This window comes from Podarcis tiliguerta (genome assembly GCF_965153285.1).
Source record: "Podarcis tiliguerta genome assembly, chromosome: 1".
Classification (NCBI taxonomy): Eukaryota; Metazoa; Chordata; class Lepidosauria; order Squamata; family Lacertidae; genus Podarcis; species Podarcis tiliguerta.
In genome coordinates this window covers 16,818,572-17,266,905 of record NC_139534.1, presented here as the reverse complement: position 1 = coordinate 17,266,905, position 448,334 = coordinate 16,818,572, and the positions used below count along the sequence as shown (strand labels likewise).

General features: G+C 44.9%; 2 protein-coding genes and 2 long non-coding RNA genes across 7 annotated transcripts; 2 read left to right on the top strand and 2 right to left on the bottom strand.

The window, feature by feature from the left end:
- Positions 1-23,905: 23,905 nt before the first annotated feature.
- Positions 23,906-175,217, top strand: DNAH7 (dynein axonemal heavy chain 7). Its single transcript, XM_083404258.1, has 64 exons — positions 23,906-24,089; positions 30,055-30,120; positions 32,022-32,130; positions 35,313-35,463; positions 35,731-35,815; positions 38,222-38,402; positions 41,114-41,186; positions 45,516-45,641; positions 52,218-52,337; positions 53,280-53,463; positions 55,838-56,017; positions 56,496-56,771; positions 57,357-57,484; positions 59,580-59,658; positions 60,026-60,250; positions 61,541-61,687; positions 62,852-63,537; positions 65,341-65,527; positions 71,634-71,827; positions 75,037-75,235; positions 77,774-77,914; positions 79,736-79,948; positions 81,527-81,636; positions 83,336-83,504; positions 84,344-84,446; positions 84,541-84,668; positions 87,497-87,709; positions 89,061-89,159; positions 91,360-91,608; positions 92,513-92,662; positions 94,156-94,338; positions 97,028-97,204; positions 98,146-98,277; positions 101,031-101,255; positions 102,460-102,657; positions 106,480-106,635; positions 107,734-107,902; positions 109,140-109,266; positions 110,478-110,697; positions 112,135-113,007; positions 114,048-114,277; positions 117,360-117,690; positions 121,017-121,363; positions 122,405-122,585; positions 126,900-127,085; positions 128,121-128,284; positions 129,597-129,751; positions 131,917-132,107; positions 133,801-133,934; positions 136,696-137,031; positions 141,394-141,520; positions 144,219-144,413; positions 146,683-146,775; positions 155,341-155,517; positions 159,583-159,744; positions 161,009-161,209; positions 162,825-162,986; positions 163,642-163,827; positions 164,526-164,663; positions 166,315-166,545; positions 170,976-171,128; positions 172,710-172,887; positions 173,825-173,928; positions 174,943-175,217. Exons 1-64 carry the CDS (start codon positions 24,075-24,077, stop codon positions 175,147-175,149), a joined length of 12,015 nt encoding a protein of 4,004 aa, XP_083260384.1. The 5' UTR covers positions 23,906-24,074; the 3' UTR covers positions 175,150-175,217.
- Positions 175,218-175,325: 108 nt separating this feature from the next.
- On the bottom strand, positions 175,326-233,220 carry SLC39A10 (solute carrier family 39 member 10). 4 transcript variants are annotated; one of them, XM_083407869.1, is made up of 11 exons: positions 232,880-233,220; positions 200,531-201,568; positions 198,210-198,417; positions 196,102-196,134; positions 190,981-191,150; positions 189,885-190,100; positions 186,375-186,495; positions 184,469-184,840; positions 181,813-181,893; positions 179,989-180,179; positions 175,326-178,997 (listed from the first exon to the last, which is right to left on the bottom strand). In XM_083407869.1, the coding sequence occupies exons 2-11, from the start codon at positions 201,557-201,559 to the stop codon at positions 178,839-178,841; spliced, it is 2,580 nt and encodes an 859-aa protein (XP_083263995.1). In that variant the 5' UTR covers positions 201,560-201,568; positions 232,880-233,220; the 3' UTR covers positions 175,326-178,838. The 4 variants fall into 4 exon arrangements, with proteins under 4 accessions (XP_083263995.1, XP_083263994.1, XP_083263996.1 ...); XM_083407868.1 differs by lacking the exon at positions 232,880-233,220 and adding an exon at positions 226,604-226,967; XM_083407870.1 differs by lacking the exon at positions 232,880-233,220 and adding an exon at positions 215,979-216,439.
- LOC310665336 lies at positions 226,666-320,432 on the top strand. The gene is made up of 5 exons (XR_014505406.1): positions 226,666-226,730; positions 300,314-300,412; positions 301,020-301,219; positions 301,771-302,121; positions 320,196-320,432. It is a non-coding gene; the product is annotated as an uncharacterized lncRNA (long non-coding RNA).
- Positions 271,016-276,088, bottom strand: LOC310665377. Its single transcript, XR_014505440.1, has 3 exons — positions 274,577-276,088; positions 274,198-274,276; positions 271,016-271,514 (listed from the first exon to the last, which is right to left on the bottom strand). It is a non-coding gene; the product is annotated as an uncharacterized lncRNA (long non-coding RNA).
- Positions 320,433-448,334: the final 127,902 nt, after the last annotated feature.

The following is a 448,334-nucleotide window of genomic DNA, read 5'->3' as shown; positions in this document are numbered from 1 at the left end:
TGTAAATAATTTAAAATTGGGTGGATCAAATTCTCAACTGCTCCTGATCACATGGGACTCTATTGCAGTAGAGTCCAGATAAACTGACAACACCACCACCCCATTAATGTTCCTCGCAGAGAATGCCATTGGAGAAGCTCTTTGAAGTTTAAAAAGGGGAGAGCATTTGCGTGGACAGGTGGAGTCCCCCCAACCTCAGGCGACCCCCAAGCAGAATAATGACTCAAGACAATGTGCTATGGGATTAAAATTGGCCACAACCTATATTAAGTTTCAGATGTAGGGAGACCGTGGCTCAGGCATTGGGCGTTTATCCTTCCCAGTCCCCAGCCAGGGAGCTAGAAGACATCAGGGTTATCCAGAATGTGTGGGGATTGGGCTGGCTCTGGAGAACATATGTTCAAGCAGAGAGCCCGCCCCCCGTTTTGCTGCCGTCGCAGGGGAGAGCAATGACAACTTCTCAGTGTATGGGCAATGCCTCCCCTCAAGACCCCTTTAAGACCCCTTTAACGGGGAACCCTGGTATCACCGCCACAAGGGGGGGCGTGGGTCACTGCTTCACGCCCCCCCCCCATTTAGGAATATAAGACTAAAGGATTCTGCCCAAAGCCTGAAACCGCCAAAGTTGTGACATTTTGCTATGCGAAAGGCAAAACCTGCCAATGCAGAAAAATTCCTTTCTGGCCCTTCAACAGTGACCCTGACGTAGCAGCGCCCGCGTACCTGTGAAGAAGAGGTTAACTTGCAAAAAGATGACTTAACGGAGGGTGGGGGAGGGTGGGAGAAGCTCTGGAGCTGACTGCCGCTTCACAGGTAAGATTCACCTGTTGTGTGGGTAGGACGGACAAATAATTGTTTAGACAAGGTCACAACAGAAGGGCAAGCTTCACTAAGGTAGCGAAAACAGGTACACATTCATACGCTTTTAACCAGCCCAGTATTTTTGTTTAAGAAATATTTCTACTGAACAGAGGTAGCCACAAAAGAAACCATCTTTCCACTTGTCTAAATATTAGCAACTCAACAGAAAAATATTTAATCAGCTTACATAGTATCATAGAATCTATGAGTCTATGTAAGATGATTAAATGTTTGTTTTTTGTTCATCTGACGAGTGACTAGTATTTGATATCTGGTGCACTAAGTATGTAAATCTCCCCTCATAAAGTGGGGCTGATTCTCTTACACCCTCATTTAAAACATCAACATTTTCTTGATGAAACTTCATGATCACTGTTAAAGTTCTCGTATACTAAAATCTCAGCATGTACCAAAGAACCCATGTTCTTTGACCATTGACAAATTAACTGCATCAGAATGTGATTTAGTGTGTTGTTTCATACCAAAGAGCCCGGAAAAATCCAAATGAATACAAAAGCTGTGATGTTCTGGAGCCATAATTTGTTTCATAACAGTAATTGAACTCTGATCCTGAAGAAGGAGTTTTGGCAGCCTCTCCTCACCAGCTGGATGATCTTAAACCAGTAGTTGAAAATAAGAAAATAACTTTCCATTTTAACTGGCAAGATCCTAGGGGGTTTTGTTTTTTTTGTTTTTACCACAATTAAACCACTGGAGTTCTTTGGGGGGCACCTGAGATGATTCTAAGAATTAACTTTCCATCTTTTAAATACTAAAGGACAGTAGTCAGTATTAAGTCATGTGTCCCCTCCAAAGTGGATTAAGCCTGCCATTTTGCAGATCAATAGGTCCAGGGCCTTTTTGGGGGTGGGGAATAAATAAAATGGACTCGTTTTCCTACATAGTCCTTTATGAGTGGGTGGGTATCTCTTGAGTAGCTGCAGGAGCAGAGGCAACAGGCTTTTGAGCTGTGGGGATTTGTCATTGAGATTTGGAGGATGGTGTCATCAGTATGTTCATGACACACTGTTCTCTCCATCTGAATTGGTGCTGGTTCAGTGTTGGGCTGGAAGATGGAGGGTCAATAAACCAAAGCTGAATCCTGGAAAGAGAGCAGTGCTGTGGATGGAAAGGTCCCGTGCCTGGGAATTACCGTATTTTTTGCTCTATAAGACTCACTTTTTCCCTCCTAAAAAGTAAGGGGAAATGTGTGTGCGTCTTATGGAGCGAATGCAGGCTGTGCAGCTATCCCAGAAGCCAAAACAGCAAGAGGGATCGTTGCTTTCGCTGCGCAGCGATCCCTCTTGTTCTGGCTTCTGAGATTCAGAATATTTTTTTACTTGTTTTCCTCCTCCAAAAACTAGGTGCATCTTATGATCTGGTGCGTCTTATAGAGCGAAAAATACGGTAGGTGGACAGCATGTTCTGGGAGAGGTTACACTTCCTCTGAAGGAACAGGCTTGGATTCCAGCCTCTCACTGGAGCCTCGTGGCCTCTGTGGCTAGGATTGTGTATGGCCAGGTGAGGCTGGTTCGGCCCCTGTCAATGTTCTTGGATGGGGATAGCTTGGCCTCAGTTGTCCATGCTTGGTGACCTGCTTCAACAATCGCAACGCACTCTCCATGGGGGTTCTCTTGAAGACAATCCAGAGGTGCTGCTAGTGCAGAATACGGCTGCTTGCTTGGTAGCCTGATGGGACCACTGGCCTTGAAAGTGCTGTGCAGGCTGCCAGTGAGCTATCATGCCCAATTCGAGGTGTCAGCATACAAAACCCTAAATAGCTTGAGACCTAAGTACCCAAGCACCTTCTTCAATATCAACCACCTTGGACCCTAAGATCAACAGGGGACACGGGTGGCGCTGTGGTCTAAACCACTGAGCCTCTTGGGCTTGCCGATCAGAAGGTCAGCGGTTCAAATCCCTGCAACGGGCTGAGCTCACGTTGCTCTGTCCCAGTTCCTGCCAACCTAGCAGTTCGAAAGCACACCAGCGCAAGTAGATAAATAGGTACCGCTGTGGCGGGAAGATAAGCGGCGTTTCTGTGTGCTCTGGTTACCGTCATGATGTTCCATCATGCCAGAAGCGGTTTAGTCATGCTGGCCACAACCCGGAAATCTGTCTGTGGATAAACGCCGGCTCCCTCTGCCTGAAAGTGAGATGAGCGCTGCATCCCATAGTCACCTTGGGCTGGACATTTGTGGTCCTTTACATTTCCCCCCCCCCCTGTTGGTTCTGCTGCCACTGAGGGCTACCAGTTAGCCCATGATGGACTTCCTAAGTGGTCGTTCTCTGTGGAGTACCCTCCGCAGTGAGATGGATTTGTCTTCCCCATTATTCATTTTCAATTCCCTTCTAAAGAATACTTTTCCTTCTGAACAGGACTAAAACATTTTGAAGCTGCAGTAATGTATTTCTGAACACTTTCCTGGTTTGAATAAAGACTCATTTTTGATCTGCTGAAGTTTGCTAGATATTGGCAAAGACCAGTCCATTGGCTTCTGCATAACAAACGTCATGGTTTGCACTCAGAACCGCTGATGTTGTTCTGACCTGCCTCTGACATTTCAAAAGAAAGCACCCTTGTGGCTTTGAGGAATGTAGTGCAAGGCACCAACATACTTCCCTGTTGGCTCACAGTTAAATAAAAAGCTTTATTAACATAGGTAACAAACAAAGGGAGTGCATTTATTGCTGTAGCTACTGTTACGAGTGCTCCTCGCTGGTGGTAAGGCTGAGGATTATTATTTTTTTGATGATCTAGTAATAAAAAGTTCTCCATCAGGGATGGGACATCAGTGTCCCTCCAGATGTGGGTGGGCTATGTTCAATCAGGCACATGTGCAAGGATAGCTCAGTTGGTAGAGCATAAGACTCTTAACCACAGAGTCGTGAGTTTGAGGCCCATGTTGGGCAAAAAAAATTCCTGCATCTCATGATCCCTTCCAACTTTACAATTCTATGAATCTCTTCTTCTTTGGCGATAACTCGTAGCCGAGTAAGATTGTCTTCCATAAATATGGTTTTAAAAGTGAGTCCATAAGTGACAGTGGAGGCCAATTCCACAGCAGGGACATAGGTTTCCAGGCGGGAGCTGATCATGGTGAGGGTTTGCCAAGTGTGCCTTCCTCTTAGCACGTTTCTCTGTTTCGTCCTGAGTTCGAGCATCTTCAAAGCCCATGGCACCTTTGTATCTATGTATCTGGCTTGAGAGCAGTACACGTGAAAAGGATCTAGGAGTCTTGGTTGACCACAAATTTGACATGAGCCAACAGTGTGACGCGGCAGCTAAAAAAGCCAATGCAATTCTGGGCTGCATCAATAGGAGTATAGCATCTAGATCAAGGGAAGTAATAGCGCCACTGTATTCTGCTCTGGTCAGACCTCACCTGGAGTACTGTGTCCAGTTCTGGGCACCACAGTTCAAGAAGGACACTGACAAACTGGAACGTGTCCAGAGGAGGGCAACCAAAATGGTCAAAGGCCTGGAAACGATGCCTTATGAGGAACGGCTAAGGGAGCTGGGCATGTTTAGCCTGGAGAAGAGGAGGTTAAGGGGTGATATGATAGCCATGTTCAAATATATAAAAGGATGTCACAGAGGAGGGAGAAAGGTTGTTTTCTGCTGCTCCAGAGAAGCGGACACGGAGCAATGGATCCAAACTACAAGAAAGAAGATTCCACCTAAACATTAGGAAGAACTTCCTGACAGTAAGAGCTGTTCGACAGTGGAATTTGCTGCCAAGGAGTGTGGTGGAGTCTCCTTCTTTGGAGGTCTTTAAGCAGAGGCTTGACAACCATATGTCAGGAGTGGTCTGATGGTGGTTCCTGCTTGGCAGGGGGTTGGACTCGATGGCCCTTGTGGTCTCTTCCAACTCTATGATTCTATGAATCCCATCACCCTTGATCATTGGCACCCTGGTTTATTATTATTTATTAAATTTGTATACCGCTCTATACCAGCAGGTGGGTGGTAACGACATAAAATCACAACACAAAATACATCATAAAATAAACAACAACCACCCAATAACCTCCCCAACACATTTTAAAAGGGCATTGGATGCCAATCAGCCAAAGGCCAAGTTAAAGAGGAATGTTTTGCCAGATTGGGACTGATGGGAGTTATAGAATCATAGAATGGTGGAGTTGGAAGGGACCCTGAGGATCATCTAGTCCAGCCCTCTGCAATGCAGGAATATGCAGCTGTCCCATACAGGGATCGAACCTGCGACCTTGGCGTTATCAGCACCACACCCCATGCCTGCTCTGTACAAAGGCAGCCAGGATCAAAAGAAGGATTCAGCTACTGAGTAACTTCTTTTCTTTACCTGAATAGTTCTGCAAATGGTATTTGTTTGTGCATTTATTTATGGCAGGGATGCTAGACTACACCCTCCTGGTGTCGCTAGACTACAACTCCCATCATTCCCGATTAGTCATGCTGGCTAGGGCTGGTGAGTGTTGGAATCCAGCAACGTGTTCCAAACTACCCCTAATTTAAGGAACTATTTATTCCACCCTTCCATTGTAATCACAGTGCTCTGGGCAGCTTGCAAGAATGTAAAATGACCTTTATTGAAGGTTAGCAATACAATAAAATATTGCAGTGCAATAAAAGGAGTCAGGTAATGGTTTTATTGCCTTGGTTATTGGTTTGTAGGGTTGATTGGTATCCTATGGTTTTGTTAAGCTGCTGTGTATCTGTCGCCTGGCAAACGCAAATAAAGCAACTCATAAAAATAATGAAATAAAGTGAAGACAGACAGGTACAGCTGGGAAAAATAACGTTTGTTGTTGTTTTTAAGCAATCACTGGTGGTTACCTGGTCAAAACTCATTTAACTAAAAAGTCTTATTGTATGTTCACTATTTCTGCAGTTTCTCACTGTAAAGTTATATAGACTAGCTAGTGCACACAGGAATTGGAGTGTGTGTACGTGATTAGAAATGGCACACTGTTTCAGTGTGTGTGCAAAACAGAAGCCAAAGAATTAGCGAAGGAGATGCCATGGAGCTAGATGTGGTGCAATTAATACGGGGAAAGGAAAAGAACTTGAGAGCATCTCGATTTGAACCAAGAATAAAAAATATAATAATTAATAATAATTATATATATATATATATATATATATATATTTGCTTTCGTAGATTTTCACGGGTACAGGAATGCAGGTTTTGGTGTCCTCGGGTGTCTTCCCGTGTAAAAGTTGGGGTGTCTAGGAACGTCGCCTAGACACCCCAACTTTTACACGGGAAGACACCCGAGGACACCAAAACCTGCATATATATATATATATATATATATATATAATTATTATTATTATTTATACCCTGCCCATCTGGCTGGGTTTCCCCAGCCACTCTGGGCGGCTTCCAACAAAAGATTAAAATACAATAAATGGTCCAGTTGATGCCTTCGTATTCCATTAATAATAGGTGAATGGGGGATGCTGTAAACATAATCTTACATTTTAGACTAATAAAAAAGGGAAGGTTGGTTCCTTGGCATAGCAGACAACTTGGCAACTTGGCATAGCCAGCGACAACATTTGTGAGTAAAAGTTCACTGCTGCCGATGTCCTGCTGCAGCAAACCCTCACCAGACAAAACTTCTGTTGACATCAGTGGAAGTTTGACCTTGCTGGGGGGCGGGGGGTGGGGGGAGAAATGCATGACTGAATTCTTGTGTCTTCAGTAGAAGGAACAATGTTCCCATGTATTTGCTTTGGCATTACAGCAGCCTTCAGGTTTCTCAGAAGAGCTTGAATGCTTTATATTTATGGCACTTAAGGCTCTACCAGCAAGTGCATTCCATGCACACAGAAGACACAGAAGGAAACCGGTTCCTTTCTCGCGGCAACATTGTACGGCACAGGTGGCTGGCTCATGTAATAAACATGTAGTTGCTTGCAGCCTATTTTTGGAAAGCGCAGCAATAATTCAATTTCTGTGGGAGGGTAACAGCTGGCAACGCAAAATGCCCCCCTCCCCTTGCCGGTCACAAATTTATTCCTCTTGTAAGCAAGCCTGAGCAATGCAGGAAACGGCGCAACGAACTTCTCCAGAAGTCTGCAAACTCCTGAATTCAGATATAGTGGGCTGCATCCAGTGTTGTTCATACTCAGGCAAGGCCAGCCCAAGATATTTGAACATTTAAGGCAGACCCCAAAATGGCACCCCTCCTCCCCACCAGGGAAAAAGGGGTGAAGGGGGGATCTACCTCAGAAACAAGGAGGGTAAGAAAGATCAACATTGGGATTTGCTGCCCTGGTGAAAGCAGGCAGAGGGCCTTCTCAGTAGTGGCACCCACCCTGTGGAATGCCCTCCCATCAGATGTCAAACAACTATTTGTCTTTTAGAAGACATCTGAAGGCAGCCCTGTTTAGGGAAGTTCTTAATGTTTCATGTCTTACTGTATTTTAATTTGTTGGAAACTGCCCAGAGTGGCTGGGGTAACCCCGTCAGAGATGGGCAGAACATACATAATAATACATATATTTTTAAATTGCCTGGGGCGATCACTTCACCTTGCTTCATGGGTGGGCTGGCCCTGAACTCAGAGCAATTGAAATGAATGGGCATGCTTAGCACAGTTCCATTAATTTAATTGGGCCAGGGGAGAACTTGTTTTGATACAACCCACTAGTAGACAGCAGATATTTCCACTGCTAATAATTTGGCAAATCAATTTCCCCGTTCACTTTCCTTTATCCATTCAAGAATTCACATACTCCAGTCATGTTATTTCTAAAACATATGACTTGCTTCCTAGAAGCAGCAGGTTTTCAGCCTAATTAGATTCCCCTCGTAGTAAATGTACTGCACAGGGGTAGCTAATGTATCTGTGCCCCGTCCTGATGTTATTGGACTCCTAGCCCCATCAGCCCCAGCCAGCATGGTCAATGGAGAGGGGTGATGGGAGTTGCAGTCCAACAGAATTAGGAGGGTACCACCTTGGCTACCGGGACACGGGTGGCACTGTAGGTTAAACCACAGAGCCTAGGACTTGCTGATCAGAAAGTCGGCGGTTCGAATCCCCACAACGGAGTGAACTCCCGTTGTTCAGTCCCTGTTCCTGCCAGTTTGAAAGCACCTCAAAGTGCAAGTAGATAAATAGGTATCGCTCTGGCAGGAAGGTAAACAGCGTTTCCATGCGCTGCTCTGGTTTCACCAGAAGTGGCTTAGTCATGCTGGCCACATGACCTGGAAGCTGTACGCCGGCTCCCTCGGCCAATAAAGCGAGATGAGATCTGCAACCCCAGAGTCGGTCACGACTGGACCTAACGGTCAGGGGTCCCTTTACCTTTACCTTGGCCCCTACCCCAATATGATGGATATTTTCTAATTTGCATTGGTCTTCTTTGTTCCTGTTCTGCTTCTATTGCATCATTTCTGAATGTTGGTGGTTTCAGCTTGAACATTCAAGGTATGCAAAAATGGTTGATTCTCCCCATCAAGACAGAGATAGGTAGAGAGAGAGAAAGCGGCTTTTTATCATTAATTCCATTTCCTTTCAAGCCCTGGGACTACAAACTACTGTCTGCCAGGAATGTGTCTCTGTGCCCAGAACCCTTGGCCTACCTGGCAGCGAGTCAGTGCGCCAAGTCCAAAGTCTGAGGGTCAATCCACGCAAGTGAAGTCCAAAGGTCAGGAAACAAGGTTCAGGGTCAATTCAAGGAGACACACCCAAAGTCCAGCAGTCAGGATACAGCCCAGAATTAACCCCGAAGCACAGTCCTTTGGAGATCCAGAAGAATAAAATCGAGGTTCCCCAACATAGGCAGCTGAGCAAACAAAGCACGTCAGTTCTGATGTCTTTTCTACTATGCCTGCTGATTGCAGCACCTGGGTTTGATGAGGCCTGTGATGCTCACCTGCCCACAGCTCCTCCCAGAGCTAACGAGCCTCACCTGGCCAGCTAGGGAGCTGGGCTGTGGGCCCTTGCCTGCCTCAGTCTCCTGGAGCACCTCTCCCTCTGCTCCCTACGTCTCAGAGCCCACTGTGTTTGTGGAGACCTGACCTCCTCTGGCTCCTGGGCACTGATTTCCAGCCCTTTGCCATCCTCCGTGAGTACTTCCAGCACCAACCTCTCCTTTCCCCATCCCCAGCTTGCCCTGGTGTGTCCCGGCCCCGGCTACACCCTTTGCCAGGATCCTCTTCCCCCTCCCAGTTGTCCTGCCAGTTCATAATAATAATTTAATAATAATAATTTATTACTTAGACCTCGCTCATCTGGCTGGGTTTCCCCAGCCACTCTGGGACCTTAAGGTTACCAGATTTTTTCAATGAATCCGGGGACACTTTTCAGTTTCAATGGATTTTGTATGGGGGCTGATTTGTAAATCTGGGGACTGTCCCCGGCAAACAGGGACGTCTGGTAACCTTACTCTGGGTGGCTCCCAACAGAAAATTAAAAATACGATAAAATATTATAAACTTCCCTAAACAGGGTTGCCTTCATTTGTCTTCAGATAGTTGTTTATTTCCTTGACATCTGGTGGGAGGGCGTTCCACAGGGCGGGCGCCACTACCGAGAAGGCCCTCTGCCTGGTTCCCTGTAGCTTTGCTTCTCGCAATGAGGGAACCGCCAGAAGGCCCTCGGCGCTGGACCTCAGCGTCCGGGCAGAACGATGGGTGTGGAGACACTCCTTCAGGTATACCAGGCTGAGGCCGTTTAGGGCTTTAAAGGTGGGCACCAACACTTTGACACTGTGTAACACACAGGGATGAACAAATCTGTTAATTTTGCTTTCTCTCAGTTTCTAATCCTCATTCGTGTTTCCACAACAGTTTGTGATTTATTTTTTGAATGAAGTCCTCTTCAAATTTAGTGCGAATTTCTCCTAGCGCCTAATCTTTGTAGGCAAACCTTTTTGCAAGCCGTTTCCCCTGATATAACGCTTGTTGTGTGTCATTTCCACTAATATATACGTTTCCTTTAATATACCCAATTAGTGCGGTTTAAAATTCAGCAAAGTACCAGTTTCGAAGGGTGGTTGCGCTTTAATTTGTGTATCCTCCGGAGAAGGGTGAATCAGGTAGGCTTGCCTTCAAATGGGAACAGAACTAATTTTAAGTTGCAAGAAAGTAGATTCCTTGGAGGTCTTTAAGCAAAGATTGGATGGTTGTCTGTCATGGATGAGATTCCTGCATTCCAGTGGGCTGGGCTAGATGACCCTCGAAGGTCCCTTCCAACTCTACAATATGATTCTGTGGTGGTTGTCCCCCCCCCCCCCATCCTTAGTGACACACGGAACTGTGTGCATGACTTTGAGGGAAGATGGGATCTTTGAAACAGATGGAGGGGGGGAACCAATGGGTGTGAATAATATTATAATTTTAGAATATCTAACTGTGAAGATACACAGAATGAAAGGGTCAGTGAGAAAGAGGAGGATTGGATTGAGAAGATATTGAATTATTTGGATAGGTTTGAACAATTTGGGGCAATTAAAATGTTAAAAGTTAAATTACCATGTGGAGGGAGGAGTATATATATTCTGTGTATATAGAATTGTACATATGGTTGAATTGAAAATGTTATTATTGATTAAGTATACCCAATGTATCAGCCTGCCTGGGGGGTGTCACTGTTTGTGTTTTGGTTGTTGGTAAAAAATAAAAAATATTTTAAAAAAGAAGAAGAAAAGAAACAGATGGAGATGTCATACCAGCTGAGGTGCTGTCTCCAAGCATGAGTCAAGATGTGAGACATTGTACAGTCTTGGCATGAGATGTTGGTGAGGAGGTAAAGATCTAGATCAAGGGAAGTAATAGTGCCACTGTATTCTGCTCTGGTCAGACCTCACCTGGAGTACTGTGTCCAGTTCTGGGCACCACAGTTCAAGAAGGACACTGACAAACTGGAACGTGTCCAGAGGAGGGCAACCAAAATGGTCAAAGGCCTGGAAATGATGCCTTATGAGGAACGGCTAAGGGAGCTGGGCATGTTTAGCCTGGAGAAGAGGAGGTTAAGGGGTGATATGATAGCCATGTTCAAATATATAAAAGGATGTCACATAGAGGAGGGAGAAAGGTTGTTTTCTGCTGCTCCAGAGAAGCGGACACGGAGCAATGGATCCAAACTACAAGAAAGAAGATTCCACCTAAACATTAGGAAGAACTTCCTGACAGTAAGAGCTGTTCGACAGTGGAATTTGCTGCCAAGGAGTGTGGTGGAGTCTCCTTCTTTGGAGGTCTTTAAGCAGAGGCTTGACAACCATGTGTCAGGAGTGCTCTGATGGTGTTTCCTGCTTGGCAGGGGGTTGGACTCGATGGCCCTTGTGGTCTCTTCCAACTCTATGATTCTATGATTCTACCTTTCCTAATTGTCCTAATACTGTATGTTCCCTTGCTGGGATGTTTTCTTTGGGGTTTTGGGGGCAGGGGGAGCAGTGAAACAAGCCTTCTTCTTATTCCAGTTTTGGATTAATGCCCCAGCCCACAGATTATTGTAGGTGGTAGTGCATTAACACACGTGTGAATGAGGGACAAAGGGAATTTCACACCTTCACCTGCAAAGCAGGTGGTTAGTGCTGGGCAGGAAGTAGAATGCAGAGTGGGCTTAGGAGGTGGTCCAAGTTCAAAATAGATTTAGGAAACGCTTTACCTCCCATTTTTGGTGGTTACAGTGCTTTCAAGCTTTCCTTTCCTCCTGGACTACCTGCAACCTGATTTGCGGGTAGCTATTCATGGTAATAGGGACGTGGGTGGCACTGTGGTCTAAACCACAGAGCCTAGGGCTTGCTGATAAGAAGGTTGGCGGTTCGAATCCCCGCGACGGGGTGAGCTCCCGTTGCTCGGTCCCTGCTCCTGCCCACCTAGCAGTTTGAAAGCACACCAATGGTACCGCTCCGGTGGGAAGGTAAACAGCATTTTGTGCGCTGCTCTGGTTCACCAGAAGCGGCTTAGTCACGCTGGCCACATGGCCCGGAAGCTGTATGCTGGCTCCCTTAGCCAGTAAAGCAAGATGAGCGCCACGACTGGACCTAATGGTCAGGGGTCCCTTTACCTTTACTCATGGTAATGAGCACATCAGAGAGAAAAGTATTAGCGTAGCCCCCTCCCTGATGCTAATTTTACAACATCCTTTTGATACGACCATCCTGCCACTCAAAGTGGTTCAGTCCAGAAATCTATAATACAGTCCGGGATTCTACCACCGTGTTGCATCAAAACATTAATGTTAGATAACAGATGTGCCAGTAAACTCGAGAGAAATTGCTTTACATTATGACACTTCCTGTTTTTCAGTATTCTGGAATATGTAGAATTGAAGACTTGTAAGGGACCCCAACGTGGGGGTTGAACCCTTGACTAAGATTAATTAACTAGATTGATTAAGAGCCTCATGTTCTGGCAACTGAGCTATCCCAGACAGCTAGAGCCACACTGTCTCCATCTCACTATGAAATGTTTTCCTGGTGCAATACAGAAAGGACCCCTTAATTAATTTTTTTTCAGACACGTAATAAAAATGTTCTGGTATTTATGGCCTCTCCACCAAACTACTCCATACCTGTTATGATGTGTAAAGTCCTATTTCTTTCACTAGCACTTATTTGATAGGCTGTAAGAGCCCTTTGACACACAGCCGACGTGCTCTGTGAACCTTCGTTGTCAAGGGCAGAGTTTATCCTGCTGTTGTCTTTAAACATGCATGTGAACATTTATGGCTTTTCGTAAACTTTGCCCAGCAAAGATGGATTGATGGGAAGAAGGCACATGATGTAGCAACCTTGCTGAAGCTAAGCAGGTCTGGATCAGGCCGGGCCTGGATGGGGGAATGGCTTGGACGCTACCCTGGGAATCCATGGAACAGAAATGTAATAAATACAGTTTGTTTTATTAATTTGTTGGGGGTTTTATGGTGTGGGAAAAGCAACCCAGTAACATCGTTCCATATTAAATTATATTTTTGGATCGTTGAAAAGGAGCCACTCCTTTTAATTGAAATTTTTTACTTAAATAAATGGATCAGGGTGATAACAGGACTGGGAACATAGCTGCCTATATTCCACTGGACAACAATGAGTCAAAGTGTGTGGGCCTGCTAGATAATCCTTTAGTCTCTGTTTTCCATATTTCCCACCCAAATTCTATTTACTCATGTATATCCTGCCTTTCTTCTGTCACAGAACCAAAGGTGATATTTATTTATTTTAAAAAACTTATATATTGCAGTTTCGTTTAAAATAGCAAAGCAGTGTACAGCAATTAGGTATATACTGGGGATTGTGCCCCTGCTCTTGTTAATAATAATAATAATAATAATAATAATAATAATAATAATAATTTTATTAGTAATACCTCACCCATCTGGCTGGGTTGCCCCAGTCACTCTGGGCGGCTTCCAACATATATAAAAACATAATATAATATCAAGCATTAAAAACCACCTAACCATCCTCATCTACCCCCCCATCAACCCCCTCACTTTACACCTGAAGAACCTCTTCCCTTTACAGTTTGCCCACAACCACTCCACCCCCACCAAACCCCCCCTTTCCCTCACAGCTCACCCCAAAACCTGTTCCCCTCACAAGTCTCCCAAACCACCCCTTTGCTTACACCTCACCAAACCTCCCTCCCTTTTCATCTCGCTGCTGCTGGGAACGAAGGAGATAAAAAAGTTTATTTTCCCATTTTGTTTCCTCCTGTTGTCGCCGCTGCCGCTGCTGTCAGTGCCTGAAGAGAAGGAAGCCTTAATTTTACAATCCAGGGTTTTCTCTCTCTCCTTGCCACAGCAGCAGCCTCGGAAGTGGCAGCAGCATGGGGACAATGATGGGGGAGAGACTCCCCCCCCCCTTTCCTGCTTGTTATTTACTGAAGTTCTCACCCTGGGCCAGCAGGGGGATATAGTAGATAGTTTTCACTCAGGTCCACATATGCAAATAAGGGATTGAAAGTGACGTTCAGTGATTGGATAGTTACAGAAAGTTGTTACTGTTGCGTTCTAGTGGAGCTCTATATAAGCAGGCTGACTGAACCCTTCAGTTCAGTTCTGTTCTGGGCCTGTGGATAAACAAGAGCTGTTTGAAGAATCGCTGTGTCGTCTGATATGTTCACCCACAACTTAACACCACTCCCCACTGCCAAAGGCTGTGGTGACAGGGGGAGCACAGGAGAGCTTGCACAGCCCAATCTTTGCTGATCCGTTCCACCCTGCCTTCCTGTCCCCACTTATTCCTTCTGGTGCATCCAAACCACACCCCTTACAGCTCCGCCAAACCATGGCCCAGGTGAGCCACAGAAGACAGCCAGATCAAGACTGCTTCTGCTCCCTTCCTCCTCAGACTCCTACATTGCTGAGGCCACAACGTCATCATTGGTGTGAGGTGTTCAGCAACAGCTCAGCAGTATGGTTACTGGGGAATTGCCCCGGCCTGTCCTTAGCTGTTGCTCTGCAGGTTGCCTGGGCTACCTGCTCATTTAGTCACTTGCCTGCATGCCTGCCCACCTACTGGTCTGTTGTCGCATTGCAGTTCCCATTGCTGCCTATAGGCATCCGTGTGAACTGCAGCATGACGACAGCCTTACAATTTCGTTATATATGATGGTTACAAAAATGCACGTAAAAATTTAGCCCATCAGCTAACTAGTATTACAAAATACGTTTCCTTAATTGCCTGCATAAGCCGGGAAATCAAAATAGAAGATGCCTACTGGATCCCAGATGGAAGAGCAGCAACTCCCAATATCACAGGCTGAAATCTCGTCATCCCCAGACAACTTAGTCAGTGGTCAGGGATGATGGGAGTTGTAGTCCAACAACATCTGGGAACTCAAGGCTGAAGAACATTGAATTAAAGCATACCAAGTAGGTTTAATAAAATCCAGATAATGTTTTGCAAAGTCACAATCTTATGTGAATTTATAATAATGTCTGAATTTATAGCATGCCTGTAACATGCCCAAGTACTGAGAGTGCTCTGTGTGTGTGTGTGTGTGTGTGTGTGTGTGAGAGAGAGAGAGAGAGAGAGAGAGAGTTTTAAACATGTAGAGGTACAGTGGTACCTCGGGTTACATACGCTTCAGGTTACATACGCTTCAGGTTACAGACTCCGCTAACCCAGAAATAGTACCTCGGGTTAAGAACGTTGCTTCAGGATGAGAACAGAAATCATGCAGTGGCGGCACAGCGGCAGTGGGAGGCCCCATTAGCTAAAGTGGTGCTTCAGGTTAAGAACAGTTTCAGGTTAAGAACGGACCTCCGGAACGAATTAAGTACTTAACTGTTATGTACTGAGTTGAATAGGATCGAATTAACCTGAGGTACCACTGTACTATGCTGTCAAAAAGTGCCTTTGCTGGGTTACTTATCGGTGAAGAAAATGTTATCTTTGCACATGGGCCTTGGTTAGTGTGTGTCTTCCGCACATAATGTTTTTCCCCTTCCAAAACCACATTCTTTTTTTAATCACTTGCAGACATTGGAAAGATGTTGCTGTCAAATTCCTCCTCAGCATATGAAATTCTGTTTTTGCCACTTGCAGTCATTTGGTTGGCGATCTGTTACGACATCCCGCTTGACAGAAGTGGCAAGAAATTTCTTGTTGGTTGTTGTCACAGGCAATTATGTAAACACAATTCCATAGCAGTGAGGTCAAGGACTAAAAGAATGTGATAAGGTATTTTATTGCACTAAATAAAATGAAGGGGGGGGGGAGAGATGGAATATGAACCTAGCCGTGACAGCCACTAGCTTATCTTATAAATACTGATGGCAGCAGGTGAGGAAGGGACTGACACATGACATAATAGATTAGGTGTAAAGTTCAGGCAGCTGGCAATAAAGGGTAAAGGAAATGAGCAATTGTGCAAATGGGCCGGAATGGGAACAGTAACTCATCAGGTGCAGCAAGATGTGCTAAATGAAACACATACCCCACAAAATTATCAATGATTGTCACATGTCAAAACTAAGAGAAATACAGAACTGTCAGGGATAGGGTGTTTCAAGCCCTCAAAGTGTCCCTATTTCCCAGGAACAGTCCTAGAATGTCCTGCTTTTCCTTAGGATCCAGTGGCGTAGCGTGGGTTGTCAGCACCCGGGGTAAGGCAAGTAATTTGCGCCCCCTAACCCGGGGCAAGGCAAGTAATTTCAGCCCCCCCCCGCTGCACTGTCGCTCCCCCAGATAGTCCCTCGCTCTCTCTCCGCACCGCACCGCACGCCTGGCACCCTCCCCTCCACAGTGGGCGGCGACCCAGCGGCTCGGATCAGATTCGCACAGCCAGCACTGCAGTGTGAGAGAGTGAGTGAGCCAGGTAGGGGCAGAGAGCTGCGAGTGCGAGCGCCCCCCCCCGATGTTGTGGCCAGTGCGGCCGGCCCCCCCTGCACCCCCCACGCTACGCCACTGGATCTACCTATTTTCATTGAAGAAATGTTGGAGGGTATGGAATTGTGCGACACCTGAGTCCAGGAGATGAGTAACTATACAGCCTTTAGAAGACATGAAGACAGCCCTGTATGGGGAAGGTTTTAAATGTTTAATTGCCTTTTTTTATATGTTGAAAGCCGCCCAGACTGCCTGGGGCAACTCAATCAGATGGGTGAAGTATAAATAATAAAATGCTGCTGCTGATGAAATAGGGTATGTGCATTGGAGAAATGTTGGAGGGTTTGCTTTTGCTGCCTAAGACAAATTAAAATCCCCCCACCCCACATATGTACACAAAAAAGTCCAGCTGAATCAGGACAAAGGGCAACTAGTCCAGTATTCTGTTCTCTCAATGACCAACCACTTGCTCCTGGCATTGAGGCCTAGTACACTCATGAATTTAGTAGGGACCGGGAACTTGTTCTTCTCAGCCAGTGTCACCAGTGGTGAAGGATGATGGGAGTTGTAGTCCAGCAACAATTGGAGGGCCAGAGGTTCCCCATCTCTGCTCTTCATGACACAGATGAGCCAAGCAAGGCATTTTTTTTTTTTCCTGATGAGAAGATGGGGGAAGTGGACTTCCACAACAACAGCCTCATATATGGCATCTGGTAGAAACCAGTGGCGTAGCGTGGGTTGTCAGCACCCGGGGCAAGGCAAGTAATTTGCGCCCCCTAACCCGGGGCAAGGCAAGTAATTTGCGGCCCCCCGCTGCACTGTCCCTCCCCCAGATAGTCCCTCGCTCTCTCTCCGCACCGCACCGCACGCCTGGCACCCTCCCCTCCACAGTGGGCGGCGACCCGGCGGCTCGGATCGGATTCGCACAGCCAGCACTGCAGTGAGAGAGAGTGAGTGAGCCAGGTAGGGGCAGAGAGCTGCGAGTGCGAGCGCCCCCCCCAGATGTTGCGCCCAGTGCGGCCGGCCCCCCCCTGCACCCCCCACGCTACGCCACTGGTAGAAACATCAACTCAGATGCTTTTGACAGACTCATTCCGAATCTGTCAGGGCTCCATCCCTCCATGAATAGGGCACATGCAAAGTAAAAAGTGCAAATCAGGGCTCCCTCCTCCCAGCCATAACTTCTCAGGTGGGCACCATTGCCATTAGAAGAGAAATGGGGAGGCGTTCATGGTGAGGTCCGGCACCTATTTTTTCTTGGTGCAAACCCTTTAATATAAACAACAAATTGTTTGATGTAAAGCCACTTCTTCTTTTTTTCTTTGGCGATCGCTTGTAGCCAAGATTGTCTTCCATAAACATGATTTTAACTGTGAAGACCAATTCTGGATCCACACAACCTTCCACAGTGGGGACATAGGTTTCCGGGCAGGAGTTGATCACGGTGAGGGTTTGCCAAGTGTGCCTTCCTCTTAGCACGTTTCTCCCTTGTGTCCTGATTTTGAGCGTCTTCAAAGACCACGACACCTTTGGTAAAGGCTGTTCTCCAACTGGAGTGCTCGCAGGCCAGTGTTTCCTAGTTCAGTGCTTATACTACATTTTTTAAGATTTGCCTTGACAGAGTCTTTAAACCTCTTTTGTTGACCACCAGCACTACGCTTTGCATTTTTAAGTTCAGAATAGAGTAGTTGCTTTGGAAGATGATAATCAGGCATCCTCACAACATGACCAGTCGAATGAAGTTGATGTTGAAGAATCATTGCTTCAATACTGGTGATCTTTGCTTCTTCCAGTGTATGTCAAGCCACATATAGCAGACCAGACACACGTCTTAATCGTATATTGCAATTATTATTGTTATAAATAATTCTGCCTGTATTTACTGGTATGGAGTACTGGTGCCTCTTTTTTTTTTTTACTGCCTCATTGTTCTGGCAGCCAGAACACTACTTTCAAGATAAGGGTAAAAGTAAAGGTAAAGGGACCCCTGACCATTAGGTCCAGTCGCAGATGTCTCTGGGGTTGTGGCGCTCATCTCGCTTTACTGGCCGAGGGAGCCGGTGTACAGCTTCCGGGTCATATGGACTGCATGACTAAGCCGCTTCTGGCGAACCAGAGCAGTGCACAGAAACACCATTTACTTTCCTGCCGCAGCGGTACCTATTTATCTACTTGCACTGGTGTGCTTTTGAACTGCTAGGTTGGCAGGAGGAGGGACCAAGCAACGGGAGCTCACCCCGTCGCAGGGATTCGAATGGCCAACCTTCTGATGGGCAGGCCCTAGGTTCTGTGGATTAACCCACAGCGCCATCTGTGTACCAGCCCCTAATTTTTTTAAACAACAGTACTGATTGTTATTTATTAATTGCTTTCCACATAAATCCCAAGGCAATGTGCAAAACATTAATGGAAGTCTGTGGTAATATTTTGAGCAACTTCATAGAGATTAGGCAGGGGATTGATATTCTAAGGGAAAACCCTGTATACAAACATTCCTGTAATGCAGAGCATTTCCTGGTGTAGAAGTTGGTTTGAAAGGGAGCACATGCCCCTTAGTGGTCAAATAAGATTATTGCACTTAATCGTAACAAGAGTTCCAATTCTTCCCTATTAGCAAAACTTTCTGATTTTGCTTGCACTGTAATGATGAGTCAACACCTATTTGAATCCCCAGTGCAAGAGATGGAAAAAGCTGTATTAAAAAACAACCCAAATGTCTGAGAACAGGGCAAGTGAGGTAGTTTCCCTAGTATCCCTTTAATATGCCCAACCTTTCCTTGGAAACTTAGGGCTACGGGTTTCCGTACTGGGATATAGGTGGCGCTGTGGTCTAAACCACTGAGCTTCTTGGCCTTGCCAATCAGAAATCAGTGGTTCAAATCCCTGCGACGGGGTGTGCTCCTGTTGCTCTGTCCTAGCTCCTGCCAACCTAGCAGTTCGAAAGCATGCCAGTGCAAATAGATAAATAGGTACCGCTGCAGCGGGAAGGTAAACGGCATTTCCGTGCACCATGGTTTCCGTCACGGTGTTCTGTTGCGCCAGAGGCGGTTTATTCATGCTGGCCACATGACCTGGAAAGCTGCCTGTGGGCGAACGCCGGCTCCCTCGGCTTGAATTCAAGATGAGCGCCGCAATCCCATAGTCACCTTTGACTGGACTTAACCGTCCAGGGGTCCTTTTCCTTTACCTTTTTACTGGTGGTGATTAAGGAAGCATAGACAAGCTCACACAGCCTTTTTACTCTTGATAAATTGAGAATAGCTATCATATCCCCTTGTTGACTACCCAGTTAGTGAGTACTACTAACAGGTGGTACAGCATACAAGATCTTGATTCTACACTCTGGGATACATAAAAAGCTCTCACTTTTAATCTAAAATGAAGTACCACTGGCACTTCCACATTTCACAGTTCAAAGGACCTTTCCGTATGCAAATATACTTTGCAACTTCTAATTGTCTGTAATCAGATGGTTTAAATGGTGGCTGTCTCAAGCTGTGGAAAGGTTTTTGAGTTTTTTGAGTGTGTTTTTTTTATTTGGTTTTACAAATACAGAATTATAACAATACAAAATATATACCCATATTTAGAGATTTCTTCAAATCTCTGGACTTCCCACCTTCCCCTCCCTGGGTCCTATTGTCAACCTTTTTGACTGCATATTATTTCATAATCCATAATCCATTTTGTCTGTAATATTTGCTACATTACAAGTGTTATTGAAATCCTGCTAATGTTTTCATCTGCTTACAGTGGTCTCCTAGATAAGTTATACATTTCCCCCTCATTCTTTATTGAAGTTTTGGTCTTCTTGGTTCCAGAGCCTTCCGGTCAGTTTTGCCATTTTGGCATAATCCAGCTGCTTAGTTTGCCATTCTTCTCTAATAGGGACTTCGTCTTCTTTCCATCTCTGGGCTACTAACATCTGTGCGGCTGTTGATCTTCTTGCAGTCCATGGGACTCTCAAAAGTCTCCTCCAGCACCATAATTCACCCCATCACGGGGATTCGTGATCTTCTGATCGCAAGTCCTGATCGGTAAGTCCTAGGCTCTGTGGTTTAACCCACAGTGCCACCCGTGTCCCTGTAGGCTGTTGGAATCTTTCCTTTAAAAGCTTGGGATGTGGTATTTGTTAAGTCATGGGCGAACATATCAGACAACACAGCGATTCTTCCAAAGCAGCTCTTTATTTGTAAGCTGGAACAGAACTGATCTGAGGAGCTCAGGTAGCCTGCTTAAATAGAGCTCCAGAACAATGTAACTGTTGCCATTTTCTAAAACTATCCAATCACTGAACATCACTTTCGATCCTTCATTTGCATACAAACTATCCAATCACTGAACGTCACTTTCGATCCTTCATTTGCATAACTATCTACAGTATCCCCCTGCTGGCCCAGGGTGAGAACTTCAGTACATAACAGTATTTACACTCACCAATGACTCTAAGGGCTGGAGAGTGTGTGTGAAGTTCCAGGGACAATCATGCAGAGCTTTCCTCACATTAAGTTTGGCATTGCAGTCCTTCAGTCATAAATATTCCTTAGTCATGTTTATTTAGAAATAAGTTCTACTCGGAGTGGAAAGCGAGCGATTTCTGGAATGGAGTAGCTTGTGGGGGTGGGGTGGGGGAGTCATGGCTGGCTGACACACTGAACATATTGCAACATTACATATATATATATATATATATATATATGCTTTCGTAGATTTTCACGGGTACAGGAATGCAGGTTTTGGTGTCCTCGGGTGTCTTCCCGTGTAAAAGTTGGGGTGTCTAGGCGACGTTTCGACGAGGTCTCACTCGTCATCTTCAGGCTGGTGCTTTCGGCTTCTTGTTACTGGAACAGAGCAGGATCTCAGTGTTTGAGTTCCTATAAATACTGTTGAGGAGGTGTGGTGTATAGCCTCCAATGTTCTGGGCAGAGAGGAGGTTCCCAGGCTAGTGTGCCTTTTCTTCTTTTGTTCCTTAATTACTTGAGGGATATCTTGAGTGATTTCTTGAGTGATTTCCTGAATCCCACTTAGGTGGGTCAAAAAAGAAGAAAAAACTTCCTCTCTTTTCCAACACATGAAAGAAACAGGACACGAAATTAATTTTGCAGATTCCAAATTGCTCTTTAACATGGAACATCACCACAAGAGAATAATCATGGAAGCCATCGAGATAGAGAAACACCCTCACAACATGAACAAGCGTGACGACACATCCCGCTTGCCAGACATCTGGAAATTAGCCCTCCCCACAAAATCTGACACCAGATCCAGAGGCACACAGAACGCCATCACCAATCAACCACACCAGACCCAAACCCAGACCCTCTCCACAGATAAATTACAGACACCATCCAGTAGCCAAACCAGGGTGGCACCTCCGGATGCTGCACCCCCCTGCAATCCCTACACAGATCTGGCTGGCACAGGCCACAAAACCACAGCTCGCCCCTATACACGAAGCCAAGCCAGAGCACAACCAAGTGCAGTACAGCCATCTTCTCAGAAAAACTCTTCACAAAGTTCAAGAGTTCAAGACACGAAGGCTTTAGCAACTAATCCACACCTAATGACCCACCTAAGTGGGATTCAGGAAATCACTCAAGAAATCACTCAAGATATCCCTCAAGTAATTAAGGAACAAAAGAAGAAAAGGCACACTAGCCTGGGAACCTCCTCTCTGCCCAGAACATTGGAGGCTATACACCACACCTCCTCAACAGTATTTATAGGAACTCAAACACTGAGATCCTGCTCTGTTCCAGTAACAAGAAGCCGAAAGCACCAGCCTGAAGATGACGAGTGAGACCTCGTCGAAACGTCGCCTAGACACCCCAACTTTTACACGGGAAGACACCCGAGGACACCAAAACCTGCATATATATATATATATATATATATATTGTTAAAGAGTTCTTAGTTTACAAAAATTGTCTCTTTTTTAAACTTGCGTTTCCGACAGATCAGCTTCATTTGTTGTGAGGCATTAGTGCAGGCTTCCTCAACCTCTGCCCTCCAGATGTTTTTTTAAACTTTATTCCAAAACTGAAAAAGAATTACAAACATCAAATTCAAAATCCATATTCATTTTGTAACATAATTGACCCTCCAGATGTTTTTGGCCTACAACTCCCATGATCCCTAGCTAGCAGGACCAGTGGGTCAGGGATGATGGCAATTGTAGTCGCAAAACATCTGGAGGGCCAAAGTTAAGGAAGTCTGCATTAGTGTTAGACTAGGAAGAAAAGGGAGAAAGAGGGGGAAAGGGGAATGGTCAGTGGCCTGGAGTTAGGGGTGGCAATGCTTCTATTCTTCTGCTTAGTGTATGTGTGGGGTTTTGTGTCAGTGTCACTTGTGTGGGTTCTCTTACTATGTATTCGCTTGTTGTATTTCCTTAGTGGTGAGAAACTGCAACATTTTGTTGCAGCTTTTAGACCCCCCTCCCACTTAGTAGAATTCTAGTTGTTTAGCTTAGGGGTGTGTTTGCTGCACTCTCTTCTAGCACGTGAGCAGTCTCTATGCCAGGCAAAATATTAACTGTGTTTTTGTTTTTCCTGGCAGGCTGTGGGGACTTCTTGTAGCCAAGTAAGATTGTCTTCCATAAACACGGTTTTAACAGTGAGTCTGTAAGTGACTGTGGAGGCCAATTCTGGACCCACACGTCCTTCCACAGTGGGGACAAAGGTTTCCGGGCGGGAGTTGATCATATGAGGGTTTGCCAAACGTGCCTTCCTCTTCGCACGTTTCTCCCTCTTGTCCTGAGTTCAAGTGTCTTCAAAGGCTACAATGCCTTTTGCTAAAGGCTGTTCTCCAGCTGGAGCGCTTGCAGGCCAGTGTTTCCCAGTTGTCGGTGTTTATACTACTTTTTTAATACAGTGGTACCTCGGGTTAGGGATGCAGGTGGCGCTGTGGGTTAAACCACAGAGCCTAGGACTTGCTGATCAGAAGGTCGGTGGTTCGAATTCTCGCGACGGGATGAGCTCCTGTTGTTCAGTCCCTGCTCCTGCCAACCTAGCAGTTCAAAAGCATGCCAAAGTGCAAGTAAATAAATAGGGAAGGTAAACGGCATTTCCATGCGCTGCTCTGGTTCACCAGAAGCGGCTTAGTCATGCTGGCCACATGACCCGGAAGCTGTATGCCGGCTCCCTCGGCCAATAAAGCGAGATGAGCGCCGCAACCCCAGAGTCAGTCACGACTGGACCTAATGGTCAGGGGTCCCTTTACCTTTACCTTACCTCGGGTTACACATGCTTCAGGTTACAGACTCCGCTAATAGTACCTCGGGTTAAGAACTTTGCTTCAGGATGAGAACAGAAATCGTGCTCCGGTGGCACGGCAGCAGCAGGAGGCCCCATTAGCTAAAACGGTGCTTCAGGTTAAGAACAGTTTCAGGTTAAGTACGGACCTCCGGAACTTAAGTACTTAACCCGAGGTACGACTGTATTTGCCTTGAGAGGGTCTTTGAAGCTCTTTTGTTTTCCAATTTTTAAGTTCGGAACAGAGTCCTTGCTTTGGAAGACAACAATCCGGCGTCCGCCCAAGATGACCAGCCCAACAACTCCCATCACCCAGTCTGACCCAGAGCGCTAACAAAAGCAAAAGCGGGGCAGCTCTTTCTCTTCGCAGAACTTTCACTCCTGGGGCGGGGGGACACGCCCCTCTCTCCCTCTGAGCCAATGGGAACTTCGGGTTCGCTGCTTCGGCGACTGGAATGTTGAGATTCCGCTCTCTCATTCGCTCCCGAAGGAAAGAAAGGGGGGAAAGCGCGGTTTGAGTCGGAGGCGTTGCTAGGCGACGGGGTTTCCCTGCTCAGCACAACATCCCCGCAGGGGAACCGAGAGGAGGGAGACGCGCGGATGAGCGGGAGGCGCCCCCGCAGCCCCCCCCCCAAAACCCACTCCCGTTGTATTCAGCGTAGGGGCAAGCAGCTGGCTAGCCAGCCATGAGTAGCGAGCAGGTGAGGGATGTACAAGTATTTTTTGTGTGATTGTTTGTGTGTCTTGTAGTTACAATTCAACTTTCCCTCTTTCCCCCCAATGCTGCTTCGCCTCCCCCCCCAAAAAATCACATGGAAACCCCCTCTTCGAAGTGCTTACAATGTCGATCCTGGCTAGCAGGATCATTGCTCGCGCGTGATCTCCAAGAGCCACAAAAAAGGAGGCACCGCTTGTCATTTAAAAGTTTTTTTTAAAACTTGGCTACGTTTCGGTGTCTCTCTCTTGAACTTCGCAACTAGCTTTTCTCCCCGTGCCCGGCTCACTTTCCCCCAGGCAAACTCATTCCCTTCCGCTACGAGCAAAGCACCCGACATTTCTCCGATGAAAATAGGGACATAAGGAAAAGCAGGACGTTCCAGGATGAAATAAGAAATTGGGACGGCTTCTGTAAATGGGTGTGTGTTATTGGGCTGTTCTTGTTTTTTTTAATTTTGATTATTTTGTGGTTTTGTATTTTGATTTTGTTCTGTAAACCGCCCTGGGAACTTCCGGGTATAGGGCGGTATATAAACTCAATAAATAAATTAATTAAATGAATCCGGGACTGGAAAATAGGGACACTTGGAGGGTCTATGGTAAAGGTAAAGGACCCCTGACAGTTAAGTCCAGTTGCAAACGACTCTGGGGTTGCGGCGCTCATCTTGCTTTACTGGCCGAGGGAGCCGAGGTTTGTCCGCAGACAGTTTTCCCGGGTCATGTGGCCAGCATGACTAAGCTGCTTCTGGCGAACCAGAGCAGCGCACGGAAATGTCGCTTACCTTCCCGCCAAAGCGGTACCTATTTATCTACTTGCACTTTGATGTGCTTTCAAACTGCTAGGTTGGCAGGAGCAGGGACCAAGCAACGGGAGCTCACCCCGTCCTGTGGATTTGAATGGCCAACCTTCTGATCAGCAAGCCCTAGGCTCAGTGGTTTGCAGGTCACTGAAATTATTATTATTATTATTATTATTATTATTATTATTATTTAGTATGCTCATATGTGTTTTATCTTGTATTTTTATGCTGTGAACCGCCCTGAGATCTATGGATGAAGGGCAGGTTACAGCAGGCAGACCACAATATGTGGAGGGGATGGGTGGGCTATGCTTGGCTTGCTGCAGGTCTTACTTATTCATTCATTCAAGCGATTTCTTGCTCACCCTTCACTGTTAAGTCCCAGGACAGGTTACACGCAATCAAATCATGCAATCCAAAAGGAGTAAATAAGTTTAAATATACCAGGAAAGACAAGGAAAACAATTCCAAGCAAAAGCAGCACAGTGTAGATTAACCAAAACAGAAGGGGTGAGTCCCAGTACCTTAACGGTCAAAAGGTCAGGGGTAAAGAGGTGCATTTTTGACACATGACAGACGTTGCAGGAGAATTTAGGGGCTGCTACAGAGAAGGCCCTCTTCAGCTGCCATTCCTCTCATTTCTGAGGTTGGCAGAGCTACCAAGAAACTCTTGCTTGGAGGTGAAGAGAGAGTCATTAGCAATGGGTGGTGAAATGGTCAGGCAAAAATTTAAACTCTTCAGAACATGAGGAGTTTGGGTCTACAAAAATGCAAAGAGGCTCCACTACCCCAATCAGGCTCCTTTATAAAAAAAGCAAAAGCAGATTTTTAAAGTGCCGTTTTAAAAAGTCAGTTGTAGAACTCAGTCTTATTAAAGTGGAGATTCCAGATTATTTATAATTCCTGGTCAATAGTCCTGTGACTGTAATCTGTTTCAATTGTTGTTAATGTGCTGATGAATGACAGGTAAGAAATTGAAACATCTTGGGGCTATGCCAGATTATGTCACCTTGAAGTAAATTGTAGACCTACTGAGATAATAACCATGCGTCGTGTATACCGTACATGTTTCTCAAGGTAAGGCAGAGAGATTAGTTAGTCAGGAATTAACATCTGATGTACACAGAAATCAAATAAGGAGAGATGATAAGAGAAATGATTTTGCACAAGACCTGTCAGTGTGGTGGACCAGTGTCCACGCGGACAAAAATATCTGCGCATCATTGTTTTCAGCAGTAGGGGGCGTTCTTTCACTAGCTTGGTTACAGAAATTTATTTTTAAAAGTAAGGCTTGCCACTTAATGTTACTCTAGAATAGGAGGTTGTGTGTTTTTTCTCCTGAAGTTGACGGAACTCTCTCTCTTTTTTTGCTATTTAGTATAAAGCAAATAGATGGCATAAGCTTTCTTTTTTTCGAAATGCCTTTCCCCCCCCTCCCTTCCTGACATTTACTTAAACATCCGCGCTGTTTGAGGAAGGAGCAGGTGGTGTAGACATATTTGTTGAAGGAGACCTTAATATATTCATCTCATTAGCGGAAAGTTGATTGCAGGATGACATCCTCTAGGAAAACAAGAATGCAGCCCAAGCTCTTCAAAGTCAGGCATTTAAAAGGGATGTAATCCTCCTTGCAGCTGTTCATATAATTTTTAAATTAGTTTTTGAAAAATAAACTTAAGCAGACAGTTTGTATTGGGGGGGGGGGAGGGCTGGTGTTCTCACAACATCTTTAAAGTGGCAGCGCTTTTTCCCTAGAAGCATTTCCAATAAGAGAGGAAGCAGATTCTTTTGCAAAAATAAGTAAATAAATAGGAAGGTAGGGCAGAGTTAAGAAACTTCGGCTCATAATTTCTTCCAAAATCATGGATTGCATAAATATAGAATACAGTGGTACCTTGGTTCTCAAACTTAATCCGTTCTGGAAGTCCATTCCAAAACCAAAGTGTTCCAAAACCAAGGCGCGCTTTCCCACAGAAAGTAATGCAAAATGGATTAATCTGTTCCAGACTTTTAAAAATAACCCCTAAAACAGCAATTTAACATGAATTTTACTACCTAATGAGACCATGGATCCATAAAATGAAAGCAATAATCAATGTACTGTACTATAAAATAAATAAGACAGTATTGTAGATGATAAAAATTAAAATTATTATTTTTTCTTACATACACTGATGATGGTCATTGTTTGGATGGGGGGCTTTTATCCATTTCCACAGTCACACAGTCAGTCAGTCAGTCAGTCAGACAGTAGCCAAACTGGGTTCCACACAGTCACAACAACAAATTAACTGGAAAAGCCTCAAAAACAAAAACGCAAAATAAATAGCAAAAACAAATGCGCCAAATTTAATCCGCTCCAGAAGTCCGTTTGACTTCTGAAATGTTCAAAAACCAAGGCGTGGCTTCTGATTAGTGCAGTCGCCCCAGAAAGAATAGCCGACAGCCACATCGGACGTTCGGCTTCCAGAAAACGTTTGGAAACTAGAACACTTTTGTTGTTTAGTCGTTTAGTCGTGTCCGCCTCTTCGTGACCCCCTGGACCAGCGCACGCCAGGCACTCCTGTCTTCCACTGCCTCCTGCAGTTTGGTTAAACTCATGCTGGTAGCTTCGAGAACACTGTCCAACCATCTCGTCCTCTGTTGTCCCCTTCTCCTTGTGCCCTCCATCTTTCTCAACATCAGGGTCTTTTCCAGGGAGTCTTCTCATGAGGTGGCCAAAGTATTGGAGCCTCAGCTTCAGGATCTGTCCTTCCAGTGAGCACTCAGGGCTGATTTCCTTCAGAATGGATAGTTTTGATCTTCTTGCAGTCCATGGGACTCTCAAGAGTCTCCTCCAGCACCATAATTCAAAAGCATCAATTCTTCGGCAATCAGCCTTCTTTATGGTCCAGCTCTCACTTCCATACATCACTACTGGGAAAACCATGGCTTTAACTATGTGGACCTTTGTTGGCAGAACACTTACTTCCGGGTTTTCAGCATTTGGGAACCAAGGCGTTTGAGAACCAAAGTACCACTGTATAGAATAGGTTATACCTTGAAGGAACAAAGCTGCTGGAAGCTGGATGCTATTTCCAATAATTCATTTGGTATTTCTATAACAATTTTCTGCTCCAGTACAGTGATGCTGCTCTGGTGCCTGTAAACATCATTAAAGGATGTTGTCAGGGAACTGCCATCAGTGCCGGAGGGAGAGAGCAAAATCCAGAGGGATTCCAGGGAGCGTCCCGGGATTGGGAGAGGCAGCCCATCTTCTGGGGAAGAGAATCAGCGTAGCACCAGTGGAGAAGGGGGGCAGATGGGGGAAGCGGCGAGGCGGTCCCATGACTCCTTGCCAGGGACCAGCGGGGAGAGTAGAGGTCCTCCGCTGCCTACGCCCTCCTTGCACAGAAGGCTTTGGCGCAGAGAGAGTAGGAAGAAGTTGCTGGAAGAAGTTTAAGAAACGCCCACTGATGGATTCTGCCAGCGATTGAGACAGCCACGGGTGAGTGGCTGTCCGGACAGAAAAGGTTCACTCAGGCAACCCAGCCAGGTGTTTGCAACCCCTAGAACCACTACAGATGTGAAAGCTTCAGAGGCTAAATTTCTGTGGGTGGTATCCAGCTAAAGTGTTCTGCCGGTACAAGGCTGCACTGCACAATGGAATTCTGTTCCACTGAACTGAATGGGGAAACCAGCTCACATCAAGCATGCATCCCTGTGCATTGTGGTGGTGGCAGCCTTGGGTATGTGTTGCATTGTGTTTGAAATGCACCCATTACACCATTTTGGAGATTTTCATCTTTTATTTCAGGAGATGTGTCTGTGAAACAGTTTGAGAGTTAATAGTTTGATTTGGTGACTGGGTTGTCTTTCAGTTGGTTAGCTCAAAATCCATAGAAAGGTGAATTTGTAGCTCCTAACAATCAGGGTGGTGCTGTGGGTTAAACCACAGAGCCCACGGCTTGCCGATCAGAAGGTTGGCAGTTCGAATCCCCAGGACGGGGTGAGCTCCCGTTGCTCGGTCCTTGCTCCTGCCAACCCAGCAGTTCGAAAGCACGTCAAAAGTGCAAGTAGATAAATAGGTACCACTCCGGCGAGAAGGTAAACGGTGTTTCCGTGCACTGCTCTGGTTCACCAGAAGCGGCTTAGTCATGCTGGCCACATGACCCGGAAGCTGTACGCCGGCTCCCTTGGCCAATAAAGCGAGATGAGCACCACAACCCCAGAACTGGTCACAACTGGACCTAATGGTCGGGGTTCATTTTACCTTTACCTAACAATCAGGGAGTAAAGGACCCCTGGATGGTTAAGTCCAGTCAAAGGCGATTATGGGGCTGTGGCACTCATCTTGCTTTCAGGATGAGAGAGCTGGCGTTTGTCCACAGACAGGTTTCTGGGTCATGTGGCCAGCAGGACAAAACCGCTTCTGGTGCAACGAGACACCATGATGAGTGCCAGAGCGCACAGAAACGCTGTTTGCCTCCCCGCTGCAGTGGTACCTATTTATCTATTTGCACTGGTGTGCTTTTGAACTGCTAGGTTGGCAGGAGCTGAGGCAAAGAAGGAGAAGAAGGTTTGGATTTGATATCCCGCTTTATCACTATCCTAAGGAGTCTCAAAGTGGCTAACAATCTCCTCTTCCCTTCCTCCCTCACAACAAACACTCTGTGAGGTGAGTGAGCAACGGGAGCTCACCCTTTCGCAGGGATTCAAACTGCCGACCTTGAGATAGGCAAGCCCAAGTAGTTTAGACCACAATGCCACCTGTTGCCTCTTAGACTGTGGGGCATTTTCAATGGTGCGAAATGGATGCAGCCGCAGTTCTTGTGCAAGTTCATTTGTTTTAGTGAAACTGAGGCAGCAGCAGCACTTCCATCCTTCATTTGAATGTGTTTCTTTCAAATGCTCTGCTAAAGTTAATGGGAGAAATATATACTGGTGTGCATGTAGCTGTTGAATGCTGAGGAAAAAAGATGACAGTGTACTGCAATAAACGAGCAAGAACCTAAGCTTAGGCATGTTTATTCAGAAGCAAGCCCTGCAGTCCTAAACAGGGCTTGCTCCTCGTAAATGCGATTAGGACTGCAGCTGTAAAAACGTTTTAAAAGTTTCATATTAAAAGTATACATGTCTTATTTTGCCTCCTGTTTTCACTACCTTGCAGCCCAAGCCACCCAACAAAGGGAAATTGGAGAAGCCTATAGCAAAATTCTTACCACTGGTAGATAAGGTAATTTTTGCTTTGCTAAACGTTTTTAAGCATGCCTTTGGAGAGAAAATTCTGGTGAATAGCAAATGCGTACAAGCATCTATCTTGAATAGTTTCTCCGTTTATTGCGTTTATACCCTCCCTTTCTCCCAAGGAGCTCAAGGCAGTATACATAGCCCCCTTCCCTTTTATCTTTACAGCATCCCTGTGAGGTGGGCTAGTCTGCAAAAGATGCTGGCAGGGCCAAATTCTCCCAGTGAGCTTTATGAATGCCCTGATTCTGTTTTTGTTTTTTTAAAAATAATATTTATTAGAAGTTTTATAGTTACAAAAAAGAAGTATAAGAAAAAACCAATAAAAAATTAACGAGCAATACATCAAGAATAGAAAAAAAACAATACATCAAAACAACAAGAAAAAAAACAAAAACATTTTAAAACACATCCAATTTCCATATCTTTATCTTTCATTTACTTGTTTCCTCGACTTCCTCACACCTCCCTTTTTTGTATTCTAATTCAAATTAGCTAATTCAGCAAATCCTTTCCCTCTTTCTCAATTTATTGTTCTATAATTAATCTTAACACAGTCTAACTTTAAATTTTCCACTTTAGCCCATTAACAATCAGTTTTCGCTTAATTCTTTATAACATTTCTGCTAAAACCATATAATTTCATTCCAATATTCTTCTAACATTCCTTAATTTCGCAGTATTTCTGTAAATATACTTTAAATTTCTTCCAATCTTCTTTCATCGACTCTTCTCCCTGGTCTCGGATGAATGCCCTGATTCTGCTGAAGGTTATGGCAGTGCCTTTGATCCAGATACAGCCATAAGCAGCATCCCCATAGTGAGATACATGGCATAACCACTCATAATGGTTTTGGCTTTCATTTCCATTGAAAGGTAGCAAGGTACCATTCACATCTGTTAGAAAGGAAGTTCAGGGCTGCAACTGCCTTGCTTCTGTGCCTATGGTTGTCTGTGCATGGATCACCACTCACGTAGTAGATCTGTGAGTAGTGGCACACTGAGTGCTGCCTTTGTCTACACAAGGCAGATATTTGCATCTGCTGTTATTGTCCCTTCCCTGGGCAGTAGCATCAGATACAGGGTTGTAGTTGCTGGACAGCAATTTCAGGAGTACAGATCCCTTACTGTAACCGTAAACTGATTTCTAGATCGGGAAAGAAATCCACACATCCAGCAAGAGAGATCTCTGCATCCTTTCCTGTATTGTTTGGCAAGGCAAGTGCGTATCTGAATGCGCATCCCTGTCCAAAATGCAGTGGTGATCCAGGCAATTGAATTAGTTGCATGTTTGTTTGCAAATGGATTTGATTTGCAAATTTTTATTTTTCATTTGCCTGCTTACTGATATCGTTGATATCATTGGCTCCCAGTACGTTTCCGAGCACAATTCAAAGTGTTGGTGCTGACCTTGAAAGCCCTAAACGGCCTCAGTCCAGTATACCTGAAGGAGCGTCTCCACCCCCATCGTTCTGCCCGGACACTGAGGTCCAGCTCTGAGGGCCTTCTAGCAGTTCCCTCACTGCGAGAGGCCAAGTTACGGGGAACCAGGCACAGGGCCTTCTCAGTAGTGGTGCCTGCCCTGTGGAACACCCTCCCATCAGATGTCAAAGCGATAAACAACTACCTGACATTCAGAAGACATCTGAAGGAAGTTTTTAATATGTGACATTTTAGTGTATTTTTCATCTCTGTTGGGAGCTGCCCAGAGTGGCTGGGGAAACCCAGCCCGATGGGCGGGGTACAAATAATAAATTATTATTATTATTATTATTATTATTATTATTATTTAATTAATTAATATCTTTGAAATGGCTTACAAATGGCATTAAGGACTCTCAGGAAATAGTTGCTGGCATCTTTCTACAAATGAGAAATTAAATGTTTCAGATAAACTGTAAGCCGATATGGCATCAGAATCCACCTTCGTTCCACCTGCGGGGAGAAGAAGAGGCACATGTTCCAGAGGAGTTTATGATAAGAAACGAGGTAACACCTGGTAAGCATAAAGCTGGGTGCTTGTGTACAGATGAAAATGGCTATATCACTAGGCATGCATTGTTTTTTGCCCATTATAATAACCTGGAAGATATGTGGGTGCTCTCTCGATCATTTACTGCATTGTATTTTTGCATTTCTCTTTTAGTTTATGGCCAAAATGAAAACTGAATCAACCTCAGTGTAAACCCTGCTAGCCTGTGAAATGACTACATGTAGAGTACACTTTATATATGCACGCGATATATGAACTAGCTGTCAGGCTTTAGGGAATTGACTTCCTCCCCCCGTGGCAGTAGATAAGCAGAACAAAGGAAAAGGAGTCTTCTTACCAGTTGTTGTTGTTGTTGTTGTTTAGTCGTTTAGTCGTGTCCAACTCTTCGTGACCCCATGGATCAGAGCACGCCAGGCACTCCTGTTAGAAACTTTAATAAAATCACAGTGAGGGAACAAAGAACACGTCTCCCAGAAATGGCGGTGCTCCCAATTAAGGATTACACCCTCTTCCATCCCTATTAATCCACGTCCCTCCTACTTCTTGTAATCTGAGGTTGTCCCCTCTGTGCTTTCTGTTCTTAAACTTTCTGAGCTCTTCTTGACCTTGGGGAGAGCGGAGAAATGCTGTCCAGAGATTGTGAATCTGTTAACTCTCTCTCTCCCAGTGTTTCTTCTCCTAGCTGTTCCCCATCCAGTATTTCCCAGCTTCTGCCTTCTGAACTATATCCCTCTGCAAACCACTGTTCCAGATCTATACTGTCCTCCTGCTCTTGGGAAGATTCAGGATCAGGATCAGGGGGAGGGGGTGGTTCCCAACATTCTTCCACAGTGCAGCCCTCCTCAGCACGGTCCCTGACACTATCTCAACATAAGTTGATAGCTTTTCCAGCAAAAGGTAGCTCAGTTAATGAATTAAAACACATTGCCCTAGTAAGGGCTTCTTTCCTCAGATGCATGCATCCCTTGATGACTGGCTGTGGCATATCAACAGACCTAGTATAAAGGCATTGTATTTGAAGTACGATGAGGTGATTAGAAAGGGTTGTCTGTGGTGATAGGTTTGTGATGGCCCAATCCTGCATTTCGGTGGTTACTCGGAGCTACAGCCACCAGGGGATGAAAATACATGTGTGAACCAGCCCTAATAGATTTGAGACTAAATATTTGCATCCGTGTATCTGCTGGCAAAAGTCGCAGTGTTGATACGATACGATACACTACGTTGATATGATACGATATCTTTATTGTCATTGTCCCATACAGAACAATGAAATAAAGATATTGTATTGTATTGTATTGTATTGTATTGTATTGTATCGTATCGTATCGTATCGTATCGTATCGTATCGTATCAACACTGAGACTTTTGCCAGCAGATACAAATCTGATGGGGCTGTAGTTTGCAATGTGATAGATAGATAGATAGATAGATAGATAGATAGAGCCCTGCTTGATCAGACAAAAGGCCCATCTAGTCTAGCATTCTGTTCCAATAGTGGCCAACCAGATGCCCAGGGGAAGGCCACAATCAAGAGATGAGCCCAATAACACTCTTTGCCACCTCACAATCTCCAGCAGCTACTATTGAGGTATGGAGTGGAATTTTTGCTTGCCTGATGGAATGATCTCCCATTTACTCCCCTTGCACCCTGGGATTGGGGGGAGGTAGTGGCACACGGGAGTAGAGGGGGAGCCTTGTTCGGCTAGTGGGAGTCCTTGCACTGGCTTCTGCTAGCAGAACTGGGTAGCTTCTGATACGAATATACAGTCATACCTCGGGTTAAAGACGCTTCAGGTTGCGCGTTTTCAGGTTGCGTCCCGTGGTGACCCGGAAGTAACGGAACGGGTTACTTCCAGGTTTCTCCACTCACGCATGCGCAGATGCTCAGAATGAGGTAACGCGCATGCGCAGACACGGCGAATCGCGACACACGCAGACGCGGGTTGCGTTCTGTTCATGATGTGAACGGGGCTCTGGAACAGATCCCATTCACATCCAGAGGTACCACTGTATAGCCATCATGACTCGTAGGCACCGATAGCCTTGTTCTCGATGGCCTTGTCTAAAGTTGGCATAACTTCATGACATTGCTTTAGCAAGGTGATTAGTATAAAAAGGTAAAGGTACCCCTGCCCGTACGGGCCAGTCTTGACAGACTCTAGGGTTGTGCGCCCATCTCACTCAAGAGGCCGGGGGCCAGCGCTGTCCGGAGACACTTCCGGGTCACGTGGCCAGCGTGACATCGCTGCTCTGGCGAGCCAGAGCCGCACATGGAAACGCCGTTTACCTTCCTGCTAGTAAGCGGTCCCTATTTATCTACTTGCACCCGGGAGTGCTTTTGAACTGCTAGGTTGGCAGGCGCTGAGACCGAACAACGGGAGCGCACCCCGCCGCGGGGATTCGAACTGCCAACCTTTCGATTGGCAAGCCCTAGGCGCTGAGGCTTTTACCCACAGCGCCACCCGCGCCCCTGTGATTAGTATACCCCTGTGCTCAGCACCGGTTGTTGACTGAGCAAGGTTTCGGATCAGAGTCTTGCTTCACTGCATCTGAAACTGGTTTAGATATTTCCTTCAGCTAAATTGGTGTGCATGACTCAGGGCGTTTAGGTCTCCCAGATTACTTGTCAAATGCATAGGATACCGCAGCTCATAAATAACCCCAGGCAGCTGACTCTTTAAGGATCTGACTTCGCAGCTCTTGTGGGATACCTTGAAGTGATTTGCCACTTTCCCACCTTCTGTCATTTTCATGCAATGGATAACAGTTTGGAAAGAGGCTCTTAACTCTCTTTTGGGAGAGGCAGGAGCTGATTCTGCAGAGCTTTGGTGTCACCCGCTGGGTAGCTCAGTTGTTTAGAGCGTGGTGCTGATAATGCCAAGGTTGCAGGTTCGATCCCTGTTTGGGACAGCTGCATATTCCTGCATTGCAGGGGGTTGGATCACATGATCCCTTCATAGCTAAGAAAGGGAGGACCTTCTTGTATCAAAGGATCATATAGTTGGAAGGGACCACGAGAGTCATCTAGTTCAGCAACGCAGGAATCTTTTGCCCAACACAGGACTTGAACTCACAGCCCTGAGATTAAGAGTCTCATGCTCTACGGACTGAGCTATCCCTTCCAACTCTACAATTCTATGTGGATTTGAGCTGGTACCACACAATATCTTCCTTTCCTCCCCTAGGAGAATATCTGGCTCAGAGGGCTCAAAAGCGGAAAGCACAGGAAACTCCTCCAGCCAGTGATTTGGGTGCCGGACCGTCAACTTCTAAAGCTAAACCTGGCGGCAAAAAGGACCGGGAAAATTTCAGAAGTGCTCTTGTTAACATCATCATGTGAGCTTCTGTGTAATTTTATTTCTTAGAAAAGTTCTTTCCTCTTTTAGAAAGTGCAAATATACATATATATATATTTTTTAAAAAAGGATGACCATCGAAAGAAAAAAGGTCAGTTTTGAGAAAGTCGGGGAAAACAGACCTTCCTGCCCAGCAGCAGGAGGCTAAGCAAATCCCCTTGCTTCTGACTTAACTGAGATCAGGACCGATTTGCCAACCGGAGTTTGAAAACCATTGTGATTGAATTGTCGTGTTTGTTTTCGTTAGGCAGCCGGACCTTACTGAGGAGCAGCAGCTTTCCATAGAAGAAGCGAAACCTGGGGCAACAGAGGGCATAGAAAAGGACATTTTGGTAAACAAGACAACGACTCTTTGATTTGAGTGTTTATCAAGGGGAGGGAAAGCAGGATTGAAACGTTAGGACTGCGGCAGTGATGCTGGGGGCCAGAGAGGCAGCGGTGCTCTCTCATCAATGGTGATGCTCCCAGCTTTGGCAGGGATGGGGCAGGGCAAGGTGGTAAGAGGGTCAGGTGAACGGAATCCACTCATACACTGCTGATGATCCTCCCTGGGGGTTTTCAGTGACTTCAGAAGGGAAATAAGGAGCCTGTGGCCAGTGGCGTAGCGTGGGTTGTCAGCACCCGGGGCAAGGCAAGTAATTTGCGCCCCCTAACCCGGGGCAAGGCAAGTAATTTGCGCCCCCCCTGCTGCACTGTCCCTCCCCCAGATAGTCCCTCTCTCTCTCTCCGCACTGCACCGCACCGCACGCCTGGCACCCCCCCTCCACAGTGGGCGGCGACCCGGCTGCTCGGATCGGATTCACACAGCCAGCACTGCAGTGAGAGAGAGTGAGTGAGCCAGGTAGGGGCAGAGAGCTGCGAGTGCGAGCGCCCCCCCAGATGTTGCGCCCGGTGCAGCCGCCCCCCCCTGCACCCCCCACACTACGCCACTGCCTGTGGCCCCTCCATGTGGCTTGTGGATGGGCAAACTCCCATCGTTCCAAACTTTCAGCCATGCTGGCTGGGGCTGCTGGGGTTTTTTGATTTGTTTTATATTCTTTATTGAAAAACAAAAAGCACAAAGTTACAAGTCCACAGAGTAAGGTAAAAGGTAAAGGTAGAGGACCCCTGGACGGTAAAGTCCAGTCAAAGCGGACTGTGGAGTTGCGGCGCTCATCTCGCTTTCAGGATGAGGGAGCTGGTGTTTGTCCACAGACAGCTTTCCGGGTCATGTGGCCAGCAGGACTAAACCGCTTTTGGTGCAACGGGACACTGTGACGAGTGCCAGAGTGCACGGAAACACCGTTTACGTTCCCACCGCAGCGGGAAGACACAAAAAGAGTGAGATAGCACACAAAAATAGGAAGTTAGCCCTAAGGAAGTTAGATTAGCTTCAACCAGAGCCAGGGCCTTTTCAACACTGGCTCCGGCCTGGTAGAACGCTCTGCCTCATGAGACCAGGGCCCTGCAGGATCTGATTTCTTTCTGCAGGGCCTGTAAGACAGAGTTGTTCCGCCTGGCCTTTGGCTTGGAGCCAGTTTGATTCCCTCCCTCCCTCTCTTTCTTTTTTCTTTTCCTTTCTCCTCCTGCGATGAGGCTACATTTTAATATTTTAATGTTTCAATATTTTAATGTTGTATTTTAATTTTGTTTTAAAGTTGTAATCATTCAACTTGTTTTTATTATTGCTTGTTAGCTGCCCTGAGCCCGGCCTTGGCTGGGGAGGGCGGGGTATAAATAGAAATTATTATTATTATTATTATTATTATTATTATTATTATTATTATTAAAAAGAAGGAACAAGAAATGGTACCCATGTAGAAAACAATACAGAACAATAACAACAACAAAAATATATTGTGCACTTTACACAAAAGGGGAAAAATTGTTATTGTAGTTAACCAGACCTTAACCTAATATGGTATTTATAAAAAATAATTTCAAATGTCATTAAATTTGTCCATGGCAAGTCTACGTTTGTACACAACTTGTCCATGTGCAGTGAGTTTGTACGTATTGTCAATCCAATAATTAAAGAGAGGTGCATTGTTATTCTTCCAGTTAATCAATACCAGTCTTTTTGCCGTAGTCCAGAGAGTCCATTCATATTGTCCCTTTGTTAGATTCCATGTGTTGGGTGTATAATTCAAAAGGATATTTCCCCCTGCAAATTTAAGATTGTTCCGTACAGTCTTGTAGATTCTCTCTCTTTCCTTCTCCTCAAAAATATTCAGTGTAGGATGTTGTACAAACATATATTTTAATGGAGCATTATACCTGTCACATCTCCAGCAGCTAGAGCAAGCTTCCTCAACTTTGGCCCTCCAGATGTTTTTGGCCTACAACTCCCATGATCCCTAGCTAGCAGGACCAGTGGTCAGGGATGATGGGAATTGTAGTCTCAAAACATCTGGAGGGCCGAGGTTGAGGAAGCCTGAGCTAGAGAGTCCCTTCCACAGGCTCTGTGTTAGAGGTTAAAAGTTTGAAACAGGAAGCAAGGGGAAATGGAAAGCCTACTCCAAAAAATACCAAGCAGTTGTTCACACACAGGTTAATTGTAGTTAGCACATTGACATATGTTTCACATATGTTTAAAGTGTGTGTGTGTGTGTTTGTGTGTGTGTGTGTGTGTGTGAGAGAGAGAGAGAGAGAGAGAGAGATTTTGGGAGGGAACGCATGCATCCATCAAGGCCAGAAATAGCTTTGCTTTTTCATAGCATGTTCTGGTCTGAATCTCCTGTGATGTCCTGATTTTGCAGAAATACTACTATTACATTCGCCACGGGATAGATACGGAACATGTGGCCCCAATGGAGGACTCCTGGCTGGAGCATGTCTTGGCACTTGTGCCACAACATTTGAAAGTGCTCAGTGAAAGTATCTATGCCCTCTCCGATGAAATGAGAGAGGACTATCTTCTCAGTGTGAAGAAAGCAATAGGTAATGTCAAATGTGATATTTGCTGGAGAAGGTCAGTCTTGAGTATTGTTTCAGCATAGGTGCATTTTTAGCCCATATGTTGTCCATACTGTGTTCTAGAGGAGCCTAGAGTTTTACTGGGAAATATACCAGAGTTTTCTTAATGAAAAGATAAGCAACGATGGGCAAATGTCCCTGAAGCAGTGGCGTAGCGTGGGGGGTGCAGGGGGGGGGGCGGCCGCACCAGGCGCAACATCTGGGGGTTAGGGTTAGGGGGCGCAAATCCACGGGTTAGTTACTTGCCTTGCCCCGGGTGCTGACAACCCACGCTACGCCACTGCCCTGAAGCAGTTTGCCACCACTTCCTGCCCAAAATGCAGAATGATATTATTATTATTATTATTATTATTATTATTATTATTATTATTATTATTATTTTACTTATTACCCCACCCATCTGGCTGGGTTTCCCCAGCCATCCTGGGCAGCTTATGATATTAGATCCTAATGGTGAGGCCCTACAGGCCTGGCTGTGGTCAAGGAGAAACTGTTTCTAGAGCAACATCTTTGAGGAGATAACCCTGCACACAGCAGAGGATTCTGGGAACATGGGGAGGAACTCAGCATCACACTATTACAGTACAGTGGTACTTCAGGTTACAGACTCCGCTAACCCAGAAATAGTAAAAGGTAAAGGTACCCCTGCCCGTACAGGCCAGTCTTGACAGACTCTAGGGTTGTGCGCTCATCTCACTCTAGAGGCCGGGAGCCAGCGCTGTCCGCAGACACTTCCGGGTCACATGGCCAGCATGACAAACTGCATCTGGCAAGCCAGTGCAGCACACGGAAATGCCGTTTACCTTCCCGCTGGTAGGCGGTCCCTGTTTATCTACTTGCACCCGGGGGTGCTTTCGAACTGCTAGGTTGGCAGGCGCTGGGACTGAGCGACGGGAGCGCACCCCGCCGCGGGGATTTGAACCGCCGACCTTTCGATCGGCAAGTCCTAGGCGCTGAGGCTTTTACCCACAGCGCCACCCGGGTCCGACCCAGAAATAGTACCCAGGGTTAAGAACTTTGCTTCAGGATGAGAACAGAAATCACGCAGCAGCGGCGGCGGCGGCAGTGGGAGGCCCCATTAGCTAAAGTGGTGCTTCAGGTTAAGAACGGTTTCAGGTTAAGAACGGACCTCCGGAACTAATTAAGTACATAACCAGAGGTACCACTGTAGTGCAAGCATTTTGGCTTGCTGGGTGGAACAGTCCCCCACCTCCTCCTGCTGTGCACTGTTCTGAGATTCTCCTGAACTTTCCAGAGCCAATTTTGGGTACACACGGTGGGAGGGAAGAGAGGGTGCAAAACCCCATTTTGCAAGTGATGTGACTCAGTTGAATCCCACCCACGGTGTTCTAAGTGTTCTTTGTTCTTAGGTGCCCATCCTGGGTAGGATTCAGTTTTGTACTCTTCCAGTCGTTCTGTCTGTGCAAGATGGAAAGATCCTGCCCCTTGCCCTGTTTTTGAGGGTCTCCCGGTCATCCCCCAGAGCCAGTTTGGGCCGGCATTGGGGGAAGGCGAGAAGGGCTTCTGCTGATGGGGTTTGTTAGGCGAATGCTGCCCTCTGTTTACAGGGGGAGGTCGCCAGGCCTGTTGAGCCTCAACACAACTTCATCAGCAGCACAGAGAAAGTTTGAAAGCCTCTGTGTGCTTACTGTTTGCTGCCTTTATTCATCACTCACGCCGTAAAATGACTCAAAGCAACTCACTATTGTAAGAGCGTACATGATTAATTTTTTTTAACGCTATTGGAAAGATATGAAAACATTATTGGCTAAAAGGGCTCATCCCAGTATCGTAGAAAAGGACAAGTCTTATTCCATCCTACTAAAAGATGAACTTCAATGCAGACTAGGGTATCATCATACCATAACAGGTCTCAAATTAAGAGCCAAATGCTTGGGTAAAAGTCTTTGCCTGGTGCCTAAAAGTCGATAATGATGATGCTGGGTTCATCTCTCTGGAGCGAACGTTCCACTGTTGGGGAGCCATTTCTGTTGCAGAATGCTATCTGTAAACGAGTGATGCTTGGAAACACTGGCCCTTTAGGTGTTGCTGGGCTGTAGCTCCCATCATCACCCCTGACCATTGGCTATGCTTTCTGGGGGGGCTGACAGAAGTTGGAATCCATCAACATCTGAAAGTTCACAGGTTCTCCATCTCTGCCGTAAGCAGAATAGCGTGTGCCACTGTTCATTCCCAGTGCATTGTTGCTGGATAAATTGTTCTGGAAAGCAGACATAAATTTTGTCTGAAAGGTTTAAGCAAACAGGATTCCTCTTGGAACAGCTTTCCATCCATTCTGGGCATAGAAGCCTGGTCTCCATCGTTCTTCTTTGGCCGTAGTCCTAAACACACTTATTACGATGTAAGCCTCACTAAACACCATGAGACTTATTTCTAAGTAAACATGCATAAGAATGCACTGTGAGGGTTTTTATTTCCCAGCTGCTTTTAATTTTCTGCTGGTTCAGCCTTTTTATGTACACTTATTTTGTTTTGTTTTGCAAAGCGTTCTTAAATCAAATGACTTTGATCCGCGTTGCCTTCGGTTACTCCTGCATAGCACCCTTGAAGTCTTTTAGAAATAATTGGTTCGGCTTCTTTGTCACAGTCCCCCCCCTTCCCCTGTTTTGCTGAGATTATTTGTGTTCTGCTCTGTTTTTAATGCCTCCTTTTAGTTGACTTTGTTTTGAGAGACCCCAGAGAAAAGGAGGAAGACAAGAAGCAAGTTCTTCCACCTCATCGTGAAGAGTAAGGAAACGCTACTTCAAAACTTTTGCCTAGAAGCTGTAACAGGCAAAATGCCTGAAGCTGTCTTAGGATGCAGTTCCTGTGCAATCTTAACCTGGGAGTAATTCACATTTCCCCACAATGGTTTACAGTGGTGCCTCGCAAGAGGAAAAGAATCCGTTCCGTGAGTCTCTTCGTCTTGCGGTTTTTTCCGTCTTGCGAAGCAAGCCCATTAGCGGATTAGCGCTATTAGCGCTATTAGCGGTTTAGCGGCTATTAGCGGCTTAAGGGATTAGCGGATTAGCTGCTAAAAGGCTATTAGCGGCTTAGATCAGCTGATAAGCGGCTTAGATCTGCTGTTAAGCAGCTTAGCAAACAGCTGTTAAGCGGCTTAGGGGCTTGGGAAAAAGGCGGGGAGGGGAAAAAACCCCCCAGGAATCGCAAGACATTTTCGTCTTGCGAAGCAAGCCCATAGCAAATTGGTTTTGTGAAGCACCTCCAAAACGGAAAACCCTTTCGTCTAGCGGGTTTTCCGTCTTGCGAGGCATTCGTCTTGCGGGGCACCACTGTACTTCTATGCATGGGATTGCGCTATTGAAATGAGTCAGACCCCATTGGTGCAGTGATGATATGTATCCTTCCTGGCAAGAGCTCTCCAAGGTTTCAGACAGGTCATTCCCACCTTCTAGCTGGAGATACTAGGGCATAGCTGTCAACTTACAGATTTGAAAATAAGGGACCAGCAGCCTCGAAAATAAGGGATCAGCAGCTCAAATAAGGGATTTTCTGGGCACAGGTATGTTCAAATTCTGAGCACCTCCGAGCCAAAGGCAGAAAGCCCAGCCAGCAGCCAAACAAAGCCTCCGCTTGGTGGTTCCCACAGCGCAGCAACCCGGCAAAGGGGATGCAGCAAGGAAAACCACTGTCACCTCTCTGCTGGGAAGCGCTGAGCAAAGGCGAGTCCCCAGGCAACGCAGCCGATTTGATCGGCACAAGGCATGCAAGCTCCACCCCCCAGTCGTTCTTAGACTCCTTATTGGGTGAGCAACGCAGCCAAGCAGCGCAGCTGGAGCCTCCCTGGCCGGCAGGGAGGGAGGGAGGGAGAGGAGCTGCTTCCTTTGAAACCCAGGAAATTTAAGGGACATCATCAATAAGGGACAGCAGCGGGACACGGCGCTGGGATAAGGGAGTTTCCCGCCAAATAAGGGACGGTTGACAGCTATGCACCAGGGGTTGGGCAAAAGATGTGCTCTAACACCCCAATGAACAGAGGGCTCCCCCCTACCCTATATGGAAATGCAGAATGCTCTGCTTCCTGGTTTCTAGCTGTTGTGCAATGTGTTTAGGTAGAGCTTCAGCCCATAAAAAGGCAAACGTAAAAGAATCATGGAAAAGATGGGGTTAGACCAGATGTTTGTCTAACAGTAGCAGTGCCTGAAATGCAAACCTTTGTAATGAAAGAAATGCAGGATTCCACCACGGGCGTAGCCAGGATTTTTGTTTTGGCAAGCTTTTGTTAGGGGGGCAGAACCTCAGATTTGTATTGATTTTGATTGATTTAGGAGGGCAGCTGACCCCCTGCCCCCCCGGATATGCCAATGGATTCCACACTCTGAGAAGGTCTTAGAATGTGCAACAACAGTCCAGTTGAGCATGTGGATTTCTGTAGTAGAGCTGTTGCGATTCCAAGCTGAGTTACATATTGACCCTTGCTCCTGTCGCAAATTTTGTTTAGTCCATGGGTTAATTTGCGTGTCGAGGTCCCCAGGGCCACCCCAATAACTCACACATCACACAGAATTTTTTTGTTTAAGATTTTTGGCATAATTTTGGCCACAACTTTATTAAAATACAAATTTGTGAGTGGTTGCTTAGGCATTGGTTGCGACTATCTGCCCCCACCATGGGGGACAGACTGATATTCTGCATGATGCGAAAGTCAGAATAGGGGAATACACTTGGGGGTAGCGTCGGAGCAGGGAACCTTATTCCAGCGCCATGTCCCGCTGCTGTCCCTTATTGATGATGTCCCTTAAATAAGCTACTGAAGGTAATGGGGCCCTTTCTATGTCCAGCTGTCCTGTGTCAACAACAAATTGTTGCTGGTTTTTTGTGTGTCGAATATATGCCATATGGTAATTTATGGACCTAATAGGTATCTAAAGCCATTTGCATGCAACAAAATATGTACTTCATTAAAGTAATTGTTGATCCCTTATTTTGGCTGCTGATCCCTTATTTTCGAGGCTGCTGGTCCCTTATTTTCAAATCTGTAAATTGACAGCTATCCTTCCTTCCCTCCTTCCTTCCTTCCTTCCTTCCTTCCTTCTGTTCTCCCTGCAATTTTTACTTTGTTAATGTTGATCTTGCTTTGTGTGCATTAAATAAGAATGGGTTAATGGACTGCATCTTACTATAATATTGATTTTAGGTTCCCATAGGTTTATTGAACTGATGGTTCTGTTTTATGATAGCTTGTTGACACGCTTTCTAATTGTGTCAGAATGTGATGCTGCATTTTGATATTGGTTGAATGTTTAGGCAGAGGGCCTTCTCGGTAGTGGCACCCGCCCTGTGGAATGCCCTCCCACCAGATGTCAAAGAGAAAAACAACTACCAAACTTTTAGAAGACATCTGAAGGCAGCCCTGTTTAGGGAAGCTTTTAATGTTTAATAGGTTATTGTATTTTAGTGTTCTGTTGGAAGCTGCCCAGAGTGGCTGGGGAAACCCAGCCAGATGGGTGGGGTATAATTATTATTATTATTATTATTATTATTATTATTATTATTACGAATCACTTTGGGCCTGCTCCACCGTATAGGGAAAAAACATATATAAACAAACACCGAATTACTGTAACTAAGTAACGGCGGGTTGCCTTGCAATGAAACCAACTTTGGCATCCAGCCAAAGACCCGCAGCAGAAGTTCCATTGTGTTCAATGGGGATCCTATAGAGTCTATAGGCATTTGGGAGAATCATGCTCACCGGCAGATTTTTGTGCCTCTGACAAACTCACTTCCTTGCCTGTGTGTACACGTAGTAGTTCTAAGTGTACTTCTATTTTTTTTAATTTTTTTTTTTATTTAAACAACAAGAAAAAACACACACACAAATACCAAATTACACACAAATTACAAAAATAACCATAGACTCATAATTTTCTTAGGAAACAATAAAACATCTATTGGTCTCGACACTAAAGACCCAACCTCCTGTCTATTCCATATTTCAAATTCATATTACTTTTTGCCAATATAAACTTTTAACATAATTTAACTTATTCTCAATAAATCTAATTTCTTATATCTACCTTGCAAAGTTCCTCAAATGCTGCAACAGAATTTAAACTACTATATTTATTTTTCAGATAATCTTTGAAAACCTCCCATTTTGAAACAAATTCCTGTTTTGATTTGTTCTTTATTTTTTCTGATAAACTATCTAATTCGGCATATTCTGTCAGCTTTTGGATCCAATCTTGTATAGAGGGGATTTCATTACTCTTCCATTTTGCTGCGATCAAAACTCTTGCTGCCGCCGTCGCATATAAAAAAATACCCTTCCTCTTTTGTGGAATATCCAAATCTGTTATTCTCAGGAAGTAGGCCTCTAGTTTTTTGTTGAAAGAGATATTTAGCATTTTTTGCAGTTCTGCATGGATACTCTCCCAGAATACCTGTATTTTCCTACATATCCATCACATATGGTAGAATGTTCCTGATTCACTGCATCTCCAACAATTACTTGACACATTTTTATACATTTTTGAAAGTTTCCATGGTGTTAGATACCATCGATGGTGCATTTTTTGAAAGTTCTCTCTAATCATGTAACAATTTGTGAATTTCCAATTGATCTTCCATAGGTTTTCCCATTGGGCCATGGTTATTGAATGGCCAAAATCCTGGGACCACCTCACCATTGCCACTGTTACCTCCTCCTCCTTGACTGTCCAGTCGAGGAGGAGTCGATACGTTTTGGAAAGAGTTTTTCTTTTAGAATTTATAAGATCAGATTCGAATCTAAGTGTACTTCTAATTGGTTAATTAACTACCTAAATTGTATGCATACGGCTAATTAATTTGATAAGGCCTAGGCATTCACAAGGGATTTTGGCTTAGTAAAAGAATTTCCAAACTCAGAAGAAAATCTTCACCACCACCCTATTTAATTTTGATATATTTCCCCAAAGGTGTATTTTTAATTTCTGACAAGCTGGTAAAATTGGGTTTGTCGTCTATTTTTTAAAAATTCAATAATGCGGCACAGATATATCTGTACTCCATGTATCTCTTGGGATCTCAGTGTTACTAATTTGTGAGGGTTTTTTTTCTTTTTGTTTATAGGATGGAGATAGTGCCCAAACCTTGGAACAAGTCCTACCTGGCAGCTCGTGCTTATATAAATGAGCATTTGTATGCGATGAATCCCACCATGTTGGCTGTTCTGGACCTCTGGCAGACATCTTTTAAGTAAGCAGTGTTTTGAATTCATAGATGTTGCACTTCTGTCGATGTAAATGTAATAATAAATAATAAAAATAAAATTTTATTTATATTCCGCCCTCCCCTGTTCAAAAACCGGGTTCAGGGCAGCTAACAAGAAATTTTAAACACTTTAAAACACTTAATTATAAAAGCAGCATAAAATACAGTATAAAAACATGAATAACAATAAAATTGAAAAATCAATTAGATAATCCCCAGGGCTAGCTGGCTGAATTGGTCCTACTTGGGCCAGCGAGGAGGTCAGGGGAGAATTAGCTGTGGGGTCTCAGAGTGGGTGATATTCATAAAAGGGGAGGGGGAGGAAAGAGAAGAAAATAAATGACCAGGCAGAATTCAAATGTGTAAGATGTGTTTACAGATGTGTAAGTAAAAGTTTTCCAAAGTCGGAGAAGCAGAAGAAAATGCTGTGCCTCTGCTGCTTTTCTACTCCTTGTACCCAAGGCTTTGGACCAGTACACCTGAGGGAGCATCTCCACCCCCCTTGTTCAGCCCAGACACTGAGGTCCAGCACCAAGGGCCTTCTGGCGGTTCCCTCATTGCGAGAAGTGAAGTTATAGGGAACCCGGCAGAGGGCCTTCTCGGTAGTGGCGCCCGCCCTGTGGAACGCCCTCCCATCAGATGTCAAGGAAACAAAGAACTATCTGACTTTTAGAAGACACCTGAAGGCAGCCCTGTTTAGGGAAGCTTGTAATGTTTGATGTTTTATCGTGTTTTTAATTTTCTGTTGGGAGCTGTACAGAGTAGCTGGAGAAACCCAGCCAGATGGGCAGGGTATAAATAATAATAATAATAATAATAATAATAATAATAATAATAATAATAATTATTATTATTATTATTAGAGAGCCAGTGTGGTGTAGTGGTTAAGAGTGGTAGACTCGTAATCTGGGGAACCGGGTTCGCGTCTCCGCTCCTCCACATGCAGCTGCTGGGTGACCTTGGGCTAGTCACACTTCTCTGAAGTCTCTCAGCCCCACTCACCTCACAGAGTGTTTGTTGTGGGGGAGGAAGGGAAAGGAGAATGTTAGCCGCCTTGAGACTCCTTCGGGTAGTGATAAAGCGGGATACCAAATCCAAACTCTTCTTCTATTATTATTATTATTATTATTTCTTCACAGACCCCTTGCATGTCTCCACTTTTCTCTCCTTTGGAGCTCTCCCCAAAAGCCACCCTTTGTGTAAAGCTTTTGGACTAACACCTTAAGCTTCACCCTCAAAACAAAATCCTAAGGGTGCAATCCTAAGTCCTCCCTACTTATGACACCAGGAGACAACCTCCAAGGTGCTTGTTCTTTGCACCACTCATCTGATCATCACTGAGAGCAAGGTCCTTTGAAGGTGTGTTGTTTGTGCCAGTAGCACACTGCTGAAGTCATGTTTGCGTGTCGAGGTCCCCAGGGCCGCCCCAATAACTCACACATCACACAGAATTTTTTTGTTTAAGATTTTTGGCATAATTTTGGCCACAACTTCATTAAAATACAAATTTGTGAGTGGTTGCTTAGGCATTGGTTGCGACTATCTGCCCCCACCATGGGGGACAGACTGACATTCCGCACGATGCGAAAGTCAGAATAGGGGAATACACTTGGGGGTAGCGTCGGAGCAGGGAACCTGCCCTCAGCCCTCCCCAAATGCAACCAGGAGCTCATTGCTATGGCCTGAGCCCCCTTGACAGAGTGGACAAGCAATAGTTAGCCCCCAATTCCTTTAACGGAATCCCTCGCAGCAGCAGCATTAGAGGGGCAGGCACAGCCAATCCATGCCCCTCAACCAACCAAACCATAAACCAATGCCTAACCGTGAACCTTACAAGTTGTGACAATTTGCTACGCAGTAGGCAAAAACCAAATGGCCCCAGCCAATCAGCCAGATGGACAAAATTCCTACCGGGCCCCTGCTCCAAAGCAGATGACCCCATGACAGGCATAGCAAGGTCAAAGTGAACAACTCTAATTCTAGGGAGGGGGGGACGGGCAATCCGATGCATGGGCGAAAAGAGGAAGCCCTAGCCTCGTGCAAGGAGTTTTAGCATTTCTGGCTGTCAATCAACAAATGGCAACATTAACTTCTTCCCAACAACAAGTGAAGCCCCAAACGCATCAGTGGCCAACGGTCAATTAGCCCGCCCCCCAACTTTGGAGTGTCCTGGCGGCCCCCACCGCAACACATGCTCTCCGTGAAGGAGAACACGCTTTGCAGACATGGTTAAAACTGCACCACCAAATGGACACTTGTCTTCCTGGTGTACAACAGAGGCCCTTAGTCCTGGTCGCAAGTCAACAGGCATATGCAGCTGTCACATCAAAATCTATTGTAGCAGTACTGATCATGCATTCAGGAGCTAGTTTCTGCTTTTCCAGGTTACAGTTCTGCAATTCCAAGTCTCTGAAAAGCAGCCCAAGGCTACTATAAGCAAATATTATAGTTGAGTAATTGTGCTTCTGGAACTCCACAGCTTAAAAAAATAGCTTGCTGGGAGGATAGTGAGCAGAAATATGGCTGGCAGCAAAATGGCTAAGCGCTCTTCCACCCATCACTCAAAATTACAGTGCTCCAAATCTGCTTTAAAAAGACAAACATTTAGTACTTAGTTATGCACATTTCTGCATTAAGTATTTGCCCCTTGGATCTCCTCTTAATTTGAAATACCGTATTTTTCGCTTCTATAAGACGCACTAGACCACAAGACGCACCTAGTTTTTGAAGGAGGAAAACAAGAAAAAAAATATTCTGAATCTCAGAAGCCAGAACAGCAAGAGGGATCGCTGCGCAGTGAAAGCAGCAATCCCTCTTGCTGTTCTGGCTTCTGGGATAGTTGCGCAGCCTGCATTCGCTCCATAAGACGCACACACATTTCCCCTTACTTTTTAGGAAGGAAAAAGTGAGTCTTATAGAGCAAAAAATTCGGTACTTCACTTGTGGATGTTGTAAGGCAGGTAGACAACAAGTTTAAAGAGCAAGATGCCTAAAAGTTTCCGCTTCGTTCACTGTCTATTTTTTTTTTAAATCCCCTATTATTTTTCTTATACCATACTTTATTCTGTTGAATATTGTTTATTCATTGCCTCAAACTGCAAATATGATGATCTCATGAATGACCAATCTCATCCCATGGTGTTTATTAATCAGAGGTGCAGCTGTTTAATTCTGAACATCGGCAAGTAATAAAAATAATAAATTCAAAAAGAACTAAAGCTAAACTAATAGCTGGAAATTTTCACCCCGGGCTGTTGGTATGAAGGGAAATAAGACAAAATTTGATTGGCTTGTTCTGTTGTGGCAGGGCCTCATTCTGATAGCAAGAGCCCTGGAGGAACTAAATGTTGTCAGAGCACATTATCTTTAAAACATTTCTAGAGTTGTGCCTAATTAGAATAAGGTTTCTGTCCTGACAGAGCAAGGTCACAAACGTTACCATTTTTCATTTAAATCAGCTGTTGAGCCAATTCCCAGATGGAATATTTTCATCCCTGAAGCTCAGATTATTTCATTAATAAATATATATTGCGGTAAAAGAAAAGACAATAAAAAAATTTCCTTTAAACTGTTGCTTTGTCTTGCTTAGTTTTGTTCTCTTAAATCACCAGATAGTTACATTTATCAGGGAAGTTTTAATTGAGTTGTTCGTTCCTGCTTTGTTTTCAGGCGGCAGAGAAGTACCTGACAGCTCATCAGATAGTTTAATAAATTTTAATTTGACATGTCAGCTAGTCCAAAAAGATAACCTGCTTTTAAATAATAGGCAGCTAATTTTCTCTTAAAGATATGAAATCTGATTAATTTCGTTTTGCACAGGCAAAATTGTTGCACTGGGAATTATTGTTCAGGATCCAGTGGGTTTGTTCTACGCCAAATGTAATGGAAAAGTTGAGAATTACTACCTTGTAATTCAGCAGAGCCAATTATAGGGGGCGGAAGGGGCTTCAACCCCTTTAATATTTGTGGGTAGGGGGCTGAGACCCCCCCAGTATTGAGGGGACCCCCATCCTCTGCAGCCCACTGCCATCGAGTGGGGGTAGGAAACACTGAGGGGCATGTTATGTTGTGCATATGACATCACACGACACCAGGCCCCCTCAATATGGGGGACAACTCGACACCCCTGTAAATGAATCATATTCCCTGAGCAAAAGACCTGTGATTCCTTCCTCCCTTCCATTCTGAAATCACACATATTTTTATGCTGCGCAGAATTGCCCGAGACAATAATGATTTACAAATATAGGAGACCATTTATGCTGTCTAGTTACAAGTTTCCCCTTCTACTTGGCTGATTTAAGTAGATTCCACTTAAAGAACATATTTGTTCCTGTGGAATAAGAGAAATAGTGTGTTTGGACCATGTTGTCTTGTTTTGCACTTGGTATAAGCAGCCCAGTGAGTGGCTCATTCTTGATTTATTAAAAACTTTACCCAGAAGAGCCAATGAAATTTGAGTTTTTAGTGTTTTTCCTATCCCTTGCACTAACTAGGAAGCAAATGGTGAAGTAAATTTTCTGTTGTCTCCCCTTTGAGCCTTACGTTTTCTAATTATGTTAATTACCATGTGTGTTATCAACTTTTATTGAAGATATGTGATGACTTTTATTTGAATCCAGATGCCTTTAAAAGAATTCATAAGAATGTTGAAGCCGTCTAGATTCAAATCGAGAAACATACTGTTTTAAGTCAGAAGACGCGTGCTACAATCTGGATTGTACATAAGCTGTTAAACTAAGGCATCTTCCATTCATACACTTGTGATCTGTTTTCATATTTAATTATTTGAAAATGTAAACAGAAAAAGCAATCGCAGCCCATAGTATAAAGGCAGTTACTGTGCAATCCTATGGGCCCCCAGGGTCCGTAGGAGAGATCTGATCTCCTCCTCTGAAGTTGGAAATGGGGCTCTAACGTTGGAGAGGAAAATCAGAGTATTTTTCCTGACTGCCGCTGGCTCCTCGAAAGCCCATCTCAACCACCACTGAAGCTCTGATGTCAGAACGGCCAAAAGGGAGTCGATATCAGGAATCAGCTTGGATCCAAAGGATACTAAGCTGTCCTGGTCCCTTGGAGATTTTATTTATGTATTTGTCGTTTCCTACAATTCTTGTCTCAAAGTGACATACAGGTTGGTTGGTTGGTTGGTTGGCTGGTTTCAAGAATAGATTTAATGCCAAAAAGATCAGAAGATTAAAAAACTATTCACTAAAAGCACTCATAACATACAAAAAGAAACACCCTACTCAATCCTGCTGAAGCCTGGCAGGGGACTGGGTAAGACAGTAGAACTGGCAATGTTTTGCCGCCTCCCACTTTACGTTTCCACTGTTAAGGTACTAGTCCCTAAGATTGTATTGGAAGCAATCCATTTGCATGATATGAACAAGTTTTCCTATGTATATCAGAGAAAGGGTTAACTCCCAAGTGCAAGAGGTGGTTCCCCTCTCCCACGTGTAATGAATGGGATTTCTCCCCCACAAACAGTGGAGCTCAGGTATGTAAAATAAGCCGCTGGGCTGGGACAACTGGCTATATTCCTGCTCATGATCATCATATGGAAGTCCTTGTTTTGATTTGAAAATTAAGGCTGAGTCTACCAACGTTCCGGGACGTGGGTGGCGCTGTGGGTTAAACCACAGAGCCTAGGACTTGCCGATCAGAAGGTTGGCGGTTTGAAACCCCGTGACGGCGTGAGCTCCCGTTGCTCGGTCCCTGCTCCTGCCAACCTAGCAGTTTGAAAGCACAACAAAGTGCAAGTAGATAAATAGGTACTGCTCTGGCAGGAAGGTAAACGGCGTTTCCGTGCGCTGCTCTGGTTCGCCAGAAGCGGCTTAGTCATGCTGGCCACATGACCTGGAAGCTGTACGCTGGCTCCATTGGCCAGTAAAGTGAGATGAGTGCCCGCAACCCCAGAGTCATCCGTGACTGGACCTAATGGTCAGGGATCCCTTTACCTTTATGACCTTGCTATGCCGTCGTGGGTCGTCTGCTGTTGGGGCAGGGGCCCGGTAGGAATTTTCCCATTTGGCTGATTGGCTGGTGCCACTTGGGTTTCGCCTGCCCGGTAGCAAATCGTCACAACTTTGTAAGGTTTGGCAGTTAGGCATTGGTTCAAGGTGGTCTGGAGGGCAGGTCAGAGAACCTGGCCCCTCCAATGTGCAACAGGCATTCCGTTAAAGGAATCCAGGGACTCGCCATGCTTTTGTTGACCCCTTTCGGGGGGGGGGTAGGGCCACGCAAGAGTCCCTGCAAGCATTTTGGGGTGAGCTTGAGTCACGTGACCGTACCAGTGCTCCCCCATGGTGTTTACCTGTACTGACGACATGATGGGGCCCAGGCCCATTCACTGTATTCAATAAAGTTGTGGTCAAAATTCTGCCAATAACCTAAAACTAAATTCTGTGTCGATTGTGTCTTTATTATTGGGAAGCTCCTGGGGATCTTAACACGCAACAGAACAGAGCATTCATGGTTTTCTTTGTTTAAAGCTATAAACACCAGAGGCAAGTGGCTTGGGAAAAGGTGTTTACCAGATTGTTTTCATGACTCCTACAGAAATTTGCGCTTATTTGATAAAGAAGCATTTCATAATCGTACGGAATCGATGGAGCTCTCATTCTTCCAGAACATAGTTGTGAGGCATATGGAAGCTACCAAAGACGCTCTTTTTAAAAAGTAAGACCAAAGCGTATTCTGTGAATAATGTGCCTCAGGTTTAAGGGCTGGCCACAACTCCTTTTTCGATTGCTTGTTCAGGGATGGAGTTTCCTGTCATATTTGAAATGCTGTTTTTGATATGAATACTAGAACTGCCTAGGTGTGTGTATACTGTATGTGTACATCAGCCTGTCACTACTCTCGTATATTCAAATGGAATTAATTCTTCTCTTTGTTTTAATTTTAATTTCCTGTTAATCTGCAATGATATTATTATTTTGTGGGGGAGGGTGGTTGGGTTTGCAGTGTTTTTCTTTCATGGAAGAGCCCACCATATTTCGTTTGTTGGGAAAGATGTGATTATTCTTTTAGCCAGCGTGTCATTTGGAGTGCTGTGTGGAATGTGGCTGCATGACTGTACTGTCGTACCTTGGAAGTCAAACAGCCTAGTTCTCGAACGTTTTGGCTCCCGAACGATCGAAACCCAGAAGTGAGTGTTCTGGTTTTTTAATGTTCTTTTGGAAGCTTCCGCAGCTTCCAATTGGCTGCAGGAGCTTCCTGCAGCCAATCAGAAGCTCCAATTTGATTTTGGAACATTTTGGCTCCTGGAACGGATTCTGTTCGACTCCCAAGGTATTGGGATCCTATTGGCTAGTGCCCGTGACATCACTGATGTCAAGCAGCTCACATCTATTTGATGCTTCATACTTTATTGTCTGGTTTTGCAAGACAGGACGTTTGAACCCTTAGGAGATGGTGGGAAACCTGTTGAGGGGACATTATAAAAGAGAATGCTTTTGCGTGGCCTGCAGTACCGCAGATAAGATGGGAAGCTCTTGTTTTTCTTTTAGTAGAAAGAAAGGTCATACTGACAGAAACAATTTAGTCAACAATACCAAAAATAGTGTTAAAAGGTGTGTTCAGGTGAGATTCACTTAATACATTCCCTTTTCCTTTCAGGTGGTTTCCAGAAGTGCAGAATATCTATTACCAAGGCAATAAACGAAAGCAAGTGCCCACAAATGCCAGCAGTGCTAAATTAGAGGCCTTCTTCAACTGTGCTGCTACTTTAATGACCCAGCAACTTCAAAGTTTAGCTTTGGTTTCAATGCAGGATTTTACAGATTTAATAGTAGCCCCTCCAGTAAGTAAGATTCCCTGGCTGGAGTATGAACTTGTCTATACATGCCCCATGTTTCAGTGTGCTTTTTTATGAATATATTTTCTAGGAAGCTAGATATAGATGTAGATGTAGATGTAAGGTAAAGGTAAAGGTACCCCTGCCCGTACAGGCCAGTCTTGACAGACTCTAGGGTTGTGCGCCTATCTCACTTAAGAGGCCGGGGGCCAGCGCTGTCCGAAGACACTTCCGGGTCACGTGGCCAGCGTGACATCGCTGCTCTGGCGAGCCAGAGCCGCACACGGAAACGCCGTTTACCTTCCCGCTAGTAAGCGGTCCCTATTTATCTACTTGCACCCGAGAGTGCTTTCGAACTGCTAGGTTGGCAGGCGCTGGGACTGAACAGCGGGAGTGCACCCCGCCGTGGGGATTCGAACCGCCGACCTTTCGATCGGCAAGCCCTAGGTGCTGAGGCTTTTACCCACAGCGCCACCCGCGTCCCACAGATGTAGATATAGATATCTGCTAAAGGCTGTGAAGGATCAGGCATTTTTTTGGCTTTGGATGCACAAAGGAACACCGCTGTAGCTTGGCTGACGCTCAGCTAGTGATTGCGAGTCTTGAATATTCAAGGGGAAAGGGTGAATTCAGACACGTGAAATTATTATTAATGCACCGATACTTTGCCTAGCAGGGGAGATACCATGATCGCGAAGATTGTGATTAATGTACTGATTGCAATTATCTTTGCAAATTTGAAAGTCAGGGTGGAACAGGTGTCAATAGTTATCAACCAGACGAGTCAACTCATATTGCCTCTCATTGGCCTGCTTTGTATGTAACAGCATATCGTAGTTTTAGCATTATGCAGTGAGCCTTAGTAAACCTTGGAGATTACTAAGATAGGTGGACCAATGGCCTGGCTCAGTGTAAGGTGGCCTCATTCCTTCATATCTTGATCTTGACTCAGGGACCTTTATGTTTCTTGTGAACAGATAAGAGACATCTGTACCTAAGTCAATGCAAAACGAAACAGAAGTCATTGTTTCAGCCCTGAAAACTTGATGTTTCTTTAAGAATGGACAAGTAGAATGCCACAACCCATCCCTACTACTACTACTACTACTACTAATAATAATAATAATAATTGCTATTTTTCTGGGAAAAGGGGTGCCGGAACTCACCATGAACATCTTCCTTGTTCTCTTAGAATGGCAATGGCATCCACCTGAGAGGTGCCGGAACGGAGTTCTTGCGAGTTCCAGCTGAAAAAAGCAATAATAATAATTCAATTTATTTTATTTTATCAAAATTTATCAAATTTTTAATCAAAAGATCCCAGGGCGGTGAACAACATTAAAAACACATTACAGAACATCAACGATAAAAACATAATAGGAAGCATAAAGGTAAAGGTAAAGGACCCCTGAAAGCTAAGTCCAGTTGCGAACGACTCTGGGGTTGCGGCGCTCATCTCGCTTTACTGGCCGAGGGAGCCGATGTTTGTCCGCAGACAGTTTTTCCGGGTCATGTGGCCAGCATGGCTAAGCCGCTTCTGGCGAAACCAGAGCAGCGCATGGAAACACCGTTTACGTTCCTGCCGGAGCGGTACCTATTTATCCACTTGCACTTTGACGTGCTTTTGAACTGCTAGGTTGGCAGGAGCAGGGACCGAGCAATGGGAGTTCACCCCATTATGGGGATTCGAACCGCCGACCTTTTGATCGGCAAGCCCTAGGCTCTGTGGTTTAACCCACAACGCCACCCGTGTCCCTAATAAGAAGCATACTGACAGCTTAATAATAATAAAAAAATATTAGTCATCATAATAACAGTCCTCTCCTCCACACTTTCACAGGCTGTAGATTATCGAATAGCCATAGGCCTGGTTAAAGAGGAATGCCTAGCACCTAAAGACATGTCATGATGGCAAGCCTCTCTGGAGAGAGCATTCCACAATTAGGGAACCACCACAGAAAAAGGCCCGTTCTCTTGTTGCCACTCTCTGAACCTCTCTGGGACATGGGGCAGATGACAAGCGCAGGGTTGGAGTCATAATGCAGTGGTGCCTCGCAAGACGAAATTAATTCGTTCTGCGAGTTTTTTCGTCTTGTGAATTTTTCGTCTTGCGAAGCACGGTTTCCCATAGGAAATGCATTGACGGTTTCCCATAGGAATGCATTGACGGTTTTAAGAAAAAGGCGCAAGATGTTTTCGTCTTGCGAAGCGAGCCCATAGGGAAATTCGTCTTGCGAAGCAACTAAAAAAACAAAAAACTCTTTCGTCTTGCGAGTTTTTCGTCTTGCGAGGCATTCGTCTTGCGAGGTACCACTGTACATTGAGCCTGATTGCTTTCTCTTCTGTATGCTCGCTAATGCATTTCATTCTTTTTCGGCAGAAATCTCATCGAGCCTATGAACACTCGGGATTTATAATAAGGCTGATCCTTGAAAACGAGAATGTTAAGTTTGAGCCTACATTTTCTGACTATGAAGTCATATTTCTGAATATTTATTCAGTTATGGTGAAAGCTGTTAACCTGCTGCCCAGAGTGGAGACCAAGCTTTATTCAAAGTGGGTAAGCAATTTTCTAATAACGTAGTTTGTTGCTTTTCTGCCAGCCTTGATCCAAAAAACTTATCTATACCTTGTGAGGTATAGATCTGAACTGTTACTTCGGAGGAGGTGATTTCTCAGTAACATTCTCCTGAAGGCAGGCCTGTTTAGGGAAATTTTAAATGTTTGATGTTTTATTGTGTTTTTAATATGTTGTTGGGAGCCACCCAGGGCAGGGTATAAAGAAGAAATAATAATAATAATAATAATAATAATAAAATAATAATAATAATAATAATAATAATAATAATAATAAATCTGACCTGCTGACATAGCACATCTTCTGCTAGGTCACAAATCTATTCAGCTGGTACATCTTCAGTATAGGATTGCTCCTGTATAACTTGATAAAATATTGCACGCTCAATTTTTCTATTAATCAAAAAGCAAAGCAAAATACTAAAAGTAAGAGAAACTATGCATATATCTTGTTTTGAAAGCCCGAAAGCAAGACCAGATCCATGAACTTGAGACCCGTAATCCTTGATGAAATTTTGGAAGCGCATAAGAAGAAGGTGAGAGATGAGATTGCCAAGCAGAGTGTGGCGCCTATTGAGCACCTCAAACTCTATGACAAGTACCACGATTTGATCAACAAACAAGCAGATCGGGACATCGATCAGTTCCTTTCGGAGGAGCACACATATGACGAAATAACAGGAGCGATTGCCCAGTATCAAAACCTCCGGGATGAAATTCAGTACAATTCTAGAAAGGTAATGTATGCATGGAAGCGGGCTGGGCAGTTTCATTTAGTGTTCTCCAGGACATGGGTGGCGCTGTGGTCTGAATCACTGAGCCTCTTGGGCTTGTAGATCAGAAGGTCGGAAGTTCGAATCCTCATGACAGGGTGAGCTCCCGTTGCTCGGTCCCAGCTCCTGCCAACCTAGCAGTTCGAAAGCACCCCAGTGCAAGTAGATAAATAGGTACCACTGCGGTGGGAAGATAAACGGCATTTCTGTGCACTCCAGGTTCTGTCACGGTGTTCCATTGCACCGGAAGCGGTTTAGTCATGCTGGCCACATGGCCAGGAAAGCTGTCTGTGGACAAACGCTGGCTCCCTTGGCCTGAAAGCGAGATGAGCGTCGCAACCCCATAGCCGACTTAACCGTCCAGGGGTTCTTTACCTTTTACCTTTTTAAAGAAAGAAAAAATGCAAATGATCAGCAGGATTATTATAACTTTTTTTTTTTTTTGATAAAAAAAAGTTTAGCTGTGGTTCTCTGTAATTTTTTTTTTTTTTGGGGGGGGATTATTGCTTTCTGTGATTAACTAATTTCTCACCCGTATTTGTGCTGCAGGTTATTCGTCTCGGAATGTTTGAGTTGCACTGTGATGAACTGATTAGAACGCTGACAAAACGAGCTGATGCTATTTGTTCCAAAATCATTGCCAAAATGTTCAAAGACCATCAGGATTTAAATACGAGGTAAATGTAATTTTTTTAAATAAAAAAGTAAAAAACAATGGTGGCCCTGATCCAAGTCTAGTAGTGGGCACCTAGTTTGTAACAGCTGCAGTTTAGGATCTGGATCTGTAACCACGTGAAAAGGTGTACCCAGTATAGGAATTGGCAACCTTTTTTTCAGCCTTCCAGGTCTGTGAGCCAGTAGTAGATGTGGCCAGAGGGAAAGGTGGGTGGGTCAATGGACGTAACTCTTTCCTTTGTGCAATTAGCTACGTGGCAGCCATGCAAAAATCTGAGGTTTTTGCTCCTCAGCAAAGTGGCATCATCGGAGTTCAAGGATGCATCCCAGCTGGGCAAAAATCATAGAGTTGTAGAGAGTTGGAAGGGACCATGCAGGAGAAGATGGAATGTTCCCATTTAGCCCTGAGCCTGAGGCTCCTCAGTTCTGATGAAGAAGAAGAAGAAGAAGAAGAAGAAGAAGAAGAAGAAGAAGGGGAGTTTGGATTTGATATCCCGCCTTTCACTCCCCTTCAGGAGTCTCAAAGCGGCTAACATTCTCCTTTCCCTTCCTCCCCCACAACAAACACTCTGTGAGGTGAGTGAGGCTGAGAGACTTCAAAGAAGTGTGACTGGCCCAAGGTCACCCAGCAGCTGCATGTGGAGGAGCGGAGATGCGAACCCAGTTCCCCAGATTACGAGACTACCGCTCTTAACCACTACACCGCACTGGCTCGATTCAATTGGGCCTGTATGAGAATGCCATGTGGATGGAAATGCCTGTGTCCAAATGCACGTCTTCATCACCGTTGGTTATGCACTTGGAAGGCTGTTTGCATGTGTGAATCTCCCCTTCTTGGATCAGGACATGTTCTTTTTTTAAGATGCTCTGTTCTCGCTGCCCTATATGTTCTCATGCCACTACGCACCTCACTCAAGTTATCGCTCAATTATAATTGCTCGGGCTATATATTTTTTTGCCCCTTGCATTGTTTCTTGATAGGTTTGGCAGTTCTGCGCAAAGGATCAGGCCCTATCGTATGGTCCCTGTTCCCAGTAAAGCGACAGTTTTTTCTTCTGCGGCACAACTCTGCCTGCCCTCTCTCTGACGCTGCCTGGCTGTGGAATTGTTTTATAAAAGACATTCAGAATGGGAAGCGCATAGGCCTTCCCTTCTCCTCTGTTGTAGAAGGATGCTTAAGTTAAGATGGAAGGTAGACTTGGATCTCCTGGTAGATTTGAATTAGATAGGCGATAATTACTGGCTTCCGATTGTTTTAGAATGAAGACAACAAACTTACTCATCCACATTTTACTGCTGTAATGAAGAAAGCTGGTTGGAGGGAGAAGCTAACCTGGAGTGGATTTTTGTGTGAAAGCCCTGGGGGCGGAATGAACCCAGGGTTCCAAATTCTTCTGTATGATACAATACGATAATCTTTATTGTCATTGTCCCATACAGAACAACGAAATTGAAAAAAATCTACATCAGACATTCAAAAACCAACAAGCCTGCTATCCCAACTATCCCAGCCTGGTTAGCCCCTAAAAACTCTGAATACCCCATAATTGAATACAATATACTCACATAGAGACTACCTTACACTGCGTTTAAAACCAAAATCGCATTTGGATAGAAACTGTTTCCTAGTCTTTATAACCCTGTACCTTCTTCCAGAAGGCAGAAGCTGAAAGAGATAATTTCCGGGGTGCGCACTATCCCGCAGTATCTCTGCAGCTTTCTTATGGCACCTGGAAGCATAGATTTGATCCAAGGTGGGAAGAGTGCACCCAATTATTCTCTCCACAGTCTTTACAAGCTTGGTCAGTGTTGTTTTTCTCCTGACCGTGCAGCTCCCAAACCACACACAGAGACCATAGGTTAATACACTCTCAACAGTACAATGGTAAAATGCCATCAACAGGTCCTTTGAGAGATTACTTTTCCAGAGGATTCTGGGTGGTGGATCTCGGACTTCTAGGAAGCCTGAAGTCTGCTCACTGCTGAGACCGAAAGGCACTGCGTCACTGGAACGTGAAAAGGATTGCTTTCTTAAATCTGTTGCATGTATGTTTCTGTCTATCTACCCATCTATCTAATTTGCTATTCCAACTTCAGGCTTTGTGAAGAATTTGAAAAGATAGCAGAGAAGGCCCTTTCCACGCCATCAAATACACACGAACTAATGGAATTCAAGGTATGCATTTCTTTCTGCAAGGAAATAAATTTACTTTAAAAAAACTGAAAACAAAAGATTATCTCAATTCTAAGAATCCACACAGACTATGCAAAAGTACCGCCCAGGACAAGTGACCCCATGTTTCCTTCCTTTTCGGCTTAACAAATTTTTATAAAGCACACTTTAATGACCCTATTCAGAATTCCTTTCGCCATATCTAAGCAAACCTAATTCTGTCTTGGAGTGTGGCTGTACTTTATGTTTAAAAATGAATAAGTGAATAAATACTAGTTGTCCATTAAAATGCAATTTTTCAGGTTGAAAGAGTGCTAAAACGTGTTTGCCACCAAGAACATGAATCGGTTGTTGTTTCTTCCCCCACTAGGCTTATATCGAGAAAGTGGAGACAGTTGACATGCTGGAGATGGAGCAGAGATTAATTGACTCTAAAAACTGCCTTGCATTCCTGATAGAGTGTACAAATCTTTCGCCAGTAGATATTCGACTGAACAACAGTGTCTTTCAGTGGTATGGGCGAATGGGGGAGATTTTTGAAGAACACAGAAAGATCATTAAGGAGAAAACAGAACAATTTCAAGAAGGGCTTAAAGTAAGCGTTCAATTCTTCTTCTTTTTTAAAGGTACAGTGGTACCTCGGGTTAAGAACTTAATTCGTTCTGGAGGTCCGTTCTTAACCTGAAACTGTTCTTAACCTGAGGTACCACTTTAGCTAATGGGGCCTCCCGCTGCCTCCGCCGTGTGATTTCTGTTCTCATCCTGAGGTAAAGTTCTTAACCCGAGGTACTATTTCTGGGTTAGCGGAGTCTATAACCTGAAGCGTCTGTAACCTGAAGTGTCTGGTAACCTGAGGTACCACTGCACTTGGTTTACTGGGATAAAACTGTGGATTGCTGTGTTGATAGTGCTTATTTTAAAGCAAGTGGCTATCAGTTAACTTGCTCAAGGCAAGTGCCAATTTGGGCTTTACTCCTTTTAATAGTGTGATTTGACCTACCAAAATCCCAGCAGTAAAGTATTTCCGCCCTCATCCATCCAGCAAATGGGGATGATATACAGAAACGTTTGCCTTTCCTTGGAGGTTTCTAAGCAGAGGTTGGATGGCCATCTGCCATGGATGATTTCATTGAGATTCCTGCATTGCAGGGGGTTGGACTAGATGACCCTCAGGGTCCCTTCCAACTCCACAGTTCTGTGGTTCTGTGCTTCTACAGCTGGGTTGGGGCCTTAACTTGTTAGTTCACAAAGCATCCTGGCCTACCTTTTAAAATATAAGTCATAATCCTAAAGGTTTTATGTGTAATAGTTTCATAGAAAATAGTTAAATTAATTGCTTTGTAGTTGGCACCCCCAAACTTGGCCCTCCAGATGTTTTGGGACTACAACTCCCATGATCCCTAGCTAACAGGACTAGTGGTCAGGGATGATGGGAACTGTAGTCCCAAAACATCTGGAGGGCTGAGTTTGGGGATGCCTGCTTTATAGGCTTTATGGCTAGGCTGTTTTAGAACCTTGGCTCTCACTTGTATTACAGTACTGATCTTCTGTATTTTTTATTTCTTGCAATAATAATAGTAATAATAATAGTAGTAGTAGTAATAATAATAATAATAATAATAATAATAATAATAATTTATTTATTTATACCCCACCCATCTGGCTGGGCTTCCCCAGCCACTCTGGGCGGCTTCCAAAAAATATATATAAAAATACTGTAATACATCAAACATTAAAAGCTTCCCTAAACAGGGAAACCCAGTGCAAACCCAGTGACGAAAGGCATACTAAATACGTATAAATAAACTTCTGCCCTCGTATTCTAATACTGTATGATGTGTATGCATGACTCTGCCTCTGTCTCATATCTGCAACTTTTTATTAGATGCGCTGTGAAAGATTTGTCGAGGAGCTGGAGAGTTATGCTAAGCAAGTTGAAGAATTTTATTCTTACGGGGACCTTCAGGAAATCAACCGGTACCTGAAAAAAGCCCAGGCGTTGAATACAAAGCTAGATGCAGCTGCTGATAAGGTAAGGCTCTGGGTCTGTCTTCATAGAGGATGGTAGCTTTTAGCTCAATGACAGACCATACAGAAGGTCTCAGATTCAATTCTGGCAAATGCGGGCTGCCAGGCCTCCCCATTTTGTCTGTGAGGTTGTTTATGGGAATCCACGGCTACCTGCAATATACCTGACAACGTAGATGATGTCAGGTTTGTTGAAGTCAGAGTAGTGAAAACTTCCAAAAAAGTTCGGAAACCAAGGCGCGGCTTCCGATTGGCTGCAGGAGCTTCCTGCACTCATTCGGAAGCCGTGTCAGATGTTCAGCTTCCAAAAAACATTCGCAAACCGGAAAATTCACTTCCGGGTTTGCGTTATCCGGGAGCCAAAACGTTCAAGTCCCAAAGCGTTCGACAACCAAGGTACAACTGTATATATACATTTTTGGGTTTTTTGTTTTTCAAAGATTTACAGACAAAAACACAAATCACATACATTTCTATTTGATTTCCCTCCCTCCCCTTTTGTGGTTTCTTTTTAATTTTAATTTTCATACTGCATTTTCCGCATTACCCCATCTTTAGCTTATTTTTTAGCTTCTATTAATGATATGTTCAACAGCTTGTTTTATGTTAATCCTGCTAATGAGTTTATTTGCATACATGAGTTTTTCAAATAATTCCACAAATTTTCCCCAATCTTTAATAAAAAACCCCCTCTTCTTCTTGGTTTCTTATTACATCTGTTAACCTTGCCATTTTGGCATAATCCATTAATTTAATTAGCCACTCTTTCTTGGTTGGTACTACATCTTCTTTCCATCTCTGGGCAGAAACCATCAGATGTGAAGGAAATATACAACTGACTTTTAGAAGACATCTGAAAGCAGCCCTCTTTAGGGAAGTTTTTAATGTTTGATCTTTTATTGTGTTTTTATTGTTCTGTTGGGAGCCGCCCAGAGTGGCTGGGGAAACCCAGCTAGATGGGCGGGTTATAAATAATAATAATAATAATAATAATAATGGCATACACAGACAGGTTTTTTTTTGGTATCTCAGTACCTATTGCATTGTGTAGATTTTTAAATCATATGTATGACTTCCACCCTCTAAAAGTTGTAGTGTAGATATGATTTAACGCGTGACCTACGTTACATGACTTTAAAAAAACAACACAATTCTGCTTTTTCTCCAGATTGATCAGTTTAATGCAGAGGAGGAGGCGTACGGGTGGTTAGCATCTCAGTATCCTCAACGTAAAAAAATCCAAGATACCCTAAATCCGTATCTCCGGCTTTACGATATGGCAGTAGAGTTTAACACCAAATACAGAAACTGGATGGATGGAATATTCACCAAGGTGAACCCGGATACAGTTGAGATGGATACAGGGAACTACTGGCGTGCCTTGTACAAACTGGAAAAAACCTTCCACGATTCCCCGAATGCCTTATTTCTAACAACGAGGGTGAGGACAAAAGTGGAGGAATTTAAGGAGCACATTCCATTGATCCAAGTGATTTGCAACCCCGGCTTGCAAGACCGGCACTGGGAGGCCATGTCAGAAATAGCCGGGTTCCCTCTGAAGCCCTCTGAAGATTCAACTGTCTCTTCATATATTGATATGCACCTCGAACCATTCTTGGAAAAATTCGAAGGCATCAGTGAAACAGCCAGCAAAGAGCATTCGCTTGAGAAGGCCATGGTGAAAATGATTTCAGAATGGGATGCCATGGAATTTGTTCTTCTTCCTTACAGGGAAACGGGGACTCACATTTTATCGTCTGTGGATGATATTCAGATGTTGCTGGATGACCACATCGTTAAAACGCAGACCATGAGAGGATCTCCTTTCATTAAACCTTACGAAAAGAAGATGAGGTAAAATATTTCCTAAGTGGGCGACGTCAATAACATAGCGTGCAAGTGGCCTTGTTTGATTTGTGGTGTAGATCATTCAAAGCTATTTGTGGCTCAAAGGACATGCGAGAGTGGCAGACCTTTGTGAAAGAAGCAAATTGCTGATTTCATATAAAGTCAACGTGGGAGGAAGGTAGTTTAAAGTATAGGGCAGGCTGGCGAAGAGAGGTAAACTCCCAATCCCCCTTAACTCCTGTGGTTTTTCTCTTTTCCCCCCTTTTGAAACTGGAAGTAGCCTCCTCTGGGAGGGAAAGCAGGTAGGACATTTTTTTGGAGGGAAAGCATTATGGTGGAGGGAGAGTTCAGCTCCCAGAGCCCACCCTCTGCTTAATTTCCCACCAGTCCCTACTTGGGCCCTACCATTCTTACATCATGCAATCTCAGAGGAACCCTGTGAAGTAAAATGCTGAGTGAAAACATAATACGTATTGGTTTCTCACTTGTGGGGTGCCTCAGGGTTCCGTCCTCTCCCCCATATGCCGCCTCCTCTGCATTAAACGGATCAATCTAGAAAAAAGCAGAATTGTGTTTTTTTTTTAAAAAAAACAACTTAACATAACATAGGTCACACGTTAAATCATATTTACACTACAACTTTTAGAGGGTGGAAGTCATACATATGATTAAAAAAACTACACAATGCAGTAGGTACTGAGATACAACCCCCCCCCCCCCGGTCTGTATATGCCATCATCATCATCATCTCTCCCATGTGGGTTTGGCCTGAGTGTTCATCAGTATGCAAATGATATTCAGCCCTACCTCTCTTTTAAATCAGAACCAGGCGGTTGGAGGATGGATGGTGGCAAAAAGATTGAGGTTGAATCCTGACAAGACAGAAATACTGTTTTTGGGGGACAGGGGGCAGGTGGATGTGGTGGACTCCCTGGTCCTGAATGGGGTAACTGTGCCCCTGAAGGACCAGGTGCGCAGCCTGGGAGTCATTTTGGACTCACAGCTGTCCATGGAGGCGCAGGTCAAGGAAATACACAAGCACCTGACTTTTAGAAGACATCTGAAGGCAGCCCTGTTTAGGGAAGTTTTTAATGTCTGGTGTTTTATCGTGTTTTTAATATTCTGTTGGGAGCTGCCCAGAGTGGCTGTGGAAAAACCCAGCTAAATGGGCAGGGTATAAATAATAAATTTTTGTTATTGTGGTTACTATGGAAAATTAGTTACACCTTTTATGCTCAACCTTAATAGCCTGAGACTTTTTGGTACAAAATTTGCATTTCACTGTATGGACTCCCCAGCCAACTGAGACTAGGTTGGGAAATGGAATAGGGCATGAACCATTGTGTTGTTGGATAAGGACAGGCTCTGGAACTGCTTTGCTTTGTGAAACCATGAGAGAAGAAGAAGAAGAAGAAGAGTTTGGATTTGATATCCTGCCTTTCACTCCCCTTCAGGAGTCTCAAAGCGGCTAACATTCTCCTTTCCCTTCCTCCCCCACCACAACCACTCTGTGAGGTGAGTGGGGCTGAGAGACTTCAGAGAAGTGTGACTGGCCCAAGGTCACCCAGCAGCTGCATGTGGAGGAGCAGAGACGTGAACCCGGTTCCCCAGATTACGAGACTACCGCTCTTAACCACTACACCACGCTGGCTCTCAGAACTACATCGGAGCTAGCATTTTTTCCTTACTCCCAGTTCTACAGGTGTATGAAATTTTTAGACTTACCATGCGCCTCGTTGGGTGTTCATCCCAAGAGAAAGGTTGCTTCTGTAAGCAAGGATCTAAAACTCTGTGCGTTTTGTTTTGCAGGGAATGGGAAGCCAAACTTTTGCTGGTGCAGGAGATCCTGGATGAATGGCTCAAAGTTCAGGCCACTTGGTTGTATCTGGAGCCAATTTTCAGTTCCCCTGACATTATGGCTCAGATGCCTGAAGAAGGGAGGCGATTCACCTCTGTGGACAAAACATGGAAGGACATCATGAAATGTGCCATCCAGGTAAACATTTGTTCTGTTTTTGAAACAGCATGCATAACGTGGTCTATGAGCCACCCATATGATCTAGAAATCAGAAAAGAACTACTGATGGTAACAAAAAGGGAATTGTGGTTTGTCTTACTAAGCTCAAAAACACTTCTAAAAATCAATTCAGAAATAAAGTCTGTCCTAAACTAAATTGCACATGCTGAAAAGTATCCTGTTGAAAAGTAACCATTGTTAACTTGAAGGAATATTAGGAAGAATGCATGTAATTGTAGGAATTAAAGACATTATAATTGTGAAAGGCAACTCAGTGTCTTGAACTTACTCTGATGTTTACTAAGTAGCATCAATTTCAAGCGGGGTTACTTTCAATTACAGTGGTACCTCGGGTTACATATGCTTCAGGTTACAGACTCCGCTAACCCAGAAATAGTGCTTCAGGTTAAGAACTTTGCTTCAGGATAAGAACAGAAATCGTGCTCTGGTGGCGCGGTGGCAGCGGGAGGCCCCATTAGCTAAAGTGGTGCTTCAGGTTAAGAACAGTTTCAGGTTAAGAACGGACCTCCGGAACGAATTAAGTACTTAACCTGAGGTACCACTGTACATGCATTTTGGGCTGCAACTGTATATCTGGTCCTCAGTATGCTTGCTCAGAAGTAAGTCCCAATAATGTCAGCAGGACTTAAATTGCAGTTCTGGAATACACTGCTGGGAAGCACAGTGAACATAGTGGAACTTACTTCTGAATAAGCATGCAAGTAAGGAGCCTCTTTACGCCCATTGTTCAGCCCTGACACTGAAGTCCAGCTCCGAGGGCCTTCTGGCAGTTCCCTCACTGCAAGAAGTTAGGTTACAGGGAACCAGGCAGAGGGCCTTCTCGGTAGTGGCGCCCGCCCTGTGGAACGCCCTCCCATCAGATGTCAAGGAAATAAACAACTATCTGACTTTTAGAAGACATCAGAAGGCAACCCTGTTTAGGGAAGTTTTTAATGTTTGATGTTTTATCCATGTTTTTAATATTCTGTTAGGAGCCATCCGGAGTAGCTGGGGAAACCCAGCCAGATGTGCAGGGTTTAAATAATAAATTATTATTATTATTATTATTATTATTATTAGGCTGCAATCCTGTGCACACCAGGCATTGTGGGAGACACTGAGCTGCCCCTGTTCCATGTCTCCATGTCTCTTTCACCCCCTCTTCCCAGTAATGTCTACTTCAACACGATATGTGAAATAGTGTCGTTCCGGCTGTCAGCAGCCATTGGGGGTGGGGTGGGGGTGGAGCATAGGCAATGCAAAGTCCCGTAATGCGTTTGTTAAACTAGATGTTATAAGGAACAGAGCAAAGCAGTCAGAGTAGCCCAATGACCCGTATAATGCCTATTCTGTCCTTATTAGAGGATAAACCACAGGGAACTCAGTGGGATCAGGCCCTTAGGTTGCAGCCCTGTGCACACTTAATTGGCACTAGGCAAGTGAAGCCTAACCATGCAAAGGTTTGGATTTGCATGTCGTAAAAACGTGGCGTTCAAAATGTCATCTGCTCCTTTGTAGGTCGGATGTAAAAGTTCTGGGTGCAAGTCTTAAGGTATCCCTGCCTTATTACAAGACATAATCAGGCTGATCTTGAAGTGTGTGTGTGTGTGTGTGTGTGTGTGTGTGTGAGAGAGAGAGAGAGAGAGAGAGAGAGAGAGAGAGAGTTTGTAGATAGAGCCATAGAATCATAGAATTGGGGGGAAACAATGATCCTCTGCTCTCTGTGATATTTTCATTTCATTTCCCTGTTTTTCTTTAGCTTTGCTGCAATGTAATTATAAAAACTCCATAAAAATTATTTGACGACTGAAAATAAAGCTCAGCACTTACGACAAACAGTCTGGTAGCTCATTCTGCCATTCCATTTCCATGCGCATGAACTCTCAGGATCATTTTCCCCAGAAGGTGGCAGTGTGTGTCTAGGATTAGCAACTGGGTTTTATAGTTGTGAACAAAAATCCCCTATCGTCGTAAACTAAATTTAAGCCTGTGCGTTGATTTTCTGGCTTGCTGTTGTGTTTTATAATTGCTGCGAGAAACTGTAAAAACCCCCATTGCCCTGCGTTTTACCCCAGATTTGAATAGGCTTTGTCTGTGTGGCTCAGAGCAATGAGGACGAAATTGCTCTTTTGATTTCGTCCTGGCTTTTGATTAAACGAATCGAATAAAGGTGTGATCTTTATCAACGTGGGAAGAGAAATGGAAGTTAAAATATCTTAGGATATGGGATTTGGAATTTGGCATAATAACAGACCAGAGATTCTTTTTCCATGCCCTGGCTTAGCTGCAGTAGAGTTTTAATCCCCCCCCCCCGCAAGATATCTGTAAATAGCATCAGTTCTCTGTAAAATCTTGATCCATGACTGCCTTGTTCATTCCTGATGTTCCATCACAGTTGTAGCTGTGAAATATAGCCAGAGGAAATCGTGAAAATGGGTGGCTGTAGCCTGTGCTAAAATGTACATTTATTGCAGCTGCCGCTTGAGGGTGCTCATGTGGCGTCAGTCAGAGCATTTTTCTCCAGGCTGAGGGTGAGAGGGCAAAGAAAGCATCTGGGGGACAAGAGAGGAAAGATTACCCAAAGCTTATTTTATTATTTTCATTTATTATATCTGTATACTGCCTTATACCTGCAGGTCTCAGGGCGGATGCAACATAAAATCACAATTTAAAAACCTCGTGTTGCGTTTGCTTCAGGTTGAGCGTTTTCAGGTTGCGTCCCGTGGCGACCCGGAAGTACCGGAAAGGGTTACTTCCGAGTTTCACTGCTCGCACGTGCGCAGACGCTCAAAATGATGTCACTCGCAAGCGCAGAAGCGGCAAATCGCAACACGCCCAGACGTGGGTTGTGTTCTGCTCATGTTGCGAACGGGGCTCCGGAACGGATCCCGTTCACAACCAGAGCTACCACTGTACATAATAAAAGTAAAAACCCCCAACACATTTTAAAAGACCATTGGATGTCAAGAAATAGCAGTGCCAGGGATACTTTGAGAAGGAAAATGTGTTTTGTAGGGATGGTGTACATCAGCGGTCAGCAAACTTTTTCAGCAGGGGGGCGGACCACTGTCCCTCAGACCATGTGGGGGGCCAGACTATATTTTGAAAAAAAATAATGAATGAATTCCTATGCCCCACAAATGCATTTTAAATAAAATAGTATTTAATTTTAAATTAAAATAGTGGAACAGATACTGTCCAATATTAATTGCTGGCGAATGCCAGCTGTTAGTAGCTGTCAGATACTGATTGCTTCAGTTATTGGAGCTTGTCAAATACTAACCCTTACTCAAATGAGTTTTAATAAATAAACCGAGTAATTAATAACTAAATCTACAGATGCCTTCTCTCCTCTGTAAAACTGAAGCGTGGGTGCCTCATCTTAAATGCTTCCTCTCATATGATGTTTGTTAAGATATGTTAAAAACAATTCACTTTATTTCTTTTTTTAAAAAAAGTGTTGCTTAATTTAGTAAATGATAACAAATGAATCATTAGTAAATTCATTTGTTAAAGGTCGCATGCCTGTTTCTTTTTTAAAAAAATAAGATTTTGTTAAAGCTTTTTTCATAATACAATAAGATAAAAGAAACTAATCTAAATAAAAACAAAAACAGAGTGAGAGAGAGAAAAGAAAGTCCAAAAGGGCTTCTCTAATTATTGTTACTGATAAATATGAGCAATAGTTTTTCTCTAATCAAACATATCAACTTTATCTCCAATAACTTCAACAACCACTCCTCCATATTAAACAACCGTAAATCTTACAATCTATGTTCACACAAGAGTCTCTCTACATATATTAAAATAATATTCCACAGTTCTTTTCTTATTATGCATTTCTTAATTTGCACCCAATTCCATCACTTCCGTTCCCTTTTCCTGTTGTATTTGCCGTCGTTTTCCATCAAGTTGCATCCCTTTCTCTAATGTTACTGCATGCCAGAGTTAGTTATAAGTCAGCTGTCAAGATTCCGGCTGGTAACCTGTCGGATGCTCTCAAATATTGGCTATATACCGTATTTTTCGCCCTATAGGATGCACTGTTCCCCCTCCAAAAATGAAGGGGAAATGTGTGTGCGTCCTATGGGGCAAATGCAGGCTTCAGGAGAGCCCCACCGCCGGCCCCACAAACTTGGGGGACAGCGGGAGGCGCAGCGCGCCTTTCCCGCTGTCACCCGACTTGGTTAGAAGGCTGGCGGGGGGGAGAAGCCTACTCCACCCCGTCGCCAGCCCCGCAAACTCGGGGGACAGCGGGAGAGGCGCAGCGCACCTTTCCCGCTGTCCTCCAAATTGGTTAGAAGGCTGGCGGAGGGCTTCCCCCTCCTCCAGCCCCGCAAGCTCCCAGAGCGATGCCAAAGCTGCATGCAGCTTCGGCATGGCTCTGGGTCCCGTTCTGGGGGCTGGGGGAGGGGGAAGCTTGGGCTTCCCCCGCCCCAGCCCCGCACCCGGGGGAAAAAAAATAATTCCCCCCCTTTATTCCCCTCCCCCCCCAAATCTAGGTGCATCCTATGGGCCGGTGAGTCCTATAGGGCGAAAAATACGGTACATGCCAGCTGTCAGATACTGTACAGTGTTGAAATAAAAACTATGTTGAGAAGGCTCAGTGAATATTCACACATCTGTTTATTCCTTTGTTTATTTATTGAGAACATTTATATCTCACCATCCCAGCTCGAGACTGAACGAGTCAAAGTAGCAAACAAGTACAGGATATTTTAAAAAGTAAAAAAACAAACAAACAAACAAACAAACAATGAGAAAGCTAACAGCAAAAATATCAGCAAAGCCACAACTGAAAAGTAGAATAGGCAGAACGCGTTGGCCAAGGGAAAAATTCGGGAGGTGTGAAATTCAGAAGCAGTTGAGAAGAGAGAAGAGGAGTTCAGTGATTAATTTTTTTAATAATTATTTTTAAATTTGTGTGTCCTTGCTTCTTAATTTGATCCATTTACATGGTTTTATATGTTTTGTGGTATATTATGCATCATGACATGCCATTATTTTTATTGATTATACTTTAATAATTCTTTATTTTAATTGTTAAGTGTAAATTGTTTAATTATTATTTGCTGACATTTAATTTTACTCCTTACTTATAGTTTCTAAAGGATTATTGAATGCTGCTTTATTTGATATATGTTGATTATTTTAAAGTTATGCTTTTATTGCTTTTTTGTGCTTAGGTGTTAGTTCTGCCTTGTGTATACAGTCATACCTTGGAAATTGAATGGAAACTGTTCCGGAAGTCCGTTCGACTTTAAAAACGTTCGAAAACCAAAGCGTGGCTTCTGATTGGCTGCAGGAAGCTCCTGCAGCCAATTGGAAGCCACAGAAGCTCCGTCGGATGTCCGACTTCCAAAAGAACGTTCGAAAACCGGAACACTCACTTCCGGGTTTTGTTTGTTCTGGAGCTGATTTGTTTGGGAGCCAATGTGTTTGAAATCCAAGGTACGACTGTAGTAGTAACACAGAAAGGCGGTAAACGAACTAAAAGTAAAAAGTGAAATGAAATTAAATGACATGTCACTGCCACAGAAGGATCAAGGGAACTTTCAAAGATGATTCATTATCAAAAATGTACATTATCAAAGATGATTCATTATAAAAAATATACAGAGGAAAATGGAGCCAATTCTTCTCACCTCTGGGCCTTTCACCTTCTAGAGCAGAGATGTAAAAACAGTTCCCTCCATATCTTGTTGGACTACTGCTCCCAGAGTCCCATTCTCTTGGCCACACTTCCCGGGGCTGATGGGAATTGGAGTCCAGCAACACTTAGCGTGTCACAGCTTCGTCGCTCCTTCTTTTCGAGCAACTGAGTCCCTAACACAACAACAACAAAAACCTGGCCTTTAGAATCATAGAATCATAGAGTTGGAAGAGACCACAAGGGCCATCGAGTCCAACCCCCTGCCAAGCAGGAAACACCATCAGAGCACTCCTGACATATGGTTGTCAAGCCTCTGCTTAAAGACCTCCAAAGAAGGACACTCCACCACACTCCTTGGCAGCAAATTCCACTGTTGAACATCTTTAGATTGAGATGGTGCTGATTTTCGTAATCCTTTCTTCCTTTCTTCAGGATAAGCATGTTCTGACGGTAGTGATGATAGACAAGATGCTGGAAAAACTGAAGAAATGCAACGAGTTCCTAGAACTGATTCTGAAGGGGCTGAATGAGTATTTAGAAAAGAAGCGCCTCTTCTTCCCCAGATTCTTCTTCTTGTCCAATGATGAGTTGCTGGAGATTCTCTCAGAGACCAAAGACCCGACACGGTATATAGTATTGGTTGATGCGCAGCCGTAATTCACCTTAACGAAGTTTTCACATGCTATGAGGCAACAATGAACACATAGACACATAGGCACCTGTTCCTTATATATTGAAAACGTTGCCACTCCTACTGTTGTAGCCCTAACTTTATTCTTCACTACTGTATTTTCTGGCGTATAAGACTACTTTTTAACCCAGGAAAATCTTCTCAAAAGTCTGGGGGTCGTCTTATACGCTGGCTACAGCAGCAGCTCCTGCAGCAACCCTCCACCAAAGGTCAAAATGACAGCAAATTAAATCAGAGGACACCAAGCTCTCTAGATGAAGCGGAAATACAGTGGTGCCTCGCAAGACGAAAAGAATCCGTTCCGTGAGTCTCTTCGTCTAGCGGTTTTTTCGTCTTGCGAAGCAAGCCCATTAGCGGATTAGCAGATTAGCGCTATTAGCGGTTTAGCGGCTATTAGCGGCTATTAAAGGCTTAAGGGATTAGCGGATTAGCTGCTAAAAGGCTATTAGCAGCTTAGTGCCTTAGAAAAAGGGGGTGGGGAGCGGAAAAAAACCCCAGGAATCGCAAGACATTTTCGTCTTGCGAAGCAAGCCCATAGAGAAATTCGTCCTGCGAAGCACCTTCAAAACGGAAAACCCTTTCGACTAGCAGGTTTTTCGTCTTGCGAGGCATTCGTCTTGCGGGGCACCACTGTACGCTTGAAAATTGGCCCCAGAAGCCCCCCCCAATCACCAGCAACAGAATGACCCTACCTGCTCCCGGTAGTAGACCACTAGCAAATTCCACGAGAGTGGCTCAACAAAAGCAGTACCCCCCCCCCCCAAAGCAATAACCGAGTGAAGTTCAGTGACGTCCTAGAGACTGAGAAGCGAGCCAAAGAGGAAGCCCTCCGGCTCACTCCTCTGTTTAAACGGACCTGGCCACACGCCCCCCCCCCCCCAGCCACTGGGAAGTGGAGCGGATTTCTGAGCCGGACTGGAGACTGGTTTTTTAAATTTTTATTTGGTGTGCGTTGGAAGAGGGGTAGTGTTATACGGCGAGTATATCCCAAACTGGAAAAGTTGGGGGTCGTCTTATACACCCAGTCGTCTTATACGCCGGAAAATACGGCACTTTGTCTCCTGTGTCCCCTTCACAACGGGGGTAGGAAACCTTTTTCCAACCGAGGGCCACATTCCCTTCTAGGGCAAGCTACTGAGGTCCACATGCCACTGATGAGTCAGGCAAAAGTGGAAAGAGCAACAAATGTACATTTCAGCTTTGTACAATGGGCTACTTTCTCCATAAACTCTCACATCCTTCTCTACCATCCATCCAGGCAAACAAGATACGTGATCTCTTGCAGGGAGGCAAAGTGAGGCAGGGAGCACGGGGTTGATGAGCGGAGCAAGTCCATGGGATTTCTGTAGATTTCTGCACTTTGGATCACGATCTGGATTCGGATCCAGAGTGGGCTGGAATGGGTCCAATCCCAGTTTACAAATGGGATTGTGTGTGTGATCCTGCACTGTCCTAGGCACAAATATAGATGCTCTGCACCCTAGATTTTGCAGATGAGATTCCATGGATTTAGAACTTGGACTCTATGCGTGGAGGTTCTATTGTAAATGTGAAGTTAAACATGCAACCATGAGGGGGGGGGGAGCAGGTATGCTCTAGGATGGATGGGGGGCATCTTAGCCCCCCCCCCCGGAGGGTGGCAGAAGCATCTCTCCAGGTCTTTGTTTGTTTGTTTTTATTGAATTTATATACCACCTTGTATCTGGGGGTCTCAGGGTGGTTCACGGTTCACAGAATAAAATCAAGACATAAAACCACAAAATGCATAATACAGTGGTACCTCGGGTTAAGAACTTAATTCGTTCTGGAGGTCCGTTCTTTACCTGAAACTGTTCTTAACCTGAAGCACCGCTTTAGCTAACGGGGCCTCCTGCTGCTGCTGCGTCGCCAGAGCACAATTTCTGTTCTCATCCTGAAGCAAAGTTCTTAACCCGAGGTACTATTTCTGGATTAATGGAGTCTGTAACCTGAAGCGTCTGTAACCCGAGGTACCATTGTATAGATGGCATTGTTTTGTGGCTGGAATGTAGCTCCTCTCTCTTTTTCTGCTGGCCACGGCCACCTCTTGCACATGGCTATTGGAAGGTTTCAGCACAAAAGGAACGTGATGGCAAAGTTTCTCTGGCCCTACTTGTAGGAAGTGGGCAGCGCTAACAGAAGACTCTTGATCCTTGTACAGGTTGAAAGTCTGTACAAGACTGATGGTGTGAAGCAATCAGGCCTTTGGCACGAATAGCTGTCTGACAAATTGGTCAGAAGGATGGTTATTGATCACAGTGGTAAAACAACATTGGGTGGCTATCTTAATGCTTGCTGGAAACTGTTCCAGATGTATAGAATCATAGAGTTGGAAGAGACCACAACGGCCATCGAGTCCAACCCCCTGCCAAGCAGGAAACACCATCAGAGCACTCCTGACATATGGTTGTCAAGCCTCTGCTTAAAGACCTCCAAAGAAGGAGACTCCACCACACTCCTTGGCAGCAAATTCCACTGTCGAACAGCTCTAACTGTCAGGAAGTTCTTCCTAATGTTTAGGTGGAATCTTCTTTCTTGTAGTTTGGATCCATTGCTCCGTGTCCACTTCTCTGGAGCAGCAGAAAACAACCTTTCTCCCTCCTCTATGTGACATCCTTTTATATATTTGAACATGGCTATCATATCACCCCTTAACCTCCTCTTCTCCAGGCTAAAGTGTACTTACAGAACACTTATGCACAACACCTCTACACACACACACACACCAAAAAATGTTAAATGAAAAATGCACGAAATAATTTTATGTGTTAGGCAGCAAGGTAGATTTTTCGAAGTTACGTACTTTTCCTGGAACATTCTAGCTATTTGCTGGAAATTTTCTAGGACTGTTCCAGTAGATGCTTATTTCCTTGTTCAACATGTTTCGGAGAGAATTTACAGCAAATGGTACAGTATTTAATATGCAGAGTGTATTGTTTGTGAGGCTGATAAATGGGAATGAAAAATGCTCTCTGTGGATAGAAGAAACTGCTCTGACTCATTGTGATAGTGTGAGGCTATTAATCTAAATATACAACACACAAACAACTTGTTTTTTTGAAGGCGTCATAACTTGTTGCCTAATGCACCGTTTGTTTCTTAATCCCCTCTCTCTTATTTCTGCAGGGTGAAGCCTCACTTGAAAAAGTGCTTTGAAGGAATTGCTAGTGTGGAATTTACCGAAGTCTTGGATATCACGCACATGAAAAGCAGCGAAGGAGAAGTCATAGCCCTCATTAACACAATATCAACAGCTAAAGCTAGAGGTCAAGTGGAAAAATGGCTAGTTGAACTGGAAACAGCGATGGTCAACTCCATCCACAAGGTAACATGTAGCACATTTGGGTAAACGCCAAACAAATAGATAAAGCTAAACTACAATAAGGGCAGGGATTAACATTCCAGCTTAACCAAGTGAAGGGAGATGTATAAATTTAATAAATAAAAACAATAAAAGCAAAAAAGGAGTGTTAAGGTAAAGAAGGGAGAAATAAGCCATGGCTGGTGTTTCCCCCCTTTTCCTGGTCCTGACACGCTCCCCACAAGTGGGGCCATGTGATAACTGGTTTTCAATATCATGATACAGTGATACCTTGGGTTAAGAACTTAATTTGTTCTGGAGGTCTGTTCTTAACCTGAAGCACCACTTTAGCTAATGGGGCCTCCGGCTGCCGCCGGAGCACAATTTTTGTTCTCATCCTGAAGCAAAGTTCTTAACCCGAGGTAATATTTCTGGGTTAGCGGAGTCTATAACCTGAAGCGTATGTAACCTGAGGTACCACCGTATATCACCAGCTGAACACTGTGATATACTGATACAGCCTAGTTCTTGAACATTTTGGCTCCCAAACGATCGAAACCTGAAAGTGAGCGTTCTGGTTTCTGAACGTTCTTTTGGAAGCCGAACGTCCGATGGGGCTTCCGCGGCTTCCGATTGGTTGCAGCAGCTTTGGCTTCCGAACATTTTGGAAGTCGAATGGACTTCCAGAACGAATTAAGTTCGAGAACCAAGGTACCACTGTATGTCTTTTGTTTGTCATAGTGTCATAGAATTGTAGAGTTGGAAGGAACCACGAGGCTCATCTAGTCCAACTACCTTTTGCCCAGATGTTTTTCTGGATTCTTAGATCATAAATATTACAGACTGTTAATGGCAGCTGTTAATAGCAGCAGCTGTTTTAAGTTTTTTGAAAATGTGTACATGCATGTGAATTGGACTGCTGCGCTCAGAGAGGGCCTGATCCGCGCTGGAGGCTGTTGGTGTGGTGTAGGACTCAAGGAGCCCCCTATGTTATGCTGGCTCAAGGCCTCTGTGGGCAATCAGGGATCCATAAACAGAGACTTCAGGAGGCCTCTTGGAAGAATTACACAGTGCAAAATTTGCTCTATCCATTAAAGGAGAAGTTGCTCAGTCTGAATCAATGCATCCTGCTAGTACGTGATAATCAGAGCACAAGTGCTGTGGCTCCCCCTGACAAATTTACAGCCCAGGAGTATTTTCCACGAATTGGTTAACAGTGAAGGAAAAAGCAAAACAAAAAGTACAGTGCTAACCAAGTTTTATTGGAGCCGCAGCAATGAAAGTCAATTTCTGTGGGGTTCGCTGACAGCGTGCCAAAGGATGAATACAGCCTGATTAAAAATGGTCAATTGGCAGCTTTCTTTTCTGAATCTGTTTTTGATGAAGCTCACTTCATTTGCTCTCTTGGTCTGTTTTCGGCATCCGTCGTGCCTTCCTTTCCTATTGTAGTTTTTATAAGGCACTTTACTCCAATTCTTGTGGCTCAATGCTTAGACTGAAAAGCGTCGTTGAACGTGCTAATCTTTAAACACGTGGTTGCACTCCTCTTGTGTACAGTCAAGGCAAGAACAGGTTACAAACAATCCTTCCAGTGTACTTAGAGGTGGAAGTTGATTTAGAATCATAGAATCATAGAGTTGGAAGAGACCACAAGGGCCATCGAGTCCAACCCCCTGCCAAGCAGGAAACACCATCAGAGCACTCCTGACATATGGTTGTCAAGCCTCTGCTTAAAGACCTCCAAAGAAGGAGACTCCACCACACTCCTTGGCAGCAAATTCCACTGTCGAACAGCTCTTACTGTCAGGAAGTTCTTCCTAATGTTTAGGTGGAATCTTCTTTCTTGTAGTCTGGATCCATTGCACTGTGTCCGCTTCTCTGGAGCAGCAGAAAACAACCTTTCTCCCTCCTCTATGTGACATCCTTTTATATATTTGTTCCTCTCAGAGTGAAGGGAGAGCAATCAGGTGCTCAGAACCATGGGCAAGCTGCAAAGGGACGCCATGTTTGCATTTTGTAAGATGTTGATCTGGTTCAGATGCTTGCTTGAGCTGAAGGGAGGAATAATAATAATAATAATAATAATAATAATTTATTTATTATTTATACCCCGCCCATTTGGCTGAGTTTCCCCAGCCACTCTGGGCGGCTTCCAATCAAGTGTTAAAAACAACACAGCATTAAATATTAAAAACTTCCCTAAACAGGGCTGCCTTCAGATGTCTTTTAAAAAGAAGATAGCTGCTTATTTCTTTCACATCTGAAGGGAGGGCGTTCCACAGGGCGGGCGCCACTACCGAGAAGGCCCTCTGTCTGGTTCCCTGTAACCTCACTTCTTGCAATGAGGGAACCACCAGAAGGCCCTCGGTGCTGGATCTCAGTGTCCGGGCTGAACGATGGGGGTGATGCAATTTAGGCATTATGGAGTGCCAAGGTAATAACCCTGTGTGGCAGAGATTAGGCTGTGAGAATTTTAGCACTGCTTTCTTCCCTGTAGTTCTAAATCTGGGCTTTCCTTTCATATCCACTTGGTTTTTCTCTGACACATTTCCTTACCTTCAGGTGATTGGTTATGCGATAGAAGCCTACCCAAAATCTCTCCGTATAAACTGGGTAAGGGATTGGCCTGGACAAACAGTTCTGTGTGTATCCCAGACTTTCTGGACCTTGGAGGTCCAAACAGCTATTAAAAATGGCCAGCAGGTAAGCATATATTTTAAACCACATCATCTGGGAAAATGGGGCTCACCAGCCTGAGAAGGTAGCTTGTCTAGGAGAAGGAAAACTCTACTGCCTTGTGGGAAATAGGGATGCAGGAGAAATTTGCTTTGACTCGTTTTTTAATGCAAGCCTACCTAATTCGCACTACCTAGGACAATACAGGAACTGAAAAGCAGCTCTTCACCGAAATCCGAAATCCGCACTTCTCTGAACGTTAGAATGCAGCTCTTCTACCAAATAATGCATACAGAAATGTGTAAATTAGGGGGACACGTTCATAATAATTCAGCAGAGAACATACAAAATGCATTATGTTATGGGAAATTGCTTGCAAAGATGCGTATATCATTAGTCAAAATTGCATCTATAAAATTTATATTAGGAGAAATGTGATTAAAACACCGATGATTTTTTTGTGCAGACAAAAAAGCCAAACAAAATAATAATGTCAAACAAAAATAATAATGTCAAAATGTGGTTTAAAAAAATGGAAAACCAAGAGAAATCCCCAGTGATCAATTTGTCTATTTCAGTACCAACAAAGCTGGCTCTCTTATTCCCAAACTGTTTTTACAGTAGCATGCAGATATGCAGTAATTCATTTATAAAACTGCATCACCCTGAGATTGTGTTATAGATACAAAGCTCTGCCATTATCCTCCCCCCCCCGGAAAATGTTTGAACCTGAGGGATAATAGAATTGTAGAGTTGGAAGGGACCACAAGGATGATCTAATCCAGCTTCCTAAGTTGTTTTGAAGTTGTTTTATACTTCAAGCCAAGGGGTTGAATCTCAGGGCCTTGAATGGAGTTCTCTTAATGCAAAGGGGGCACTCCGGCACCTGGAAAACAGAAGAGAGTGTGTGATTTTCTCCCTTGCGCACCCTGCAAATAATAACTACTACTACTACTACTACTTTATTACTTATATTGCACCCATCTGGCCAGGCCTCCCCACCCACTTTAGGCAGCTCCCAACAGAATATTAAAAACACGATAGAACATCAAACATTAAAAACTTCCCTAAACAGGGCTGCCTGGAAAGTCAGTTGTTTATTTCCTTGACATCTGATGGGAGGGTGTTCCACAGGGTGGGCGCCACCACCGAGAAGGCCCTCTGTCTGGTTCCCTGTAACCTCACTTCTTGCAGTGAGGGAACCAACAGAAGGCCCTTGGAGCTGAATGATGGGGTTGGAAGTACTCCTTCAGGTATACCAGACTGAGGCCGTTTAGAGCTTTAAAGGTCAGCAGCAAGACTTTGAATTGTGCTTGGAAATGTCCTGGGAACCAATGTAGGTCTTTCAGGACCAGTGTTATATAGCCCCGGCGTACACTCCCAGTCACCAGTCTAGATGCCGCATCCTGGATTAATTGCAGTTTCTGGGTCACCTTCAAAGGTAGCCCCACGTAGAGCGCATTGTAGTAGTTCAAGTGGGAGATAACTAGACCATGCACCACTCTGACGAGACAGTCCACGGGTTTTCCGGACATGAACTTATGAAAACCCAGAAGCCAGTTTTAAAAGAAGCAGTATTGGGGGTGAGGGAGCTCTGTACATTTCTGCTGATATGATGATGTTTAAGCATGTACCGTACTTTTCCATCTATAAGACGCCCCCATGTATAAGACGACCCCTATTTGTTTGAGCCCAAAATGAAGAACTAAACATTTTAAACATTCCGTATAAGACGACCCCCAATTATAAACCTAAAAAAAAAAATGGGGGAAAACATAGTCTTATACACAGAAAAATATGGTAATTTGTTTGCGTCTGATCCCTTCCACCTCCCCAAACCTCTCTCAGGCACTTGAAAAGTACCTGGAACAGTGCAACGGGCAGATTGATGGCATTGTCACACTGGTGCGAGGAACGTTATCAAAGCAGAATCGAGTAACTCTCGGAGCACTTGTCGTGCTCGATGTTCATGCTCGGGATGTTCTAGCAAGTCTAGTAAGCAAACATGTCAATGACGAGACCGACTTCGAATGGCTGAGCCAGCTTAGGTACTACTGGGAGGTAAGTGAAGCCCTTAAATCACGTTAGGAGATGATTTCTGTTTGCAGTTTCCCTGTTTGGGCTAACTTGCTGACACAGAGTGATTAATGCACGAATACGAGAATTTTTTTGCTGGCGATAAAAGATATCTCTCGCCTGCCATCCTATAGACTGAGAGTTAAGAGGTCTAATACGTATACATATGTGGTTTGTAATTAAAATTATTTTCCCCAATCACCTTGCACACCTTTTGAATTTGCATTAGGTGCACATATAAAACTTATTCAGTCAAAGGCCACATTGTTTTAGAAGTACAGATTTTATATTACAGTGGTGCCCCGCAAGACGAATGCCTCGCAAGACGGAAAACCCGCTAGACGAAAGGGTTTTCTGTTTTGGAGGTGCTTCACAGGACGAATTTGCTATGGGCTTGCTTTGCAAGACGAAAATGTCTTGCGATTCCTGGGTGGTTTTTTTTCGCTCCCCACCCCCTTTTTCTAAGGCACTAAGCTGCTAATAGCCTTTTAGCAGCTAATCCGCTAATCCCTTAAGCCTTTAATAGCCGCTAATAGCCGCTAAACCGCTAATAGCGCTAATCCGCTAATCCACTAATGGGCTTGCTTCGCAAGACGAAAAAACCGCTAGACGAAGAGACTCACGGAACGGATTCTTTTCGTCTTGCGAGGCACCACTGTACTATTTTTGAAAGGGGAATAAAAAGGAGTAGCGTATATACTTTTGAACTGAGTGGCCTTAATCTGATTTTGTCAGAATCATAGTGTTTTGAGCCTGCATTAATTTCCTCAGCCAAGGGCCAAGCAGATTTGAACTGGCTAAAAGCTACTGGGATACTGCCAGGGAGACAAAGTCCATCTCGACTCCACGTCGTCTCCGGACGTCCATTGATCTCCCGTAGACACGCAGTATCAGCAATTAGCGACACGAGCTCCAGAAATAGCTTCCCACATTCCAGAGCCGAGCACGCTTTATCAGCAGATATGCACACAGCGAAAGATGCACCCAGGAGAGCATTATTTAGAAGTTTATTCAGCGTTGATCAGAACAAAGAAAAACATGACTGCCTGCTTCAGAGTCTCCGGCAGAGAGAGAAACGAAAGCAAAGACACAACAGAAACATCCTGTGAAACAGGAAAATACGCAGGCTGTGACACAAACATCCTGCTCCCTTTTAAGGTGGAACGGAAATATCCTAACATATATACTTTTGAACTGAGTGGCCTTAATCTGTTTTTGTCAGAATCGTAGTGTTTTGAGCCTGCATTAATTTCCTCAGCCAAGGGCCAAGCAGATTTGAACTGGCTAAAAGCTAGCAGGACACTTACATAAGATATCCCATTTATTAGCACATGGTGCCCTATAACTTGCGACTATCTTACTATAGTGATCAATCGCATTGGGTGGAATGCAATGTCCCGCTTTCCCTCTGTACAACCTGCTAGATCGAGCGATTCCCCCAATCTCCCCCCTCGTGAGCTACATTGGAGCCAATGAACTAGAAAGAAACTGTGGTCTGTATGTGATTTCTTCACCGCCCCCCTGCTTATTCCATGCATTTCATGGTTGTTGTTTTCCGCATAGGAGGGGCATCTACAAACAAAGATGATCAATGCCGGTTTGCGGTATGGATACGAATATCTCGGCAATACCCCTAGGCTGGTTATTACCCCATTAACAGATAGATGCTACAGGTAAAAAACAGTTTGGGTAATATTTATTTATTCACTTACGTTTATTAATCTGCCATTTTTCAGCCCTGGGCAGTTGAGAACAAAAATGCCAACATATAGGTGAAACTCGGAAAATTAGAATATCGTGGAAAAGTTCATTTATTTCAGTAATTCAACTTAAAAGGTGAAACTAATATATAAGATAGACTCATGACATGCAAAGCGAGATATCTCAAGCCTTTGTTTGTTATCATTGTGATGTTCATGGTGCACAGCTGATGAAAACCCCAAATTAACAATCTCAGAAAATTAGAATATTAAATGAAATCAGCAAAACAAGTACTGCAAATAGAGCAATATTGGACCTCTGAGAAGTAGAACTATGCACATGTACTCAGTAGTTGGTTTGGGCCCCTTTTGCATCAATTACTGCCTCAATGCGGCTGTAGTAGTGTACGTGGATACGTTTCTATACAGTTTTTGGTAGTTCTGTCCCCAAGTCTTTCGGGGTTTTATATGTCAGTGTAGCCTTCTACACCCAAGCTTGAATTGTGAATGGAAGTGTATAGGCAACCAGTCCGGCTTCTTCCGGATTGGTGTTATATGATGCCAACTGGCTGTGCCACTCAACAGTGAGTCCAGGGTGGCCTCACTCAGAATGCCTTAGAGTAATTCAAACAGGAAGCTTACCAGAGCACAGATCAACATGGCAAAGCTTTCTCTGCACTGGGTCTATTTTGGCAAAATAGACATATATTCTGGCATAAATGTTTAGGACCAAAAACCAAAAATAATGTGTGGTTTTTCAGACCAAAGCTCACAATTTGAAAAAAGGACTTCTACAAAACAAAGAAAAACTTTTATCTAAAATGCACAATCTGTTATTAGATTGGGAAACAAAAGAAGCTTGACAAAGCCTCTTATGACACATTGGGCAATAGATATAGGATCTAACATAGATTTTAATCTTGGGGGGAAACTTTGGAAGAACAACCTGAAGTTTACAGCATGTTGTTCTTTGAAGGGAAAGACCAGAGTCCTTTTTGTTGGGGATAATTCAGATATCAAAAAAGGCTATTAATGTATGCCACGACTGCGGCCTGTGTTTTGTTAGACCCAAAATGGAAAATGAGCGAGGTCCCAATTAAAGAAGAAGGGCAACTTAAAACTGATGGAATATGTGTAGCTTGCCGACCTAACATATAAAATAAGAAAATTGTCCAGTAGCGCCTTAGTTGGTCTCTAAGGTACTACTGGACAAGTTTTGGGGTTTTTTTACTGCATCAAACCAACACGGCTACCTTCCTGAATATAAAATAAGAGAACAAGAAGAACATTTAAAGAAGATTGGAAAATGTTTATTGAGTATATGGAGGGAAACTGTGTACACTTGAAAACGTTGGCAGTGTTAAGATAAATTCAACAGTGCAAACAAGTTTTGATGGATGTAATAATGGAAAACTTAATGGTTTAGTTTATGTAAAATACACAGGGATTTATGATATGCAAACTGAACCATGGAAAGAGAAGAAGGGAAGTCCTTGACATTTTAAGGTTGTTTAATGTCAAATACTAATTCTACAAATTCTAATAGTAAGATAGAAAACGTAATAAAAATTACACACACACACACACACAAAATAAAAACCAGAAATAATGTGACAGACATTTCCGTAACTTGTGCCTTTTTCTTTTTAAATCCTCCTCCCTCTGATTTCAGAACTCTGTTTGGTGCCCTCCACCTTCACCTTGGCGGTGCCCCTGAAGGCCCTGCGGGAACTGGCAAAACCGAGACGACAAAGGACTTGGCAAAGGCTGTCGCCAAGCAATGTGTGGTTTTCAATTGCTCAGATGGACTGGATTACCTCGCTCTGGGGAAATTCTTTAAGGTGCAAATGGATATTGGCAAACATTTAGAATTAAGAACCAAAGCATTTTAATGGCAACGACAGACATGCTCTTGTAGGAAGCATGGGTTCTTTGTATTTGTGTGTTTGTTTTTTTAATAATATTTATTAAAAGTTTTATATTTACAGAAAGAAAGTATGAGAGGGGAAAAAAGAAGCAATAACAAAATTTAACAAACGATACATCAAAAATAGAAAGAAAAAACAGTACATCAAAACAACAAGAAAAAACAAAAACATTTAAAAACACATCCAAATTCCATATCTTTATCTTTCATTTACTTGTTTCCTCGACTTCCTCACACCTCCCTTTTTTGTATTCTAGTTCAAATTAGCTAATTCAGCAAATCCTTTCCCTCTTTCTCAATTTTTTGTTCTATAATTTATCTTAACACAATCGAAACTTTAAATTTTCCACTTTAGCCCATTAACAATCAGTTTTTGCTTAATTCTTTATAACATTTCAGATAAAACCATATAACTTCATTCCAGTATTCTTCTAACATTCATTAATTTTGCAATATTTCTGTAAATATACTTTAATTTTTTTCCAATCTTCTTCCATCGACTCTTCTCCCTGGTCTCAGATTCTGCCAGTCATTTCCGCCATTTCCATATAGTCCATCAGCTTCATCTGCCATTCTTCCCGGGTTGGGTTCTTTGTATTTGTGTTTGAACAAGTTCTAAAGAATCGGACGAGAATGAATGAAACACCTACTGCTTTTTTCCCAAGGGAGTTCCTCATTATTTTAAAGCTGAAAATAGATACGTACTGGACCTGAACCATGAATTTTTCAAATCTATTTTTTGTCCCTCTCTAGGGTTTGCTTTCCTGCGGAGCCTGGGCCTGCTTTGATGAATTCAACAGAATTGACTTGGAAGTACTTTCTGTTGTGGCTCAGCAAATTCTTACTATCCAGAGAGGTACTCTTTTTTTTTGTTTCATTATCTCTGCCGCGTTAAGATAAAACCCATTCCAGCTGCAATTAAAATGATGCCTGTTTCTCTCTGTCCGTAGGCATCAACTCTGGCTGTGACTTGCTGGTGTTTGAAGGCACTGAGCTGAAACTTAACCCCACATGTGCCGTCTTCATAACCATGAATCCCGGCTATGCTGGGCGATCAGAACTCCCAGACAACCTTAAGGTACCCAAGTAGCAGTAGCAAGAGCTCACTAGGTTCCAAGAAAACACCCTTCCAGAATAGACTTGTGGTTTTAATGTATCAGGTACAAAATATATCACATAATTTTGGACGGCCCTCTCTTCGACACTCTTCAGAGAGACCCACTGGCAACTCCTTTGAACCTTAAATTACCTACTTGCAAAGAATTGTAATGCGATATCTGCTGAGGAATGGTATTCCTGAAACTACTGAGATGGTCTCAGTGTATTTATCTGAGATCTTTAAAGTCAAATTTAAAACTACTTAATTTTACTTAATGGTGGCTATTGTGGCTTTTGGGATGCGGGTGGCGCTGTGGGTTAAACCACAGAGCCTAGGACTTGCTGATCAGAAGGTCGGCAGTTCGAATCCCCGTGACGGGGTGAGCTCCCGTTGCTCGGTCCCTGCTCCTGCCAACCTAGCAGTTCAAAAGCACGTCAAAGTGCAAGTAGATCAAGAGGTACCACTCCAGTGGGAAGGTAAACGGTGTTTCTGTGCGCTGCTCTGGTTCGCCAGAAGCAGCTTAGTCATGCTGGCCACATGACCCAGAAGCTGTACACCAGCTCCCTCGGCCAATAAAGCAAGATGAGCACCGCAACCCCAGAGTTGGCCATGACTGGACCTAACGGTCAGGGGTCCCTTTACCTTTACTATTGTGGCTTTTATGTGTTTAGTATGTCTGGATTGGGATGCGGGTGGCGCTGTGGGTTAAACCACAGAGCCTAGGACTTGCCAATCAGAAGGTCAGCGGTTTGAATCTGGACCCTTTACCTTTACCTTTAATGTCTGGATTACCAATATTTTATGGATGGTAGTTAATGATTTTATTGTCTAATTATGTCAATAAAGGCTGAATGAATGAGTCAGCCCCAGCTAACATTGAGGGACAGGCTTCTGTAGGCGCCCCTTTTGCCCTTTTCAAATTGTTTCATGAAAGAGCAATAGAATTGTAGACTTGGAAGGGATCCCGAGGATCATCTTGTCAAACCCACTGCAATGCAGGAATCTCAACGCGCAGTTCCCCATCCAATTTGAAACCATACCAGACCCTGCTTAGCTTTGCAAATGTGCTAGCAGTTTTATTGCTGCGCCACTAGGAGGGAACTCATTCACAATGTGAAGAATAAAAGTGTTATCGCTGAGTGAGCAGAGGGAAGTCAGCTGCAGTGGTGGTGATGAAGCTGTATCCCAGTAAACAGGCGCTGGCCGAAGTTGTACCAGCTAGAGGGAAGGACAGCAGCTGCTATTGTTGCTGCCACGTGGGGGCATCCTCAGAGCTTTGTGTGGTCCCTTTGATCCTTCCTTAGGTTCTTCTACTGGACCTCTAAATGGTTGCTTCCCAACACACAAACCTTCCTCTGTATGCACATGGCTGGAAGAGGCATATTGTTTCAGAGGACTGTGGCCTATGCTGACTGCAGTGCCAGATTTATGTATAAGCTAAACAAGCTATAGTGGGACGTGGGTGGCGCTGTGGGTAAACCCTCAGCGCCTAGGACTTGCCGATCACATGGTTGGCGGTTCGAATCCCCACGGTGGGGTGCGCTCCCGTCGTTCAGTCCCAGCGCATGCCAACCTAGCAGTTCGAAAGCACTCTTAAGTGCAAGTAGATAAATAGGCTTACCAGCGGGAAGGTAAACGGTGTTCCGTGTGCTGCGCTGGCTCGCCAGATGCAGCTTGTCACGCTGGCCACGTGACCCAGAAGTGTCTGCGGACAGCGCTGGCTCCGGGCCTATAGAGTGAGATGAGCGCACAACCCTAGAGTCTGACAAGACAGGCCGGTACGGGCAGGGGTACCTTTACCTTTAAACAAGCTATAGCTTGGGGCCCCACTCTCTTGGGGCCCCCCAAAAAATTAAAGAAAAAAACTGGATGTACATCTCCAAAATATAAATAAAATGGCTTTAGATACCTATTAGGTCAATAAAGGGGCAGCGGGTGGCGCTGTGGTCTAAACCACTGAGCCTCTTGGGCTTGCCGATCAGAAAGTTGCACAACAGGGTGAGCTCCCATTGCTCTGTCCCAGCTCCTGCCAACCTAGCAGTTCGAAAGCACACCAGTGCAAGTAGATAAATAGGTACCGCTCTGGCGGGAAGGTAAACGGCGTTTCTGTGCACTGCTCTGGTTTTGGTGTCCCATTGCGCCAGAAGCGGCTTAGTCATTCTGGCCACATGACCCGGAAAAACTGTCTGTGGACAAACGGTGGCTCCCTCAACCTGTAAAACGAGATCAGCGCCGCAACCCCAGAGTCATCTGCGACTGGACTTAACTGTCAGGGGTCCTTGACCTTTTTAGGTCCATAAATTACCATATAGCATATATTTAACACCAAAAAACAGTGACAATTTGTTGTTGCCAAAGACAGCAGGACATATAAAGGGCCCCATTACTTTCAGTAGCTTAGGGCCTCATCAAACCTAAATCTGGCCCTGGCTGCCTGTTTGGGGTTTTGTTTTGTTTTTTGAATGAATGGGAAATCAAGGCAAATGACAGAACAAATGACAGAAAATGATTCATATACTCCTGTAAACTCATCATATACCCCCAAAATAATAATCATAGGATATATGCCAGTGTGGTGCCCTCCAGGTATTTGAAAGCTTTTAGGATCCACGCCCCCCCCCCAAGTTTTATTTAGTATCCTTTATTTTGGGGGACTGTTTGGACAGTAACTGTCTTTACTAATCTGGGGAATGGTTTGCATACTGATAATGAAATTTAGCCTCCCATCCCAGTCTGAAGCTGACCACCTGTCGAGGGACTGTGATAGAGCTCTGCAGTTAACCTGCCTGTCAATCCTTGCTTAATAGGCCCTGTTTCGAACCGTGGCAATGATGGTACCTGATTACGCCATGATTGCTGAAATTGTCCTGTACTCCTGTGGGTTTGTTACCGCTCGGCCTCTGTCGGTGAAAATTGTAGCTACCTATCGCCTGTGTTCGGAGCAGTTGTCTTCCCAGCACCACTATGATTACGGAATGAGAGCCGTGAAGTCGGTGCTCACAGCAGCTGGAAATTTGAAGGTGGGAAACATGTGCCCCTTTTTCACGGTCTTGATTTAGAATCGGGTGTTTTGCTAGAAGCAAAATCTGTGCTCCTTACTTGAGCTGAATTGAGTATAGGGCCTTCTGTGTGTATATGCTGCCACTGTTGCCCTGGAGGCCCACAATTTTTTGTGTGGGGGGGCTCAGCTCCCACAAAGTGGGGCCAGTGGCGTAGCGTGGGTTGTCAGCACCTGGGGCAAGGCAAGTAATTTGCACCCCCTAACCCGTGGATTTGCGCCCCCTAACCCGTGGATTTGCGCCCCCTAACCCGTGGATTTGCGCCCCCTAACCCTAACCCCCAGATGTTGCGCCCGGTGTGGCCGGCCCCCCCTGCACCCCCCACGTTACGCCACTGTGTGGGGCTCTGGTGCAACTTCTAGTTTTGTACCAGAAGTCAGGTTGGACGTGACATCCTTCTTTGGTGCTTCATTCCTGATTTGCATTTACAGTGGTATCTTGGTTCTTGAACTTAATCCGTTCCGGGAGTCTGTTCGACTCCCGAAACCATTTGAAAACCAAGGTGCAGCTTCCGATTGGTTGCAGGAGCTTCCTGCACTCAAGCGGAAGCCACGTCGGACGTTCAGCTTTAAAAAAAAATTCACAAACTGGAACACTTACTTCTGGGTTTGTGGTGTTCTGTTCTGATTTGTTCGACAATTAAACCATTCAAGAACCAAGGTACCACTGTATTTATTTGGGAGGTTTATAAACCACTTATGCAAACAGCTCTCTGGGCAGTGTACAATAATCTAAGCACTGCACAATTAAACCAGAGTTCTCTGTCATATCTTAATCACGGAAGTCTAGTGCAAGATAAGCTAAGGAGCCAGAATAATGACCCAGGAACAGATCCTGGAGGTGACTAAATATTGGACCAAAGTTTATCTAAACCTGGCCAGTGACTACTGATGTACATTTATTAGAACAATATGGGTTCTGCAACAGATTGCTGCTAAGATCTTTGCAGATTCACTTGTTTTCTCAATGAAAGCATGTTTATTTTTGATCCAGTTTGCCCATATCCTACCATGCAAGACATCAGCAGGAGTTTTAATCCAAAACTCATAGTAACATTTCCCATTAGACTTTTAAATGTGAACTTTGTCTGGCAGCATAATAAGATCAGAGTTTTGTGTTATAAAGATGCTCTGGAAGTTTAGATTGTTCACACCTGTCTGGAACGTGTCAGTTCCCCTAAAAACCGCAAATCGGGCACAGGTAGAGGAAACAGTGACAACGTGTAAAACATTGACATATATTTTATTTTATGTTACTGGTAAATTTGAAACGAAAATTTTAACTCTCAAATTAACTGTGTCCTTTTTTGCAGCTGAAGTACCCAGATGAAAACGAAGAAATTTTGCTGCTTAGATCCATTATAGATGTAAATTTGCCTAAGTTTTTATCCCACGATCTACCACTTTTTGACGTAAGGGTCTTTGATTACATTATTCAAGTTCAAGAGATAAGCGATACATACCAAAACCTATACACGGATGAGATTTATGAGCGTATTGCAACCTGAAGCTATAGACAAATCTAGAAACATAGGAAAACACCTTACAGTGGTACCTCACAAGACAAATGCCTCGGAAGACGGAAAACTCGCAAGACGAAAGAGTTTTTCGTTTTCTGAGTTGCTTCGCAAGACGGATTTCCCTATGGGCTTGCTTCGCAAGACGAAACGTCTTGCGCCTTTTTTTAAAAACTACCAATGCATTCCTACGGGAAACCGTCAATACGCAGTGGTGCTTCGCAAGACGAAAAAACTCGTAGAACGAAAAAACTCGCAGAACGAATTAATTTCGTCTTGCGAGGCACCACTGTATAAGCAAGTCAGATCATTGACCCATCCAGCACACGATTGTCTACAATGACTGACAGTGGTTTTCCAGGTTTTATTATGCTTATTGATTTTTAGGTATTTATATGCCGCTTACCATTCAGAATTTCTAAGTGGTGTAGAAATTGAGACAGGTCTCCCAGTCCTAGCTGTAGTTGCTGGAGATTGGACCATCTACATACAGAATTTATTCTCTACCTCTTTCCTCCAAATCTACAAGCACTATAGATTTCAGTAGGTGCAAAGAACAATACACTTATTCCAATAATAATAATAATTAAAAAATGAAATAAATCCCCCAAAGCTGACAAGATAGCTGTTATAACTCCGGCTTTGGGAATGGGAACATCACACATGCAAGTGTCATCAGCTGTTTGCAGGCATCATGATTCTGTTCCATCTGCGTGCAAAAGCCCAGGATGCAGCTCTGAAGTAAACATTTTTGCTACAGTGGGGAAAATGTGGATGTTGACCACAAAAGCCTTGAGCCCAAACATTCATGAATGGTAAGGTAAAGGTAAAGTGACCCCTGACCATTAGGTCCAGTCGTGGTCGACTCTGGGGTTGCGGCGCTCATCTCGCTTTATTGGCCGAGGGAGCCAGCGTACAGCTTCCGGGTCATGTGGCCAGCATGACTAAGCCGCTTCTGGCGAACCAGAGCAGTGCACGGAAACGCCGTTTACCTTCCCGCTGGAGTGGTACCTATTTATCTACTTGCACTTTGACGTGCTTTCAAACTGTTAGGTTGATGGAGAAGAAGACTGCAAGGCCATGTTCACTGACCCTGCTCCCATTGCCAATCTGCCTCCCACGATATCCACGGGTTGGCAAGACTGCTGCCGTAGGGCTTGCCAAACACATTTACTCACTTCCTGTGATCTGGTTGTGTGTGTGCAGGTTGAGGGTCAAGCCTAGACATGTTTGGCAGGCTTACTCATGGCAAACATTTCCCCAGTGTGTGGACATCATGTGGGCAGGCCTGGCAGAGGTGTGGCCCCCACCCGGTTCTCATTGCATGGAGTAAATAACACTTTACTGGGACTCTTGACTGACAGCTATGTTTTATCTTCTATGGCGATCACTCGTAGTTGGAGTAAAATTGTCTCCCATGAACACGGTCTTAACAATGAGTCTGTAAGTGACTGTGGAAGCCAATTGTGGATCCACATGTCCTTCCACAGTGCGGACATAGGTTTCCGGGCAGGAGTTGATCACGGTGAGGGTTTGCCAAGCGTGCCTTCCTCTTAGCACGCTTCTCCCTTTCATCCTGAGTTTGAGCATCTTCAAAGTCCATGACACCTTTGGTAAAGGCTGTTCTCCAATTGGAGCGCTCGCAGGCCAGTGTTTCCCAGTTGTCAGTGTTTATACTACATTTTGTTAGATTTGCCTTGAGAGAGTCTTTGAACCTCTTACATTGAACAATGGCATTATGCTTTCCATTTTTAAGTTCTGAATAGATTAGTTGCTTTGGGGACACGATAATCAGGCATCTACACAACATGACCAGTCCAACCAAGTTAATGTTGAAGAATCATCACTTTGACACTGGTGATCTTTGCTTCTTCCAGTACACTGGCGTTAGTTCACCTGTCTTCCCAGGTGATGTGTGAAATTTTTCGGAGACACTGTTTTATAGAACATAAAACATAGACACTATGTTTTATAGAAATGTGATCGCATTGCTAGTTTAAAAGGCCTTTTTTGGGGACAGGAGATAATTCAGAGAAGACCCAGAGACTGCTTGCTATAGTCATGGTTAAAATACCTTGTAATTCATTTTTGACAGGGCATCACTTCAGATTTGTTTCCTGGTGTGAAGTTGCCGAAACCAGATTACAATGACATCCTGGAAGCCATCAAGATAAACTGCGAAGAAATGAATTTACAGATGACACCGTTCTTTTCCGAGAAAATTTTGCAGATCTTTGAAATGATGATTGTGCGGCATGGTTTCATGATCGTCGGAGAGCCCTTTGGTGGAAAGACATCTGCGTATCGGGTTTTGGCAGCTGCTTTAGGGGACCTGTGTGAAAAAGTAAACAAATGTTTCCAGAAGCCATTGTGTCCCAAAAACAGCAAAGTGACATATTGTGTCACCTTGTCAACTTTTTCTCACATCCGGCCTGATCTTTCATTTCCTTCAGAAAAATTGTCTTGTCTGTCCATACTCTGCTGCTAATGGCATTTGCCTAAGTAGCTAGAATGATAGGATGCTGCAAGGAATGAAAAGAGATGCTCATAACAGCAAGCACCTCCCGTTCATTACATGCGAGGAGGCCTATACCTTGAGCACTTGATATTTTCTCCCCTCCCGGCAAGTCCTCCTCCCACTGCTCCCATTTCTGGCAGGAGAAAGGGGAGGCTGTGAAGGGAATGGCACTGTCGCAGGACTTGACACTTCTTGACAAAGTACAGTGGTACCTCAGTTTTCGAACATAATCTGTTCCGGAAGACCGTTCGAGTTCCAAAACGTTTGAAAACCGAGGCACAAAGGGCGGCCTGCAAATTTAATACAGAGAATTTAGAAGAATAAGATATACCCTCAGTGGAAGCCGTTCGACTTCTGAGGCGTGTTTGAAAACTGAAGCATTTACTTCTGGGTTTTTGGCGTTCGAAAACCGAAACGGTCGTCAACGGAGACGTTAAAAAACCAAGGTACCACTGTATTGTTTTCTGGCCAAGAAGAACATCACATGCATGTTGGAGGCAGGATCGTAATCCCCTCCATTTCCTATGTTGTCATGAATGGCCAAACTGTCCACCTGTATAGGGCAAATATGTGTGTGTGCAGGTGCGTCTATCTGGATATATTGAAAGGTAACATGTAGATTCACATACAGTAGATATAAATGTAGGTATGGATAAGAGAGATGTGTATGTGTATTGATGAATTAAATGCACCACTGATTTATCAAATGCAATTCCCTATGTCTACTCAGGGGCTGATGGAGGAAAATAAAGTTCAGATCACTGTTATCAACCCCAAAGCTATAACTATGGGGCAACTGTACGGACAATTTGATCCCGTCTCCCACGAGTGGTCAGATGGCATTCTGGCTGTGAGCTTTAGGGCCTTTGCCTCTTCAGCTGTAAGTATTCGACAACATTAAAATATTTCAGCATATACATAGTTTTAAAGCATAGGTTAGATGGCCATCTGTCATGGATGCTTTAGCTGAGATTCCTGCATTGTGGGGGGGTTGGACTAGATGACCCTTGGGTCCCTTTCGATTCTATGTAAACAATGTCTAGAATAAAAGGAAGAGCCAAACTGTGCCCTGAAGGCATAAAAGACCCTGGTCCTGTGTGGGGTTTGTGCTGCTTCAGTGGTCATATGGTAGGGAAGGGTTAGAATTGTCACCAACTGAAGGCATCATCATTGACAAATTCAGCACCAAGGGCCTTCTGGTGGTTCCCTCCCTGCTAGAAGTGAGGTTTCAGGGAACCAGGCAGAGGGCCTTCTCGGTAGTGGTGCCTGCCCTGTGGAAAGCCCTCCCACCAGATTTGAAGGAAATAAACAACTTTCTGACTTTTAGAAGACATCTGAAAGCAGCCCTGTTTAGGGAAGTGTTTAATGTTTGATGTTTTATTGTGTTTTTAATATGTTGTTGGGAGCCGTCCAGAGTGGCTGGGGAGGCCCGGCCAGATGGGCAGGGTATAAGTAATAAATTATTATAAATTATTATTATTACAGTCATACCTTGGGTTACAGATGCTTCGGGTTGTGCGATTTTGGGTTGCGCACCGCGCCGAACCCGGAAATACCAGAACAGGTTACTTCCGGGTTTTGGCGCTTGTGCAGAAGAGCTAAATCGCTCTTTGCGAATGCGCAGAAGTGCGACCCGTGCGTGCGCAGACGCAGCGCTGTGGGTTGCGGACGCTGCTGGTTGCAAACGTGCTTCCCACACGGATCATGTTATGTATTGAAGTTCTCACCCTGGCCACCAGGAGTATTGTGTATGTAGTTTTCACTCAGGTCCACGTCAGTTATTTTAGGCGGGAAACCCTGGGTTGTTGTTGCTACAATGTTGACAGCTGGCTGCCTATAAAAGCAGGCCGGCTGAGCTGTTTGCTGTTCAGTTCTGTTCCAGCTTACAAAATAAAGAGCTGCATTGGAGAAATCGCTGTGTCGTCTGCCATGTCTCCCCACAACTTAACTGATCATGTACGCAACCTGAGCGTCTACTATATTTATTGATTATTATTGATTGATTGATATTATTGATTATTGGTTACACTTGTCTGCATTTAAATAAAATAGTTCTTTGTTTTTAGATGCTGATATGCAGTGGCGTAGCGTGGGGGGTGCAGGGGGTGCCGGCTGCACCGGGCGCAACATCTGGGGGGGGGGGCGCGCTCGCACTCGCAGCTCTCTGCCCCTACCTGGCTCCACGGGTTAGGGGGCACAAATTACTTGCCTTGCCCCGGGTGCTGACAACCCACGCTACGCCACTGCTGATATGTGCTGCAACACATTCTCTCCTGTGTGGGAGAAACAGAAGACCTCTTCTAAGAAGGTATTTTTGCTCACCTTACCAATTCTTAACATTATTTGTACTAAAACTTTGTTCCCTCCCCCCAGACACCTGACAGGAAGTGGCTTATTTTCGATGGGCCAGTGGATGCCGTGTGGATTGAGAATATGAATACCGTGCTGGATGATAACAAGAAACTGTGTCTGATGAGTGGTGAGATCATTCAGATGTCGCAACAGATGAGCCTTATTTTTGAACCAATGGACCTGGAAGTTGCTTCTCCTGCTACTGTAAGTTGGTGCAGTTGTTAGGTTTCTTTTCGATGACATTAGGATTGTGACAAGCCCACAGTGGTGGAAAAAAAATAACTTTCTCATTTCTGTACTTCCCGATCTACACTGGCAAATTCACCTGCAATAAAAACAGTAAAACACTAAAAATAAAATAAAAGCATACTGAAACATTTAAGGACAATTATTATTTTTATATCATTTTTATTCAGTCTCCAAAAATATTCCAAAACTTTTATCGGCATATGCAATTCTTTTTCCAGCACAAAATTCTTGACTTCCCACCTCTCCTTTTCTGATGTTTGTTTTTTTACCCCTTTTTTATTAGCAGTTTTATAACACCTTTTTTCAAATCGAAACCCTGTTATTGTTAGATCTTTCAGTAACCCACTGCTTATATTTCAAATCCTGCCTGCGACTTCATATATTGGTGATAAATTGATAGATAATTCACCAGTGTTCTCCATTCCTCCTTAAACACTTTGTCATTATGTCCTATTAGTTTGGCAGTTGATTTCACCATTTCAGAATAATCCGTCAGTTTCATAGGCCATTCCTCCTTTGTTGGAATTTATTCTTCTTTCAATTTATGTACATATAAAGTTCTAGCTGCTGTTGTCGCATGAATAAATTCATCAGCTTTTTCAAGACACCTGTCCCCCTTATTCCTAGCAAAAAAGGCTTCAGGTTTTTTAAAAAAGGAATTATCAGTTTAAACATCCTTTTCAATTCATTCTGTATCATTTCCCGAAACCCCTTTGCCTTTTCACAGGACAATTTAATAACAATTATATCTAAAATGTTAGAAATAAATAAACCACAACGAAACACAATAACAAATGGAAAAAGAGATGTAACCAAATCTTGTACAGTGGTACCTTGGTTCTCCACCTTAATCCGTTCCGGAAGTCTGTTCCAAAACCAAAGCGTTCCAAAACCAAGGCACACTTTCCCATAGGAAGTAATGCAAAATGGATTAATCCGTTCCAGACTTTTGAAAACGACCCCTAAAACCACAATTTAACATGGATTTTCCTATCTAATGAGACAATTGATCCATAAAATGAAATCAATAATCAATGTACTGAAGTCACACAGTCAACCAATCAGTAGCAGAACTGGGTTCCACACAGTCACAAAAACAAAACAAAAAAGAGCTGCAAAAACAAAAAACGCAAAATAAATAGCAAAAACAGACAGACCTTAGTGTAACACTCAAATCGGAAGCATAACACTCAAAACAGAGCATGTTTGGCTTCCGAAAAAGGTTCGCAAACCGGAACACTTACTTCTGGATTTGCAGTGTTTGGGTTCCAAGTTGTTTGAGAACCAAGGTACCACTGTATTTGGAAAAAGCCTGCTGAAACAGAAAGGTTTTCAGCAGGTGTGTAAAACAGTAAACAGCAGGTGCCTGCCTAATGTCATTAAGCAGGGAGCTCCAAACCACAGGTGCAGCAGCCATGCTAAAATAATAACTCCTCACAAATGCATAAGGAATACTGTGTGGGGCCTGTGAGTGCAAGTTTCTCAGATCAAAGAGGAACCTATGGGGTAAGTAAACCGGTCCCAAGCTGTTAAGGGCTGCATATATCAATAGGAACATGTTGAACTTGGCCTGGCAGCAAACTGGCAGCTTGTACAGGTCTTTGATAACTAACACAATCATTATCCAATTAGTCTGTCAAAAGCAAACTTTCTCGTTGTATTGTTTTAAAAATAACAATTCCTAAATGCTTTATCGTGGAAGTTAATGTCCTTGAAATCAATGGGACGTTTCTGAGCGAATGTGTTTGGAATCTTGTTAGATTTCATTCTTTTAAGTAGTTTCTACCCCAGTCCCCTGTCCATTTTGATTTCCACTTTTGGAAAGACATATTTTTGTTCGTTGCAATGCCGGTCTTCCTATAAACTGTCGTTTGATTTATTTTTAAAGTTGGTATCTACAGCCATGATTTTGTATAATGGATTAGTGCAAAATGAATGAAGCCTTTTCTTAATTGCAGTTTTTTAATAGAAAATTATTTTTGTTTTCAGGAGTCGGCTCCCTCTCCCTCTCCTTCTTTCTTTAATAAAGGAAGTTTAAAAAATGAAAGCTATGATTTACACACACACACAAACTAGAACTTGTGTCACTGCTACTGGTTAGATCTTGTGTCACTGCTACTGGTTAGATCTGAAATTGTTGGCGGGTGGCGCTGTGGGTAAAAGCCTCAGCGCCTAGGGCTTGCCGATCGAAAGGTCGGCAGTTCGAATCCCCGCGGCGGGGTGCGCTCCCGCTGTTCGGTCCCAGCGCCTGCCAACCTAGCAGTTTGAAAGCACCTCCGGGTGCAAGTAGATAAATAGGGACCACATACTAGCGGGAAGGTAAACGGCGTTTCCGTGTGCGGCTCTGGCTCGCCAGAGCAGCGATGTCACGTGACCCGGAAGTGTCTTCGGACAGCGCTGGCCCCCGGCCTCTTGAGTAAGATGGGCGCACAACCCTAGAGTCTGTCAAGACTGGCCCGTACGGGCAGGGGTACCTTTACCTTTAATACGTCAACTTGTGATTTATATAATTGCTGACAATCATTTTGTTCTGTTAGACTAGACTATCCGAGCCAGCTTTCACAAGTTTAATGAAGATGTAAGCATTCCGTTAGGTTAGGTTATCTATAGCCTTAAGATATGTAAAGGTATCCTCCTTTTGCAGGTTTCCAGATGTGGCATGGTCTATATGGAGCCACAAATGCTAGGTTGGAGACCCGTGATGCTATCCTGGCTACATCTGATGCCTCCCACCGTCACACCTCTACATAAAGAGTTTATAACAGGCTTGTTTGACAGGATAGTCCCGCTTTCTGTTGAGTTTATTAGAAAGTGTACAAAGGTGAGCTAAGCATGGATTTCATGAAATGGAAATTGCCTTTCTGGAGTGTGTCAGTACAGAAGCATGAATGCTTTAATCATGGTCACAAGAGCTCCCCCCCCCCCTATAAAATGTGGATATTTAGGTTTGGAACCAAGAGAGGGAGGGAATTGTTTGGTGCATTCTTTGCAGCGGGCTGAGACAGGGCTCGTCCTGTGGTTTCCCCCTTGCCACTCTCTTTTCCCAGGAAAATCCTGCTCTTTGGTGCTAAATCGGAGCAAACGTCAATCTGGAGAAAACCTGAATTGCCCTTTGCTCTGTTTGATCATTAAAGAGCAGTTTTCCTTGGGGGAAAGCAGCGGAACAAGAGGAAGGGCTGGTAAACCCTCAATCCCGTGTTCCTGAACTTTGTAGACTGGAACACAACTCCCAGTCAGATTGTACATTGTATAGGATTTCACAATACAGTGCACAAAAATAAGTATTTTGTTTAAAGGATGCATGCATAAGTATGCACTTTACGATAAAAGCGTACAGTCTGGGGAAAGTTTTCAGCTTCGGTCCCATCTTAATTGTTCTTACTTCTGAATAGATATGTATAAACTTGCAGTCCATATTCTTGTGTTGGCATTCCACAAGTGGCATTAGATTGGTCTTTAGTTCAGTCAGTTCGGTTGCTGGCATTGCAGTTATTATCACTCCTATTTCTTACCCTATGCAATAAGAGAAAAATCTAAAGAAATGGGACTGAGGATAACAAATTGCTTGCATTATTTTATTTTTGCTTGGAGGTTATTTTTTTATTTTGTCTTAAGGATAACACAGGGCTTTGTTTTTTGATCTCTTGTGCCCATAATGCTTAGAGTTAGGCGTTGTTTAATTTTTGATGGTAAGGCTGATGAAACTGGCTCATTTTAAATTAAGTTCATGTACTATGGAGAACATGCTTTTGCTCCTTCTAGGAACTGTCTCCTACGACAGATACCAACTTGGTTCGATCGCTGATGAATTTAATGGACTGCCTCATGGATGAGTTTCAAAATGAAGCGAAACTTAAGACTGTTACGGACCGTGAAATATTTTCTTGGCTTGAGGTGGGCAGGATCTTGTTAATGCATTGAATCAGAGATTTGGTTTGAGTTAACCTCCGTGGATCTTGATCAAATTAGAGTGTTGGTGCAAACCTGATGCGTTACAGTTGATGGATTGGTAACATACTTAAATCACTTAGGGGTGCATTACAGTGGCTTGTAGTCAATGGACAAGGGGGCTAGGTTAATCCCCTAAAATTTTCCCTGGCACCTCCTTCCCCAAAGTCCAGGAAGCTTCTGCCCGGCTTAGGGCAAGAGGTGCGATTCTCTGACTGGTCCAAGAACCCTCTCACCACCTTCCCAAAGCCCTCCCTGCTTTGGGAAGTGTCACCAAACCGTGGTCACTTGGTTCTTTTGAAATCCGGAGAGACAAGCGATATCCCATATGCTATAGGACTTTCAATAAGACACATTGGAGACCAGATCTGGGTTGACACACCTCTCATGTAACATTTATTTTGTATAGTCAAGTATACATTAATACATTGGTACCAAGAGATTCAAACACTCACACCTTCATCCATACTCACAAGGCCCTTCACGTAGGTTGATCATGCCTCACGCAAGAGCTGTGGGTGTTGAGCTGTAGCGCTAGTCCCGGCACACTGAGGGCATACAGAGAGTCCTTGTTATAGTCTTCTTCCCCTTTCCATCTGTGGGATGGCTTGGAGAAGGATTGAATCTCCACCTATACAACTTAGGTAGTCCCTGTAATTCCCAAAAGAAAAGCTTCTGGTGTTTTTTAAAAATAAAAGTTATTTTGAACATCTTTTTCAATTCATTTTATATCACTTCCCAGTAAGCTTTAACCTTACTCTAAGACCACCACACATGATAAAAAGAACCTTTGTCTGGCAGCTTAGATACTGGAATGATTTGAGCTATCAGCTCCTAGCTGGATCCAATTGCATTTAAGGCATTTCTGCACGGTATGCTTACTGCTCCAGTGATGTTTTCCTCAGCCAACTTATAAACTCTCGGCGTCATACATGAATGAAGTTGCATCTGTCGTACATTTACCTCTGTGCCCATCGGGGTGGGGGGGGGGTGGGATTCATACACCATAGGGCTTTTCCTCTTAGGAAATAAACAACTACCTGACTTTTAGAAGACATCTGAAGGCAGCCCTGTTTAGGGAAGTTTTTAATGTCTGATGTTTTATTGCATTTTAAATATTTTGTTGGAAGCTGCCCAGAATGGCTGGGGAAATCCAGCCAGATGGGTGGGAATAATAATAATAATAATAATAATAATAATAATAATAATAATATATTACTCCTTGCCTCCTCCATGATACTGAATGTTTCTGGGAACTCTGGCCCAATCCAGGTCACATGTTCCTGATTTCTCACCTTTTATGCTTGCTTCCTGCATCAATTATAATGTGTAGAGATGCTCTTATTGCTGTGAGCTTTAATCTCTGCAGACAGAGCAATCCACAAAGTGTAGTGTAGTTTCAGGTTTTGTTGTCGTTTAGTCATTTAGTCGTGTCTGACTCTTCGTGACCCTGTGGACCAGAGCATGCCAGGCACTCCTGTCTTCCACTGCCTCCCGCAGTTTGGTCAAACTCATGCTGGTAGCTTCGAGAACATTGTCCATCCATCTCGTCCTCTGCCGTCCTCTTCTCCTTGTGCCCTCCATCTTTCCCAACATCAGGGTCTTTTCCAGGCAGTCTTCTCTTCTCATGAGGTGGCCAAAGTATTGGAGCCTCAGCTTCATGATCTGTCCTTCCAGTGAGCACTCAGGGCTGATTTCCTTCAGAATGGATAGGTTTGATCTTCTTGCAGTCCATGGGCCTCTCAAGAGTCTCCTCCAGCACCACAATTCAAAAGCATCAATTCTTCGGCGATCAGCCTTCTTTATGGTCCAGCTCTCACTTCCATACATCACTACTGGGAAAATCATAGCTTTAACTATATGGACCTTTGTCGGCAAGGTGATGTCTCTGCTTTTTAAGATGCTATCTAGGTTTGTCATTGCTTTTCTCCCAAGAAGCAGGCATCTTTTAATTTCGTGACTGCTGTCACCATCTGCAGTGACCATGGAACCCAAGAAAGTAAAATCTCTCACTGCCGCCATTTCTTCCTCTTCTATTTGCCAGGAGGTGATGGGACCAGTGGCCATGATCTTCATTTTTTTGATGTTGAGCTTCAGACCATATTTTGCACTCTCCTCTTTCACCCTCATTAAGAGGTTTTATAACAACAACAACAACAACAATTTCATTACTTATAACCCGCCCATCTGGCTGGATTTCCCCAGTCACTCTGGGTGGCTTACAGCATATATAAAACATAATAAAATATCAAACATTTAAAAACTTCCCAATACAGGGCTGCCCTCACATGTCTTCTAACAGCTATGTAGTTCTTTATCTCCTTAACATCTGAAAGGAGGGCGTTCCACAGGGCGGGCGCCACTACCGAGAAGGCCCTCTGCCTGGTTCCCTGTAACTTCACTTCCCACAGTGAAGGAACCAACAGAAGACCCTCGGAGGAGGATCTCAATGTCTGAACAATGGGGGTGGAGATGCTCCTTCAGGTATACTGGGCTGAGGCCATTTTCAATCCTGCACTTTAGTATAAAAATTATCATTTTAGACTGTGATTCTTTGCCCCCTTGCATATAGTAATAAGCCCCATTGGAGCAATGGAGTAGACCCCATTGGACACAGTGGGCCTTACTTCTGAGTAAACATGCATAGGGTTTCATTGTTAATTAATTAATACACCTTTTCCCCCTTCCTTTTGCACTAGAGCATTTTTGTGTTTTCTCTCACTTGGTCTGTCGGAGCCAGCTGTAAGGAGAGCGACCGGCTGAAATTTGACAAGATCGTTCGTGAATTGCTGGAAGGGCCAATGAGTGACGAAACGAGAGAAAAATATAAATTGCTGAGTGGTCTTGAGCACATGCGTGCAAAAATACTGACTGTCCCCTATCCAGAGGATGGAACAATTTATGAGTACCGCTTTGTCAAAGATGTGAGTGTGTTTGTTTTCAATAGAGGTCTTTCTTGGAATTTAATTGGTAAATTCATTTCCAGTATCACCTCTACGTTAGATCAGTATTCTTGGTTGAATTATGGAACACTCCTTTCAGATGCGGGTGGCGCTGTGGGTTAAACCACAGAGCCTAGGACTTGCTGATCGGAAGGCCGGCGGTTCGAATCCCCGCGATGGGGTTAGCTCCTGTTGCTCGGTCCCTGCTCCTGCCAACCTAGCAGTTCGAAAGCACGTCAAAGTGCAAGTAGATAAATAGGTACCGCTCTGGCAGGAAGGTAAACGGCATTTTCGTGCGCTGCTCTGGTTTCACCAGAAGCTGCTTAGTCATGCTGGCCACATGACCCGGAAGCTGTACGCTGGCTCCCTCGGCCAATAAAGCGAGATGAGCGCCGCAACCCCAGAGTCTGTCATGACTGGACCTAATGGTCAGGGGTCCCTTTACTTTACCTTTACCTTTCAGAAAGTAGTTAATGATAGCTGGCATTTTTCAGTCCACCCCAATATGACAAAAAGCCGAGTAAATGCCCAGTTCCATATTTATATCCAGAACAATGTATGGACCTTTAATGATGGGTGTGGTTTAGCTTTCAGTGATAAATTGATCTGTAATCCAGTCTCGACATACTTCCACTGAAGCTAGCTGCCTGTTTGGGAGGGAAGAGGGCCTGAATCTTTCTCCTCCCACCCCAGCAACTCAAAGAAAGAGTGGCAGGAATTCAGGTGTCCCCACGTGGCTGATGGGTGATCAGCCCTGACCATTTGTGGTCCTGAGTTCTTGATTCAGAGATGCAGAAGCACACAGAAGAGGAAGAAGAAGAGTTTGGATTTGATATCCCGCTTTATCACTACCCTAAGGAGTCTCAAAGTGGCTAACATTCTCCTTTCCTTTCCTCCCCCACAACAAACACTCTGTGAGGTGAGTGGGGCTGAGAGACTTCAAAGAAGTGTGACTGGCCCAAGGTCACCCAGCAGCTGCATGTGGAGGAGCGGAGACGCGAACCCGGTTCCCCAAATTACGAGACTACCACTCTTAACCACTACACCACACTGGCTCTCAACACAGTTGAGCACACAGCAGTTCCTGATACAGCAAGGGATGCGGCATGATCTCACTAGCGCAGGGTGAAATGTGTCCTTGAGATCTTTCTCTTGTTCTTTCTGATTGTGTTACGTTTTGAAACAGGGCGCAGGAAGGTGGGAGCCTTGGGTGGAGGCACTTGAGACGGCTCCGCCTATACCGAAAGACATGCTGTTCAACGAAATAATTGTCCCCACTCTGGACACCATCCGATACTTTTCGTTAATGGAAATGCTGACAACACATCAAAAGCCGTTCATATTTGTCGGGCCAACAGGAACTGGCAAGAGCGTATATATCATAGTAAGTATGTCTTGAAATGTACGTTGCACTTTTTGTCTCTGCAAGGAGAATCCCCACGGTTTGGGAATTAATGAAAACTGGACCCTGTGCTTCTTACCACCAAACTTTATCCTCGTTCTCGAGATTGGGCGTGGCTTTCTCTCATTCCCTCTAACCTTAGCAGAGTAAGGAGACAATGTCAGCGGTAGCTGCAGAAGACGTTTTGAGCAGGCATCCTAACTGTTCGATGCTTATTCCTTTACTTGGAGCTCAAAAATTCTGGGTGCACAAAAATGAAGGGGAGCCAGTCGTAGGGGATCTGCCTTGCCCACAGCAGATCCCAGGGGCATTCCCTGGCATCTCCAAGTAGGACTGGGAGATAACGGTGCCTGAAATCCATGGAGAACCACTGCTGGTCAATGTACTGAGAAAGATGCCCCAATGGTCTGACTCTGTGCACAGCAGCTTCCTGTTGTAATGATCTCAGGCAGGTAAGCAAGCAAGCCTCAATAAGAATTAAGGACTATCCAGCAGTTTTATGGTACTTTTATTTACAAAACACATCCAGAGCGCGGCTTCTGGCCTGCACTCCTCGAAGGAGTTGGTCAGTCTGAATCTCCACCCCTCTCACAGCAGGAAGGATGCCAGATTCCCGCCCTTCCCCTCTTGCCCTTCTGCTGCACTCTGACCTTGTCCTGTCTCCGAGAACAGGGGCTGAGAAGTTGGACTGCCCCTTCCCACTTCCACTAGACACGCTGTCTTCTGCCTCTCTGCTGGTTGCCTAGCAACCCTCTGACTGCCTCCTAACTCTCCCCCTTCTTGAGAGCTATCGTGTCTGTGACTTCTTTGTGAAGGAGGGTCAAGCTCCCCCTTCCTGGCTCTGTCAGCCAGCTTTTGTCTGCAGAGTTGGCCTCTCTCTCACTTGTCTCAATTTCTGAGTCTGACTCTTCCCCTGCGCTCAGTTGAGCCACATCCCTGACACCTGTGTCCCTATGAAAAATAAAATGGCCCAAAGACTTGCAGTCTAATTAGAGGCAATACAGATTAGGGAGGGAAGATGAGGAAACAAAAGAAGGGAAAACTGGGGTGAAAAGATGTGCCTTGAGGAGTCTGGTGGCCAAGGAGTGGTGGTGATAAGAAGCTGCAAGGGAAAGGAGACTTGGTCTCTGTGAAGATTGAGAATGACCTTAGGTTTAACTTGGAGCTATCAAAATGCATATTCGGTTTGCTCTTTACTTTAGATCAATATTCCTTTGCCTGAATGTCAAAAGAGGTCTCTTCGTGGTATTATGAGTTATCTTGAAAAATATAAATATTAGCACATCTGTTAAATGGTTGTTTTGGCATTCTATAAAGCCCCTCCATTACCCACATAAGTGACCAAAATTATGAACTCCTTATTTAGAAGAACAATTGATATAATCTCAGTCAAAAAGCCTATAAAAAAACCCTCGGTGTTTGTCTTCCTGTAAGTTATTTCTCTTTGTGTGCCTGCCTTCCCTGTAAATGAATTTTTATTAATGCAATTAATTCTTGCATTAATGTTATGCATAATTAGATTTGCTCTTCGGCGAAAAGTAGCAAGTGGCCTCCCACAGTCATTTTGCTGATTCTGATACTTAGAAATTTATTCTGGTTAACACGGAGTAACTAAACTGGAAAATTATTTTTGCAATAAAGGGCTGTAATTGGCTTTTATTTAATTACTCTTTAACACGACTTTGATTTATTGCACTGATAAAATATTAGTAACGTGGGACCCAAAGTTAAGGGAAGGCAACAAAGCAATGCTGATGTGTTTAGCTGGAGAATGATATCTCTCTCTCTCTCTCTGTGTGTGTGTGTGTGTGTGTGTGATTTAGAAAAATGGGTGAAAGTGTACTAAATGCTTAAGCCAGGTCTTGAGAAGCCCACCCCCTGTGTCTGGATTCTGTTCAGGGTTAGCATACCAGCTGCACTGGGTAGTTAGAAACAGTCCAGGTTTGGCCAAAGGGCCTGAAGCATGACTTAGCCACCCTCCCTTTCTCTAAGAAATGTGTGTACATGCACTGGCAGGTATAAAGCCAAGGCTGGAATCAGCATTTGACAGGTGTGAGGTTTTATCATCCTGGTGGATGTTACATCGTATAAGTTAAAGGAGCCCTGGACGGTCAAGTCCAGTCGAATTTGACTATGGGGTGCGGCACCTACCTCCACTTTCAGGCCAAGGGAGCTGCTGTTTGTCCACAGACAGTTATCTGGGTCATGTGGCCAGCATGACTAAACCGCTTCTGGTGCAACAGGACACCGTGACGAGTGCCAGAGCGCACGAAAACGCCATTTACCTTCCGCCGCAGTGGTGCCTATTTATCTACTTGTGCTGGCGTGCTTTCAAACTGCTAAGTTGGCAGGAGCTGGGGCAGAGTAACGGGAGCTCACCCCGTCACAGAGATTCGAAATGCCGACCTTCCAATCGGCAAGCCCAAGAGGCTCAGTGGTTTAGACCACAGTGCCACCTGCGTCCCTACTATATGGTATAGCATGGTGAGCCAAGCATGGTAAAGTGTTCGTGGATCTCTCTGCAAACGTGGATCTTTATAAAGTTTAGTTTTAAGACCAGAAGAACTGTATCATAACTGTATCATCATGTTCATGATGTACCAGCATCGCTTAAAGTAGACAGTGTGTTTATCCTTGTCTTCTGCCATGAGGCAATAAAATCTCTTTTCTGGCGATGCGTAACTTGCCACTCTGCCCCTGAGGTCTCATAGACTCCTTCAGTGATGGTTTGGTTTGTACACCTAGGAAGGTACTTCTTTTTTCCATGGAACTGGCGGAAATGACTGGCAGAATCCGAGACCAGGGAGAGGAGTCGGTGGTAGAAGACTGGAAAAAGTTTAAAGATTATTTACAGAAATATTGTAAAATTAACGAATGTTAAAAGATTCTTGGAATGAAGTTATATGGCTTTAGTAGAAATGTTATAAGGATTTAAGTATAAATAGATTAATGGAATTTTAAAGGTAAAATAAGGTTAGAATGTGCTAGGATAATTATAGGACAGATAACAGAGGAAGATGGAAAGGAATTGCTGAAACATTTGGCAGAAGTGGAATACAAAAAGGGAGGTGTGAGGAGGTCGGTGAAATAAGTGAATGAAAGATAAGATATTGAAACTGTTTGAGTGTTTTAAATTGTTTTTGTTTGGTTTTGTTAGATTAATGTGTCTAGTGTTATGTAGTGTCTTTATATTGTATTGTTCTTTCTTTTTTCTGTTTTTATTTGGTTTTGTAGTGTGTAAATTGTTCAAAAAGTAATAAATATTATATAAAAAAAGGAAGGTACTTCTTTTTTGAGAAACAGAAGATCTTCTCCGGTGCTCTTGAAATGGCATAACAACATTTTAAAAAGTGGAATTTATGGTACAGGCAAAATGCAAAGTTATTTCCCCTGCCCTATCTTGAGAAGTTTGCTGGGGATAGAATGGGCCTTGGTTAGCTCAGGCATTTGGTAGTTTAACTTCCCCATTCATTTCGGTATGGGGAGTATCAGTGATGTATCACCTCGTTTTCTTTAAAACCGTGGGTCCTAAAATTTTGAATCACCCTGGTTTATTTCTGCAGGAACCTCATTAAGGCACTGTGAACGTTAACGACCGTGGATTCATTATTGTCTCATCATTTTATAAGCAGAATTGCTCATGAGCTTGACGTGGAAAAGCTTACTGCATTTAGACGACTGGCAATAAATACAAGGCGGTGTGTGTGTGCCTTTTTGCTAGTAGGCTATATAAGCTGTCAGATGTATATACTCATGTGACCCATTCTCTCTCTCTCTCTCCCTCCGTTTCAACTATTTTTATAGGATTTTCTCTTAAACCGCTTACATAAGGATATCTACAAACCATTGCTCATTAACTTCTCAGCGCAGACTACAGCAGCTCAGACTCAGAACATCATTATGTCAAAGCTGGATAAAAGGAGAAAAGGAGTCTTTGGTCCCCCTCTTGGAAAGAGGATGGTAACTTTTTAAAAAAGCAAAACAAGACTACAGACTTGTCACAACGCTCGTGTCATTTTTTTTGCACCCAGCTACAGATACCTGTACGGGGGACGTGGGTGGCGCTGTGGGTAAAACCTCAGTGCCTAGGACTTGCTGATTGTATGGTCGGCGGTTCGAATCCCCGCGGCGGGGTGAGCTCCCGTCTTCCAGTCCCAGCTCCTGCCCACCTAGCAGTTCGAAAGCACCCTTAAGTGCAAGTAGATAAATAGGTACCACTCCAGCAGGAAGGTAAACGGCATTTCCTTGTGCTTCTCTGGTGCTGGCTCGCCAGAGCAGCTTCGCCACGCTGGCCACGTGACCCGGAAGTGTCTGCGGACAGCGCTGGCTCCCGGCCTCTAGAGTGAGATGAGTGCACAACCCTAGAGTCTGTCAAGACTGGCCCGTACGGGCAGGGGTACCTTTACCTTTACCTTTACAGATACCTGAAGACAAAAATGAGCACATAATATATGGTCAGGGAGGACAAAAGTGTTTGTATACAGCAGGCATGTCCAAAGTCCATTTCGTGGGCCTAATCCGGCCTGCCGGACAATTTAATCTGGGCAATTTAATAATGTTCCTAATTCACACTTCCCCAGACAATATGTGACCTGAAACACAGCCATGATTCAAAATTCTTTGAATTTTGCACTGCAGTTAGCCAGCCAAGCCATGTGTGTGCCCAAATGCACACACTGGATTAGAATGTGCATAAAATGCATATGTTAGTGAAAATAAAATAAACAAAATGTATTGTATTAGGGGAAATTGCTTTACAAAAATGTGCATATTAGGCAATATGTGCATCTAGAAATTTGCATTAGAATGCTTTTGAATTTTCATGAGGACTAATTTTTTTAGTTGCAGACTGGTCTGGAACTATGGAGAACTGAATGCAAAATTGTAAATATGAGAATCTGAAATTGACAGATTAGCCCATCTCTAGCTCAGAAGCACATTTTTAATAATAATAATAGTAGTAGTAGTAGTAGTAGTAGTAAGAAGTTTACTCTCTGTGTGCATAGGCATTTGTGCAATGTACAGAATAAGTGTTGAAAAATAGTTTTTTATTTACAGGTTGTATTTGTGGATGATGTCAATATGCCAGCAAGAGAAGTTTATGGGGCTCAGCCTCCTGTAGAGTTACTTCGTCAGTGGTTAGATCATTGGAACTGGTATGACCTGAAGGACTGCTCTGTGATTAAACTGGTGGATATTCAGATCATGTGTGCAATGGGGCCACCAGGTATGACCTTTTGAATTTATTTTGAAAGCTTTTCTTTTGGTGCTTTTGGAACACAGTTCTTTTTTTTAAATCGTTTTTTATTTATACTTTTCAAATTTATACATTTCATTAGATTTGAAATCAATTTAACATTTCAAAATTTGAAATTTGACTTCCTTCCCGCTCTTTCTGTGGTTCCTTAAATTTATTTTTTAATATCGTCTGCGTATCCAAATTCATTTGACTTCCTCATTTAATTATCTACTGTAAATATATACTCTTATAAAACTGCAGGTTATTACAACAATCCTTCTAATGTTTTTATCTGTTTACAATTTATCTGCAAATATTCAATAAGCCATTTCTAGTCTTTTACAAAAAGTTTGTTAACTTGATTTCTTATTCTTTTGGTAAGTTTCGCCATTTCTGCATATTCCATAAGTTTTTGTATCCATTCATCCTTTACTGGGACTTCTTCTTTCCATTTTTGGGCGAGTAAATTCTTGCTGCTGTAGCAGCATACATAAATGAATTTGTATACAATTTAGGTAGTTAGGTCCCTATAATTCCCAAAAGAAAAGCTTTGGGGTTTTTTTTTTAATAAAAGTTACTTTGAACATCCTTTTCAACTCATCCTTTACTCATTCATTCAGCCTTTGTTGACATAATTAGACAATAAAATCATTAAATACCATCCATAAAACATTGGTAATCCAGACATAAAAGGTAAAGGTAAAGGGACCCCTGACCATTAGGTCCAGTCGTGACTGACTCTGGGGTTGCGGTGCTCATCTCGCTTTATTGGCCGAGGGAGCCGGCGTACAGCTTCTGGGTCATATGGCCATCATGATTAAGCCACTTCTGGCGAACCAGAGCAGTGTACAGAAACGCCGTTTACCTTCCCACCGGAGCGGTACCTATTTATCTAATTGCACTTCATGTTTTCGAACCGCTAGGTTGGCAGGAGCAGGGACCAAATAACGGGCGCTCAACCCGTTGCAGGGATTCGAACTGCCGACCTTCCAATCGGCAAGCCCTAGGCTCTGTGGTTTAACCCACAACGCCACCCGCGTCCGTCAACGTTCTCCCTCCCTGCATCTGGGTCATAGAGTTTGTCCTTGATGAAAACCTGCTTTTCACTTACTGTAATGGTTAGCAGAAGCTGGTCCAAATTGGCTACTAAAAGCGTTTCCATTGTTGAATTTGCAGTTCATTGTAGTTCCTTTTTTATTATTATGATTGTGCTTTCTTTTTGCAGGTGGAGGTCGAAACCCAATTACTCCTCGGTATTTGCGACATTTTAATACAGTTACCATCAATGAGTTTGATGATGCGTCAATGTATACAATTTTCTCCAGAATAGTTGATTGGCACCTCAATATATGGTAAGTGAAGTTGAAATATTGTGGATTACAAAGCATACAGTATAATGTAAATATGGATATTGATGGTCTGCTAAGAAGAAGAAGAGAAGAGTTTGGATTTGATATCCCGCCTTTCACTCCTCTTAAGGAGTCTCAAAGCGGCTCACAATCTCCTTTCCCTTCCTCCCCCACAACAAACACTCTGTGAGGTGAGTGGGGCTGAGAGACTTCAGAGAAGTGTGACTGGCCCAAGGTCACCCAGCAGCTGCATGTGGAGGAGCGGAGACGCGAACCCGGTTCCCCAGATTGCAAGACTACCGCTCTTAATCACTACACCACACTGGCTCACTGGCACATCCTTGTATAACCTTATTTTTCAAATATATTCAACACTTTTGTCTTTTGCTCATTTAGTAAGTGTTCCTTTAGTAAGGTAAAACCCATGGAACAGTGAAACCCTTTTGGATTCTCATACACATGTTTCAAAATATGTTCAATGTTTACATATTTATTTAATTTATTATTTAACTTATCTCAAAAGCAAAAGAAAAAAAAAGTGCTCCTTTGCTTCCACCATTAAACGGCAAAGGTAAAGGGACCCCTGACAGTTAAGTCCAGTCACGAACGACTCTGGGGTTGCGGCGCTCATCTCGCTTTACAGGCCGAGGGAGCCGGCGTTTGTCCGCTCCACAGACAGTTTTTCTGGGTGATGTGGCCAGCATGACTAAGCCACTTCTGGCGAAACCAGAGCAGCGCACGGAAATGCCATTTACATTCCCGTCGGAGCAGTACCTATTAATCTACTTGCACTTTTGGGTGTGCTTTTGAACTGCTAGGTTGGCAGGAGCTGGGACCGAGCAACGGGAGCTCACTCGGTTGCGGGGATTTGAACCGCCGACCTTTTGATCAGCAAGCCCTAGGCTCAGAGGTTTAGACCATAGCGTCGCCCGCGTCCCTCCACCATTATCTCCTGACAATTAGTGGTAGGAGCAGGACTTCCTCTCCCTTCTTAATAATTCCTTAATGGCTCCTGGTAGTTCCCACTGGCAAACAGCTTCACTACCGCTTATATCTTTAGAAACCTCCGACATATATGTACGGCTGTTATAGCCATCCTTGATTGGCAGCCCAAGGAGTTTAGCAAGTGCAGGAAAGTGCATTAAAGTTTATGTTTTGCTCGGTAGCATTGTACGAGTCATTTTATTTCTTGCGTTTTACATTTAAACCAACAGTTATAGCTTCCCTCCAGAATATGTTGAGCTGACAGCACAGATTGTAAACGGCACCATGACAGTATATAAAGAGGCTATGGAGAATCTGCTCCCGACTCCAACCAAATCACACTATTTGTTCAACTTGCGTGATTTCTCTCGTGTCATCCAAGGTGTTTGCCTGTCGAGACCTGAAACGACAGCATCTACAGGGACAATAAAACGCCTTTGGGTTCATGAGGTAAACTTTTTGTTGTCATTAGTCAATAACTGAAGGCTTTTGTCTTGATATGATGAAAAAGTATTTTCTTGTGAGGCAGTTAAATTATTTGATTTGGAACAGGCTTCCTCAACCTCGGCCCTCCAGATGTTTTTGGCCTACAACTCCCATGATCCCTAGCTAGCAGGAACAGTGATCAGGGATGCTGGGAATTGTAGTCTCAAAACATCTGGAGGGCCGAGGCTGAAGAAGCCTGATTTAGAACATGGCTGTTCTTTCAGTTACTTAGTATTAAAAATTTTGTTAAATCCATACGTTGTTGCTCTCTACAAGATACACAAAAGGCATAATGGAGTCAAGCCTGAGCTGCTTTCAGAAGATTTCTTTTTTTTATATTAGCTTTCAAGCAAGTCAACAGAGAGGTGGGGACATCTAACTGTATTTTCAAGTGGGTGACATTGCTTTAAATAGTTACCCACCTCAGCCCTTTAGGATGGATGGGGTGAAAATCTCAGAAGATAAACCTTTTTTTTTTTTGTATTTGATAAAACTTGTGTATCTATATTTCAGTATTGCTCTATTCCACCTTTGAGTGTAATACAAAGATTAATTTGTGGCTTTTGCAAGTGCCTAAAGTATAAATGAAGAGTTTATTTAATGGTTTGAAGTTCACTGAACTTGCATTTCCCAAGTGGAACTTGTAATGTGTAGATCTTAATTATTGCCCCCATCCTGCCAACCAGTAAATGTTTTGTTGATAGAAAAATGAATATTTTGGTTTCGGATCCGAGACCAGGGAGAAGAGTCGGTGGAAGAAGATTGGAAAAAGTTTAAAGACTATTTATAGAAATATTGTAAAATTATGAATGTTAGAAAAATGTTGGAATGAAGTTATATGGCTTTAGTAGAAATGTTATAAGGAATTAAGTGTAAATAGATTAATAGAGTATTAAAGGGAAAAATAAGGTTAGAATGTGTTAAGATGATTATAGGATAGAAAACAGAGGAAGATGGAAAGGAATTGCCGAAACAATTAATAGAAATGGAATACAAAGAGGGAGGTGTGAGGAGGTCGTGGAAATAAGTGAATGAAAGATAAGACATTGAAACTGTTGGATGTGTTTGATGTATTTTAAATTGTTTTTGTTTTGTTTTGTTAGTTTAGTGTGTTAGTGGTATGCAGTGTTTTTGTATTGTATTGTATTGTTGTTTTCTTCTTTTTTTCTTTTATTTGTAATTGTTGGAAAAGTAATAAATATTGAAAAATGAATATTTTTTTTTAACCATATGAAACATAGTATTCAATTAAGCCCTAGTGTTAAGTTCTTCCTACACTCCTTTACAATATTAATTCTAATTACCGGTACATATTGTACCTGAGGGAATTCCCATTCCATTTTCATGTTTGTGACTGGAATTGCCACCATTAGAACAACCATATTGCCATTTGTCGTGCAGGTCCTTCGGGTGTATTACGATCGCTTAGTAGATAAAGCGGATCGATCCTGGCTCATTGGCTGCATCCAACAGGTAATGAAAAGCCAATTTGAAGAAGAGTTTGACGATCTTTTCGAGAGATTGGACTTCGATGGCGATGGTTTGGTGGGTGAAGATGATTTGCGAAGCCTGATGTTCTGCGATTTCCATGATCCTAAAAGGGATGATACAAACTACAGAGAGGTCTTGGATGTGGACCATTTGAGGGTGGTCGTAGAGGGCCATTTGGACGAATACAACCAAATGAGCAAGAAACCCATGCAGCTGGTCTTATTCCGATTTGCCATAGAACATGTTTGCAGAATTTCCCGTATTCTAAAGCAGCCTCGTAGCCACGCACTTCTGGTTGGTGTCGGAGGAAGTGGGCGGCAGTCCCTGACCCGTTTGGCTGCATATATGTCAGACTACACGCCTTTCCAGGTTGAAATATCAAAGAGCTACGGGACCAATGAATGGCACGAGGACCTGAAAGTCATCCTAAGGAGATCTACCGAAGGAGAGATGCAAGGGGTTTTCCTGTTCACTGATAGCCAGATAAAAAGGGAGTCGTTCTTGGAAGACATCAACAACTTGCTGAATGCCGGAGAGGTACCGAACCTCTTTGCAGTCGACGAGAAGCAGGAAATTTGTGAAAAGATGCGTCAGATAGACCGCCAGCGTGACAGAACGAAGCAGACGGACGGCAGCCCCATTGCCCTTTTCAACATGTTCATTGACCGCTGCCGAGACCAGTTGCATGTTGTCTTGGCCATGAGTCCCATTGGAGACGCATTCCGTAATCGTCTTAGAAAGTTCCCGGCGCTTGTTAACTGCTGCACTATTGATTGGTTTCAGGTACGGGCCTTTTGGAATATGCACATTCTGTGATGCAAGCTTCTTCATGAGTACATCGTGAGAAGCAGCATCTCTTTAACGTTTCTATTTAACTTGACAATGTTAGATCCTGGAATTCTGCTTGATGTGATAGTTTGCTATGTGCAGTCATTTTTAGATGGAGGAATAGGCAAACCTGTAGTCCCCTGGCTGCATTCTGAACATACACACACAGAATCAGAATCAGAACTGTAGAGTTATACGGATGTTGGAGATTTCCTATGAAAACAGAAATGGGAATGGAAATCTGGATGTTTGCTTATTCGTCCCCATATATGGAATGGGCATCATTCCAATAACTATAATCAGAATTTACTGTTGCCGTTGCTTTCAGCCTGCAAACAACACATACTGTCCTCAACACACACACAGACCACCCATTTACATTGCATTCTCTCTACATTGAAATGAATTTGTATTTGTAGAATTTGTACTGTTAAAATGAAAAGGGGTCAAACCATCACAAGAGGTGTTGAAATTTTGGAAGGTTGGATAGTTACAATAGAATGGTCTCAGGGGTGTGGAGTGCACATTTTTATGTTTATTTATTTATTATTATTAATTTGTCAAAAAACAAAATGAATTGGGTGGAAGAGTGTACTGACAATGCAATTAACAAAAATTCTGTACATTGTGGAATTAATAATGTGAATTTTGTATGTCATGGAATTTAGCTATAGCAGACAGTGGGAAGAATAATGCAGTTAAAAAAACAAAACCATTCTTAATGGTTTTTAAACAAATACAACAACAGTTTGATCCATCTTTTAGATTTAGGGGAGCTAGTTCTTTAAACGTACATTCTTCTTGTTTTCTTATTCTATATGTTAAGTCCGCAAGCTGTGCATATTCCATCAATTTAAGTTGCCATTCTTCGTTAGTTGGGACCTCGCTCGTTTTCCATTTTTGGGCTAGCAAAACATTGCAGCAGAAGCATTCTTTATGCAATATCTTGTTTCCATGATAAGAGTAAATTATTTGCTCCTCTTCCTTAAATTTAGTCGTGGCCTTCGGACGCGTTGCAGGCTGTTGCTACTCGCTCCCTAGAAGATATCGAAATGTCAGAGGAAACCCGAGATGGTTGCATCGATATGTGTCAAAAATTTCATACTACTACCATTAATTTGTCTGAATCATTCTTTAACGAACTCCAGAGACACAACTATGTAACACCTACTTCATACCTGGAGTTGATTTCCACATTCAAATCTCTGTTGGAAAAGAATAGGGCGTAAGTATTATTAATATAAAATTTTGATATGAGAAATAGCCTTGCATTCCCTGCTCTCAGCCCCTGCCTGCACTTCAAGCCCCTTATAACAGACTGAGTATAGCATGCACAAAATGGTGGTTGTTCTCATTATTCCCTACTTGGACTTATAACGTATAGCGTCTCCACCCCCATCGTTCAGCCCAGACACTGAGGTCCAGCGCTGAGGGCCTTCTGGCGGTTCCCTCACTGCAAGAAGCGAAGTTACAGGGAACCAGGCAGAGGGCCTTCTCGGTAGTGGCGCCTGCCCTGTGGAACGCCTCCCATCAGATGTCAAGGAAATAAGCAACTATCTGACTTTTAGAAGACATCTGAACGCAGCCCTGTTTAGGGAAGTTTTAAATGTTTGATGTTTTATCTTGTTTTTTAAAATTCTGTTGGGAGCCACCCAGAGTGGCTGGGGAAACAGAGCCAGATGGGCAGGGTATAAATAATAAATTTATTATTATTATCATTATTATTATTATTGGCATGTAGGGTGTTAGACCAGGTGTGCAGTTTTTCTCGCTTGGTCACCCTTCATGAGTAAGGATTTCCTGTAGATGACCAGGCAAAGAAGCTTTTGTAATTAATAAACAAACAAACCTAAGAGTTTTGACCTTTTTCTTTCTTCTCTTAAGGCAGGCATAGGTAAACTCAGCCCTCCAGATGTTTTGGGACTACAACTCCCATCATCTCTAGCTAACAGGACCAGTGCTGAGGGATGATGGGAATTGTAGTCTCAAAAACATCTGGAGGGCCGAGTTTGCCTATGCCTGTCTTAAGGTGTTAATGCTTCCCAAATGACGAACATAGTCCTGTATTGATAGCAGGCTAATAAAAATATTGGGACGCGGGTGGCGCTCTGGGTTAAACCACAGAGCGTAGGACTTGCTGAACAGAAGGTCATGGTTTGAATCCCTGCGATGGGGTGAGCTCCCGTTGCTTGGTCCCTGCTCCTGCCAACCTAGCAGTTCAAAAGCAACCCAGTGCAAGTAGATAAATAGGTACCGCTCCGGCGGGAAGGTAAACGGCGTTTCCGTGCGCTGCTCTGGTTCACCAGAAGCGGCTTAGTCATGCTGGCCACATGACCCAGAAGCTGTATGCCGGCTCCCTCGGCCAATAAAGTGAGATGAGCGCCGCAACCCCAGAGTCGGTCACGACTAGACCTAATGGTGAGGGGTCCCCTTACCTAATAAAAATATTGTAGCTTGTAACTTTCATCTCTTTGCAAGATAGTGTATGCTTTTCTGAGCTGTTAGAGACTCCCCCCCTTTTAATTTTTTTATATAATTGAGTTTGTTGCAAGATGTTTGTACAATGGTGCCTCGCAAGACGAAAAGAATCCGTTCCGCGAGTCTCTTCATCTAGCGGTTTTTTCGTCTTGCGAAGCAACCCTATTAGCGGATTAGCGCTATTAGCGGTTTAGCGGCTATTAGCGGCTATTAAAGGTTTAAGGGATTAGCGGATTAGCTGCTAAAAGGCTATTAGCAGCTTAGTGCCTTAGAAAAAGGGGGTGGGGAGCGAAAAACAATCGCAAGAATCGCAAGATATTTTCGTCTTGCAAAGCAAGCCCATAGGGAAATTCGTCCTGCGAAGCGCATTGAAAAACGGAAAACCCTTTCGTCTAGCGGGTTTTCCATCTTGCGAGGCATTCGTCTTGCGGGGCACCACTGTATTTATTTGTGCGCTTAACCACCCAGTCATTTATTTAGCTTGCCCTGGCTTTCGCAGTGCTCAAAGCAGCTTACAAAACCTGCCAAAATGAGCAGTTGAGATGTCATGTTGTGCCCCATCTGCATTTGAAAGAGTTACATTTCCTGACTCCTGGGGAGGTTCTCTTGGACTTGAAAAAGTGAAGATACACAGAGCCCAGGGCCCAAAATGTAGGCAGCACAGAGGTTAAAACGGGGAGAGTCTGTCTCTGAATTACCGTACTTTAATCCTAGGCTAGGAATGTTTTTATAGCTAAACACCAGCACCTCAGATTGGGCCACGATTTGTGGCCTTGTCAGGGGAAAGTGAGTTTTAAAAACGGGTAAAGTAATATTTATCTAAAAGTAGGTTGCTGGCTACCTTGGAATGTAATCTTAAAATATGAGAAATAAATACTGTATTTTTCGCCCTATAGGATGCACCGGCCCATAGGACGCACCTAGTTTTCAGGGGGGGAAATCAAGTAAAAAAATATGATTTCCCCCTGCAGCTCTGGGAGCAGTGAACAGGCTGCACACAGCCTGTGCGCTACTCCAAGACCTTCTCCCTGCTTTTGTGGGAGGTGGCGGAATTCCCCCACCTCCCGAAAACCCCACAGGAGCCCAGCGTGACTCCTGCGGTCTTTTCGACCAGGAGGGAGAAGGGACTGAAACGGCCAGTCAGTCCCTTCTCCCTCCTCGAGGAAAAGCCCCCAAGAGCAGTGCGCTCTTTAAAGGGTGCGCGACTCCTGTGGGCTTTTCTAGGAGGTGGGGGAATCCCCCCCCCATAGAAAAGCCAGCAGAAGCCGCGGAGCCCCTTTAAAGAGCGCGTGGCTTTTGCCTGCTTTTGCCGGAGGTGGGGGAATTCCCCCATCTCCTGCAAAAGCCCACAGGAGGGTTGGAGAGTAGCGGGAAGGCGTCACGCGCCTTCCTGTTGCCCCCCATCCTCTGGGGCAGGCGATGGGGGAAGCGCTGCTTTCCCCACCACCAGCCTCAAAGAGCAGACTCTCCTGGCTTCAGCGGAAGCAACCCGAAGCCTCCAGAGCGCAGGCTTCGGAGGCTTCGCGTTGCTATCGCTGAAGCCAAGGAGCCTGCATTCACCCCATAGGACGCACACACATTTCCCCTTCATTTTTGGAGGGGAAAAAGTGCGTCTTATAGGGCGAAAAATACGGTAGATATTTGAGTTAATAAGGGCATAGGGTTGTGAAATTCAGCCAGGCTTTAAAAACTCAAGAAGATTGATAGTTGGTTACTGTAAGGGGAAATGGAATCAGAAGTGCGTTCAGCAAAAGGGGCTGCTTTCGGATTAACTTGATGACACTTGCAATGTGTGTCGCCCGTGTGAACGTGTCCCAAATTGCTTCTAGGCAGGTGATGAAAATGAAGAAAAGGTACGAAGTTGGCTTGCAGAAACTGGACTCGGCGGCAGCCCAGGTGGCCACGATGCAGGTGGAGCTGGAAGCCCTTCAGCCCCAGCTCAGGGTAGCCAGCAAGCAGGTGGACGAGATGATGCTCGTGATTGAGAAGGAGTCCCTGGAAGTTGCCAAAACGGAGAAAATAGTGAAAGCCGACGAAATCGTGGCTAATGAGCAAGCCATGGCTGCCAAAGCCATCAAAGATGAGTGCGATGCTGATTTGGCCGAAGCCTTGCCAATCCTGGAAAGCGCCCTGGCTGCTCTTGACACTTTGACTGCTCAGGTATGGCCTTCAGGATATATAAGGGTGTGTGTGTGTGTGTGTGTATGTATATGGATAAATATATATGTGTGTGTGTGTGTGTGTGTGTGTATGTGTATACATATGTGTATATGTACATATATATATATATGTGTGTGTGTGTGTGTGTGTGCATGTATATATATATATATATATACATCTGTGTGTGTTTGTGTGATATATATGTGTGTGTGTGTGTATACATATGTGTATATGTACATATATATATATATATGTGTGTGTGTGTGCATGTATATATATAGATATATATACATCTGTGTGCGTTTGTGTGATATATATGTGTGTGTGTGTGTGTATACATATGTGTATATGTACATATATATGTGTGTGTGTGTGTGTGTGTGCATGTATATATATATATATATATACATCTGTGTGTGTGTGTGTGTATATGTGTGTGTGTGTGTGTATACATATACCGTATTTTTCGCTCCATAACACACAGTTTTTTCCTCCTAGAAAGTAAGGGGAAATGTCTGTGCGCGTTATGGAGCGAATGCCTATGGATGGCGGGGGAATCTGCTGCAGTTGTGAGCAGTCCGTGGCTCGCTTTGAAACAGCAAAGCGGGTGTAAGCGGCTCCTGTCAGCGAGCTGAGCCGGGGAGGAGGGAGAGAAGCAGAGCGGGGTTGGCTGCTTTAAAACAACCCCGTGCTCTCTGTCCCTGCCTGCAGTTTTTTGCTGTCCGATTTTGGATTAGCTACTGTGTGTGTGCTTGAGCTATCGTTCTCCTCCTCCTGCTTCCCGTTCACTCTCCCAGCACCCCTGCGCTCTCCTGCGACTTTAGGATTGATACTCTGTGTGTGTGTGTGTGTGTGTGTGTGTGTGTGGCATCGTTCTCCTTCTCTTGCTTCCCGTTCACTCTCCCAGCGCCCCTGCGACTTCCAGCGCCCCTGCAACTTTAGGGCGACTTTAGCATGGATCCACATGGATCCTCAGGATTTTTGCATTGGGCTACCCCAAACTCACCGTCAGATCACATGTCTGTGGCCATAGCATGAACCACAAAAATCATACATCCACTGTTTCGTTTAGAATATTTTTTTCTTGTTTTCCTCCTCTAAAAACTACATGCGTGTTATGGTCTGGTGCGTGTTATAGAGCGAAAAATACGGTATATGTGTGTGTGTGTGTGTGTATATGTGTGTGTGTGTACACACAGTGATACCTTGGTTTAAGAACAGTCCTGTTTACGAACAATTCAATTTAAGAACTCCATAAAACTGGAAGTAGTGTCCCGGTTTGTGAACTTTACCTCGGTCTACAAACGGAAGCTAAACGGTGGAAGGGCACTGGTGGTGGGAGGCCTCATTAGGGAAAGTGTGCCTCGGTTTAAGAACGGTTTTGGTTTAAGAACGGACATCCGGAATGGATTAAGCTCATAAACAGAGGTACCACTGTGTGTGTATATGTGTGTGTCTCTCTCTCTCTCTCTGTGTGTGTGTATACAGAGAGAGAGACATAGGGTTGCCATATTTTGAAGAGCAAAAAGGGGGACACATTTGCCAATTTCTACTTTTAAAAATCCCGTTCTTTTAATTATATTTTATACATTTACATTTTATACATTCTTTTTTAAATTTATTTTTTACAAAGTAATAATAATAAACAAACAAGAATAAAAATGTGCACCCTACCCCGAGACCATTCCATTGTAACTATCCAACCTCCCAAAATTTCAACACCTCTTGTGATGGTTTGAGCCCTTTCCATTTTAATAGTACGTATTCTATAAACACCCTCTATATCTTCTCAAAATCATTTCCCCTGCGTATTCCCCATCTTACCTTAATAGCTCATGTTAATTTGTCATTAATAGCTATATTCCATACCTGTTTATACCATTCTTCCACCTTATATTCTGCTTGCTCCTTGCAGTTCCTAGCTATAATAATTTGTGCAGCTGTCAATAAATTTGTGAGCAAGGCCTTCCTAGCCTGCGAACCTTCCACCCCACCGTAAATTGATGATAATGCTATCTCTGGACTTTTGGTCAGCTTTAACCCAGTGATTTCTGTTATCTCCTTAAACGCTGCCAACTTCTACTTTTAACAATGGATCGCTATGACAACGCTCATTTTATATACCCATGAAAAAGAGGACGTGTCCTGGAAAAAGAGGGCATATGGCAACCCAGAGAGAGAGAGAGAGACAGACAGACAGACAGACAGACTGACTTACTTCTTGGTTGTGTGTTCTGAATATATACAACGTTCTGAATATATGCAACATATATACAACGGTGTTTTAGGATTTATTTTCAGATTGCTGAATCATATAGCTAGGAGTTTTAGAAAGCAATACTGTAATGTATTTTGAAAATAATAAGATGCAGTCGGGGTGCCAACTTGAATAAAATATTGGGGGGGGGGGGTAGGTAAGCCCTGCCCTGCATAATTGACCCAAAGGGATCTCGGCCCTTTGGCTACTATGGCTGCAATATCAGCTTTGAAAGAAAATGATATTTAAAGGAAGGAAAGGTATGTTGTTGACTTGTCAGTCTAACTGTGACAGTTCCACATTTTGGAATCTATCTTAATGCAGACAGAACAATACCAGATGCTGTCGGAAGAAGCCATGGGGAACAATTTTTGATTGTACTGTAGCTACTTGTAGTATTCCTTTGTTTTGCAATGGCCATTTTGCCTCAGACAAAATGGCTCAGATAGGTCTTTGGTGTATATTAGAAAAAGCTTCCCTAAACTTAACATTTGTGCAACATTTAGATCAGGGGTAGGCAACTGAAGGCCCGGGGGCCGGATGCGGCCCAATCGCCTTCTAAATTCGGCCCATGGACGGTCCATGAATCAGCGTATTTTTACACGAGCAGAATGTGTCCTTTTATTTAAAATGCACCTCTGGGTTATTTGTGGGGCCTGCCTGGTGTTTTACATGAGTAGAAAGTGTGCTTTTATTCTTTTATTTAAAATGCATCTCTGGGTTATTTGTGGGGCCTGCCTGGTGTTTTTACGTGAGTAGAATGTGTGCTTTTATTTAAAATGCATCTCTGGGTTATTTGTGGGGCGTAGGAATTTGTTCATCCCCACCCCCCGAAAAATAGTCTGGCCCACCACGGCTGAAAAAGGTTGCTGACCCCTGATGTAGATGGTGGTGAAGTAAGGTAGGAATGAGAATAAAAGCTGGGGAAGGGGGGGAATGTGAGATGTGAAATTGATGGTGCATTCGCTGCAAGATTTCTGATGCTAACCACATTGATGTGGATATATTGAGATGAAATCTAGTAGAATGCTTGAACTCTAGAGATGGAAGAACTATGACTTCTTTTAAGGATATCACTGTTGTGAAGTCGATGAAGAGCCCTCCTGCTGGCGTGAAGCTTGTCATGGAAACCATTTGCATCTTGAAAGGCATCAAGGCAGATAAAATCCCAGACCCCACAGGTACAGGGAAAAAGATAGAAGATTTCTGGGGTCCTGCTAAGAAACTCCTGGGGGACATGAGATTTTTGCAGTCGCTTCATGAGTACGACAAGGACAACATCCCTCCAGCGTACATGAGCATCATTAGAAAACAGTATATCACCAATCCTGAGTTTGTGCCAGAGAAGATCCGGAATGCTTCCACGGCCGCAGAAGGCCTATGCAAATGGGTCATTGCCATGGATTCCTACGATAAGTAAGTCCTTCTTTAAGAGCAGTCATTCATTTCAGCTTTGAGAGGTCGCCTTACCCCTCCCAAGGCGCCTTCCTCACAGCATATTTAATAACATAAAACCTGTAATGTACTGAAGTTCTCACCCTGGGCCAGCAGGGGGATACTGTAGATAGTTTTCACTCAGGTCCACATATGCAAATAAGGGATTGAAAGTGACGTTCAGTGATTGGATAGTTACAGAAAATGGTTACTGTTGCGTTCTAGTGGAGCTCTATATAAGCAGGCTGGCTGAACCCTTCAGTTCAGTTCTGTTCTGGCCTGTGAATAAATAAGAGCCGTTTGAAGAGTCGCTGTGTCATCTGATATGTTCACCCACAACTTAACAAAACCCAATAACGTGTCGCAAACCCATAAAACCACAATCTATAAAACACGGAAGCATCTACAAATATTACAACAGCAGCAGTTAAAGGAATGTGTTTGTGGTGGTCTTGACTGCGGACAAATGCTGGCTCCCTCGGCCAGTAAAGGAAGATGAGCGCCGCAACCCCAGAGTTGTCCGTGACTGGACTTAACGGTCAGGGACCCCTTTACCTTTTATTGTGGTTTTATGTTGTGAACCTCCCTGAGACCTGCGGGTATAGGACAGTACACAAATTTAATTAATAATAATATAGCTGCTGGACAGTGGAACAGACAGTCTCAGAATTTAGTTGGGATGCTCAAGGATTTTGTTCAATCAGCATCTTTTAGTAAGCCAACCTGATATATGCTTTTCAGGCTAATACGTAGATTACAACACAGTTACTTTTCTGTTTTTGCACTTCTCTATATTTTGTGATTTAAAATGCATTAAATAGTATTTTAAAGTTTGAGTGCATACAAAAACAAGTGTTTTAGGGAGAAGGAAGTACAAAAACTAATACCTCAAAAATTGCCATGCGTGTGGCTCTGTGTGTGGCGGGGGGGGGGAGTCTTGATGCAAAAATGGGGCATAAATTGTGTTTTGTTTGCATGTGGATGCCTAAAAACGGTCTCTGTGACATGTTACCATTTTGTCAGAGTGGCCAAAGTTGTTGCCCCTAAGAAGATAAAGCTGAGCGCAGCCGAAGGGGAGCTGAAGATTGCTATGGATGGCTTGAGAAAGAAACAAGCAGCCCTGAAGGAAGTTCAGGACAAGCTCGCGAAACTTCAAAAGACACTGGAACAGAAGAAGCAGGAGAAAGCAGACCTAGAGAACCAGGTAAGTAACATGGAGTCGGCTCGTAGGTTCGCGTTATTTATTTAGGGTGTCTCTGTCCTGACCTTCAGCAGGGCTCTCAGGCATCTGGCAATCAGATGCGCCATTTAAAAATTCAGAGACTTTGATCCTGAGAAGCTGTGGCGGAAGACGGTTCTCCTTTTGCCATTTTCTTCCTGGCAGCCTCCAGAGTCAGTTGCATCAAGAGAGACTTTATGCAGGCATCCCCAAACCTGAGCCTCCAGCTGTTTTGGGACTACAACTCCCATCATCCCTAGCTATCAGGACCAGTAGTCATGCATGATGGGAATTGTAGTCCCAAAACAGCTGGAGGGCCGAGTTTGGGGGTGCCTGCTTTATGGAAGACTCTGTGCTGGGATTATTTATTTATTTATTTATTTATCCATCCATCCATCCATCCATCCATCCAATTTATACACTGCCCAATACCCGGAGGTTTCAGGGCAGTTCACAACAAGACCAACAACATATAAAATCAAACCAGAAGCAGTAACCCAATACCTCACCCCGCCCCCAAAAGCCACATTCTAAAAGGGTTCTGGATGTCAATAAGATCAACCAAAGGCCTGGTTAAAAAGGAACGTTTTTGCCTGGCGCCTAAAGGTGTATAATGAAGGTGCCAAGCAAACTTCCCTGGGGAGAGCATTCCACAGATGGGGAGCCACTGCAGAGAAGGTCCGTTCTTGTGTTGCCACCATCTGGACCTCTTGAGGAGGAGGGCCTCAGAAGATGATCTCAGGGTCCAGGGAGGTTCATATGGAAAGAGGCAGTCCTTGAGGTATTGCAGTCCTGCGCCTTTTAAGGCTTTATAGGTCAAAACCAGCACTTTGAATTGGGCCTGGAAACTAATTGGTAGCCAGTGCGGCTGGACCAGAATCGGTGTAATATACTCAAACCGCCTTGTTCCAGTGAGTGACCTGGCCACTGAATTCTGCACTAGCTGAAGTTTCTGAACCGTCTTATGCCGTGCCTGTTGGCCGGTGAGTATTGCCTTTTTTGTATTGCCGGTGAGTATTGCCTTAGGTAATGCTACACTGTGGTCTAAACCACAGAGCCTAGGGCTTGCCGATCAGAAGGTTGGCGGTTCGAATCCCCGCAATGGGGTGAGCTTCCTTTGCTCGGTCCCAGCTCCTGCCAACCTAGCAGTTTGAAAGCACGTCAAAGTGCAAGTAGATAAATAGGTACCGCTGCGGCGGGAAGGTGAACGGCGTTTCTGTGTACTGCTCTGGTTTGCCAGAAGAGGCTTAGTCATGCTTGTCACATGACCCAGAAGCTGTACGCCGGCTCCCTCGGCCAGTAAAGCGAGATGAGCGCCACAACCCCAGAGTTGTCCATGACTGGTCAGGGGTCCCTTTACCTTTACCTTTAAAGAGAAGACAAATTTAGGCCACGGGCTTTAATGAGCTCCCTAGATCTCTGGATTTGCTGCCATGCTAGGTAACAGTGATGTCAGTTCCAAGCCGTATGTGAACTCGGTCTTTTGTCAGAGAGGGTCTGTGTGCAATGGATAGCTCCTATTCTACACAGGTCTATCTGATCCCCCTGAATACCTGAGGAAAATCATAGAATCATAGAGTTGGAAGAGACCACAAGGGCCATCGAGTCCAACCCCCTGCTAAGCAGGAAACACCATCAGAGCACTCCTGACATATGGTTGTCAAGCCTCTGCTTAAAGACCTCCAAAGAAGGAGACTCCACCACACTCCCTGGCAGCAAATTCCACTGTCGAACAGCTCTTACTGTCAGGAAGTTCTTCCTAATGTTTAGGTGGAATCTTCTTTCTTGTAGTTTGGATCCATTGCTCCGTGTCCGCTTCTCTGGAGCAGCAGAAAACATCCTTCCTCCCTCCTCTATGTGACATCCTTTTATATATTTGAACATGGCTATCATATCACCCCTTAACCTCCTCTTCTCCAGGCTAAACATGCCCAGCTCCCTTAGCCGTTCCTCATAAGGCATCGTTTCCAGGCCTTTGACCATTTTGGTTGCCCTCCTCTGGACACGTTCCAGTTTGTCAGTGTCCTTCTTGAACTGTGGTGCCCAGAACTGGACACAGTACTCCAGGTGAGGTCTGACCAGAGCAGAATACAGTGGCACTATTACTTCCCTTGATCTAGATGCTATACTCCTATTGATGCAGCCTAGAATTGCATTGGCTTTTTTAGCTGCCGCGTCACACTGTTGGCTCATGTCAAGTTTGTGGTCAACCAAGACTCCTAGATCCTTTTCACATGTACTGCTCTCAAGCCAGAAGGGATCCATAGAGCCTGCCAGCATTAGACAGGCTTCCCCAAAGGGGTCCTTGGTAAGGTGTTTTGCTCCCTTTCTGATCCTCCTTCATAGCCCTCTTACTTCTCTCTCTCCTCCAATTTCTGGTTCCTTTTCTCCCTTAACAGCATTCTCCTCCTCCTCCTCTCCCACAGTCACACTGGCTTCCACCTTTCCACGCTTCGCTCTCCTGTTCCTGCCTCTTTCCTCTTGCTGTTGGTCTTCATTCTCCATCCCTTTCCACCCTCCCCCCTATAGTGCTGGCTGACAGTCAACCCTCCCAGGGAACTCTAGCTCTGTGAGATGAATAGAGGTCTCCTGACAACTCTGAGCACCCGGAACAAACTACAGCTGCTAGGATTTTTTAGGCGTAGCCATGATTGTTGCAGTAGTATCCTAGTGCTTTGAATTTATGGTCTGGATTAGATTGACCCTTGGTCTGATCTGTCTAGTAAGGCCCTTGTCACCGAGGAACATAATGCAAAGCAGAAAGATGCTATGGTGTGGAACACAGAATCAAATAATTGTTTGGTTGGAACCCCCTGCAATGCAAAGCTATGCCTTTTGCTGGAACATGGAAGCATCTGAATAAATAATAATAATAATAATAATAATAATAATAATAATAATAATAATAATAATATATTTTTTATACCCCACCCATCCAGCTGGGTTTCCCCAGCCACTCCGGGCAGCTCCCAACAGAATATTAAAAACACGATAAAGCATCAAACATTAAAAACTTCCCTGAAAGCCATATACAGTGGTACCTCGGGTTACATACACTTCAGGTTATATACGCTTCAGGTTACAGACTCCACTAACCCAGAAATAGTACCTCGGCTTAAGAACTTTGCTTCAGGATGAGAACAGAAATCGTGCTCTGGCAGCACGGCAGCAGGGGGAGGCCCCATTAGCTAAAGTGGTGCTTCAGGTTAAGAACAGTTTCAGGTTAAGAACGGACCTCTGGAACAAATTAAGTACCTAACCAGAGAGGTACCACTGTAGTTGTTTATTTCCTTGACATCTGATGGGAGGGAGTTCCACAGGGCAGGTGCGACTACCAAGAAGGCCCTCTGCCTGGTTCCCTGTAACCTGACGTCTTGCAGGGAGGGAACCGCCAGAAGGCCCTTGGAGCTGGACCTCAATGTCCAGGCTGAACGATGGTGGTGGAGACGCTTCTTCTGGGTCAAGGTCGTTTACGGCTTTCAAGGTTAGCACCAACGCTTTGAATTGTGCTTGGAAATGGAATAAAGGTGAAGAGAAAATGAACCCAAGGGAGTCTCTCTTTGTAGCATGCACCTACCACTTCTTTGTGTGTTGGACTTTAGTCTGGCAGAGGTACAGCTTCTGCCTGTATGCCTGAATTTTTCCTACCAAATCTGCAGAGTTTAAAAGAGGAAACAAGGGAGAAGGAGGGGTCCTTAGGTCCAGGTCTCTCCCAGATTCCTTTTCTTCCTCCCTTTCTTATTAGCCAAGAATGTTTGCAGCATAGATTCACAGCCAGCAGACAATGTTGGTCCCTGTGTGAATTTGCAACCCTGTGCTGCGTTTCCAAAATCTCCAATATCGGCAGACATATTTGAGAAGCCGATAGAAAATTCAGTCTGCGTTTAGCTCATGGGCAGCATTCATATGAAAGTGACCTTCGTAAGTCAGCACAATGCTTTCGTGAGCTATGCATTGCTTTTTCAGATGCTACTGTTTTCTGTATCGCATATAAATCCATTATCAATTTCACATTTCAGGCGGAAGGCAATAATTTATTTGAAGGAAAGAAGAATGGAAATGCCATAGGCCTTGCTGAATTCAGCCATGACAATCTGTCACACACGTTTTCTTCCCCGCTTTCCCCCCTTAAGGCATTGCAACTTCAAATTCCAAAGGCCATTTATTTTATTGAGAAATAATAATATAGCCTGGCAAAATCGATGCATCTGTGCTTGCTCTCAGAAGCATTAAAAGCAAAATCTGCGGTAACAATAGCTGCAAAGTATTTTGCCTAAAGTTTTATGTTTTGATTTTAAGGTTGACCTGTGCAGCAAAAAGCTGGACCGTGCAGAAAAATTACTTGGTGGCCTTGGGGGTGAGAAAACGCGTTGGAGCCAGACAGCTTTGGAACTCGGAAAGCAGTATATCAATTTGACAGGCGATATCCTCATCTCATCAGGCATTGTGGCTTATCTGGGAGCCTTCACATCCAGCTACCGTCAGGTAAGGAATGAAGGAATAAATGACATTTTTGTGTGTGATTGAAATGTTTCTATACCAAATAAGCAGCTGGTTCCCCCCAGCTTGGCCAGACGTTTAACTGAATCTGGAAGAGAAGAAAAGAGATTAAAATAAAACTTGGTGTTTTCTGTAAGAGAAGGAACACAGGGAAACACAACTCTGGGACTTTTTTCGGAGCAGGATCATCAGCAAAATGGGTGGCTCCTCTTTGCTCTCGCAAATGAATGAGACACTAATGAGACTTTCAGGTTTGGTTCTGACAGGTTAGAATAGATGAAGTCAGAGAATGGGGGAAATAATTGAGCAGAGGCTAGACACTTCTGTCGTTTTCTTTGATGGGACTCCAACTTCATGCTGGCAGTTTAAATGGCCACACTTCCTTACGAGATCATTTTCACTTCTAGTTGAAAGTTAAGGTTTTCTTCCTTATATGCAGATATGTGCAGATTTACAGTGGTACCTCGCAAGACGAATGCCTCGCAAGACGAAAGAGTTTTTTGTTTTTTGAGTTGCTTCGCAAGACGAATTTCCCTATGGGCTTGCTTCGCAAGACGAAAACGTCTTGCGCATTCGTCAATGCATTCCTATGGGAAACAGTCTATGCATTTCCTATGGGAAACCGTGCTTCGCAAGATGAAAAATTCACAAGACGAAAAAACTTGCAGAACGAATTAATTTCGTCTTGCGAGGCACCACTGTAATGGATTATTTATTAATCATCTGATTGCCTGAAACGCCCATGATTAATTGGCTAAGATTTCCTCTAACTGGGTGAGAGCTCTACTTTGAAGTAGCTCTTGGATATCTGTATTGTCCCCGTAATAACTGGTGGCAAGCATGCTGTTTAGAATTGTAAGGAGGAACACACAGACTTGCCCTTGCAGTCACCAAAGGCGACAAGACTTTGGCAGTGAGCTCTAACGCTTTGGACTGCCATGAGACTGGCATTGCTTCTCATGCAGATCTAGCAGCGGCCGAAGGTGACTTTGGCTAACACTTGGCGCCCTTCCCTTGCAGAACCAAGCACGGGACTGGATATTGACATTGAAGGCAAGAGGCATCCCTTGCTCAGATGACTTTTCTCTAACGGCAACTTTAGGAGACCCGGTTAAAATCCGAGCCTGGAACATCGCCGGGCTGCCTTCTGACACATTTTCCATTGACAATGGCATTATTATCTCGTAAGTAGCAGATGTTTCAGACAGACATCATTAATCTCAATAGTTTTTTTAAAAAAGCTTTTTTAAAAATATATAATCTCAGCCACTGCTGGAAGGAATACAGTAGTACCTTGGTTCTCAAACGCCTTGGTATTCAAACAACTTGGAACCCAAACACCGCAAACCCGGAAGTCAGTGTTCCGGTTTGCGAACTTTTTTCAGAAGCCGAACGTGCTCCTTTTTGAGTGTTACGCTTCTGATTTGAGTGCCACACTTGTGTTTTGAATGTTACGCTGAGGTCTGTTTGTTTTTGCTATTTATTTTGCGTTTTTGTTTTCGTGGGCTTGTTTTGTTTTGTTTTTGTGACTGTGTGGAACCCAGTTCAGCTACTGATAGATTGTGTGACTGCAGTACATTGTTTATTGCTTGCATTTTATGGATCAACGGTCTCGTTAGATAGTAAAATCCGTGTTAAATTGCTGTTTTAGGGGTTGTTTTTAAAAGTCTGGAACAGATCAATCCATTTTGCATTACTTTCTATGGGAAAGCCCACCTTGGTTTTGGAATGCTTTGGTTTTGGAACGGACTTCCAGAACGGATTAAGTTTGAGAACCAGGTTACCACTGTACTCTAAACAGGTGCTGAGTGTTTTTTGGTTTGAGGGTCACATTGCCCCATGGCCAGGCCTCAGAGGGCTGCATGCCCAAGTTTTGAGACAGGGACAGGAACAAAGTGTGAAAAGGAATTAATGTTGGTTCGTTCAGATTTAATTTGATTTGATTTGATTAATTCACTCAGAATTAATTTATGGGCTCTTCGTTTTGACAAGCGTATCATCCCTATTGAGAAAGTAGTAAGAATTCATTTGCACTAAAAAGGTACCCACCCACTCACCCCAGTGCCTGCCCTATGGAACGCCTTCCCATCAGATGTCAAGGAAATAAGCAACTATCTGACTTTTAGAAGACATCTGAAGGCAGCCCTGTTTAGGGAAGTTTTTAATGACCGATTTTTTAATGTATTTTAAGTACATTGGAAGCTGCCCAGAGCGCCTGGGGAAACCCAGCCAGATGGACAGGGTATATATATATATATATATATATATATATATATATATTACTACTAAACCTTGCCCCATCAAATCTAGTTATGCTGCTGTTGGGCACACAAGCCTACTGACTTGCTAAGGGGGCAGGATCATTTCCCTAAGGCATCTCTGGTTGGTTCATTCGTTTTTACTTCCCAGTAAACATGCATAAGGGTTGCACTGCGACAGAAGACAAGTGAAACCTCGTTCGCAAGGTTTTGTGCTCTCCCATGTCTTTCTCTCCAGAAACGCGAGAAGATGGCCTCTCATGATCGATCCTCAGGGCCAAGCCAACAAGTGGGTGAAGCACATGGAAAAGGCAAACAGCTTGCACGTCATCAAACTCAGCGACACAGAATTTGTGAGAACGCTAGAAAACTGCGTCCAGTTTGGCACACCTGGTAAGCGACCGGGCCCTGAAAAGCAGAGACTGCTAACGAACTTGGGAGAGTGCAGGATGATTAATTGTAAAAGCAGAACTGCTGGTTGCTTTTATAGTTGACCAAATTCTGGTTGCAGTACCACCAGACCAGTGGAAATTTTATTGCACTTGAAAATTAATTTATAATCCTTGTTTTTCGTTTCGTTCGGGGCATGTGACAGTCCTCTTTATACTGCTTTTGTCACAATCTGATTTGTCAAGAAATATATGCTATCGAGCTACTGATTAAATTACTAGCCCCTGCCCTGGTATTCAAAATATAAGCTTTGCCTAGTCTTCTCTAGTTCAGGACTGAGGAACCTCTCTCTCTCTCTTTGTATATAATTTTTATTGAGTTTTCTGCTTTATAATTTTAAATACTCGTTTTACATCCTTAAGCTATCAATGACTTCCCTTCTTCTCTTTCCATGGTTCATTTCACATATCATAATTCCCTGCATATTTTACAAAAGGTACCATTCAGTATTCCATTCTTGCATCCATCAAAACTTGTTTACACTGTCTTAATGCTGCCAGCGTTTTCAGCAGCACACAATTATTTCCCATATATTCAATAAACGTTTTCCAATCTTCTTTAAACGTATATTCTTCTTGTTCTCTTATTCTATAGAGAGTTGAGCATATTCTGTCAACTTAAGTTGCCATTCTTCTTTGCTTGGGACCTCACTCGTCTTCCATTTTTGGGCTAACCAAACATGGGCTGCAGTAAGGTAAAGGTACCCCTGCCCGTACGGGCCAGTCTTGACAGACTCTAGGGTTGTGCGCCCATCTCACTCAAAGAGGCCAAGGGCCAGCGCTGTCCGAAGACACTTCCGGGTCACGTGGCCAGCGTGACATCGCTGCTCTGGCGAGCCAGAGCCGCACACGGAAAAGCTGTTTACCTTCCCGCTGTTAAGCGGTCCCTATTTATCTACTTGCACCCAAGAGTGCTTTCGAACTGCTAGGTTGGCAGGCGCTGGGACCGAACAGTGGGAGCGCACCCCGCCGCGGGGATTCGAACCGCCGACCGGCAGCCCGGCAAGCCCTAGGCACTGAGGCTTTAACCCACAGCGCCACCCGCGTCCCTATGGGCTGCAGTAGTAGCGTACAAAAATAACTTTTATGCAAGAACCGCTTTCTGCCCCAAGTGCCAGATTTGAATGCTGCCAGCCTTCCTGGAGGCCACATTCCAATGGCAGGTGGGGCAAAATAAATCCATAACCATGCAAAATCAAACAAAAGAACAAAGAAATTACCGTATTTTTCGCTCTATAGGACGCACCTTTTCCCCTCCAAAAATGAAGGGGACATGTGTGTGCGTCCTATGGAGCAAATGCAGGCTTTCGCTGAAGCCTGGAGAGCGAGGGGGTCAGTGTGCACCGACCCCTCTCGCTCTCCAGGCTTCAGGAAGCTATCCGCTGCTAGCAGAGAGCTTGCCTGCACCCAGAAGCTTGGGGCGTGCTGAGCTCAGCACGCCCCAAGCTTCAGGCTTCGAGCAGCGCTCCGCTAGCCATGGGAGAGCTGCGCAACTCTCCCACAGCTAGCGGATACCAGCCTGTTCTGGGGGCCGGGGTCGGGGAAGCTCGGGCTTCCCCCGCCCCAGCCCTGCACCTGGGGGGAAAATATATATTTTTTCTTTATTTCCCCCCCAAAAAACTAGGTGCGTCCTATGGGCCGATGCGTCCTATGGGGCGAAAAATACGGTACAAACACGTTATGGGAGCAGCGTGCCAGTAGCAAATAGGTCCACAGCTAACACACCAACCACCAACCACAGGCATCCACATCTACATCCACATCCATCCATCCATTGCATTATTGCCTTCCTTCCTTCCTTCCTTCCTTCCTTCCTTCCTTCCTTCCTTCCTTCCTTCCTTCCTTCCTTTAGAATCATAAGATTTTAGCATTGGAATGGACCACAGGAGTCATTTAGCTCAACCCCTTGCAATGCAGGAATCTTTTGCTCAACATGGGTCTCGAACCTGCAACGCTGAGATTGCGAGTCTCATGCTCTACCCACTGAGCTATCCCAGGCTTCAGCCAGAACATTATTTCCCCTCTGCCTTTTGTTGCTGCTCCTAGCAATTGTAAGCCAGGGAGTTAATGGTTTATTAACCAAATCTTTTTTTCTGGTTGTGACCGAAGTGCTGCTGGAAAACGTTGCTGAAGAACTGGACCCTATTCTTGAGCCACTTCTGCTGAAGCAGACCTTCAAGCAGGCCGGCAGCATCTGTATCCGTTTGGGCGATTCCACCATTGAATACGCTCCCGACTTTCGCTTTTATATTACAACCAAGCTGAGAAACCCCCACTACCTCCCGGAAACATCTGTCAAAGTGAGTGGCTTGCATAGGAACATGGAGCTGTTTGCTTTCCCTTTAATAATCAGATTGCTCATATCGTTTGCAATAATAGGATTGCAGTCATACCTCTTGTTACGTTTGCTTCAGCTTGTGCATTTTCAGGTTGCGTCCCGCGGTGACCTGGAAGTACCGGAAAGGGTTACTTCCGGGTTTCACCGCCCGTGCGTGCGCAGATGCGTAAAATGATGTCACGTGCATGCGCAGAAGCGGCGAATCATGACCCACGCAGACGTGGGTTGCATTCTGCTCATGTTGTGAACGGGGCTTTGGAACGGATCCTGTTCGCAACCAGAGGTACCACTGTAATCTTTTCCACAATGCTCTCCCTCGCGGCTGCATATGCTAGTATGATCAGCTGCTTTTACTTTTACTTTTTTATAGCATTATTATTATTGCTGTTGTGGTTATTATTCACTTTAGCCCAGTACAGAAGAAGATAAAAAACATATGTGAAAATAGAACACATCGTCTAATCCAGCCTTTCTCAACCTTGGGTCCCCAGATATTGTCGGCCTACAACTCTCATCATTAATAGTAGGGGCGCCACCTATAGGGAACCCTGCAGGCCCGAGCACCCACAAAATAATTGTTGTGGGTATTCAGAACCCACACTGCAGGGCCCCCAACGCAACCTCTGGTGCCTTGCGAGACCTCGGAACCTGACTTCCGGTGGCTCCCATAACCTGGGCACCCATGCTACCAGCATGGCCTGTGGTCAAGGATGATGGGAATTGTAGTTCAAGAACCTCTGTGGACTCCAGGTTGTGAGAGGCTGGTCTTAATCCTTGGAGCAAAAATAACAGTCTTTTTACTGCTTTCACTCAGTGAAAACTGGCAAATGCTCCCTGTAGAAGGTGTTTCACTGCTTATACACCATACATTTAAAGCACACACCCCTGGAAGAATATTGGGAACTGTAGTTTGCGAAGGGTGATTATAGTGCTGTGATGGGTGAACTCGGGTTTCTGGGATTATTTTGGTGTGTGTGCTTTAAATGTGTATTAAATTTATGTTGTGCACGCAGTCTACATTTCAGGGGCTTTTGATTAGCGTTGGCGTACGGTTTACCTATGAGCCAGTGTGGTGTAGTGGTTAAGAGTGGTGGACTCATAATCTGGTGAACCGTGTTTGATTCCCCGCTCCCCCACATGCAGCTGCTGGGTGACTTTGGGCTAGTCATACTTCTCTGAAGTCTCTCAGCCTCACTCACCTCACAGAGTGTTTGTTGTGGGGGAGGAAGGGAAAAGGAGCGGCACGCGGGTGGTGCTGTGGGTTAAACCACAGAGCCTAGGGCTTGCTGATCAGAAGGTCGGCGGTTCGAATCCTCGCAATGGGGTGAGCTCCTGTTGCTCGGTCCCAGCTCCTGCCAACCTAGCAGTTCAAAAGCACGTCAAAGTGCAAGTAGATAAATAGGTACCGCTCCGGCGGGAAGGTAAACGGCGTTTCCGTGTGCTGCTCTGGTTTCCCAGAAGCGGCTTAGTCATGCTGGCCACATGACCTGGAAGCTGTACGCCGGCTCCCTCGGCCAATAAAGCGAGATGAGCGCCTCACACCCAGAGTCGGTCACGACTGGACCTAATGGTCAGGGGTCCCTTTACCTTTACCTTTTACGGTTTACCTAGCCCTGTTTTGATCTGGTTTTTAATTCTTTTTTTTTAAATCGCAGGTAACATTATTAAACTTCATGATAACACCGGAGGGGATGCAAGACCAGCTTCTCGGGATTGTTGTCGCAAGGGAGAGACCTGATCTGGAAGAAGAAAAGCAAGCCCTGATATTGCAAGGAGCTGAAAACAAAAGGTATTGAAATCTTACTAGCTAGAAAACTTGTTTTAGCAGCAGGGATGAGAGGAGAGAAGTGGCTAATGTCGAATATGAAGGCACTGAATCGTGGATGCTCTTAGTTAAAGCTGTTGTCAAAGTTATTTGCAGACTATGGCTTATGCAAAGGATGCTTTCTTGCACAAAGACTGCAGACACGTGACCTTTTTTTATGGCTGTGAGATGGGTGTGCCATCACTATCTTGTGATGAAATGGATGCTGCTTAAAAATTGTTTTGTTTAGGCAAGTCTACCCAGACATGTAAATTGATTAGAACTTTTGTTGTTGTTGCAGTGTTGATTTTATCTGTATTTTGATGTATTCTGTCTCCTTGGTTTTTTAAAGTCTGTTGATCTTAAGAATATTTTACATTTTATGTAAACTACCTGGTGGGTTTTAACAATCTAATTATTAAGCAATATATATATATATATATATATATATATATATATATATATATATATAAAATATATATGTGTGTGCGTGTGTATATATATATATATATATATATATGTGTGTGTGTGTGTGTGTGTGTTTAAACCAGTGCTTTTTTCTGGGGGTACTCAGGGATATGCATACCCCTAAACATTTTGTGAATCTTTGTACTTTTGTCCATTTACTGTATTTATTTTTTGTGATTTGAACTATAAAATGGTGATTTTCTTGAGTCAAAATGAGAGTAACCCTAAAGCAATGGTTTAAAAATAATAATAATAGACAGACAGACAGACAGACACACACACACACAGACAGAGAGAGAGAGAGAGAGAGTGAGTTGTCTGTGACCAAAGAGAGTTTTGGAAAGTATCCCCCATTTTCCCTTTGCCTCTCCTCAGAACAAAATAAAGAAAAGGCCCCCAGGTAAAACCAAGGGGAGGGAACAGGATCCTTTTTCCTTTTATTTTTGGGAGAAAATAAGAAAAAATGTTGCCTGGAGCAAATGGAATTCCGTTTTGTCTATTGGGACTCTCTTTAACCTGCTCTTAATACAGTAGTTTTAAATGACAATTTATCTGATGATGGGGAGCAGGGGAATTATAGTCCAGAAGACATTCCTCCCGAAAGAAAAAAATGCAATCCACATAGCATCCAAAGCGACTTCTTAAAAATTAATCTCTATAATTAAAGAATAAACCTACGATTAAGTACTTGTCTGCCCCTATCAGCAGACTAACGATGACTCGTGTTAGGCACTTGAAAGTGAATTAGAGGTGCTTTCATATAAAATTTCTTTTTTTGTTGCTTTGTTGCTCTGACTCCCAAGAGAGATGCCCCCCTCCCACCACAAAGTTTGCACTTCCTCCCAGTGACAGCTAACTTTTAATCCATCTTTCGGTAGTTTTGGGACAAGCTATTTTAGTTGCCTTCCGTTCAAAAATAATAATAATGATTTAATTGGTTTCATTATGAAATGCAGCTGGCTATAGCAATTTGTGGGCCAAACTAGACATTGGATGGGATTCAGCTGAGTGGTTGCACATGTAGAATGAGGTCCGCTCATGTAGGAAGACTTGCGTGTCGACGTCCCCAAGCCACCCCCCAATAACTCACACATCACACATCAATTTTGGTTTGGGTTTTTGGCACGATTTTGGCCACAACTTTATTTAAATACACACAAGTGAGTATGCTTAGGCATTGGTTCTGACTATCTGTCCTTGCCCAGGGACAGAACTGGACTTCCGGATTCCAGCGAAAGCCAGTGCGGGAAACAAATTTTGGGGAGAAAATGAGGCTGGGCCTCAGTCCCTCACTTCTCACCCTCAAGCTCCTGGTGGCCCAAGTCCGATGCCAGGGACAAGGACGAAAAGAATGGCAAGCCCCTGGATTCCTTTAACGGAATTCCCTGTCCGCACCACCATTGGAGGGGTAGGCACTTACCCCTCCACCAACCAAGTTGAAACAATGCCTAACTGCCAACCTTACAAGTTGTGACGATTTGCTACACAGTAGGCAAAACCAAATAGCACCAGCCAATCAGCCAAATGGACAAATTCCTACCAGGCCCCTGCCTCAAAGCAGACAACCCCATGACAGGCATAGCAAGGTCAAGCGAACAACCCCCCCCCCCCAATACAGGGAGGGTGGGCGGGTGATCCAGTGCAAGCAGCCAAGAGAACGCTCAAAGTTGGGCGACCAGTATTTAAAACCTCTGACCCCTCCTTCAAAATTGGGGAGCTAGCAGTACCACAGATCAGGGATGATAGGAAGTGTAGTTCAAAAGCAGCTAGAGACCCAGGTTTGGGAAACATTGTCTTAGACTGAGACAAAAATCATTTGAGATCATTTTAAGTGACTATTGAAAGCTCATTAGAAACCCTCACAATAGAAAAACTCCTCATATATTTTATAAATTTATCCCACTGTGTTTTTTTAATCAATATAGTTACAGTTGCACCTTGGATCCCGAACGCCTTGCGAGTCGATCCTTTTGGCTCCCGAATGCCGCAAACCCGGAAGTGATTGTTCCGGTTTGCAAATGTTCTTTGAAACCCAAAAGTCTGACGGGGCTTCTGCAGCTTCTGATTGGCTGCAGTAGCTTCCTGCAGCTAATCAGAAGCCGTGCTTTGGTTTACGAACGTTTTGGAAGTCAAATGAACTCCCAGAATGGATTCCGTTCGACTTCCAAGGTACGACTCTATTTGCTTCCGTAATTGCATCTAATCCTTTTTTTTTTTTTACTCGCGGACTTGGTCATTTGTTACTTTCGTAACAGAATAATTTGGGATTTTATTACAGACAGCTGAAAGAAATAGAGGACAAAATTTTAGAAGTCCTTTCATCTTCCGAAGGAAATATTTTAGAGGACGAAACTGCTATCAAGATATTGTCTTCTTCTAAGGCTTTGGCTAATGAAATTTCAGAGAAGCAAGCTATAGCGGAAGAAACCGAAAAGAAGATAGATGCCACTCGAATGGGCTACCGCCCCATTGCAGTTCATTCGTCGATTCTATTTTTTTCAATTGCTGATCTTGCCAATATTGAACCCATGTACCAGTATTCCCTAACCTGGTTCATCAACCTTTTCATCATGTCCATAGATAATTCTGTGAAGTCAGAAATTTTACAAGACAGGTTTGTGAAATCCTTGTATGCTTTAATTTTACCTTTCATGTTTATTCAGGCTCTGGCACAACCTTATTACGGTGGTGCCCCGCAAGACGAATGCCTCGCAAGACGGAAAACCCGCTAGACGAAAGGGTTTTCCGTTTTTCAATGCGCTTCGCAGGATGAATTTCTCTATGGGCTTGCTTCGCAAGACGAAAATGTCTTGCGATTCCTGGGGGTTTTTTTACGCTCCCCACCCCCTTTTTCTAAGGCACTAAGCTGCTAATAGCCCTTTAGCAGCTAATCCGCTAATCCCTTAAGCCTTTAATAGCCGCTAAACCGCTAATAGTGCTAATCCGCTAATCCGCTAATGGGCTTGCTTCGCAAGACGAAAAAACCGCTAGACGAAGAGACTCACGGAACGGATTCTTTTTGTCTTGCGAGGCACCACTGTACTTATTAGCTGTGGGAAATTAAGTCTTATCTTACCTAGAAAAAAATCAGGATACAATCCAAAATTAAGCATGCCCATTGATTCCAGGGGAATGAAACATGTAAATTAACTTTGCCACTGAAAGCAGTGGGATTTAGAAGTTTGTTTATTGCTGTATTGTAGGGGGAAACAGCTGTTGTAGACAAACCTAACATTCATGGGAATTCAAAGGACTGGAGACAAAATATTCAGTGTTTTGAAAGAACTAAGATGCTCCCCCCTTTAAGAACCATGCAAGAACATTACCTGGTACTTCCTAGGTAACAAGTATATGGAAGTGATTGGGAAACTCGTAATCTTTAAAACAGAATAATGCCCCACACAGTTTTCTCCCTTTATTAAATTCAATATATGGAATAAATGTCAAAGCAGGCCTTAAACAACAAAGCTTGAGAAAACTGGGCAAGGCTAGCTTGACTAATTTTGGTACCTTCAGTTAATTTGACATTGCATTTAAGTTGACTTCACGGGAAACTCATTTAAAAAATAATGCACTGTGCAGATTGAGTTCAGTGTCAGATTTTATGTGATATTCATTTATAGCTTGAGAACAGTAAATAATAAACGAGAGCTCGGAAGTTTCAGTTTGCAGCTTCCCCCACCTTGTGCTTTCTGGGTGCTTTGCTTGTTTTATGCCCTGTTGTTTTGCCAGCCATTTGGAGCTCCATCATTTAACATTTTGCTCTGTTGATACTTGAGGCGGGCCAGCTGTGCTGCTGGTGACGGCAATGAGATAAGGGTGCTGTTGTCATAATCGGGGACACTGCTTGGCTTGTTTTGCAAAGGCACAGAGGGATTTCCGAGGATGCAATAACAGGAGACGAATGCAGACACCTGTCTTCAGGTGAAGGTTGCACAAACCTTTTGGCGATGCTCTACATGTCATTTCCAGAATACGAGATAGCATCCTTCTCCTGCTCATTGCAGTAAATACTGTATTTTTCGCTCTATAGGACGCAGTGGACCATAGGACGCACCGGACCATAGGAGGGGGAGAACAGGGGGGAAAAAATTCTCCCTCTCTCTGCTCAGCGCCCCTTCAGCGAAGCGGCAGGAGAAACGGAGCCCCTTCCATTTCTCTTCCCGCTTCGCTCAAGGGGTGCTGCGCAGAGAGGGAAAACTGTGCAGCGCCTTTCCAGCGAAGTGAAGCCTGGAGAGCAAGAGCGATTGGTGTGCACCGACTCCTCTCGCTTTCCAGGCTTCAGGCGGCTACCCGTAAGCCTTCGGAGCGCAGCGGGAACTCCTGCTGCGCTCCGAAGGCTTGCGGATAGCTGTCTGAAGCCCCCAGAGGCTTCAGGCGGCTTCAGCGAAAGCAACGCGAAGCCTCCGGAACGCTAAGCTCTCCCTCTGCGCTTCGGAGGCTTCGCGTTGCTATCGCTGAATCCAAGGAGCCTGCATTCGCTCCATAAGATGCACACACATTTCCCATTAATTTTTGAAGGGGAAAAAGTGCATCTTATAGAGCGAAAAATACAGTACCCATCTATGGAGGCAGGGGCAGAGGAAGGGTGGAGGTGGTGGGGGTGGACAGCCCTGGGTGTCTTCACTGGGGCGGGTGACATTTGATGCACCGCCTGCCTGCAACTCCCAAGCCTACCCCGATCTGTTGGGGGGAAAGGGGGAGCTGCGCCGCTTTGCCGGCAGCATCCCTCCTTCCCCCTTTGTTTGGCCAGCTTGGGGGATGCTTGGGAGTTGTGGGCAGGTGGCGCACCGAATGTCTGGCATTGGCAGCTCGCTCTGCCCCTGTGGGCGGCTCACTCCGCCCCTGGCTGCAGGGCACATACGCCACTCCGTACACCTGGGAAGGCACCCTCTGTGCCCCGCGCCCCTTGAGAGCACGCCCGCCCTGGGGAGCGTGGGCATATGCTCCGCTGCTGTATGGAGAGAGAAGGAGATGGGGGCGGGGTAATTTTGTCCCTAGTCAACTGAAGTGGGCAGCTAGGTGCTCCGCTGCTGTATGGAGAGAGAAGGAGATGGGGGCGGGGTAATTTTGTCCCTAGTCAACTGAAGTGGGCAGCTAGGTGGGTTCATGCAAGAAAATAGAATTGACCCTTGTTCTTATAGGTGTGCCATAACACACTCCTTCTGCCTTTGCCCCTTCTGATGGCCATGTCTTGCATTGGCGACTGATTCCCTCAGGATGTGGTGGACTCTCCTTCGTTGGAGGTTTTTAAGCAGAGGTTAGATGGCCATCTGACACGGGTGGCGCTGTGGTTTAAACCACAGAGCCTTAGGACTTGCTGATCAGAAGGCTGGCGGTTCGAATCCCCGCGACGGGGTGAGCTCCCGTTGCTCGGTCCCTGCTCCTGCCAACCTAGCAGTTTGAAAGCACGTCAAAGTTCAAGTAGATAAAGAGGTACCGCTCCGGCGGGAAGGTAAAACGGTGTTTATGTGCACTGCTCTGGTTTGCCAGAGTCATGCTGGCCACGTGACCTGGAAGCTGTACGCCGGCTCCCTCGGCCAATAAAGCGAGATGAGCTCCGCAACCCCAGAGTCGGCCACGACTGGACCTAATGGTCATGGGTCCCTAGATGGCCATCTGTCATAGATGCTTTAGTTGAAATTCCTGCATTGCAGGGGGCTGAGCTGGAGGACTCTCAAAGTCCCTTCTAACTCTACCATTCTGCGAATAGCTCAAAGATCGAGTTTCGGTTCCAGAATCCTCCTTTGATGCCCTCTCTGGGTTGCAGTCCTCACTTTAAGTCTTCCTGAACCTTCAGACATGGACATGATTACACTAGTTGACTATGCTCACTCTCTCCACATACCAGTGATTCAGGGGTTATTTGTGAAATGTCTTACATAAAGAATGCTCTGTGGCTCTTAGCAACATAACCCAAGCAGTGGATCTCGCAGGAGCAAGAATTTGCTGGGTGTGTGCAGCCCTATGCAGGCTGGATAGAGGTTAAAAAGAGAGGAAGCCTGCAGTTGTGAAGTAGGGAAAAGGGGATGTGATACAAAAGGGCAGGTATGTGACCTTCTGATGTGTAAAGAATACAGCTTTTATTATGCTGCATTTCCTTGTGTGTCAGCATGAGGCCCAAACGCTACTTGTATTTCACGGCTAATGCACTCTGTGAAGCCTTTGCAAATGGCTGACAAGTGTTTTTGTGTTTTGCGTTAGTCAGGAGGCAAGGCTAAAACAGGCTGCCTACAAGTTCCACCAGCAGCACATCCGTAATTGAAATCTAAGCGGTTTGTAATTGAGTTTATTCCGTGGCTGGTTGTAAAGTGAGATTGTAAAGTGGCTGGTTGTAAAGTAGCCTGCGGACTGCCTTGCCAGAGTGGTGCATGCTCTGGTTATCTCCCGCTTGGACTACTGCAATGCGCTCTACGTGGGGCTACCTTTGAAGGTGACCCGGAAACCACAACTAATCCAGAATGTGGCAGCTAGACTGGTGACTGGGAGACCATATAACACCAGTCGTGAAAGACCTACACTGGCTCCCAGTACGTTTCCGAGCACAATTCAAAGTGTTGGTGCTGACCTTTAAAGCCCTAAACTGCCTCGGTCCAGTATATCTGAAGGAGCATCTCCACCTCCATCGTTCTGCCCAGACACTGAGATCCAGCTCCAAGGGCCTTCTGGCAGTTCCCTCACTGCGAGAAGCCAAGGTTACAGGGAATCAGGCAGGGGGCCTTCTCAGTAGTGGCGCCCACCCACCAGATGTCAAAGAGAACAACAACTACCAGACTTTTAGAAGACATCTGAAGGCAGCCCTGTTTAGGGAAGCTTTTAGTATTTGATGTATTTTAATATTTTTTTGGAAGCCGCCCAGAGTGGCTGGGGAAGCCCAGCCAGATGGGCGGGGTATAAATAATAAATTATTATTATTATTATTATTATTATTATTATTATTATTATTATTATTTCCCCAACCTTTTCTTTTCTACAGGCTGAGGATCCTCAAAGACCATTTCACTTACTCCCTCTATGTCAACATCTGCCGTTCTCTCTTTGAAAAGGACAAACTGCTCTTCTCCTTCTGCCTAAACGTGAACCTCTTGAAGCATGATAAATTGGTTAGTGCCTCTAGGCAAATGACTCTGTATGGTGCCCCAAATATAAATCTGCTAATCTGTTGGCAGGTCCACAAATGCCTCTCCCATTCTGTTCCATCTTCTCTCCTTCACGGGAACATCCTACCAACATCACCATGCGGTCAGATCTGGCGGCCTGGAGGCAAGTGGGCTGCCAAGCAGACAACTGAGGTTGGGCAGCTCAATGCAATTATCCAGACCAGGGCCAGCCCCCATGTTTGAGGGGCATGGCCTTTCCAGAAGCTGCTGGGATTGGAATCAGCTTGTCCTCTGGACAACAGGAAGTGGACAGGGACTCCTGGGGTGTAATCCTTCTACCTTTATACCTGTTGACATGGTACATAGTCCCGTTGTCATGTACTTGTTGATTCCTGGTATAGCATCCATTTTTCCTGCTGTTTACATGTATAAAAGAGCCAGTGTGGTGTAGTGGTTAATAGCGGCAGACTCATAATCTGGGGAACCGGGTTCGCATCTCCGCGCCTCCACATGCAGCTGCTGGGTGACCTTGGGCCAGTCACACTTCTCTGAAGTGTTTCAGCCCCACTCACCTCACAGAGTGTTTGTTTTGGGGGAGGAATGGAAAGGAGAATGTTAGCCGCTTTGAGACTCCTTCGGGTAGTGATAAAGCGGGATATCAAATCCAAACTCTTCATAGGGTTTGGCAGCTTTTCCCAGTTGGCTCTGGGACAGCTGGAGGAAGAGCCAAGCAGTAACTTAGTAGCTTACGCTAGGGGAGACCTTACGGGATAGTGACTGCCATCCTGCCATTGCAGGTTGAAATGTACTCGGAGTTGAGAGTGGATTTCATGCTCTTTATTCAGCTCATAGTGGTGAGGAGGAATGGAAGTTCCCCCAGAATGTCTGCTTTATATGCATTATTTACACAATGGGCCCCACGTGATTGGCTAATTCCGGGATTCACCTGTAAGCCAATCAGGTTGCGGATTCACTTCCACCTGGAGCTGGATTGGGTGCCTCCTGTGGACCAATCAGACTGCTGCATTCTGGGTCCTGTTGTTCTAGGACCAATCAGACTGCTGCATTCTGAATCCTCTTCTAGGACCAATCAGACTGCTGCATTCTGAATCCTATTGTTCTAGGACCAATCAGACTGCTGCATTTTGGATCCTATTCAACTCAGTTCATAACACAGGTTTTCAAGCCATTGCAGAGCTGATCCACAAAGTTAGCATGGCAGAGATATTCATGTGTGGGAGGCTGGTTTTTTTTTAGCAGGAACTTGAGGGAACTGAGTTCCTTTACCTTTTTAAAAAATTAAAAATTATTCTGTGTTTGTCTGGTGCGGCTGGAATGGATATACACACCCAATGCCTGAGCCAAAAATCCACCTATATCTGCAATCAATAAAGTTGTGGCCGTTTCTAATCCAGATCATTTGCTTGAGTTTATTAATCACATCTTACCTTTAGCCACTGCCTGGGGTGGGGGCACTGCGACTGGGCCCACAACAAACAAACAAACAAACTTTATGGTGTGTTTCCCCACCCCAGAAAAACAGCACTGGGTGACTTGGTAAATGTCAGCTCCAAACTTTGCGTGATCTGTAGGCAACAGGCATTTCATTGCCGCCATCCCCATTGTCTGTCCCCTTGCTCTCCTGTCTCCCCTTCCCAAACCCAGTTGGCTACATTGCCCAGAAGGAAGTCAAGGAGTAAAGGCTGCTATGCCGCTGTGGCGATCACACAGGGTCCCCAGACGTTTGACGGTCTATTGATCCCTGTGCCACCACTACGATCGCTTCCCCACCGCCACCAACCCGTTTCTCTCGGGTACACACTGAGTCCAGACAGTTGTTAACATTAAAACAAATAATCAAGTTTATTTTATAAGCATGAACAAGGTTATGGTTTCAGATCATTTTTCTTGACAGTTTCTTAATCTTAGTTTATTTACCGGCCTATACCTTCCTAATAACTTCTAACTGATTATCCCAATTGTCTATCTGACTCCTCCTCCTTCTGGCGGTTCCCTCATTGCGAGAAGTCAAGTTACAGGGAACCAGGCAGAGGGCCTTCTCGGTAGTGGCGCCCTCCCTGTGGAACGCCCTCCCACCAGATGTCAAAGAGAACAACAACTACCAGACTTTTAGAAGACATCTGAAGGCAGCCCTGTTTAGGGAAGCTTTTAATGTTTGATGTATTACAGTATTTTAATATTTTTTGGGAAGCCGCCCAGAGTGGCTGGGGAAGCCCAGCCAGATGGGCGGGGTATAAATAATAAATTATTATTATTATTATTATTATTATTATTATTATTACTCCTAACAGTTTCACTCACTCTCACACATCAAAACTCGACCAACCCACAGACTTATCCTCCCTCTTCCTTCTCCAACTCCCAACTCTCAACTCTAACTCTAACTCCTCCCCTTGGGTTCCCACTGGCCAATCATTTCACACTCATTTAACCCTTTCCTTATGACCCACCTAGGAGGGCAAACGCCACAGCCGCCTCATTGCTTCCAGGTTTGCAGAGGGCAAAAGTACAGGCAGCAATCCAAACAGGAAAGTGAAGGTTCAGGGGGCTCTGAGGGTCAACAGCGGGCCCCTTACTGGGGATGTGGCTCTCATGGCATGGGTGTCCCTAACGCCGACCTCTTCGCTCAAGTTCCCAAGTCCTTAACACTGCGTGTTCATTTTGTCTTGATTCACTGCAGATTGATGAGTCGGAGTGGAAGTTTTTGCTCACGGGAGGCATCGGCCTGGACAATCCCTACTCCAACCCTTGCCCTTGGCTCCCCACGAAATCGTGGGATGAAGTCTGCCGCCTTGACGACTTGCCAGCCTTCAGAAGCATTCGGAAGGAATTCATGCGCTTGAAGGATGGGTGGAAAAACGTCTATGACAGTTTGGTTTGTTTCCCACCTTCACTCATCCCTTCTTGCTAGCTGCTCAGAACAAATACCGTATTTTTCACTCCATAAGACGCACTTTTCCCCTACTAAAAAGTAAGGGGAAATGTGTGTGCATCTTATGGAGTGAATGCAGGGGGGACACAGGCAGGAAAAGCCCCCAAGAGCCGCACACAAGCTCCATGCGGCTCTTGCGGGCTTTTTCCCAGGAGGGAGAAGGGACTGACTCTTCAGTCAGTCCCTTCTCCCTCCTCGTAGAAAAGCTCGCAGGAGCCGTGCGCTCCTTAAAGGGTGCGCGGCTCCTGTGGGCTTTTGCAGGAGGTGGGGGTATTGCCATAGCCGCACACAGCCTCTCCTGGCTGGAGAGGTTGTGCGCGGCTAAAGAGGAAGCCAAGACAGCGAGCGGGATGGATCCTGCTCGCTGTCTTGGCTTCTTTGCTCTTTGGGGCTGGGGGGGGGTATTTTTTCCCCCTTGATTTCCCTCTCTAAAAACTAGGTGCACCTTATGGTCCAGTGTGCCTTATGGAATGAAAAATACGGTATTCACTGTGCCCTCAGTGGTGGTGGTGGTGTTGTCTATTCTGTCAAAGAAAGATGTATCTTCTGAGATAACCGGGAATGCGGGGATGAGCAGTTTGCAAGTTTCGTAAGCAGATGGGTTTAGATGATACATCTTGGAGGGAAGAGAACATTACTACAAGTAATATTGTTTCCTTTTAAAAAAGCATTCCTTCAGAAATGTACATTCCAGTAAATTTTTATTATTTTTATTTTTCTGCATTCAATTGTATTGGTATGAATCGGGGGGGGGGGGCAGGGGGCAGGTTCTCCTAAAAATATTGAGTACCAGATTCTCCACTACCCCCTAATTCCTAGAATTAGAACGTAGGAGATTACTAAATCCTTGAAGTCTTCACCCAGGTACAAGGGAGCGTAACTATGTAAAAAAGTAGAGTGAATTGGTTTCTTGGCCAAGAATTGCCTGGGGTGAAGAGTTGAGTCTGGCCTTGATTAAAATGTACATACCACTCGATGGCGTGCAGTTTACAGAAAGAATAAAACGTTGAAATTCCCTATACAGTGGTACCTCGGGTTACATACGCTTCAGGTTACCTGTGCTTCAGGTTACAGACTCCGCTAACCCAGAAATATTACCTCGGGTTAAGAACTTTTCTTCAGGATGAGAACAGAAATTGTGCTCCGGCGGCGCGGCAGCAGCAGGAGGCCCCATTAGCTAAAGTGATGCTTCAGGTTAAGAACAGTTTCAGGTTGAGAATGGACCTCCGGAACGAATTAAGTACTTAAACCGAGGTACCACTGTATTAGACAGTTGAAAAACATTCAGAAGTTAATTAAGGTCAACAGTGATGATTGCAACGTGAAGTTTCTACATCTGCTGGGCCAACTTGCCTCTACAAAAATGCTTCCAGCAGTGCGGTAGGGTTTTTTGCCTGGTGTGTGGGTGCTACAGTGCTAAAAGAATGGTTTCTTACAAGTGCAGAATAAGGATTACGGGGCACCGGTAACAGTCCCAGTTCTGCAGATGGAAGTGGTTGAAGGGGTGTAAGCTTGGAGTAAGGCAGTAAACTGGACACAAGCTGTTACACCTTCAGCTTGGTCAGGTTGCAAATCGTCAGCCAGTGCAGATCTGTGGGAAGAGGTGCCATATGCTATCAGGGTCTCTCTCCTTTCAGCAGCCGGGCAGCAGCTGTCAGAGACTGTGCTGAGGAGGGCTGCACTGAGGAAGGATGGTGGGAGCCACCCCCTCCTCCTGATTTGGATCCTGAATCTTCCCAGGAGCAGGAGGACAGTATAGATTTGGAACAGTGGTCTGCAGATGGGCATAGTTCAGAAGGTAGAAGCTGGGAAGTACTGGATGGGGAACAGCTAAGAGAAGAAGCACTGGGGGAGAGAGGGTTAACAGATTCCCTGTCTTTGGACAGCATTCCTCCTCTCAGCCCAAGGTCAAGAAGAGCTGAGAAAGTGGCAGAACAGTAAGCACAGAGGGTACAAGCTCAGATTACAATATGTAGGAGTGTTGTAGATTAATAGGGACGGAAAGGGGTGTGAGCCTTAATTGGGAGCACCGCCATTTCTAGGAGATGGGTTGCTGTGATTATTAAAGTTTCTAACTGGTAAGAAGACTCCTTTTCCATTGTTCTGCTTATCTACTGCCACGGGGGGAGGAAGCCTGACAGCAGAATTCTGCACTAACTGGAGCTTTCATGGGCAAGGGAAGCCAATCATAGTGTTTTTGTTTCGCTTGCAGGAACCTCATCACGAGGCATTTCCTGAGGAGTGGCAAGACAAAATGGGGGAGTTTCAAAGGATGCTCATCATTCGCTGCTTAAGACCTGACAAAGTAAGTGCGGTCAACTCATGCGCCAGGACACTGGCACGGGCAGAGTTTCGAAGGTCCTGTTGCATGTATGACACAATCGTGTTAGTTTAATCTTCCTTCAGATAGGGTTTCCATATTTCAAGAAGTAAAAATTCGGACACAAAAGTTGGGGGAAATTTCAAAAAATGTGGACATTTTGCCGATTTCCCGAAATTCTCCCCCGGGCGCTAATTCCGTCATTAGAATCCCAGGAAGATCTGGATGCATGACAACCCAACCTTAAGACATGGGTTGCAATATTGTGATGCAATACTCTATGTGCACACACATGCACACAATTGTCTGGTTGCCTCCTCTATTGTAGCCTGCGCTAAAATGTGGTCCACTATAGTGAGTCCTGCCATAGTTTTTAGACAAAAGGCGTGGGGGGCAGGGGTAATGAACACTAAGTTTGCCAGGTTCCTCTTGCTTAAAAAGTACCAAACTGGCAGGGTTAAATCCATCCCCTTTTCAATCTTTTGTCTGTTTGGCTGGCACCTCCATTATAAACTTTTAGGTGCCAGGCAAAAATGTTCAATAATAATAATAATAATAATAATAATAATAATAATTTATTATTTATACCCCACCCATCTGGCTGGGTATCCCCAGCCACTCTGGGTGGCTTCCAACAAAACACTAAAATACAATAACCTATTAAACATTAAAAGCTTCCCTAAACAGGGCTGCCTTTAGATGTCTTCTAAAAGTTTGGTTGTTATTTTTCTCTTTGACATCTGGTGGGAGAGCGTTCCACAGGGCGGGTGCCATTACCAAGAAGGCCCTCTGTCTGGTTCCCTGTAACTTGGCTTCTTGCAGGGAGGAAACCACCAGAAGGCCCCCAGAGCTGAACCTCAGTGTCCGGGTAGAACGATGGAGGTGGAGACGCTCCTTCAGGTATACTGGACCGAGGCCGTTTAGGGCTTTAAAGGTCAGCACCAACACTTTGAATTGTGTTCGGAAACGTACTGGGAGCCAGGCCTTTAGCTGATTGACATCCAATGCCCTCTTAAAATGTGTTGTGGAGAGAGTGGTTATTGGGTTGTTCTTGTTCTTGTTTTTATTATGTGATTTTATATTGTGAACCACCCTGAGACCTGCAGGTATAGGGCAGTATACAAAATTAATTAATAACAATACCTTCCAGAGGTCCATTCCCTTGCCCACCTCATTTCACAATTATGGAAGCTGACTTTAGTGTGCAGTGTTGTCTGAAATGTCTTATTCTGAGATACTGCTGCCTCACCCTTACAGACCAGTGTGTGGCAAATGGTCTTCTGATTTATTTTTCTGTTTCGTACAACTTGACGGTTAGTCTTGCAATACGCTAAAAATAGAAACTACATAACATGATTATGACAGTGAAAGTGGGCAGCCTGCCAGCTGCGCTTAAGTAAGGCCTCAGGTATGTAGGAGCGCCGGAATTCATATGCTGCCTTTGATCTGCAGGAGCAAAGTTAGCAAAGCTTTGGACCGTTGGCAGTGAGAGATGACCCGGTGAAATTAACAGGCAAAACTAACTTAGGTCCATTAATTTCAGTGGGTCTGCTCTGAGTAGGACATAGCTGGATGCCACACTTTATTGCCCTCCACTCTGAAGGGATATCTGCTGCACTGTAAGGATGAAAAAAAAAAGTGACGTAAGGTTCGTTAGTTTGCTTTGCATTGCCTTATCCCCCAATACAGCATGTTCACCAATGGTATAAAAGGTAAAGGGACCCCTGACCATTAGGTCCAGTCGTGGCCGACTCTGGGGTTGCAGCGCTCATCTCGCTTTACTGGCCAAGGGAGCTGGTGTACAGCTTCCGGGTCATGTGGCCAGCATGACTAAGCTGCTTCTGGTGAACCAGAGCAGTGTATGGAAACACTGTTTACTTTCCCACTGGAGCGGTACCTATTTATCTACTTGCACTGGTGTGCTTTCGAACTGCTAGGTTGGCAGGAGCAAGGACCGAGCAACGGGAGCTCACCCCATAGCAGAGATTTGAACCGCTGACCTTCTGATCGGCAAGTCCTAGGCTCTGTAGTTTAACCCACAGCGCCACCCACATCCCACACAGATGGTATACGAGCTCACAAACGACAGGGATAGCACAGCCATGCCGGATGAAGATGGGCTTGCATATTGCGCTATTAGCACTGCAACTGGGGCAGTGTGTCTGTGTGCAGAAGTGGTCAATTTAGGTGTCATCGTGAAAAATGGAAAGACCCATAGTTCTATGCAAAAGTATTTAACAATTCCCTCCTTATGCCTTCCATAAGTAAATAAAAAAAAAAATGCTGTTTGCCTCAGCCTTAAGAAGCGGCTTTTTCTCCTACAATACCTAATAAAAAGACTTATGGTTTTTTAAACAAAGGTTACTCTAAACTTTTTTTTCATTTCATTATAAATCATTTCCCAATTTTTTTAACCACCTTCATTTCCACCACATATGATTGAATGTACCCTCTGTTTCTTTACATTTCCAACACTTATTAGATCTTGTTCTATATATTTTTGCTAATTTAAGCGGGGTTAGATACCACCGGTACACCATTTCCATATCATTCTCTTTCAGTGGAGTACATGCAGTAAATTTCATATCTGACTTCCAAAGCCTTTCCCAATCTGTCATTGATATATATTACCTCCCATATCTTTTGCCCATTTTTATCATAACACATTTGACCTGTTCCTCTTTGCTGTCCCACTCCAAGAGCAGATTTTACGTTTCTGACAGTAACCCGCTTAGTATTTCATAGAGTTTTCACCTTGGGCAATTGCTAGACCAGAGAACTCCTTTGGGTCTTTCTTACCAGGGATCATGATCTGGCTCCCAAGCCTCCAACACTATTAAGCAGAAGAAACACTATTAAGCAGAAGAAAATACAGTGGCGTAGCGTGGGTTGTCAGCACCCAGGGCAAGGCAAGTAATTTGCGCCCCCTAACCCGTGGATTTGCGCCCCCTAACCCTATCCCCCAGATGTTGCGCCCAGTGCGGCCGGCCCCCCCTGCACCCCCCACACTACGCCACTGTATTTTTCGCTCCATAGGGCGCACCAGACCATAGGGCGCACCTAGTTTTTAGAGGGGGAAATCAATTTAAAAAATCTTATTTTTTTCTCTCCCTGCTGGAGGGGCTGCGCGCGGCTATCCCTGAAGCCTTCCGAGTGCAGTGCAAGTTCCTGCTGCGCTCCTCAGGCTTCGGGTTCCTTTTGCTGAAGCCGGGAGAGCAAGACTATCCTGGCTTCAGCGAAAGGAACCTGAAGCCTCCAGAACGCAGCGGGAACTTGCGCTGCGCTCCGAAGGCTTCAGGCGGCTATCCCTGATGCCTGGAGAGCGAGAGGGGTCGGTGCGCACCGACGCCTCTCGCTCTCCAGGCTTCAGCGAAAGCAACGGGAAACCTCCGGAGCACGGAGGGAGCACTCCCTCTGCGCTTCGGAGGCTTCGCGTTGCTATCGCTGAAGCCAAGGAGCCTGCATTCGCTCCATAGGACGCACACACATTTCCCCTTAATTTTTGGAGAGGGGAAAGTGCGTCCTATAGAGCGAAAAATGTGGTACTCCTGGACAAGGGAGCAAGCCAGCCCTGGCCATCTGAATGATGAGAGCAGAACAGCATGTTGAAGACATTGGCAGGGAAGCCAAGCGCAAGTCCTTTCCAGAAAAAAACCCTCTTTGTCTCTTCTCTATACCCCTCCCCACCTCCTGGGTTCCCGTTTTTAGGGAAAGGGGGAACCTTTTTCAGTCTTTATGGTTCGACATCCAGGAGGCAAATACCTTGCCAATCTACTTCAAGTCACCCAGAGATCCAGCACCAGATCCCCATTTATCTTCTGCCTACTCCTGATCTATAGGGTTCCTAATAGCTAGAAAATAAAACCTCTAGGATTTGTAACAGCTACAAGATAAAACCACATTATGATGCAGGATTTGGGGCAGGCAGGCGAGCAACAGAGCGTAGCTTAAATCCTCTTCATCCTTAATCTGCAAGGATCCTGTCAAAAGAGACAAGCAAAAATGCTATTGAGATGAGAAGAGAATTTTCTCCTTGGGGGTTTAAGTACTTTTGCTCACTTAAAAAAGGAGAAGCTTAAAACATTATTTAGGTTATAGTTTTATGCATACGTATGTGGAGTAAGTCCTCCTAAACTCAGTAGCGCTTACTGTGAATATGCATATTTGAGCTACAAGATGGTTTTCTTATTTGTTAATTCAGTAGGTTTACATTTTCAGGAGTACGCTTGCAGTTCTCTTTAAAAGGCCAGGAGTGTGCAAAGGTTCTCGAGCGATTTTCATACTCGTGCATCTCTCTAAATTCAAGCAGGCACTTGGATTTTGAGTTCATCTCGCTCAGTACAGCCTCCATTTCAGAAACAAATTCTGTGACTTCTTAGCAGCGTTCCTCTGGCATGACTTACCTCTTTACAGTGGTGTAGCGCGGGGGGTGCAGGGGGGGCCGGCCGCACCGGGCGCAACATCTGGGGGGGGGGGCGCTCGCACTCACAGCTCTCTGCCCCTAACTGGCTCACTCACTCTCTCTCACTGCAGTGGTGGCTGTGCGAATCCGATCCGAGCCGCTGGGTCGCTGCCCACTGTGGAGGGGAGGGTGCCAGGCGTGCGGTGCGGTGCGGAGAGAGAGCGAGGGACTATCTGGGGGAGGGACAGTGCACCGGGGGGGGGGGGCGCAAATTACTTGCCTTGCCCTGGGTGCTGACAACCCACGCTACGCCACTGCCTCTTTATAAGGTTCGACATTAAGCTGCATTAAGCTGACTTGGTTGGTCTCACCTGTGAACATCAGCATAAATGAGAGAGGGGGAATCGCACCCAAAGCAAAATGCAGTCATCAAAAGAGGAAAACTGTGGCCAAAATTTAAGAAAGATAGCCCAGTAGCCAAGCCCTGTTTGGTTTGTTCTGTTCTTTTATTTTAAATATTTCCACTTTGCTTTTCAGCCCAAAGAAAAGGCTCTTAGAGTGACTTAGCATGATAAATAATAGGTAAAAAAGGTAAAGGTAAAGGTAAAGGACCCCTGGACGGTTAAGTCCAGTCAGAGGCAACTATGGGGTTGCGGCGCTCCTCGCTTTACAGGCCGAGGGAGCCAGTGTTTGTCCACAGACAGCTTGCCGGGTCATGTGGCCAGCATGACTAAACCACTACTGGCGCATGGAGGACCATGACGAGTGCCAGAGTGCATGGAAATGCCGTTTACCTTCCTGCCGCAGCAGTACCTATTTATCTACTTGCGCTGGTGTGCTTTAGAACTGCTAGGTTGGCAGGAGCTGGGACAGAGCAATGGGAGCTCACCTCATCGTGGAGGTTCAAACCGCTGACCTTCGGATTGGCAAGCCCAAGAGGCTTGGTGGTTTAGACCACAGTGCCACAATAATAAAACACACAACACAACACAACACAACACAAAACACAACACAACACAACACAACACAACACAACAACACACAAAAGGAAAATGGCTTGCTGGGAGAAGGGGGAAACCCCTCAGGCACTAGTTTTCAGTTACAAGGTTTTCCTAAGTTTTCTTTCTGGTGGGAAGGGAGAAAGCAAGCTCTCTACAACTGTTCTTTCTCTGGCTGATTATTTTTATATTGTGAAATAATCCATGGTCCTGAAGGCAGCACTGTTTAGGGAAGTTTTTAATGTTTGATGGGCAGGGTATAAATCATAAATCATCATCATCACACTATATTCATAGTGCCACTACTGTGTTGCTTTATAGTGGGTTTTGTTTTAAAAGACCCTTGAGTTTTGGGTGACCATCCAGCTGTCCAGTTGACCTCAGTGTGAGTCCACTTAGCAAAATCCCTATATAAGTGGCCTATAGGGTGTAGCTCAAATTAAATCCTACTCTGTTCAGTGAGGCTTACTGTTAAAGCGTTGGTGAGAAGGACTGTAAACAGTTTACCTGGAATCAAGTCTCATTGACTTTCAGCAGGACCCACTTTCTGATAAGCAGGCTTGATACTGCAGATAGACACACACACACACTCTTTCGGTTAACAGGGCATGCAGATATCTTCTAAACTGGGGAGTAATTTAGTCTGCAACCCTCAACCCATTTGTCTGGGAAATCAGCACAACTTACTTCTGAGTCGGCACGTATAGGATTGTGCTGTCCATCACCTTTATTGGCTACCATCCTAGCACCGTTTAATGACAAAATATTACATGCGAATTCAGTTCTGTGACTTTAACGGTCTCTTTGCACCCCAACGTTATGCACTTTGTAAATCAGAAGTAAGTTCTGCTGACTCTTGAGCTCATTGGCACTTATTCTCAGCCCGGGAATGTTGTATAGCAGAGTTTCCTAAACTTGGGTCTCCACCGGTTTTTGGACTACAATTCCCATCACCCCTGACCGCTGGTGCTGCTAGCTAGGGATGATGGGAGTTGTAGTCCAAAAACAGCTGGAGACCAGAGTTTGGGAAGCCCTGGTGCATGGCATTCAAACCTTACCATTGAACCGGCACATGTCTACTCAGAGGTAAACCCCAAGGAGTTCAATGGCACTTACTTTCCGAATAAATGTGTGTAGGATTGCAGCTTCATTGGGTTTTTATAAGGGATATGCTAGTCTATCTATTCTGGTACATTCAGTGCTGGATTTACATATAAGCTAAACAAGCTGTAGCTTGGGGCCCCACTCTCTTGGGGCCCCCCAAAAAAATTAAAGAAAAAAACAACTGGATGTACATTTCCAAAATATAAGATAAAAAACAAGTAAAATAAAACCTACATATAGCTACAGTGTTTTGTGTTGTGTAGGCTCCTATGATGTAAGTAATGGGCCCTGCCTGCTAGCCTGCTCCCTAAAATATCACTGGTTTGCTCATTTCTATATATAGGGTGCCTACATTCTGCATGTGCAAATGGGTTTAGATACGTATTAGGTCCACAAATTACCATATAGCATATATTCAACACAAAAAACAGGGGCAATTTGTTGTTGACAAAGGACAGCTGGACATATGAACGCCCCCATTACCTTCAGTAGCTTAGGGCCTCATCAAACCTAAATCCAGCCCTGGGTACATTGTGCAGGTGTGTGTGTGTGTGTGCTGCACCTGAGAGCAGATGCAAAGGAGACTCCTTTACCTTTAAGACTTATATACAAGAGGGATTCAGCGGGTATACTTCCTGTATACCTGAAGGAGCGTCTCCACCCCCATCGTTCAGCCCGGACACTGAGATCCAGCGCCGAGGGCCTTCTGGCGGTTCCCTCATTGCAAGAAGTGAGGTTACAGGGAACCAGACAGAGGGCCTTCTCGGTAGTGGTGCCCTCCCTGTGGAACACCCTCCCTTCAGATGTGAAGGAAATAAGCAGTTATCCTATCTTTAAAAGACATCTGAAGGCAGCCCTGTTTAGGGAAGTTTTTAATATTTAATGCTGTACTGTTTTTAACGTTTGATTGGGAGCCGCCCAGAGTGGCTGGGGAGACTCAGCCAGATGGATGGGGTATAAATAATAAATTATTATTATTATTATTATTATTATTATTATTATTATTATTATTATTATTCTCTCATTCCTTCATGACAAGCGGCAGTTGCATAAGCATCTTTCCTCAGACACAGGTCTGGGAATTGGGTTCAGCACATCCATGCTAGAGTGACAAGCTTTTTCCTGATTTGGTGTTTCGAAGGGGTGTTGTAGAGAGATCTGAGGGAACTTATGTGAAGCTCCTTGAACACATGCTGTATAAATGCTAGGCACTGATATATTTTTATTTCTTTATGGGACACAGTATCTGGCATCTTGAACAGCTGCCTCACAGAAATCAAGAAGCCAAACTGAGCAGGATTTAACCCCCACCCGTCAGTTGACAAGTAGGCGTTAAATCCTACTCAAAACCAGTTTCCTGGGGGGACTAGGCCTGCACACAGCTTTTGCAGGATTGATGAATCATGGTTTCAGAAATGGCCTTGTGGATGAACTTGGACTGGAGGTTCCCCCACCCTGTGCTAGAATGACAGAGTGCTTTAATCCACTTTAACTGAGGAAACTTAATTTGCAGCGTGTGCTTGAATACCTCCTGCAAAATACTGACAGTCTAGAAGCCTCCTTGGCAGTGGCGTAGCGTGGGGGGTGCAGGGGGGGGCCGGCCGCACCGGGCGCAACATCTGGGGGTTAGGGTTAGGGGGCGCAAATCCACGGGTTAGGGGGTGCAAATTACTTGCCTTGCCCCGGGTGCTGACAACCCACGCTACGCCACTGCTCCTTGGAAGTTTACAGAATGGTGCATCTCTTTCTTCCGCCTTGCTATTTTATTCCTTTTCCAATGTGCAACATCAACTTCTTTTCTTTATATTTAACATTCATAAAAGGGTGAAAAGAGAAAAGGTAGCCTTTTCGGTATCTCGTCATTTCTACACATGACCGATGTATGTTTGTATTAAACGGCTGGCTGTGAATGATCATCGCTGGAGAGTTCATTACAAATGCATGGGCTTATTTTGCCTCTCATCTTAAAACTTATCGTTGCTTAAAACCGTATCTTTGAATTTAAAGGTGACCTCGTTTCCTTTCCCTCTTACTTGATTTTTTCAGATTATTCCAATGGTGCAGGAGTTTATCACTGGAAACCTGGGGCGTATGTTTATCGAACCACCTCCTTTCGACTTGTCCAAGGCATTTGGTGACAGTCATTGCTGTGCTCCCCTGATTTTTGTGTTGTCTCCTGGTGCAGACCCCATGGCCGCTCTTCTCAAGTTTGCAGATGATCAGGTGCGTTGAGGACCATTACAACGGCACTCTTTGTAGGTCCAAGGTTTTAAAGCGGGGTCTACTCTTTCTCTTCTTCTTCTTTTTTAAAAAAAAATTATTTAATTTTATCAATAGAAATTTACAGTCAAAAAAGTTGTATGATCATTTTGTGAGATTCTCTGAATCTCGTGACTTACACGGGTCCTTATTACAATAATTAAAACTACATAACTACATATCAATACGTTCTCCACTATTTTCATTTTTCCAAATTGTCCATAATCTTCGTTACTTTACAAGTGCTTCTTATAGTCCAGCTAAAGTTTTGATGTAAATTATAAATCTCTCCCCCCCCCCCCCAATTCCTTTTTAAAGTCCTTGTCTTCTTGGTTCCTGAGTCTCCCAGTTAGTTTTGCCATTTTGGCATAGTGTTATTGCTTCTTTCCATTTTGGGGCTAGTAGCATCTGTGCAGCTGCTGTTGTGTACATGAAAAGTATTTTCTGGTCTTTTGGAATCTCGGTACCTGTACAGTCATACCTTGGGTTGAATGTGCTTCGGGATGAGCGCGTTCGAGTTGCGCTCCACGGCAACCCGGAAATAACGGAGCGTGTTACTTCCGGGTTTCGCCGCTTGCGCATGCGCAGACGCTCAAAATGACTTCACGCGCATGCGCAGAAGCGGCGAAAAGCGACGCGCACGTGTGCAGATGTGCCATCACTAATTACGTTTGCTTCTAGATGCGAACGGGGCTCCAGACCGAATCCTGTTCGTGTCTAGAGGTACCACTGTAATTCCTAATAAAAAAGGCTTTTGCTTTATTAACAAAAGTTATTTTAAACATTTTTAAAAATTCATTGTATACCATTTCCCAAAATCCTTTAGTTGTCTTACATGTCCACCACATATGAAAAAGATCCCTTCCTTTTCCTTACATTTCCAACAAATATTTGAACGTGTTCTATACATTTTTGATAATTTAGTAGGAGTGAAGTACCATCGACACATCATTTTCATGTTATTTGCTTTCAGCGTACAACACGCTGTAAATTTTAAATCTATTTTCCAAAGACTTCCCCAATCTGCCATTTGTACCGTATTTTTCGCTCTATAAGACGCACTTTTCCCCCTTCAAAAATGAAGGGGAAATGTGTGTACGTCCTATGGAGCGAAGACGCCATAGCCCCGCGACCCTCTCCCGGCTGGAGAGGTGACACGCGGCTATGGCAGGAGCCTCTTCAGGAGCCTTGTTTTAGAGCGGGAAAACAAGAGGGGGAAAATTCTCCCTCTCTCTGCGCAGCACCTCCTGCTGCTTTGCTGAAGGGGCGCTGGGCAGAGAGGGGGAGATTTTTTTTTTCTTGTTCTCCCCCCTCTAAAACAAGGTGTGTCCTATTGTCCGGTGCGTCCTATGGTGCGAAAAATACGGTATATTATATCCTAAGTCCTTAGTCCAGTTTATCATAACCAATTTAACCTGTTCATCATACCCTTCCTCAGTCATTGTTCATGGGCCTCCTTCCCCATTGTAGTGAATTAGGGAAGCGCCATGTGCGCCTTGGAGCATCTGAATATGAAACCAACTGCTGGATGTGAAAGGCTTTGCTACTCTGGATCTCACACGTAGGTGTAATGACTCATTATGGGTTTAAACCTTTGCAGAGTTATCGATCTTCCCTTTCATATGTATTTAGGCCAAGGACACGGCCCTTTGCTTATCTGCAAATGTCAGGGCAGTTTTGCCAGTGATCGCTAATCTCCCTAGACTTGGGCTCATCCAGATAGACACCCAAATAGACGCACTTGGTGGATGTGCATTGTCCTAATGGGTGTTACATCACTCGCTGCAGTAGATAGGCATCTCCTTGTACTTAAGTGGATCTGCCGTGGGGGTGTCGATAATCACCGTGGCAGATCTGTTTTTCAGGTTTGCACACCTCGCTCTCTGCAGGGTGGTGCTCTGCTTTTGATGGCCTCATATCATGCCACCTCAGTGCCCTCCCTTATCTCGCTTCCATTTTTGTTTCCTGGGGAAGAAACCAGGAGCCCGTCACGCATACCGGCTTTCCATATCAAATGTACAATTGTCCCCGTTCCACCTTTGTTATTTTATAAATGAATCGGAATCAGAAGAATCTTTATTTGCAGCAGCCACTAGCCATAGCAATAAAATAAAATGTACTGAAGACAGAGGTAAAAACTTAACTATAGAAAATAAATTTTGGGGGTTTACATCAGGGGTGTCCAACAGGTCGATCGCGATCTACTGGGAGGTTTTGGTAGATCATGGTTGATCACAGGGTCCCTTTCCTTATTGTTGGTAAAATAGAATCCGGCCCCTCCCCCTCCCCCCACCCTCCATTCTTGGAAGATCTGCAGAACGGCAGATGGAGTACAGTCATACCTTGGGTTGAACTAGCTTCGGGATGAATATTTTCGGGTTGCACTCCATGGCGACCTGGAAGTAACGGAGTGCATTACTTCCAGGTTTCGCCGCTTCCGCATGCGCAGACACTGAAAATGACGTCATGCACATGCGCGGAAGCGGCGAAACGCGACCTGCGCATGTGCAGATGCAGATGCATCTTACGTTTACTTCAGGATGCGAATGGGGCTCCGGAATGGATCCCATTCATATCCAGAGGTACCACTGTATACTCATTGAGGCTGTTTGATTCCCCCTCAAAAAGTGCTGTCCTCCTCCCTAAAAAAAACAGAACTTTGCCCTGAACCTCTAAAAAATGGGGCTGTCCTTTTCCCCTTAAAAAAAGCTCAACAGCTTTGCCTTGAACCCCAAAAAGATGGTTGCCAATATATCACCGCCAGTTTTTAATTCTGTGATTAGAATTACCCCTGGTTTCAGTGGCGTAGCGTGGGGGGTGCAGGGGGGGGCCCGGCCGCACTGGGCGCAACATCTGGGGGTTAGGGTTAGGGGGCGCAAATCCACAGGTTAGGGGGCACAAATCCACGGGTTAGGGGGCGCAAATTACTTGCCTTGCCCCGGGTGCTGACAACCCACGCTATGCCACTGCCTGGTTTACATCAATAATCAAATAATAGATATTATTCTAATTGCCCCTGCTAAAAACCTTGCAGTTTTTGCTGTCGCCTCATCATCTTGATCTGCTAAAAGAAAGCACACAGTAGCAATGGTTGAGCAACCCGGCGTAGAGAATAATAGAAGGGTAATAATAACCTCATCCCTCAAATCTTTATAAAGAGCGCAAGCCAGAAGCACATGAGCCACTGACTCAACACTGCCATCTCCACAAGGACATAACTATTTTCCCAGTGAATTTTTGTTTTGTTTTGTTATGCTATGAATGCATTTCTTAACTGACACGGAGAAATTAGGTTTTATTGTGTTGTTGTTTGAATGGCAAAGAGGGGTGTGTGAGCAGCTTGTGGGATGAGGGCTGCCCCTCTTCTGCCCCTCACAATGCTCTAGCCATGAGCATTTCACAGAAATGGTCCCTCCGTGTGGACAGCATATTAGCAGAACTGGCCTTGTTTGCGTTGAGGGGTGCGTTCCTATCAGCAGAGCATAGCCTCCCCCAGGTGATAGAAAACTACTGCTGAGGGTGAGGCTTTTGATATGAAAGGTTCACGTTGGGTGGAAAGGAGTTGGAGAATCTTATCAGCAACCCCAACAACTCAGTAAACAAAAGGAAATGAGAGAGACTTTCATGTGACATTTGTTGATGTTGACGGGCTGACATCACTTTGTTCAGCGATACTGTTATGTACTGAGTTGAATAGGATCCAAAATGCAGCAGTATGATTGGTCTGCAGGAGCCACCCAATCCAGCTCTAGATGGAAGTGAATCCACAACCTGATTGGCCTACAGGAGAATTCTGGAATTAGCCAATCACGTGCAGCCCATTGTGTAAATAATGCATATAAAGCAGATACTTTGGGGGAAATTCCATTCCTTCTGACCACTATGAGCTGAATAAAGAGCATGAAATCCACTCTCGACTCAGTATATTTCAGATACTCTCTTCAGCAGTTGTGGAATTGTAGCCGTTCTTGTGTTACGGCGACAGTATTATTCCCTGCCCCTCACTCACTGAACGTTTTGTATGTGCAGGGCTTCGGGGCTTCAAAGTTGACCTCTTTGTCGCTGGGCCAAGGCCAAGGCCCCATCGCCATGCGCATGATCGAGAAGGCGGTGAAGGAAGGAACATGGGCAGTCCTGCAGAACTGCCACCTGGCAACATCGTGGATGCCAACCCTGGAAAAAGTCTGTGAGGTAGCAAATGCTGTCAGTAGTCACTACGACACCTGATGTCAACCTTTCAGTACCAATGGGACGCTAGGGCTCCTGGGTGCCTGCAAGAACTTCTCCTGGGAGCGGGCAGGCAAGGGAGGGAGCAGGCTGGTTTGTCACATAGAAAAATAAATACAGTGGTGCCTCGCAAGACGAAATTAATTCATTCTGCGAGTTTGTTCGTTGAGCGAGTTTTTTCATCTTGCGAAGCACCACTGCAGTTAAACACTAACAACGGCGGGGAGGGGCGGGGAGAAGCAGGACAGCTGCCGCAGCCAGTACCTCGGACTCACCCGCGCGTTGTGACCACCGCGCGACGCGGCTGCTGGAGGGCGGCGGGGCTCAGGAGCGTGACTCCGGCTGCAACACTGGCTGCTGGCGGCAACGGCTCTCTGAGAGGAGCGTGCGAGGGCGGTGGGCAGTGGCGCAAGGCAGCCGGAAGGTCGGCCGGAAGGTGGGAGGGAGCCGGAGGAGTCGTCAGCCGGAAGGTGGGAGGGAGCCGGAGGAGCGGGGAAGCGAGCGTGCATGCAGTGACCGTCGCCATGACAGGAGAGGCAGGGCCGTTTCGTCTAGCGAAGCAAGCCCTTAGGAAAATCCGTCTTGCGAAGCACCTCAGAAAACGAAAAACCCTTTCGTCTAGCGAGTTTTTCGTCTTCCAAGGCAACGAGAATGGTGCTTGCCTGTTTTGCCACATATCTTACGTTTTACAAATACTGGAAACTTACTTTTTGATTTCTGGTGAAAGCTGGGAATCTGGGTGCTGTGGTTCACTTGGGGGGGGATATTTGCCATTCCAAATCTTCACTTATAGAGGTGTGCATGTGAAGGCACACAGGCACACACACTTTTGGGGTATGCAAGGATGTGCTGGTTCACTTCCATAGAGGTAGCAAACTCTTGCCTGCAAATGAACATAAGTGCTGGTTCATCCCCTCTCTTGGGACAAATTGGGCAGCCACGTTATGCTGGAGAGCTCCACATCCACAATAGAGCACCTGTGTCTGGAATGGGAGACCCAGCTTAGAGAACCGTTTGACCCAAGAAGAGATTCCAAATGTGTTGAAATCAAAACGAGCTTAGCACAATCATTGATCAAGAGGTTTCGCAATTTCCCTTTGTAAAACTCATGCGGAGGCCAGGGTGTGTTTGAAAGATGCAGTGGCCTTTGCGAGAAAGGTTTTGACGCTCCTGAAACCTGAGCTTCCATCCTCACCGAGTCCTTACACAGAATATTTTCCCCTTCTAGGAACTAAATCCGGATACAACGCATCCCGATTTCCGTCTTTGGCTCACGAGTTACCCGTCACCCAACTTCCCTGTTTCTGTGCTTCAGAACGGAGTGAAAATGACCAACGAGGCCCCCAAAGGCTTGCGGGCGAATGTGATCCGTTCCTATCTGATGGACCCCATCTCCGACCCAGAGTTTTTTAACAGCTGCAAAAGGCCTGTAAGTACCTTCCTTATTAGCCTGGTTTCCTCCTCCTCCTCGTAAAGCAGCTGAAACAGACCCTGGCGGTTGTATTTTGTGTTTGCTGGTTTAAAACCCGCCGAGCGAAATAGCCCTCCTTCTCTGCACTGAAGTCGGCAGTTGATTACCAGCTCCCGGGATGCAGTTATAGAGGGTTTTATTAAAATTTTATTTTTATTTTACCGCCAAGCTTCATTCCGTCTCCGCCAAGCTTTGGCGGTGGTGCCATTAATAATATAGCTTCCCATTTAAAAAGTCGGGAGGAAGTAGTTTTCGCGACACAAATCTGCAAGGCAGGGGAGAAATTCCTGTTGCAAAAGAATAGCTGAGCCGTGCACTGCTGAGAATCAAATCTTTAATCGCAGGCATTAAAATGCTGGCTCCATAGAACTGGGGGAGCTAAAATGGCCGTATGGGTTGATGGATGGCGCTCATAAACACTTCCTTTAGAAGAACAGCTCAAACTAGGGAGCCACCTGCTGTTTTCATAATTAGGTTTCGGAGAGCGGATGTGCTTGACCCAAGATAATTTCCATGATAGGTGTCGTAATTAAGAACCGGAGACGGTTGCGCTTAAACCGGGGCTATGATCCTTTTCTGCTTTCCTGGCAATTAAAAAAACAAATCCCTAAAACTTTTTAGATTGGGGGGGGGACGGACCTCACCCAGATCGTTGCTTTTGAGCAGGAAGAGAAAAGATGCAGGAAAAGAGGAGCAAGCTGGCGTTTAGCATGGTAATGTTGTTGTGTTGGTCAAAAAGGAAGGCATTGTGCGGCGTTTTCCAAAGCCCCAAAGCTTTTATTTGGGCCCAGTTTTTCTCCGAGCACCTCTGATATCATCCAATGACCTTCTGCAATTCATCAGAGTATCCTGGGAGATCTGGATTGAATGGTTGGCTTAAATGGTCCTGTGGCTCTGCTTTCTTCTGGACAGATTTTAGGGGCAGCTGCACACTTATAGGCACCCTTTCTTGGTAGCCAGTGGCATGCAATGATTTTTTTTTGTAGGGGAACAGTTAGGTCCAGAGGCAAGGGCGATTGGGGCAGGCGGACAGCGGCAACGTTGTGCATGTGATGCCATGGTGTTGTGTGTGTGAGCATCGTGCCTCCTTCCCTAAACCGAACAGGAACTTCCTAGGCTTCCCTCCCCAAATTTCCTCTGGAGGGTTGGGGAAACCCCCAGAGCAGATTATTTTTAGGGTCGCTGCAATGGAAGAGAGAGAGGGGGGGGGGTGTCCCATAGGGCAAAGCAGAAGTCATTCTGTTCGAGCAAAGACATTGTTGAACACAACCCAGAGAATGGGCTGAAATTCATGGTGAAGATCTGATGTAGGTATGGCCATCTAAACTTCCCAAATTTCGTGTAGCGCATTGTGGGGAGGACAGGACTACCCAATAAGGACGAGATCTCAGCTTCTACTTCAATCTTCTTGGAGAAAGTGACTGGTATAAAGACATGAGTAATAAAAGTAAATAATCACGGGAGATCTTTCGGTCACACAGCTGAGAATCGTGAGAAAGAAGAAAGTTCTCAATGAAGCAGATGTTGTCCCCCCCCCCCCCCGTTATTTTATCATTATTTTTTACTATTTTAGAGTGAGTTCAAGAAGCTTTTGTATGGCCTCTGTTTCTTTCACGCGTTGGTCCAAGAGAGGCGAAAATTCGGACCCCTGGGTTGGAATATTCCTTATGAGTTCAACGAGACCGACCTGCGGATCAGCGTGCAGCAGCTGAACATGTTCCTCAATCAATATGAGGTACTGCAAAGATCAGAAGGGTTTGCCAGCTTTATAAATAAGCCTCCATATTGCTAGCTTGCAAAAATCTTTACTAGCCTGCTGGGGGGCAGGCAAAAGAGGGCTCTGAAGCTCTGCGGATCCTGTGCTGACCAGAGGAGAGGAGTGGGATTCCCTCCTCTAACAGCCCATTGGGTTTCTTTGCTGGGTATACGGGAGAGAGATGTGTGAATTTCTTTTGCATGCATGTGAATTTCAGTGGATGGGGGAGATAACTCACCAGCACTACTCTGGGAACTTATTGTTGCCGACTGACATGATTAAATCCCATAATGTCCCTAAAACCCTGTTTTAGCTCAGTTGGTAGAGCACGAGACTCTTAATCTCAGGGTGGTGAGATTGTATAATAAAGCAGAATATACAAAACAGAATATATAAAAAAGGTACATACCCGATATTTTTCAACAGAAGATTCATGCCAAGGATCAGTGCTCACTAAATAGTGTAGCTGCTGATCCTTGCAACACAATTGCATAGGACATACCTGTGGAGCATTTTTGCTTAGACAAACACGCAGTGAGTCGAGCTGTGAACTTTTCTTCTGTTAACCAAACATGCTAGCATGTTGGGAGAGTAAGGAGGAGTCACAGATGAGCTTTTGCTTTGTACGTTTCAGGAGTTGCCCTTTGACGCCATCCGCTACATGACGGGCGAATGCAATTACGGAGGCCGGGTCACCGATGACTGGGATCGGCGGACGCTGCGCAGTATTTTGAACAAGTTCTACAACCCGATCATTGTTACGAATCCTGATTACAAGTTTGATTCCAGCGGCCTTTATTATGCTCCTCCTGAAGGAGAGGTAAGCACTTTAGTGGGGCGAGATTCAGCAGGAAGTTCCCCTGCTTGTGCCCCGCTCAAAGAAGAGCAAGAGCTTAGAGGAGGAATCAAAATGCTAATCTTCTTCTGAGACAGTGGCAAGAAATCTGGGCGAGCTCCACAGTGCAGAGCAGGAATGGGAGATGAATTAAATTTGTTTCTGTTTTAAGGAGAGACAGTTCACACATCTGGACCCAGTCACAAACCAAAATGCAGGTGCCCTTCCGAATTTTGCAATGCAGTTCTCCATCCAACCAGTGCGTACAAAAATGAATATCCCACATATACTTGCGCTCAGATCCGGCTTGTGGGTTTTCCATGGGCTCTGGCCCAATCCATCAAAAAACGCTCTGTGCTAGGGAAAATATAAAGATATGCGTTGGTCTAAACTGCATGCAATAATGTGTTTATTATTTTATTATTATTCTCTGCAATGTGCTCAGATCCTGTTTGTGGGCTTTCTATGAGCCCTGTCCTGATCCAGCAAAAAAGAAGAAAAAGAATTATATTAGGGAAAATATAAATATATGTATTGGTCTAAACTGCATGCAATAATGTGTTGTTTATTATTATTATTCTCTGCAAATTGTGGAGAACTGAATTGAAAATTGGAAAGATGTCAACAGAGGATGGCCAGGATCAAGCCACTGATCATTTCTGACCCCTGATATTTTTTTTCAGTATATAAGCTACATTGAATACACAAAGACCCTTCCGTTGAACCCTGCTCCAGAGATCTTTGGGATGAACGCCAATGCCGATATCACAAAGGATCAATCCGAAACGCAGTTGTTGTTTGATAACATTCTTCTCACACAGGTGTGTTCGTTTTCATATTTGGAGCACTGAAGTTACTGCCTACTTATTATTTATTGGATTTTTCGGACAACATTTTCAATACAGAGAATCTGGTCTTCCTTTCTTCACATTACTACTCACTGTAATATTAATGTATTCACTGTCACTTAATGGTGTGGCTCGAGAAGAATTCAAGTATATTACTGGCTGAATATTTTAAAGTTTTCTAACACCCCATATTGATTCCAGAACATAACATCTAATCCGTGTTGCAACTGTTGAGAGTGCATAAAGTTCCCTGATGCTTTCGAAAACTAGCTTGACATAAATAATAATTTAGCAAAGGTGTGCTTTTGTATGTATTTTTCCCTTCTAAGTATTAGGGCATAACTAAACGAGATGCGTAGGGACGTGGGTGGCACTGTCGGTTAAACCAAAGAGCCTAGGACTTGCCGATCAGAAGGTCAGCGGTTTGAATCCCCACAACGGGGGGAGCTCCCGTTGCTCTGGCGGAAAGGTAAACGGCGTTTCTGTGCGCTGCTCTGGTTCGCCAGAAGCGGCTTAGTCATGCTGGCCACATGACCCAGAAGCTGTACGCCGGCTCCCTTGGCCAATAAAACGAGATGAGCACCGCAACCCCAGAGTCGGTCACGACTGGACCTAATGGTCAGGGTCCCTTTACCTTTACTTTAAACGAGATGCAGGAAATCTACAATCAGGATCTAATAGGGTTCTGGATTGGGGCCATGGTGCAGGGGAAGGGGAGATCAACCCCCCCATTGTTTCTCAGACCTAAATTTCTTATTCAGTCTGATCTTTGCCCTGAGGAGTTGGAAAGGAAACGTAATTGTATCCAGTCCAATTAATTGAGATCTAGTTCTCAGTTAATTTTCTGTGCAAGAGAGGAAAAGATAGATGAAGATATTTGTGTGTGCGTGTGTGCGCGCGCACACAGGTTTCACATTCCCTACCACGTCCGGAACATTTTTCCTGTCAGCTGGATCCTGTTCCTCATCCCAGGAATAGAGTTAGCCTCCCCAGGAAGAGTCACCAAAGATGGCTGCAGGCCCAGTTTCTAATGGATCCACCAGCTAATTTCTGCAGACATCAAAATGAGGCTGCGTTATTTTGATATCTACAGAAATGTATTAGCCGGTGAACCCATTGGAAACTGGGTAATCCAGAAACACGCATCCCACTCACACACAAAAACAAATATCACTACAGCCAAACAAAGACAACCAACCACACCCTAGGCCAACCCCAACCTCTGTCACCGCCAAGAAAATACAACAAGCAAATCGTAAGACAAGTGATGCTGACACAAAACCCCACACATACACTAAGTAGAATAGAAGAATTGCTACCCGACCCCACCCCACTCGCCATTCCCCTCTTCCCCTCTTTCCTTCCTAAACTAACACTGTAACACTAATGCCTCACAACAAATGAAACTGATCTGTAGAAAATGCAACTTGAAAAAAGAGACAATGCACATATTTTTGTAAACTAAGAAATCTTTAATAAAAAGATATTTAAAATGAAATAAAATAAGGCCACGTTCTGACCAGTATACACCCCGAATGGAAGTTTTGTGGGCCAAACTGCCCTGTTGCTTGGGTTTTTGCCATGTTTAATCAACCCCCACCCTTTCCCCCCCAAATAAAAACAGTCTCGCGCGTCAGGCGCCGGCGCCAAATCATCTGATCAAGTTGTTCGCGAGGTGGCGAGCGACATCCAAAGTAAACTCCCCGCAGACTTCCACATCGAAGCCGCCATGAGGAGATACCCGACCACCTACACGCAGAGCATGAACACCGTGCTGGTCCAAGAGATGGGGAGATTTAACAAATTGCTGCAAACGATTCGAGAATCCTGCATCAACATCCAGAAAGCAATCAAGGTGAGGGGACCTTTTGAGAAGGAGGCCTGTTGACTTGGAGCATCCTGTCAGCTCCCATTAGCGTCGCTGCTGGGAACTTGCCAAATTGCTCTTTTCGGCTGTGACGTTATCCCCATCCCCAAGCTTTGCCTTTAACTGATGTTTGTGTAGGGATGTTCATAGATGCTCAGAGAGGAGGAGGAGGATAATAATAATTTATTATTTATACCCTGCCCATCTGGCTGGGTTTCCCCAGCCACTCTGGGCGGCTTCCAACAAAAGATTAAAAATACATTAAAATATCAGTCATTAAAAACTACCCTAAACAGGGCTGCCTTCAGATGTCTTTTAAATGTCAGATAGTTGTTTATTTCTTTGACATCTGATGGGAGGGCGTTCCACAGGGCAGGCGCCACTATCGAGAAGGCCCTCTGCCTGGTTCCCTGTAACGTGGCTTCTCGCAGTGAGGGAACCGCCAGAAGGCCCTCTGCGCTGGACCTCAGTGTCTGGGCAGAACAATGGAGGTGGAGACGCTCATTCAGGTATACTGGACTGAGGCCGTTTAGGGCTTTAAAGGTCAGCACCAACATTTTGAGTTGTGCTCTGAAACGTGCTGGAAGCCAATGTATGTATTTCAAGAATGGTGTTATATATATATATATATATATATATATGCAGGTTTTGGTGTCCTCGGGTGTCTTCCCGTGTAAAAGTTGGGGTGTCTAGGCGACGTTTCGACGAGGTCTCACTCGTCATCTTCAGGCTGGTGCTTTCGGCTTCTTGTTACTGGAACAGAGCAGGATCTCAGTGTTTGAGTTCCTATAAATACTGTTGAGGAGGTGTGGTGTATAGCCTCCAATGTTCTGGGCAGAGAGGAGGTTCCCAGGCTAGTGTGCCTTTTCTTCTTTTGTTCCTTAATTACTTGAGGGATATCTTGAGTGATTTCTTGAGTGATTTCCTGAATCCCACTTAGGTGGGTCATTAGGTGTGGATTAGTTGCTAAAGCCTTCGTGTCTTGAACTCTTGAACTTTGTGAAGAGTTTTTCTGAGAAGATGGCTGTACTGCACTTGGTTGTGCTCTGGCTTGGCTTCGTGTATAGGGGCGAGCTGTGGTTTTGTGGCCTGTGCCAGCCAGATCTGTGTAGGGATTGCAGGGGGGTGCAGCATCCGGAGGTGCCACCCTGGTTTGGCTACTGGATGGTGTCTGTAATTTATCTGTGGAGAGGGTCTGGGTTTGGGTCTGGTGTGGTTGATTGGTGATGGCGTTCTGTGTGCCTCTGGATCTGGTGTCAGATTTTGTGGGGAGGGCTAATTTCCAGATGTCTGGCAAGCGGGATGTGTCGTCACGCTTGTTCATGTTGTGAGGGTGTTTCTCTATCTCGATGGCTTCCATGATTATTCTCTTGTGGTGATGTTCCATGTTAAAGAGCAATTTGGAATCTGCAAAATTAATTTCGTGTCCTGTTTCTTTCATGTGTTGGAAAAGAGAGGAAGTTTTTTCTTCTTTTTTGACGGCATTCTTGTGTTCTGCGATACGTGCATTTATTCGTCTGTTTGTTTGTCCAATGTACGTGGCTGGGCAGACTTTGCAGGGTATTTCATAGACCCCTTGGTTTTCCAACTGAATTTTATCCTTGGGGTTTCTGAGGATATTGGCTATTTTTTGGTTGGTGCAAAAGGCTGTTTTGATATTGTGTTTATGGAGGATTTTGCTAATTTTATCTGTAGTGCCCTTGATATAAGGAAGGAGGGCTATGCCATTGTTTTCTTCTGTGTCTTGGTTTTTGGGGGGTGTTTCTTTTTGGATTAGCTTCGTAACCCTGTTTTGCTGGTATCCATTGGCAATTAACACATTTGAGAGATTCTGTAACTCAGTTGTCAAGTGGTCTTCGTCAGCCAGGCGTTTGGTTCTGGAGATGAGAGTCTTGGCTACGGAGTTTATATATATATATATATATATAGGATGTATTTGTTAGATATTATCTTCCCTTCATTACGTTTGTGAGTTCAGCAGAGTGCATCCCTTTGCAGCTTAAAAGGGGAATCTTAGGCTAGTTTTAGCAATCCAGGATGCTTTAAGGCAGACTTGGATGTTCCTGTATTTCCCCCTTTTAACAATAATCACACAGTCTTGCAAAAGGCTAAGATGACATTTACTCGTTCAGAATACAGCAGTATCTTGGTTCTCAAACATAATCCATTCTGGAAGCCCGTTCGACTCCTGAAACTGTTCAAAAACCAAGGCGTGGCTTCTGATGGGCTGCAGGAGCTTCCTGCACTCAAGCGGAAGCCGCGTCAGATGTTCGGCTTCCGAAAAACGTTTGAAAACCAGAACACTTACTTCCAGATTTTCAGCGTTCGAAAGCCAAAATGTACGAGTGCCAGCCAAAGTGTTCGAGAACCAAGTACGATTGTACTTGCTGAAGATACAGCAGCTTTGTTCCAGCAGGCTTAAAATGGTAATCCAGTTACAAAGATGTACTTTAGTTCAGTTTAAAATGGAGTCTGGGCTGTGGCCCTGACTTAGCCAATGTTCTCACATTGCTGGAATGAGGCAAAAGAGCAAAGAGGAAGTTGTGTCTCTGAGTTCTTTCTAGGAAACATGCAGGAAAAAACTGAGGGCTTCAGCTCCCATCATGTGCCTGTCTAGCAAACATGCGTTGTTGGTTTGTCTGTGCTGTAAATATCCCACACTTTGTTCCTCATGTGGGGTGCTGCCTAATGTATTGCTGCCGATCTATAAATGAGAAAGAGAATGCAAAGCTGATCCTGCTTTTTGAAGTCCTTGGTATTTTTAGGACAGCATCCCAAACCAGGGGTCCACCTACAAAATGAAAACAACAGCATTTGGACAGGCTCTTGGCACCAGCGCATTGCTGAGAGTATGCAGGCAAAAGTAAAAAAAAAAAAGGTGCGCAGACTGGACTTATTTCGACTTCTTCACTAATATACAGAAAAGAACAAAGTTAATTCTTCAGTTTTTGCACTTCTCTGATTTTTGCAATACTATTCTTGGCTGAATATACCAAAATTGGGGTCAAGGGAGTGAAGATGGCTGGAAGTGAAGATACTGGAGCTCATCGCCCTTGTCCCTTAAATTAGCTTCTGTGCAGCGTGTGTATTTTAGGGTACAAAGCATTCAAAAATAAATGCTTTCATGCAGCCTTTTTTTTTTTTTTTAATTGTGGAATATGCAGGGAGACAGAACAGACTTACAAACACTTGCAAAACTGACGGGCTGAATAGACTAAACTCTCCCATTGCTTGTTGAGGGAGGGGGAGGGGGCAGACAGAGGCTAAAAGAAGGGCAATGCTAAGCACCAATATCCCAACCCCACTGACAGGCCCAGGGATTCCCGCATATTGGTGCAATATTATGATCAGATCGCATAAATTCAAACTGTCCATGTAAATAAGGACATAAAACTACTAGCCTGCTAATATACAAGGGTCACACCCGTAATATACATTTAATGCACATGGCTTTCTCCAAAGAGTCTTAGGTACGGCATTTTGTCCCTCAGAGCTAAAATTCCCAGCACCATTAAACTACAGTTCTCAGAATTCTTTGGGGGAAGTCATAAGCTAGAAATGTGTGGTATAGCTGTGATCTACTGCTGTTTCCATGCTGGCCCAGAGAGCAGGGGAAGCCTGCATGTTTAGCCTGGAGAAGAGGAGGTTAAGGGGTGATATGATAGCCATGTTCAAATATATAAAAGGATGCCACATAGAGGAGGGAGAAAGGTTGTTTTCTGCTGCTCCAGAGAAGCGGACACGGAGCAATGGATCCAAACTACAAGAAAGAAGATTCCACCTAAACATTAGGAAGAACTTCCTGACAGTAAGAGCTGTTTGACAGTGGAATTTGCTGCCAAGGAGTGTGGTGGAGTCTCCTTCTTTGGAGGTCTTTAAGCAGAGGCTTGACAACCATATGTCAGGAGTGCTCTGATGGTGTTTCCTGCTTGGCAGGGGGTTGGACTCGATGGCCCTTGTGGTCTCTTCCAACTCTATGATTCTAAGCCCATAGCCCTTAGGAGGCTAGTAAAAAAATGCCTTTGACCAAGCGGACTGGCAGATGATAGATGCTTCACTGCCCATCCTTTGCAAGCTCACAGCGTTTCCATGCTGGTCACGGGGGATTGATTTTCCTTCTTTCAAGGCTAGCACAGGAATGAAGCAGGAAGAGCCACTTCTCCTCTGCAAACCCACTCACTAATGCATATTTGGAATTCCTGCCGACTCAAATACAGGAGTGGAAGCTTATAACTGAGACAGATCACATGGTTTCCAACTTGACAACACTGAGTAGTTGCAGCTGAAACGGAGGCTAAACCCATCAAGACCGGAGGAAGCTTGTTGATAACAGTTGAAAAACTGCATGATAAAAATAACTGAAGACACAAAGGGGGCTCCACTAATATGTCTTTTCCCCGTCTCCTTATCTCAACCAGGGTCTGGTTGTTATGTCTGCGGAACTGGAAGAGGTGGTAAATAGCATGTTGAAGGGCAAAATCCCAGGCATGTGGATGAGTAAGTCCTACCCAAGCCTCAAACCACTCGGCAGCTATGTGAATGATTTTCTTACCAGACTGAAGTTCTTGCAGGTGAGCCCATCAGAAACAACTCAACGTGCTGGGATGTCGATTTTCTGTCTTGATTCCAAATTACAATTGCACACATTATGTGGGCCTCTGCTCCTCAGTTCATGCAGTCATGTTGTTTTACTGCTAAGAAATGCAGTTTTGTTTTGTTGGGTCCGTACATTAAGCTGGTTGCTGTACAGTGGTACCTCGGGTTACATACGCTTCAGGTTACTTACTCCACTAACCCAGAAATAGTGCTTCAGGTTAAGAACTTGGCTTCAGGATAAAAACAGAAACTGGGCTCCGCCGGTGCGGCGGCAGCAGGAGGCCCCATTAGCTAAAGTGGTGCTTCAGGTTAAGAACAGTTTCAGGTTAAGAATGGACCTCCGGAACGAATTAAGTTCTTAACCCGAGGTACCACTGTATATTAAATGTTTTGCAAGGTAGTTAGCTAGCTGGTTTTGGGGCCAGGAGATGTGCTGGGGGAGAGAGGAGATGGCACTGAAGGAAAGTGTTCAGGCAAGTGGATCAGGGCATGAGCTGCACTTTCTGTTATGTGTATGGCTGCAGTATAAAATCCACAAGTGCAGAACACCAACCTGCATATGCTAGGTTGTCAGGTTCTAATTCACATTTCCTTCCCAAAAGGAAAAATGCCAAAGACCACAGAGGGCATTAAATAAAGAGTCCGAGGGCTGCATATACACCTTTACATTTAAAACACACACCCTCCAAGTATCATGGGAACTTCATTTTATTCCTCTCAGAGCTACAATTACCAACATTCTTCACAAACTAGTTCCCTGGCATGGAATATATGACAGGAAATAAATCTAAATATGACAGGAAATACCATATTTTTCGCCCTATAGGGCGCACCTAGTTTTTTGGGGGAGGAATAAAGAATTTTTTTTTATTTCTCCCCCCCAGGCGCAGGGCTGGGGAAGCCCGAGCTTCCCCCGACCCCAGCCCCCAGAACAGGCTGCTGTCCACAAGCCTTGGGAGCCCGGCGGGAAGTCGCACCAGGCTCCCAAGGCTTGTGGATAGCTTCCGGAAGCCTGGAGAGCGAGAGGGGTCGGTGCGCACTGACCCCTCTCGCTCTCCAGGCTTCGGCGAAAGCCTGCATTCGCCCCATAGGACGCACACATATTTCTCCTTCCTTTTTGGAGGGGAAAAAGTGTGTCCTATAGAGCGAAAAATACGGTAAATCTAAAATGTATGCAGCCTTTTTAAAGAGAGGAAGGCAATTAATTGCAACCTCTGTCATGCTGATTGTGTTTGCAGCAAGTTCTGAAGGGGCCTGTAACTTTCTACAGACCAATGTGCCCGTATAAAAGGGGAGGGTCTCCTTCAACTTTCAGGATTTTGTTGGTTGGAATCACACATAGAGCTAGCAGGTCTCCTGCTCCGCCGACTTCTACCAATTTCCCTGCTGCACATATCACATTCCCTATTGAGCCAGGGGGTTGTACAACTTGTAATAAAAGCCTCTGTGCAGTAGTAGCATTGGACTCAAAACACCCTAGGTTCCTGCCCTGTGTGTTCTTAATGCTGCAGTATAAAGCTCCATTCCTACCCTCTCTCTTCTTGCTGTTGCTGCAGACGTGGTACGAGAATGGAACCCCTCCGATGTTTTGGCTTTCTGGGTTTTTCTTCACGCAAGCCTTCTTAACTGGCGCCCAGCAGAATTTTGCCAGGAAATACACAATCCCAATAGACCTGCTAGGCTTCGACTACGAAGTCTTGGAAGACAAGGAGTACAAGCACGCGCCTGAAGACGGTGAATGCAACCGTATATTCATTAACCACGCTGGAATTTGGGGGGTGGTTTATCACCTTTGTATCCTGCCCTTCATCATGGTAGCTGGATGCAGAAGGCTGGGTTTTATTTGGGAAATACGTTTTATGAAATAGTAGACCAGTGTTGTTACTCATCCTACATTGCCTAGGGAGCTTGATGACTGAGCAGGGAATTTGAACACAGGTCTCCCTGCCCTTTGTGCTTAAAGAAAATATTCAGAAACTGCATCCGCGGCAAGTGATAAAATAGGCCAACTCTTTGATGGCACTGTGACAACTACAGTGGTACCTTAGAAGTTGAATGGAATCCATTCCGGAAGTCTGTTTGACTTCCAAAATATTCGGAAACCAAGGCGTGGCTTCCAATTGCAGGAAGCTCATGCAGCCAATCAGAAGCCGCAAAAGTCGCGTCGGACGTTTGGGTTCCAAAAAACGTTCACAAACCAGAACACTCACTTCTGGGTTTGTGGTGTTCAGGAGCCAAAACATTTGACCCGCAAGGTGTTTGGGATCCAAGGTACGACTGTATCGAGTTGGTCTGCAGCGCAAGAATTCTACTGGCCATTTCATGTGCCATTTGTTTTATCCACAGAATTTTCAAGCCACTATGTGTAGCTCCTAGTTCACAATGAGCCTTTTGCTTATGTAAATTTCTGCATGTAATTAGACCTGTACGCCCAGCAGGAAGCGGCAGCTTGTTTCTGCTTCCATTCATGTGTAGAGAAGACTCAAAATTGTTCCTTACTATTTTTATTGTTGGAGTGACACAAGGCAAGGAACCTATTCATAAGTATTTCCTGCTCACACCTTATTATCAAGCCTACAGTCTGTTTAAAATATGCGCCTTCCTTTGCCATTTCATGTGCATGGTGTCTATAACCAATGTGCTTTGTCGTGTTTCTTTCTAAATAAATAAGGAGTCTTCATTCACGGATTGTTCCTGGATGGAGCTCGCTGGAACAGGAAAAAAAAGAGGCTAGGGGAATCTCATCCCAAAATCCTGTATGATACTATGCCAGTGGTGAGTATTTATAGAATCATCAATTAAGAGCCTTGTAGCTTTATTAAGGCTGTTCTCACACATGCTTATATATTCATTGTATATTACTTCTGTATAGATATAGAATCAAGCTGTGAGGGACTTATTAACACACCCGATAATATGCTACTGTGTTTTGCAACCTGACGCCATTGAAACAAATGGTCTCAGAGAGGTCAGAAAATGCATGTGTGGCATTAAACCCACAATAATGCACACACGCGCACACCTAATTTAATGTTGAACTTGCACATTGTGACCTCCCCACCTGCAATTCTAGAAATTGTGCTATAGCAGCACGACGGTCTCCTCCTTCTGGTTCATATTTGGACAACAGAGCAGTCCAGAAGAATGCCTGCATCCGACGGAGAGCTTAGCACTCATTCTGAGCAGGCCTGAGTCACTAGGTGAATTTCTGGAGCTGTTTCTGTATGGGGGAAGAAGCCACAAGAACTAATGCTTTCTCCCCTGTCTTGATAAAGAGACATTCAGTGGTGCCTCGCAAGACGAAATTAATTCGTTCCGCGAGTTTTTTCGTTGTACGCGTTTTTTCGTCTTGCGAAGCACCACTGCATTTAAACACTGACAATGGTGGGGAGGGGCGGGGAGAAGCAGGACAGCTGCCGCAGCCGGTACCTCACTCACCCACGCGTTGTGGCCACCGTGCGACGCGGCTGCTGGAGGGCGGCGAGGCTCAGGAGCGCGACTCCAGGGAGAGAGAGGCGCTGGCGGCAACGGCTCTCTGAGGGGAGTGTGCGAGGGGGTGGGCAGCGGTGCGAGGCACCAACCATCAGTGGGAAGGTGGGAGGGAGCCGGAGGAGCGGGGAAGCGAGCGTGCGTGCAGTGCGCGTCGCCATGACACGAGAGGCAGGGCCGTTTCATGTAGCGAAGCAAGCCCTTAGGGAAATCCGTCTTGCGAAGCACCTCAGAAAACGACAAACCCTTTCGTCTTGCGAGGTACCACTGTTCTTAGAACTCACTCTTTCTTTGCTACAGATGTGGCTAAAGCCTTGTAAAAGATCAGATATACCGGAAAGACCCAGTTACATAGCTCCCGTGTACAAGACAAGTGAGAGAAGAGGAACGCTCTCCACCACAGGCCACTCCACCAATTTTGTGATTGCAATGATTCTTCCGTCGGACGAGCCAGAGGCCCACTGGATTGGACGGGGGGTGGCACTCCTCTGCCAGCTTAACTCGTAACCCAGGTTTCAAATCCGACTACCACTTTCCCTTCTTTGTATCATTCTAATGGCTCCCTTCTTTAAAAAGGTAGCCAAATTTTCAGAAACTTTTAAATCCGATTTGTACCTTTTTGAGTTTGTAAAAATAAATAAGTTTTTTTTAAAGAGAGCTTGGAAAAAACCAACCCCACCATGTTTGCTTGTTCAATAATTTTATTTTCTTACGCTCCTTATGGCTAAGGAACATACATAAGATGAACACAACAACACTGTTGACAATAAACAAAAACAGCATGTCATCATTTCCAGCTTTGCATTTATTATTTTTTTAAAAATGGATTTTGTTATAACAAAAAACAACCCCCCCCCCCAAAAAAAGAGTAGCTGATATCTCAGTATTTTTTTTCAGGACCATAATCACATTGTTTCAACTATAAGGAAATAAAAAAAAAGTCACACCGCATCCTAGGACACCTACAGCATTTTTTCTAAGCAATAATCACAGCTGGTTTGAGTGCAGTGCGATCAACATGGGGATGTCACACAGTGACAGCATCGTAAGAGACACGGAACATTTATGTCCTCCAACAAGTACACGTTTAAATGAGACTGGACTCCAGCAGAACGGAATGGAGAAGCCAGGTAGAAATGTAGCGGAATCCCGATTGTCCCAATTGTGACTTTTAAAAGCATTTGCGTTCCAAAAATGTCCTGGGGATTCAATACTCGGGAAAAACAGGAGAAGCCATGGCTGCTGGGCTGCTCTTCACAAAGTGGTAACATGCACATGTAAGCAAATGCAGAGGATCACCCCATTCTGAAGGAAAGTACAAATCCTATCACTTCTCCACGTGACCTGCGTGTTTTCTCTTTCAAAAAAAAAAAAAAGCAAACCCAACCCAAAAATACTATTACAGAGCACTAATTTATTTTTTTGCTTCCCTAGGTAGGCAACATTACGCTACAGCACATGCCAGCGAAAATCAAGAAAAGGCTGTACCTGAAGTAGAGAAAGCTTTATTCATAATTACAAAAATAAACCTTAAAAACCCTCCCTTATCCCATTTTTCCTGACTAAAAATCTCACTTCAGCAATGCCACGACCCTTTATTTCAACTTGGCAGGTTTTAATTAAAATGACATCCAAGTTCTCAGCCAGAGAGAAAATGAGTGTAAAATCCCATTGGTTACAATGGAAGGATCAGCCTCGCTCTCGGGCTCCCAGCCAGACATTCTCAACTACACATCTCCAGGGAGGAGAAGGGCGACACCGTGTAGATGCCCCCCAACGCTGTGGCCCTTGCAAATTCTAGAGGCCCAATGATCCAAACGAATTTTCTGCACTAACAGACTCGCGGGGATCCAAGCCTTTGGGTTTGGAACCACCAACTAGTCAACACTCTTGATACCCCCCCAGCTAACACAAAAACCAAAAGCCGCTGGACAAAAGTCACCCAACATGAAGCCAAGTAGTTAACGGTGGTCACACGAAAAGGAATGACTGGATAAATTAAGTGGAAGGGTCCGAAAGTAAAGGCGCACTTTCACTTGGAATGAAGGCCATTAAAAGTTTGCTGACCAAGTTCCTCCAATCGGGCAGAAGGAAAAAAAACCCCCCACTCTCCAAAAGTCAGGCTGTGTCCAGCTTTGCTTCTAGAGAAAGAACAAGATGAACAAAAACCGAGCAGCATGCTGTAAGAAAACCCAACAACTGCCGTGTTGCGTTACGGCCGTTAAGACTATATTATTGTCACATCAGAGTGGAAATTGGACTTCCACATCTCCCAAGCGCCCAGTATCAGAGCTCGGAGGAGACGGACCAATCTGTACCTGGCAAGACATGCTGCTTGGCACTAAACAATCAAATATTAAAGCTGATTTCTGCAGGTTAAGGCTTTTTTTTTTTTTTGGCTGAGCCTGTCCAATCGGTCCGCACACAGCACCAAGTCAACAATACAGCTGCTTTGCTACAAGGGCGCCTCCTTACGTTACTTCTGCAGAGTGGCTCTCGCTGCAGTTCCCGCAGCTGTGGTGGAAGTGGTCAAAATTCAACCACCTTCCTCCAGCTCTCAAGGCGGTGGCGTGTCTGTGATAGGAAGTCGATTGGGTCTGGCCTTTCGGATTCCCACCTTACGAAAAGAGCCACGTTGCAGCAGCAACGTAGGAGCAGCCCCACCCCTAACCTAAGGTGCCGAAAACAAACAAAAATCAAAACAATGCCAGCACAGCATATGCCGAACGTTGGCCCACACTGAGCAAGACGCCCAACTTTCAGCAGGTGCTCCTGAGCTCAGGTGGCAAGGCATTAAAGGAATACATTCAAAAGAGTTCTGGGGAATTCTGTAAACAGTTACCAAGACTGCCTCAAAGGGCCACTGCTGTGATCCTCGAATCAGCACTTCTCAGCTCCGTGTATTATTATTTTGAAGGTTATAATGTGAGATAGAATTTGGCTGCCATGACGGAAAAAAATCCAATGCAGGCGCATCATTAAGAGGAGGGAAGGGAGACGTTCAAAGCAGAAAACCGCTCAGTAGTTCAGGTTTCAAGTAGCACTGCTACACATTCTGTACGCTACTGCAGCAAAAGGTCGAGAAAGAGTCCACAAGCAGCATTAACCAGTCAGCATTTTTGCTAACAAATACCTATGGGCCAACATCAAATACCCAACACCTGTCAACTCAGCCCTATTGTGGAAACAGCCCCCCCCCCCCAGGCTCCCAATGCAGAGATTTGCTTCCTTGGGTTTCGAAAGGTCAAAAGTACCGTGTTGTTTGGCTGACATACAAGGGGGCAGACTTGTGGATTTGCAGTCTTCTTTCCCAAAGGAGCCAGAAAACAACATTGCTGGGCTAAGGGAGTGCATGGCAGCGATTGCAAGCAAGAACGTCTTCTGGAGACATCGTACCGACTAGGGGATTGGCAAGGACCAGTAAACAGAAGTGCCTGACCCAGACGAATACACGGTTTCACTTTGGTCACCAACCATTCAGCACAGTGCAAAACAGCGGACGTTACTGGGAAACAAGGCCTGGAGCAAATGCAAGGGTCATGGAACAGTGCATTGCTCATAGTGCCCTAAGGCAACCCCTGAACAGCATGCTTGAAACGTTTTCTTTAAATGATGTTTTTAATAAACGCACCCCACCTAGAATGCTCTCCAGTCATGCATTGCCAGATTGTGTGTGTGTGTGTGTGTAAGAGAGAGAGAGAGATAGAGAGAGAGAGGTGGGAGGAACCAACTCAGAACGTTGCAGCGAGGCCCAGGGACCAGCTGTAGAGGATGACAATGACAATGTAACTCTTGGACTGGCTATTCAACATTTGCTCAAGTATAACCTGAAAGGCTTTTCGTCAGCAAGGGATCCGACTTCTGCTGCACATTGCAGTGGCAAACTGGGAAAACAACACATTTGCTAATAGCATCCTGGGCATGACGTTTATGCTTCCTGCTTCCAACACCGCCCGATTAAAAGTCTACATCTTACCTCTGCGAAGCTGAGCTGCATTCAATCATGTTTTTTTTTTTGCCTGTTTGTTTGAGCTAAAAAAACAGGAGCTTGTTTATGCAGACACCAGAATACTGTTACTTGTGAAGCAGCTCGTGCCACTGCTTTGCCTGGGGACGAATGTGCATACAGTACAACAGTGCAGACTTGAAGCCGTACAGTAACGTCGTCGCTAACCACAGCGGAGTACTGGAAATGGTCAAAACTGGATGTCCAACACTATTTTGTCTTCGAAAAGGGCAATCACCAACATAATGGCAAATCCCATGAGAAGACCTAAATTCTGGAGGATGAACTGCCCCACGGGACAGTAGCCGTGCTCTTCGTCGTCTCCGTCCCCGTGAAGCATTTCTGGAAGCTGAAAGGAAGTAAAAGTATGGCTCTTTAAATTCAAAGTCACACCACTTTCTGAGGATAGAGAGATGGAAGTGATCAGAGGATTATGTGCTCCTGCTTCCTCCCTGAGCTAAGGGTTGTTTAAACTGCTTAGAGTGGAGGACCCAATTAGCTGGAACCATGGTTTTGTACCGTATTTTTCGCTCTATAAGACGCACCAGACCACAAGACGCACCTAGTTTTTGGAGGAGGAAAACAAGAAAAAAAAAATTCCGAATCTCAGAAGCCAGAACAGCAAGAGGGATCGCTGCGCAGCGAAAGCAGCAATCCCTCTTGCTGTTCTGGCTTCTGGGATAGCTGTGCAGCCTGCATTCGCTCCATAAGACGCACACACATTTCCCCTTACTTTTTAGGAGGGAAAAAGTGAGTCTTATAGAGCAAAAAATACAGTATATTCTTCCGGACTTCCGGAATGGATTTCGGTCAACTTCCAAGGTACAACTGCATTGCCAACTCAAAATGTCTGAAACCGGCATTGTGATCTGAACGCCATACCGGTTTCAGGCCATTTGCCAATATGTTGCCCAGCTCTACCCCTGACGGCACCCAATCTCCTCTGTCTTGGGAGTCACTGAAGCAGCGTGGTTTCCTGCATGCAACCTAAGGTTTTGGACCTTCCATGGGAAAGAGCTCTGCTGAAGTGGCTCCCCTACAGCAGACCTAATAGGAGGAGGAGACCTAGGCAGTGGTTGGAGTTAATTCAAAAGGGAGGGGACTACAGGGCAGAGTGGGGGACCCTGTGTCACCCTCCCAGAGGTTGCTGGACCCCAGCTCCCCTCCGCCCCAGCCAGCATGGCCAACAGTCACACAGAGCAGTATCTGGAGGGCACAGGCTAAAGGGAGCAACTGCCTCTAGCACACCATGAAGCAACTATTCCTAGATTGCTTAGTTTCATTAAGCTATTGCAGAGCTGTGATGTCTGCACACAATGCAAAGTAGCCTGGGCTCTTACCATATCCACCAGGGCCACGTAGAGGAACATGCCGGCGGTGACTGCGAAGATCCACAGGGTGATGTTATTTGCATACTGTCCCACAGCTGTCCCTATTAGCATGCCTACGTAAGCCATCATGGCTGAGAGGAGGTTGTAAACAATGGCCTGTTTCACAGTCATGCCTGCTTTCAGAAGCACAGCAAAGTCCCCTAAACAGAAAGAGAGACAGAATGGCAATGTGATCCCAAAAAAGTTCAAGGAATCTTTGCTTAAAGAAATGCAAAAGTATAATATTGATGCCTGCTGTACAGGCAAAACAGTTGGATGAAAAACCAGCGGGTCCGAGCTACTGGCGTTCTTCTGTTTTTTTAAATCCGTTTTATTTCAAAGGGGCAAAGCTGGCCGTCATCCTTTTAAGTCTGCGACATGATCAATTCATCCCCTCTCTTGCAATCCTGGAAGGCCTTTGGAGTGAGAATGGAATAGAGCGCAGAGCCTCAATAAAGCAGTCAGGGTGGAAGTGCTCACTGGCAGTGGGGAAGAAAAGCAGCCAGAGAGAACATAGAAACTTTGAAATGAGATAATGAGCGCTGCTGTCCCCGAGGCACATGGTTGGACAGGAGTCTCCCATGCTCCGGGTCATTCTAAGCGAGAAGCAGAGGGAAACAGGTTTCTCTACAAGGGATGGGCTCAGCTAACATGAATTGATAAGAGGATAAAGTCATACCTTGGACGGTGAATGGAATCCATTCCAGAAGTCTGTTCGACTTCCAAATTGTGGCTTCTGATTGGCTGCAGGAAGCTCCTGCAGCCAACTGGAAGCCGCGGAACCCCATTGGATGGTTGGCTTCCAAAAGAACTTTCGAAAACCGGAACAGTCACTTCTGGGTTTTGATTGTTCGGGAGCCAAAACATTTGAGAAGCAGGCTGTTCGAAAACCAAGGTATGACTGCATAGCACTTTTAAGTTGTAATGAAACAAATGCTCAAGTTTCATTTAACAGGCATCATCAATCCCCCAAATTCAGCAGACTGCCGGCCACAGGCCTCTGAACGTGCTTGCATCCACATCAATGACAACATGTTTCCACATCATAAGCAACCACCTATGGCCTGGTTCAGGTGGCATCCTATGAACCGCCACAATTCAGAAGCCTCCAGGTTCCTGTAGCAGCATCTATCTGCAAGACCCACCCCCATAGGTACTTGCTAAAAGACCTCTTTCCAATGAGCTCTCTTAGCATGACTAGCTCACTCACTAGCAGTGCTTTGCTTCTCCCAGGACCAAATCAAAGAAGCCAGGGGAAGTGAGCAAGAGAATGGGAGTTCTGAGAAGACTGCAAAAGTGGATCTTGCCTGCAGATTTCTGACAGCTGCTACTAGTCACCCAGAGACCTCTGAACATGCAATGGTTGGTTCATAGGGCCTATGTGTGATTTTTACTTTTCTGTTCCAGACCTTTCTATGATAATTCTCTAGAAGACACACAAGTTGCAGAACCTTAAATAATATGCGCCTGGAAAGCTCATTGGTTTGAGCATGGTGCTGATAACACCAAGACTTGCAGGTTCGATTCCCGTGTAAGAGAGCTGTGCATTCCCATGTTGCAGGGGGTTGGACTAGATGATTCTGTGTGGCCCCAAATGGTGCTAGGAAACGCACAGCACCCCCCTTCCCCTCCCAGGGAGAACTACATAAACAAATGCAGCTGTGTCAGCTATTGCTGCATCGCCAGATATACCCTGCATATTTTGGGCCACGAAAACAATCAAATCTTTTAATATGAAAAAAATATTCTTCAATCACAGAAGCATGCACAGCTGACATCAGATTCACTGATTACCCAATTCATGGGGAAGCTCATGACAAAATACTGCTATGGATGTGCTAATTCCTCCGGTCAAGCCAGCACTGAAAGCTGCTCCTGAGGGGGCAAGAGGGAAACACAAAACAAAACGCAACAAAGGAACAGTTATTTTCAGATTGGTTATTTTCAAGCAAATCCATCAGCAGAGACAATAAATGAGAGCTTTCTTTGTCCCGAGATTTTGTAACGTTAACCGCAGGAGCTGTGTTTTGAATATCTGTTCTTAAATGTTCTGTCCTATGTTTAAAGAAAGGAACTGCCCTGTCTTTGGAATCTGGGAAAATATGAACAGATGAGAGCGCCCAGGAGGGAACGGTCGGCTCTTTGACCTTTTCCTCCCGCATCTGAAATTCAGGCTTAAAAGCCAGCTCCTATCTTACAGAGCAATCCCATGCGCTGTCTGCTCAAAACTCAGTCCCACTTGGTTGTGGGTGTCTTCTTCCCAGGTAAGTGGGGCCTAGGATTGCAGCCTCAGTGACTTCTCTGTGGCACCAACCAAAAGCAACATTCTCTTTCGGTGTGTCAGACCAAGAGAGAATCAAACACGATAAAAACGAAGACACATGACAGGAGTGAGACCTTGGTCAGCTTGCAAAACCTGCACTGGCTACTGATCTGCTACTGGAGCCAAGTTCAAGGTGCTCCTAAAGGTAAAGGGACCCCTGACCATTAGGTCCAGTTGTGACTGACTCTGGGGTTGCGGCGCTCATCTCGCTTTATTGGCCGAGGGAGCCAGCGTGCAGCTTCCGGGTCATGTGGCCAGCATGATTAAGCCGCTTTTGGCGAACCAGAGCAGAGCACAGAAACACCGTTTACCTTTCTGCCAGAGCGGTACCTATTTATCTACTTGCACTTTGACGTGCTTTCGAACTGCTAGGTTGGCAGGAGCAGGGACCGAGCAACGGGAGCTCACCCCGTCGCGGGGATTCAAACCGCCAACCTTCTGATCGGCAAGTCCTACGCTCTGTGGTTTAACCCACAGCGCCACCCGCGTCCCTTTCAAGGTGCTCCTATTAGTATATAAAACCCTTAGCAACCTGGCACCAGTTTACCTGCGAGATTGCTTTACCCCAATATGCTGACTCGACTGCTTCCATCTGCGGAACCGGCACTGCTACAGATGCCATATAATACTCGTTCTGCATTTATAAGAAATCAATCTTTTGAGTCTTTTGCAGCTCCCTGTCTGCTGAGACCAGGCAGATTGCCCTCACTGTGCTCTTTTGGGCACCTTGCTAACATTTGTTTAGAAAAGCATACCCAGATATGTAGAACGCTGATGTGTGGTTTAAGACCTTTATCCTTTGTTGCTAATTTTAAGGGTTTTTTTAAAAAAATGTTTTGAATAGTTGTGTTCATCTGTTTTTACCAACCATTTTGGTCCCCCCCTTTTATAAAATCACTTAAAAAAAATATCAAACAGCACATATTTTTTATAAAATAAAATGAATAGTGCACTCAAAATGCTAGGAATGGCAGCTGAAAGCAGAATGCCTCTCTTGACAATTCAATCATCTCCATGTGGGATCTATGGCAAGGAAGATTAAGAAGATATAACATGTTTTTCAACTTGTCTGAGATATCAGATTGGGGTGGCGAAGGCTGACCACCTAAATAGCCAGTGGGTTTGGTTGCCTATCACAGGTAAGAATCACAGGGCTGGGTTTGCAAATTGAAAGAGAATTGGGCTGGGCTTGTTTTCAGATCAAATGATTAGCACAGGTGCATGTAGGTGGGCTGCTAACACACTGCTACTTCTCTAAGCTTGTTTTCAATGAGTCTTTAAGGCTCCTGTCCCTTTGACTCACAAGGGACTGATACAGCCAGCAACACCACACAGCTAACTTCCTTGGAATGGCCTGCGTTGGGCCGGCTGAAATGCAAGCGCCTGTTCCATACAAGATCCGATGAAATTTACGGAGGCCCCAGCTATGTGGTCAGTTGCTGGGGCTGGAAGAATCAGCAGAACCTCCTAACCTTCCACCAAGGGAGGTGCCCCCATTGGTAACAATTATCAGGAAGATTCCATCTTGCTCCCCGATAAAAATGCACACTACACAACTCAGTGGTGCTGTGTCTTCCAACAAGCCCATGCCCCTCTCAATAAACTAGGAGAAGTCTTAATCCAACAGGCCAGAGAAGCTCTTCTTCCTGCCAAGTCTGGTAGGTAACTGGTAGCTACAGGGTGGGAGGTGGTCTCCTATTTCCATCAGAAGTGAGCAAGGTTTTATTCCACTGTGTTCCTGCTACACAAAGGAGCAGATAGCATGGAGTGGATCTATCTACAGCAGGGTTTCCCAAATGTGGGTCTCCAGCTGTTTTTGGACTACAGTTCCCATCATCCCTGACCACTGGTCCTGCTAGCTCATGATGGGAGTTGTAGTCCCAAAAAAAAACAGCTGGAGGCCCAAGTTTGGGTATCCCTGAACTACATCTGCTTTTTCCAAGCAGAAACCTCCCTCTTCCCAGCAGATTCCTTCTCCCCCCTTCCTCCTCAACAGACAAAGCCTGTTTCATTTCCGAATTTTCTGTAGAGAGCCTAGCTATTTTAGGCACTAGTCGTCAATACTATCATGCTACTGTATTTTATGCAGTATAGCTAGCGGCAAAGAACACACCCCAGAGCACTTACCAATGGCCAGCCCGTCGCTAAAATTGTGGATCCCGTCTCCCATTATTACCATCCAGGCTATGTTCGCTATTCCAGTGTCTTTCAGGTCTTTGCCGGACTGGCAGTGTCCATGAGAATGGTGGGAGTGTTTGTGGGACCAGATGTGGTTGTGCTTTCGAGCTACGATTTTGTCCTCTCGGTGGTTGCTTTCGTACTCCACGTCGGGGCGATCGTTCTCCTGGACGCCATGGGATACATTGTTATGGGAGTGGAGCATACTGTTTTCCTCCTCTGCGGACAGGAAGGTCTTTGGCAGGGAGTCAAGCTGGCCGTCCAGGTCAGTTAGTTCCGTTTCATTAAGTCGATCGTCGGATAAAACAGAGTCATCTGCTCCTGTGTCAAAAGAGCCAGAGAAACACAGGGTCTTAATTAGGGGTGACAATGGGGCATCGATTAAGACAGATACTGCCAATACTTACCCGCAGCACTTAGCATGCACATCAGGGGCTAAAGAGGTCGTTTCTATCTTTTAGCCTTTCGGCAGTGTACTTTTTGAAGATCAGCCCTGACAGCGACATGTAACAGCACAACAAGGGTAACCATGAATTGCAACTTACAGGCAGGCTTATTTTAGCCGAGAAATTGTGGCAGGCAATGTTTCTTGTGTATTTGTGCAAGCACACATGGACATGTATGAAAAGAGAAAAGCTGCATGGATGAGATGGTAAAACACTTTTATATACTGAAGATAAACAGTTCAAAGTGTCCATGTACAAAGCGCCACCTGCCTATGCATTTATTTTCATTAAGAAGCTCAGGCAAATCCCTGAATGGAGGAGGACCCTGAATGCTGCTGCTTCTGGCTGGGGAGAAGAGGAGAGATAGAGAGGAAGACCAGCAAATCCATCTGCAAGTCCTTCTCTAGCAACCTTGAGGGCTGCGGGTTTTGTCAGAATTGGGAGAGACACCAGCTGTGCCTCATTGCTAACCTCTTTTTCTTTCTTTCTTTCCCACCCCATTCCTCCGCTGTTTTGATGAACTGGGGGCTGGGGAGGTTCCTGCTGTGAATACCTGTGGGTAGCAATTCATACCACTCAAGGTAAGAGCCTAGATGGGCTACACAGCAGCGTTTTCAAAATTTGGCTCTCCAGCTGTTGTTGGACTACAACTCCCATCATCCCTAGCTATGGCACACTGGTTGAAAACCCGTGAATCAGTTGATTGGGCAGCAAATAATAATTAAAAAAACCAAAGGGGGAAGAAAAAGGTTAAAGAACACTTCTTCCAAAATGGTACCCCTACTGTGACGTAAAGGTAAAGGGACCCCTGACCATTAGGTCTAGTCGTGGCTGACTCTGGGGTTGCGGTGCTCATCTCACTTTACTGGCCGAGGGAGCTTCTGGGTCATGTGGCCAGCATGAATAAGCCGCTTCTGGTGAACCAGAGCAGTGCACGGAAACACCGTTTTACCTTCCCGCCGGAGCGGTACCTATTTATCTACTTGCGCTTTGACCTGCTTTCGAACTGCTAGGTTGGCAGGAGCAGGGACCGAGCAATGGGAGCTCACCCCGTTGCGGGGATTCGAACCGCCGACCTTCTGATCGGCAAGCCCTAGGCTCTGTGGTTTAACCCACAGCGCCACCTGCATCCCCTACTGTGACGTACATCGCCTAAAATGAAGAAAGAATGCAAATCTATGCATATCTAATTGATTTAATTAATGGCCTGGAACTTGTAAGATTACTCAGCTAGTATTCCTTTATCAGGTGACAGCTCTAGTCATCAATTAAAGGAGATTTACTGACTAAGGTTGAGATGGAGAAGGAGGGAGAGACTAAGCCACGAGGCCGGATTAATGGTCGTACAACACAGTTGTCTCTTTGCAAAGGCTGCGTGAGCACAGACAGGCTGATAATGAATGGTATACCTGCTAGAGGCTTAAGCTGAAGCCAGTCAGCATCCGGCCTGTTTAGCTTATGATCTGAAAGTTTCCTTCCAATTGGCGAATCATCGACCTTCTGTTTCTTCTTACACCACTTCTGTTTAGTCTGAAAGAGGTGAAAGGAAGGGGGGGAAGAAGGCACCTGGCAGTTAATGACTGACCTGCAACAACAGGGATGGCGATGAAGAAAGGCAAAAAGCACAAGTGAAGAGCTACAAGGCACAATGACCAACCAATGCTGCGGTCCCCTAAAAATATACCCCCCCCCCGCACCACTGAGGATGTTAAAAAACAGTGTCTCAGCCACTGATTCAGCCAATGCATCTCATTTCTCAGATTCACGCAAATCTTGCAGCTACATCCCTTGCAAAGATTCTTTGCCTACATTTTCTTCCCCATGCATAAAGGTGCCTCAGTTTTTAAATCAGCCCAGTCCTTCCCCTCCTATGCAGCTCTGTGCATGTGGGGGGGAAATTCCTGATTTTCTAGGGAAGCTTCTCCTCCTCCTCGCTGGATTTGCTGCTCCTGCACTGGGCAAACCACAACAGGCGCCTCCTTTCATAATAACACGAGGCTTGCATATTCAGGTACCCATGATAGCCAATGGATTTTTTCTTCCCTGGGTTCCCAGCACACAGGCTAGTTGTGCTCCTGTGGGCAATGACCAAGTGCAGTGTTTCCAGTGCCCCAGAATCACCTCTGGATGCAGGGGAGGGGAGAAGAGGGACTCAGGTGGTGGTCTGTAACAGGGATGCTGAGCCTGTGTGCTCCTCTGGGTGCTGTTGGGACTCCAGCTCCCATCTTGTCCCAGCCAGCTTGGCCAATGGTCTGGCATGATGGGAGTTCAGCAACGTATCTGGGAAGACCATCAATTCCCCATCCCTGCTCACAGGGATCTTGAATTGTGAACATGAGACAAGACAATGAGTTGTGCCTTCTGTCTTGCAAAGGGTTTAAGTACAGGACAGTCTCCTGCAACCTGGTGCTGAACGACTTCATCCCTGATCCTTAGGCAGAATGGTTGGGGATGATGGGTGTCGGGAGTCCCAACGATGTCAGAAGGACACGAAGTTCAGGGAAGACTATTATAGAAGAACTCTCACTGCCATTTCTCCAATTTTCAAGTGGGGATACTGAAAACTACCCGATTCCCGTCCCCGCCCACCCAAAAGGCAGCAATAAGTATTTTTAGCTTGTACAGTTGTACCTCGGCTCCTGAACACCTTGGGAGTCGAATGTTCCAGCTCCCGAATGATGGAAAACTGTGAGTGAGTGTTCCGGTTTGCAAACTTTCTTTTGGAAGCCAAACCTCCGATGGGGCTTCTAATTGGCTGCAGGAGGTTCCTGCAGCCAATCGGAAGCCGTGCTTTGGGTTTCCGAACGTTTTGGAAGTCAAATGGACTTCTAGAACCGATTCGTCAACTTCCGAGGTGCGACTGTACCTGTATTGTCAAAAGAAGAACACTGAAAGGTTGAGTGAAAAGTTTTTCAGGTTCTTTGCACCCTGATCAAAAGGCCCAGGTGCCCAAGCGGTTGGGATTTGCCCCAGTTCTAGTCAAATAAAAATTAATTAAAAGGCAAATGTTCAAAGGAATACTAACACATATTCGTAACTTAGAAATCAGGCTAGTTTGACTTAAACACACACACACACCCTTCAGGGAATTGTAACACACCAGCTTTTTCTCCCTCTTTTATTTAATAGCTCCTTCATCTTGTAAAAGACCAAACGCATGTGAAGACAAATAAGCTTCAGCAGCTCCCTCCTATGTTGAACACACTCTCTGATCCCAGCAGTTTGGGTTTATAGTAACAAGTCTGCCTGGGGAAGCTGCTCCTCTTTCGCAAGCCATCTTATGACCGCCTGAGCTTCTGACAGTCTAAATCCCAATCCCTTTACCCTCTGGGAGAACAAATCAAGCCTGCTCAACTTCTCGGGGCTGACGCCTTCACAACACCCTTGCACACAACCGCTTGCTGCTGCAGCTGCTTCTAAAGCCGGCAAATTGCTAGGACAGATCCACTTTGCCCTGTAAGTTTCTAGGGGCGATAAAACTGCGAGGGGACCAGACAATTAGCCTCTGACAAGAACAAAAAACTAGACCGGGAGCCTGGGAGAACAGGGTGCAACCACAAATAGCTAAGCAGTAGGGGGGTTCTTTGGTAAGGAAGTGCTAGAGGAGGAGATGAATGAGACTCTTGAAAGCAATACAAAACAAGAGATTTACACAGGAAAGGAGCAGAGTGTTAATCTTCCCTTGCAGCAGAAACTTTACTCCTCAGGGATGTTTCACAGAGCAAGGGGTAGCCAACGTGGTGCCCTCAAGATGTTGCTGGGCTGTAGCATACTCGCCAGCTACCGGCCACGCAGGTTGGGGGGTGATGGGTTTGGGGACTCCCGGCCAAGTCAGGAGGGCACAGCATTGACTACCCCATCTTGAGGAGTGTGAGGCAGTCAAGCTGGAAAAACAAGTGAAATCAACAACCTAGACTTGCCCCACACCAAAGACAGTGATTCCATCAGGAATTGGGGGGGGGGGGGGGGACCTTAGTAAAAGAGCAATATACCTTCCACGCAAAGTCATACCTTGGATCCCAAACACCTTGGCACTCAGATGTTTTGGCCCCTGAACACCGAAAACCCGAAAGTGAATGTTCTGGTTTGCGAACATTCTTTGGAACCCGAACGCCCGACGGGGCTTCCGATTGGCTGCAGGAGCTTCCTGTAGCCAATCGGAAGCCGCGCTTTGGTTTCTGAACATTTTGGAAGTCAAACGGACTTCTGGAACGGAGTCCATTCGGCTTCCAAGGCACAACTGTCCTTGGGTGAGGTTGGAAAGCTTGCTCTGTTTTAAAAAGGATGGAAAAATAATACTTGCTGCACAGACTGTTGTTTGCTTGTCTCACTGGGCATCGTTCCAGAAAGACGCATTAGTCTTATATATATATTTTTAAAAAGCTTTAAAACAGATACTCATCACTCAAGTCATTTTCAAATGTTTCCAAACTTTCACAGGAAGAGCTTTTTGCATATTGCCAAGTTTGGATGTTAAAAATGCTGGATCCACAACCGTTCTGTTGAAGAGTACGGGATTTCTATGCCTAAAGTCACACGTTCAACCTCCGGCGCCTCCACTTTAAAGAAACCCAGGTCAGAGGGTCTGTATTTCATAACTCAGAAAGCGGCTGCCAGTCAGGGCCAACGATAACTGGACTAGATGGGTCAGTGGTGTGATTCAGTGTCACACATACGGCAACCGGTCTCTTTGGTTGCTAACATTAGAACCTAGTGTATGGTCAGTGGTAACAAAATCTTTCTTGGGTTCTGCTGGGTGTTTAAACCTGGATACCTGCCAGAATTAAATTTTATTGGCTAGACTAGGTCAGCAGGCAATTTTGCACACTTTCCATGAATGGCTTCGTTTTTAAGAGTTCAGACCTACTCCTCCCCACATCTTCATTGCACACGAGCACGGAAGAGATGTCAAAACATACCCTTTGTTTGTTGTAGTGCTTGAACATTCGTATGCAGTGCTCGATGATGAACAGGAGGTAAATTCCGCCCAGGGCCACCAGCCCTTTCAGCACAGCATCATACTCTTCTAGGAAGCCCTGGACCGCTCCTCCGTTGCCGTGGGAATGCCCATGGAGATGCTGGTGATCGTGGTGGCTCTCGTGGCTTTCGTGGCTGTGGTTGTGCGCCCCTTGCGACTAAGGGCGGGGAAGAGAAAGACATGCGGTGAGCACCCTCCAAAGTAAAAAGCAAAGTCTACAAGATGTGTCGTGTTGCTCTTTGCAACCAGAAAAGAAACGTCGGGTTTCTCTTTCCCTCTCGCACACAGAGTGCTCTGCTCTAGATCAGCCTGAGGGTCTATCTTGGAAGGGCCACCGGTCAGCGGCAGAGCATTCAGAGGGTCCCAGGTCCATTCCCAGGAATCTCCAGGTCGGGTAAGGGAAGATGCCCTGCCTGTAGTCAATACTGAGCAATATGGACCAGTGGTTTGACTCTGCGTAAGGCAGGTTCCTGGGTGGCGCTGTGGGTTAAACCACAGAGCCTAGGACTTGCCGATCGGAAGGTCGGCGGTTCGAATCCCTGCGACGGGGTGAGCTCCCGTTTCTCGGTCCCTGCTCCTGCCAACCTAGCAGTTCGAAAGCACTTCAAAGTGCAAGGTGCAAGGAGATGAATAGGTCTTCTCTGGCGGGAAGGTAAACGGCGTTTCCGTGCGCTGCTCTGGTCTGCCAGCAGCGGCTTAGTCATGCTGGCCACATGGCCCGGAAGCTGTCTGCGGACAAACTCCGGCTCCCTCAGCCTATAGAGCGAGAGTCATCCACGACTGGACCTAACGGTCAATGACCACTGGCAATGCTGGCTGGGGCCAGTGAGAAACTGCAGCAGCGTAACATCAAGCAGGCAGTGGGAAAGGCTGACCTACTCTTCTTTTTATTCATTTCTCTTTGGAAAGCCGCCATCAGCAGACAAGTTAGCGGAGGCAACACAAGTTAAATGTGTGGATGCTTTTGCAAGTGCTTAAGGAGCTTTCGATGGAAAGGGAAGACACACAAGAAGTGCAAGGGATGGGTTAGAACTCACATGTGGCAACAGATGAAGCAGGGCGTCTCCGCTCATTGTTCCTACAGCAAGAGCAACCAGGAAGGTGAGGAGAAATTTGAAGCACCCTTGGTTAATGATAGGAATCAAGATCACACCTAGCAAGGACAGCAGGCTAATGACTGTGATAGAAATGATGCCACAAATCCAGGCTGTGGAAGTGGAGAGGGGAGAAAAAACAGGGGAAAAAACGTCAGGAAGCATTTAAAGACATCAAAAGAACATTAAAAGTAATTGGTTGCCGTTCAAAGGAAGGAAACTCTCTCTTAAGCAAAATGTGCCTACTATAAAGTGAGATCTGAAATGCAAACCATCATGATGCATTTTTCACCATCTGTACGACAGGATTTTGTTGTTGCCATCATTATTTTTTAATCCGTATGATTTTGGTTACACGCACCGTAGAAGTAATCTCCGGGGTCAAACTGTAATCTTGTTATAATACTTAGTGCAAATTTAACTCTACCCGAAAAGCTTCATTAGGGCAAATCCTAGAATAAATGGGATACAGAACGGCAGGTTTCGCCGCCTACTTCAAACCCAGTGAAGACTGAAAATTCTGGGCACAGAACTGACACCACCTTTAAGAGGGGACGCCTTATGGTGCAGCAAATGGCGGCATCCATTGCCTCCGTCTGTCACAATTCGGCCCAGCATTTTTCTCATTTTACCACAACAAACCCTCTCTGTCCCAACACAGCACATGAGCCTTTCCTTGAGGACAAGCAACCCTTCTAGAATTTAAAACCTATAGCCGTAATTATCACAAAGCATGAGCTCCTCTTGCATGCTAGCTTCCCAGAACACCCACTCACCCTGAAAACGGCGACGTGCACTTTAGGAAGCTGACTGAAAAATGACACTTAAAACAGACCTTCAGAGGTAGCCAACCTTCTGTAAGCAAGGTGGTCTTTCCCTTCCCCTCCTTGCACCCTCTCACACCCACCTCTCCAGAAACCAGGGGTTGCTGCAGATCATTGTGTACTCGATGTCTCACATGGCTACCGTTGATGAGAGAAAATATGTGGGATATTGTGCTTGCAGCACTTCAAGGTTCCCTGTCCCCTTGATTTCAAGCGATCACATCTTCTACTGTGGCCCTGTATTGCCCCCGCTAGTCAACTGATCTCTCCAACCCTCTGAAGAGTCTTTTTGGCAGTACGGGGGGGGGGGGGGGGGAGAATGGCTTGAGCTTGAGCTTTGGACACAACCAACACACCGCAGAATGAAATGGAAGCTGAAAGTGGGAGCAGGTAAATCACTCCTACAGCCAAACACAAAATCCCTTGTGACAAGCATGTCAGAGAATGGCACACCCTGATGGAATATTCAGTTTTACATGTTGCAGGGAAAAGGGGGGGGGGAGAGACCCAATATGGCAGTGCTGCTTCTCCTGACAGCTCAACGTTTAATTATGTGGCACTTTCCAACACCAGCTTGTAACAGAAAAGTGATGGAATCAACAGGACCCATGCATCTATGCCAGGGTTTCCCAAACTTGGGTCTCCAGCTGTTTTGGGACTACAGCCCCCATCATTCTTAACTAGCAGGGATGATGGGAACTGTAGTCCCAAAACAGTTGGAGACCCACGTTTGTGAGCGAGGTCCTGCATGGGTCCTACTGCCTCCTAAGCTGTTTCCTGGATGCAAGGAGGGGAGGCAACATCATAAAAGCGGAACAGGCGGGGGAGAAAAGAGGCATAAGAGTGCTTATAACCTTTGGGAAGGAACCCTCAGCCTCATATAGGAAACAATGTGGAGGGAAAAGCCAAGCTGAAGAAGACTGGCTTGGAGCATCCAGGCTTCGGCCCCAAACATTGGCAAATGAATAGCTGGCACCCTCATATTAAGTGAATCCCCCAAGGTCTGTTCTGCAGTTGTTAAGAAGGGCGTTTGGTTCAATAAGGGTGCCATTAAGAGGAGAATTTAAATATATCTTTCATACAGCATCTTATGCCCAGAAAGCTTACAGGAGGCACCTTAGGCCAAACACACAGGCTAGGAAAGAGACAGAAGATGCCAACAGAAGGGAGAAAATGGGTCACGATCCACTGTGGGCATCAGAAAAGGGTAGAAGTGTGAAGAGGGTGAAGGAGGCAGGAGTCTGAGGAACACTGGGGGTGGGTGGGTGGCAGAGCAAAGAAACAAAGAGAAGCAAGGGAAGAGCAGACAAGGGAAGAAGAGGGGTAAAAGAGAAAGTTGGCGTCAAAGAAAACACTGTGTGAAGCAAAGCTAGGCCAGAACAAGGCAGGGTGTTGGGAGGCCTTCACCCTTCTGTAGCCCATAGCTACAGGCCATCTTAATGGCTTGGCTTCATTTCCACATTCAGAGTTACCTTGCTAGTCGAAGTATTCATAAATAAAGATGCGCCACTAGCTGAGTGCCAGCAATTATCTCATTTGTTAGCAATTAAAATAAATAAACAGAAAGCAACTCAAGAACAGTTAAGTGTTTTTAGCTGGAGACCGAGATGGAGGTATGATAGCCATCTTTAAATGATCTCAAGGACTGTCACGCGGAAGATGGAGCAAGCTTGTTTTCACCCTGCTCTGGAGGGTAGGACTCAAACCAATGGCTTCAAGTTACAAGGAGATTCCAACTACACATCAGGAAGAACTTTCTGACAGGAAGAGCTGTTCGACAGTGGAAACATCTCCCTTGGGAGGCTGTGGGCTCTCCTTCATTGGAGGTTAATAATAATAATAACTTATTATTTATACCCCGCCCATCCGGCTGCCCCCCCCCCCCAGCCACTCTAGGCGGCTTCCAACAAAGTATTAAAATATAGTGGTCTGTTAAACATTAAAAGCTTCCCTAATCAGGGCTGCTTTCAGATGTCTTCTAAAAGTCTGGTAGTTGTTTTTCTCTTTGACAGCTGGTGGGAGGGCGTTCCACAGGGCGGGTGCCACTACCGAGAAGGTCCTCTGCCTGGTTCCCTGTAACGTGGCTTCTCGCAGTGAGGGAACCGCCAGAAGGCCCTTGGCGCTGGATCTCAGTGTCCGGGCAGAACGATGGGTTAGATGGCCATCTGTCATGCTTTAGTTGAGATTCCTGCATTGCAGGGGGTTGGACCACATTGCCCTTACCAACTCTACAATTCTATGATTCTGCATGACAGATCATTTTGCAAATGCAGGATTGTGCTTGAAACTCACAAGCAAAATAGATCGCTTCCAGACACCTCCTCGGGGCTGCAACCTACTGGAGTAATTTTTATTTGGGCTCTAAACAAAACAAAAAACACCAGCTACTCTGAAATGCATCAAAATTTCTGGCACTAATTTTGCAAAATTAGGTCACTTAAAGCATGGACGGTCTTCAAGATTACTTATTCGTCGGTTCCCTCCCTCATTATCTAGGCAGAAAATCCCTCTTTTAAAATGAAGCACTCATCTGTGGAAACTTTCTAATTAACTGGGTTCTAAGGCATATGCGCGATGACAGGGGTTTCTTTTGGTGTGTCTGGGGTGGTGGTGGGGAGATTGGCTTACACACAGTTTCAACATTTTAATTGGCAGAAAATGCTTAGCAGTCTTTTCAGAAACTCTCCTGGCAATTAAACGAGGGTCAACTCTGGCTAAAACACGTCTACCCTGAGAAACAAATGATTTGCTACCATATTCAGCGTATACAGTATTTGCCGAATCTTTGAACAAAGTTAATGAGATAGTAGCTGTGCCACTAAAGGAGAGTTATACACAACAAATTAACCTTTCTTAATGATGCCACAGCCATTAAAATTAATTACTGGCAGCGCATTGTTTCTGACAATTATTAACATACATCAGAACATACTTAATTTGTGCTTTATTTCTAAGCGAATAAGTGCAAAATGCCTAATCAATAGTCACCATTAGCAAGAGCATTCTTTTCAAAATAAGGGCAATTCCTTTCAAGTGATTCTAAGATTACAGCGATTGCACTAGGCTCCAGAAACAGAATGTAGTTGGCAGTTCTGCTATGTATAATGGTGCACAGAGGCCTGAAAATAAAATGCTTGTATCTTTAAAAAATTCAAAGTATGTGCCACAGTGGTCTACCTGCCAGCCTTCAAACATTCTTCATGCATGGAGATGGGATTCTATCAGGAAATCTTTCCCTCTTCACACTTTTTACTTCCACCTTTCTGAGTCACTGGAAAATGCCAGTCTTGTCCCTGTGTACACGGATGGGCATGCAAAGCCCCAAAATTCTGCCTAGAGGTGTACCTGGTCGACACGGCCATACTTGACTGGAGGGATACACCGTCCACGTCAACTGCCCCCGATTCCATAGTGTTAAAAAGCACGGGACGATTCCATTGTGAAACTGTCAGCTATTGCCCATCATTATCCTTGCTTTTGCAAGGTTTAAGATTACTGTGGGATAGCTCAGTTGGTAGAGCGTGAGACCCTTCATCTCAGGGTCATGGGTTCAAGCCCCGCGTTGGGTGCATTGCAGGGGGTTGGACTAGATCAGGGTTTCCCAAACTTGGGTCTCCAGCTGTTTTTGGACTACGGTTCCCATCATTCCTGACCACTGGGTCCTGCTAGCTAGGGATGATGGGAGTTGTAGTCCAACAACAGCTGGAGACCCAAGTTTGGGAAACTTTGGACTAGATGATCCCGGCAGTCCCTTCCAACTCTACAATTCTATTTAGGGAGAGCAGATTACCCACAGAGCAATCCTAGCCATCTCTACCTGAATTCAATGCGGTTTAATCCAGGTAAGTGGGGCTAGGATATGCGAGCAAACCGCTGTGTTTGTTTATGCTCCGTATTTGTTTTCTCTCTCCTATCTCCATCACTACTCTTAATGAATCGTCCTGATTTGGGACTTGAGATCTGACTCTTTGACAACTCCCTTGAGTTGTCTTTCTCCTGCAGGCCAGACTGTGTTTTCATGCTACACCAGAGCTGGGAAACTTGATGCCTTCCAGATCTTGCGGGACTACAACTACTGTTGGGTCTGCTTGGATGTGGGAGTCCAATTTTTTATTAAGAGGGCTGAATCTTCCCCAGACATGTGCTACACACTTTGCTCAAGAAGAGGAAGGGGGTGGGAGGCAGGGGGCAGAGGGAAACAGGTTCAAGTTACTTCACTCGGACATTAGCTGATACTAACCTGCCGCTCTTGAGACTTCCTCTTGCTCAGAAGCTAGGGCGAACGGAGAGGAGATGTTAAGTATGCAAGCTGGTGTGCTGTCTTTGCCTTCAAGCTCTTTGGGCCTCTCTCTCCACAAACTGGCACCACCCTATTCTAATTCAGCAGACTTGCTGATTTCAGAACACCAAGTTACTGCTTGAAAGAAGCCTGCAAAGGCTTGTATTCTAGTCCGATGGACTTAGGTTTGGTAAAAAATGTTTTTAGAAAGCACTAAGAAGATCTCAATTATAGGGTACTACCCTGAGCTTATGAACCTATACGAAATGCATGTAGGAAAACAAAACCTGCCAATTCTGGGCAACTTTAGGTGGTCTATTCTTAAAATGTTAGTTGCGTTCAGGCATCTGTTTAAATTTTGGCATAGGGGCAGGAGTATCCATGCAATGTAACACCACCTGGGGGTGTTAGGGCCCACCTGACTTTCCCATGCTGTGCAAGTTAGATCTGCAGGGTGCTTTTACTTGTGTTCACTTCAATGCCAGCAGAAACCTTCAGACAGTAAGTGACCCTGAAAAAGCAGGGTTCCCCCATCATGTGGAAGGGTTCTACAGTGGTTCCCCGCAAGACGAATGCCTCGCAAGATGGAAAACCCGCAAGACGAAAGGGTTTTCCGTCTGCAGAGGCGCTTCGCAAGACGAATTTCCCTATGGGCTTGCTTCGCAAGACGAAAATTGACGAAAAATTTTGCGGGTTTTTTTTGCTCCAAAACCCCTTTTTCTGAATCGCTAAGCTGCTAAAAGCATTTTAGCAGCAAAACCGCTAACCCCTTTAGCCTTAAAAAGCCGTTTTTAGCCCTTAAAGTGCCAATAGCGCTAATAGCGCTAATCCGCTAATGGGCTTGCTTCGCAAGACGAAAAAACCGCAAGATGAAAAGACTCGCGGAACGGATTCTTTTCGTCTTGCGAGGCACCACTGTATTGGCGTTGAAGGTAACATAAACAAACAAAAAACACCCTGCAGCCTTCCCTGCTTGACAAGCGGTCAGAGCCAATGCCCCTTAAACCTGCATTGTGCCCCTTAAACCTGCATTGTGGATCTGTATTTTAAAGGTGGCGACTGCCTCTCTGTGGAAAGCGATTCAAGCCTGGCGGGCTAATAGATCAGAGGATTTTGTCTGCACAAAACAAAACTGGCTTGCGTTGGCGTGGAAGAAATCTTCCAATCTGCGTGGCAAAGCCACTGCGGAACAAACAGCCGGCTGTCTGGACGCAGATGCATCAGGGGACCCTTTTAAAATAGAAGAGTTTCATGTGCAATGGCCCTCGGACAAAGGATTTAAAAAACCCAATACAGTGGTACCTCAGGTTAAGTACTTAATTCGTTCTGGAGGTCCGTACTTAACCTGAAACTGTTCTTAACCTGAAGCACCACTTTAGGTAATGGGGCCTCCTGCTGCTGCCGCACTGCCGGAGCACAATTTCTGTTCTCATCCTGAAGCCAAGTTCTTAACCTAAAGCACTATTTCTGGGTTAGCGGAGTCTTTAACCTGAAGCGTATGTAACCTGAAGCGTATGCAATCTGAAGTACCACTGTACTGTCTAATAGATGGCTGAAGGCGCATGGGCTGGTCGCCTGCAGCAGGGAATGCTCTGTGTGAACAAATGTCAACAAAAACTGTGAAGTCCTGGGGCGCAAGGGATTCCGGCCTGCATCTATTATCACAAAGTACTGCAAACCTGAAGACTGTGCGGCCCAATAGGCTAGGATGCTACCCTTCTCTCAGGAAAGGTGTGTCTTTCCTCTACTCAAAGCAGTGAAGTTCAATGGATGTCAGAAAGGGAGGCTTCAGTAGAAGCCCTGAAGTGGAAGAAACAGCAATTCTATGGAACTCATATGCCTGTTCAGAGACAGGAGTGAAAGAGGTGGCTTCTAGTATTTTAAGTGGCCTGACTTGACCTTAGAAGAACGGCGAAACAAAGCTGTCACAATGTGTGTTACTAACTAAAGGGTCTGCCTCAGATCTTTACTTAACAATGCGAAACATCAATAACAAGGCTGAAATAATAAAGCAAAAATGCAAGTTCTCCCCATTTCTTTGACACGAATCTTATCACAAATCTCCTCACCCGATGCTCCAGTTTTCTCCATGTTCCCAAGCGATGCATTTCTTCCTTTATTCAAGTCTTCAATCACCAGATCTTCATAATGTTTAATACAAAGTCTCCTGTCAATCTGATACAGCAATGCTGGGCACAGGTATGTAAACAAGCTGGGGGAAATGGGAGAGGTGGGATGAAGGCCGTAATGCGCTAGCAGCTGAGTGAAGTTTAAACACTGCAAAAAAGGAAAGTCAGGAAGAAGGCAATTATTAACAATGGTCAGGATAGTTCCCATTTGGAAGCAAGGGGGTTGTTCAAAACTCAAAAGAGTTAAAAAGGTAAAGGCGAACGTGCTCCAAAAAGGTGCAAAAGAAAACGGAGAATTTGGCACAATAGTAGGAGCGAGACGGGAAAAAGCCATATTAAGAAAGGCATACAGTTTATTGAAGAACATTAACAGTAGAGGAGCAAAGCAGAGAGAGAGAGAAAAGAGAGCACTGAGGGACCTCTCCATTAGCTCAGCTGACAAATAAGCAACTTTTTGTTCCTCCTCTTTTTAAACTCTTTCCATTCTAGCTGCATCTGTACCTAAGAGCTAAATCCCGAGTTTGCTTTCTCCTCTTTCTTCCCAATCCCTTTTCCTTTAGAATTATGTGTTTAAAGGCTGACCACACACCACACACACAAAGGACATTTAAGCAACATTAGCTCTCCTGAAGAATCAGGGTTAACTGTAGTTTGCTAAGTATTCTGGGAACTGCAGCTCTGTAGAGGGGGTAAAACTACAGTTCCCAGAACTCTTCAGTAGAAGCCACGTACTTTAAATGCATGGGGTGCACACAACCTTAAATTGTCGAGACTGAGGGCATAAACTGTATTACTATCATAGACACGGGAGCTGGAGAGTGGGGTAAATGTGTCAATTAATTAAATGAGTACCCATTATTTCATTTATTTGTGCCTGGTGTTTCTCAGTTAATCTGTTGAGATTTTTAAAGATTAAACCGGAAATGATGTGGACAGCGTTTCTTGAAATCCTTCCAGAGGAGCAGAAATATAGTTTGGGTCTACCGACGATGAAATACTAATTACTACAGCTGGAAAAAGACACAGGAAAAATCTGGTCCGATGGTGGAAGCAAAGTTTCCACAACCTGAGAATTTGAAACCATGGGTTTCTGTATTTTATCTGCGTTGTTTTAATTAGTGTAAGCCACTTTGCATCCCAGTTTGGGGGAAAGACAGAGAATATAAACAAATGATAATGGCAATAATAATGCCTTTACAAACCTGGTTTTCAAACCTGCGGATCACTGTAGCTGGACTGTTTTCACACACTAACAACACATCCTGTAGAATTCTATCGGTTATATCATATCTGCACCATCGGAATGAATTTCGGGAACCAAAATGCTTTCTCTGTGCAGCCCAGGTAGGAGCAGCGAGCAATGCTATAGTTAATTGCTGCAGCTTATCTTCACTTACCCCACTCCACTGCCCTGCTCACGGTTGTGAAGAACATCCCTACGTTGTGAACGGTCCGTGTCACCATTAAAGGAAAAAAAGGCAGGAATAGGCCAATATATGTGTGGATTGTCCCTGGATCAAATGACTTTTCTTCTCAAAGCTCTTAACCTAGCTCAAGGTTGTCATCTGAACTAGCCAGATGTTTTAACTGACAATCAATCGGTCAGTCCATCATTTGAAAAACAAGGCTTTAGAGCAGTGGTTCCCAACCTTTTTTTAGCCATGCCCCACCTAAGCATCTCTAAAATTCTGGTCCTCCCCCCGCCCCCCGGTGACATATGATGATGATTCAAAAAGTGAACTCCTATTCCCTGTGGAGGAAACCTAAAAGACCATTAACTTGGTCTAAACAAGCTTCCAAACTGCCCCCCTTAAAAATCAAATTGCACCCCTTGTGGGGCATGTGTCCCACATTGGGAACCACGGCTTTAGAGCCATCTTGCCCCAAAACGGCAACCAGATATTCCATTTCAGGAACTGTAACCTTGGAGCTATTTGGCGCCTGGTTTATGTATATCTGAGCTTCTAACATTCAGCCATCGACATACAGTGGTACCTCCGGTTGCGAACGGGATCTGTTCTGGAGGTCCGGCTGGATCCCGAGGTTTCCGCAACCCGAGGATCACTGATCTGCACATGCGCGCGGGGCAGTAGACCGCTTCTGCGCACGTGCCAAAACCCGGTCTGATACTTCCGGGTTTGCCGCGTTTGTAACGTGACGTTTACATAACCAGAGGGTTATGTAAGCTGAGGTGCTACTATACTAGTTCTTTTGCCTGTGTGCTCCTTTGCATCCCAGGCCTTCTCAGGCTTAACACTGACCTCTTCGTGGTGGTGCTCATCTCCATTATGGTCCTTGTGAGGGTGTGTTGAGAGGACGGCACGCTTCCTCATGCCGATCTGCCCCTCGTGCTTCCTGCCACGGCGATGCCCGTCTCCACTGGCGGGATTCGGGTCTGGATGCCCGCGGGCAGGCGAACGCTCACGATCACGCTCGTGCGCGTGCGAGAGGTCCGTGTCTTGCGAGTGGCCGTTTTTGTGAACCCGGTTGTGTCCGTGCTGCTTGGCGGACTCGTGGCTGGGAGTAAAGCCCTGTGCCGCCTCCACCGAAGCCCCGCTTCTCTTCTTCCTTTCCTTCCGCGTCCTCCTGTTGTCTTTGTGCGACTTTTCGGGCTGCTCTTGAGTCATGTTGGTCTCGGTCGAAGGTTCGTGGCTGGGCCCCCTGTGGTCCTTGGCGCTGGTGGAATCGTTATGGGAGTGGCGAGTCCCGTTGCGGCCGAGGTGATGGAGCCGGCGCTCGTGGTGCCTGTGGTCATTGTGGTCGTGAGTGTGTTTGCTGTCCGATTTTAAAGGTGGCTCTGCTGCTTCTTTCTCGGGGTCGCATTTCCGCTTTCTTTTGGCAGGCCTTTCGTTCATGGTCTGGTTCTCTGAGTGAGTATGGGAATGAGGAGGGTGGTGGTGGGAATGGGAATGGGAATGAGAATGCCTTCCTTCTTGTACCTCTATTGCATCTAAGTGAGAAACATGATTGTGGCCAATGTCCTCATGATTTATTTCCACTACTTTCACTTCTCCCAGGCCCAGGCTCGTCAGCAATTTCTCCAGGCCGAAAAACGAGAGCGTTCCGTTTTCGCCGTAGCGGTCAAAGAGTTTTTCAATGTAGTATTTCTGTTTCTCTTCAGCCTTCTCTGAGATCTGATAGTCATTGTGGTTGTGGCTATGCGGCTGCGACGCTGCGGTTGTGACCTCGGCACTTTCGTCGTGTCCATCTTCGTGGCAATGGTGGCATTGATGAAAGACAAATGTTAGCAAGCAAATGAGGCAAAATTGTGTGTGCATGTGTACCTTCATTTCTGTTTCCTGAAAGAAAAGGAAAGAAAACACTTGGCTGTTAAATCTGACCCCGAAGTATTTCGGACAATAAATGACTTCAGAGCTGCATGGTTTCTGCAAGATCCCATACAAACCTTCAAAACCAAACCAAACAGCAATTACCTTTCTATACCACCACCACCTATTCATTTGCAGTAGGCAAAACTTCTCAAGAAAGCCTTGCAATTATCTTTACGTTTGGAGTTTCTTAGAAGATTTTTACAAGGTGTAAGGTTGTTAAGGTATAAGCTTTTCTAGGCTAGCATCTATGTTGTCAAAGGTATCTGGAATCTAACCCATAAAAACTGGTATCACAAAAGTGTATTTTTCAGTATTTTAAGGTGCCACTGGACTCTTAATTATTTCTTTGGCAAAACAGACTATTACAGCCATTCCTAAAAAGTGAACTGGAAATGTACGTTCAAACTCTAAGCCATCAAAGCTCTTTAACTATAGTAAAGCAATCAGCATTTGAAGTCTCTTTATAGTACATTGGCTAGCCATCCATTTCTTTGATGTCACACACACCGGAGGTTCAAATAAAAACCCTCATTACAGGAGGAGAAAATCACAGCTCTCCTTTTATTTAATTAAAAGGTCTAAGGATCAAAGGAGTTTCGACTACAGTAGAAAGCAAAAGTGAGAGTGAGTCATAGCTTTTCTGCTAAATGCCCGTTCATGAGAACACTGCACAATTCTGAGCCCTGAAGTGGCATTATTATTTCAATACTCCAAAACTAAGATCCTTGCAAATTATACTTTCTCCCTCTCCCTCTCCCTCGGTCTGTCTTACACTCACACTGAAACACTCATAAACTGCATAGGTGTACATACTTACTACAGAAAACAGGCCCTCCCAATCAGCACTTTGAACAGAATGTTTTCAGAGGACTTCTTCTTCAAAACTCAAGACAGCAAAAGGCACATCGACAACTTACCTGCTCCCATTTTTATATGCTCAGAATGACGTTCCACTAACCTCAGTGAGGTTTCTGTGCTGCCAATATGTAAAAGCTGGAATTTGTTCAAGTGAAGACAGCATCATTTACGAAAAGGTTCAAAGGTTCAAGAAGTTTTGTACAAAGTGTTAAATAATGCCATTCTGGCAGACCCCAGGAACAAACAGCGAATTGTTTGGTTTCCCCCCAGTTACGTCTCTTTTGTTATCTTAGACATAAGAAGACAAAAACAAACAAACAAAAAAATTCCATATTGAAGAAGGGATGCAAAAATATATATTAACTTTTGGACGACCCTAGGAATTTAGCCACAAGGAAATTCCAAGGAGCTCATGAGGAACAGAGGAGGGTGCCAGCTATAATGACACCCATCTACTGATTTATAAATGCAACTGCTCCAAACAATGTGGTATCTTCCCAACAATCTTGCGAGGTTGAATTAGCTGAAAAGTAGGAAGTGATACAGTGAAGTGGAGATTTCAACCTCCAGCTTCCGCAGACAAACTGGCTGCTCTAAGCTCCAGTCTGCAACATGCTCATACGCGACACTATAAATTGTATTGGTGGATTTTGTTTGCTTTTATAGAAAATAAAGCAAGTGGTGCATTTATTACGACTCGCAACTTGCACGTGTTTAACTTGCGCCATCACAACTGTATGCGCCTTGCAGCCGGCCTGCAGCAATTGCACAAATTAAACGCACGCAGGGCGGGAGAGAACCTCAAAAACGCTTTGTGCGCCAGGTTTTCCCGTCATAGAAGGTCCCTGTAAGCCCTAAGACTTGCTTGCCAGGCTCTGCTGGGACATTTTAATGCATAATGGCTCTTGCCTTGTAAGGATTGGTCTGGGTAACTATTTAACCTCCCCACCCATCTTCCATGAATGATGTGAATGGGCTATTGCTGAATATGGCATAAGACAAGTATCATGCTAGCAGCATCACTTGGGCCTGCCTTGAGTGTACAGGATCAAATAGCAGGGCTGGGTGGAAATCCTCCTTCTGAAGCACATTTCACCCAGAGACAAAGGAGTAGAGGAAGATCACTGAAGGGAAAGGAGGAACATATATTCCTTTTTTTGCCACTGCTGCCTTCCCTGCCTGTACAGTGGTGCCTCGCAAGACGAAAAGAATCCGTTCCGCGAGTCTCTTCGTCTTGCGGTATTTTTCGTCTTGCGAAGCAAGCCCATTAGCGGCTTAGCGCTATTAGCAGCTTAGCGGATCAGCTGTTAAGCAGCTTAGCGGATCAGCTGATAAGCGGCTTAGCGGCTTGGGAAAAAGGGGGGGGGAGGAAAAAACCCCCGCAGGAACTCTCAAGACATTTTCGTCTTGTGAAGCAAGCCCATAGGAAATTCGTTTTGCGAAGCACCTCCAAAACGGAAAACCCTTTCATCTAGCGGGTTTTCCGTCTTGCGAGGCATTCGTCTTGCGGGGCACCACTGTACTTCTCAGCTGGGTCCCCCATCCACTGCAAGGCATGCAACAAAAAGGGAGAGGATATTGAGTCCAAGGGTGAAAACAGAGAACACAAAAGGTGTATTCACCATGGCATGTGAGTCCTCCACTCCTCCGAGCCCAGAAGGAGTCCCAATTTGACCTGCGAGGCCTTCCCCCCCAAGCCTCACTCATGCGCCCAACACCTGAAATAATGTACTGTATGATGGCAGGTATGGGGAGGCCAAAGGCCAATCAAGAGCCTTGAAGTGTGCACCTGACTGTTCTCTGGTAAATGGGGCTTGCGTTCAGAACCTTTTAAAATGTGCCACCAAATGCCATGTCCTGGTTCAGGAGCTCCCGAGAGCAGCCAACTCCTGCTGAAAGTGGGGTTTGCAGCTGGAACCACTTGCAGCAGAAAGTAAATGCAGGCAATTTTGTGCAGGGGTTCCGTTCCCAGTCCCCATGCACAACAGTGGAGCATGCATAAGAAGGTTCTTGTCCCCATTCCTCCTTCTTCCAGGTCCAAAAGAACCTGCACGGTGGCAACCAAGAGTACAGTCTTATTTGTTTCCTTTAAAGCAGGGTGGATAAAAAATAAATCAGATTTTTAAAATTTAAATTGGATTTTAAAAATAAAATGCCTTTGGAGGAAAAATCTTTCTAAATATAGTTTTCTATTTAAGTTACATTACAGTCCAAAGGCTATTCACCAGGAAATAAGGATTTGTTTTAAGTTTTTCTTGTGTGCTAAAACTCAATCTAAGTTTTTTTTTTAAAAAAAACGACAACACGTTTAACCACATCAGTTAACAAACATGGATACATATGCTATAATGTTATTGTTTTAGTTAAATAAATTGTTTAAATTGTTATTAAGGAAATGATTATTTTTCTCCTTCCAATACAGTACAGCAGAAAAGTTGTCCAAATATAAAGTTAACTTATTAAACCTCACAATAATTTCATAATTATCTGTCTATGTGTTTCTAATAACATAACCAAATCAGTAATTTTTGATATAACTGTAAAAACCACTCCGGAAATTTATTATCCCAAAAATGAAACCTTCATCTGGTTGTAAATGTTAAGATTATACCAGCAAGAATGAGACTTTTTGTAAAAAATAAAAAAATCAAGTCTTACTGACTAGTGATTTAAATCCATTTGATTTACATGAAATCCACCCTGCTTTAAAGTTAGGTCAACTGACATCATGGTGACATTAGGACAGAGCTTCTCAGTCTTGGGCCTCCAGCTCTATTGCCAGACTACAACTCCCATCATCCCTGACCACAGGTCCTGCTAGCTAGAGATGCTGGGAGTTGTAGTCCAACGACAGCTGGGGACTAGGGCTGGGCGATATATCGTCCAAAACTGGTTTGAAGCCCATATCCATGATATTGCTTTCATGATTTTTGACCTGGCAATATATTGTGAATCATGATGTGTGTGCAAAAATCACAATCTGGGGAAAATCATGAAGCCAGCTCATGCCTCTACAAAGCTCCATCCTTATTTCAGACATCAAGATGTTTAAAGGTAAAGGTACCCCTAACCGTTAGGTCCAGTTGCAGATGACTCTGGGGTTGCACGCTCATCTTGCTCTATATGCCGAGGGAGCCGGCGTTTGTCCGCAGACAGCTTCCGGGTCATGTGGCCAGCATGACTAAGCCACTTCTGGCGAACCAGAGAAGCGCACGGAGACGCCGTTTACCTTCCCGCCACAGCGGTACCTATTTATCTACTTGTGTTTTCCAACTGCTAGGTTGGCAGGAGCTAGGACAGAGCAACGGGAGCTCACTCCGTTGCGGGGATTCGAACTGCTGACCTTCTGATCAGCAGCAAGCCCTAGGCTCTGTGGTTTAGACCACAGCACCACCCACGTCCCTTATCAAGATGTTGAGCTGGTGATATATATCATGATGTTGAAAAACAGTTATCACCCAGTCCTACTGGGGACCCAGGTTCGAGAAATACTGCACTCACTGTTTTGACAGGTAGGCAGCACAGCCCACCTGTCTAAGTGGCCCATGCGAGACGGGAAGGGACTAAGGATCCTGGTCCTACTATAGAATGGCCAAGATATGCATATGTATTTCTGTTGAAATACAAAGCAGTAAATCTAAGCAAGTGGAACTTAAGGAGCCCGGCAGGCAGATTTCCACTAACTGTACAAGCACTCTGAAGAGAAGATCCAGTAAAGCCATTCAGTTATAGTGCCAGAGACTCGTCTGCTTCACCCAGAGCTGCTACCCACGTCACACACATCAGTAAGTCCTCAGCAAAGCCTGAAAACATGAAGTGCCTGCCTCATCTGAATTGCTTGAAGTATTAGCAAGAATTCCCCTTGTTGAGATCTTACCCTTGACTCAAGTATGATCCTAATCCTTTCTGCTAGCTCATGATCGCTTTCATGTGACTATCACATACAGCCGAACTTAAGACCACACTTGGAAACGTAGTCATGCATCCCTAATTTCACACTGTACCTTTTCTTTGGGGGACATCGTGCTTGTTACGCAAGTCCCGGTTACCACTTGATGCACCAAATTCACCTCTCATTCAGCACCGTTTCTGAGAACCAGTACCAGACATTTCAACAATCCCACTGTCTAAAAAGCAATACACCGTTTTCCAGTTCTCTGTTGCTGGGGGAAAAAAAGTGATGCTGCGGTCTAAGTATACAGGAGCAAGATGCAAGCAAACTTTCTGATTCTGCTTGATTTGTTCCTAGTTAAGTGAGTGGGCAAAAAACCAACTGCACGAATTCAGAAGTGCCCATCTTAAGGCAGGTTCGGAGAGCGTTGGTCTCTCCAGATGTTAAAAGGTAAAGGTAAAGGTACCCCTGCCCGTACGGGCCAGTCTTGCCAGACTCTAGGGTTGTGCACCCATCTCACTCAAGAGGCCGGGGGCCAGCGCTGTCCGGAGACACTTCCGGGTCACGTGGCCAGCGTGACAAGCTGCATCTGGCGAGCCAGCGCAGCACACGGAAACGCCGTTTACCTTCCTGCTAGTAAGCGGTCCCTATTTATCTACTTGCACCCAGGGGTGCTTTCGAACTGCTAGGTTGGCAGGCGCTGGGACCGAACGACGGGAGCGCACCCCGCCGCGGGGATTCGAACCGCCGACCATGCGATCGGCAAGTCCTAGGCGCTAAGGTTTTACCCACAGCGCCACCCGTGTCCCCTCCAGATGTTACTGACTTACAATTTCCTTCAACCCCAGCAAAGGTTGTAGTTCAGTTCAAGCTGTCGTTCGGCAACATCTGGAGGGCCAAATGTCCCCACACCTGTCTTACAGAAGTAACATCTGGATTTCCCTGCTCAAACACACACACTCCTCTCCTATTCCTATTATAGTGCAAACCTGCTTCTTATACTCTCCTCAGTTTTCTTTCTTTCTTTTTTTAAGCTTGCAACAAGGGAATATTCACAAATTACATTTTTGTTTGCCGTACGCCTTAGGTTTTTGTTTTAAGCCATGCCATCTGGAACTTTTAAGGCACTTGGAAACAGCAAGGCCAAAGGGCAGCCACTCTCTGAAGACTGGAGAAGGGACCCACATAAGAATATTAGGGGGGCAGACAGGGGGAGCCTGGTTTTGCTTTTGCTTTTTTTTTTACAATCTTCAGAGGAGGACCAGACCATATGAAAAATGAACGTAAAATTTTAGCTGGAGTTATTTTGTACTCAGGGTGTGATGGCAGTACCAGTGGGGGTAGGAGACAGAAGGAATCTACAGTACACCAAAACCAAACTTACTCAAGAAAGTGACTTACTTAAAATGTTATAGAAAATGGTATTGCTCTCTTGTGCAACTGTTTTCAGGTGCCAGTACAGAATCGGGAAATGGTAGTTACTCCAGAATAATGTACTCAAAATACATTGATTTGGGGTGCTCTTTTTATTTTTGATACCTTCATTTTGGAATGGTTCACTGCTTCCATTTTTCAAAAGGCTATGAAAGACACCTGAAATAACCCAAGGGAATCAAAATAGCAGCAAAAAGAAGTGGGAAACCACCACATTGTGCTTTTTGAATTTTTTGTGCTGGCAATATACACAAATCATTTTCAGCTTTTTTAATCTTGTAAAAAAAAGGGGGGGCGCATAAACATTCTGTTGCTGTGTCCATAACCTAGGTTTAAAGGGCCATAGCCAAATAGCTTTTATATCTCAGTTTCTAACACTGGTTAGCGGTGACTTGGCCTAAGAACGCTACGACTGCCTTCTGCGTTTTCTAGCATCCAGAATCAATGCTCACAGGAAGAGGTATGGCTTGATCACATTCAACACCAAAGCCTTAAAAGTTGGTTTCACCTGCAACCATCAACTTATCCACAGCAGAAGAAATAAAACACCATGTAATAAACATTTAAAACAGGGCACACCGGACCTGCAAGGGAGTACAATTGGCAAACATCTGGGAACCTCTCCCCACCCCCAGCTACTTTTATCTCACAGCAGAAAACTTCCAGGCATCCTCATCTTTTCCCTTGCAGATAAAAGGACCTGGGTGGTGAATATTCTTAGTGGGAAAATGGCGGGGGCAGGGGGGATAAAGTAAGATGCTCCCCTCCCCTCTCTTCAATTTACAGTCTCCAGGAACTCAGTTCTATAAAAGCAAGGTAAAGGTACCCCTGCCCGTACGGGCCAGTCGTGTCCGACTCTAGGGTTGCGTGCTCATCTCGCTCTAGAGACCGTGAGCCGGCGCCATCCGAAGACACTTCCGGGTCATGTGGCCAGCGTGACGAAGCTGCAGCTGGCGAGCCAGCACCAGCGCAGCACACGGAAACGCCGTTTACCTTCCCACTGTAAAGCAGTCCCTATTTATCTACTTGCACCCGGGAGTGCTTTCGAACTGCTAGGTGGGCAGGAGCTGGGACCGAACGACGGGAGCTCACCCCGCCGTGGGGATTCGAACCGCCGACCATACGATCGGCAAGTCCTAGGCACTGAGGTTTTACCCACAGCGCCACCCGGCACCCCGTCTATAAAAGCCATCCCTAAAAAGAACCACAGAACTCAATGCAGCATGTATAGTTTCATCCCTAGAAAAGTGGAAGACATCATGCAGCCAATCAAATTTGGTTTTGTGCTAACATCAGAAGTCTACCAAAACTATTCAGAGTTAGACCACAGTCCATAAACCTCATTTGCCCTCAGTGAAATTGTTATGCAACCAAATCAACGTTTCTGGCAAACTAAAGGATGGTCTGGCGCAGCATAAAAGCAGCAGCCTATCAGGGTGGAAGTGCAACGAAGTGTTTGCACATTGGCTATCATTTGACAGCTGCTTCCTCTCAGTTACTGCCCTGTGTATTTTAGAAACAGGTCTTTTCTGTGCATCAGAAACCAGGGATGCTTTGCTGACTTCAGGTTGCAAGTTATATAAACTGTGTCTGCTAAGTAAGGTTTTGTCAGGTAATAAAGATGAATTATGGAGACGCTGCAGGTTTTCATGGAGAGTTAACGGAAACTTGCCAGGAGTGAGTAATATTGTAAACATTCTGAACAACCAGTTCTAACACAACATATGGCTTTTATGGAATAATGATTCTTAAACTGACTCTCATGAATGCAAGCCAGACACAACATGAGTCTGCAATTCTTTCCGCTGATCTATGCTGAAGGGAGAAGGGTCTCTGGTAGTTGCACCCTTGTGCAGAACAATGGTTTTTTGAGGGATGTTATCATGCTAAGAATATATACAATATAATGCTCTTGATGTGCATGCATATGTGCGTTTGGTTGAAGTAACATTCAAGTTCATCAGGTTTTTTTTTTAACAAACATTTGGGCGATACTGCCTCTGAACTGGCAAACCATGGTTACTAGGATAGGAACAAACTAGGATCTGAAAGTGCACTATGAACTTGGTTTGAAATCCTGATTTGTTTCGAACCTGTTGTATTAGGAAACCATGGTTAATTAATCAAAAAAGTCTAGAGCCAGGGCTTTTTCGGCCGTGGCTCCGATCTGGTGGAACACTCTGTCACAAGAGACAAGGGCCCTGCGGGACTTGACATCTTTCCGCAGGGCCTGCAAGACAGAACTGTTCCACCAGGCCTTTGGCCAGGGCACAGCCTGACTCCCTCCCTCGGCAATCTTCGCAGAGCTCTGGCCCAATGGTTGCCAGTGGCTTGAATTAATTAATTTTATAATGAATGATTTTAGAGTGTTGTTTGTGCTGTACTTTTGTACTTTTGTACTGTTTTATTGTTGTTAGCCGCCCTGAGCCTGGCTTCGGCTGGGGAGGGCGGGATATAAATAAAATTTATTATTATTATTATTATTATTTCATTACTGTGCAACAAGAAAGTCCTGATTAATAAGCGGAGATAGGTTACATCCAAATGAGGCCAAATCCATGAACTCAAGGTCAAGCAGTGAAATTTATTGGTAGTATGGTTGTGACAGACAGAAGGAAGTACTTCTGCACTCAATGAGTAACATGCTGAGTTCACTGGCAGAAAATAGATGTGGTGGACAGTAGTTTAAACAGCTTTTAAATAAGGACAGAAGTTAAGAAGATTAAGAATAGCCCTGCTGAATCATTTAGTCCAGTATTCCATTCTCACGGTGGCTAACCAGATGCCTATGGCAAGTTCATAAGCAGGACATGAGTGCAATAGTTCTGTTTTCCATAACAGATAGAGCCAAGAATTAAGCATGCATTAACAGTGGAACCTCCATGTTCACAGGCTCTGTACCTCAGATGCTGGAGACAGCAAAAGAATCATCCCCACCAGGCAATGCTTGTAAGCATCCCAAGGGCTTCTTTTGCTGCTGCGCTACCCTGTAGACCACCTGATTTGCCTGGCAGCAATTTTGTTTTATTTTATTTGTTTTGCTGTGGGGCTGCCTGGCCTGGTAACATGGCAGCAAAAAAATAAAAAATAAGGCGCCTGGATATTTTGTTTAGGCACCCACAACCTAGGTCCCAGGAGCCATACAGCTCCTAGCACTCCTATCCCAGTTTCTAACACTGCCCAAGGGTATCTTGCTGGCCATTATTGCCAACAGGGTGACAGACTAGATCATGGGTAGGCAAACTAAGGCCCAGGGGCTGGATCCAGCCCAATCGCCTTCTAAATACGGCCTGCGGATGGTCTGAGAATCTGCGTGTTTTTACATGAGTAGAGTGTGTCCTTTTATTTAAAATGCATCTCTGGGTTACTTGTGGGGCCTGCCTGGTGTTTTTACATGAGTAGAAAGTGTGCTTTTATTTAAAATGCATCTCTGGGTTATTTATGGGGCATAGGAATTCGCCCCCCCCCCCATATAGTCCTGGCCCCACAAGGTCTGAGGGACAGTGGACTGGCCCCCTGCTGAAAAAGTTTGCTGACCCCTGGGCTGCAGAGAACATATATTATGGGAGTACAGAGGATTGAGTGGCAACTACATTATAACCTCCATGCAGAAAGAACATGAAGTGTGATTACAGTGACTCTGCAAACCTGTTTCACCCAAATTACCGTATTTTTTGCACCATAACATTCACTCCCCCCCCCCCTAGAAAGTAAGGGGAAATGTTTGTGCGTGTTATGGAGCGAATGCCTGCGGGTGGCGGGGGGGGGGGGATCTGCTGCAGTCGTGAGCAGAGGATCCATGGTTCCCCTTCCTTCCCTCCTCCGTGGTTACAAAGCATGGATCTACATGGATCCTCGGGATTTTTGCATTGGGCTACTCCAAACTCACTGTCAGATCACGTGTCTGTGGCCACAGCATGAACCACAAAAATCATATATCCACTATTTCGTTTAGAATATTTTGTTTCTTGTTTTCCTCCTCTAAAAACTACGTGCGTGTTATGGTCTGGAGCGTGTTATAGAGCGAAAAATACGGTAAATCGCTCTTACAGCACCACTCTCATTTGAAGGGCTCCAGTCCCTACTTGCTGGCATGATCTGCACATTTAAGGAATCCAAGCCACCAGAGCAGCTTCTCTTTATATGTAGCCCATGCTTCAGAAGAACAGATTGCATGCTGTCTTCCAACTGTGGGTATAAATCACAACCACCAACATTTCTAATATGCCCTGCACTGTTATTTTTACATACTCCCCATCTCAAAGTCCACGGTACTGTATTCCTTTGCCCAGTTCATCTGCATCTGATTCTGCTGTATTAAAGGGGTTCTCCATTCTAATTTCCCTGTAAGAAACAGACCAAGAAACTATTCAGTTAAACAGCCCAGTACTTGATTGTTTAAAGTGGTTTCCAAACTGAATAAAAGAACAAACCAATATACAGTGGTACCTTCATTTCCGAACAGTTCTGGGAGTCGAACAGGCTCCCGGAACGGATTAAGTTTGACAACCAAGGTGCCACTGTATTACTAAATGAGCTGCTATCATCAATCATATTAGGGCAGAGAAGAGACTGGATAATGGTGTCTTCCCAAGAAAGATTGGGGTGCATTTGTTCTTCTTTTAAAAACAATGCCTTTTCTGACTCTATCAATGTCTAGATCTGGTTGCTGAAGCAACTGCACTTCCTAAAAGTCTCTCAACAAAACATTTAAGCACATTAAGACTCTTATAAGAAGCAGAGTCAGACCCATGAAAACACCATCACAAAACCAGCTCGGGTACAAGGGGCCAATTTAATGAGGATGTTGGCAATGACATTCCAGAACCGCCCTTCTTGACCTCAAATCAGATTATATCCTTGCTGAACAGAAGCAGCGCTTAGAAGTTTCTTGGTCGGCTCCTTACAGTAAAAGCAGAGATAGGAGAAAAGGGAACTTGGGAAGTAAGTCTCACCGACCTTAGCGGTATTTGCTTGCAAGTAAACATCTGCATGAGATGCGAGGCTAAATGCAACAACATTCCTCATAACACGAAAGGTTGTCCCAATACGCTTTCACTGAAACAGCAAAGCCTGAACTCGTGCCAACCTCTTTTGTGTTTACAGGTTAAAGAAGTACATGGAAAGCTGAAGCTGCGCTGAAAACAACACAAGATCAGGAGCTCTTTGTGAGCTTCTCTCTCTCTCTCTCTTTTACAGGAGGGTCATCAACTCCGAAAGACTTACAGTTGCTGTTCCACAAGAGGAATATAGGTCAGGACCCAAAGAACTGTTGGAGCTAATTCTATAAGCTTAAGAGGACTAGGTTTCCCCGCATCAAATATGTTGGGGGGGGGGGGAAGATGTTGCATGGCAAAGTGGCTGGAGAATTTCCAAAGACGTTTGTCATTTATCTTCTCAAGATGAGGAAGTCCCATTAATGAGTCAGATCCAATTACTAAAGTTTCTGTTTACAAATTCAAAATGTCTTATTCATTCATACAGGGAATGCTATGGGATAAAATAACCTTTTTTTTTTACTTTGTCTTGCAGGAACTAACTGTTCCTGGGGATCTGATCTGACTATACGACCCTGGTCTTAGTGACTGTATTAGGCTGTATTTTCCATAGAATCATAGAATTGGGTAAGGGACCACGAGGGTAATCTAGTCGAACCCCCTGCAATGCAGGAATCTTTTGTCCGGTGTGGGACTTGAACTCAGAGTCTACTGACTGAACTATCCCTGGAATGATGTTGCATTGCTAATTTTAATAATATGGCGTTCTCTATTCTATTTTATGTGAACTGCCTTGGGTGGAATTTTATTCTTGAAAGGCGGTATAGAAATTCTTTTACTCAAAAGAATAATAATTAACTAAATAATGAACCCAATACAAACTGCCAGCTGAAATGGAAGAGCATCTTTTAAACTGGTCAACATTTTAAACAGTAAAAAACAACAACACTTTAGTTTGGTTAATGCTGCTAATTAGCTCCAAACTTTTAAGATTTAAAAGAAATGATGGTTTGACTGGAATCAAAAGATAATGGGTAGAGATTACAGAACAGCCCGTAATAATGAATTCAGAAGATTTGACCAGAGCAAAAATAAAAGATTTGATGTATTTTGGTATTAATATGAGAGTGCTCTGAAGATTTATAATGCATACAAAAACCTGGATGGATGTTGCAAACTAGAGTGGATAAAAACTGGTGCACTTTTAAAAGCTGAAATTGGGAGTTTTAAAGAGCTGTTCCATTATACAGTGGTGCCTCGCAAGATGAAATTAATTCGTTCTGCGAGTTTTTTCGTCTTGTGAATTTTTCATCTTGCGAAGCACGGTTTCCCATAGGAAATGCATTGACGGTTTCCCATAGGAATGCATTGACGGTTTTAAGAAAAAGGCGCAAGATGTTTTCGTCTTGCGAAGCAAGCCCATAGGGAAATTCGTCTTGCGAAGCAACTAAAAAAAACAAAAAACTCTTTCGTCTTGCGAGGCATTCGTCTTGCAAGGTACCACTGTATGTTGCTTTTTAACAATGGTGTGAATCCTGGTTTTGTATAAACATGTTAAATTCTACACTTCTCTCATAAAACTGAACTCACGAATCTCAATCAAACACACTGGGATGGACACAGATTTGTCTGTTCAGGAGAGGAAGGCCGCTTTGCGTGAAGAAATGGCATTTTCTGACAGTGCAAAAAAAGAAAAGAAAGTAATGCAGGGGTTTTCACCCTTTTTGGGGTCCACGGCTCCCTTGACCAACTACCTTTTTTCTGCAGCACCCCTGTGGGACTCAGCTCAGTTATCCCACCCCTTGCCTGCAAAGCTGGAAGCCCCTCACCTCTTTTCAAACACCCTCCCCTTGTGGAGTATTCCCTCAACCTCCTCTTCTCCCCTCTCCCTGGGAGTCCTCTGGGCAGCCGCAGCTGCCGCCCCTGGTCTCTGAGCTGCCCCTCTGCCCCCAAGAGAGGCGCCAAAGAGACACTGACCCACAGGGGCCGGGGAAGCACCCCCTGGCCAGCCCCAGAGGCACCATTCGCCTGGGGAGCTTGTAGCCAGGGCTGCTGCAACAAACAGCTGTGCAAGCCTTTGGGAGGCAGAGACGTGAGAGGGCATCAGAGGAGGAGGGAAGGAAAGAGGGACAGAGGCCAGTGTTGCCAGCAGCACCCGGACCATCACTGAAGGCACTCCAGGGTGCCATGGCACACTGGTTGAAAACTGCAAGGCAGTCGTGTAAATAAGCTCACAAACCCACTCAACGAAAGCCTAATTCTCCATGCAAACAAAAAACAGTATCTGACCTTCAAGTGCAAGAAATTATAGGCAGATACAAAAAGTCTCTAAGTGGATGCAATGGTGTAGTGAAAAAGGCATTTAGGATGCACAACCAGAAATATCGATTGTGTTGCTAGATAGTATAATTCCTGCATTTGGTTGCAAACCAACTTGCTTTAATTGTCATAGCAACAGAACAGTATGCACTTTTCCTCCAGAAATGCATGGACTACACTACGGGAAACTTGTTATAAACGTTATTCTCACTATCCCCACCTGCTGATTTAAGGCTGCAATCCTGTATCCACTTACCTGGGAGTAAGCCCAGTGAACTTAGTGGGACTTAGTAGACATATATAGTATTGTAATCCATATAATCTTAACTCTATCTACCCTGTCTTAAACTTATACAAATATATTTTAAAATTGTTGTATTATAGAGGATGGCCTTTTTTATAAGTAACGGTGTCTCTTGAAACCCAATACATTTTGTAAATCTGCATTCTTGTGTATGGATTTGAAAACTTTATTAGATCAAAGATAAATTATACTTTGTTATGTGTTACTCCATCTCTATGGCTACATTTTAAAACTCCTTTTAAAACTGGTAGTAGTGAGCAGACAAAGTAGTAAAACAGAAATAAACAAAAACAGAAATAAACAGAGCAAATCCTGTTTTCACTTCCTGATTGAATTATTTTAATATAATTTAAAAGGATATTTCTATTAACACATTCTGTATTTACCGCATTCTGATCACATCCATTACCTAATTAGACTATTACAACTTTTAAATAAGAAAAACCACATTTCTGCGTATTAGCATTACATGTACCACAATATTATCCTCCTGAAAAAGCAACATGTTTACGTTTGTCCATAAGTAAACTAAATACAGTTTAGTTTTGTTACGTTTTGAAATGTTTTACTCACGGTTTCTCGCAAAAAGTTCTAACTCGAATTCTGCACAGAATATGCAGCCGTTTGAATAAATCAATGCACTTATCTATCCTTTCCCCTCAACTCATCCCACTAAGAGCATTTGTCCACTTTAATTCTTAACAATGCGAACCCCTTCACAAATTCTTCTCAGTATTATTCAAACATATCATGTGCTTGGAGAAGGGTTTTTTGCCTGAAGTCACCACACACAAACCAATGAACTCATGTAACTTCACACTTCTATGGTTAAAGAGTATAATTCATTGAACATGTATTTTATACGACTGGCCGGATTCAACTAAACTGTTGCCCTAGCGGAAGTCAACTATCAACTCAGCATTAATGCTGTATTCCACCCAGTAAGTTATGGGCATTAATGTTCCCCAATCAGGGTTAGAAACTCTTGCTATATAAGCAAATCGCCAAATGGCACCTTACCCTAGGTCACCACATTGGTATGTCTAGGCTAGGGCTGGGTGATATATTGATGTATCATCCAAAACTGCTTTGAAATCTGGAAGACACAAGATCTACCCACCCGGGAAGAATGGCAGATGAAGCTGATGGACTACATGGAATTGGCGGAAATGACTGGCAGAATCCGAGACCAGGGAGAAGAGTCGGTGGAAGAAGATTGGAAAAAATTCAAAGTATATTTACAGAAATACTGCAAAATTAATGAATGTTAGAAGAATGCTGGAATGAAGTTATATGGTTTTAGCAGAAATGTTATAAAGAATTAAGCAAAAACTGATTGTTAATGGGCCAAAGTGGAAAATTTAAAGTTAGATTGTGTTAAGATAAATTATAGAACAAAAAATTGAGAAAGATGGAAAGGATTTGCTGAAATAGCTAATTGAACTAGAATACAAAAAAGGGAGGTGTGAGGAGGTCGATGAAACAAGTAAATGAAAGGTAAAGATATGGAAATATTGGATGTGTTTTTAAATGTTTTTGTTTTTCTTGTTGTTTTGATGTATTTTTTTGTTTTTATTTTTGATGTATTGTTTGTTAAATTTTTTGTTTCCCCCCTTTTTTTCTGTAACTATTAAACTTCCAATAAATATTATTTAAAACAAAAACAAAAACAAAAAAACAAAACTGCTTTGAAATCCATATTGTGATATCTGTCTCATAACTTTTGACCTGGCAATATATTGCAAAATGAACCATGGAAAGGGAAGAAGGGAAGTCACAGATACCTTAAGGATGCAAAATGAGTATCTTAACTTGTAAAACAGAAACCTTAATACCAATTGTATACAAAAAAGAGAGAATCAAGCCCTCTCCTATCTACACAGCCCAGCCCTAGGTCCATGTCTCTGTTACACTGAAATCAGTGTTCAAATGCCAGGTGCATTTTGCACCTAGCTATTGGCCACGTGAAGATGCCTGGCCACCAGGATGGGGCCTGTCATCTCCACCATCTGGTTGGCTGGTGCACAACAGCATTTATTTATTATTTTGCTGCCTTGCTGTGGCGCAAGTCAGATTTTACTTAGAGCTGACAATATACACAATTCATTTTCAGCTTTGTAATTTGTTTTTTTTTTAAGTGCCTAAACATTCTGTTAGTGCGTCTGAAACCTAGGTTTAAGGAGCCATATGGCAAATAGCTTTTATATCTCAGTTTCTAACACTGACTGAAATGTAACCAAAATGGCATATATAAGGTTATGTCCTGTGCCCCATTCCTGTTCCAAGATTAACAAAGTCAAAGCATCATATCCACTGCAGAATCGAGATTTTAAAAATCCAAAGTTAGAATCAAGTATATTTCCTAGTTAATAATGCTATATATGGGAGTTGAATATACTCTGATTTATCTTAAATGAAAAAAGGACAGGATAACTTTGGGGCCAAGTTTTTCCTTCTTTGATTCAAGCCAACCGCCTTATAAGATACGTTTAAATTACACATTCCAATGAGAAACTGGCATAGCACCCCACAAATCCTTAAAAGAGGTTGGAATGTGTAATTACCTAAAATACTGCTTAACACAGGACAATTATGGTCCTGAATGCCTTAACTTGCTGCATTCCACCTCTTCGCGCTAAGATCCAAAATACAAAGTTGAATATTTGATGTATGACATAGCAGAAAACGAGATAAAAATTATAAATGTTCACTTACATCCCCATAATTGCATCCAGGGAGGCAAGCCTTTATGTTTTATAGCTTGTCTTTGCCTGAAGATAGCGTAAGTGGATATATTTCGCCCCCAAAAGCTGTGTGCTTAGAAGTAGCGAGATGAGCTTCATGGCTGAGTGCTCATTTCCCCCATCTCCAGAGCTAATACCACCCAGGATTTCATTGCAAGTTCTGGATATCCTCTGGGATTTTCAGTATGTGAGATTTAATAACTTCATGCAGAATCTGAATATTCTAGGGAGCCCAAGCTTGTTAATATTTAGCAATTATGGGGAAGATTGCAATTACAGAAATATATACTGGGCACCTGCTCGTCCTTTCTAATCTCCAATTTTCACCATCCTACTAATATTACTTTATCCTCACCTTCCTTCCTCTTCAAGTCAATAATCTTTCAAAATAATTTTAAAGCATTCAATTTTCATAAACAAATGTGTATGTTTAATGCAGCTTGACTAAAAATCTGAATACAAGTGTGTTAAAAATAAACTTGTTAGGTTTTCTAGATGGCTACTGTTTATAAAGATATGTCTTTAAAACAGCCTACCGCAAGCTGGTATCTACCAGATTATGATGGACTACAAATCCCATCATCCCTGACTATTGGTCATGCTGGCAGGGCTGATGGGAGTTGTGATCCAACAACATCTAGGCCAGCGCCGGATCTTAAAACAATGGCCACACGCACATCTAGTGTAGTAGCAGATAACAGCAACATACAGTGGTGCCTCGCAAGACGAAATTAATTCGTTCCGCGAGTCTCTTTGTCTAGCGGTTTTTTCGTCTTGCGAAGCAACCCTATTAGCGGATTAGCGGCTATTAAAGGCTTAAGGGATTAGCGCATTAGCTGCTAAAAGGCTATTAGCGGTTTAGCGGCTTAGAAAAAGGGGGTGGGGAGCGGAAAAAAAATGCAAGACATTTTCGTCTTGCGAAGCAAGCCCATAGGGAAATTCGTCCTGCGAAGCGCATTGAAAAACGGAAAACCCTTTCGTCTAGCGGGTTTTCCGTCTTGCGAGGCATTCGTCTTGCGGGGCACCACTGTATACTTGTTTCTATAGGAGCTTATTCAATAATAGACAAGGCATCTGTATTTCAGAGACGTCAGCTGTGAGCCCAAGGTATTTTTGCCATAGCCTTTGCCAGCCCTGTTCCAAGCAGGGCTTGCTTGTGTGAACTAACAAACTACTTGGAAAACACACATACACAAAACCTTATAAAAGCATGTCATTGATTTGTGCGTGCCACAGGCATGTTACTAGGAATCTTGGGACAGCGGAGATTCCCAAGCACTCCTTAAATAGATGTGATCACAACCACCATATTCAGTGCTGAAGGGCATCAACAGTCTCGAGGCTTTTAAAAGATGAAAGTATTTGCATTAGAAGGGCTCGGCTTCTAAGAAGAAAAACCAATGTGAGTTTTCAGGAAATGGGATGATACTCAAATACAGTGGTACCTCGGGTTACATATGCTTCAGGTTACAGACTCCGCTAACCCAGAAATACTACCTCGGGTTAAGAACTTTGCTTCAGGATGAGAACAGAAATTGTGCAGCAGCAGCGCAGCAGGCCCCATTAGCTAAAGTGGTGCTTGAGGTTAAGAACAGTTTCAGGTTAAGAACAGACCTCCGGAACGAATTAAGTTCTTAACCCGAGGTACCACTGTACCATTAAGTATGTATTCTAAAAGCTTATCATTTCAGTTTCTTCCAATTCAATTGCACATTTATAGCAACTAAAGCTGAGCCCGCCTCAATTCCATTTTTTTAAAAAAATAAAGACAGAAGGTAGCATATCATTTTGCTTGCACGTTTAGTATGGGTACAGACATAACGTAGCAGGAATGTCAGCAGGCATAACAAAGAGACACAACTGTGTTAAAATTAGACTGACATCAGCAACCTAAGGCTGAAATCCTATGCACTCAGCTGGGAGTTGAGTCCCACTGAACTCAGTGGGTATTCCCTTACAGGTAGACATTAAGGAACTGCAGTAAGCCAGATTGGTGGGGCAAGACAACTTATTAACTAATTTAATTATTCACATGTCATAAATTCTGGCTTAGCTTAAGATGCATTACGACTGATTGAAACATGCGTGCACATCACTCCAATTCAAGCTGAACATGTGTACTCCTGCCTTAAGGCAAGCAGATGTTAAAGCACAATGGCTGTTTCATACAAGCGAGTCATTGCTCATCACAAGGCCTATTATCCATCATACATACATGAATTTCATCTAGGTGTCTGATCACTTCCAAATCGACATGTTTCTGTCCTCACACACTAGTTGCATTAGAGTACCTGTGGTAAATCATAACAAATAGGTTTTCAATGCCTGATCATTCCTGCTTCCTTCCTGTTAGCACTGGAGAAAAACAAACCATGATCCCCAACTTAAGTGTTATGCTTGAACCAGAGCGAATTATAATTTGTTTTACTCAAGACAAGCCATGATCTGTAGTTAAGTTCTTTTGGCTTAACTCACTGTGGCTTTTTTTTAAAGTGGTAGTAGTGAAATAAACCACAATTCCTGATGCTAAGCCAAGAAAATTTGTCCCCGCCCCCCAGCACGTGGGAGGAGTGAAACGAGTGGGGGCACAGAGAGTGTATGTCCATGTCTTGCTTTTTCTTTTTGCTAGTTTTTTTATTATAAATAAATTTGGAAACAAGATACAGAAGATAAAATGGGATCAAGTCATCCCTGGGCTCCTTTGGCAAGAAGGGCAGGATAAAAACCTAATAAATAAAACAATAATCCCCATCAGCTCTGTTTTCTTTTTGTTAATGATCCATTACAATGTTAAAACAAACAAAAGGTGAAATCCAAGTTGTACTCAGAAGTCCATCGATTTAAATGGGTCTACTTGGAGTATGGTCTAGTTGAATATCAAATAGAAACTTTATCCTTCCAAACATGTTTATAAAAGTTGTTATTTTATGCATCATGGTTTAATTTCAAAAAATCATCAGAGCTCCAAAGGGCTTTGGGTCAAATGCTCTGAAATAGCTCATTAACTTTTGAAAGCTGAATTAAGTTGCACTGTATTAACAGACCAATGCTTTTCCATTTATTTTGTGCTCCAGACATGGGGATGGGGTCAGGAATCTGAAATCAGAACTGTATACAAATTATTTTTTTGGGTAGAATCAACCTTTGCTTGTGTGCGCCCACACCCACCCCTTCCTAGTCTATTTTGCAACTGCAGGATCAGAGCACTTTTTCATCTGTACAGCTGTATGAATTGGCTTTACACCTCGGAGTGCAGTATTTTCAAATTTTCATGTAGAAGCAGCTTGACTTTGACAGATTTTTTTCTTACATATTTAAATTTGCTTTAATACACTGTCTATGCACACTGTAATTAGATTCCTGCTTTCAGGCAAAATTGGGGAAATCAAGTTAATTTTCTGTTCAGTAAATGTTGTGGGAAGACTGAGTTGCAATATTCCAATCTTTATGGAATCATACTCCATAGAAATCAACAAGCAGTTCCAAAGACAGTGGTACCTCGGGTTAAGTACTTAACTCATTCCAGAGGTCCGTTCTTAACCTGAAACTGTTCTTAACCTGAAAAACCACTTTAGCTAATGGGGCCTCCTGCTGCTGCCGTGCCGCCGGAGCACGATTTCTGTTCTCATCCTGAAGCAAAGTTCTTAACCCGAGGTACTATTTCTGGGTTAGCGAAGTCTGTAACCTGAAGCGTATGTTACCCAAGATACCACTGTAACTGATTTAAGACATAGCTGTAATGTAGGCCTGTAACACAGCCATTTACTTCTGTACAGTGGCTGGAATCCAAAGTTCTATACATATGCCCAACAGCTTTCATGAATGTACCATGTTCTCCGAATTTCTTATTATAATTGCAGGTCCTTGTGTTTGATTTTAAAGTGTTTTAGGATGTCCTTTGATTTTATGAGGATTGCAAGTGCTGTGGAAGAAGGGGCCTAGGTTCTCCAAAATACAGATATAACCTAGACCCATAGTATTTGGATCTCAGGCCCAAACCTTTTTAAACTGTATGACTGCTTTGTTGCCTTAATAAGAGCACCATTATTTTTTATGAACATCATCAATGTACATGGTGCTTTACAGCTCCATAAACAAAGAGGTCCTGTGCCATCTAGGCAGAAGTTTCTGCATTATAAACGAAGACTTGCTGATTATCTAAATCAGTAGACACAAAACTTGCTATTAGGAACAGTACAAATAATAAATGGTTAATTTCGCCCACTTTGGTTTTAGCATTAACAAATCTGAAACACAGAATGGTATGGATCCTTATAACTGTGGTTAGCATTTTACATGAAGCATTTCCCCATCTTTAATATACTTTTCCAATATATGCAGACACTGGGTAGCTTCCAGGAGAACAGTTTATTGAGCACTCATCCTGACTGCTTTTGTACAAAGTTTGCAGAGAAATTAGACACCAGCTATTTGATGTTGTTGTTGTTGTTTAGTTGTGTCCGACTCTTCGTGACCCCATGGACCAGAGCACGCCAGGCACTCCTGTCTTCACCAGCTATTTACTGAGCACTTATTCTGACTTTTTTTGCAGGGAGGTTACATGACATTGTGTCAAATGTTATTCCCCACTTCCAGCACACTTCCCCATCACTTTCCTTATCAGAACAAGTCCACTTTTTAAGTACTAGGTTTGTTGCTCAAGAGCTCCAAATTCAAATTTTATTGTACAACCCGAACCTGCTGGTATGGGACTGAATCCCAGCTGAAAATAGTAAGCCTATAAGTGCCTCAGATAGCTGTTCTATAACCTGACTTGCGATTCAATACTTACCTTCTCACCTAGTAAGAGTAATAATGGTCTGCGGTTCAGTACCAAAGAGCAAGCAACCTGAACCTAAGCTTTCCCTACATCTCAGGAGTGAGGCCATTTGGCCCATGAGGCCATTTCCCAAAACCATGACCACCTGTCCACACCTGATATCTTATGTGACTGTTAGGTATAAAGGGCAGGTAGGGATGTGGCCATCAGTGCATAATTGGGAGCCTCAAAATATATTCACCAGCTGAGCCCTGGGTACAGGAGGCAGTCAAGTGATTGGCAGTTAAGAGTGAGTTTCCCAGGAGGAACACTGTAGCACAGCTTATCCCAGCAGAAAGCAGAGCTTCAAAGCAACACTTTTCAGCAGACTGGTGGTAACTTCAAGCCCAGGAAAAATTGGCAACCTGATGACATAGCAATCAGCAGGATGACACACCCCATCCACCATGGCCCACTGTGGCTGGTAGGTAGTGGGCTCTAGGAACTGGTTTACTGGTTCAGTTCCACACCCGTACTATAGCTTATGCAAGAAGAACCTGAACTATGTGTGCATTTCTCTAGATCATTTTTCTAGTGGCAAAGAGCCAGGAGCCCTTTGAGGATTAGAAGCTTGGCCAAAGTACACTCATTATCAGTACTGTACATATGTGTTCTGGGTCCTCATCTTTTAGCCATAATAGTCAGGACAACATGCTCTGAGGCAGAGGGAACAAACCAAGTGTTCAACACCTTATCAGTGAGAAAGGCAATGGTAGGAATGAAGGGCAAGGAGGTTAGGCAAGAAGGGCAGGAAATGGGCAACTATTGCCAAACTCCCTAAAAATAAAAGTCTACAAAATGTGCAAAGCTGCTTTGGGAAATGTATGTGCCCTCCTGAACCATGAAAAATCAATATGCAGTACAGAGGTGTATGCAAATTTCCCGGGCCAGTTCAACCTATTCTTTCATGTCCAGCGTAGTAACACTGTCTGCCCAAAGACCTACATCATAAAATGTCAAGATTAAGCTCAGTACACAGAGGCACAATTAAACTTTTTATTTGGGAAAAACAGTTATGAAAAAAGAAGGAACAGAAGATGCCCAGATGGTAGAACACTGCCCACAAATCACATTTGTTTGTTAATGTGCTTTTATTAAGCAAACAGCTTGCTGAAGCTGTTACAGAAATCTCTTTAGTACAATGTTATGCAGCCTGCTCCTACTCAGGGTTACCTAGAAGTAACTCACTGTGTTCAATGACAGGGCGATTTAGGATGCAATCCTACACTTATCTGGGAAAAGGCCCAATTAGCCGACAATCTAATGAACATTTACATTAAGATTTACTTCCAAGAACTCACAGGATCAGGCAGTGTATACTTTGGGATTAGAACAGTTTGTACTAGCACCTTAACTTCCACTTCACATTCCCTCCCCCTCCAATCAATATTCATTAGTACATCAAATATTACTTGTCTAATAAGATTTATGCTACAATCTAGACTACGTAATCTGTAGCTCAATTCTGAAAACCAAGTCTGGACTAATTTCTAAAAAGGCCTAGCTACAGAAGGTAGAAAGCAACTTATTAAAAACTCTTCCTGACCCTGACAGGTACATTTAACAAATCATAGAGGATATTTTGTCCTTTTTTGCTGCCAAGTGCAATATTAGCAGCATCAAATAGAGCCAGCATTGCAGGACTTGACAAAGACACCCCACTTTATACTTTTTTAAATATCTACTTAAATTTCTTCCCTATATTAATAGTTCAAAATCACACACATACAAGCAGCTGCTGTACTGACAAGGGGAGTTTTGTTTTTAACAGCACATGTTGGTATACGCAATCAATTGTATTGTATTGTCACTTTTTTAAAAAGTGCCACCGTTTGTATGCCACTTTTGTTAAGTTTATTAAAAAGATGTCAGCTGCATCCCTGAACACCACAGTCCTGTTATGTCATTGCAATATTTTGCTCTACCAAAACAAGCCACAGCCTACTTTCCATCTGCAGCAACTTGATCACAGATGCCACAATTCACCCAAGGAGAAGCAGCTACCCTTGCTGGGATTGGGAACAAACATGCACTCAAATGAAGTTAGCCTATTTGCACTGCACAATTTGAATCAGGATTCTTGTGTAACTAACCACACGTTAAACACACTACCAGAGCAGGACTGGAACCAGTTGTCCTTTTTAGCACTAGTCTTTTCACCACATCCAGGTTAGGGCACCATATTTTGTGGTTTTATATTTTGATTTTGTTCTGTGATCTACCCCGAGACCTCCAGGTGTATGGCAGTATATAAATTCTAATAATAATAATAATAACAACTACTACTAAGGCTCATTTTCTACCACCAAGTTCTTTCTTCCCAATCAGTGCTGCTGCAGTTTAGCAATATCTTTATGGCGATTTATTTCAGTGTGGTTTTGTTCAGACTTTTTTAAAAAGAAAAATTGGGGTACAAGACACTGAAACAACTTCATGGGATGGGAAAGCAAGCCATTGCCCTTGAAATCTGGCAAAGACAAATTCTTGGGCGTATGCTGCGTTTCCCAACTTCGTTGGGTCCACCGATTCCCGATTGGTCTTGTCAAGCAAGAGACCCCTGCCAGAAGCAAAACAGCAGCTTGATCGTTTATTGAGAAGGGTTCAAACCTCCACACCTCGGAGAAGAGAAACAAAAGGTGGACATGGGTTTTTTTTAAAAAAAGTTCCCACGGTGGCGGGCATCCCAGCACCAAAGATATTGTCACACTAAGGTGCGAGGCGCACACTGCAGAGAACCCAAACACAGCAACTTAGAAGACCTTCAGGGCAAAGAAACCATGGGCAGCCACAGTGGGTTGCTCCCCCCCCCCCCAGTGCTATGCCAACCTTTCAGTGTGGTGGGCCAAAGGGATTACCTACCATGAGCCCCGAGAACAAAAGAGGGCAGCAGCAGCAGCACCCGTGGGCCTTGCACCGTGCACCCACCACCAACACGTGGGCCAGGCCCGATCGCTTAAGCCCTGCAGCTGGAGCATGTGAGGGAGAAAAGAGGGGCGGGCGCCGCCGCCGCCACGAGGCCCACCGATGCTGGCGGCGCCCTCTCCTCCCCGCCATCCCCTCAAAGGAAAGCAGGGGGAAGAGAAGGGCGAACCGCCAACGCCGGTCTCCGAATCGGAGAACCGCCGCCGCCGCCTTGGGAGCAAGAGCCTTTTGTCTGCTTCGCCTTCTCCTCAGCCACACCTGAGGAGGCAGCTTTCAAGAAGCAGCAGCAGCAACAAAGAGGCCCAACGGGCGCTTCGTCTCTCTCCCCCCCCCCCGCCATTGCGAGCCCCCCACCCCAACCCGCTTCACCTGAGGGGAAGGATGAGAAGGGGGTGGCGGGCTGTGTGGAAAAGACCCCCCTCCCCCCCGGCCAACACAATCCCCTCACACGTTATCCTAGTTTCCTTTCGACGCCCACCAAGCCCCCTTAGCAACAGTGTTGGGGGGGGGGGGGGGAGGCAGCGAGGCGACGGCGGGAAACGGCAAACCAACCCCGCCTCATTTTTCTCCACAGGCTGGCGAGGGGCCTGCCCCGCCGCGCTGCGGCTCCCAGCTACCCCCCCCCCCCCGCTACTCTCGCCGCCGCCGCCACCTCAGAGCCGGCCGGCCTTTATGGGGGAGGGAACGCGAACCAACGGGGTTTTTATAGCTACCTCAGCTCGAGTGTGCCGTGTGCATCTCCCTCTCTCCGCTCGGTACCAAAAACCGCCGGCGCGCGCGCGGGGTGCCGCCTCCTCCTCCCACTCCGCAGTGCTGCTGCTGCTGCTGCTCCTCCTGCGGGTGAGCTTGGCTTGGGCTTTCAAGCTTTTACTACTTTACTACTGCCGCCGCTGCGGCCTCGCGCGCTCTTACGGCCATTCACCAAAGCCTCTTACGCCGGGCGCCGACCTCCCCGCGCTGCGCCGAAACCGGCTTTCTCCTCCTCCTCCTGCGCCCGCGCGCGCTACGCAATTTTCGCCGCCCGATGCGGCGCCGCAGCTTGCCCTACGCCAGCGGCGTAGCGGAGGAAAGGTTGCCGCGGCGCATGCGTGGTGGGGGCCAGCGGTTTCCTGGGCAGAGGGGAAGTGGGCGTGCGTGGGGCGGTGGGGAAATATATATATATTTGTTGTAGCTTCTGTCTTTCCTCGCTGCTTTTTTTGCAGGGCTTTTGATGTGCAAATGAAGGTTGCCCGGCCCTCACGTGGCTCCCTGGGGAGAAGGCGTCGGGTTTTTGGAAGTTTAAGCCATTGCAGGGTGGAGCAGGAAAAAAGAGTGGGGAACTTGGTGCTTACCCAGGGCGGGAGAGGGAAGAGATTAAGGCCCGGGCCAACGAAGACCCTGTGGCCAAGATCCAGAGTTCTGCCCTTGGGAATTAAATCACCTCCCATTTCTTCCTTCTCCCCGTCCCCGCATTTCTTTCACTCCCCAAAAAGAGCCAAAGACGCTTAAGCACATAGAAAAATTCAATATACTATCTATGCAAGCTCTGCCACTCAGCGAAGAGATTTCAAAAGGTTCACACCTTGGTTTAATGTGGAATAACGTGCACAACATTGTGCTTCCTTCATAACCCTCCAAGGAAAAGAGGAACGTCCCATTTCATCATCAACATCGTTTTATTATATATACCCCACCCATCTGACTGGGCTGCCCCAGCCACTCTGGGCAGCTCCCAACGTAAACAAATCAATAAAACATTTGTAGGGATATTGCGGAGTGGACAGTGAGGTCCGGAGGGAGCACACTCTCCACCAGCAGGCAGCCACAGTCTGCCTGCACGCGTGACCCTGGGGTGCAGGAAAAACTCCTCCCCCTCAGAAAAGTCATGGCTGTCTGGAACATTGTTCCCTATGTCTGACCTTTTGCGGTCTCAGCAGTCAGCGGCGTCCTGTCTGTAACCTTTTTCCCTGAGACCTTTTTTCTCCTTCGTCATACACTGTGGAAGGGGGAAATGATGCTGTGGAAACAGGTGTCAAAATAGCTTTATACGACCCCACGATCTCGGGACGGAAGATGTGTAAAGGTCACAGGCCAAAAATGTATCTGCCTGGCTTGCATATTTGTCTCAATAAAAGGAGGCTCCACAGGAATGGCAGCAGCTCGCTTCAGCCCACCTGTGCGCAGCTCACTCGATGATCAACACCTGTCTTGGGCCTTCACTTCAACATTAAACATTAAAAAAAAAAACCCTTCCTTATACAGGGCTGCCTTCAGATGTCTTCTAAAGGTTGGCTTGGGGGCCACATAAGCCCATCTTCTCCAACATTTCTCAGATGAAAATATGGATGTCTTAAGGAAAGGCGGGATGTTATGGGATCAAATCAGAAACCAGCATGGCTTCTGGTGTAGTACCGGATGAATGTGATCTCACAGCGAAGACCCCATAAGGAGTCTCGCCGCGACATTCTGCACCCGCTGGAGTTTCTGGGTCAGTCTCAAGGGCAGCCCCACGTAGAGCGAGTTACAACAATGCAGTATGGAGGTGACCGTCACTTGGATCACAGTGGCTAGGTCAGGGCGAGAGAGGTAAGGAGCCAACTGCTTAGCTTGGCGGAGATGGAAAAATGCTGCCTTTGTTATAGCTGTAATCTGCGCCTCCATAGAGAGGGAGGTATCGAAGATTACACCCAAACTCTTAACAGACGATGCTGGCACTAATTGTGCCCCCGCAAGAGATGGGAGTTGCCCCCTCAATCCCATATCACCCCGCCCCAGCCAGAGTACCTCTGTCTTCGAAGGATTTAACTTCAACCGGCTCCCACGTAACCATCCAGCCACAGCTTCCAGACATCTGGTCAATGTGTCTGGGGCCGAGTCAGGATGGCCATCCATCAACAGATAGAGTTGGGTGTCATCGGCATACTGATGGCAACCCAGCCCAAAACTCCGGACAAGCTGGGCGAGGGGGCGCATAAAGATGTTAAAAAGCATTGGGGAGAGAATCGCACCCTGAGGCACTCCACACACCAAGGAGTGGCGCGATGACAATTCCCCCCCAAGCATAAAGAAGTTCAAGATACTGTGCAAGCTCTGCCACTCAGTGAAGAGATTTAAAAGAGTTCTTGGGGCCCACCCACACCTCGTCTTAATGTGGAATAATATGCACCCCTTGTACTTCCTTTAGTCCCCCACCCTCGTCCCCAGAAACAGCCTCTGTCCCAGACTTTCTCCCTGCTAAATCCAGAGTTCCCCCTAGCCTTGTAGAATCTGAAAAGGGCATCCACTGTGCTTTAAAAGTGCTCCCACCAGCTTTATCTGTGGTGGTGGGTTCGTTGTTGATGTGGAGTTAAAAAAAAAGCAAATGGTGCAAAATGAGGAGAATGGTAACTCCGGATTTAATCGCATCTGAATATAACCTGCTGAGGTGTGGACTGCCAGGGGACAAATCGGTTACATAACATACGGATTTTGTGGGCAAATGGAGATGGGCCCTTAAGTTTATTAAGGGGTGGGAATGCTCTTTGACACTCTTATGTCACATTCAGAAGAGCACTACCTTTTCTATTCCTGTTTAATGTGTGGAGTAATATTACCACCACCGGTTCTCTGTGTGCGATTATGTAAATAAAGAGAAATATAATTGGCAAAATGGGTGAGAATCCTGACTTTATCTGAAAGACTTGAGCGACTTCTGCCCCCTAACCTGTTTTCTCCTGCTCAAAGCGGGCAAGAAAGTGAGACGTTCACTGAGTCTTTAGTGGGCCTAAAATGTTGCTTATAGGTTGCTATTGGCATTAATTTTTAAAAGATCAATTCTGCAAGGCTGGAGATCCAGATACTCTGTCAGACTGATTCATGGACTGAGCATTCACAAATGTATGAATCAGTCTGACTGGAAAAAACTATTCATGCTCTGAACTATAAAAACACAGAAGCACAGTACGCATAGGATATATATAGGATGGGATTATGCTTATTCTGACAATTGACAGCACAGGTGGGCAACCTGCAGCCTGGTGGCCCTATGTGACCCCCGATCTCATTTTATGTAGGCCGCAACGACTCCTGAAGCTGCCCATGTTCTTTCATCCAAAAATCCTTCATGCATAGAATTACCAACGGTAGAAGAATGGCAGATGAAGATGATGGAGTTTATGGAGCTGGCTGACCCCGCCGGGAGAATCCGCAACCAGAAAGAAGAGGAACACCAAGAAGATTGGAAGAAATTTAAAGGCTATTTGAATAAATATTGTAATATTAAAGATATGTAACCACTTGAAAGAAAGAATTAGGCCTAGGATTAAAATGGAATTAAATTTATAAATAAGAATATGTACGATAAGGAAAGTTATGTAATATGATTAGGACTGTGATATGGTCTTTTGAAACACTGATATTGGAAACTGCTACATATAATTACTAAGAAATTCGGATGGAAGAGATTAGAGGAAGTCAAATACTATGTTTATCAAGATGGATGGTACTTAATTTTAATTAATTAAGTGGTAATATGTTGTATGTATCTTTTTTCTCTTTTTCTCCTTTTTTTGTTTGTCTTTATTATTGTTAATCTCTTCTTTTTTATTATGTTTATCTACTGAAAATAATAAACATTATGGGGGGGGGGAATCCTTCATGCATATTTCCTTCTTATTCCCCCTCCTGCTTTGAAAAGAGTTTCCTACTCTCCTTATCATGTGGTTTGTGGGGATGGGGGTGCATCCTGGGGGAAATGAAGTAATTTTCCCTTAGTTGGTGGGCTTCTGCCACATGCAGTGCTTTTTAAATGCACATGCAGTGCTTTTTAAAACATTTTGTGAATCATTTTAAATTTTTTAGTTTCTTCTCCAGCACGGTGAATCATCAGTTCTGTTCAGTGGCGTAGCGTGGGTTGTCAGCACCCGGGGCAAGGCAAGTAATTTGCGCCCCCTAACCCGTGGATTTGCGCCCCCTAACCCGGGGCAAGGCAAGTAATTTGCGCCCCCCCCCCGCTGCACTGTCCCTCCTCCAGATAGTCCCTCGCTCTCTCTCCGCACCGCACCGCACGCCTGGCACCCCCCCCTCCACAGTGGGCGGCGACCCAGCGGCTCGGATCGGATTCACACAGCCAGCACTGCAGTGAGAGTGAGTGAGCCAGGTAGGGGCAGAGAGCTGCGAGTGCGAGCGCCCCCCCCCCCGATGTTGCGCCCGGTGCGGCCGGCCCCCCCTGCACCCCCCCACGCTACGCCACTGGTTCTGTTGCTACCCCCAATGGTGGCCTCAATTTCTGTCACACTGTTTTTTTAGAAAACACATTTTTAAAGAAAAAAAGCACTGGCCATATGCATGTGTGTATAGCACACTAAAATCAGAAATGCATTAGAATTGTACCACGAGGGCAATCTAGTCCAACCCTTTGCAATGCAGCATATATATTTTTTGCCCATCGTGTAGTAGCTAGATCAGGTTTCCTCGAACTCGGCCCTCCAGATGTTTTGAGACTACAATTCCCATCATCCCTGACCACTGGTCCTGCTAGCTAGGGATCATGGGAGTTGTAGGCCAAAAATATGAGGAGGGCCAAGTTTGAGCATAAGCGATTTTATCCTCAACATGCTTTGCAAACAAATCACAGTGCTCTCCTGTCCATTCTGCCACCTCCTTCAGGCCAGAATCTGATTGCATTTGACTGGAGTTTTCCTCCACTCTTGTTTGAGCCATTGGGCCAGTGACATGTTGCGACAGCCCCATGGTCGCCATGGCAGCCATGAAGTCCTGAGGCTCCCAGAGCCAGTCACCTTGGCATGGATGTTGAAGTCCCCCAGAGCCAGCAGTCGGGGAGTCTTCAACACTGCCTCTGAGACAACCTCTGTCAGCTCAGGCAGGGAAGCTGCTGGGGAGCAAGGCAGGCAGCAAACAAGCAGAATCTCTAATTTGCCCAATGCCAGGAACACACACACTAGATCCCCCATTAACTGGACAGAGAGCCTTAAGAGAGAGAGAGAGAGGGAATCTCTATAGCAACTTCCTCTCCCTGACCTTCAAGTCTACCCTGATGCTGCACTGAATGCAAAGGTGGTCACAGCTGGGTGAGACCAACTCCACCCTGCTCACCACCCAAATCTCAGTGATACCAGATCAGCCTTCTCATGCATAATCAGATCGTGCATGAAGGAGGTCTTACTGGGAGCCAACCTCGCATTCAGCAACAGCAGTCGCTGATAGGACAACTGCAATTTCCAGGTTGGAGGAGAGGCTGGCACATGGCAGTCACAAACTTCCTTTTTTAAAAAAAAAAAAATATTTATTACTTTTTCAACAATTTAAACACTACAAAACAAAACAAAAACAAAAAAGAACAATACAATACAAAGACACTACATAACACATTAAACTAACAAAACCAAACAAAAACAGTTTAAAACACTCAAACAATTTCAATATCTTGTCTTTCATTCACTTATTTCACCGACCTCCTCACACCTCCCTTTTTGTATTCCACTTCTGTCAATTGTTTCAGCAATTCCTTTCCATCTTCCTCTGTTTTCTGTCCTATAATTATCTTAACTCATTCTAACCTTATTTTTCCTTTAATATTCTATTAATCTATTTATACTTAAATCCTTATAACATTTCTACTAAAGCAATATAACTTCATTCCAACATTCTTTTAACATTCATGGCAGTCACAAACTTCCTGTGCCATATGCCCCTTACCCGGCCGACCCCCATGCCTCCTATTGTCCAGAGCCACTGCAATTGTGATCAGCCCTGCTTTCCCCTGCTCTCTTCCCAAGCATATCTTTTATCCCTCAATTTAAAAAACAACGAAACCCCCAAATTTAAAAACAAGTTTAAAAGCAGTTGAAAACCATTTAAAACATACTAGGGCAATAATAACAGCAACAGAACCTTCTAAATAATACCCCAACCCAAGAGTGTGTTCGGCTGCCTCAGCTTTTGTAGCTGGAGTCAGTCAGGGCCAGCTGGGGAAAGCCTGCAAGACAGGGAATAGTTCCCCCAGGACTTACAGCAAAGATGACCTCTTGCTTCCTCAGCAGCCTCAGCTTTTGTAGCTGGAGTCAGTCAGGTCGTGCTTTCCCAGGTCAGGTGAAAATCACCTGTAGGACAGGGAGTAGGTCCTCCAGGACTCACAACCAAGATGGTCTCTGGCCTCCTCAGCAGCCTCCAGTTTTGGGTTGGAGTCAGTCACAGAGCTTCCCTCCCAAGCCAGGTGGAAAAGGTATGCAAGGCAGGGAGCAGGTCCTCCAGGACTCACAACCAAGACGGCCATAACATGACTCAGAACCACCAAGAACAACAACAAGAGATAAGAACAGGTGAGAAACCCTTCTGTCATAAAGGCTCCATTCCCAGTAGGTCAAAAAAGGAAAACAGGTTCAGCTATGCATATTATTAAAACGCTCTGAGCTTGATTTCGACCACACGTTATTCATTAATTTCATTTTTTAAACACTATTAACCAGTTGAAGGGAAAAACTTTACTGTTCATCATTTGCCTGGCACTTTTATCCCTCCACTCACGTTAAATGCTTCCCACAGATGTTTCACAGATAGGGTTAATTCAGAAAGACATCTCTTCTGTTTTGTTCACATATACAGTGATACCTCAGAAGTCGAATGGAATCTGTTCTGGAAGTCGTTTGACTTCCAAAGCATTCGGAAACCAATGCGCGGCTTCCGATTGGCTGCAGGAAGCTCCTGCAGCCAATCAGAAGTCGCGTCGGACATTCGGGTTCCAGAGAACGTTCCCAAACCGGAACACTCACTTCCGGGTTTGCGGCATTCGGAAGCCGAAACGTTTGACTTGCAAAGTGTTTGGGATCCAAGATACGACTGTACAGTAGTTTCATAGCTTGTTCTCCACCCTCACTCCAGTGTTTTGAGTTACGGGGCAAGACATTAGGGGGCTCTTAATTAAACCCACAACCCCTGCCTTCTAGTTTAACCCAAATCAAGGTCGACTCTATAGGCTTCTAAACATAGTAGCTAGAGGGGCTGCCACAAATGGCTAAGAAAGCTAGGCCCCCTCCAGCTCCCTTTAATTCAAGCCGTATTTTCCCACCCATCCCCTGGGATCACATTCCGAGTCAGCTCTTAACCTTGCTGTTGCAAAGAGAAATATAACGGTAGCGATAATAATAATAATACTCCTTAATCTTCAGGAATGTGAAGATAAGGAACGATGAAAGTGTGCTTGGTGTTAGCAAACCCATGCCTAAGAGCCCTTGAGGATGCGACTAGATCTCGCTGACTAAAGGAGTGTAAGCAGCTGAATCTTGCCTATATGGCTAGATTTAGCACACATAGTTTAAAAACATACAAGATATGGGTCATCGTCGTCGTCCCCCTCCATTATCTGTTGGGGTAACTGTATACGGCAGGTGCTATATAGGCTTTTCTTTGAAGAATAAGCCTTTGCCGGGTAGTAATCTCATGCAAGGGGGGACGTGGGTGGCGCTGTGGGTAAAACCTCAGCACCTAGGACTTGCTGATCGTTAGATCGGCGGTTCGAATCCCCGCGGCGGAGTGCGCTCCCGTCGTTCGGTCCCAGCGCCTGCCAACCTAGCAGTTCGAAAGCACCCCCGGGTGCAAGTAGATAAATAGGGACCGCTTACTAGCGGGAAGGTAAACGGCGTTTCCGTGTGCTGCGCTGGCTCGCCAGATGCAGCTTGTCACGCTGGCCACATGACCCGGAAGTGTCTTTGGACGGCGCTGGCCCCTGGCCTCTTAAGCGAGATGGGTGCGCAACCTCAGAGTCGGACACGAGTGGCCCGTACGGGCAGGGGTACCTTTACCTTTACCTTTAATCTCATGCAACTGCTGTATGAAAGATAAGAAAGAGGAGAAAAACACTCTACCTCTCCATTCTTAAGGAAATCAGCCCTGAGTGCTCACTGGAAGGACAGATCGTGAAGCTGAGGCTCCAATACTTTGGCCACCTCATGAGAAGAGAAGACTCCCTGGAAAAGACCCTGATGTTGGGAAAGATGGAGGGCACAAGGAGAAGGGGATGACAGAGGACGAGATGGTTGGATAGTGTTCTCGAAGCTACCAGCATGAGTTTGGCCAAACTGCAGGAGGCAGTGGAAGACAGGAGTGTCTGGCGTGCTCTGGTTCATGGGGTCACGAAGAGTCAGACACGACTGAACGACTAAACAACAACAAACAAAAAACAGGTGGAAAACCTTAGCATCTTTCAAGCAGGATACTAATATACTTTGCTTTTCCTCATGGTTGGTGCTCCTATCTGGAAGAAGCATCATATAGGATCATTGGACCGATTTGAGCAGCAACTGGCGGTTGTGTGCAGAGATGGGCTGCACCGATAAGGCTTCTCGGAGTGATCTTATGCCAAGATGGATGGCTTGTTGAGTCCATGTACATTCTTCTAGCGGTGTGGTAAGACTGTAAGCCCAAGAGGCTACGTGGTTTAGACCACAGTGCCACCCGCTTCAAATAGGTACCGCTGCGGTGGGAAGGTAAACGGCGTTTCCATGCACGCTCTGGTTTCCGTCACGGTGTCCTGTGTGCCAGAAGCAGTTTAGTTATGCTGGCTACATGACCCGGAAAAGCTTCCTGTGGACAAACGCCAGCTCCCTCGGCCTGAAAGCGAGATGAGCGCCGCAACCCCATAGCTGCCTTTGACTGGACTTAACCGTCCAGGGGTCCTTTACCTTTTTTTACCTTAAGATTATGAGAAGGTTGCTGCAAAAGCTCTTGTCTTTCACCTCCTCCTTGTGTTCCGATCTTGTACGATTTTTCATCGCCTCTGGGCCAGAGTGAGAGAGGCAGGTGAACAAACAGGTTGCAATGTTGTTGTAGTTATTTATTAAATTGGTATAGTGCCCTATGCCCACAGGGCAACACAAAATCAAAATATAAAAACACAGAATACATAATAAAAACAAAAACAACCCAATGACACCCCCCAATACATTTTAAAAGGGCATTGGATGTTAATCAGCCAAAGGCCTTGTTAAACAGGAACGTTTTTGCCTGGTGCGTAAAGGTGTATAACGAAGGCGCCAGGCAAACCTCCCTGGGGAGAGCATTCCACAAATGGGGAGCCACTACAGAAAAGGCCCCGTTCATCATGTTGAGAATGAGTAGGTGCCAAACTCTGGACATTCTCATGTGAGGGGGGGAGAGAGCCTAATTTCCATTGGGCATAGAAAGAGGCAGCTAAGCAACACTATGTTAAGTTGTGGGTGAACATATCAGACGACAGAGCGATTCTTCAAACAGCTCTTGTTTATTCACAGGCCAGAACAGAACTTAACTGAAGGGTTCAGCCAGCCTGCTTATATAGAGCTCCACTAGAACGCAACAGTAACCATTTCCTGTAACTATCCAATCACTGAGCGTCACTTTCAATCCCTTATTTGCATATGTGGACCTGAGTGAAAACTATCTACAGTATCCCCCTGCTGGCCCAGGGTGAGAACTTCAGTACATAACACTCTATTTCTCCGGCCTTCTTTTTCTCAGGTTCTCAGAACCATCCGTGGTGCCCCGAAGAACCCCTTGGACTCCCTCTGCTCTGGCCACCTGCAGTTATCTATTTATTTAGAAGACTTTAAAAGCGCTTGATCAAAGAGTTCTCCAGGTGGTGTCTGAACAAAACCAAAAATAAAATGGCAGCTAAAAGTCACAAATCAATTGTGAAAACACCAAAATACATCGAAACCATAAAGATGAAATAAAACCTTTTGAAACGAACATCGGTAAGTAATTCATATTTCTGGGTATAAATGAAAGGGCCTGAACAAATGTGTCCAGCAGGTGTCTAAAAGGATATTGTGAGGGTGCGACTCCAAATATCTGAAAGACCATCAGCATCCCTACCAACCTTCTTGGAAGCTGATATTTGCAGAGTACTCGGTAGTTCCAGGACTTTCCTTGTGGCAGGTCCTAAATTGGAGAACTCCTTATTCACAAAGGTGTATCTATCACAGGGCAGGGGTGTGGAACCTTTTCGGCCTCTTGGGACAGATCCTTACCTGAACCCTGCCCTGTTGACCAACTTCATCACGGTGACGGATGATTGGCAGATGTTTGACCCACCTACCTGTCAAAAGTCCAGAGGTTTCCAAGCACCTGGGATGTGATGTTAGTTGTGGGGTAGCTGGTCGTGGCTTAGGGAAAATGCCTTTGTGGCCCAAATTGGGACCTGTGCCAAGCCATATCTGGCCCAGTGACTGGATGCTCCCCACCCCCAGGGTCTATCATCGTTCTTCTACAGCTTTTGCCACATAGCGCCGATGAACCTTCCTACTGGGGCCTCTGACAGTTAAGGTTACCAGATTTTTTTCAATGAATCCGGGGACACTTTTCAGTTTCAATGGATTTTGTATGGGGACTGATTTGTAAATCCAGGGACTGTCCCTGGGAAAAGGGGACGTCTGGTAACCTTAAGATAAAATATTTTGTTTCCTCGGACCCAACCTGTTTTTCTGCATTTATAGCAGTGCTTTTTTCTGGGGGGAAGCAGGGGGAAGCATACCCCTAAACCTTTTGTGAATCTTTGTACTTTTGTCCATTTACTGTATTTGTTTCCCCCGATTTGAACTATAAAATGGTGGTTTTCTTGAGTCAAAATGAGAGTACCCCTAAACATTTTTTAAAAGGAAAAAAGCACTGGTTCATAGTGTTGTGTTCTGTTTGGAATATTTTTACGTTTGTGTGTGTGTGTGTTTAAATCATTGCACAGCAGAACCTCGGTTGCCGAACACAATTTGTTCCAGAAGACTGTCCGACTTCTGAAATGTTCGACAACTGAGGCATGTTTGAAAATGGAAGCATTCGCTTCTGGGTTGTCGGCGTTCGGGTTCCGAAGTATTTGGCTTCCGAAGTGTTTGGCTTCCGAAGTGTTCGACAACTAAGGTTCCAGTGTAACCGTTTTTTCATCTGTTTTTATAACTGGATATTATATTGTTGAAACGTGCCTCAGGACTCTGCTGAAGTGTGAGTAAGGACTCATATAAATAAAAGAATAAAGGATTGACTCATAAAGGCGGAACAGACGTTATGTGGCATTGTGTAAGTGCACGCTCTATAGGTCGAAGCAGCCCAAAGGGGCATGTATGGAGTAAGGCACTCTTTATGTAAGCTTCGCATCATAGGGACTTGAAACAGCTTTTGCTTTCCACACTGGGGGTGTATCCTGACCAATATACACCTACCAACCCTGCAAACTGTCCAGTATGTGCTGGTTACTCACTACCCTTCTCCTGCAATAGGCCTCAGCCTCCAGAGGGCTGTGGCTGCAGTATTAGGTCTCCCATTTAGTATCCAAGATCAGATTAAGGGGTTAGGCAAGTTACACCCATCCAGAGCCAAACAGGATCGGAGCTGGGCTCTCTGTTCTAGATGTACACAAAAGGCGCAAGATAGGTATAAACCATGCTCACATCCAACACATAATTTTCAGCACCTGGGCAAAGTGGTATGTGGAGCATCGGGTTCCCTCCACCCACTTCCTTTGTGGCATCAAAAACTGTGTCCCAGTTAGCAACGTCCTCAAAAGTTTGATCATAGCTAGCAGGGGCATCTTACCCATAGAGGCTAGTGGCGCGGGGCACCAGGGCGCCAGGTTCTGTGTTGTTGTTTTTTAAAAATAACTTTTTTATTCAAAATTAAAACAAAACATATTATCCAGAAACATATCATCCTTATTCCCCCCCCATTTTTCCTCCATCCCCCCCCTCCTCCCACCCCCACCCCCTGACTTCCCTCAGTTCCAGTCTTTGATTTCTCTAAAAATTCTGTTTTCTGCATGTTACACAGTTGTATAGATCCTCAAACTATTTAGCTGATTATTATCAATAAAAGGTTTGTGAATGTTTATTCAAAACCAGCTAAAGAGTCCAGTTCGCTTTGTTGCGTCTTCAAATACTTTGTAAAGGGTTCCCATTCATCTTTAAAGTCACATCCTTGTCCTGTAGCTTGTATGTCAGTTTTGCCAGTTCTGCACAGTCCAACAATTTTTCTTGCCATGATTCTTTAGTTGGGGTTTCTTCAGTCTTCCATCCTTGTGCTACTAAAACTCTCATGGCCGTTGTCGCATACATGAAGATGTTTTTCAGCTTTTTTGGCAGATCTTTCCCTACAATCCCTAATAAAAATGCTTCAGGTATTAAAACAAATGTTAAATGGAACATTTTCTTCAATTCATTGTATATCATTTCCCCAAAAAATTTTAATTACCTTACAATCCCACCACATAGGATAAAATGTCCCCTCCTTTTCCTTACACTTCCAACATATATTTGAACTAGTTTTGTACATTTTCCCTAACTGCACTGGTGTTGTGTACCATCTGTACATCATCTTCATGTAATTCTCCTTCAATAGGGAACAATCTGTAAATTTTAAGTAGGTTTTCCATAATTCCCCCCAATCTTCCATCATAATGTTGTGACCTACATCTTGTACCCATTTAATCATAACTGATTTTATCTCTTCATCTTTCGTCTCCCATTCTAATAGTATGCTATTTCGGCCTTCAGTAGTTTCAAGGGTGCCAACTTCTGGAGGGCGCCAGGGAAGAGGCGGAGGCTGGACGCGGCACCTCCGGGCATCAGCTCGATGCCCTCACCCGCCTCCGCCATGCTGTGCCAAAGCAGCACTGCGCCCGGAGCCTCCGTCTGCTGTGGCTACCATGGTACAAAGCATCCAGCTGAGCCAGAAGGTGCTGCATCCAGCCTCTGCCCATAGCTGTCAACTTACAGACTTGAAAATAAGGGACCAGCAGCCTTGAAAATTAGGGATCATTAGCCAAAATAAGGGATTTTCCAAGCACAGGTATGTTCGACTTCTGAGCCCCTCCGAGCCAAAGGCAGAAAGCCCAGCCAGCAGCCAAACGAAGCCTCAATGAAAACCACTGTCACCTCTCCGCTGGGAAGTGCTGAGCAAAGGCGAGTCCCCAGGCAATGCAGCCAATTTGATTGGCACAAGGCATGCAAGCTCCACCCCCCAGTCGTTCTTAGACTTCTTATTGGGTGAGCAACACAGCCAAGCAACACAGCTGGAGCCTCCCTCCTCCCTGGCCGGCAAGGAGGGAGGGAGAGGAGCTGCTTCCTTTGAAACCCGGGAAATTTAAGGGACATCATCAATATGGGAGAGCAGCAGGACATGGCGCTGGGATAAGGGACTGTCCCGCCAAATAAGGGACGCTTGACAGCTATGCCTCTGCCTCTTCCTCGCCGGAGAAGCTGCCCTCCAGCCGCTGCCCACCTCCTCCAGCCCCACCGGCAGCGCTGTCCTCCCTAAAAACCTCTGGGAAAGGGGGGGACGCTGGAAGGAGCTTTGCACCACTGCGCCGGATATGCCTAAGATGGCCCTGATAGCTGGTCCTTCATCATTAGCGGGGGGGGGGTAGGTGGGTTTGCGGGCAGGGCGGTGCTGATGGCTTGCCCTTGTAGAACTTAGTGGGGGAAAGGTTGGGGACGAAACTGGAATTAGTTGGCTATCCCTGACACTGGATTCCTTCCTTGAGGCTTCTTGCCTTCCACCCCAAGAGTCCTCTGCCGACTTTGACCCACACAACACTTTTGATGCTGAAATCCGAGCCTTGCTCCACTTTATTTACGAATGAGGCAGAGACACGATTCTACAAGCTTGGCTACTACCGCTGCCACCTCTTGCGTGGCCCTTTCTATTTTAAAATAGCTCTTGCTTGAAATCATGAGGAGAGCTTCCTTTCAGCATCACACACACCCCACGTCCCCAGGAGCATTTTAGCTTCAAGTTCACCCTGAGAGTCACATGCTTCTTTTCAAAGTCTTTTGTAGTCCAGGCTGAAGTCAAATGGGTGACCTAGAAAACTTTCCCAAGTTTGTACTTTATACAAAAGCATAAAGGTTTCTTTAAAACGCACACACACACATTTTTAACAACCCAAGACAGCTGGAATCTCGGGGAAAGGTGCATTTTAAAAAGCACAACAACACAGCTTGAATTGAAATAACAATACCCTTTTGTCGGCAAACCAATAGACTTTTATTTCTACAGTCTTACCAGCTTTAGGGGATTTTACAGGTCAAGTGCACAAAATAAATATGGAAAAGAACCTGGTCCATTTCCCTTGGTTACAGCTAATCATACTCCAGAAGGGACAAGTTTTAGGCTATGCACATATTTAGTTACACATTTCTGCCAATCCTTGGGAGAGGGGATATAAAACACATCTAAATGGGTGGTGGTGGAAGACAACCGAATACCCACACAGCTAGATCTTATTTTGAACATTTCATTTTGCTTTAATTATTACTATTTTATTTCTTTGTTCTCTGTTGTGACTCAGGTTCAAAACGATAAAGATTTACTGTAGGAGGGAGAGGGAATTTCAGCTGGTGCAAACTTTTGCGCCAAACTAACCTCGCTGAAATTGTTTTCTGTGCCACCGTTTTTGTAAAATAATGATTATTTCAATCAGTTGCTGATTTGCAACATGATGCATTTTGAAAGAGGAGGAAAAGGAGAGAAAACAAAAGATTATATGACAAAAGTAACATCTTATTATGTCATTTTATAAGAATGCAAACCAATTATATGGAAGTCTATTCTTTAGATATTTATCATTCCATGCTATGATAAAGACCATCTCTCTATAAATCTGTAAACTTTCTGATTCTATTCTCTTTTGTATTATGTGTGCTTCACTAATACAGTACAACAATGTTCCATTTTTAAAAAAATTAGTCTAGAATGAATAGTGCTTTGGTTTTCTTCCACGATCTTGCAATTACTATTTTTGCTGTTCACAAACATATAATAGTTTCTGAATCAGTTTCAAGCCCTATATCCTTTAATTGTCCAGCAGCAGTACTTCAGGATCATTTGACAAAAAAATTAAAAGGTATAGGAGTCCCGCCCTCTTTTTCACCTGGACAGCTTTCTCATCAGTAATGTTGAATACCTTTTTCCAAACCAAGGCAAGAAATGAAAATAATAATATGAATGGATTTTCAGCAGAATATGTGCTCATTTTATGGCAGCTGGTTCAAGGTCAAAGTTCTCCAGGTTATTAAGGAACTCATGTGGAATTAGGAAGAATATTTGGCAGCTAGGACCACCCATCCCAAAAAAGGGCCACCCAATGGTGATATTCTGGAATAAGGCATAATCCCAGGACCTACCTGCAGATACTGACATTGCATAGAATGATTTTGCATCCCAAACAAAAGCTCTTAGCATACAGTGGTACCTCGGGTTAAGTACTTAATTTCTTCCGGAGGTCTGTACTTAACCTGAAACTGTTCTTAACCTGAAGCACCACTTTAGCTAATGGGGCCTCCTGCTGCCGCCGCACCGGCAGAGCCCGCTTTCTGTTCTTATCCTGAAGCAAAGTTCTTAACCTGAAGCACTATTTCTAGGTTAGTGGAGTGTGTAACCTGAAGCGTATGTAACCCGAGGTACCACTGTATTCTAATGCAAATGCATACACCTTACATGTAAATTGGCACACTCATTTCACTACTCAAGTAAAACAAAAACTCGTATGAAGTCCAAAACAATAAGAATTTGGCTCCATCTTTCTATAATATCTTGCTGGAAGACATCTTTGAAATGTTCTAGGACTAGAATTTCAGCTCTAAGCAGTAACAGGTACAAAATTACAAAAACCCCACAATGAATTATTAGGTTACATGTCCAACTGAGATAAGACAGATTGAAATCAGTGGACAAGTTAGTCATGCCCTTTTATTTTAATAGGTCTACTCAGAGTATGGCTTAGTTGGATACAACCCAAATATATGAAAACCTTATTCCTAAGGTTGTGATATAATGAGGGTCCCCCCCCCCCCCAGTATACTGTTAAAATGTACCTTGAAACCAAACAAGGGTCAATTTCGGTGCTGGGCTAGTCTACTGAAAAAACAACACTGTTTTTCTTTAAAACAAGAAGCTAATCTCCATACTCCCTCTTCTCAAATACGAGGCTGCAGTGACGCCTTTGCATTTTGAGAACATGCCTTCAAATTATCGATACCGTACATGGGCTGGGTGTAACCTTGGGAATCTTACACGTTGGTTCTTGCAACCTTTTTAATAATTAGCTTGATTACAGTCTTTTCATTCTAATGAGATCATTTACCTTCTCCTGAGTAATAGATGTGTTGAGAACTGGTTTCCACAAAGGACCTGGAGCCAGAAATTGCCTCACTCATGTGTAGGTTAGCCACTTTTATTTTCCCAGGCTGGGCTTTCTGTACCTTTGACAGGCATGTGCGAGAGGCAGAAATTCTTCAGCTGCTAAATTCCTACCTGCACTCAGGTAGAAGATAGGAGCCGTCCCAGAGAAAGCGATAAAAAGGAAGACGTCATCTTTGCTTGTTGAGAAAGTGCATTGCAAAGGATCATGGGAAAATCAATGCAGTGGCGGCACCAGTAAAAATATTTGGGGGGAAGAGACAAAAGGGGGGAAGCACATTTCTGGAGGTGGGCCAAACATATTACAGTGGTACCTGTACGCTTCAGGTTACATACGCTTCAGGTTACAGACTCCGCTAACCCAGAAATAGTACCTCGGGTTAAGAACTTTGCTTCAGGATGAGAACAAAAATCGCGCTCCGGTGGCGCGGCAGCAGCAGGAGGCCCCATTAGCTAAAGTGGTGCTTCAGGTTAAGAACAGTTTCAGGTTAAGTATGGACCTCCGAAACGAATTAAGTACTTAACCTGATGTACCACTGTACATCAGGGATGGCCTCTCTAACTAGCCTTGGAACTCTCCCAGTGTCAGATTTACGTTTAAGCCAAACAAGCTATAGCTTAGGGCCCCACTCTTTTGAGGGCCCCCCAAAAAATTAAAGGGAAAAAACACGTGGATGTCCATTTCCAAAATATAAGATAAAAAACAAATAAAATAAAACCTACATACAGCAACCATGTTTTGTGCTGTGTAGGCTCCTATGATGTAAGTAATGGGCCCCGCCTGCTAGCCTGCTCCCTAAAATATCACTGGTTTGCTCATTTCTATATATAGGGTGCCTAGGGACGCGGGTGGCGCTGTGGGTAAAAGCCTCAGCACCTAGGGCTTGCCGATCGAAAGGTCGGCGGTTCGAATCCCCGTGGCGGGGTGCGCTCCCGTTGTTCGGTCCCAGCGCCTGCCAACCTAGCAGTTCGAAAGCTCTCCCAGGTGCAAGTAGATAAATAGGGACCGCTTACTAGCGGGAAGGTAAACGGTGTTTCCGTGTGCGGCTCTGGCTCGCCAGAGCAGTGATGTCACGCTGGCCACGTGACCCGGAAGTGTCTCCGGACAGCGCTGGCCCCCGACCTCTTGAGTGAGATGGGCGCACAACCCTAGAGTCTGTCAAGACTGGCCCGTACGGGCAGGGGTACCTTTACCTTTACCTTTATATATAGGGTGCCTACATTCTGCATATTTTGTTACGTTCAAATGGCTTTAGATGCCTATTAGGTCCATAAATTACCATATAGCATATATTCAACACAAAAAACAGGGACTATTTGCTGTTGACAGACGACAGCTGGACATATAAAGGGCCCCATTACCTTCAGTAGCTTAGGGCATCATCTAACCTAAATCCAGCACTGGACTCTTCCAAACCATATCCCTTACCGGTTACCCTCTTCGAGTGTTTTGATCTAGGTGGAACACCTCCTTGAACTCTGATAACTTTGGATAATGGGTAGAGAAGGGTAGGGGTGTAGAAACTACCCTACTGAATAAAGTTAAAATTTACCGGTACATTCATTGCTCCACCCACTCGTCTCTGGCCGCAGCCACCACTGCCATGCCCACCCACCAAGAGGTTGCCCAGGGAGTTCCTTGCCACTGGTGTTGGATATTTGAAAGAAAAATGAACAATATACAGTGGTCACTTGGTTCTCAAACTTAATCCGTTCCGGAAGTCCGTTCCAAAACCAAAGCGTTCCTAAACCACAGCACAATTTCCTACAGAAAGTAATGCAAAACAGGTTAATCCGTTCCAGACTTTTAAAAACAACCCCTAAAAACAACAGCAATTTAACATGAATTTTACTATCAACGAGGCCATTGATCCATAAAATGAAAGCGATAATCAATGTAATGTACTATAAAATAAATAAGACAGTATTGTAGATGTTAAAAATTAAAATTTTCTGCGCTGATGATAGTCATTGTTTGGATGGGGGGCTTTTATCCATTTCCTCAGTCACACAATCAATCAATCAGTAGCTGAACTGGGTTCCACACAGTCACAACAACAAATTAACTGAGAAACGTCTTTTTTTAAAAAATAGCAAAAATAAATAGCAAAAACAAAAGTGTCAAACTTAATCCATTCCAGAAGCCCGTTTGACTTTCGAGATGTTCGAAAACCAAGGCTCAGCTTCTGATTGGTGCAGGCGCCCCGGAAACAATAGCCGACAACCGCATCGGACGTTCGGCTTCCCAAAAACGTTCGAAGACCGGAAAACTTACTTCCAGGTTTTCGGTGTTTGGGAACCAAGGCGTTTGAGAACCAAGGTACCACTGTAGTTCACATCAACATTCCCATCTTAAACATGCTTCTGTTCGTCTTGATGGAGTTAACTCTCAAGTAAGCATGCTTAGGACTTCAGCCTTAGTTTAATTTCCAATTTGTGATTCAGTTATAATTTCCCGGTGCAGACAGAGTCCTCCCCTTACCCTGCTTCCATTTACCATAACTAGTGAATAATACACAGAACCTCTATCTCATGCAGTGGGGTAGCGTGGGGGGTGCAGGGGGGGCTGGCCGCACAGGGCGCAACATCTGGGGGGCGCGCTCTCGCACTCGCAGCTCTCTGCCCCTACCTGGCTCACTCACTCTCTCTCACTGCAGTGCTGGCTGTGCGAATCCGATCCGAGCCGCCGGGTCACCGCCCACTGTGGAGGGGGGGGGTGCCAGGCGTGCGGTGCGGTGCGGTGCGGAGAGAGAGCGAGGGACTATCTGGGGGAGGGACAGTGCAGCGGGGGGCGCAAATTACTTGCCTTGCCCCGGGTGCTGACAACCCACGCTACACCACTGATCTCATGTCAGGAATATCCAGCAATTGGAGGAAGGGCAGTAGCATGGGAGGGAGACTTTACCCCTGGAGCCACTCAGCTCCTCTTGCCCTCATTTTGATGGCCCCTTTGGATCTATGGGCTAAATACCAGTTGTTTTACTGGTAATTGCTTGCCCTCCCTCCAATACAACATTATAGGTCACTTCAAAAAGCTACCTTAGGGCAAAACACGGGTAATGGATGTTTGCAGCCTGTTCCGTACATAGAATTAAAAACAATAACAGCCAGCCAGCCAGTATTTAGCCAGCCCTTATCCTCCCACCTTTAACTACGCCAGCTCTGTAATTCTCCAGAGATGGCTTTAAAATGGGGAGTAATGAATATAGGCGTACGTCTCTCCCTCTCCCCCATTTTTATTTATTTTTTGCTGACATTGAGGCTTTGTACACACCACCATTTACTCTGCATCCAATGAGCTCCCAACATTTATTTTTTTTGGATGCTGTTTTTATACACACAGCCCACAACTGTCCTGGAGTTTTTTGGGAACTATTACTGATCGATGCGTTTCCCCTCAAACCAGCTTCCATCCAAATGGAAAACTTAAGTGACATTCACTTTGCCATTGAGCTGTGAGGTCCTGTATATACATATTGAGCTTTTCGGGGCAAAGGGTTTTTTGTGTGTGTGCCAAAGCACACTAACAACATGGGCAGCCATTCGTGCAGATTTTCCTGGACATTTCAGCGATTTCCACCTGGACTCTGTTTAAGAAGGCGACCTGGAAACTGCAACTAATCCAGAATTCGGCAGCTATACTGGTGACTGGGAGTGGACGTCGAGACCATATAACACCAGTTCTGAAAGACCTACATTGGCTCCCTGTATGTTTCCAAGCACAATTCAAAGTGTTGGTGCTGACCTTTAAAGCCCTAAATGGCCTCAGCCCAGTAGACCTGAAGGAGCGTCTCCACCCCCATCGTTCAGCTCAGACACTGAGGTCCAGCTCCATGGGCCTTCGGCAGTTCCCTCAGTGCGGGAAGTGAGGGTACAGGGAACCAGGCAGGGGGCCTTCTCGGTAGGGGCACCCTCCCTGTGGAACGCCCTCCCATCAGATGTCAAGGAAATAAACAACTATCTGACTTTTAGAAGACATCTGAAGACGGGGGGGGGGGGGGGAGGAAGACTAGAGTTCCCAGAATTCTTTGAGGGAAAGCCACGTGCTTTGAATGCAGTGAAGATCAGGGAGACTTTATTCCTGTAAATACGTGTAGGTATCAATGGAAAATTATGGAGAACTATATTGAATATGCTGACGCACAGAACTGACTAAACAATGATCTCTTTTTTCATTTTTGACAGCAGTTTTGTACTACCTTCTTCTATTTCTCTCTGAAATCTTGACACTTTATAATGAAATCCTTTCTTTTTATCATTTTTAAAAGTTTCATTTAGTTGGAAATTTTGTAACCAGTTTATTACCATCTCTCTTACTTCTTCAAAGTCTTTGAATTTTAATTTGTTGTCAATTTCTGTTAACAGCTCTCTATACTGCTTCTAATGGGGAAAGTCACCATGGTGTTTTCTGCTTTAATAAATCTTTATTTTTCTCCCAACGCTCCCCCACAAAAAACCCCCAATGATCTCTTTTATTTTTATTTTCATTTCTGACTGGCGTTTCTTTGATTGATTCATGGTCTTGTCCTTTACACGTATGTTGTGTTGTTGTTGTTGTTGTTGTTGTTGTTTTATCGGTGTGTTTTATACATTCTGCAAAATCTAATAAACACATTTTTTAAAAACCGGTATAGGCCTGGGTTTCCTATGGGAACCATGATTTCTCAGCCCCAGCACTCAAGCTGCAACGTGGGGGACAATAATACTGATCGCACAGGGCTGGGGTAAGGCTTTCCAAAGCGAAGGATGCGAAGCACTCCGAAAGCTCTGGAGCAATGTGTAAAAGCTAATGTTTATTATTATTGTAAACATTAGGCCAGCTGCTACCTTAAGTACAGTTGTGGGCCCAAACCAGCCAGCCTTTGCTTGAGTAAGTACTGAATTAAGGCATTCATAGCTCCTGCAAATAATATATACATTATACATAGGCAACCCTATCAGGCAAAAGTAGTACAGCACACAGATGTGGCTTAGAGGGAGGCCAGATAGTGAGGCAACTTGTGAGAAGGTGGTTGCGCAGCTCCCAGCGCAGCTGAGTCAGATCTCAACATCTGGGGAAAGTAACTTAAATGAAATAGGCACAAGCACACTGAGCCAGACACTAATGATAAGCCATGGGGTTCTCGCACAAAAATAAATAAGGGGACAGATCTACCAGGGAAATGTTGACCCTTTCGAAATGTTCTGAAAAGCCCCTCTTTATTGAATCTATTTGTGATGCATCACAGCGGGTGAAGATGGTGGCATAACAGAGCTCACATTCCTCCGTGCCAGTCATTTTTAAAAAAAGACATACAGTGGTACCTCAGGTTACATACGCTTCAGGTTACATACGCTTCAGGTTACAGACTCCGCTAACCCAGAAATAGTACCTCGGGTTAAGAACTTTGCTTCAGGATGAGAACAGAAATCGTGCTCCGGTGGCCCCATTAGCTAAAGGAGGCCCCATTAGCTAAAGTGGTACCTCCGGTTAAGAACAGTTTCAGGTTAAGAACGGACCTCCAGAACGAATTAAGTATGCGGGTGGCGCTGTGGGTTAAACCACAGAGCCTAGGACGTCGATCAGAAGGTTGGCAGTTCGAATCCACGTGATGGGGTGAGCTCCCATTGCTCGGTCCCTGCTCCTGCCAACCTAGCAGTTCGAAAGCACGTCAAAGTGCAAGTAGATAAATAGGTACCTTTCCAGCAGGAAGGTAAACAGCGTTTCCGTGCGCTCCTCTGGTTTGCCAGAAGCGACTTAGTCATGCTGGCCACATGACCTGGAAGCTGTACACCAGCTCCCTCGGCCAGTAAAGCGAGATGAGCGCCACAACCCCAGAGTCGGTCACGACTGGACCTAACGGTCAGGGTCCCTTTACCTTTTATACAGGGCTGGCCTTCAGATGTCTTCTGAATGTCAAATAGTTGTTTATTTCCTTGTCATCTGATGGGAGGGGGGCATTCCACAGGGTGGACACCACTACTGAGAAGGCCCTCTGCCTGGTTCCCTGGAACTCCACTTCTTGCAATGAGGGAACTGCCAGAAGGCTCTCGGACCTGGACCTCCGTGTCCGAACTGAATGATGGCGGTAGAGATGCTCCTTCAGGTACACAGAGCTGAGGTTGTTAAGGGCTTTAAAGGTGAAGGAAAGACCATTCATATCAGGGCAAGATGGATAATGTTTGGGTTGGTGGTCCACCACCCAGAGAGGCAGTGGGTATGCCTCCCAGCTGAGGGTCACATCCTGTCTCCCAAATTATCTGTTGGCGCCACAGACTGAGAATGCTCTCGATGCAATCTGTTCACCAAAGTGGTGGCTGTAACCAAGCGTACCTTTTATTGGTGCGGCGGCTGAAATCCTTCCTCAAAAATAAGGACCGTGCTTCTGTGCTGCATCCCCAGATAACTTCTGGAGATACCCTGAAATTTCAGCTGGGGATAATACAGGTGCATTTGGCTGTTGAGTGTATGCAACTTTGCCTCCACCTAAAGTGTAAAAAGGGGACGCGAGTGGCGCTGTGGGTTAAAGCCTCAGCGCCTAGGGCTTGCCAATCGAAAGGTTGGCGGTTCGAATCCCCACGGCAGGGTGCGCTCCCGTTCTTCGGTCCCAGCGCCTGCCAACCTAGCAGTTCAAAAGCACTCTCAGGTGCAAGTAGATAAATAGGGACCGCTTACTAGCGGGAAGGTAAACGGCGTTTCCGTGTGCGGCTCTGGCTTGCCAGAGCAGCGATGTCACGCTGGCCACGTGACCCGGAAGTGTCTTCGGACAGCGCTGGCCCCCGGCCTCTTTGAGTGAGATGGGCGCACCACCCTAGAGTCTGGCAAGACTGGCCCGTACGGGCAGGGGTACCTTTACCTTTAAAGTGTAAAAAGGGGGTGCTGGTGGCGCTGTGGTCTAAACCACTGAGCCTCTTGGCCTTGCCGATCAGAAGAAGAAGAAGAAGAGTTTGGATTTGATATCCCGCCTTTCACTCCCTTTAAGGAGTCTCAAAGCGGCTAACATTTTCCTTTCCCTTCCTCCCCCACAACAAACACTCTGTGAGGTGAGTAGGGCTGAGAGACTTCAAAAAAGCGTGACTGGCCCAAGGTCACCCAGCAGCTGCATGTGGAGGAGCGAAGACGCGAACCCGGTTCCCCAGATTATGAGACTACAGCTCTTAACCACTACACCACACTGGCTGGTTGGCAGTTCAAATCCCCGCAATGGGGTGAGCTCCCGTTGCTCGGTCCCAGCTTCTGTCAACCTAGCAGTTCGAAAGCACGCCAAAAAGTGCAAGCAGATAAATAGGTACTGCTCCGGCGGGAAGGTAAATGGCGTTTCCGTGCGCTGCTCTGGTTTCGGTGTTTTTTTTGTGCCAGAAGCGGCTTAGTCATGCTGGCCACATGACCCGGAAAAACTGTGGACAAACGCCAGTTCCCTTGGCCTGTAACATGAGATGAGCGCCACAACCCCAGAGTCGTCTGCAACTGGATTTAACTGTCAGGGGTCCTTTACCTTTACCTTTTTAAAGTATAAAAAGGCCCTGGTTCAGAGTTGTTGCATTTGTAGTATTCTCGCAGCAGGTGGGAAGCCCCCAGTCTCCAGGTATCAATAGGTGTTCCGCTTTAAGCAACCCCAAAAATATTTTAAGTGGAGAAAAAGAGAGACAGAAGGGTAGAATTGAAACTAGGCATTCAAAGAGACTCTTACGCTGAAAGATCCTGGCTGCTGATTAAGTGTCTTTAATGCAGAGGCATCACAACCCCTGAATGGAGACAAAAAGGACTCTGGCACCTTGAATAGCCTCACTAAGCTCCCTTCTTTTAAGCTTAACAGTAGAAATATGCGGGTCCCTTTGTGTTGTGTAAAGACTTGTAGACAGAGGAAAATAGAACTGATGCTCAAAGGAGAAAGCTTATGGATTTTGCACAGGGCACCAGAGTTAATCTTGGTGGAAGGAATGGGAGATTACCTGGCGGGGGAGGGGGACAGGATGTGCTGGAAACTTTGCTAGCCAGCCACAGTTAAGCAAAGGAATGGGCAGCTTTTATTAGTTTTAGAATTCATGGCAAGGCAAACCCTGCAACAACAACAACAACAACAACAATAATAATTTATTTATACCCCACCCATCTGGCTGGGTTTCCCTAGCCACTCTGGGCGGCTCCCAACAGAATATTAAAAACACCAAACATTAAAAACTTCCCTAAACAGGGCTGCCTTCAGATGTCTTCTGAATGTCAAATAGTTGTTTATTTCCTTGTCATCTGATGGGAGGGGGGCATTCCACAGGGCAGGAGCCACTACTGAGAAGGCCCTTTGCCTGGTTCCCTGTAACCTCACTTCTCGCAGGGAGGGAACCAGCAGAAGGCCCTCAGAGCTGGAGCTCAGTATTAAGGGATATGAAGCTTGTGCCTTCAGGTAGCAGAAACTGCTATGTTGGGAAATGCATAACCTATTTGTATACTGCAGTTTCATAAAAATAAAGGAAAAAGGGACCCCTGACCATTAGGTCCAGTCATGGCCGACTCTGGGGTTGCGGCGCTCATCTCACTTTATTGGCCGTACAGCTTCCGGGTCATGTGGCCAGCATGACTAAGCCACTTCTGGCGAAACAGAGCAGTGCACGGAAACGCCATTTACCTCCCCGCAGGAGCGGTACCTATTTATCTACTTGCAGTTTGACGTGCTTTCGAACGGCTAGGTTGGCAGGAGCAGGGACTGAGCAACGGGAGCTCACCCCGTCACAGGGATGCAAACCGCCGACCTTCTGATCAGGAAGTCCTAGGCTCTGTGGTTTAACCCACAGTGCCATGTTGTTCCTGCAGATGTTCTTGTTGGTTGAGCTGGGATATAAGGGTTCAGGCAGCCCCGTAGGGTATGCTTGATCTAAGAAGTTGTCCTGGGCTTTGTAAATTGATACAAAGACTTTGAACTTGGCAGCGCAGCCAGTGCGTTTTGTTTTTTTTAAAAATAATAATAATAATGTCACATGTTCTGCTGAATACATGCAGCCTGATGAATTTTTTTGAAAAACTCAAAAAGCTTGCTCCGTGTCTTGTGACATTTCAGTTGGTCCTGAACTACAAAGTTGTGGATTGCTGGAATTCTTCTAATGCTGCAAGGCTATTTGCAGTACTGTTTGTATTCTTCTTGAAGCGATGGTGGTGATGTATGGCCAAAAAGGAGGGCAAAATAGGACACACAGATTTGTAAAGGTAAAGGTAAAGGGCCAGTCGTGTCCGACTCTAGGGTTGTGCGCCCATCTCACTTAAGAGGCCGGGGGCCAGCGCTGTCCGGAGACACTTCTGGGTCACGTGGCCAGCGTGACAAGCTGCATCTGGCGAGCCAGCGCAGCACACGGAAACGCCGTTTACCTTCCCACTAGTAAGCGGTCCCTATTTATCTACTTGCACCCGAGAGTGCTTTCGAACTGCTAGGTTGGCAGGCGCTGGGACCGAACGACGGGAGCGCACCCTGCTGCGGGGATTCGAACCGCCGACCATGTGATCGGCAAGTCCTAGGCGCTGATGTTTTACCCACAGCGCCACCCGCGTCCCTAGACACAGATTTGTACAGTGTGCATAAGCTAGTTTATAGGTATATATGCCAGTTTAGAAGTAATCAGTACGTTTCATTGTTGTGCATCTCACAGCTACAATTCCCAGCACCTTTAACAAAAGACAGTTCCCAGGATTTGGGGGGGTGGGGGGGCCTTGGTGTGCATACAGCTGAAGTTCTGCTGATTTCTAGGTAAAGGTAGAGGGACCCCTGACCATTAGGTCCAGTCGTGACCGACTCTGGGGTTGTGGTGCTCATCTCGCTTTATTGGCCAAGGGAGCTGGCGTTTGTCCACAGACAGCTTCCGGGTCATGTGGCCAGCATGATTAAGCCGCTTCTGGCGAACCAGAGCAGCACAAGGAATCACTGTTTACCTTCCCTCCAGAGTGGTACCTATTTATCTACTTGCACTTTGACGTGCTTTCAAACTGCTAGGTTGGCTGGAGCAGGGACCGAGCAACGGGAGCTCACCCTGTCGCGGAGATTCGAACTGCCGACCTTCTGATCGGCAACTCCTAGGCTCTGTGGTTTAACCCACAGCGCCACCCGTGTCCCTTTCCGCTGATTTCTACTTCATCCCAAACTAAGATTAGAGACTGGCCTCAAAACCCTGGGAGAAAAGGCAAGGCAGCCTTATGTGTGTTGAAGCTTTTTCTACTTTATGAAACTTTATGAAACCAGGATGACGATGACGTTCTAGTAGCTAGCCCCTGAAACACCCCCATTTGAACTCCTTCTGAGTTACAAGGCAAGGTGCAGCAACTCACAAGAAAAGCAGTGTGGAGAAGGCAACAACAACAACCACAATCACACCCCCCCAAAAAAATTCAATTTGGGTTCAACAGAACAATTCCTTCTTGGCTCCAGGTTAGGCAACCAGCTACCTTCACACTGTCAGCTTAAATCATGGGTAGGAAACCTAAGGCTCAATCCAGCCTGAGGACAGTCCGGCAATCAGCGTGTTTTTACATGAGTAGAATGTGTTGTTTTATTTAAAATTCACCTCTGGGTTATTTGTGGGGCATAGGAATCTGTTCATTAATTTTTTTTCAAAAATATAGTCCGCCCCCCCCCCCCCAAGGTCTGGCCCCCTGCTGAAAAAGTTTACTGACTCCTGGCTTAAATGCTGGGTGGGATACAGTGGTACCTTGGGTTAAGTATTTAATTCGTTCTGGAGGTCCGTTCTTAACCTGAAACTGTTCTTAACCTGAAGCACCACTTTAGCTAATGGGGCCTCCCGCTGTCGCTGCGCCGCCACTGCACAATTTCTGTTCTCATCCTGAAGCAAAGTTCTTAACCCGAGGTAATATTTCTGGGTTAGCGGAGTCTGTAACCTGAAGCGTATGTAACCTGAAGCGTATGTAACCTGAGGTACCACTGTATTCCTTTTGCTAGATGTGATAAGGGTACCACTGGAAAGATAACTTATCAGGTCTGTCTGAAGCCTAGTTCTCAATCTGTACCTGGGCTGTACCATTAATGCTATGATAAGGATCTTCTCCAGACTTCCACCTGCAGTACGAAATGGTACAACCCAACCGCAGGTTTGAGCTAGGTAACTGTTGTCATCTGACTGTCCCAAGAGACGATGGGGTGTGTCTCCGGGGGTGAAGTCAAACTGCTGGAGAATCACAGCACCTGCTGTGGATGCAGAGAATGGTAACTCATAACTGGTGGCTCTGTCATTGGTTTTGCTGTGTTAGCAGCACCGAAGTGAATTCTTTGGGGCACAAACCTGGGCAGTGTGTATGGAGGTCCTGGGCTGCCCAGACGACAAGACTCCCTTCTCAGCCTCGCTGATGTGCTCCAAAGGAAAGCAGAGCAATACGCTTGGCACCAGTTTGGTTGCAGGAGTTGCTGGAAGGAGGCGTACAGGATACCATCTCAGGGACTGGACTCTGGCCTTGTCTTCTCCAATATAATAATAATAATAATAATAATAATAATAATAATAATAATAATAATAATAATAATTTATTATTTATACCCCACCAGAAGGCTGATCGCTGAAGAATTGATGCTTTTGAATTATGGTGCTTGAGGAGACTCTTGAGAGTCCCATGGACTGCAAGAAGATCAAACCTCTCCATTCTGAAGGAAATTAGCCCTGAGTGCTCACTGGAAGGACAGATCCTGAAGCTGAGGCTCCAATACTTTGGCCACCTCATGAGAAGAGAAGACTGCCTGGAAAAGACCCTGATGCTGGGAAAGATGGAGGGCACAAGGAGAAGGGGATGATAGACGACAAGATGGTTGGATAGTGTTCTCGAAGCTACCAGCATGAGCTTGACCAAACTGTGGGAGGCAGTGGAAGACAGGAGTGCCTGTCATGCTCTGGTCCATGGGGTTACGAAGAGTCGGACATGACTAAACGACTAAACAACAACAACAGCATACCCTGCCCATCTGGCTGAGTTTCCCCAGCCACTCCAAAGATGTCCTGCAAGGCAGAAGGAAGGGTAACAACAGGAAGATTTAAAGGAACTATTGGAAACTCAAGGCAGTAGAGATATAAGATGATCAGAGCCCCACCGAACTTGAAGCATGGGAAGTCCCCATAAAAATTTATAATTTGGCGGAATATTAGGACTACAGTGGTGCCCCGCAAGATGAATGCCTCGCAAGACGGAAAACCCGCTAGACGAAAGGATTTTCCGTTTTGGAGGTGCTTCGCAGGACGAATTTCTCTATGGGCTTGCTTCGCAAGACGAAAATATCTTGCGATTCTTGCGATTTTTTTTCACTCCCCACCCCCTTTTTCTAAGGCACTAAGCTGCTAATAGCCTTTTAGCAGCTAATCCGCTAATCCCTTAAGCCTTTAATAGCCGCTAATAGCCGCTAAACCGCTAATAGCGCTAATCCGCTAATCCGCTAATCGGCTTGCTTCGCAAGACGAAAAAACCGCTAGACGAAGAGACTCACGGAACGGATTCTTTTCGTCTTGCGAGGCACCACTGTATATGATATGCATTTGTATAATTTGGAATATTTAATGTGATTTGATTGGATTGTTAAAATGGAAAATTTAATAAAAATTATTATTAAAAAAAAACAGATGTCCTGCAAGGCAGCAAGGAGCTAAATACTGTACCACTTATAAATGAGCCTATTGTTGGGTCATCATTATTGTCCTTGCCCATAGGTGCCAGTTCCCTGGGGCCCTGGGTGCCCAAGAACCCACAAAATTCCCCAGGAAGGGGCTGGGTACCCACAGATTTTGGTGCCAGAGCCATGTATGCTGCATGGCACTCAGAGCCCTGGGCGCCCACGGTCGTGGGACCAAGCTGGCACTCCTGTCCTTGCCATTGTCCTTCCTAAGGGCCTTGAAGGTGAAATCTGCAAGGGAAAGAAAAACAGAATTTAGACTTGGATCTCCACAGTGTAAGGGCTATTTCAGAAGGAATCATATCTGCAAAATGAAGATTGCATGTTTCTGGCACATAGAAACCATCAAGGAGAAGCCTGTTCAAGGGGTATGGAAGAGCGTTTGAGCATGTGAGGCCCCATCTGCAGTCAGAAGGTTTGCCATTCAAGATATTTTTGAAATGAGAGCTACTTAACAGTAGGTCTTTTGTTAAGACATCATGGTGGTTCTTAGTTGCTTTGTCAACAGAGAATAGCAGTGAAAATTTTGTTTTCTTAAGACAGTTTTATGGGACTACCCCCCCCCCAATACCCCATACCTATAGGCAGATAAGGATATATGCATGCCAAATGAGGTTAATGCTCTGTTTATCTGATGGCATGGACTCCAGTTCACAAAAGTTTGGATACTCTGATTCTGATTTTTGCGACGCTACCATAAGCCATTCTTTTAAGTGGTTGTGAAAGTCTTGTGAATTGTAAATTGGAGTAAGAAAGCTACTGAACAGTAGCTATATATTTCCGGAATATGGCCTTGTGAATGAGATCTCCAAAGCATAGGTAGATCTCTTAAACTCTAGGGGCTGGGGGTGCCGGTAAGATGTACAGCTTCCTTGTTCTCCAAATATCTCAGAGTTGATCAAAAACTGAGAGTATATGTTTTGTCAAGAGCACAAGGGTTTGAAATGGGCTCATGACTATATGTCACTCCTCAGATGAGGAAAATTAAAGGCTGAGCAAAAGAGATAGAAAAGCTAGCTGCTTTTCTGTTCTGAGTTTTCCTGGGTTGCCTGCGGGAGTTTGTAATCTTGGAGCTTTTGATTGTTGGTGCTGAAAAAGAGATTGATTGCAGGGACTGGCTTTAAGACAAAGACCGAAAACTCCATTTCTGAATTTGAAAGGCAGGGGAGATGGATAGACGATGAAGGAGAATAATCACACAGAGCTTTTTTTTACTGTTTTTAAGTACTGGGAACTAAGAAGTGGAAATGCTTCACGGAGACCTAATCCTAAACGACTGCTGGAAGCATTGTCTAGAACTGGATGAAAGGTTCCGTGATAAATGTTGATGTTTTTTCAGGAAGATGATGCAGCAGGTGTAACTTGACTCTCTGCTGTTCTGAGTGTCCAGATCTTCAGATTATTACATAAAACTGATTAGTGCTCTGATTACTTAGCCGCATATTAATGGCTCGATCCACTCTCGGGTCAAACAAAAGCCTTTTGCATGGGTGAAGATGGAGGCAATGTCCTCCTCCATTAGTAACACAATATCTTAGGCTGAACTGCACTGTAGTTCTTTAACATACTGAACCTTAGAGCCAGTGTGGTGTAGTGGTTAAGAGCGGTAGACTCGTAATCTGGTGAACTGGGTTCGCATCTCCACTCCTCCACATGCAGCTGCTGGGTGACCTTGGGCTAGTCACACTTCTTTGAAGTCTCTCAGCCTCACTCACCTCACAGAGTGTTTGTTGTGGGGGATGAAGGGAAAGGAGAATGTTAGCCGCTTTGAGACTCCTTGGGGCAGTGATAAAATGGGATATCAAATCCAAACTCTTTTCTTCTTCTTCTCCTCCTCCTCCTCCTCCTCCTCCTCCTCCTCCTCCTCCTCCTCCCATTTTTATTATTATTTACTGCAAGCAAAATCAAAATTGCATTTAAATTGTCTTATGCAATACCGCAAATAAAAAATTGGGTTTATGTAGGTGGTTATTTATCTGAGTCAGCAAAGCATGGCTCTGGGACTTACTTGCAATTGCCAGGCTCAGCTCTACAGCATGAGGTGGAAAAAGATAATATAAAGGCAATTAGTGAATCCGTTACTGTCTTCATGTCACTGAGTCTATGAATCTTCGGGCAATTAGGAGATTCTGGCTGAGTGCATTTTTAAATTTTTATTTGCAATTTAACAAGGGGGGGAAAGATGAACTATAATTAATGAAAAAGGGAAGAGAAAAAATAATAACAATCATGATAAATAATAAGGTATAAATAATACTAACAACACTGGTTGACCATCAGTACACAAATTAAACATGTAAGTTAATTTAAGCCCTTCAGATGCCCATATGGGTATCCTCAAGAAATGGACACCTATGTGAAATATGTTCAAATGTAGCCAAAGTAGTGAGGTCCTCAGACCATCGTGTAATAGACAGTGGGTACTTATCCTTCCTTGCATTAGTTACCATAAGGGATTGCAACATTGTTTGTTGTCTGTCTGTTTATTGCCACCCATCCCTCTGCATAGTGCCGGGTGCTCGCAACCCATGCTATACCACTGATAACACTTGCTTTGATATAATGTGTCCTGACCTCCTCGCAGAATGAAGTTTCATTAAAAAAGCAGTGTCATCTAATCCCTCTGCAAACAAATCAGGAGAAATATTCACTTTATAGGTTATTTGGAAACATCCTTACTTCTGTGGTAAGTCCATCTCCCCAAGGACCCCTGGGCTTTAGGAAGAAGCACCTATAGAGCATGACTCTATAGTTTGAACTCTAGCACTTTTAGGCCAGGCACGTCCAACTCCTTAGAGACAGCGATCTACTCCCAGTATAAAACAACTGGCAGTGATCTACCCATTGTTATGGGGGGGGGGCGGACAAAGTTGTTGAGCTTTTCTTAGGGGAGATGAAACTTTTGAGCTTTTCGTGTTGTTATTGTTTAGTCGTTTAGTCGTGTCCGACTCTTTGTGACCCCATGGACCAGAACACGTCAGGCACTCCTGTCTTCCACTGCCTCCCACAGTTTAGTCAAACTCATGCTGGTAGCTTCAAGAACACTATCCAACCATCTCATCCTTTGTCATCCCCTTCTCCTTGTGCCCTCAATCGTTCCCAACATCAGGGTCTTTTACAGGGAGTCTTCTCTTCTCATGAGGTGGCCAAAGTATTGGAGCCTCAGCTTCAGGATCTGTCCTTCCAGTGAGCACTCAGGGTTGATTTCCTTAAGAATGGATAGGTTTGATCTTCTTGCAGTCCATGGGACTCTCAAGAGTCTCCTCCAGCACCATAATTCAAAAGCATCAATTCTTCAGTGATCAGCCTTCTTTATGGTCCAGCTCTCACTTCCATACATCACTATTGGGAAAACCATACCTTTAACTATACGGACCTTTGTTGGCAAGGTGATGTCTCTGCTTTTTAAGATGCTGTCTAGGTTTGTCATTGCTTTTCTCCTAAGAAGCAGGCGTCTTTTAATTTCATGACTGCTGTCACCATCTGCAGTGATCATGGAGCCCAAGAAAGTAAAATCTCTCACTGCCTTCATTTCTTTCCCTTCTATTTGCCAGGAGGTGATGGGCCCAGTGGCCATGATCTTCATTTTTTTGATGTTGAGCTTCAAACCATATTTTGCACTCTCCTCTTTCACCCTCATTAAAAGGTTCTTTAATTCCTCCTCACTTTCTGCCATCAAGGTTGTGTCATCTGAGCTTTTTGTAAGGGAGGACAAAGATGTTCAGCTTTTTTTGGGGGGGGGGAGTCACAAAGCGCTAAAAAACCCCCCAATGATAACAAGCGGACACAGCAAAAGGCAAGCTTTGTATCAGAAATGGCCGCCCATTTCACGGACTGAACGAGGACGGCGTGGGGCGGAGACTTCCAACACAATTCTTTTTACAGCCAGCAATCAAAAGGGAGCCCACGATCTCTGAGATCGACCACGATCATTTTGGGATCAACCTGTCGATCGCGACCGACCCGTTGGACACCACTGCTCTAGGCTTTGAAATCAGGCACTGATACCACCCAAAGGACATGATGTAAGGTTTGTTGTGAAACACCCTATCAATTGCTCCTGCTTTGCCTGCAAGGCTCCTTTGCTCTTCACAGTGAACCTGACAACGGCAACTTAACAAAGGTATGGCTATTCCCAACCCTCACTGCTTCTGATCATGTTTCCTCCTTGGTCAAAATACCTCAGAATAAGAATTGTGCAGTTGGAAGGGACCCTAAGGATTAGATAAATAATGAAAGACAGAGAGGGGAAAGTTACTATGACCCTCTCATTTGTTAGGACTTTCCCTTGCTCCCAGCATTACATATACAGTGGTACCTCGAGTTACAAACGCTTCAGGTTACAAACTCCGCTAACCTGGAAGAGTTACCTCGAGTTGAGAACTTTGCCCCAGGATGAGAACGGAAATCATGTGCCGGCGGCGCAGCGCAGCAAGAGGCCCCCTTAGTGAAAGCACGCCTCTAGTTAAAAACAGTTTCAGGTTAAGAACGGACCTCCGGAACGAATTAAGTTCATAACTAGAGGTACCACTGTATATGTATTTATGAACCTACGTATTTAAGCATTCCTTCGTGACCACCTTTTCCGAACTGCCTCACTCCAAAGCAAATTGCACACCACATGGACCTAGTTGCTAACAACTACTAATCAAGCTGCTAAGTGAAATCCTTCATTCATCACAGCCGCTGCTGTGTAATTTAGTAACTGGTCTGCACATGCCATTGGCTGGGTTTGGAGGTGTAACTCCTCATTTACATAAGATGCTCTGAAGGCAAGACAGGAAACTGCTGCTCAGCAGGACTTGCAACATTTCTTAATTACCCTTGGAAGCTTATTTTGTGTGTGTATGTATATATTTACTAGGATACAGTCCCTTTTTAACCCACAGTTTCCCCGAAGGCTTAGGGCAAGAAGCAACACTGAAAAAGAAGAAGATCTCAAAATACACAGAAGAGCTAGCTGTGTAAAAATAACAAATATTACTGGAGCACTTTAAAAAACAAGCCCACATTGATTGTGGCATGAATTGCAGAAGGCTGGACCTTACTACATCAGATGCAACGCTGCCTTCTCTGCATACAATGGGCATCAATCCAGGGTTGCCATATGTTTGGAATTTCCCGGAAGTCAAACGGAATCCGTTCTGGAAGTCTGTTCAACTTCCAAAATGTTCAGAAACCAAGGCACAGCTGCCGATTGGTTGCAGGAAGCTCCTGCAGCCAATCGGAAGCTGCAGAAGCCGTGTCGGACGTTCAGGTTCCAAAGAACTTTCGCAAACCAGAACACTCACTTCCGGGTTTTGCGGCGTTTGGGAGCATTCAACTCGCAAGGCATTCGGAGGTGTTATGTACTGAAGTTCTCACCCTGGGCCAGCAGGGGGATACTGTAGATAGTTTTCACTCAGGTCCACATATGCAAATAGGGGATTGAAAGTGACGTTCAGTGATTGGATAGTTACAGAAAATGGCTGGCTGAACCCTTCAGTTCTGTTCTGGCCTGCGAATAAACAAGAGCTGTTTGAAGAATCGCTGTGTCGTCTGATATGTTCACCCACAACTTAACACAAGGTATGACTGTATATGGCAGAAATAAGTAGTGTCCAGGCAGAAATCACTGATACATCCAGGAAAACCGGCCCACATAGATCCAGTTAAGATGGCTGTGGGCATACTTCTTTACAGAGGACAGCCCTCTATTTGAATAAGTGCTCTGCTTGAAGGGCTGCCTGGTTCAAGACCAATGTCTTGGACTGCAGCGCAAGTTGGGCACACAGCAATTATTTTAAAAATTGTGCCTTTACATATAAATAAGCAGTTTGTTAAGAGTGCTGGGAATTGTAGCTCTGCAAGGGGTAGACTACAGTTTCCAGGTTCTTTAGGAGAAGTCATGTGCTCTCAGTGTATGGCATGTACACAACCTTGGAAATAATTACTGTATCCGAGTTTGGCCCATGCTCAGTCTGCTCCCCAGGTGTGTCTGCTGATGGGCAACTTCAAGACCCCCCTCCTACTGTCCCTTCTTATATCTTGAAACTGGACACGGACCAGACAGCCACCCTCCCGCCCCACCAGCAGAGGACCCTTCAACGAGAGGACTGTCCTTTGTAAAGTAGGACACAGGGTCAACCTGAGTGAAAGTGACCTTTGATAGGCAAAAAGCATTTGTGAATAGGCTGTGAGGAGGTAAGCCACTCTGCTTTTAAAACTGGGTCTTACCCCTATTTCTCTATGTAATTCTGGCAGTTCTGTCCTGAAAGGACATAGATCTGCTGCAGTAACTTCTACTTTGGCATTTACTATTGTCCTAAAGCATGTACAGGAAACTGTAGCTCTTCTTATCAACCCCAACTAGCACATTCAGGGATGTTGACAGAGTGCAGAGTGTTTGAGGTCCGGGACATTCGCAGGGAAACCAAAATGCTTGTTTACAAAGCTATGGCACTACCAACCTTACTGTATGCTTGTGAAACGTGGACCACTTATAAACGCCATCTCCAACTCCTCAAAAGATTCCATCAACGGTGTCTCCAAAATTTTTTACACATCATCTGGGAAGACAAAGCAAACTAATGCCAGTGTACTGGAAGAAGCAAAGATCGCCAGTGTCGAAGCGATGATTCTTCAACATCAGCTTTGTTGGATTGGTCATGTTGTGCGGATGCCTGATTGTCGTCTTCCAAAGCAACTACTCTATTCCGAACTTAAAATGGAAAGTGTAATGCTGGTGGTCAACAAAAGAGGTTCAAAGACTCTCTCAAGGCAAATCTAAAAAAAAAAGTAGTAGTATAAACACCAGCAACTGAGAAACACTGGCCTGCGAATTGGAGAACAACCTTCACCAAAGGTGTCATGGGTTTTGAAGATGCTCAGACTCAGGACGAAAGGGAGAAACATGTTAAGAGGAAGACACACTTGGCAAACTCTCACCATAATCAACTCCCAGCCGGAAACCTATGTCCTCACTGTGGAAGGATGTGTGGATCCAGAATTGGCCTCCACAGTCACTTACGAACTCATTTTTAAAACCGTGTTTATGGAAGACAATCTTACTCGGTTACGAGTGATCGCCAAAGGAGCAGGAGGAGGAGGAGGAGGAGAAGAAGAAGAAGAAGACAGGGAACTGTAGCCCTTCCCATCAATTCCAACTGGCACGTTCAAGGATGATGACAGATGTAGCCCAGCAACTTCTGGAGGCATTGGAGACTGGTCTACTTGGGTGGAAGGGGCACTGTCTCACCAACCTCAACCTGTCTTAGTCAGCCCCAACCTACCTGCCTTCTCATGAACAACCAGTAAGGGATGCCTCTAGTTGCCACTGGTTCTGGCTCCACTCACTGCTAGTCTCTCTGCCTTCTGCCCTACCAGTCCTAATGGGCACAAGCCACCACTGCTCCCCATCCTTGTCCTAAAGGGACCGTTCAGTTTTCAAGTCAGTATCATCATATGGATTTAGAAATCTTGCCTTCTCCTGCAAAATGTGTGCATCACTTTTGTGTTCAGCCAGCACTTGTTCCATCTTATTTGCTGCATATGAGAGCCTTTTCAACATGGTTTGTTCATGTGCATTACAAAGAAGTTACGCACTTATCTATTTCATATTCCTCTTTCGTTGTCCCCCTAGAGCTTCTACCAAGACTCTTATCTCCCGGAGCAAACTTTGTTAGAATGGAGGCAGGTGTTAGGAATTATGGTAGCTGAGCTTGACCTACCCAGTTAATCATTTTGGATGTGTGCCCCAGGGGTAGGGACACACTGAAGGGGAGTAAAACACACACACACACACACCACTCTTGCATTTTGTTATATGAGGCCAGGGGAATGAATCAACAGGATCACACAGCAGGGACCTTGCATAGATCAGTAGGACAAGCCCTACAACCAAAACAAAGGCGGCAAAAGCGAATTTTATGCACCGAGTTTGGCAGTTTGCTTGAGGTTTTCTTAACGGCAAACTCTACGGGAGATGGAAACCCCTTGGAGTTTGACCTTGTATTTTGTCAGCAACTGCTCCAAAAGCGCCAGCACAGCGTTTCTGGAAAAGCAACACATTTGTTGCATCGGGGAGGAAAAAGAACAGCAAGCAATTATTTCAGACTCTCCCTCCTGCTTTGGAGTTCTTCAACTTTTTTTTTAAACTCACCCTCAAGTGGATTATTCATATAACCTGGAATAATATTTTGAAGGCATCTGTGACTGGTGTGAGGGTCTCAGGGTTAGGTTTTCACACCTCGGTGCACACGAATCCTGCAGCTCAATCCCCATTAATACTAATAGAAGCTGCTCAGCAACTGAGCTCCAGAGTTTTACTTCCCGGGATGACCTTGCTGGTAAAATGAAACAGTCAAATGAATATGTATATAGATTGGGGCTAACAAAAATCCATGCCGTTGATCATCTTGAAAAGTTCTTCCTACTTGCTTTGCATCAACCTCTATGGAGACCCTGGAGACAGATGCTTTTAATATTGTTTCGGCAGCTCCATGTAGTTGTCTTGTCATCTTAGCTTCCAATCTGTGCCAATGCAGAGTTGACATAGTCTATTGTTCCCCCACCTTCCTAGCTTAGTTACAGCTGGTATGATTCTCATTATTTTTCATTTATTTATAAGGCACCAGAAGGAAGTTCTACTTGACAGGAACATATATTGGTTTTATTTTCAGAGTGCCCATCCTGACTCCAACATCAGATACTAGTCTCTTAAAGGAAAAGGTAAAGGGACCCCTGACTGTTAGGTCCAGTCGTGGACAACTCTGGGGTTGCGGCGCTCATCTCGCTTTACTGGCCAAGGGAGCCGGCATACAGCTTCTGGATCATGTGGCCAGCATGACTAAGCCACTTCTGGTGAACCAGAGCAGTGCACGGAAACGCTGTTTACCTTCCCGCCGGAGCGGTACCTATTTATCTACTTGCACTTTGACATGCTTTCGAACTGCTAGGTTGGCAGGAGCAGGGACCGAGCAACGGGAGCTCACCCCATCACGGGGATTTGAACCGTCAACCTTCTGATCGGCAAGCGCTAGGCTTTGTGGTTTAGACCACAGCACCATCTTACAAGGTGGCTTTCTCTCCTAAATTACAGAGGATGGTTCTTGATTTCAAGGAGGGCTGTTTTCTGTTTGAAAACCTCTGTTTGAAGGGCTCTCTGGTCTAAGTTCCATTTAAAGATAAAGACTCTGCGCTTTAAACCCCTCTGGAGTTTCCCCCACAAAAAATTTGCTCTTTACTGTTGAATAAATGTTTTCCATATTTTCACATATAACTCCTTTGCCTTTTGTCCCCTGATTACCCATAGTTCTGGTGTTCATTTCTCTAAAAGGGCACATTGCCAAACTTCCTGGTCTCACTGTTCATTGTTTCAGTTCTAAAGTGTCATCCAGTTCTGAGCTACAGCTGCTCATGTAGACAAAAGTAAATGACTCAACTTACATCTTATGAATAAGGTGTAAACTCCCCATGAAACATATTTAACAACACCAGTATTGGATATATCCATTGACCAGTAATCACACTGCTCTGATGGCATAAAGGTAAAGGTAAAGAGACCCCTGACCATTAGGTCCAGTTGCGGATGACTGGGGTTGTGGTGCTCATCTCGCTTTACTGGCCGAGAGAGCCGGCGTACAGCTTCTGGGTCATGTGGCCAGCATGATTAAGCCTTCTGATCGGCAAGTCCTACGCTCTGTGGTTTAACCCACAGTGCCACCCGCGTCCCTGGTGCTCTGCTGGCATAGCAGCTTCCAAAACTCTTGTATCCGAAGGCAACCCCGCCACATGTGGATGTATGTACCAACCATACCACACATTTGGGTTTGCCAAGGATAACTTCCTTGGTGTCAATATAGGCAACACTGAATGGGATGCGCCCAAAGTGCCAACTCAGAAGATGGTGGCTTTCTATGCTTCTAGGGTCTATGGGGTTGCTTTGCCTAAGCCCCGAACCCCAAATCCTGGACCTGAGGCTGCTAGGAATGATAGTTTAGTAAAAGTCCTGGGGATTTCCTCTCCTTTCTTTCACAGGGGTCAATTGTAACTATATTAATCAATGTCGGTTTGCCTGGATAGCTCAGTGCTGATAATGCAAAGGTTGCAGGTTTGATCCCTGTATGGGACAGCTGCATATTTTTGTCTTGCAGGGAGTTTGGACTAGATGATCCTCAGGGTCCCTTCCAACTCTGCAGTTCTGTGATTTTAACCGGTATCCTTGGGCAATTGGTGGGGCTCCCTTTTCATATCCCCCCCCCAGCACTGGGCAGGTGGCTCTCACTGCTGTCAGGTAAGCTCACTAGAGCCTGGCAGCATCATCATGGGAAGAGGGTGGCTGAAGATGGAGATGGGAATTCTATCCAAATGGTGCAACAAGACTTTTATAAAGTGTTGGTGCTAGCTGTGTGTTGGGGATGCCATTATCCGAGCTCCTGTGGGACTTATTTCCAGGTAAGGGTGAAAAGGATTTCAGCCTATGTCATCCGATGGCATTCCTGGCAAGGTCATGAATGTAAACCGTGAAGTCTCTAAAGATGTTTTGTGGTAGTTTAAATGATTTTTTTTTAAAAAAGGGGAAGAAAAGCTCTCAGATTAAGGTATTGTGTGGCTTTCCATTTGGAGGAGGACATCACAACATTCTTCACATCAGATTAAGTCTCCTTTTTCATGCCCTTGGAAATGGACTTCATTCACACAGCGCTTGACAGCCTAGGCTCTTCCCGGCGAACGGAGCTAGAACTGTTCTGGCATATCGGTTTGCTATCTTTATTGCAAGCTGGCAGATGCTTTTCGAGCATTCGAAACGTAAATAAAAGATGGCAAGGGGCAACTGGATATGAAATAAGGAATAGCAACACCTACAGAGCAAAAGCATTTGGTGAGCTCTCTAACTATCGCAGTTGGCTCACTTGATAAATCTTTTAGCAACTTCTGATTTCACAACAGTCCATGCACTAAAGAGCAAAAATGGAAAAGAGTAAGTTTAACTCCCGGTTTTCTTTTTCTTTCGTGAAGGTTGTTGTTGAAGATGCACCAGATATATTTATTCCACACCAAGGAATGAAAACATAAGACACATCAGCTAGATGGATATTCAGGGTTACAACTTTATCAAATTCTTTTAACCAAGCCGCAATGCATTCCTGTAGTTAAATTGCTTGGTCCACTAGTTGGCTCATGCCAGTGGTAAGCCCAGTGCACTCTGGTAGTTAAAAGGGCTCAATGCTCCTTGCCCTTTCAGTGCTCATCAGTTCACATGCAGCTGCTGCTGAAATGAGAGCTATAGAAACAATTTGATTTCATAGCTGAACGAGATATCAGGAGTCATCTATTTCAGCTGAATGTGGGAATGTGGAGTTAGAAAGTACCTGACAGATGGTGACCATCCAAACTCATCTTAAATGCCTCCAGCATCTACGGATGCCTAGGCTGGCTCAAGGCAATGGAGCCCTAGTTATATAGTTATTTGTGCTTCACTGTCCACTCACTGTAAAACAGCCTTTTCCCAACCTGATGCCCTCCAGCTCGTCTGGCGGAGGCTGATGGCGGAAGCAACTGGATGGCAGAATCACTGGGTTGCAGGAGGTTGCCCTATAGGATGTGCGAATGGAGGCTTTGACAGTGTCACTAGCAATTCCCATCACCAGCTAGCAAGCCTTAGAGTTAGTGAGGCCATGAAGCTGTAGGGTATCTCCGGTCCCAAATTATCTCAGTTTGACAGCCCATAAAAGGTTGGTTGGAAATCCTGTGCAGTTCTGTTGGAGTTTCAGCCTATGCTGAAAGTGATGAATACCACACACACGTTCTTAATACGGTCCAAAGACCCACAAAAGCAGTTTCGAAGCAAAATACAGCAGGAATACAAGAGAAAATTCCAAGACAGTCATTACGTTTTTACCAGGAACATGTTGATTCCTAATTCTTATTACCTCCAAGAGAATTTTTTGCCACAGCTAGGTTAATATCATTTGTCTGATCTTCGAGAAGATACTTGAGATAGAGGGTTTCAGAATTTCCAGGTAAATTTGCCATTAAGGGTTCAACTAATTGATCTCTGGCCCACAGTGTAGTAGGATACGCTTCATACAATCAACAGCCTGAGAACTTAGCAAAGTCTATTCTGATAAGGTATGCTGATCAGTTTGCTGTTGAGAACTTCAGATGGAAATACATTTAATCTGGTTTTGGTAAACAATAGGCGATAGTTCAGTACCCAACTATAATCAATGAATACCAGAGCTTTTTTCAAGTCCAGGTGAGGGCAATGCAAGTCAGCACCCTGGACAGCTCCCAGCGGGCTCTGCTCACTTGGAAAGATGTTGACTCAGCAAAGACTAGGGTTGGGACAGATTGACAGAAGGTGGGACAACCCACTTGTCAGCCATATGATGGCAGGTAGGCTGCCCTGCTGACCTATCAGAGTTGACCCACAAAGTGGTTGTGGTGGAGGAAGGCATTTGCTTCATTGGTGCTTTCCCCACAGGAAGTGCAGTGCTGAAGCAGAGCCCTGCAGGATTGAACTCTCTGCTCCCCAACTGATGAACAGAGGGCTCCATCCTGCTCCCAGCAGGGGTCTGCTTCACCAGGGCAATCCCTGCCGGTGAGGATGGGACTGATGGACGGGGATGTGCAGAATTCCATCTTGCTGGGTGCTGCTTTGCCAGCGCATTCCCTGCCCTGACCCATTGTAGAGTATCCCTTATCCCATGTGACTAAGAATGTGTTCCTGTACTCCTTATCCTATGTGACTAAGAATGTGTTCCTTCCTGTGTTCCTGTTGCATCTCTCAGAGGCCTGCGTAGGTGGAATTCTCTCACACAGTGCCTTCTGTATGACCCAGTGCCTTGTTTGTACGACCCTGACACGGAAAGCTCTAACTCTCTAAGTTGATGTCATCATTCTGTAATCTAACTATACACATCCCCTGTTTATTGCCACAGACTAGAAGAATGTTAAGTGCTTCTATATAATCCCTGCGTACCATCCCTATCTATCATAGATTAGCATGTCCCTGTACTGTTTCTACCTAGTAAGATGTGTAATGCCTGCGTGTAACTCTATCATACTGTGTGTAATACGTACGATGCCTGTACGTATCCCACGTGTATCCAATCAGCACCAAGCGCATATGCTGCAATGGGGGTAATATACAATAAAAGGGACTCTCTTAGCCTCGATCTAGGAGATGCCTCCCACATGGACACCTTCGACTCGTCTGCCAGTTATTTCCAACCCAACACCCATCAGCTGACATCACTGAGGGACATCAGCTGATGGATGGGTTGGTTGGTTTAGGGGGAAATGGCTTATGGCTCAAGAGTGGCCTGCAGGCCAGAGGTTTCCCATCCCCGACTTGAAGCAATCTGTTCTGAAAAAGGCTGGCACTATCCCACTCCACAACTGATGAGAGCTATTTGCAGTGCCAAGAGGGCCTGTTGCCTGTTCTGCAGACGTGTGATCTTGCATGGTGAGGGTGAAGCAGGAGAGGCCTCACATTCCAAGGAGGAGTCAAGAGCCACAATCTTGGGTTCCCCCACTCTGAGTGAAGTGACTGGTGTATCATATGGAACAGCGCCCCCTTCAGGACCTGGAGGCAGGAGACATGGCAAAACGCTTCCTTCGCAAGTCCAATACTTCAGGATACACAAGCATTGTATTCTACTTCTCTCCTACCTGCCTGCCATTTGTAAACTATGCCGAGGAGCAAAGCGTTCCATTAAACCAGGGGTCAGCAAACCTTTTCATCAGGGGGCTGGTCCACTGTCCCTCAGACCTTGTGGGAGGCCGGACTATATTTTGAAAAATATAAATACCCTGCAAGCCAGTCCGAAGCCGCACCAGTATTGCCGCCCACCCAGAAGCCGTGCCAGCATCACGGAAGTCAGTCCCCGCACAGCGAGGCGTCCACAGTGTGTGGGGACTAACCAAGCGGGCAGCAGGGTCCGCGGGCTGGATTTACAAGCCTGGGGGGCCACATTCGGCCCCCGGGCCTTAGTTTGCTGACCCCTGCATTAAACCCATTCCTGGTTTCTCTCAGCTAGGCAGAGAAGGCAAAACCCTGCAGCAAAAAATCCTTCCCGCTGGGCCAAATCAGGAACCAGAGCTCCCCCAAAGTATCCCAGCACAACAGAAAGTGATGGACTCATATTTCATTATGTGGATTCTGAGCCGGGGAGGGGGGCAGACAACTCTCCCAACGATGTACTTAGTAGGAAGTGGGAAGCCTTAGAGGCACACTCATGCCTGCTTCTCATTGGGCACTCTCCACAGGGGCAATGAATTATTATTATTATTATTATTATTATTATTATTATTATTATTATTATTACAATTTTTTATTATTATCCCGCCCTCCCAGGCCAAAGCCAGGCTCAGAGTGACTAACAAGTAAAAACAGCACAGTGTACATAAAATCACACAGTCAATTAATTAAAATACATTCTAAAATCAATTCAGAATCAAATTAATGGCAACCATTGTGCTAGAGTTCTATGAGGATTACAGAAGGAGAGAGGGGGTCAGACTGCGGAAAGATGTCAAGTCCCGCAGGGCCCTAGTCTCTTGTGACAAAGTGTTCTACCAGTTCGGGGCCACTGCCGAAAAAGCCCTGGCTCTGGTCAAGGCCAGCCAAACCTCCCTGTGGCCCGGGATCTCCAAGATGTTTTTATCTGAAGACCGTAAGGTCTTCCGTGGGACATACCAGGAGAGGCCGTCCCGTACGTACGAGGGTCCTAGGCCGTATAGGGCTTTAAGGGTTAAAACCAGCACCTTAAACCTGATCCGGTACTCCACCGGGAGCCAGTGCAGATGGTATAGCACCGGGTGAATGTGATCTCGCGGTGAGGGCCCCGTAAGGAGTCTTGCTGTGGCATTCTGCACCCTCTGGAGTTTCTGGGTCAGTCTCAAGGGCAGCCCCATGTAGAGTAAGTTACAAAGTGGGCTTAGTCTGTCCTGAAGCCTCGTACATTGTTCCCTCTTAAGTTAGAGAGGCTTTTAGTGGAGGTGAGTCCACTGCTCTCTGAACATTCAGATGTTTGCATTAGTCATTCAATTGCATTTGATTTAAACTATGATTACAGGATGGGACGTGGGTGGTGTTGTGGGTTAAACCACAGAGCCTAGGACTTGCCGGTCAGAAGGTCGGCGATTTGAATCCCCGCGACGGGGTGAGCTCCCGTTGTTCGGTCCCTGCTCCTGCCAACCTAGCAGTCAAAGTGCAAGTAGATAAATAGGTACCGCTCCGGCGGGAAGGTAAACGGTGTTTCCGTGCGCTGCTCTGGTTTGCCAGAAGCGGCTTAGTCATGCTGGCCACATGACCCGGAAGCTGTACCACATGACCCGGAAGCTGTACGCCGGCTCCCTCGAACAATAAAGCGCCGCAACCCCAGAGTCGGTCACGACTGGACCTGATGGTCAGGGGTCCCTTTACCTTTATGATTACAAGGATGATTTCTATTGTGCAGTGTTTGGTAGTTGGAATGCAAGGCCATTCTTGTTTGGTACGTACTTGATAGGCGACATGCAAAAAAGATTTGTTGTAGCTCCTAGCGGATACCTGCCAAATCAAAATCCCTTGGCAGGCTCCTATGGTTGCATATGCAACAAAGGACTTTGCTGTTAAGAGTCCTTGCTTTGAGTTCTCGGGCAGATTATTGGTGGAATTAGCATGGATCACAGATGAGAAGTTGGCCTGAGTCCTGGAACATAGGAATATAGGCACCTGCCTTACACTGAGACAGACCCCTAGTCCATCTACTTCAACGTTGTCTTCACTTACTGGCACCAGGGGTTCAGACAGGACGTTCTCAGCCGTACTTGGAGATGCTGTGTATCTTCTGCATGCAAAGCAGAGGCTGTACCACTGAGCCATGGCTCCTTCCTGAAGTATGGAAGGATAGGTTGGAGAAGGGGTGTGAGCCATTGAACAGAAGACCCAGCCTTGGTCCAAATCCCAGGGCTGAAAGTTCTAGTTGTCTACCTACAAAACCCTTGTTACTTGAGGGTCACCTTCTTTCATGTGAGTCCTCCAAAACACTCTCTCTCTCTCTCTCTCTCTCTCTCTCTCTCTCTCCTCTCCTCTCCTCTCCTCTCTCCTCTCTGTGATTCTTATTGATTTTCAACAAAATACGATCAGAACATTAGGTTCCCCCCAGTTCCACCAGTATGAGAGCCAGTGTGGTGTAGTGGTTAAGAGCGATAGACTCATAATCTGGGGAACCGGGTTCGCATCTCCACTCCTCCACATGCAGCTGCTGGGTGACCTTGGGCTAGTCACACTTCTTTGAAGTCTCTCAGCCCCACTCACCTCACAGAGTGTTTGTTGTGGGGGAGGAAGGGAAAGGAGAATGTTAGCCGCTTTGAGACTCCTTCAGGTAGTGATAAAGCGGGATATCAAAATCCAAACTCCTCCTCTTCTTCTTCTTCTTCTTCTTCTTCTTCTTCTTCTTCTTCTTCCACCAGCCTCCTCCAGGAACAGAAAATTAATCTGTATTTTTTCTTTCTTATTGTAGTGCATTTATTCCCCAAAGGCTGCTCTATTGGAGAGCTGTGACCAGGGAGAGGGATTTATTTGTTTCGTTTTGGCACCTCATATTTGGAACTGCTTCCCTGAAGAAGCTTGCCAAGTGCCAACTCTGATGCCCATTCAGTGCCAGCGAAATACATCATTTGCCCCGGAAGTCCATCATTCTTCACAACTGCTTTTACAGTCGTACCTTGGAAGTCAAAACAGAATCCGTTCTGGAGCTTCATTCGACTTCCAAAACATTCGGAAACCAAAGCGCGGCTTCCAATTCGCTTCAGGAAGTTCCTCCAGCCAATCGGAAGCCACGGAAACCCCACCAGTCATTCGGGTTCTAAAAGAACGTTCGCAAACCGGAACAGTCACTTCCAGGTTTGTGGCATTTGGGAGCCAAAATGTCTGAGTTCCAGGGCATTTGGGATCCAACTGTAGTATCATTTTTGCAGCTCCTGTGGGATCTGCTGCTTTTTATGGTGGCTGCTTTTAATGATTTTAATGCTTGTATTGTACATATTTTTCAAACGTTCTGCTGCCCCTCGGAGGCTTGTTCTGAAGGCTATAATGTATTTTTAAAAATCAAAACCATGACATTTTGAGGGTCTTGATATTTGAAGGTGGCAATACTGACGTCACAATCTTCACGTTGCCAGCTGCTCATTATACAAACCAGCATTCTTTGAGTCTAGTAATCAATTTATTTTATTTCTTTTTTCTTTTTGGAAGGGGGGGATTTACTGGCAAATGGCACAAATGTTATGCTTTCATTTGAAAACCTGTAATCTGCTCCAGCAATCTGTTATAGCATATGTAGCGGCTTGGGTGCATGTACCATATTTCAAGCAAGGTTCCAATTACTGAGGTTTTATTCACACCAGTTTTATGCAAATCTGTTGCGAGTGGGTGTCTGTAAGAATCAGTGTCTCGGGCTCATTAGTAAACACTCACTTTGAAGAAGTCAGCTTGGCTTCCAGACTACAGAGCAGTGAATAATATCAGATCAATCTGATTTCATTGAAAATGTATGAGGAAATGCCAGGATACAATGTCAAGATTCTTGTTTCCTAATGGCCTTCTATACCAGGGGTAGGCAAACTAAGGCCTGGGGGCCGGATTCGGCCCAATCGCCTTCTCAATCCGGCCCATGGATGGTCTGGGAGTAGAATGTGTCCTTTTACGTGAGTAGAATGTGTCCTTTTATTTAAAATGCATCTCTGGGTTATTTGTGGGGCATAGGAATTTGTTCATCCCTCCCCCCAATATAGTCCGGCCCCCCACATGGTCTGAGTGACGGTGGACCGGCCTCCTGCTGAAAAAGGTTGCTGACTCCTGTTCTATACAATGGAGACACACTGGCTTGCGTGCCTATATTTCTGCATTTTTCTTTTAATATTTAGCAGCTGAGTCATTTTCAGAATTGAGCAGCTTTCCCTATACAGTGATGCCTTGGCTTTTGAGCATCTCGGTAGCCAAATGTTTCGGTTTGCGAACTTTTTTGGAAGCCGAACGTGCTCCGTTTTGAGTGCTGCGCTTCCAATTTGAATGTTACGCTTCCGTTCTGAGTGCCACGCTGAAGTCTGTCGGCTGGCGAGTCCCGAGCACGCACGCAACACAGAGGTGATATTTGGAGCTTATATTTGGCGCTTTTGTTTTTTGCTATTTATTTTGCATTCTTGTTTTGGGGGCTTTGTCGGTTAATTTGTTTTTGTGACTGTGTGGAACCCAGTTCAATCGTCTCGTTAGATAGTAAAATCCATGTTGAATTGCTGTTTTAGGGCTTGTTTTTCAAAGTCTGGAATGGATTAATCTGTTTTGCATTACTTTCTATGAGAAAGAACGCCTTGGTTTTGGAACACTTTGGAAGTCGAACAGACTTCAGGAACGGATGAAGTTTGAGAACCAAGGTACCCCTGTATATAAAACTTCATGCTCTGTAAATGTACTTACTGTCACTTTTTTCTTGATTCAAAGGAGTTGTGGCACCGTCAGGAGAAACAGATTTGGTTGAGCAATAAGAGAGCAGATCAACAATGATGAATATTACCTGGAGGGCGATGATGGTCTCTTCTTCACTGGAGGTCTTCAAGCAGAGGGTAGACTGCTATCAGATGGAGATGTTCTACCTAGAGGAGGGAGAAAGGTTGTTTTCTGCTGCTCCAGAGAAGCAGACACGGAGCAATGGATCCAAACTACAAGAAAGAAGATTCCACCTAAACATTAGGAAGAACTTCCTGACAGTAAGAGCTGTTCGACAGTGGAATTTGCTGCCAAGGAGTGTGGTGGAGTCTCCTTCTTTGGAGGTCTTTAAGCAGAGGCTTGACAACCATATGTCAGGAGTGCTCTGATGGTTTTTCCTGCTTGGCAGGGGGTTGGACTCGATGGCCCTTGTGGTCTCTTCCAACTCTATGATTCTATGATTCTACCTCTGGATTGCCTGCATCAAGCAGATGTTTGGACTGACAGATGTCTACAAAGCCCCCTTTCAGTTCTATAATTCTATGACATTTTAAAAAATGCTTTTTATTAACTTTTTAATACAGCACATAAACACACGACACAAGAAACAAACTAAAAAAAAGACACAAAACAAATGACAAACATATAACCATAAATCCGAAAGTTCTTACCCACGGACTGATGTTACCCTATTTTCTATTTCCGATTCTTATTCTATTCTAATAGACCTCCTTCCTCCTCAAAGCAGGCCTGATTTCCTGTTTGATAAACTGTTTCTTTCTCATTTCATCACTTCTACCCTTCTCCATATACCATACTTGTAAGCCATATTTTGTTTTGCAAATATTACTCAAAGCAAGTCTAGGTTTTGATTGGGGGACACTGTTTATTTTAGGTAATCTCTGTACATTCCCCACTCTTTTTGGAATTTCTATAATTCTGTGACATTTTTAATCTACAATGCCAGAATGCACACCTCCTACTTTTTTTATTTTGTAAGTGGCAAAAATCTGTTCTTCCAGTAGCAAAACCATCCCCTGAACAGCAAGGCGCCTCCCCAAAGTATTAAACACAAACAGGACATCAGCACACTATTGCTTATTTAATTGTCTAGATAAGCTAAAGCTTTGGGTACTAGCCCCTCTGCAGTCGCAATTTTGTCTCACCCCCTGTCTCTGTATTTACCAAGACAAAGAGTTTTCCCAGCCTACAAATGTTTGTCGATAACCGCAATTCCAAGAACATCTGTGTCTCAGCTGCAATGCAAATGAATATTTGAATATAAGGGGGGAAAGGCATTTGGTGCTCGCCATAAACTCTCCCCCTTCTCTTCGCCTCCTGCTGCATCCTATTTTGTCACTAATTCCGCTTGAAGCTGCGCTCCTCCCCACAGAGAAATTGGAAAGAGCGGGAAGCCGCTAACAGCTCCATCAATCCAGCTTCCCCCCAGCCACTTGCGGGATGTTGTCACAGATGAACTCTGCAGTAAAGACAGCATTTAGAGAGGGGCATCTACCGGATTGGAAGATTTATGGGCCAAAACACACATCTCTAGAACCCTGTTTCTGTACTGCAAGGTAACCCGGAGGAAAATGCATCTTGCAATGTGACAGTTTAAAGGAATGCTGTCTTTGCATAGCGTTAAGATTAAATGGAAAGTTCCTAAGATAGCCGCTATTCAGGCGCTTCTTGCTCAATTTAAAGGAGCCGCAAAATAATGCCAGCAGGTTGTCGATTCAATGCTTCTCTTCCAGTTTGTGGAGCTGTCATTAAAAGCGGGCACAGATGCTTATTGCTTTGGAGTTTGTTAGTTTGGGATGCTCTCCTATAGGCCTAGTTGATAATGTCTTCCAGGTGTTGGTACAGTGAAGACCAAGGGTACAAGCTACGAAGATGTTCTCCTGTTCTCAAAGGCAGGGTAGGCTTATCAGTCTAGCGGCCACATTTCCACCTTTCACATGCCAGTGGTGGGCAGGAGCAGAGGCGTGTGACCGGAATGTTTGGTGAATGGTCACAGAAATTGGGCAGCGAGAAATATTTGAACATACATGCTTCACAGGCCTTCAGAGTAGGCCCCCTCTGATACAATGCATGGTTGACAACGTTTGTAGAATATAATAATAATAATAATAATAATAATAATAATAATAATAGTTATACCCCACCCATCTGGCTGGGTTTTCCCAGCTACTCTGGGTGGCTTCCAACAAAATATTAAATACAATAGTCGATCAAACATTAAAAGCTTCCCTGAACAGGGCTGCCTTCAGATGTCTTCTAAAAGTCTGGTGGTTTTCTCTTTGACATCTGGTGGGAGGGCGTTCCACAAGGTGGGCGCCACTACCGAGAAGGCCCTCTGCCTGGCTCCCTGTAACTTGACTTCTCGCAGCGAGGGAACCGCCAGAAGGCCCTCGGAGTTGGACCTCAGTGTCTGGGCTGAACGATGGGGGTGGAGATGCTCCTTCAGGTATACTGGACTGAGGCCGTTTAAGGCTTTAAAGGTCAGCACTTTGAATTGTGCTCAGAAACGTACTGGGAAAACTGTTGGAAACTTCTGGAGAAGTCCCCTCTTCGTACTGCTTTCAGTTCCCTCATCACAGCAGCTTGAACATGTGAAATGTTGGAAAAATTGGTGCCCTTTCAGTGCAGATTTCCGTTTTGGAAAAAGAAAGAAATCCAGTGCGGCCAGATTGGGAGAATATGGAGGGTGGGACAACTCAGTAACCTCAGGAACGATTTCACGCGGAATATGAAATTCTTCCGCCATCATTCGGATGGACAAACGCTGATTCCGCATCAGTAGCTCATGAACTCTGTCGACATTTGCCGCCATTCTGTTTGCCTGCCAGACTGAGGGTCATCTTCGATGGTTTGCTGCCCTTCACAGAAGCGCTTAAACCACTCATACACTGTCTTTTGAGTTGCAGCTTTATCTCCGTACACAATTGTGAGCATTTTGTGGGTTTCCGATGCCGATTTACCCGATTTGAAACAGAATTTCATATTGATTCTCTGCTCCATTGTCAGTCACAGCGCACTGCACTACAGTGGTACCTCGGGTTGCATACGCTTCAGGTTACAGACTTCGCTAACCCAGAAATATTACCTCGGGTTAAGAACGTGCTTCAGGATGAGAACAGAAATCGTGCTCTGGAGGTGTGGTGGCAGCAGGAGGCCCCATTAGCTAAAGTGGTGCTTCAGGTTAAGAACATTTTCAGGTTAAGAACAGACCTCCAGAATGAATTAAGTTCTTAACCCGAGGTACCACTGTATTAACAGCTACTAAATGCTACCGTATGAACGTAGGACTGCCAACAAATGCAGAGAAGCCTGCACATACGTTAGCTGAGATACTGTGATGGCCTGGGACTCAGGCTCAGACTCGGAACCAGAGGAGTCTCATTTCACACTGGATCCTTTGCCTTAGGCATCATCTGAACCAAGTCTGGGTCCTGATCCTGAAGATCCCCAGTCTGCACAGGTTCCCCTGCAACAAGCACCAGCTGGGCTGAATCAGGGGCCTGAGCCTGCCCTGCCTCCAGATGCGGGGATTCTCTCGTTGCCTTCAGCTGGGCCATCACTTACAGCTGCTCCACTACCAGTTGGGTCAGGGGAGGTTGAGGCAGCCTCTGGGTCTAGTAACTCACTGACGTCTCCCGAGCTGCAGAGACTAAGGTCTGAGAGAAGGAGAGAATCATAGAATCATAGAGTTGGAAGAGACCACAAGGGCCATCGAGGCCATCGAGTCCAATCGAGTCTCTAATCTGTCAAGGTCGTTTTGAAGTGTGATCCTGTCCTCTGGGGTGTTAGCCACCCCTCCCAGTTTGGTGTCATCTGCAAATTTGACCACGATGCCCTTGAGTCCATCATCCAAGTCGTTGATAAAGATGTTGAATAAGACTGGGCCCAAGACAGAACCCTGTGGCACCCCACTAGTCACTCTTCTCCAGGATGAAGAGGAACCATTGATGAGCACCCTTTGGGTCCGGTCAGTCAGCCAGTTACAAATCCACTGAGTGGTAGCATAGTCAAGACTACATTTTACCAGCTTCTTTACAAGAATATCATGGGGCACCTTGTCAAATGCCTTGCTGAAATCAAGGTAGGCTACATCCACTGAGAGACCTGAATACTCGCAGGAGGAGTGCTCGCCTTCGGGCGAAACAGGGAGGTGAGTTACCAGGGGATCAGAACTGGCCGCTAACCCAACAAAGATAAAAGGCAGTCGGACCCCGCCCCAGGTTGCAGGAGCAACATTGCTGTATGGCAGATCGTGCCTGAGATCCTGTCCTTGCCTGGTTTCCTGCCTCGTGTCCTGCCTTGACCCTGTTGGACTGTTGGACTGACTCCTAGTGGAACCTTCGGATTCTGGACCAGACCTGGACCGCGGTTCTCGGGTTTCCCCGGGCCCAGCACAGTTATGGACAAACGCCTCCCACATGTCTCCACGAATCCGGCAGTTCCCATTATCGCATACAGGGATGATTCACCCTACTTTCCGGTCACACCTTGTATTATTATTAAAAATGATGTATACACCTCGCCAACCCAGCGACGAGGCATCTCTCAGAGATGACTGTGGAAGTCAGATTTTTGATCCCTGCAGCCTTTCCAAGAAACTTCCCGCTCCCTTTCTAGTGCCTCCTGATAAAGTTGCTTCCCAACACAGCAATAAAAAAGGAGCTACAAAGCAACGCCAGGAGTGTAGCTGTGAGGGCTCTGAGTGGCTGTCACACAAATGGTAAAGTTAAATTGATATAGTGCAAGGCTGTGTTGGAGCAGTTCGGCAGGAGCAATTGGCACATCTCTCCCGCCCGCTGCGGCCTTTGCAGGGTCCTGCCTCTTTCTGAATAATAAGAGGAAGTCACCATGTATGTGGCCTTTAATTGCTTCTGAGTAGATAAACTACATGCCATAAAAGTCAAAGGGAGAAAGGGAAGTCTTATGTGATTCCTGTGTCAACCTTAGGCATTCATTAGTTTTGCAAAAAGCTGGGTATAGAAGTGAAGCGACAAGAACCCCGATTTTAGCAGCTGGCAAAGCACCCCGTTCTTCTGAGGGACATCACCGCTCCCCCCTTTAATTCTTTATTTACACTTTTCAAGTTTATACATTTTACTTAATTTTACAATCATTTCGACATTGCAAAGCCTGACTTCCTTCCCTCTCTTTCTGCGGTTCCTTAAATTTATTTTTAATATCTTCTGCATATCCAAATTAACTTAATTTGCTCGCTTATTCATCTTCTTTAAATATATACGCTTATGAAGCTGCAGGTTATAAAATAATCCTGCCAATGTTCTTATCTGTTTACAATTTATCTGTAAATATTCAATAAACCATTTCCATTCTTCTATAAAAAGTTTATCTTGATTTCTTATTCTGATAAGATTCACCATTTCTGCATATTGGGCTAGATGTCCTTCGAGGTTCCTTCCAGCTGCATGTGTCTATAATACTTTGCCTAAATCAGGGCTCAGCAAACTTTTTCAGCAGGGCGCTGGTCCACTGTCCCTCAGACCTTGTGGAGGGCCGGACTATATTTTGAAGGGGAAAAGAATGATGCAAGATCACCACGAGCCCCAGTGGCTGCTTACCTGTGTCTTGTGAGTGGCACGGGCTGGCGGCAGTGGTGGGATGATGAGTGGCATGCGAAAGGGCTCCGGAGAGGGGCTGCTTAAAATGGCGGCCACTTTAGCGCTGCTGGTGCTGGCACCAACAAAGCCCCGCCCCCTTCCTCCTCTAGGCAGGGCAGGGAGAAGCCAGGAGGGAGGGAGGGAAGAGGTGGCGCCGCCGCCGTGTGAGGGAGAGGGAAAGAACATGTACGCTGGCGATCCACGTGGTGATTCCTGGACCGTCCGCGGGCCGGATCCAGAAGGCAATTGGGCCTGATCTGGCCCGCGACCCTCATTTCGCTGACCCATGGCCTAAATGAACAAAGCACTGCACACGTGCTTAAAAGGTAAAGGTACCCCTGCCCGTACGGGCCAGTCTTGACAGACTCTAGGGTTGTGCGCCCATCTCACTCAAAGAGGCCATGGGCCAGCGCTGTCCGAAGACACTTCCGAGTCACGTGGCCAGCGTGACATCGCTGCTCTGGCGAGCCAGAGCCGCACACGGAAACGCCGTTTACCTTCCCGCTAGTAAGCGGTCCCTATTTATCTACTTGCACCCGAGAGTGCTTTCGAACTGCTAGGTTGGCAGGCGCTGGGACCGAGTGACGGGAGCGCACCCCGCCGCGGGGATTCGAACCGCCGACCTTTCGATCGGCAAGCCCTAGGCACTGAGGCTTTAACCCACAGCGCCACCCACGTCCCCTTGTGCTTAGTAATCTTTAAAAACAAATCCAAAATGCAGGATGTTGTTGTTGTTTACAGTATCACAGACGGGGGCAAGGCAGACGCAGAGGATCGGAGTTTCCTTGCACGTTAGCACAATCGCTGGGCTTAAAATGCTGGCTCAACAAAGAAGTCTACCCCATTCTTGTCACCAAGGCAAGACATCAAATAGACATTGGCAAGCAGGGTTTTAAAGCCGAATTGGGCAAATTTTCCTTGGAAGCAAACAATGTTGAAATTAATGAGACTGACTGCTTGGTTTATGCATACGTAATTGGTTAATTAATATATTTTTAAAACCGCTTAGAGGTTTCCCTACAATAAGGATCTACTTCTAGTTCCTCTCCTTATCTCTCCGGGGGAAAAAAATATCAACAATTCTGTAAGCTACATATAGAGAAGTTAATGTTAAGTTGTGCTTTGAGATGCACTGCTTTTACTCTGCTGGGAGTAAAACTGACCAGAAAATTCTCCAGTTTCACCTCCTTAGCATATCTCCTCTCTGCAGGCTGAGTCATCCCTTCTACTGCATGGAAGGAAGCTCTCAGCAGCAGCCTTTATAAAAAGGAACTGGGTGGAGGGAAAAGCATTTATTTCTTTTATCTTCCCCTAGGGATGCATGAACTGGATTCCTCCCCCTAAAAGTGAATCCTACTTTTGCTGTTTGACGAAGGAGAGTATATGGTGAAAAAGCTGACCATTGAGGTAACTGGCTGAGTGTTAATTTGGACAGAGGTTTCCTTAGTCCAAGCCCTTTGAACCATGATTCAGGACTATTGTACAAACTCTAAAATGTGTGACATTTTAATGTCATTTACATCTTTGTTGGAAGCCACCCAGAGTGGCTTGGGAAATCCAGCCAGATGGGCGGGGTACAGATAATAAATTACTGTTACTATTACATGTTATTTGATTCTAGGGAAAATAATCTCTTTGCAGCTGCCTCAACCAGGAAAACCGTGGGAGTTTTGCGCAGAAATTTCCCTGCCTTTTTCATGCGATGAGCTGTGAAACGGCACGCTGACATGTGCTGCATCCCCTGCCCATTTCAAGGCTCATGCTTCTTCTTTTGCCCGGCAAGAAAGCATGCTGATGTTTCAGCACAGAAAAGGGAAAACCTGGAAGAATGGCAGAATGCAGTGGCGTAGCGTGGGGGGTGCAGGGGGGGGGGCCGGCCGCACCGGGCGCAACATCGGGGGGGGGGGGGACGCTCGCACTCGCAACTCTCTGTCCCTACCTGGCTCACTCACTCTCTCTCACTGCAGTGCTGGCTGTGCGAATCCGATCCAAGCTGCTGGGTCGCCGCCCACTGTGGAGGGGAGGGTGCCAGGCGTGCGGTGCGGAGAGAGAGAGAGGGACTATCTGGGGGAGGGAGAGTGCAGCGGGGGGGGGGCGCAAATTACTTGCCTTGCCCCGGGTTAGGGGGCGCAAATTACTTGCCTTGCCCCGGGTGCTGACAACCCACGCTACGCCACTGGCAGAATGTAGACAGAGTGTGAGGAACAATGTGTGTGATTAACATTTACTGTCACGTAGTCAATACGTGGCTTGGGCAGTGTGAAAGGAGTGATCGAAAATGGGACAGAACAAATTGTACCGCCTTGACATCAGTTAAACTAACACAATAAATGTTGAAGTTATGGGAGTGGAATTCCTTGATCTGGACTTTGCGCCGAGTATAAATCAATAACCTCTACACACCAAGAAAAGCATTCCAAAGTTTTACTGCAAACCGCCTTTAAACTAGTTACAAAAAACCCCATTGTAAATACAGCTCAACACACTGATCTTAAGCAACTAGCAATGCAGTCTGGTTTTATTTAAGTTTATTTGTTTTATTAATATAGTTCAGGAACTATGCTCTCTCTGGTCCCAGAGAGAGTCAGATAAAGCAAGTTACCGTATTGACCCGAATATAAGCCCCCCCCCCCACATTCTGACTGTGACAAGTTGAAGTGCGGCTTAAATTCGTGACCTTACAAAAATTGGCTTTTATGATATCACTGCTGAAACAGTCATAGGGTAAAATGGAACAATAAAATGCTTTATTGCTGATCTGCGAGCTTGAGACTGTTGTGCAATTAATTCTAATGTCATTCATTGCTTTCCCCGTATTTTACAGTGCAGTGTTGCTTTTTTTAAATTTGCATTTATGGTGCTACGAACAGGTGTTTGACCCCCTTGCGGCTCCTCTCTATTACTCGTAGGATTTTCTTGCCATTTACGGGTGTGAGTGCCTGTGGAATTTTAAGGGAGCGGCTTATATTTGGGTGTGGCTTATCCTCGGGCCAATACGGTACTTCTTCAATACTCAGGCAGCTTCTGAGAGAGACCCAGACTCCCAGGGATGAGTCATCAACGATGTAACATGGAAACTAAGACTCCACCTTCTTTTTTGCTGCACAACCTTTTGCACTTGTTGCTGTTCTTTGCAAAGCAGACATTCTGCAAATGCAAACCTCCACATAACATTTCATGCACATTAAACATATATTATTTTACAATAAACTTACGTGGGAATGCAGCCTCTGTCTGGGGTCTTTAGAGACCCCTTTGCTGGCACTCCTGATGTGAGACTGAGCCCTGTCTTTCTGCTTTCTGTTGTCCTCCCCATTTGCCCAGATTGCAAAAAAGTATTGCCAAGGTCTGCGCTGTGATTTTATCCCTTGGACTATGTACTACACTGAAATTTTAATTATGCTTCTTAGCTATCTAGAGCAATGTCAACACGCCCAAAGGATGTACCCGGATAAGACTGTCACTACACAAACAGAAACTGGCATCGTTAAGGGAAGGTGTTTTTTTTTAAATAAATAAATATTGGTTTGTGTTGGGGGTGGGGGCAAAACAAACTTTTTATGTGCATACATCTGCTCAACCCCGGCTGCCCCCAGAAAAGAAAAACACCCACCAGCACTGCTGGAAAACTAAGGGCACGACTGAATTCTCAGGCGAAGCTATTTTTTAAACACAGCCTTTTTGACGCACTGACTTAAACAACTGTTTCAAGAGCTTTGTGTAATAGCCAAGAGCACACCCACACCCTGACAGTGGCACTTAAGCGGGGGTTTTCCTGAAAATTAATTTGCAACAGCAAACCTTTGTAGCAACTCAGATTTGCCATGGTTTAGACGGCCCCTTTCCCTTATCTAATGAATCCAGACACTGCAGACTTCTGAGGCTTTAAACTGATCAGCGGAGAAAGTCAACAGAGATTTGAAAGACAGCTCCTGCTGTAGACTCGGTGATTCTTGAAGCCAGTTTTGAAAATGCAAAACCCATATTTTTGCTCCTGCCGGCGGTGGAATCTCGGTCTGGCAAGCGGGAGGAGAAACAGGAAACTTACTATGTGCTGTGTTTGATGTGCTGCAGTAGCACACCATGGGCTGTGTCTGCCTCTGTCACCCAGTTGGGTGTTCATGTCCCTTGGATTCAGGACTGGACCTGGACCGCATTACTCGGGTTACCCCCGGGCCCAGCACATTGTCCAAAGAAGGCCTCCGTTCTTCTATAAAATGTGCACACAGTCACCATTGAGCCCTGGAGATTCTAGCAACAGTCAGCCGTTTAATCCATCAGACAATGCACCAGAGTTTTCCCTCCTATAGTTGTTAACTCCTCAGTCACCCAGCCAGTAGTGATGTATGGAAGTGAGAGCTGGACCATGAAGAAGGCTGATCGCCAAAGAATTGATGCTTTTGAATTATGGTGCTGGAGGAGACTCTTGAGAGTCCCATGGACTGCAAGAAGATCAAACCTCTCCATTCTGAAGGAAATCATCCCCGAGTGCTCACTGGAAGGACAGATCCTGAAGCTGAGGCTCCAATACTTTGGCCACCTCATGAGAAGAGAAGACTCCCTGGAAAAGACCCTGATGTTGGGAAAGATGGAGGGCACAAGGAGAAGGGGACGACAGAGGACAAGATGGTTGGACAGTGTTATCGAAGCTACCAGCATGAGTTTGACCAAACTGCGGGAGGCAGTGGAAGACAGGAGTGCCTGGCGTGCTCTGGTCCGTGGGGTCACGAAGAGTCAGACACGACTAAACGACTAAACAAAAACAACAGTCACCCAGTACAGTTGCCTTTGACTGGACCTAACCGTCCAGGGGTCCTTTACCTTTTTGCCACCCCACCCTTCCCAGCTTCGATTTCAGGCAGAGTGCTGTATCGCCCTCAGAGGGACATTTCTTTGCTGATCTTTTCATGCATGAACTATGAATGCACCAAAAAGCCAGGCGTGGTGGATATCTTGGAAGAACAGTTGCAAGGAGAAAAGAAAAGCAAAAATGAGAAAGGGGGGGGGGGGAGAGATATCCTGCCAGTGCGGGCACAGATTTAGTTTCACAGCACCTGCAAAAAACAGAACAAAAACCAGGCTTGATCCCTGCTTGCATATTTCACGATTCCTGCACCATTTCCAGCTCCAGCACAGCAGTCATTTAAGAGATATAGGTGTGGGCAGATGTGCTCGCAGGCAGGCTGAGCTGAGCCGTCTACCGCCAATAAAATCCTTCAGCACTTATTCGGAAGAAAGGGAAATGAACAAGCTCTTCAAAGCAATATCTCTTCACAGCAAAGGCAGGTTTACTGTGCAAGGCTGTGTGCGCACTATTTCATGCGGAATGAGCTAGCAGCCGCCGGAACGCCAGTCCCTAACTCATTACCCAGTAAAGCATTTGGAAACACCTTGAGCGTGAAAGGTGCTTTATAAAACCTTTGCAATATACAAGGAAGAAAGATGTTGCGTGTGCCCGACTTGTCCCCGTTCACTAGGTATCTGTTTTGGCAAGCCTGTTTTCGTCTCCGTTTTCCTTTGCGGAGAGGGACAACAGGGAACTGCAACAAAATGCGTCTCCTCCCCGCCTTCACCCCAGTATGGCTCCCCTTTATTACATACGCAGCCCAACATGACGACAACAAGAATCCACCGACAGCATGAGAATCAATCTGGTTTACCTGACTCAAATAGGCCTCCCCCTCTCACAAATGCAAACAAACCCCATTGCGGCCAACCACAGACAACCAGACACACCCTGCCCCCCAATACCCCCCACAACCAAGGAAATGTAATAAACACATAGAAAGAGGACCTACCCAGTTGACACTGGCACAAAACCCCACATGTACACTATACAAAATAATATAAGCCTCCCCCCCTCCTCTTCCCTCCTCTTCCCCCCCAACCTTATACTGTACAGTGGTACCTTGGGTTACAGACACTTCAGGTTACAGAATCCGCTAACCCAGAAATAGTATCTTGGGTTAAGAACTTTGCTTCAGGATGAGAACAGAAAATGTAAGGCGGCAGCAGGAGGCCCCATTAGCTAAAGTGGTGCTTCAGGTTAAGAACAGTTTCAGGTTAAGAACAGACCTCCAGAACGAATTAAGTTCTTAACCTGAGGTACCACTGTACTCAACACTAAGGTCTCACAACAAGGAAGCTGCCCAGAGTGGCTGGGGAAACTTAGCCAGATGAGCGGGGTATATATAATAAATTATTATTATATTATTATTATTGGAACTGATTTGTAAGGAGGACTGTAAAACCTGAAAAAAAGAGACAAGGCACGTACTTTTGTAAACCGAGAAAATCACACACAAACACGTGTGTGTGTGTGTGTGTGTGTGTGTGTGTGTGTGTCCTCCCTCCTACTGGGAAGACTCCTGGTCAGCGTTCTCCAGCCAGGTAAAGGTAAAGGTAAAGGGACCCCTGACCATTAGGTCCAGTCGTGACCGACTCTGGGGTTGCGGCTCTCATCTTGCTTTATTGGCCAAGGGAGCCGACGTACAGCTTCCGAGTCATGTGGCCAGCATGACTAAGCCGCTTCTGGCAAACCAGAGCAGCACATGGAAACGCCGGAGCGGTACCTATTTATCTACTTGCACTTTGACATACTTCAAACTGCTAGGTTGGCAGGAGCAGGGACCGAGCAACGGGAGCTCATCCCGTTGCGGGGATTCGAACCGCCAACCTTCTGATCGGCAAGTCCTAGGCTCTGTGGTTTAACCCACAGCGCCACCCGCATTCCATCTCCATCTCCAGCCAGATATTCCCTCAAAGCATGGCATTCCACATTCTCCACCCTCAGCTGACACTTAACATCCTGAGGCTACTCAGTTCTCATTGGGCTCCTCCCCTCCCTTGGAGAGGCATAGTGCGGCCTGAGACCTACCTATCTGGACCCAGGGAAGATTTACATGTGCAACCTGTGATTCCCACCAATTGGTATTCAGAGGCACACCATCTCTGTTACTGGACCTATTACACAGCCAGTACATAACTCAGTATCCCTGCACTTTAAATAAAATTAAGGATCACCTCTGTCTATAGGAACCAACCTGGGCCCTCCAACCATCATCGGAGGCCCTTCTCCATGTGCCAGTTCCACAGGGGCCCCAGAAGGAGGCAACACAAGAATGGAGCTTTTCAGCAGTGGCTCACCTGGCGCCATCATTGCATGTCTTTAGGCAGCAAGCAAAAACATTTCTCTTCCGCCAGGCCTTTGGTTTTTAATTATCTGCTGCCTCCCTCAACAAGTGGGATGTTTTAGTCCTGCCTTTTAAAAATGTGAATGAGTTGTTTTTTCTGTTTTCTTTTCTTCTGCTTTCAATGTATGTGTTATTAAAGGTAAAGAGACCCCTGACCATTAGGTCCAGTCGTGGCCGACTCTGGGGTTGCGGTGCTCATCTCGCATTACTGGCCGAGGGAGCTGGCGTACAGCTTCCGGGTCATGTGGCCAGCATGACTAAGCCACTTCTGGCGAACCAGAGCAGCACACAGAAACACCATTTACCTTCCCGCTGGAGTGGTACCTATTTATCTACTTGCACTTTGACATGCTTTCGAACTGCTAGGTTGGCAGGAGGTATGTGTTATTACTTTGTGGTTAAGTTGCTTTGAGTTACTTTTCTTTAAAAAGTGACTAGATTTCATAGAATTGTTGAATTGGGAGGAACCATGAGGGTCATCTAGTCCAATGCCCTGCAATGCAGGAATCTTTCACCCAACATGGGACTTGAACCCACAACCCTGAGATTAAGAGTCTACTGACGAAGCTATTCAGGGGTTGGACTAGATGACTCCTGGGATGCCTTTGAACTCTACAATTATATGATTCTAAGTTACTTTTGAATCATTGATGCTTTTGAATTCTGGTGCTGGAGGAGACTCTTGAGAGTCCCATGGACTGCAAGAAGATCAGACCTATCCATTCTGAAGGAAATCAACCCTGAGTGCTCACTGGAAGGACAAATCCTGAAGCTGAGGCTCCAATACTTTGGCCACCTCTTGAGAAGAGAAGACTCCCTGGAAAAGACCCTGATGTTGGGAAAGATGGAGGACACAAGGGGAAGTGGACGACAGAGGACGAGATGGTTGGACGGTGTTCTCGAAGCTACCAGCATGGGTTTGACCAAACTGCGGGAGGCAGTGGAAGACAGGAGTGCCTGGTGTGCTCTGGTCCTTGGGGTCACGAAGAATTGGACACGACTAAACGACTAAACAACAACAAAGTTGCTTTTAATTCTTCTTCATTTTCCTCCTCCTCTTCTTCTTCTCCTCCTCCTCCTCCTGCCACTACAAGTTTAGCATAGGTACTTTTATATCTGTAATTGATGCAAAATGCTACACAGGACAATTTGTGCCGTGTTTCGAAGGAATGTGTTCCTTTGTGCTGTACTCTTTCGAAGTTCAAAGCCCTCCTTATGCAAGGAAGAATTCCTCGTGACAACGTACTGAAATGCAGTGGGTTCACGAGGTTCAAAACGGATTCATAATCTGATTGAACCTACTCTCCAGAACGAGTGCACATTTTAAAAGGAATGGTTCTCAGTATTGATTACCTAACACCAAAAGTTCAGCGGTCGGTGTGTGGGCGCATTCAAGGGAAATTATGTTTCCTGGCGTGGTGAGCTTCTGCTAAGCACAAGGCAGGCAACTCAGCTAATGTAACGGAAGAGCTGAAGGCACGACTAATGCAAATTCCCATCTCTCCATCAACAGAGCGGGTTTAACTTGCCCACCTCTGTACAAGCATACAATTTGCGGAGACACTTTGCCAAGGTTAGTTTGCTTCAGAAGTGCAATGGCCCTAAATTTGTTAAGGGGAATGTTATGTACTGAGTTGAATAGGATCCAAAATGCAGCAGTCTGATTGGTCCTAGAACAATAGGATCCAAAATGCAGCAGTCTGATTGGTCCTAGAACAATAGGATTCAGAATGCAGCAGTCTGATTGGTCCTAGAACAATGCAGCAGTATGATTGGTCTGCAGGAGCCACCCAATCCAGCTCCAGATGGAAGTGAATCCACAACCTGATTGGCCTACAGGAGAATTCCGCAATTAGCCAATCACGTGCAGCCCATTGTGTAAATAATGTATATAAAGCAGATACTTTGAGGGGACTTTCATTCCTCCTCACTACTATGACCTGAATAAAGAGCATGAAATCCACTCTCGACTCTGAGTATATTTCAGGGAAACTTTTTCAAAGGCTTTGAATAATGCGCCTAGGTCTACGCACAGCTCCTCGTCTCGAGTTAACGCCTCAGACTGCAGGCTGAAAAACCATGCAGGTGACAATGCAAGCTCGGCAAAGCGTTTCTTTAAAGCCCAGCAGCGCCTCTTGACTGTCATTGGTAGTGGCAGTGAGGGAATTGGGGGTGGGTGATGACTTGATCCAAGTTCTGCAAGTTGCTCTTATCAAAATTGCCCCAGTTGCAGTTTGTGGTTGGGTTGTTGGCTACGAGGCCAGAGAACCTTGCTCTCCTCTTTTATTTCCAGGCAGAAGGCAAAGTTTTAATGCATAGAGCTGCTCGCTAATAATTGGTCCTGTCTGCCGAGATGAAAGAGCTTCACCCTTTTCAGAAGCTGTCACTTTTAATGAGCCGGCCTTGTACTATGAGGAATCTCATCCCTGTTCAATATTTTGTACAGGTCTTTCATGTTGTCCTGGAAATTGGTACAGTGGTTGAACTTGTTTGTTTTTGTATCCACCCCTCCCCCCAAAAAGGAGGGTGGAGGAGGAAATTTGTGGAACATTAAAGCTGGAAAAGAAAGCAAAATGAAGAGGACCCTTAATAACGGCTGGTTTTCTTTTATTAAATGAATATGATTTAAGGAATGTGCTTAAGCTGAGGTAGGGCATAGCTCAAAGTCGAAATCCTTTTTCAAGCAGTAAGTCCCAGAATTCATGGTGGGCCACTTGGACAGATGGTCAGGAGTGTTACCTTCCAATCAAAAAATAACGATGTCAAGTGTAGAAAACTGACATCATCTGCTGTCAGGTGACTCACACTTCAAACGATGGCTGCAAAGGAAGAATCTACTTTGAATTCAAGTTTTTCTACAAGGGAAGAATCAGCATTTGCAGGTGGGGCTTAAATGCAGGTCACAGCTGCAAAAGGATGCTCTTTACATTCCTGCAAAGCAGCAAAGGAAGATCCTTTACACCCCAGCTTTAAGTCAAGCTGGCGACACAAAAGGCAGAGTTGAGAGTACACCAAAGCGGGATGCTACTAGCTCAGAGATGGAAAGAAGAAAGAGTTACTACCGGAACGGAATGGCAAACTAAGCTGATGAACTACGCCGAAATGGCAAAGCTGACTGGAAAGCTCAGGAACCAAGAGGACAAAAACTTTAAAAAAGAATGGGGAAAAATTATAATTCATTTAGGAGATCACTGCAAGCAGATGAAAACATTATCAGGATTTTAATCTCACTTTTAACATGACAAACACTATGGATGGATACAAAATATAGATTATGGAATAATATGTAGTTGAAAATGTTGGCAATAAGACCCATGGAGGGGATGGAGGGAAGTCTCAAGATTCAGAGAAATCTCCATATAAATAATAATAATAATAATAATAATAATAATAATAATAATATATTTATAGGGACATGGGTGGCGCTGTGGGTTAAACCACAGAACCTAGGACTTGCCGATCAGAAGGTCAGTGGTTCGAATCCCCGCGACGGGGTGAGCGCCCGCTGCTCGGTCCCAGCTCCTGCCCACCTAGCAGTTTAAAAGCACGTCAAAGTGCAAGTAGATAAATAGGTACCACTCCGGCGGGAAGGTAAACGGCGTTTCTGTGCGTTGCTCTGGTTCGCCAGAAGTGGCTTAGTCATGCTGGCCACATGACCCGGAAGCTGTACGCCGGCTCCCTCGGCCAATAAAGCGAGATGAGCGCCGCAACCCCCGAGTCGGTCACGACTGGACCTAATGGTCAGGGGTACCTTTCCCTTTCCCTTTCCCTTAATATATTTATACCCCAACCATCTGGCTGGGTTTCCCCAGCCACTCTGGGCGGCTTCCAACTGAATATTAAAAACACAATACAGCATCAAACTTCCCTAAACAGGGCCGCCTTCTAAAAGTCAGATAGTTGTTCATCTCCTTGACATCTGATGGGTGGGCGCCACTACCGAGAAGGCCCTCTGCCTGGTTCCCTGTAACCTCACTTCTCGCAGTAAGGAAACCCCCAGAAGGCCCTTGGAGCTGGACCTCTCAGTGTCTGGGCTGAACGATGGGGGTGGAGACGTTCCTTCAGGTATACAGTAAATATGCATTTAGTATTGTTATTAACTTATATTTGTAAAATCAAATAAAAAATGATTTCAGAATAAGAGAGAGTACACTGAAGTGTGCTCCTGATTCTTTCTTTGCAGCCGAAAGTCAGCACTTCTTGAATCTGGAATCTCTTTCTGTCACTGTGCAAAGGTAGGACTGGCTCAGGAGTTTTCCATTAGCTGCATTTCAAAGTTTTAAGCCACAGTTTCAACTTTCTAGTGCTGGATGTCATATATGACAGCCAGTCTGGAACAGATGGCTGAGGACAGCTCAGAATGGCTTGGTGGGACAAGGCCTGGCCAACCTAACTAGATCCATGAGATGGGATTACCGTATTTTTTGCTCTATAAGACTCACTTTTTCCCTCCTAAAAAGTAAGGGGAAATGTGTGTGCGTCTTATGGAGTGAATTCAGGCTGCGCAGCTATCCCAGAAGCCAGAACAGCAAGAGGGATTGCTGCTTTCACTGTGCAGCGACCCCTCTTGCTGTTCTGGCTTCTGAGATTCTGAATATTTTTTTTCTTGTTTTCCTCCTCCAAAAACTAGGTGCGTCTTGTGGTCTGTTGCGTCTTATAGAGCGAAAAATACTGTATGTAGGACCTCCAATTCCTGCTTCCTTAGGTTCCTAAGTACATCTTAGCAGACATAAGGCCTAGGAATTTGTTCCTTAGAAGACGATAACTGAGCTTCCCTGCATACACTCAGACCCTGTTCATATGCATAATACTGCGTTAGAATGGATCTTCTAGTACAGCATATTATAAAACATGAATGAATCCTGTGGTTTTCAAGATGAAAGCAAAGCCCAGCACGACAACATTAGGTTCCATTACAGCTGAGCCATTTTTCTTAAATCGCAGGCCAGGAAAGTGCAGAAAACCAACACCTGCTGAAATATCTGTGCTGTGCACTGGCTTTGACACATATCTCTCGTCCGCTTTTGCAAACCTGTATATTTCTTTAACCTCCTGGTTCCCTTTGATCCGCAAAACGAAAGAAGCAGACCATTTCATCTAGGGAAAGGTTTTTAAAGCCTTAAGCAAAGGACAGGGACCGACTCCCCCTCGCCCTCACCTTGGAATTATATATATTTTGAAATCAGTCCATGCTGTAGCCTCATGAATCCAATTGCAAGTGAAGTTAAAAGGGAAAAATAAAAGGGTGCTTTTTAGCAAGCAGGCGGTAAACATCATCCCACCAAACTGCAGGAGATGATCAGGTTTACAACGTTCTTAAGTCTCTGTTAGGATAAATTACAGAACAAAAATTGAGAAAGAGGGAAAGGAGTTGTTGAATTAGCTTTTGAACTAGAATACAAAAAAGGGAGGTGCGAGGAAGTCGAGGAAATAAGCATATGAAAGATAATGAATTGAAACTTGGATGTGTTTTTTTTTTCTTAAATGTTTTAATTTTTTTTCTTGGTTTTTTGTGGTATTGTTTTTTCTATCTATTTTTGTTGTACTGTTTGTTAAATTTTCACTGTTGCTTTGTCTCTTTTTCTTTTTTCTTTTTCTTTTTGTAGCTATTAAACTCTTAATAAATATCATTTTTTTAAAAAATACAACGTTCTTAAGTCTCACTAGTGTTATAAGAATCCTAAGGTCTCAAATATAAATTAAATGTTCATAAAAGTACAAGGCAAACACATGCATAAGTATATAAATTGTTATGTACTGAAGTTCTCACCCTGGGCCAGCAGGGGGATACTGTAGATAGTTTTCACTCAGGTCCACATATGCAAATAAGGGATTGAAAGTGATGTTCAGTGATTGGATAGTTACAGAAAGTGGTTACTGTTGCATTGTAGTGGAGCTCTATATAAGCAGGCTGGCTGAACCCTTCAGTTCAGTTCTGTTCTGGCCTGTGACTAAACAAGAGCTGTTTGAAGAATCGTTGTGTCGTCTGATATGTTCACCCACAACTTAACGTAAACCACGTGTCTGAAATAGTTCAGGAGAGCAATCCTGAAGCCATTTTGACTCTTCCAAATTGACCTCAAATATTTCTCTGCCAGGAGAAAGGAAATGGGAAAGCCTCCTCATTGTCTTTTGCTTACAAATCCTGTCTTAAGGGCATATTTGTGTATGAATAGGGTGAACCTGTGACCTGGATTCAGGAACTAAACCATTAACCATAACAAAAGAATGACCAGGCTGCCCAGGTAATGCAATCAGTGACCATTATTAGGTATCCTGGCAGACAGGATTTTTTGCTGTAGACCGCCTTCTTCCATGATGTATGTGTGCTTTTTAGGGGGTGGGGATCTTGGGCTACAGGGTGGGCAATTTCGAAATGCGCACCATTGTTCTGGGTTCTCTCCTCCCTCCTGGATGTGGTGTGTGGGCACCCTGTTGCAACAGTTTAATAAAGATCAGGCTTACTAGCCTCTTTGCTTCTCAATATACTCTGGTTGGCCTCTGTTATTTTCTCCTACCGATAAGGAACCTACTTAAGGACTCTATACTGGCTCTTGGATACGCCATAAGAGAAAAGGAGCAGTCCCCCCCCCCCCTTATAACACTGGGGTAGTAGGGAGAGCCACGGATCCTGACCTCTGAGAACGGTTATCTAAAAACAATAAGGGCTGCAATCCTGTACCCACTTACATGAGAGTAAGCCCTAGGGAACTGAACAGGACTTACTTTGGAGGAGACATGCACAGAATTGTGGTTCTATCTATTTCACTCCCTCCTAATCTGCAAGAAAACATTTTGCTTCATTGAAAGAATAGTTCAGCCTTACTAGGAACTGAACAGTTCCTCAAAATAGTTCCTCAGAATTACAGTAGGAGCTGAGAGTTCCCCTTGTCAGTAATGAGCATTTGTTTCCAGCCAATTCATTCTCCTGTTTTTGGCCTTGCTGGTTTTCTCCAACCCCCCCCCCCCCCTTTTGCAAATTAAAAACTATTACTCCTTTTTCTTCTTCTGTGACTTGAAAGGCTACATGGGAGTTATCTATGGAAGTAGTACGCCAGCCTTCTTACAGAGCCCACTTCTGATTATTCTTAGAACTGAATCTCCTTTCAAATTCTTCGCTTTGAGAAGAAAGGCAGAAACAAAAGACATTAAACTGAAGGGTCACATGTCTCTTAAGAACAACTGTATCCTCATCACTGGATGAAAAGATAACTAATGCTTCGTTTTCTTAATCTTGGAAGAACTAGCTGAGATCATTTGAAATGCGGCATCACAGCTCACCAGGGCTGACCCGTCTCATTCTGCCGCCTGAGGTGAAACAGGAAGCCTCCCCCTCCTGCTGAAGCCTTGCTTACATTTAAAGTGCCCATCCCAAATCCTGGGAACTGCAGTTTACCCTTTAGGTAAAGGTAAAGGGACCCCTGACCATTAGGTCCAGTCATGACCGACTCTGGGGTTGCGGCGCTCATCTTGCTTTATTGGCGTACAGCTTCCAGGTCATGCGGCCAGCATGACTAAGCTGCTTCTGGCGAACCAGAGCAGCACACGGAAACGCTGTTTACCTTCCCGCCGGAGCGGTACCTATTTATCTACTTGCACTTTGACGTGCTTTTGAACTGCTAGGTTGGCAGGAGCTGGGACCGAGCAACGGGAGCTCACCCCGTCACAGGGATTCGAACCGCCAACCTTCTGATCGGCAAGTCCTAGGCTCTGCGGTTCAACCCACAGCGCCACCCGCGCCCCCTTACAGAACTACAATTGCGGGCACACGCGCTAAACCCTGTCTGTGGTGCCTACCCTTTTACCCCAAATGATGGGTTCAAATTGGCCACAACTTTTATTAACCCTGTCTCCTTCTCCGAGGACACCTCCGGACCAAGATACCTAGAGATTCATAGCAACATTCTCAACGCCTTCTCAAAGCGAAAGACAGATGTTGGCTCTGTGACTGCCATCTGCTGGATGTATCACAAACTGTCTACATGCCTCCTATAAATTCTCCATTTTTCCTGCTAATCCACACACAACAGACAAAGCACAAGAACCCAGGTTTGTCAGATCTAGTTTGTGTCTTTCCCCCCCTAGTACCCCAGAATCTACCAACTAGAACCCGGTGCAAAATACATAGTTAGACTTGAGCACATCCTCAACCTAAGGGGTTTGTTTTCAGCACCAAAACTGAAGTGTCCTTCAGCAGAAAAAGCCCACTCCTTTCCTCTTTTCTGCTGCCTAATTTAGATGTGGAAAGTTGCTTTCTTGCTGATTATTTGATTGTTTGATTATTTAATTGTTGTTAGCCGCCCTGAGCCCGGCTTCGGCTGGGGAGTGCGGGATATAAATAAAATTTATTATTATTATTATTATTATTATTATTAGCCATTAATGTGTTTGTTTATTTGTATGCCGTTTCCCCCACACAATTGTGTGAAACCCACCATTGCAGCTGGAAACCTGTCAGATGAACCAACGGTGTAAATAGCAATTAAAATAACCTGTGGAGTAATAATTACAAAGAAGGATAATGCCAATAAGTAAGCACACAATTGAAAAAACTACAATATTTCAATTAAACAATTGGGCTTAAAAAATTCACTCCAAACCTATTGCTGATCATCCAGAGATCTGCCTTCTTCTGACTGGTAAATAGTACTGCAATATTTCTCCACATTCTGCAAACCCTTTGCCAGATTCCACACCAGGGTTATCCACTAGGGCTGGCTGATGTTGGGTTTTCAACATCTTGGTGTATTGCCAGCCAAACAACACGGTTTGCCAACATACCATGATGTTTAAAAAAGCTGTGTTGGCCCCAGCCGGTAAGATGCCAGGTGAAATTGCAGCTCTCATCGTGGAAGCTGAGGTGCTTTCATCCCAGCGCCACACGAGCTACCTTACGCATGCAAGGTAATGTGCACCATTGTGTCCATTATTATTAGGCACACGAAGAAGAAGAAGAGTTTGGATTTGATATCCCACTTTATCACTACCCGAAGGAATCTCAAAGCGGCTAACATTCTCCTTTCCCTTCCTCCCCCACAACAAACACTCTGTGAAGTGAGTGGGGCTGAGAGACTTCAAAGAAGTGTGACTAGCCCAAGGTCACCCAGCAGCTGCATGTGGAGGAGCGGAGACATGAACCCGGTTCCCCAGATTACGAGACTACCGCTCTTAACCACTACACCACACTGGCTCTCACGGGTGGCACTGTGGTCTAAACCACAGAGCCTCTTGGGCTTGCCAATCAGAAGGCTGGCGGTTCGAATCCCTGCGACGGGGTGAGCTCCCGTTGCTGGGTCCCAGCTCCTGCCAACCTAGCAGTTCGAAAGCACGCCAGTCTAAGTAGATGAACAGGCACCGCTGCAGCGGGAAGGTAAACAGCATTTCCGTGCGCTCTGGTTTCCGTCATGGTGTTCTGTTGCGCCAGAAGCAGTTTAGTCATGCTGGGAACATGACCCAGGAAAGCTGTCTGTGGACAAATGCCAGCTCCCTCAGCCTGCAAGCGAGCGAGATGAGTGCCGCAACCCCATAGTCACCTTTGATTGGATTTAACCGTCCAGGGTCCTTTACCATTATACCTTTTAAATAATAATAATAATAATAATAATAATAATAATAATAATACCGTATTTTTCGCTCTATAAGACGCACCAGACAACAAGACGCACCTAGTTTTTGGAGGAGGAAAACAAGAAAAAAAATATTCTGAATCTCAGAAGCCAGAACAGCAAGAGGGATCGCTGCGCAGCAGAAGCAGCAATCCCTCTTGCTGTTCTGGCTTCTGGGATAGCTGCGCAGCCTGCATTCGCTCCATAAGACACACACACATTTCCTCTTACTTTTTAGGAGGGAAAAAGTGAGTCTTATAGAGCAAAAAATATGGTAATAATAATAATACCCCTACCCCCACTCATCTGGCTAGGTTGCCCCAGTCACTCTGGGCGGCTTCCAACACTTATAAAAACATAACAAAACATCAAACATTAAAAACGTCCCAATACAGGGCTGCCTTCAGATGTCTTCTAAAGGTTGTGTAGTTCTTTTTCTCCTTGACATGTAATGGGAGGGCGTTCCACAGGCTGGGCACCACTGTTAAGAAGGCCTTCTGCTTGGTTCCCTGTAACTTCACTTCTCGGAGTGAGGGAACTGCCAGAAGACTCTTGAAGCCGGACCTCAGTATCCAGGCTGAATGATGGGGGTGGAGACGCTCCATCAAGTTGCACCTGCCTTCACACTGCCCATGCATTGGGGACTTGGCTGAGTGCATGTAGACGCTTCCTGTGATTCAGAAACCACATTGAGAGAATTATGCTTGAATCAGGCTGTTGAGTCCGTTGTTCGGCGTTTGTTTATTCCAGCCAAATGGATGTCGTAACACCGCCGGGTGCATCCCCCTATATATTGCTGTTTGGAGCATATTAGATTAAATGTGCCATTCATTTAATTATAGCAAGGTCAGTAACTGTGCTAATGAATGAGCTATACTGCCATGCATTTAGAGGTGCGAATGCTCATTTACTACTTAGAACACCCTCTGACTGCATAATTCCATAAAGCACACAAAAGCAGGAATGTGCGCGTAAGGGGAACGCTGAACCAATGAAAGCTCAAGGAAAAATGCTAAGTGCCCTGAAAGGCTAAATAAAAAGACAGAGCAGTTTCACATGCTTTGGAAAGCCTTTTACTATTTCTTGGAGCTAAGCTGAGGCTGAATATGCATTCCCTTGGCTTTCCCTCCTGTAATAAAAAAGGTATCAAAGCAGCACATTTATTATGGATTGCCTAATTATTTAATGATGCCGCAGTTGTAAATAATTACGGGAAGTTCTCCCCCCTCCCCTCCTTCTCCCCAGCCAGTAAGTTTTCATTTAGAGGAAAAGATAAACCTACTTCAGTTACTGTCGAGAATGCAGTTCATACGGTGCAAGCATTATTTTTTTTTACTAGTAAGTGTTTTGGACTGATGTTAATTATGTTCGACTGCAAGTCTGTCATGGATATAAACAGTTATTTACTCTACTACAGCGTAAGTGGCCAAGCCAGCTGGGATGACACCTGGGGCAGACTGCCCCCCACTGCACCCCCTTCCTCTACCACTGGATCAATGGGGAGAGAGAGTGTGCTGGGCCCCGGAGTAACCTGTGAAACGCGGTCCAGGACCGGTCCTGAATCCGGAGGTTCTGCGGGGAGTCAGTCCAACCTGACCAAGGCAGGACACGAGGCAGGGAACCAGCAAGGGCAGGTACAGGATCTCAGGCAGGATCTAGCATACAGCAATGTTGCTCCAGCAAACCTGGGGCGGGGTCCGACAGCCTTTTATCTTTGTCGGGGTAGCCGCCGGTCCTGAACCCTCGGCAACTCACCTCCCCGTTTCGCCCAAAGGCGAGCACTCCTCCTGCGAGTACTCAGGTCTTTCCTTCTCAGACCTTAGTCTCTGCAGCTCGGGAGACATCGGTGGGTTATTAGACACAGGGGCCACCTCAGCCTCCCCTGACCCAACTGGTAGTGGAGCAGCTGTAAGTGATGACCCAGCTGAAGGCAACGAGGTAATCTGCGCATCTGGAGCCAGGGCAGGCTAAGGCCTCTGACTCGGCCCAGCTGGTGTTTGTTGCAGGGGAACCTGTGCAGACTGGGACTCTTCAGGATCAGGCCCCAGACTTGGTTCAGATGATGCCTGAGGCAAAGGATCTGGTGCAGACTGAGACTCCTCTGGTTCCAAGTCTGAGCCCGAGTCCCAGGCCATCACAGAGAGAGAGGAGGAGCTAATGGGAAAATACATTAGCACAGCGGCCTCGTTAAAAAGTGAACAGTCTCTTAATTATTTTACTATACGTAGGCCTAGGGCTCTTTTGTAAAATAATCTATACTTCTCTCCTAAATCCATGAGCTTGCAGTGCGGTGGGCGTATTAGGCTGTGGGTTTGTGTGTGTAAAGGTCAGAAGCATTTTTTAAAATTAGTTTTCCAATATACCCCAAATAATAGCTAAATTATAACAATAACAATTAATTCCCAAATTATACAGTTATCAAATTAGTACATTTTAGTTTAAAGTGGCTCCCTTACATGGCGGATTCGAATCTGAGATCCCATCGGCAGAATACGTTTAAAGCACTATCATACCACTTTAAACAGTCATGGCTTCCCCCAATGAATTCTGGGAACCGTCATTTGTGAAGGGGGCTGAGAGTTCTTAGGAGACCCTCACAGAGCTAGAGTTCCCAGAGTGGTTGAACAGTCAGTCCTTCTTTCCCAAGGAACTCTGGAAATTGCAGCTCTTTGAACAGGCATCTCCTAGCAACTCTTAGAGCTCTTGACAAATGATCATTCCCAAGATTCTTTGGGAGAAGTCACAACTGCTTTCAGTGGTATAATCGTGCTTCAAATGTGTATCCCATATGGGGCTTTACCAAGTGAGTTGACTGAAGAGTGAGGTGCTTCTGAACATAACCTGCGGCCTGAATCACAGAGAGGGGGTGTCTCCTTGTCCTCCAGAAATGGCACCTCTTTTTCCTTTGCTCTTGCTTCTCTCTTTCTTTTGCATTTCTTGCCTTTCAGACCTCCTGAAATTTTGTAGGCTAAACCACCCACATATAACCACCATACTTGAGTCTACAGTTGAGTCTCCCTTTGCGAACGGGATCCGCTCCGGAGGCCCGTTCGCAACATGAAAAGAGCGTAGCCCGCAGTGGCGCCATCTGCGCATGTGTGGGTTGCGACTCGCCGCTTCTGCGCATGCGCGAGCAGCGAAACCCGGAAGTAACCCTTTTTGGTACTTCCGGCTCGCCATGGGACGTAACCTGAAAGAACGTAACATGAAGTGGACGTAACATGAGGTATGACTGTAATTAAAGCATGGAGGGGTTTATGCCATAGAGCAGAGGTCAGCAAACTTTTTCAGCAGGGGGCCGCTCCACTGTGCCTCAGACTATATTTTGGAAAAAAAATAAATGAACGAATTCCGATGCCCCACATATAACCCAGAGATGGATTTTAAATAAAAGCACACGTTCTACTCATGTAAAAACACCAGGCAGGCCCCACAAATAACCCAGAGATGCATTTTAAATAAAAAGACACATTCTACTCATGTAACAACACGCTGATTCCCAGACCGTCCGCGGGCCGGATTTAGAAGGTGCTTGGGCCAGATCCGGCCCCCGGGCCTTAGTTTGCCTACCCATGCCATAGAGTAAGTTGCCCTGCCTGTCACTTCCCCTCACCTTGGGAAGAAATAGGTAACCAAACCTTTGTTCCCTCAGACTACATGTGAACTATGGTGCATGAGGAGCCTGAGCTGCTCTCTCCAGCTTCATGGCTTTAACCAGCCTCTTCTGTTTAAGGCAAGAATGGAGTCTGAAACTATTGCTTTCCTATTAGGAACTTTTACCATTTTGTAACCAAGCATCATTTCACTGCCTGTGCACCTTTTCTGATGGCTGCATGGAAAAGCACATGAATCTGACCTTTGGAGAATTTGTAAGTAAACCATTTTTAAAACTTACCAAACATGTGGTCTATCTGTATGCTAGGGGAAATAGGAAACTCTGGGAGGAGATTTTAAAGTGGGATACTTTGGAATTCACTGGAAATGGCCCATGTTAAAGTTTAACAGTCTATATTCCCACACTTTGCTTTGCTGCATGTTTTTTCATGTTAAATCTTTGCTGGGGTTCTCTCACGAAAGAGTACTTGCCTGAAACTTGGTTCTTGGCTTCTAAAGATTTCAACAAATTTAACACTGGAACTTTCTCAAATTATCACCGCAACCGCCTCATTGCTAAAAATGAGGCTCTATTGAAAGCAGCGCAGCAACGCTCCCCAGGAATCACGCTCATAATTCAGCGAACAGATTTCTTTTCAAATGTTTGTCATGCTAACATGATTTCATTTCGGGAAGAATGGCAAATGTTATTAAAAGTCAATGAAGCAAATGGAAGATGGGGATCGTTGAGCGAAAGACTGATAAAATCTGGCGGCCAATTATGTGGCATTTCTTGTCTTGGTTATGCTAATTCTACACGTTTTATCATATTTATGACTTTTAAAATGTGCATTGCTAAAAATTAATCTTTTTGTGCTTTAGGCGCACTAGTCTGTGCTCACCCAAGGTTGTGAAGTAGCTTTCTGGAACTTGTGCAGTAGTTAGAAAGTTGAGGCTTGCGTACATCAACGGTATAAGACCCCTTGTTGGCCAAGAAAGTCTGAAAATAGCCTACTTACCTTCATAACTGTGGCTTCAGAGAGGAACCAAGCTACTCACATGATGGGACAAAGATCGTGGAGGTATGTCCATCTGCTTCAAGCAGCCTCTGACTGAGGGGCTCATTTATGGAACATGTCAGAAATGTAAGCTGATACTTGTCCACCTGTCAGGGACCGTGCTGAGGAGGGCTGCACTGAGGAGGAATGGTGGAAGCCCCCCCCTCCCCCTGATCCTGAATCTTCCCAGGAGCAGGAGGACAGTATAGATTTGGAACAGCGGTTTGCAGAGGGATATAGTTCAGAAGGCAGAAGCTGGGGAATACTGGATGGGGAACAGCTAGGAGAAGCAGCACTGGAAGAGAGAGAGTTAACAGATTCTCAATCTCTGGACAGTATTCCTCCGCTCTCCCCCAAGGTCAAGAAGAGTTCAGAAAATGTCAGGACAGAAAGCACAGAGGGGACAACCTCAGATTACAAAATGTAGGAGGGACGTGGATTAATAGTGATGGAAGAGGGTGTAATCCTTAATTGGGAGCACCGCCATTTCTAGGAAATGTGTTCTTTTGTCTCTCGCTGTGATTATTAAAGAATCTAACTAGTAAGATGTTCCTTTTGTTTCATCTTATTTACAGCCACGGGGGAGGAAACTGATTCCCCGAAGCCTGACGTGGTTATGAAGTCTGAAGTTGCTTGGGCTCTCTCATAGGTCATGGACTCAGGTTGCTGTTATGCTGAGTCATCCTGAGCAATGCACTCAGGCTATACCTGGCTTGATCCGTATTACTGAGTCCCTCCAGCTCAGGACTGTTTACACTGACAGAGCAGTTGCTCTCTAGGGTTTCAGATAGGGGTCTTTTGCAACCCTACCTAGAGATGCCCAGGATGCCATTTGAGACCTTTTCCATGCAAAGCATGTGGTATACTACTGAGCTGTGGCCCATCACCATGAGACACAGTCCTTCCTACCGTCAGAATAGGTAAAGGTAAAGGGACCCCTGACCGTCTCTGGGGTTGTGGCGCTCATCTCGCTTTATTGGCCGAGGGAGCCGGCGTACAGCTTCTGGGTCATGTGGCCAGCATGACTAAGCCTCTTCTGGCGAACCAGAGCAGTGCACGGAAATGCCGTTTACCTTCCCGCTGGAGTGGTACCTATTTATCTACTTGCACTTTGATGTGCTTTCAAACTGCTAGGTTGGCAGGAGCAGGGACCGAGCAACGGGAGCTCACCCTGTCGCGGGGATTTGAACCGCCGACCTTCTGATCGGCAAGTCCTAGGCTCTGTGGTTTAACCCACAGCACCACCGTCCCTATTTTCATTGGGGGGATGTTGGAGGGCATGATAATGGGATGCTCCTTCTGTGAACACTCCAGGGTTCACTGCAAACATGCTGATCCTTCCCCGTTTTTTCTCTGTGGCCCTTTTTGACCCATAAGCCTAACAGCATTCATGACTTGAGTTTGTTATTGGAAGGAATGATAAAAGAAGTCCCAGTAAAGGTGTAGTGCATTGATTATGGGGATTAATAATGCAAGTAAAGGTGAACCCTTTATGAAGAGGCTCAGACCAGTGTATGATAACTTATGGCAATTTCACACATTCAGATTTGCAGCGGAAAGGAAACCATTGCCTTTGTCTAACATCACTCGCCAACTCAACCTTTCTGAAATAAGAACGATTTGCAAATTGATATTCGGGGTTACATTATTCAATTAACATAACAATTATTTGTGGAAATGAGACCAACAGGTGTTCTTATGCATTCAGATGAACAATTGCGGCTTCTTACCTAATTCAGCACATTATTAACTTAACCGACTCTTCTCTTTTATCTCAATTAATTCCTCTATGTGTCGCATTTCTCTTATTAAATTCCAGTAACTGCAGCAATAAAGTTGACACGCTGAATATGATACGATGGGTGGTTTTACATTGCTCCGACTGCTTTTTTATAATACAATTATTAGGGGCTTCTTAAGTGTGATTCATTAAACTAATAGGATTTTAAAACAGCTACCCCTGCTCATTGATTCTTACCTATAATCTGGGATGTTTTCTTACACTAATAATTGGGCATGCTGTCACTTCGATGTTTGACATCGCCGGGGGAAAATAAAAAAAAAGGAGCTCTCCTTTCATCTTGTAGAAATGTTACTTGATGAATAATTCAATACATAATCTGTACTTTGAACATTTTTTAATGTCAAGAATTCCAATACGGGAAATGCTAAAGGGGAAGTTTTTCAAGTAACCTTAGACTCATAGCCCCTTTTTTTAAAAAATGAAAACAAGTGTGGTGTCGTGACTAGGACAAGAATAGCCAGCAGGGTGCAGCCTAGGTATTCCAAAAACAGCGCCACCAGTATGGGCCAAATGCCATTTGCGACAGACAAATCCTGGATATGTCTGGGAAATCCCAGACATATGGAAGCCCTAATGTCAGGGAGTCTCAGGCTAACCCATTTCTTAATCATTCAGGTTTCTTTTGGTGTATGTTTTTTCAATCACTTTCAGTCTACTCAGACATTCTGAATTACCAAAAAATGTGCACTCCAAGAAAAAAGGAAAAAAGCCGAGGCAACACAGCATGCTACCATATCTAAAAGTTGTTATTTTGGTTACTTCAAAAAAGCTTTCTCAGGCTTTGTCTGGGCAGTGAGTCAAGGCAGACATTTGTTCTTCCGTCTTCACCAGCTGAGATAAGGGAATCAATTTTACTTCATGAAAGATAAAACTATTGGTGCAGAAGATTAATGGAGATCTCTAGCTGCTTTATGGCAGTGGAGTCGTGATGATCAATCCAGAAATGGACAAAGGCCTCGCACTGTGTCACTCCCCTAAGGATATTGATATGCTATAGAGGCTTGAACAGCGATGAGTCAAACCTTCCACAACAGTTCAGAGTGACAGGAAGATAACTCAGGAGAGGCCCTCAGCAGAAGCTCATTGGGTAATCACAGGTTGGAGAGCTCTGGGAGCCAAGGTAGTGGCTGGTATTCTCGTAAATAGTTGTGCTGTTGCAAGGATTAGCACTAGTGCAACTGGATTTCCTCTCCTCACCTGTGTGCAAACCCCAACATTTGCTTAGGAGGGTTTGGGGGAACTCTCAGAAAATATTTGTGGGGGAAGCAAAGGCGATAGCAAATGAAGAAATCAACGGATGGATTTTTATGGAAGAACGGAGACCCTTATTTGGACAATTTGGAAGATATTCTAGTTTGTTTTTTAACATATTGGAGGATGGATGGCGGCTAATGGATTGAAGTTGAATCCTGACAAGACAGAAGTACTGTTTTTGGGGGACAGGAGGCGGGCTGGTGTGGAGGACTCCCTGGTCCTGAATAGGGTAACTGTGCCCCTGAAGGACCAGGTGCGCAGCCTGGGAGTCATTTTGGACTCACAGCTGTCCATGGAGGCACAAGTCAATTCTGTATCCAGGGCAGCTGTCTATCAACTCCACCTGGTACGCAGGCTGAGACCCTACCTGCCCGCGGACTGTCTCGCCAGAGTGGTGCATGCTCTGGTTATCTTCCGCTTGGACTACTGCAATGCGCTCTACGTGGGGCTACCTTTGAAGGTGACTCGGAAACTACAACTAATCCAGAATGCGGCAGCTAGACTGGTGACTGGGGGCAGCCGCCGAGACCACATAACACCGGTCTTGAAAGACCTACATTGGCTCCCAGTACGTTTCCGAGCACAATTCAAAGTGTTGGTGTTGACCGTTGACCTTTAAAGCCCTAAACGGCCTCGGCCCAGTATACCTGAAGGAGCGTCTCCACCCCCATCATTCTGCCCGGACACTGAGGTCCAGCTCCGAGGGCCTCCTGGCGGTTCCCTCATTGCGAGAAGCAAAGCTACAGGGAACCAGGCAGAGGGCCTTCTCGGTAGTGGCGCCCGCCCAGCAGATGTCAAAGCGATAAATAACTACCTGACATTTAGAAGACATCTTAAGGCAGCCCTTTTCAGGGAAGTTTTTAATCTGTGATATTTTACTGTATTTTTTGTTTCTATGGAAGCCGCCCAGAGTGGCTGGGGAAACCCAGCCAGATGGGCGGGGTACAAATAATAAATTATTATTATTATTATTATATTTTGATTAAAATATGTTGACAATGGACCCTCTAATGGAGGATGGGATACAGCAGGTGTCCCAACCTCTGAGGCCAGCCCTACTGATGTGTCACTGAGGAGGGAAGATTGGACAGATATTTGAAGTGAGAGCTCTCATTTATGCACTTGGAAGTAAGTACCACTATGTTCAAGGTGTTTTACTTCCCAAGAAGTGTGTTTAGGGTGGCAGCCATAACAACACTTATCTGGGAGTAAAGCCCATTGAACATAAAGAGACTTGCACATCTGAGTCATCGTGCAAACCATGAAGACCATCCCCTGAGCGATGCCTTTGCAGACGCCTTAAAAATACAAATGACTGCAGTGAAGGAATAGACATCCATTTATGTCTATTTAAATGTATACTCGCCTTTTTATGCAGCGCACATGCAAGGTGCCTTACTGCAACTTGAAAACAAGATATTATGTGAATATAAATAAAATCCATTTTGAAATGCAATAACATCACTGATAGCAGGCAATAAAACAGTCAAAGCTGCAGCGAAAAACAGAAGTAAAAGCATGAACCGCAAACCACTCAAAGTCTCCAGATGAAAAAGGAAAAATGGCTTCACTGCTCTCTTATAGTGGGTAATGAAGGGCCTAGATGGAGAAAATTATCCTACAACTTGGGTGCCACCATTGAAAAGTCCCCTTCTCACATCCCGAAATATTCATCAGTGTTTAGAGCAGAAGGGGCTCAGAAGCCAAGAGTAAATAATATAGCCGAAGATGGATAAAGTGAAATGTTCCGTGATGCGGAAAATGTAACTATTGACATTCTTAACATAGTTCAGACATTCCCAAAGTGCTTCTTCCCCAAATACCCACTACAGTGGTACCTCAGGTTAAGTACTTAATTCGTTCCAGACGTCCGTACTTAACCTGAAACTGTTCTTAACCTGAAGCACCACTTTAGCTAATGGGGCCTCCCACTGCCACCGCGCCGCCAGAGCACGATTTCTGTTCTCATCCTGAAGCAAAGTTCTTAACCTGAAGCACTATTTCTGGGTTAGCGGAGTCTGTAACCTGAAGCGTATGTAACCTGACGCGTATGTAACCTGAGGTACCACTGTATTTACATTACAAAGCACAGCACATAAAATACTAACAGGTTTTATAGCGTAGTGGTGCTTTCCCTAAGTAGACACTGCCTTTGTGCAGATCTATATTTAGATGCGGGACGCGGGTGGCACTGTGGGTTAAATCACAGAGCCTAGGGCTTGCTGATCAGAAGGTCAGCGGTTCGAATCCCCGCGACGGGGTGAGCTCCCGTTGCTCAGTCCCTGCTCCTGCCAACCTAGCAGTTCAAAAGCACGCCAGTGCAAGTAGATAAATAGGTACTGCTCCAACAGGAAGGTAAACGGTGTTTCCGTGCGCTGCTCTGGTTCGCCAGAAGCGACTTTGTCATGCTGGCCACATGACCCGGAAGCTGTACGCCGGCTCCCTCAGCCAATAAAGCGAGATGAGCGCCGCAACCCCAGAGTCGTCCACAACTGGACCTAATGGTCGGGGGTCCCTTCACCTTTTTATGTTTAGATGCAGGCAGGGCTGTCTTTAGCATATGGTCCGCCAGGGTTCAAAGATCTGCCCAGCACCCCCAAATTTAGCTTAGTCCCCAAATTAACTTTTATTATGCTTATGTCAGACACCACGCTTACACCTTATCTCTTGTTTAGGAAAGAAGGGAGGAAAAAGAAACAAACTTTTTTATTTGCTCATTTATTTACAATACACCTATACTTAATTTTGTGCGCATGGAGCCGTTGAGAATGAAAAGCACCATCTTTGTGAATGACAAGCGCCACCACTTGTGCGGCGCATCTTTGGTGAATGAGCGCACAAAGTCAAAAGTCCTTTAGTGAAACAGTAGGTATACATTTCGGTAATACCTAGGTATATAAGTATTTTGTTTTTCTAGCTTGATCAAAATTATTTATTATTTCATAACAGGTACATAGTTAAGAACTTAGGCAGCTTCAGACTTAAGTAAAAGTGGATTGATAATGGGATAAAATGAAAAATTTAAGGTTAGATTGTTAAGATAAATTATAGAACAAAAATTGAGTAAGATGGAAAGAATTTGCTGAAATAGTTAATTGAAATAGAATACAAAAAAGGGAGGTGTGAGGAGGTCGATGAACCAAGTTAATGAAAGGTAAAGATATGGAATATTGGATGTGTGTGTTTAATGTATTTTTTTTCTTTTTCATTTTTCTCTTTTTTCTTTTTTTTCCGTATTGTTGTAGTGTTTTTTTTTATTGTAATTGTAATGTATGTTTTGTTAAATTTATGTTGTTTCCTTTTTTCTCTTTTTCTTTTTCCTGTAATTTCCAAACCCTTAATAAATATTTTATATAAAAAAAAGAACTTAGGCGGCTTCAGCGGCGGGTGCCCGGCACCCCCTAGAATTTGGCGCCTGGGTGCCCTGCACCCCTTGCACCCCCAGGTAAAGACGGCCCTGGGTGCAGGGCTGGCATGACACAGTTTATCCTCTGAGACAAGTTGTGGTCATTGCTGTCTTTGTTTTTCTCTGCCATCCCCTGCTGGTGCCGTTACCACCTTTTGTCCCCACCTCTGCTCCCCACCGCTGTCTTTTCCGCCACCCTCCTTCTCTTCCTCCCTGCTCTGGCCTCGCTATTGCTGTCTCTGAAGGAGCGTCTCCACCCCCATTGTTCTACCCGGACACTGAGGTCCAGCGCCAAGGATCTTTTGCTGGTTCCCTCACTGCTAGAAGCCAAGTTACAGGGAACCAGGCAGAGGGCCTTCTCGGTAGTGGCACCCGCCCTGTGGAACGCCCTCCCACCAGATGTCAAAGAGAACAACAACTACCAGACTTTTAGAAGACATCTGAAGGCAGCCCTCTTTAGGGAAGCTTTGAATGTTTGGTGCATTACTGTATTTTAATATTTTGTTGAAAGCCGCCCAGAGTGGCTGCGGAAGCCCAGCCAGATGGGTGGGGTATAAATAATAAATTATCATCATCATCGTCATCATCTCTCCTGCTCCTCCTGCTGCCATCTGGGGCTATTCTTGCCTCTCAGTGATGTACACTGCATTCTGATTAAGAGGTCCTTCCGTCGCAGGGAGGGGAGATATAAACATCCATTCCAAATGTCTCTCTTCTTCCAGACCTGTTTGACATGTCTGAAAATCTAAGCAATCCTTCGATTGCCCAGACTCCAACCTCACAGCCATAGAATCACCATGTAGGCCACAAGCTTAACATGAGTCAACAGTGTGATGCAGCAGCAAAAAATGGCAAAAGCTATTCTAGGCTGTATCAGCAGAAGTATAGTGTCCCAGTCACTCTATTCTGTCTTGGCCAGATCTTGCCTGGAGTACTGTGTTCTAGGTACCACAACATAAGTATATTGACGAGCTGGAATTTGTGCAAAGGATGGAGACCAGGATGATCAAGGGTCTGGAAACCAAGCCTTATGAGGAATGGTTGAGAGAATGGGTCATGTTTAGCCTGGTAAAGAGACTGAGAGAAAACCATCTTCACACTGGAGAGCCAGTGTGGTGTAGTGGTTAAGAGCAGTGGACTCGTAATCTGGTGAACCGGGTTCGCTTCCCTGCTCCTCCACATGCAGCTGCTGGGTGACCTTGGGCCAGTCACACTTCTCTGAAGTCTCTCAGCCCCACTCACCTCACAGAGTGTTTGTTGTGGGGGAGGAAGGGAAAGGAGAATGTTAGCCGCTTTGAGACTCCTTCGGGTAGTGATAAAGCGGGATATCAAATCTGAACTCTTCTTCTTCTTCTTCTTCTTCTTCTTCTTCTTCTTCTTCTTCTTCTTCAAATATCTTAAGGACTGTCACACAGAAGAAGGAGCAAGCTTGTTTTCTCTTTCTCTGGAGGCTAGGACCCGAACCAATATCTTCAAGTTACAAGAGAGGAAGCTATACATTAGGAATAACGTTCTGACAGTAAGAGATGTCAGTCTCCTGCAAGACAAGCTGGACTCTCCTTCCTTGGAGGTTTTTAAGCAGAGGTTGGTTAGCCATCTGTCCTGTGTGATCTAGTTGAGATTCCTGCACCACAAGGGGTTGGACTAGATTACCCACCAGATCCTTTCCAACTCTACAATTCTATGAGCTGGAAAAGACTTTCTGTTCATCTAGTTCAGGGGTTGTCAAATAGGTCGTTACTGCCCACTAGTGGGCGTTTCAGGATTCTAGGTGGGCGGTAGGGGGTTCTACGGCACAAGCTGAATCCCCCTTCCACCGAGCACTGGTGGGCGGTAAGGAAATTTTACCATCAAGAAAGATGCATTAGTGGGCAGTAGGTATAAAAAGGTTGACTACCCCGATCTAGTTCAACCTCAAGCCATCATGCAACAAGCACACTATAAAAAGATGCACCCAGTTTCCTAACAAAGCTGCAAGGAAGGTGTACATTGGCTTTTGGTTTAACAAAGTACAGTGGTACCTCTGGTTACAAACTTAATTCATTCTGGGTATCCATTTTTAAGCTGAAACCGTTCTTATCCTGAGGTGCGCTTTCACTAATGGGGCCTCCTGCTGCTCATGTGCCTCTGGCGCGCGATTTATGTTTGCATCAGGGGCAAAGTTCACAACTAGGAGCAGCTACTTCCGGGTTAGCAGAGCTCGTAACCTGAAGCGTTCATAACCAGAAGTGCTTGTAACCAGAGGTACCATTTTCTTTAAGCCTTTCCACCCTAACTGTCATTCGTGGCTCTGTTAGAATTCCTACTCCATGATTGCAGTCATGGGATTGTTGTCTATCATATGACGGTGTGTGTTTTGACTCCACAGAGTGGAAAGTGATGGAAACAGGATGTTTGTGTTACTATTGTCCTTTGTTCTTTTTCTCTTTGCTGTCTGATGCTAGAGAGAGAGGGAGCCAGGTTGCAGTACTCTGTGTGTGTTTATATGTAAATAAAGTAGATTAGCCAAAATGCTGAGTTGCTGAGGTCTGTTATGCAAACTGCGCAAACTCTGCGGATCCCTAAGTGTGCCGGTGTTGGTTGGCATCGGTCGCTGTGATGTTCGGGCTGAAGAAAGCTTTTGAAGCTCCTGAACGATTGACAGGGAACATGCCAGTTGGGCATGTGTCTCTGCCAGGGTCCTACTCGAGTGTAGGCTGAACTCCTAACAGGTTCTACAAGACATCTTGTAACAGCATAGAAAGAGAACTATTTATTTAGTGCCTAGAATTCTGGGTGGAGTCAACCCTGAGCAAATGGCCTTGTCGTTAAAAAACCAACAACTTAAACCCATTATTATATATTGCAGGCCTCCAAGGCTGCACTCTAAAGCGTGTTAAATGCATGTAGGTTCCATTGATGTTTATGGATTTAAGCTCACTTAATATTCTCGGGACTGTGCCCATGGCTACATTACACAAAAGGGTTAAGTGTTTCAGTATTGATACTAGAAGCATTGTAATTAGGAACAGGTGCATATAAATTAGAATAGGTTGGCAGGCTAATTGTTATTAATGAATTCCTCTGTAATAAAACTTTACATAATGAAATGCATAATTAGAACATTAATGACCAAGAAGATTACTTCAGTTTTAGTCCACATTTTAGCCTTAGGTGGAACCGGCTGTTTCTAAAACGGCGCCATGCCTGCATTATGCTGGTGTTTGTTTTACAGATAATCTGATCCCCCGCCCCCAGTTAACAGAGTTATTTGTCTTTCAACAAGCATGTCACAAAATAGGACTCTGTTCTACCCAGGGAATTTTGTTATAACCGAGTCACAACATTCAATTTTAACGTATGAATATGCTAAAACCTTCCCTTTCCAGAAATGGTTCTTTGGGTAGGACGTACAGAAGTAATATTGGTTCCTGAGCAAAACCTGGATATCTCCTCTGTCAGACAGAAATGTGGAAGGTGGCTACACAACTGGGAAAATGCACAAAATGGTGCCCCGCCACCCTGACTCCATCTTGCCTGAGAGTTACCCAGGAAAAGACGGTTGACCTTTAAACATCCTCAAGGTTCTTTCCACAGCCTAACAAATGTACCATATTTTTTGCCCTATAGGACACACTTTTCCCCCTCCAAAAATGAAGGGGAAATCTGGGTGCATCCTATGGGGCGAATGCAGGCTTTCGCTGAAGCTTGGAGAGCGAGAGGGGTCGGTGCGCACCGACCCCTCTCGCTCTCCAGGCTTCAGGAACACATCCGCAGCCTAGGCAGCCCTGCGGGAGGTCCCGCATGGATGTCTAGGCTGCAGATAGCAGCCTGCTTCCCGGAGCGTCGGGTGCCCTGAAAGCAGAGCGCCCGGCGCTTCAGGAACACATCCGCAGCCTAGGCAGCCCTGTGGGAGGTCCCGCAGGGCTGTCTACGCTGCGGCTAGCAGCCTGCTTCCCAGAGCGTCGGGTGCCCTGAAAGCAGAGTGCCCGGTGCTTCGGGAACACATCCGCAGCCTGGGCAGCCCTGTGGGAGGTCCCGCAGGGCTGTCTAGGCTGCGTATAGCAGCCTGCTTCCCGGAACGTCGGGCGCCCTGAAAGCAGAGCGCCCGGCGCTTCAGGAACAAGTCCGCAGCCTAGGCAGCCCTGCGGGAGTTCCCCGCAGGGCTCCCCACGCTGCGGATAGCAGCCTGCCGCCCTGAAGCAGAGCGCCCCTCGCGCCGGACAGACATCCGTAGCGTGGGGAGCCCTCCAGGAGTTCCTCGCAGGGCTCCCCACGCTGTGGATAGCAGCCTGCCGCCCGGCGGGCAGGGCACCCTGAAGCAGAGCACCCAGCACCAGGCAGACATCGGCCAGCCCCACAAGCTTGGGGGAGAGCAGGGAGGCGCAGCGCCGCCATCCTGCTGTTCCTCGACCTGGTTTGGTTTCCCCGACCTGCTTTTGGGGGGGAAATAAAGGAAGAATTTTTTTCCTTTATTTCCCCCCCAAAAAACTAGGTGCGTCCTATGGGACGGAGCGTCCTATGGGACGAAAAATACGGTACATGTGAAATCTGAGAAAGACCAAGACTGTAGCTGATTGGTCACTTGCTTTATCGACAGATCAATTGCCTCCACCCTCTTTTCCTGGGATACAACACAGTGCCCAGCTTTTAAGATGCTATTGTTTCTGCCTATTCCCTGCCAGAATGGAACCCGAAAATCCATTCCAAAACCAAAGCATTCCAAAACCAAGGCGCACTTTCCCATAGAATGTAATGCAAAATGGATTAATCCGTTCCAGACTTTGAAAACAACCCCCTAAAACAGCAATCTAACATGAATTTTACTATCTAACGAGACCATTGATCCATAAAATGAATGCAATAAACAGTGTACTGAAGTCACACAATCAATCAATCAATCAATCAATCGGTAGCTGAACTGGGTTCCACACAAAAAAAGAAAGAGACACAAAAACGCAAAATAAATAGCAAAAACAGACAGACCTCAGCGTTACACTCAAAATGGAAGTGTGGCACTCAAATCGGAAGCGTCACACTTAAAACGGAGCATGTTCGGCTTCAAAAAAAAAGTTCACAAACTGGAACACTTACTTCCGGGTTTGCAGTGTTTGGGTTCCATATTGTTTGAGTTCCAAGGCGTTTGAGAACCAAAGTACCACTATATTGGTATGTGTGTGCTTTGGATTCAAACAAAAATCAGTCATAGCTTTGGCTCTGGCTCTCTGGAGGGATTTGGCCATCAGAAATAGCTCTAAAAAAAACTCAACAACTTTTGTGTCCATATTTTCACTTTTTGAAATATGGTGACCCTATTCTGGCCTAGGACTTGCTGATCAGAAGGTTGGCAGTTCGAATCCCTATGACGGGGTGAGCTCCCGTTGCTCGGTCCCAGCTCCTGCCCACCTAGCAGTTCAAAAGCACGTCAAAGTGAAAGATAAATAGGTACCACTCCGGCGGGAAGGTAAACAGCGTTTCCATGCGCTGCTCTGGTTCGCCAGAAGCAGCTTAGTCATGACCCGGAAGCTGTACGCCGGCTTCCTCGGACAATAAAGCGAGATGAGCGCCGCAACCCCAGAGTCAGCCACGACTGGACCTAACGGTCAGGGGTCCCTTTACCTTTAGCTTCAGCTTCCCAGTCTACTTCTTCCTTCCCAGTCTTCTTCTTCCTTCCAGTTTCTAGCTCACATAACTCAGCTCTCAACTCTGCCTTTGTCTTCTGACTACCAGTGATCTGAGGGTGGGGCCCAACCTATTTGTTATCTGGCATAAAGCCACTTACTTTGTTACCTTAATGGCCCATACTTAAGGGCCATTACCCCACCAGGAAGCTAGCCTGGCTATTTAGCTTCAGCAAGGCGATGGCCTCACATGCTTTTCATCCATAGCCTGGGAAATCTTTGTTCCTTGCACATAGCTGTCGCTGTCGCTCTACTCAAGCAGCAATTGTATTTTGATTTTCATACGTACAGGTGTTGTAGCAGTTCTAAAATATGGATAAGTGTGCAGTGGCGTAGCGTGGGGGGTGCAGGGGGGGCCGGCCGCACTGGGCGCAACATCGGGGGGGGGGGCGCTCGCACTCACAGCTCTCTGCCCCTACCTGGCTCACTCACTCTCTCTCACTGCAGTCCCGCTGTGCGAATCCGATCCGAGCCGCTGGGTCGTCGCCCACTGTGGAGGGGAGGGTGCCAGGCGTGCGGTGCGGTGCGGAGAGAGAGCGAGGGACTATCTGGGGGAGGGACAGTGCAGCGGGGGGGGGGGGCGGCGCAAATTACTTGCCTTGCCCCGGGTGCTGACAACCCACGCTATGCCACTGCAAGTGTGTAGTCCTAATCTGAGAAGACACTCGCTCCAGCTGCATAGCATGACATGCAGCTGCATCGTGAAGGCATGCCAAACATGTTCATTTTTAAGTAGAAGACTAAAATATAATATCGGAACAATTGAATGAAATCTCTACAATTCAGTGCAGGAAATATTTTCATTTCTTCCCTCCCTTCCAGTCTTAGACACACACTATTTCTGTGTTTCTGCTTTCTTGTCAAGGTGCTTGTATTTAGTGAAAGTGCAACCCGGGGCAGTACTGTATACTGAACAGGAAATGTTTAGGTATGTTACAAATGTGTAGCTCTACTCAGTCACAGCAAAATGTGTGCAAATAAATGGCATATAAATGGTGCGCTGGGCCTCGGGGGAAATAATATGTGTAAGACGTACGGCAGGTATAAGCCAGAATAAAATATTCATAAGAACACTGAGTAAAGCTCAGAGAGAGGCTTGCAAACGTGAAGAAAACTGTTCTTTGAAGAAACGCCTGTGTTATTATGGGGTTATGTGGCACAGTAGATTAATATACCAGGCTGTCACTTCTGTTAACCTGGCTTTAAATCTAACTTGTTAAAAGCTTCCTTGTGCGCATGTGAGCTCCGAGCAAATTCCTTTCGGTGGAGAAGAGAGTGAGAACAAGAGAGGGAAAGGGCATAGCTTGGCAAATGTCTATTGCTGGAGTGTGCAGGAAAAGAGCTGTGAAGTTTACTCAAGGTCACCTCAGAAAGCAAACACGCTCACATATCATAATTCCTCCTCGCCCCCAGCTAGCAAGTTCTAAATCATGAAGGGGGTTTTCAGGCATGATAAAATTGGTTGCAAGTGCTGCGTACCCTCCATTTCTCTGATGAACATAAAGGTAAAGGTAAAGGTACCCCTGCCCGTATGGGCCAGTCTTGACAGACTCTAGGGTTGTGCACCCATCTCACTCAAAGAGGCCGAGGGCCAGCGCTGTCCGAAGACACTCCCAGGTCACGTGGCCAGCGTGACATCGCTGCTCTGGCGAGCCAGAGCCGCACACGGAAACGCCGTTTACCTTCCCGCTAGTAAGCGGTCCCTATTTATCTACTTGCACCCATGGGTGCTTTCGAACTGCTAGGTTGGCAGGCGCTGGGACCGAACAGTGGGAGCACACCCCGCCGCGGGGATTCGAACCGCCGACCTTTCGATCGGCAAGCCCTAGGCACTGAGGCTTTAGCCCACAGCGCCACCCACATCCCTTCTGATGAACATAGGGACATCCGATTCAATAATAATAATAATAATAATAATAATAATAATAATAATACTTTTATTATTTCTATTCTGCCCATCTGACTGGGTTGCCCCAGCCAACACTGGGTGGCTTCCAACATATATAAAAAATAGGGGGAAATTATGGATGATATCTTTTATTGATAAACGTTACGTTGTAATTCCTAATAAAACTTTATTTTTAAAAAAATCACAGTGGCATATAAATTAAGCAGAAAATGGATGCAATTTAATACAACTCATAGTGACTCAAGGTACCGGAAATGACTGCTGTGTGCCAGTAAATGTGCTCTCAGAAGGGGCTGCTTCATTCAGTGCCGCAGCAGATGACTCTCTGGTGCAAGATCTTGCATAGCTTTTGGTCACGATTTCTTTTTCACCCTCAAAGAGATGAGGACGGCATCAACCCATCACTCTGGCTGGGCCAAAGTGGGGAGAAACTCAATACAGTGGTACCTCAGGTTAAGTATTTAATTTGTTCCGGAAGTCTGTTCTTAACCTGAAACTGTTCTTAACCTGAAGCACCACTTTAGCTAATGGGGCCTCCTGCTGCCGCTGCGCCGCCAGAGCCCGATTTCTGTTCTCATCCTGAAGCAAAGTTCTTAACCCGAGGTACTATTTCTGGGTTAGCAGAGTCTGTAACCTGAACCGTATGTAACCTGAAGCGTATGTAACCCGAGGTACCACTGTGCACTTCACTTTTAAAGCTGAATCGATCACATTTGCACTTTCTGAAACAGTAGGAGAATAGCTTGTTCTGCTAACGTATTGGTGGATTTGTCCCTGTGTAACCGCAGCCTAGACTGAACAAGGCCACATCCACACCATATATTTAAAGCACTCTTATTCCAATTTAACAGTCATGGCTCCCCCCCAAAAAAGATTCCTGGGAACCAAAGTTTATTAAAGGTACTGACTGCACAGACCTACAGTTCCCAGCACCCTTAACAAACTCCATTCCCCAGGATTCTCCATGTCTGCGAAACTGGTGTAAGCGAGCATTAAATGTACGGTGTTGGATGTGACCCAAATCTCTCTGCCATGAATCAATGTTCAGGTACAAAGGAAAAGTATCCCTTAATAAACTCTTGCTTCTAAATGTCAAAACATTCAATTTCCTGAAAGGACAGCTCCTTTTGTGCGCCTCAAAAGGTTCTCCTCAGCTTCTCCCCCTGTATTCTCCTTAACTTTTAAAAAATAAACACCGGCAACAGATTCTGAAAATAGCTGCCTGGACCTGGGGGTCACCTGCACATCGAGAAGCTCTCCAGAGGAATTGTTTGTCAAACACTGCATTGAGGGGAGAATTAAAACTGCTGAACTTCAGATGTTAATGAGAAATATGCCAGTTCCCAAGGTCCCTCTACTTGCAATGGCATTTGCCTTCTGCTCTGCTCTTGTTTAGGTTTGCAGAATTAATTACTCTACTCAGTATATGGGAGGAATTTGTCTCAGATGCTCGATGTTGCATTGTCTGGTTCAGAGCGGAGCTTCTGCAATCCGCTAATGAATGCCAAAGCATTTTGTGTAGACACTGAGCTCAAAATCAGGGGTGGAGGGGAAGGCAAGAGGAGGAACTGGAACAGGGCAAAGGAAAACATTGCACTGAGCAGAAACATACTGTTCAGTGTTTGGGGGTGCCAGACTCCCCTAAATTCCTGGACCCAGTAAGTGTTAGAAATTAATCAAGCCTCCTGAAGTGCTGGATCCATCAAGGGTTAAAATATAAGCCAGGCCAGCTTCCTTATGAGGTAATTGCCTGGGAGATGAGCCATTGAGAGAGAAATAAAGGGAAAGGTGATGAGCCTTTGAGAAAGCAAGAGAGAGAAAGAGTGGGGGCCCTCAACCAGTTCTTAGTTAGAAGATAAAGCCACAGTTTGAAGCAGAATTGAGTTTTTGCTATGATGTGGCCTAGAAAAGAAAGGTTCCAGACTGGAAAAGGCAGAGAGCGCCATGGCTGATTTGTGTTTCAATCCAAGACTTCAGCTAAGGGAGAGGGAAAATAAATCCTCTTCGGGTATTAATGCTGTGAACCCTTCCAGCATAGGCTCAGGTAGTACATATGTGTAAATAAACCATATATCATAAAGACACTGCAGTCTCTGCTGTGCCTAATTTTGAAAAGGAAACATGGACCCTGAGTAAATGCCTGAAACCCTTGGAATCTCTCATTGCTCGGAGACTGGGGTGGCATGCAACAACACATAGGTTTTCTCAGGTTACCTGCCTGAGATGCTGCATTTAACATCAGAGAGGGTGTTGCTCTCCTACGTATTTGAGACTTTGACAAGTGACATGTTGCATTTGCGAATGGGCTGTCATCTGTGAAATACTGCAGGCAGAAAATTTCTATCAGCTTCTGTGATTCTGAGAGCAGTGCTTTTCAAGTACAGTTTATATTTGTAGCAGGCTTCCTCAAACTCGGCCCTCCAGATGTTTTGAGACTACCATTCCCATCATCCCTGACCACTGGTCTGTTAGGATTCTTGCTCAGTGTTTGCAGTAATGGGATTGTTTTCTATCACATGACAGTGTATGTTTTCATTTCACAGTGTGGGAAGTGACGGAGACAGGATGCTTTGGTATTACTGTGTTTCTGTGATGAGGGACTATTGTCCTTTGTTCTTTCTCTCTTTGCTGTCTGATGAGAAAGAGGAAGGAGCTGAGTCAGAATGCTCCAAGTGTATTATATGTAAATAAAGTAGTTTAGCCAAAATGCCAAGCTATTGAGTCTGTTACTTGAACTGCTAACACTCTGCAGGTTCTGTAAGCGTGCTAATGCGTCTTGGTATCAATCGCTGTGATGTTCAGGCTGGAGAAAGCTTTTGAAGCTCCCGACCGACCAGTAGGGAGAGAACATGTCAGCCAGGCATGTGTCTCTACCAGGGTCCTACACGCGAGTAGTGACGTTCCTGACTAGCTAAGGATCATGGGAGTTGTAGGCCAAAAACATCTGGAGGGCCGTGTTTGAGGAAGCCTGATTTGGAATGGACACTGGTTTGGGATTCTAGGGTCCTGAGCGATAGAAAGACTTCAGGCTTTGTGGCATTGTGCTCGATTATGTTCTACTTACATTCCCACCACCACCAATCTGTGCCCTCCTCTTCATTTCTGCTTACTATGTCACATTTGTTACTATTTGCATAGGCACCCAAGCAGTTACACTGGGTGTGCGATACATGCTGAAGTCTCTGGTCCCAGTTGTGCAATGGAATCTATAAACAGATGGGTGATTCTGCTTTGTAGGATTAACGCTGGTCCTTTGAAAAGGACTCACAACACTCTGCAATGAGATTACATTGTCTCCTGTTTTGTATTTGTCAACTGAATGGTAATTTACTTTGATAAGGTTTCCTTATCTGCTGGTTAGACACAGACAGATGGAGTGCCAGTGCTTAGATGGTCAGAGCATTGTGGGGAGCTGTATCCAAATAATCTCTCTCTCTCTCTCTCTCTCTCTCTCTCTCTCTCTCTCTCTCTCTCCAGTGATGGCTTGTATAGATTGCCACAGCACAGCCTTACCCAACCTCCAGATGTAGTTGGACTCCAACTTCCATCAGGCCCATTCAAGATGACCAGTCTTCAGAGAAGATAAGAATTGTGGTCAAAAACATCTGAAGGGCACTAGTTTGAGAAGGCTAAATTAGCCATATCTGTCTCTGTGTCATGTACCTCCTTCTAGGAATCAGCTCTACCATTTTAACCCTCCCCTTTCTCAACAACATTTCCTGAATCAATTTTTCTCTCCCTCCCCCTGCCTAACTGCAGCCACAGAGGAGCCCAGTCACAGGACTGTACCTATGGGAGAGGGAGTATTTAATCCTCCCCCCTAACAATATTCCCAACAAAATCCCCACTCTTCAATGTTTGGGGCAGAGAAAAAACGGAAACTGCTTGCTCAACTACAAAATGTTGTTGGGGTTGAAGAAGAAGAAGAAGAAGAAGAAGAGTTTGGATTTGATATCCCGCCTTTCACTTCCTTTAAGGAGTCTCAAAGCGGCTAACATTCTCCTTTCCCTTCCTCCCCCACAACAAACACTCTGTGAGGTGAGTGGGGCTGAGAGACTTCAAGGAAGTGTGACTGGCCCAAGGTCACCCAGCAGCTGCATGTGGAGGAACGGAGACGCGAACCCGGTTCCCCAGATTACAAGACTACCGCTCTCAACCACTACACCACACTGGCTCTCATTTGCACCACACTGCATTCCATTTGCACCTTCAAGTGGAATGTCAATGACTGGTCATCACTAAATGACCCATGCCTGGATCTGGAAGCCCCCTGACCTAGGACAGGGACATGATGCTCATTGGGTGACCTCCATCCGGCTCCTTGGAAGGGATGCAAGTTCAGCGGCAGAACTCATGCTTTGCATGCCAAAGTTCCCAGGTTGTAACAATCCCTGCCATCTCTGGGAAGGTCTTCTCTCTGTAACTCCTGAATGGGACGCTGCTATTCTGTTCATACCAAACAGTACTGCCCTAGATGGGTCAGATTTGGTACAACTTCCTACATTCTTAAACTTGCTTGTGATGGAACTGAGGCCAATCAATCAATCAATCAATCAACCAACCGATCAATTTGTATTATGCCTTCCTAAAGTTAAAACTATGCTCAAGGCAGCTTTGTTGTTTGTTGTTGTTTAGTTGTCTTAGTTGTGCTCTGTGACCCCATGAACCAGAGCACAGCTTGGAAACCTTCACTTTCTTCTCAAAGCTTCTCCTTTTTCCTGTCCATCCATAGAGTTTTCTTGGCAAAATACTGGAGTGGTTTGCCAGTTCCTTCTCCAGGTGGATCACATTTAGTCTAAACTCTCGGCTATGACCTGTGCATCTTGGGTGGCCCTGTACGGCATAGCTCATAGCTTCTTGAAGTTATTCAAGCGCCTTCACCACGACAAGGCAGTGATCCAAGAAGGGGCAAGGCAGCTTACAACATATTAAAAACCCACATAACTACAAGTGTAACAACAGTAAAGGTAAAGGGACCCCTGACCATTAGGTCCAGTCGTGACCGACTCTGGGGTTGCGGCGCTCATCTCGCTTTATTGGCCGAGGGAGCCAACATACAGCTTCCGGGTCATGTGGCCAGCATGACTAAGCCACTTATGGCGAACCAGAGCAGCGCACGGAAACGCTCTTTACCTTCCCGCCGGAGCGGTACCTATTTATCTACTTGCACTTTGACATGTTTTCGAACTGCTAGGTTGGCAGGAGCAGGGACTGAGCAACGGGAGCTCACCCCGTCGTGGGGATTCGAACCGCCGACCTTCTGATTGGCAAGTCCTAGGCTCATTGTTTTATCCTACAGCACCACCCGCGTCCCGTAACAACGGTAGTCATAAACAATAAGTGAAACACCGAAAAGCACACAACCAAACCAATCAATTTCCACATAAACCATCAGATCCAAAATCAAGATACAAAAAATTAACAGCAACAACAGCAACAACAACCCCTCGCCATCCAAATAAAATCTCCTAAACAACCCCAGGCGAAAAGTTAGGAGCTCTCTTCTATATGTATCACTCACTACAGTCAGCATAATGGAAGGGGATATAAAGATCTCACCCCACAAAAAGGACCCTCAGAAACGCTCACTATTAGAGCCGACTCCTAATTACTGGAACCAATTGGGAAGTAACAGAACTGCCTCCTTTTTGACATAGCAAATTGTAATTAGTATAATCCTGGTGATGGGGCAGGTGAGTGACATGCTCCCCAATTAAAACAGGAAACCTGGTTAATTATCTCTTGGCTAATAACCGTGACAGTGATAAGACTCTTCCAAAGTGGTGAAAAATAATGAAGCCTTTAATGAACTTTGTGGCGAATTACATAAATCAAAGGCAACTTAATAAAGGCTTAGATTTTCTTTCTCTTTGAAATAGAGATTAGATCTTTTGAACTGTAAAGGCTAAAAGAGGTAATTATAGAAATCTGCGGACAAAGATTTGGGAGGCCAACTCTAGTCAACACGGGAGTTTTTCTAACCTCCTGGAAGGGCTCCACCCTCTTCCTTTGGTACCAGAGACTCCGCTTTCAAGTCCTGCAGAAGTGTCTACAAGAGCTGATCAAAAGCCATGCTTGGAATTCCTTTTGACAAATAAAGCTGTGCCTGGTGATATTGATGGGATTCCTCGGTTGGAGGAGAGGGTGGTACGAAAAGTCATTGGCTTATAGCTAAAGGAGTCCAAGAATGTGCTGAAGAGGCAGCATCAATGGGAGCCTCAAAGGCGTGAATGGACTGCTTAGTACTGGCCAGTCTAAAGGGTTACGACTTGGATCTGAGCAGCTGGAGAACGAGAAGGATGATGCGTCACAAGTGTCCTTAACTAGCCATGATATTGGTTCTTCAGATTTTGAAGGAACATCAAGGAAAAGAATGACATGGGAGAGTTCCTCATCAACAGTGCCTGGGCGGGCTATCTGGAGTCAACCACGGGTGGTAGGCCCAAGAAACCCACCATCTCCACCATGGCCCACCACCTGAGGACCCCAGTCTGTGCAGCATCTCACTGAGCAGGCATAACAACGGGCATTCTATGTATTTTATGTGTATTTTAATGAACTGAACAGACTGAAATAATAATAATAATAATAATAATAATAATAATAATAATATATTAAAGAGAGCTAGGCTAGAAACCCTTTTCTTTATATTCTAGCTTTCGGTCTGGAGGAAATTTTTATATGGAGGAGATTGAATTTCAAAATCTCAGTAGCACAGACAATGAATCTTGCTCTCCACTGGGGTTAGGGATACTACCTTTGTTTGGCAAGGCCGTGTTGGGATACTGCCAGGGAGACAAAGTCCATCATGACTCCACGTCGTCTCTGGACGTCCATCGATCTCCCGTAGACACGCAGTATCAGCAATTAGTGACATGAGCTCCAGAAATAGCTTGCCACATTCCAGAGCGGTGCACGCTCTATCAGCAGATAATGCAGAGCGAAAGATGCACTCAGGAGAGCATTATTTACAAGTTTATTTCTGCGTTGATCAGGACAAAGAAAAACATGACTGCCTGCTTCAGTGTTCCGGCAGAGAGAGAAACGAAAGCAAAGACACAACATAAACATCCTGTGAAACAGGAAATACGCAGGCTGTGACACAAACATCCTGCTCCCTTTTAAGGTGGAACAGAAATATCCTAACAGGCCGCTCCATACCCACAACAACTATACAATCCTCACCAACGTATAGAGCTTTCCCTTGCAAGTTTTAGCATTATGCCGTCTGCAATTTTGCAGGGAAATTTCTCGAAGGTTCTGTATTCAGAGAGGTAGTTTTCCTTGTAGTGTAGGGCAGATCAGGACCATTGCACATGTCTTGTTCTACTGTCCGTTTTGTTATGTATCCAGTGGTCTGTGTTTGCCTGAGCTTGAGTCTGGACTAAGGATTTTGAGCCCCTGTGTTCTGATTCGATACACGATATCCAATCACAGAATATTTCAGGATTTGGGCCTCTGCCATTGGCCCTTAAACTCTGAGTCATGATTCGCAGCTTGGAAGTTTAGACAGCCAATCACGTTGGGAGTGGGAGTGACCCAGGCCTGCAGAAATGTATTTAAGCAGTTGCTTTGCCCCTGCTGTCCAGTTCTGTTAGCTCAATAAAGGTTCTTGATGTTTTCACTGTGTCTTCATGCTTTATGCTGTAATCCGCAACAAATATTTGAGGCCCATGCTGAAGGAGAGGTTAAAGTGCTCTCATTCCTACAGGGTTTCCTTTTTATTGAATAGCTGTGGGCATGATAGCATGGAGAAAGTAGCAGAATATCTGAGCAATGTCATGAAACTACATCATTATAAGACCTGAGTGATACTTTTTAGCCTTATTAGGCCTGTATGGTTTTATCACAAAGCATCTCCTCCTGTGAACAGATGTCAATCTTATGTTCCAATTCATATATTCCTGTATTTTCTGTATTCCACTAAAGGTTGGTTGGTTAGTTGATTGATATATGGAGGAGCATTCACTCATGTGAACTCCTGCCACTGCCCTGCCAATGTCAGTTTTAAGTGGTACAGTCCCATTACTGGTTTACCACTTGAGCTTTGACAACTTTGAGCTAAATGAAATGAGCTGCAGACATTTCATTCCTTTCATTTGGTGGCATAGTCTGCTCTGTATCTTGCTGAAGTGCATCCTTCTTAATATCAGGTGCAAAAATCGGGAAATAAACATGGGTTGTTTTTTTTTAATGAAACCCTGCACTTGATCTGATTTCGGTTTTTGAAATTACAGGGGTTGTTATGTCCTGAATTTGCATTTCTGAACTTGTCACTGCTGACAGCTGGCAAAGTTACACTCCGCATCAATAGGGTTTTGTGTACTTTTCAAAAAAGAAAGAAAATAAAAGAAAGTCCTGTATCATCAGCATATATGGGAGAAAGCTAATAGCGCAGGGAACAGTGGAATATTAAAAAGCCATATTAATCAAATGCAGATTAAGCCTCTAAAAGAGCGCCGTCGTACAAAGAAGAACAAAACTGTGGAGTTAGGCCCATATGAAAAACTGCAAACAGCTGCACATTTTTTTTATATAAATTTTTTTAGGAAAGAAAAAATTCTATGAGAAGCATTATTTCCATGATTGAAATATTCACAAATCAGTCATTGGTACAACTAAATCTTTTCTAAATGGATGGTTTATGTATTTATGAAGGGCATCTTTTTTTGCTTCTTCCTTCATTACACGTTACCATAGCAACGGCACAAATGTGGATGGAGCACCCTTTCATCACGGTAGTTACATATTTACGTGCAAATAGCTGAAATGTATTTTTCCAAGTTCCATATTTTTAAAAACAACAATAACAGAGCATAATCAGAGTTAGGTTTCCATGTGATTTAAGAGAGCCCTTCACTCTGATCGTAAACACTGACATGGCAACAGCAAGAGCGTGCTCCAGGGCTTATGTGGGAAATATCATTCTTCCCAGAACCACTAGTAAAAAAAAAAAGGTAAAGGACCCCTTGGCGGTTAAGTCCTTTCAAAGGTGACTATGGGGGTTGCAGCGCTCATCTTGCTTTCAGGCTGAGGGAGCTGGCGTTTGTCCACAGACATCTTTCCAGGTCATGTGGCCAGCATGACTAAACTGCTTCTGGCGCAACGGGACACCGAGACAGAAACCAGAGCGCACAGAAAAGCCGTTTACCTTCCCGCCACAGCGGTACCTATCTATCTACTTGCACTAGCGTGCTTTCGAACTGCTAGGCTGGCAGGAGCTGGGACAGAGCAACGGGAGCTCACCCCACCACAGGGATTCAAACTGTTGACCTTCCAATCAGCAAGCCCAAGAGGCTCAGTGGTTTAGACCACAGCGCCACCCGCTCCCCTTAGAACCACTTCTGTGCAATCAAGTCACAGACCATCTCAGGTCTCCCAACCCAGCAGAATGTATGTTGTGAGTTCTTTTTTGAATCACCAAACTGTAGAGTTGGAAGGGGTCCCAAAGTTCCTGTATTCCAACCCCCTGGAATGCAGGAATCTCCACGAAAACTGCCCTGTGATTTTAGATTAGGCAAGTTGCACAAATTTATTTGCCCCATGAATTTCAAATTAAATGACCAAATGAAAAAGGGGTGTGGCCAGAGAGTCAATTTAATCTGCCACGGGCAGCTATTCTGGAAAAATATGAAGCAACTGCCCTAAATGCCAGCTATAAGTGACACTCAGTACTGGACTGGGCAGACAAATGGCCATTTGTGCAATCAAATTGCCGTGGTGGGTTGAGCAGATCAGAGATGATTTGTGCTCACGCTGGAGCCATGCTATAGTTGCTTCATTGCCAATATTGACGGGACTTGCCTATATTGATGGTAGGCGTGACTTGTTGGGGTTCCGACTTGCGCTGAAGCTAAATACTTGCATGCAGGTTCAGTTCCCAGTATTTTCAAATTAAAAGAAGCAGGTAGCAAGGTGACCTTTTTCATTTCATTTTATTTTGACAAAGTAATTATCATGCATGGCACGCGGGTGGCGCTGTGGGTTAAAGCCTCATTGCCTAGGGCTTGCCGATCGAAAGGTCGGCGGTTCGAATCCCCGCGGCGGGGTGCACTCCCGCTGTTCGGTCCCAGCGCCTGCCAACCTAGCAGTTCGAAAGCACCCATGGGTGCAAGTAGATAAATAGGGACCGCTTACTAGCGGGAAGGTAAACGGCGTTTCCATGTGCGGCTCTGGCTCACCAGAGCAGCGATGTCACACTGGCCATGTGACCCGGAAGTGTCTTCGGACAGCGCTGGCCCCCGGCCTCTTTGAGTGAGATGGGCGCACAACCCTACAGTCTGTCAAGACTGGCCCGTACGGGCAGGGGTACCTTTACCTTTACTTTAATAATCATGCATAAATAAGAATAAAAATATGCACCCCACCACTGAGACCATTCCGTTGTAACTATCCAACTTCCCAAAATTTCAACACCTCTTGCGATGGTTTGACCTCTTTCCGTTTGGACAGTACAAATTGTACAAATACCCTCCATATCTCCTCAGAATCATTTCTCCTGCATATTGCCTGTCTTACCTTAATGGCACATGTTAATTTATCGTTAATAGCTATATCCCACACCTCTTTATACCATTCTTCCAATTTATATTCTGCTTGCCCCTTCCACTTCCTAGCTATAATAATTTGTGCAGCTGTCAATCTCCTTAAATACCCTGTGCCAAAAAAATTGAACATATTTACACCTCCACCACACGTGAACATAATTCCCTATTTCCTGGCATCCCCTCCAACATAACATTGAATATCCCTTGCTTATTTGATTTAATCTGACTGGTGTTAAATACCATCTCCAAACTAATTTATAATAATTTTCTTTTATTCTTATGTACGTTTTCAACGTATGTTTCTCCCATATTTCCCTCCAAGGTGATCTTTTAGTTTAGCAGTCCTGGAACTCTGGAAAGACCTCCCCATTGACATTAGGCAGGTACTTTGGTGTCTGCTAATTTTTTTTTTTTTAGTTTAGGCAAGTCTATCCAGATATGCGGGACGCGGGTGGCGCTGTGGGTTAAAGCCTCAGTGCCTAGGGCTTGCCGATCGAAAGGTCGGCGGTTTGAATCCCCGCGGCGGGGTGCGCTCCCGTCGTTCGGTCCCAGCGCCTGCCAACCTAGCAGTTCGAAAGCACTCTTGGGTGCAAGTAGATAAATAGGGACCGCTTACTAGCGGGAAGGTAAACGGCGTTTCCGTGTGCGGCTCTGGCTCGCCAGAGCAGCGATGTCACGCTGGCCACGTGACCCGGAAGTGTCTTCGGACAGCGCTGGCCCCCGGCCTCTTTGAGTGAGATGGGCGCACAACCCTAGAGTCTGTCAAGACTGGCCCGTATGGGCAGGGGTACCTTTACCTTTACCTTTATCCAGATATGCATTTTAATATGCATTAGTACTTTATTTCTATATGGGGATCATTTGGATCTATTTGTTTTTAACTTCTGTCTTATTATAATACAGCTTGCTATGTTTCATGGTCACATGAAATTTGCCTTGATTGGCTTTTTGCTGGCAAGGTCATTGCTAGGGGCAATTGCTCTATCTTTCATAGGAAAGAGAGGCCTTTATCGCCACTGTTTTATTTGCAGCGATTGTGTTTGTAGATAATACCATCTGCTCTGCTTGATGCTTGATGCTTCCTACCAAGCTCATTGCAGCCTTTCTGCAGAAAATTAAACAGATTTATTCCAAATGTCTCAAGTTCCCACCCATAGCATGTTTTTAATTTTTTTTAAAAAAACATACTGGAAACCTGTAAACAAGACCCAGAATTCAACAAAGCAACAGCTCATGAATTTGTTTTTTTGGAGCATTAGTAAATCCCTTCCATTGCAGTTCCTATTTCAGCTCCATGTTTGCATGATTAAGGATTTTCTTGAGGTTTCTCAGACGTCAGGGGCTGAGTTTGCTGTTATGCTGAGTTGTTTTGAGCAATGTTTTCAGGCTATCCGTGGCTCAATCCATGCACTTGGTTATTAATTTTTGTGCGATGTAATCCATTGGTGCAGTCAAATGCAACATTCCTTGTTTCCCTAGAGTGGGCACAAGCAGGGGGACATCCAGTCAGTGTAACTTCCTGTTCCACTGGTCTGCAGCATCCTCCCCCTACATGTGACCTGGGAGATGGGCGTGGCTCTGGCTGACGCCATAAAAAAGCCAAGTCATGCAGCCATTTTGGTATCTAAATGTAATTTTGCTGTCTGCTGGCTCTCAGCCAGCAGCACATGAGTTCACTCTCCATATTAGATGAACTCACACTTTGTTGTGCAACTACCAAGTAAAGTCTGCCTTTCAGGGATCAAATCATGAACTGACGGGGGCCACCAGGGGGCGCATTGGAAGATGACCAACCATAACATCTCTCCAACCCACTCAAGGTAATTATGAGGCTGATATGGGAGTATGCAGCCTCCCTTTGTTGCCCCAAAGGAATGGGGAACACTGCCTTGCCTGCTGTGTCCATAATTCACCCCCAGATTCGAAAGAAGGGGGTGAGGGCACTAGGCACAAAGCCCTCAGGTGGGTCCGGCTCTCCCGGACGCTGTCTCTGATTGCGCACCGGCTGCATCAGCTCGAAATATATAATTGGCAATAGAAGCAAATGCACATATTTCAAGTGAAGAATGGGAGTGAAGACTGCTAATTGAGGTGACCTCTGTGAAACGAGAGCGATGGGTTGGATTTAATGGAATATAATATGAAGAAAATACATCAAAGGTTTAGTATGCCGGAGCGGGACTGGAGGGGGGGGGAAAACTTTTTTTCCCTTTTCTTCCTCCCCAAGAAAGAACTGTCGCATAACTGACCTAAGCAGGATGATTGAAAACTGTGTGGAAATGATTTACTACCAAAAGTTTGGCTTATGAGATCGAGAAAAGAACAAAGGCTTTTGATGACGCAGCAAGAAAAAGGGAGTCGCCATCTTGACAGGTCCTGTCGAAAGATTCATGATCGGGAGGAGGAAGCTTTGTTTTCATATTGGATTCCTGGCAGAACCTCCTCGAGGGCTGAGAAAGGGTGCGACAGACCTGTGAAAAGTTAACGAGTAGATGGCAAGAATGTTTTTCTTTATGGAAGTGGTGAAATACGGTAGCCGTCTGAAATACGACTCTTGGACGAACGGAAAAATCTACACAGGAATACAAATTTGTTTCAACCCGCTTGGGAGACTATCAGAGGCCACAAAGACAAAGAGAAAGGAAAAATATATGAAAATAACTAGAAGAGATGTGGAAAACAACAAGAAAGGATTGGACAGAATTGTGAACATTATTTGGACAGATTTGTGGACTTTTAAAGCAGCAGCAACAAGAGGATTGGATCCCTTTCGGAACTTGAAATACGGGTACCCCCAACAAAAATTTAAAATTCGCTTTGTAATTTGGAATTTATGTGATTTGATTTGATTGGTCTGTTAATAAAAATTATTTTTTAAAAAACCGTGAACTGACATGTGAGTAAACTTTTTGCTGCTTTACTCAGAAAGACTCTTGTGACTTTATTCTTTTAAGAGGGATCAAAGGGGACACCAGAAATAAGAGATTCCAACTAAGAGATTCAAATGAATCTGCAAACTAGCTTCCAGCTATATTGAGGGGAATCTGCTCTGCTACATCACTTACTAGTGTGCGTGAAAGAAGGATACAGTGGTACCTCGGGTTAAGAACTTAATTCGTTCTGGAGGTCCATTTTTAACCTGAAACTGTTCTTAACCTGAGGTACCACTTTAGCTAATGGGGCCTCCCACTGCTGCCGCTGTGCAATTTCTGTTCTCACCCTGAAGCAAAGTTCTTAACCCGAGGTACTATTTGTGGGTTAGCGGAGTCTGTAACCTGAAGCGTCTGTAACCAGAGGTACCACTGTAATACTTATACAACATACCTACCATACTTATACAATATACCTACCATCCTTAACATAGGGATGCGGGTGGCGCTGTGGTCTAAATCACAGAGCCTAGGGCTAGCTGATCAGAAGATCGGCAGTTCAAATCCCCACGATGGGGTGAGCTCCCGTTGTTTGGTCTCTGCTCCTGCCAACCTAGCAGTTTGAAAGCATGTCAAAGTGCAAGTAGATAAATAGCTACCACTCTGGCGGAAAGGCAAACGGTGTTTCTGTGCGCTGCTCTGGTTCTCCAGAAGTGGCTTAGTCATGCTGGCCACATGACCCGGAAGCTGTATGCCAGCTCCCTTGGCCAATAAAGCAAGATTAGGGCCGCAACCCCAGTGTCATCCACGACTGGACCTAATGGTCAGAGGTCCCTTTACCTTTTCCTTTATTTACTATCCTTAACATTCCTACAGTTTTAATCTCCCTCCCTCCCTCTCTCTACATGCCACCCCCCATCCTAGCACTGGGCAGGTGGGGCTCATCAACCTGGGAAGGCAGCCCTTCTAGGAGAAGGGAACTCTGATCCTAAACCTTTGATTCCTTGCGAGATAGGTTTAGGGAGAAGAAAAGGCTAGGGAATAAATCCTACACAAATCCAATTGTTCTTCATCATGCTTGGTTTCCAGTCCCTTTATCATCTTGGTCACTCTCCTCTACAATTTCATCCAGCCCATGACTGGTCCAACACTTGAACAACCTCCACTGAGTTGAGATGATGGAAAGAAGGAGCTAGGTGTCATTAGTATATCGCAGAGACCTCACCCCCAATTTTGAGGTTTCAACAACTTTATATGTAGGTTAGAAAGCATGGGGGGCATTACTGAATCCTGTGACACCCCAAAGCATAACTAGTCCTATCCTACAGAATCAGTCCTGAAGGACACACAGTTGACACCACAGCCAGCACTGTTTCAAGGACCTTGCTCCAGATGGGAATATTTGCCACTGAGCAGTAGATGTCACACACTTCTTTCTTCAGGTATGGCCTCTCGAGGAGGGGGTACATCACTGCCTCCTCTGAGGTGGCAGCCACTATCCACTTCTGCAAGAAATCATTTACCATTCCCTGGAACAACACAGTCAGTTCCCAGCCACCCTCTCCCTGCTACAAGCTAAGAAGGGCAGACTGCTTCACACCATGGACTTTGCCAGATATCCTGTTTGTAGCACCAAACTTATTGTTTATTCTATTTTTTTTTTGGGGGGGGGGGATGGCAATGGACCTTCCACACCACCACACGCTATTGCTTCTTTTAGAGGGTGATTGTGCCTTATTTTGTCCATACTAGTGATGGGGTGTATCACTAGTAGGGACGCGGGTGGCGCTGTGGGTTAAAGCCTCAGCACCTAGGACGTGCCGATTGAAAGGTCGGTGGTTCGAATCCCCGCGGCGGGGTGCGCTCCTGTCATTCGGTCCCAGCGCCTGCCAACCTAGCAGTTCGAAAGCACCCTCGGGTGCAAGTAGATAAATAGGGACCGCTTACCAGCGGGAAGGTAAACGGCGTTCCGTGTGCTGCGCTGGCTCACCAGATGCAGCTTGTCACGCTCACCACGTGACCCGGAAGTGTCTTCGGACAGCGCTGGCTCCTGGCCTATAGAGTGAGATGAGCGCACAACCCTAGAGTCTGGCAAGACTGGCCCGTACGGTCAGGGGTACCTTTACCTTTACCTAGTGACGGGGTGTGTTGGGATTGAGACAAGTTCTGTGGCTGTAGTCACACCTTTTCATTTCCCCAGCTATTCCTACCCATAAATGTCAGAATTACGTGTCTTCACTCATGGTACTGATAGCTCTTTAATGGGTTTCCAAAACCAACTTCTCCAACATGATGTTAAACTACGCACCCCCGTCACTAAACACAAAACATTTCATTTCTGCACCAGCGAAACATTGCATAGCCTTTCCAGTTCATTCACAAATGTCATGTGGTTTGTTTTGTTTTCCAGTTGGAGAAAACAATAGGTTGGTGGCCTAAATATTCCAAGATAATGATGGAACAATAATATCACGTGGAAACATGAGATGACAGTCCTCTAGCAATTGTGATTGTGCTCACCTGAACAGACAAGTATCTTCAGGGCAACAAAAGTCCTCTACATAATCAGAAGAATTGTTCATAAGCTCATTGTTAAGTTTTGAAGAGAGCCAGGCCACGTGATTCATTTAAACCATTTTGTTGTACACAAAAGTTGAAAATACAGGGGACATTTAAAATGGCTCGAGACAACGCATGGTTCCTTCAGTGGAGAATATATTTTCCTAAAGAATGCGTTGCCCTTTCTATCCTGAAAGCCATAATTCTTCATTTGAGGAAGGATTTATTTCCTGAAATGTTCCTGATGAAATCACATTTGGCAATCTTGGCCAAGTACTGAGAGAATTGAAAAGGGACAATTTCAAAGCAGGTAGCTGCTAAACATTATGGGTTAGGAAGAAGGGGAAATGAAGCAAGTGAGGGCTAGGAACAGATGGATCTCTCACTTTTGGTCCTCTTAGTTTTTCATGCTTTCAGACTTAAATTTGGTCCCCCACATTGCTGCAGCAATTTGTGATTCTTAAGAAAAATCCTCATGAAAATTCATGAGCATTTTTGGATGCATAAATAATAAACACATTCCTGTGTGCAGTTTTGACCAATGTACACATTAATGCAAGGGATTTCTCACAACATAATGCATTTTTGTATGTTATATTCCCTCACATATTCAATTGTATGCACACTTCTCCCAGTATATGCATTTTTGTAAACATTTTGGATGGAAAACAGCATCGCAAAATTCAGGGAAGTCCCATTTCAAAGGTTGGTTATGTTTCGGTTCTCATATTGTTTCAGAAAGTGCAAATTTTGATAGTTTTAAATGTGGAGGCAATTTCTCCCCAGTCACTAGGGAGGCCATTAAATGAAATGTGTCTTGAGGCTGTGTGGAACACAGCCTGAAAATGTGTGGGGTGTTAGCACCCAAAATTCATATGTTAATGTTTGAAAGCGCTGTAGAACCCTGTGATGTCATATGCCTAAGGCAGTTATTTCAGTTGGTTCAGTTATTAGCATCTTGTGAGCCTTAACAGTTAGAGCAGCAGGTATGTTGTGTTGTGCTGCCTCAGAGTCGGAGCATCAGTCAGTCTGTAAATGCTAGTTAGTCTGTAACAGCTTAATCTATGTAAGATGTTTTGGCAACTTAAGAAACATCCACCTGCATTGCATATTTAATTTGGAAGTACACTAAGCAAAAGTTATTTGTTCTTTAACCTTTAAATGAGAGTCTTGTGTAGTTTTAAAGGAGGGAAAAGAGAACGAAAGCGTCAGACAACCCAAGACTGTCTTCTACAGACTCTGTATAAGGGAACTAAGGTCTAATTCCCACAAAAAGGACTAATGTTGCTATAAGCTAAAAAAAGATAAAGGTAAAGGACTCCTGAACAGTTAAGTCCAGTCAAAGGCGACTATGGGGTTTCGGCGCTCATCTCGCTTTCAGGCCGAGGGAGCTGGTGTTTGTCCACAGACAGCTTTCCTGGTCATGTGGCCAACATGACTAAACCGCTTTTGGTGAAATGGAACACTGTGACAGAAACCAGAGCGCATGGAAACGCCGTTTACTGCCCACCACAGCAGTTCCTATTTATCTACAGTGGTACCTCGGGTTACAGATGCTTCAGGTTACAGATGCTTCAGGTTACAGACTCCGCTAATCCAGAAATAGTACCTCGGGTTAAGAACTTTGCTTCAGGATGAGAACAGAAATTGCACGGCAGCGGCGCGGTGGCAGCAGCAGGCCCCATTAGCTAAAGTGGTACCTCAGGTTAAGAACAGTTCCAGGTTAAGAACGGACGTCCAAAATGAATTAAGTTCTTAACCCGAGGTACCACTGTACTTGCACTGGCGTGCTTTTGAATTGCTTGGTTACCAGGAGCTGGGACAGAGCGACGAGAGCTCACCCTGTCATGGGGATTCAAACCACCAACCTTCTGATCAGCAAGTCCAAGAGGCTGGGTGGTTTAGATCACAGCGCCACCTGTGTCCCTTGGAAGGAACCTAAGGAACCTTCTTAACAATCGTTTCAAACCCACTTTATTGATTCATAGAATCATAGAATCATAGAGTTGGAAGAGACCACAAGGGCCATCGAGTCCAACCCCCTGCCAAGCAGGAAACACCATCAGAGCACTCCTGACATATGGTTGTCAAGCCTCTGCTTAAAGACCTCCAAAGAAAGAGACTCCACCACACTCCTTGGCAGCAAATTCCACTGTCGAACAGCTCTTACTGTCAGGAAGTTCTTCCTAATGTTAAGGTGGAATCTTCTTTCTTGTAGTTTGGATCCATTGCTCCGTGTCCGCTTCTCTGGAGCAGCAGAAAACAACCTTTCTCCCTCCTCTATGTGATATCCTTTTATATATTTGAACATGGCTATCATATCACCGCTTAACCTCCTCTTCTCCAGGCTAAACATTTGATGCCACAACCATCCAATGGATAGACAGTGCCCTCAAGCATGACTTTGAATATGGGGCAGGTAGCAACCCAAAGGCGATTGCTAAAAGAGAATCCATCAAAGGCAAATGTAAATTGAAGTATTTCTGGCATCTTAATTCTAGCTGCACTTCCCCAAGTCTTCCTTCAGATGGTGGCCCCTCAAGTAGCTTCTCAGCACTGGCCATGTCTTCTGGTTGTTAACTGAATGTATGAAAGGTTTACAACTGCAAGCACAAGAGATGTAAATTGTTAACTATTACCAGGTGGTGACATTGCATTCACTCTCGCAGCTCGGTCGAAGGGTGGGTGGGGGTGGGTGGGAATCCTTGCGAGAGCCGAAGGCAAACCAACCCAAAGAAAGGATTTACAAAAATGTTACAGAAAAACCTAAATTAATCTCCAGGCTTTATGAAGCTCTCCGTAAAATACAGCAGAATACGCAATTGGTTTCCCTGGCCACGGAAATGAGACTTCAGCAAATATGTGATTTCACAAGGGAGCTTCAGCGGGGATGTTTTTAGACATTTAAAAATAGCAATTTAGATTTAGTTCTGGTGCTGACACACAACGCCACTTTGGCAAACTTAACTTTCCTGCTAACTCTGATGGTTGTGTGGAATGAATCCTGACAAGACAGAAGTACTGTTTCTGGGGGACAGGAGGCGGGCAGGTGTGGAGGATTCCCTGGTCCTGAATGGGGTAACTGTGCCCCTGAAGGACCAGGTGCGCAGCCTGGGAGTCATTTTGGACTCACAGGTGTCCATGGAGGCACAGGTTAAATCCGTGTCCAGGGCAGCTGTGTATCAGCTCCATCTGGTACGTAGGCTGAGACCCTACCTGCCTGTGGACTGTCTCGCCAGAGTGGTGCATGCTCTGGTTATCTCTCGCTTGGACTACTGCAATGCGCTCTACGTGGGACTACCTTTGAAGGTGACCCGGAAACTACAACTAATCCAGAATGCAGCATTGGCTCCCAGTACGTTTCTGAGCACAATTCAAAGTGTTGGTGTTGACCTTTAAAGCCCTAAACTGCCTCGGTCCAGTATACCTGAAGGAGCGTCTCCACCCCCATTGTTCTACCCGGACACTGAGGTCCAGCTCTGAGGGCCTTCTGGCGGTTCCCTCACTGCGAGAGGCCAAGTTACAGGGAACCAGGCAGAGGGGCTTCTCGGTAGTGGCGCCCTGCCTGTGGAACGCCCTCCTACCAGATGTCAAAGAGAACAACAACTACCAGACTTTTAGAAGACATCTGAAGGTAGCCCTGTTTAGGGAAGCTTTTAATGTTTGATGTATCACAGTATTTTAATATTCCTTTGGAAGCCGCCCAGAGTGGCTGCGGAAGCCCAGCCAGATGGGTGGGGTATAAATAATAAATTATTATTATTATTATTAATGCACAGTTGCTGTACTGCTGAGAAAGATAGCCTTAGAAATTTAATTAGCTAGAAAAGGATATCACACCAGAGGGCCTGGGAACTGTCCTGTGGCATTCAATTTGGGATTTACTTTTAGAAACAACTTAATTCTATACCCTCCAACATTCCTCAGATGAAAATAGAGCTATTTCTCACTACCCCCCAACTGACCCTATTTGACCCCCCATTCCCCCCCTGGAATATCTCCCCCCGGAATATCTCCCACCACCACCACACCAATGAGATAACCCCTTAATCCTGAATTTATTTTATTGTATTCTTTTGTAGATTTACCAAAACACATACCAATACAGTGGTACCTTGGTTCTCAAATGCCTTGGAACTCAAACAACTTGGAACCCAAACACTGCAAACCTGGAAGTAAGTGTTTCGGTTTGCAAACTTTGTTCACAAGCCAAATGTGCTCCGTTTTAAGTGTTACACTTCCAAAAGCATATGCAGATGACTTAGTGATAACAGTGGAAGAACCTAAAACCTCACTCCCCAAAGTAATAGAAAAGATTCAGAAATTTGGGGAAGTGGCAGGATTTAAGTTAAATAGGAATAAAACTAAATTATTAGTCAAAAATCTGAAGGAAGACAAAAACAGAGTTAGAACAAAATATTGAGATTAAGTCCATAAAAAGTGTTACGCTTCCGATTTAAGTGCCATGCTTCCATTTTGAGCATTACGCTGAGGTCTGTCTGTTTTTGCTATTTATTTTGCATTTTTGTTCTTGTGGCTTTTGTGTGTGTGTGGGACCCAGTTCACCTACTGATTGATTGATTGATTGATTGATTGTGTGACCGCAGTACACTGTTTATTGCTTTCATTTTATGGGTCAATGGTCTCGTTAGATAGTAAAATTCATGTTAAATTGCTGTTTCAGGGGTTGCTTTTAAAAGCCTGGAAAACGTGCCTTGGTTTTGGAATGCTTTGGTTTTGGAACAGACTTCCAGAACGGATTAAGTTTGAGAACCAAGGTACCACTGTAAAGAGATTTCAGGTAAGGGCAAGATTAGACGTGGCTGCACAAAGCAGACTGCCCTACATTGATTGAGTTATCATGGTGCAACTCATTAAAAAGTAAGCCTCAAATCCTACTAGAATGAAAGTTCTCAAGCAATATGTGCAGGCAACCTTCTAAGTAAGTTTTGTGAGGTAAACCAGCTTAGCTGCTTCCACCTTTCAGTGTTTATAGCCAATGAGTGAAGTCATAACTGTGATGGATGATGAGTGAGTTATCTGGGCACCATTCATCCTTGTCAGCCGTTGAAACAGCTCCTACCTTTAACATCTACAGCAGTGTCTATTGCATTTGGCAATTTGCCTAGATTTTGTACATAATCACCTCAATGAAAAGTAATGGGTAGCTATTGAAGGGCCATCATGATCAAATATGCCACAAGAATGGTTTACCCCTTGCAGTCACCTTGAGGCTAAGCTGTTGACTTATCCACACTAGACCTTTTGCACAGCTGCACATGCCTGGATACCGGCTCTTAACTGCGAGAGATTGAATTTCACACAGTGCCTGTGGATTCTTCTGTAATTCTGAAAATATTGTTACAAAAGCCCTGGCGCCTGTCCCCTCAGGAAAACAGAAGACACAGCGGGAGCTGTCGTGCTTTAAGAAATAGGGTTTATTCACCTATTTACAAACCTTCCATCTGCATGGAAGGGGTCCAGATCTTATAGATCTTTCTTCTTCCCAGAAGCCCCTTGCCCTCCCCCCAGAGCAGTTACCCTGGCAACATCCCAAATCTCCAGTCTCTGGTCACACCTGGGACAAGGAGTTTTTTTGACGACCCTTGACGGCTCTCAATTGAAAATAGAGCCAGACTGGTTTGCGTAAGGCAGCCCAGGAATCCCCTTGCAGGTTATATTCTCCTTTCATATCACAATGAACCCCAAATCCTAGCATTTATTAATTTCTAGGGGTTAGGGGGATCCCCCTATTTCTATAACACCACTTTCTTGCTCTCCATTTTCAGAATGTTCCGTTTCTTCTCCAATTCTGAAGGGAAATTTATTCCCAGATTTTTCATTTTATATTAAAAAAAAAAGGAATACTAGGATCTATTTCCTTCAGATTTCAGTAGTCTCTGCTCTTGGAGAGGTGCTTTTGGCGTGGCATTGGACTTGCTCTTGGATATTGAAAAGGACTTGGACAAACTTACACTGAAGTTCTCAAAATGACTCTTATTTGGTCTCTGCTCTTGGGGAGACGCTTTTGGCGTGGCAGTGATTGCCCAGCTGCAACTGATTATACCTGGAAACGCTTGAATTGTGCGGTGGCACAGAAGTTGCTCATGCTGGATGGTCTGGTGATTGCGCACCCCACCACTGTTTACAGCAAGATGGCCCTATTTCAAGATGATGGTGTACATCTTTCCGATTGGGGGAATAATGTCTGGCTGGCTGATATTGTGGAAGGTGTGAAGGATTGGTTGCAGGTGTGAGGGTATTTGGCGGTGAGCCTTGGGCTCGTGTGGCGGTTAGGCATTGGTTGATCTTATGATGGGGGAGGGGAGGTGTGGTCATCACCTGCCCCTCCAAGCTTAAGGGTATTCCGTTAAAGGAATCTGGAGGTGTGGATCTTGCCCAAAGTCCAGGGCTGGGCTAGCGCCATGCTACGACCCCGTCGGTAACCCAGGGGGAACTCGAGTTGGTTTGCATCGACGGGGCACCCCTTACTGGACTCCCTTCGTGATGGGCAGGAGTCAGATATAGTCGGGTCAATTCCAATGCCTAAGCCAATACCGCTCACATTCTGTAACCAATAAAGTTGCAGCCTAAATTTGCCCAATAACATTAACCTAATATCTGTGTCCTTGTGTCTTATTCATCAACAAGGGGGTGGTCTCGGGATCTCGACACACAAATGTGCATTTTATTAATTGCCCTGAGAGAGGACAACACAATATTAAAGCTTTTGCCCCATTTAATAACTTTTACATTGTGCCACAGAGTGCTCAGATTGCTTCACCAACCATTTTGTAGCGCAGGCTAGTATTATCAGAAGCCTGTTGCAGACAAGAGCAATGGCACTGAGCCTGAGAGTGTCTGTCTGCTGACATAATAACAGCCACCCAGGGTGTTCATGTCTGAGCTGAGATTTTTGAGCCTTAGCTACCGCACTTACACCAGCTGTGATATAAATGATGTAGATTATATCCAACAAATCTTTGAGAGCGATACTTCATTCCTTGATAACCTCCCACTTCCACTCCGAAAAAGTTGCCGTTTCAAATGTGCATTTTTACTCTCTGATTTTTTAAGAGACTGTCAAAGTGACTCTCTAGCACCAATCACGCAAATTACCGAAACTTCCATGCGTCGTACTCCACTTTGCTAGGGTCAACAGGGAGCTTATCAAAAAGGTACAGGAGCGATTGGGCTTCCTTACACACAACACACAAAAGGTGAGGGGGAAAGAAATCTCGCCGTCTAAAGACTGCTTGATGGCACTCTAAAATTTCATGGTTACTCAGTCACACCTGATTAGGTGGGCACATCTTGGCAGATGAGCGAATATTAAGCAGCCCTTGGCCTTTTCACTATGCAGGAGAGAGAGATACCAAAATGCTTGTCATTGATTTAGTCCCCAGGTTCATTTTTGTATTTTAATAGCTTCGGTAGCTGTCACAAAATAATTCGAAAGCATCTTTTAGGAGAAAAGAGTCTCCTCAAAACTCTGTATTAACGATAAGGGTGACAACATTAACGCTGCAGAGATGCGGAGGGCCTGTTATTTTGTAAGCTTGGTAGCAATCCTTTTTTGCAGGGAAGCTACACATGTGTAGTTGGTGTAATAATAATAATAATAATAATAATAATAATAATAATAATTTATTATTCATACCCCACTGATCTGGCTGGGTTTCCCCAGACACTATGGGCAGCTCCCAACAGAATATTAAAAACATGATAAAACATCAAACATTAAAAACTTCCCTAAACAGGGCTGCCTTCAGATGTCTTCTCAAAGCCAGATAGTTGTTTACTTCCTTGACATCCGAAGGGAGGGCATTCCACAGGGCGGATGCCACTACCGAGAAGGCCCTCTGCCTGGTTCCCTGTAACCTCACTTCTCGCAGTGGAGGGAACCACCAGAAGGCCGTCGGAGCTGGACCTCAGTCTCCAGGCTGAACGATGGCGGCGGAGGCACAAGTTGTAGCATTGCTGAATGTGGCAGGTTTGGGTTTCGAGTAGTTGCTTGGAGCAGAGACTGTGGTCCCATCTGCAGTATACATGCAAAGTAGTATCATACCATTTTGAACCATTGGCAGGGCATGGAGGGTGAATGGAGCCTGCTGATGCCACCGGATTCAGAGAGGGCGTGAGAAGGCAGAGCTGGGCACCCCCTGACAAGTACTCTGCTGGGAGGCAAACCATGCGGGGGTTGGGATGACGTCTCTTTCTCCTAAAGAGAGAGGGGACTGTGGCTCTGCAAGGTCGCCTGTCATGGGAGGGTGTAGTTGCGCCCTCTCGCACCCTCATAATCAAGCGCCCGGGGCTGCCCCTTTCCCCTGGTCATGCTACGCCAGTATTTTAAATAGTTGTGGCTTCCCCCAAGGAACTGAAGTTTATGAAGGGGGCTCCTGTTCTCCTCACAGAGCTACATTTCTCTCTTCCCAGGGAATTCTGGGAATCGTAGTTCTGTGAGGGATCTTCTAAAATGCTGGCCATCCCTTCGCCCCAGTACAAGCAACTACCGTATTATTCGCCCTATAGGACGCACCGTCCCATAAGGCCCACCTAGTTTTTTGAGGGGGAAATAAAGGGGAAAAATTTATTCCCCCCCCCCCAGGCACGGGGCTGGGGCGGGGGAACCCCAGCCCCCAGAACAGGCAACTCTCCGCAAGCCGTGGGAGCCCGGCGCCGGGCTCCCGCGCTTGCGGAGAGCTGCGCGAAGCCTGGGCGTGCTGAACTCAGTGTGCCCAGCCTTCGGCATGCAGGTAACTCTCCGCAAGCGATGGGAGCCCAGCGCCGGGCTCCCTCGCCTTGCAGAGAGCTGCATGAAGCCTGGGCGCGCTGAGCTCAGTGCGCCCAGCCTTCGGCATGCAGGCAACTCTCCGCCAGCCGTGGGAGCCTGGCGCAGGCTCCCACGGCTTGTGGAGAGCTGCGTGAAGCCTGGAGAGCGAGAGGGGTCGGTGCGCACCGACCCCTCTCGCTCTCCAGGCTTCAGCTAAAGCCTGCATTCGCCCCATAGGACGCACACACATTTCCCCTTCATTTTTGGAGGGGGAAAAGTGCATCCTATGGGGCGAAAAATATGGTATTTCTATAGTTTTGATTTTATTTCGGGTGCAAATTATTCTCAACATTTAAAGTATGGCTATTCCAGGTTCACGTGAGCTGGCAGCCATCTTCATAAGAAAAGCAGTGATTTTGTCTGTAAAGGTGTTTCTGTACTTCATCCCTACTTATTGGGTTCATTGTTGATTTTAAAAGAACTGTGATTGTACCGTGTTGTTGTTGTTTTATTCTTACAGTGTCTGTTACTTGAAGGCCAAATCTATTTAAAAGCTGACAAGAACTATGACACAAATATTCTAAAGAGGCTAATCAGAACTGAAACACTGGAAGGAAGATCTGTTTTTTTCAGAACAACAACAACAACAACAACAACAACAACAATTTATTATTTGTACCCCGCCCATCTGGCTGGGTTTCCCCAGCCACTCTGGGCGGCTTCCAACAAAGATGAAAAATACACTAAAATGTCACATATTAAAAACTTCCCTGATGCCTTTGTCACAGACTTATGATTTATCTGATGAAAACAAATTCACAGGGATGGTTTGGTTTAGAACTAGTAATCTCCTAAAGTTCTTCCTGATGTGTGGGCTGGGTCAGTGCTAAGTCACTGTTTTGGCTTAACATTATATGTGATCCAGCAGAATGTATTTATTCTTCACTATTCACTATAAATTCACTATAAATACATTCTGCTGGATCGCATATAATTCTTTCTCGAGGGCCTTCTTAGTAGTGGCACCCACCCTGCGGAAAGCCCTCCCATCAGAAGTCAAACAGATAAGAAGTATTTGACTTTTAGATAGGGTTGCCATGTTTCAAAGAGTGAAAATCCAGACAGAGAATAATGGTCAGGCTGGGGGGTGAAATCTCCAAAAAGGATGTTACTTTTTTCTGTATGCCACAACAGCTGCGAGAATATTGCTAGCAAAGAATTGGAAGAAACAAGATTTACCAACTATTGAAGAATGGCAGATGAAGATGATGGACTATATGGAACTTGCCGAACTGACCGGGAGACTCCGAGACCAGAGAGAAGAGATGGTGGAAGTCAGATTGGAAGAAGTTTAAGGAATATTTTAAAAAATATGTTAATATTTAAGTCTTAGAATAGCTTTGGAAGTGGATATAGGCAGTAGGGTTAGAAGTAGAAGATAGTGTATTTTATAAGTGATAAAATGTGTTTTTTATGGTTAAAGTAAGTGTGGGGGAAAAACAATGGTTAGAAATTATGATATATGTAAACTGCTAAAGATGAAGTAAAATGAAAATCAGATAGGTGGGACTTGGGGAAGCCCACTTAACAATGTTTAGAAAAATAAGGATATGACAAGAATTTGTTTGTATTGTTTGTCTTTTCTGTTTGTGTTTTTTATTTGTGTTATAAAATGAATAATTTTTTTTGAAAAAAAGAGAGAGAATAATGGTCAGGCTTCGGGAAACCAGCATCTTCCCCCATGGCAGTAAATAAGAAGATCAAACAAAAGGAACGTCTTACCAGTTAGATTCTTTAATAATCACAGTGAGAGACAAAAGAACACGTCTCCCTAGAAATGGCGGTGTTCCCAATTAAGGCTCTCACCCCCTCCGTCCCTATTAATCTATGTCACTCCTACATCTTGTAATCTGAGCTTGTGCCCTCTGCACTTTCTGTTCTGAGACTTTCTGAGCTATTCTGGAGCTTGGGGAGGGCAGTGGAGGAATGCTGTCAAACGACTGTGAAGTTGTTAACCCTCTCTCTCCCAGTGTTTCTTCTCCTAGCTGTTCCCCATCCAGTATTTCTCAGCTTCTGCCTTCTGAACTATGCCCCTCTGCAAACCACTGTTCCAAATCTATACTGTCCTCCTGCTCCTGGGAAGAGTTAGCATCAGGGGGAGGGGGTGGTTCCCACCATTCCTCCTCAGTGATGGCTGCCCTCCTCAGCATGGTCCTTGACAACAACAACAACAAAGTTTTTGAGCTATTTTTAAGGGAAATCGCCCAAAACAATACTGCCATATGTCTGGATTTTCCTGGACATTTTACCGATTTCCGCTCGGACACTGCTTCCAACTACAGTATTCCAGATATGCATGTGAAATTTTGGACATATGGCAACCCTTTTTCAGAAGACACCTGAAGGCAGCCCTATTCAGGGAAGATTTTAATGGTTGACATATTGTGTTTTTAATATTTTGTTGGGAGGCGCCCAGAGTGGCTGGGGCAACCCAATCAGATGGGTATAATTTAAATAATAAATTATGATTTTTAGTCAAATGGAGGGGTAATAAGCTATGAAGTGCATTGCATTGCTGCTGCTTTCCTCCCCACCCCAACAAAACCTGCCACCTGAGGCAGTTGCCTCACTCTGCCTATTGAAAGAGGTGAGTTTCCACCTACAACCACACAAATAATTGTTGTTTCAAAAGCCCCGATGGCCACTGATAGTAGTTGGATTCAGTATAAAAAAAAAACAACTAAAAAAATGGCTGGGAACCTCAACCCTTGGAGTCAAATGCAACCCTCCAACACTATCCAGCCTTGAGGTCTCTGTCTTCACAAGACTTTCTTTGTAGCCTCCTTGAGTGTGCTTGCCTTGCTGGAACGTGTCTTTGAACTGTTCTAATGCTTCTTGTTTGCCTGGGTAGAGGATAGAGGGGGCATGTGTGTAGAAACTAGCCTGCTTTACAAAGGTAACACTTAAATTCATTGTCCCACTGACCTTTGGCTTTGGCTCTGCCCAGTGTTGGTAAGTAATTCATGGAACTTTGAAGTGTCAGGCATAGCTCTAATGGCTTTAGCCCAAACGTAGCAGAGTTTTCCTGCACAGCGAAGAAGCTAGTTGAGGTGGAAATGACTAGTCAGCTAGACTCAGAATAACTATTTACAGGATTTATTAAAAGGGAAAAGAAACCAGCAGAGTTTCTGCATACAAAACAAAGCAAAATAAATCCTTTCTTTCTCTCTCTCTCTCTTAACCATACACAGCACTCCTACTCCTAACACACCTAACACAAACTGTGCTAGCATTCCTAGATAACAGAGTTGAGTGCTGGTCGTTAACCAATCAGAGTAAGTAGTTTCTAGGTCAAGCAGACCTTGGCTTTCTGCCAAGAGTAAATTGACACTGCCTTGAGTTAATTGTGTGAAGCCAGAATCTAAGTTTTCATGAGAATCAATTAACAGAAACTGAACAGTAATACCCTAAGTGCCTTTGACCCTGTATACTTGACAGAGTGTCTCCACCCGTATCATTCATCCTTGACACTGAGATCCAGCTATCAGGGCCTTCTGGCGGTTCCCTCACTGCGAGAAATGAAGTTACAGGGAAGCAGGCAGAAGGCCTTCTCAGTAGTCACGCCTGCCCTGTGGAACACCCTCCCATCAGATGTCAAGGAAATAAACAATTATCTGGCTTTAAGAAGACATCCGAAGGAAGCCCTGTTCAGGAAAGCTTTTAATCATTGATGTTTTATTGTGTTTTTAATATTCTGTTGGGAGCTGCCCAGAGTAGCTGGCATATAAATAATAAAAATATTACTGTTGTTGTTCCAAGTAATAAGGGAATAAATTGAGAACTGGAAAGGTGGGGGCAGAAACATCAGCTATGCAATCAATGATTCTGGCCAAGGTAGACGCTTTACACATTGGAAAGGGTCAGTGCTCGAATTCAGAATTTGTTCCGAGTATGTCAGATGCCGGGCTAGATAGATGCTTGGCCTGATCCAGCAAAGCAATGACTGTCTTCTTGTTACGAGGCAGATGTGCGGATAATGCCATGGTGGTGCAAGATGGTGGCATACACAAATTTATTAGCTCCTTGGCATTCTGTGTCCCATAGTAGTGGAGATTTCCTTTGACAACTTTGCTAGAGTGTCGTGATCTTCATAGCCAAATCTGTCGCTTCTACAGAAGACATTTTTTTGCAATGGATAGCATCAAGGCAGTCCCAAATGCATAGAGAAGATGGTAAACAACTGTTGTATTCAGCCCGTTTAAATGTGTGGTTTTAAGCCAGCACCTGCAAACAAATCCTCATTTGCAAATTAATTAAAGTAGCATGTTTAGCATGGTGATTTGGTTTTTCTTTTAAAAAAGTAAAGTTTAGAATGGAAGCCAAAGAGTATATAGCTAAGAATTCACCTAGGAATATGCCTTCTATCCACTTGGTGTCTCCCTTTCTCCACATTTGATTGTGGAAGATTTGTTTCTATGACAGCGGGAAATATATGCCCGTTATAACAGAACCTGACAGCTTTGAAAGGATTCCACCACCCTTATTTTGGAAACAAAATTTGGATGCTCTTGGGTTTAAGTAGGCTAGCCTGACCAAGCTCCAGAGAAGCAGCCCTGGAGATAATAACATCTACCATTTGCTATGGCTGGTTGCCTACAAGACGTGAAGCCTATAAGCTGAGTCATTTGACACGTCTTTGACTTTCTTCTGATTGCTTTCTGGTTTCCCAAAGGATCTCAGTTTTTTAACTTGCATCACAAATACCCCACTGGCGAGGCAAAGAACCAGTAGAAGGACAGTCTACATGGTGGGGGAGATCTAGTGCACGGAAGTGCAATAAATCTCTGCTTTCTGATTGGCAGAGAAGCCTGTCCAAGAAAATAGACTTTTTGGGTGCTTATTAAATAGTGGGTCAAGGTTGGCAACTCTGCACTCCGCTCTTCTAAGTTCTTAAGTTCTAATCTTTCATTGTTGCCTATTATTTTTCATGTAACTGCCTTTCATATATCCTTATTCTAAATCACTTATTCTTAAGTGATGAAGAGCAGTGTACAGTTGACATGAAAGCTGCTAACTGAGCATATTAGAGAAGGTAAAGGACCCCTGGACGGTTAAGTCCAGTCAAAGGCAACTATGGGGGTAGGGACACAGGTGGCGCTGTGGTCTAAACCATTGAGCCTTTTGGGCTTGCCGATCAGAAGGTCAGTGGTTTGAATCCACACGATGGAGTGAGCTCCTGTTGCTCTGTCCCAGCTCCTGCCAAGTACACCAGTGCAAGGAGATAAACAAGTACCACTGTGGTGGAAAGGTAAACGGTGTTTCTGTGTGCTCTGGTTTCTGTCACGGTGTCCTGCTGCACCAGAAGCGGTTTGGTCATGCTGGCCACATGACCCAGAAAGCTGTCTGTGGACAAACGCTGGCTCCCTCGGCCTGAAAGTGGAGCTGAGTGCCACATCCCATAGTTGCCTTTGACTAGATGTAACCATCTGGGGTCTTTTACCTTTACCTTTTTTTTATTAGAGAAAGTAAAAGAAAACAGGTCAAATTGAACTCATGTAGCATAATGAGGCAGCAGGATCACCAACTCTGTTTAAAGCCAAGATAGACCAATTTTTCATTATCTAAGATGGAGCTGAGGGACTCGTGTGGCCTGTCAGATCTTGCTGGACTACAACTCCCATCATCCCTGACTATGGGCCATGCTGGCTGGAGCATGATGGGAGTTGGAGTGCAGCAACATCTGGAGTCCCACAAGTTCCTCACAAAGCTATTTGCCAGGAAGAGCTTCCAAATGGCAAGAGTTTAACTCCATTTTCTTTGTCACTGAGTTACGTATTATTATTTTGGGGAAATTAGATTATTTTGCTCTTTAGCCATGCACAAAGACCAGGAAGCTGGAATGTGTGCGGCTCTGCCTGCTGTGTGTGTGTGTGCATGTGCTATGTAGATATTGTTAAGTATAGTAATTAAATCATTGAAATTGTAACACTGAGCAGCAACAAAGAGCAAGTTGTGTAGTCGACCCAGGCTTGTGGTGATGTGCAGTTTGCAGCTAGGCTCACGTGCTCGAAGCATCTGCTTGAGATGCACTTCAGTCCTGGCTTTGCACTTGCTACACAGTTGTTGTAGTCTGGGTTGTGTTGCGTTGATCATGGTGCCTTGATAACATGCATAGATGGTATTGTTTGGTGTTCTCATAATCTCTGACCTGCTAGCTGGGGCTGATGGAAACTGGAGTCCAACAACATCTGGCTTCCCTCCAGGATCATAACCCAGGCCCATCTCCTATTCCTGGCCCAGACTACAACCAGGTACCAGATTTGCTTTCAAGAGTTGATAGGTTTTGGGAGTTTTCCCCCTCCCCTCCCTCTGTCTGTAGCTTGCACCCTAAACCTGTTCTGGGGGTTTCCCTGACCCTCTGGTATGGCTTTTTTTGGGTGGCATGGGGCACACACAGTGGAGGAGAGGAAATTCCATTTTGCAAGTAGAAGTTAGTTGAATATGGCCCTCTATATTTGGGGAATTGCATTTCTGAGGGCTTTCCAATGTTAAAAACTCCCTGCAAATAAAAACAGATCAGCTAATAAAAACAAATAAAAATATTAGACAAAGTTCTAGGCTACAACCTCTTTCTCTGGTGTGCTAGATTTCTCATTGGAGGGAACCTTTTATTTATTTCTGCATGCGGAATTCAAATGGCATCCCCTTCCAGCAGCCTAAAATGGTGCAGTCTACACTACCACCTTTAGATTCTGCCACAAATTTGTAGAGCGGGTGCAAGCAGTGGTGTAGCATGGGAGGGGCAGTTGCCCGGGGTGTAAAATTGTTAGGGGGCACAAAATTTCAACACCCAGTACTGCCTCAATACAGCTGCAATCTCCTGCATGATGTAGACACCGTTAGGCAGTTGAATGCACATGCATACTCTGTCTAGCGCCCCAGGCACTGGCAACCCATGCTATGTCACTAGGTGCAAGTCGCTGAAGCTGCATCCTATATGAACTACCCTGGGAGTAAATCCCATTGAGCTCAGTGGGGCTTACTTCTGAGTAGACAGAATGTGAAAACCATAAAAGTGAAAACTGAAACTTGCCAAGGTGATGATGCCTTAATTGCTGATTAAACTGCAGGTTTGTTTCTTTACAAAGCTGTAGATGTTTAGCCTTCCAGCAACCAATTAATTGATTAAATTGGTACACAGCAGAAAAAATCCTCCCCTTCTCCTCTGGCACAATCATCGGAAAACTGATTATGTGAAATTCTGAGTTATCACGATCCAACGTGTGACCCTCTGTTCAGCCTTGCGGCAAAGTAAAGAGAATAAACAGGAACAACCCAATTTTCCATGAAGGAGGATATTTGTCAAACAATGCAGACATAAGAGGGTCATCTAATCCTCAAATGTTTAACTATGAAAGACAGGGCATTGTTTTCAGTTGGATTAAAATCAGCCTCTCAGTGCAAGGCAATGAGTACAATTTGGCAAAATTTAAACGTGCCTTGGAAACAAATGATAATGAATGTTTATGCCCCATTTATTTCAATGGGCTTCAAATCCACCACCATTCTACTGGTGCATAGTGGGTTTTAATGCATAATGTTTTATTATGCTTTTATATATAAATATAAATCTTTACTGTGGTCCAAAGACCCATAGAACAATTTCAGAACAAAATACAGTTAAGACAGCCAACTACAAAAGAGAGAAACCAAGGCGGTCATTTTGTTTCATCTTGAGCTTGATGGTCTTGGTTTCTTTTGACTTCCGAAAGAAACTTTGCCACTGCCAGTGTAATATCATTAGACCTGTCATCCAAAAGATATTTAGTATGGGAGGCTTCAGATTTTCCTGGCAGATTTGCCAGTAGGAGTTTGATCCCTTGCTTGCTCATACTGCCCACAATGCAGTAAGATATGCGTCATGCAATCGATGTCCTGAGAACAAACAAAGCCTATTCTGATAAGGTATGCCTCTCAGCCTACCATTTAGCACTTCCAAAGGAAATATATTTAGCCTGGCTTTGGTAAATAAACGCCAATAGTTTGGTACAGACAGGTTCCTAAGATATGAGGATATCTGAAAGTCGTACCCATATTGGATTCCTGCTGCTATCGGGCCACAGATTATATGAGTTCGAGATCACAGGTGGCTATGTGAAATGTCCCAAAGCCTTTGCCTCAGGGTTATTCGAGGGTGGTATCTTAGCCCAGATGACACAAGAGGGATGGTGGCAGTCCAATCGAGGTGGTTTTTCTGATAAGTTCTTTAATAATCACAGCGAGACATGGTGTTGCTCCCAGTAAAGGTTCATCCCCTCCATCCCCATTAATCTACGCCAGTCCTACATCAGCTAATCTGAACTTGTTGCCATTGCGCTTTCTGTTCCATCAGTTTCTAAGCCTGTCTAGTCTTAGGGGAAGGGAGGGGGGCTTCAGGAATACTGTCCAAGGACACAGAATCTGCCAGCTCTCCCTCCCTCCTGGTGTTTCCTCTTCTAGCTGCTCCTCACCCAGTATTTCCCAACTTTCCCCCTCTGGACTATGCCCTTCTGCAAACCACTGTTCTAAATCAATACTGTCCTCCTGCCCTTGGGAAGGTTCAGAAAAAGCGGGGGGGGGGGGGGGCTCCCACCATTCCTCCTCAGTCCAGTCCCTGACATTGGGCAAGTGGCCCCTCTCAGACTTTGATGTGTAGCCTTGCTTCCCCAACCCCAGAGACTTGCTGGGTCTTCTGTGGGACTTGCTGCCCTTCTCCTGTGCCAGGCAGGGTACATAGGTTAGAGGGTGCAATACTTGCCTTGCCCCGGGGGCTGACAACCCTCGCTACACCACTGGATGGATGAGAGAAGCATAGCAGGCCTAGCAATAGCCAACAGTAGCCTTCACTCCAGGGTAGAAGAAAGCTCTGTGCACGCAGAAGAAGAAGAGTTTCGACTTGGTATCCCACCTTTCACTCCCCTTAAGGAGTCTCAAAGCGGCTAGCAATCTCCTTTCCCTTCCTCCCCCACAAGAAACACTCTGTGAGGTGAGTGAGGCTGAGAGACTTCAGAGAAGTGTGACTAACCCAAGGTCACCCAGCAGCTGCATGTGGAGGAGCGGGGAAGCGAACCCGGTTCACCAGATTATGAGTCCACCACTCTTAACCACTACACCACGCATGCAGAGACACTCTTGTGGACAGAAGCACGCCTAAGGTGGAGCGAAACTTGCATGTGCCAAGAACTACTGGATCTGGGTGCGTGAATTTATCGGCAGCCATCTAGTCTTCTTTGTTTCAGCCTGCGGTTAGCAGTGGGGGTGCCCAGTATAATTCCCTCCAACTTACAACCATTTTCTTTCACCAGGAGCTTCTCCTGCCTGGTGCTGAGAGTGTAAATTAGCCCTCCACTCCCTGTAAATAAAGGGACCCAATATTAGTTTATGTGAGATCATCCCCCTCCCCACATATAATATGAAAGGCATTTCAAAAGAGCCCAGTAAATGAAGAAGTTAGTTAATTGGAAAAGTAAATCACCGGAATAAAAGATTTAATTGGCGTACAGTGAATCCCGATGACTCTCTGGCCAATATTTTAACTTTTTAAAAGAACCATTAATTTTGCTCTTAGCAAACCCTTAATATCCAGCCAGCAGGAGCAACAGAGCTGCTCTGTACATTAAATGCTTTGGCCACGGTGGTCTTAGCAGTGCAGGCGCTGTTTATTTCTTCCCGTGTAAGTAATTCTAAAACAAAGCAAGATAATAAGATTTATCATGGGGCTGAAAGTGCAGCGAGCGAGTGGCCTTACCTATTAACATGGTCAACCATTTGCTGCAGGAAAGATGGATTGATAAAAGCTATTAAAAACAGGAATTAATGCATATTTTATGGACTCGGCAGCATTAAAGGGAAGATGAAACTTAAAGGTGGCCATTTCGGGCTATACGCAGCACATTATAATTTTATTTTCATCCTTTGAAGTAACATGGGTGTAATGCCAGCAGACCAATTATGCCACCCATATGAAATAGCCTTCACCATCAGCTGTAGCAACAGCAGCAGCAGCTTTGCAATCAGGAAGGTCATTGTCTGAGAATCTTCCTAGCGCTGAAGGTGGAAAAGCACAATTAATTGGCTGCCGTTGCAGCCCACTATGGGCTCGTCCACATACCTGCTCATCCCATTGCTAGAAAGTTCGGGTCCAAGCACTTTCCGCCTTGCTCTGCTCATTTCCCAGGGAAAACCTGCTATTTAGCTCTAAATCAGAACAAACGCCGTTCTGCAGAAAACCTGATTGCTATTTGCTCCTGTTGTGAGCTAAAGCTCTAAAGAGCTAAACAGCTAAATTTCTCCCCCATTCCCTGTCTTACCTGGAGGTGCTGAGGACTGCAGACCGTCCAAGATTGCAGGGACCGTCCCTGATTTAGAAAAGCCATCCCCGTTTCTCATTTGATCCCGGAACGTCCCGCTTTTCCTTAGGACGTCCCTAGTTCCATCAGAGAAATGTTGGAGGGCATGGAATTACCCAACCGTTGAGCCATCTAAAGGCAACTCTGCACAGGGAAGTTTTAAAAACGTTTAATGTTTTATTATGTTGTTATATATATATATATATATATATATATATATATAGTTATATATATATATATATATATATATATATATATATATATATATATATGTTGTTTTTTATATATATATATATATATATATATATATATATATATATATATGTTGGAACCCCTTCCTGGATCACTGCCTTGTCCTGGTGAAGGGGCTTGAATTACTCCAAGAAGCTATGAGCTATGCCATGGGTAGGCAAACTAAGGCCTGGGGCCGGATCTGGCCCAATCACCTTCTAAATCCGGCCCGCAGATGGTCCAGGAATCAGTGTGTTTTTACATGAGTAGAATGTGTCCTTTTATTTAAAATGCATCTCTGGGTTATTTGTGGGGCATAGGAATTCGTTCAATCTCCCCCCACCCAATATAGAGTCTGGCCCCCCACAAGGTCTGTGGGACAGTGGACTGGCCCCCTGCTGCAAAAGTTTGCTGACCCCTGAGCTATGCCGTGCAGGGCCACCCAAGATGGACAGGTCATAGCCGAGAGTTTAGACCAGAGGTCAGCAACCTTTTCCAACCGTGGGCCATCCCTCAGACCATGTGGTGGGCCAGACTATTTTTTTTTTGGGGGGGGGGAATGAACAAATTCCTATGCCCCACAAGTAAGCCAGAGATGCATTTTAAATAAAAGCACACATTCTACTCACGTAAAAACACCAGGCAGGCCCCACAAATAACCAAGAGATGCATTTTAAATCAAAGGACACATTCTACTCATGTAAAAACATGCTGATTCCCAGACCGTCCGCGGGCCGGATTTAGAAGGTGATTGGGCCGCATCCAGCCCACGGGCCTTAGGGTGCCTACCCCTGGTTTAGACAAAATGTGATCCACCTGGAGAAGGAACTGGCAAACCACTCCAGTATTTTGCCAAGAAAACACCACGGACATAAAAAAGGAGAAGCTTTGAGAAGTTTCCAAGGCATGCTCTGGTTCATGGGGTCATGGAGAGTCGAACATGACTAAGACGACTAAGCAACAAATATGTTGGAAGCTGTCCAGAGTGGCTGTGGCAACCCAGCCAGATGGGCAGGGTATAAATAGTGAAATCATTATTATGCAATGGGATGTCTCTATTTTCATCGGAGAAAAATTGGAGGGTATGGGTTTAAACCAGGGCTTCCCCTGCCAGGCAGAGAATGTGCTCTACAACTGAACTGTGGCCCGATTTCAGTGGAGTTCGCCCACTGCACAGAGTTACAAAAAGTCACCATGGCATCCCTTGTGACTGCTGGAAAAAACCCAGACTGTGCTAGAATATTAGAGGATTCCCTCGAGCGATAGTACAGCTGGTATTTCAAATTCCTCAGTTTGACTTTGAGCGAAGGTCCTTGAACTTATTTGACTTTTAATTAGGAAGTGCTTTTTTTTTTTTTTTTTACAATTTCGCGTTCTAGCCAAGATTCTTTCTGGACTTGCCCCAGTTTTTAAAATTCATCATGACTCATTAGATAACGACACACTCTGGTAATTTATAAAAGAACAATTTGTTATAATTGCTTGGGGACCTATTAATTTAGTACCTAATTTCCTTAAAAATCCAAATTCAGAAAGAGTAGAATGTTTCTAGCAGATGCTATTACTGGAATTATATATTTGCGATGTAAACTTTTACATGTGTATGCATTTGTTTTATGTATAGACATTTATCTTTCGCTGTCCACCAAATGGGTTGGAGCAGATAATTACAATGATTACAATGTGCATTACTTTTTTTTGGGTGTGTAAGAATTAATTGGCTAAAAGTTGCATGCAAAAGTTGGTCCATCATGCCCTCTGTTTCCAGCGTTCATCCTATGAGTGCCATCGTAGTCATGGTACTGACCACACACAAGAGGGAATCCAAAGGTTTGCAAAAGCACATTTTGGCGATGACGACTTTAGGGAGAGCACCTGTTATGGAAGTCCATTGCGGACTGTGCATGCACAGTGATTGTGAATGGGTAGCAAACTGTTTTGTGGGGGAAACCTGGAGTGAGGATAGGAGAGTGGGAATAGAATGAAGTGGGTCAAATCCTAAACGGGTGCTCCACGGTCGGTTCCACTCATTTCTATGGACTTTGGTGGGATGTCAGCAGTTGAAAATGTATGTAGGATTGAAACCTTAGTACCTTGGTAGGCGCACGGCTTGGCTCCCAAACAAATCGGTTCCCGAACAGCACAAACCTGGAAGTGGGAGTTCCGGTTTGCGAACGTTTTTCTGAAGCCGAATGTCTGATGTGGCTTCGGCGGCTTCCGGTTGAGTGCAGGAAGCGCCTGCAGCCAATCGGGAGCTGCACCTTGGTTTTCGAACGGTTTCAGGAGTCGAACGGACTTCTGGAACAGATTAAGTTTGAGAACCAAGGTACCACTGTAGATCAATTGGAGGGTGCATTCTTTTACTAAACTGCAAGCTACCTCACAATTCTTTGTTGTTGTTTAGTCATTTAGTTGTGTCCGACTCTTTGTGACCCCATGGACCAGAGCACGCCAGGCACTCCTGTCTTCCACTGCCTCCCACAGTTTGGTCAAACTCATGCTGGTAGCTTCGAGAACACTGTCCAACCATCTCGTCCTCTGCTGTCCCCTTCTCCTTGTGCCCTCCATCTTTCCCAACATCAGGGTCTTTTCCAGGGAGTCTTCTCTTTTCATGAGGTGGCCAAAGTATTGGAGCCTCAGCTTCACGATCTGTCCTTCCAGTGAGCATTCAGGGCTGATTTCCTTAAGAATGGATAGGTTTGATTTTCTTTGGATAGCTTTGATCTTTTTTCACACTTCTTACAATACCTCAAAAGGGTATCCATTTTGAGGATTTGAGAATATAGCAATTAAAATAAGGAACTGTTTAACGGCTAGATCAGGGTTAGGCAACTTAAGATCTGGGGGATGGATGCGGCCCAATTGCCTTCTCAATCCTGTCCTCAGATAGTCTGGGAATCAGCACGTTTTTACATGAGTAGAATGTGTGCTTTTATTTAAAATGCACCTCTGGGTTGTTTGTGGGGCATAGGAATTCGTTTATTTCTCCCCGCCCCCCCAATAGTCTGGCCCACCATATGGTCTGTGGGATGGTGGACTGGCCCACGGCTGAAAAAGGTTGCTGACCGCTGGACTAGATGATCCATCAAGAAAATGATCCATTGACTATCAGGGTTGGAAAGGATTAGATCATCCTTATCAGCAATTACAAAATGCTTGCCCGTATGGGAAGAATGTGTAGCTCTGAGAGATTAGGAGAGGGAGCAACACATTAGTTGTGTGGCTGATACAGAATATAGCACTTATTCATGCATTCCTATAAAATGCATAACTGCAAGCCTCCCAGGGCAGTGTACAATGAAAATCATAAAGAATACAATTAAGCATATATAATTTGTACAAATTATGAATGCAAATTACCCCTTGTATCCTGCTGTTTTAGCCCTTTTTGGATGTACAGGTAGGGATGAACATGATAAGCCTGCCCTGCTGTCACTGTGTTTGTAAGCGCCCTGTATATTTTTCACCTAGGGCAATATTTATTTTTATTTATTTAAATGTGTATGTTTTTTTGAAAATTATTTGTTTGGTTCTTCAACTTAAAATTTTAAAGAGATATATCAAACATAAATTGTAAAAGCAAGATTTCAAGGAATCTCTTGGACTGCCACCCTCCCCGTTGTGGGTCCTATTATTAATCATTTCCTCCCACATCTTTTATGATAACCCAAAAACTTTACCTCTTCCATTATGTCCAGAATCAACCTTAAACTACAAGTGATATTCCAATCCTACTAACGATTTTTAACTGTTTACAATGGTCTTTAAGATAAGTTATAAATTTTCCCCATTCCTTGTTAAAATTTTGGTCTACTTGATTTCTGACTCTTCCAGTCATTTTAGCCATTTCAACATAGTCCATTAACTTCACCTGGCATTCTCTTTTAAAAGTGCACTTAAAAATATATATTTTAATATTTTTTCAGTGCATTGCGGGTTCACAAAAAAAACTCTGGGCACAAAAGCATCACAGCTGTTATAGCAGCTGTCTATTTTTTAAAAATAAAATATAAATGATTTAAAGAAATGACAAGTTTTAGGGTTGTTTTTTTTGAGGGCCACAAATAACTATCATTAGGTTTAACAATGGAATGAACTAGTTTGGTTTCATGGAGTTCACTGAATCACTGAACTACACCTGAAACTTGTTCCCAAAATTGCCAGGTGAACTGAATGTGAATCAAGTTCATTTTGGGGTAGAACTATGAAAGATTTCTAGTTCATTTTCCAGTTCACTCTCTCTTTTTAACTCTGTAGACTCTTTTGGCCTTTAAGCTTAAAGTTCCTAATTACTGGGGAGAAATGAATTACAACAATTCATATTCCTGTGTGTTTTGATGTTTTATTAGTCTTCTTAAGTATGTTTTATACTTCAGCACAGTAGCTGTAGCATTTTGAATACTGTTTCTTGTTTTTGTTTTGCTGGGAATCGTTTGCATGAAGAATTGAATTGTGAACTGAACAAAAACCAAACGAAATTGCTTTGTAAAAGGAGGAACCTGAACTGTAATTAGTCCCCTTTTGGACACCTTGAACAAGAACTAGTTTTTTTTAGGGACGAACTTTTCAACTCTGATGTATAAGTCCTACTGATTTTGATGGGAGAGCTAAGCACATGGTTATATTTCTCCCACTGAACTAATAGGACTTAAACACCCCCATCTTTAGCAGAATTGTGTCCGGTGCCTACAATTTCAGCCTGCTGAAGGCTCTACTTACTGTCATGTTATGTGCTTAGCTGTTGAAATGACCCACTTTTTCACTTCAGAAGTTATTTTCCTCGGCTTCTTTCTATATGAAGCCACAGCAGCAGCACTTCATCCTTTCAGGTTTATATTCAAGTTATTCCTGCTGTTTTATCTCAGCCCACATTTCCCTAGCCTAGTGTCATGTCAGCTACAAGACCCTCTTTTGCATTCTTCCCAGTGATCTGGTGACAGTCTTCTTTGACTTGCGGATAAAGTAAACAGAGCGTGGTCAGCCCAAGCAGACATGCCTGCTTGTTGGGTTGTCACTCTCAAGTCAATCTCTGCGTCGGTTCCACTCCCCTCCATAGGAAAAGGGCATTGCACGATCTCAGTTCTTTGATGAGGTGCTCTGCATTGACCCCAAACTGCAACAACTTTCCTTGCAGCTTTCTCTGTAATTTCAGTCTATGTACTTTGTTATTAACACAATAGGTCATTTGCCCAGGTAACACCCATATTATAGATACCTGGTGCAGTGCTGTGGCCGAGTTCATGAGCTGTCAGGCAGGGAGCCTGTAGCTCAAATCTTTCCTGTGTGGTGCACTCACTCAAGAGTCTTTAGACAAGGCCCCTCCCACTATCTCAGGAATACAGGATACCTCGGGTTACGTACGCTTCAGGTTACATGCTCTTCAGGTTACAGACTCCGCTAACCCAGAAATATTACCTTGGGTTAAGAAATTTGCTTCAGGATGAGTACAGAAATCGTGCTCCGATGGCGCAGCAGCAGTGGGAGGCCCCATTAGCTAAAGTGGTGCTTCAGGTTAAGAACAGTTTCAGGTTAAGAATGGACCTCCGGAACGAATTAAGTACTTAACTCGAGGCACCACTGTACTGCTTGGTGCTGAGTCAAGACCATTGATCTATTTAGCCAAGTATTGTCTACACTGACTGACAGCAATTCTCTCTCTTCTCCCCACCCAATATTTTATTAAAGTTCTCACAATACAGTGAAATAATATCTAGAACAAATGGAATCAAAACCACAAAAAGGAAAGAGAAGAGAACAAGAAAAGATAAAGAGTAAAACGAAAGAGAGAGATAAGGAACATTAAGAATAGCAGCAAAAATCGCCATCATAATAAAGCACAATATATATATATATATCTAGCCCTCTGTCATAATTATACCATAATGTTCTGTCCATATACAAAGTAGGTAGGTAAAGGTAAAGGACCCCTGGATGGTTAAGTCCAGTCAAGGTGACTATGGGGTGCTGCGCTCACCTCGCTTCAGGCCGAGGGAGCTGGTGTTTGTCCACAAACAGCTTTTTGGGTCTTGTGGCCAGCATGACTAAACCGCTTCTGGCGCAACGGAGCACCGTGAAGGAAACCAGAGCGCATTGAAACGCCATTAACCTTCCCGCCACAGCGGTACCTATTTATCTACTTGCACTGGTGTGCTTTTGAACTGCTAGGTTGGCAAGAGCAGGGAATGAGCAACGGGCGCTCACCTGGTTGCAGGGATTCAAACAGCTGACCTTCTGATCGGCAAGCCCAAGAGGCTCAGTGGTTTAGACCACAGCGCCACCCGCTTTATGACCACTTTTGGGCAATGCTTCTTAGCAGACTGAGATGCCGCCTTACAATTCTCTGGTTTCTTATAGCAGATGTGTACCTTTTATTGGATTTTTATAGTCTAGTTTGATTTCTTGAGATCCACGTTTGACACAGTTCTCTAGCACTGAGGGAAACTCTCTCTACTTGAGAGCAGTGTTGAAATTGTTCAAAAGAGTTAATTGATACCTGTCTATGTGTGATCAAAGTCCCGGCTGAGGACGTTGGGACCGGGGGCAAGATGGCAGGGTGGGAGCAGGAACGAGAGTCCGGAAGCCAAGGGTCGAAGGGTCAGGAAGCAGGGAGTCAAGAAGCCGAGGTCCAAGGATCAGAAAACAAGAAGCCAAACACAGCAAGGCAGAAATTGTGTTGCTGTGGCAAAGAGCTAAAGGGAAATGCTGACCTTATATCCCTTCCTGGCTCTTGCCACAGGTACAGTGAGTTACCAAGCGGCCTCAACTGTGCGGCCGTGCCTTGCCTCTCCAGAACAAACTTAGGAAGGCTCCAGTCCTGCGAAGCCCTACTGGTCACAGGGCCTGGCTTCTGCACACACTCCTGACAACCCCCCCCCCCCGATGAAGAGTGCCACAGTTCAGAATGTCTTGGTACTAACTACAAGGGGGAAAAGTGTGTGTCTCCATGTTGCTTTTGCTGCAACACAGACCAACAGGACTAGTTTTCTAGAAATCTTTACTTTTTGCTGTCTTTGATAGCAGGGGTTTACACTTTTGGCTCCTCAAGATGAAAGTTAACCATTATTTTATATCTCTTTCTGCCTCCTCAAAAGCAGCTGGGAGGGGAGGGGAGGGTAGAGTGCAAGACCAGGATAAGGAGGGAAATGATGTCACTCAAACAACCGAAATGTCTCTATCGCTTCTAGCAGAGCACAAGACAATTCTTCAGAATCGGCAACCTAGCACGGTGCTTCAGGGCTGGGCTACTGGAACATAATCAGAGAATAATGCAAATGAGTACTAATGAACCAAGTTCATTCATCACCCATGATTAGGAGAGGATTCACTTCCATCTGCCAAGTGCGATCTATATCGCGTGTGGGCGCAGCAAATATGTAACGTTTGTCAATATCCTTGCTGCCGAAGTACATCAAACTGCGGAATATGCAGCTCGGTTGCCAAAACACTTCAGATCTGCCACAGCTGAGCATGCAGGGGTTCAGCTCGTGAAGCAGGTGCCTGTATTCAGGCTCCACAATTTAAATAACTCAGCAGAAGCTTTCATCTTCGCCGCCAGCATCTACATAAAGGGGGGGGGGGGAAGGGCAACACTTTTAGAAAAGATTTTAAAACTCAATTATTAACTCAAACTCAATCAGGAAAACATGGCACCATCTGACTTGCAAAGTGCATGACTAAATTAATGAATGCAGCTCCAATTAGGAAACAGAAGGAGGTGGGCCATGAAATTATACATCTCTATTGTCATGGCGGAGAGGAAATGGCTGCGGTCTGATGAGCGGCATATGATGTGGAGAAGTGTCTAAAGAGAGTGAAACTTGTTCCTGGAATGAATTGATCTCTCTCTGTGCGTATGTGTGTGTCTTAACAGCATGATGAGTAGGGTGCAGGCCGCAAATAATTCGTATCTGGTGACTTACATTGAGATTTCACTGTGTGTGTGTGCATGCTGGTTTACACATCACATCTTTTCTCACAAAGACAATGTGTGGGTCACAATTGTGCATATCACTGTAGAGTGAGAATACGCAGATTGCTCCCCCTTCCGAGCCTTGTTCTGTGTCCAATAAGTGCAGGACGCCTTTGCCCAGTGATGCTGTGGCCCATAAGTAAAGGTAAAGGGACCCCTGACCATTAGGTCCAGTCGTGGCTGACTCTGGGGTTGCGGCACTCATCTCGCTTTACTGGCCGAGGGAGCCGGCATACAGCTTCCAGGTCATGTGGCCAGCATGACTAAGCCGCTTCTGGCAAATCAGAGCAGTGCATGGAAACACCGTTTACCTTCCCGCCGGAGCGGTACCTATTTATCTACTTGTACTTTGACGTGCTTCCAAACTGCTAGGTTGGCAGGAGCAGGGACCGAGCAACGGGAGCTCACCCTGTCGCGGGGATTCGAACTGCGACCTTCTGATCGGCAAGTCCTAGGCTCTGTGGTTTAACCCACAGCGCCACCCGCGTCCAGCTGTGGCCCATAGATTACAGCAAAATACTGGGCAAGGTTTTGCTGAGTACAGTGGTACCTCTACTTATGTACCCCTCTTATTATGTATCCTTTGGGATATGCACGCGGCAAACCTGGAAGTATATTTCCAGGTTTTGTGGTGTGTGCATGCACAGTAGCACTCTATCATGCTACAAACATGTGAAGAAGAGTTCTATCGTGCCGAGCATGTGTGCAGAACAGGCACCTCTGCTTGTGGAAACCTTGGGATCCGACCGGAGCTCCGGAATGGATCCTGTCTGGCAACTGGAGGTACCACTGTATCTTGTTTGTGTGGTGGGCTCATGGGAAAAAGCTGTCCCATGAGCCCTTGCAAAGGCTGCTTCCCCTGGAGCTCAGGGCCATTTTGCCTTGAGAGCTATCAGATTTGTTGTGGCAGAAGCATAAACTGTACACACAGACACAGGTATACAGATGGTGGAATGGTAACTAGTGAAGCCAAACAGCCCTGAAATGCTGACGGGATGAGCACAGTGCCCATTCACAAATCATAGAATCATAGAATTGTGCAGCTGGAAGGGACCCTGAAGATCATCTAGTCCAACCCCTTGCAATACAGAAATATGCAGCTGTCCCATACGGGGATCAAACCTGAAACCTTGGCGTTATCAGCACCACACTCTAACCAACTGAGCCACCCCAGAAATTATCGTTGCAAAACTAACAAAGCGCTTGGATGACAGAACAATTAATAAAGCGACCGTGCATTAATTCAACGCTAATGCACAACGATGTGTTGCAGAATATATCTGCAAAAACAGCCAACAACTCACCAGTCTAGAGGGGCACTGGATGTTTCTTATTCAGATTCACAACCATCTTGCATCATAGAATAACAATCATAGACAAGAAAGCCAACAGACGCAGAAGTCACTTAAATTTTCATGGCAAAACAGGGTGCCTGTGCGTGAAAACCATTATCTGCCTCCAGAGGTTAGTGGGAGTTACCGACACATTCCCTAGGGACAGAATCCACCCCCCTGCCAAAGAGAGACGAACAATTTTTCAAGCTCCTGGGAGGCTTAAGACTGAGCCTGAATAATACTCTGCTCTGATTGCTGCAATCCTTCTCCTCTCCTCTCCCTAGATTATTCGCTGATGATTAATGCTCAAATAAATTGTATTCATTCGCTTGCTCAGAGGAGGGAGAATGCTACTATTCAAGACGGCTGATTTCATTACTTGCCAAGGGCCAGAGTCTGCCACCCGCGGCTCATAATGAGCATCACTTTTTCATGGAGGACCCGACAGTCAGGCTGATGAACTGTAATGCATATACATTTGGCCCCAGTGAAGTCCACAAAATGGCTTAGAAAAAGTAGCTGCTGACCGGGGATTGGATAAGCTTGGCAGTTTTATCCTAAAACAGGAGCACCTGGAAGGTTAAAAGGTAAAGGGACCCCTGACCATTAGGTCCAGTCATGGCTGACTCTGGGGTTGCGGCGCTCATCTCGCATTGTTGGCCGAGGGAGCCAGCGTACAGCTTCCGGGTCATGTGGCCAGCATGACTAAGCCACTTCTGGTGAACCAGAGCAGCACACGGAAACGCCGTTTACCTTCCCGCCTGTGATGGCCCGGGAATCCGATTCAGAGGCTGAATCCCAGCCTGCACAGGAGTCCCCGCCTCCAGGGCCGGCTGAGCTGGGGCAGGGCCTTGCTTCTGAAGTGCCTGCACCTGTACCGGATCCTCAGGAGCAGACACCAGATGTATCCACTCTGGCTCCGGAGGTGGTTGAGGACACAGTGCCTGCAGGTGCACCTCTCCCAGCCCTGTCAGGGGAAGGTGAGTCTCCCCCTGGGTCCAGTAACCCTCCAGCCTCTCCTGAACTGCAGAGGCTCAGGGCAGAGAGGCAGAGGGAACTGGTTTCTCCCAGGAGGAGTGCTCGCCTTAAGGCCAGAAGAGGCGGGTCACCTGGGGGCTGGGACCGCCCCTGGCCTCAGAGAAGATAAAGGCCAGTCAGCCCATCCCAGGTTGCGGGAGCAACGTCGCTGGAAATCAGCACCCAGTCCTGTTCTTCCAGAGTTCCCGATCACGCCCAGCTTCTTGCTTCGCATCCCGCTTCGCCCTGTGTGGACTGTCTCTAGACCTGTGACCCAGGACCGGACTCTGACCACGCCTCATGGTAACCCCCCCCCCCGGGACCAGCACACCACCGGAGCGATACCTATTTATCTACTTGCACTTTGACGTGCTTTCGAACTGCTAGGTTGGCAGGAGCAGGGACTGAGCAACGGGAGCTCACCCTGTCGCAGGGATTCGAACCGCCGACCTTCTGATTGGCAAGTCCTAGGCTCTGTGGTTTAACCCCCAGCGCCACCCGCGTCCCCACCTGGAAAGTTAGGTGATATGAAAAGAAAAGACTGGCTTGAATTATCCAAGGGGAAGGGCTGTAGCTCAGTGGCATCACAGAATCATAAAGCTACAAGGGACCGCAAAAGTCATTTAGTCCAGCCCCTTGCAATGCAGGGATTTTTGCCCATCATGGGGTTCTGATCCATGGCCCTGAGATTAAGAGTCTCATGCTCCCAGTTGAGCTATGACTGGGAAGGACTCCCTGGAGAGCCATTGCAATAGAAAATATTGAGCTAGATTCTCAAACCTGGGTCCCAAGATACTGTTGGACTACAACTCCCATCAACCTGAGCACTGGTTCTGATAGTTAGGGGTGATAGGAGTTGCAGTCCAAAAACATATTGGGACCCAAGTTTGAGAAAGGCTGAACAAGAGAAAATAATTGTCTGGTATAAGACAGCTTTCTATGAGTGGGTGTGTGAGGGTGGGTGGGTTATGATGTCTCTCTGTGTTTGAGTATAACCCTAACTGTGCGATGAGAATGGAAGGGATTTTTAAAAAAGAAAGTTCTGTACAAAAGTCTACACTGGAAAATTGTAATTCTGATTAAGAACAGTTTGTATCCTGCCAGTAGTGTAGTGTGGGTTGCTGATGCCCGGGGTGGGGAAAGTGTGTGAATACTACCATTGCCTTGAATGCCTTCTCCACCAAGATGTTCAAGACTATTTTGATCCATCTGTGGAAAAGAACATGGATCTTTTAAAAAAAATCTGGTGACCTCAACATTAGGGGTATTTTTTTCCTTTTTAAAAAATGAGGACAAGGTCATTTATTTTATTTTATTTTATTTTCCATTTTAAAATAGTTTATTTGCCACAGCACATATTTCAAACACTCTCATACTCTTAAAAACCATAGAATAACACATCCTGTGCTCCAATCTCACTAAAAGGAAGGAATACATTATATCTGCAACAATTTGAAAGGTTCAAATGTATACTTTGAGTATTCCAAACTCTGTTACCCACCCGAAACACTACTCCTTCATGTGCCTCGCGACCTGTGTATTCAATAAAATTGCCCCACACTGCGTAGAAGTTATCATTTTTCTTTTGGCCTTTTGCTACCCGCAGTTTCCATGTTAGCTTTTCCAACAAAGCTGTTTGCCAGACTGCTTCATGCCACTTATCCATGGTCAACAGTTGCAATGTTTTCCATGTACTTTATTTCTAATTCTTGGTGACTCCTGACTGTACAAATTAAACAATGCCAGTCCTGGGGAAATAGGAACTGTCTGCCTTGTAATCAAAGATATCTCTGCAAAGACATTTCCCCAGAATTTTTCTATTTTTGAAAACTCCCACCACATATGTCTGTATGTCCCAGTAGTGGGACACCCTCTCCAACACATAGGAGAGCTGTTGGGTTTTATATAAGCTAGATGTCTAGGTGTTAAATTCCACCCATGTGTTATTTTGAGGGCTCTTTATCTTGTCATTGCCAAAATAGATTTATACGGGGCTTTGATCCACAGTCCATTCCATGCCTCTTCCTCAATTTCTAAATCCCAATTTTATTCCCACCATTCTCTCATATTATTCTGGGGAGAATAATATAAAGCAATAGAGTTGATTTATACAAGGATGATATTAATCCTTTTGTAGCTATATTTTCTTCTACTATTATCTTTTCGTATGACTATAATTGTCCCATGGCTTCAGTTTTAATGAGACTAAAAATGAGATTTCATAGGTGAAATGCATGCTTCATCAGTGTTGGAACCTGCCTAGGCCCTGAATTTAGCAGAAAGTCCCTTCATGAAGATCCACCAGGCTGATGGGCACAAGATGCAGGGCTTTCTTTTTTTAGTGATGGTCCCATAAACTGGGGAACATGATCTCCCATGAGATGCACATCTAGATCCCCTTCTGGTTGCATCCAAGCAGCCCTCAAAGACTTAGCTATTCTAAGCTTGTTTTAATTACCGTATTTTTCGCCCCATAGGACGCACTTTTTCCCCTCCAAAAATGAAGGGGAAATGTGTGTGCGTCCTATGGGGTGAATGCAGGCTTTCGCTGAAGCCTGGAGAGCGAGAGGCATCGGTGCGCACCAACCCTTCTTGCTCTCCAGGCTTCAGGAAGCTATCCGCAAGCCTTGCAAGCCCTGCGGGAGTTCCCACGGGCTCACAAGGCTTGCGGGCAGCAGCCTGCCGCCCGAAGCACGGGGAGCCCTCCGAAGAACTCCCCGTGCTTTGGGCGAGTGTCCGCAAGCCTTGCGCGCCCGACGGGAGTCCCGCCGAGCGCGCGAGGCTTGGGGTGGCAGCCTGCCGCCCGAAGCACTGGTAGCCCTCCGGTGGGCTCCCTTTGCTTCTGGCGGGTGTCCGCAAGTCTTGGGGCGGCAGCCGCAGCTGGGGGGGGGAATTTTTTTTTATTCATTCCCCCCCCAAAAAAAACGAGGTGCGTCCTATGGGCCAGTGCGCCCTATAGGACGAAAAATACGGTAAATAACGTTTGTTGGACTAAAATTTTAACTATTGCTCCTTTGATGCCATTTTGGGTGGTTTCATTATTCTGTATCTTATGTTATTTTTTTTTAATCAGTCACTAAATTAGAGATGCCAATAACTTTTTGACAAACATTTTCGCCAATGCCAACTTTTTCTTACATTTCATAGAAGAAGAAACATTTCTACCAATTCCTGACTTATTGACTCTTGTGATCACAAAGGTGCAATTTCCACTTTGGAACTCAGCTGGGGGGAAAAAAGCCCCAGTGAAACTGACACGACTTAGTACTTTCATATTAATCTATTTTTGAAAGATATAAACGTGGGCGTTTTTCATGGTACAGGAATTTGACCCTGCACACACCTGCGTCTTACTTATTCTGCATTAAACATCTGAGCTGCCTTTTTCACTTTCAAAATGGCGAAATCATTGGCTTTCTCTTTAGAGCACATTTATTCATTACCATTTCAAACAAAAAGGCTCCAGCTTTTCTGAGGATAAGTTTCTTTTCAAGCCTCAGGGATGCAGAAGCATTTCTCACCCACTCCCAGGGTCCATTTCTTTCAGCTACAAATATGTCCAGACCTTCCATTATCCTGTTTCGTTCGCCTCCCCATGATACCCTCAAACGTTCCAAAGTGGTAGGGCCAGTGCTCCTTTGAAAGAAAGAACCATTTGCATCAAAATTCTTAGAGGTTCAGAAACTGACAAGGTACAGAAAGCCAGCCTTTATGCTTACCCCAAATCCCTTTTAAAATGGTGAACTAGATTTGTTAAGAAAGGCAAATGGGTATTCTCAGGAAATATCTGCACCATACATTGTACCACATTAACATGGATGCGGGTGGCGCTGTGGGTTAAACCACAGAGCCTAGGACTTGCCGATCAGAAGGTCAGTGGTTCGAATCCCCACGACGGGGTGAGCTCCTGTTGCTTGGTCCCTGCTCCTGCCAACCTATCAGTTCAAAAGCACGTCAAGTGCAAGTAGATAAATAGGTACTGCTCCGGCGGGAAGATAAACGACATTTCCGTCTGTTCTTAACCTGAAACTGTTCTTAACCTGAGGTACCACTTTAGCTAATGGGGCCTCCCGCTGCCGCCGCGCCGCCGGAGCACAATTTCTGTTCTCATCCTGAAGCAAAGTTCTTAACCTGAGGTACTATTTCTGGGTTAGCGGCTTCTGTAACCTGAAGCGTCTGTAACCCGAGGTAACCCTTTATAGTCCTTCACATATGGTATTGTTTAACAATGATTATACTAGATTTATATACCATGGCACATGACCCAAAAGCTGTACGCCGGCTCCCTCGGCCAATAAAGCGAAATGAGCACCGCAACCCCAGAGTCGGCCACGACTGGACTTAATGGTCAGGGGTCCCTTTACCTTTACCTTTACCTTTTATTCATGCAATATGCAATATGCTTACAACAAGTTTTAAAGCTTTTGGTTGAGATGAAGACATTTCACACATGTAAAATCAAAACAGAACGATCAAATTATGGTTTAGTCGCTTCTACTATGGTTTACAGGATTTCTCAGAATGGCAGAAATTCAGAGAAGTCAATGGAAGCTAAACATCTATTAGACTAATTTGTTAACTTAAGTGATTTATCAATACCCATTTAAGCGAGAGCGAGCAGTATATGTTTTACTTTCCTGAGGGCATAAAGGTGCTCTACCAACTTTAATGAACAGACAAGTCAACTCTTCTGTCAGGTGAAATGCGGCATCTTTTCGGCATCAAATGTCACATCTAATCAAGCACGATACTACCTCTGCTCAAAGACTGCAGATCTCTGCAGTGTTATTTAGCAACCCGCAATGAAACATAGCTCGAAATGATTTAATATTTTTATTCTTGCAGAAAGTGACACTGGAGCCCCACAGATCACAGTACTTAGGACCCCTGGAGTTTATGACTCATCAGGAAAAAGAGAGAGCGTTGTATCATGCCAAATGAGAACATATTATCGCAAAGATTTTGTCCAAGAGTCCTGAGGCAAGATAGATGCAGTTAACATCAAGTCCACCTAGAAGCACGAAAACTAACAGTTTCCAGACAGATTATTAAATGCAAAGAGGAGACTCATCAGTCGAGGAAAGTAAGGTCTTTCTCCCCTCCTTCCCTTGACTAGCTTCCTCTCCCATTGCTTTGATTTTTCATTTTCTTTTATAAAAAAATCTGCAATTATTTAACATGTCAACTCGACCTAAGGAATGAACAAGTGAACACTAGCAAGAGCGCACATTGATCTTTCAATTTTCAGCGGTGCCCTGTGCGAGGCCAGAATTTGGTGCCCCCCACCTCTCACCTTCCATTCCACCCAATTCACCACATTATAGTTGTGGTGCCCTGTGGTGCCCCTTAGTCTTTTTTTTTAATTTTTTTTTTTTATTAACAGACCAATCAAATCAAATCACATTAATTCCAAATTACAAAGCCAAATTTTAAATTTTTGTTGGGGATACCCATATTTCAAGTTCCGAAAGGGATCCAATCATCTTGTTGCAGCTGCTTTGATCATTTGGACAAATCTGTCCAAATGATGTTCACAATTCTATCCAATCCTTTCTTGTTGTTTTCCACATCTCTTCTTGTTGTTTTCATATATTTTTCCTTTTTCTTTGTGACCCCTATAGTCTCCACAAGCGAGTTGAAACCAATTGTAGTCCTGTGTGGGTTTTTCCATTCATCCAAGGGTCATATTCAGACGGCTGCCGCTTTTCATCACTTCCATAAATAAACACACTCTTGCCGTCTACTCATTAATCTTCACTGGTCTGTCACTCCCTTTCTCAAACTTCTGAGGAGGTTCTGCCAAGAATCCGACATGAAAACAAATCCATAGCTTCCTCCTCCTCAGTCATCAGTCTTTTGACAAAACCTGCCAACATGGCAACTCACTTTTTATTATTGCGCCATTCCAAAAGCTCTTATTTTTTCCCCTGGATCTCCATAAGCCAAACTTTTGGTTAATAATTCATTTCCACACAGTTTTTAATCATCCTGCTTAGGTCAGTTATGCGATGGTTCTTTCTTGGGGAGGGGTCCTTGGGTAATCACATAGAAAAAACAGAAAAAAGTCCCCCCCCCCATCCAGTCCCGTTCTGACATACCAACCCTTTGATGTATCTTCTTCATGATATATTCCTGTTAAATCCAACCCTTCGCTCTTGCTTCACAGAGGTCACTTCAGTTAGCAGTCTTAACTCCCATTCTTCACTTGAAATATGTGCATTTGCTTCTTCTCTAATTGTTTATTTCGAGCTCCTGCAGCCAGTTCGCGCGATCAGAGACAGCATCTGGGAGAGCCAGCTCCCATGGGGGCTGTGCGCCTAGTGCCTTCACCCCCTTCTTTCGAACTCGGGGGTGATTTATAGCAACCGCAGGCGAGGCAGTGTTTCCCCATTCCCTGGGGCAACAAGGGAGGCTGCATACTCCCATATCAGCCTCTTAATTACCCCGTGTGAGCCGGAGAGATGGTATTGTCGGCCATCTTCCAATGCGCCCCTGGTGGCCCCCGGCGCCCCCTAGTCTTGGCACCCAGTACGATGGAACCAATCATACTGCCTTAAATCCACCTCTGATGCTAAGCAAAATCCTGTCAATCCGAGTCTCCCCTGCCCACCATGATCTTGAAAAAGCACATGGTGTGGACTTCTGGCAGAACACCAATGGCCTGAGAGAATTGCTGGGGCCAAACCCTGCCTCACCTTCCCTGAAGCTACTTGAGAAAGAGCTGTGTGACCTGAGGGAAGACAGAATTGATGAAGCCCAGGCCAGGCAGGGTTCATTGACTGTTGGCTTCTGACAAGAACCATCAACGGTCCTAGAGAGTATCTGGGACAGCTCTCCCCTTCTCTGTGGCTATTTAAGGCCCCCCTGCCCTGAGGGAGAACAGAAACAAGGGAGCACAGATAAGGGAGCACAGAACATTGACTCCTGATCATAACAACTAATGACCTGAGAGAATGCCAGTGGGTACCAGAATGCTTGGCGGGATTTTCTGGTGGACGGAACTGGTGATCCTGCTGAGGCCCTCATCTCACTATGGAATGGTGAGATGTGGAGGACCAGAGATATGAACGCTCCTGAATGCCCTCACAGAGACACTGTGAAGCACGTTCAGGCCCTTGGCTGCTGAGACCATAGAACACCGACCCTGAAAGACCTACACTGGCTCCCAGTACGTTTCCGAGCACAATTCAAAGCATTGGTGCTGACCTTTAAAGCCCTAAACGGCCTCGGCCCAGTATACCCGAAGGAGCGTCTCCACCCCCCATCGTTCAGCCTGAGGTCCAGCACCAAGGGCCTTCTGGCAGTTCCCTCACTGCGAGAAGTGAGGTTACAGGGAACCAGGCAGAGGGCCTTCTCGGTAGTGGCACCCGCCCTGTGGAATGCCCTCCCATCAGATGTCAAGGAAATAAACAACTACATGACTTTTAGAAGACATCTGAAGGTAGCCCTTTTTAGGGTAGTTTGTAATGTTTGATGTTCATTCACTTTATTATTAATAATAATATTTTGTTGGGAGCCGCCCAGAGTGGCTGGGGAAACCCAGAAGAAGAAGAAGAGTTTTGGATTTGATATCCCACCTTTCACTCCCTTTAAGGAGTCTCAAAGCAGCTAACATTCTCCTTTCCCTTCCTCCCCAACAACAAACACTCTGTGAGGTGAGTGGGGCTGAGAGACTTCAAAGAAGTGTGACTGGCCCAAGGTCACCCAGCATGTGGAGGAGCGGAGACGCGAACCTGGTTCACCAGCAAGATGAGCGGGGTATAAATAATTATAATTATAGTTATTATGGCATACTCGGGAGCTATATGCGATGAAACAAGCCAGATATTGGAAGTCCTGCTGTAAAGATAACCAATCATACATTAGAACACATAATTGTGGCTACTTTGTGGTGGTGAAAGCAGCAATTAAGTCCTCAGTAATCCTGTGGAGCTCTTCAGAAGCATCTGTAGGTTGTTGACACCTAGTATATCGATAGAGCCTGGGACACTGAGCCATGTTCTCCATCATTTCTCTAATGAGAAAAGGATAATAATAATACCACAGCTGTCTAGGCGACTTCCAACATATATAAAAACCTAATAAAGCATTAAACATTAAAAAACTTCCCTGTTCGGTTTTATAATTCCTTATCTCCTTGGGTTGGGGTTGGGGGGTCACACAACTCCATAACCTCCAACATTTCTCCAATGAAAATAGGGACCTTCTATGGAAAAGCGGGACTTTCTGGGATCAAATCAGAAACCATGACGGCTTCTGTAAATCTGGGACTGTCCCTGGAAAACAGGGACACCTGGAGGGTCTGGGAGTCCACTGGACAGTAGAAGCATTGTGTCTTTATGGTCCACAGGGATACCTAAGGTCTCTCTCTCCTTTCCTCAGCTGATGGTTGCTAGGGAGGACTAAAGGCATTCTGTAACCAGAGTTCATGAAATCATAAATATCAAGTCCAAAGGCAGCTTAACTTCTGTTGAAAAGCAGTCTAATTAAAAGGGGGCCGCCTTCATTTCTGAAGCTGTTCAGCAAAATCAATGGATTTTGTCAGTGTAGTCATGGGTGTTCAATCTTTTTTTTTTTTTTTAAAAAAAAATATATATAGTGAGCTTGACTGAGCAAACAGCTGCTTTCCAAACTGACAGCTTTTGGTCTGTCTGCCAGAGATTCCCTTTTAATCTCTTGACATAGCTTGAGCAAACAAACAGTGAACATTGAGTTCTGTTTTTTATTCTTGGGCCAGGAAGGACACTTCATGTTCCCTGTATTCATTGCACAACTTTGAGACTGTTCATGTCTTTAATATTTTTAATTGTCTCCTTATTATTATTATTGATTTTATGCAAAACAGCGTAATAAAGTGAATGCTAAGAAGGAAGCCAAAACAAAACAAACCCAACTTCACATTAATAATTGGACATCAATACATTTTAGGATGAACTACAAGTGATAACAAAATTTGCAAAAAGTGTATCTCTTCTGGACCCCAAAATGAATACTAGACATAGTCTAGAATTACTAAATTCTGAAGTATTAATAAAGGACGAAAACAGACTATGCCAGCACCTTTCTGCTAAAAATCAATGCTGCAGAACTGAAACAGAGAGCATGCAACAAAAAGCCCCAATAAAATGTGCTGCTTTTCAGCCACTTTTTGTAACGCATGTTTGGAAAGAGATTATTTTGAGCAAAGAAGCAGTTCTCTTCCACCACCCCAAGCTCCTGCTATGTGTCTATGAGGGTGCATGTGAAACATGGTCTTTTAATGCTCATTGTCCTCTTTTGCAGGTTGGCTCAAAACAGATACTCCCCTTATACTTTCATTTGGCTTCAAGGCAACAGCATGTGCTTTTGTTGTGTTATGGGCTCTGCATGGAAAGTCGGAGGATACAGAGAGGGGCAGTGAGGTGTTGCCTCGTTGAAGCATATTAACTAAATTAATGAAACATTTAGAATTGATTACGCACTCAGCTCTCACCAGTGGCTCTTATAAGCTGTTGGCATGTGATAGTGGCCACACCCTGGGAAATGGCTTCAATTGGCTGGCTATTTTTTTTTTTAATATAATATTTTATTAAGACTTTCACATAAGAAAAAAAGAAAAAGAAAAATACAAAAACAAAAAGAAAAACAAAGAAAAACAATTCCATTTTCATAGTGTTTCTTACATTTACTTGTTTCCCAGACTTCCCCACACCTCCCCTCTCTGTATTCCAATTCAAATATTTAGTCAGCAAATCCCTTCCCTCTGTCTTATCTTTATCTTTATCTTAGTATATTATACCTTTAATTCTTCATCTTTTTAACCTTCGAATTTTCCATACTCCTTCACCACATTATTACTAATAACCCTTTAACCTCCCATCCAACGTCATTCTAACATTCATTAATTTTATAGTATTTCTGTAAATAGTCTTTAAATTTCTTCCAATCTTCCTCCACCGTCTCTTCTCCCTGGTCTCTGATTCTGTCAGTCATTTTTGCCAGTTCCATGTAGTCCATCACCTTCATCTACCATTCTTCCAGAGTGGGTAGTTCTTGTTTCTTCCAGTACTTTGCAATGAGTATTCTTGCTGCTGTTGTGGCATACTGCTTCAATTGGCTGGCTAAACCAGGTGATGGTAGCTGATTGGTCTTAAACTCTCAATGAGTTGGGGACTTGTCTTTTCCCTGCATGTGAAAATGGGCTCCAGTGGATTGAGCTGATGAGGTTCAATGGTCAAGGAAGGGTCCAAGGTTCAAGAAGGCGGTTTCTGCATGTGCTGCAGAGGGAAGTGAGGGGCAGAGAGGGCTCCTCAACCTGGGAAGGTAGCCCATGTAGGAGAAGGAAAACACTGATCCCAAACCTCTGCTGTCTTGTGGGATGTAGGGATGATCGCTGGGTGTGGAGCACACTCCCCATGTGCAGGCAGCCTCAGCTGCCTATACGCGTGACCTTGGGGTGTGGGGCACACTCCCCCTCACAGATAAAGCCACAGCTGTCTGAAGATCGTGCCCTCTGTCTAACCTTTTGCAGTCTCAGTAGTCTGCAGTGTCCTATCTGTGACCTTTGTCTCTGAGACCTTTGTCTCTGAGACCTTTGTCTCCTTCGCCATACAGTGGTACCTCAGGTTACAAACGCTTCAGGTTACACACTCTGCTAACCCAGAAATAGTGCTTCAGGTTAAGAACTTTGCTTCATGATAAGAACAGTAATCAGGCTCCGCGGCACGGCATCAGCAGGAGGCCCCATTAGCTAAAGTGGTGCTTCAGGTTAAGACCAGTTTCAGGTTAAGAACGGACCTCCGGAACTAATTAAGTACTTAACCTGAGGTACCACTGTAAACTGTGCAATGGTAAAATGACGCGGTGGAAACAGGTGCCAAAATAGCTTTTTACCATCCCATTTCAGGACTGGAAGATGTGTAAAGGTCACAGCCCAAAATGTATCTGCCTGGGTTTGCATATTGTAGCAATAAAATGAGCCTCCACAGAGCTGGCTGGCAGCTTGCTTGCAGCTCACCTGTGCGCAGCTCACCTGCATTATCAACTCCTGCCTCATGTCCTTCACTTCAGTGGGATATCTTTGGGAATGGACTCCCCAAATGGTTGGATGACACCTTGTACGTCTCCTCCTGGAAACTCCTGCAGCCAAGCTGGTGCCAAACATATTGATCTGCTTTCCTTTGGACCACATAAGCAAGGCTGAGAGGGGAAGGTTTGGCACCTGGGCAGCCCAGGACCCCCCTATATACTAGCCAGGATTGTGCCCCATTAAGGTCACTTTGGTGCTGCTAATGCAGCAAAAACAATCCAGCAGGCAGTTACCAGAGTGAAGCCACAGCAGGCGCTGTGATTCTCCAGCGGTTTGACTTCACCCCTGGAGGCACACTCCATTGTCTTTCGAGGCAGATGGATGCCGACAACAACCGAATTGACAAGCTGAACAGGGAGTGTCAAATGGCACTCAAGTTTGGAGGCAAACAACTACACAGTATAAAATGGACATGCCTGGGAACATGTTCAATGCTGGTCATGTTTAACATGATTGAGGTGGAAGTGCCTGCGGACTTTATTTCCATAGTATGGATTCTGTTATTAGCCAGAAAGTTACTGTGGGGAATGCCTAGGGTGGTAAAAATGTTTAGAACTGCAATAATCATATAAATGGACCGAATGGATTCATAAGGGAGCAGGCAGAATGCAGGATGTTAACTTTGCAGGGAGAAGTTTGGTTCATGACTGGAATTTAAAGTACTGAAATGTGAGTCTGGAAAGGGATGGACTATCATGTTTGACATATAGAATGATTTAATCAAATAAAGCAAAAACAAGAGAGAATATTTTGGAGCCGAGCAAGCCTGATGCTGGTATAATGATGCTCAAATGGTTACTGGGCTGGTTTTACATTTGGTTGAACATGCATAACCTTGGGGCAGAGTAAGAAAGACTTTGCAAGAGGTCAGAAGGAAGAGTTTCGAATTTGCCGTCTTATTAAAGATCGACATGAACTTCTGCTTCAGTATTGCCCTTGACCAGCAGAAAATAAAAAAAAACTAGATTTCTTGCTTAGCAGCAGGTAATACTAAATAATCCACAAGCTGTCCACTGGTTGTTTGGTATCTTGACATCTGAAAACCTTCTCACCTGTTACCACAGGCTATTCTCCTCCAAAAATAATGTATTCCCTTAACTTCTGTTCAAGGCATAGATTTATTTATTTTTTAGAGCATATTATTGGCAAATATAAATTCCATTCATTGTCACACTCATATTTTAAGAGAGCACAACACTGTAAATAAGGCGCTAAAACGGCTTCCTCTTCTGCATACCAATTTCCATATCTCTCAGACAGCCTCCCTTTAGTCGGCAGGAAAGAGTAATGCAAATGACTGTGTCTGCTCTGGCTCCAGAAATAGACTACACAGAAATGAAGATGGGAAGCATTTTTCCCCAACCTCCTGGTCCTTGTAAAACTGTCAGCATCTGCATCGGAAGTCTCCTGAACAATATATCAGAGGAAAGGCATCAAATCGAGCATGGTTTGCTATGAACTAAGTTGGGTACAGCATTTGCAACTCCTATTTGACACGAGTCTTTAAAATGCTTCCATATCATCTTGTGGTTCCAATTATCTCAGCGTTGTCTCATTGTTGTTGTTTTTGGGGTGTGCCTAAAGCTGTAAACAAATGGTGAGAAGAACAGTGGAGTTCCTCAGATATCATTAAAAGGTAAAGGACCCCTGACAGTTAAATCCAGTTGCGGATGACTCTGGGGTTGTGGCGCTCATCTCACTTTACTGGCCGAGTGTGATGGCCTGGGAATCCGTTTCTGAGGCTGAACCTGAGGAATCCCAGCCTGCACAGGAGTCCCCGCCTCCAGGGCCGTCTGAGCTGGGGCAGGGGCTTGAACCTAAAGGGCCCTCACCTGTGCCAGATCCTCAGGAGCAGACACCAGCTGAATCCGCTCTGGCTCCGGAGGTGATTGAGGACCCATTGTCGGCAGGTGCACCTCTCCCAGCCCTGTCAGGGGAAGGTGAGGTTGCCTCTGGGTCCAGTAACCCTCCAGCCTCTCCTGAGCTGCAGAGGTTCAGGGCAGAGAGGCAGAGGGAACTAAGTTCCCACAGGAGGAGTGCTCACCTCCAGGCCAGGAGAGGCAAATCACCTGTGGGCCTGAGTTCCTGACCATGCCCGACTCCTCGCTTTGGACCTCGCTTCGCCCCGACGGACAGCCTCCTTACCCTCGACCTAGGACTGGACTTAGACCACGCCACATGTCTCAGTGGTTTACATCACAGTACCACCCGTGTCTCTTAGACATCATTACATAACCCCCCTGGGACCAGCACACCGAGGGAGCCGACGTTTGTCCACAGACAGCTTCCAAGTCATGTGGCCAGCATGACTAAGCCACTTCTGCCAAAACCAGAGCAGCGCATGGAAACACCGTTTACCTTCCCTCCAGAGCGGTAGATATTTATCTACTTGCATTTGATGTGCTTTCGAACTGCTAGGTTGGCAGGAGCAGGGACCGAACAACAGGAGCTCACCCCGTCGCAGGGATTAAAACCGCTGCTCTTCCAATCAGCAAGCCCAGGTCTCAGTGGTTTACATCACAGCGCCACCCGTGTCCCTTAGACATCATTACATAAATAATTATCTGAGCCAATGTTGTAGGAATGTTGATAAGAACAAAGTAACAAAAAAGCATGGGGCATATAGAGAAGAGGGGATAAAATAAGAAGGGAACATTTCTGAGCACAATTCAAAGTGTTGGTGCTGACCTTTAAAGTCCTAAATGGCTTTGGCTCTGTATACTGAAGGAGCGTCTCCATCCCCATCATTCGGCCAAAAGACTAAGGTCCAGCTCCCAGGACCTTCTGGCGGTTCCCTCGCTGTGAGAAGTGAGGTTACTGGGAACCAGGTTAGTTGCACCTGCCCTATGGAATGCCCTCCCATTGGATGTTAAGGAGATAGAAGACACCTGAAGGCAGTCCTGTATAGGGAGGTTTTTAATGTTTAATGTTTTACAGTGGTACTTCGAGTTACAAACGCTTCAGGTTACAAACTCTGCTAACCTGGAAGAGTTGCCTTGAGTTGAGAACTTTGCCCCAGGATGAGAACGGAAATTGTGTGTGGTGGCGCAGCGGCAGCAAGAGGCCCCATTAGTAAAAGCATGCCTCTAGTTAAGAAGAGTTTCAGATTAAGAACGGACCTCCGGAACGAATTAAGTTCGTAATTAGAGGTACCACTGTATTATGGTTTTGTATATGCTGGAAGCTGCCCAGAGCGGCTGTAGCCATTCACTTTGCATGCAGTAGGTCTGATTTTCATGTGCAAAATGCTTTACTGTGAATGTTCATTGTGCTTGACTGATGTGGTCGCCAATAAATCATCATTATCATTCAGCACCATCGTTTTAATGCATAAAACTGGAAATTCTAAGGCAAGTTTAAAGACACCCAATATAAATCACTCTGTTCCAGCTCTTCTTGGGTTGGCTGAGCTACCCAGATCAATAAAATAAGCTGTCCTTGTTTCATTGCAACAACTCTAATTATAGCTAACCGAGAACTTGGCACATGAGCCATTGAAAACATCTGGATTTTTTCTTTCCTTCCGTCTTTTTAAAAGGAACTCCTTTTTTAATGAGACAACTTGCTTGAGGTGGGAAAAGATGTTTATAGTAGAGCATTCTTTCCCCCCTACACCTTACATGAAATTCAAGGTCATGCTTTGTTCGATCATTGGTCAGTGGCCATATAAGTTGGTAAATAATGATGACCTTTACTTCTAAGGAAGCAAATATCAGCATATCAGATCAATGTGGTTACATCTGGCCATAAAATGTAAGACAGCTGGTTCCAGTTTAAAACAATAACAAAACCAATGCCAAATTAATATTCTCATTCCAATTTACTAACTTAATGTTATAGTTTTGCCCCTACGTATCTTAACATCTGTACTGTAAGTGAATGGGAATGTCACTACTTTTTGGCAAGCGTGAGGATTTGTGAATGTCCCAAAATCTGTATGGACAAAATACGTAATGATATTTGGAACGTATTTATTGAAACCATACTGACCCATGAATCAATGTATATCTGAGGGAAACAGTAAGTTCATTCATTTACATATATATTACATAGTTCTGTAATCTTAATTATATTTTTGGGTCATATTGATTTGTTGTTTTCCTCTGCCTTTTAAAATGTTTTATGTATTCCTTTCCTTTTTACTTTAACTCATTGTAATATTCTTTTATTTTTTATAATAGATGGCCCAAAATCTGTTAAGCCAAATGTGCATCTTTAAAAACGATATAAAAGTCGATTAAAACTATACAAAGCACTTTACTACTACCTAAAAACATATGAATGTTTATTTAAGACCAGCAATGTCGAAAGATTTAAAATGGAAACCAGGTTAACCAACTAGTAAATGCAATAATCTGAGTGTATAGACAGCAAAAAGTCTAGCTGATAACTCTGAGGTATGGAGAGAGAATAATGGTCCAACTTGCCAATGAAAATGGTGAGTAATAGTAATTCTAATTTCCATATGCATTTCAACCTGGTTAGGTCTCCCCACCAGTTTCATATTTGCATATAAAAGTATTTGCATATAAAAAGATGGATGAACTGCTCCAGAGTTGGATCAGGCAATTCAGGCTTGCATTCATCAAAAGTCATGTTCATCTCAACAGGGAATGGGGACTGCTCCAGATGCTCATCATCTCTAGCCAGCGAGGTCAATGAAGACCCACATTCCAGGGTCTCATTAGGTCTGACACAGGTCCTTATTTGGCCTGGGAGACCATTTTCCACAAACCACACTCATCTGCCCAATGTCAGATGTTGTCAAGGAGCTGTCAACCCGTGTATAAGACGCCCCCTATTTTGGGGAGACTCAAAGTTAAGAAAATGGGAAGGACTCTTCTGTGGTCTGTGGCCTCACCTGCCTGTCAGAGTTGGCCTGTATAAGGTGGAGGAGATAGGAATTTGGCCTGCTGGCAGGATCCAGTTCCCCACTCCTGACCCAGACTCTCTAAATCTTGATACCTATCTTTATTACAATTCCAAATGGTTAAGAATCGGTCCCTGAAATGTCCTTCACATTTTAGGTAAATTAAAATCCCTGTTCTCATGTGTTTTGATGACAACCTCCTTGTATCAGTTACAAATGTGCATTTTTCGCATGGAGTAGACACTTGGGTAACCTTGATAACAGGCTGCTTAAAATGCACAATGGGGCACAATGTCTCCAGCATTGTAACCAAATGACTATGGAATATATGGACCATCTCATTTGTCAGAACTCTGAGTGGGTTCAGGTGTTGGAGACGGAAGGTTAAGCACAGGTGATTCTGTGAACAGTAATTGTGAGGATTTTGTTTGCAAGTGGCATCAGTAGGACAGTTTTAATAAGACTCTTGGGTGTAAATTAAGAGCGAGAGAAAAATCTCCCAATTAAAATTGCCCGAAGTGTTACAACATAGAGACATTATAACAGTGATGAAATGTGGTTACAAAGGAAAAAGTCTCTAGCTATGGTGAACCTGAAGAACGAACTATTTAGACTGAATCCAGATCTTCAGACACTATTATAGCAAGTTCAGATCGCAAAATATCTGTTCACATCATATATATACTGTAGGAAAATGGAGGTTACAAGCAATCTGCATTTGATCCCCATGTGGCCTACAGAGGCTTAATTTGTTCATCCAAGGACTTCGATGAAAATCTTTATCTTTGCTTTGAAGAGTGGTATAAAGGTAAAGGGTAAAGGGACCCCTGACCATTAGGTACAGTCGTGGCCGACTCTGGGGTTGTGCGCTCATCTTGCTTTACTGGCCGAAGGAGCCGGTGTACAGCTTGTGACCAGCATGACTAAGCTGCTTCTGGTGAACCAGAGCAGCACACGGAAATGCCGTTTGCCTCCCGCTGGAGCGGTACCTATTTATCTACTTGCACTTTGACGTGCTTTCAAACTGCTAGGTTGGCAGGAACAGGGACCGAGCAACGGAAGCTCACCCTAAATCTGTGATTCGAACTGCCAACCTTCTGATCGGCAAGCCCTAGGCTCTGTGGTTTTACTCACAGCGCCACCCGTGTCCCGAAGAGTGGTATACATCACCGTATATCCATGTTTTGGACAGTGGCATAGCATGGGTTGCTGGTGCCCAGGGCAGACAAGTGTGCCCCAGGAGGCTGCATGCGCTGCAGGGGGCAGGGCACAGAGGGTGAACGGAGCCCGCCATGGCAGTGCAGCCCAGCCCTTGACGCTGCCGGAGTGACCCTCTCACTGGAACCATGTGGGCCTACACTGTACCACCTACTTTCCAATGCAGGGAGGAGCTCAGCTGGCCGATGTGGGCCTTGGCGGGCAAATCCTCCCCGAGGCTCACGGAGCAAAACAGCAGGCCATGCCATCCTGGGGTCACCTGTGTGGAGGTGCCTGGGTCGTGCCCCCTCAAATTGTGTGCCACGGCCCCGCTGATACCCCCCCCACTACGCCTCTGATTCTCAATAGTTTCCCCACACAACACAGCAATCGCATGGCATTTCAGCTTGTCAGTTCGGTTGTTGTCAGCATCCATTAAGTGACCTCAATGGGGCACAATCCTGGCCAGTGTGTATGGGGGTCCTGGGCTGCCCAGGTGCCAAACCTTCCCCTCTCAGCCTTGCTTATGTGGTCCAAAGGAAAGCAGATCAATATGTTTGACACCAGCTTGGCTGCAGCAGTTGCCAAAAGGAAGTGTACAAGGTGTCATCGAACCATCTTAGAGACTCCACTCCAGACTTGTGGAGGGTTTGTGGCATGAGACTATTGCATTTCCCCAGCACACACAGAATATAACAGGGGTCAGCAAACTTTTTCAGCAGGCGGCTGGTCCACTGTTCCCCAGACCTTGTGGGGGCCGGACTATATTTTGAAAATAAAAATAAAAAAAATGAACAAATTCTTATGCCCCACAAATAACCCAGAGATGCATTTTAAATAAAAGGACACATTCTACTCATGTAAAAACACGCTGATTCCCAGACTGTCTGTGGGCTGGATTTAGAAGGCGATTGAGCTGGATCCGGCCCCCAGGCCTTAGTTTGCCTACCCATAGACTATAACCTTTCATATCTGGATATATGCAATTATTACGGAACATCCTACATGTTTCCCATCCCTGCCTGATCAGTGCTTTTATTGCTATTGTGCCTTGAGAAATATAGTCATCAAACTGCTTCTTACGACAGTCAACTGATTGGGATTATTTTACCTCACATGTTGGGATTGGGATTAGTTTACCTCACGGGTTCTAAGGTCATCAGGAATGGCAAACAGTGGTGACAAGAGACAAATTTCTACATCTTACTGACAAAGTAAAAAAGACTAGGTGCTGATGGCAACCACCCAAGAGTTTTTGAAGAACTCCAATGTGAAACTGCTGACCTTTCAAAAAGGTGACTTGCACAAAAATTGTCAGACTTATTTGCATCTAAAAAGCAGGTCCTTTCCACTCCGGCAGGGCTAATATAACTGCAAATTTCACAAATTTTTGTAAAATTTCCTCATGATAACAAATGGAGGAGGCATGGAGCACAATTTCTGATGCAAATTTGGCTTTAGGTACTGAGCCAGATCAGGCAACCTTCAACGTGCTCTGGACTTAAGTCGGAAGTTCGAAAATGCTGATTTGGTGTCTGAAATATGGTTGGTAAACACATATAGCTTTATCCTTCTGATTTTCTCCAGCACTCTGCTGTTCTAATTGCATTTGGACGTAACTTTTTGTATTGCTTTTGCTGCATATTGAAAGCTGTCCCATTTCCAGTCAGTCAATAAACCCTTTGTTGATGCTAAGTTAATGTGAGTGAAGTCAAGTTGTTAGAAATTTCCTCCCAGACATGAAAAGGAAAACTGATGGAGAAAAATAGCCGCATGGAATTATTGCGCACACTTCTTTCTGCCGCCCAGACAATGAAGCTTCCTTTCTCATTTAGCGTATGGCCTACATATGATGCAAGAGGCTGGAAATTGAGCTCATGGGTCTTGACAGAGCTAGAGGAAGCAACCAGAAGCCCTGTTCCGATGACAGTAAGTGGTTCTGCTGGATGAATTGGAGGAATAACGCTCTCCGGCAGACAGGTGGAAATTGCCTGCAAGATGATTGGCTAGAATTGATATTGTCAATTTGTTCGTCCCGTAGCTTCCGAGAGAGCAAAACACCTCGAGCTCCCACTCGGCTGACAGAGAGGTATGCTTCAGCTAAGTGGCATCAGAATACAAATAAATTGGATACCACTTAGAGGCCCAGAAAGCCACCGAAACAACAGTGCGACAGTGAGATGAAAGGCAGGCCCCACTGTAAGTGACAGCGATATTTTCTTTCCTGTGCAGAGGAAATAGGAAAAAGAAGATGAAGATGAGAGATTTTTTTTAAATGGCACAAAGGCATGGGGAAGAAAAAGGGGGGGGGGGAAAGGAGATGTACAAGCATCCCTCAGCTCTTGATACGATCCAAGTAAAGAGGGGGGGGGGGTGCTGGAGTATTACTGTTGCGCTAAAAAGGGGGCAATACCCAGATACAGGGAATGAAAATACCGTATTTTTTGCTCTATAAGACTCACTTTTTCCCTCCTAAAAAGTAAGGGGGAATGTGTGTGCGTCTTATGGAGCGAATGCAGGCTGCACAGGTATCCCAGAAGCCAGAACAGCAAGAGGGATCGCTGCTTTCGCTGCGCAGCGATCCCTCTTGCTGTTCTGGCTTCTGAGATTCAGAATATTTTTTTTCTTGTTTTCCTCCTCCAAAAACTAGGTGCGTCTTGTGGTCTGGTGCGTCTTATAGAGCGAAAAATACGGTACATATTGGCTTATCATTTGCCTAGGACCAGGGGGATGTGGATTGGAGTTACGCGTTCTACGAAATCAAGACCTTCCTTAGAGAAGCGTGTTGTTTAACGCTGCCAAACGTTTCCTCCGGTGAGCGATGCCTTTGCCGAGACCTAGCAGAATAACAATATTCCACGAGAAGAGCTTTACGACAAACTCGAAAAGGATGGCATTTCCCTCAAAAGCATTAGCCTGCTCACTGAACATTTTTATATATAAACGCTTGACTTTATCCTTGTCACAAATGATCCTGGCATCAGCCAGCGATGCCCTTTGGGGAGAGCGGCGTTGGCAACCCTCTTGCTTAGGTTTCAGAACACGTGGGCTTATTCCCCAAGAGTATCTAATATCTCTGGACAATTCACTGGTTGTATCAATTGAGTGGCTGGTTTAAGCAATTAAAGGGGCCTAGCAGAAAACAAAAACAGTAGCTCCTTGACTCATGTGTCCTTAACATTGCCTATTTGTGCCTCGTAATAACCGTAGCAACCACAACAGGTTGCCTTAAAATGTAATTTTGAATCTCTCCAAGAGCGAGCCTTTGAACCAAGCAGAGAATCTTACATGGCAACTTAGGTTATCTGCCTTACACTGAAGCCTCGGCCACATTAGTAAAGAAACAAATTCGAATGTGCTATAAACATGCAACACCAGATGGTGCCAGAGAGAGGGAAATTTTAAAACGTGATTTTCCATAGAGATTTTTTTCCTTTTGTTATGACAATCTAATTTCTGACTTATTTATAGCATTTTTCTCTGTGTTTAGAGTCACCCGGAGGCCGACCAATGCTCCATCTGCATACCCTCCAACATTTCAAAATATAATAATAATAATAATAATAATAATAATAATAATACCCCACCCATCTGGCTGGGTTTCCCCAGTCACTCTGGGCAGCTTACAGCATATCTATAAGCATAATAAAAACATCAAGTGTTAAAACCCTCCCAATACTGGGCTGCCTTCAGATGTCTTCTAACAGTTGTGTAATTATTTATCTGAAGGGAGGGCGTTTCACAGGGAGGGTGCCACTACCGAGAAGCCCCTCTGCCTGGTTCCCTGTAACTTCGCTTATCACACTGAGGGAACTAATAGAAGGCCCTCGGAGCTGTACCTCAGTATCCGGGCTGAGTGATGTGGGTGGAGACACTCCTTCAGGTACACTGGGCCCAGGCAGTTTAGGGCTTTAAAGGTCAGCGCCAGCACTTTGAATTGCATACCCTCCAACATTTATCTGATGAAAATAGGGACGCCCCATTCCATAATGATAATTTTACTATTTACACCCCACACATCTTACTGGGTTGCCCTAGCACTCTGAGCAGCTTCCAACATATATAAAAACAACAACAACAAAATACAAAACCCCTTCCCTATACAGGATTGCCTTCAGACACCTTGGGGGTTGGATAATTCCATATCCTTCAATATTTCTCCAATGAAAATAGGGATGTCCTAAGGAAAAGCGGGACATTTCAGGATCAAATCAGAAACCGGGACGGCTTCTCTAAATCAGGGACGTCCCTGGAAAACAGGGACACTTGGAGGGTCTGGAATTGTGCTCGGAAATGTACCATACGCTTAAAAAAAAACCATCCCCAAGAATCTTGAGAACTGTAGCTTGTTAACTGAGCAGGGAACTTTAGATTTGTAAGGGGGGAACAACAGTTAACTAAGATACTTTGAGGTGCTTTAAATGTTTGTACATGCAGCAGTTGCATACAAGCCTCCAAAGGGTTTGATTCCAAAATGGCTTGAGATCTCGTAAAATTGCAACGGGCAGTTTAATTGATTTGTTTCCTTAAAATGTCTCTGTCACCACATTATGTTTAATTTCTCACCTTGTTCGCTTCCAGGCAGTCCATCTAATATGTATTTTAAGAGCAGCTACTATATAGAAAAGAGGGAGAATCATTAAAAAAAAATATTTATTGGGTTAGTAAAGCGAGTGGCTGCTTTTCTCGGCTGAGGTTTATAAGCCTACAAAACCTCCCAAGGCAACTTTGTGGGAGGTTAAGCTCCCTGGAGTTGATCACATTATAAAGCGGAGGGTGGCAGATCCTTAGTATGGATCTCAGAAACATCTGTCTCTGTGTATTGTAATTCTGTCAAAGAGCAGAATATAACCCCCCACAATGAATTAGTAACAATTATTATTATTATTATTATTATTATTATTATTATTATTATTATTTCTGCCCCGCCCATCTGGCTGGGTTTCCCCAGCCACTCTGGACAGCTTTCAACAGAACATTAAAAACAGAATAAAACTTCAAACATAAAAAACTTCCCTAAACAGGGCTGCCTTCAGATGTCTTCGGATAGCTTTTTATTTCCTTGACATCTGACGGGAGGGCGTTCCACAGGGCAAAATGTACACAAGAAAATATACACAAGAAAACAGGGCTGGGCAACTTGAGGCCTTGACCTAATTTATTTCCATCTGCAGCCTCATTTCACAAGAATGGCAGGGACCAGAAAAATGGGGGAAATTGATGGGGAAAGAAAAAGAGAAAAGGGAGGCAGCAGAGAGAGAAGGAGATGGAACCTCTAGTGATCTACCAGCAGGGAGGGCAGGGAGAGGGCATTTAGGGATAGGGATGCCTAAATCTGTCAATTGCTTTTTAAAAATCTGTTTCTCAGTTTCTGAATCTCCAGTTTCTGAATTTTTAATTTTTTAAAAAACACAAGCTTCTCCTAATACACAAATTTCTGCATTCAGGTTTCCCGAATATACATATTTTATGCTAAGCAACTTCTCCCTTTTTATCACGTTTGGCAAACATATGCATTTTTATGCATGCTTTACCCTGGTACATGCATTGTTGGGTTGGAGAACTGCATTGCCGCAAAATCTGGAAAAGTGCGAATTTCCAAAGGGTGACTGTTTCCGTTCCTTTGTTTCAGGAAGTGCAGATTAGGTAGGTTCACCTTTAAGTGTGAACGGAATTGCATTCCCTCCCAACTTTATTCCAGGGGCATGCCATCTGATGCACCCCCAAATGAGGGAGAAAGGGGCAGCCACGCCAATATTCCCATGCCATAGGTAAAGGTAAAGGGACCCCTGACCAATAGGTCCATTCGTGACTGACTCTGAGGTTGCAGCACTCATCTCGCTTTATTGGCCGAGGGAGCCGGCGTACAGCTTCCGGGTCACGTGGCCGGCATGACTAAGCCGCTTCTGGCGAACCAGAGCAGCGCACGGAAACACCGTTTACCTTCCTGCCGGAGTGGTACCTATTTATCTACTTGCACTTTGACGTGCTTTCAAACTGCTAGGTTGGCAGGAGCAGGGACCGAGCAACGGGACCTCACCCCGTCGCGGAAATCGAACCGCTGAACTTCTGATCGGCAAGTCCTAGGCTCTGTGGTTTAACCCACAGCGCCACCCGCATCCCTTGCCATAATCTGCTTCTTTTCTGAAGGAAAAACAGACCATTCAAAATAAGTCCATGTAGCAACAATCAGGGAAGCTACGATTAAATGCGGCTTTCATTTGAGTTCAGAAGTGTCCAGCAACACAAAACACTGGCAAATAGATTCTTGTCTGAACACGTGGAGAGAACTCTGGGAAATGGCTCAATTAAGTAGCAGTGCGACAGAAAGCATATTAAGTACTTCTATATTTATGCCCACTCATTGCTAAAATGAATTTCTCCTGCAATAAAACGAGACCTTTACTTCTTTCTACATGCTTATTAATTACTCAGCACTTCAGAGGCTCATGTCTAACCAAACGCTGGTGAGTCAGGGCGCAGAAAGGTCACCTCCTTTTCTTACCGCTGGCATGCTAATTAGCTGGAGCTGCTCAGGTCTGGAGACATATTAATATTGGGCAATAGGCGCAAAGCCTCCAGAAACTAGGAATGGGTCAAAGAACAAATAAGTCAGGTCAAGTGGGAAGCATGAGGAGGTTTAACCAGTCCTCTGCTATCCAAACTCCACGGCGTGTCCTTGATTTTCAAGCGAGAGCCAACAATCTCTCTGCAAAGCTGAAGCAGGCATTCTCAGGAGTCCGGAGAAATGTTGGAGGGCATGGCGTCATGCAACCGCTGAGCCAAGGAGATAATACAGATCTGAAGGCAGCCCTGTATATGGAAATTTTCAAATGTTTAATGCAGGGGCCAGCAAACTTTTTCATCAGGGGGCCGGTCTACTGTCCCTCAGACCGGACTATATTTTGAAAAAATAATAATGAACAAATTCCTATGCCTGACAAATAACCCAGAGATGCATTTTAAATAAAAGCACACATTCTACTCATGTAAAAACATGCTGATTCTCGAACCGTCTGTGGGCCGGATTGAGAAGGTGATTGGGCCGGATCCGGCCCCCAGGCCTTTGTTTGCCTACCCATGGTTTAATGTTTTACAGTCAAACTTTGGATCCCAAATGCCTTGAGAGTTGAACGTTTTGGCTCCCGAACGTCGCAAACCCGGAAGTGAGTGTTCTGGTTTGTGAACGCTCTTTGGAACCCGAACGTCCAATGCGGGTTCTGATTGGCTGCAGGAAATGGATTCTATTTGACAACCAAGGTATTATGTTTTTATATATGTTGGAAGCTGCCCACCATGGCTGGGGCAACCCAGTCATATTTGTGGGTTAAAATTATTATTATTATTATTATTATTATTATTATTATTATTATTATTATTTAATTAAATAGGATGTCCCTGTTTTCATTGGAGAAATGTTGGTGGGTATGGTGTAGGTGTGTTTCAGACTTCTGCCTTACACGCTTAAAGCTACAGGGGAAACAGAGCCCACAGGGTTGCCTGTTAATCTTGAGTGAGGATCAATGCCTTACTGAACCCATATGTGTTGCAACAATTAGAGCCAGTGGTAGTGTTGTGTAGTGGTTAGAGTGTTGGGATAGGACAGAAACCCAGATTCAAACCACTACCCAACCACAGGGCTTCCTAGGTGACCTTGGGCCAGGTATTAACAGTTCTCAGTCTAACCTAACTCACAAGGATGGTCTGAAGAAGAAGAAAAAAAACAGAGAGAACTATGCACAGCACACTGAGTTCCTTGGAGGGGGATAACTGTAAAAACAGCACAAATAAAATGAAAATAACTTAGAATACATCTACCTCATCTACTCTTGTAAGAACATTGTTTTCCCTAAGAGGAATCGCGCCTTTGTCATATGCCGAGTGCCCTCAAAAGCAGAGAAGCCAGTGCGCTTTCTGAAGCCAGATTGCAATAATAATATATATATTTCAATATAAAACCTTTTATCACAGGTTTATACCTAGAAAGCATTTTAAAAATGTATAACGAGAGCCTGGCTCTGGCCCTTCATTATAGATGTGTTTGCCATCATGATAATACATATTTAATATCTCATCCATATGGCGAATGTTATCAAAGCCCTTGTTGTTTTCCTTAGCAGGGTCTAGGAATTCATCTCTCTTCCCTTGCAGGATGCAAGTTCATTCAGGAATTCATTCTAATGTTGTGCGGCATCCGAAGTGTTCCAAAACACCACATAAGCCGCAGAAAGTGCCCCCGCTTTCCCTTTTCCCCATTGAAACACTCTACCAAGGTTGCTACAGGCATTCAGATCTCATTTCTCCCCCCAAAGTCCAAATGCCTTCAGTAGGCTTGAGGGCAGTGCGTGTTAAATTTATGCTGTGAATCAAATTTAAGAAATCTTATTTTTGGCTTGTCTCTGAAGCAAATATATGGAGGCTGCTTCCATCACAAAGGTTGAGACTTAACTCTTGGTAGAAATAATCCATTTCACTCAGTGAGGAAAAACTGTAAATTAGACAAGCATATACTGGAATTGATTTAGTTTCTTCCACTACCCATGCAGTTTCATACCATCCCTAGATTTCACTTATCATGACTTGGGGTTATTATTTAAGGTAGTTATCAGTGCTTTTTCTTCTTCAGGTGGTATTCAAGGGTACGCAGTACCAGCAAATCTTTTTTCGTTGTTGTTAAAAAGTGTGGCACTTAATGTAACTGTTATGTACTGAAGTTCTCACCCTGGGCCAGCAGGGGGATACTGTAGATAGTTACGCAAATGAAGGATTGAAAGTGACGTTCAGTGATTGGATAGTTTTAGAAAGTTGCTACAGTAACGTTGTACTGGAGCTCTATATAAGCAGGCTGACTTCAGTTCAGTTCTGTTCTGGCCTCTGAATAAACAAGAGCTGTTTGAAGAATTGCTGTGTCGTCTGATATGTTCGCCCACAACTTAACAGTAACAATTTCATGGTGCATACCGGCTCCTGGTTTTCTAGAAGAAGAAGAAAAAGCACTGGTAGTTATAATTACATTTCCCTAATGAACCAGTTCTGTTTGTTGATGGTTTTTTTTAAGTTGTCACTGCTGAGGTGTTTGTGCTGCAAGACCTCCAGAGAAAACATCCAACTCCTTCAAGTCCTTTCTTCAGTTAGAGATTAATCAAAATGTTGATCTTTTGGTCTGGCCCTACCATTAGGCAGAGTGAGGCAGCTGCCCTGGGCAGCAGATTTTGAAAGCCCGGAAGAAGACAGAGCTATGTGTGTCACATGGCCTCCCCTATATTCCCTAAGCTAGTCTGCTGCCTTCAAATGCTGGGGAGGACACTGTGTTCCATTGTCAAAGTTGAAGGAAGATTTACCTTAAGTCTTTTTTTTTTTTTGCTTTCGTACTCGAATTGGGCTCCATGATCACTGCAGATGGTGACAGCAGTCACGAAATTAAAAGACGCCTGCTTCTTGGGAGGAAAGCAATGACAAACCTAGACAGCATCTTAAAAAGCAGAGACATCACCTTGCCAACAAAGGTCCGTATAGTTAAAGCTATGGATTTCATAGCCTACTAACAGTTAGTAGGCCATTAATTATCACTCCTTTGAGAGAGCTTGACCAATCAGGGAGCGGTCTCCATGCCTCTGTTATCAACAGGCAGACTTACTCCTTCACATGACCTTCTGGCTGTCTGCCAAACCTTAATTGACTCTGTGTGAGTAGCTGCACGTACACAGTTTCTCAACATTAGATACTGATCCTAGAAACTGCTTTGAAGATCCCAGATGCAAAACAACAGCAGCAGCACTTGGGTGTTTGTTAAAGCAACCTTAATGTTACAGCTGATTTTTTTCTCTCCTGGTGAATGAAGAATTCCTCTGCTGCATGTTTCGCTTTGTAGTTAATCCTTAAAAGAGAGGAAAATAATCGGATGGGATATGCAATCCTTTGCACTTCATGAAGAAAAATACGAGGATAAACCTATACAGCTGTGTGAGTGGGAGGCCCAGCATGGAATTAAGTTAAACTCTTTCTCAATGGCTCATCACAAATACCCCCCATTTTTGAATGCCAACATCCTATTGTGCCATGTTGCCTAGTGTGCCCAACTGCTCTGGCTCGTCTACAGCGCACAGCTGTTCTGAGGCCTGTGAGTCTGGCCGCTTTCTTTGCTGGGGTATTGAACCATTCACCGTCTCATGTTTGGAAAACGACTTAAAATGATCAAGAGGTACCTGAGTGATTTCCTCGTTTCTTCGGTTGAGATCCTGTCTAATGAATCAAAGCGCTCACTGCTGCCTGCCTTGGAGCAGCCGAAAGAAGCCCAGTTCCCCAGGCATGTAGTTGAAATAATTGCATTTGTGTTGCTCTTGTACACCATTGGGTTGAACACAGTTCATCACCACTTCCACCACTGGCAACATTGTGCAAGCGCCATTTGACTAGAATCCAGAAGTGGGGGTGGTAATATCCAACCATCAAAGGGACTGGGAAAAGTGTCTGGAGGGGGATAAATCAGAACGCCTGGATTCTTTTGAGAAGCCAAATGATAGCCTTCAAGGAGAATCCATGGGGTGATTTTCTACAGCAGTTTGAGAGGAACGGTTATGCAGATATCGAGAGACTTTGGAGGGCTTGACCTTTGCTGTGGTTACCCTGAGGATATCAGCCCCGGGGTGTTGAGACTGTGGGAGCAAAATCAGCTCGATTTCAAGATGGTGTCATTCAATTCCTGATGGCAGAGGGGATGGGGGGAAAACAGAGGACAAGAGACTTGCTCAGAGAGAAATGTGCATCAGAATGAATAAGATTAGATTGGTCTGCCCTTGCTTTGAATGGCCACTTACAGTTTGATGAGGAAAAACTTTCTGACAGTGAGAGCTGCTTGACAGTGGAATGGGCTCCGTTGGGAACCAGTGGCGTAGCGTGGGTTGTCAGCACCCGGGGCAAGGCAAGTCATTTGCGCCCCCCGCTGCACTGTCCCTCCCCCAGATAGTCCCTCACTCTCTCTCCGCACCACACCGCATGCCTGGCACCCCCCCACACACAGTGGGCGGCGACCCGGCGGCTTGGATCGGATTCGCACAGCCAGCACTGCAGTGAGAGAGAGTGAGTGAGCCAGATAGGGGCAGAGAGCTGCGAGTGCGAGCGCACCCCCCAGATGTTGCGCCCGGTGCAGCCGGCCCCCCCCTGCACCCCCCATGCTACGTCACTGTTGGGAACCTACTACCTTGGAGGTTTTAAAGCAGAGGTTGGGTGTCCATCTGCCATGGATGCTTTAGCTTAGATTCCTGCATTGCATGGGGTTTAACCAGATGACTCTCTTTCAACTCTACAATTCCAAGCTGGTCCTAGGGCTGCCTGAATTTTTCCTTTCTTTCTTAAACATGCTTTTGTTTTGTTGGGTTTTCTTGATATTAATGTGGTCAATGGTGCTACTCAGAGGTGTGTGTTTGTAATTATAACCTGCATGGCAGCACATCTGTGAGCTTTTGACAATTCAGCACATCTGAGGCATCTTAACAAGTTAACTAATTAGCAGGGGGAGTTTACCTGCTGCACCGAATGTGATAGGGTAATTGTTTATTTGAAAACTGTATTTAAGTTGATCAAGTGGTGTAGTGTGTACGGTTATAGGAATACTGTTATAGAATGCTGTTGAGTACTGTTTGAGGAAAGGTGGTGAGAAGGGGTGTTTTTGCAGCTGTTCAGTGGCGTAGCATGGGGGGGGTGCAGGGGGGGCCGGCCGCACCGGCCGCAACATCTGGGGGGGGCGCGCTTGTACTCGCAGCTCTCTGCCCCTACCTGACTCACTCACTCTCTCTCACTGCAGTGCTGGCTGTGCGAATCCGATCCGAGTCGCTGGGTCTCTGCCCACTGTGAAGGGGAGGGTGCCAGGCGTCCGGTGCGGAGAGAGAGCGAGGGACTATCTGGGGGAGGGACAGTGCAGCGGGGGGGGGGGGGGCGCAAATTACTTGCCTTGCCCTGGGTTAGGAGGCGCAAATTACTTGCCTTGCCCCGGGTGCTGACAACCCACGCTACGCCACTGATTATTATTTAAAAATAAAAGTAAGCAAAGATATTGCGGGCAAGTTTTCATTCCATCGCCCCAGTCGCTGCGCAAACTCAGTTGGTGAAGAAGGTCCAACATTTCTAACCATACGAAGCAGCTTGAAAATGCAGCTACTGCCACACTACCCGTGTGCTTTGAAAATGGGGATGGAAATGCCCTTTGGACTCTGGTGAGCATCAGGAAGCGATGTCATGAAGTCCCTCCAAGGTAGTTTGGTACAGTGGACGCTCGGGTTGCGAATGTGATCTGTGCAGCATGCACGTTCGCAACCCGCAGCTGTGTGTCTGTACATGCGCGGATTGCAATTCAGTGCTCATGCACAAAGTGCGATTTAGCGCTTCTGCGCATGCGCAACCACTGAAACCCGGAAGTAACCCGTTCTGGTACTTCCGGGTTTCGGCGGTCAGTTTCCCGAAAAAACGCAACCTGAAATGTCTGTAACCCGAGGTACAGTGGTACCTCAGGTTAAGTACTTAATTCGTTCCGGAGGTCCGTACTTACCGGTAACCTGAAACTGTTCTTAACCTGAAGCACCACTTTAGCTAATGGGGTCTCCTGCTGCCACTGCGCCGCTGGAGCACGATTTCTGTTCTCATCCTGAAGCAAAGTTCTTAACCTGAAGCACTATTTCTGGGTTAGCGGAGTCTGTAACCTGACGCGTATGTAACCCGAAGTACCACTGTATGACTGTATTTTAAAAATTGCTTCCCCTAAGGAGCAACATCCTTACCTTTCTACCCTGTGCTGTTCAGCTTGCTCCACAAGGAGCTGGCCATGGTCCTGATCTGCACATTGCTTGTTAAGTCTTGCCAGTACCTCTGTGGGTCTGCAACACTTTACGATGATGAGGTAAAATAACAGCAACCCTGCAATGAAGACAGGGCACTTGTTCCTCTTCCTGGTGTGAGGAGGAAGGAATTTTAGCAGGTCCAGCTTTTCACCTTCTGCCCTACTGCGTAAGAACCTAAGAACAGCCCTACTAATTCAAACTAAAGGTTTGCATTGTCAAGCATCCTATACTCGTAATGGCCAATCAGATGCCTGTGAGAAGCCCCACAGGCAGGACCTAAGTACAACCCACTTGTGACTCAGTCAACAGCAGAGGCAGAACACAGGCGTCGTATCTAAGCAGCCACCAAAAGCCTTATCGTCCATGTGTAACTGCAGGACCTGAAAGCCTCTGTTTTGTAAATCATAATTCAAAATGATCTTAACAGTTTGGAGAACTGGGTGCAAGCTAAGAAAATGAAATTCAATAGGGACAAATGTAAGGTCTGGCACTTAGGCAGGAAGAACCAGATGCACAAATATAGGACGGGGGGCACCTGGCTTACTAGTAGCACATGTGAAAAGGATCTAGGGGTCTTGGTGGACCACAAGTTTAAGATTAGTCAACAGTGTGGTGCAACAGGGGGAAAAGGCTAACGCTATTCTAGGCTGCATCAACAGAAGTATAGTGTCCAGATCAAGGGAAGTAATAGTACCGCTCTATTCTGCCTTGGTCAGATCACACCTGGAATACCGTGTCCAATTGTGGGCACCACAATTTAAGAAGGATGTTGACAAGCTGGAAGGTGTGCAGAGGAGGGCAACCAAGATGATCAAGGGTCTGGAAACTAAGCCTTCCAAGGAACGCTTGAAGGAGCTGGGTATGTTTAGCCTGGAGTAGAAGAGACTGAGAGGAGAGATGATAGCCATCTTCAAATATCTTAAGGGCTTTCACATGGAAGATGGAGCATGCTTGTTTTCTCCTGCTCTTGAAGGCAGGACTCGAGGCAATGGCTTCAAGTTACATGAAAGGAGATTAGGACTAAATATTCAGAAAAGCTTTCTCACAGTAAGAGCTGTTTGGCAGTGGAACAGATTCCCATGAGAGGTGGTGGGCTCTCCTTCCTTGGAGGTTTTCAACCAGAGGTTGGATGGCTATCTGTCATGGATGCCTTAGTTGAGATTCTTGCATTGGAGAGAGTTGGACTAGATGACTCTTGGGTCCCTTCCAGCTCGCAGATTCTGTGACTCTAAGTGCAACTTCTAAAGAGACCAGAATTTTGTCTTCCCTTGCATGCAATCATCTTAAATAAGCAAGGAAGGATGGAACAGCTAATTGAAGGGATTTAATGGAAGCTGTCTGGAAGGATGAATGGGATATGAGGTTATAAAAAGCTAATAGAAAGAGAGACTAATGAAGAAATGGGAATCCTAAGAGACAATAAGGGTTCAATAGCCATTCTGTCCTGATGATTAAAAAGTATCAAGATTGGAACAGGCAGGTGTGAGGGCAGGGGGAAAAAAAACATATCAGGAAAGGAGGAGTTTGACTGAGTCAAGTGCTTTTAATCCCTGTTGATTTTAGTGAGAGAGTTTAAGGTCATGTTAACATCTCTCCCATTTAATTCTTAATTTCAGCTACACTGCACCCCACGTATTGGTAAAATATACTCATCCTAGTTTCAAATGCAGGAGGCAATGGAAGGAGGCAATGAAGGTGTAAACATGGAAGAAGATTGGAAGAAATTTAAAGACTACCTACAGAAATATTGTAAAATTAATGAATGTTAGAATGATGTCGGATTGAGGCTAAGGGGTTTTTAGTAATAATATTATGAAGGAATATGAAAGAATGGATTGTTAACAGGTGAAAATTAAAAGTTATAATATATTAAGACCAAGATAAGGATAAAGGTAAAGAGGGAAAGGATTTGCTGAATAAATAAATTGAACTGGAATAAAAAGAGGGGAGGTGTGGGGAGGTCCGGGAAACAAGCAAATGTAAGATATGTCATGAAAGATTGAATTGCTTTTAATTGTTTTTTCTTTTTGTATTTTTCTTTTTTCTCTTTTTCTTTTTGTAATGCTTTGGAAAAACTTAATAAAATATTATTTAAAAAAATAAATAAATGAAGGTGTAAACATTGCCTTTCTTCAGTTGCAAGGTGTCCAGGAGACCAGATTGGCACAGAAGAGGCGGGGAGCTTGCCAGGTTCTTGCAAACAGTGCTCTCTCTCTCTCTCACTGCTTCTGTTAATCCCTGGCCATCATCTATTGCTGAATGAACGGAAAGGAGGCCTCATGGGAGTCAGGATTTGGCCCTCCATTCATCCACAGATAAAAACAGGACGGGAAATTAGATTTGCAGGTGTTCTTAAAGGGCTTCCGTGCGCCGAGCCCTGTCTTTCATCATGTCCTGATGTTCCATTCAGAAGGACTAAGCTTGCTTTCCCCTTTTGTGAGCTGCAATTCATTCGCCGAGTAAAGCCCCTTTGCAACATGTCCATGCAAGTATTTTACCTAATCCTAAATCAATGGGCAGGAGATGGACATCAAGCGCTTTATTTGTGGAAGATGCCCAGCATTTTATTTCGGAAATTATACGTCGGCAGTGTGGGGTATTTGCAGCTCGTCGGTATTTGCATTTTATAATTGTTTCTATTAAAGGGTTGTGGTGGGGGTGGTGGGGAGAGGGGGATTAAGCGACCAGAATTTCAATTAGCGTCATTTCCATTACTCAGCAGCTGATGGGTGAGCTCTTGTCCCCGACTTTAATCTCTGCCCTAATTCAGAGCTTCTCGTTTGTAGTGATTTCTGCCACTATTAGGAACTGCTTAGCCAGATTTATGACAGGCTCATCTCAGCATCCAGCATTAACTGCCGGCCTTCCGCTGTTACCTCATGTTTATCACTCTCCCTACTTTGTGAGATTTCTGTTATTCGCATCACTTTCCACCCCAAGATCCAATACAAGTATTTGTCCAATGCTCTTTGGCACAATCCAGCTCACAATTCCATGCGCTAATGACCCTAATTAAATATGATGTTGGTCAATAGTCTCCTCTTGCACAGCCAGCAACATCTTGGGTGTTGAGGATTGCCTTTGATCAAGTGGATTTGTGGAGGAATGAGGGAATGATCCACTCCTTCTATGCCAGCTTACTGTCCTCCCCCCCATTAGGGATGGATGAAATCGGTCAATTTCAGTGTCTCCCATTCTCTCATTGCTAAATTTGGCTCGGCACATCAGCATATGATTCTTTCTTTTTAAGTCCTCGTGGCAGTTCATCAGTATTTTAGTTTGCATTTGTCCTGTTGTATGCATTTTGGCAAGCAATTTCCAACCCCAATACAAGCACAGGGGGAAGGGGAGTTCAACTCTCCCAATCTGTGCTATTTCCCTATCTGGGGTTGTGTGTGCATTATGCACTTAAAGCACATGGCATCATGCACTTAAAGCACATGGCTTCCCCCCAAAATTCTTGAGAAGTTGCTTACCCCTCACACAGCTGCAGTTCCCAGCATCCCTAACAAACTACAGAACCCAGGATTCATTTTTTTTCTCCCAACATTTCAGTTTATTTCAGAGATTTAAAGTAAGGGAGGAAAAAAACAAAATGGCAGCTTTCCCTTCTCACAATAAGACCACCTTCTTTGTACTTTATTTATTTATTTGCTTAATTGAAATGAACAAAGGAAACATTCTTCATCATCCATTAATACAAAGATATAAAACAAATCAATTAAGAAAGAGAAAAAAATAAGAAAGAGAAAAAAGAAAAGGAAAAAATATGCAATATAATATAATAAAGAATATCTCCTTACTTTAAATACAACTTCCCACCCACTCCATACTTCAGATATTCACTATTGACTTGTTGCCAAAATTTATCAAATTGTTATCAAAACCAAAGGTAGAAATAAAGATTTAATTATCTGTGTTCTCAGTATTCTGTTTCTGACACCCCTTCCCTCCTCCCTCTTTCTGATATCCCCTCTTCCTCCCAGCTCAGTGAAAAATAAGCAGATTCACACTGATGCTTATAAACAGAGCTAGGCAGCAGCCTTCAGGGCCTTTGAGGCAGATAGAAGATGTAGGAAGCACAAACTGCATGATGTTGTGAATCTGTTGCTAGTCACTACTTGGGGAAAAAATGCTTAGCATTTTCAGAATGCGGTAGCTTGTGATGTGTGTCAGATGTGTGTTCATTTCCAAGAGTTGTTTGTTGTCTAGTAATTGCGGGGCACAGTTACCTTGTGGAGACTCTGCCACCTCAAAAATGGCTGAGAGCGAATCACTGCTCAAACCTAAAGAGTACATTTCTGAGCACAATTCAAAGTGTTGGTGCTGACCTTGAAAGCCCTAAACGGCCTCGGCCCAGTATACCTGAAGGAGCATCTCCACCCCCATCGTTCTGCCCAGACACTGAGTTCCAGCACCAAGGGCCTTCTGGCGGTTCCCTCACTGTGAGAAGCTAAGCTACAGGGAACGAGGCAGAGGGCCTTCTCAGTAATGGCACCTGCCCTGTGGAACGCCCTCCCATCAGATGTCAAGGAGATCGGTAACTATACAACCTTTAGAAGACACTTGAAGGCAGCCCTGTATAGGGATGTTTTTTCATGTTTAAATGTTTAATGTTTTCTTATGTTTTTGCATATGCTGGAAGCCACCCAGAGTGGTGGGGGCAACCCAGACAATGGGTGAGGTACAAATAATAAATTATTATTATTATTGGGTGTCAAAACCTCCCGGGCCAGCCCTGTGTATGCATCCTTAGATCTCTGAAAAGCTACTGCTTGGCCAACAGGGGTAAAATCCAAGCATGTCTATTGGGTGTTGGATAAATACAGTCAAACTTCTGTTCCTGAACGGCTCCATTTTGGAACATTTCGGCTCCCGAATGCCAAAAACCCAGAAGTAAACGCTCTGGTTTCTGAACATTTTTGGAAGCCAAACGTCCGACGCGCGTTCTGCTTGAATGCAGGAATGTCTTGCAACCAATCAGCAGCTGCACCTCGGTTGCCAAACATTTTGGAAGCCGAACGGGTTTCCAGAACAGATTACGTTCGACAACTGAGGTTTGACTGCAATGGTGGTTGGACTGCAGCAAATGTGTTAGGAAAATTATTTTGCATTTGAAGCATTAGAAATGTTCAGCAGCTGTGCAACTCATTGACTGTGAGGTAACAAATGGCAGGAGAAAGCGTTTATTGTCTGCTGTTTGAGCCATGTTCTTCTAACTTTTTTTTTTTGCTATTTATGCTAATTACTATAATGTAGACAAATAATCAGATCACACGTCCAAATCTTTCTGAATTTTTTTTCTTAAATGCTCCGCTAAGACTTGAAGGGAATCCAGCTTCGCAAAGCTATGTTTTCCTCAATGTTCATTTATTATTCTTGTTGATTTATTATTGATGCTTTCTTGGAAGAAAAACTCCCTTCTTTCTTATTTTGAAGAGTCCTTTTGCTTTTAGATAGGAAGCAGCTGCAACTATTAGGAAGAGGGAGAAATCTTCCATTTCCCTTTTTTTTTTAAACGAACAAACAAACAAAGTCTCTCTTTGTCCCGGCCAGAAGAAGCAGAGCAAACTGCAGTATGGAAAAGAACTTTGATGGGATGGAGTGAAGGAGACTTGCTTTTATGAAAACATCTAAACAACTGCGGGGGTGTGTGAGTGTGTAGTTTAGAACAGGAGGCATTGCGACCTTGAGGAATATATTTTCACAAAACACACACCCAAGGCAGAGCTAAGATTTGTTTTTGTTTAGTCGTTCAGTCGTGTCCGACTCTTCGTGACCCCATGGACCAGAGCACGCCAGGCACTCCTGTCTTCCACTGCCACCCGCAGTTTGGTCAGACTCATGTTTGTAGCTTCGAGAACACTGTCTAACCATCTCATCCTCTGTCGTCCCCTTCTCCTTGTGCCCTCCATCTTTCCCAACATCAGGGTCTTTTCCAGGGAGTCTTCTCTTCTCATGAGGTGGCCAAAGTATTGGAGCCTCAGCTTCAGGATCGGTCCTTCCAGTGAGCACTCAGGGCTGATTTCCTTAAGAATGGATGCGTTTGATCTTCTTGCAGTCCACGGGACTCTCAAGAGTCTCCTCCAGCACCATAATTCAAAAGCATCAATTCTTCGGCGATCAGCCTTCCATATGGTCCAGCTCTCAGAGCTAAGATTAGGTAGCTTCATATATGGAGTACCGTACTTTTCTGTGTATAAGACTATGTGTTTTTTTAATTGAAAAATCATGTTCAAAATTATGGGTCTTCTTATACATGGGTAGTGCATCGTGGGGACGTGGGATTGGTTGCTGCCGTGAGTTGGGGATTCTTACTGGTGGCTGCGGCAAGGGCTGGTGTTGATTGGCTGTCGCTGCGGCAATTGGGCGGGCTATTTGTTGCCTTTTCCGGCAATGGGACAGAGGATAGGTTGCTTTGGCGATGTGTGCGAGCATCATTGTGGGTCTGGCGGGTGAGTGTTTTTCGTCATCCCCCCCCCCAAAAAAGCTTAACAACTCTGAGCAATCCTCCCCCCAAAAGGTCTACAACTTTGGGGAAACTCCCCCACATTTTCTGAATTTTGAGTCCCCCCAAAGTAGGGGTGTGTTATACACAGAAAAGTACGGTACTTTGTTATAAGCAAGAACCCAAATATTTACAACAAAGCTCTCTTCCATATACACTTCCCATGTTTTAAGATCAATAGATGAGGCTCTCTTGGTGGTACCTTGTTAGGACATGGTATGTGATTTGAGAGTTCAGGAAAGGGTCTTTTCAGTGGTGGCTCCTTGCACGTGCTTTTCCCTCCCTTTTGAGGTGTGTCTGGCCTGATCTCCTTATACTTCTAGGTGATTGCTTAAAACGCACGATTTGTCCAGCAGGTATTTGGAGGAAGAGAGACCTGATTAGACTAATATATTAGTTGCTTTCCCTGTTCATAATTACCACCTAATCGTATGCTATGAACTGTTTTGATGTTTGTTACGGGTTTTCTGTGTTTATAGTACACATTCTGGGGCTTGCGTCTGACGCATTCTTGAATCGACGTTAAAAATTGGACTGCCAACAAACGAAACAAACCCCGTGAACCTCGACGGCTTTTAAAGAGCATTCGTTGTAATTAAAAAAGAAAGAAAGATAACAGCAATATCTGCAATGAAATTATTACAATACAGGAAAAGCTACTGCCTTTCGCATTGTCGGCTAGAGCAAAGGGAATTGTGGCCTGTATTCCGATCTAGTGATAGATGAATCAGTATGACTCATGTCAGTCTCGCATGTGCTCATAATCCTGTTTTGTCCCATTTCTATATCAATTGAGTAGATTATATATATATATATATATAATATATATATATATACTGCATTCCTGTACCCGTGAAAATCTACGAAAGCATATATATATATATATATATATATATATATATATATATATATAATTGTCCAGTAGCACCTTAGAGACCAACTAAGTTTGTTCTTGGTCTCTAAGGTGCTACTGGACAATTTATTTTTAGTTTTATATTTTGACTGTGTCAGACCAACATGGCTTTGTTACAGGGAACCAGGCAGAGGGCCTTCTCGGTGGTGGCGCCTGCCCTGTGGAACGCCCTCCCACCAGATATCAAAGAGAAAAATGACTACCAAATAACTACCAAACTTTTAGAAGACATCTAAAGGCAGCCCTGTTTAGGGAAGCTTTTAATGTTTAATAGGTTATTATATTTTAGTGTTTTGTTGGTAGCTGCCCAGAGTGGCTAGGGGTACCCAGCCAGAAGGATGGGGTATAAATAATAAATTCTTATTCTTATTCTTATTCTTGTTACCTACCTTAATCTAGATTTTTTTAAATGCATGAAAATTTTTATTATTCTCCCTCCCACAAAATATGCCCTAAAATACACATTTTTTGTACACATACCCTAAAAAAAGTATGTATTTTAAAATGAGAGATGTGGGTTTTTTTGTATGTTCGCCCCTTGGTATATGACAAAATCTGGAAACCGAAGAACAACTGCAATTCTACATATTAGTTCAGGAAGTGCAAATATGGCTGCTTTGTTTAAGCAAACAAAATCCCTCAGCATCTCTCTTCCTAATAGACAGATCCGTTTAATTGCTTTCGCAGTAGTCACTACCAGCGGATTCTGGCATAAAATAGCTGCTGCTTCCCAAAGGAGACCTGCTCACATGAGCTGGCTACCCGTGTGTGTAGAGTCATGGTTGAACAACCCGCTCACGTAAGATCCCCTGCTTCTTTCCATGAATTGAACAATCACAGCGGAAGAAAGAGGTGATTTTTCAATTCATTCAAGGAGATTGTTCACTTCAGCAGCATTTGTGAGCAAGCGTTGGGCCAATGCTCCGTATGTAGAACTAGCCAGGCACCTGAAAACATTTAATAATACAAAGGATGTGATGTCAGCACATCCCAGACCCACCAAGTGCCCCTATTTTCCAGGGACAGTCCCAGATTTACAGAAGCCATCCTGATTTCTGATCTGTCCCATTTCCCCTTAAGATGTCCCTATTTTCATCGGAGAAATATTGGAGGGTATGGAGTTATGTGACCCCTGAGCCAAGGAGATAAGTACCGTAACTATACAACTTTTAGAAGATATCTGAAGGTAGCCCTGTATAGGGAAGTATTTAAGGTTTAATGTTTTATTATGTTTTTATATATGTTGGTAGCCTCCCAGAGTGGTTGGGGCAACCCAGTCAGATGAGCAGGGTATAAATTATTATTATTATTATTATTATTACTATTATTATTATTTGAATAGGACACCCCTATTTTCATTGGAGAGATGTTGGGGGGTTTGTATATGGAAACTGACCAAACTGAGCTGAGTAGGGTAGCCACGTAATGCATTGCCATAAAAGAGGACAAAAGTACCGTATTTTTTCATGTATAACACGCCCCCATGTATAAGACACCCCCTATTTTGGGAGACTCAAACTTCAGAAAATGGGGGTGGGGGGGAGAGAGATTGCCCAGAGTTGTTGAGCTTTTTTGGGGGGTTGGACCAGAGTTGTTGAGCTAACCCATCTGATCAGCGCTGCTCCCTCGCAGCCCAGAAGCCAGAAATCACCCACCCTATTGCTACTGTTGTTGTTGTTTAGTCGTTTAGTCGTGTCCGACTCTTCGTGACCCCATGGACCAGGGCACGCCAGGCACTCCTGTCTTCCACTGCAGCAAATAGTCATCAGCCTTTGTCAACGCCACCAATAACATCACGGGCAATCTCAGGCTTGCGGAACCAACCGATCCAATGTCACAAATATGCATTGACCGGGTGCTAGGTGTTCATGAGAAATATTGGAGGGTATGGAGTTATGTGACCCCTGAGCCAAGGAGATAAGTAACTATACCACCTTTAGAAGATATCTGAAGGCAGCCCTGTACAGGGAAGTTTTTTATGTTTAATGTTTTATTATGTTTTTATATATGTTGGTAGCCACCCAGAGTGGTTGAGGCAACCCTGTCAGATGGGCAGGGTATAAATAATAAAATGCTGGGGACAGTAGAGGCCAGAGACTGTCAAGCATCTGCCAGGTCACTTTTAATGGAAGACTTCTCACAAAAGTCTGCATATTCCACAATGTTTATTTATTTATTTGGAATAAAGTCTTCATCAGTGCTCACTGATCCACTAGCACGATCCCTACTAGTGTGTATATTTCATTGATAATTATTCGCTGATGAAGACTTTATTCCGAAACAGTTGAACTATTCTGGATATACTGTCCTTTTGAGACTTTTGTGAGACGTCTTCCTTTGAGAGACCGCTTGGCGTTCCTCGCTATTCATTGATTGGTTTGATTCTTTGTTTGACTCTGATACAAATAACAGCTTGTAGTTACTTGTATATTTTGTGAAATGCGTTGCATGATATATACATCATTCTGAAGTGGCTTATTCGTGTATTTTGAATGACATCCTAACCGATTATATATTCACTAACAGTTATTAGCCAGCGTGTTGCGTTTGCATTCTTGTAGATGGTTACATTTTGCAACACAGGGGTTTGTGTTTGTTCAGGTCACTTTTAATGGCTGGTAGGTGTGTTTGGTTTGGCGGGTCATGAGCAGTGCTGATCTGGTCTATGTAGAGAAGAAACACGTTGGTTTCCATTTTTATCAAGATATTTACAGGTCTTTCTGCCATCATACATCTGTTGCCGTGCACTTGACTGGAGACCTTAACATTCATTTATTTTTGCTACATGTTGTTTTAAAATAAACGTGCAAGCAGATGGCAGAAGCAAGCACGCCAAGAAGCCAAAAAGTGATAACTGGCTGATTTTAAAGGGGTATGTCCTTCTTTTGCATTGCTTCATCAATACACCTCAACTGCTTGTGTCCATCCAGTGAGGAGGACATGGAAGGAAGAGAAAACAATCTCTTGCCATTGAGGCTTAACAATAAAGGACCCTGGGAGATGAGGCACTGTAAGTTTCACAAGTGATCCTCTCATCTTTCTCTCACACAGCTGGGTGTTCTCTGCCTCTCGCTGCTAAATAATTTGTGTACAAAATATTGACGGTGGAAGTGCTTGATGCTTCAGAAGCCCTGTTGGTAACCTGCAGCAATAATGTCAGGCTGGACTGGTGCTGATCAGTGATTGGCAGTGGCATTTCTGATGAATTACAGCTGGTACAGATGTCAGGGACGGTGCTGAGGAGGGCTGCACTGAGGAAGAATGTGGGAGCCACCCCCCTCCTCCTGATCCTGAATCTTCCCGGGAGCAGGAGGACAGTGTAGATTTGGAACAGCGGTTTGCAGAGGGGCATAGTTCAGAAGGCAGAAGCTGGGAAATATCGGATAGGGAACAGCTAGAAGAAGAAACACTGGAAGAGAGAAAGTTAACAGATTCATTGTCTATGGATAGCATCCACCCCCCTTCCCCAAAGTCCAGGAGAGCTCAGAAAGTGTCAGAACAGAAAGCGCAGAGGTTACAAACTCAGATTACAAGACATAGGCATGACGTAGATTAATAGAGACGGAGGGGAGAGTAGCCTTACCTGGGAGCACCGCCATTCTGGTTAGATGCTTTCTTTTGTCCTTCGCTGTGTAAGAATTCCCTTTCGTATGATCTGCTCATTACGGCCACAGGGGAGGAAGCCTGACAACAAGGTTGCACAAGATATACATTGTAGAAGTCCAAAGACACAGAAGGAAACTTGTAACTGAATCAGAATCTCAACCAGGGATGGACAATTCTGCCCCTTTTGGTTTGTCTCAGTTTCTAATTTTTTCCAACCGTAGGTTCAGTTTTCCGCATCAGTTTATGATCCCCCCCAAAGAAATCTTCACGAAAATTCATCAGTATTTTCGTACACATTTTTGCTAATATACACATTATTGTATGCAGTTTCCCCATAGATGAACTGTTGTATTCGTTAATAATATGCACACTGGGCCCATTATTTGGAGAAGTGCAAATTTGAATGGATAGCTGTTGTCAGGGAACTGCCATCAGCTCAGAGGCGAGAGATGGAAGGCCAGTTGTGTTATAGGGAGCCTCCGAAAATCTTGCGAAGCAGTTCATCTTCCGGCGAGGAGGAAGGCCCCACCTCCAGTGGAGAAGAGGTGCAGGGACCAGGGGATGCTAGGGAGAGCCTCAACACCAAGCCTGAGCAAACTGGAGAGGCGGGAAGTACGCCCTTGCCAGCGCCCATTCTGCGCAGTAGGCTTCGGTGCAGGGAGGGGCGGAAAAGGCTGGGGGTGACGCGACTTTTATGCTGGGGGAGGTACAAAGACTGACCACTCCCAGATTCTGCTAGCAACTGAGCCAGACATGAACTTACGACGCTCTTCACTGTAAATAGTTTGCACCAAGAATACAGCCTGGAAAAGACAGGTCGGAGTCTTGCCTGTTTACTCTTAAGCAACCACACCAGCATCTGACAGCTGTGTTTGAGTCTGCATAATGTTTTGGGAAAAGCTAAGTGGGTAGATTCACATTAAAATGCAACCTGAACCATTTCTCTCCCCCCACCCCCCTGCCATTGTCATCTCAGTTCATGGTCTTCCAATGCTCTTTCCATTAAATTATCATTTCTACTCTGAACACCCAGGTATTGCCAGTCTGTGCTCTGAAGCCGAACAGAAAGAAAGCCCGTTGCAGAATTAATTCAACTGGAAATAAGTCGGTTTCTTTTGTGTAGTGACCGCCGGTTCTGAAAGCAGATTATTCTTTAACTCAAGCCTTTAATGGTTTGACATTTTGTAGCAATGAGCTGTACATCACATTATTGTTAGCTGGGATTTTGTGAGTGCGTGTGTTAAAGAAGTGTTTCTTGCAGATAAAATTTGAATAATCTATGTGGTTTAATTTGAATAATTTATGCACAAAGCATCACAGGGTTATAATTGTAATTACAGTGTTCGGCTCAGCAGCAGTGCATCTGAAAGTTGGATACTGATTGTAGTGTGTATCTTACGCTCTGAATTTTCATTTTTGTTTCCAGCGGAGCCTTCAAAGGGCAGGGCGGTGGCCCAAAGCCTTTGCAGAAGTTCTTAAGGGAAGTCTATAAAGAGTTGCTTTTCCTGAGTATTTTCTCTCTCCTCTCACCCCACCCTCTGTAGTTTAAAATCCAATCTTGCATGCCTCTGTGGCATGATTATCAACTTAAGGTAGCTCAAAAGTGCCCTGCTTAGAGAGAAGAGAACTTGCCTCCTCTTACTGTGGAATAACAGCTGCTCTCATCAATAATTTCCTGAAGCAATTGGCCTGGAGTCCAAACAATATTTTATATGGATGACAGTGTAACAGAATATGCCATTTCTGCAGTTGTTGGTTTTTTTTGGGCCTTTCCTCTGTGGAGAAGGGATTAAGTCTGTGCAATCTCTGAAAATCCAAAATGCATTCTTTGCTTGAATTCAAAGGAAAGAGTGAAGATATTTTGTCAAAGGGAGCATTGCCTGTCAGAGAATACTGTTGGGTTGTTGTTGTTGTTTTGGAAAGGGAAGGATGTAATATTTTGCAGAAGAGCAACATCCACGATGCCAGACAGATTTCTCCAACCTTAGAGCCTCAAAATGAAGTGCTTTTCTCTTTTTCTTTTTTTTTTTAAAAACACGAAACCCATGATCCTTGAGGCGGGTGTGGAAATGGGCCTGGGTGACCTGGTATTTTAAAAATTCAAATTCGGAGGTTTCGAAATAACCCTTCAAGAGCTGGATTACACGCAGAGGGGACGTCACACCTCCACATCCCTTTTGTAGCGGCAGACAGGATTTGTGGTGCTGTGGGCAGAACCGAGAGCATTGCTGTGGAAAAGCGCCAACATAACAGATTTATTAAATGAGGTCTGCCTATGCGAAAGAGAATGGGAAGGCCTGAGGTCTGCCTTTTGGCTGCTTCTAGAATTGCCTTCCATAGGGTTTATCATCTCTCTCAAGAGCACCTTTGCTTTGAGCTGCACAACAGGAATGGGCGGGGGGAACATACACACACACACACACACACACACACACACGAGTTTGCTGAGCTTCTGCCTGCCATGTAGCCAGGGAAGGCGCAGCAGCTCTTTGCAGAAAACAACATGGCAACCCTAATCCCTAGACAACTTCTTTTTTCTTTAACTGTGGGCATAAGTTTGTTTGCATTCATAAAACGAACCCACTCTGCTAAATGGCGATGGTGGTGATGGATTGCTTTAGACTGATCTAAGTGCTTGACACAGAATTAGAGGGGGAGGGGTGAAAGAGAAAGAAAACATCCATCCTCACAGCCAAAGTGAAGATGCAACATAGGAAGGGACGAAGCTCCTCTACTCATTGTCCTCCCCAGAAGATGGAGTTGCCTGGACTGAGCTCATCCCCCTTCCCCAGCATGGAAGCCCCCACCTTCGAGCATCTCAACCACTTTTGAGATCCTACAAGATTTTGGGAGAGAATGCTTCCTGCGCGCCCCTACCTGGCTCACTCACTCTCTCTCACTGCAGTGCTGGCTGTGCGAATCCAATCCGAGCCGCCGGGTCGCCGCCCACTGTGGAGGGGAGGGTGCCAGGTGTGCGGTGCGGTGCGGAGAGAGAGCGAGGGACTATCTGGGGGAGGGCAGTGCAGCGGGGGGGGGGGCGCAAATTACTTGCCTTGCCCCGGGTTAGGGGGCGCAAATTACTTGCCTTGCCCCGGGTGCTGACAACCCACGCTACGCCACTGATTAGGGGGTCTAATGTTCTAGGCATAGTAGACAATTAAGAAAAAGCAATAGATGCCAATATTTCTGATACGGATTCGCTTTTAAGAGGCAAATATATGGCAACACAACCGACTGAGAGCATCAGTACTGATTTAAGGCACAGGGAGGTACATGAGGGATAATTTATGCACCTGGTACATTATGAAGGAAGGAAGCAATAAAAGCAAAGAAAGAATTCTCCTGTTTGCTTTAGTTAAAAGCACCAGCAGATCTGGAAGATGAAACAGAAAGCCTCATCCTTAATATATAGAAATTCTCAGCTGCTTCACTCCAAATCTTGCTGATAAGCATCATGATCAAAGCGAGTTGGTATGATAAACAAGAGCAGATGAAGAAAGAAAGAAAGGATTAAGTGCTGAAACCTCCAGAAGCTATGTCTTGCCTGTTTAGTGGTCAAAATTATAGATGGCTTAAGCTTTGTAGTTTCAGATCACAGCAGAGAACACAACAGGTATTAACCAGTATGCCATTTCAGAGAACACAGATCAGTTCCCAAGAGGCAAGCTGGAAGGAATTTAATCTATATATTAATTTTGCTAGGAAAACATGTGGCCTGCAAGAATGTGACTGTGGCATCTGTAATGGGCTGAGTTGTTTATTGGGTACCTGGGGGTGTGGGAGGCAGACTGACTAGGACTTGCCAATGAGATCACCTTAAGAACAATAAAACATCCCTTTTATTTAGGACTACAGCAGTGGACGTGGGTGGCGCTGTGGGTTAAACCTAGAGCCTAGACTTGCTGATCAGAAGGACGGCGGTTCGAATCCCCGCGATGGGGTGAGCTCCCGTTGCTCAGTCCCAGCTCCTGCCAACCTAGCAGTTTGAAAGCACTTCAAAGTGCAAGTAGATAAATAGGTACCGCTCCAGTGGGAAGGTAAACGGCATTTCCGTGAGCTGCTCTGGTTCGCCAGAAGTGGCTTTGCCATGCTGGCCACATGACCCAGAAGCTGTATGCTGGCTCCCTCGGCCAATAAAGCGAGATGAGTACCGCAACCCCAGAGTCGTTCACAACTGGACCGAATGGTCAAGTGTCACTTTACCTTTTACAGCAGTGATAGCCATTGTGGTGCCCCCCAATATGTTTTTGGACCACAGCTCCCATTATCCCCAGCTAGCACAGTCAATGGTCAGGGACAATGGGAGTTGTAATCCAGAAGATCTTGATCGGCTACTCCTGGCCTTCAGACTTCAGAAGGCCCTTATTGCTCAATAGGTTAAATAGCATCCCATGTTGCTGCAGCAGTTCAGGTTGAGCAACAGGAAGTAAGTAAACCCACCCCACTCCAGTCAGCTTGAGAAATACATTCTCAGTCCTTCTTTTCATAAGTAAGATTACAGTTTGGCAAAGGATGTGGGTAACCTTTGGCCCTCCAGACATTGCCAGACTGCAACTGCTATTACCACTGGCAGCCATGCTTGCTGGGGCTGATGGTAGCTACAGTTTCCCAATGTTTGGAGGGTCCAAGGTCCCCCAATCCTCGTTTAGAGCAAGGCAAGTGAGACCCACAAGAAAAACATTGCAGCGTGAAGTGTCCTTTTTCATGCCTGGCTGGCTGGAACTTTGCCTACTTTCAGGACACACCATTCCACAGCCACCACCTCGTTTTAATGAGAGCTGGACCATAAAGAAGGCTGATCGCCAAAAAAATTGATGCTTTTGAATTATGGTGCTGGAGGAGACTCTTGAGAGTCCCATGGACTGCAAGAAGATCAAACCTATCCATTCTGAAGGAAATCAGCCCTGTCTGAGAAGCTGAGGCTCCAATACTTTGGCCACCTCATGAGAAGAGAAGACTCCCTGGAAAAGACCCTGATGTTGGGAAAGATTGAGGGCACAAGGAGAAGGGGACGACAGAGGATGAGATGGTTGGACAGTGTTCTCGAAGCTACCAGCATGAGTTTGTCCAAACTGCGGGAGGCAGTGGAAGGCAGGAGTGCCTGGCGTGCTCTGGTCCATGGGGTCACGAAGAGTCGGACACAACTAAACGACTAAACAACAACAACATGTGGGGTTTCTTTCTTTTTTTGGTCTGTTTGTTTGGTTGTAAGTTGCTTTGGTCTGCTCTGGGCAAGATAAAGCGACTAACAACTTTAATAAATAAAAACAGATTCAACAAAGGCTTTCTCCCCTCCAAAAGTTGTCAGCATTTCATAACCACTTGGCAAACTCAGTCCTCTTTTTTTAAAAAAAGTTTTTTATTTATACAACAAGAAAAAAACAAAAAACACAAATACCAAATTATTATTATTATTATTATTAATAATAATTATTTATATCCCTCCCCAGCCGAAGCCGGGCTCAGGGTGGCTAACAACACTAAAATAGTGCAACATTATAAAACATTATAAAAAATTAATTAAGATCAATTTAATTACACACAAATTACAAAAAAATAACCATAGACACATAATTTTCTTAGCAAACAATAAAACATCTATTGGTCTTGACACTAAAGACCCAACCTCCTGTCTATTCCATATTTCAAATTCATATTACTTTTTGCCAATACACACTTTTAACATAATTTAACTTATTCTCAATAAATCTAATTTTTTATATCTACCTTGCAATTATTACTGAAGTTCCTCGAATGCTGCAACAGAATTTAAACTACTATATTTATTTTTCAGGTAGTCTTTGATAACCTCCCATTTTGAAACAAATTCCTGTTTTGATTTGTTCTTTATTTTTTCTGATAAACCATCTAATTCGGCATATTCTGTCAGCTTTTGGATCCAATCTTGTATAGAGGGGATTTCATTACTCTTCCATTTTGCTGCGGTCAAAATTCTTGCTGCCGCCGTCGCATATAAAAAGATACCCTTCCTCTTTTGTGGAATATCCAAATCTGTTATTCCCAGGAGGTAGGCCTCTGGTTTTTTGTTGAAAGAGATCTTTAGCATTTTTTGCAGTTCTGCATGGATACTCCCCCAGAATACCTGTATTTTCCTACATATCCACCACATATGGTAGAATGTTCCAAACTCAGTCCTCATTAGGCTGTTTTGGAGCTCCCTCCTGCTTAGTTTCCCCCACCCCCACACTTGGGTGGCACTGTGAGTTAAACCACAGAGGCTAGGGCTTGCCGATCAGAAGGTTGGTGGTTCGAATCCCCACAACGGGGTGAGCTCCCATTGCTCGGTCCCTGCTCCTGCCAACCTAGCAGTTCGTAAGCATGAAGTGCAAGTAGATAAATAGGTACTGCTCTGGTGGGAAGGTAAACAGCGTTTCCATGCGCTGCTCTGGTTCGCCAGAAGTGGCTTAGTCATGCTGGCTACATGATCCGGAAGCTGTACACCGGCTCCCTCGGCCAGTAAAGCGAGATGAGAGCCACAACCCCAGAATCGTCTGTGACTGGACCTAACGGTCAGGGGTCCATTTATCTTTACCCACTCTAGAATACCAGGCTGTGCTTTACATAGGTATAGGTGTCAGGATGTTTTGGAGATTTTAAGCCCAGGACTAAGCAAGCTACTTGAAAAAACTCCATATCCTCAACAAATTCTGCCACCTTCTCTTTTTATATATATATATAATATTTTATTAAAATTTTCAAAACATTACAAAGAAAAAAGAAAAAGAAAAAAAGTACAAAAATAAAAAACAATTAAAAACAATTGATCTTTCATGACTTATTTTGCATTCGCTTGTTTCCCGGACCTCCCACACCTCCCTTCTTTGTATTACAGTTCAATTTATTTATTCAGCAAATCCTTTCCCTCTTTCCCTCTATCCTTATCTTTGATCTTAATATATTATAACTTTAACTTTTCACCTGTTAACAATCCGTTTTTACATATTCCTTCATAACATTAAATTCTGCCACCTTCTCAATTGAACCGCAGGGCAGGGCAGATTTTGCAAGTTAACCTTATAATCCCCAAGCACACAGACAAGCAAGAGTTTACATGTTCCTATAATACAAAATGGTATATAAAAGCAAGGTCCATAGAAATAGTCCATGACAGCAAAATCCATTTCCTTCCCAATGTGTATTATTGAACACAGGGACAAACCTTTTCTACTCATATACCAGTGTTTGTGTAAAAGAGTGTACATGTACTGATTTGTGCGGTCCAGCTATTGTGTATACAGGTACACAAATGGCATACTTGTTGTATGTTGCATGTGAATACTCGTTAGCAGACAAAGCCTTCCTATCACATGACTTGTCCCTGGAAGACAAGTGAGGGTCTCATGACTTGATAGCTACCACTACAGCAGGCAGTTTAAATTGGTCCTGAGACAAGGGTGAGAATGCTCACACAACTAGCCTTCCTTCAGTGTCTAGTGCAGATCAGTATTCAGTGGGGAGGATGGCTAAGCTTATTAGGAAAATGTCATGCTGTAGCATGTGTCCCATAGCATTTCCTGCCGTTATCAGCTACAAAAACGTCCCTTAAAATAGGCAAAACTGGCATTTCTGACAAGCAGAGAGACATACCTTGAATCAGTTTAGCATTTATCAGGGTGCAGCGATAGTCTGTGAGAAAATGTGATTATCTGACCAAGCGTTTCACCTGACTGCATAAATCTCACAGGTGGAAGAGGAGGGAGAATGTCAGAGCTGCTGAAGGAGGATTACATGTGCCTTTGCGGTGCCAATGCTTCTATATGCATGAAAAACCAGAACAGATCATATTAATTGCTGCTCCAATATCACCACTGTAATGCTACAAAATGTCTAAGCGTTGAAATTTGGCACGGAATGAAACTGAGGAAAAGCAGAGAAATGTCAATATCTCACAATGGCTAAGGTCTATCAAATAACCAAGTTAATCAAGATATAATCTACCCCCACCACACTGGTAATTTAGTACCGTCCAGAATGCCCGCCCATTTCTGTACACCCATTCACAGAAAGTGCTGTGTTTGTGGGAGGCGGGGATTTCTGCAGTTAGTGGAGGAGGCAGAAAAAGCATGAAGAGAGTCAGAGTTGAAGGGTCAGAGTTGTATATCTGAAAAGTGGCAGCAGACCACTTCTCTCTCTCTTTTGAAAACAACAACAACAATAAAGATGATGATGATTTATTATTTATACCCTGCCCATCTGGCTGGTTTTCCCCAGCCACTCTGGGCAGCTTCCAACATAATATTAAAATGCAATAACCTATTAAACATTAAAAGCTTCCCTAAACAGGGCTGCTTTCAGATGTCTTCTAAAAGTCTAGTAGTTGTTTTCTCTTTGACATCTGGTGGGAGGGCATTCCACAGGGTGGGTGCCACTACCGAGAAGGCCCTCTGCCTGGTTCCCTTGGCTTCTCACAGCGAGGGAACCGCCAGAAGGCCCTCGGCACTGGACCTCATTGTCTGGGCAGAACGATGGGGGTGGAGACGCTCAACAACAACAAAAAACTTTCATGTGTTTGTACACGTGTGTGCCAGTACTACTGCTACCTTCAATAAGCACCTAAATAAGCTGAAAGATGGTTTTCCATCTCCCATTTTGAAAGTACTCACCCAATTATTCTGCACTAACAAAGAAACGATTTCATGATTCAATGTTATTTGGATACCTGTTACATGACCTTTGATACTCATTTTGTCCATATATCCAATATACCCCATTGTCAGGATGCTGTCAGCGGCTCCCGGCTGGTTGCCCAGGAAAGTATGAAGACAGGGAAAAGTTTCTTATCATCCATTTTTATTTCTATTTTACAGGAAGAGGCTATAGAACCCAGCCTCTTGGATAGTGGTTTGTCCCGAGTGAATCTCCACCCCTCCGTCTCTCTCACTTCCTCATTTGTCACTTCTACAGGTGCTGCTACGTGCCCTTTGTCTTTGAGCTCTTTGCTCTCCTACTTTTAAGGCTCATTGGGTTTTGGAAGATGGGGAGTCTGGAATGCTTTCTAAAGACACCGTGTCCGTCAGCTGCTGTTCCGGTCCTGCTTCCTCCTCTCCTATGATTTCCCAGCTTTCCCCCTCATCTGCCTCTGAGCTGTGACCTCCCTCAAACCACTGTTACAAATCTATACTTTCTTCCTCTTCCTCCTCCCCGGAAGGATCAGGCTGGGGAGGCGGTCTCCACCATTCCTTCTCTGCCCAGTCCCTGACACCCATTCCCATTGGTAGCTGCTCACTGGTGCCTTGAACCGTGGCCTTTCAACTCCTGTTCCTTGGAACAGAAATTGCTAGAGGTTGAACCATGGACCTTTTTCATGCAAACCATGTGTTCTACCCAGTGCTATTTTTCTAGAACTCACCATGAACACATCCCTTGTTCTCTTATAATGGCAATGGTGCCCACTTGAGAGGTGCTGGAACTGAGTTCCAGCTGAAAAAACCACACTGGTTCGACCACTGACCCATGAGCCTATGACTCCTCTTAATAAGTCGTTGATGGGCCAGTGAATCAAGGTTCCTAGTTGACTGCTGCTCAGTCATAACATCCCACCTTAAGGTACCTCACAAATTTGTTGTGAGGAGAAAATGGAGGCAGCTGCCCAGAGGCAGGACTGGCCAAAGCCATTTTGCTGGCTGAGGCAAAGCAGTAACCAAGTCAAGATGCTTAATCGCCAAGGCTGGCCATTTTGTTTTGACACCTGAGGAAATCCCCACAAGGACCACTTACTTCCAGGGATGCAGCGATAACCAATGAATTGCTGCCCTTTCAGGACACTCAAAATTGCCACCTCACTCTGCGTAATGGTGTGGCAGGTTCCAGTAATTAACAGCAATAATATGTTTATCTTATTTTCTGCTGTTGTACTCCAGCTCCCATCAGCTCTAGGGAAGCATAAACAAAGTTCAGGGAGCTGTAGGTCAGCGCTATCTTGTGGGCCACAAGTCCCCCATTCCTGTTCCAGCCCGATCCACTCTAAAGTCTGAGGAGACATGACATCAGAGGAACATGGAAATTGAAAGGTTGCTTGCCTTTTTTTAAAACCTCTGGTTCACCCTCCCCTGGTGTCAGAGGATCCAACCCCCATGGTAGGTTGCCAGGAACGGATAAGACAAGGGGAGTTCTTACCAACTGCTTTTTATTCAATATTCACAGAGAGAGGCTTGGAAATGCAACCTCTTGGAATAATGGCGTTGTTCTGAGTAAATCTCCAACTGCCGTTCTCCCATTTTCTCATTCGTCAACAGCACCACTCCCTTTATGGTTCCTGCTTAGGGCCATCTGTCTCCAAGCCCTTTGCTCTCCTATTTTTAAGGCTCGCCGGGTTCTGGGAGATGGTGGTTCTGGAATGCTTTCTAGTGATAACGTGTCAGCCAGCTGCTCCGGCTCTGCTTCCTCCTCCTCTCCCATTATTTCCCAACTTCCCCCCTCATCTTCCTCTGAGCTGTGACCTTCCTCAAAACCCTGTTGTAATTCAGAACTGTCTTCTTCTCAGGAAGATTCAGGCTGAGGAGGCAGCCTCTGCTATTCCTCCTCTGCCCAGTCCCCTGACATCTTGTGCTCTCCTGATCCAGCTAGGGAATCCACTTGTTGCTCCCTACCTGAGTGAGGAATCCCATGCACAAACATGTGCTGCTTGCCCCGTTCCTCTCTCTAACCCAGCTGCTCATGCAAACAGCTGTGTGGAGGTGGAAAACTTCTAATTTGGGAGGAGAAGGGGTGCTCCCTCAGCCTTCTGAAAAACTGAGCTGACTTGAAGCGGGGCATCCAAAATCACAGAAGCTAATCCCAGCTTCTGTTTGGATCTCAGCACAATTCAAAGTGTTGGTGCTGACCTTTACAGCCCTAAACGGCCTCAGTCCAGTATATCTGAAGGAGCGTCTCCACCTCCATCATTCTGCCCGGACACTGAGGTCCAGCTCCGAGGGCCTTCTGGCGGTTCCCTCACAGCGAGAGGCCAAGTTACAGGGAACCAGGCAGAGGGCCTTCTCGGTAGTGGCGCCCACCCTGTGGAACGCCCTCCCATCAGATGTCAAAGCGATAAACAACTACCTGACATTCAGAAGACATCTTAAGGCAGCCCTGTTCAGGGAAGTTTTTAATATGTGACATTTTAGGGGATATTTTCATCTTTGTTGGAAGCCGCCCAGAGTGGCTGGGGAAACCCAGCCAGATGGGCGGGGTACAAATAATAAATTATTATTATTATTATTATTATTATTATTATTATTATTATTAAGATGACTTTGCTGATGATCACCAGAGTGCCTGACCAGAAGTTGCGCCTTTCCTGATGTCCCGATTTTGGGGACGAAAATGTTGGACCTATGCCATTTGCATGGTGGGGACAGGCCCACAGTATGATGAAGCTCATGAAGCAAATTTTACCAACTATAAGCTGTGCAGGTAAGCAACACCAAGTACGTCTTCTGTCACCTTATTCTCCCTCCTCTGCTCTCCTTCCCGACCCACCAGCAAAAATTCTGTTTACAAGTTCCTTTTGTGAAATGTGGCTTTAGCTGTGCAACTCCCAATGCTTTCAGCCGAATCTACATTTAGAGGTTGTTTGTTTTTTTGCAGTGCTTCAGTTGCCATTCTAATTGTCTGAAGAAAACAAAAGAACCTCAGGGCTGCACACTGCCGTGGCTGGGAAACAAAGCGAGTTTAACAGATTGCAATAATCCACGAGCCTGGATCTGTAAGCACGCATGGAAAAAGACAATTACTTTGACACCCTGAATAGGAAAAGAAATGTAAAAGCAAGGGAGAATGGGCAGAAGAAGAAAGAGGCTGGCATGTCTGGAGTATATCACAGGATGATTGAAGTCTAACTGGTTCGGATATTGCTTTTTTTGTTCTTCTATGCGATGTTTTGAATTGCAGATGCGTATGTATATTTGCCACGGCAAAAAACCAACAACCCACAGATCATGTAAACTGTAGTCTCTCTCTCTCTCTCTCTCTCTCTCTCTCTCTCTCTCTCTCTCTCTCATAAGTTTATTGTTCTAGCCAGAGACCATGGCAAACTTGTATTAGGCAATAGTATTAATAAAGTAATACAGAACATACATCCATAATATAAAAACCCATAATATAAAAAAGACTTTGCCGAGTTCCTGAACATTAAAACTCAATTTCCCTTGTGCATCTCTGACAGCTCCAATTCTAATATTATGCTGTATTCTGTAGACATATTATGTATTGGGAAGTTTTTTTTGGGTGGGGTATAAATAATAAATTGCCGTTGTTGCTGTTGTTATTCCTTTTAAAAAATCCAATTTGCCAACATCCATGAGGTAAGAGAGAGAAGTTACTAGAGACACCAACGAACTCAAATCCAGCTTGATTTCAGATTATACATTTGAATCACCATGATAATTTATCTAACTCATTTTGACTTATTTTTTCCCAGTGCAGAGGGCCAGTCTCTGTGTTACAAAGCTATTATTGTCACTCAAAAGAAACCAAACCATTTCTGCTATGGTTTGCCTGCTTGCTTGTGTGAACAAAGGTTTCAGAAAGCGATCTCCTGGTTCTCTATATAAGGGGCAAACTAACAGATGCCTTCTTCCTGGTTGACCACAAATGCAAAGTCTGTCTGCATACATCCAAGACTGTAGTTGGCATTACTTGGAAACACAACTCAATAAAGGCATTTCTTAAGCAAACTGGTCAGGTAACTGGCTCGCTCTAAAATGCTCTGTTCTCAAGAGTGGATACCAAGGGGGAAAAGTGGGGTTTCTAATTAGGTGAAGGTCCCTTTTGCATTCTATCCAGAAAAGCCAATCCCTTAGTTGACACTTATTCAAGATCAAAGCAGAGCTCAGTTTTCAAAAATAATAATGGTCTAAAACATCTTGAGAAGCTGCTTTCCAGAGTTGGTTATCATCAGGGCTTTTTTCAGCTGGAACTTGCCAGAACTGTGTTCTGACACCTATCAGGTGAGTGTCATTGCCAGTACGTTTCCGAGCACAATTCAAAGTGTTGGTGTTGACCTTTAAAGCCCTAAATGGCCTCGGTCCTGTATGCCTGAAGGAGCGTCTCCACCCCCATTATTCAGCCCGGACACTGAGGTCCAGCTCTGAGAGCCTTCTGGCGTTTCCCTCATGTTGAGAAGGGAAGTTACAGGGAACCAGGCAGAGGGCCTTCTCGGTAGTGGCACCTGCCCTGTGGAATGCCCCACATCAGATGTCAAGGACATAAACAACAATCTGACTTTTAGAAGACACCTGAAGGCAGCCCTGTTTTTAATGTTTGATGTTCTATCGTGTTTTTAATATTCTGTTGGGAGCCACCCAGAGTGGCTGGGGAAACCCAGCCAGATGGGCGGGGTATAAATAATAAATTGTTGTTGTTGTTGTTGTTGTAAGAGAACAAGGGAGGTGTTATGGGTGAGTTCCGGCACCTCTTTTTCTAGAAAAATAGCACTGCTTATGACCCAGTTCCATACAGCACAGCACAGTAAAATGTTCAACAGGCATAGTAGCAATTTAAAAAAATATATTTTAACTGAGCACAGTTCCTATAAATAAATATCCACCTTGCTATTATAATCCCAGTTTTTGGCCTCGTGGTTAAGATCAGATCTTTGAGACGCGTAGTACAGGTAAATAACAAAGGTAGCTTGAAAGCAGGGCCCTGCATTTATCCCTCGGCAGGCAGCTGCCATTTACAAGAGCTGTCCAGAGGAGCATTGATTGATCCTGTTTCCCAATCATTTCTCAACATTTCTGTTTAACAAGGCCCTGGCAGATTATTTACCTGGTAGCAACCTTTTCTCTTCAAGGGTCACCGCTCTTAATTATAGCTGTACTTGTTTATTGCCTTGAGATCCATCAAGGGCTTTTGCTTCATAACCTTTGTTTTCTTTCTTTCTTTTTTGGACAAGGCATCAATTCCTCAATACCATTCAAGCTTACTGCGGACTAGAACGTGACAAGCAAAATCTCAGGGGATGTTTATATTCAGATGACTCTCAAGGCGTGCCGACCGCAGCTAGGTTTTGCATGGCCTGTTGCGGTGAATACTGAGAATGTCCCGCAGAATCTGCCCCAAATCCTACCCCAGATTCCTGTTTCTCAGCACACCACTGTGTCTCTTCCTTCAAGCCACACTACTTTAGAATTTTCTGTCCTACAGCTTCCTAAACCCTCCTCCCACTGTAATCTTCCATCATGAGTCTTCCCACCTGGTCCATACATGGTCCTTGACTATGGGTGTGATCACATTACTGTCTTAGATCACAGTGAAATTGGTTCCCTTCCCAGAATACCATCGCCTTGGTAACAGCTCACTTCCCAGGTTAATGGGTTCCTCTCCATCAACACCTTTTCTCACGTTAACAGGTCTGCTCTTCACTAAGCCGCAACAATACAAACATAACACGTAGGCTAATAGTTAGTAGAAAATATATAATACAGTGGTGCCTCGGGTTAAGTACTTAATTCGTTCTGGAGGTCCGTTCTTAACCTGAAACTGTTCTTAACCTGAAGCACCGCTTTAGCTCATGGGGCCTCCTGCTGCCGCCACGCGGCCGGAGCACGATTTCTGTTCTCATCCTGAAGCAAAGTTCTTAACCCGAGGTACTATTTCTGGGTTAGCGGAATCTGTAACCTGAAGCGTATGTAATCTGAAGTGTATGTAACCCGAGGTACCACTGTAGACTAATAATATCATTTCAATTATAGGAGTAAGCCAATCAAAGTTCTTATATACAATATGACAGAGTGGCAGCAAGGACCGCCAAGCCGTGTGTTCAAAACAGATGTCTAAGGACAGTCTCACAATAGTCTTTCAAAAGTATCAACAGAAGACGTCTCAAAAGTTTCAAAAGCAAAGTCTCTCAATCGTTTTCAAAAGTTTCAATGGGAAACGTCTCAAAAGCCTCAAAAGGACAGTGTCTCCGGAATGATGCTACTGTTTCGTAATAGCCGATATTTTTCAACAGAAAATGTAAGTAAGATTCATGCCAACCTACGTGTTGTGTTTGTATTGTTGTGATTAGTTCTTCTTGGGGTTTGTTTTTGCTTCACTAAGCCAGCCAGTCTGGTTTTGCATAAGCTAGCCCTTGCAGCTTGCATTCTCCCTTTATATCACAAATAACCATTGTTGGTTTTTTTATTTAAAAAAATGTTTAGGGGAACTCTCATTTTCCTACTCATATTGAAATACTGCCTCTCAATGAGGCCAAACTTAGATTCACAAAATGTTTAGGGGTATGTGTACCCCTGTGCCCCCCCCCCAGAAAAAAGTACTGCAAATAACCAAAATCCTAGCATTTATTAATTTTTAGGGTTTACCCTAAACCTAGAATAATATTTAGAACACAGCATCAATATTAAAAAGTTACAAAATTGTACAGTGGTACCTCTGGTTACAAACTTAATTCCTTCCAGAGGTCCGTTCTTAACCTGAAACCGTTCTTAACCTGAGGTACCACTTTAGCTAATGGGGCTTCCTGCTGCTGCTGTGCCGCCGGCATGTGATTTCTGTTCTCATTCTGAGGTAAAGTTTTTAACCCGAGGTACTACTTCCGGGTTAGCGAAGTCTGTAACCCGAAGTGTTTGTAACCCAAGCTGTTTGTAACCCGAGGTACCACTGTATATAGATAAGAGTAGCCAATATGGATCCCTTCAGAATTTGCTGGTGTACAGTTCCCACCATCCTTGACCATTGGCCATGCCAGCTAGGACAGATGGGAATTGTAGTCCAGCAACATCTTTAGGGCACCACATAGGCTACCAATGATATAGATAATTTAACAAATCAAATGATCAAATCTGAAAAAGGGCATTTGGTACAAGAGATATAAATACCCATTGCATAGCTTACAAAAATATTCAGACTGAAACATTTGATGATTTTCAAATGCTTTGCTGATTGCTGTGTTCTAAACTCTGTGTTTTTTCCCCTCTTGTAAGTTGCCTAGAGATTATTGTGCTATTAGACTAATAAAGCAAATCAATCAATCGGTTAAATAAATGAATATTTAACAAAAGTATTGTAAAGCAGTGTTCGACATTTGGAGTTCTGCACTGCTCTTAAGAATCCTAGAGATTGAGAACACTGTTGTCGTGATGTGATAAAAGTATTTTCCACTTCTCATATTGATGATTTAAATAGCTATGCAAAAGTGGTGTCAACAATTGTGCCCCAAGTTTTAAGGACCAGAATCAACAATAAACAGGAAGAACTCCTAAGCCTGAAGTGTGATTTTCAATATGCCCTTGGTAGAAAATATTTGCCTTGGAGATTTACAGTAAGTACTACCATGGTTGGAGTTTTAGCTGAGACTGAATGCTTTGCTGATTCATGACATACGCACATACAAAAAGCTTAATAAAATGGAATATATCTAGTTCAGGAAGTCTCTTGATAGTATCTTGTAATTTTGTTCACCAACAGCCTTTATTTAAAGCTATATCCCAGGAGTCTGTTTATAATGAGCTGAAAGTGCAGAGATAAGCAGTTATTTCAGAAAATGTGGCTCCCTATCGATGTATATTTCGCTCAGGCTGTATATCTTAATTGAAGTGAAATGAGCATGGGACACTAGGGTTTATTTTTAGGTCTAGTGAGGCATTAAATAGCCCAGAAGCAAGATTAGGGAGAGAAGAAAGGCACATTAACTTTAGTGCTTCAGCCGTGGGTACCAAAAGCTCCCATCAACTTGTGCAGAAATGGTAAACACAAATGCCAAACCAACAAGTTATGCTATCACCATCTTCTCCTTAGCTCCTCATCACCATCTGCTCCCTTTTGGACACTTCATTTCTGCCCAAACTGTTCTCCCTGCTCACTTTAATACATCATGGTCTCTTTTGTACCAGCCATCTTTTATACATTTTAATCTCCTGTTCTCTGCTTCATCTTACCAAGCTCTCTATTCTGCCTTGGTCAGACCACATCCGGAGTACTGTGTCCAGTTCTGGGTGCCACCATTTAAGAAGGATATTGACAAGCTGGCACATGTGCAGAGGAGGATGACCACGATGGTCAAGGGTCTGGAAACCAAGCCTTATGAGGAACAGCCTGAAGGTGTTGGGTATGTTTACCCTGGTTCAGAGGAGACTGAGAGGAGATATGATAGCCATCTTCAAATATGTCAAGGGCTGTCACATGGAAGAGGGAACAAGCTTGTTTTCTCCTGCTCTGGAGGGTAGGAGCTGAACCAATGGACTGAGGTTACAAGAGAGGAGATTCCAACTAAACATCAGGAAGAACTTTCTGACAGCTGATTGACAGTGGAACAAACTTGCTCAGAAGGTGGGGGACTCTCCTTCCTTGGAGATGATGATGATGAAGAAGAAGAAGAAGAAGAAGAAGAAGAAGAAGAGGAGGAGGAGGAGGAGGAGTTTGGATTTGATATCCCACTTTATCACTACCCTAAGGAGTCTCAAAACGGCTAACAACCTCCTTTTCCTTCCTCCCCCACAACAAACACTCTGTGAGGTGAGTGAGGCCGAGAGACTTCAGAGGTGTGACTAGCCTAAGGTCACCCAGAAGCTGCATGTGGAGGAGGAGGGAAGAAGAAGAAGAAGAAGAAGAAGAAGAAGAAGAAGAGGAGGAGTTTGGATTTGATATCCCGCCTTTCACTCCCTTTAAGGAGTCTCAAAGTGGCTAACATTCTCCTTTCCCTTCCTCCCCCACAACAAACACTCTGTGAGGTGAGTGGGGCTGAGAGACTTCAGAGAAGTGTGACTGGCCCAAGGTCACCCAGCAGCTGCATGTGGAGGAGCGGGGAAGTGAACCCGGTTCACCAGATTACGAGTCCACTGCTCTTAACCACTACACCACACTGGCATAGGTTGTATGGCCATCTGTCACAGATGCTTTAGTTGAGATTCCTGCATCATTGGAGGGGGTTGGACTAAATGACACTTGAGATCACTTCCAACTCTACAATTCTATGATTGCAAAATTCAGCGAAAGTGCGCATTTTGAAGGATGGCCGTGCGTTGTTTTGGAAAAGCGTAAATAAGTAAAGTTCACCATTAAATGCAAGCTGAACCCAATGTCATCTCCCATCCCTACACACTACACTGCAAGGGCACAATGCCTTGGGAAGGTTTGCCTGCCATGCTGAGGAAGGGCCATAGCTCAGTGGCAGAGCATTTGCAGAATATCTCAGGTTAAATCCCTAGCATCTCCTGGCAGTGGCCTCTCTTTGAAGCCCCAGGGAATCATAGTCAGTCACTGTACACAACACTGAGCTTGATGGTCCATGGATCTGGCATGATAGAAAACAGCTTCCTTTGAGATGAGCAAGACCACGGACTGAATATGTCCTGTAAAACCTTTACTTACTTAAAATGCTCACATAAACTCCATCGGGAGCTCAGGAGAAAAAAACGCAAACTGTATTCTTAATTTTTTTAGAGCACAAGGGGGCTTTTTTGTCCCTGCGGCCCTAAAATTATACAAGGCCAAAAGGTTGGCACAGCTCCTTTATGGATCCTTTCTGGGCCCGCCTTCCTCTGCTTTCTCCCCCCTTGAGAGAGTTCAATCCAAACTCCTTAGAGCTCTCGTACAAGTCCCCAGATGCGTTTCAAATGCATGGGTTAGACTAGAAATGGGGATGATGAGAGTGGAGGCTTATTTCCACCTAACATCAATCTATAAATGGCTGACATTGAATCTGCTCCGCAGAGGAATAGCCCCACTTATCTTCTGCAACCAGTTCCAGTCAGGCTGGCAGATAGCAGTCCTGAACACCCTTCAGAAACTGGGTTGTGCCCCTCAAACCCTTCTAAGTCTGGGGTTGGGCCAGGCAAAAGCTACGGTCAGGCAAAGAATCATAGACACTGAGAGACAACAGGACTGCTCAAGGTGCCCCAACTATAAAATTGGAGAATTTGAGAGATAAATAGGCAGCATATCTTTCTTTCTCATATCCAAAAATGCAAGAAGGGCTTTTACACTCTCCAGAAGCTCGGCTCTGCCTTCGCCGGTCCTGGAAGGGTCCTTTAAAATGTCCCATGTGCTCAGAGACTTTGCACCTGTTCATTGGGGGATATAGGAAGCCCAGAGCACCTGTTCTTTAGATGGCCCTTTTATGTAGAGGCACGTAGTGAGACCATTGATCCCCTGCTGGTGAGGCTTGCTGACCTCCCGGAAAAGCAAAAATTTGAACTTTTCCTGTTAGGCAAAGATTGTAAGACGACCCGGATGACCGCCAGATTCTGTGTACAGATCTGTAGGCGCAGACCATCCCCCAACCCAAACTAGTGACTCATCTCTCTGTGGTAAAGGTAAAGGTAAAGGTACCCCTGCCCGTACGGGCCAGTCTTGACAGACTCTAGGGTTGTGCGCCCATCTCACTCAAGAGGCCGGGGGCCAGCGCTGTCCGGAGACACTTCCGGGTCACGTGGCCAGCGTGACATCGCTGTTCTGGCGAGCCAGAGCCGCAGACGGAACGCCGTTTACCTTCCTGCTAGTAAGCGGTCCCTATTTATCTACTTGCACCCGAGAGTGCTTTCGAACTGCTAGGTTGGCAGGCACTGGGACCGAACAGCGGGAGCGCACCCCGCTGCGGGGATTCGAACCACCGACCTTTCGATCGGCAAGCCCTAGGCACTGAGGCTTTAACCCACAGCGCCACCCGCGTCCCACAGCGCCACCCGCATCCCTGTGGTAGCTTACCTTAAAGTTTTAAGTGTCTATATGCTTATCGCATTTATAAATTTTTAATTTATTGTTGTACATTGTTTTAAATGTTTGCTTTCCTTCTGGGATTGTACCCCCAAGTGTGTTTTATAAGCTGGTGTCTGACCGTAATAAATAATCTATATCTATCTATCATGTATCTATCATCTATCTATCTATCTATCTATCTATCTATCTATCTATCTATCTATCATCTATCATCTATCTATCTATCTATCTATCTACATAAAATGCAAAGTTGGTTTGGAAAGTTTGGGGTCTGTTCAGTGTTCTAATACATCCCACAGTCTTCAAACGTCAGACATGTGAGAATTTTCATACCTTTCTGGGGGAATCAAGGGCTTTGCTGTCAGGTATATGCAAGGATTCAGAGTCACCAAGATGAGGCATGTCTAGAGGAGATCTCAGGTCTCCTATCTTTTTAAAATTTCCTTGAATTGAGCCGCAGGGAGAGGGGGGCAAATTGGCTTGGACTGGTGGCACTTGGCTTTTTAAAAACCCTTCCCCTTCTCTACTTCTTTCTTGATCTGAATTGTCCTCCCTCCCTCTCAGCTGCTATTTTCCCAATTAGGATAAGCCTACTGCTGAATCACATTTTAGAGATTTAAGGAACTGAATCACATCTTGTATTGAAAGTTAATGCAAGTTTGCTAGCATTGTCAAACTGGTTGCATTTGATTATGGCAGTTGCCAGATGTACCGTAGATTCAGCGTTGAAAGCTAAAATGCACATCATAGATTCTGACAATCTCAGCTTGTGTCTCTTTATGCTCTTTGTGTCCCCAGGCATCTGATCAGAGATTCATATGATCTTTCTCTCTCTCTCTCCCTCCCCTCTTTCTCTGCTTCTCCCTAGCTGGTCAGCTTAATATTTCATAGCCATGGGGGCATAATGAATTGGTCTAAAATAATCATGCTTCGTCTCCTCTTGTCATCCGACTGCTCATTTTGTGTGCGAATTAAAATCATATTAACTTGAGAATAATGTAGATAGGACAGCTGACAAAAAAGTTAATAATCTAAGAATAGGCTGGAGCAGTGCTAAGAAGTCCCTTGCCTTAAAGAGGCCTTGTGTGCAGGAGTAGTTTCAACTTTATCTGCAGGTACTGCAAAGCTGAGTGCCTGCTCCTCCTTGTTGGGATACTGCCAGGGAGATAAAGTCCATCTTGACTCCACGTCGTCTCCGGACGTCCATCAATCTCCCGTAGACACGCAGTATCAGCAATTAGCGCCAGGAGCGCCAGAAATAGCTTGAAAAAGATCTAGAGCTCTTGCACACTCTATCAGCAGATATGCACAGCAAAAGATGCACCCAGGAGAGCATGATTTACAAGTTTATTCAGCGTTGATCAGAACAAAGAAAAACCATGACTGCCTGCTAGAGAGTTTCCGGCAGTGAGAGAGAATCGAAAGCAAAGACACAACAGAAACATCCTGTGAGACAGGAAATGCGCAGGCTGTGACACGAACATCCTGCTCCCTTTTAAGGTGGAACGGAAATATCCTAACACTCCTGACTGTCTTGTCTTGTCCTGCCAAGTTATTCCTTTTCCGCAAACTTACTTTTTTTTTAAAAAAATGCCACTTTAATCATCATGGTTTCCCACAAAGAATTCTGGAAATTGTAGTTTGGGGGAGATGTTCTAACCAAGCTGCAATCCTATGCAAATCTACTAAGGTAGTTCCATTGATTTCAGTAGTGTTTCTTTGGTTTCAGCAACACTTGGTTCAGATGAATAGTGAACAGCATAACCCAGATGGCTAAACTGTAAAACAAAAATAGGGACACCCCATTCCTTAATGATAATTTTACTATTTATACCCCACACATCTTATTGGGTTGTGCCAGCCACTCTGGGCAGCTTCCAACATATAGAAAAAACATAATGAACATTTTTTAAAAACCTTCTCTAGACTGGATTGCCTTTAGACGGCTTCGGGGGGGTCAGATAACTCCATACCCACCAACATTTATCCAATGAAAATAGGGACATCCTAAGGAAAGGTGGGACATTCTGGGATCAAATCAGAAACCGGGACAGCTTCTCTAAATCAGGGACGTCCCTGGGGAATATGGACACTTGGAAAGCCTGTAAAAGCTAAGGCAGCTAATTCATTCAGAGAATGTTCCAGAGGCTGTCCGTCATGGAGAACTGCTAAAAATATAGGTAAAATGTGGTGTGAGATGTCCACTCTTTGCACCTGATTTTCAAGGTCAAGGAAGAGCTCATCAGATACTGCTGGGACTGTAATACTATCCAAACGCCATGGGCATCCAATGCTTTGGCTGAATCCACAAGAACTACCCACTCTGGAAGAATGGCAGATGAAGGTGATGGACTACATGGAACTGGCAAAAATGACTGGCAGAATCAGAGACCAGGGAGAAGAGATGGTGGAGGAAGATTGGAAGAAATTTAAAGACTATTTACAGAAATATTATAAAATTAATGAATGTTAGAATGACATCAGATGGAGGTTAAAAGGTTATTAGCAATAATGTGGTGAAGGAGTATGGAAAAATTGAAGGTTAAAAGATGAAGAATTAATGGTTTAATATATTAAGATAAAGATTAAGATAAGATAGAGGGATGGGATTTGCTGATTAAACATTTGAATTGGAATACAGTGAGGGGAGGTGCGGAGAAGTCTGGGAAACAAGCAAATGTAAGAATACTATGAAAATGGAATTGTTTTTATCTGTTTTTCTTTTTATTTTTGTATTTTGTTTCTTCTTTTTCTTTTTTCTATGTAAAAGACATAATAAAAATATTATAAAAACAACAACAACAATGCTTCGGCTGAATCCTGGCTGCTGGGGAGCAATTGTGGGAGAGTGTCAGATGTTGTCAGTGGCTCCCTGCTGGTTGCCCAGGGAAGTATAAAGTATATCTGTCTCTCCCACTTCCTCATTCATCATCATCACCACCTCCTCATGGGTGCTGCTAAGTGCCCATTGTCTTCGGGCTCTTTGCTCTCCTACTCTTAAGGCCCGCCGGGTTCTGGGAGATGGTGGGTTTGGAATGCTTTCTAATGACAACGTGTCAGTCAGCTACCATTCTGGTCCCGCCTCTTCCTCTCCCATAATTTCCCAGCTTTCCCCCTCATCTGCCTCTGAGCTGTGACCTCCCTCCACTCCCTGTTGTAAATCTATACTATTTTCCTCTTCCTCCTCCCTGGAAGGTTCAGGATGAGGAGGTGGTCTTCACCATTCCTTCTCTGCCCAGTCCCTGTCAGAGTGAGGCCTCTGTGCCTTCCGGAAGCCCTGAGTCCCTTCCGGAGGCATCAGAAACAGGATTCTGGAAACCTGTTCTTTTCCACAGATAGTTTATATCCTGCCTTTTTTTACTCCTCAAGAAACACCCAAGGTTTCTTGTAATATTAAAGCACAATCAATCAATAGCATGCTAAAACAGAAGAAGAGCTTGAATGCAACTATTTAGCAAAGAAAAGGGATTCTTGCTTCTTTTCACAATATGTCGGTGAAGGAGATACTGTCTAAGGGAGGACAAATGGATAACAATTCCCTCCTCCTATACCTGGATAAATGGTGTGTGAGAGAGAAATACTATAGATTTTCAATGTGATCCAGCAGGCCTCTTATCACGTTCTTTAAAAATAAAAATGTATTTATATCAAAATATGGAACTTAAAACATAATGCATTGCTTAACCCCACAAACCCCCAAGATCAAAAGACTCATTAGCAGCATCTTGTTAATATCTAAGACTGCAATCATCCATGGAAAACAATGAGACCTGTTTTTAAGTAGACATGAATATGCTTGCACTGTAAGACTGAGACGGTTGGGTGGTAAAAGTTAATTTAAATGATCTGATCCCTCATGCTACAGTTCTGTCAAGCACCAGCTCATTTGCTACAGTAAGTCAATGTGCTTTACTGGAGCATAGTGTATAATATAGGATACAATAGAAGTAGAGAGCTGGTTTGGTGTCTGTGTGTGTGTGTGTGTAAAAATCAATGGCTGATTTGTAAAAAGCTTGTTGTTGACATTCAGTGGAATGACTCCATTTTTCTAATGTTAAGCTTTGGTACTGCTGAGCTTATCTACTTCTGTTTTGCCATTCAAGGAACATGTAAATCAACAGGGGCATAAGTTATAAATTCTGGAGGACAAAGGTGGGCAGAACCAGGGCAAATCTTCAGGATCAAAGGCTGAAAGATTTCATTACGTTAGGGAGGGTTGCAGCTCGAAATCTCATATTAAGATATGCTCATTCAGGTGCCAAGCAGAAGTACATTGATAGATTGCAGCACGACAATGGAGAAGGAGGAGAAGGCACATGACTATTATGCGCTGCTAAACTCATTTCACCTGCAAAGGGGGGAATATTGATTTCATTCATCTCACTTAGCGGCTGGTATGACTCAAGCAAACACACACACACACACACACACACAAGTTCAATGACATCAGCTGTGAAATGACAGTGCTGTAGCTGAGGACAAAAAGAAAAGGCGGCCGGGCAAATGATGAATGTAACTTCATTAAAAGATTTTAAAAACACAATTTGTCTTCATAAGGAGATGGCGCAGGAATTGCAGAGCCTGGCAGTTGCTTTGGTCTGTGTGATGACCTTTACCGCACTCTTGATATATGAGGCTTAAATGATAGTGGATTATTTTTGAGTGAGTGCATACTTATTCATAATCAGCACACGAAGATCACCAGGGCCAACCTATGGAGCACAGGGGCTGATTCACTGCTCTTGCACATGAGTGGAGTGTTCAGTGTGGAAGTACCTGAATTTTATTGCACAGGGGGGAGGATGCTGGTCTCCTGGGCTGGAGTCAAGGATCAGTAGGGGTGGAAGGTCAATTCTGGTTCGATCGTTTCCTCATTTTTCCAGCCTTCAATTCACTCCTCCACATATTTTCTTTAGCCATTTGCTTATTTTCTGTCCTCATGGAAATTCATCAGCATTTTACAGTGGTACCTCGGGTTACAGACGCTTCAGGTTACAGACTCTGCTAACCCAGAAATAGTACCTCGGTTTAAGAACTTTGCTTCAGGATGAGAACAGAAATCACACAGCAGTGGTGGCAGCAGCGGGAGGCCCCATTAGCTAAAGTGGTACCTCAGGTTAAGAACTGTTTCAGGTTAAGAATGGACCTCCGGAACAAATGAAGTTCTTAACCCGAGGTACCACTGTACTGTGATTTTTTTCCTAAAAACGCATTTTTATATGCAGTTTTGACAAATGTACTCATTTTTGCAAGCAATTTCCCCCAGTATAATTCTTTTTCTTTTTTCTTTGCTACTCTCTTCATACTTCCCCCTAATATATGTGCCTTTGTGAGTGGTGGTTGAAGAATTTCATAGCAAATGTCCATTTCGAAGGATATATGTGTTTTGGTTCACATACTGTTTTGGAATGTGATCAATTTGGCTTCGAATGCAACCTGAATCAATTTCCCCCTCCATCCCTAGCCAGTTCAGCAACATTGGGAATCTGTCAAAGTCCACATTCCAGAACAGGCCCTACTTCTTCTTTCTTCTTTAGTGATCACTTGTAGCCAACTAAGATTGTCTTCCATGAACATGCTCTTAGCAGTTAGTCTGTAAGTGACTGTGGAGGCCAATTCTGGATCCACATGTCTTGCCATAGTGGGGACGTAGGTTTCAGAGTGGGAGTTGATCATGGTGAGGGTTTTCCAAGCGTGCCTTCCTCTTAGCGCGTTTCTCCCTTTCATCCTGAGTTCGAGCATCTTCAAAGTCCATGACACCTTTGGTAAAGACTGTTCTCCAATCGGAGCACTCACAGGCCAGTGTTTCCCAGTTGTCAGTGTTTATACTACATTTTTTTAGATTTGCCTTGAGAGAGTCTTTAAACCTCTTTTGTTGACCACCAGCATTACACTTTACATTTTAAAGTTTGGAATAGAGTAGTTGCTTTGGAAGATGATCATCAGGCATCCGCACAACATAACTGGTCCAACAAAGTTGATGTTGAAGAATCATTGCTTCGACACGGGTAATTGTTGCTTCTTCCAGTACACTAGGCATTAGTTTACCTGTCTTCCCAGATGATGTGTAAAATTTTTCGGAGACGCTGTTGATGGAATCTTTTGAGGAGTTGGAGATGGTGCCTATAAGTGGTTCATGTTTCACAAGCATACAGTAAGGCGGTTTTACAACTTCCTCCTGGCATTAACGTTGAGGAGGAGGAGCCCCTGAGAGCATCTTCTCCAACAGTCTCCAGAACCTGGAGCTGGCATTTTATATATATATATATATATATATATATATATATATATATATATATATATATATATAATATTTTATTGGGTTTTACAATAAACACAAAACAACAGTAGGCAAAAAACAACACAACAAAAAAGGAATAAACAAGAAAACACAACAACACACAAACACGGAACAGCAAAGCACAAAAAGGAAAAATAAAAATATTAAAAACAATTTCTGTCCCCTTGTATTCTTTGCATTAACTTATTTCTCCGACTTCCCCAGACCTCCCATCTCTGTATTCCAGATCATATATTCTGTCAGCAAATTCCTTCCCTCTGTCATATTTTAATTTTATAATAATCTTAATATCTTAATATAATTGCATTTCCTTATATCTAAAAATTTTAGATCTTTTTCTTTACACTTTTTTACTAATCAATCTGGTGTCATCAAACATTTTACTTTTACAATCAATCTGGTGTTATCAAACATTCATTATCTTATAATGTTTCTGTAGATAATCTTTAAATTTCCTCCAATCCTCCTTCACCGTCTCCTCTCCCTAGTCTCTGATTCTGGCAGTCATTTCTGCCAATTCCATGTAGTCGATAACTTTCATCTGCCATTCTTCCAGCGTGGGTAGCTCCTGTGTCTTCCAATACTGTGCGATGAGTATTCTTGCTGCTGTTGTGGCGTACATGAAGAATGTCCTGTCCTTCTTGTGCACCTGTTGGCTGACCATGCCCAGGAGAAAGGCTTCTGGTTTCTTTGGAAAGGTGTATTTAAACACTTTTTTCAGTTCATTATAAATCATCTCCCAGAAGGTCTTAATCCTTGGGCACGTCCACCAAAGGTGAAAGAATGTACCTTCAACCTCTTTACATTTCCAACATTTGTTATCGGGCAAATGATAAATTTTTGCCAGCTTGACTGGTGTCATGTACCACCTGTATATCATTTTCATAATATTCTCTCTTAAGGCATTAGATGCCGTGAATTTCATACCAGTGGTCCATAACCGTTCCCAGTCAGCTAGCATTATATTGTGACCAACATCTTGTGCCCACTTAATCATTACAGATTTCACTTCCTCATCCTGTGTATTCCATTTCAACAGCAAGTTATACATTCTTGACAATGGAGCTGGCACTTTTGGTCCATGCATTCCAATTCAATGAGCATGATCTAGAGCAGGAATGGGGGAACTTGTGATCCTCCAGGTGTGGTTGAACTACAGCTCCCACAATCTTTTACCATTGGTCATGCTGGCTGGGGCTGGTATCCATGAAATATAATGGAATGTCAGAAATCTCTTTTGCCTACATGCCCATAATGAAGACACAAGAGAACTAACATAAAATGCTTAACATATAACAAATGAGAAGATCTGCAACAAATGCAAATTATGGAAGTATGGACAGGTGGAATCTGGGTTGGGATACCTCCCTCCAGGCCTCTGGGCATGTTCACAGCAGCAGTCCCTTGTTTCAAGTAAAAAGAAGGGAAGCAAAATTCTCCCCTCCCATCATCCTTGACTATTGGCCATTCTGACCGAGGCTGGAAGGAACTGTATGGCCTATCACTGGCTCAACTTACCTCAATGGGTTGTTGTGAAGATAAAATGGGGGACTGGAGAAGAAGAAGAAGAAGAAGAAGAAGAAGAAGAAGAAGAAGAAGAAGAAGAAGAAGGGAGAATTATGTACTTCATATTATATTCCTATGGCATGGGGACAAACAGATGGACAATACAACAGACCTTGTGAGCTGTTATGGTTGCAAATTAACTTATACTGTAAGGTTGGAAGGATAAACACTCCCCATCTGAAGATCTCGCTGCTCTTTCTACCTTTAAACATATAGCTTGCCGATCTCATTTGGACATGTGGAGTGCTTATATAGATTTGTTTGTTTATGAGCCAAGATCAATGGGATATTTTTAGAGTCCATGTCAGCTGACAGTCCTCGTTTCTCCCTCCCCTGTTGTATTTGGAAAGGATAAATTTGTTGATGATGGTGGGGTTTTTTTATATAAAAAATGCCATCTCCAATTTGCTGTTCTGTTCCCTTTCGACCTTTTCCTTATCAGCTGCACTAGCTCTACTTTCCAAATGCCCTGGCATTTGGCACAGTGCAGAGTGGACACCCTTGCCCAAATCAAACAACCAACGCTTGACAAACCAGTAGCATAAAGGGATTCTGTAATGGAGGACTGAAGCCCAGAGGGCAAAGCGTGTAACGACGAAGATGTTCTCATCGACAGCCGGGATGTTATTTTGATCCCTGCTTTTGTTTTGCTGTTAACTCTGTGCTTCGGCTGTTGCAAACCCACTCTGGCAGCTGTGTAAACTCCACTTTAAAGTTTGATATTTCAGTTCCTCGCTTGGCATTTAAGCTCTACAGCTTCCTCTTGAGTGAATTAATGAACACACCAAACAGTTTTCTCTGGGTGGGGAGGAATCCTACAAAGGTCAAGTCCTTATCTTCTAAAGCTTCATTAGCACGTAATTAAAAAAGAATATTTACAGCTGATTGCACTGTCAAAACTAAAGCACCATTTACTCCTCCTTTTTAGCGATCACATTTAGCGAGGAGGAGGTGGCGGCAGTGGTGGTGGGAACGGCTCTCAAGATAGGCCTTTCAAAGCACTCCTTGGTCCTTCTCCCCTGATGCTTGGGAGACTCAAAGTTAAGAGCCGCTGCGAGAAACCTGCTACTCTTTTATAAACCTGTTTGGATAGAAGGCTCTTGAGATGGTAAATCCCATTCACACTGCTCTCCATTGTTTCCACTGGCCTAGTTCTGACACATGTGTGCAAAGTTCACTGCAGGCATCAGTCCCAGCAACAAGGCGCACAAGATGTGAACTCAGAAGAGACTCTGGGAGGGGGCGGGGATAGAATGATGATGATAATGATGATGATGATGATGATGATGATGATAATAATAATAATACTTATACCCTGTCCGTCTGGCTGGGCCTCCCCAGCCACTCTGGGCGGCTCCCAACAGAATATTAAAAACACAATAAAAGATGAAATATAAAAACTTCCCCAAACAGGGCTGCCTTCAGATGTCTTCTAAAAGTCAGATAGTTGTTTATTTCCTTGACATCTGATGGAAGGGCTTTCCACAGGGCAGGCACCACCACCAAGAAGGCCCTCTGCCTGGTTCCCTGTAACCTCACATCTCGTAGAGAGGGAACTGCCAGAAGGCCATCGGCACTGGACCTCAGTGTTCGGGCAGAACGATGGGGTCACCCTCGTCATTTTATCTTGTGATACTGCATCTGTTGAGTCCTCCTTGCTGTCCCACATGTAGCCTCCCTTTAGCATCCACCACAAATACCACTGACGCTCCTGGGACAACTTACTGAATTTCTGAACCTTAAACTAGAAAGGCTAATATCATGGGGAGAAAGTGCTTAATTCAAACGATTTATGCTAATTCAACAATTTGAAAGTATCTGATTAACACAGCAGGGGCATGCTGCTCTTAATAGTCTGCATTCTGAAAAACAGTAATCACTGGATACATATTCTAATGTGATGATATAGTGAAAAAGTCCCTCGACTTCCCCTGCCTACTCAAAATGGAGACGCACACTTTCAGTCTGCAGTCTGCATAAAAATGAGTTTGGCAGGTATTCGGCCAAAAGGATGGGAAAGTCTGTCTTGCATCGTTGAAGGTAACCATATTTTTTTTCCTTCAGAAAAAAGCCCAGCACCCCCCCGCCCCCAACACAGCATCTTCTTAGCACCAAAGGCAGTAGATTCAAGGACTGTTTTGTAACTTTTCTACCTGCTATATCTAGTCCCATGCTTTCAGAAACCTTCTTAAGGGTCTTGAGAGCTCAATAGGAACTTTCAACAACAACAAATCAGTAAAACTCCACCAATGTTTTGGATCAAAGACCATGAGGTGCATAGTCAAATTACTTGAGGTGTGGGGGAGGGAAAATATGGGGCCCTGAATGAAATCTACAAGCCCTACTGTGCTGGTCCCAAGGGTTAACCGTGCGGTGAGGTCCGAGTCCAGTCCGAGGTTGACGGTGCGGTATGGAGGCTGTCCATCAAAGCTGAAGCGGGGTCCAAGGCAGAGAGTCGGGTGAGTCAGGAACTCTGGCAGAGGAGCAGGACAGGGTGCAGGCAGGAACAGGCTACCAACAACAACAGTCTATCAGCCTGGGACTGGGCTGGCTGGCTTTTATCTGCCCCGAGGCATAGGGCAGCCCAATCCTCTGGTGACATGCCTCTCCTGGCCTGGAGGTGAGCACTCCTCCTGTGGGAACTTAGTTCCCTCTGCCTCTACGCCCTGAGCCTCTGCAGCTCAGGAGAGGCTGGAGGGTTACTGGACCCAGAGGCAACCTCAGTTTGCCCTGACAGGGCTGAGAGTGGAGCACCTGCAGGCAATGGGTTCTCCATCACCTCAGGAGCCAGAGCAGACTCAGCTGGTGCCTGCACCTGAGGATCCAGCACAGGTGAGGACCCTGCAGTCTCAAGCCCCAGCCCTGGCTCAGCTGGTTCTGGAGGCGGGGACTCCTGTGCAGGCTGGGATTCCTCAGGTTCAGCCTCCGAGTCTGAATCCCAGGCCATCACACCTACCCTCGATTCCCACTAAATTTAGCTAGCTCATGTTCCACAGTAGCATTGTAAAAACAGTAGCTGTCTGGGCAGCCACCAAACAGGAATCTAGGAATTCCAGAGTATGGTCTGAATCAGCCTTTCTCCACCTTGGGTTCCCAGATGGACTACAGTTCCCATCATCCCTGACCACTGGTCCTGCTAGCTAGGGATGATGGGAGTTGTAGTCCAACAATATCCGGGAGCTCAGGGTTGAGAAAGGCTGGTCTAAATGCACATGAAATGGACACAAGGACATAGGAAGCAGCCTTACACTAAGTCAGACATTTGGTCAATCTTGTCCGGTATTGACTGAGTTTCCCCCCAGTCCTACCTGACCATGCTGGGAACTGAACCTGGGGGTCTTCTACCTGCAAATCAGATGCTTTACCCAATGAGCTATAGCCCTTCCTCCGTGGTTGGTATATTCTCTAAGTCTACATTGCAGAAGCTAAGCAGGTCTAGGTCTGGTTAGTTACTGGATGGGTGACCTCCTGGGAAAGCCATGTACATTATGGATACATTATGGAAGATGGGCAGCCTATAAATGGAAGAAAATGAATGTTATTATCTCTCAGGGATGAGAATAGCAAAGTAACAGGAAACTCCTGAAATCAAGTCCACTGCCACCTTGTGACTCAACTACATACAGTAATAGCACTATCCACACAGTAGCTGAGCGAGCTGTCACAAAAGGTAAGGAGGCCCAGGCCCCATCTGACCAGCCTGCAATTCAAGCACAATCAGTTACTTCTTTTGCAAAACCACTTTAGCACAGCTAATACACTATGACCACATTCCAGCTTCTTTTTTCTTGTGTTGGTGGCTATGAACAACAGTTTAAAATTCTGCAGAATGCCCAATGCAGTCTTCCGGTGAGGTATTATAGAGCATTCAAAATGATGGCTACACCGATCACAGTAGCCTCACTGCTCAGTAAACCTACTGAGGAGACCAGTGGTACCAAAGGGCTTTATGCTAAGCCGAGAGCTGTTGCTGGATTTAGGTAACATGTAGAAGAGAGACTTGTGCATCTCCCTCACATTTGGGATTCAGACCCTCCTGTTGTCTCTCTTTTCCAGGGACAGTCCCGGATTTACAGAATCTGTCCCTGTTTCTGATTCTGGAATGTCCCACTTTTCCTTAGGATGTCCCTATTTTCATCAGAAAAATGTTGGAGGGTATGGGGATTCATGCATTTAGTCGCAGGAGAAAGGCACAATTTCAGCATATTCCAAATGCTGTTGCTTCTCAGAACATGCAAAATGGCCCTTAGATAGATAGCTGCCTCTTAATCAGTTATTCTTTCAGCGTTCATTGCTAGCGGATGAAAGTCCAGTCATTTTCTTAAGCCATATTAGCGTAATGAGCCATATATGGGTCCCTATAGTCTTTGTATTTATATAGCAATTTCCTGATTAATACCAATTAATGACACATCAGTGCACATTAGAAATGAATGGCGATCATTCAACCCTGTTAATGGCATTGCACCCAAGCCAGGGAGAATAAGCTGAGTAAACAAGTTTGAGTTCACATTTTTAGCTGCACTGTGCTGCAAACATGTGCTTAACACTCCTTTGAAATCACTGGGACTTAAACAGGGTTAATCTCGGCTGCACCGTGCTTAAAATGTGTGGTGTTAAAATTCAGAAAGTCTCCAATGGGCTGGCCCAAGACATTTTGGCACCTGAGGCAAACCACGAAACGGCACCTCTCCGTCAAGGAAGAAGGGGCGAGTGACATTGGGAACAAGAGGGGGATCAGATCAACCTTACCTGAAGGTTGAACTGGGAATCAAAGGTGGGTATAGAGCCCAGGAGACCCCAGAGGGCAGCCATAAGGAGGAGACCAGAAGCATTTCTTATCTGCCAAGAGCTCACTATGGAGGTTGCATGGGTGCTGCTGCTGAAGAGACAGCCGATCTGACCTCCAAGGAGCATGCTGTAGCCACTGCTAGCATTGCGAATCCTGCCACCAGGACCCTGTGGATCCTGCTACCTGAGGCCATCACTACACCTTGTCTCGTGGTTGGGTCGGCCCTGGTCAGTATTGAATGTTCACACAGTCTTCATTGGGCTGCTTTTGAGGGGCAGGGCGCCCAGTTGAAGAGAAAGGCACACTTGGCAAACCCTCACCATGATCAGCTCCCACCCGGAAACCTATCTCTCCACTGTGGAAGGACGTGTGGATCCAGAATTGGCTTCCACAGTCACTTACGGACTCCCTGTTAAAACTGTGTTTATGGAAGGCAATCTTACACGGCTACGAGTGATTGCCAAAGAGGAAGAAGAAGACTTCTTTTCTAAATATTTTTTGTACTTCAGTTTTCAGGATTTCCATGAGCATGCCCTTGAAGATTGGGAATAGAATATAGCTTTACTACTTTTTCTGTGGTTTCGCTGAGATTGCCCCTAGCACCTGTCAGGATGCTGTCAGTGGTTCCCGGCTGGTTGTCCAGGAAAGTAGAAAGACAATAAAAAGTTTCCTACCATCCTTATTTAATTCAATATTACAGAGAGGGGCTATAGAACCCAGCCTTTTGGATAATGGCTTTGTGCCAAGTGAATCTCCACCCCACTGTCTCTCCCACTTCCTCATTCATCATCATCACCTCTTCCACAGGTGCTCCTGCATGCCCTCTGTCTTGGAGCTCTTTGCTCTCCTGCTTTTAAGGCTCTCTGGGTTTTTGGGAAATGGGGGCAGTATCTGGAATGCTTTCTAAAGACACCATGTCACTCAGCGTCCTCCTCTCCCATTATTTCCCAACTTTCCCCCTCATCTGCCTCTGAGCTGTGACCTCCCGCAACCCCCTATTGCAAATTTATACTGTCTTCCTCTTCCTCCTCCCTTCCTCCTCTGCCCCGTCCCTGACAGCACATTGGTTTTGAAGATGGCTGTGGCCAATTTGACTGGTATTTTTTGGCTGACCCAATGAGGATACGAACCCCGTACACATTGCATAACAAAGTACTCTTACAGCTTACTTGTTTGTGGCTATGTCTTGTAGCAATGCCTGTTGTTTTTGTCCATGGAGTTTTCTTGGCAGGGATACTGGAGTGGCTTGCCGGTTCCTGCTCCAAGTGGATCACATTTAGTCAAAACTCTTCACTATGACCTGTCCATCTTGGGTGGACCTGCACAGTATAGCTCATAGCTTCTCTGAGTTATTCAAGCCCCTTCACCACAATAAAGCAGTGAGAGATTTTACTTTCTTGGGCTGCATGATCACTGCAGATGGTGACAGCAGTCATGAAATTAAAAGATGCCTGCTTCTTGGGAGAAGAGCAATGACAAACCTAGACAGCATCTTAAAAAGCAGAGACATGACCTTGCCGACAAAGGTATAGTTAAAGGTATGGTTTTCCCAGTGATGTATAGAAGTGAGAGCTAGACCATAAAGAAGGCTGATCACTGAAGAATTGATGCTTTTGAATTATGGTGCTGGAGGAGACTCTTGAGAGTCCCATGGACTGCAAGAAGATCAAGCCTATCCATTCTGTAGGTAATCAGCCCTGAGTGCGCACTGGAAGGACAGATCCTGAAGCTGAGGCTCCAATACTTTGGCCACCTCATGAGAAGAGAAGACTCCCTGGAAAAAGACCCCGATGTTGGTGAAAGATGGAGGGCACAAATAGAAGGGGACAACAGAGGACGAGATGGGTGGATAGTGTTCTCGAAGCTACTAACTTGAGTTTGACCAAAAAGCGGGAGGCAGTGGAAGACAGGAGTGCCTGGCGTGCTCTGGTCCATGGGGTCATGAAGAGTCAGACACGACTAAACGACTAAACAACAACAACAACTTGTGGCTATGCACCACCCCAAGTCCAATGGCACAGATAGAACTCTGATACTTCACTGCCTAACCAGGGATTTGGGGATAGAATCAGTTCACACGTTCATAGTGAGTAATGTTCAGATGTTGAGTAATCCGGTGGTGTAGAGGCATGTGTGAACCTTGTGTCACCTGCCTCTTCTTAAACTCACTCATATCAATATTAGAGGCCTAGGAGCAGCTAATATGGCCAAAGCTTCTGATTCTGTCCTCCATGTCTCATCCTTGGTGTGGAAAGCCCATTACTGTTCCTTCAAAAGTAATTTCAAAATGCAAATAGGCTTGCTAACAGATTTTTGTCTCAGAGAGATTGTCAATTTCCATGCCCCATGCTCATTTATTTTTCATAAAGAATGAAATATGGGGCAGAGATTTATTTGTTGACAGTTATCAGCAGTAACTCAGCCTCAACATTGACCTAAATTTTCCCTGCTCAGAAGCAGTGAAGGAGAAAATAATGAAGGCAGTGTTATTTCGGAGATGCAAAAACTTGAAATTGTCAGAATTTATTCAAGCCCCTTGAATGTCAGAAAGTTCAGGGCCTCAGGTTTTAATGTCCTGAATGTGGCAACAGATTCTGATGTATAGGATTTTATTTCGCCACTGCCACCGACCCTCATATTGCAAATGCCTTGGTGGAAGGACTCTTCCGTGGGTTTGTATCATATATGCTAAGCAGCCTCAACTTGGAAGTAAGTTCTACTCAATAAAAGCTGAGAGTTGTTAGGAAATCCATTACAGAACTACAGTTTCCAGCACCCTTAGCATTCTACGGTTGCCAGGAATTTATTTTCTTTGTTTGGCTGGGGGAGACAAGGTCCACAACTGTTAAAGTGGCATAGAGAGTGCTTTAAACATATGTTATAGATGTGACCTTAGTCACTCCTAAATATGTTGGTTTGAGAATAAGTCTCACTGAATTCTGTGACATTTATCCTCAAGTAAGCACACTTTGATCCTCAAGTAAGCACACTCCTGCCAACCTAGCAGTTTGAAAGCACGTCAAAGGGCAAGTAGATAAATAGGTACCGCTCCGGTGGGAAGGTAAACACCATTTCCGTGCGCTGCTCTGGTTCGCCAGAAGTGGTCATGCTGGCCACATGACCCAGAAGCCATACGCCGGCTCCCTCGGCCAATAAAGCGAAATGAGCACCGCAACCTCAGAGTCGGTCACAACTGGACCTAATGGTCAGGGGTCCCTTTACCTTTTTAAGCACACCTGGGAACCAGAAGTGCAATCCATTTGTTGCTTTCAGCAGACTGGAGCCAAATCATATGTGCCAGGTTTAAATAATCTGCTCCAGTGTTTTATATAGGAAGCTCCCTGTTTCTTTGGATCTGCCCACACCATGTTTGAAATATATCCAACTTTTGAAGATTAATCAAAGCTTTGACCGCTGTCTGGTGCATTAAACACTTCTTATATGAGCCTGCAGAGAAGATAGATTTCTGCTTCATAAACAGCCTTCAAAACTCGACTGGTTTTTGTTTTCCTCCTTTGGTGAGGCTTTTATTTAGAAAGCAGGTAAATACCAGCAAGCAATAATTAGAGCCCTTTGTGTAGTTTTGACATCTCACTAGGAAACACGGCTTACCCGCTGCTGGTTTTCAGGGAGCGAAGCTGATAACAATATGGCTGCCTCTGAGTGCCCACTTCCCCCCAGGTTAAGTTGGCAGGGAGCCCATTTGCCACACACACACACAGACACACACTGCAACTTCTTGCCAAAACACTCCTATTTCCTGTTTCCCCTTCTTCTCCTTTCTATGATTATGGGCTAAGTGCTGCTGACTTCTGCTCGACATTGGAGATTGTTTTCTTTCACAGGGAGTTGCTTGCTTGTCAAAGGATTCCTTTTTTCAACCCACCAGAGGTGGTGGGGAAAGAGAACAACTGGGGTGGGTGGGGGTGGGAAACAAACACTCTCCTGTTGAGTCAGAGAGAGAAAATGCAAACCAAGAGCTAACATTTGTGTCACCAGGGAACTTTGTGGATACCCAATGAAGCTGAATGTTGGAAGAGACACGGCAGAGCAAAGAAAGTACCTTACAGATGGTATTTAACTCCAAATAGGCTTGCTAAGATGTATAAGACTGAATCAGAAAAGTGTTGGAGATGTAATGAGGTTGAGGGTACATTCTTTCATATGTGGTGGACCTGTACAAGGGTAAAAGATACTGGGAAATGATTCATAATGAATTGAAAAAACAACAACGTTTAAAAGCACTTTTACAAAACAACAACAACAACAAGCCAGAGTCCTTTTTGTTGGGGACAATTCAGATGGAAATTCCCAGGTGTCAAAAAAGGTAATTTATGTATGCCACTACTGCGGTCCGTGTTTTGTTAGCCCCCAAATGGAAAACGAGTGAAGTCCCAACTAAAGAAGAATGGCAACTTAAACTGATGAAATATGCGCAGCTTGCAGATGTAACACATAGAATAAGAGAAGAAGAACATACATTTAAAGAAGATTGGAAAATGTCTATTGAATATATGGGGGGGGGGATTGTGTACACCTGAAAACGTGGGCAGCATTAAGATAAATTCAACAGCGTAAATAAGTTTTGATGGATGCAATAATGGAATACTGAATGGTTTAGTTTTTGTGAAATATGCAGGGATTTGTGTTATGCAAAATGAACCATGTAAAGAGAAGAAGGGAAGTCGTTGATATTTTAATGTTGTTTAAATGAATATTCTAAATTGTAAAGCAGAAAATTTTATTATATATATAGAGAGAGAGAGGGGGGGGATGCGGGTGGCGCTGTGGGTAGAAGCCTCAGCGCCTAGGGCTTGCCGATCGAAAGGTCGGCGGTTCGAATCCCCGTGGCAGGGTGCGCTCCCGTTGTTCGGTCCCAGTGCCTGCCAACCTAGCAGTTTGAAAGCACCCCTGGGTGCAAGTAGATAAATAGGGACCGCTTACTAGCGGGAAGGTAAACGGCGTTTCCGTGTGCGGCTCTGGCTCGCCAGAGCAGCGATGTCACGCTGGCCACGTGACCCGGAAGTGTCTTCGGACAGCGCTGGCCCCCGGCCTCTTGAGTGAGATGGGCGCACAACCCTAGAGTCTGTCAAGACTGGCCCGTACGGGCAGGGGTACCTTTACCTTTATATATATATATAGAGAGAGAGAGAGAGTACCATGCCCATCAAATGCCCTGGAAAAAATGGGACATCTCATCTCCCACCCCACGAGAGCATGACGGCCATTTGAGACGCCTTGCTCTTGTGTGATTTTGTGCTGAGACAGGACCAGTTGCTGGGAACCACAGGAAGGGGAGTGCTCTAAGCTCAGGTTCAGGCCCTGCTTGGGGGTTTCCAACAGGCATCCGGTTGGTCATTGTGAGAACAGGATGCTGGAGTAGATGGGCCATTAGCCTGATTCCGGCCAGCTATTCTCATGTTCCTAATCATTCTAATTATCACTGTCATTATTGGCTATTATTATAACTTGAAAGTAGCACCGACTGTTAAGATTCTTGCTCCCTGTTTGCAGTCATGAGATTGTTGTCTATCACATGATGGTGTATGTTTTCATTCCACAGAGTGGGAAGTGACGGAGACAGGATGTTTTGGTATTAATGTGTTCCATGAATTAGAATGATTAGGAACATGAGAATAGCCAGCCGGAATCAGGCCGAAGTTAGGATCGCCCTACTCTCGTGTAGGACCCTGGCAGAGACACATGCCCGATTGGCATGTCCTCTCCCTCCTCGTCGATCGTCCGGGAGCTTCAAAAGCTTTCCTCAGCCTGAACATCACAGCGATTGATACCAAGATCCCTGTATGGACCAGCTGGATATTCCTGCATTGCAGGGGGTTGGACTAGATGATCCTCAGGGTCCCTTCCAACTCTACAGTGCTATGATTCTGTGACTTTCTCATAAGAAGCATCAGCACACTTAGGAATCTGCAGAGTATTCACAGTTTGCATAACAGACCTCAGTAGCACAGCATTCTGGCTAATCTACTTTATTTACATATAATACACTCAGAGCATTTTGTCTTAGCTCCTTCCTCTTTCTCATCAGAGAGCAAAGAGAGAAAGAACAAAGGACAATAGTCCCACTTATCACTGTCGTTATTGCCTGTTATTATAACTTGAAGGTACCAACAACACTGTTGGCATGAGTAGGAAAGAGAGGAAACTGCCTTAAAGTGAGTTAGACCATTAGCTCATTTGGCCCAGTATTGCAAAAAATGACTGGCAGTGGCCAAAGCTTCGGGCGGCAGGTTGTCCCAACTCTACCTGGAGATGTGAAGGGACCAAACCTGGGATCCTTTGTTTGTTAGGCTACATACACTCAAAGCACATAGCTTCTCCCAAAGAATTCTGGGAACTGAGTTTGTTAAGGCTGTTGGGAATTGTAGCTCTGTAAGGGATAAGCTACAGATCCCAGGATTATCTGGGGGATGTTATGTGCTTTAAATGTGTGGTGTGTGCACAACCTTGGATTCTACCCTGTGGAAAAAGGATACACAAATAGTAACAAGTGCCCTTAATATGTAAGAGGAAGATTGAAGGACAACGAAATGATGAATTATGAATATATGTTTTAAAAGTTTCATTTGTATATTTGAAAGCATTCAGAAAAAGACTTGCTTTGATGATTTGCACCTTGCATTTAATAGAATTTCAAGCACTATGATTCTCTATTTACACAGAGAGACTGTGGCATGTCTTTCTCATGTGAAGAGACCTGCGTTGTTGTTTTTTTAAAAATATATCTTTGACAGTTTTGTTCCCCTGGGTTTGTTAAAGAATAGAGCTGAATAAAGCAGGAAGTGCAATATGAATTGGCTCTAAATACAGGTATGAGGGAGTGAGGCAAGACTAGTACAGTGGTACCTCAGGTTAAGAACTTAATTCGTTCTGGAGGTCCGTTCTTAACCTGAAACTGTTCTTAACCTGAAGCACCACTTTAGCTAATGGGTCCTCCCGCTGCCGCCGCACAATTTCTGTTCTCATCCTGAAGCAAAGTTCTTAACCTGAGGAACTATTTCTGGGTTAGTGGAGTCTGTAGCCTGAAGCGTCTGTAACCTGAGGTACCACTGTATAGAACTGCCAACAGAGTAAAATTACAAATTCAGTGATAAAAAGAAAACAACCTTGTCTGTTTAAGATCAGAGTTAAGGCTATCTCAATTCAGATCAAGCTCCACAAACCTGTGAAACTTGGAAGCTAATGGGAATTAGTCCTATTGAACTCAATGGGACTGATTTCTGAGTAGACATACATTGGCATGCATTCTAAAGCTTGCAGCCTTGCTCTTTTAATGCAGAGGAGTCTGAAAGAAAACACCAGGACATAGGAGTATTCTCATACTTTTTCAAAATATTGTAGGATAGTTTGCTAACAGAGGATGTCATTTTGCTAATGCAATTTTGTATTAGTCATACTTGCATATTGAGTTTTCACTTTACATATTGTAATTCATATTTGATCTCATTACTACACTTTCCTAGACCATCCTGCCCACTGGGGAGTTGTTAGGCAGAGTATTTAGCCTAGTTTTATTTTTCAATTCATGCTGTTCCTCTCAGAGGTGTTGTTAAGCCAAGAGTTTGATGTTTTATATTTTTAATCATTCGTTTACCTCAGAGGGCTCATTATGCCCTGGTATTTGAAGCTGTGTTTATATAAACTATGCATCCATTACATATAGTTGGATATTTTGTGGGTAAGTACTTCTTATGAAATGGGACATGGGTGGCACTGTGGTCTAAACCATAGAGCCTAGGGCTTGCTGATCAGAAGCTTGGCGGTTCTAATCCCCGTGATGGGGTGAGCTCCCGTTGCTCGGTCCCAGCTCCTGACCACCTAGCTGTTCGAAAGCACGTCAAAGTGCAAGTAGATAAATAGGTATCACTCTGGGGGGAAGGTAAATGGCGTTTCTGTGTGCTGCTCTGGTTCACCAGAAGCAGCTTAGTCATACTGGCCACATACCCGGAAGCTGTCTGTGGACAAATGCCGGCTCCCTCGGCCTATAGAGAGAGATGAGCACTGCAACCCCAGAGTTGTCCGCAACTGGACCTAACGATCAGGGGTACCTTTACCTTTTACTTCTTATGAAGAAGGAATTGTGGAGGAAAAGAGATTGAACATTGATGCCTGAAGGAAGGCAGATGCATCACAAAAGGACTCATTGATGGCTGAAGGCAATAGAAGTTCTAGTTCAGGGATGGGGAACCACCATGTTGTTGAAATCCAACACGCATAATCCTCAGCCAACATGGCCAATGGTTGGGTATAATGAGTGTTGGTGTTCCAAAATATCAGGAAAGCTGAAGTATTTAAGAATGATAAAAAGAAAGGATTTGCATATGAAACTTCAAACTTCCAGAGAGAAATAATAGAAAGTGATATTAAATTGTTATAAAAAATGTATAACATATTGTTGGAATGGGAAACTAAGGATGAAGAGGTCAAATGTGGGGCATAATATTCAGATTGGGATGACAGATTGGGAAAGACTATGGAAAAATGATATAAAATTTCCGGCCTGTATTTCATATAAAGACACTAGTCTGTTACATTGTACATATGAACTCTAATAGATTTATTTCTACTTTTTGAATGATATCATCATTCTATTAGATATGCTTGAACAGTTATTAGCCTATGTGTTGTGTCTATATTTCTGTGATTGGTTCTCATTGCAACACAGGGGGTTGTTTTTGGCATTTTATTTAAATATATGACTATGACTGTTCGGGCATGATTTGCCTTAGTACTCCGTTAAGCCACAGTACTAGGATGTAATCCGGCTTAGTCTCATTGGGAGCCAATCGATTAAACCCTTCAGGACAGCTGGGATATGATTGGCCAGTAAAGACAAATAATACAGAGTTGTTCACAGAGATGAACAGTCTCCGTTTAATCCCTACCATCTGCCTCTGTATGCAGGGATTACATGAAGAAGTGTCTTGTAGGAACTAACACAAGCTGCTAAGACTTCCATGGTAGCACTTTTTGAAACCACAAGGCTCAGACCGAATAACAAGTCTGTGCAAGGACATCTACTAGTGCAACAAAACTTTCTTCCTTCTCCTCCACCATGCAACCCCACCCAAATTGGCTGGGTGGGGGTTCCGGAGAACGCTAGAACAGCACACAGAGGGAGGAGGTGAGAGATTGTTCCATCAGGCAGACAGAAATGTAACAGTGTGGAGTTGAATTCCTCCCAAAGGGTTGAATCCAGGGTACTCAGAGTAGACTCGCTGGAATTAAGGGACCTGACAGTCATGTCCATTGATTTCAAAGGGCCTACTCTGAGTAGGACTAACATTGATGACCTTGCTCTATCTCAGGACAGTAGTATAGCTGCAGGATGGAAGCTTTAGCACCTGTCCATTCAGTCCCTGTTGTGAGGAATCACTACGTAGAGGGTACTTGGTTGTATAATGTTACATTGGAATACCCTTTTCCAAACTTGACTTTGGTTTGGATTCTAAAACTGAAGCCCTGTAGGTTTATTCTGTAACCTATTGAAAAGGTTTCTCACGGCTGGGTGGTTGTGGATTCGGGTCCTGTATTTTGAGGGTATATTTATTGATGGATTCCTCAGTCACCAAGATGGTTGCTGTTGTTGCTCTCTTGACACAGGATTTCTACTTCTGGCAGAAGTTGTGTCTCGCATAGGCAGCTGAAATTAATAAGATGCGGCTTTATCTCTCCCTGCATATTCACACTGGGGAAGCACAACTGTTGTTGACATGTCTCCTGCCCATCAAGTATTTACTGGTGGGCAAAATTAGGAGGATTATGATGTTTTGTTGTTTAGTCGTTTAGTCGTGTCCGACTCTTCATAACCCCATGGACCAGAGCACGCCAGGCACTTCTGTCTTCCACTGCCTCCCGCAGATTGGTCAAACTCATGCTGGTAGCTTCTAAAACACTATCCAACCATCTCGTCCTCTGTCGTCACCTTCTCCTTGTGCCCTCCATCTTTCCAACATCAGGGTCTTTTCCAGGGAGTCTTCTCTTCTCATGAGGTGGCCAAAGTATTAGAGCCTCAGCTTCACAATCTGTCCTTCCAGTGAGCACTCAGGGCTGATTTCCTTAAGGATGGATAGGTTTGATCTTCTTGCAGTCCATGGGACTCTCAAGAGTCTCCTCCAGCACCATAATTCAAAAGCATCAATTCTTCGGCGATCAGCCTTCTTTATGGTTCAGCTCTCACTTCCGTACATCACTACTGGGAAAACCATGGCTTTTACTATACAGACCTTTGTTGGCAAGGTGATGTCTCTACTTTTTAAAATGCTGTCTAGGTTTGTCATTGCTTTTCTCCTAAGAAGCAGGCGTCTTTTAATTTTGTGATGGCTGTCACCATCTGCAGTGATCATGGAGCCCAAGAAAGTAAAATCTCTCACTGCCTCCATTTCTTCCCCTTCTATTTGCCAGGAGGTGATGGGACCAGTGGCCATGATCTTTGTTTTTTTAGATGTTGAGCTTCAGACCATATTTTGTGCTCTCCTCTTTCACCCTCAATAAAAGGTTCTTTAATTCCTCCTCACTTTCTGCCATCAAGGTTGTGTGATCTGCATATCTGAGGTTGTTGATATTTCTTCTGGCAATCTTAATTCTGGCTTGGGATTCATCCAGCCCAGCCTTTTGCATGATGAATTCTGCATATAAGTTAAATAAGCAGGGAGACAATATACAGCCTTGTCATACTCCTTTCCCAATTTTGAACCAATCAGTTGTTCCATATCCAGTTCTAACTGTAGCTTCTTGTCCCACATAGAGATTTCTCAGGAGACAGATGAGGTTACGATGTTTTAGGAACGTCTTGTTTTGGGTTTCCTCCATCCCTTTGGATGATTCTCCTTTGCCTGGTTTGAGGGTTTCGAGGAGTTTTATTTGCTGCAAGCTATCCTGAATGCCGGCTCTGCAAAGAGCATATTGAAATAAAAATCTGCTCTATGATTTATCACCAACTTGCCTAATTAAATCAGCTCTCCTGCTTTCCCCGGCGCTGTTAAGGATAAATTGTTACAAGTCTGCAATCTGCTAAGAACAATCAAATAGTGTATTAATTGTTGTTTCTGGGGAACTTAAATGTATGAGAGATTTGGTGGAAGCAGAAAGCTTAACTCTCCTGCTGGCAGGAATGAAAGTTCTCGAGTGATTTGATCCTGTACATATTGTATGGCTCCATATATAATCCTATCAATCAGCCCTTGCCCCTTGTTCTCCCACATTTCAGTAACAGCCATAAAACATCCAAAAGGCCCATTAGAATAATTTTATTTTTTGTTTCGGGGTCCTTCATAATCAGAACATTGTTCTTTTTTAAAAAAACAAATAGCCTACCGTATATTAAAAAGTACAACAGACAAGCTCAAATGCCATAACATAGCAGGCAGCTCTATAGATATAGGAACTAGATGTGAACAGTACACTTATTCCATGTCTGTCTGCTGACACAATAATAAATTAAGCATAAAATACCCTTCCATAACCAGTTAGGGCCACAATCGTATGTGGACTTCTTTGCATGAAACCAGTGAGACACCTGTCTAAAAAGCATGGATAGCGTCCTGCATTGATAGAAGAAATTTAAAGTATAAAAAGTCAAGGCACAGGAACATTGTGGCTTGAAGCAATTGAAGTGCATGACTACTGCAAGGGAAAGGTAATCTATGGGCGACACCTTCATAAGATGGTTGTGTACCCTATTTGATGAGGAAGTCCTCTAGTTGAAGGAGTTCTCTATTTGGGGGGTTGTTTGGTCCAAGTCCCATTTCAAGGTAAAGAGCCATAAGAAAGGAAAGCGGGAAGGTTCTTGAAGATGTTCGTGAACACCTAGCACCCAGTCAGTGCATATTTGTGATGTTGGATCGGTTGGTTCCGCAAGCCTGAGATTGTCCATGATGTTATTGGTGGCATCGACAAGGGCTGATGACTATTTGCTGTCACTGTAGCAATAGGGTGGGCGATTTGTGGCTTCTGGGCTGTGAGGGAGCAGCACTGATCAGACGGGTTAGCTCAACAACTCTGGTCCAACAACCCTCCAAAAAGCTCAACAACTCTGGGCAATCTCTCCCCCCCCCATTTTCTGAAGTTTGAGTCCCCAAAAATAGGGGGTGTCTTATACATGGGGGGGGGTGTTATACATGAAAAATACTTTTGTCCTCTTTTATGGCAATGCATTACGTGGCTACCCTACTCAGCTCAGTTTGGTCAGCTTCCATATACAAACCCCCCAACATCTCTCCAATGAAAATAGGGGTGTCCTATTCAATAATAATAATAATAATAATAATAATAATAATAATTTATACCCTGCTCATTGACTGGGTTGCCCCAGTCACTCTTGGCAGCCGCCAACATATATAAAAAACATAATGGAAAAAAAGAGGAGACTCTTGAGAGTCCCATGGACTGCAAAAAGATCAAACCTATCCATTCTGAAGGAAATCAGCCCTGAGTGCTCACTGGAAGGACAGATCGTGAAGCTGAGACTCTAATACTTTGGCCACCTCATGAGAAGAGAAGACTCCCTGGAAACGACCCTGATGTTGGGAAAGATGGAGGGCACAAGGAGAAGGGGACGACAGAGGACGAGATGGCTGGATAGTGTCTTCGAAGCTACAAACATGAGTCTGACCAAACTGCGGGAGGCAGTGGAAGACAGAAGTGCCTGGCGTGCTCTGGTCCATGGGGTCACGAAGAGTCGGACACGACTAAACGACTAAACAACAACAACAATGGGAAAAAAACTTCCCTAAGCAGGGCTGCCTTCCGATGTCTTCTAAGAGTTGTATAATTACTTATCTCCTTGGCTTGTGGGTCAGATAACTCGATACCCTCCAACATTTCTCCGATGAAAATAGGGACATCCTAAGGAACAGTGGGACATTCCTGGATCAGAATAGAAACTGGGATGGCTTCTGTAATTCCGGGACTGTCCCTGGAAAATAGGGACACTTGGAAGGTCTGCTATATATTGTATGGTATATCATATCCATTGTAGTCAATGTCAGGGACTGGGCAGAGGAGGAGAAATGGTGGAGACTGCCTCCTCATCCTGACCCTTCCAGGGAGGAGGAAGAGGAAGACAGTATAGATTTACAACAGGGAGTGGAGGGAGGTCACAGCTCAGAGGCAGATGAGGGGGAAAGCTGGGAAATTATGGGAGAGGAAGAGGCAGGACCAGAATGGTAGCTGACTGACAGGTTGTCGTTAGAAAGCATTCCAGACCCACCATCTCCCAGAACCTGGCGGGCCTTAAAAGTAGGAGAGCAAAGAGCTTGAAGACAAAGGGCACTTAGCAGCACCCGTGAGGAGGTGATGATGACAACGAATGAGGAAGTGGAGAGACCGGGGGGAGGGGATAGATTCACTTGTGACAAGGTCATTATCCAAGAGGCTGGGTTCTATAGCCTCTCTCTGTAAATTTGAAATAAAAAAGGGCTGTAAGAAACTTTTCCTTGTCTTTATACTTTCCTGGGCAACCAGCTGGGAGTTGATGACAGCATTCTGACAGTTAAAGACTTGAAAACAGGGGTGCTAACTCATAGGGGCCCAGCCCTTTTGCCCCCCCCCCAATATTTTTGGGAGGGGGCTGGCCACCCCAATGACCCCAAAATCAGGGGCTAAGTAGGCCGAGTGTTGAGCCAAGCACAGCATGGCTTCAGTGCCCGGCTCGTGAGCTAAGCAAATGCCTAGCTCAGTTGGTTACAGCATGGTGCTGATAACGCCAAGGTTGCAGGTTCGATCCCTGGAGGGGGCAACTTTCATATGTTGGTTTCTGTGTGTTGCCACTGTGCAGTTCTTTGGAGTCACAAGACTCTGTGTTGCATTCCACACATTCCAGACTGATGGAAGTCTCACGGGAGATGGATGTGACGTTACTGGTTTCCTGTGCCTTTGTTTCAGTTTGCTCTCTGCTCTCACAGAGAGAGGATGTATTTTTTAATGTCTGCTTAGCTTAGTAATAAAACCTAGCAATGTAGCTCAAACTTCTCATCTCTTTCCTGTGCTGGAAACTCTGCTGAATGGGGGATGTGCCTGGAGCCTTATCAGAGGCTCAGGCCATTAATCACGTCGGAGGGCGATTCCGGAGGAGATCGAAG

Excerpts from the sequence above, each read along its gene's own strand:
- DNAH7 (XM_083404258.1), top strand. Across the intron at positions 79,949-81,526 it reads AGCTTAGGTACTACTGGGAG|GAGGGGCATCTACAAACAAA; the intron begins GTAAGTGAAGCC and ends TTTTCCGCATAG. Across the intron at positions 87,710-89,060 it reads CAGCAGCTGGAAATTTGAAG|CTGAAGTACCCAGATGAAAA; the intron begins GTGGGAAACATG and ends CCTTTTTTGCAG.
- SLC39A10 (XM_083407869.1), bottom strand. The coding sequence starts at position 201,559 with ATGAAGGTACACATGCACACACAATTTTGCCTCATTTGCTTGCTAACA. Across the intron at positions 191,151-196,101 it reads GGAAGTCTCAAGAGCGGCAG|CCTGGATTTGTGGCATCATT; the intron begins GTTAGTATCAGC and ends CCACTTCCACAG. Across the intron at positions 178,998-179,988 it reads ACGTGGCCCTGGTGGATATG|CTTCCAGAAATGCTTCACGG; the intron begins GTAAGAGCCCAG and ends ACTTCCTTTCAG.